The sequence below is a fragment of the Phascolarctos cinereus genome, unplaced genomic scaffold (genome assembly GCF_003287225.1).
Source record: "Phascolarctos cinereus isolate Bilbo 61053 unplaced genomic scaffold, phaCin_HiC Scaffold_726;HRSCAF=1367, whole genome shotgun sequence".
Taxonomy (NCBI): domain Eukaryota; kingdom Metazoa; phylum Chordata; class Mammalia; order Diprotodontia; family Phascolarctidae; genus Phascolarctos; species Phascolarctos cinereus.
In genome coordinates this window covers 404,365,772-404,859,123 of record NW_027556098.1, presented here as the reverse complement: position 1 = coordinate 404,859,123, position 493,352 = coordinate 404,365,772, and the positions used below count along the sequence as shown (strand labels likewise).

Below are 493,352 nucleotides of genomic sequence, written 5' to 3'. Positions count from 1 at the left end.
AAGTCCCAGCTAAAAACCCCTCCTGCAAGAAGCCTCCCTCAACATCTTTTAATTCCAGTGCCCTCCCTCTGGTCATTATTCCCTGTTCATCCCGTCTAGAGCTTGATTTTATGTATGTTTTCACATTGTCCTCCCCATTAGATTGTAAGATCCTTGAGGGCAGGGACTGCCTTTTGTCTCTTTTGTATCCCCAGCACTTAATACAGTGCTCAGCTGTATTAGTAAGCACGGTAGGTGCTTAATAAATGTTTATTGATTGCTTGAGTTAGTAGATATACTCCTAAACATTAACAGATTGGGACCATCATTGCTCAATTTATTCAATGATACCATATGGTCTGATATTTTTTATAAAGGTGAGAAAAATGAATTACCATTTTTGAAGCAAAAAATTTCTATTAAATCAATTACAACTGTCAAGCTAGTTAGACTTTCTGCTCTGTGTGTCATATTTTAAAAACAAATTAATTAAATAGAAAAAGGAACTCATTTTTGCCAGTGAAACCTAGGAGAGCTTAAAAAGAACAATCTCTTCTTCAGAATGTTTGACAGATTTTGACTTAGAAATGGCTTTATTTCTATCCAATCTTGAGATCTTTCACAGTGAAAGAATTCACTTTAATGCCAGAATCATTGTGACAGTTTAAAGAATAGTGTGTTTTTTATAGTACTGAGTAGAAGGCCTAGCATCAAATAGGGTTTTAAGGTCCCCACATCCCTGGGAGGTGGGTGCTATGATTATCCCCATTTTACAGATAAAGAAACTGGGGTGAAGTGACTTGGCCGGGGTCACATAATTAGTTAAGTGTCAGAGGCAGGATTTATAGTCAAGGTTTCCTGACTCCCAGTTTGGCCTTATATCCATGGCCCCTAGCAGCCCCTATTCTGATGCAGGTAACTCGAAAAGAATCAAAATCCCTACTGTTCATCTTTACCATATTATAATCTTTTAATCACAAAGGCAACTTAGATCTTGGGAGTTTGTATTGTGAATTTCACACAAATACACACTTTAAGGAATAAGAATAAGAGGAGAACAAGTTATGTAATTATTTTTTATGACACTTAATAGTCTTATGATCTTTTAAATCTAGGAACTGTGTTTCAAAGAAAGCTAGTTTCTCTACCCTTTGAATTTCTTTGTCTCCCTCAAATTTTAAGTTTCTGATAAATGGAGGACAACATTTTGCTATGTTTTATCTAATGTGGGCTTTTTTTATCTCATGGTATCAATCTGAGATAAGCAATTATGTTGCTTTCAAAAGCACCTATAACTTAAAATACACAAACATAATAAAATAAACTCTACATTTGGGACAAAGGGAGCAATAATTAGAAATACAGTCCATTAAGGTGAAAATAAAGCACCTAGAGATATGTAGAGTATGCTTGTAGATTTTCTTTCATAGGTATTTGACAGATTTGTGAAATGTGTATGAAATATCACATCGAAGGTTGTTGTCCTTTTTTAATTCACTGGGATGCTTGACAAAATTTAACTGTTATTAAAGTAAACAGAGGGGCAGCTAGGTGGTGCAGTGGATAGAGCACCAGCCCTGGATTCAGGAGGACCTGAGTTCAAATCCAGCCTCAGACACATAACATGTACTAGCTGTGTGACCCTGGGCAAGTCACTTAACCCCATTGCCTAGCCAAAAACAAAACAAAACAAAAAAAACACAAGAAAGGAAAAAAGTAAAGAGAGAAATAGGTAAAAGCATTTGATATAGGAAAAAAAAGAAAAGAAAAATAATCCAGACCCCATCTGAAGGTGGTTGATCAGTTTTTGTTTTTTAGGTTGGGGTTTTTTTTTTGCTTTTTTAAAAAAATCAATTTATTTATTTTTAGTTTTCAACATTCACTTCCATACGATTTTGAGTTCTAAATTTTCTCCCCCTTCCTCCCGTCCCCCCTCCCCAAGATGTTGCAATCTGATATAGGCTATACATACACATTCATAGTACAGAGTTTAAGCCCTAAAGGAAGAATGAATTAGGAATGAGTGTTAGTGTGGTACGGTAAAGTCTTAACTCTGGAATCAAACCCCTTAGCTCTGGGTTCAAAATCCGCCACTGAGGCTTAGGGCCTATGTGACCTTGGGTAAATCACCTAACCTTCCTGGACCTCAGTCTCCTCATTTGCAAAATGAATGGGCTGGACTCAAATAGACTGTGAGGTTAGCTAGGTGGTGCAGTGAATAGAGCACTACGTCTGGAGTTAGAAAGATCTGAGTTCAAATCCAGCTTCAGACACTCCTAGCTGTGAACTTTGAGCAGGCTGCTTCACCGCTATCTGCCTCAGTTTCCTCAATTGTAAAATGAGTATAATAACGGCATTTACTTTTTAGGTTGTTGTGAGAATCAAGTGAGGTAATATTTTTAACGTGTTTAGCAACTACTAGTAGGTACCTTCCTTCTAGCTCTAAATCCAGGATCACATTTCCACAGCGACTGAAGGTCTGAAAAGCACTAATCTCAGTTGAGTCTCACAACCGCCTTGGGAGGTGGGTACTTGGGACTTATTTGCCTTATTTACAGAGCAGGCAACTAAGGCACCAAAGGTGAGGTGATTTGCCCATGCTCAGTGAGGTAGTGAGTAACAGAGTTGGAACCCAGGTCCTCTAATGCCAAAGCTAGGCTTTGAAGCAGTAAGTATAGGAAGTGGGGATTTGAACTCAGGTCTTCCTGACTCCAAATCCCATTCAATTATCAGCTAGTCTGGTCGAGTCTCTACCTTCGAGGTGTTTACGCTCTCCAGGGCGATACAACAGGTATACCAAGTAAGTAAATGCAAAGTGTGCACCAAGTCCTTCAAGAGGGAGAGTTTTCTGGGGGAATTGAGAAAGTGGGCATTGATGGGAGTTAGGGACAATTGAGAGGAAGACAGGTGATGAGGGAGAGCCCCCGCCCCACAGCCATGCGGGGCAGCTGGCGCAAGGCCACGGGGATCTCCCAGCCCCTGCGGAGTCTCCACTGTGGCTGCTGAACCAGGTGGGACTGCCTGGCTGCATGGTCAGACTGCTTTGTTCCCGGAGCCCCAGGTCCTGCCACGCCCCTATGTTACCGCAGGCCCAGCCCCGGCCCCCTTACCTTGGCTATCCTGTACGGGTACACTTCCTCGGATTTCTTGTTCTGACTGAAGAGCTGCATAGAGGCGCTTTGGGATGATACGTTGATGATGGCGGCCCGGTGAATGCCCATGACGACATCTTGGTATGCGGCCTTCCTCAGTAGGGGGAGAAACGCCTTGGGGAGGTGGGAAGGAGTGAACATTCAAAACACCTGTCGTTGTTCAGTCGATTTCAGTCGTGTCCGACTCTTCTTGACCCAACTCGGGGTTTTCTTGGCAGAGACACTGGAGTGGTTTGCCATTTCTTTCTCCAGCTCATTTTACAGATGAGGAAACTGAGGCAAACAAGGCAGAGTGACTTGCCCAGGGTCACACAGCTAATAAGCACCTGAGGCCACATTTGAACTCAGGTCTTCTTGAGTGGACCTACTTCTTATTCCTCAGTTGCTATGTGCCTTTAGGCTTTCAATTTTTAAAAATGAGAAAATTGAGGCCCATAGAGTTGTATTCAACAATCTCTCAAGGTCACTTCCAGGCTCCCTTGAGCCAGCCCCTCAGAGGCAGCTCCTTCCTCTGACAGAGTCCAGGCTGATGGCCCAACTCAGGGGAAGAATATGATATACGATCACAGATTCCATTAAAAATAGTAGGGAACGTGCTTATGGCTTTTTGAGGTTTATAAAATACTTTAAAATATTACCTTACAAGGACCCTTGAAAGGAGACCCTGAGTTCAAATCCTGGCCATTTACTGCCTATATGACCTTGGGTAAGTCACTAGCCTGAGTTTCCATTTCCTCATCTACAAAATGAAGGGGCTGGGATGAGTAGTCTCTGAGTCAGGGGTTCAATCTTAACCATTTTTTGTGCCCTGGTCTCCATGGGTAGTCAGTATGGAACTCTTCTCAGAAACATGTTTTTAAGTGTGTTAAAAAAAAAACAGAGCTAGTGAAAATAAGGTTATGATTGGTTTTTCCCCATCCTAGTTCATGAACTGCCTGAAATTTGTCCATGGACCTGGAGTTAAGAACCCCTGGTCTAGGAGCTCCATGAGTTAATGATGTATTAACCCAGGGTCACACAACTAAGTGTCTGAGGCTGGATTTGAAACTTGGTCTTAGAGATCACAGGGCAGCTAGGTGGTACTGTGGGTAGAGCCCTGGGCCTGGAGTCAGGAAGACATGAGTTCAACACGTACTAGGAGTGTGAACCTGGGCAAGTCACTTAACTCTGTTCATCTCAGTTTCCTCATCTGTAAAATGAGCTGGAGAAAAAAATATTGCCAAGAAAACCCTAAATGGGGTCACAGAGAGTTGGACATGACTGAAAAATGGCTGAACAACAATTTCGAGATGATACAAATACAGATTTAGAGCTAGAAGGACCCCAAAGGTCATCGAGTCTAACTCCTCTCTCAATTTTCAGATGAGGAAACTGAGGCTTAGAGAAATTTCTTCCTAAAAAGAAACTTATTCTAAGATCTAACTTCTCAGACAACTTACTCTAAGGACTCTAAGACCAGTGGTTCTAGCTAGTATGCTGCACTGGCTAGTAAAAGATGTAGGAAGGAAGGCAATAAGCATTTATTAAGTGTCTACTGTAAGCACTTTACAAATATTATCTCATTTGACCCTGGAAGGAGGTGCTATTATTATCCCCATTTTACAATTGAGGAAACTGAGGTAGACACAGATGAAGCAACTTGCTTTCCCTCGAACACCCCCCCAGCTCAAGAAGCATTCATTGCTCCTGACTGCCTCTAAGATGTTAGAACTTCTGATCAGCATTTAAAGCCCTTCGCCATGTGGCTCTGGCCCTTTTCTAGGCTTATTGAGACTTACCCTACCCCAGGCACTCTGTGTTCCAGCCAAACTGGTCTGCTTCCTGTTCCTCCCCTACACCATTCCACTTCCCACCTCTGAGACTTTGTGTAGGCTGACGCCATGCCTACAATGCCATCCCTCCTCACCTCCGCCTCTTCCTTTGAGGTTCAGCTCAAGCACCTCCTCCTCCCCGGAAACCCCTTTGTGTATATTTTGGATATATTTATCTGTGTGACCCGTAGCCCTCCCCCACACAGAATGTAAACTCTTGGAAGGAAGGGGACCAGTTCACTTCTGCTTTTATAACCTCAGTGTGCCTGGCACATTTGCTTAACAAACACTGGCTGAATGAATGATTAAATGAAGGGACAGCCACCCAACTCTCTGGCCTGCCCTGCCCGACCCAGGGGCCTGGCCTGCCTCACCTTGCTGACCATGAGCTGGGCCACCGTGTTGGTCTCATAGAGGGCCAGCATATCCTGGGCTGTGACGCTGTCCAGGGTGGCAATCCTGTTGATGCCTGCATTGTTGATGAGGCAGTTAAGGCCCTGTTCCCCCACCAGGGCCTCCGTTTCTTGTGTGGCCTTCTTGATGCTGTTTTCACACAGGATGTCTAGGGTGGAGAGGGGAGCAGAGGAAGAAGGATGGAGGAGGGGATTCAAGGGAAGGCAGTGTTCATTGAGCAAGGGGGCTAGAGAAATCCAGGGAGTGGAGATTCAAATAGCCCAGGCAGGGGAACTGAAGCCAAGCAGTGGGCCTGGAGGAGTCCATGCTGTGGACAGCCAGGGAGCCATATGCAAGCAGCAAAGCTACAGGACAGCAGACAGGACACGTGAAGGCAGTCAGACATTATGTTGGGAGGGCCTGTGCTCCTTTATTGGAATTTTAGCCAGGGTGCCCAATCGTGGGGGACCTATTCTGTGCCCCCCATTCCCAACCCAGACACTTACCCAACTGTAGGACTCTGAGATTCTGATGCTGCTTTTTCAGATGCTGGAGTTCCTGGGGAAGGAATAAGCATTTATTAAACACCAGGATCTATGCTAAGCATTTTACAATGATTATTTCTTTTTGGCTTTGTAAAACTATCTACACACACACACACACACACACATATACACACACACATTGGGGAGGTATATACATACATACATATATATGTTGTTGAATTTTCAGTCATATCTGGCTCCTCATGACCCCATTTGGGATTTTCTTGCCAGAGATATTGGAGCAGTTTGCCATTTCCTTCTGCAGCTCATTTTACAGATGAGGAAACTGAGGCAAACAGGGTGAAATGACTTGCCCAGGGTCATACAGCTAGGAAGTGTCTGAGGCCATATCTGAACTCAGGAAGACTCTGTGTGTGTGTGTGTGTGTGTGTGTGTGTGTGTGTGTGTGTGTACACACACGCGTGCATGCGCACACTCACGCCTATCCCTTTAGTTCACAGCTGTTGCTGTCTATCTGGCAGTAGCCCACAAGTAGGTGACAGTTAAAGTCTTTTTTTTTTAAATCTCCCAGCCTTGCCTCCTGATTTATTGACCTGCAGTTAATAGAACTGAGGTGGGAGGAATTCCATACTTTTTAAGTATTCCAATTTATATTGTGTGGGTCAACCAGGTAAGATTTCTTACCCACACCACCCTCCTGGAACTCAACTCCTGACTGTCTCTGATGATCTCAAGGATAGTAAGAGTAATTTCCCTCAACTTTTTTATACTATAGGAGGCCTAGGGATGGTTAAACTGTTTAAAGGATAATTGGATTGTTGGTAGTTATCTTCCTCAGTTTTGAATCAGTGTGTGCAGAGGCATCATTCTATAGTTTGCAGGGGTTCAATCAGAGTTCGAGGGGAGGAAGGGAAAGCAAATCAGAAGCCCACGGTGTGGACATGAAATTCAACTAGAGAGTGAGGAGAAGTACCTAAAAGTGCTCTGAGAAGTAGAAGAGTTTGTAAAAGGCAACATTTGATACCCTAAAAGGTAATGGCAGGAGCCTCCTGACTTGATTTCCCCATTATGCTCTTTCTTTTCTAAACAGGGAAGATCCCCACCCATCAGAGCATAAGCCCAACTAGGAGAACCTTTGAATTATGTGGAATTCTTTTGTATGACTTTTACCTGAAATCAGACCAAGCTAGGGGAGTTTTGTCCTGTTATACCCATGATAGGTCAGTTCCCGCCTTTAAGCTCAGGCCAGATGGAACAGTTTTGATGTAGTTATGACCATGTTCCTCCTTTTCCTTTCATGTCAAATTTTTCTGACAATGGTAGAAGAACTGCAAATATTTTATAATGAATCTTACTATGAAGACCCTCTGGCATTGCAAGGCTCACTATGATGAAGGTACAGGGACAAAGGACTCTGCTACGGCATTTTTTACTCTGCTGAATTTATGGCCACTGTTTGTTTCAACCTCCTAACCTAGGCAACTAAGACAAAACAGTTCTTTAAATCTGCCATCTCCTTGCTCATAGGTTTTACAGTTGTAATTCATATATAATCATCACCATAAGTAAATTAGGAGAACAAGGAATAATTTACCTGTCAGGTCGATGGAGAAGGAAGAATTCATAACCAAACAAAGAGATTGAGAGCTTTATGTGATGTAAAATGGATAATTTGGGTTATATTAAATTTAAAAGGGTTTGCACAAACAAAACCAATACAGCCAAGATTAGAAGGAAAGCAGAAAGCTGGGAAACAATTTTTAAAGCAAGTAAAGGCCTCATTTCTTAAGTCTATAGAGCACTGAGTCAAATATATAAGAATACGAGTCATTCTCCAATTGATAAATGGTCACGTATAAGATTATGTCCTTATAGTCTCACATTCTTTCTTTCTAAATAAGCCTTCTCTCTCCCCTGTTAGGAGGATAAAATATATCCTCCAAGGGGGAAACTATAAAGATGTTAAAAAGCTCTAATTCTTAATCAAGTAGTAAATCTTACTTTGAGAAAGACAACAAGATCAGACTCTTACTTCTTGGGGGCTAGAATAGGTATGGTTGGCTTCTAAATGTTTTCCAGTGGTAAAGAATAGATTTTAAGGACTCACTATAGCTGAAACTACATTGGTAGCCTTAGAACGTCTGCTGTGTGTTAATTTAAAAAATGATAAAAGGTCAAGTAAAGATGATCATTTTAAATGATGTATTTTAAATTTTATGTTGGAGATAATAGAGAACAAGACTGAAAAAAGTAAAGCAAGGTGCCTAACCCGCTCCAGAAGGTCCATTTGCTGGGTGGCTAGGTGGCGCAGTGGATAGAGCACCAGCCCTTAAGTCGGGAGGACCTGAGTTCAAATCCAGCCTCAGACCACACACTTGACACTTATTAGCTATGTGACCCTGGGCGAGTCGCTTAATACCAATTGCCTAAAAAAAAAAGACAGAAGGTCCATTTGAATATCCACAGATGCCTATTCATACAAATGCCTAAATACCTAAGCTTTGAATATGTTTTAGTAATTGTCTATAAATTCTCAGGTTGTATTGAGACTTCCATATATATGATTTAATAGTTGTCAAAGAAACTTGTAAATTATGTTTTTCTTGTTTGAGATATCTGTCTCTCTGTCTCTGTCTCTCTCTGTCTCTGTCTCTCTCTCTCTCTCTCTCTCTCTCTCTCTCTCTCTCTCTCTCTCTCTCTCTCTCTCTCTCTCTCTCTCATAAAATCAAGAGAAAGGACTCATTTTACCAGTCAGGTCACCAATCATCCTTTCAAGGTTCTTCCTCCAACCCATAAACTACATTGTCCATATCATCTACAGGGCTTGCAAAATGTAGAAAGAAAAATTGATATGTGAATATTGAAATTCTCCAAACTTTCAGATGAGTTGCAGGTTACCTAGTATGACCTTCTTCCTATGGCCCTGATGTTTGTGGTGTTAACTCCACAAGGTTTGCACTGGCTTTTACCACATGTACTAATTACTAGAAGGCCAGCGCAGCTGGATTTTGTCAGGCCCTACTAAATGATCCTGTCTTATCACTAGCAGCAACATTACCTAGGGAGCCTCCACAAGTGGCAATGCGTAACCACTTCCCTAGAAACAAGGTAGAAAGTTCTATCTCAATGTAAGCAGGCCAAGCTGGACAATTTAGGGGCAGTGGTCTGGGACAGACCCCTTTTCATATGGAATTTCCAAGGCAAAATGCTTCCTGAAGCAGATAACTTCCTGAAGTAGACAGTTAAACCCAAGAAGGAACAAGATGCCTGTTATCTAAATAGCCATTAAGATGCATTCCTCTTTCCTTACTCACTCTTTCATTATTATTACTCTTTCATTTCTTACATTACACTTCCCTTACATACTTTTAATTGTAGAGTTATGTTTATGGTCTGTTGTTTCTTAGTGCATCCTAACCCTTTTAGAAGGTTAAGACCTTGGTACCAGATTCAAGATAAAAACTAAAAGTTTGAACCCAGGTCCTCTACGTTCTAGTTCTTTGTACTATTATTGGTAATAATGTATCATAGAAAGATGTTATTCTCAGGGGTCTGTGTCCCCACCTTTATGTGTGGACAATTTTGCTAAATAGTTACTACTATTCAAAACAGTAGCTTGAAAGAACTAAGTTCAGGAAATTATCATGATCCTCCATTCCTGCTAAGAGTTTTGTTGAAGCTCCTTTTAAAATTCCTTCTCAGTTTATCTCGGTAGGCTTGATGACTGCTATTTAGTTTTCAAGAGAATGTTCGGGATTTTGTATCACTTGTACTCCATGTATTTTTTTGTTTCATCATTTCCATTACTCTCTCTGGTCTAGGCCTCCAACTTTGCTGTGCAAACAACTGCCTTATTATATTCTAGACCCATGTATCAAGTGCCCCAGATTTGATCATACTTCCTAGGAAGTACCAAATTGGGAAATGTGGAGGAGGTGGGTAAACCCGTGTACTGTGAGTCTGGGAGAAATATCTACTCCCCAGAAAAAGAAATTATAGAGGCCAAAGAAACAGGGCTATACTATTGTGTAAATCAAGACCCTCAGGATGTTCAGAACAGGTTAAATCTACCAGATTCTATCTTGGAGGGGCCCTCATTACCTTAGAGATTTGTTGTCTGAATATTATATTCTGCTAAGACTTTTGTTTTTGTTGTTGAGCTCTGTCCAACTCTCCATGACCCCATGTAAGGTTTTCTTGGCAAAGATACCAGAGTGGTATGCCATTTCCTTCTCCAACTCATTTTACAGATGAGGAAACTGAGGCAAACAAGATTAAGTGACTTGCCCAGGGTCACATAGCTAGTAAGTGTCTGAAGCCAAATTTGCACTCAGTCTTCCTGACTCTAGGGTCCGGGCTTTATCCACTGCACCACCTAGCTGCCCCTCTGATGAGATTATTTACAGAGAAAATATCATCCCACAGGAACAAACCTGATCTTTAGCAACTCCTTAGATCCCAAGATTAATGCATTCTCCTTATTTCCATTTTGCCATGGAATGCAACCGATCGGTGTGTGCACCTACCTTCGTTTGGGGCTATTGCTATCCACATGGCAACAGTCCACCAGCTGGTGGTGATTAAGACTTTTTTTAAAAACTCTTCCAGCCTTGCCTCCTGATTTATTGACCTCCAGTCACAAGGACCAAGGTGGGAGGAATTCCCCAATACACCCCACTCCCAGGGGTCATAGTAACTTGTAGCAACATATTACAGTGGAAGGTATGAGTTTGTCCAGGTGAACCTGAGACAGTAGTTCCTGCATTTCCCAATTCCTGGCTGCCATCTCCCTCTCTGTTTCCTTTTCCAGGCACTGGTCAGCCACTATTATTGGTGTAACTTGGACAAGAGGCAAGGTCTTCCAGTTCTTGTCCCAGTCCAGTGATCTTTTCATTATATCAAACTCTTGCCCACTGCCAGGGCAAGATCTATGTTTAGATTATTGTTGGGTAAGAGACAGCATGGGGGTGGATAATGAGTAAGAGCCAAAAAACCAAAACAAACAAAACCCAGTAATAATGAACATAGCACTTTAAGGTTTGTAAAATGCTCTGTATCTATTACTTCATTTGATCTAGACAGCTCTTAGAGATAGATGATATTATTTCCACTTTATAGAAAAAGAAACTGAGACTAATTGACTTTACCAGGGTCACACAGTTAATGAAGGTTGGAAGTAGAATTTGAACCCAGGTTATCCTAACACTAAATCCAACACTCTATCCACTCAATCACCTGGCTGTTTGTTTTGTATATCTCTTTCTTCTTATTTCTTTTCCTTATTTGCCTCTTTCTTCATATATTCCCTACCTACCTCTCCCCAGTTATTTTTCCCTCATCTTCATCCCTCTGCCTTTTTCTTGCTCATTCATCTTTCCCTTTGTCTCTCCCCCTCCCAGCTCTCTGAATTAGAATACAGCCCAGGGCTCCATGAAGAATTTATGACTAAAAGAATCTTTGGATGAGGCCAGATGCTGACCCCCCCCCACTGCCTCAGGCCCCTGCTGTTCATAAATTCATAGACAAAGAGCTGGAAGGGACCCTTGAACTCATCTACTCCAATCCCCTCACTTTACTGATGAAGAAACTGAGGCAACAAAGAAGTTAAGTGACTTGTGCAAGATCATACAGGTAGTATCAGAAACAGGATTCAAACGCAGGGTGGTCTTTGTCTCCGTCTGCAGGATGAAGAGGGACACAGCAGAGCCTAAGATTCCTGGAGGGTGGGGGGTGGTAGTGGGATCAGCTCTCCTACCAACAGAGGTTCAGGGGGTTGAGTAGCCAGTCAGTGACTCAAAGATCAAAAGGGTCACTCTTAAGAAAAGTTGGCTGAAACAAGGGAAAAGGACCACCCTTCAAATCACGTCCTGGGAATTATTGCTGAGTTATTATATATTATTATATTATATTCTGAGTTTTTGCTGGCCCCTAGCAACAGTCCCATCCAGCCTCCTACTGCTAGATCCAGTATCTCATGCATTCCTCTGGAAAGTTCTCCGAGACACTAAGGATTGACCCCTGCTCTCTGAAAGAGGGCTTTAACTCTGTTATGTAAACACAGGGTACCCCCAAAGTCTGACTGTACCTTTGACCTTTTAATAGCTTTAACAATAAAGGAGCTCAAAGGCACTAAGACTTTTGGGACACCCTGGCTGCGGGCTGGGGCGGGGGGGGGGAGAGGGATGTGTGGGTACGTCTCCCCACTAAACAATTATTCATCAAATAAATTACGTCAGTTTAAAATCAAGCAAAAGAAGAAGGAAATATTGGCTGGACATGAAACTAAATGCTTCAGAAGCCATTGAGAAAGGACCCTACATAGCAGTACTGGACACCTGGAGAGACTTCTGTGCGCCTTTCCGCGTCCCCGTTGCCCCCACCAACCCCACCCACCCCAGGTGTTCAGACTCTGTTACTCTCTTCCCGGACTATAATGCCTTGAGAATTTGTAAAGACTGTCACCCCGTCTGGGTCAGTACTCTGCTGGGAGTTAGCTGTGTCTTCTGAAAAGAGCACGGGAGACAGAGCCAGAACAGTGAATGAGATTCCTGTGAGGTGGGTCAGTCATTACCATTCGCCAATACTACACACAGCCTAAGGATGGGGAAGGGGTCGGCGGGGAGTTGGGGGGGGGTTGTCAGGTTAGGAAGGGCAGTAGAGACGGGGCTGGAGGGAGGGAGACTGAGCTTTGAAAGGAGGAGAGGAAGGGTAGCTAAAACGACATCCCCCCCACCCCAATTTTATCACTTCCCTTGGTCTCTGCCCAGGCTGCCTCCCTGCCCGATGGTCCCCAACTCAGGCGCTCAAGTGCCCAGCCCATATAGCCTGCTTCCGGCTAGTTCGTTTTGTCTTTGTATGCCATGCCCAACGCCCAAAGTGCTAGGCGCTTAGGAGGCTCAGTAAAAACTGGCTGAATTGCATTGAACTGAATTCAGTTGAGAGAGCGCAGGAACTGGAAAGGACCTTTTGGAGTCATATTGTCCATACTCCAGTCTCTCATAAGCTGAATTCCAGGGCAAAGGTGGAAATTACCCCCCCAACACACACCCGGGATGGAAAGTTCCTCTCGAAGTCTGCCCTGTGTCCCTCCTGCTGTAGCTTCTCTGACTGAGGTCCCAGCGCCCAGGCGCTGTTTCTCCGCCCCCTTCAGACTGAGCCCTGACTCCAGGAAGGGACCCAGGCGTACCAGCTTCCTACCTGCGCTTGGTCCGGGTGGCGGCAGGTGGCGATGACCAGGTCCGGAGAGGGGCTCCGAGCCAGGAATCCCCGCACCAAGCCCAGGCCGATGCCGCGGTTGCAGCCGGTGACGAGAACCGCGCGGCATGTCCCAAGTGCCATGGTCCAAGCAATCCGAATATCTGAGCGCGCCAAGGTGCAAACAGGGGCTTGGAGCTGTCCGGGGCTGGAACCAGAGGGATAAAGGGGGCTAAGCCCTGCCCCAGGCTCCGCCTCTCTCCAAGCCCCTCCTCGAGCCAGAGCGCCCGACCCTCCTCCATCGCACCTACCTATACCACTACCCCAGTAAAGTCCTGGTCCCATCTTGCAAATCCCTTTCTTCTGCAAACCCTTTAGAAGATCAGTCTGGAGTCAGGAGAGTTCCACGACAAGAGAGTGGAGTCCATCACCAGACCTGGCCGTCAGGTATGGCCAAAGAGCTGCTGACTCCCAGCTGGTTGGATCTAGGGTGTCCGGGGGGAAAGAAAGGCCCAGGTAGAAAGCAGCACCAGTACTCAGGTCTCTTTCGCATACATGGCTGTAAAGCCCCAGGGGAGGACTTTCGAGAGCTAGAGAAAGAATTTCCACACAGCTCTTCATCTCCCTGCTGGGGGCTGGGGCAGGACAGAGTCTCCCCTTATGCCTGCCCATACTTCCTTCCACCTTTTCCCAGAACTCTGCAAGTTCCAACCTTTGTCTCTGCCCCACCAGGGCAAGGTGAAGTGATCTTGGCTCTGTAGCCAGTCCGGTGAGTGTCTTGGGTACCAGGAAGGGCTGAGCTGCTACAGACCTGGAGTCCTCTGGCTGAGGACACAGACTTGAGGTTCCAGAATAGGACCAGAAAAATCTAGGGTTCCCACTAGCAATGAGGGCTGCCCCTCTATTTCCACAGGGCATTTCCTCCATTTCAGGAATTTATTCCTTCCTTGCTTCTGCCTCTCAGCATCCCAAACTTCCTCCAATTACTGCCACCTTCACAGGAGATCTTCTCTGATTTCCCCAGTTGTCAGGGCTCTCTTCTGGAAATTATGTGGATATAATTTGTTTTTACTTATCTGTGCATTCCTCTCCTTCCCCACCCCTCGCCCCAGAAGGGCAGATACAATTTTATTTTTGGCTTTGTATCTCTGGCACCTAGTCCAGCGCCTGGCACGGAGTAGTTACTTAGTACATGTTTATTAAATTGATTGGGTTGAATAAAGTATGGAGGCAAGGTGTTTTTCCCCCTCCATTCAGCCTAGAGTCTCACACAAAGGCCAAATGCCTTGGAGGAGAGAAACCAGTCTAAGTGCAAATCATCAAGCCAGAAGCCTGCCAGTCCTCTAACCAGAGACCGTCCAGGAGCAGCTGAAGCCAGCAGCTTCCTTTCCTGGGGAGCAGGAAACCTAGAGTGCTCAGATGGAGACGTTCTGGTGGGATTGGAAACCTATATCGGTTTAGATTTGCAAAGCACTTTATCAATATTATCTCCTTTGATCCCCTGGAGGGTTTTACTGTTCAGCTGTTTTTCAGTTGTGTCCCACTCTTCACGACTCCTTTTGGGATTTTCTTGGCAAAGATACTGGAGTGGTTTGCCATTTCCCTCTCCAGCTTACTTTACAGATGAGGAAACTGAGGCAAAGTGACTTGCTAGTCAGTAAGTAAATCTGAGGCCAGATTTGAACTTGGGGAGATGAGTCTTCCTGACTCTAGGCCTAGCCCTATGGTGCCACCTAGCAACCGCTAGAGAGAATTAAATAAAAGAGGAATTGGGGATGATTTTGTTGTGTTGATGATCTTAAGGGAGGAAAAAAAAAGGAGAGAGGGGAAGAAAACACTAGGAAAGGAATGAGAAGAAGAGAGTGGAACTTACTATTTCTCATGATGGGGGTACATCTGAAGAAGAGTATACAAACATGGTGGAAGAGATAAGGGGAGAGGACACTACATGAAAATCACTCATATCTGAACCAGACAAAGGAGGGTTGAACACACAGACAATTTGCTGTAGGAATACATTAACAGGTAAATAGATGGAAATGAATGAATGAATGGAAAAGTATTTATTAAGCCCACCCTTAATGAAATGATGACCAGGAAGAAACACTTTAGTCCAGAAGTTTATAAGGATGGTGAATGGAGCTGTGATATAGGTGATTTAATTGTGATTCATAGTTCCAGAACTGGGGGGTGAGAGGAGGGGAGGAAGAAAGGAAGTACACACATAACATTGAAGCAGAAGTGGCCAGGATGAGGGGGCCTGTGTGTGAAATAAAGCATGGCTGGGACTATCCAAAAATAGCAAGGCAGTTGGCAAGGAGGTCACAGAAGAGGTCCCTGGAGAGTACTGGAGTGAGGGAGAAAGGATAAGGAAAGAGGCGCTTAAGGAAGGAATAATCATAAGGAAACAAATGTCAACTTCAGAGGATGGATCATAAAAGGGGAGGGAGGGTTAAAAAGGAAGAAAGAAAGTGATTGGGTCTAGACCAGAGAAAGAAAGCAGAGGGCTGTCATGGGGAAGCAGATCTATTGATATAATCACATGTTTAGAAAAAGACTTTTTGACAAAATACAATAATCATTTCTGTTAAAATAAAAAAAAGTCACAAACATTAGAGACAACTAGATGGCACAGAAGGAGCTGAGTTCAAATCTAGCCTCAGACACTTGATACTTACTAGCTTTGTGACCCTGAGCAAATCACTTAACCCCAATTGCCTTGCCCCCCTCTCAAAAAGAGACATTAAAAAGCATAGGAATAAATTAATTTTCCCTTAATATGACAAGTAGTATTTATTTCAAACCAAGAGTCTACATTACACATAATGGAAACATACTGAAAGCCTTTCCATTAAGATCAGGGGTAAAATAAGAATGTCTGTTTCCAGTACTAGATATAGCAACAAGATAAGGGGGGAAATTGATGAGATCTTGCAAAGAAAAAACAAAATTATTGCTTTTTGTAGATGACATGATTGTTTACTTAGAGAACCTGAAATAGTCAGCTATAAATTAATTGAAATAATTAATAATCCTAGCAAAATATCAGGACAAAAAATAAACCCATAAAAATCATCAACTTTTCTGTATATTACCAACAAAATCCAGCAAGAAGAAAGAGAGAAATTCCATTCATAGTATCTAAAGGATGTATATTTTTAAAATAAGTTTTTTTATTGATGTCTTTTTTTTACATCATCATAATTTTTCCCGGTGTTCTTCTCCCTCCCCAGCCCAGAGAGCCATCTCATATTAACAAATAATATTTTTAAAGACAAAATAAGAAAGAACAAAGGGAAAAAAATCAGCCTCATCAATTAATATAATGAAAAAGTCCCTAAACATATGTAATGCGCAATATTCGTGGACCTCCCACCTCTGCAAAGAGGTGGGTTGGTATCATCCTCTCCTGTTTTTTTTTTCTTGAGCCATACTTGTTCTTTATAATTTTGCAACATTCACTTTTGGTTTTCTGGTGTGCCATTCTTTCCATATACCCTGTTGTACTTGCTGTGTATATTGTTTTCTTGGCTTTGTTTACTTCAGTCTGCATCAGTTGATATAGACGTTTCCATACTTTTCTGCATTTACCACATACCTAATACAACACAGTAATATTCCATTATATTTATGTACCACAATTTGTCTAGCCATTCCCCAGTCAATGTGCATCTACTTTGTTTATGATTGTTTGCCATCACAAAAAGTGCTGCTACAAATTTTTTGGTGTATTTTTGTAACTATTATAATATAGTTTGAGAATTTTGGTGTATTTGGAAAACTACAATAAAACAGTTTGAAGTCTGGAAGTACTTTTCCCTTTCCATCTCTACTTCTTTTCATTATTGCTCTTCATATTTCCAAATGAACTTTGTTATTATTTTCTCAAAGTCTATAAAATATCCCTTTCATGATTTTATTGGTGTAGAATTATAAGTTTAAATTAACTTTAGAAATATTGCTGTTTTTCTTGTATTGACACAGCCTAGCCATGAACAATAAATGTGCCAGCTATTTAAATTTTTGTTTATTTCTTTTTTGTTTTGTTTTTGTTTTTTTTTTTTTTAGCTAAGCAATGGGGTTAAGCAACTTGCCCAGGGTCTGAGGCAGGATTTGAACTCAGGTCCTCCTGACTCCAAGGCTGGAGCTCTATCCACTGTGCCACCTAGCTGCCCCTGTTTATTTCTTTAAGGAGCACTTTGCAACTTATTCAGTACCTAATGTAAACAAGTCTTTTGTATACTTTAGTAGATTGATCTCCAGATAATTTATGCATTCCTTTATCCTTCCTTGCTTTAAGTATTAGGACTATATTTGTCTCATAAAAGGATTCTGGTAGAGTGCTTTCTTTCTCAGTTTTTGAGAAGAATTTGTATAGTATGGGTACTAATTATTCTTTAGAAGTTTGATAAAATTCACATGTGAACCCAGCAGAACCAGGAGTTTTTTTCTTTGTTAGGTCCTTTAAAGCTGTATTTCCTTTTCTGAAGTTGAGTTATTTAAGATCTTTACTTGGTCTTCTGTTAGTTTGTATTTTGTATTTTTTTTTTAAATATTCCTTTATTTCTTTTGTGTTTTTAGTTTTATTAGCATATAGCCAAACAAAATTGATTCTAATTATTATTTTTATTTCTTCTGATTTTGTTGTGATTTCATTCTGCCCATTTGTTATTTGTTGGTTTGATTTTCTGCCCTCTTCTTTTTAAGCAGATTAGCTAAATATTTATCAATTTTATTAGTCTTTTCAAAGAATCTGTTTTTAATTTTATCTATGAGGTTTTTTTTGTTTCCAGTTAATCTATTTTTCCTCTAATTTTTTATATTTTCTCTCCTGTGCTTATTTTAGGTTTATATGTTGACTGTTTTCTCCGTTTTCAAATGAATATTTAGTGCACTGATTCTTTCTTTTTCTATTTTGTCAATATATGTTTTTAGGGATATGACTTTTTCCCCTGAGCTGTATCCCAGAAATTTTTGTATGTTGTTTCATTATTATCATTTTCTTTTACATAATTATTATCTCTTTGATTTGTTCTTTGACCCACTCACTATACAGGATTTTGTTAAGTTTCTATTTGAGTCTATGTTTTTTGTGTGTGATCCCTGAACTGCTATTTTTCTTGCATTGTGGTTTGTAAAGGACATATTTACCATTTCTCCCTTTTTTACATTTGTTGCAATATCTCTGTGCCCTAATACATGGTCAATTTCTGTAAAAGTTCTATGTAACCATGAAAAATACATACATTCTTTTGTAGTTCTGTTTAGAAGATGCTATAAGTCTTTTAGCTCTAGTTTTCCCCAGCAATTTGTTCAGTTCTATATTTTCCTTTTTGTTTATCTTTCTGTTGGACTTGTCCAAGACTGAGAAAGGGACATTAAAATCTCTCATCATTATATGTTATTGTCTTTGTATTCTTGAAGCTCAGTTTATGTTTGCTTTATGAATTTGGATGCTAAGACATTTGGAGCATATAAGTGTAATTGGTTTGTTGTCTATGGTTCCTTTCAGCATAATGTAGTTTCCTTATTTATCCCTTTTTATGTTTTGAATGCTTGTTTTTTCTTTCTCTGATAACATAATTGCAACTTATGCTTTTTTGGATGCACTCAATGCATAGTAAATATTTTCCCAGCTCCTCATTTTTATTCTGCATGTATTTTTGTTTTTTAAAATGTATTTCTTGTAAACTAGAGATTGTGGGAGTTTGTTTTCTTTTCTAGTCTGTCACTTTTTCGGTTTATTGGATCATTTGATCTAGTCATATTTAAAGTTATGAGTCAGCTTTATATTTTCTTCCATTTCAACCCATCAAAAAACATTTATTAAGTGTGCCTACTGTGTGCTGGGCTCTACTTTCCACCTTCCACATGCAAGTTAATTCTGCCTTGCACTCCCAGGGTCTTAAATAGGGGATCTCCATCAGTGAATTTGCTTGGAGTAACTGACTCCCTGCCCTTCTCTCCTCAGACACCCAGATCCACAGAAGTTGCTAGGACCCTGATCTCAGACCCAAGATCTAGATTACCCAGTAGGGAGGGTAGAAGGGTTCTCCATGGGCAGAAGAAGACCAGGTCCTTATAAGCAGGTGTCCAGGGTCTCTTTTGAGAATAAGAAGAGTAGCTAAGATTAAGGAGGTACAGCCTATCCCAGACCTTTCCCCCCAAGCCAACTTCACCCAGGACCTCCTGCCTTGGGCAGCAGAGGCTGTCAGGGCTGGTTGGTTATCAACAGCAACCTCTTTGACATTTCTCTATGTACATGAGCCCCCAGTGAGGCCATTGTGAGGTCTCTCTGGGCTCCTCAGACAGCTGAAGAAGTGCAGCCCCCAGCCTCCAGCTCAGTTCCAACATAAGCATATTCTGGGAAGCGGATTTTCTGGGAGCAGGTATAGCTTTGGCTACACCTTCCACACACAAGTTAGTTCTGCCTCACACTCCCTGCATCTTAAATGGGGGATTTCCATCAGCTTTCGGCTGGGGTGGGGAGGGGATAGCATCGCATCAGGGACAAACTGAGGAAGAGCTGTAAACTTTTTAGGAATGACTCATGGCTGAAGAAAATCAGGATGCTCCATCCCTGTGGTGCAGGACATTGCAGGGAAGAGGGGAAGAGGTAATAAGAAAAGGAATCTCAGAGCTTAATGCCTGGAACATGGCAGTGGCTTAATAAATGCTTGTCAATGATTGATTGATTGATTCATGACACAGCTGTCCATGGGGAACTGTTGGATTGTAGAGTAGAGGAAGGGGCTTCTTTTCCCCAGGACCTTGAAGCTGCTGAGCTTTGCCGGTATCTCCATCAGTGCCAGGGACTGGGCTCACAGGAAGCCTCAGTGAAGTGAAGATGAAGATGATTTAAGTTCCCCTCTGACCCCAGGCCTTCCCACTCCTCCTCCCCTCGCCCCACCTCAGTCCCCAGGAGTCTATGTATGTTGGGAGAACAAGCTGTCCACACACACCTCCATCCCCATATGTACAGCTCTCATAAATACACACACACACTCACATACATACCAGCTGCTGTTCTGAGTAAGCTGCCAGTCTCGGGGGGGTTTTCCCTGGAACTGGGGCTCTGGAGAGCCTCATGTTAATGAGCTCGTAACTTCTCGGCTGAAGTAAGTCCAAAACTGAGGCCTTGTAAGTCACAGCTGGGAGTTCAGAGGAACAGAAAGAGACAGAGAACCGGTCTCTCCCTGTGTCTAAGAACATAAGATTTAGAGATGAATGGAAGGGCCCTTAGAACTCATCTTGTTCAACTGCTTTATTTTTATGGATAAAGAAACTGAGGGCTAGGAGAGGAAATGATTTGCTTGCCCAAGATCACAACAGTGGCAAATTGTAGAGATGGGATCTAAACCCAGGTCCTTTGACCACCAGTCTGGAGCTCTGTCAACATCATAGCACTGCCTTGAGTTCCCTGACCCTCGGTTGTTCTGCCTCTCCCCCCCCCTCGTCTCTCCCTGCTTTTACCTTTCTGTCTCAGCCTCTTTCTGCTTCAGTGTCTCTCAGGCTCATTCTCAGTCTCTGGCTGTTTCTCTTCATCTGCCTCTAATCTCTCTTTGTTTCTCTCAGTCTCTTGGTCCAAATGTCTCCTTCTCAGAATATGCGGACCTCCAGTCCTGCACATGTCAGGGACCCATTCTCACCATCTTCTCCTACCGGTGTCCAAAGTCTTCTTGTAAAAAGCCAACCTTCATAAAGCCAGCTGCACATATATGTCTTTGTATTTGTGCATTTGTACTCTGAATGTGAGTAGTAGAACACCTGACCTGAGATCAAAAAAGTTGTTGTTATTCAGCTATTTTTGGTTATGTGCAACTCTCCGTGGCACCATTTGGGGTTTTCTTGGCAAAGATACTGGAGTGGTTTGCCATTTCCTTTTCCAGCTCATTTTACAGATGAGGAAACTGAGGCAAAGAGGGTTAAGTGACTAGACCAGGGCCACACTGCTAGTTAGTGTCTAAGGTCCGATTTGAACTTACAAGGATGAATCTTCTTGACTTCAGGCCGGGCACACTATCCGCTGTGCCACCTAGCTGCCCTGACGTCAGAAAAGACCTGAGTTCAAATTCCACCCAACAATTAGCAACCATATATGTGATCATCCACAAGTCATTTTAGCTTTTCTGAGGCCAAGTTTCCTCACCTGTAAAATGGAGGTAATAATGCATGTAATACCCCTGCCTCCCTCCTTGTAAGGATCAAATGAGTTAACATATATAAAATTCTTTGCAAATCGTAAAAATCTATATAAATGCCAGCTACTGTTGTATTGCTGTTGTTATTGTATGGTTGTTTCATTGAATTGGATTTCAAGGCACTGGGCTTGCATGTAGGAAGATAAACAGAAAAATAGAACCTGCCTTCATGGAGTTTACATTCTATTGGAACACAAATCCCTCCAAAATATTGCTTTATAATATACTTTGTTCTGGGGCAGCTAGATGGTGCAGTGGATAACGCTCTAGCCTTGGAGTTGGGATGACCTGAGTTCAAATCCAGCTTCAGACACTTGACATTTACTACGTGACCCTTGGCAAGTCACAACCCCAACTGCCTCACCAAAAAGCAAAAAAAAAAAAAAGGCCGATAATATACATTGTTGATTCTAAGTCAGGGAAAGGACAGATACTGGCCACTGGCACATACAAATACAGAACAAATATTTCAATACCTTTGAGGTTGATCTGTTACCCCATCCTGAAAGTACATTAGCTATAGTGAAATGTACAAAGAGCCATCAGCAGATTTGATCATCTAACTCTAATTAGGAGAGTAATGTGGATTTTACAGAGTACAGACAGATACTCCTTGTTTGCTCCCAGCAGACACCATGGTGGCTCAGCCTATGGGCGCATCAGCTGGTGAACTTCCAAGTTGACTCTGTTCCTGTGCTGATCAAACACTGAAAGAACTTTGGTAAATCCTGAATAATTCTCTGGTCCTCCCCCTACTCTGTGACAACAGCAGGGAAGAGGGTACTGCATCCATTCAAATGAGAGACTGTCTTCCTTCAACCCACTACATGTCATCTTACAACTCTGAGACTTCCAGGGATGGTTTTCCATCCCAGCGTCATGGCAATTCTGCCCAGGTGGAAGCTAAAGTTTGTACTTAGACCCTTGGATACCTCTTCTGTTGTGTTTTCCTTTCCTGATCTTGGGTGAACAAGTATCTACCCCAAGATAGATGTGGCCAGGCTTGGAGGAGAGACCTTGCAAAAATCCAGGGGTGGCATTACTCCCCAGTCACCACTTGAGATTATTGATAGTCTCACAAAATAATTTTTACCAATTCCCAAATAAGTATCAGCCCAAGCTGAAATGATAAGTAGCTTGCAGAATAGATAACAGGTCCATAATACACATAGAACTAATAAAATAAGCAAAATTGCAATAAAGGGTAAACAAGGAAATCCAATAAAGTTGTAGCTTTAGGGGTATCAAGTCCTTTGGCAGTGTCCATGGTTTTCAGGAATCTGGCAAGCATCTCTTGGGCATCTCTCAAACATCTGTGCAAAGATCAGGGCAGGTTTGTGGGGACATTTCCTTGATTATCTCCAGGTTCCAGGTTACTTGTGGAGATTCTCTAGGTGATGCTTCTAAATCCTGCTGGTGATAGGACTTGGTATAATTTAGTAAAACCTGACAAATAGCCTTCCAATAATTAGTTCACGTGGTAAAAAAAACAGTTTAGACCTTATGAAGCTAGTCTTATGAACAACAGAGCTATAGGAAGAACATCAAAGTAAGGTACCTCATGCTTGCACCCCTTATAGAAATTCAGAGGTACTGGGGTATTGCAGCAACAGGATTCATTACATTAAAAAATAACAGTTTTACCTTCTGTGGTTAGAGAGATTTATTATGAAAGGAAGAAGGAGGGATGTTATAACAACATCAGGACTGTTCTTTCAGGGTCTAAGTCTAAAGACACAGAATGACTTAATTTAGGTGTGATAGGATAAAGCATCTTTTGTTCTGTTTGATTTCTGTAAGAATCAGAGTTAACTTTTTGCAACAGCCAATCATAAAGCAGAGTTCCGCATTATTCATAGGGTACCACAGCCAGGCTGAGGATTAACCAAGTAGGGAACATTCTTGTTCAAAAAGGAAAATAACACAATGCGAAAATGAATCAAGCAGCTCTTACCTATGCAAGATCATCTCCTCAACTTTCCCAGTCACAGGCATCTACCTGTAGCAGTTCTTGAATCACACTCCCTTTGAGTAGCTTGTGGCATCTACCTTGAGTGGATTACTGACTTAATGATCATTCAGACAGTTACACTTGAATTCAAAACTCAGAAAAACATCAAATTACAGTCCCAAGAGATTTTACCTCAAATAGAAAGTTTCACTAATCACAGTTTAGGGCTAGAAACAGTTGTTTTGTTTTGTTTCTTCTTTCTTGTGGTTCCTCCTATTGGTTCTAATTCTTCTTTCAACATGACTTATGTGAAAATATGTTTAATAGGAATGTAAATGTAGAGCCTATATCAGATTGCACGCCATCTTGGGGAACGAGGCAGGAAGGGAAGGGGAGAAAATTTAAAACTCAAAAGCTTATGAAAGTAAATGTTGAAAACTAAAAATAAATTAATTAAAAAATGAAAATCAGTTATTCGAAATTAAGAAAATAATCACATTCTGGAATTCCATATAGATAGTGAATATATGACAGTTCACTCAAAACCCAGAAAAACACTGGCTACTTAGTATAAGTTTCCAGACTACCAGATATCAATCTCTAAAAGCATTATATATTAATCCCTAGGGCAAAATAAATCTTTAAAAGTGGAGTCTGATGAGATTAAATTGGCTCAAGATGTAACTTCAACATATACTATTCCAGGTATAATTTCATAACTTTCATAACCACAGATTATCATATAAATTACTTCTATGCTATATACAATCTTATAAGTCCCCCTCCCCCTTTGGTAAGGAGTGTTTATAGGAAAGAGATCATTTTTTCAGTAAACCAATGCATTATTTTAGAGTTTTGCAACATTTGGCAAATTATTTCACAAAGCCAATAAGATTTTATGACCTTGGCTAAGTGGAAGGTCCCAAGGAACCTCACAAGTTTACAAGTAAGGGGATTTTAGGTCATCTTTTTTCCCCCTTTTCCCACAAAGTAAGTGATTATTATTCTTCCCTTTTAAAATATGCCTCAATTCCAGCAGAAACTAAGTATAGACCAATATCTTACATCATATATCAAGATGAAGTCAAAATGGATACACGACTTAGACATAAAGGGAAATGTCATAAGTAGATCAGAAGAACATGGAAGACTTTACTTGTCAGATTTATGGATGGGAGAAGATTTATTAATAAACGAGACATAGAGAGCATTGTGGGATATAAAATGGATCATTTTTATTGCATTAAATTAAAAAGATTTTATACAAATAAAACCAATGTAGCCAAGGAAAGCAGAAAATTGAGGAAAACATTTTATAGACAGCTTTAGAAGTTTAAAATAAAAGCTGCTTTCCCTGGTTCCTTTTGTCTTCTGCCAAACTATGGTTATATAAAAGACAATCATGAAAATCTAGTAGACCTTTTCATCAGAGTGATTAGTAAACAGCAGAAATTGGAGAAACTGGAATAGAACAATAAATACACAATACAATACACAATACACAATATTCTTTAGGAAGATAGGTAAGATTTCAACTAAACTAAAAAGAGAGAAGGCATGTGTGTTGTGGGGGCGGGGGGAGGGAAGTCCACCCTTAACAGTCTTTAGGATTGTGGTCAAGGCAGATGGTGGGGGCCAGCTTCCCCATGCATCTGTGACTCTGGGAAAATCTCCCTTGTTTGCTATTTAAAAGTTTGTGCTTGCCTCTGTTCTCTCTCTCTCTCTCTCTCTCTCTCTCTCTCTCTCTCTCTCTCTCTCTCTGTGTGTGTGTGTTTCTTCTCTCTCTCCATTTTTTTATTCCTTTAGAAGATGCCAAGACATTCTTCAATCAACTTGATAGAATTATAGGGAAGCTGAAGTATGGTAGATAAAGTCCAGACTAATAATCCTCCCTCTGGAGACATGGAATGGGGCTTTCCAGAGCTCAGACCAGGTATGCACCTATCCATATCACACATGGACCAGCAGTTTTATAATAGACAGTTCAAGAATGTGCATATATATAAAAATATATAATACACATATATGTATACATGTGCATATGTATGTATATGTACTTATATGTGTATATATGTTGGCTCTCATTATATATATAATAGATAGATTCATATATCTATCTATCCACCCATCCACTTATCTATTTATCTATCTCTGTAGCTATCTACAACACACAGTGTATGTATGTAGATTCTTATATATGTAGATTTGTATATCTATGCATCTGTCCATCCATCCGTTCATTTATCCATCTATCCATATGTCTATGTATCTATCCATCTATCCATCTGTCTATTTATATCTATCCATGTGTCTGTCTGTCTACCTGTCTATCTATCTATCTTACTGTCTATCTTGTCAGGTTCAGTTCATTTTTCTGGCTAGTTTTGCTAAACCGCATTTCCACTCCATTTCTTGCCTGTGTCCTCTCGTAGTTTTATCATAAAGAGTCCACCCAACTGAATGGAGGCCCTCCTTGGATTCTCTCTAGGGCAAAGATTTTCATTTTTATTTTTCTATCTCCAGAGCAACCCAGGGAATGGGTGTACAACGATAAAAATGAAAAATGGTCCCAGACCTCAAGAAGGTTACACTCTACCATTGAGAACATGTGTAAATATGTAGTAGGAGAAGGGGAAGAAAACATACATTCGTTGAATGGCTACTTTCTATTGGGCACTATGCTAAGTGTTCTTTAAGTAGAAAATAAGGAAAAAGAGCAAATGTAAGTAGGGGGATAAGAAAAGGTCTCCTCTAGGAGGTAGCCCCTATGCTGAGCCTTGAAGAAAGCTGAAGTTTCTAAGAGGTAAGCAGGGTATGCATTCCAGGCAAGGAGGGTGGCCTGTGCAAAGGCAGAGAGAGGTGGGAGACAAAATGCTTAGCTTGGGGAACAGCAAATAGGCCAAGATGACTAGAATTTTCAGTGTGTCAAAAAAAGATTAGTGAGCAATAATCCTAGAAAGGTGCTTTGGAGGCAGTGGGTTCCCACTTCTAAAACACTAGCTCATGAGCCCCCACTGATGCACTTGACTCTAAGAGTCATCCAAAAGATACAATCGACTCAAAGCAAAGGGTTTGTTTGTTTGTTTGTTTTTAATGGAAATAGCTTAGTAAGAACAGTAGCTATGAAACATCTCCCACAGGAAGCCATGGCTCCCTCTCCCACAAATCGATATAGCATCAGTGGGAAGAGTAGGCACAAACAGAATACATTATTAGAGAGGCACACATGTAAGGAACACATTTTTTTTAGGCAATTGGGGTTAAGTGACTTGCCCAGGGTCACACAGCTAGTGAGTGTCAAATATTTGGTCTGAGGCTGGATTTGAACTCAAGTCCTCCTGACTTCAAGGCCAGTGCTCTATCCACTGCAGCACCTAGCTGCCCCACAAGGAACACATTTGGACAAGGCAACACACACACTTTCAGCACAACAGGATCCCAATGTCTTTCTCTTCTTTTCATATCCTCCATTCACTGCCCCTGGACACGATATCTTTGCTGGACAGGTGGTTCAGCCGAGGTCCCTGGGCCTGGTGCTTACTTCAGCTCAGCTGGACGCTGGAAAAAGTTTAAGAAGCCCTGGCTTAGATTATCACATGTAGGGCCTTCCCAAAAACGGGAAGTAAAAGAGTATTCAATATACAATATATATCAGCCATGTCACAGGCAATTTATTCCTACACATAAAAGAAATGTTAAACACAAAAGACTCACAGTTCACATTAACAAAATGAATTAAAACAAGATTTAGTAACTGTTATAACTCCCTGAGAAACTGATTCTTGGGCAGCTAGGTGGCACACTGGATAGAGCACCGGCCTTGAAGTCAGGAGGACCTGAGTTCAAATTCGGCCTCAGACCAAACACTTGACACTTACTAGCTGTGTGACCCTGGGCAACTCACTTAACCCCAATTGCCTAAAAAAAAAAAACCCAAAAAAATGAAATAAAATCTCCCCTTCTACAGGAAGCCCTGTCCAACCCTCTTCATTTCAATGCTTTCCCTCTGCTAATTATTTTCTATTAATCCTGTATATAGCTTGCTTTGTACGTGTTTGTTTGCATGTTGTCTCCCCCCCAATGAATTGTAAGTTCCTTGAGAGCAAAGGTCCTTTGCCTCTTGTTGTATTCTCAGCGCTTAGCACAATATCTGACACACAGTCAGTGCTTAATAAATGCTTATCAATTGTAACTGACTTAAGAAATGGTTGGATTCTTCATGGTTCTATTCAACCTAGACTCCCAGGGACCCACACCGAGGTGACTTTAAAGATGAAGCCTGTAGAATATGCCCTGTCAGCCTGGACAGTTGAGCACCAGTGACTGTCATGTTCCAGATACTATGGAAGAGACATATAAGGAGCGAAGGGGAAGGGTGCAAGCCTTTATTAAGCACCTGCTATGTGCCAGGCATTATGCTAAGAGTTTTATAAATACAATCTTATTTGATCCTCAGAAAAACTCTGTGAGGTTATTTTCCCATTTAACAGTTGAGGAAACTAAGGATGAAAGAGATTAAGTGATTTGTCCAGGGTCACACAGCTAGTGTCTGAGGCCAGATTTGAACTTGGGTCTTCCTGACTCCGAGCCCAGCACCCTACCCACTGCACCACCTGTCAGCCTCTGAGAAGCTGAGAAAACTACATTGAAATTTCCCAAGGAAGTGGCTGACATCAACAGAGCAGTGTCTAGATCTACCATCTGTCTATGGAATGTCATCATTAATTGGAACCAATTCCATATTGTTCAAGTAAGAGGATACTACCAAGCAAAGCTGGGACCCAATACCTGCACCCTGAACTTCCTAGGCAGGCTTTGTGGATAAAGGCTCGTGGAAGAATCTAGGCAAGTGGGGACAGCGAGCATCCCAAGAGTACAGGTTCTTCAACATCAGAAGTGGATCCCAAGGGGGTTAAAGGTTGAAATGGTTCAGACGCAATTGAAAGCAACTGAACACCAACTAAAACCTTTAAGATTAAGCACTTTTCTAGGTTTTGGCAATTATTATAAAAAATTCTTCTCTGAAGGACTTAACGATGAAAAATGCTATCCATCATCAGAGAAGGAATTGATGATTCCTGAATAGATTGAAGCATACTTTTTTTACTTCATTTTTCTTAAGTTTTTTTTGAAGGGGTCTGTGTTTTTTTTCACAATACAACTAATATGGAAATATGTTTTGCATGACTACACATGTATAATCAATATTGAATTGCTTGCCTTCTGAATGAGGGGAGTGGGGAGAGAGGAAGGAAGAGAATTTGGAACTCAGAGTTTTAAAAACAAATGTTAAAAATTGTTTTTACGTGCAATTGGGGGAAAATAAAATACTAAATTTTGGGGGGGGGTTAAGTGACTTGCCCAGGGTCACACAGCTAGTAAGTGTTACGTGTCTGAACCTCGTTTGAACTCCGGTCCTCCTGAATCCAGGGCCGGTGCTCTATCCACTGCGCCACCTAGCTGCCCCTAAATTTTAAAAAAGGAAAAAATTCCTTAAGAATTATATTGCTTGTATTATAAAGCAGTATTCATCAAAACTACTTTGTACTAGTAAGAAATAGAGTGATGGATCAGTGGAATAGGTTAGGTATGCAAGACAGTAGTCAATGACTGTAGTAATCTACTACTTGATTAACCCAAAGACCCCAGCTTCTGGGATAAGGACTCACTCTTTGACAAAAACTGCTGGGAAAACTGGGAAAGAGTATGGCAGAAACTAGGCATAGACCAAAATCTTACACCATATACCAAAATAAAGTCAGAATGAGTTCACAATTTAGATATAAAGGCTGATACTATACGCAAACTGGGAGAGCAAGGAATAGTTTTACCTGTCAGATTTATGGAGAACAGAAGAATTTATGACCAAGCAAGAGATAGAGAACATTATGAGGTGCAAAATGGATAATTTTGATTACATTACACTGAAAAGATTTCACACAAACAAAGCCAATGCAACCAAGATTAGGAGGAAAGCAGAAAGCCGGGAAAGAATTTTTACAACCAGTGTCTGTGATAAAGGCTTCATCTCTAAAATATATAGAGAACTGAGTCTAATTTATAAGAATACAAGTCATTCCCCAATTGATAAATGGTCAAAGGATATAAATTAAAGTTATCTATAGTCATATGAAAAAAATGGTCCAAATCACTATTGATTAGACAAATGCAAATGAAAACAACTCTGAGGTACCACGTAACACCTATCAGATTGGTCAACATGACAAAACAGGAAAATGATAAATGTTGGGGAAGATGTGGGAAAACTGAAACACCAATGCATTCTTGGTGGAGTGAAATGATCCAACTATTTTGGAGAGCAATTTGAAACTATGCCCTATAGTTTACAGCCCTATAGGCTATAAAAATGTGCATACCCTTTGACCCAACAATAGCACTCTTAGGGCTGTATCCCAAATGTTTATAGCAGCTCTTTTTATGGTGGCAAAGAATTGGAAATTGAGGGGATGCCCATCAATTGGGGAATGGCTGAACAAGCTATGGAATATGAATGCAATGGAATACTATTATGCTATAAGAAATGATGAACAGGCTGACTTCAGAAAAACCTAGAAAGACTTGTATGGTCTGATGCTGAGTAAAGTGAGCAGAACCAGGAGAACACTGTACACAATAACAGCCACGTTGTGTGATGACTAACTTTGATAGACTTAGCTCTCCTCAGCAATGCAAGAATCTAAGACAGTTCCAAAAGACTTATGATGGACAGTGCTATTCATATCCAGAAAAAGAACTATGGAGTCTGAATGCAGGTCAAAGCATACTATTTTCTCTCCTTTTTTTCTTTCTTGTGATTTTTTCCCTTTTGTTCTGATTCCTCTTTCACAACTTGAGTAATATGGAAATATGTTTAATTGTATATGCATAACCTATATCAGATTGCTTGCCATCTTGGGGAGGGAGAAAAAAAAATTTGGAACTCAATATCTTATAAAAGTAAATATAAAGAACTATTTTACATATAATTGGAAAAAATGAAATACTATTAAGTGGGGAAAAAAGAATTGTATTGCTACATTTCATTGCTTATCTTTTCAATGAATGTAGAGGAGAGGGAGAGGGAGAGAGGGATTTGAAACTAGTTTTTTTTAAACTTATGTTAAAATTTGTTTTTATGTGTAATTGGGAAAAAAAGAAAAGAATGCTGTTGCTGTTCCTAAAGTACTGATCTCATTCATGCCTGTGTGATTGAAGGGACCCATAAACAGAATGAATGGCAAGAAATGATTGATGATAGATACACAAATACGAACAAGCTTTCATCTACCTCGATCATACATAGCTATTGCACAGTGTCTCCTTCATTAGACTGGGAGCTCCTTGAGGGCAGGCAGGGACTGTCTTTTGCCTTTCCTTGTAACTTCAGCACTTAGCACAGTACTTGTTGCCTGACAATAGACTTGGTCAGCTGCCTCCTACATGTACCAGTGCCAGCCCATGCAGACTCAAGCAAGTCCTTTATCTTGCATACAGGCACCAGCCTGAATAGAGCTCAGCAACTATCCGATCAAGAGAGTGATGGTCACTAGAAACTAGTGACATTCGCCAGCAACCACAGCAAGTGTTGTCATCTTGTATACCAGCTGGAGGTTGTGGCTTGTGAACGGGCTGTCACTGAGGACAAAGACTGGGTGTAGAGAGCCAAGTCACCAGCTTGAGATGACAACTGTCTGTGGATATATTCCTATCAGGGCAAGTAGCTGCTGCTTGTCCAGCAGAGGGAGAAGTTGTGGCCAGTGACAAATTCAGCATATACTTCCAACTATCTGGATACAGGTGCCCTATCCTGAACACCATTTAGCAACAAAGGTATGAAGATATTTTAAAAAGGAGTGAGGGAGGTGGAGCCAAGATGGTGGAGAAAAGGCATAGACTCCCCTGAGCTCTCCCCAAAACCCCTCCAAACACCTTTCAAAAATATCATAAAACAATTCCTGAAGTGAAAAGATGGGGTAATAGTTTTCCAGCCAAAGACAACTTAGAAGGTTGGCAGGAAAGGTCTGTTGCACCTGGATGAGAATAGAGCATAGTCCAGTACAGACTGTGCCAGCATAGACTGGGTCCCAGCAAACCAGGAGCAGACCTTGCGAGCCACTGAATCAGCAGCGGCTGCTTCTGGAGCTCTCAGTCCATGGATGGTAAGGGGGTCAAGCAACTGATCAGAAGGAGATCACAGGCATCTCTTTGCTAGCACTGATGTAGGACTCTGTTGCTTTGCCCATACTCAGATCTGGGTCACAGTCCTGGGTGGCAGTCCCAAAGCAAGGAGGAGCACTGGAACACCACAGCTTGCAGTCACAGTGGAGTGGAGACCCTTGTCACAGTTTCAGGGCAGAAAAGAGTGCTTGTGGTCACTCACAGACCAGAGCACAGGCCAGAAGAGTAATGAACGTACCTCTTCTTAGATCATATCCCCTTGGAAGAACTGAAAACTTATAGGTCCCTAGAAGTACCTCTGAAAACAGCATCAAAAAACCCCTGAAGCTCAGAACAGTGCACCCTCCACCCTGGAAACAGAGCCCTACTTTAGCGAAGAGGCTGGGAAAATGAGTAAACACCAGAAAAAAATCTGACTATAAAAAGATACTATGATGACAAGGAAGATCAAAGCATATACTCAGAAGGAGATAACAAAGTCAAAGCTCCTATATTCAAAGCCTCAAAGAGAAATATGAATTGCTCTCAGGCCATGGAAGAGTTCGAAAAGGATTTTGAAAAATCAATTAAGAGAGGTAGAAGAAAAATTGGAAAGAGAAATGAGAGTGATGCAAGAAAATCATGAAAAAAGAGTCAACAGCTTGGTAAAGGAGAACCAAAAAAGTACTGAAGAAAATAACACCTTAAAAAACAGAATAGGCCAAACGGTAAAACAGGTACAAAAAGCCAATGAGGAGAAGAATGCCTTGAAAAGCAGAATTGGCCAAATGGAAAAAGAGACAGAAAAATTCATGAAGAAAACTCCATAAAAATTAGAATTGAGCAAATGGAAGCTAATGACTTTATGAGAAATGTAGAAACAAGAGAATAAAACCAAAAGAATGAAAAAAATAGAAGACAATATGAAATATCTCCTTGGAAAAACAATTGACCTGGAAAATAGATCCAAGAGAGATAATTTTAAAATTATTGGACTACCACAGCAACATTGTGTGATGACCAACTTTGATAGACTTGGCTCTTCTTAGCAATACAAAGATCTAAGACAATTCCAAGACTCATGTCTTGGTAAATGCTATCCACATCCAGAGAAAAAACTATGGAGTCTGAATGTACATCAGAGCATACTATTTGCTCTTTTTTTTTCTTTCTAATGTTTTTTCCTTTTTGTTCTGATTCTTCTTTCACAACATGACTAATGAGGAAATATGTTTAATATGACTGTACATGTATAGCCTACATCAGATTTCTTGCCATCTTAGGGAGGGGAGAGGGGAAAGAGGGAAGAAGGGAGGGAAAAGGAGGGGAGGAAAAAATTTTGGAATTCAAAATCTTATTAAAAGTGAATGTTGAAAACTATTTTTACATGGAAAAAATAAAATACTATTAAGTGGGAAATAAATTTTATATATATATACATATACATGTATGTATGTATATGTGTGTGCATATATATATATGTATACACACACACACACATATATACAGGCTGTTCCTGGTCCCACAGGTGGTAGGTATTACAGGAAAATTCTTCGTGATGACTTTGGACATAAAGGTCAAGAAAGGACCTTAAAGATAGATTCTGCTGGCCCAAGATGGCTGCAAATGTCACCAGGGAGTGTGAGGTTCATGCTTTTTGAGTGAAAGGGAAAGTACTGGTGACGCATGCTGCGTATTAGACAATATAAGTATTTACAAACCTTTGGGAATTGTCTGCACTGACTTTCTAACTTTAAAATGAAACAGTAAGAAAATGACAACTGACCATTTCTCACAATACTGTTGTTCAGTTGCATCTGACTCTTCTTGACCCCATTTGGGGTTTTCTTGGTGGAGATACTGGAGAGGTTTACCACTTCCTTCTTCAATTCATTTTACAGATGAGGAAACTGAGGCACAGTGTTAAGTGACTTGCCCAAGGTCACGCGGCTGTGTGAGGCCAGATTTGAACTCAGGTCTTTATGACTCCAGGTCTCTTGCTGCATCCACTGCACCACCTAGCTGCATTTCTCACGATATGCATGGGCATATCTAACCTGGAAGAAAGCTTCCATAATTGCTAAAGTGTTGTGGGAGAAGCATTTCTTAATGCACAGGCTTCCTGCCAGGATCCATCCAGACCACAGCAGAGACTGAAAGCACGGTGTTCAAGGAGACGTCAGCTTCAGCAAGTGGCAAGAGGTCTAGCACTGCACTTACCACTCTCAAGAGGACCCACAGCCTGGCATTTCAATGCCACCCTCCTGAATACGCGAGCAACACTAAGATCAGAACCAAAATCTCAGTGGGAAAGATGGAATTCCTGGCACACACATATGAGCCCCCCAGGAATAATGCCACCCTCCCTGCTAATGTTTGGGCATGAGCCACACTTACCTATTTTTTATTTTTTTTCTTTCTTTTTTTTTTTTTTTGGTGAGGCAATCAGGGTTAAGTGACTTGCCCAGGGTCACACAGCTAGTAAGTGTCAAGTGTCTGAGGCCAGATTTGAAGTCAGATCCTCCTGACTCCAAGGCCAGACCTCTATCCACTGTGCCACACCTACCTCATGCCTTGGAGTCTCTTAGGATAGAGAGACTTCTGTTACTCCTCACCACCTCCACCAACAATAAAAGGATGGAGAGACCAGTCACTCCCCACCAAGTAGATATCTAAGTTGAAAGAGTAACTAGAAAACTCCTGCTGCCCAGCCACAACCACCATTCAAATCCCACCTCAGACACTTCCTTAGGCATGTGACCCTGGGCAAGTCACTTAACCTCTGTTTCCTCAGTTTCCTCAGCTATAAAATGGAGATCATAATAGTGCCTACCTCCCCGGGTTGTTGTGATGGTCAAATGAAACCATATCTATAAAGTGCTTAGGGCAGTGCCTGGCACATAGTAGGTGCTTAATAAATGTTTCTTGATCAGTTGATTGATTGAAGGTGAGGACGCAAGACTCTAGTTCTGATTAGCACCATGGCCAGCCTATGCCCTCAACCAGTTCAGGTATAGGAAGGAGCAGAGAGGTCAGCAGATCCTTGGCGAGCCAGCTCTGTCTGGCCAGTGCCCAGCCTAACATGGGAGAAACGATTCCCATGGCATGCCTGATGGCAATACTAATGTTTTCCCGTGTAATGAATGTGCGCCTTGCACGTGTGTGTTAAGCGCTGCACGTTTTGAGCGTGCATCTGTTAGATAGCTTTCTTGTTTGTATTTAGTTCCCTCGGGGGCTAGCGTCACCTGGTATCACAGCTACGTTAGGTTAACTTGGCAGGACTCTGTTGCTTTAGCACAAGTGCCAGGTATGCAGTGAGCACTTTATAAGTGTGTCTCGCCTTGCCTTGTGTGTGAGCTGCTGCTGCTGTTTTTCATACCTTGTTATTCTCTAAATTATTATATGGATTTACTTTCCCTGCATCCAGGTCCCGAGGCCTAAAGGGAGGAGGAGCTCCATGCAATAACCAGTATTTAGAAATTGAAGGAAGGTCACCTAGTCCAACCTGCACATTTTACAGATGAGGAAACTGAGAAACTTAGAGGGGAAATGACTTGCCCTCAGTAACGCATTCAGGATATGGACTTGGGTCTTCTGACTCCAAATCTAGAGCTACAAAAGAATGTGTAAAGGAACAGATGACCCTGCGTCAGAAGCTGGTCCTGCATCAAGGTAACTGGAGGTGCAAATGATTTCCCAGGATTCCATGGGTCACTGACATCCTGAGCTTAGGGTGGAGTGACCCTCTGGGATTTTTCACAAAGGATGTGGGGGAAAAGAAGAACAGACGATACCAAGTCACAAAATGGTCATTTTCCATTCTTGATGTGATGGAGGTGCTAGAGTTGAGCCCCTATCCCCCTTTTTACTTGTTCCACAAAGACTATGCTGTTTGGAGGCACACTGACGGCACGGTTGGCTTCAGACAGCTGCGGCCATCCTGGCAGACCGCAATAGACTGAATGGGGATTGATGAGACCCTCCCCTCTGTCATTCCCTCCTGGCCTCCCCCAAGCCCTGCAAAAAACTTTGCTCTCCTCCCTTTTAAGAGGAGGCAGAAGCATATTGTAGTGGCTGAAGTCATTTTTGATGAAATGGGCTAAGCCAGCCCTTCCTGCTTCCCAGGTCCCTGCACTTTCATCTTGCTGTTGTCTATCCATAGGAACATAAAAGAAACGAGTGCGTCAGCCTTTCTTTGAGTGTGTTGCTATCTAAGTGATAGCGAACAGATGTAGTCTGGGCAGTGGGCTTGCTTGCCTCTTTCAGGACCTGCTATAGAGGCAGCCACCATAAGGGGAAGTGGCTGAATAACCATTGCTTCTTCAGGACATTGTCGACCTGGTAGTATTTGTGACCAGCCCAGGTTGATAATTAGAGAAAATGTCGGAGCCTAGTAAGAATCAGATCTTCCCTAGTTAAGTAACAAGTATATTGATGGAGGTAGGAGTGTCCTTTTGCAGTGCCTTAATTGTGCACCCCTGGGTTCCTCATTTCACCTAGCCTGTTGTTGTTAGCAAGTCAAGAGCTGTTTCTTTCGTTTTCTTTCTTTCTTCCTTCCTTCCTTCCTTCCTTCTTTTCTTCCATCCTTCCTTCCTTCCTTCCTTCCTTCCTTCCTTCCTTTCTTTCTTTCTTTCTTCCTTCCTTCCTTTCTCTTTCTTTTTCTTCCATCCTTCCTTCCTTTCTTTTTTTCTTCCTTCCTTCCTTCCTTCTTTTCTTCCTTCCTTCCTTCCTTCTTTTCTTTCTTTCTTCCTTCCTTCCTTTCTTTCTTCCTTTCTTTCTTTCTTCCTTCTTTTCTTTCTTCTTTTCTTTCTTTCTTTCTTTCTTTCTTTCTTTCTTTCTCTTCCATCCTTCCTTCCTTCCTTCCTTTCTTTCTTTCTTTCTTTCTTTCTTTCTTCCTTCCTTCCTTCCTTCTTTTCTTCCTTCCTTCTTTCTTTCTTTCTTTCTTTCTTTCTTCCTTCCTTTCTTTCTTCCTTCTTTTCTTTCTTTCTTCCTTCCTTCCTTCCTTCCTTCCTTCCTTTCTTTCTTTCTTTCTTCCTTCCTTCCTTCTTTTCTTCCTTCCTTCCTTCTTTTCTTTCTTTCTTCCTTTCTTCCTTCCTTCCTTCCTTCCTTCCTTCCTTCCTTTCTTTCTTTCTTTCTTTCTTTCTTTCTTTCTTTCTTTCTTTCTTCCTTCCTTCCTTCTTTCCTTTCTTTCTTTCATTCTTTTTTCTTATTCAAGTCTTCTTGTACAAAAAGTGACTAACAGGCAGCTGATTTATATGATTGAACATGTAAAACTTATATTGGATTGCTCACCATCTCAGGGAGGGGAGAGGGGAGAGAGGGAGGGAGAGACAGAATTTGGAACTCAAAACTTAAAAACATGTTAAAAATTGTTCTAACGTATATGAAAAAATAAAATATTATTTAAAAACAAAAGAAGCTTCACTCTAAAAAAAAAGGTTATGAGTGATGGAAGCTAAAACCTAGGATTGAGATTGAATGAGCCTTGCTCTCATCTTCTTAAAGTAATAGGGCTTCTAATCACTTACTTTTTTTTTTGTTTTTTTTTTAGGCAATTGGAGTTAAGTGACTTGCCCAGGGTCACACGGCTAGTAAGTGTCAAATGTTTGGTCTGAGGCTGGATTTGAACTCAGGGCTTCCTGTCTCCATGGCTGGTTCTTTATCCACTGCACCACCTACTTGCCCCCTTTTCTGCCATTTAAACACAGATGGCCTTGAATGACAGTGATTGAGGTCAGATACTAGGAATGACCTCCTGTTTGACTTGTCAGGGGTATGAGACCGACTCAAGGCATCTGAAGTGAAAGAGAGAAGGGGTAGAGCTGTGATGAGTGCCTAGAAAAAACAACTACAATGACAATAATATGACCATAGCTAACATTTATCTAGTTATTCAAGGTTTTCGAAGCACTTTACATATTATCTCATTCAATCCTCACAATAACTCTGGGAGGTAGATGCTATTATTGTCCTCATTTCACAGATTGGGAAACTAAGGCAGGGCAGAAATGAAGTGACTTTCCTAGGGTCATACAGCTAGTATCTGATGCAAGATTTGAACATAAGTCTTCATGACTCCAAGTTTAATGCTCTATCTACTGTACCATGTAGACACATTTACAGAGCACTTTTCATGTTCCTCACACACACAACCCTGTCAGGAAACTGCTACTTCTGTTGCTGCTGCTGCTGCTGCTGCTACTGTGGGCAAACAGCCTGAGGGAGAAGTTTAATGACTTGGCCAGAGTCACAATGTCAAAGGTAGTATTTGAACTCATACCTCTGACCCCCAGCCCCTGTTCTCTTCCCCATACACTGCCTCTCACTATAGGCAGGGGTCTCAAGGAGAGAAGTTGGGGTCTCTGAGCCTGAGGAGTGGCTCCTCAGAAACTTCCCCCCCCATTTCTGGTTCTTTCTTCTACCATTTTCTTTGTTCTATAGCTAAGCTCTGAGAAATGGGGGGCTGGGGCCGAGGGAGGCCTGGAAAAGTTGTCCCTTTTGTGTTTGAACAAAGAAGAAAGCCCTTCTGGGCCTTCCTCCTTCCCCCCACAAGAGGAGGGCTCCGTGGAGGAGCTGGCTCAGTGCCGGACAGCCCATAAAAAAGCCTGGCCTAGGCTTCCACCAGGCCCCTATTTATGGCTTGCAGGAGGCACAGACTATTAAAACAGCCCCATTCCTGGCCCCCAAATCCTACTGTGGCTCCCTCAGCACTAGAAGCAGCTGCTACTCCCCAAAGCCCAGCTTAGCGTAGTCCCACTTAGTCAGGGGCGGGGGGGATGAGGGGGGAGGCTGTGGAATGGTAAGCCCCTGGAATCAGGAAAGGGGCTTTCTCAGAGCAACCCCAATCCAGGCCTCCCACTTCCTCAAACTTTGTAACCCTGGGCTCCAAGTCCTGGGAAGGAGATCATTCAAAGACCCTGAACATTCAGCCCCCCAGCCCCCCTCCTTTCCAGTATCTGAAGTCAACCCTTTCAGAGGCTCCCCTCAGCCCCCAAGGCCTTGGGAAACCCTCTGCAGAAGGGGCAATGTGGAGAAGCAATTCACTTCCCTTTATGCATTGGCTAAGGACAGAATTGAAAGGTGTTGGGGCCCAGATACAAGCAAGGAAGAGGAGAGGAAGAGCTCATATATCTCCTTCACTGCTGACAGACAGACACAGAGTGACAGTCCATCTGGTCCCTGGGAAAACAGTCAGTCATTCAACAAACTTTTCATAAGTACTTACTATGTGCCAGGCTAAGTACTAGGCACACAAAGAACAGGGGGGGGGAAAAATAGACCCTGCCCTCTAGGAGCACAGATTCTAATGAGGAAGACAAAATGTAAATAACTAGGTGTACACACATATATACAAGATACATGCAAAGTGGATGAAAGGGGGAGACAGACTAGAACAGCCATGGGGGGGTCAGATTCTTAGGACTCTACCCAATCAGAACTTCTAGCTTCTACATGAAGCTTCTCAGTGTCTTCATCCCTGCCTCCACCAGGGGATGCATTTGGCCCCTGACTTACCAACCCCATCCCACTCCTCATTTCTCTCCTATGCAATAGATTGAATAAGATTTAGACTCACCCACTCTGTTCTCAAGGGTCCTACTTGCTAGCTCACTAGCTCTTGTAAACAAGATGGAGAGATGCGGGCTAGATCAGCGGTCTCCAAAGTAGAGGCCAGTATAACTCCCAAGAGGCGTGTGCTAAATCAGAGGGTGAGAAGACGGGTCACATCCCACCCTCTCTGCCATAGGTCATCATGGAGCTCACCTGGCATTCTTTACAAGCCAACACTCCCTTACGCCACACTCTCCCATACTTGTGAGAGCTCCCACCTTTTCCCTTCTGAGCTCCATGTGGACATTGTTGTTGTTAAGGTGTTTTATTTTTTTTTTCTGTCCTATCCAACTCTTCATGACCCCATTTAGGGTTTTCTTGGCAAAGATCCTGGAATGCTTTGCCATTTCCTTCTCCAGCTCATTTTGCAGATGAAGAAATTGAGACAAACAAGGTTAGATGACTTGCCCACGGCCAAAAATCTAGCAAGTGTCTGAGGCCAGATTTGAACTCAAGGAAATGAGTCTTCCTGGCATCAGGCTTGGTACCTTATCCATCACACCACCTAGCTGCCCCTATTGTCTTAAAAATCACACGTTTATATATTTCTTTTTTATTCATACACCAACATACTACAATCAAATAGGAATTATGTTTTAATCTGGGTATGGCGGTGTGTTTGACACGTTTGTTGTAGAAAACAGATGGGGTTTGCTCTATTTGGCCCCAGAGAGCAGAAGCAGGAGAACTGGGAAGTTTCTAAGACGCTAATTACTGATTGACGTGGCTCGGTAGACTTCCTGTCAATGAGAGCTGTCCCAAAGTGAAATGAGCCAACTAGATACTTACTTACTCTTACTCTTACTGTTACTAGATGATTTCAAAAAGAGATGCAGTGATTGCTTGTGGGGCGTATGGAGGTGGGGATTTCTTTTGGGGCCTAGATCCTTCGGTCTCTAAAGTTCTATGATTCTTCGACTTTCAGCATGACAGTTAATGTTCATGCCTCATTCTACTACTTAATGATGAGCTCCCTGAGAGCAAGCACAGTCTAATTTTATGCCCCCAGGGTCCAGCACAAGGCCTGGTATGAAGTAATAGCAGCCAACAGTTACATAACACTCTATATGTGTTCTCATTTGAGCCTCACAATGACCCTGGGAGGTAGGTGCTGTCTTTATCCCCATTTTATAGGTGAGGAAACTGAGGCTGATCTCAAGTTTCCGACAGCTAGGAAGTGTCCAATTTGAACTCAGGTCTTCCTGATCCCAAGTGCAGCACTCTCATCCTAAGCACTTAGTGTTTATTTGTTGAATTGACTCTGGCTACTGCTTACCGCCCCTCTCCCTTTTCCCCAGCTCTTCCTGGCTGCCCGCATCACTTCTCTCTAGCCCAGGCTGACCTCCCCAGACCTGACCTCCTTGCCTGTCTGGATGTGTGTGTGTTTGGTCCACCAGCACCTTCAGGTCCCTGGCAGGCTACGGATCCTCCTCAGTGCTGGCCCACTGCAGCTCCTGACCCAGTGTGCTAAAAGAGCCTCCGTTTTCACATGCTCACCCCTCTGGCTCCACCATGATTTAAACACTGCCCCTCTCCTTCCTGATCCTCCTTCCAATCCATCCGCAAACTAAGGTAATTCACATTCCTCTAATGCCTTCAAGTTTCCAAGCATAAATATTATTAAACCCATTTTGCAGATGAGGAAACTAAAATTCAGGGAGTGAACTAATTAGCCCAGTCACATAGCTAATAAGTATCAGAGCCATGACCAGGTATGACTCATCATACCTTCTGTAAAGCCTTTATAAGAGAGGGAATGACTTCTTCCTGTTTTGAACCATGGACCTCATCATCTCCCTTTCCAGGAGTGAAGTCCAGCTCAGTTTGGGGTGATTCTGCTCTATGGACATCTCAGCCGGCCCATTTTGGGGGTGTTAAAGAACCGGTCACCTGGAGAGTGCTGTCAACCACGACTCCAGAGAAATCACTACCTGTAATAGGTCTCCCATTGAGAGCAGGAATCGACGAACTCAGAGCTTGGGTTTTCCAATATTCTTTCAACACTTGTGATCTCAAATCAGGCCTCATTCCTGCCCTGGGGATAGGAGGGTCTCTAATCCTGGGAAGTGTTCCCGCTATTAGGAAAAAGAATGGACCTGTAGCAAGGCCTGTGGGAGTGGAAGGAGGTGATGGTAATATCGGGAAGCCCACATTAATGGGTATTCTGGCCCAGGCCAAACTCAAGACAGTCTGGTGACACAGGGTTAGGGCTAATATCGAATGAGACACGTATAGAGGTGAAGCCAAGAGGGAAAAGTAGCAAGTAGCAATACAGTGAACTCTCCTCCACAAAATTCCTCCAAACTGACCCAGAAAATGCACCAAAACCAATTTTGATGGGGAAATTGAGAAAAGTCGCATTAAGATCTTTGTCCTGTCCAGGTCAGCCAGAGAGGTCTGCTGACACCAGGAATAGGGTCAGGGCAGGAGCACTCTGGTATGCAAAGCATTGCAGCATCCAGGGAAAGGTGGCCCATCAAGGCAAGAGGAGGTGCCAGACCCACACGGACACTGCAGAAAGGATAGGTGCCACCTGGCAACTTTGTCATCCAGCACCCAGTTCTAGGCCACAGATCCAGGGTTAAGACTTTTGTATGAGGATGACATTCTTGGGTAGGAAGGCCCTGGGAGCCAGGAAGTTAAGAAGCCAAGCAGCAGCAGCGGTTTGGCTCAGACCCCAAGAACAGAGTCAGTTCCAGCACCTTCCCTCCAGAAGTATAGCAGAGTCCGGCCTTAACATCAAGAACAAAATCAGGAAGTAGGCTGGAAGAACAGGCAAACAGCTATAAAACAAAGCCCCACCATATTGAACTGTTATGCTGGCAGGGGCGCTCAAGATGCAAACTGAGAAGAAGAAAATTACTCCAAAACATATACAAGCAATGCCTCAGAGAAAATCACAGCCTGGGTATAAATTCAACTAGAATTCCTCGAGGAGATGAAGCAAGATTCTAAAAATGCTTTTATAAATGAAATGAGAGCACTTGAGTAAAAACTGGATAAGAAATGGAAGAATGAATCAGAAAGGGAATTAGCAGCTTGGCAAAGGAGGTATGAAACCTTGCCCAAGCAACAAATCTCCTGAAAATTTGAATGGAACAAATAGAAGCTAATGACTCCATGAAATAGTAAGATTTTTAAAAAATCAGGGGCAGCTAGGTGGCACAGTGGATAGAGCACCAGCCCTGGAGTCAGGAGGATCTGAGTTCAAATCTGGCCTCAGACACATGACGCATACTAGCTGTGTGACCCTGGGCAAGTCATTTAACCCTGATTGCCTCACCAAATAAAAAAAGCTAATTAAAAAAAATCAAAAGACTAAAATAGAAGAAAATATAAGCTATCACAGCAAAACAACTTACCTGCAAAACAGATCAATGAGAAAAAATGTAAGAATCACTAGACTATCTAAACACCATGAAAAAAAAAGCCTACAATCATATTTCAAGAAATCTTAAAAGAAAAACTGCTCAGATCTCTCAGAACCAGATGGCAAAGTAGAAAAAGAAAGAATCCACCAGTCATCTCCTGAAAGAAACCCCAAAATGAGAAACATTGTGGTCAAAATCCAGAGCTTCCAGGTTAAAGAAAAAATACTTCAAGCTTCCAGAAAGAAACAATTCAAGTACTAATGAGCCAGTCAGGAGCACACATGATTTAGCAGCCACCCCTATAAAGGGAGCTTGGAATATGATATTCCAGAAGGCAAAAAACCCAGCAAAACTGAGTATAATACTACCGGAGGGAAAAAGATGGATTTTAATGAAATAGAGGACTTGCAAGCATTTCTGATGAAAAGAGAACTGCTTTGAAGTTAAGACACAGGAGCTAAGAGGAACATGAAAATATAAACATGAATGAACAATGACAATTGACTAAACAAAGTTAAACTGCATGCATTCTAACAAGGAAGATGATACGTGTTCCCTCTGAGCCCTATTATTTATTGGCAATATAGAGAGCATAACAGACAAAACCTGGGAATAGAAAGAGAGGGGAGGATGAGCACACTGCTGGTGGGGTGAGGGAGAGCAGGGAGAGAAGGGGGAAAGAAGGTTAGGAAAAATGATTTCACATAATTGGGGTGTGAAAATAGACATCTATACAAACAAGGAGGAAGAGAGCAGCCAATGTTGCAACCTCGCTCTCGTCTGAACTGGTTAAAGGAAAGAAGAATACACACACACAAACACAGAGCAGTGTACAGAAATACATTTCATTGAACAGACAAATAGGAGAAAAAGTGGAGAAGAGGAGAGGGAGAATTAGAGGGAGGATAGATTAAGAGAGGGATTAGTCCTAAGCAAAACAAACACTAAAGATGTACAAAAATATTTATAGTTCTTTTTGAGATGGCAAAGAATGGGAATCTGAGTAGGTGCCCATAAATTGGGGAATAGATGAATAATATTATGGTGTGTGCATGTGATAGAATACTATTGTGCTAAAAGAAATAACAAAGGAAGGGGCAGGTGGGTGGCACAGTGGCTAGAGCACTAGGCCTGGAGTCAGAAGGACCTGAGTTCAAATCTGGCCTCAGATATTTATTTACTAGCTGTGTGACCCTGGGCAAGTCACTTAACCAGATCGTCTCTTTTTTAAAAAAATGATGAAGGGGATGGTTTCTGAGAAACCTGGGAAGAATTTTATGATCTGACGTGAAGTGGAGCGAATAGAACCAAGAGAAAAATTTACATAATAACCATAATCAAATAACTTTGAAAGAATTAGAAACTGATCAGCATAATAACCAACTAGAATTCCAAAGAACTAATGATGAAACATGCTACCCTGCTCCAGACAGAAAGGCGAAGGATTTCTAAAGTAAGACAAATGTTGGGGCGGGCTCTGGACACGGCCAATGTCAAATTGTGTCTTGATTGGTTATGAGTTTTTGTAACAGGGTTTCTTTTTTTTTTTTTAGGCAGTTAGGATTAAGTGACTTGCCCAGGGTCACACAGCTAGTGTGAAGTGTTTGGTCTGAGGCCACATTTGAACTCAGGTCCTCCTGACTTCAGAGCCGGTGCTCTATCCACTGCGCCGCTTAGCTGCCCCGGATTTCTTTTTCTTTATTTCTTGGTGGGGAAAGAAGAGAGGGTGAGAAGGTGGATTTTTGCTGATTGAAAAAAAGTAATTTTTTAAAAATTCAATGAGACATTTATGGACTACTAAAGTCAATAAAACAATGTTACTGACTAAAAAGGATATAGTTCTTTTTTTAATTAATTCATTTATTTTTAGTTTTCAACAATTACTTCCATAAGTTTTTGAGTTTTAAATTTTCTCCCCCTCCTTCCCCAAGACAGCATGCAATCCGATGTAGGCTCTACATATACATTCCTATTAAACATATTTTCATATTAGTCATGTTGCAAAAAAGAATTAGAACCAATAGGAGGAATCACAAGAAAAAAGAAACAAAATGAAACAGAAGAAAAAAAAGAGCAAAGAGTATGCATTGATCTACATTCAAACTCATGGTTTTTTCTCTGGATGTGGATAGCATTTTCCGTCATGAGACTTTGGGAGATGTCTTAGATTCTTACATTGCTGAGAAAAGGACATCATTCTTAAAATTAATAAGTATTCTAACTCAGATTAAACATGACTCCTCTTGGCCTCCATATTCAGTATAAGAACCAGCCAAGTTAGGTCAAAAAGGCCTTCCTACAGAGGAATAGGAATTCCTCAAAAACCTCTAATACTAACTCTCTATTTGCTGGGACTTTTGTGCATCATGTGGTAAGGAAGCCAAGTCAATGATGATGCTGAGAACAGCCTCCCCACCCAAAGAAACCAGCCTCGCCTATATGAAACATGCTGCTCCTACCACATCGCACCCTTTAATGGGAAGGTCCCAAAAATATTTTAGGAGATCTTCTACCTCTAAATGAGCATGGAAATGTGACAGATTAAAACTGAAATACCAGGAAAACAAAGGTTCAAGCTTCTGAGCACATTGATTTATTAAGCAACGCATGCCAATCGCATAACAAATTGGAACCAGGCTTCCTCAGTTTGGCATTAAACTCTGAATACAGGGGGAGACAGATTTTTTTTTAACTGCTTATTTGTTAATCAAATAAGACCAATTCATAAAAAGAAGAGAGTTAACAGTACACAAACCAGGATACAAAATTAGGTAATCTGATTTCTAATTGGAGGAAAGATTAGGGACCTTCTAAGTCAGGAAGGGGATGAACGAATTTGGGTCAAGTTGGGAGGGGGATGCGTAGATCTCAAGACCTTTCCTTTCCAAGCATTGAGAGATGCTGATTAATTGCGTCCACCTGCATTTAGGACACAATACTTATACCATCTAGCTTCCCATGGATGATTTGCAGAAAAACAACGAGATGGAGGCTAATACATGTGGCAGCACAAGATGGAGTCAGTGCTCACAAGATAGAATCCAACTGGTTTTCTCAATTCTCACTAAACCAGAGCCATCTTGTAACTGGCCTTCATTCTATCTCAACAGAAACAATCCTAGCTAGGCAGTATTGCTCTTTTGTGTTGAAGAGCAAGATAAAGATAAGCCATGTATGCACACAACAGTACAATCGAGATTTTCAAAGGTACAATTCATACAGTAGGGGTAATGCCAGGGGAGTTCAGAGCAGGTTTCTTAATACAAAAAGAACCGTGACAACCAAGAGTGACATCAGAATACAGTAATTATATTAATTATACCTCTGCCACCATCATAAGTTGGGGTCAGCTAAGGTAATCAAGATGACATAGGCCTCTTGTATCTGAGTAGATACCAAATCTCACCTCATATCACTATCCACGGGCCACACTGGCCAGCACTTCCTGCTTCCTTTACCCCTGTTTGCTTGTATTCTATCCCAGGGTGGGGAAGCTGCAGCCTCAAGGCCACATGTGGCTTTCTAGGTCCTTGAGCGTGGCCTTTTGACTGCCTGGAAATTACTAGAAGTGGGTGCAGCACCTCCCAGCTTGCTTTTCCCTCACTTCCCTCCACCCCAGCCCAACCTTCTGTAAAGGTCTTTTCTAATACCAAATTGAGGCTGCTGGTGGGGGCCCAGAAGCACAGTGTCTTAACCAGCACTGAAATCTCATGTTCTGAATAAGTATTTACTGCAGTGAGTGCAAGCCTCTTGCCTTGAGGCTGGGCAAGAGAGTCAATTTAACTAATTCACCGATCAGAAGCAGGTTGAGAACTACATAGAAACATATAACATTGGTGTTTCAAAGATAGATGTCGTGATGGGCACAAAAAAGCATCATTCAGTGGATGGAACTGCATTGTCTTTAGTTAAGGGGATTCTACGGTGACTGTAGCATCATCTTCCCCAAGTCCAGATTAATAATGGACCCAGTCCCTAGTCTCTGCTGCCAGATATTTGGTATGGAATGGGAAATTAGTAGACTCCCTGACCTTTACAATCGTCTAGTTAGAGGGCACACAAAGTGAGAGATGAGGAGGAAAAGATTTATTGGGTTAAACAAAGAATGAGGGTTATCCTCTCGAGATGAAAGTAATGGCCATATTAGAAGAATCTACATAGAGATTCAGAATGTCATTCTGAACAGTAGTTATGGCTGAGGGAATCTGATGCTGGCCAGTTGACTGGCAGAATAATGTGACTTTTAGGTTCCAATTTCCTTTCCATTAGACCACCTCGATTCACCATTCGGCTTTGCTAATACACATAGCCTCCCGGGAACTGTTCAGGAAATTAAAGGGCTGGAGGGTTGAGCTTTGTTTGAACAGTGGACTCTACCTCCACCCACTGCAGAGCTTTCTTGGACTGCACTCAATATAACTTGCCCTAAGTCAAGACAATGCCCTCAGCTCCATTATGTCACTTGGCTTCCTGTTATAATGTTCAGAACCATTCTTGCCATTTTATTGTTTTGCCTTAGCATAATGTAAATATCTTCATATTTGGAACCAACGAGATGAGTGGTGGAGTAGATGGAGCACAGGGCCTGGAGTCAGGAAGACTCATCTTCAGGAGTTCAAATCCAGCCTCCGACACTTCCTAGCTGTGTGACCTCAGGCAAGTCACTTCACCCTGTTTACCTTAGTTTCCTCATCTGTAAAATGAGCCAGAGAAGGAAATGGCAACCCATTCCAGTATCTTTGCCAAGAAAATCCCAAATAGGGGCATGAAGTGTTGGACTGAAAAATGACTGAACAAAGATTAATATATCCCACCACCAATTAGTAGGGAATATGGAAGTAGACTTACCCTGACCTTCTGCTCCCTTTTTTAGAAGTATTAACAAAGCATTTTTAAATTCTCCTAGTTTGAAGCAGTCTTAAGAAACATCTTAATAATCTTTCTTCAACTATCAATTTCAATACAATGTCCTGAGCTTCTCCCTCCCTGTTGGCCCAGGAAGGGCTCCTCCTGGCACTAACTAGGGCAGTGATTGGACCTAGGCAAGGGGCCCCTAACTGACCTACATTGACCATATCAGGGTAGTGCTAATCAAAAGGACAAAAGTCTCTGATTGCTTTGGTTAATGCAAGCATCTTATGAGTTCACCTTTGACTAGCTGGAAAGGTGAATCCTCAGAGGGAGTGCCCAAAAGCAGGATGGAATGGTTTCAGGACAGTGATTCTCTAAGTGTGTGTGCCAAGAGTTAGGTGACTACGATTCTATCTGATGAAGCAAAATGTGAACTGAACTTTACCCTGAGCACTCTACCTATGCCTCATCTTATCCCTGAATCTGTTCTCTCATCCAGAAAGGCTGTAACTGGAATGTCAAAATGACTGGGGTCACAGAGAGATTTTCAGAGTCATGGAGTATCTCTTCCTATCCTTTGCTCTTTCTTGCTCTATCTAGAGAGAAAAATGCCTGCACTAGAATATTCTAAGGCAGGCATGGTGGCACACACCCATGATACCCGCTCCTGGAGGAGGCTGGGGCTGACACTGGTGGATCGCTTGAGTTCAGGAGTTCTGTGATGTGGTAGGCTGAGCTTTCTGAACTAAAGTCAGTAGCGGTGTAACCTGAGTTCCAAAGTATGGGATTCTCTCCTTACTGATGAAGACCAAGATCTTCCTCCCGTCTGAGGAGGCGGGGGCAGAGCTGGTGAGAGTGGCAGTGAGGACAGATCCTGTCTTTGAATCTCTTCAAGTTGTACGGTTGCTTCAGACATTTCTTGCTTCCATCCCACAAGACGGGAGATGCCAACCCCACTTTAGACTGCTGAAGGAAAAGACTAGAGGAAGAAACTGAGAGGAGCAGGCAGTCTCCAGCACGTCTCTCTCCCTACATTTCTACATTAGAGACTTTGGGGAACTTCCCCTTGGGTGAGATCTGGGACTCTCTTGGTTGAGCTGAATTCCCTCCCTCCCAATGGGAGAACTCCCTCACTCTGCATTGTTTGATATATATTATCTTATGTAGATCTATCTTCTCTGATTTCTGTTTGCCATAGAATTGGATAAATGGGCTTCTTTGTTAATTGCTATGTGGATTCATTATGGAATTGGTATTTGGTGGGAAAGGAGTCAAACCTTGGATATAAAGCCTGGGATCCTGCTTCCCCTAGTAAGAGAGAGGATTCAGAAATTAGGTTGAACCTAAAACTATATCTCCTAGACTAATAATACTTAAGGAAACAGATTTAATTCTGCCCTGGCACCCTCTCTCTCTCTGAGGAGAGCAGGGTGACCAAGCTTTTGGTCCCAATCTCCTGCGTCCCCACCTGGCAGAAAATAAAGGGTGGGGAGGGAAGAGACAAGGGATATCTATTCCCTCTCCTTTTAAATCACACGATGACACGCCCATGCCACCTAGGTGAGGGACACCCTCAAATCACCAGGGACCACCAGGCTGCATAAGAAGAGGCAAACTGACTAGGCTGGAAATGGAGTAGGTCAAAATTCCCATGCCAGTTAGCAGTAGGATCAGGCTGGTGAGTGACCACTTCACTTCCAGCCTAGGCAAGATAGGGAGACCCAGTCAGGAAAAAAAGAAAAGATTAAAATAATCTAAATTAAATTTTTTAAAGTGTTTTTGGGGGCAGGTAGATGGTGCAGTGGATAGAGCACCAGCCCTGAAGTCAGGAGGACCTGAGTTCAATTCCGGCCTCAGACACTTGAAACTTACTAGCTGTGTGACTCTGGGCAAGTCACTTAACCCTGATAGCCTCATAAAAAAAAAAAGCAAAACAAAAAACAAAATCCCACCTTCTAGACGATCCCTTTCTCAACCCATCTTAACTCTAGGATCTTGCCTCCATTGGGTATTTCCAATTTGTCCTGTATATGGCTTGTTTATACATAGCTACTTACATGCTATCTCCCCAATTAGATTGGGAGGCCCTGGAGAGCAGACACTGTCTTTTATATTTCTTTGTGCCCTCAGCGCTTAGCACTGGGCTTGGCATATAGTAAGCGTTTAATAAATATTTATTGACTGACTGACTGGCTTGTGCCCAAAGTACAGAATATAGCATTTTCTTCCACAGAGAGGGAAACTGCTCCAGCCTGCATAAGATCACTCTACTAATATCACATCATCATAAATCAATAAACTTTTATTAAGCGCCTACTATGTGCTAAGCACTGGAAATGCAAAAAGAGGCAAAAGACAGCACTTCAAACACAAGGGCTCTAAGGACAAAGCCCACCAGCTGCTCTCTCTGATACTGGAGGGCCAGCTGCTTCAGCTTCCCCAACCCTGCGGCCCCTGAAACCCCAAAGCAAAACTTTAACCGAGGGGGTCCTATTCCTCATTGACCTGGTACGGTCTTTGTTCACGGCCTGGACTAGTCACCAACTCAGTTCTTTAATAAAATAGGGACGACTTCCAGCCCATCTGCCAGGATCGCAGAATTTTAGAGTTAGCAGGGACCTTAGAAGCACAAAGACCAACCATCTCAGACTGCCAGAAGAATGTCCACTTCAACCTACCAGATGCAGCGGCCGCCATCTTCCAGTTTTGGGTTGGGGTTTTTTTGGCAACATAATTGGGGTTAAGTGACTTGCCCAGGGTCACACAGGTAGTATCAAGTGTCTAGTCTGAGACTGGATTTGAACTCGGGTCCTTCTGACACCAGGGCCCATACTCTATCCACTGCACCACCCAGCTGCCCCTAGTGACTTCCATTTTTAAGATCCCCACAAAAACGGGAATACGCTACCTCCAGAGGCACTTTTAGACAGCTCTAATTGCTTAAAAAATATTTTCCTGACATCAAGCCTAAATTCTTTCAAATACTCGAAGACAGCTATCCCTTCTCTCTTGAGCTTCCTCTTTTCCAGGCTAAACATGAGAGATAGCACAGCAGAGAGGAGAGAATGCTGAACTGGGGCCCAGGATGACCCGGGTTCAAATCCCATACTTCCTGGCTGCATGACCTTGGGCAAACCACCTACCCTCCTCTGGTCTCAGTTATGATCGCTCATAAAACAGAGATAATAATAACACCTCACAACAACCCTGGGAAGGAGGTGTTATTATTATCTCCGTTTTATGAGAGGCCATAACTGAGACCAGAGGAGGGTAGGTGGTTTGAGACAACATGTGATCCTTAAAGTGTCGTATACATACTGTTTTTACTGTTTGTGTGACCCTGGGCAAGTCACTTGACCCTGGTTGCCTCAGTTTCCTCATCTGTAAAATGAGCTGGAGAAGGAAATGGCAAACTGCTTTTGTATCTTTGCCAAAAAAAACCCAAAAAAACCCAAACAGGGTCAAGAAGAGTCCGATATGACTGAAAACACTGAACAGCATCAAAAACCAAAACGCCCTTCTGGCTCTAAGTCTGTGGCTCTGTCTTTGGCCACCCCCACCCCCGCCCCCACCCCCCCCACCCCCACCCCAGCTCCTCCAGCTGGTCCTTACGAGACATAGACTTGAGGCCCTCCCTCTGCAGACTTAGCATCATCCTTCCAAACACGCGGTGGCCAGAACCAACCTCGAGATGCGGTCTGACTGGCTATATGAGAAATTAGATCTTGGGCATTAGAGACTCAGTGGGTGCAACACACCGTAGACCTGGAGCCAAAAGAAAGCAGGAGAGGCCAGATCTAATCCCTGCGTCTGTTATATACTTTTTACAGACGAGGAAACCGAGGCTCAGAGAAGGATCAGTGACCTGCAACGTACCCATGATGCCTTGTGTTCCAATGCCAATCCTGATGCTTGGTAGTTGAAAGATGGCAGAAGAAGGGAGGGCAGCGCACTCTTTTCTCCAGACCTCAGTTTCCTCACCTGTGAAATGGGCTCAGGTAACTGTTTTGTAAACTGTAGATGACAACGTCTCACAGGGCGGGGGCCGGCCAGGTACCACCACAACTCTTTCTGAAAACAATATATTGGCAAGTCTTATTCTTCATTCTCTCCGTGACCCCATTTTGGGGGCTTCTTGGCAGAGATACCATTTCCTTCTCCAGCTCATTTTACAGATGAGGAAACTGAGGCAAGCAGGGACAAGTAGCTAGTGATTTGCCACATCCTTCTCTAGCTCATTTTACAGATAAGGAAACTGAGGCAAGCAGGGACAAGCCCAGGGTCACACAACTAGAGGCTGGATTTGAACTCAGGAAGAGGAGTCCTCCTGACTCGAGGCCCAGCGCTGTACCTACTGCATGTCCTAGCTGCCCACTGGCACATAGTAGGTGTAGACTAAATATTGTTTGGTTGATAGGAGAGCAAAGTCCTAAAAAGAGCAGCAGTGCGCAGCCCTGTCTCAATCGCTCACAGATCTCCAAGGCCCTTTCCAAAGAGGAAGGCCCATGACCCCTGTCTTGGGAACAGGGAAAATGAGGCAAGGGTAAGGACGGCAGGAAGTCTGCTTACGGCTCAGAGGCCATGCTGGGAACTAAACAAGATTCCTCCGCCCCGGGCTGAGTCTTAAGTCTTCTCCCCAGGAGTGAATACATGGGCAGCAAGCCAGCGGGTCTTCAGCCAGTGCTCCGGGGGCAGCTGCAAAAACCCCACTCCCCTGGAAACAAATGGGTAATAAAAGCCAGCCCAGCCCACCTCCGATCTGGCTGAGCCCTAATCCTCAATTACCTAGGAAGGAGCTGTTCCAGATAGCGCCTCACTAAAGAAAAACACATGCTTGTCAGGCCTGGATGGAGATTAACGCTTCACAGTTGTACCTTGGTGCATGCGAAACCAGGCCCCAGAACGAAAGAAGGAAAATTATGGGGCTGCTGAAGGCTGGGGAGACCTGCAGTATTAAAAGAAAAAAAAAAGAGGGAGAGAGACAGACAGACACACACACACACACACACACACACACACACACACACACTCCAAGCTTTATCCCTGCAAAGGAGGGAAGCATGAAGCTAATTATGAATGCCCAAGACTTTACGCTACAGCCAGCCACATGTTGGCGGAAGGAAAACCATCCCCAGCACACTCCCAGGCCAATTTTTCCCATTCTTTGTATCCCCTCCTATTATTATTATTTCCCCCATGTCCTATGGCATCAATGCCATAGAATTTAGATTTGGAAGGTCCTTGCAGACCATGAAGCCCAGCCCTGTCGTTTTGACCCGATGAGGAAGCCGAGGAGGAAAGGTGACCTGTCCAAAGTCACTCGGGAACTGGTTAGGAGACCTAGGAGTGAACCCCAGGTCTAGCCTTCTGTGGTTCACTCGCCTGCTGAGATCTCATCTCCACTCCTCGCCTCACTGGAGAGCCCAGTCACTGATTTCTCACAACAGAAGGAAACCAACAAGCAGGTCTGAGAAAATCATGAGACTAAGGTCACTTGGGGATGGACAATTGATATTTCTGCCCTCCTGACCGTCTTCTATTCCCTACATGGGGTCAATAAACTGGCTTTGACTTTGTTTTTATTTTTTAAAGCTCTGTTCTTACCTGGTCACTGAACCTAATCTGTGATTAGGGCAATCAGCTGCCCCCATAAGTCTGTAGAAATAGCCTCAATCGGGGCAGCTAGGTGGCGCAGTGGATAGAGCACCGGCCCTGGATTCAGGAGGGCCTGTGTTCAAATATGGTCTCAGACGCATAACACTTACTAGCAGTGTGACCCTGGACAAGTCACTTAACCCCATTGCCTAATCGGGGGGGAAAAAAATAAATAGCCTCAGTCCACAGGCCTTCGTTCTAGCCCAGCCAGGGCCCTTAGGACTCCAGTGGAGGATAAAGACCATTCCACTGACCCCTCCAGTGCTAGGAGAAACTAGCCTTCTAAAATCATGAGATTTTATTCATCTATAAACAGGACTTGATTTCTTTCCCCTGTGGAAACATACTAAGACCCCCTTTCTCCCTAATAAGGGAAATATTAGGGCACCTGCATAGGGATTAGACCTGCAGTTTCATTAGTATAGGGAATAAGGATTCAAGATAAGGAAACCATATCTGCCAATGCGAGACTCAGCATCTTCTATGCAACCTACAGAACTTGAACATGGCCTGGGGTGCTGGGAGGTCAATGATTTTCCAAGGCTCTTAGAGCTAGTTGGTGCTAAGAGGCTGGATTTGAAGTCACAGCGCCTCTTGAAGAAAATATTAAGAAATAATATTTTTTCAGTGTCCTTTGTCAACTGGACAGAACCAGCCTCTAACCTGTGGGTGGCCGGAGCCAAACAGGGCAGGCTACAGAGAGGACAGTCAGGAATCAAAGAGAAGTTTCATTTCAGAGAGAGAGAAGTCACTTGCAAACAAGGATACATGTGCTGGAGCCCCTGGTGGAGAGACCCCAACGCAGCGTGGGGAGATCTCAATACTCATCCCAACGGCCGCACGGTGAGCTGTATGCAGCCTTGACGATGAGAGGCAACGCCAATAATGAGACAAGTTTGATTCACAGCAGGACTCCATGACAGGAACACAGGTGCTTGTCTGAGTTTGCCCAGTGTTTGTCTGGGGAATACCTGGTGCTGGTCAAAGCAACATAGTAATTATGTGATTTTGCCAGAGGGTGAGTGCAAAGGACCGTTGTTACGTCAAGTTCAGGGCACGCACAGCCTGCTTGCTGGGCCTTAGCTCTAGAAAACAGCATCTCCTCATACTTAGACACCTTGGATAAAGGAAAATATTGACAAGTCTCATTTCAGGGTTCTTGTCTAAAGTCCTAGATCTCAAACCTTATCTGTGCTTGGAAAAAGTTCTAAGGAAACAATGCCCCAGATGGGCATTCTTTCTTCTTATCAAGCCTTAATTTATTCTTAGACTCAATCCAAGTCAGTAAACACTTTGCTAAGCAAGGGAGATGTAATTATGAGAATAGAAAGACAGTCCGTGCCCGCAAGAAGCTTATAAGGCCCAGACGTGGGCCTCTACGTGACTTCTGGACCATCTCCACCAAGACCTCTTCCAAGTCCCCTTGACGTGCCATCTTTCCTCACTAGAATATAAGCTCCTTTTCCTTTTTCCCTAATCATCTTTGGAAACAGACCAAGTAATGGTATTGCTGGGTCAAAGGGCAGTTTAATAACTCTTTGGGCATAATTCCAGATTGTTTTCCAAAATGGTTGGATCATTTTACAATTCCACAATGAATTCATGTCCCGATTTTCCCACAGCCTCTGCAACGTGTGTCACTTTCCCCTTCTGTCATCTGGTAGATGTAAAATGATAGCTCAAGGTTGTTTTAATTTGCATTTCTCTAATCTGTAATGATTTAGAGCATTTTTATATGACTATAAATTCTTTAGATTTCTTCATTGGAAAACTGCCTGTTCATATCCCTTGACCATTTATCAATTGGGGAATGACTCATATTCTTATAGATTTGGCAAAGTTCTAATTACTATTTGTGAATTTCCCTCCATCTCATTTTTACTCACTATTTTCCTTCTCAGGCTCTCTTTTTACCCTATCCCTGTTATCTCACCTTTTCCCTTTACCCTCTTATTCCCTTTTTTTACCCACCCCTCTAAAACTCCCTCCCTTTTTTTCTCCCCCCATCCTCCTAATCTTATTCTATACATCCTTTTAAAAGTCCCAAATGAGAGTAAAGTTCCAACACGACCAGCCCTCCACCCCTACCTGTTTCCTCTATATTTGTCCTTCCTTTTATGCCCCATTTTTTTAGATAATTATAGCGGCTTTGCTTGTGGTGGCCAAGAAGTTGCGGGGATGCCTATCAAAATGGGGAATAGATGGACAAGTTGTGGTATATGGTTTTGATGGGATACTACTGTGCTATAAGAAATGATGAGCTCGATGGTTTTAGAAAAACATGAAAGACTTGCACGAAATAATGAAGAGTGAAATGAGCAGAACCAAGGGAACATTGTAAACAACAACAGTAATAGTGTTTTAAGAATGACTTTGAGAGGCGCAGTAGATAGAGCACTGGCCCTGGATTCAGGAGGACCTGAGTTCAAATCTGACTTCAGACACATAACACTTACCAGCTGTGTGACCCTGGGCAAGTCACTTAACTCCATTGCCTAGCCAAAAAACAGACAAAAAAAAATCAGGAATGACTTTGAGTAAGTGATTTTTGCTATTATAAATAACCAAATTAACTATAAAGGATATATGAAGAAAGACATTATCAGCATCCAAAGAAAGAACTAATAAATAGAATTACATATAGAATAATATATATATGTTATATGTAATATACATGATAATATATAATAAATTTTATATGTAAATTTTATATATATAAACCTTATAAGGAACAGGTAGTAGTAGGGACATTTTCCTTACCTTTCTCTTTAGCATGTGCATAACAGACAAAGCCTGGGATGTATGAGTCAGAATTCAGCTATTCCCAGCCCCTTTGGGAATTCTCATGCATTGTAAATCTCTAAACAGGAACTGACATAATGTGGCACATCTGACATTTTTTGCTCGCGGCTTGTTCTGTTTGTGGACCTGTTCTGTTTAGATATAAAGGCTGGCAAGTAGACCTAAGATCATCGCGGCCGAAAAGCTGGGAAGCTGTTGCAAAACTCACTAGCGGCAGAACAGCACAGTAACTCAGGCTGGGGCTGAAGCAAGACTTCTCTTCCCAGCCCAGCATCTAACTAGTATAGATAGGATCATAGCACCATAAATTTAAAACTATGCTGGGGATAACTGAGAAAAATCAGGTAGCTCACAGAATCATATAATTGTTTAGAAGCAAATCTTTGAGATAATTGCTATACATAGTCAGTCATGCCTTCTGGTGAAGAATATAACTAGTCAGTCTTCCCTTGTGGTCAGAAGCCCAGTTTCCCGTGGGAGGGGGGGGCCATCTCCAGTCCTGATCTATATATATCTGGCCACTGAATCCAGATGGCTCCGGAGGAGAAAGTGAGGCTGGTGACTTTGCACAGCCCTGCCTCACTTAAATCCAATCCACTTGCAAGTCATGGCATCATCTTCCTAATGTCATGATCTTCTTCGAGAAGAAAGGACAAACAACCCAGATCCAGTTCCTACTCAATGAGGTCAGACTCCCCTTTACTAAAAGGAGTATCCAACCGGAAGTTTTGAGGAATAAGACCTCTTTAAAGATAGAGATACCTCTGTCCTTGAAAGCAGGACGTCAGCGTTTCTTACACATACCCACTACGGGTATGAGACTTGCAAATTCTTTGTTGTTCAGACATTTTCAGTCATGTATGACTCTGTGACCCTACTTGGGATTTTCTTGGCAAATATACAGGAGCGATTTGCCATCTCCTTGTCCAGCTCATTTTACAGATGAGAAACTGAGGCAAACAGGGTGCAGTGACTTGCCCAGGGTCACACAGCTAGTAAGGATGGATTTGACTTCAGGTCCTCCTGACTCCAGGCCCAGCACTCTATCCACTGCGTCACTTCAATGCCCCTGCAAATTCTTAGATAGATGGAATTGGCATGCTGGGAACATTTCTGCCAAACAATTTCCGGAAGGATCCTTTAATTTAAATAAAATATATCATGGGGGGGGGTGTGGAGTGGAGAGGCACAATGGATAGAATGCCAGGGCTGGAGTCAAGAAGACTCCTCTTCTTGAGTTCGAATCTGATCTCAGACACTTATTAGCTTCATGACCTTGGGCAAATCATTTGACCCTGTTTGCCTCAGTTTCCTCATCTGTAAAATGAGCTGGAGAAGGAAATGGCAAACCACTCCAAGTATCTTTGTCAAGAAAACCCCAAATGGAGTGACGAAGAGCCAGGCATGACTGAAAAACAACTGAACAACAAAAATCACATTTTAAAAAACACCATTAAATCTCACTGGTCAAAGATTAAAAAGGATTGTAAATGGGAAATCTTTTAAAATTAATAGGCAGAGCTGCCAACAGTCACCAAGTCTCAGAGGTCTTAAAGACTAATGCTAATAATTAACACGTATTATCAGGAGAAAGATGAGGGCTGAATCTATAGACTTGGGAGTCACGTAGAGAGAGCTGATGTTTTACATAAGTGCACACGTACAGTCTATATCAAATTTCTCGCCTTCTCAAGGAGAAGGGGTGGGACAGAAAGGAGAGAATTTGGAACTCAAAAATTTTTTAAAATAAATGTTAAATGGCAAGATCTCTATGAACTGATGCAAAGTGAAGTGAGAAGAACCAGATCACTGTGCACAGGAAAAGCAATGTTGTAATGACGATCAATTGTAAAAGACTTGGCTACTCTGATCAATACAAAGGACTTGTGATGAAAAATGCTACCCACCTACAGAGAGAGCACTGAGGAACTGAGTGCAAATTCAAGCATCATTTTCTCACTTTACTTTTCTTGCTTTTAAAAAGAAAGATGGCTAAAATATGGAAATGTTTTGCATAATTTCACACGTATAATTGGTATAGTTTGTCTTCTCAGTGAGTGCCAGTGCGGGTGGAAGGGAGAGAGAATCTGGAAGTAAAAACAATTTTTTTAAATGATAAAACAAATAATAAAATTTAATTACAAAAAAGTTTTAAAAATTTACATGTAACTGGGAAATATTTAATGAAATAAAGATATATTGGGAAAAAAAGATTCACGGTAAGATTAAAAACCCAAGTCCTAAAAGTAAAAATAAAAACGAGAACCTATCTAGTCTTCTTTCTTATTTTTTTTGTTTTGTTCTTTTTTAGGTAATTGGGGTTAAGTGGCTTGCCCAAGGCCACACAGTTAATAAGTGTCAAGTGTTTGGTCTGAGGCCACATCTGAACTCAGGTCCTCCTGACTTCAGGGCCGGTGCTCTATGCACTGAGCCACTTAGCTGCCCCTCTAGTCTTCTTCCTTGATTATGCCTCTTTACTTTCAACTGGCCCCTGCCAACAGGGAGCAGAAAATTTTTCTTTTGGAACTTTACAGAGCACCACACTGAACAAGGCAAATGCCTACTCCCCTTTGGTACCTCCTTGTCCATCCCCCACTGCCCCTTGAGGACCGCCACCTTCCCTCATCGAGATTTCTTATCAGGCCTTTCTCCTAGTTGTAAGTCATACTAGGGGCATAAAAATGAGCTCCCTGATAATGAATTAAAGGGAATGACCTAACGACCACGGTCCCTCTGCAGTAACTTCCAGGAGTAGCTGGGAATCAGGGGATCTTTTCAACTTGGTTAAACGATTCCACAACGCCTGTAGCCTAGGTCCTGGGCAACCTGCTTCCTGAAATTGCCAACTCGATTTTCAGCTCTGAAGAGCATTCTGCTCAAGCCGACCCCAAGCCTTGCACAGGAGTTATTCACCCATTCGCTAGGCCATACCAGAAGTTAACTGGGTGGGTGGAATATTTAGCAGCAGCCACTTTTTAATCTGAATCTACTATGTTCCCTAGCCAAGGTGCAGAAAGTTGAGGCCCAAACAAACCGAGGTGGTTGCTCTGGTCAAATTACCACACGGGCCCGGAGTGGTTTTGCAGTAACGATTTCCAGTTAGCTTAGAGCATCCTGTGCAAGGGCTGGGACTTCATTCCATCTGTTTCAGACCCTTTGGAGAAAGCAGAGGCACAGGTACACACACAGAGGCAGCGGGGACTTAGGAAAGGTGGACCGGACTCCTCTCAGCCAATCACGAATCACACCTTCCTGTATGCGTTACAGCGGGCGCCAAAGTGCGCTTTGCCCACCCAGCTGCTCATCTCTCCTGGTGCCTTTATTCCTACTGGGGCAAGACCGGAAAAGGCCAGCCTTTCAAGGGCTCTTGCTGGGACAGCCTGAGGGTTTTGCCAGTACTGAGGCAGGCCCAGGTGTTGACTGGCTCAGTCAGCAGGCCCAGGATGACATCCTGCCAGACAAAACCTGGAGCCAGCTGCTCTGCTGGTACTGCAGCCCCCGGCACCCTTCTTCCCAAGAAGAAGACGAACTGGGGCCTCTTTTCTGCCAGCTGCCGTGTGCAGATATTCTTCATGAATCTTCAAAGCCCTTGGACCCAAAGCTATAAATTCTGCGCTTGTGCCCACTTTCCTGGCTGTCCCAAATCAGTGACCCCAGGAGCTTGCATCCCCCGAATGCCTGTTACTTTAGCTGGACGAAGCTGCCCCAAAGAATCCCCCCCCTCCCGTTTTCCCAAGTACTTGTGAGCTTGCACAGCAGATAGCTGACCTTTGTCCTGGCCTGGTGGGAGCTCACGCTGAGTGAGGGCCAGCAATGCCTCTGGTGAGCGCCCCCACCCCAAACTCTTCAAATCCATTCAGAAAGCTACATCCCCCCCCTCCTTTCTGCCCCAAGTTGGCCTGCTTCCCCAGAGAAGGACACACACAGAGGAGCTAAATACAAAATCAAATACTTTAATGAAATCAGGGAGCAGGGAAAGAAACAGCTCAGATATACCACTAAAACTGATACCGCTGGCTGTGTACTCATCGTTTCTTACATCTTCTGTTTTAACAAGCAAGCAGAATGACAAACTACGAATTCTTCAAAGTTTCAAATATCCTGAGTAGAGAGGTGTGTTTTTTTTAAACCACATAAAATGCATATATATGAAACTTCTCTATTCATGAGCTGGTGTCCTGCACTCAGCATTGCACAGATAAAAATAGACTACTTTCAATACACAGATCTAAATACTTCACATTTTTAAATCAGAATTCTCTACACAAGTTTTAAGTCGACAGAATTCAAGTTCTGAATTTTCAGTATAGTAGCTTTAACTTGTATTAAACACATGTTTATTTACAATGTGGATAAAGTGTAAGGGTACCTAGTAAGGCCATATTACCATATTGTACTGTTAAACACTGCAAAATATATACACAAGTACAACCTAATATAGGCAGAAGTTCTAAAAATCACTTTTCTTGGTTTAACGTAATTGAGTTTCAGGATGGGGAAGAAAAACGACAGCTTGTAGTTAGCACCAAGCTACACCAACAGTTTAATTAAATAAACATTTGAGCTTTCTTCCAGCTCTATCCAGAAGGGCCCTTCAGAGTCGGAGTGGAACGAGGAAGAGCTCCGCTCTCCATGTCGGTAGAAGAGGCCGTGTCCGCCCATCCGTCTGTTCTAGGACTGACACTGGTTACGGGGATGGACCCAGTGCCAACTTCCAAGGACAGGCCCGGATGCCCAACCAGACAGCTGTTGGGGGAACCAAGCTGTCTACCTGATTCTACCTTCAGTCTCATTACCATGTCCATTAAATGACCATTTCCCTTTAAATTCATACTTAATAAGCTGAGGAACGAATAAAGCAGAGATGATGGTCAAGTCAGTCCAGACACCAACTTACCCAGGCTACGGGAAAGAAGGGAGCTGAGGCCCTGCCCTGTCTGCATCCAAAGGGAGAAGGAACCACACCTGCTGATGCCTGGTCCAGGCCTCATCTCCTGTGCCTGCTGTGTCCAGGGGGTTCTCGCTCATAGCGATGGCCAGTTCGCTCATAAGACCGAGAACGCTCCCGCCTCTGATCCCTGTAGTAATGACTCTTCTTCTTGTATTTCCCAGAGTTATCTGAGCGTTCCCTGGATCGGCTTCTAGAACGTGATGAGCTCCGGCTTCGAGACTTCCGGGGTTTCTGGGCTGCATACTTATAGTCCTTTGATTTTTTATAGTTCCTGATCTTGGAGCCCTTGTAAGAACCACCATGGTTGGCCTGTCTTGGGGGAGAATCACTGCGGCTCCTAGAGCGGCTCTGGGACTTTGAACCACTGGACGTCGAACAGCTTTCACTTTTTCTACAGAAAAACAGCCCCAATGAAATATTTACACCATGAAACCTACTTCCCTGAGAGACCCAAAGCTCACCCACCCTCCTGGCTCTACACTAGACGAACCACCTGACAGAAGGCCAAAGGGAGGCCGAGAAACAAGCTGCATGTACCTCCTCTTTGGAGAAGCGGATCTGGACTGTGACCGCGAGTAGCTGTGATCTCGGCTTCCGCTGCGACTCCGACTTTCTCTGCCTTTCGGCAATCTGTGAAAGGAAAGGTCTCATTAGGCAGAACTGAAGCATCAGCCACCCAAGGGGTTAAGAGAATGCCCCACCCTGGCAGAAGGCAGGCCTCACCCATTCACTGGACTGTTGGATTTGGCCCTCTTGGCGCCCTCCATTTTTCTTTTGGCGTTCTTCATTGCTTGCACAGAAAGCGGGGAAGGTTTATTCCCTTTGCTTTCTTTGGGGGATTCTAAAAAGACAAATGTAAGAAATTCCATGAAATGCCAACAATAAAGGATTCAGAGAGAACTTTAATACAAAAGCTGAAGCTCTATTACTCTCCTTTCCCTACCCACACTGAGGTAATCATCATGCTTGTGAATGGAGCTGTCCTTCCTAATGTCAAAGGAAGCAGGGAAGAGCTGAGGGGCAAACCTGGGAGGCAGAGGGCAGGAAGGGGCACTGGCATTCCAAGACACAAAACACGGCACATGGGCCTCAACAGAGAACATCACTTGGTCAACCCTGTGTCTCCACCACACGAAAGTCTCCAAAAGGTGACTCTGTGAAAAGAACTGAATGCCTCTCCTCCAGGGCCCCATCTCCCCTGGACTTGGTGACTGTCCCTCACACAGCTTTCCACAGGATTCCTGAAGCTGACATCTGACAAGGGGTTCCCTCTAGCCTCAAGGATCAAAGACAAATCTGGGGTGACGTTGAAAGCTCTGTTCATAAGCATGCTGTGATCCGCCTTTCTAGGCTGGTTACACAAGGCTGCTTTGGTACTTCTGCCACTCTCCCCCCCCCCCCACACACACAGCTGCCCTTTTCAAAATTCAGTTCAAGCCTCACATCCTACATGGAAACACTCTCCTGGGCAGGCTCACCACATGTGGATAGAATGTAAGCGCCCCGAGGGCAGGACTTGTTCATTTTTCTCTCCATAATTCTGCCTAATGCTTGGGACCTCAGAAATGCTTACTCAATTCTGGCTGATCAGTCACCCCTCTTATAATCAAAGGGCTGACTGGATAGATCACTACAATTTCAATGTACCAGGAACTTCAGAAAGATGGAAGAAGACAGTCTTCAGAAAGCAGCATCTGGCCCCAGAGGAGGCTCTAACTTTTGTGAGTCACAGCATCCTTCTCAGAATGCTTTTAGATGCATAAAATATACAGGATTACAGAAGGAAACCGAAGACACTGCCACACCACAGTTATCAGAAAACCCAAAGGAAGAAGCCTCCCTACGAGGCCACATGCCCAGCAGAACCCCACACACATACACACAAAAATCAAACCTGGCCAAAGACTCACCTATTTTAGGAACAGGAGAAAAGCCTGATGTGCTGTCTAAAACGGGAGTCCCGTCAGCAAGCAGGCCTTTAGCTTGGGCTTTTGCCTCTTCAAGAGCATGTTTTTTCTTTTCAACTTCACTTTCTAAATATGTCAGATCAACCTACAAAAATAGCAACAGACCAAATAAAGAGGCAAGAAATAAAAGTACAACGGTCAAACATAATTAAGGGGGGAAATACCAAAGCAAAAATAGTAGAAAAATAAAATCAACCTTTTTCCGAGTATAGAGCAACAAAATTTTTAAGCAGATTTCTTGGATCTCTTCCTCAGATGCCCCAAACAACAGAAACCAATGAGGACGATTAGGAAGAGGAATCTAGAAAAAGGAACAACACCATCAACATTCACATCCAGTGCCAGACATTATAAAATGAATGAAGACATCGGACGGTTGGTATTTTGTTTACAAAAACCAAGAATTACCTTAGTAAAAGTATTTTTTTCATTATTTTTAGAAATCCCATTATAAACTTAAATGCAGCCAACTGTCCACTGATCTCCAAAACTACAAGTTCAGGAAAGTCAACTAACCAAATTTTAATTCACCTATCTGAATAAAATGTCATGCAAAACAAGCTCATCTCCTGGGAACCACCACCCTTTCAACCACCCATTTCACACAAGGTAAGTCAAATACTGACCTCTAATGTCCTTGCAGCAAGATAGATGCAAGCGCAGGCAATGCTTTCTGGCTGGAACCTCACAAAGACATCTGTGCGAAGGCTATCATTCATATAGTTCCTAAAAGTCAAACACAAAAGAACTGCAACTCCCCAAGGCATTTCTGAGTATGTCTGCATTCACTATAACTCACTCCATTTCTAAGCATTCTACCTCTAAATCTGAGGGCTAGACAGTCCTGTAAATCTCAAGAGTTAATGGAGGATCATTAGAATAGCTTCTTCTGGACACAGGGAAGAAGGGGAGGGACAGTAAAAAAAAATTTTTTTTAAAAGCTGACTTTGTCAGATAATACTGTTATGAAAGAGAACCAATTTTAACTTTACTTTTTCCTGCTAAGACTACTGGCCTGCTCTCATGCAAAAGCACAACGCTTTGGAAAGACAACATCTACCATAGCGGTTAAAAGTATTCGATTAAAGGAATTTATGCTCAATCTCCGTAGTGCAGAGAAGCATGCAAACTCAAGCCAACAGCTGAGCACTGGTCCCTTCTGGAGTTCTTCTGAGTTTAGCCATCCTCTTCCCTGCAGTTCCTTTGCATCAGAAAAATGTTTGGGTTTTTTTGGTTTGTTTTTGTTTTTCAACCTGTCCATTTCCCATGACGGACTGATTCACAGCATCCGGAACAGAATCCATTCTGATGGGACAAACGCCCTTGTGCGTAATCCGGATATATGGGAACATCATGCAGAGGAAGGCTCAATACCCAAAGGGAAATCCTCTTCGCTGCTGGTTTATCAAAGAATCGTTTCCAAACTGTCCCATTTCAACAAGGAGTCTTAAAATGAACATTCACAACATCAGACAATGGCAATAAAATACTGCAAGTTTCACAGTCAGTAAGCACATTTCAAAACTATATTGCAATTTAAAAGTTATTAATCAAAATACAAAAGGTTTGTATCTAAACAGAATGTAAAATATTAATTCACTACATTTTCAACATATTCCTTCAGAGAAAGGCACTTAAAATTTAATAGGCTAAAATCAGAACTTGGGCATCTGGCTGTAGATCAAGTATGGCAAAAGATAAGGGTTGATCCTGGGAGAACAAAACTTTTTTTTTTTAAGTTATGATTGACAACTCCAAAGAGTTTTCAAAGTATAGCCACGGATTCCCCTTGTGTTCAACCAGGGGTCGTAGGCCAGACCATCATACTGTGGTCTCTATCCTATCTCTCCCTGAAGCCCAGGGCAGCATTAAGCACATACTGCCCACCCACAAGCTGCTGAGAATTACATTAAGCTGTTAAAACTGTAAATGAAGAAGGCACTCTACCTGGCTACAAAAGGTGTTGCTCTAAGCATCAATAAACAACAACAAAAAAGTCACCCTTAGACTCTGGGAAACCCCGCACTACAAGGTAACTGGACATTTGTTGGGCAGGAGGAGCTACTACTTTTTTTGGCCAGTAAACAGGTCATTTTAAACATTTTAGCCACAGTGATTTTCTTCTTTAATAAAACAGCCATCAACAATAAATGTGCCCAATTCACTTTCCTTAAAATAACAGTCCTAAAATACAGAACAATTAAGATCCTTTAAAAAGAATACTTGTACTTATTGCTGTACTTGAAATTTACAATGTTTAAGTAAGTATATCAAAGTTTAAAGGTGTGTACCTTTTACTAGACCATAGGCTTGTTGCTGAAAAAGCGCAACTAGAGAATTTTTAGCAACATATGTCTGAGCCAAGACAAACTGGACCACAGGCTACTATCAACCAATCTGTCACACTTTTGAACCCCATTCCCTCCCACCCCCTACAGTTTTGCAAAGAAAAAGCTAGCACACCTTTAACATACAGGTACAGCAGTTTTAAAGTGACAAAATTTAAGTTAAGACAGTTATAAAATCTAATAAGTACAATCATCAAAGCACAACAAAAAAATGAACAAGAAAAAAAAGTCAAAGATAACCACAAGAAGCAGTCGGCCAGTTACTATACTATCGTATATACCACCTGTCTAGAGCCAGCCTTCTCTGGAGAGCCTGCATTGGATTGACTGAAGACGGCAGCTATCCCTGCACCAAAGCGCTTGGACAGCAGAGGAGAAGTCTTAGTCACTTACCCTCAGAGGCTACCCTTTGATTAAAAGAGTACAGAAAAGAAAAGTCAAAATAGGTTCTCCATCAAACAAGTAATAGCACCAGACAGTTCAGTCAGCAGAAATATGACCCTTAATAGATTTAACTCCATGAAAAAAAAAAACACAAAAACACAAAAAACCCACACACACTAAACCGTCAAATCAAAATTTGCTTCAAGAATACACATTACTAAAATCAACGCCTGGAATTTTAGGAAATTCTTCCGTCCCTCTCCTTCCTCCCACAGGGATTTAATAAAGAAGCAGATGGAAAAGGTTTTGCAACAGATGTTAAGCTTCTACCCTAGGTCTATTTTAGTGTGTCTGACATCCCCGTACTATGTCCAGTGCTCCAAGTCAATGGGTGACAGGGGTCTCTAGCACAGGGAGGGTTACTAAGTACTTCCTTATGTACTTTGCCCAAAGGAAAGACCAGCTGAACCCTCTCACTTCAGAGGAAGGGAAAGCAATGGAGGATAGGGAGGAAACAGGGGAGGAGGATATACACTACCTTACCATTAAGACAGTGCCTGAAATTTTAAGAAGCTGATCGAAATCTACACAGCAGACTGGGGCACTTCAGACAACTGTGGAGCCCACAACCAAAGTCATGGGATAGACTACCCACTGCCCAAAGTGCCTCAAACCAACATATTTCTGCCACTGCCCTTGCTGGTCTCTTAAAACAAAAAAAATCAACTTACCATGAGGTCTGGACCAGGTGTTGATTACGCTCACATTCTAACACCTGAAGGTACATAACGATTATCTGGAAGATACGGGTCATTCAGTTATTACCAAGAATCTTTAGATCCAAGAATTCAGTTTATAGGGATAACCATGCAGCAAATGAGGTCATCATGCTAAATTTCCAAGGAGCGGCCTCATGACGGTCTATTCTGACAGGCAGACCCAACTGCTGGATGCTGAGCATTTGCTGAATGATACACATTCCCTGTTGTGCAATGCACCAGGATGCTGGAGACGGGCTATAGCTGCACCCTGCTAAACAGGCCTCAACTCCACACGAGGCAGTTCTCATCTCATCTCTGCTCTCAACTCAACTTCCACTGTGAGATTACCTTGTCCTACATATCTCGGTTGCTATTTTGCTCAGTAAAAGCCAAGAGGCAATTTTCAAAAATCTAAAACTAGCAGATCTAGGTAAAAACACCACAATTATCAACGTTAAATTTCCAATCTGAGCCATGTTTAATCACAGTCCAGTTAACAGCACAGGAAGGAAAAATGCCTCTCACTGCTGGGGATACTAGAATACTCAAGTGCATGAGCTCCTGGAATTGACATAATCAGATTTACTTCACTGTGAGAGTAAAGTGCTGGGGTTGGGGGGGGGGGGTGCAGCTAGGTGGTTCAGTGGATAGAGCACAGGCCCTGGAGTCAGGAGGACCTGAGTTCAAATCCAGCCTCAGACACTTTACACTTACTAGCTGTGTAACCCTGGGCAAGTCACAACCCCATTGCCTTGCCCCGCCCCCCCCCAAAAAACAGAAAAGAAAGAAAGAAAAGGGCTCTTGGAGCTCCGGCAATTCAAGGTGGGAGAAAGATGGAGCATTACCAAATCAGTTTTATGAAGTCAGCAGCAGTGAGAACAAATGAGGATAAACAAAAATGCTACTAAGCCCACACAAGCTAGTGTACATTTTTGCCGCAGAGCCGTCTATTCGGCAACCTTTAGAAATCCAGTAGGTTTACTATGTCATTGACAGAAACTGGACAAACAAATCAGACAGCCCCAAGTGTGTCTTCATTCACTGGTGAAGAGCGGACAAACGTGATTTTTTATTTCTTAGCTAAAATGGCAGAAACTGGGCCATGAGTGCTGATGCATGTTCAATCTAATGGGAGCACGTTTTTCAAGAATGACCTTATAAGTGAACATACCAACCTTATGAGGGTGCTTTACATGGACACAGAACCCCAACTCCTTCAAAACTCTTCTCTCAGCCTTTATAATTTGGTTCTTCAAATTAACATAATCCTGATCCAAGAGCAAAGGTACCGGTTTCCTACAATAAATTGCCCAGTCAAACGGAAAAATTAAAACCACCATTGTACATATCTATAAGAGATGGCATTATGTATGTATACTGAAAACATCGTACCTAGGATAGTGCCAGATTCAGCTCCTTTCCCCTAAGAACATGAACAACTCTTCTTCATCCCACATCTTTAACCTACTAACTGATTCTCACTGGTTTTCCTCTTCCCTGCATACACCAACAACTCAGGTTCTAATTGCAATAGTTTGGGCACCCAGGCACTGAGAAATGCTGGCTGATCTGACTTGTGCATGAGAACTTCTGAAAGGTGCAGTGAAAGGAAGACCAATAATTTTCATTCACCTAGAGATTACAAAGTACTTAGCTAAGAACATCAGACTATCTTTTCAACTAGTCAAAAGGTATAGTTCACCAAAAGCCAAAGGAGATGACAAAGGAAATGATAATCAATAGGTATAGTTGAGTTTAACAATAACAACCCACAGGAGGATCTGAGTTCAAATCCAGCCTCATGCACTTGATACTTTCTTAGCCCTGTGACCCTGGGCAAGTCACTTAATCCCAACTGCCCCCCACCCCCAACCCAGACTCACTAATTATTGCTCAGCAGAGCCAAAGTATCTTATCTGGGTTCATTCCCTGCTCTGCCACACAGGACCAGTGTGACCTTGTGAAAAAGCCCCTTAAGCTCTAGGGGCCTACATTTCCACATCAGTAAAAAAAGGCAGATTGGGACATAAGACCCCAGATGACCTCTCAAAGTCCCTATGATCCTAATTAAACTAGGGTTCTTCCGAATATACTCAAAAAACATGAACAATACTTACTTTTTCTCCCTCAAATGCCGAAGTCGATGAAACACATTAATTACGTCCCTTATCCGTCTTGGAGCTTCTTCTATTTTGGAGGCCAGATGAACACAGGCCATTGATACATGCTGAAATATAAGTATTGCAACATACTGATGTTTTGCTCAAATCTGGAACTGTGATCGCCTCCATCAGCTTAAGGAGGGCTAATGAGAGAAAATGGCAGGTAAATACAAGTACCAGAACAACCTGTACGATAAGCAGCGCTTTACAACTTACAGAGCTTATCAAACATAACGAAGCAAAAATAATCTACTGAGAATACCTTGTTTTTGTAATTAGGACAAAGAGCAAACGTGTTGTCGATTAAGCTTCATATGCTAAAATCTTATGAATTCAGCTTGAAATAGAAATGAGGAAAGGGGGAAAATTCCTACTTACCTCCATGGAATGCTTCACAAAGGATTTGGTATAAAAGAACCGCTGAAACAACACCTGCCCTGTAGCCATGGCCACCTAGAAAGGGAAAAAGAATTCAACAGTATGTTTTTAAAAGTACTGTTCAGGATTTGCCAGAATCATCTCAATCAGTAAAAAGAAAAACAAGATGGGGCAGCTAGGTGGCACAGTGGATAGAGCACTGGCCCTTAAGTCAGGAGGACCTGAGTTCAAATCTGGATTCAGACCAAACACTTGACACTTACTAGCTGTGTGACCCTGGGCAAGTCACTTAACCCCAGTTGCCAAAAAAAATACTAGACAGTGGGTATTCAAGAGGTTAAACTTAAAGCTTTTCCTGTCAGTGGTGAGTGATCCACTCATACTTCCCAAAATTAGAAAACAGCTGCCTTAAAACCAAGAAAAAAATCAGTCCATTTCAAAACATGAAGACAAAGAAACAATCCTCCTCCCCACCATGGACATACTTTTTAAAACATTAAATAAGTAGAACTGGCTGGAGCTGCCTCACATGCTTCCCATACAACAAAGCCCTATTTCCAAGGGCCTAAGAGTGACAGGCCCTGCCAATTAAACCCAGCAAATAGGGAGCAGGGGTGAGTAAGAAAAGGAGAGCAACAAGTTGGGAGGGGGGAGGTGGCAAAGGAGGAAGACACTTGAGCAATCCTCCATGAGTCCACTTGCACAATACTGGGCAGCTGAGGCTAGCTGGGGAAAACCCATTATTATTCAAGAGTACAGACTGTTTTTAGTTTTGTTTTCCTATCTCCAGAGCATCTGGCATGGCAGGCCCCATACTGCCCAGGAAGTCATCTATACAGGCCACACTGTTCTTGGAAAAGGGCCCTCCCTCTACCAATATCTCTTAGAATCTCAATCTAACCATCATAAGATGGTTTCTCTATCTGTTGTGGTTGCTTTCAAATGGAAAGATTTTCTCCAGATCTTAAAAAAATCAGCCAGCAGAATACAAGACTCTAGTCTATCACCAGGGTCTCCTAAAAAGCTATCATATTTGCATAGCCGTTACTTAAAAAGCCTTCTTTCCAGAAGAGAAACCACAGCCTGCCCACAGTCCCCTTCCCTCTGTCCATGGGGCTGGGCCACACACCCCGGTGTCCCTCCTTTCACCCAGTCCTCCCCATTTGCTTTTTGTTTTGGGTTTGGGGTTGTTGGGGTTTTTTTGAGCCCTCCTGAAAAAAACCCTCTCTTTCAACTCTTTTTTTTTTCCTTCGGGTGCGCTGTCAAGTTTCTCAGTGCCTTCATTAAGCGTTCCCCTCTTTTGTGAGGGGAGGGGAGCTGTTTCTGGCGTTCTAGGTTCAGAGCTCTGGAGCCTAAGACCATCGAGAGGAAACAAGCCCAGAAACATTAGATGACTTAAGATTAGAGGAACACAGACTTTTGGGCTGGTAGGGACTTCCAACCAAGCTTTCATTTTTACACAAAAGGAAACTGAGGCAGAGAATGTTTAAATGATACAGTATCAAAGGTATACGGAAGGGGGTCTCAAATACATCGAGTCCATTCGTCTCACACAAAAAACAATCTCAGAAAGGATTAGGCCACTTATGCCCACAGTCCGGGGCCAAATACTCATTTCGCACAGGAGGAAACTGAGGCCCCGGAGATCGGGGTCCGCTGTACGCCCCCCTCCTCCCCGCATAAAGAAGCCGCCGCCCTGCTAGGGGCTGTCGTCTGTAACGAGACCGGGGTTTTCCCGAATCAGCCCCACCACGGCGCTCTGGAGGAACGGCCACCCGCGGCCCCACGCCCGGCTTTGTCCCGGGCGGCTCCTGGAACAAAGGACCAGGCTGGGCCGCCTCTGTCCCCTCCCCCCACAGGCCTGCCGGGCTCGCGCCTGCGCACTAGCGGCCGGGCGCGGCGGCGGTTACCTCAGCCTCGCGGCCTCCCCCTCCCTTTCCTTCCCCTACGGCTCCCTCGCCCCCCCCGCCCCCGCCCCAGAGTGGCCTCCTCCCCTCCCCTCCCCCCCCCCGGGCCTGGCCGGCCGGGCCCCCTACGGACCTGCGGCAGGCGCAGCAGGATGCCGGCCGCCTGGATAAGCTCGCAACCCACAACGCGCAGGCCGGTCTCGGTGTCGGGGTCCAGGCCGCTCGACATGGAAGGCGTGAAGCGCAGCTTGTCGTCGGGCAGCAGGCAGTTCTCCAGCGTGATGAGCACGCCCGAGTACAGCCGGTCCCCGATCAGCACGCCCGGGCCCGAGCCGCCCGAGCCCGCCGACGCCGCTCCGCCGGCCCCGCCGCCCGAACCCGAGCCGGCCGCCGACGCCGCTCCGCCGGCCCCCGAACCCGCCGCGGCCGCCGCCACAGCCGGGGCTCCCGCAGCTGCCGCTGCCGCCGCCGCCATCTTGGGTCTTCTTCGTGCTTCTGGCCCCCGCCCGGCGGCGCCTCCCTGCGCCCGCCCGCCCCCGAGGACTCCATTGGCCGCCGCCGCTCGGCCTCCGCCGCCGCTGCGCGCCGCGATTGGCTGCGGCACGCGTCACTCGGACCGCTCTCTCTGACTCACGGACCGGGAATTCGGCGCGGGCGGGGGAAGAGGGGCACGTTACCCAGCGCGCATTGCGGCGCCTCCGCCTACGGCTCTCTCTCCTCCACCTCCCGTCTCCCAGAATGCCCCACGAGGGCAGCTTGTGTCTCTCAAAGCTTTAGCGCTCCATCCTCTTGCTGGACTCAGAGCTGGAGAAAGCGTCGTGCCCAAGACCTTTGTCCTCTCCCTACCTGGGATGAGATCAGAGACATGACAGGTCACACTGCCAAGAGTGCCGGATGTAGAAGGGCTGCTCTGAAACCAGCCTTGGCACCTAACGCTAGTAACTTAATCTCTGAGCCTCAATTTCTTCTTCTGCAAATTGGGCATCATAACAGCACATGCCTCAGCGGTCTTCTGAAAATCGACACACGCTTCATAATATCAACAACGATAGTATTTATAGAGCGCTTTGGCGTTTGCAAAGCACCCTAGCCAGTCTGAGCCAATAAGCACTAATTAAACACCTACCACATCCCTATTGTTGTGCTGAAGCTAGAGTACAAAGATGAAAAACAGTCCTGTCCCCCGCCCTCAGGGAGCTCACAGTCTAATGAAAGCAACTACGTACAGACAAAAACATATCCTCACAACAACTCTAGGAGGGAGGCGATATGCTTATCCCCATTTTACAGTTGAGAGCACTGAGGCAGAAAGCAGTTGAGTGAGTTGCTCAGGCTCACACAGTTAGTAGAGTGGTGAGGCAAAATTTGAACTCAGATTTTCCTGACTGCAGATCCAGGAGTGCCTGGCAACTTATTAAGCAGATGCCATGTGCCAGGCACTGAGGGCACCGCCATCCAAACTGATCGGGAGTTCTTAACCCTGAGGTCTGTGGGTTTGGTTTTGTTTTTTTTTTCCCAAACATTTTGGTGACTATTTCAATATAATTGGCTTCCATTGTAACCAATATATTTAATTTTTATTAAAAAATACGATTCTGAGAAGGGGAGATCCACAGACATCACCAAACCACCAAAAGGGTCCGCCACAAACAGAAGTTAAGAAGCCCGTGCTAGCCACGAAGCATCAGGTCTCTTCCAGCTCGACCCTTCTTCACCCAGGCTCAAAAATCCCCGGATTCGTCCTGGGCTCTGTCCTCCCTACGGCCCCACAGTAGGCCAGTCTCCTGTGGATCCCCCTCCGGGCACTGTCTCCCTGCCTCCAGTCCCTCCCATCTCCGGTGTACTCGGCTGCATTAAAGCCCAGGTCTGACCCCGTCAATCCTCTGTGCATGAAATTCCCATGAGATGACATATGTAAATATGAGCTACTGGTGTCTATGGCGTAAAATACAAGAAGGGGTAATTCCACGCACTGCCCCAAATGAAGCGGAATTGCCGGAGATGGGAAAACTCACTGCCCCAGGGGATGTGTGTAAGCGGGTGCGCTGATGTGTGCCTGCTCCCTCCGCTGTGGGAAACATTAGGAAATTAACAAGAGAAGTCCATAAGTTACTCATCATATTCCTCGTCCCACTGTTTGTTACCAATAGAAATTTTTAAGGATACAGTCTACAGTGACCAAGCTGCACTTTTGAAAGATCCATTAATGCCTTTTGTTTTTATCTCACAATCACACTGAAAGGACCTCCCTCACTTCCTCTGAATTGCGCAGTCCTCAGTAGGGAAGGGAATGAACATGCATTATTTATTTAAAAGCCAGGCACTGTGGCTTTTAAAAGAGGCGACTGACAAACGTTACATGATTTGATCCTCACAATAACCCTAGAAGGTAGGTGCTATCTATCTATCTACCTATATACACACATACATGTATATACACATATCTATTATATATATATATATATATATGTATAAAGTGATGTCCCACTTTATAGATGAGGAAACTGAGTGATTTGCCCACAGTCACACAGCTTGTTAAGTGTCCAGGGCTGGATTTGAAAACATTGAAGCAAAACACTGGGCTCTTGGTTGTGTTTATGAGATACAGAGACTTTGGGGCAAGCATCCAGTCGAAGAGAGAGGCCAAAGGAACCGAGGTCATTTCTGATGGCGGAGTCCAGAGATGGAGCAAGCTTCCGGGGGGAACATACATTACCTTAAAGATTCACCTTTACTGCTTTGCATGACTACACGTGGATAACCTGTATCGAACTGCTTGCTTTCTCAGTGAGGAGGAGGTGGGGAGGAAGGAAGGGAAAGCATTTGGAACTCAAAGTTGCTTTTACATGTAACTAGGAAAAATTTTTAAAATAAATATTTTAAAATGTAAAAAAGGGTTCACCTTTATATACACCTTTCCATTTGAGCCTCATAACCACTGGAGGCGGGGGGGGGCACTATTATTATCTCTATTTTGCAGATGGGGAAACTGAGGCTTATCAGTACATCCTAGAGACAAGTCTGGAAAGAATGTGTAGACCAGAGAAGTCTTAATTTTTCTAGAGAAACAGAAGAGGTTCGGATTCTGCATCCACACCTGTAAGAAATAATAGGTCCGGACAGATATGGGCTGACTTGGAGGGATAATGGACAGACAGAGCTAAAAGGGTCACACATGCCTTGACCACAGCTCCATCGAGGGCAACAAAGCTTCAATCACTGACAATGGAGGGTGCTGGTACTAGTCGATCATTTAGAGTGAAAGCATACATTGTTCTTCTCCTTAGACAAAGGGCAAGCCGCCAGTATGAGATCGCAGAGATGCAGGCAGACTTCTGGCCGTTTCATTGTTTGGGTGGGTTGTCCTTTTCTGGTAGGGGGTGGGGGGGGATGTCTAATGGTGAATTTCTTGTAAGACAAATTTAGTCTAAGCAAAATTTATCAATTAGAAACTTAATGGCACATGGTAAGTACTTGATAAATGCTCATTGTCTTGACTGCACACAGCAAACACTCAAGAAATACTTGCTGAATCGAATTCATGAAGCTGGGAGAGCTTTCACAGGACACTAGACTGACATCCACAGCTGGATCTCAGAGGTTATCTAAGGCTAAACCCCTCATTTTACAGATGAGGAAACTGAAACCCAGCAGTCGTGACTTTTCTGTGATCACACAGTAAGAATTGGAATCAGGATTTGAACCCAGAGTTCTGCTAGGTCCAGAGTCGATGACTCTCTAGGGAACATGATCATACATTTATAAACTCCAAATTATTTAGAATCTAAGGGGGAAATATAGTTTATCAAATACTTAAATGGTTCACGAAGGTAAGCACTCTGACGGCAGGGAGTTTTGTCTTATTTCTCGCGCTATGTGTGTACAGTGGCTGCCATGGAGTAGGCATCCGGTATGTGCTTGTTGCTGTGAACTGAATAATTGAATAATTTCATTCCTGCTAGGTGGCACAATGGATAGAGCTCTGGCTTTGGGAGTCAGGAGAACCTGGGTTCAAATCTGACCTTAGACACTTGATACTTACTAGCTATGTGAACCTGGGAAAGTCACTTAACCCCAACTGCCTCACCAAAAAGCAAAAAACTAATCATTTCATTTCTGAATTCCTTTCAGCTCTCCTTTTTTCCATGCCTGTGCTTGCCAAGTTTTGTTTTTATTTTCATATTTTAAAATATTGTCATAGGCAGGGTGCCATTCTGATTGCATGCAACCTGGATTCCTCTAAGATAGGGGGTTGGGTGGGACCTTCCCACTTTGTGGTTTTTAAGCAGCCCTAGAATGTACTGTCAGTAACAGGCCCGGTTCTTCTGGAGGCACCGCAGCCTAACCCACTTGAACTTAGCCAGGCTGATGTGGTGTGTCAGCTAAGAGACATATATGTGAAATCCATCCCTCTCAGCTTGTAGGACTCCAACCTTCCTGGTTAGGGAGGACCAGAGAGAGCTCCAGACTCCAACCCGCCCAGGCTCGAGAACCTAAGATCACAAAGATGCATGATGTCTCCTAGACCACAGCATGCTGTTCTAGGCCCCTAGATAGGGACAAAGAAATGGCACAGAAAACAACAAAAAAAAATTGTGTAAGGCGTGCTCCCACCTCAGCATTCCCTTTGCCTTGGGCTCAGACCTCTCCTGACAGTCCAGATCAAGGCCTCCCCAGAGCCCAGCTTATGGGGGCTCCTTCTATCTGACCCTGACATGCACCGAGGTCCCTTCCCAACTATGAAATTCTGTGCACAAGCTCCTTGGTGAGGAGAGATGGCACTGAATTTGGAATCAGAGGGCTGGGGTTCAAATCTCAGACACTCACCTGATGTGGGATGCTGGGCCAGTCACTTCCCGGGGGGGGGGGAGCTTGGTTTCCCCATTTGTAAAATGAGTGGATTAAACAAAAAGAGCTTGTGAGGAAGCATCTCCAGCTCCCTGCCCCCAGCACCTTAATCCCATCTACTCTCTCTCTCTATGCCTGTTTTTTCACAGGTTGTCTCCACTTTTTTTCCCCCAGGTTTTCTTTGTATCTCCAGTAGTTAGCACAATGTCTGCCTGGCTCATCTTTAGCAATTAATGAAAGCTTCTTGCCCGGCTTTTTATGCCACAGGACTATAGAAGGACTTTCAGATATCCCCCCAAGTCTAACCCCTCGTACAGATGAGGAAGCTGGGGCTCAAGAGAGGAAGTGACTGGCTCCAGGTAATATACTGACAGCAGAGCCGAGGCCTAGAAACCAGCCTTGTGACCTCCACTTTCCTAACGATGGTTTGCTGATGCCCCAAGAAAACCTTAATACCAAATAACTGGTTGGAATGCCAGAGAAATGATCCACAACGATGAGCAACTCTTTGTTATAAAAGCTTTATTTTATAATCTCTTCCAGAACACATTTGAAAGTCTGCCCTCGCTTAAAAGAAAACATGATGAATGAATCCTTTCGGGACCCCCATCCTCCCACCTGGTAAAAGCCCAGCTACCTCTCCTCTCTGTCAAGCCCCTGAAATGTGAAAAGACACAATTACGAAGGAACCTGAAAAGCTTGGAGAAGCTCTTCGATGGCTCATCTTTGTTATCAGGGTAGGTGAGAATCACCCCCAGTCCTTCCTTGGGCAAAGCGCCCGGGTGGCGGCAGCGGCGGCGGCAGCTCCATTGACTTTACTGATGACGCACCACCCGGGAAAAGATCCCCGGCGGCTCCTTCTCCTCCCCCAGAGCAGCTGCCAGGCCTTCTTCTTTCCTCCGCTTGGCCAAAGCAGCCAAAGACTTAAAAGTCTTGGGTTCATAAATAGCCAGGTCAGCAAGGACTTTCCTGTTGAGCTCCACCTGACACTGGGGAGAAAAGAAGTGACGTCACACAACGACACCACCAAAGCAGAGACTCTCCAAGCTGGATGGTGTGGAAGGCCCCGAGTGAAGGGGACACACACCGCCACCTCTTCTGGACCACTCCCACTGTGAAGATGTTTCCATACACTAAACCCAAAACGGCTCCTTGGAGCTTTTCCACCTCAGTGGAACATAGTAGGTTCTTAATGTTTATCGATTGATTGCACCTATTATTCTAGCTTCTGGGGCCAAGCAGAACGAAGCAATGTTATCCCCCTCTGATTAAGCTTCCTTTCCCTCCAGACCCAAAACGCTCCAAGTTGCTTCAAGCAATCCTCAAACCCCCACAGTCCCCGGCCTCCAGCTCCCTCACTGCAGGATCCATTCCTGTTGGTCAATGCCCTTGATGAAATCGTTAGCCTAGAAAGAGAACAACATGCCAGCAGGGCACAGGAGAACTGGCACACCTCCCTTCTCCTGTCTGAGTTGGGCCACGAGGGACACACGTAGCTGAAGGCCTCACATGCTTACACCCTTCAGTTACAGGTGACTCAGACCTGTTCAGAAAGGTCCACACAGAAGGTGAAGGAGCCTCTTTGCTGATTTCCCTCGGGAGGCTCCAGGTTTTAGTTGGAAGATTCCTCCCCTAGCCACTGCAAGGAGAGGCTGTCTTGTCCCCAGGGACTTCTCTACCAAGAAGGACAGCTGGCCTGGGAGCATCCTATCTCCTCCAGCTCCAGGCAGCGTAATAAGGATTAATTACTGCTCCCTGAAGCCCATGGAGTGCTTGAGCATTAGTATTATTACTGATAGCAGTGAGCATGTAACACACAGCTTTAAGTTCTACAGAGCACTATACATACATGACCTTGTCTGCCCCTCATAACTATCCAGGGAGTCGATACAATGGGTAGTATTAGCTTAACTTTACAGAAAAGGAAACTGAGGGGGGAGCTGGCCGGCTTGCCTGTAGGCACAGGAGCTTGGGTCTTCCTGACAGCCAGTGCAGTCCTTGAGCTGCCCTACCAGATGACCTCAATGTCCGTCGAGCACCCAGCCTGGAGGCACCTCGTGAATGCTGGGCCTTGTGTCCTATTTATGCTTCACTGCCCCTTTGGCAGCCTGATGCTCTGAACCGAACACCGAGTCCTCTCCCTGACCAGCCGACCGGCTCCCACGAGGGGACCCAGCCCCATGTGGATGGATGGGACTGACACAAGGCACCATGTGTGGGGCGGTGAAGGAGAGAGCCCAACTGAACGCGCTCTGGGAAAACAGAAACAAACACTACTCCAAGGTGGGGGACTGCAGGCCGAATTTTTACAGAGACAATGAGGCAGAGAGGGGATATGAGGTGCCCAGCACCCCAGCTGATGGGAGAAGCAGGGAACAAAACCCATGGGTGCTGAAGCCCCCAGTCTAGCAGCTGTGAGAGGGTGGCCTCAGCTTCCTGCCAAGGAAAACTGTAAAGTCTGATCTAACCCAGACCCGAGCAAGAGGTCCTTTTGGGGGAGCCTGGCTGAGCTGAACACTGACCTCATTTTTGGAAGCACAAGCCTGGGAGGGGACAACCTTAGCTCCTTCAACGTACACATCTTACTGAATTCCTCCCCCACCTCCCATTAAACCACTTCCTCCTGAAACTACCATTTTTAAAAGTCAACAAAAATGACAATCTGACCTTTCCTCTTACTACAGGACTAGGCAGGCCCCAGCCCACCACACCATGTACCATGTTTTCCATTTCTGAGATGCTCCTTTGGGGATTTTGGGGAAAGGAACAAAGGGGCAGTGAAGCATAAATGGGACACAAGGCCCAGCATTCTCTACATCCAACCTCCCACCCTCCAGCCAAACAAATTCCAACATTCAGGAACAGAAAATGGATTGCAATGGTGATATGTGAGTTGCTAAAGTAGAATTACTGTGAACTGTGAGACACCAGCAGCTCTGTATAATATGCCAGCAGGGCACAGGAGGACTGGCACACCTCCCTTCTCCTGTTTGAGCTGGGCCTCAAATGATCTTCTACCTAATCACAACAAGCACTGTAACATACCTTGATTAAATTGCTGATAAATGCCGGATACTTCAAGCCGTGTTCCTGGGAAGCAGCTGTAATTCGATTAATCCAAAGCTGAAATCAGAACATACAGAAATGAATTCATTCCAGACTGAACCAAAAAAGACGCTAACTTTGGTTCTGATCGATGGGCTGCTTTGGCACCCGTCTCCTCTTTTACCAACATCTGCCTGCATAAACACCAGGGAGATGAGGACGCCTTGCTCAGACTGACCCAGCTCCACAGGGCCACGGGCCTCAGACACAACAGGATGTGCTCATCCCCTCCGGTTCAGCTGTCCTTTCCACTGGGTTAAAATGATCTTATCTGTGCAGCTGCATCCATCTGAGCAAGTGAGGCGGGGGTGGTTTAAATGGTCTAAACTAAAACAAATGCTGTCATACCATCTCACTACAGTCACTACCAGCACTAAGAGGCTTCAGCACATCAGGGTCTAGGAATCATGAAGGCCTGAGTTCAAGTCCCACCTGGGACAGAAGAGAAATAACTGCAGGATCTCAGGGCAAGTCCCTTTACCCCTGCCCACACAACGGGGGGAGGTTCGTCACCAGGTCCAGTCCCAACAAAATGTGCAGGGAATAAAGGAGGAGGTGGGCCCATCTCCGCTCCCTCTAGATCCCCCCAGATGGACTCACCATTCTCATGTTCTTCTTCTTCAATCTCCTGGCATTGGTACACTTCACAAAGGCTCTGTTCACAGCCCTGACAGCCAATCTGTAACAGCGATTCTTCCTTCCCCGAAAGTGCTAAGTTAGAAAGAGGACATGTCGATCATGGCAGCAAAGACTGATGAGGCCCCCGTTCAAGAGGCAGCAGCCTTCACAGTTGCTGAGCAACGCCTGGAAGGGAACCCCATGGGGCTCAGAGGACCCCGCAGCCAGGCTGGGACGATGCTGCCCTCTCTGCCTATAGGCGGCTCAGGCACCGATGATGAGATCGATGATGCAACAATTGCAGAGGGGTGGAGGCGGGGGATGGGTGCACAAGCCCTGGGACTGGGAAGGTCTAGCCACATTGTTCCCACACATTTAGACTCAGTCATGAGCTTGTCCATAGCCCTCTACTGACACTGATTTAAAAGAAGTTATTATTGACACTTTTTGTTTTCACATAATAGTCATTTCTAGATATGCCCTTTCCTTTTCTCCATCCCCTGCCAGCAAACTATACCCAAACCACATCACAAATATAAACAAATCAATAAAGATGTGGGTAGTCTGACAATGGTGAGAGCATTCGGCCCTGGAAGTACCCAGCCTCTTTGTTGAGGGAGGAGGGAAGGGGGGGGAGAGAGGGAGAGAGAGAGAGAGAGAGAGAGAGAGAGAGAGAGAGAGAGAGAGAGAGAGAGAGAGAGAGAGAGAAAGAAAGGGTAGATTGTTTTCATTATCATTCTAGACCATCATCTCAGGGGGGTGGTCTTTGAAAGAGTTCAAAGGGACCCTGGAACACACCCCACCCCAAATGCCCAGTGGAGGGAGGGGCTCCTCAGCATAAGCAGAAGGATGATAAGGAGAATTATGTGGCTGAGCTGGGTGACATGGGGGAGGGAGTAGAATTACAAAGATGAAACAGGCTAGCAGGGAGAAAAGAGTCCGACTAGAGAATAAGGGAGAACCCAGCTGGGGCCGGAAGAGGGGGGCACATGACAGAGAAGGGTAGTGGTAGCAGACGAGCCAAGAGCCAAGCAGATGGTAGGGAGCTGAAGAGATTGAGGGGGAGGGAAAGACAGGCAGAGAGGACCCAGGGGGTGGGAGCAGAGGGGCGGGATCAAGGGGGGCAGAACAGGGGAGGGGGGCAAGGGAAAAGGGCCCAGAGGAGGCACTTAGGGAAGACAGAGGGGAGAAGGAATGGAATGGAAAGAGGACTGAAATAAGGTGCCAGATCTTGCCCTTTCTATCCTCTGAGCACATCTTGTCTGGGTCCCCTCCTCTCCCTTCCCTCCTCCATTCAGACCTCTTCTCATAGTCTGCTAAAGGGTTTCTCTACCTCAGTCTGTCCCCACTCCAGTCCATCCTCCTGAGAGAGTCATTTTTCTAAAGGGGCAGGACTGACGGTGTCACCCACTGTGTGAGGAGGCACGGGAGTAAGGAAGACCTGAGTTTAAACCTGTCTTTCACTTTCTAGCTGTGTGACCCCAGGCAAGTCACTTTACCTGTCTGCCTCAGTTTCTTCAACCGTAAAAATGGGGATTAAAAATCCCCAGGTTGCTATGAGGATCAGATGAGCTTGTTAGCAGAAGGCCTGATGAACAGAAGGTGCTTAATAAATGTTCACCACAGCCTTCCCGGCCCCATGGGCTCCAGGGGCTCCCTGTGTCTCCAGGATGAAACATAAAATGCTGTTTCACTTTCAAACCCTTCCCCATCCAGGCCCTTCCTGTTTCCTGTCTGGACCCCGATGATGGCTACACACTGGCCTCATCTGGGCTCACCTCTCAGATGACCCTCCACCTATTCTGTACAGATCTCGTAAGCACAGATAATAACAGAATGTAAGGGCCTCGAAGGCATCGACCAGGTTCTTCTTCCTTTTCTTTGAGCCCCCCAGAGCTTAGCCCAGCACAAGGCACAGTGGGCACTTCACAAATGCTCCTCCTTCCCCAAATCTTCACCCTGATGTTCTCCTCTCCCCCTCCCTGATTCAAGACTCATCACATTGGTTTTGTCACAGATGTCCTCCTCTGGGGGTGGGGGTTGGGGTGTAACCTTGTTTGTACTTGTATTTTGTATGCTCCTATTTATTTAGTTAGATGCTGTCCACCCCATCAGAATGGAAGCTCTAGAAGGGGGAAGGCGCTATTTATCTCTTTCTTTGTATCCTCAGGCTTCTATCGGTGCCCAAAAACGAATAATAATAGCTAACTAGGAGGGAAGGACTATTATTAGCCCCATTTTGTGCATAGGGAAACTGAGGCAAACAGGTGAAGTGACTTGCCCAGGGTCATACAGCTAGTACCCTTAGTACAGCAGTCCTTAACCTGGAGTATCTCAATTTCAAAAATTAAATATTTTATAATTGTATTTAAACAGAATTGGTTTCCTCTGTAATCCATTTTAATTTATACGTTAAAACTTTCATTATCCATCTCCATAAACTTCATCAGACTGCTGAGTTCATGACACACAAAAGGTTAAGAACCTCAAATAAATCATTAGACGCATTTGTTAAGCACCTACTATGTGCCAGGCACCCTGAGCGCTTTTTTTAAAAACAGATATTATCTCATTTAATCTTCACAACACAGCTGGGAGACAGTGCTCCTATGATCTCCATTTTACAGTTGGGGAAACTGAGGCAAACAGGGGTTGGGGGGGGTGTTTGTTTTAAAGTGATGTGCCCAGAAGCTGCTAAGCTAAGAGGGCCAAGCCTGGAGTCAGGAAGACTCATCTTCCTGATTCAAATCCGACCTCAGACACTTCCTAGCTGTATGACACTGGGCAAGGCACTTCACCCTGTTGGCCTCTGTTTCCTCATCTGTAAAATGCGCTGGAGAAGGAAATGGAAAACCACTCCGGTATCTCTGCCAACAAAACCCCAAATGGGGTCACAGGAAGACTGAGGCCACGGGGGGAGGGGTCTCAGAAGAGGAGAGGGGGGAGCCATGAAGGAGGACGAGGAGGGGGAGGGGAGGAAGCTCAGGGGCTGGGGGGGAGGAGCGGAGCCATGGAGAAGGGGCGGGGCCTGAGAGGGGGAGGAGGAGCTGGGGAGAAAGGAGGAGGGGCCTGAGGGGGAGGAGGGGCTAGGGGGAGAAAGGAGGAGGGGCCTGAGAGGGAAGAGGAGGGGCTAGGGGGGATAAAGGAGGAGGGACCTGAGGGGCGGGGGGAGGAGGGGAGAAGCCCCGGAGAGGGAGGCGGGGAAGGGGCCCCGGGGCCCGGGCGCTCACCCGGGCGTACTGCAGCAAGTCGTGGACCCGCCAGTAGCGGTCGGTGAGGCGGGCGCGCACCCTCAGCGGCGCCGTGAGCAGCACCATGGCTCCCTGGCTATTCGGGGCGGCGAGAGGCCCGGGTGGCGGAGGCCACGCAAAAGACGCCGGAAGCGGCTGCGCCTCGAACGCTTCCGGGGGCGGCTCCGCCTCCAGCCGGGTACTTCCGGGGCACGGGGCGGAGTCCGCAGCCTCGGCTCCTCCTTCCCTCCCCTCCCCCTCCGAGCTGGGGAAGGACTGACTATCAGGACGGACTGACTATCAGGAAGGCCTGAGTTCAAATGTAGCCTTCCCATGTTTCCTAGCTGTGTGACCCTGGGCAAGTCACTACCCCTCTGGCTGCCTCAGTTTCCTCATTTGCAACATAGAGATAATAATAGCCTCCCACGGTGGTTGTGAGAATCAAATGAGATGATAATTTGTCAAAGTCAGCTTTTAAGAGCTCCTGATTTAGAAGGTAGATAAGAGAACCAACCATGATAAGCAGTATTAGGTGAAAAGTCTCAGGAGGAGGAAGAACATTTGCAGGAAATGGTATCAGCTGGCTTGAACGCCATCCGGGGCCATGGAGATGGCTTTAAAGGATGAGTGGGCAGGCGAGGTGTGGGTGGGAAGGCAGCCCCAGTCTAGGCACAGTGGTGGGAGAGCTCAGGACACATACCATCCATCATTTCTGGATGCTCTTGCAAAACGTTGGCCCTTGGCAAGCACAGCTTGACTTGAATGCGTGCGTGCTTTTATCTGCACAGGGGTATTCCACACCTTAAAAGAAAGGCTTTACCATTGTGGCAGGGGAAAAAATGAGGAAATTCACCCCCACCCTCATTCTCCCCATCCCCCACCCGCAGTCTGCTCCGGATGAGCAGGTCCCTGGCATAGCCTTTCCGCCTAGGGCTTCTGCCTTTGAGAACTCAGAGATGTTAGAAAAGGGCTTCAAACAGCTGTATCCTTGCAATAGGTCACATTCCTGCAGGAAACTGCTCAATCCAGCCCGACTCTGAGCTGCACAATCTGGCAGTCGTTTCTCAGCTCAGCTCTTCCTTGACGTCTTTGTAGCGAATGACGCTATCGAACACCCCTTTCTCCTGGATACTTTCTTACTTTGACGTTTAGGATACTGTTTTCTCCTGAGGCTCCTGGGGAACAATCTGTGGGGTTGGGGGTCCTCCTTCTCCTCCTTCTCTTTTCCCTCTGTCCATGTGGGGAGTCCTACCCATACCTGTGGGTGCTCCGTCAAAAGGAATATAAATTTTGATCACTTAAACTTCACAAAATATCTTGGGGCTTGGGGCTAACATTTTTTCTTCCCTACTTATTTATTCTATCGTTGTTTATTTTGTTGGGTTTTTATTGTTGGTTTTTTTTTTTAAAAAAACTGGGACAATCAACTCTTTTGTCTCGTGTGGTTTTCCATTTTTGATTTCTTCAAATATAGCTCTGAAAAACTAGGCTTTCATAAAGCGTATTGGGATTCAAATGGAGCTACTCGACTATGCCTTTAAACCCAAATCACTCTGGCTCTCACTGATTGGCCAATAATAGGTCCCAGCCCAGGCCTAAATTGCTCATTGTTTGGGTCTTGAAGGCTCAGAGTATAAAACAGCAATTGTTTCTGCTCTGCCCAGAAACTCTCAGGGTCTTCCCCTCCCAGACTGATTCTTTCGTGAAGGCAAACAAGGCCATCTTTTGCCTCATTTCTTTCTTTTTTTTATTTTGGCTAGGCAATGGGGTTAAGTGACTTGCCCAAGGTCACACAGCTAGTAAGTGTTCCGCTTGAGGTCACATTTGAACTCAGGTCCTCCTGAATCCAGGGCCAGTGCTCTATCCACTGCCCCACCCAGCTGCCCCATTTTTTGGCTCATTTCTTACCTACCCTTTAATCACAAATGGGCATTGCCTCAGACAAACTGAGACCTGTGAGAAAGACCTTCTCCCATTGCCAGTCATCTTTGTCTTGCCACAGGATCCAGACGACCCTGGAGGAGAGAGTGAGGCTGGTGGCTCTGCACAGCCCTGCCTCCCTTAAATCCAATTCACTTGCAAGTCAAGACATCACCATCCTGATGTCATTAGTCCTCTTCAAGAATGAACAACAAATAAAACCTCTGTTACTCAATATCAATACTTCATCTCCCTAGGCCTGTTCCCTCCTCTGTAAAATTAGGAAGTAGAGCTTGGTGGCCTATGAGACCCTTGAAGTTCTGACAAGTACAATCCTGTCTTTCTGTTCTCAGTGTCCTTTCCTGGATTTTGGGTCCATCTCCTGACTCTGTGTGTGTGTGTGTGTGTGTGTGTGTGTGTGTGTGTGTGTCTATGTGTGTCCTTGTGTGTCCGTCCCAAAGTTCTGTCCTGGGGCCTCTTCTCTCCCTGTTTTCTCTCTCCTTTATTTCATTAGCACTCATGGGCTCATTTCTACCCAGAAGACTACTGATTCTGTGGGTCCTGCCTGTGAGATGTCCCATAAGCACCTCAAACTTAGTTTGTCTATAACAGAAAATATTCTTTTCTCCTTTAAACCACCTCTCTCATCTGAACATCCCTATTTAGGTCTACTTCATTCTTCCAGTTACCCTGTCTTACAACCTTGAAATCATCTTTATTTTTTTTATTAATTTATTTTTAGTTTTCAACAATCACTTCCATAAGCTTTTGAGTTTTAAATTTTTCTCCCCTTGAAATCATCTTTAATTCTTCCCTTTCACTTCCTCCATCATACATCAAATCATATCCTATCACTTGCCAAGACTCATCAATGCTGCTTTCATAACATCTCTTTCTTCCATTCCCATCTCTCCCTATTCATGCAGACGCTCCCCAAGCTCAAGTCCCAGTTGCTTCTCACCTAGACAATGGCAGTAGCTTTCTAACGGGACTGTTTGCTCTGGTCTCTTTAATTTATCAGTTACACGGCTGTCAAAATCATCTTGCTAAGGCACAAGGTTGTTGTGTAAGGAGGATCTTAGCTTTCAAGTTGGACAGACCCTTTTACCTTTGACGCTTTAAGAGACGGAGTCTGAGAGAGGCTTGTAGCAAGTAGCAAGGCTGGGATTTGAACTGGGGTCCTCAGAGTTCCAGACTCCCTTTAATGCCTCCCTGAGGCCTCTAGGATGGAATACAAGCCCTTCAGCCTGGCATTGAAAGCCCCTATCATCCTTTCCCAGACAGCCTTCAGATTATCCCCTTTAGACACTTCAGGTTCATGTCACACCCCTTTCTGTCTCTGAATCCCTTCCTTCTTAAAGGTTGGGCTCATGCATCGCTTCCCTAAACAAAGCCTTCCCTTAACCCCCTCTTAGTTGTCGAGTTACTAGAATGTACTGGGCTCTTCCATTCCAGGGACTCTTTCATTCTTTGGGTTCCACTCTTTGCCAGTGCTTGCATAAAACAGGTACTTAAGAAATGCTATTTCTTTTAATTGATTCATTGTTTTCTCCTTCTCCAAATTAACTTGCATTTGTCTTATTCATAATCTCCACTTAATACATCCTTATTGCATTAGGTTTACTTCTCAGTGTCTATGTGTTCCTCTCCCTGTCCCCCACCCCTAGTAAAATATAAGCCCTTGCAGGCAGGGATAGGGTCTTTTCAGTCTTATCTTTGGCTCCCTAGTGCCTTGTTCACAAGAGGCACTTAATATGTGCGGTTTTTTAAAGTGGATATTTACAATATTAAACATCTCTCTGTGCTGTGTACAATGTGAATGAATAAAAGAAGCATTTATTAAGTGCTTGCTATATGCCTTACTAAGTTTGCATGAGACTGTAAGCTCTTTGAGGGCAGAAACTGTGTTTTGACTCTTTTTGAATCCCCAGCCTTAGTACAGTACCTAGAACATAGTAGGTCCTTAATAAATGATGATTGGTCGATTTTTGGAGATACAAATGTTGTTTAGTCACGTCTGACTCTTCTTGACCCTGTTTGGGGTTTTCTTGGCAGAGATACTGGAGTGGTTTGCCATTTCCTTCTCCAGCTCATTTTACAGTTGAGGAAACTGAGGCAAATAAGGTAAAATGACTTGCCCAGGGCCCTATAGGAAGTCTGAGGCCAGATTTGCATTCAAAAGATGAGTCTTCCTGACTCCAGGCCCAATACTTATCATCCACTGGGATACCTAGCTGCTCCCCTGGTAACTAGTAGGTCCTTAATAAATGTTGATTGATTGATTTTTGGAGATACAAATACAAGTAATCAGGACAGTCCCTGCCCTCAAGGAACTTACATCCAAAGACAGTAGTGTTTATTTGTCTGCCATTTTCAAAGCCAGAGGTGGAAAGCAGTGTTGGGGGACAGGGGGAGGGGGAAAGGTACAACAGGGCAGCATAACTTGAGGATGGCAGAGGCGGAGCTTAGCTTAGTGGCCTTGATTGAGGTAAAACGCCTGCCCAGTAGGTACAAGAAGTGCATGTTCTTTAAGAACTGACCACTCCTTAACCACTCCCTGATTCCACCCTGAATCACCTAGTTAGCATATTTGGCACATGTTTTATTATATCTTATCCTATATAAACTTTAACTGTACCCCTCTAAGATGGAGGTTCCTTAAGAATCCTTGCCCACTGAAAAGCGTAACAATAAACTTTTTGCCAACTTGACTTAAAGAATGCTTAAGTCTGTGAATTCATTCCAGACAACCCCTTCCTATGCTTTAGTCTTTGAGGGGTCACAACTTCTCAAACCGCAACAGAAGCAGTGATTGCCCTGAAGCAGGAGGGGGCAGCTGAACCTGGCCCTGCCCTGGCTATTCCTTTCCAAGGCTGTGGAGGAAGAGACTGCAGTTTGGGGGTTTCATTTCCACTCAGAGAAAAATGGGTAAGGGGAGTCCTCCAAGGACCTGACTGCAGTGGAAATCCTAATTACGGGATCTGGAAGATAAGACAAATTAGAGTGGTCCTTTATCATACCAGGAACAGTTTGAAAAGAGCTTGTGATTTTTTTTTTTGTTTTGGTTTTTTTGTGAAGCAGCTGGGGTTAAGTGACTTGCCCAGGGTCACATAGCTAATGAGTGTTATATGTCTGAGGCTGGATTTGAACTCAGGACCTCCTGACTTAGGGCTGGAGCTCTATCCACTGTGCCACCCAGCTGCCCCAGAGCTTGTGATTTTTAACTGGTTTTCTCTAAGCCATTAAAAGCAAGTCCCTGAAATTTTAGAGAGGGAAACATTCTGAACTTTTATTCCACACAGATTAGGTGTGAATGACTAAATGGCAATTCTGAATAGAGGAGATTGTGTGAGACAGGAGGGTAGAGTAAAGAGGAAGTTGATTGGTGTGTTTGGAAGAGACATGGATGAACTTTCTGCCTTATAAACAGCTCTCCTATCTCCTGTACAATCACACTCCTTCCTGGATATCAGCCATTAAAACTGTAATTGAGATGCAATCTTTATACTCAGCTTGTCTAAAGGAATCAAAAAGATTAGCAAGGAAGAGATATAAAGGAAATTACTGATAGATGCTGTTATGGACATCTGTATGTTTGAACATGCTCCTTAAATTTACCCTTTTTAGGAAAAATATATAATTTCTAGTATCAAGGTCAGGGATAGTTCCCATTATAGAGACGGGGACCCTGAGAGGCAAATCAGAGGATCAATTAGTCAATCAAAAGGCATTTATTTATTGCACCTGCCTCCCCCCCCCCCACAGACATGTGGGGAGGGGGAAAACAGGGACAGGCGGGTGGTGCAGTGGATAGAATGCCTGTCCTGGAGTCAGGAAGACCTAAGTTCAAATCTGGCTTCAGACACTTACTAGCTGTGAGACCCTGGGCAAGTCACTTAACCCTGTTTGCCTCTGTTTCCTCACTTGTTAAATGAGCTGGAGAAGAAAACGGCAAACCGCTCCAATATCTTTGCCAAGAAAACTCCAAATAAAGTCGCAAAGAGTCAGATATAACTGAACAACATTGGAGTCGTGGCTTTGACTGGTGACCCTAGACAAGTCGCTTCACTTCTGTCTGCCTCAGTTTCCTCAACCATAAAATGGGGATAATAATGGCACCTACTTCACAGAGTTGTCAGGATCAAACTGGAGATAACACATATAAAGCATTTTACAAGCTTTGAGGAGTTCTATGAATGCCGGTCATCATCATTATTAAGGAAATCTCCTCAAAAGTTGGCAGAAGGTGAGGATTCTTATTCTTCCTCACTGTCGGAGCTGGACGGGCCATGGGGCCAAATGTCCATGAGTTTGGGTCACTGGAAAGGGTAAACATGGCAAAGGGGAAGGGCTCTGGCCTGGCTAGCTTATTGCCCAGTCCTCACCTTCGTTTGTCCCCAGGGGGTACCCAACCTTGAAAACACTCATTCCTTTGGGGTCCCAGTAATAACAGCAATAATAATAACTCATATTTTGTATATTACTGTAGGGTTTACTCCCTTCATAGTAATGCTATCAGGAAAGCAAGTGTTATTCCCATTTTACAGATGTGTACCAAGGCTTAGATGCCAACTCTATTTACTACCCATGTGATCTTGAGCAAATGACTGTACTCCTGTGGGCCTCAGTTTCCTCTTCCATAAAAGGAGACTGTTGGATCAGGTAATCAACAAGGGCCCTCCTGTATGTCCTGTGATCCCAAGGACACAAAGCTAGCTAGTAGCATAGTACCACTCAGACCACCAGTTTGGATGTCTACGTGGAAGGGCCTGAGCCCTGCCCAGCCTTGTACCTCTCCTCTTGGCCTTTCCGAAAGGAACAGAGAGTCTTGAGAGGGCTGCCTGGGGCAGCAAGGTCTTCTGCAGTCTCCAGCCACTGTGTCCGCAGGTTGGGGCTAGCCCCCCTCCTTAGTAAAAATTCTGCCATAGAGCAATGACCCTTTTCAATGGCCAAGTGCAAAGGGGTCTTGTGGAGCCAACCAGCCACATTGATCTCTGCTCCCTGGTCCAGGAGGTAGCTAGCAAACGTAGTGTCTCCTCCCAAGGCTGCATGGTGCAGGGGTGTGAGATGTAGTCCATCTCGGGCATCCACTGTGGCTCCTCTCTCCACCAGTAGCTGGGCCACAGGAAGGTGGCCAGCAGCAGCTGCCCGGTGAAGGGCAGAGCGGCCGTGTTGGTCTGGAAGGTCCCCATCAGCACCATGGTCCAAGAGCAGCTTTACCACCTGGGAACAGGAAGGAGACTGGGTGGCCTCTGTTGGAAAGCATAGAGGGGTGGGGATGGGGGTGAGGGCTCTTCTTTCTAAATGCCATTTCTGCTCATCAAATTCTATTGATACCACACAGCAGCCTCATCTTTCTCAAGAGCCTGGTCTGTGATTGACCATTATAATACCTTATCAGATCTCCCTGCTGCTTAAAACAACTCCCACAAAGATGACAGTCAAAGTGAGAACTTTGTAGAGTCCTATTCCCTCCAGGCCTGAAGCAGAAAAAGTAGGAGGCAGAAGACCAGAGTGCAAATCATGACTCACCATCGACCATCTGTGTGACCTTGGACAAGTCTCTGGGCCTCAGTCTCTAATGTGCCTGCTGGCTCTAAATCCTACATTTCTTTCCAGATTCCTCCAACCCACACAGCTCTCTCCTGCCTTTAGACACCTGATCCCAATTACTCAGCCTTTAATCACATCCTGCCTGGTATTGTCTCAGCTGTTTCACCTGATTCGCACCTTACTAGCCAAACTAGGACCTCTCCCAGGGCAGGGACTGGGTCACACAGAAGATAATAATGGGGACAGAGAGGTTAGTGGTGATGGTTTACATTCCTATAATACTTTGAGATCTACAAATTTAATTCAATTCACAAGCATGCATTAGATACCTATTCCATGTGTGGTCCTGGGCTAGATTCGAGGAAAGATGGTACAAAGACAAAAATAGTCCCTGCCCTCAAGAACCTTACATTCTACTAGGGGAAGGACTTCAGACAGCCATCCTAGAAAGTAGATTGGGCAAGCATTACCACCACCACAGGGATGAGGAAACTGACATCAGAGAAGTACTCTCCGATCTTCCCCCTGCCTTTCCAGCCTTATCTCCTATTCCTTCCTTGCACACACACACACACACACACACACACACTTTTTGTGGGCCGACTGGACTCCTGTAGTCTCCCTCCTCCATGCCTTTGTTTGTACAATTTCCTCTGTCTGGTAGGCCATCCCTTCTCCATCTCTTCACCTGACCTTTCCTGCTGAATTCCTATCTGTCCTTTAAACTTCACCTCCAGTACCTTCTTGTCCAGGAAGCCTTCCTTGATCCCTTTGTCAGTAATGATTTTCACAGGATACTTTGCTTCAAACCTTCCTATTACTCCTTATCAGTGTCTTATAATGATCTGTTTATATCTTATTTCCTCCTCTTCCCCCCACTGTGGCAGGAGATGTCAACTTTGTATTTGCTTTACTGCCTAATACAGGAAATCCTTAATTAATGTTTATTGAATGATTTACCTAAAGTCACCTTGTCAGGTCCCAGTCTTGAGGCTCTGGTCTCCTGCCTACAACATTAGTGTTCCCTTTCCATTGTGTTACATGGAGCACCCTTCCTTTCCCTCCCCACATAGGAATAACACAGGCGTAGGCACACAGAGGTGTGAAGGATAGTGAGGAGAAATAGACTCTGGTCCTTTAACCTTGGGAGGTGGGTCCCTGCTGGTGAGGAAAATATTCTGGCTAAATCTTGAGAACCTTTAAATGTTAGCATGTGAGATGGTGTTCTGGTTACAAAAGGGAATGACATCTTACATTGATTGTCCTTGGGTCTGGAAGACCCTCTGTCTTCACTTCTACTTCCTTCAAGCCTCAGCTCACATGTTCCCACCTACATGAAGCTTTCACTTGTGCTCCGAGTAGCTAGTGACTTCCTGCTCAAGATTTCCTTGTAGATACTTATGTGAGTACATATTGTCTCCCCCAGCAGAATTTAACCTCTCTGAGGGGCAGGGACCAATGCATTTTTGTCTTTGAATCTGGGAACACCTAAACCGGGTTGCCTGGTACATAGTAAGTACTTAATGACTGTTTCTTGATTCCCCCCTAGGGCAGGGCATCTAAGAGTTCAACAGAGCCCCTATCACTCCCTCCTCCACCCCCATCCTAGGGAAAGGGCAAATAGGAGAGCTCACCCAGCCCTACAAGGTCGTCTCCATTTACAGCATCAATCACCCTTGGAGAAACCTCTTAATCCTTCATTACCCCACACCCTGTTCTCACCCAGCTGGGTAAGCTTTTAGCAAATAATTAAACGGAAACATTCTCCTTCTCTGCAGTGTCCATGAACTTCAGCTATACTTTCAAGACCCCTGACATTCCTAAATCATTTCTCCTGCTCCCCTTGTCTCCACTGGCTCAGGGACCTCTCCTCACCTACTACCCACCTCATGAGCCTCTCCTTGGCATAAGATCATAGCATTCCTAGCTGGAAAGGCCTTTAGAGATGGTCTATTCCAAACCCTTCATTTCTGGGAGTGTTTAGAGGGGAAGATGATTTATCCGAAGTCACGTGGGCAGTATCAGAGCCAAGGTTCAATGCTAGGTCTTCTGACTCTTAATCCAGGGCCCTTTCCTTCTGCCCTGCCACTCAAATACCTTTCCCCAGACTGTGACTCCAGAAAGCCAGATGAGACAGAAGGGGGAAAAAGAGGATCAGCATCTCCTCTTTCCACCTCATTGCCAGATCTCCAGCAGCACCACTGCCTCCTTATTATAGGCCCAGGACTAGTTCACTACTACCATTGGCTCATGACTACATGAAAGGGCCCCAAGGGGCTCTTCTGGATGGGAGAATTGGGCCCAAGATGTCTCTTCCTTGCCCCCATCAGAGAAAAGAGCATATCAGGGGAGGCCCACCTCCTGGTCCCCCAGGTCTGAGGCAATGGTGAGGGCTGTTGCCCCCGTGCTGTCTTGAGCATTGACATCCGCTCCCTGCACCAGAAGAACTCCAGCGTCTCCTTTCTCCCAGCCCCCGCTGCCACATGCACGGGGCAGGGGCCTCCTGAACAGCTGATGTCCAGCGAGATGCCCTGACAGCTCAGAAGTTCTACCACAGGAAGCTGGTTCCCTGCAGCTGCCCAGTGCAGTGCTGTCCACCCGTGAACATCCTCACTGGCAGCGTCCAGGCCGTGCACCAGCAGCCGCTGGACCAACAGCGAGTGTCCCAGGGCAGCTGCCCAGTGCAGTGGTGTGAGGCCTTGGCGACTCCTGGCTGAAGCTAGTGCCCCTCGATGCAGAGCAGCTCAGCCACCTGGCTCTGCCCCTGCTGGGCAGCCCAGTGCAGAGGAGTGACCAGCTCCTCATCTGCTGCATCCACTGCGGCCCCGTGCTGCACCAGGAACCGGACCAGAGGATGTGGCCACTCACCACTGCATGATGGAGCAGGGTGCGGCCTGCTGGATCCCTGGAGGGAGAATTGTAACAAAGGTAGAGAACTATCCCCCAGACCCTGTGGGCCCCTCACCTAAACCTAAACCACAGGAAAGGATCTGAAGTCTCAGGCCCTGCTTCTTAACTCTTTCTCATTCATCCCTCCCCATCTTCCAGGATAAATGTGGGTGGAGGTAGTGCATCTAGGGTGTGTGGGAATCTTTGGAAATGATTTACCATCTCTGACCTCTATAGGAGCCAGCCCATTTTCCCCTAAATCTTAAGCTTATCCTCATCTGATCCCCTCCTAACCCCCAACTTCTCTTACCCTTCATTCATTCACTTTCCCTTCCTCCTTCCCTCTCTTCCTCCCTCTTTTCTTTCTTTTTGTTTCTTTCTTTCTCTTTCTTTCTTTCTTTCCTTCCTTCCTTCCTTCCTTCCTTCTTTCTTTCTTCTTCTTTCTTTCTTTCTTTCTTTCTTTCTTTCTTTCTTTCTTTCTTTCTTTCTTTCTTTCTTTCTTTCTTCCTTCCCAGTCTCAGAAACCATCTGTATCTCTTGTTGGTACAGGGCTCCCCTCTACAACAAAATATGTTTTTTTTATTTATTTGTTTGTTTATTCATTTGTTTGGTTTTTTTGGTGAGGTAGTTGGGGTTAAGTGACTTGCCCAGGGTCACACAGCTAGTAAGTGTCAAGTGTCTGGTCTGAGGCCAGATTTGAACTCAGATCCTCCTGATTCCAGGCCTGGTGCTCTATACACTGCACCATCTAGCTGCCCCTCTACAACAAAACACGTTCAGAGAACATAGGCTGATCCAATTTGGCTCAAGCACCTTGGGGAGTCATGGGAGATGGGCCTGGGGAGGGGGAATGTCTCTGAGACCCAAAGCCTAGGAAGCAACGTGCATGTCAAAGGCAGGGCCCGAGTCACAAGCCATTCCCTGGTGGACACACAGTTATATGTGTGCAGATGGGCGACCATGATGAAGGGAAAAGTGCCTTCAATCAATTTGTAATCATTTATTAAGTGCTGACTGTGTGCTGACTGCCGTGCTCAGTCCTGGGGAGACGTAGATTCTGAGATGTTTCTCATCGCTTCATGACTGCACCAGGTACACTGGATGTAGACTCCAGAGGCTGCCTGGGCACCTATGCCCAGCTCTGCCTCTTAAGACAGACTCAAAGATTGTCCACTGGGAAGTTTTGTCTGACTAATTTCTAACCTCTCTACCCCAGAGCCCTGAGGGAAGGGAGATATTTGCCCAGGGAGAACCAACTAATGTTAGCCCAAAACAGATACAATTGTTCCACGTGGACCAGAGGAAAAAAATGTGCCCCATTTGTGGGGTTATACATATAGGTATGTTTTTCATGCAGTGTGTGAACATTCATAAGGTTATGCATATAATATAGCGGGGAGGAGGTTAATAGCTCACATTTCTGGGACATCTCACATATATTATCTCACTTGATAGTAGGTGCTCAATGAAATGTTGGGTAATTGATTGGTGGCTCTTGGTAACAGCCTTGAATAGTAGCTAGGAGGGACATTAATACTGGCCAAATTTTGTAGATGAGAGAACAGAGAGGTTGGGACTTGTCCAAGGTCACAGAGCTGATAAGTGGCAAACAGGTCAGCACTTGACATCTAGTGAGATTTCCTCTGCTCCACTGGATGCCTAGATCCACTGGGTGACCCTGTGTGGGATGTGATACACCTCTGTGTGGCGTTGTGTGTTAAATGTGCATCGTGTGGACAGGTTATGCTACATACCCCTCACAGAAAGTCAAACCCAAAGGGAAGCCTGAGTGTGAGGCCTCCATGCTGGGGTGCCTGGGGTAGGGCTCTGATAGGGCTGCTCACCTCTCATTGATGCAGGCCCCCTGCCTCAGCCACTGCTTCATCAGGCCCAGCTGGCCTCTCCATATGGCCCTGATAGCTTGTCCTTGGCCCCAGCCCTTTGGGGCAGGAAGGAGGCTCAGAGACCACTCTTTCTCCTCCTCCTCCTGGGTCCTTGTGGCCCCGATCTCTAGGTCCATCCAGCGCCTGCCCAGCTCAGCCTCCAGTTCTCTCCGCTCCTAGAATGAGGACATATGACAGCTGAGGTTTTGACAAGAGGAGGGGTAGCATAAAGAATTCTACAGTCAGAGGTCACCACCTGACCCCCAAACCCACCCATCCATCAATCAAGTATTTATTAAGGGCCACTGTGTGCTGGGCACTGTGTTAGGCACTGAGGATATGGGGACAAAAAATGAAACCTCTACACTGGTGCCCCTGTCTCCAGCCAGAAACTGATCCCAACCCACTCCCAGATCAGCTCCCTGAATCCATCATAGACTGTGCCTAAACCCCAGTCCCAGCCCTAATCTTGGCTAAAGACTTGGTTTTGTCTCAACCCAACATGGAGATCTGACCCTGGTCTCACTCTGATCCCTAACCCTGACCCTAGGCTAGTCATCTCACAAATGGAACTGGATAGAGAAGAGGTCAGATGCAGTCACCCTCCCTTACCAATGGAAAGAGAATAAACACAGTTTGAGGGAATAGAAATGGAGCCCAAGGCCCACAGGGACTTAACTCTCCAGACTCGGGGAATGGGTGGGGTTCTCTCGTCCCAACACTTTCCCCACTAAAATCCCCCCACTCGGGCTGTTTGCTGTCACCCTCCAGGGCTGAAGAGAACACATCCAGGAGCTTTTCATCACTGGTTGGCTCTCCCTCTCCGTGGGCAGTCCCACGTAGTTCCGGGCCATTTAGGGAGGGTCCTTCTTCCTAGCCCCGATGTTCCTAGGCAGGGCTGAGATTCTCTGGAGGGCCGAAGGTGCCTGTGAAAAGTCAGAGGTAGGGAGCTGAGGGCCAGGGCCAGAGCAGGCTGTAGGTAATAGGAGGGAGGGGAGGAGGGCCACTTGGGGCTGTGAATCTTGCAGCCTCCCTCCCTCCCCTCACCCCACCCCACCCTAGTGCCGTGTTGTTTACCTGACAACGGGAGGGAGTCCCCCAGGGTGATCCTGACAACCACCTCTCCTGCTGGCTTGGACTAGGGTTTACCTACAGACAAGCCAGGCTCCTCCAGAAACAATTGCAGGAAGGGTGTTGGGGCAGTCACTGTGACGAGCAGGGACACGCTAGTCTAGCTTCTTATTTCCCCAGGGTGCTCACTCCTCCCCCTACTCCCCTAAGGAGGATTAGGCTTCACCCTTTGGGCCTAGCCAGCCTGGCCTGGCTTGGCCTCTTCTCCCCCTCTGCCTGAGCTTCCCAGCCCTCCAGGGGGAGGGGGAAGGGACTTTTAACTTTCAAATAGTCCTATCCCCCAGCTCGGGAGCCTCCAGACACAGGACCTAGCATCTCTCCTCTCACCCCTATCAACACCATTCTAGGCTCCCAAGAGGGCTCTGCATAATTTCCTACTGGTAGGTCATTAGTAATAACAGCAGCTCACGCAAATGACAACAAAAATCAGCTTATTTAATTTTAATGTAATTTAAATTTTATTTTTAAAAAATTATATTGATGTCTTGGTTTTTAGGTAAATAGCTGTCCTGAAGTGAGAAAGACCCGGGTTCAAGTCCCACCTGACACAAGGTAGTTATGTCAGGACAAATCACTCAACCCCTTCATGCTAGGCAGCTGTGGTCCTGGATTGCTAAAGGGAGTTTCTCAGAACAATGAATTCACCGGTCTGGTGCCTATCCTTCTATTCACCTTTTTCTATCACTTTCATTTCTGAATATATCCCTCCCTCCTCCCCCATGTAGTGAGCCCTATTTTGGAACAAAGATTTTTCAAAAGAAAGAGAATATAGCAAAAGCAGTTCAGCAAAGCTAATCAATACATCATCGTACAGCATAGGCAGTATTCCATACCCATAGTCCACCACTCCAGCAAAGAGGTAACTTTACAGTTTATAAAGCGATATCTTAGGAAAGGCAGGGCTTGTATCATCATGTCCTTTTTATTTATGGGGAAACTGAGGCTCAGACTTGCCTAGGGTTGCGCAGAGCAGGGTTTTGTACCCTAATCCCTGGTCGAGGACGCATCACTCCATAGTGTGTCCTGGTTCTGTTTCCATCTCTTTCATTAACGATGAGACCAAAGACCTGAGCTGGAAATGACCTCAGAGGTTATCTGACCCAGTGCCCTCATTTTACAGATGCAAAAACTAAGGCACCAGAGAGGATAGCTAAGTCACCCAAGGTCACACAGGGAATGAGTGATAGCCAGGATTTGAACCCACGTTCTCTGGCTTAAAAACCAGCACTATTTCTACCATACCATACTTCCTCCCACTGGTACAGCTGCACCTTCTTCTCTCTGTACATGCTCTCTTGCTAAACTCATCTGCTGCGTGGATTTGATTATTAGCTTTCTCTATTTTTTTTTCTGTTACCTATAAAATGATTTAAACATCCATTTTTTAAAAATTGAGTTCCAAATTCTCTCTCTCCCTCCCTCCCCTCCCACCTCATTGAGAAGGCATGTGCAGTCATACAAAACACCAGCTCTCTATATGCTTCCCAAGTCTATATATCCAGCCTTCATCTCTCTCCTGAGCTCCATTCACATGCCATCAATTCCCTGTTCAACGTTACCTAGATGTACTACAAGTAACTCAAACACAACCAGTGCAGAATGGAACTCATCTCCTGTGCCATTTCTCACACATACATACACACACGCCAACCTCCCTTACTTCCTCATTCTCTTGTTTCTGTCACGGGAACCATTGTCCATCCAGTCACCCAAAATCAGCACCTAGGAATCATCGTTGACTCTACACTCGGTTGTCGTCCATAGGCAATCAATCAATCACCAAGTCTACCTCCATGACATCTCTTACATCCATACCCGTCACATGACCACCACCCTACTTTGGGCCCTGGCCATTTCTCATCCGTATGATTGGTACTCCCTGCCCCGCCCCCATCTTCCTTCTCTTTAATACTTCCACACAGAAGCCAAATTGATATGCCTGAAGCAAATATCTAACCATGTCATTGCTTTCCTCAAGAAGTCTCAGTGGCCAAGTGGGGGATGGCCATAGAGGGATTGAGTACAATCCAAGGGAAATGGTCAGTGGCTTCAGCAGTGGTTGAGGATGGTCTGTGGTGAATACTATCCAGGTGTTCAGCCCATCTCTCCAGCATCTTGTAATTTTCACTGATCAACGCGGGCTCTATCAGCACTGAGTAGTAGAGGTACACCATGGGTCTTTGGCCTATAAATAGCCTTCAGGGTCTCATGCAACTTCTTTGCATCGTTCCTATCAGCATAAAACTGAATTTCATCTACCTTACTGAGCCAAGAATCCTGCATCTCTCTAAGCTTTACTGGTACTTCACTTCTGGTGGAGTTAAAGGCTGTCTTCCTAGATATGGGTGAGCTAGCCTCTATTTATTTATTTATTAGGTTTTGAATTTCCCCATCATTTTCATCAGACCAGTTTGGATGTTTACAAATGTTCTTTCCCAGATGAGTAAATGTGGTGCTGTACATAAAATCTCTGAAAGCTCCTCCCTTCTTTCCTGCTGGAATGCTGCACACGTTGGCTCAGCTTTCTCTCAAAGTTGTCCACAAACTGTTGTCCCATGGAGAATTACTCCAGGCTGTCGACAGTAAGTCCGGTAGCCATCTTGCCTTGTGGCTTCTGCTTTTGTTGAATGTGAATGTTTAGCTTGGAGCGAATAAGTCTCTGATGGGTCCAGCATGCTATAGTGTACACCTCCTTTGTCACTCTCACAGCCTGTCTGTCTCTTCTCCTTACAATGATACAGTCTATTTCATGCCAATGTTCACTCCAAGAGTACACAAAGTTTTGTTGTGTTTAGGTTGGTGATAAGAAGGTTATGGGGTTCATAAGTATTCAGTAAACATTGCTATTACATATAAAAAAAGAAGCCTCAGTGGCTCCCTAGTGCCACCAGGATTTTTATGTTTACTGACTTGTGTGTGTGTTTCTATCCATTAAAATGCAAACTTCTCGAGGTCAGGGATGATTTCATTCCCCTGCTCCCGGAACAATGCCTGGAACCTAGGTTCTTGTGTTGAACTGAATGGACTGGTTATTTCCACAGCTGGCTAGAATCCAGAACCTAAGACATGCTGGAGATCACCATCCACCAGCGGCAGCTAGGTGGCGCCACAGTGCACAGAGCACAGGGGTCTAGAGTCAGGAAGACCTGTGCTCAAACCTAGCCTCAATACACTTATTATCTGTGTGACTCTGGCCAAGTCACTTTACCTCTGTTTGCCTCGGTTTCCTCAACTGTAAATAAGAATACTAGCCCCCACCTCCCAGCGTTATTGTGAGGAACAAAATTATAAAAAGTGCTTAGCACAGTGCCCGGCACATTGGAGGCTATGTGTGTGTGTGTGTGTGTGTGTGTGTGTGTGTGTGTGTGTGTGTGTGTGTGTGTGTTTATTTCCTCCCTCTCCCCTATCTCAGGATAGGGCTGAGATGAGGTAGTATGGTGTGGTGGGAAGAGCAAGACATGGATTCTGATGACTAGAGTTTGAATTTCAGGTCTGCAATCTATTCCCTGCAGGACAAGGAGCCTCTTGATCTCCATCTCTCAGCCTCAGTACTAGAAATGAGGGGATTGTATTAGATGATTTTAAAGGTCCCAGCACTAATCCTTCTTGGTTCAACCCCTACCCTTCTGACCATCTCCTTAGCTGGTCACTCTTTTGTTCCCAAGTGTGGGCATCCCCCAATGCTTTGTCCAGGAAGCTCTTTTCTCTTATATGCTCTCTCTTGTTGACTGCATCAGCTCCCATGAGTCCAATGATCATTTCTATACAGATGATTCTCACACATATATAAAGATAGAGATACATAGATAGATAGACAGATAGACAGACAGACAGACAGATAGACAGAAATAGATAGATAGATAGACAGACAGATAGATAGATAGACAGACAGACAGACAGACAGACAGATAGATAGATAGAGCCCTAATCTCTCTCCTGAACAACCCTAGCCCCCATGGCCAATTGCTGGCTGGCTATCTCCACCTTTATGTCCTATAGACATCTCAAATAGCCCTGCAGCCTCTCCATCTGACTGGCTTGTTCTTCCCAGAACCTCCATTTGAAGGAGGAAACCCAAGCCAGCCGCATCTTCATTCCTTTCCAGGCTGCACTCCTGACTCTCATGGGCTTTCTCTTCAATACCCCCATATAGAGTACCTTCATTTCTTTCCTGCTCCTCCTTTTCCTGTTTTCTTGTAAGCTCTGTGAGGGCAGAGACCACCTTTCTTTTTGTTTGTATTTCTATTCCTAGCCCTTAACACAGTTCCTGGCACATAGTAAGAGTTTAGTAAATGCTTGTTTACTTGACTTGGCTAACAACATATTCAAAACAGAATTCATTATATGCCTCCCAGAATATATCTCTCCCCAAAACTCCTCTGTTTCTGTAAAGGACCCCATGATGCCTCCCTTCACTCAATTTTCCAATCTTGGAGTCATCTTTGACTTTTTTCTCTTCCTCAGATCCAATCAGTTGCCCAAACCAGCCAAGCCTACCTTCACAACACTTGTAATATTCGCACTCATGGCCGCTGGGCCAATTCAGGCCTTCATCACCTCTTGACTAGACAATTACAATAGCTTCCTAATTGACTTCCCTATTTCCAGTCTCTTCCCTCTTCAACCCATCCTCTACATAGCTTCCAAATTGATAGCTATAAACCCTTGATCTAATTGTATCACTGCCCTACTCAAAACACTTTAGTGGCTCCCTATCATTGCCCTTAAGATAACCACGAAATCCTCAGCTGGACATTTAAAGTCCTCTGTGACTTGGCTCTTACCTACCTTTCCAGTTTTATTTCAATATTACTCACCTTCATGCACACTCCATTCCAATCAGAGTGGCCTGTTAGCTGTCCCCTACTGCACATATCCTCTCTCTCATCTCTGGGTCTTTGCCCCCTAAATGGAATGTACTCCCTTATCTTTACTTTCTAGAATCCTTAGCTTCCTTCAAATCATAACTCAGGGGCCATCTCTGGTCAAAGGCTATTCCTGATGCCTCCTAGAAGTTGGGTAATTTGCATATGCTTTTTATTTGCTTATCTTATACATGCTGTAGCTTCCCCTCCCCTAGAATGTAAGGACCTTGAGAGCAGGGATGATTTAATTTTAATTTTTGCATCTCCAGCACCTAGAACAGATCCTGGCTCAGAAGAGGCATTTAACAAACATTTATTGAATTAAATTGAGTCTAGACCATCTCTGAAGAGAGTTTGGGGGGAGGGACTACACTGAGTGGACATATGAAAGTTTAAATCTCAGAACCCTCAGAGATTCCTCAGATCAACAAGTTTCCTTATGGGGCCAAAGTCTTAGGAAAATAGGCTCCCTTACCTGGGAAGACTTATATGAACTGATGCAAAGGGAAGTGAGCAGAACCAGGAGAACACTGTACACAGTAACAGCAACATTTTACAACGATCAGCTGTAAATGACTTAGCTATTCTCAGCAATACAATGATCTAAGGCAATTCTGATGGATGTGTAAAAAAGTGCTATTCACTCCCACCAAAAGAACTGATGGAGTTTCAGTGCAAATCAAAACACACTTTTTAAAAACTTCATTTTTCTTGTTTGTTTGTTTTTGGTCTGTGGGGTTTTTTTTTACATGACTAATATAGCTGCATATGTATTACCCATATCAAAATGCTTGCTTTCTCTGGGAGGGTTATGGAGAGGGAAGTAGTGAGCAAGAGGAGAGAAATAATTTTTTTTTTAAAGAATGTTAAAGAGGCAGCTAGGTGGCGCAGTGGATAGAGCACCGGCCCTGAAGTCAGGAGGACCTGAGTTCAAATCTAGCCTCAGACTAAACACTTGATACTTACTAGCCGTGTGACCCTGGGCAAGTCACTTAACCCCAATTGCCCTAAAAAAAATGTTTAAAAAGTGTCTTTATATGTAATTGGAAAAAACAAAATAGTAAATATTTTAAAAAATAAAATGGTTTCTCTTGTGACCTTCTGGGCAGTCCTGTCCTGCTTCTTGGAGGGAGAGAGGAGCCAAGAGGCAATGAGACCCTCAGACCCAAAGTTCAGCTTTCAGAACCTCAGAGCCAGTGTTCATGTCACTGGTCAGAGTCTCCTCCAATTAATTGAGGGCATTTCAAATTACTTGAAAGAGGAAATGGATATAAATACCACAAAAGGCCTTACCCCTGGCCTAGTCTCTCTAACCCCTGAAACAGGTCCCAAGCCAGAGGGGCCTCACCACCTACAGCTGCAGCACAACTTTGCTCAAGTAAGGTAACAGGTGTGGTTCTGTGTATATACACTAGGTGGCAATGCAGCTTTGGGGAGCAAAGAAAGCTTGGGATGAGGAACTCCTTTCAATTTATCACCTAGGATTTTTTTTTTTAAAGAAAATGTCTTATCACGCCTATTGTCTCTACCACACAGTTGTTTGGCCCTCTATAGACCAAAGTTTCCCTACTGACAATGAGAACTAATTTAGCAAAAACACAGGATTCTGTCCTAATGGTCCCCCCCCATTGAGAGAGGAGTTACATTTCGTTATCTCTCTTGTGGAATCCTCCCTGATTTTTTCATTGTTTAGAGTTTTGGTTCCTTTCAGCAATCATTTCTCTTAGAGAGAATCATCTGGTTCTACTTATTTCTCAGGGCATCACTTCATACAAGTCTTCCCAAATTTCTCTGAACTCCTAATTTGTTACTGCCCCATAAACAAGCCATTGTCTTTATACACAGCAGCTTTTTCAAACATTCTCTCAGTTGATAGAAATCCACTTTGTCACCATTTTGGAGAAAATTTGGAACCATGCCCAAAGGGCTATAAAAATGTGCATACCCTTTGACCCAGCAATGCCGCTTCTAGGTCTGTATCCCAAAGAGATCACACAGATGAGAAAAGGACCCACATGTACAAAAATAGTCATAGCAGCTCTTTTTGTGGTGGCAAAGACTTGGAAATGGAGAGGATGCCCATCAACTGGGGAATGGCTGAGCAAGTTGTGGGATATGAATGTAATGGAATACTATTGTGCTATAAGAAATGATGAGCAGGCAGATTTCAGAAAAACCTGGAAAGACTTGTATGGTCTGATGCTGAGTGAAGTGAGCAGACCCAAGAGAACATTATACACAATAACAGCCACGTTGTGCGATGACTAATACTGATAAACTTAACCCTTCCCAGCAATACAGGATCTAAGACATCTCCAGAGGCCTCGTGATGGAAAATGCTGTCCACATCCAGAGAAAGAACTATGAAAGTTGAATTGCTATTTTTTTCTCTTCTGTTGAGTTTTGTTTCCTCTTTCTGATGGTTCCTCCTATTGGTTTTAATTTTTACTTACAATACCACTAATGTGAAAATATGTTTAATAAGAATACAAATGTATAGCCTATATCAGATTGTGCGCTGTCTTGGGGAGGGTGGTGGGGAGGAAGGGGGAGAAAAATTTTCAACTCAAAAGCATATGGAAGTGATTATTGATAAATCAAAATAAATTAATAAAATTTAAAAAATTTTTAAAATTTAAAAAAAGAAATCCACTTTGTCTCAGGGTTCTCTGGTACAAGAGAGAGCTGCTGTATATGTTTTGGTTAGTGAAACCCAGCTTCTACCCAAGGGTGGAGGAGGGATGGCCAGGAGCTGTGAATGAAGGGGGACAAGGCTCCTGAATAGCAGAGAAAATGCTGAGCTCAACTTTGCATTGGGCAGGGCAAGAGCCTGCCTGAGTTGGCTCCAGAGCTTCATCAGAGAGGTAGGTGGACTCAGGACACTCCAGGGAGGAAAGAGAAAATGACTCTGGAAAAGCAGACATGCAAGGAATCCCTCCCCATGTCTCTGGACTTTCCTGAAGATCTAGAGACTGCTAGAAGGAACTGCCCTGGGTGAGAATATTCCCATCATTCTTCCTGCTTGAGTTGAGATCTCGTCTTGTTCCCAGCTGATGAGCTCAGTCATTCTTGTATATTCTTGGTATATTTTAATAATTCTAATAACTGCTCCTTCCAGTTTCTGATTGCATGAACAAATGGTTTTATTCATCATTTGCTATTTGTGGTAGTCTTTTGTGTAGCTGTTGTTTGGTGGGAAGGGGATAAGCTGGCCAGTATAAGCCAAGGGCTAGCCTCCCTCTTAGGTGTGACCAGGGATGCAGTTTTCCTTTTAACCCAGACTCATATACCCCTAGACCAGAGAGACAGCTATTTGAGATGTGACAGACGGATATAGTTTGTCCCCTGATACCCCTCTCTGAGCCTGGAGAAAAGTGCCTTCTTCAGATGGGGAGGGCTTCCCTAGGCCCTCCTCTTTTCCTCCCCCCCCACCCCTGCCCCAGCTAGCATGCTGGCAGGGTAGGCACTGTCCATTGCCCTCTTCCATTCCACAGATGTGGGCCAGAGATAGGAAGATGATACAATACACTATTTAGACTCCCCAAATAGTTCTTGCTAACTAGGTACAAAACATCATCTGATAGTGGGGGAGGGGTGTTAATGGGTTGTTAATGATAGGAATTCATATATTTACTCTTAGCAAGAGGGCTGATCTGGTCACAGGCTTATTATAGCTGGAATGGACTTCAGAGGCAACGTAGTCTGACTCATTTTACAGATAAAGGGACTGAGGCTGAGGCCATGATGATTGATCGGTAAGCCTCAAAGGCAGAGTTTGAACCAAAGGCCTCCGACCCTCGAGACAATACATTTTCCATTGTACCAGGCTGCTGCTTCTTTTCCCTCCTCCCATATCTACCACACTAATAAATCTGGGGGCGTAGAAAGCGTTATGAGGTCTGGTCTCTCTCCTCTTGACTCATCTTTTAAAGTGCCCCATTCAGCTCTACTTTTGATGTGCTGTTTCTTGACTTTATAATTTCAGGCACCTCCCCTCAAGCCCTAAGGGAGCATTTGGAGGGGACAGGGAGGAGGAGAGTCTCACCTGAACTTTGGGGTTTTGCCTAAGGCTTCCTGTCTTCCTCCTCCTTCCTCCTTGACTAGAGGAGGATCTTGTGAGCTTCAGAGGGTTCCGAGAATCTTAGGATTGAGGTTTAGAGTTGGGAGAGCTGGTTCAGGTGTGAAAGAATTTACTTAGACCTTCTCTGTGACCATTGGGAGCTTTATTAATGCAAAAACATCAAGCTAGCCCTGAAAAGAGGACTGGAAACTTAAAGAGGGACAGGGACAGTTTTATAAGGACAGGATGAGGAAGATGGTTGCTTACAAGATAGTTTTAGAAGTTTTATGGGGGCTAAAGATTACAGACAGTCAAAAAAGGATTTTATGACATAGGATGAGGGAGACGAAGGGAATTCTTTATGATTTACAGGGCATGAGGGCACAGGTTAAAAATTAAAGGATGGGGCGGGGGGGGCGCAGCTAAGTGGTGCAGTGTATAGAGCACTGGCTCTGGAGTCAGGAGGACCTGAGTTCAAATGCAGCCTTAGACATTTGACACTAGCTGTGTGACCCTGGGCAAGTCACTTAACCCCATTGCCTAGCCCCCCCCCAAAAAAATTAAAGAACAGGGGAACATAGGCTAAGAGACACAGAATCAGTTCTCTTGGTACCAGTTCAAGATAAGGGGGAAAGGACTTTAGGATGCCTTTCAAGTTACAGAATAAACGGGGGTTTCACAAAGTCCTGGAAAAACAACATTAATATTCTTTAACCCTTAGGGCAGGGCACTGTATGTCTTCAGCTTCACTCCTGATTCAAACACTAGGCAGGAGAAATCTTTTGGGGAAAAAGGGCAAAGGTCATTGTCTTCAATAGCTGCTTCCTGCTGAACAGGGGCAAAGAGTCCATTTCAAGGGCTGAGAATAGGTCAAAAAGGGGCGGTCAACAAGGGGGTGCAGAATTCGGTGCCCGCTGAGTTCAGGGTGAAGAGAGGCAAACCACTTGGGGACACCAAGAGTAGGGGTTGATATGGAAGTGGAACTTCTGCAGGTGAGAAGGCACAAAGCGAACCAGGAGGTTAAACAAGCATGAACCAAATATAAAATCGAGTAAAATGATGGAGGAACCACGACCCCCAGGAGGAGGCAGGGGGAGACATCAGGCCAGAGTGGATGTCTCTCATCCAAGAGGCTGCCTGTACAATCCTTCAAGTGCTCAGAGGGTAAATTCCATGCAGGGAATAAGGGGAGAGCTATGGGGAATAAGCTAGTATCCTAGGAATGATGGTGACACACCCAGCAATTATGTACTCTGCCACCGAGTTCCCTATTTGAATTAAGCCATTAGACTTCCAATCCTGGGGAAGGAGGCCTAATCCTAGGCACAGGGTGAGCTAGGAACAGAAGAGTTGGGTCAAGGTGGGGCCCAGAACAAAGCATAGCTAGAAAGCACACAGGCAAGTCCCCACAGGGAGGGGTTTCAATACATAGTCTTCTTCGATCACTCCTCTGGCTAGTCACACCCTGAATCTTATCCCATATCTCACATCTTGCATCCCACTTGCTCCATCTCCCTCAGTACTCCTGTCTGCCTCATCATCCACCCAAATGCTTTTGGGAGAGGGACAAAGGAGCTGTCTCTGCCTGAGTGGGGGTGGGGAGGGGAGTAAACTGAGGCTGAAGCAGCATCCAGGGGATGAGAGTGTGGAACAGGTATCCTTGTTACATGACCATCTGCAGATGAACAGCCAATAGTCAGATCCAAATCTGACGAGCAAGTTCAATAGGCAGAGCCCAGATAGAATGAGCATTAAAATGATGTCAGAAAAGAGGAAAACAAAGAAAGAAACCAAGAGCCCCATGAGGGTATTATTTGCTTTTGACATACAGGATTATCTGATCTTGCTGTTTCCTCAAAAGTTTCCACTCTGATTGCAATTCTTTTAGGAGGATCAGATGCTATTGAGGATCCAACTGTATACATGTAAATATAAGTAACAATACTTAAAATTTTTTTATTAATTTATTTTGATTTATTGACATTTACTTCCATAAGCTTTTGAGTTTTAAATTTTTCTCCCTCTCCCTCCCAACCTCCCTTCCCAAGATGGCATGCAATCTGATATAGGCTGTACATATACATTCCTATTAAACATATTTTCACATTAGTGAGGTTGCAAGTAAGAATTAGAACCAATAGGAAGAACCACCAGAAAGAGGAAACAAAAACACAACAGAAGAGAAAAAAATAGCAAACCATATGCTTCAATCTGCATTCAAACTCTGTAGTTCTTTCTTGGGATGTGGATAGCACTTTCCATCATGAGGCCTTTGATGATGTCTTAGATCCTTGCATTGCTGAGAAGAGCCAAGTCTATTAACGTTAGTCATTGTACAACATGGCTGATACTGTGTATAACATTCTCCTGGTTCTTCTCACTTCACTCAGCATCAGTTCATACAAGTCTTTCCAGGTTTTCCTGAAGTCCGCCTGCCCATCATTTCTTATAGCACAATAGTATTCCATTACATTCATATACCACAACTTGCTCAGCCATTCCCCAATGGATGGGCATCCCCTCAATTTCCAATTCTTTGCCACCACAGAAAGAGCTGCCATAAATATTTTTGTACATGTGGGTCCTTTCCACATTTGTATGATCTCTTTGGGATATAGCCCTAGAAGAGCTGTTGCTGGGTCGAAGGGTATGCACATTTTTCTAGCCCTTTGGGTTTAGAGTAACCACGCTTTTGCAGGTAGAAGCTTTCTACCCTTGAATTCAATAGTTTCATGAATGAATTTACTTATAAGAGACTGACTTTTACTCCAGTTATCATAAAAGACTTGGGAGAATATGTGATTAATTCTAAAACAGTGCATATCAATAAGTTATTTATAATAAAACATGTTTTGTACCATAGGATACACAGAATAAACAGGTATTATTTCCACAACAGCAGTAAACTTCAAATGAAGTTGACAAACTAATTAATTAATTAATGCATTAATAATTACATTAATGCAAAAATTTTCCATAAGTTACCTCCCTCTAAGAAAATTGCACTGAAATTCTTTTCCCCAAACTGAAGATGTCTCTGATTTAGTTTCAATAATTAACAGAATAACAGCTAGGTCCCTCAATGAGTTGTATCAATACCCAATTAATCTTATGTCATTTTGAAACATTTAAGGATTTTATTCCATACAGACATATATCTAGTAACATGCGGATGACTAGGCCAAATACCCATTTATTAAGTTGTTGAAGATGTAGAAAGGAATATAATCTTGGGTTGAATAGCTCAGATCTAAAAGACACACTTTAATATAGAACCTCATATATATTCTAGCCTTAGTCTTTGGGATAATAATTCAACATTGTGTTTATACCTTTGTTTCACAAACTTTTTTTCCTTTGTCTAATTATTCCCATGTCATTCAGAAAGAATGTTCTGTTCCAAGGATTTAATCTTTCATGTGGCTATGCAGGAGTACTAATTTACCCAGCAGTTTAGGATGGGGGATGACTACACATTCAGATCGAAAACAGCAAGATTTCACATACTTGCATTGTGCTCACATCTTTTACTGACCACTTGCTTTGATTACAGAAATTCGCCATAAAAAGGAAAGGCAAGGACATGATTAGATAAAACATCACAGTTTTCCAACCATATAGTAAATCAAATCAATTCCACCTCATAGCCAGCCTCAGGAGTAGTCAGGTAAGAAACATTCCTTTTATTTATTTATTTATTTGTTTATTTATTTATTTATTTTAGGCAATTGGGGTTAAATGACTTGCTCAGGGTCATATAGCTAGTAAGTGTCAAGCGTTTGGTCTGAAGCTGGATTTAAACTCAGGTACTCCTGACTTCAGGGCTGGTGCTCTATCCACTGTGCCGCCTAGCTGCCCCTGAAATAGTGGTTGGTTGGCTTGTTTTTGGCTAGGCAATGGGGTTAAGCGACTTGACCAGGGTCACGCAGCTAGTATTATGTGTCTAAGGCCGAATTTGAACTCAGGTCCTCCTGAATCCAAGGCCAGTGCTCTATCCACTGTACCACCTAGCTGCCCTGAAACATTACTTTTCAAAGGAACAAAATGGGGAAACTGAGCCAGGAGGATTCCATCTTAGGCTGAGGCTAAGACTGTCCTCTCAGTTTTTCCAGATGCAGATCTCTACCTGTGACAGTCACATTCTCTCTGAGTAGCTTATAGCGTACCTGTCAGATGGTGGATTATTGACTATTGATTATTGATGGATTTTTATGACCCATCAGACAACTCAAAACACAATTTGTTATGGTCCCATGAGCTTTTTCCTCAGATGGCAAGTTTCACTAATTAAAAATCTGCCAGGACTCACATCTCAAAAGCAAATTTGTCCACATGCAAAAGCCAATCACTACAGATCACTCTCTCCCCATGGCTGTGTGCTGGAAGATACTTCCAGGCTGTAGCTGCTGCCCTTCCTGCTCCTTCCTTTCACCAGGTAGGAGAAGGTGAATTTGCAGGTAGGGCAAGGGTGTAACTCTCTTTTCCTAATCTGATCTTGGATGAGAGGGGTTGACACAAAAACTCCAAGGCTGTTTGCAGTCCGCACTGAGATACCCTCTTGACTCAATGGAAGGGAGTGGAGGAAGGGAGTGACCAGGGTTGTAAAGAGGTGTTTCAAAATTCCTTAATGATCAATCTCAAAACTTCCAGAAACTGCTAAGAAGTTTTAGCTGTCCTAACCTTTTCACTTCTATCTCCACCCCTTAAAAACTTAGAGTGGGGGGCAGGTAGGTGCTGCCTGGAAAAAAAAAGGTAAATATATGATTTTGGGGCAGCTAGGTGGCACAGTGGATAGAGTACCAGCCCTAGATTCAGGAGGACCTGAGTTCAAATCTGGCCTCAGACACATAACACTTCTAGCTGTGTGACCCTAGGCAAGTCACTTAACCCCATTGCCTAACCGAAAAAAAAAACCCCAAAACCAACAACTTAGAGTGGGGCATTGAACCTTTCAGACCTACATTCATGAGACCACAGTCCTTTCTTATGATACCTGCAGCACAAACCATTGACTCTGTTTCTCTGAAGGTACCTAATTTAAGGCCAGTCCAAGGATACAACCTAGGGATGAAACTTGGAAAATTCACAGTAGACTTGGACATAATTGTTATCGGGATCAAATTATTGCAACAAATTAGCTTGCGAAAGGAAATTTAGTAGGCCTTCAAAAAATCACACAAAAATATTTTGTAAAACATTTCTTTGTAAAAAGTATTTCCCTTTCTTAAAAAAAACTTACAATTTATCCTGATGTTAAAATTATCTCTAAACTTTCAAGAAACGAGTTAACTGGAAACCTTAAAGATTGGAATTTATCAAAACCAAGTTGGTGTAAAATGTCTTTTAAGTATCACAAATCCTCAAAGTGCCATAAAACCAAAATTCTCAATAATCACAGATTCCTAAGTACCAAAAGGTGTTTACCTTGGAAAGTTCAGGGATTTTTTTCCCCTAAGGCAAGTACATACCCAATTAAATTAGCCTTATCACAATAACAAAGTTTACCAGGCACAAAGCTTTCCTTTTCAAGGTCTTGGAGACTGAATTTTTCCAGTTCTAACCTAGGGCAACTTTCAAGGAAGTGCCACTGAGTCCTGCTTCAAGGATCCGGTGGCCAGGAGGCCAGGGGAGAAAGGAGATCCTTCAGGCATGGGCATGAAGATAGGGATGTAGAGGGAAGTACATGGGGTGTAGAGGGAAGGGAGTACTTACAGTTTTCCCAATTCCCTATCGATGAGAGAAGTAAAAGAATTGACAGAATTGTGTGTATGTTTCTGGATAGGGAATCCATCCTCTATGCTGCAAAGGTAAGCCTGGGTCCATGGCCTCTAACCACTGGACTGAGAGCCTGAGAGTCAGGCTGAGTATGAGACAGCCTTGTAGCTATCTGACCTAATAGGACCTGAGAGGTCAGGCCTTCTTAGGTGCTTAGAGAGCCACCCCAACTTCAGGGTGAGGAAGGGATAGGGAGAGAGAGGAGGCTTACGTGCCTTCCAGTGTCAGTTGGAGAGGAGCTGTAATTCTTAATCTCTTCTTTGAGAATCATCAGATAAACCTTAAGCTTTTGAGCTCTCCATTCCCATCCTCCCGGAAATTTCGAGCTGCTTGTACTAGAAAATGAGACCTTGAAAACAGGGTACAGGGACCCCCAAAGAAAACCAGGCATGAAGGCCCACCTCCCCCCCTTTCCAACATCCCACGGGGAGGGGAAGGAACAGCACAGGGTAAACTAAGGTGCAGGGGGAAGAAGTCTGCTCATACAGAGCAAGGTGCCTTTTCTTTAAGTTCTGGAGACCAAATTTCTTACTGAGCTTTGTCTTGTTTAGAAATCCCCTTTAAAGTCATTTTTCTAGATTACATTGAGGTGAGGCTGAGTTACAATGGAACACTAGACACTTTCCTTTAAGATCTTCTTCCCTGAATTTCCCAACCTAGCAGTCTCCTAGCAGCCTCTCGATTGCCTTAGCATCCCAAGACACTTGAGAGGAAAAAAATGTAACCAACCCAGTGCAAGTATAAGTGACCTCTTATACAAGAGTTAACAGTCCAACTAACTGCCCAGAGGTCAGTGGAGCTTCAGACACTGCTGGCAGTGTCTGGACACTCCAGGGGTCTCTCATCCAGGGAGACAGTAGGAGCAGAAAAGATCTGGAGAAGAGAACAAAGAAAAGGGTGCTTACCTGTTATCGCAGTGGCTAGGAGATCAGCAGAGTCCAATTAATACTTGGACTCTCGGGTTTCAGCACCATTTTATGTTGAGGTTTAGAATTGGGAGAGCTGGTTAAGGTGTGAAAGAATTCATATAGACCTTCTCTGTAACCATTGGGAGCTTTATTGACACAAAAGCAGTGGGCTAGCCCTGGAAAGAAGACTGGAAACTTAAAGAGGAACAGGGACAGTTTTATAAGGACAGGATGAGGAAGATGGTTGCTTACAAGATAGTTTTAGAAGTTTTGTGGAGGTTAAAGATTAGAAGCAGGTCCAGAAAGGATTTTATGACATAGGATGAGGGAGATGAAGGGAATTCTTTATGGTTTACAGGGCATGAAGGCACAGGTTAAAAATTAAAGGACTGGGGAACATAAGCTAAGGGACGAAAAAGCAATTCTTTTGGTACTGGTTCAAGATAAGGGGGAAAGGACTTTAGGACACCTTTCAAGTTACAGAATAAACTGGGCTTTCACAAAGTCCTGGAAAAACAACATTAATATTCTCTTAACCCTTAGAGTACTGTGTGTCTTCTACTTCATTGGGCTTCCTATTAGCATCCCAGAAGCCTCCCCAGGACAGCTAGGACCCTGACTGGCAAACCACTCCAGTATCTTTGCCAAGAAAACCTGCTACATTTAAACTTGCTACATCTGAGACAATTTCTGAGGTGGTAACAAAGGGGCAAGTCTGAAATGACCAAAGAAGTTGCTGAGAAAACGGAAAAGTGTAAGAAACGTAATCAACTACTCTTGAATGAGAGGGCCAAACATAATGGTCATGCTGACAAACTGGCCAGATTGGAGCTGAAGTGGAAGGAGCAGGTGAAAAATCATTGAGGATGCAAAACTGCGGCTCATGGGAGTGGAGGACCAGTATAAAATTCAATTGGTGAAGAGAGAACAAGAAATAAATGATCTGCCCTTTTATTTGGAAACTCGCCAAGGAGAAGGAGGAGGAGGAGGAGGAAGAGGAGGAGCTTAAAAAGAGACTTGAAAATCAAACCAAGAGAGTCATGGAAGAGTTCCTGGCAATCCCAAGTGAGTGACACCCCAAAGAGCAAAGTGGTCCTGTGCCTTCAGTGCCAAATAGGAAACCAGTTCTGCAGTTTGGAAATCCCTCTGCAGCCCAGGACACAAGAGATGGAGCAGATGGTGCTTTTTACCCAGATGAAATCCAAAGGCCACCTGTAAAAATGTTCTTGTGGAAACTGGAAGACAGTGTAGTCTGTAGCCAGCTTGCTGGAAACTGTAGTCCACCCGCTGGTTTAGAAGACCCCGAATCTAGCAGTGATGATGATGAGAACATCCTTACTGTTCCTGAACCTGCAAGCCAGCTTTTACACGCTCATGGGATGGGCTTTTGCTTTTAGTCCAGCTCTGATGTGTCTCCTCTGTGAATTAATGTTTCCTCCCAACGAGGAGCCAAGCAAGTTTGAAGAACTCGTCTAAGGTCACCAGAAGGTGTGCCCCATATGCAATGAACAGTTCCCTCCAGAGTGTGCCCAGCAGGGGTTTGGAAGACATGTTCAGATCCATTTTGATAAGAATGTTTTAAATGTTGACTAGAATGAAATTTTTTTATGCATTGTTCCACTTTACCGTTTCAAAAAAGATAACCTCCAATAGTTAAACCATACCCAATAAAACATCTACTGCAGTTTTCTGAGTATTTATGCTATATATTACCCGTGTACAATGCAGTAGAATTAGGGTCAGGATCAATACTTGGCTTATCAGCAGATAGCAACCTAACATCTGGTACTTTCACCTGCTCTAAGAAAAGAAAGAAATTCTTTGTGTGTATGTATCTTTAGTTATTCCCCAATTGTGAACATTGTATCGATAAAGGATAGAGGGATTATTTTAATGTAACAACGGAAAAAAATATATAGTAGTAGGTAACTTAAAAGGCTGATAACAAGTTTCTGTTGAATAGGTGATTGAACATGATTAAATATTACGTAATAAAAATATTTCTGATAGCAAACTTGTGTAGTAATTCTTTGGGCAACTTTCAGGAAATGATATAATTTATCATATAAACATACAGTTTTTTAATCCTCTTTAGATATTTAGGCAGGCAGATTTCAGAAAGGTTGGGAAAGATTTACATAAACTGATGCTGAGTGAAGTGAGCAGAACCAGGAGAACACTGTGCACAGTAACAGCAACATTGTTTGATGATCAACCATAATGGACTTAGCTCTCATCAATACAATGAAATTGCTGTCCCCGTCCAGAAAAAGAACTATGAAGTCTGGATGCAGATTGAAGCATACTATTTTCACTTTTTTTCCCTTTCTTATGGTTTTCCCCTTTCATTCTGATTCTTCTTTCACAACATGATTAATGTGGAAATATGTTTAATATGATTGTACATGTATAGCCTATATCAGCTTTCATGCAGTCCTGGGGAGGGGAGAGAGGATAGAGGGGGGAAATTTTAGAAATTTCCTCAAAATCTTATAAAAATGAATGCTGAAAATTAATAATAAATAAATTTTTAAAAGTTTAGATGCATGTATGATGAGAATACATGCTTGCAACATAGCAAATACCTCTTTGTACTTGTGAAGTGTTTGCCTTAGGAATTAATCTAAGAAAGCACATTTTGCTTAATCCAGCATTTTTATGAATAAAAAATTATTTTAATTAATTTTTTTTGAAGCCAGAACCCTGTAGAGGTTAATTAATTAATAATTAATTTAATAATGGGGAGGATAGGATAGGTATAAGGGTATGTATCAATCAAGGAAGAATATGCTAGGTGGGGCAGCTAGGTGGGGCAGCAGATAGAGCTCCAGCCTTGGAGTCAGAAGGACCTGAGTTCAAATCTGATCTCAGACACTTGACACTTATTGGCTGTGTGACCCTGGACAAGTCACTCAACCCCAATTGCCTCACCAAAAAAAGCAAAAAAAAAAGAATGTGCTAGGTGGCTGAAGGAAGGAGGAGGCTTTAGCCTCCCTTGGAGAGAGAAGACTAGGAGGGTCCTGACCCACAGGAATGAGCCTGGGTTGAAGGCTGGGAGGAAAGAGCTGCCCTGAGCTGAAGAGGCATCTCTAGTGAGACTGAGGATATGGATACTGAATTTCCCAGCCCACAAATGGGTGGGTCCTGATGCCTCATGACCTCCTTATGCCTATGCCCCATTTATTTTCCAGTAACAGAAATTCCCAGAGAGACGGTTGGGCAGAGACAGAGGTCTGAGCAGGACTGGAGGGGTGCATTGCCTGGGCTGGGAAAGAAGACCTTTGGAAGGCCTAATCCCATAAGTCATTCTGGCAGATGGGCAGTTTGTGCTCTCTCTGCCCCTTTGTTGAAGTATCAAGGTCTCCGGGGCCACATCTACCCACCTTCCATCCCCCTAGAATTTACCTATTCATTCTCTCCAATGCCAATCTCAGCATTCCAAGGCTTTGGCCACTGCTCTCCCTCCCATGCCCTCCCTCTTGAACCCTCCGCACTCCATATCTAACTGTGCAACATCTTTCCCCTCCCTCCAGCACCAACCCAAGAGGCCACACACTTCACTCCGTTTCCAGGCACCACACCCCCTTCTCACCACTCAAATGCACTATTGCAATAGCCTCTTAATAGGTCTCCTTGCCTCAGTGGTCTCTCTCCTCTTTCAAATACAACTTTCATGCAGCTGCCAAAATTATTTTCCCAAGGCATAGGTCTAACTATGTTCCTTCCTTGGGAAACAAACAAACAAAAAGAAAAAGAAAAAGAAAACAAAACAAAAAACCTTTGAATGACTCCCTATTACCTCCAGATTAAAACATGGACTCTTTAGACTGGAACACACTTCCCAAGAATTCCCAAGTTCCAAGACACATGGGACTCCCTTCTCCTTCTAAGGCTTGGCGAGACGGGATCAAGAGGGTATGAAGTAGAATGAGACCACTGTAGGGGTGAAGACATATATTCCCTGCCCTCTCCATCACTGTTCATGATTGACTCATCCCCTTAATTGTGGTCTCTAGTTTCTTGAAATGGACAGCTAGGTGGCACAGTGGATAGAGCATTGGACCTGGAGTCAGGAATCTTCCTGAGTTCAAATCCAACCTCAGATACCTACTAGCAGTGTGACCCTGGGCAAGTCATTTGACCCTCTTTGCCTTAGTTTCTTCATCTGTAAAATGAGCTAGAGAAGGAAATGACAAACCACTCTAGTATCCCTGCCAAGAAAACCCCAAATGGGATCACAAAGTGTCAGATATGACAAAAAAAAATAACCACAGGGAGCCTTTAATAATTAATTCTTCCAATAAATGTTGAAAAATTACAAAAATGAAGCTTGGCCCCAAAGAAAATATAGAAGACTCCTCCTGCTTCTTTGCAGAAGTGGGAGCATTCATGGGTGTTGAACATTGTGTATGTTGTCAGATTTTTTTTCATATGTTAATGATCTCTGATGAATTTTTTTTTCTTTTTCTTTGTTCTTTGGGATGGCTCTCTGGGAGAGGGGAGGAGCATGGATAAAGGGAGAAATTTAGGCAATGTAAAAAGAACCCAATAAAAATTTATTTTTAAAAGGGTGATTTTAGGATTCTCTCTTCACTGGAAAGGCTGGTTGGTGGTACCTAGAATGGAATCGAGGGTGTTGGCCTCTTTCCAAAGGTAGGATGGTTTCCACCCTGCCCCTAGAGCTGGTCAGCAGAGGCAATGAGAGACTTGAGGCATTGGCATCTGCGGGCATGGGGTTAAAGAGGGAATTGTGGGCAGTTCGAAGGGGAGGCTGGGCTGGGGGTGGGGAAGGAAGCAGCACTGCCTTTAGAAGCATCACAATGAGCAGAGACAGCCTTCAGCTCTGAGCAGCCCCAGCTCTGCCTGCCTTAGGTGAGGGGACAAGGTCCTGGGGGCAGGGGATACTCAATGTGGAGACAACAGGGACCCCTCTGGCCTGCAGATGATTGATCCTCTTATTACTGGGCTGGAGCCTGAGCTTGGACCCCTCCAACAGCCTGGATCCAGATGGACACAGGGGTCTGGAGAGACAGCTGAGGGCTAATGGAAGGGCTGCCTTCAGGGAGAGGGCAGAAATCAAGACGCCAGAGGAGAAAAGGTTAGATTCTAGATAGCCCTTCCTCCTCAGGCTTATGGCTGGAGGTGGGGACATACCCCAAAGAGAGCTAGGGGGTCAAAGCCACAAGGGCTGAAGGGACTTTGAGACCCACCTAAATTGTCTTCCTGCCTTCTGAAGACTGTGCCAGGGCCAAGAGGATGTCTGAACCTGAGTTGGAGGCAGAAGTGGAGGATGGGGTGTCTGATACTTCACCCATGCTGCCTGGGCCCCCCTCACTCCACCTGAAAGTTCCCCATCTTCGCCCAGAGCCCCTGGGTCCTGCTGGGCGCTGCCTCTGGGCGCTGATGCTGGCCACTGCCAACCTGACCCTCCTCCTTCTCCATCTGCTGCTGCCCCTTGCTGTGTTCTCTTTGGCCCTGCTGCCATCGGCTGCTGTGGTCTACGTGGGCTTCCACTGTCACTCCAGGGTGAGCTACAGACTGGAGAAGAAGAGGGGGTGGAGGAAGCTGAGGCCAGGATGGTAGGGGAGGGGTAGATAGGCTTGAATTGGGTTCAGAGGCTGGGCCATAGGGTTGAGGGGATTTAGAAGTGCTGGGGCCCAGGGAATGAAGGAGCTGGACTCTAGGACAAAGTAGGAGAGAGAGGTCTGAGGTTTGAGGGGGAGAGGGCCCCAGAGGCAAGGGTGGCAAACAGAAGGATGAGGATACTTTGGCCCTGGGTCTCGTAGGATGGGGGTGGGTGGATCTGAAGGCCCTAGAGAACTGGGGGACAGGTGGCCAGAGATCCAAGAGCCCCCAAAGAGAGAGGGTGGCATAGTCTGGGCTGCAATCTGGTCAGGATAGCCCCAACTTTGACCAAACCCAGCCCCAGGTTCTGGGGTCTCTGGAATGAAAGGCAGGACCCTGTTACAACCGGGGCTCAGGATTTGGAAACTGCTATAGCCCCATGGGAGGCCTTACAAAAGGGGCTGCTTTTAAAAAAGCAAGGTTCGGGTAAGGACCCTATAGACTGAGGTGTCCTAGGGTAGTTTTCACCCTTGAACCCTTCCAGAAAATCTGGGCTCCAAAGAGTTAAGAGCAGGCTGAGGTTTCACGAGGACCTTTGTTTCTGTAGGGTGAGAAGACCTATTGTTTGGCACCAGTTGGGGAGGGAGAACCAGCTCTCTGCCCTCCTCTTCTCCAGAGGGTCTCCCCTCCTGGTACCAGGGGCCACCAGATGGTAGAAGGATGGGCCCTCCACAAGGGCTTTAGGGAGCCAAAGATCGTCCTAGTCAGAGCGTGTGTGTGTGTGTGTGTGTGTGTGTGTGTGTGTGTGTGTGTGTGCATGCGCGCGCAAGGGGGTGTGTGTGAGGCAAGTGTGCATGTTTTTGTTGTTCAGTTGTTTCAGTCAGATCGGACTCTGTTGGGGGAGTGAAGTGTTTGTTATCCTGAAATCACATCAATTGGCAAGTGCCAAGCACCTGCTATGTGCCAGGTACTTTGTCTTCAGGTCCTAGAGATAATAAGACAAAAAACTGAAATGGTCCCTTCCCTCTGAGAGTTTATGTTCTAGAAGGGGAAACAACCTGGCCCCCAGTCTCCCCTTATTTCCCCTTTTCCCCTTCTTCCTGGACAGCACCTTTCTCCCTCCCTCCTCCACAGACAAGCAAATGTAAAAAGCAGGCACACGATGGATATAAATATACAAGGAGAGGAGAGATAACATAATAAGAAAAATAGCTACCATTTATGTAGTGTTTACTATGTGCCAGGCGCTGTGCTAAGACAAATACTCTCTCATTTGAGCCTCGCAACAACTGTTATGATCCCTGTTTTACACATGAGGAAACTGAGGCAAACAGGTGAAGTAGCTTGCCAAGGGTCACACAGTGTCTGAGGTCACATTTGAACTCAGGTGTTCCAGAGGAGCTCTGTCCACTGTGCCACCCAGATGGGGTACCTTCTAACCCTGAAATGTTGTGATGATGGGACCTGAGTCTAGACGGGGGAGACGAGAGGTTGAAGAGGAGTGAGGGAGGAAACTGGAGAGAAGGGGAAAGCTGAGTCTGCTGAGGAGTCAGGGGATCTGGGATTGAATGGAGGTAAAGGGTGGAGAAGAGGGAGAAGGCTGAACCTTAAGAGAAAGAAGATATGGGGGAACAGTTGAAAGGGGAGGCTGAGATGAATCACGGTAGTGGGGAGGGTCTCCCCTCTCCTCTCCCCTGCTCCTGGCAGCCAGAGTAGCAAAGGCTGGGGTGGGGGGTGAATTGAACAGGAGGGGACCCTGAGATTCCGAGAGTAGACAGGGCTGGGGAACATTTCCGGGAGGGGGCACAGAGGTTCCAGGAAATCTCAGCTCAGACCGGAAAGGTCCACGAGAGAGGGGAAGGGTGCTGTGTCCTCCTACAGAGGACTGGGGTGCTGTGTATGTATCCCACTTTCCTCCCGCAGTGGAAGGAGATGCTGTGTCTGTGCTCCAATCCCCTCCCGCAGTGGAGCGGGGTGCTATGTGTGTGCCCCCTCTTTCCTTCCCTCTCCAGGTGCTGCGCTCGGACTCCCGCCCGTGCCGAGCCCTGCTGGACGACCGCAGTTCATCCGCGCTTATTGTCCTGGGCTTCCTGACGCTGCCTCCTCTGCTGGTGCTGGCCTCAGCTGCCTATGGCCGTGTCATCCGCCGCCTGTGCCCGCTGCTGCCACTGCCGCCACCGCCCTGGGCCTCAGCCTGCGCCCGGGGCTCCTCAACCAAGCCCCAGGGAAGCCGCCTAGAAACCCAAGGAAGCTGCCTGGAAACCCAGGGAGGCTGCCTGGAAACCCAGGGCAGGTGGGAGGGCGACAGCCAAGCACGAGATTGGGTGTGAGTGAGGTACTGCCCCAAGTTTCTGAACACCCTGCTCCAGGTCATCCCAGCCACACATGCACCAGTTCCCAACTATGGGATGCCAAAGCCATGTCTCATTCTCCACTCCCAGATGCTGGAGGCCCCCAGTTCCCACACCACCTCAAACCCTATGCCCTATCCTCTGGAATTCCTAGGGTCCTGCATTGCCCTGTTCAGGGGGGCCTAGAACCCCTCGTCTTTGGAAGGGATTGAATCCACAATCCAAGCCTTCCCTTCACCAGAAGAACCCAGGGTCAAACCTTCAGTCTCAACACAAATGTTCCCTGCTGAAAATCCCAGGATTTCCTGCCCTGCTTCCCAGCAAGGTGCCATGCGCTTAATAACCTGAGGAGGTCCAGTAGCCTTTCCCTTGAGGGATCTCAACTACTGATGACCTTGCCCCCATCTCCCTCATCAACTCATTCCTCAAAGATTCCCCACAACCCCAAAGTCACCTTTACTCCCTTGGGTTTCCTGGACCATCCCTGCCTGAGCAGACAGAAGACCCAAAGTTTCTCCATCCCTGCCCACTCAGTCCCAGATTCAGCCCCCTCCAGCCCAGCTGTCACATTTCCCCACCAAGTTCCAGATCTCCAGGAGCTCAGTTCAGGAGGCATGCCTAGGACATAAGGCCCATGCCACCCTGGACCTGGCTGGGAAAGGACTCCACGAAGCACCTTTGTCCCTCAGGAACCTCTTTCCTTCAGTAGCATCCTCCTCTCCCCCTTTTCTGTTGTCTTCTATAAGAGCAATAAAAGAGGCCCAACCTTGTGTGGAGCAAGGGATAGGGAGAACTGAACTCAGTTTCTGGTCCTCCCAGAGTCATTGGGGTGGGTGGGCAGGGATGGAGGGAAAGAATCAGGACCCAGGGGAGGCATCCACCCCTACCTGCCTCCAGACTCTCCACCCCATGCCACGTCCCATATTCAAACAGAGAAGGAAGGATTCAGAGGAGACTGCTGATTCCGCTTCTCCCAACCCCCAGCTCAGCTTCCAGTGCTCACTCCTTTCTCAAATAAGTTCACATTTATGCATCTTTGGGCAGTAAAATGGAAGCTTCTTGAAGGCAAAGACTGTTTGCTTCTTATCTCTGTACTCCTATCTCCTAAGGTATGATATATTTACAAACCACTTAGCACAAATAGGGGGAAGGGAGAAAGGGAAATAGCATTTATGGAATGCCTACTAGGTACCATGTACTATGGGGTGTATAGGTATTCCAGGAGGACTAGCACCTCTCTTGTGAGGGCTACTGAGCCCTTTTCAGGGCTGCTCATCCACCCTTGGCATCCACACGATTCACCCAACTCTTACCTGTGGTTCCAAGAAGCTGTAGAATGTGCAATGGCCACACCCTGATAAACTGTCTTGGCAGACAGGCTAAACCAGGTTGAGGGTAACAGATGGATCACAGAGCCATCATCAAGTTAAGGGGATGTCTACCCCAAGTATGTGAAGACTTTCTCTGTCAGAATGGGTGGATGAGGACATTTTTTTCCAATGGCCATGAAGGCAGCTGAGCAAGCGCTGTGGAGTTCCGAGCTTAGACCTTAGTCAGACATCAAAGACACCAAGGTCACCCACTGCGTCCCTGGCTATTACCAGTCATCTTGACATTTGTCCTGCCACAGGACTTCAATGACTGTGGAAGAGAGAGTGAGGCTGATGACCTCATGTAACTCTGCCTCACTTCAATCCAATTCACCCATGAGTCAAGACCATTCCGTGATGTCGTTGTCCTCTTTGAAAATGAAAGACAAACAGCAGCTATGTGCCAGGTGCTGTGCTAAGTGGTTTGTGGGTATTACAGATATATGATTAAATTCTCACAATAACCTTATGAGGCAGATGATGTTATTATGCCCATTTTACAGTTGAGGAAATTGAGGCCAATAATGGTTAAAGTGACTTCCCTTGCACTTATTCAATGCTTGTTAGGTTCAGATCATCAGCTGATTACTGCCTATGTGACTTTGGGAAAGCCCTTTAATCTCTCTGGGCTTCAGGTTTGTCATCAGTAAAAAGGGAAGGGAGTGGACTACAGGATCTCCATGGTTCCTTCCTGGTACTGATCAAGGACCCTGTGAATTCAAGGGACTTTCAAAGCAGTTGGCCAAACACTTCAGAGGCTCTTGGAACAGGAAGGGGCCTCAGAAACCACCTAGGTAAACCAGGACCTAACCAAGATCTCCTTTACACCCTCCCCTGACAACTGGCCAGGATTTCATTTGTATAGGGAACTCCCAGTAAGAACACTCCCTCCAGCAATGCACTGGCACTGTAGGGTGGTGGAAAGAGGAGACCTCAGTTGGAGTCAGGAAGACCCAGGTTCAAATCTCATTTCAGCCGGGTGACACTCTGGGCTTCAGTTTCTTCAACTACAAAATGAGGGGGATGGACTCAATGACCTCTAAGGCTCCTTCCAGCTCTCAACCTGTGATCCTGTAAGATGCGGCAAATCACTCAGGCCATATACATCCAAGTCAGCACTTAAACCTGTCTTTCTGGCTTCCTGACCAATTCTCCATCCACTACGCCACACTCCCTCTCATCTAAGAACACAAAAAGGAATAATGGCAGAGTTCTGCCTTTAAGGTGGGGGGGGTAGAAAAGGAGAGGAGGAGAGGAGAGGACAGGCATTTATTAAGCACTGACTGAGAGCCAAGTGCTTTTTAAAAATTTCATTTGATCCTCACAACAGCCCTGGGAACTATAATCCTCATTTTCCACTTGAGAAAACAGAGGCAGACAGAAATTAAGTGACTTGCTCAAGGTCACAGAGTTAGTGAGTGTCTGAAGCCGCAATTGAATTCAGGTCTTCCTGACTGCAATCCCAACATTCTATCCACTGTGTCCCCTAGCTGCCTCATGATCTTCTAGGGGAGATACACCATCTACACCAAAAAAATTACTGAATGACAAAGAAAGAAAAATAGGACAAGCAGAAAATCCCTAGGAAACATTGGAGGAGGGAGAGATTACTCTAACTGCTCCCCCCCCCCATTAACCATAGGAATTCAGGGGATTCCTGGAAAGTGAAGGCTCAGAGGGGGGGAGATTTCTTCTGGAAGGCAGACTACTGCAATGAAAAGTGTGCTGAAAGTGGAGTCTGAGCAGCTGAGTTCCAAGCCCAACTCTGCCAATACCTGGGTGACCTTAGCTGGGGGAACCTCAGTTTCCTCATCTGTAAAATGAGGGGATTAGAATGCATGCTCTCTAAAGTCCCTTCTCACTTTAATAAAAACACCTAACATTTACCTAGCATTTACTATGTGCCAGTGATTTACAGACATTATCTCATTTGAACCTTACCACAGTCCTGGCAGGTAGATGCTTTAGAACCAGGGTCAGACAGAGATAGGAAGGGTGACCCTGTTCCAGGCATTGGGAAAGTGTGAGAGTAAAGGCAGGAGAATGGGAACTCTGAGCTATCCAGCTATGTGGACAATGCAGAAGAATAGCGGGAGATAAGGAAGATCACTGAGACAATCGTGGTGCCAGATCTTGGGGAAACCTTGAATGTCAGAGGCAGTTTTCACGGAATGCCACTGAAAGTTTTTGGCTTAAGGGAGATTACACTGGCCTCTTGACTATTCCTAGAAAAGACACTCCATCTCTTGGCTCTGGACATTTTCACTGGCTGTCTCCCATGCTTGGGATGCTTTCTCTCCTCATCTCCTCCTCCCGGCTTCCATGGTTTCCTTGAAGTCCCGACTAAAATCTCACCTTCCATACATACCACTGCCTCCCCTCTGTTGATTATTTCCTAGTTAGCCTCTATATGTCTCATTTGTACTTAATTGTTTGCATGTTATCTTCCCCATCAAACAGTGAACTCCTTCAGGGCAGGAATTGTCTTTTGCCTTTCCTTGTATCCCTACTGCTTTGCAGAGTGCCCGGCATATAGTCAGGGCTTCATAAATGCTGGTTTGCTGACCAGCTGTAGTGGAGGCTGGAAGCAGAGAAAGCAGAGATGAGGCTATTGGAACAATTCAGGTGGGAGGTGATGAAAGCCTGCTCTAGAATGGTAGCCATCTATGGAGAGAGCTTGTGGAGGTTGGGATAACAGGCCTTGGGTATTAATTAATAAGATTAGTGGGGGGGGGTCAGAGGGTCAGAGGGCGGAGAGAAGAATCCAGATGATGCCAAGCTTACGCAAGCCTGGGGATGGTGGGGCCACCAAGGTTGAGGAGTCTCTGGGAAGATAACTCACCCTCAAGAAGCTGCTGAGTCTTAATCCCTAGTTTTCAGGAATTATGCTGGCTGGCCAAGGCTGAGGGAGGGGATAAAATAGGATAAGCAAGGGAATAAAGTTGATTCCAACCTCCAAAGAAGACCAGGTCTTAAAACCCAGGCTGACCAGGAGATGGCGCCTGAGGCTGTGAAGCCTGCCTTCTGCTGGGCTCTCCTTTTTTTTTTTCTTTTTTCTTTTTTTTAGGCAATTGGAGTTAAGAGACTTGCCCAGGGTCACACAGCTAGTAAGTGCCAAGTGTTTGGTCTGAGGCCGGATTTGAACTCAGGTCCTCCTGACCTCAGGGCCGGTGCTCTATCCACTGTACCACCTAGCTGCCCCTGGGCTCTCCTTAAGAGGGGTCATCTGAGCCTACCTAGGATTCATAGGATGACTCAGAACCCATTTAGTCCAACAGCCTTATTTTACAGATGGGGAAACTGAGGACCAGGGATGTTAAGTGATTTGTCTAAGATCATACAGGTAGTGGGTAGCAGAGTCAGAATTTAAACCCAGGTCCTTGGCTCTAATCCCAATGCTCTTTCCAGGGCTGAGGGGATTTCCAATTCTTCTGTTACAGGCACGAGGATGGACCCCAGGAAGCCAGATTCCTTTGACTTTGAAGGTCTGGCATGAAGATGTATGCAATGATTGAACATGTGTAACCTATATCAAATTGCCTACTATCTGGAGGGGAGGGTTAAAGAGGGAGAGAGAAAATTTGGAACACAAAAAAATTTTTAAATGAATGTTAAAAAAAATCTTTACATGTAACAGGAAAAAAACAAAATGTTTAGAATAGAAAAAAAGATGTATGCAAAATGACATATAAATTAGCTGATGTGGTTCTATGCTGGGGAGAGAGTGAATGGTGAAAACTCAGGCATCATGAGGGGGGCTGTTTGGAGTCAAAACGGCCTCCCCATGAGCCCCCTGCCCTGCCTCCCTTCAGCTGCTCTCCTGGCCCACAGACAGGCTGTTTCTGATCCCCGTCCTGTTGCTCAGCATAGACCCAGGTGAGCACGGCAGCCAGCCGAGCCCTCCCGGCTCTCACTCTGTCTCTGACCACTCTCTTTCCTTCTTTCTCCCCTGACCACCACCTGACCCCCTCAATCGGCACCTGATTTCTCCCTGTTTCTGCTCTGTCTCTGCTCTTCTCTCATGTCTCCATCTCTCCTACCCTTTTCTTTCCCCTATTTCTGCCTTAATGTCTCTGCCTCATTTCTGCCCTTTCTTCTGTTCACCTCTTCCCTGACGACCTTTTCTGCCTCATCTGTACCATATCCAGGCTTAGTGTGGTGCCTGGTTCATAATAGGCACTTAATAAATGTTGATTGATTGATTGATGTCTCTCTCCTATCTTCCTCATCTCTGCCTTGTCTCCCCCTTATATCCCTTCTCACTTTATCTTTTCTCCCTACCCCAATCTCTGTCTCTAGGCAGGAAGAGGAAGGGGGAAATGGGACAAATAATAATAATACTAACAACAACTAGCATTTATACAGTGCTTTTTTCTTTTTCTTTTTCTTTCTTTCTTTTTTTTTTTTTGGATGAGCAATCCAGGTTAAGTGACTTGTCCAGGGTCACATGGCTAGTAAGTGTCTGGGGGCAGATTTGAATTTAGAACTTCCTGTCTCCAAGTCTAGTGCTTGCTGGCCTGTGGGAATCAAAATCTCATTTATTATAGCCGAAAAGGACCTTGGAAACCATCTCGACCCTTCTCATTTTACACATGAAGAAACGAAGTCTGGGGAAAGGAAAGAGTCCTGCTCCAGGTCACAAAGAAATAAAGTCAAAGAGGGGAGAAGCTGGGCCTCAGTATAGGGCCCTTTCCACTGAGCCACACTGCCTCATGAATATTTCCAACCTTGGTTTCCCAGGCTTGCCCTCCCTTTGATTCTGCTCAGCAGATGGGGCAGCCCTCAAGCCCTCGATGACTCCATGGAAAGGCCAAGGAGGAAAACCCTGGGGACCAGTGAAGCCTTTGGCTCTGGCCTGGCTTGAGCTGGCCTCCAGCTCAGCAAAACAACAGCTGGGGCCAGAGGGTGGAGGAGGGACCAAGGGATTAGCAGAGTCCAGCTTCCTTGGCCCTGGCAGAGGCCGGGCTCCCCTTCACATCTCCCCTCCCCACTTTATTCCAAAATCAGAACGAAGAGAAATTGGACGTCTGGGGGCCTGATGGAATCCGCACTTGACTTCAGCCCACAGCAGTGGCTTTGTCAGCTGCAGCACTGGTCGTGGGAAGCAAGAGTGGGGCGGATGGGGGCTGGAGGGGAGCCATAGCTGAGGGGGAGCCCAGAGGCGGTCAGGACCACTTTCTAAAGGGATTTCCCAGGGCTGAGGGGGCAGCTCAGCCTCCTCACCAGCTACCGTTTCCCTAATGTCTTGCTGGCCTCCTAGTATTTTAGGGCCTCCTACAAACCAGCCATCAGTAAATCCTAGGGTAAGGAAGAATGCCTCCCCCCCCCACCCCCAGGACCATCAGAGAAGCCTGAATCAAAAAGGGGCAGAGAATTGTAGGAGGCAGGGGCAAGGGAGTCAATGAGACCAGAAGCTGGGAGAAGAGAGCAAAGTTCAGAGGTGCAAAGACAGGGGAGCAGAAAGAGGAGTAGGAGGTAAGGAAGGGATGGTCTGGGGCTCTGGCTCCACTGTCAAAGGAATCAGGGAGTCAGGGAGTCAGGGAGGAGGAATCAGGCAGGCTGGAACAAGAGCTTGAGGGAGGAGGGAGGCCAGACAGAAGGAGGCTGGAGGAAGGAGGGAGCAGAAGGGAGAGGACAGAGTGTCCTTGGGACAGGAAGAGAGCCTGCTGAGGGGACAGAAGGAGGGCAGAGGAGGAGGGCGCACAGCTGACCAAGCACAAAGAGGGCTGGAAAGGAGGAAAGGTAGAGGGGATCCGGCGGGGCAAGGGGACAGGAAACCTCAGGCTCCTTTCCAGCAGTCCCTCTTAGCGCTCCCCTGAGTCTAGCACATAAGAAGGGTTCACTCCCTCCTGCTGTTCTCACAGGCAGGGTCCTCAGATGAGAATCACACCTCGGTGAGTCTGGGGCTCCTGCCCTCCATCAGCCTTCTCTCCTTGCTCTAAGAGCCCCCATTTCTCTTAGGATACAGGGAGAGGTGGGTGGCCTCTTCTCCTCTCCCTTGGAGATCCCAGCCAAAGAGCTGGAATGTGCTTAATGGGTTTAATTGGCTGGCATCTGTTGCCCTCTGAGCTGTGCATGTGAGGAAGGGGTGTCTGGACTTGCGGCTGAGGCAGGATGAGGGTTGCCCAAGGTATTTGCCCCACCCAAGTGGGGGAAGTGAAAATAGGAAAAGACAGTAGGGTGGGGAAGGTGATAGGTATTTCTGGGTCCCAGACAGTATTGGATTCCCAATTGTCCCTACACTCATTACCTCCTGTGATGTAGGTGTATATTTACATATACACACATATGTGTATTTTATATATACACAATACATGCATATATACACCTGTGTATTTTGTGTGTTCCTCAACTTATATCTCCCTTCCTAATCTACCACCCCCACCAAGAAGGTCTCATGGTAAACATGGTCTTCACTTCACAGATAGGGAAATAGAGGTCCCTATAGGACATATCCATGAGGATTAGGCCTTAAGAGTGGGGAATATTCCTCAGCAGTGCTGGGGGAACCTGAAGAGAAGAGAGAGTGGAGTGGGGGTGCTAATGCCAAGAGCTGGGAGTGCATTGGGGGGAATGGGAAAGAGAGGGGAAGGAGGGAATTTAAAGGTAAGACAGAAATAGTAGAACTCTCCATCCCCAGTTTTCCCAAGTGGAGCTGGGGGGGGGGTCCAAGACATCTCCAAAGGCCCAGAAATCTCACTGTAATTTCAGGGGGCAGCAGTCCCCCTGCAGCATACCTTTCCTGAAGGGAGCTGGCTGGGAAACAGAAATCCATCCTGGCCCCCTCCACCTGTCCACCTCTCACCTCCCCAGCCCACATCCTGTCTAGAGAGGGCCATGTTGCAGTGACTGGGAGCTCACCTCCTCTTTCCTGGAGGAGCCCTTCTGAAGGGGAAAGAGGACAAGAGCTGCTGGGTCAGAGCTTGGGTCACTCATCACAGAAGGGAGCACATGGGTCTCTATGTATTTGGGCTGATGTACATGCGTTCCCATTCCCTGGGGCTCTCAGTGAAAGGAACCAGAATCACAAGACATCTGAGTTGGAAGGGATTTCAGAGACAGTCAAATCCAAGAATTACTTGTATGACTTTCCAGACAAATAGTCACCTGGCTTCCATTTCCTCCAATGACAAGTAATTCACTACCTTGGAGGCATTCAATTCTAGATAACTCCTCATAGGAGATAAATAAATAGGTAGGTAGATGGATGGATGGATAGATAGATAGATAGATAGATAGATAGATAGATAGATAGATAGATAGATAGATAGATAGATAGGGTGGATAAAGAGATACATAGATAGATATGTAGATAGATGGATGGATAGATAGATAGATAGATAGATAGATAGATAGATAGATAGATAGATAGATAGACAGACAATAGACAAATAGATTTTCCTTATGTGAAGCATCATTCTACTCATCGACTTCCACCAGTGGTGGAATGGCAAATATTTAACAACTGGCTCTTTGAAGACAAGTACTTTAATCTTTAACTTTTAACTTTAATTAACATTTTCTCCATCACTTTCTTAAGTCTTGACAGTCAACAAAATAACAAATCGAGCTCTGATTTTCAAGGTATAACTTTTCACACTGAAAATTTAACAATCAGATCTCAATAGCGGGCTCCAGCACACCCTGGTTTTCTACCTACTAGCTCCTAGTTTTGCCCTCTGGGGCCTAGCAAAATACATCTGATCTCTCCTTTATAGAAAAGTGGCCTGGACTCCTAGCCCTTGGCCCTGGGATTTGGCTAGCTGACAGCCCAGCATCTCTTTTACATAAATAGGACTGGGGAAGGGGAAGAAAGGAGTAGTATACAATTGGGACCTGACACTAAGATCTAAAAAAAAAGATCTGGAGATCTGAGAGGATTGCAAGTGGAATGGGAGTCCATAGTATGATAAAGCAACCAAAAGTTGATGAGACCTTAGGCTGTGTTAAGAAAATCCAAGGCTAGGGAGGTGAAAGTCCTCCCATCTTCCATCCTTGTCCCATCAAGTCTGCATTCACTTCTGGGAAGCACATTTTAGGAAGTACGTTGATAAGCTGGAGAGGAGCCAACAAAGGGTGACCAGAATGTTGAAGGTATTCAAGATAGCGCCAAGCATAGTAAGAATCGTGAGCCTGGGAAGGCTTATATGAACTGATGCAGAGTGAAGTGAGCAAAACCAGAACAACCTCTACAGTGACAACATGGTAAAAGAACACAACTTTGAAAGACTTAAGAACTCTGATCGATGCAAAGACCATGATTCCAAGGACCCAGGACCCACCTCCCGACAGAGAGGTGAAGGGCTGAAGAACACACACATTTGGAGTATGGACAACGAAGAAATTTTGTTTTGCTTGACCTTGACACTTGCTACAAGGCTTTTCTTTCTTTTTCTATTTAAGGGAGATAGTATGAAACACTTTTATTTAATGTGTACAATAGAAGGGATGGTGAGCTAAGTGATGCAATGCTGGGCCTGGAGTCAGCATGAGTCTTCCTGAGTTCAAATCTGGCCTCAGACACTTCCTAGCTGTGTGACCCTGAGCAAGTCACTTCACCCGGTTTGCCTCAGTTTCCTCATCTGCCAAATGAGCTAGAGAAGGAAATGGCAAACTGCTCCAGCATCTTTGCCAAGAAAACTCCAAATGGGGTCACAAAGAGTCAGACACGACTGAAAGGACTGAGCAACAAGAAAAATCGAAGGATTCACAGACTAGCAGGTCAGTTTTAAAAGTGGCTTGTTGAATTCATTAGGTGCTTCAAAGAAAAGCCAGCTAGATGTAATGAGGACCTAGACAATTGAATGAATGACCTTCCTTCCTGCTCTAAGATGTAAATATCCATTCTATTTAGTGTTAAGTTCAGAATTTAAAAATAAAATTCTAAAAAAACTTATTCTCAGTAAAGTTTTACGTTCAGAAGATAAGCTAGATGGCTTTGAAATTAACATGTTGAAATTATATGTGTATGTGTATACCTTGAAGGAAGCAACTCACATGTATTACACGTAGACATACATATGTTTATGATGAGCTTCACATAACAGAATTTAACATTCTATGCCCAATTCCCTCTATTTTTCTATGTACATGAAAATGCTGATATTTGATGAGGTTTGTCAAGTACAGAAGAAGAAATAAATAAACTGGCCTGTTTGCTCTCCCCTGTATTTGACAATCTATTTCCAAGCAGCTTCCATGCCCATGTACATATAGTTGATCCCTTGTTCCTTGGAATGCACAGCTAACTTCCTCCGAGACCCATCCTGGGTCTCCCTAATCTCTCCTCCCCTACCCCCACACCAAGTTGTTAGTGCTATCCCCTTCTTGAAATTACTTCATATATGCATGTATAAACACATTTATGCACATGTTGTAAAGAAGCCCTTGCTTTATTTTGGAATCTATAGCACTAGCACAGTGCCTGGCTCATAGTAGGCTATATAGAGATATATATTGCAAAATTATATTATATTATTGTATGTAATTGGATTGAATAAACGTATGTGAGGTTTGATGGGAAAAGACAGCCCCCTTGCCATCTCAGGTCTCAGTGGGGCAGGGGGGTGAGGGCTCCCCTTGGACTTGCCTTGAAGAGGGTTTTCCATCACTAGGGGCCTTGGGCAAGTTCCTTTCCCTCTCTGTGCCTCAGTTTCCCCTTCTCTTAGATGAAGGGCTTGGACTCAGTAATCTCTCAGACCCCCTCCAGCTCCAGATCCTTTGACCCAAAAGGAAGATGGCGCCAAGTCTGGGAGCCTCCAAAGGATAAAAGTAGAAATCCTTAGCCTGGCATTTCAGGCTTCCCACCACCAGGCTCCTTCCACTTCAGCTTCCAGCCAGTGATTCCCTTTTATGTTCTGTCCATTCCAATGGTTTCAGCCTGGCTGATCCCTGCTGACTGGCTCCTGTACCTTTGTTGTTGTTCAGTCATTTTTCAGTTGTTGCCCAGTGCTTCATGAACCCATTTAGGGTTTTCTTGGCAAAGATCCTAGAGTGGTTTGCCATTTTCTTCTCCAGCTCGTTTAACAGATGGGGAAACTGAGGCAAACCAGATTAAGTGACTAGCCCAGGGTCACACAGCTAGTAAATGTCTGAGGCCAGATTTGAACTCAGGAAGACAAGTCTTCCTGACCCCAGGCCTGACACTCTATCCGCTGTGCAACCCAGCTGTCTAGTAGCTTTAGCCTCAACCAAACTTATAGAACTCAGCCCTGAGAGATCTGGCACTACCTCACCCCTTTCCAGATTGTCCAAACAGAAATGACCGGGCTTCCAGCTCAGCATTCAGGCTGCAAAAGTGAGGGGGTAAAGCTGAGCTATCTCCTTTCCGGGACACCCACTCCCCTCCTCAGTTTCAGGCCCTGGGAAGGAATTCTTCTCCAAGCTGGCACCCTGCCCCACTCCCCCCCCCCTCCACAGACAAGTTTATTCTTTCTCACACTCCTTGTGCCAGAACTAGAGGGTCTCCAGCTGTAAAATTACTTGGGGGTATCTAGCCTCTTGCCCTTCTAGACATTCAACTAATCGGCCCTGTCCTCTCCCTGGATGCCCAGGTCCAGAGACGTCATTAGGACCCTGCTCTGAGACCCAAGTCTGGACTACCTCGTGTGGAACGTGGATGATTCCCAGGGTTTGGGCACAGAAGAACCAGATCCCCAGAATCAGCTGTCCAGGGTCTCTTGTGGGCCCCGAGGAAGCAGCTAAGATCAGTGAAATTTAGCCCATCCCTGACTTTCCTCACTCAGGATCTGTCTTGATCCTTCCTGTCCTGGGAAGAGGGGTGGAGTGGGCAGGGAAGGATACCAATATGTCCAGTAAACTCTCTGGCATTCCCTGGCTACATGGGCCCCCGTGGGCCTTCCGGAGGGTCTTTATGAGATCTCACAGGTTTCTCAGAGAACCAGAGAAGCCCCAGCCCCCACCCCCGCCCCCAGCCCCCAGCTGAGGTCTCACATAAACATATTCTGGGAAGTCGTTTTCCTGCGGGCAGCTGCAGCTTTTGGCTACAGCGTTGTGTATGCGCGTAGGGGGTGAAGGCTGACATCATAGTAGGGATGGACGGGACAAACTGCAAGCTCATCAGGACATGGGTGGAGAAGCTTGGGAAGCCCTGTTTACTGTCACCTTTCCACCTGCTCCTCAGGGAAGTCCCAGGACAGAGGCCAGAGCTCAAGTCCCCGTGCCTTTGGCTGCCTTCACCAAGTAGGGGACTATAGAACAGCTTCTCCCTTCACCCCACCAACCCTCTGAGCCTCAAGGGTCAGCCTGGCCTGCCCCTTCCCTCTTTGCCAGGAAAGGTTCATTTGCATGTCATTTGAATATATTTGCATAGCCTTGAGTTCTTATTTCTTATAGTTGTGTGATCCCTGGCATAATCACATAACCTCTCTGTGCCCCCACTAAAAGAAGGCACCCCAATTCTCTAAGACTAGAAGTTGCAGAGCAGGTACTGACCTACATTGGTAAAGGGAGTTTCTTCAGTACCCCAGTTCCCCACTCAGATGAAATCAGTGTTCAGTAGATTGTCCTCCCCGCAAATACTTAATGTTGAATTCCCTAAGCATGGCAGAGAGCACTAGTCCTAGTCAGAGCAGCTGGCAGCCAACTCCTGTTTGTCAGCTTGCTACTGTGTAATCTTCATGAGCCTCAGTTTCCTCATCTTTAAATGAGGAGGTTGGGCTACAGTGCCTCTGGGGTCCCTCCCAGCTCTAGCTGCCCCTCGCTCTCTCCCACCCCCCAAAGTGGCCTCTCCCTAGAATCCAACCTGGCAAAACCCAGCAATGGAGAGGCATGGGGAGGGGGGCACTTACCCTCAGTGCCCAGAGCCCAGCCTTCTGACAGGTACTGGCTCCTCCCACCCCCTCCCCTTCTCCCAACCCCACCAGCTCCAGGAATGTGGTTGGGGCACAGGGGGATGTCAGACTACAGCTGGGCCCCCGGGAAGGGGAGCAGGAGGGGGGAGAGGGGAGGAGATGGGCAGGGCAGAACAGGGAGGAAGGATGACTTCAAGGCTGGGTTATGGCTACCCGAGGCTCCCTGTGGGACCGACTGTGGAGAGCGGGGGCTGAGGCTTCTCCTCTGGCAGACTTCGGGTGTTTACATCTCCCTGCTCCTTAGGGCTCTCCCTCCCTTCCCAGGGAAGGCCATTAATCCTGGGTGCTGAGAACTGCCTTTATCTTCACCACTCCCAGGACTGGAAGCCCCCTGACTCTCCTGGAAGGGCCCTCGGGCAGAAAGGAGATGAGTTCATATGAAGGTGGTAATGGCTTTGTGCCAAACCCTGGCCATCTGGCAGAGAACTCCAGAGCTCTCTGGGAGATTCAGGCCAAGTGCCCCAAGTCTCTCCCTCTCCCTCTCTCTGTCTCTCACTCCCTCTCTTTCCCCCTCCCCCTTTCTCTCTCCGTATCTCCCTCTCTTTTTTCTCTTTCTCCCTTTCTCTTCTCCTCCCCCTCTCTGTTCCTTTTCTGTCTTTCCCTTCTCCCTCTCTCTTCCTTCTCACTCCTCTCTCTTTCCTTCTTTCTCTCCCCATACTTCCCTCTCTCTTTCTTTCTCTCTCTCTCTCTCCCCACCCCCCTTTTTCCTCCTTCCCTCTCTTTCTCTGTCTCTCTCCCCAAGCCTTTCAACCTATTTTAACATAGGGAAACTGAAGATCTTTCCACAGTGGAGCATCAGGGCCCCAGTCCAGACCAGCAGGAGAGCAGCCATGGTGGTTTAATCTCAGGTGCACTTTTCTGCCTTTGAGTCTTCACTGTCCTGAGTCATGCCAGGCCTCTTGTTGATTTCCCAGAAGTCACGCATGTTCTACGTTTTCCCTTGGCACACTCTGGCTCCTTGGGGGATGCCGACAGGTCAGCTGGAGGGGGAGGAGAAAGGTCAGGGCTCAAGCTGAGTCCAGACCCTCCCAGCCAGGGCCTGCACCAGGGTTTAAATGGGCAGGAAGGTGGCCAGCTGCCCTTTGCCTGGCCCTGAAGTCAGACCTTGGCAACCCTCACTGCCCTTCCCCTGGCCCAGTGGAAGCTGACTTCAGAAGAGAGGACGGTGCAGCTAGGGCCTACCAGCACCTCCCAAAGCCTCCACCTTCCCACCTGGTAATTAGGATGGAGGCCCAAGATAGGGGGAGGAGGCCCAGGCCTTTTTACTCAGAACTCAAGATTTAGTGAATTTAGGATGAGAGTCCCTGGGTTCAAATCTCAGATATGCCTTCACTCCTTGTTTGGTCTCACTTTCCTGTAACTTGGTTTCCTTCAAATGAGGCTTGGTGTAGGGACAAGCTTTTTAACATTTAAAGCTTCCCCGAAGTTCAGTGGGCTGCCTGCTGGTGGGCTCCTGATCATCGAAGGTCTTCAAGCAGAGCTGGAGGACCACTTGTTGATACGATAGAGTGGGGCTTTCTCTTGTGAATGGCTTGGACCAAAGAGCCACTGTGGTCCCTGCCAGCTCTCATGTCCTGGGATTCTCTGGTTGGGAGAGGGCTGGTAATCAAGGCGGGGTTGGAGAGGGAGAGCTGAAGCCAGGTCAGAGGCCAGAGGCCAGAGAAGCTGCCCTTTTCCCTCTGCTCAAGCATGACACCAGGAGCTGGGAACAAAAGTCTCTTTTTCCTGCAAAACTGGGTGGGATTTGTCCCACTGGGAGCTGACGATGCTGGTGATGGAATGACAGCTATTCCGGCTCATTGCCCCTGCGCCCCCGCACCCAGTGTCCATCCAGGGGACCAAGAAGGCGTGAGGGCAGCTGGAGATGTGGACACATGGGGATCCCCATGAGTCAGGTAACCCAAAGGTCTGTCTGGGCCCTAAGGGTCAGACTGGCTGAAGATGGGCAACAGGATAGAGGAGAAAATAAAGTCAGGTTAGGAAGAATCATGGTACTGTGAAAAGGATACTGGAGTGAAAAGCAGAGAGTCTTGGGGAGAATCCTATCTCTGCCACTTTCTACTTGTGTGACCTTGGAAAAGTCTTTGGACTTTGAGATTCATTTTCTTTTTCTGTAAAAAGAGGGGGTTGAACCTAAGATATTATGAGGGGCAGTGTGAGCCCTGGCCAGATCTTGAAGAGCAGGTGAGAAGGTATCACTTGGGCTCTGGGCTGTGTCAGGGGTTGAGCAATGACATGCAGGGTAAAAATTTAAAGGGCTCTGGGAGATTTTTAGTTAGGAAACCTGGGAGACTGTGACCCTACTCGCACTTCAAGGAAGTGGATGAGCTTGGGAGAAAACAGGCCAGAGAGAGACAGTAAAACTAAGACAAGGCAGATTACTCAGCTCCGGAATCTTGGTAAGGGACAGAGAATGTCTAGATTGGGGAGGATGACCTGTGATGGTCCAGGGGAAAGATCTTTGGCTCTGAATTCAGGGGATCTGGTTCAAATCTTGCCTCTGATAATTACTTGCTTTGTGACCTTGACCAGGTCATGTCACCTCTCTGTGCCTCAGTTTACCCATCTATAAAATGAAGGGGTTGAACCGGGTCATCTTTAAAGTCCCTTCCATATCTATGTCTATGATCTTATGACTTTGGGCAAGTCACTTAACATCGTTGGTCCTCAGTTTCTGACTTTTCAGGTCCGTGAGCCATCGGTTCATGATTCTATCACCTTAACGGCAGGAACTAAGGGCCCAGAGGTTGAAAGAATCAGGTGAATTCCAGGACAGTAGTATCCCCCTAAAGTGGAAGAGCCATGAGATCTAGACAGGAAAGAGCCAGACGTCTTAGGGGACCTTGCAGGTTAAAGGGGAAGACCTGAGGCAGAATGAGGAAATAGCGAGACCAGATACCCAGGGTCCCCATGAGTTTGTCCTAGAAGAGGGTTGTCAGATAGGCCTAGCCAGCTGAGATGAGGGTCCAGTGTCCAAGCCTTGGGACCTCATCTCCAAGCTGCCTGGGTCCCTTTCCACTACTAACGGTCAATCTACACACAGGGAGCACACATCTAGAGCTTGGAAGAGACATCAAAGAGAAGGGGAAGGAGCCAAAGTGAACAAATCAGAGCAGCTCCCACCCCCATACACACAAATACTCCAGGGTGACCCCAGACTGAGTCACTGCAGTTAAGCGCAGAACTAAACCCACGAAAGGGCTCAGGCATGTGGTGGTGAATCATGCCGCCTGCCAGGACCCCATGGACTGGAGGGAGGGTCTCTTCTGTCAGCTCCCTGGTGGGGAGAGGGCACAGAAGACACCTCTGCCAGTGCCTTTCCCTCTGTCACATCACCTTTGCATGTCTCTCCTACGTGAGACTTTACTTAACCAAGTAAAGAGGTTCCCAGTTTGAGCTAGGTGGGTTTAGGAATTGGACTTGGACTTAGGAAGACCTGAGATCAAATCCTGTTTCAGACATATGCTAGCTGTGTGATCTTGGGAAGGTCACTCCACCTCTGTTTCCTTATCTGTAAAATGGGGGTAATTATAGCACTAGTCTCACAGAGTAGTTTTGAGGCTCAAAGGAGAAAATACATGGATGGTGCATTGCAATCCTAAAAGCACCATCAAAAATTCCGGCTTTTATTATTCTAATATGTAAGGATTCTCTGGCTCTAGGGACTAAGTGCTTAGCCCTCATCTTGACCCTTTCCCAGGCCCCTGGCTAGCTCTCCTATTGAATTTTCCCAGCTTCATTTTATTCAACCAAGATCTATTAATTCCGTACGGAGAGCAAGGCACAGGTTTAAGTAATGAGGAAGGGGCTTCTTCTAGAGGTGAAGTCTGACTTCTTCCCCATCCCTACTTCTATTGAGGGCACCACCATCTTTCTAGTCAATCAGGTTTACAACCTTGAAGTTGCTACTGTCTCCACATTTACTTCTTCCCCCTATATCTATTCCGATTTGGGGGGTGGGGTGAGGTGGAGAGAGAGCAGTCCTGGAGGGACAATATGCTCTACTTCAGCACAATAGCTTTATAGTTTGGATAGGAATGTTGACTGGGGGTGGAAGGGAGCATGCCTAGATAGTAATGGTTCATCTGAAAAAGATCTGGGGGTTTCAGTGGACCACAAGATCACTATAAATAAGTAAATGTGAAAATAATATGTTGTCTCCCTCCTCAATCAATTTGATCTTTTTAAAAATTAATTTATTTTGATTTATCAACAATCACTTCCATATGCTTTTGAGTTTAAAATTTTTCTCCCCCTTCCTCCCCACCACCCTCCCCAAGATGGTGCACAATCTGATATAGGCTATACATATACATTCCTATCAATCAATTTGATCTTAAGCTGAATTAAAACACACACACACACACACACACACAGAGTGTCTAGGACTACAGAGGGATTCATCCAACTTTGCTTTATCCTGATCAGACCATGTTTGTGTTCAGTTCTGGGTACCACATTTTTTAAAAAGACATTGATTAGCTGGAGAGCATCCAGGGGAGGGTAAACTGGAGGCTGAAAGGTCTTGAAATCATGTCACATGAGGATTAGTTGAAAGAATTAGAGATATTTAGCCTAGGGAAAAAAATGTCCTAAGATTTTGTTGTTCAGTCCTTTCAGTTGTGTCTAAATCTTTGTGACCCCATTTGGGATTTTCTTGGCAAAGATACTGGAGTGATTTGCCATTTCCTTCCCCACCTCATCTTACAGATGAGGAAACTGAAGACAATAGGGTTAAGTGACGTGTCCAGGGTCACATAGCTAGTAAGAATGAGGCCAGATCTGAACTCAGAAAAAGGAGTCATCCTGACTCAAGTCCAGCGCCCTATGCACTATGGCACCACCTAGCTGCCTCATCTTAAGAGTTATAACTGTCTGGAAGGGGAACGGGCTGCTTCAGGTGGTCTTCAAGTAAGAGCTGGGTGACCACTCATGTGGGTATTTTTTTCAACTATGGGTTATAGAAATGTTGTAGGGAGGAATTCCTGGTTAGAATAATCAATCATCAATTGACAAAATGTGTATTAAGTGCCTGCTATGTGCTATGTGCTGCATTAAGGATATAAAAATAAATATGAAAGTGCCTGCCCTCAAGCAGCCTACATTCTATAATGCACGCGTGTATGGGTATATAGGACAGCTAGGTGGTGCAATGGATAGAGCCATGGGTCTGAAGTCAGGAAGACCAAGTTCAAATCCAGCCTCAGACACTTACAAGCTGTGTGACCCCGGGCAAATCACTTAACCTTGTTTGCCTCAGTTTCCTCATCTGTAAAAGGAGCTGGAGAAGGAAATAGCAAATCGCCCCAGTATCTCTGCCAAGAAAATCCCAAATGGAGTCATGGAAAGTCAGACATGACTGAAAGGACTGAACAACAGGAAAAATGAGTATATCCAGCGCCTGTATGAAGTTACAAGGTGGTTTGGTATTGGGGAAAGTTGGGGGATCGGGAAAGGTTTCATGTAGAAGGTAGTACTTAGATGGAATTTTGGAGGAAACCAGGAAATTCACCCTCTCCTCCTTGATATGTTCTCCTCTCTCCCTACCTCTCCACCCACTCCTCTGTCTCTGCTGGATCCTCATACAGGTCATGCATCCTCTGACCATAGCTGTCCCTCAGCGCTCTGTCCTCAGCCATCTTCTCTTCTCTTCTCTTCTCTTCTCTTCTCTTCTCTTCTCTTCTCTTCTCTTCTCTTCTCTTCTCTTCTCTTCTCTTCTCTTCTCTTCTCTTCTCTTCTCTTCTCTTCCCTTCCCTTCTCTTCCCTTCTCTTCTCTTCTCTCTTCTCCTCCTCACTCTTCTTCTTCTTCTTCTCTCTCTCTCCCCCTCCTCCCCTCCTCTCTCTTCTCCTGTCTTCTCTTGCCTTCTTTTCTCTATTCTCCTTCTATACTACTTCATTTGGTGATATCATCAGCCCCTATAGATTTAATTACCATCTCTTAGCTGACAATTCCTAAATCTACCCCAATCTCTCTGCTGACCTTTAATCTCACATCTTCAACTGCCTTTCAGACATCTCAAACTGAATGTTCCGTGGACATCTGAAACTCAACATGTCCAAAACCAAACTCATTATCTTTCTCCCTAAACTCCCTTATTACTGTAGAGGGGGCCACTATCCTCCCAGTAACCCAGGCTCACCACCCAGGATTCACCCTGGACTCCTCGCTGTCTCCCATCTCCCACACCCAAGGCTGTTGATTTCACCTTTGTAACATTTCCCAGATATGCCCCCTTCTCTCCTCTGACACTGCCTCCACCACCCCTTCTGCTCTTTATCGTCTCATGCCTGGATTATTTCCAATAGCTGCTAGTGGGTCTGCCTGTCTCAAGTCTCTGCCCCTTAATCCACACTCCATTCGGGACCATGAAAACCACAGGTCTGACCCATGGTCCTCCCCTACTCAATAAATTCCAGTGGCTCCCTATTGCCTCCAGGATCGAATAAAAGTCTGTCTGGCATTCAAAGCCCTTCATAACCCAGCCCCTCCTACTTTTCCAGCCTTATTCCACCTTATTATTCTACACAAACTCTTCACTCCAGTGACACTGGCTTCCTTGCTATTTCACAGATGAGACACTCTATCTCTCCTCCAGCTCTTGGCTCCGGGCATTTTCTCTGGCTGTCCCCCATGCCTGGAAGGCTCTTCCTCAACTCCACCCACTGACTTCCCTGGCAGCTTCCTTTAAATCCCAACCAAAATTCTATTTTTTACTGGAAGCCTTCCCCAAACCCTCTTCATTCTACTGCCTTCCCTCTGTTAATTATTTCCTAGTTATCCTTCATAGAGCTTGCCTTGTATATATTTGTTTTCATGTTGTCTCCCTTATTAAATTGTAAGCTCCTTGAGGGCAAGATTTGCCTTTTGCCTCTTTTTGTATCCCCAGTGTCTGGCATATAGTAGACACTTAATAAGTGTTTATTGATTGATTGAGGTGGTAAGAGATGGAGGTAAGGAGGGAATATATACGGAGGTAGGAGGTAGAGTGTCACATACAAGGAAGCACAAGGCCGGTTTGGTTGAATCGTAGTGAATAAATGGGAATAATAAGAAATAAGGCTGGAAAGGGAGGTAGGGACCATGGTATTAAAAGCTAACATGGGAGTGAGAGGTGCTAGGCACCCAAAGGATTGTGGTCTGAATGGCCTCTGAGGCCCCTCCCAAATCTGAAATCCTGTGACCGTTCCCCAACTGCTGATCTGGGACAACAGGGGCTTGGGGTGGGTGTGGGGGGGATTTGAGGACAAGGAGACAAGGGAGTCGCTGTGACACTGAAGGACGTGGGGAGGGACACCCATCAGAGAGGACATTGTAGACAGCGAAGGTCCCCTCGGGCCAGTGCTGCACACACAAGCCCCCTACTTTGCCCTCACCACCACATATGCCCCTAAGGGGAGCATCTCTGCTGAATGAGTGTATTTGAGAAAGATCGTAGCTGACTGTTCACTGTCCTTGGGTACAGGATAATATCCGAGACTACAAATTACAAAGCTGGTTACATACATTTTTCTTGTCCAGTCCTCCCAACAGCCCCAGGGGAGGCAGGAAAAGCATTCTTTATAGAGGGTGACTCAGAGAAGGAAAAGGACTTCCTGGAGATTGCACAGCAAGACAATGGCAGAACCTGAACTGAAACCCAGGGCACTTGCTGCTCAGTAAGCGTGTAAAATTATTCTGAAGTTAGAAAAACCATAATAATAGTTTGGGAAGGTTTTTTTTTTTTGTGTCCAGACATATTATTTCATTGGAAGTATAGGAGAACTTCCAGTGTGGAAATTCTCTCCACTAATGCAGATCAGCCACTCATTAGTTACTTAGAGACTTGGCCAGAGTCACAAAGCCAGGATGTATCAAAGGCAGGATTTGAACCTGGGACTTCCTAACTACTAGGCTAGTACTCTATCCACTAGGCAAGGCTTCCTGGGGGGGGTAATTATTATTTTGGAATAATGCCAAGTGAGGGGGATTAGGCCAAGTGATCTAAAAGGCCCCTTTCATCATTAAGGTTCCATGATTTTCTCTTCTTTTTATTTAGAGACAATTGGGGTCAAATGACTTGCCCAGGATCACACAGCTAGTGTCTGAGGCTAGATTTGAACTCGGGTTTTCCTGACTCCAGGGCCAGTGGTCTATCCACTGTACCACTTATCTGCCCCTTTTCTCTTTTTTTTAAACTGTTCAAATCCTGTTTTTACAATAAGCTTTCCATTGTAACCAGAAAGATTTTAAAATTCTATCCAACAAAAATCAGCCAAGTCTGGCGGTACAGAGTATCTGAAACACTTTAGTAAAACTGCACTAAACCTTTTGGGATGCCCCATATACACAATGTTCCATACCCAAGGTTCCCCACTTAGAGGCAGCTAGTACAGTGGATTAGAGCCCCGGGACTGGAGTCAGAAAGACTGGAGTCAGAAAAACTGGAGTTCAAAGCCAACCTCAGACCTTACTGGCTGTGTGACCCTGGGTAAGTCATTTAATTTCCATCTGCCTCAGTTTCCTCAATTGTGAAATGGAAATAATAACAGTACCTACCTCACGTTGGTTGTTGTGAAGAGTAAATGAGAAAATATTTGTAAGATGCTTAGGCCAGTGCCTGGCACGTGGTGTCCAGTCATTTCAGTTGTGTATGACTTTTTATGATCCCATGTGGGATTTCCTTGGTAAAAATACTGGAGTGGTTTGTCCATTTCCTTCTCCAGCTCGTTTTACAAATGAAGAAACTGAGGCAAATGGAGTAAAGTGACTTGTCCAGGGTCACACAGCTAGTACATGCCTGAGGTCAGATTTGAACTCAGGAAGATGAGTCTTCCTGACTCCAGGCCCAGCACTCTATCCACTGTGCCCCAACCAGGCACTCAGGAGGTGCTTAATAGATGCTTATTTCTTCTTTTCCCTCACTCCCACTTTTAGGAAGAAGGGAAGGAGGTGCCTTTTCTCCTCTGTTGCTTGAGGCCTAATTTTATTATTATAATTACCCAATGTTTCCTGATTCTCTTTTAGAGTTTTGCAGACCTTTAGAGCTGGAAAGGCCCTTAAGGATTATCTAGTTCACTTCCTTTATTTTACATATAAGGAAGCCGAGGTGCAGGGAGGGAAGAGAGGAGGCCTCTTCACTCTGAGCCGGGTCCTTGCTTCTCTGGGGGATGGTGTGCCTTGAGCCCTCTCTGGCCTCATCTCTGCTTCTCAGATGCCTGCCTGCCTTCCTTCCAGGCTTCCATGCCACCTCTTACAGGATGCCTTTCCTGATTTCCCCAGTCCTTAATACTCTCTCTGTGCCTCTCTCTCTCTCTCCTCATATGATCATTTCAATACTTATTGTTGTTTGTCCTTCATTCTTGAAGAGGACCATGACATCATGCAGGTGATGCCATGACATGCAAGTGGATTGGATTGAAGTGAGGGAGGGCTGTGTGAGGTCACCAGCCTCACTTTGTCCTCCAGAGCCATCTGGCTCCAGTGGCCAGATACACATAGGGACGATTGGAGATGGCCCCCTCAATACTCACCTATTTACATGGTCTATGCCCCCCAGTGGAATGCAAGCTATCTTTGCATCCTGAAGTGTGGCTCTGTCCTTGGCACATAGCACTTGCTCAGTGAATGTTTGGTGAATTGGCAGAATGGATGGGGAGAACAGAAGGGCTTCCTTCCCACCTCCAAATATGGATCAAACTAAGGAAAGGGTAGGGAAGCCACCGGGACATTTGGAAAAAGAGAACTCAGGTCCAGGAGAACCCTATTTTTGGATGGCATGTTTGCTGTGTGCCCAGTGCTGCAGGCAGGGTATAGTGGTAGGCACTCAGTGGGGATACAAAGTCTAAGATACCACCAAGGCATGACGCAAGGGTAGCTTAGCCAGGTCCCAGACAGAGAAGAGGGAGAGATGGGCATCTGTGGGGATGCCTCCCCTCTCAGGGCATCAGAGAGCAGCCAGCTCTAGGGACTGGGTCCTTCTGTCTCAGCCCTAAGAACTTCTCCCCTTCCTGGCCTGCTCACCCCAAAGCTTGGGATGGTGGGATGGTAATGAAGGGGAGTGTCTCCTCAGAGGAGACTTAGTCACTGAAACCAGCTCATTTTTTCCATGAAGGGACGGAAACAGCTTGTCAGAGCTGAGGTGTGAGTGTAACTACGTGGGCCAGACTGAGTGAGGGCCTGGTAAAGGAGGGTGGGGCTGGGTAGGAGCCCCAAAGTTGGGAGAGGGAGCCTGAACTAGGCCATGACCTGGCAAGGACGAGGATGGGGTGAGAGGTGGGGAAAGGGAGCCACAGGTATGGGCCAGAGAGATGCCAAAGGGCAGGTGAAAATGGGGAAGCCCTTGGAACTGGGGGGACCTTATGCCCTGGGGATGGAGGAAAGGCCTCAGAGCACCTGGGACTGGGATGGGGATCAGGCCTGGGAATGGCTGACAGGCGACCCCCACCCAAGGAAGAGAAATCCTTAGAACTGGGAGTGGCCTCAGACCAGCTAGTCCAAACTTCTTTTACAGATGAGGAAATTCTGAGATGGAAAATGGATTTGCCTAACATCACAAGGCTAGGTAAATGGCCCCATCAGGCAGAGAATGTGTCTCCAGCACTTGCTAAAGGTTTTTGATTTTTAAAAGAATGTAAGCCCCCCGGGGCAGCTAGGTGGTGCAGTGGATATAGCACCAGCCCTGGATTCAGGAGGACCTGAGTTCAAATCTGACCTCAGACACACAATAACACTTACTAGCTGTGTGACCCTGGGCAAGTCACTTAAGCCCATTGCCTAACCCTCCCCTCCCAAAAAAAGATGTAAGCTCCCTGAGGGCAGAGGTTATTTGTCTTTCTATCCCCAGAGGCAAACTCAAGGACTGGCACATTTAATAAAATGTTTGTTGGCTGCTTGGCTCTGAAGAAGAAATAGGAGACCTCCCCTTCTCCCTGGGGCCAAGCTGAGCTTCACAGAATCTCCAAACCTCACAGACCTGCAACAAAGGCTCTCAGAGGCCATCAAGTCCAGCTTACACTTGACCAGGAATTCCCTTACAATAGCCCCAACAAGTCTTCACCCAGCCTTTCATTAACAGACTACGTGGGAACTCACCATCTCCCAAGACAGTTCAATCCTACCTTTGAGCAGCTCTAAATATTGAGCACTTTTCCCTAACATCCAGCCTAAATTTGCTACTGCTGTATATAAATCACATATTTAGAGCCAGAAGGGACCCTTGAGTCAACTAGTTCAACCCATATATTTTACAAATTGGGAAACTGAGGCAAAAGATGGAAAAATGGCTTATCCATGGTAGTAAGTAGCAGAACTAGGAAGATTCTGCCAAATTCTTCTACCTGGCAGACAGCCCTTCAAATACTTGAACCTGGCTGTCATGTTTCCAATAGACATTTTTTCTCCAGGGGAACTTCCCTAGTTCCTTCAACTGATCCAAACATGGTATGATCTGGAGGTTTCTCATCTTAGTCCCCCTCCTCTGGATGCTTGTCAGCTCACCCTTGGAAGCCAGGAGAGTTTGGGAGTTTAGGGGTTCTTGGGGAGTGGGCAGATACACAGCCCCTCCCACCCCCTGAGGGGTGAGGCCCACGTGCCTAGTCTGTCCTGCCCAGTAGGTTTCTGGAACCCCCTTCCCAATTCTTGCCTAACTTCGGTGGTCTCAGACTGACAAGTCAGATTTTGGGAGCTGAGAAAAGTCGGGCTTGAGGGGGCCAGCAAAGTGTCTAGGGGAAGTCCTTGCCCCTAATTCATTTTAAGCCAGCTTCTGGTGTCTCTTCCCAACTTGACCCTAGGCATGGCCCCCATCCCCCCGCCCCCAGCCCTGCCCTTGCCATCCTTCTCCTGAGTAGTTGAGCTAAGAAAAGAGGGAGAGTCGAGAGGCAGGTTTTATTGGGGTCTTTATTGCTGCTAAAGAGGCAGCCCCTGGCCATGACCTTGGTCCTGGCTCCGACCCCCGGCCCCCCCCCCCCGCTCCTTCCCCTCCACTTGGGATGGATGTGGCACAGACAGGAAGCACCTGGGGGAGGCAGGGAGGAGGGGGAGGGGGGCAGGTGGTGGGGGGAAACCAAGCTCCTTAGCGGTGCAGCCCAGCCAAAGCCCCCTGGGAACATGGGAGCCGCCAGGATTCCCGGCACGGAGTCCCGCCAGTTCCTGGCTTTGGCTGCTCTGGCCGACGTTCTTGGGCTCCCTAGTGGGAGATTTCCCTTTTTAGGCAAAGTCAGACTCTCTCTTCCCTCCCCCATCCCCATCCGCTCTCACCTGCCAGGAAGAGAAGGAAGGAAAAGCCCTAGAGCAGCGTCCCCACCCCACCCCCAACCCCCAGCCCCAACCCCGAACTATCTTCCCAGGCTTCCCCGAACGCCTCCCTCCCTGCATTGTCCTACTGTACGTCCTCCCTTGGGAAGTGGGGGAGGGCGGATCCAGGCTTCTGCCTGCCTCGTCCTAGGTCTCTTGTGGGGACAGGATTGCAGAAGTCGAGACTTAGCGGACCTCCATCCCCATCTCTACCTCTCACCTTCCCTGCTCCCAGGCAATCAGTTAATCAATCAATCCTAGGATCGTAGATTTCAAGCTGGAAGGCCTCGGGGGCCACGGAGTGCATCTCCCTTCTCCCCCCATTTTAAAGATGAGGAAACTGAGACCGAGTGGTAAAAATAATTTGCTCATGGTCACAAAGGGTGTATGTGACAAAAGCCGGATGTAAACGCAGGTCCTCTGACTTCAAAGCCAGTGAATGGTCTTTTCCAGGTGCCACAATGTCGCTAAAGCACTAAGTGTCTGTTAAGAGTTTGACACTGATGTGCACTGGAAATACAAAAAAAAGGAAAAAGTCCCTGGCCTCGGGGAGTTTATTTCCGTTATGGGAAGCACACTGAAGGAGATAGAAAATACAGTAAATTCAAAGTACTAGAGGTGGGGGGAGGGCACTAGAGGTTGGGGGAATCAGGAAAGGCCTGGCCTGAGTGGCAGTGCTTGAGCTCAGCTCTGAAGGAAATCCTAAGGGAGTCTAAGAAGGATGCTAAGGGGCATCAGTGAGGCGGGAGGGCATTCCAGGCAGGGGCCCCAGCCTGGACAAAGGCACAGAGTCAGGCCTGGAATGCCAAGTGTGAGGAAGAGCAGAGACCATTTTGGCTAGGTTCTCCAGTTTGTGAAAGAGAGCAATATGTGACAAGCTTGGAAAGATTGGTGAAGCCAGAATGTGAAGGGCTTTATATGCAAAAAGAAGAGTTTGATTTTAGAGTCTGGAAACTTCACGAGTAGGGGTCTCTCATTCTTTCCATTTCTTGACATTTGTGGGTGTCTCTGAGTGTGTCTCCAGTGACTCCACACCTCCACCTCCAGCTGCTTTGGTCTTCTGATTTCTTTTAGAACATTTTCCTTGGTCTTGTTTTCAGACAGGATCAATGACCTCCAAGTGTTTTATACGAGTTCTAGAGTCTTTCATGATTTTTTTCTCTAGAATGTCATTATCACAGTACAAATTGTTCTAGTTCTGCTCATTTCCCTCCACACCAGCTCACAGAGGTGCTCCCATTCCTCTGAAAGTGTTCATTTTGTCATTTCTTATGGAACAATAATATTCCATCATATTCACATCACCCCAGATCTGTCAAGTCACTCCCCAATAGGACAACCCCTTCATTTCCAGTTTGGGACAACCACAAAAAAAAAAAGCTGCTATAAATATTTTTGTACATATAGATTCCTTTCCTCTTTCTTTGATTTCTTTGATGTCCAGCCTCCTAATGGGATATTGGGTTCAAAGGGTATGAACAGTTTGTTAACTTCCTGGGCATGGTTCCAAGCTTCTTTCCAGAATGACTGGGCCGATTCACAGCTCCATCGACAGCATCCATCTACCTGTTGCCCCACAGCCCCGCCATCATCTGTCATTTTCCTCTCTTGTGACCTTTGCCAAACTGGAGGATGTGAGATGGACCTCAGTTACTTTAATTTGCATTTCTCTAATTATTTATGATTCAGAGCACTTTTCATGTGATCTTTGATAACTTGAATTTCTTCCTTTGAAAACTTTTTGTTCATTTCCTTTCACCATATATCTCTTGGGGAAATGACTCAGTCTCATTTTGTATTAGGTCTTTCTGTATCTTGAATGTGAAACCTTTATCCAAGAAATTTGCTGCAAAAATTTTTCACATTTACCTGTTTGCCTTCTAATTTTAACTGCATTAAATTTGTTTGTGCAAAATTTTTTAAGTTTTGTACGGTCAAAATTGTCCATTCTATTCTATGTTATTCCTTGCTTAGTCATGAACTCTCCCATCTCCATGGATCTGAAAGTTAAGTTGTGTCTTGCCTCCTCTGATTTGTTTATGATTTGACTTTATATCTAGGTCATATATCTATCCATTTGGGGCTTTTCTTGGTGTATAATATGACATTTTGGTCTAGAAAATTTATTTAAAACATATGTACACATGCACATATGTATATAGATATACATACATACACACAAAATAAATACTAGTTAAATTTTTTTGAGGGGGGCACTAGCACTGGAAAGAAGGGAAGGTCTCAGAGAACTGACCAGTAGACAGGATTGTACTAAAAGTCATTCAGGCTTGGTAGCATTGCCCAGAACTTATACTCTGCTAGTATAGCTTTCAATCAATCAACCAACATTTATTAAGCATGTGCCAGGCCTTAATGGCTGAGGATACAAAATAAAAGGTAAACCCTGTCCCCCACACCTAGAAAAAACCCCAAATATGCTGCCCCCCTTCACAAAGCTGCTGCTGGAAGACAGGCTGAAAAGAGATACTGGAAGCAACACAGGGTAGCAACCTGGCAAGCAGGTTGGACTGGAGGTAGGGAGATCTGGGTTAGAATCCTGCCTGGTGGACAACCACTTCCTGTATCTGAGCCTCAGCTTCCTCACCTGTAAAATGGGGTTAATAATACTTACAACTGCCCACCTCGAAGGGCTATAATGCCATAGAAATGGAAATTATTATAGAACTGAACCATTAGAACAATGCATCTCCCACCCTTCTTTACAGAGGTGGGGAACTATGGGCTTGGAACACAGTCCCATGTTGACGTGTTGGCTAGTGTTGAACTTTTTTCCCCCCTCTTTTTTTTCTTTTTAAGTTGTTACGAGGGATGACTCTCTGGGTGGTGGAGAGAGAAGGGATATATTGGGAAATGAAGGTGATGTTAAAAAAAAAAAAGTAAAAAAAATTAAAAGATGAAATGAACTATTTCCAGCCCTGGGAGCAGAGTAAGGGAGCCCCCAACTACAGACTCTGGCGCTGCTCCAACTTCTCCAGGGACCTTTGCCCCTTTGCCTGGTAAGGGCTCCCAGACATGGAGAATTCCCCCAGGGATCAGTCTTTCCAGTCGGGGGCCCTGCCCTTCCCAGCCCTCCTCTTCTCTCTCGGGAATCTCCAGCTCTGAATCCCTGGAGCGGAGGGTCAGAGGGAAGCGTCCCTAGGGCCCGGAGGGAGGGATGGAGGGATGGATGGATGGATGGATGGATGGATGATGGATGGATGGATGGATGGATGGGACGTCTGCCATGGAAGGACCCCTCACTCTCCAGACCGCTGCAGGGCAGGAGCAGGAGCCCAGGAGAGAACGCGCAGTGTCCGGGCCCAGGATTTTAGCAGCCCCGGGGAGGAGAGGAGCACGTGGTCCGGTGACCCGAGCCTGCAGCCAGCCCTTTCCAGGGTATTTTCCTCTCCGAGCTCCTGTTTTTGGCTGGCCCAAAGCCTCTCAGAGCCAAAGGGGGCCCGTGGGGAAAGGGCGGGATCCACGAGGAGGTCCCTTAGGCGGGGGAGGGGGCTGTGCCTCCCAAACCGCACCCACACCTCGGAGAGAGGTGATGTGCACGCTTGGCTCAGTGTATCCGGTGGACATGTCAGTGTCTGTGAGTCTGTCGGTCGGGCTCTTGGGCAGGGGAAGCACAGCTGGGCGGGGCCGGGCGGGCCAGGAGAGGGAGGGAGGAGGGGCGGGTCGTGAGCCTTGTCTCCTAAAGTAGCTGCTGCCCCGCCCCCTTCCCCCTCCACCTCCCACCGCCACCTCCAAGCTGGGAGACTGGGCCAAGGAGGCGAGGAGGCGGCGGGAGTGGGGCGAGGAGAGGAGCAAGTTGAGGAGGAGGAGGGGGAAGAGGATCAGGGACTCGGGCTGCCCAGGACCCAGTCCCGGCAGCAGCTGCAGCAGCGCCAGCGCGTGGAGGGCAGGGCAAGGGCTGGGGGGCCCTGCTATGCGCAGCTCCCGCCCCTCTGGTCCCCGGCTCAAGTCTCGAGCCCGCGGAGATTCGGGGTAGAGACCTCAGGCGGCGGTGGCCGCTATGATTGTCTGGGCGGCCCTGGGCCTCCTCTGCCTGCGGCTGGCTTTGGGACAGAGCATACCTGAGCCAGGTGAGTATGTGCGCCTGGGACTGGGGTGGTGGAGTGGGGTGGGGGCAGCCTGATGGAATAGGCTTGGGGTGTGGACCATTCCGAGTGAGGGCAGATGGGGGGTGTGGACGGGGCGCGGGAAAGCCCCTTCTCCTGCGCCTCCTTCCTCAGTCTCCTTACTAAAGCGGGGTTACTTTCTGCCCCCCCAGACTGTATCTGTTGGGCTGTGGGCACATTGGGTATCGCTGGGATATCAACCGGGAGTCAATTCACCTGGGTCTCCCTGGCCTCCGTCACCAGAATGGCCTCTCTCAGACTTGGGATTGGACGGTTAGACACTCTCCCCCATCCCGAGAGAGGTTTCCAGATGTAATGTTCCTTCATTCCAGGCCAGCTGTGGGCTCTACTTTCCTTCCAGGTCCTCTCCCCCTGCTGCCTTCGGGCTCAGGAAGGGACAATCACGGGAAATCATAAACCAATAGGGGTTCCACAGCCTAGCTCTGGGTCATCCATCCTCTGACCCGAACAGAGGGTGTCCTGTCATCTCTCCCAGAGAAACCTCCTGGCTTTCTCCCTCTCCCTTTAGTCTTGGAAACTCCCTCCGGTGCTCTTATCCCTCCCTTCCTGACCTGTCTCGGCTCTAACTTTGTCAATTTGTGTCTCATCTTCTGGCAATGACTCTCTAAGTCTCTGTTTCTCTGTTTCTTTTTCTCTCTCCGGAGCTCTCTATTTCACTGTCTGGTTTTTCACAATCTGGTACTGAGAGGCCCTCAGGGCAGAGAAAGGAGCCTGGGAGGGGCTGTGGAGAAGGCTGTTTGGAGGGTCCCCTCCCACACCCTGAGCCACCTGCACCCCTGGGCCCAGGGCCCAGCGCCCAGGCGGATAGCAAGAATGCATGTGTGTCTATGCTAGACTTGTGGTCCTGGAGGGGGAGCTGGGGGCACTGGTAAGGGGGAACAGGCTAGGGGACTTAGAAGAGAACTCTTCAGCCTTGTTGTGCCCATTTGTGGAATGGGCACACATCTAGTAGCAGGGTCTGCTTGAAGGATCCTGGATGTGTAGACAACGGATTTAGAGCTGGAAAGGACCTTCTGGGCCATGTGATACAATCCTGCCATTCATTTTACAGTTGGGGAAACTGAGGCCCAGAGAGATATGATTTGCTCAAAGGTCATTCAGGTAGCAAGTAGCAGAGACAGGATCTGAACTCAGGTCCTCCTATTCCAGTTTGACTGCTGTGTCTGCCTACATTGTCTCTGCCAGGCTGCCTGTGATTGCAGAGAGTTTTCCGTATTTTTTGTAGTTTAGTCATTTCTGCCATGTCTAACTCTTTGGGACTTTCTTGGCCAAGGTCCTGGAGTTGTTTACCATTTCTTTCTTCAGCTGAGGAAACTGAGGCAAACAGGGCCAAGTGACTTGTCCAGAGTCACACAGCTAGTGAATGTCTGAGGCAGGGTTTGAACTTAAGTCTTCCTGACTCCAGGCCTGGTGTTCTATCCACTTCCCCACCTAGCTGCCCCATCTCCCCGTTTAGCAGTGGGAGTCTGAAGCCCAGTGAGGAACAGATGTCAGGCTGAGATCCCAAAGCCTGAATTAAAATCCAGGTATCCTGAATTTCAGCCCTCTGAAATGTTCATTTGGAGGGAAACAAACCCAGTTTTGGGGAGTCGCTGACATCAAAGAACAGGATAACATGGTGTTCCAGAATTTGCCAATAATATCTCTTCTCAGAGTTTGGGGTCCCTCCCCCATTTCTCATCCCATTACCACTGTAATAGGAGCTAGGAGGTTCCAGGAGACCATATGTGAAGGTTCTCTGAGCCCAGCTGGGCCTTCTGTCCATGAGAGTGAGCCCTTAGATATTAGGCCTTTTGGGCTGGTCCTTCAAAGCTTCCCCCACCCTCATTTTGCGTGGCTGTCTTGAGTCAAGCTGATTCTCTGTGATCGGGCCTGTGGGGAGTTCTCTTCTTGCTGGTGCCTGCCTGGCATTCGAAGCTCAGCCTTGGCTAGAGCTTTAGGAGAAAGAGTGATTGTCCTCTGGGCTCTGAGAGCCGGCACTTACTTCAATGCAGCTTTTCTTAGGGGAAAGAAAAGGATTGGAGAGGGGGATGCCCCACCAGAGAGGTGAAAGGCTGACCCTCTCCTGCCCAAGCCCTAGCTGAGGGCCCCTTTAGAAATCACAGCCTTCTCTGGCCACGGGCTGCACAATGAGGAAGTGGAGCAGAGTGCTGAGGAGGTGGCTAGGGTCTTCTTTGAAGTCCTTCCAAGTCCCCATTGCCTTGAAGAAGGAAGGTCTGGGGCCAGTGAGGCAAAGCAGAGGAAGGGGCTATTCAGACTCCCCCCAAATTTGTGCTATGTAGAGCTGGCTGAGCCCAGACCGAGGGTCCTGTGGGGGCTCAGGGTCCCTGACTGTCCTCAGGAAGAACCCCAGTGTGGCGGCCCATCTGAGCTGGGAAGGGCTTCAGAGACCAGCAAGGCACAGTCCCTGGCTTTGAAGAAGAGATGAACCCTTCAAGCAGGTTCAAGATGAACCTTTCTGTTGCTAAGGCTAGGGCAGCTTCCAGCATGGGTCAACCCACAGATTTCTTATAATCATAAATATGACAACAGAATGCAGTTACCAAGGGACACCAGTGCCCTGTAGCCCTCAAAAGATCTCAGCAGACTGTCACCTGGGAGGGCTCCACCTTCCCCTTCCTCCACCTCCTCTATCTTACCATTTCCTCTTCAGCTTCTTTCTCTCCCCCCCCGTTCTCTCTCTCTCATCCCCTCTCACTCCTTTTTTCTTTTCTCCCACACCCCTCTTTTTCTTTCTCCTCTCCCATTTCCTTTCTCAACTGCTCCCTCTCTTCCTTCATTCCTCCGTCACATTTCCTCTTTCTCCCAATTCCTTCTCTCCCCCCACTCCCTCCTCTTCCTCCTCTTTTCCATTCCCTCCTTCTCTCCCCTTTCCCTCTCCTATTCCTTCTGTCTTCCTCTTCTTCCTCTTCTTCCTCTCTTCCACACTTCCCCTTTGTCTCTCCCTCTTTTCCTCTCCTTTCTGCTTTCTCTCTCTTCCCTCCCCCTTTCTCTCTTCTTCTGGTCTCTTCCCCCCTCCCCTCCCTCCCTTCCTCTCCTCCTCTCTCTTTCTCTCCCTCCCTCTCTTTTCCCCTCTTCTCTCCTTCCCTTCCTCTCCTCTCTCTCTCTCCTCTCTTTCCCCCTCTCTATTTCCTCCCTCTCTCTCTCTTTCCCTCTCTACTCCCTTCCTTTCCTCTCTCCCTCTTTCCCTCTCTCTCCTGACTTCTTCCCTCCCTCTCTCTTTCCCTCTTCCCTCCTTCCCTCTCTCTCCTCTCTCTTCCCCTCTCTCTTTCTCTCCCTCCTCCTCTCTCTGACTCCCCTCTAACCCCATTTCACAAGGTTGTTGTAAGAATCGAATAAAATAAAGCTTTGCAAACGTTAAGATGCTGTATACATGCTGGCCATGAGTATGACTGTTGCTTTTCCGTTGCTGACCCCGTCTCTGCCCCCCTTTTTCTGCCAGACCCTGCCACACACACCCCGGCTGCCAAGGGTGACCTCCTCTTCTTGTTGGACAGCTCAGCCAGCGTCTCCTACTACGAATTCTCTCGGGTGAAGGAGTTTGTGGGGCAGCTGGTCCAGCCGCTGCCCTTGGGCCCAGGGGCCGTGCAGACCAGCATGGTGCACGTGGGCAGTAAACCCAGAGTCGAGTTCCCCTTTGACCAACACCGCTCGGGGGCTGCTGCCCAGGAGGCCATCCGGGCAGCCAAGCAGTTGATGGGGGATACCAACACTGGGCTGGCCCTGGACCTGGCCAAGGAGCAGCTGTTTACCACCAAGGCCGGTGCCCGGCCTGGCGTGCGCAAGGTGCTGGTGTGGGTGACCGATGGCGGCTCGAGCGATGATGCCCAGGGCCCCATGCAGGCGCTCAAGGACCTGGGGGTGACCATCTTCATCATCAGCACTGGCCGCGGCAACTTCCTGGACCTCTCTGCGGCTGCCTCCCAGCCCCCCGAGAAGCACTTGCGCTTCGTGGACGTGGATGACTTGCGAATTGTCGTCCCTGAGCTGCGGGGCTCCATCCTAGGTAGGCAGAAAGCGTGAGGGGCTGAGGGTAAACGTCAGGCAGAACTTCCTGAAGGGGCTGGGGAAACATCCTTGCTTGATTCATACAAACAACGGCTTTCTTATTTTTTTAAATTTTATTTCTATTTATTTTGAGGCAAACAGGGTTAAATGACTTGCCCAGGGTCACACAGCTAGGAAGTGTCTGAGGCTGGATTGGAACCCAGGTCCTTCCCATGCTCTATCTACTGTACCACCTAGCTACCCTGCCTTCTATTTTATTTTATTTTATTTCAGGCAATTGGGGTTAAGTGACTTGCCCAGGGTCACAGAGCTAGTAAGTGTCAAGTGTTTGGTCTGAGGCCAGATTTGAACTCAGGTCCTCCTGACTTCAGGGCCAGTGCTCTATCCACTGCACCACCTAGCTGCCCCTCCACCTACTATTTTCAAGGTGCTAGAGCTAGAAAGACAAAAATGAACAATTCCTGCCCTCATGAAGCTTAGTTTCTGCTGGGGACACAGTGGGATACAATAAGTATATAGATGACTAAATAAATACAAGGTAATTTGAGATCAATTACAGGATTACAGATTGAGAACTTTAGAAGTTTTTTGGGTCAATTCCTTCATTTTACAGATGAGGAAACTGAGGCCCAGGGAGTCCAAAGAAATACTGTTCGTTGGACTCTCAATTCAGCACTCTTCCCAGCGGGGTGGGGAATCAACAGACTTTGAGTAAATGGTGCCAAGTAAAATGCAGATTAAGGGGGGCAGCTGGTGGTGCAGTGGATAGAGCACCCACCGGTCCTGGAGTCAGGAGGACCTGAGTTCGAATCCGGCCTCAGACTAGACAACTTGACACTAGCTGTGTGACCCTGGACAAGTCACTTAACCCCAATTGCCTAAAACAACAAACCAAAAAAATGTAGATTAAGGGAGGATGAAATTCTAAGAAGCAGAGATGAGGAAGAGAGTGAATTCCAGGCCTAGGGAATAGCCGGGCAAAGGTGTGGAGGTTGGAGGCCAGTTCAGCTGGAATGTTGTGTGCATGTAAAGGAGTGGTGTGGAATAAGTCTTCAAAGGCAGGCTGGACTCAGACAGTGGGGGATATTGAACTCCCCTTTGCAGTGTATCCTGGAGGTTTTGGAGCAGGGGAATGTTATGATTGCTGGGCTTTCTGATGGTTACTTTGGCAGATGTGCGGAGGAAGGATTGGAGAGGTGAGAGAGGGTCACCCATTAGGAAGCCACTACCACGCTGCCCTCCCATGCCTCACTGTGGGGCCAAGGGGGGCCTCTGATGCTGAGGAGGCGCCAAGCATACGCCCCAGGTGATGGTGCACGTGGTGATCCTGGCATGCTTGAAGCCTCTCTCTCCTTCATCCCTCGTAGCAAATTGTTTCTTCCTCCCTATTCTCTTCTCCCCTTGTCCCCACCCCAACGCTATCATTACCGTTGTCCACCTTTTACCTGGTCATCTCTCTGCCTCAAGCTTCTGCCTTTTCCTCCTAGCCACCAAAGTGTCATTCTGAAATCTCAGGCTTAATCATGTCCCTCCCCAGCTCAATAAACTGCCATGGCTCCTTATTTCCTCTAGGACCAAGTAACAAATTTCTCTCTTTGGCATTCATTACCTGGCCCCAATCTACCTTTCCAGCCTTACTGTACATTAACGCCCTTCATATATTCTACTATCCAACCGAACTGAGCTTGGTGTTTCTCCCAAAATGACATGCCATCTGTCATCTCCCATCTCCACGCCTCTGTCCAGGCTGTTCCTCGTGCCTGGCATGCACTCACTCCTTACTTCTGCATCTTAGAATCCTTGATTTCCTTCAAAGCTTAGCTCATGCATCCTTTCTCCTTCATGAGACCTTTCCTGATCCCACCCAACCGGCAGTGCCCCTTCCTCTATCACCTTGTATTGATTTTGTATCTACTAACCTGTGTGACTGTAATTGCTCCCTGATGGAATGCAAGCCTTTTGAGGGCAGGGACTGTTTTTGGTTTTGCTTTTGTATCTCTGGTGTCCCGTAGAGTGCCTGGAGGGTCATAGGCACTCATAATAAATGCCAAGTGGCTTATTAGCAGGTTGGTCACTGATTGACAAATCTGGGGATCATAGCAACTCTAGAAGCCCTTTTGGCTACTGGCCTGGGGTGGGTCCTCTGTCATCTAGATTGGCAAAGGGAGTGCCCCTTTAAATTTAAAAAAAAATTTTTTTTAGGCAATTGGGGTTAAGTGACTTGTCCAGGGTCACACAGCCAGTAAGTGAGCGTGCCCCAAATGATGAAATCACAAGCCTTTGAAGTATGTGTTGAGCACTGTGTTAGGGTGTGTGTGCATGTGCATGTGTGAGTGTGGGTGTATATAGGGGTGTGCGTGCATGTGTGTACGCATGTGTGCGTGCGCGTGCATGTGTGTGGGAGACAGGTTATATTTTTGCAGGAGAACAGGACATTTAGATCAGATTATGGTCCCTCCTCTCACAGTTAGGGCTGAGTCCATGTGCTGGGCTCACAGTCACAGAGAGGCTCAAGAGATGAGCAAAGACAACAGTAGCAGATGTGACTTTCATGATTAGCACTTTAGACAGAGCACTGAATGAGGCACCCTTAGAAGAAGGTTGCTGCTGACAGGAGATCAAGGAGGGCTTCCTGGGGGAGGTACACTTCAAAATGGGCTTTAGAGGAAGGGTAAGAATCCAGCAGGGGAACAGGGAGAGGGAGGGCATTCCAAGCTCAGGGACCAGAGTGTGCAGACACAGCTTTGGAAGAACACAGCACACATCTGGGGGTGGGAGAAGGCAGCTAAGCCAGCCGGGCTGAGGCATGCAGGGTGTGAAGGCAGTGATGTGACATAACACCAGCAAGGGGGAGACCCCTTAGGGAGGGTCTCCAGGAGTTGGAATTTTACTGAGCAGGCGAGAGGGAGCCATTGAAGTTTGTGGAGCTCAGGAGGAATATGACCAGATATACCCTCAAAGGGAGATTTTCAAGAATAGTGATTCTTTTTGACGATCTGAAAGCACTTTACATAGGTTATTCCATCTGAGAATAAGGGTTCTGTCAGAGGGAGAGGGCTTAGAGCTGGGAGGGACCACAGAAGTCATTAAGTCATAGGATTCAGTCCTAAGTTCTTCATCATTCTGGAGATGAAAGGGCCCTCAGCACTCGTCGACTTCAGCCTCCTCATTTGACAGATGAGCAAACAGACCGAATGCTAGACTCTTCTGGACATGGGGGGAGGGAGAGGGAGAAGGGAGACATGTCAGACCCACTTTGGGGAGCTTAGTTTCATTGGAGTCACAAGACTGGCTTATGATTCATCTCTGAGCTCAGAGGAGAGAAACGTGGGCAGGGGTAGGCAGGGCAGCTTTCGTGGCGGAGGTGGCCAACATTGAATTGGACCTTGAAGGGATCAGGAGAGAAGGGAGGTGAAGATCCAGGTCCAGCAAGGGCCACAGGCAGGGGTGGTCTGGCTGAAATTGACTTTTTGCAGTAGGGGCTCTGGGTAAGGTAGGAAGGTAGAATAGGCATTGGGACCGCATGGGAGGGCCTTGAATGCCAGCTGGAGGACCTTGGGTTTTATTATGTAGGCAGTGGGGAGCTATGGAAAGTTTAGGGGCAGGGGATTGCCCTGCTCTGAGTCTTTGGAGAGGAGGAAGATTATTCTTGTGAGGTGGTTTGGAGGAGTGGTTAGGGCTGATGCAATAGCTCAGGAGGGAGGTGATGAGGGGAAGCCTTAGGGAGCTGGCGTCTGCATCTTCCTCTCCCCCTGCCCCCCCACCCCGAGGGAGAGGCTGGGGATGGGGAGAGGAGCTGCCCAGCAGGTGGGCTGGGGCCCTGGCATTCCTCGAGCCAGCGGCATCTGGCCCAACCCCAGCCCAGTCCAGCTGTGGCTGCAGGAACATGCCAGAAACCAGAGGATTCTTGTGTCCCCTCTCTGGGTTAATCATTGGCCTCCAAGCGGTGGGGAAAGGAGGTGGGTCACGTGCTGGAGACTGGAGAGGCCAGAGAAGGCTGCTCCTTAAGAATCCATCCCAGGGAGGATCCGAAGGCTGCAGGGCCGGAAGAAACGGGGTGGCAGGGCTGAGGACGAGGGTTCCTTCTGCTGGTTCAGGAAGTGGTGGTCAAAGCCTCTGTCTGCAGGGTGGTGGGGCCTTGGAGTGGGGGGGTGCTGTGGCATGGGCTCCATCTGACCCATTCAATACCGCTCCCCTCAACTGTTGCATCAGTTTTAACTGGTCCTTCAAGCTGTCCTATAAGACTCATTTTCTTAATGTACCAAACAGCCCTCTGCCCCCAGATCCTCCATAGCTCCCCACTGCCCACATGGTAAAACCCAAGGCCCTCCACCTGGCATCTGGCCAGGGCTGAGGGAGCTGGGAACCTGAGTCTCTCATTCCCTAGGCTAGGAAAAAGGAATATGTCCCAACTCCAGGCTACCAAGACCTGCCTGGATGTTCTGCCCATCCTCAGGGAGAGAACCCAAGGGCCCCAGCCTGAGATTCTTGGGGCCCAGCCAGACCAATCATAGAACTGTTGCCAGGCTGGAGCTGGGGTGAGTCATAGGTCTAGTCTAGCTCAGCTCACTGGGGAGGCATCATGGCATGGTGCAAAGAGCACAGGCTCCGAAGTCACAGGACCAGGGTTCAAGTCCCATCTCTGACGCTTACTACCCTTGTGACCTTGGGCCTGGCAGTGAAGCTCTTAGGGGTCAGTTTCCTCACCTGCAAAATGGAGGGGTTGAACCCAGCTCCACGTTTGGAGCGTAAGGTGGGAGCTGGCTATGGCAGCATCCTTATCATGATCTCCATTGTACAAGTGGAGAAATAGCCCTCAGGAAGAGGAGAATTTGGCTCCAGAGTCATAGGTACTCGGACCCCAGGGCAGGGGCCTTACCAGGAAGCGGGATCTCTAAGCCCCTATTGAGGGAACTAGACAGAGGAAAGGGAGGGAAGGGTAAGATAAAGCTGCCTCAGCAAAAGCTCATGGGTTTTGTAAATGCTATTAATTCTTTCTGTAGCTGCTGGTGTAAATCTGAACAAGCCAAATCCAACTGTTGGCCCTCCCCGCCAGGCTCATTAAGGCATAGGAGATGGAAAGGATGAAGTCTTTAGTCACTGAGTCACTTATGGGGGCGAGGAGGGGAAGAGAGAAGAATCTGGCGGCTAGAGCAGAGGAAATGAGGGGGTTTAGGGAGTAGGAGGGTGTAGGGAGAAGGGAGTGGCCAGAGTCAGACAAAGAAACCTGGCCCATCTGGGAGGGCTTCTTGGAGGCAATGTTTCCTGACCCTCCATATCCCTCTTCTCTCTCTCTTTCTCTGTCCCCTCTTGCTATGGCCAGAGGCAATGCGGCCCGAGGAGCTTCACGCCACCGAGGTCACATCCCATAGCTTCCGCCTGACATGGCCGCCCCTGCTGTCCGGTGACTCAGGCTACTACCTGTTGGAGGTGGCGCCCAGTGCTGACCCTGGCACCAAGCAGAGCCGTCACTTGCTTGGGAATGAGACCAGCTGGTTCTGGGATGGCCTGGAACCCAGTACCACGTACAAGGTGGTCTTAGTGCCTGAGTCCAACCTGCAGTACCTGGCCCCACAGACTACCCAAGTCACCACTCTGGAAGGTGAGAATCCCTGGGGATAATGAAGGGAGGAAGAAGAAGAAGAGCTGGGGGTCATAGAAGTGGATGTCCCATGTCCCAGAGGATGTAGGAAGGAGGAAGGGTCTGGTAAGGCAGAGAGAATACCCCTACCCAAAGAAGAACAGAGAGAGGGGGAGTGTGGAGACCCCCAGAATTAGGGGTCAAGAAAAGGAATTCTTCCCTCCAATAGAATGAAGGGAGGGCTGGAAGGGAATCCCAGGTTTGCAGGGGAGGGTCTGAGGCTTCAGGCTTCCCCACATACACATACCTTTTGTGCCCCACAGAAGAGGTCGGCCCAGCCCGGATCCTCATCTCCCACTCAAAGCCTCACAGCTTTCACGTGAGCTGGGCCCCGACACCCGTGGGCGTGCTCCGGTATGAGGTCCTGTATGGACCCCTGCCTAGGGGTGAGGCCCAGCTCCTCGAGGTGCCAGCCACTGAGAACAGTACCACGCTGGACAATCTGTCTCCCAACACCACCTACCTGGTCACCGTGGCTGCCATCTATCAGTCTGGCCAAGAGAAAGCCTTGTCGGCGAAGGCTTGTACGCAAGAAGGTGAGGAGGGACTAGCAGAGGATGGGTTAGGGGGCATCCTCCCAGAAGACCCAGATGGACAAGTGTCCAGGGGCTGGGAGCAGACCCACAAGGCAGGACCATCCCCAGATGGCCCTAGCGGGGAGGAGCTCAGCTTGATTCCACAAACAGCTATTCAGTGCCTCCTTAAGGTAACAATGGAGAAAAGTCTGGAGAAAAGGTGGGAAGGCCTAGGTTCAAATCCTGCCCCTGTCCCATCCTGGCTGTGTGAGGTTAGCTACTCACTTGACCTCTCAGGGACCCCATTCTCTAAGACTCAGCAGGAATTCCTCACCGGTTCCAACAGGGATGAAATCACAAGTCTGGGTTAAAAAAAAACAAACCCAAGGAGAAGCAATAGCTATTCTTCTATGCCAGAGACAGCATGGAATAGTAGAGAGAACGGGTCAGGGGGTGGGAGACATGAGCCTAAGTCCTGACTGACACTCAGAAGCATAGCTCATAAAATGTCAGGGAGAGGACACTGAGGCTCCGATGGCAGTGACTTGTTCAGGTCATAAAACTCGTGGTGGTGGTGGTGGTGGTGGTAGAGTTGGGCTTTGAATCCATCTTTGGAGAGGGGCAGCATAGTATTGTGGGTGGGACACCAGACAACCTGGGTTCAAATTCAAACTCAGACACTAGGTACATAATGCCAGGCATGTCACTTAACCTCTCTGGGCCTCAGTTTCCCCATCTGCAAAATGGGAAAAGGCAAGGCAGCAAGCATTTACTAAGGGCATACTCTGTGTCGAATGCAGAGGATACAGATATATGCAAAAAGAGAGAGTGCCTGTCCTCTAGAAGCTTACATTCTAATGGAGGGGCGACAAAAACATGAAAAAGAGCAGAAATATGAGGGGTGGGGGAAGGGACAGCCCGAGGCTGAGAGCAGCATAGAGGCCAGGCTAGAGCTAGCTGGCCTGGCAGGGGCTTCTCCCTGGAATGGAAGCCCAGGGCGGAATTCACCAGTGGAGCAGGGGCTGGAGGAGTGGAGGGATGTTCCAGCATGAGAAGGCAGCTGGGGTGAAGTCTAGAGAGCCAGAAGGGGAGTTTTTATTATTTTATTAACTAATTTTTATTAATTGTTATTTTGTGTATAATTATATTTCTATATGATAGTATATAACAATATTTATATAACATAATATATAGCTATAATTTTATAATTGTACATAATTGCACTTATTTATAATACTTTTATTATGAACTGTTGCTATGAGCAGGCATATATTCCTGCACAGGATAGGAGGAGAAGCTATGCAGGCTTAACGCCCCTCCCCCCAACTCTGACAGTCAAAGAAAATTCATCAATTCCGTGAGCCGAGAGGGGAAATTCTTAGAATATTAAGATTCTGTGACACGAGGCCAGCCCCTCTTAAAAAAGAGATCATATATTAAATTGCCGCCATCTTGTTTCACCAACCCATAGTCTGGGAAACTTCCAGGCGGGCAGGGAATGTGCTCAGGATGATTCCCCTGGGAAACATTCCTTGTTTCTGATATCCCTCTCTAGCCCTTGGCTTTAGGAGGTGATGAAGGTCTTCCTTTGGTTCTCCCTTCCTGCTTCCCTTTCCTCAAATTTCCTTGGTAGAAAGTCCTAATCTCAGGGCTCCTCCTACCCCTGCTCCCTATCCCCATTCACCTTCTCCCACTGATCTTAGCCCAAGTGTGACTGTGTGTCATTAATGTGATCCAGTCTGAGAGTTGGGTGAGAGATGTTAGAAAGAATTGTATCAGGAGGTAGTGAGCTCCCTGTCCCTAGAGGTATTTGAGTAGAACTTGTAGATGTAGAGTGGATTCCCTATATTGATAAGGGTTGGGTTTGATGCCCTCTTAGGTGCCTTCTGGCTCAAGGAGTCTGCGTGTCTTAGGAAGTTGGGGGTGATTGTTGGGGGTAGGAAGGGGATCTTTTGGGGCTATGTTTCAGCCCATCTTCTCCAAGCTTTGTCCTTCCAATGCAGTATTTTATACATAATGAGTGCTTGATGAAGATATGTCATCACCCAGTGGGTCAGAGGTGGAGTCAGGAAGAGCTTCCTTCAAGCCTGCCTCAGACACTTCATAGATATAGGACTCTGGGCCAGTCATAATCTCAGTGTGCCTCATTTTTCTGATGTTTAAAATGAAGAGGTCAGAAGTTGTGGCCTCTAAAGTCTCTCTTGCATTTATGGGACACCCCTTGGTGTCCCTGACCCTTCTATGCTAGGCTCTCCATCCCTTAGGACCCTGCTGACCTCAGCCCCCTCTCTGCCCTGAGGCCAGTGGCCTCCAAGATTGGGCGCCTCTACTTCCAGAGCCTGGGCCCTAGCACTGTGAAGGCCTCATGGGACTCAGCAGAGGGAGATGTCCAGGGCTACCAGGTACGGTGCCGGCGGCAGGTGGGGCCCCCGTCCCTTCTCAGCGTCTCACCGCAGACCCACAGTGTCATCCTCACGGGCCTGGCTGCTGGCACCACCAACCGTGTGTGTGTGACGCCCATCTACCAGAGCCACGCGGGGCCTCAGCACTGCCAAGCTGTCCACATGCACCCTGGTAAGTGCTGGAGACGACAGCAGCAGATAGCCCAAGCCTGAGTTTGGAATTGGGACCCCATAGATAGTCAGAGGAGAGGGAATAAGCGGGTCCCTGAGGGCTGGAGAAGTCGGGGAGTATAGGCTTTGTGGAGAAGGTATGGCCTTGTAGGATGGCCGAGGTTTTGGCATGTGGAAAGCAGAAGAGACAATGGGACGGAGTATGCCCTGTGGAGGGTCCAGAGAGAGGCCTGGCCAAAGCAGAGATAACCGGGGCCTTGACTCTGCAGCAGGGCCTGTGGGTAGGTAGGAGAGCTTCTAGTCTATGGACCAAGATGGCCCCTTTCTACTGGCTGAGGGACTTCTTATATTTGAAATATAGCAAATGGAACTTTTTGAAAATGGATTTGGGACAGTATTTCCTGCCTTTCTTTCCAGTCACGCCGGCTCCTGAGTATCGACCCACTTAGCCATGCCGCAACATGCTCTTAATCCCAAATAATGGAGGAGAGCTGAGCCTTTCCATCAGAAACAGACCAGAGGGGAAAGCACTGGGCCGAAGAGATTGGGGAGCAAAGACGGAATCTCTGTGGCTAGTTGGCTTTCCCGTCAGTCCTTTCTCATCCCTTGCAGGGTTCCTATATCCAGCGGGTCAGCAGTCAGCTTGGGTGGTCCTCAAGGACTTGGGTCCAAAGCCTGACACGCTGATGGCTCAGCCATGGGCCACAGACTCACTCTCTTCTCTCTTGTACTAACACATATGTTGTCGATGACCTGCCCAAAGTGAAGAGTTGAGGAAATGGGAAGGTATTGGCCTGAGACCTTGTCTCTATTTTCCTAGGCCTGATTTCCCTAGAATACGAGGGGATGGAGATTGTGACCCAGATCTTGGTTGGGGACGCTGAGCAGGGCTGGCCATGGTTATAGAATGTAGGCAGATAAGGGATACTGGGATGACCCCTGCCCTCTCAAATTTGCCCCCCCTCCTAATCCTAAAGGTTTTTCCACAACATGAGATTTCCCCCCAGTTAGGATTCCATCTATTCCTCCTCTTGCCATGAGGCAGAGCCTTTCCTTAAGTGCAGATTTCCTCCCCATCTCCAACAAGGAGGTCACTAACACCCAAGGGTGCAAGAATTGCATCAGATCTTTCTCCAAGGTGAAGAGCATTGGAGGAGAGGGCACCAGGAGGGGTCTATGGTTAAAAAAAACCAAAACACAATCTTCCCTGGGTTGCTGTGGCCAGGCAGCTGGTCCTTAGGGTGACGAAGACAGATTCTGTCAGTGGGTCTGTTCTTGACCTGAGCTCCATGTCAGAGCCCCAGGTCACCTCTGTGCCAAACAAGAAGGAGAAATTTTGTGTAACTCAGCCAATGTTAAGTATCTATCATGTGCCTGACACTGGGGGTACGAAACAAAAAGTGAATGAGTCCCTTCCCTCAAGGAGCTTCCATTCTACTAGTCATTGGAAGGGTCTACTAGAGGAGTGAAAATCAAAATAATCGGAAACCACTTTGCTCAAGGGCCCCAGGGTGGGGACAGTGGGAGATGGCTGTATTTCCAGTGTTTTGCCCTGCCCCTCCCTACAAGGGGTTCTGGTTTCTCTTACACTCTGCTAACCTTTTCTAGTATTAGTTCCTCTTTGCGGTTCAGGGGGGTGGCCCTGGGGTACTTCTAACTCCCAAGCTCATGCTAAGTAGGGCTCCAAAGGGAGATCCCTGTGTTCAGATCCTGGTCAGTGGATGTCACGTTCACCTGCTGATTTTCACACAGGCTATCCTGAACTAACTAAATGCTTTGGTTTTTCCCCTTGTTTCCCCACTAATGTAACAGACTTTAAAATGACAATAAATTAAGCCTACACAGAGTGGTTTTCTTCTCTTAAATGTTTCTCCTTTGGTACAAAGTCACAGATGGGTGATGTCATTTAAAAAACAAAACAACAGATCTGTTTGCTGGAGCAGCCCCATTTCCAGGCCTGATGTGTCTGTGGTGATGGGGTAGAGAGGGGGCCCTTTGACCCCAGTTTTATCAAGAGAAGTTAGCATGGTGTGCTAGAAAGACAAACTGTCCAAATCTTGGCTCCACTACTTACTGCTCTCTATGTAATCCCAGACAGGTCAGTTCCTCTTTTTGAGGCTGCTTCCTCATCTGAAAAATGTCCCTGCGAGTTCTCAATGCAAAATTCTTCCCTCCTCTGTTCATTTTCATGAAACTGGCCAAACCCTATTCACCATTTATTAAAGATGGCTTTGTGCCACACACTGCTGGGTGCTCCACAGAAGGTCAGAGCTTGGAAGGAGCCTCTGAGTCCACCCCAAAATCCCCTGAACACCATCCCCAGCGAGTGGTCCACCAGGCTCTGCTTGATGACCTGGAGGGAGGGGCAATCTTGCTCTCCTGTCTACCTCTAAAAGCAAACACTAAGCCCACATCTGCCTTTCCGTCACTTCTGCCCTGGGCTCCTAGATCTATTATACTCAGGGACTGAGCAGAGCTAGGATCATCTCTCTTCATTCAAATGGCCTTCCTTTGGACCCTCAAAGGTCAGATAAGACAGCCCTGGGGTAGGGGGAGGACCACTGGCCTTGGAGTCCCACAGAAGACCTGAGTTCTGGGGCAGCTAGGTAGTGCAGTGGATAGAGCACTGGCCCTGGATTCAGGAGCACCTGAGTTCAAATCCGGCCTCAAACACATAACACTTACTAGCTGTGTGACCCTGGGCAAGTCATTTAACCCCACTGCCTAACCAAAAAAAAAAAGAAGAAGAAGAAGAAGACCTGAGTTCTGATACTTCCTAACCCCGGTGATCTTGGCTTAATATCAGAGCTTGTTTCCTTCTCAAGAAAATGGGAATGTCTTCTGTTTCTTTGTATCCCCAGCACTTAACATAGTGCTTGGAACATAGTAGGCATTTAATGTGTGTTGACTTGGAAAAAAAAAAGCTGACCTCAGAGGGTGGTTGTGAAGCAAGAGATTTGTAAAGTTTAATGCATATTATAGATGGGAAAGTTGCCTAATGGTTAGAGTTCTGAACTTTTGAGTTGGGCAGATCTGGGTTCAAATCTTGCCTCGGGACACTTATTAATCACTTAATCTCTTTCAGTCCCAGTTTCCTCATCTCTAACGTGATGGCATTGGAAGTCCCCTCCATTTCCAGATCTTAGAATCTATGAATTATAAGCCATGATTCCAGCACTCATGGAGCTCACAGTTACATCATCTAACAAGTGAATGAAAAGCATTTCTTAAGCGTCTACTACATGCCAAGTGCTAGGATGCAAATACAAAAAGAGAGACAGTCCCTGCCCTCAAAGAGCTTGCATTCTGGGTTCACTACACATATAGGGGAGGGTTGGGGGCTGGGGAGTTATCGCCTGGGATGACCCAAAGATGAGTAGGACCAGAGGGAGGGATGGCTTTGCCCTTTCCAGAGGCAATGGTTGTGTTATTTAACAGCCTGACCCTGGTGGGGGCTGATGAAAAAATTACTTTCATATGCATGGGGCAAGCCCTCCTGCTCAGTTTACCTAGGAGTATCTTAATTAAAAGCATATTTTTAGAAAGCAGTTTTGCCCATGACCTCATAGCTAGCACAAATGTTTGTGCCAACAGCAGCATTGCCAATGGGCAACTTGTCCAGTCTTCCCTAGTGGGCTCCATTGCCAGGAAGCCCATTCCTTCCAGGGCAGCCCCAAACCCCTTTGGCCCGCTCTCCTGGGCATCAAGATTTTCCTTACTTGCAACTTTAAATCTGATTCTCTCCCCATATTCACCTGGCCCTCACATGTGCCACTGTCCTGGGAAGGAGTGTGTCAAGTCCTTTAGGGTCACCACTCATCATTCCTGTAACCTAGCTGGTCGTCCCTCCCCTGTGAGTGTGGCCTCTCCCTTTTTAGAATGGAAGCTCTTAAAAAAAAATAAAAATAAAAAATAAAAAATAAAAAGAATGGAAGCTCTTTAAAGGGCAGATGCTATCTTTGTCTTTTTGTATTTGTATCCCAGCATTTGGCACAGTGCCTGACATGTTGTTTGTTTATTAATCGCTTTTTCATCCACCCATCCATTCATCCATCTATTCTTTGCTCCTCATTTTGCTTCCAGGATCAAGGAAAACAAGACATGATATCAAGTCACAACCCTTCAAACCTCTGACGATAGCTTTCATGTCATCACTCTCTACTTCCAACCATTCATCCTTTAGCTTGATCTTAATTCATCTTCCCAGTCCTAATTCCTGGTTTATATAGCTTTGAGGTATACGAAAAAAGAAAAAAAGCAGTTGCGAAAGGAAGGTAAATAGCCACCTGACCCATTGTAGGAACCGTGGAGGTTGTATTCACAGGCCACTGTACTGAAACAAGGCTTAAATCAATTCCACAAACATTTATTTAGGGTTTTTTGTGTGAAAGGCTCCATGAGGAATAAATATGGTGTTCCTGAGCAGGCTGGCTATTCACAAGGCAGAAGGTGTAAATCGTGTCTCCTGCCAGCTTTCCTGCCCACATAATGAAGGGTGCTGAGCATTCACAATGAAAATGGGAAGACTAGAGGAAACTGCTTTGCAAAAATCTCAAGCACGAGTGAGCAGCGGCAACCGTGATGACAACTCACACAGAAGGAACATCTGCAGGGTTTGCTGAGTAGCCTGAAAGGGGAGCTGGGCCCCACCAAGGGAGCCCCGCCTGGCCCAGAGAGAGGCGAAGCAGAGCTGCCCAGATCCAGCTTCCACCTCTTTGATAAACCGCCCCTGGCACAGAAAGCGTAAACCCAGTGTGGAATCAGCAGGGTGCGGCCTTCTGCAGAACCTTCCAGGGTCAGGGGTCAGCGAACCAGGAGGGGGCCTTTAAGATGAGGCCAGCCCACCGGTCACACGGGACCCAGAGCACCTCCAACCACCTCCCACACAGTGAGCCTCTCTGGACTGGGCTCCTCATCCAGAAAGCAGGAGGGATGAGCTGGAGGGCTGACATTTGTATGGCGCTTTGAGGTGTGCAAAGGGCTTTCGAGCCATTATTGCATTTTATATAGAACCTCATTTGATCATTGGGATCCTTTCTAGCATAAAATCTATGGTTCTGTGAGCCACCTATCATCTGAGGACAGTCTGAGGGCAGCCTAGGTGGCCATAGAAGAGATGTAAATATCTATATACGGCTGTGAATGTGTATTCGTACACACATGTATATATACACATATGTGCACATATACATATGTGTGTACATGTGTGTGGCTGTTGGTTAGTAATTTTTTAGTCATGTCAAAATCTTAGTGACCCTATCTGAGGTTTTCTTGGCAAAGATACTGGGGTGGTTTGCCATTTCCTTCTTCAGATCATTTTACTGATGAGGAAACTGAGGCAAACAGGGTGCAGTGACTTGCCCAGGGTCACACAGCTAGTAAATGTCTGAAGCTGGATTTGAACTCAGAAGGAGTAATCTGACTCCAGGCCTGGAGCTCTATTCATTGTGCCACCTAGCCATGTGTACCCAAACACATACACATGCATACATATTATTTGTAACATATATATATTTGGTTGTATTATAGATATATAATGTAATGGGTGTGCTGCTAGCTGATTGTTTAGATTTTCAGTGTGACCATCTGACCTCTGGCAAACACTCCAAATCAAGGCTTTTTTGTTTTCAGCATTTAACGTAAGACAGTGTTGGAGAAAATGTTAGTGGTACAAATTACACTTCTCTGATCCCAGTGGCTTAAGTACCTGATTGATGGTGGCATATACGGGGTCCTGGCATGCAGTTCTAGCCCCTGTACATATACTGTGCCCAAAGACACGGGGGAACAGCCAAGTGTTGTATATGTGCATGAATGCACCTGTGCGTGTGTGTCTATATGTCATTAGACCATAAGCTCCTTGAAAGCAGGGGCTGGCTTCTGCCTCTTTTTGTACCCCAGTGCTTAGCACAGTGCCTAGCAGGTGCTTACTAAGTGTTTATTGACTGATTGTATAGTGAGCGTGTATAAAAACCTTGGGGTTTTCCTGTTGCCGGTTGGCCCCAAGCTATGTCTCCACCTCTGTGTGTGTGGTGTGTGTGTGTGTGTGTCTCTCTCTCTCTCTCTCTCTCTCTCCATCCTCCTCCCCCTCCCCCTCTCCCTCTCTCTCTCTCCCTTCTCTCTCCCAGTCAGCGCAGAAATCATCACTTAGGGACAATCACAACCCAGAGGCGGCTGTTTTCCCCCCAATATGATTTTCACCCAAGTGTCTTTGGGCCCAGCAGGTATGTAGACTGTGACTTAAAGCCACTGGGTTCAGTAGATGAAAGCCCTTTGCAAACCAGACTGAAAACTTTCCTCTGCAAAGCCGCCAGCATCAAGCAGGGTGCTGGGCCAGAGACTGGGGCTGCAGCGCCACCTGCTGGCCACAGAGCACCTCTGACTCATTTCCCACCCGACCTGCCCCCTCTACGGGTTCTGGTCCATTTGTTCCTGGTGCAGAACACTATCATTCAGGGGGAAAGCTGGTCCCGTGGCATTGCCCACCCCCTTTGGGGATGCTGTGTCCTGAGTTGCCAGGCAATGATCACATGAACGCTCCTCGATAAGAAAACAATGGGTATATTTTCTGATGTCTAATCAAAGACAGGAACACTTGTTGGGATTCTGTTCGTCAGTCCCAACATGATTGTCCCCGCTGTAACCTATAAATAACCCCAACCTTGCCCCAAATGCCTAGCTTTTGACCCAGCCAAACATGTAAGTAACAAACATAATTCAAGCGTCTAAATGTTAGGGGGAAAATCACACGACAGCGGCAGTCTGTCTGCTTCTGACGCCTCCCTTGGACAGCTGATCAGACACGGCACACACTTTTGTAAACCCCAAAGCACCAGCAAGTGCCCGGTCCATTCAAACACTATTAATCAGAACTTTTTATTTAATCACGTTTGTAATGTGGCCAACACCAACACCAGCAGCTCCTGTCCCATGCTTTGCAGGTTAGCGCCCTTCCTCCCCTTCCAGGCTTGTTAAATATTAACTCATTCTTCCAAGCCTAATTCCATAGCTACTTTGTCCAGAGAGACTTCTCTGATCCCTAGCCCGCACCTCCACCAAGCCCTGGCTGGCAGCAGCCTTCCTCTGGACTCTCTGGGGTACTCAGCTCATACTACTGTATATTCTGGTGCTCTCTGTTTATCTTATCCCCTTGAAGAGGCTGTGAGCTCCCCGAATGTCATGTCAATGACAGAGCCCCACTTGTTATTTGTTTTACCAAACTGAATGAGAACAAGGGTTGTCCTAGCTACACTTTGTATCTCACTTAGCAATTAGTGACGGTAGGTATTTAACAAGTGCACTTTGAGCCAGTGAATGAATGCACAAACATCTCTCCAACAGAAGCCAGCCCTTCTCTGCTGGGTTTTAGCAGTGGGGATGAGAGAGAGAAGCCCATGGCTCCTTTCGGCTTCAAGTTTCTCTGTTCCAAGATGAGACCTTCCAGTCTTTGTCCAGTCAGTGAGCACAGCTGACCCTTCCTCCCTCTCTCGAAGGAGGTTCCTTTGGGGTTTGGGGTCTCCATTCTGGGAGACAGTGGCCTCCTGGCTCTCCATTCCACAAGGCCAGAGAACCCTGGAGAATTTGAAGGCTTCAGCCTATAGCTTCATTAGCCTTCCGACGCCATTACTGATCATCCTGCTGGGTTAAAAAGGAATCCAGGTGGGCAGGCAGGGAGCGCTTATCGAACTCCTTGGCCTCAGAAGCCAGTTCCTGTCTGTAGTCACAAAGCAGCGGTGACTTGTGGCTATTCCTCAGCCTCTCGTTATGTTTGTGGGCCTCATAATGGAACTGGGAGCTTTTCATCTCATACCTGAAAATCAGAAACAGCTGTACTGGCCCACAGAGCCGTGACAGAGCACAGGTAGCCAGACTCTGAGTGGGGGACCCCCCGAGCTGTCAGGGATGAGGTGCTGGGAGCAGAAGTGCAGCCAGAGTGAGGAGCACGCCATCCACGGCCTACCTGTTCATCCCGCATTAGACAGTCTTTTAAAGCCGCATACTGTAAGGGGGGCACAGGGGACAGGGAGGAATTGCCTCGTTCTATAAACAGTTGTCTAGCTCTATAAACTCCCTGTTTTATTTGATCTGAGTGGCTCCTTAGCACAATGAGTTTGCACAGCCTCCCAGAATTTGCTGTGTGGCATTATTACTTTTGTCCTTTTAATTCTCATTCCTGAGCACGTGGGCCTAATGAGAAGATGACGACAGCTACTTGGAATGTGCCCCTCCTCCTTTGCCGAGGGGCCCAGAGCTGAGAGCCCACAGCATTTGTCTCTGGAGCTCAGCGAAGGGGGAGGGCACAAGATCTGCTGAAATAATGAGGGCTAGGGTGTTAGTTTATTAAATTTGATCTCTGCCCCAGACCATCTTGCATCTGGAAGCGGGACTGCAGACATCTTCCAGACACTCTGAGCCCTTGGAAGGAAAGTATTCACTCAAGGTATTAGGGTGGGATTATATGTTCCCATGTCGTCATAGGGCAGCCAGCAGGCTGGGCACTCCCCTGGGTTTCTAATGGCATGTGAAGTCAGGAGTGTGACCAGCCATGTGTGCGGTCGACCGCAACAGGGGCCAACATGGTGCTGATATTTTATGTGGGGCTTCCTCCTTTGGGGAATGAATGGTTTCTGTAGAAACAGAGTAACAAACACTGTCAAAATTCTTCTAGAACAAACACCCTAGTGTCTGACTTGGGGCTGCAGGGCAGCTGGGAAACAAAATAGAACAGAATGCATCTGAAATAACAACCTACTTGGAATATGGACAGCATTTCTCCCCAGGAGCAGAATGCCTCAGCTCAGTCAAACTTTGAGCCTCATTTGTAGTTCACAGCTCCCTAGTGCAGCTGTCCCTCCATTTTTTATGGGCTATGTAACTTTTTTCCAAGCAGAGACTATGTCTTTTGGCACTTGGCACTCTGCCTCTTAGACAGGGTTGCCTAGTAGCATCCCGTTACTGGGCATAAAGGAAGAAACTCGAAGGTGAGGCCAGGTAGAGCCCAATTCACAGATCGAAGGCTTGGAGGTTGAAAGACCTCTCTAGTGGCCTGCAAACGGGAGATGGGGATGGAGAAGTGGGCAGCAGAGGAAGATCAGAGCCCATCTCTCAAGCTGCAGAGAACAGGTAGCCAAGCACGCCTGTGGACCAGTCCAAAACAGGTGCCCTTCTGGGGAGGGGAATGGGAAATGGAACTAGCTGGTATATCAAGAAATCTCAGGACTGAACTTCCTCTAGAACAAGGCTGACAGCAGGGGTAGGAGGGGGGCACGGCACCGTTGCCATGAGCCGCCATCTTCCTTCTGGCCTTACATTGGCATGAATCCTAGGCAGGCCAAGGAGCCATCAAGGCTCCTCATGCTTGAGCAGAGGCAGAAAACTGGTCACCAGTATCTCTTGCATGGGCTGGGAGTCTTCATATTGATGAAAAGATCTTTAAAAAGTATTTTTTGCCATTTAGAGAATTTGACTTGGTCACCCCTCAGGGCACTGGATGCTGCTGGTGGGGGTCGTCCCTGGTGTGGCCAGCCCAGAGACAGCCTCCCTGAGCTCTCTCAGGCTGGCTCACAGACAGCAGGCCCACAGCCTGGAAGAACCTGCTGGAGCTTAAGGTCTCCTGACAGAGCCTGTGAAGACTCCCAGTTCCCTCCATACCACGATAAGGCTTAAGAAGAGAGCTTCAGCAGGGCTCCTTTGCTCCTCCACGAAAATTAAGACGCAACCTGCTAATTACCCTGGGTGCTTTAAAAATGTGGGTGAAAAATGATCCTCAATAAAGGCCCTTTTTCGATTCTACAAGGAGCAGGAAGAGGTCCAACAGAATCCCACAGGAAAGAAGAGTCATGGAGCTACAACATGAGCCACCTCCCAGAGCATCCTGGGGGATACAGGAATGGCCCGGGTGGTACCAGAGGGGCGTGGCCTCATGGGAGGCAGGAGCGTCCCTTGCTTTCCAGGGCACCGCTGACCATGACAGCGGGCCCCAAAGGAGGGGTAGCACCTACCACTTGAATTTGGGGCCTCGGGTCCGTTCCAGTTCTTGCTGCCTCGTCAGCTCCAACACCCACTCTTCCTCTGCCCGAAGGCACTGCAAACGGAGTCGCCTCAAGGCTTTCTGAATGGGGGCCGTGGTCCCCAGGGACTGATGTACATGCCCTTCTTTGAGGGTCTGGAAGAACCTGAAATGAACAGACTTGGGGTTCTAAGCTGTCATGGTACCCTGTTTCTGGTTCTGGACCCCCATAGCCACTCCCCAAGTTTCCCTTGCCCCATCTGACTTTATTAGCCAAGGAATCACTTGCCAAACAATGGGTGTGCTAGTGACTGGCCTTAGGCATGGGTGCCTACCTGAACTGTATCACCCTGTGGCATCTGGGCTGCAGTAGGTGCCTAATAAATAGTTGCTGAATTATTGAAATGAGCATTTTAAATCTTGGGTTTTGTTTTTCCAAAGAAAGATTATCCTTTTTTTTTTTAAACACCAGCCATTTCTCACAAACACCCAAACAACCACAAACCTATGTTTTACATGACTACACATGTATAACCTATGTCAAATTGCTTGTTGTCTCAGGGAGACTCAAAATTTGGAACTCAAAATTTTTTTTAAAAAAAGCACGTCAAAAATTGGTTTTACGTGTAATTGGAAAAAATAAAATATTATTCAAACAACCACAAGCCGCTTTCCCTCATACAAAGTACATTCCTCAAACAAGAATTTACGGATTGTTGACACAGCTACTAACTCGGAGGTAATGGTCTCATCCAGGGCGGCTGGAAGGGGCTCATCACTGAAGGGTCCCAGGGAAGCAGCTCCAGGCCCTGTTTCTTTGAAAGCCACAACTGGCCAATGGAACAGACCCGCTTAAAGATGGAAACCAGGTTTTGGGGCAAAGAAGAGATACCTTCATTTCAGATTTTTAAAAATACCCCCCATTCCCCCACAAAGTGGCATCTTGCCGAGCAAAAACTTGGTGAAAGTCTGCCCTGAGAATAATGCTTTCTCTGAAAGATGTGGATACAACCCCTTGCTAAGTTTGAAGTCAGCTCTACATTTATGGGACAAATCGCACCAATGTGACAGGAAGGGCTGGGGAGTGTGGGGGGGGAGTATCTAGGAGCCAGAATACAGGACCTGGTAACCGGGGCTGGGGCTGGAATCCTGCCTCAGATTCTAACTGTATGACCCTGGGCAAGTCACTTCCTCAGAGCCTTAGTTTTCTCAGTTTACAGATAGGAATACAGCATTTACCTCCCAGGATAGCTATATGTCTCCAGATACTACCTACGAAGGGGGGTCTGCAATGTGAAAAGGGGGTAGCTGTATTCTGATTGTTACCTTTCGTTCATCTCCTGAGCCAGGGGAGAGGAGATTCCAGGCACAGGAAGGCAGTAAGGGCTCCACGAGTGGTCCAGGACTTCTTCCTCCCTGTTTTTGGGGGGCATGCAGGCCCGGGGGGCAGCCCAGGGACCAGTTTGAAATTGAGATGATCTGCTGAGAGCCGATTTCTTTCTGCTTCCCCCGGGCCGGATGAGCTGAGGTGGGGGCTGTGCACAAGCATTGGCTCTGGCTGAGGTGGGTCTCCAGATGGGCCTGGGGGACTGGGAGTGAGACCGGACCCATCGTGTCCTTTTGGAAGCCGGGGAGAAAGAATGGGATCGGGTGAGAGAACGAGACCTGCCTCTGGGTTTTCTGGGAGAGCCGCCTCTCCTCTGGGGAGAGCAGGACCTCACTGGGATCTTAGGAGGCAACAGAGACTTCACACCAATTACATGAGGTGCCCCTAGTTTAGGGGGGAAGGACTGTGCTGGGGACCCATCCATCACCAAGGCCACAGAGGGCAGACAGCTACTGCTGGACACCTCACTTCCCAGAAGCCTGCTCTGGAGTTGCCTGGAGCTTGGGACCTCACTGGAAGGCCTAAAGTCCTAAGGTGTGAGCCTTTTCCCAATGGTCTGGCCAAGCGCAGGGGACTCAGAAACTGTCCCAAGTCCATAGGTGCCCTCTGCCCCTCAGGAGATGGGGTACATCGATCTTCAGACCACTGAGATTGAGCAGGACTACAGAGGCCCATGGCATCCAAACCAGAGACATCTTCAGTGTCAGAGTCAAGACTCAAGCTGGGGGCCAAGCGTGGGCGCACTTGGACTTTCAGCTTTCTGTAAACTTTCCTCCAGGTCGTCAATGGTGGGACTGTCCTTCTGAGAAGACAAACTAGCTGCACAATTGGAGGGGAAAGACACGATATAAGATCTTCTAAGTCACAGGATTCCATGTCATTCAGTTACTTGTGACAGGATGCTGCATCATCCCAAGCTCGATCCCAGGTTTTCCTAGTCACTGTGACTGGCCCAATAGAGGAGAGAACTGCTAGGGCACTTTCCAAGTGGAGCTATGTGGACACCTCAGAATGGCTCTAAGGCCTGAAGACACAAACAGGACTTCAGGCCCCACTTAAGGAACTCGGTCAAGTGCATTCATGTCACATTAGACAGGAAAAATGGTGGGACTTTACTGTGTGTCAGAGGGCAGCCTGGGCAGGCTTAGCTCTGGTTTTGGTTATGATTCTTTGAGAGCAAAAGCCTCAATACCTTATTCTGTAATAAGCAAAGCATGATGATACAAAACGAAGCTGCATTAAAGGAAATGATCATTTAAAAAATTTAACCAAGTTATTTTATGCTTTAAATGGGGGGGCGCTGAGGGTATGTCTATTAAATAGTAGACTGACTTGGTTCCATGCCCCTCAGAACTTGGGGAAGTTCATATATATTCATATTTGGAGCTCCCACCCTAGGGCCCAGCTCTATTTTGTGGTGACCAAGTGAGTGCAAGCCATCCCACTTGGCCCTTTATAACTACTGCCTGAGCCCAGACACCTGGCAGCCAGCCCAGGCCCCACAGCCTTGGACACAGCAGTCAAACCAACAGAACCCTTCCTTCTGGAATGGGCACTGCTCTCCAGCCCCTTGCCCTGCCCTGAGGATCACCTCAGAGGCCCCTGCTCTGCCCCTGCACTCCTCCTCCCCCTCAGGTGCTAGCTCTCTCTCCCTCTCCCTCCATCTCTTTCTTCTCCCTCTCTCTCTCTCCTCCTCCCTCTCTTCTCTCTTTTTTCCCTTTCTCTCTCTCCCTCCCCCTCTTTGCTTTTTCCTTCCTCTTTCTCTTCCCCTTCCTCTCCTTCCTCCTCTTTCTATCCCTCCCTTTCTCCCTTTCTCTCCCTTTTTTCCTTCTCCCTCCATTTTTGCTCTCTCTCCCTCTCTTTTCTCTCTTCCTTTCCCTCTCTTTCCCCCTCTTTCTCCCCTTCTCTCTCTCTCTTCTCTCTCTCTCTCTCTCTCTCTCTCTCTCTCTCTCTCTCTCTCCCTCCCCCCCTCCTTCTTTAGATTTTTCATTTTACCTTTTTCAGGACCTCTTCTTTGCACTTGCTTCACCCTCTCTAGCATTATCATTATTTGTCTTTGCCCTCCCCCGATTAGATTGTAGGCTCCCGACAGCAGAACCTATGCTCCTGACATTGCCCCTGTAATAGCATATGGTGGGCATGCCCTTCACAAACATTCCATTTTAGGGATAAGGGTCTGGCTCCTTCCGTGTGCCCTGATGATGCCTGGGCTCACTCGTCCTTACCCATTTCTTCCTCTTGAGTCCATGAAGGGTTTTCCAGGTTGCCCAGAGGTGCTTGGTTCTTGGCTAATTCATGAGAGTTATGATGTTGGCCAAGGGCAGTTTTCTGGGTATTACTGAGAAATTCATTTCGTTTCTCTCTTCATAAAAACAATACATACAGAAGTAATTATCTTAGGAGGTTAAGCATTTCCTCCATTTTGTTCCTTCTCTTGGTGTTCCTCTTATGCTCGGGCCCAATCACCCCCAATCGAATTTCTGTTCTGTGCTAATTCAGTGGAGAACATTCTAGTTGTCTGCGAGGATGATCAAGAAGAGGCAGTAGATTAACTAAGAAAGGTCTACTGGGGCCTAATTAGGGCAATGGGGATAGCCTCGCTGGTAGCCACTGGGGAAATCCTCAGTTCTATAAGCCCCTGGAGTTCTTTGCTTCCAGGCCTGTTCCCATTCCTCTTCTTTTGGTTCACCTGCTTCTCCTACAGCTCCCTCCAGAGAGGAAACATTCTTACAAGGTACCCCAAGGGTTCTGGGTGGCACAGCAGATAGAGCGCGAGGCCGGGAGTCAGGAAGACTCATCTTCCTAAGTTCAAATCTGGCCTCAGACACTTACTAGCTGTTTGACCTGGGCAAGTCACTTCATACTGTTTGCCTCAGTTTCCTCATCTAGAAAATGAGCTGGAGAAGGAAATGATAAACCACTCCAGTATCTTTGCCAAAAAAACCCAAATGGAGTCACGGAGAGTCAGACACAACTGAAAAACGACTGAAACAGTTCTTGGGAACTTTAGCTGGCCTCTTCCAGCAGATTCTTATATTGGTATACACAGTCTCCCTCTCAACAGACTTTTCTCATCCTCTGGAGTCAAGGCAAAAACACAGGTAAGTGATGACACTGTGGTTTCATTGGCATCTTAAAGGAGAGTCTAAGCTCTTTGCGTGTCCCCAAGAACCTTCCTTCCTTGCAAAGGAAGGTTGTCCTGGCAGTTTTCTCAAGGAATGATGGGAAATACCATTTCTGGAGTCAATGTATAGTTCTTTCTCTCAGACCAAAAAAATCCTCTCACACCAGACCCATAACCCCAATGCACCCCCACTCTTTCAGCTATAGGAAACAGGATGATTCTGAGGGGAAACTTACAAAAAGTAGGGAATAAAATCATTTTTGTTTATTTGTTTGGGGGCCGAAGGAAAGGGTAAGAAAATCTGCCTAAGGTCCTGGAACATTTTACTTGTCAGCGTGTGCTTGGGAGTTGGAGGGACACTGCTCTGAGCCACATACCCCACCTACAGCTAGGGTTAGGATTTGCCCTCAGGAACATCATAGCTGACTCTCACACTTCCCCACAATAGCTGTTCCAAAAGGCTCCTTGTTTGTTTGGGGTTTTTTAGGCAATCGGGTTAAGTGACTTGCCCAGGGTCACACAGCCAGTAAGTGTTCGAGGCCAGATCTGAATTCATGAAGATGAGTCTTCCTGACTCCAGGCCAGCCACTCTGCACCATGGCGCCCCCTAGCAACCCCTAAATATTCATTTAGTCACACAGCCTGTTTGACTGAGCTGATAAAGGGCTGTCTTAAGAATCTGGAAGTCTTGGGTTCAAGCTCTGACTGCCACATTCTAGCTGTGGGACTGTGCATGTTTCATAACCTTGCAGTGCCCCCAGGTAGCTACAAGAATCTAAGTGGTGGGACAGGTCCAAATCTACATCGGTAGAGAGAGTTGGCTTATTGTGAGTTCTCAATCCTCCCCAAATCATAGGTCTAGTCCAATGTGTCTTAGGCAGTAAGGATATGCGCCCCCAAATGAAACAATCCCTGTCTCAGGGAATTTGCATTCTATCAGGAAGAGACAACATGGATACACAGAAGTAGATAAAAGAAAACCAAGGTAATTTTCAAGTGGAGATTCTACTTGGGGGGGGTGGGATGGGAAGAGTGGTCCAAGAAAGCCCTCAGGAAGGAGACAGCATTTGAGTTTCATTTTGGAGGAGACAAGGGATTCTATGAGGCGGCTATGTGGAGGAAGACTCCCAGGTCTACCTATCAAGCCCTCCTTACTCTCCTGAACTCCAGTCCCCCATCAACAACTGCCTGAGTGGACATCTCCATCTGGATGTCCCATCGACATTTCAAATTTGACCCATTCAAAATGGGTCTTCCCTTTGAGTTCTTTCAAACTTCTTGGCGTCATTCTCAATTCATCCTTTCCTTTTCCTCACCTTCCCCTTCCCCCTCAACCAGGGTCCAATCATTTGCCAAAAATCATATCAATTCCACTTCCACAATACATATGGTATCCCTCCCCTTCTCTCTACTCACCCAGTCCCAACCTCAATCAGGTTTGAATCACCTTTTACTTGGATCATTCCAATCCAAAGATCCAATAAACATTCATTGTAAGTGCCTCCTAACTGTACTCCTGTCTAGCAGTCTTTCCCTTTTCCAACCTATCCTGTCTGTACACAATTGACCAAAAAAAATCTTCCTAAAGCAAAAGTCTGCCCACATTACTTCCCTTACTCAAGAATTTTTCGTGATTCCCCCTTGTTTTTAGGATAGAAGAGAAACTCCCCAGTTTGATATTTAAAGTCTCTCAAATGTACCTTCAGCCTACTTTTCCAGACATCGTACATTACTCAACTTCATTTACCATAGATTCCCGACAAACTGCTCTCTTTGCAATTGGCATTCCATCTCCCACCTACATACCTTTGTAGAAGCTTGTCTCTACGCTTAGTATGCTCTCCCCTCTCCCCTCCTTCTCTTAGAATCCCTGGCTTCTTTCCAGGCTAAGTGAATTCACCTCCTCAGCCTTTAAGCGTTCCTCCAGAATCTGGAGATGTTAGCAGTGCCTCCCTCTTCCCTGCTGAAATTGCTTGGTATATATTTTAGATTTGTAAACCTTTCTTGTAGATACATAGTTACTTATATGTATCTCCTCATTTGAGTGAAGCCAGGGCAATTTTTTGCCTTTCTTTGTATCCTCAGCACTTATGGCTCACAGTAGGCACTAAACACTTGTTTAATTGTACCCTCCCCAGTAGAATATAAGCCCCTTGGCGGCAGGGAGTATTTCAGTTTTGTCTTTGCACCACTTGAAACTAGCACAGCCGCTGCACTTAACAAATGCTTGTTGAATGAATGAATGTACGAATGAATGCAGGCTCAGCTCTGGGTCCACCTCTTACAGGAAGCCTTCCCTGGTCGCCTCCGTTGCTAGTGCTTCAGACCCTGATTCTCTGGGTGACTTTGAGTTCCCTGGTTCCACTCCCTGGACCTCAGTTTCCCCTTCAGTGCAATGAGAAAAGTGGGGTGCATGGGGCTCAGTGATCTCTAAGTACTCTCCCAGCTCGGGCGGTCTCCGGTTCCTCTTGCCGCTCGCACTCACCGGAGCGGGGCCCGGTGCCCGCGCAGCACGAAGCTCAAGGGCTCCCGGGGAACCTGCTTCTTCGCAGCCTCCATGGCCTGAACACTGCCCGGCGTCCCCTAGCAACGGCGCACCGCGCTCCTTTGTTAGGCGGAAGTGATGACACGGGCACGCGTCCCCTTTCCGGCCGTCACGCCCTTGCGCGTTCCCTCTCGGCCTCCGTTGCCGGCGACCCCGACGACCCCGCTCGGCCCCTCCCCCACCACCTTTCCCCTGGAGTCGCCGGCAGCCAATGAGCTGCTGTAAGCCCGAGCCTCGCTTGCCGGCGACGGAGGTGGAGCTGTACGCGAGGGAGGAGTCATGCGCTCCGCAGCCAATCCAAAGGCGGAACGTCCCTGAACGTGAGGTTCGGGGCACGCGCTCTCCTAAAGTCCGCCCCCCGAGGGGGCGTGGCCCTTTTCCTGCGCTTGCTCCCTGGGCGCCGCGTGACGGCTCGCTCCGCGTGTGGAGGCTTCTCATCTCGGCGGGCTCTCGTGGGGGACTCGGGGGGCGCCCGGCCATGTCGTGGCTCTTTGGTGTCAACAGGGTCCCAAGGGCGAGAGCCCGGGGCCCGCGCTGCCCCTGCCGCCCGCGGTAGGAGGGGACGGCAGCGGGGATCGGACGGGAGGCGGCGGGGACCGACCCACGCCCAAGGACAAATGGAGCAATTTCGACCCCACGGGCCTGGAGCGCGCGGCCAAGGCGGCTCGCGAGCTCGAGCACTCGCGTGAGTGGGTCAGCCTGGGGTCGCTTCTCCCATTTCCGGCCTCGCGGTCCTGGAAGCGCGAGCCTGTCCCCCTTCCCCTTGTCGTGCTTCTTGGGGAAACTGAGGCTGGGAGCACGGCTGGGGCCTTCCCCCGTCTGAGTCCTCACCCTGAGTGGAACTAGAAGCCTGACCTGTCTCCACCGGGGGGGGGCCCCTGCCACGCCACCACGTGGGGCCAGGGGGACTTTGAGGGCGTTCTAATGGGAGCGAATAGAAAGCTGTGGATCTGAGGCTGGAGGCGGGCGCTAGGGCCAGTCCAGCGCTGCCCTTTGACCCCACCTCCGTGACCTTGGACCCCTGCCTCAGGTGCCTCATTTCTGCCATGGTCCCTGAGATCGATGGGCAGTGCCTGAAGGTGGAAGGTGGGATGGAGAGGAGGGGATGCCCACTTGAAGCCAACTCCCAGGACACAATAGGGTTAAATTTCCCTCAGTAAGCCTCCATTGAGCGCCTTCTGTGTGCAAAGCACTGTGCTAAGCTGTTGGGGATACAAAGAAAGGCCAAAAAAGCATGCCTCCTGAGTTCAGAGGGCTTACAACTGCGAAAGACTATGTACAAAAAAGCCCTGGTCAGGATAAATTGGAGGTAATCCGTAATGGAAAGACACTAGAGTTGTGGTGTTTTGGGAAAGGCTTCCTGTAGAAGGCGGGACTTGGTTTGGGTCTTGAAGGAAGCCAGGAGGGAGAGAGTCCCAGGTATGGGGGACAGCCAGAGAAAATGCCCAGTTGGGATGAGGTGTTTTGTGTGAGAAGCAACAAGGAGATCGGTGTCACTGGACCACAAAATACATGGTAGAGAAAGGGGATTGTGTAAGGCATGAGGAGAGGTGGGAAGGGGTTTAAATGCCAAACAGGATGTTATGATCGATCCAGAGGCGGTAGGAAGCCCCAGGAGTTGGTTGAATGGGGGAGGAGGGTTGGGGGTGGAGATATGATCAGACCTGAGTATTTGGGAGGTCAGTTTCACAGCTGAGTGGAGGATGGACTGGAGTGGGAAGAGACAGACTCAAGGCAGGCAGACCCTCAGCAGCTATTGCAGTAGTTCAGGAGCAAGGTGATGAGGGCCTGTGCCAGGGTGGGAGCAGTGTCAGAGGAGAGAAGGGGGCTGTATTATGAAGGGAGAATCGACAGGACTGGGCAATAGGTTGGATATGGACGGAAGGGGATGAGCGTAAAGTCAAGGTTGACATCTAGGTTTTGAGAATAGGTGACTGGAAAGATGCTTGTGCTCTTGACAGTAATAGGAGAATTAGGATGAGGGCAGGGGCTTGGGAGGAAATAGCGAGTTCAGTTATGGAAATGTTTAGGAAGTCTGCAGGACATCTGTTTAGAGCTGGCCTACGAACAGTTGAAGGTGTGGGACTAGAAGTCAGGGCCGGACAGATGGATCATCTGCACATAAGGGAAAATGAATCCATAGGAGCTGATGAGATTAAGCAAAATGGTACTGACTAGACTGTTCTTCAGGCCTCAGTTTATACATGTTGCCAGTTTGCCTGCTGATATGGAGAAAGGAGGGAGGCAGGCAAAAAGAGGGCCATGGGGGCCTCATCAGAACTGAGAGGAAGAACAGGGGAAGGAGAGATAGACATATGGGGGCTGGACACGGACACAGACAGCAGAGGATGGACAACAGATGTACGGTGCCTAAGGGCTGACAAGTTGGCATTGAACGAGTGGTCAGAACAGGGCTAAAGTCTCCTCTTTACACCTGAGGCTTCAAGCCAAGCCCCCAATCCATTGGTGGTGGTGGTCTCTATGCATGTCCATGCTTCTGCTTTTACTTGGAGGGTGGTTTGGTTTTTAGGTTTTCCTGAAGGGGTAGTGGGATGCTGCAGAGTGCAGAGCCTAGGGGCGGGAGCAGAGAGAGTGCAAAGTACTACTATACAGTAAAGTTAACATTGGTATTTTTTTGGAATGCAGATTTCTTTCAGAATTCTTTACATAAAGGCAAATTTGCATGATGCAAGAACTGTCTGTATAGAGGGAGAAGAGAAGAGGATGTTGGGCGGTGTTGGAGGATCCCCACTGTGGATATCTAGCATTTCTTCTCGCTAGGGATTCGAAAGGAAGGCAGTGGACTAGATGGTCTTTAAGGATGCGTATGCCATTAACCTAACCAGCGAGCATTTTTAATAATCTGCTCTGCTCTAGGATCTTGTTGAACCTAAGTTCTGGAGGTCTTTGGAAAGAACGGTCACTGGACAGGATTGGTGGAGGAAGGCCACTTGTTGGAGGTGGAGTCTATCTCCACCTACCTTTACTAAGCAGAACTGCAGAATAACATTAAAGCAGGAAGGAACCTTGCCCCCTCATTTTACATTTGGGAAAACTGTGTTCAAGGTCATACAGTTACTGTCAGAGCCAGGACTGAAAACCAGGTCTTCTGGCTCTTCCCCACTACATTATATTTCTCTCCGAACTCTCACCCCCCTGGCCTTGGTGATGAAAGTGAAATATTTTAATAATGACTCAAGCAGAAGAATAGCTGTTTCGGCTATAGGTTGTCAGTATGAGTCAGTACGATTTCCTAAGTTACTTTCTTCACCTAGTGATCCAGGTAATCCTGGGAATAGGGTGTCTTGGCAACAGAATAATTTGTTACTTATGATGTCTCTGTAATTGTCTATGTATGTGTGCGTTCCATTACGATAGGGCCCTGGTCTTTTCTTCTTTACAGTAGCCAGTGTGGGGCCTTATACTCAATAAACACTTAGGTGGTTGATGTTAAGCTCACTAGTTATCTCGTCTCACCAGTCCATGCCATGGAATTCCCATCAGCCAAATTCATTTCCACTCCATGAGCAACCTAGACTGTGGGACAAGTAAGGTGGTGATGTCATGGAGTCACTGACCTCTCTGCTGCCGTCTCTTTCACTGGTTCTTCTTCCCAACCCATGAAGTGTATGTGTTCGGTAGTGTTCTCTCCTCTCCCCTCTTCTCTGTTGCTTTTATTCCTTGTAGACTATGTCATGGTGGCAATTCTTTTTGTATATGAGTTGGACTGGAGGGCCCCTTCAGAGGTCCCTTCCAGCTTTCAGATTCTGTGACTATTTGGTGACTTTATCCATTCCCTCTCTTCTTCATCTGTCGCTTTTGTGAAGATGACTCTTCAGTCTCATATGTCTGTAGTCTTGCTCTTAACCTCTGTCTGCCTGTTTCCTCAGCTGTAAAACGGGAATCATTCTAGCACCTGCCTCACCAGGCTGTTGTGAGGAACAACTGAGCTATTATCTGTACAGCGCTTACACTTACTATGTGCCTGGCACGTAGTGGAAGCTTAGTAAGTACTTATTCCCTTCTTCGTGTCTCTCCCAAATTCTATAGTATTTCCAACTACCTGCTGGATGTCTTCGCCAGTAGGATCACAGTGTCACACATTTGGGTCTGGGAAGGGATCTTAAAGGTCACTTGGTCTTACCTTTCATTTTACAAATGAGGGAACTGAGGCACAGGGGCCTATGACCTTGGCCAAGGACAGACACAATAAATAGTGTTGGGATTTGAACCATCCTCTTAGATTCTACTGTTCTTTATCCTGCTGGTGCCGTCCTCACCATCACCTCCAGTTCATCTGACTATAAATTCACCATCTGCCCCATTTTCTCGTGGCCTCTCTCTCTGATAATGCTGCCACCATCATTCTTTCAAGAGATTTCTTTTTTTTTCCCAGCCAAAGACAAGGTTTATTAGAACATCAGGCAGACTCTTAAGGAGTCTGAATGTTAGTGAGCTATTGGCGAGATCGTAAGAATCTGAGCAGTGGCTAGATTTTAAGCACCTTAATGGAGACAAGATGGACCTTATATACAGAAAGACTGAGGGAGGGATCTAGGAGTGGCCAAGTAGTTTGGGGTGACTGGAGGAGGGGTCTAAGGAGGATCTGGATGGGAGTGGCCAGTAAGCTGCAGTGAACAGAACTGGGACCTGGACTGTGGGGCCTAGGGAGAATGGAGCCTAGCTAGGATGAAGGGTGGGAAATGGCCAGGGGCCACAGGAAGGTAGATTGGGTGTAGCCCCAGTGAAAGGCCAGTTGATGGGATTATGGCCTCAGGCAAACACCAGAGATTTGGCCCTGTGGGAAAGTCCTGGATTTTTCCTTTCTGGGGTCTAGATCCCATCTTCATCATTCCCCCCTCAAGCAAATGGGACCCAAATTCTTTTGGGGTATTCAGGCATTTTTGTCTCCTCTTCCCCTGGGTGTTGATTCTCCTCCCTCTGCCCAGCTCATTCCCTCGCTGTGGCTTGCCTTCTGAGAGGTCTCCCTGCACTCTTTGCTGTTTGTTCTACATTCCACTGCCAGGATCAGTCTCACTGATTGGTTAGGTTCTCAGTCACCAGGCATTGATTAAGCACTTACTGTATGCTGGGGCTACAAAGACAAAAAGGTGAAAGCATCCCGCCTCTCAAGGAGTTTTCTATGGGAGAGACTGGGGGGGGGTGTTACTTAAAGGGAGAGCACGGGCGGCTGCAGGGGGGGTTAGGTTATGTTACTTTCTCAGAAATTTTCCTTTGTCCCCCCCTCTGATCTCAGCTGACATTCAAGGCCCTTCACTGTGTAGCCAGCTTTGCTTCCACAGCCCTCCTGTGACTTCCTGAAGCCAGGAGCCACAAGCTTAGAGAGCTGAACCTGTGGGGAGCATATTGACTTAGGAAACCATCCATTAACATCATGTCTGTTACAGTATGTTTTTATGAATATTGTCTAACGTTTCCCAGTACAGCCCTCAGCTGGAGCTAAACCAGGTCTTACCCTTTTTCCTTTCTCACCCTGCCCTTTGGCTCCGGTCATCCCTTTAACTTAATTCACCACATTGATCCCATCGTTCAAGACCCAGTGCACAGGATGCTTCCCTCTGTCTATTTTTCTCTTGTCATTTGTCATATTTGATGGGGATAGAATTCACATGATATTGCACTGTCCTTATGTGAAGAATCTATGTGAAGAAGACTGTTGGGCAGCTAGGTGGCTCGGTGGATAGAGCTCTGGTCCTGGAGTCAGGAAGACTAATCTTCCTAACTTCAAATACAGCCTTCAATACTTACTGCGTGACCCTGGGCAAGTCATTTCCCTGTTGGCCTCAGTTCCTCATCTGTAAAATGATCGGGAGAAGGAGATGGCAAACCACTCCAGTATCTTTGCCAAGAAAACCCCCAGTGGGGTCACGGAGAGTGAAACACGACTGAACTAGCAACATTGACCATTGATTTTTTTCCCCAAGGTTGGCCCTGTTTCTTTGCAGCATTCCCCCAGATCTCCCTGGGACTCTAGGAGTCAGCTGTCAGGCCAGGGATCGGTGGTCATATGGAGTGTGTGACCCTGTACTAACCAGCTGAGCCGGCCGTGCCTAGCTGGTTTTCCCACCAGGTCGAGCTACATTCTGTCCCTCTTTCATACACCTCCTCCCACTTTTTTCTTCTAGACTCTGAGTTTTATTCTTTGGCTCTGGTTAGTTTTCATTAGACTTGAGCAGATAGGGACTCCGCTGTCAAGGGCAGTGTCATCTAATCTCTTCAATGATTTGTGCTTTGGAGAAAGTTTTATTCTTCTACAGTCCTGTGGAGGCCAGCCTGCTTTCCTGGGTCAGCCGAGATGGCTGTGAAGCATCGTCTGGGACGATGACTGGACCTCCCATCTGTGACTGATGTCCATTCATGTGTGAGGCGTTCCTCGGAGAAGGCTCGCTTTACTTGGCAAGGCCCATCTCTGCAGCCTTTCTACCTCTAGCGTCGGGGACTCCCTGGAGCAGGCTCCGTTGTCCCAGGCAGCCTCGGCTCCGGCTCCCTCTCTTGCTGGGGCATGTTTCCATCCAGAGTGGTGTTTCTAGGGGTTTGTTGTGAGATACTATTTGTAAAGCATTTGGGAAACTTCAAAGTCGTATGTAAATGGCAGTTACTGTTATGCTGAAGCTCTTTTCTGCAGCCACTTGTTGTGAGATCTCTTTTCATTTGGCGACTGGTTGACCAGAATTTCTGATGAAATAATCCTGCCTCATTTAGGGGATAAGAACTCAGTCTTGAGAATTCTTAGCTTGGTGTCTTATTTTAGTTTTTAATCCACTGAAGAAAACTCTGCTTGATTCTCCTTGGGTCCCTGAGGGCAGACCTGTTTTTTGGTGTTGTGTCCCCAGCCCCTGGGCCAGGGCCCAGTGCATTATTCTGCAGCTCAGCCAAACTACAGGCCCCCTCCAGCCTTTACGTTGGCCATCTCCAGTGCCTTCATTAACTCCTTCTCCTGCAAGTGTCTTGTAGCCTTCAGGACTCAGCTCGAGCTTACCTCCTACCTCTATACGAAGCCGTTCCTGAGCACCCCAGCTGCTTCTGCCCTCTCTTCCAAAACTGCCTGGAATGTCTTTTGTTTTCAGTGTGTAAATTCACATTATAATGCCAGCTCCCTCAAGGCCATTCCGTTTTTGTCTTGGTGTCCCCAGTGACTGTCACATAGTAGGTGCTCAGTAAATACTTATTGATTGGTTATTAGACATTTTTTATGTGGTTAGACATTATAAACTTAGAATCTAAGTGCTAGATCCTTATATTCCTGAAGGGAACCACAGTTCAGTGGGCATTTATTTACTGCTTACATGTTCTGGTAGATATAAAATGAGTTCACACAGGAATTGCCTGTTCCTCTGGGGAGAATACTTGGATGGAGGTGGGAGTTGAGCTAGACCTTGGAAGTTAAATAAGATGAGGAGGGCAGAAAGAAGGACCAAGGATTGACTGTAGGAGGAAGAAACAGTATGAGGCAAAGGTCTGGAGAGAGATGGGGCATACGTATGTGTAGAGGGGAAGGGTTGGCTAGTGCTGAGAAGATAGCAGAGCCCCTTGGGAGAGAATCACGTCAGCGGTAGGGCCTGCCAGACAAGGAGGCACAAGGGGGACTCTTACAGTGGTCTGGGATTCTTCAGTGACACAAATTCTCTTTAAGCATTGCTCTCCATTGCCCTGTAGGCCACGCCAAGGAAGCACTCAGTCTCGCACAGATGCAGGAACAGACTTTGCAGCTGGAGCAGCAGTCGAAGGTTAAAGTAAGTTGTCTGACTTCTTGTTGGACGTCTCGTCAGACGTCCTGATTCCCAAGTTTACTGTTGCATGTTAGCCCATGGTTAAAGGAGAAAAGAAAAAGAAAGTTTAAATGGACTGCAGATTTTGGAGTCTTGCCGTTTCCTTGACTTGACCTGCTATATAAAGGGCTTGGCCAGGTGTAGATACACACAGTAATGAGGCTAAGGCTCTGTGTCCAAGGCCAGACAGCCCCCAGCCCAGTACAGCCTCCGATGTTCAGCTGACAATACTCAGTTCCCCAAACAGTATAGCAGCTCTCCAAAACAAGAGCTCAAGGACCCAGAAATACTGGCGTCCTTTTTTGTAGTGTGTTTCAGGGCTTCTAGCAATATCTGTTTTTCCTCCTGTGTCTTTTTATGTCTGTCTTTAATGGGTTGTGTGTGTCTGCATCTGGACATCGGTAGGCTTACTCAAGAGCAGCAGAATGCTCTCTTGGACCTGTCCATTCACTCAGGTCCTCAGGGCTCTTTTTGGGCATTGGTGGCTGTGCCAGCAGGAGCTGGACCCAAAGGGATGGCTCGTGGAGAATACTCAGGGCTTGGTTTTCCTGAAGCACTGGCTATAGACGTGTCCACTTCCTGACTGTGCTATCCGTCTTCTCAAAGGAGTACGAAGCTGCTGTGGAGCAGCTGAAGAACGAGCAGATTCGGGTACAGGCGGAGGAGAGAAGGAAGACGCTAAATGAAGAAACGAGGCAGCATCAGGCAGTAAGGAGCCTTGGGTGCTGGCAGAGGAAGCGGATGGGTGTGAAGGCTCTTAAAAAGAGAATGCTCATTGCAGGTCTCTACACCTAAAACTTGGGTGGTTTCATGATTATCTTGAAATATGGGAGGTTTGACTGATTTGCATTAAGGATCAGCGTCCCTGGTATTTCTGGAGGGCTCCACTTCCATAATCAAAAATGCTGAACTTGCTTTACCAGAGCACAAGCTCCTCTGTTATTCTGTCTCCCTGTGGGACTCACCCATCCTGACCTCATCGGCCCCTTCCATCCCTCTGACCCTCCTAGACACTCCTCCCTGTCCTAACTAGATTCCTTCCTTTCCCAAACCCCACCATAGAGTTGTCCAGCTCAGTTTCAAATTCCATGCCTGACATGCCATCTTGGCACCATCTACCTCTTCCTCCTCCTCCTTCTTCACAAATGGAACCAGAAAAAACACACCACAGCCTCTGCTGGGCCCTCTACGGGTGCCGGTCTCTAAGCTCTGCTGTGTCTGTCATGCAGCAGCGGTGATAGCAACTCTGTCCCCCTCCCACGGTGGCTGTTTCTTCAGGACTCCCACAGTGCCTTTCCCCACACTCTTCATGGAGCTCTTGGCCTTACCCTTTACTGAGAACACTGTCGTTCAGCTGACACTCTATCTCCTCCCCTTTTGCCAAGTCCCTTATCCCCTCCTTCTGCTTCAGTCTGATGAAGAGGTGGCCTTCCTCCTACCAGAGCCCGGCCCCTTCACATGCCCTTGGTCCCTTCCTCTGATCATCTCTACCAGGCTAACCCCCAGCCCTCCCCATCCTTGAAAGCTCTTGGATGTCTTCCTTTTTACAGCCAGTCTCCTTAAAGAAAAGCTGTCTGTGCTCCCTGCCTCAGCTTCCTTTCGTCTCTTCTGTCCTTTGTAGTTTGGCTTCCCACCTTGTCCCTCAGCAGACTGCTCTTTTCAGAATTACCAAATATTTCTTGTTTGTTTTTGACCTGGGGTTATGATTTCATTGGTTAAGGATTTAAGGCTACTTCCTCACCACTGTAGATGAGGGCTGGGAGATGAAGGGAATGGGGGAGGGGGCTGAGAGCTAGAGGGACTTGGCTGGAGGTCTTCCCATAACCACTGCACAGTACTGCTTCCTCCCGTCGAGGACTTTGCTGCCAAAGCTGATGATATTTTCCCGGTGCCCCTTCTTGACTTCTCGCTGTGTCTGACCCTGGTGATTGTTTTCCTCCTGTTTGTCTCTTGGGTCCCTTCATCAGTGCCTGTGGTGTAGTGATCCAGTACAGATAATTGCCTAGCACTGTCTTTCTCTTGTTCCATTTCCTGGATGTCAGCAGATGGGAAGGGCTCAAGCAGTCAGTGCTGTGTCCCTTTGTGGTCTCCCTGCCTCCGATCTCTCCCCAGATCCCAGGTCTGACCACATCACTGGCCCTGCTCCAGCTCCATCTCTAGGACACGAGATAAACCCCTTTCTTTGGCCTTTCCAGCCATTGCTCATTACTGCTTCTGCTGTCCATTCAGATTGGCCCAGCCTTTCCTCGCCAGGGTGACCTGTCTCCTATCTCCCGGTCTTTCTTTGCACAGACTCCCCCAGGCCAGGAATGCCAGTGATCCCCTTTCCTACAGAGTCACTGAGACCTTTCTGATTGCTCCAGCCTGTAGCATTCTGTCTCCCCCCCCCCCAATCCCTAAACCCATTGCATTTGCTTTGTGTATTCTTTATGTATACTTTCCCTGTGATAGGATGTAAGCTCCTTGAGGCTTGGAAGATTTCTTTTTTGTCTTTGTACCTCCAGTGCTGGTGTGCCTGTCATATAGTAGGTATTTAATATATGCTTATTGATTGATGGAATTGTAGCTCTTCTGTGAATTTCCTTTTAATTTATTATTTAAATCAGTGTGTCCAGGTACCTGTGCTTTCATTTTGTGGTTTTGGGAATTCCTTCTCCGGAGCTAGATCCCAGCTCATTTATACTTTACATCTTTGAGCTTTACCCCCGTGCTGACCTCAGAGGTGGGGGCTTGCCCATTGTTACAGTGTATTACTTATAGAAGTAACACTAACAGTGGTTGTACAGCTGCAGAAATATTCTCCATAAGAGCTCTGGGCCCCGTGATGACACTTGTGATCAGCGTGGGGCCGTGCCCTGAGGCCTCCAGTCCTCAGCTCGGGCCCTCGCTCTGATCTCCTGCGCTTCTTTTTACAGAGAGCTCAGTATCAGGACAAGTTGGCTCGGCAGCGCTACGATGACCAGCTCCGCCAGCAGGTGAGCAGCATCAGAGAGGCGAAGCGGCCTCAGCCGCCCGCCCCGCCGGCCGTCCGGCTCCAGCACTGAGGAGGCATCCGTTGTTTCTTCTGAACCTCAGAGCGGAGAATCAGCGGTTTTTGTTGTTGTTGGATTGAGTTTGTCTTTTGAATGTTTTAGTTTTTATGGACATTTTCTCCATAGTGTCCAGTGTGTCCCTCCCCTTCCCTTCCCCAAGAGCTATCCCATATGACAGGTAGCATTTTTTAAGACGCAAACCCCCCCAGCACAACTGATACATGAAAACGTCCAAAGACACGTGCCTTGTAGAGCTCCTGTGCACCTCCCGCCTCCACGGAGGAGGGCAGGCGGGGGTGTCTTCTCATGGGACAAGTGAGCCCTGCTTGATCCTGACGATTTTGTTGACTTTGCTTTTGGCTTTGTAGCGCGTCGTCGTCCTGTCCGTAGACAGCGTTGTAGTCACTGTGTGTGCTGTCTTCTTGGCTCTGCTCTCTTCACTCTGCATCGGTTCATAGACCCTTCCGCGTTGCCCTGTACTCATCACAGGGCACGTTAGTATTCTCTTACATTCAGATACGACCGTTTATTCAGCCATTCCCCAGTTGATGGGCACCTACTTCTTTTCCACTTCTTAGCTATCACAAAAGTACTGCTCTGAATATTTTGGAGTACGTGGAGATGAGAGTCAGGAACTTGGCTGATGGTATCTGTTAGGAGCCTGAGGAGTGCTTTGAATAGTCCTGTGCTCCTGGTCCCCTCCTGCTGCCTAGAATTTGTTCAGTGTGAGGCTGAGTTGGCGTCCAGATTCTCTGCCTCGGACCAGCTGTTTGCGTCATCTCTGGCCCTGGAGGCCTCAGAAATTCAGGGCTGTCAGAATCAGTTGTTTGCCTGTCAGTGTTTGACGCTGGCTTTCAAAACTGACTGTGAGCTGGGTTCAGGATTCGTTGGGGGGAGATGATAGTTTAGCCTGGGTCTGAATAGGATAGAAGAAACGGCTGACCACCAAAGAAAGAGTTAGACATGTTTAGTTAGTAGCAGTGTTCCAGTTCTGCTGCAGAGTAGCTGGGCTTTGACCAGCGGGAGTGCACCCTTGCTCCCTGACTGTGTGCCCTGCTCTCCATCTGACTCTGGATGAGCCTGGGCCGTAGTGGGAGGGGGGGGACGGATGGACGACTGGGGCATCCTGCCATCCTGGGCCATTACAAGAAAGTTCAAGTGGAAGAGAAGGCGCCCTTTTGAAGGTGAGGGGCCTGAGCCCTCATCTCTTGGATATCATGATCTTACCTCCTTCTTTGGCTTTTCTAATTCTGCTGGTGACCTTTGAAAATTTATCTTTTCTTGTGCATCGTTCTTCAGTTTTAATTTTAGGGAGAACAATTCAAGAAGTTGAGTGTTTAGGAAAGTAGCATCAGTTCTGAAATCAGCCCGTTTGGGAAAAAGGCCTTCCCAAGCGTGTGTTCATGTTTGTGAACTTCACTGTGAGCTGGTATTCCGTTCCAGACTCACTGATTCTGCCACAGGGCATGGGGGAGGGAGGCTTGGGGGCCACCAAAGGAAGGCATGAGGCCATGCTCCTGGTGATTCTTAGTACAGTACCGCCTTCCCAACAGCACTTGCCAAGTGGGGAACGGCCAGGGATGCTGCTTCTCAGCACCAGAGTGAATGCTCTGTTACTGAAGTAGATCTGGTGTGTGAATCCCTGCTCGTGGGTTTCCCATGGCTTGCTAAATGCAGATGGAAGGCCGCTCTGAGCCAGCTGGCCCTTGGCAGTGTAACCAGAGAAGGTGTTTGACCTTAGGATGGACTTGCTTTCCTGGAAAGCAGAAAAGCCCCTGGGCGTTACAAGTGGGAGCTTCTTTCTGCAGCGGCTTCTGAGCTGCCACACCAGCCACACAAGGGGTGAGGCTAGCATCCCCCACCCTGCTGCCAGAGCATCTGAGGCACAGGCCTGGCTGGCTTTCATTTGATTTTTCACCTCCTCCCTGATGAGGAGTTAAAATCCATGTGGTCAGTGGTCTGTGACCAGAGACCCCCTAACAGCAGCCCACTGACCATGGGCCCCTCTCCACAGAATGGTCACTTTAAAAACTTCACCTTCCTTGTGTGTGTTTTCCCTCCAGCAACTTCTCAATGAAGAAAACTTGAGGAAGCAGGAGGAGTCCGTGCAGAAGCAGGAGGCAATCAGGAGAGGTAAGGCCTGCCTTGGGTCAGAGGTGGCCAAGGGGCACCGGGCAGAAGTTGGGCGCACACAAGCCTGGGGACCCGAGTGTGGCACAGTGGGGAGCCTTTGAAGAGGGCCTGGATTCCCAGGAAAGAGGAGCGGGTTTGGATCAAAATGAAAAGGGTGGGTTGGTTTGGCTCAGCTCTGCTAATTTATGTGTTACAAGGGAGGACTTACCAGATGGGGGACTCAGTGGGGGCTGATCGAGATGCAAAGGAGCGTCGAGAAAACGCTTTAAAGATGCACCCCGGAAAACCCCAAAGTTCAAGGCGGGGGGAGCAGCAGTTTTGTTACTTCTGTGGTGATCGATTCAGTGGCTGCTTTTTAAACATGATCCTCTCAAGGAGTTCATGATTACATAGGGCTTATGTTCCTTGTATAGTGAAGTGTTCATGCAGGTTCAATTTCATGATTAAACAGACATTGTAAAAATAACGGAAGTGAAGCCACTTGAAAATATCCCCCTGATCCAGCTGAAGTGGGGGAATCGCAGAGATGTTCTAGGCCTGAGGTGCAAGCCCAGGAGATACAGTACAGCTCCTCCCATTGCCTGGGCTGGCAGCCCAGGTTCAGGGGTGGCCTTGCCACTGAGGAGCCGGAAGCCCTTGAAAGTCAGTTTGCCTCTCTCCGCTTCCCTTTCCTCTCCTGTGAAGTGGAAGAGTTGTTCTAGCCGATCTCCAGGGTTCCTTCCAGCTCTGCATCTGGGATCCTGTCTCAGCCCTAGAAGGCAGACCCGGCCCCTCCTGCAAAGGCTGCCTGGGTGGCAGGGCTTGAGAGAGCCTGCCGCTTTTTGGCTTCTCTTTCTTCCTGTTGCTTTGATGGCCTATCACAGTAGTTCTGGGCGGTCGTGTTTGCACTTTGTATTATAATAGACGGCATCATCGAGGGTCCTGGAAAAGTAAGAGATAGTGCTGTGGTTTTCTCGTCTCACCGTCGTTGGTGTGCTCTCGGTCAGTGGCCATCTACTTTGCTTATAATTTTGTGCCGCCATGAATCTTTGTACACGTAGGGGACCCTTCTTTCTGTCGTTGAGTTTTTTGGGTAGGTTTCTTATCTCCAGACCAGGGTCAGAAGGTGTGGAGGCTGGGGGCCTGCACAACGGCTGACCCAATGTGGGGCTTCCCCAACAGCACGTTGGCCTGTTTGTTACCTCCCAGCCACTCCCAGGCTGGCTGTTGCCATCTCTGGTCAGCTTTGCCAATGTGTTGGCTGGGAGGTGAGACCTCAGAGTTCTGCTCACCTGCATTTCTCTTGGCTCCACCCCCCGTCTGCATTTCTCCTCTTGGTGATTCGGAACTTTTTTCTTTGGTGGTTGATTCTTTGACCACTTTTGGAGAATGACTTTGTTTTATACTGAGGGGTCCTGAAAATCTTAATGTAGTTTTAAACTTAATTTTAAAAGTATATATGCTACAAACTTGCAAAAAAACATCATTTGAAAGTTTGATTAAGTGTCTGTTATCCTCAGTACAATAATTAGTATTTTAGTTTTGAGAACTTTTACTACTGCATTTTAATTTTAACAAGACAGGGCACCTTGTCAATCCTGTATTGTGAGTGCGACAATTTCTCAGACAGGTGGATCAGTAGAGAAGGTTGTCTGGTGTGGTCCCCTCAGGCCCTTGATCTCTCTTCATTAGACCTGTTCTTGTGGAGTCCCATCAGAACTGTCACTTGTACATCGAAACTTTATTCTCCTTACAGTCTTAAGGCTGGCATGGCAAACAGCTCTTTCAACAACTTTGAGAAGCAAGCAAGGAAAGTTTTCACAAAGTCTGAAAATCAACTGGAGTTATCATATATACCATGAGATGGTAGTTATGTTGAATTTTAATAAGGAACATTAATATTTTTAAAATTTTAGTTACATTTGTAATGTCCCTTTTTGTAAGTTTACAACATGTATACTGTAGAAGTTATGAAAGAGTCCAACTACACTAAGATTTTTGGGACACTCCTTATTTCCCTGTATATGGTGTGTGCGTGTGTATCTTAAATAACTGATTTTTAGGAGCAACGTGATACATTCTGTCCTCCCCCCCCCACACACACACAGAGTTTACAGCTTTATTATCTTTTCTATCTGCATTGATTTTGATGGTATGAAAACTTATATTTTAATTGAATTTTTCTTTTTCTTCCATTTTTATGATTACCTCCATCTCCTTTGATTAAAAATCCCACCCTCAACTACAGATCTGAAAGGGACTTATTTCTGTTTTCCTTTAATTTGAATTTTTAACCCCAATACCATTCTCAACTCTGTTCGTGACAGAAGTATAAATCTGGGAGGAAATGTCACTTGTTCTGCCTTTTTTTTTCCCCCACTCAAAAGCCACTGTGGAACGGGAAATGGAGCTGCGGCATAAAAATGAGATGCTGCGGATAGAAGCGGAGGCCCGTGCTCGAGCCAGAGCGGAAAGAGAGAACGCAGACATCATCAGGGAGCAGATTCGCTTAAAAGCCGCTGAGCACCGCCAGACCATTCTGGAATCCCTCAAGTACGTGTGAAACGGTGATGGGCCCACAGTGCCCCGCACCACGCTCCCATGGGGGCCGCCCTCAGGAGGAGGGAGGGCCTGTCTGTCCCGGGACAAAGGCAGAGAAACCGGGCTTTATTTTAAGATGCTTAAATTCGCTCCTCTTCCCAAAAGTAAATTCCCTTGGGAAATTAGTGTGCCATTTGTGACTTTGCATTACTGTTTGTTTTTAGTTCTGTGGCCATTTAGTTGTTTGTTTGCAGTTTTCGGGTGCTGGTTGTGGTAGGCTCTTCACCTAGGTGTGGTAATAATAGCTCGTAGTCTTTCGCCTTGCCTTGAGAATCTGTGGATTCCTTGGTAGTTCCTTTGACTGACAGGATGGTCCTTGAGGATTGGGAAGAATCTCACAAGCACTTCAAGCTTTGCTCATCCTCTTGACCCCTTTTCCTCCAGACACACTCTCCATACACCTGTTTTCCTTCTGGTCATGTTACTGCTTTTCCCCTCCACAGGACAGCTGGTACTCTGTTTGGTGAAGGATTTCGGGCCTTTGTAACAGACTGGGACAAAGTTACAGCTACGGTAAACATCCATACTAAGTATTCCCCATGGAAATTCTAGGTGAATTGTGTTATGCAGAGCTTCTGGCCCTGGAGAGGCTGAAGTCAGTTGCTGTGACATCCTGCATTTCTGATTCCCTCCTGGGCCAAGCTGAGGCACAGCCTTGGTTTCCTTTGTCATTCTCCAGACAGGCTATGAGGGGATGAAAGAACAGCAGGGACGTAGCCCTCCCATCTTGTCCTGGAGGCACTCCTAGCCAGTTTAAAGTTAGCTTTTCCAGGGCAGTTATAAATAATCACACATTATTAAGGCCAAGCATTTTTGGCCTACGTGATTTTTTGCGTGAGACATGTGGCTTTCGGGACAATATGCCCGTTTCTTGAGAGCGGTTGCTAGATCTTGATTTTCTTTATTAGAAACTTCCAAACTCCTTGGAAAGTGTAATTCCCCTAACACCTTAACTATCTGAATGTCACTTATCCAACAGTCTCTGTACAGAACTCAGCTAAAAACTTGAGAATAGCAGAAAAAGATTAGAGTCAGAATCCAAACGAGCTTTCACACAAGTCTTCCCTTCAGACATGAGTCTGAAAGAGCCTCTATCCTCTTGTTTTAAGTCAGTGTGGACGGATGCAACGCTCCCGGTCCTCAGCCTAGCATAACTCGGAGGAGCGAGATGTGGGGGAGATGACATTGTTCAGGATAAGCCAGAGGGTGGCAGGGAGTAATGACTGGCATCGGAAGACAAACCTCAGAAAACTGAAAAGGCAGCAGCAGAAAGGCCTTGGAGAGCGGGGAGGGGTGCTTAGTGGGGGAGCCAGGAGCGTGAGCCCTGAGGGCGCTGCTCTGTGATTGGCCGTGGGGTGATAGGATGGTAGAGCTGGGGCCTTCTTCTGGGTGAGGAAACAGGCCTAGGGAGGGGGCTGGCGGCCGGGATGACATCAGGCCTCAGGCAGAGGCCGGGCCACGTTCTGAGAAAGCAGTGTTTGTGTGACCCAGGTTTTAAACGTAGGGGGGTCTGTGAGGGCGATGGGGGGTACACGAGATGCTGCTGTGCTCGTTTGCATTGCTCCCAAGTCTCTTCCCTGGCTGTTGCCCAGTTTTGCTGGTTGTGCAGATCAGAGAATCTTTGGTCTTTCCAAGCTTAGGGAAGTAGCATATGCTGTGAGTCTTAACTAAAGAGACTTGCAAAGAGTAGTTCGTGATTGATTTTTCTTTTCTTTTTTAAAGTAAAAACGCCTCATGTCTCAGTCACAACTTCCCCTGCAGAGCCCAAAAAGCCAGCGCTGTGACTGCCCCTGACAAGGGATGCCGTGACATGTGTGCGCCTCTCTCTGCTGAGAGATACGTAGTTTATCTCACCGATAAACTGATTTCTGGTTTTCAGTTAGTACTTTCATGGGCTTGCTTTCGCTGGCTGAGTGTCTGTGTTTGGTAGTAGATAGGGCCAGTGCCAAAAATCTGGATTTGGCCTCAACTACCCTAAATTGATAGGTCTAAGAAATACATATAAATTAGCTAGTGTGCTAAGAGATGAACAAGACCAATAATTACTAACCTGTAGAACTACTTCCCATCTCTTTAAAATCTTTGAGAATAATTTACCCATGAATCCAGCGCATATTTTTTGAAGATATAAGTTAGGAAAGTAATACCATGTAACAGATTACACCTTTACGGTCACAGAATTCTTAAAATGTGCAGAGAATAAAAGATCCCACCGTGATCATTGATAGAAAAGCATTTGTTTCCTCATTAAAGATGCAGCTATGCACTTATTGAAGTCATAAGAGATTTATTAAAAGACAAAATGAGAGAGCACTGCTAAACCCTTCATTAGCATCAAGTAGGGAATGAAATAGGGAGGCGGGGGTGTTCGCCTGTATCACGTAGGAGTCCAAATGGAGACAGATCCATCATCAATCATAAGAACTCCGCCTTCTCTCAGGATGCCTTTTGTGCAGAAATGGACAGTTGAATGCCCAGCCAACAGAGCAGTCCACCAATAACCGTGGCTTGCACAGATGTTGAGAGAGAGACAGTGCGCTAGAACGAGAGTGAAGGGAAGAGAGAGGAACCTTGGCAGCCCTCCACCTTGCTTTTCACAACCCCAAGCTGCTCCTGAAACAAAAGGTGCATCTTTTAAACACCCATGTTCTTTGGTGGTCCTTCATGGCCCAGTTGTAAAATGTCATCTCTCTGAAGAGATTGGGGGTCACCCAGGGGCCAGTGGAGAGAGAGATAGAGGATGTACGTCAATAGCATCCCATTACCTAAGACAAATTAACTTATAAAAAGTGGCGTAGAAGATACTGCCAAAGAGACTTTAGCCAGGAAAGGGGGGCAAGGATAATAATAGGATAATAACTGCACCAGATAATCAGGAGAGGGGAAGAACAGGCCGAGCTTCCGGCCACGGTTTAAGGGAAGAGGTGGACAAGAGGGATGCTGGCCAGTCAGGCGTGAATGGAAGGGGCCTGCACCCACCCGTCATTGGAGAGATCGCAGGCCCTCCCAGAGGCCAGGCCAGTGGGGCCCCAACTCCCGCAGGCTGGGCTCAGCTCCAGAACCTGGAGGATGAGGCCAGGGTGGGCTGCCATCTTTTTTCTAAAGACCAGTGAGGATAAAGTCAGGTCAGTTCATTACCTAAAGGGTAGTTAAGGAAGGATGAATATTTTCAGTCACAGCAGTGCCTGGGGAGTCGTGATTCGCAGTCCATTGACGCAATCACAAGCCCTTGAAAGACCACCCTGTCTCACAGAGGATCCCATAGAGCTCAGGCCAATGCCTCCTGCTCCTTTCAGCAGGACAGCATTCTGATCATGGAACCTCAAAGGCCGGCGAATCTCCTCTCCTCTGTCCCCTACTACAAGGAGTCATTGAGCTTCTGCTCCAAGACCTGTGTTGAGGGGGAGCGGCCTGCCCGCCGAGGCAGCCATGTCAGCGTTTGGCCAGCGTTGGTCTTTACATTTTTGCTGTCATCGAGGCCAGACCTCCCTCTCAGCCTGCTGCTCCCAGGCTGACCTTCTAGAGGCCAGCCAGAATAAAGACTTGGGCCCTCTGGAGAGGCCTATGTGTAACCCTTCCCAGAGCATATTTTTGTTTGTTTGAAATACAATTTTTTTTGACTTTTTTTTTTAATTTTTAGGCAGTTGGGGTTAACTGACTTTCCCAGGGTCACACAACTAGTAAGTGTCAAGTGTTTGGTCTGAGACCAGATTTGAACTAATGTCCTCCTAACTTCAGGGCCGGTGCTCTATCCACTGTACCACCTAGCTGCCCCATCAGAGCATATTTTTGAATGGATAAAATACACAGGATTTCAGTGAGGCAGTAGAGGAAGTTGAGAACTCAGAGTGTGAAAGCTCGGGCCAGGCTCTGCTGCTTGGGAGCTGAGTGGCTGGCTGGCCCCAGGCAGCTTCTGCTTAGCTGTGGGCCCTTCCTTCTGTCCTTGCCAGCGTGAAGGTCATTCTCCTTACACACAACAGGGAAGCAGAAATCAGAGTTGAGTGTTGCTCCCATCATCTCCCCTACGTTCCTTCCCCTCCCCCGAGCCTGCCCTGGCCCCTTGTGGTGCCCATGGCATTGCTGCCCGGCTCAGCCTTTCCCCCGAGTTTGTTTTCAGTTGCACGCCCTCACTTCCCTCATTGCCATGAGTGTGTATCTGCATCAGTCTCTCTAGACAGGTCTCCCTTTTCTTCTTTAATAGAATGTTTCTGTTTTCAGCCTCAGAATTTTCATCCTTTAGAACAGGAATTCTTAACCTAGAGTCCATGAACTTGTTTTAATATTCTGGTACCCTCGATTATCTAATGTAATAAAATTTTTCTTTGTAGTCCTATTTATTTTATGCATTTAAAAACATGATGCTGAGAAGGGGTTCATAGGCTTCTCCAGAATATCCAGCAGTTCCAGGACACAAAAAAGGATTAAGATGTCCTGCTTTGGGACTTTGCATCCCTCCTGGCCAAAAGCACACGTCAGACTGTGCTCAGCTTGACTCTTTATCGCAGATTCTAAGATCTGAGGATTATAGATTTAAATCTAGAGAGAGACCTCAGAAGTCATCAGTTCTACCCCTTCCTTTTTATAGGGAAGTAGACTGAATCCCCAAGAGGTAAAGTGATTTATCTGAGGTCATCTGTCTTGTACGTGGTAGAGCCAGGATTCCAGCTTGGGCACCTTGCTTGCAGACTCCCTTCCCTTTTCCTTCTCTTGCTGGCATCTGCTAGCCTTCTCCCATTGCCTTCTCTGTGGTTCCCATGAGGGCTGTTTCAGCAGGCACTTCATGTTTTTTGTTTTTATTTAATATTTTATTTTTTCCCCAATTACATGTGAAAACAATTTTTGTTTTTTGTGTTTGTTTTTTTAGGCAGTTGGGGTTAAGTGACTTGCCCAGGGTCACATAACGAGTAAGTGTCAAGTGTTTGGTCAGAGGCCGGATTTGTACTCAGGTCCTCCTGACTTCAGGGCTGGTGCTCTATCCACTGCGCCACCTAGCTGCCCCCTAAAAACAATTGTTAACATTCATTTAAAAACATTTTTGAGTTCCGAATTCTCTCCTTCCCTCCTCCTTCCTTCTCCCCTCATTGAGAAGGCAGGCCATTTGGTAGAGGTAATACATGTGCAGTCAGGCCAGCGTATTTCTACATTAGTCATGTTATGGGAGAAAAAAAGACAAAAAGACAAAAAAAGAAGGAAAGGAAAAATATGCTTTGATCTGCATTCAGACTCGTTTTCTGGATTTGGCCAGGATTTTTCAGGAGTCCTTCAGAATTGTCTCGGATCACTGTATTGCTGAGAATAGCTCAGCCATTCGCAGTTGATCATTGTAACAATGTTGCTGTTACTGTATGCAGTGTTCTCCTGATTCTGCTCATTTCATTTAGCATCAGTTCATCTAAGTCTTTCCAGGTTTTTCTGAGAACATCTTGCTCATCATTTCTTTTTTCTTTTTTGGTTAGGCAGTGGGGGTAAGTGACTTGCCCAGGGTCACACGGCTAGTAGGTGTTATGTGTCTGCGGCCAGATTTGAACTCAGGTCCTCCTGATTCCAGGACCAGTGCTCTACCCACTGCTCCACCTTTTGTGTTTTTATTTATTTAGCATAAAGACCAAGTTGTGGTGTTGCTAGGTCAAAGGATGCGCACAGGTTTATAGCCATTCGAGCATAGTCCCAACAGTTGAGTCAGCATACGACTTCGGCACTGTCCCAGTTTTCCCGCATCCCCGCCAACATTTATCATTTTCCTTTTTGTGTCATATCAGCCGATCTGAGAGATTGCGATGCAAGCTCAGAGTTGAGTTCATCGGCATTTCTCAGCAGGCAACTCTCTTAGCTCTCAGTCAGAATTGGTTCCAGAATGGCAGCTCCCTTGTCTCTCAGCTCACCATTCAGGGCCTGATTTTTTTATCGTCCTGAGCCTGCCATCCTCTTCCTGGTTTCTGAAGGAAGGCTGTCTCTTACTGGGTAGGCAGAGATAGAAAACCATGCCCACAAACAGTCATCAGTGCTTCACTGAATAAGGGTTTTTTTAATCTTGTAAACACTCTTTCCTATTAGTATAAGGCAAGTCAATAAGCATTTATTAAGTACTCGCTATGCACCCAGGCAGCTAGGTGGTGTAGTGGATACAGCACTGTCCCTAGAGTTCAAATCTGGCCTCAGGTATTACTAGCCGTGTGACCCTGGGCAAGCCATTGAGCCTTGTTTGCCTCAGTTTTCTTATCTGTAAAATGAGCTGGAGAAGGAAATGGCAAACTACTCTGTATCTCTAGCATCTCAGCCAAGAAAACCTCAAATGGGGCCATGAAGAGTCAGGTGCGACCGAAAAGACTGAAGAACGGCAAATCTGCCCAGGCGCCATCCAGTCTGCTGGATTATAGTATACAGTCTGGATGGTCTGGATTCGCCAGGGACTGAATAGTCCAGGTAAATAGTAATTCGAGGGGCAGCTAGGTGGTGCAGTGGACAGAGCACCGGCCCTGGAGTCAGGAGGACCCGAGTTCAAATTCGGCCTCAGACCAAACACTTGACACTCACTAGCTGTGTGACTCTGGGCAAGTCACTTAACCCCAATTGCCTAAATAAATAAACAAACAAACAAACTTAAATAAATAAATAAATATTAATTGAACAAGCATTTTAAAGTATCTGTCAAATTCGGGGCTTTGTGCTAAACATGGGGGATAATTGAGAGACAAACTAACAAATGCCTGCCCTCAGAGACCTTCCACTCTACTGGAGAGACACACATGTAGCAAAGGCCTAAGAAGAACAGGAACGTCATCATCAGATGCTTTGAGAAAACCTCGGTAAACTGAGCGCTCTGTCTGCTCTTCCTCCCTCCTCTCCCTCCCCTCCCTCCCTCTCTCTCTCTCTCTCTCCTCTCCTTCCCTCTCTCTCCCTCCCTCTCTCTCTCTCTCCCCTCTCTCTCCTCTCTCTCTCTCTCTCTTCTCTCCTTCTCTCTTCTCTCTCCCTCTCCCCTCTCTCTCCCTCTCTCTCCCTTCCTCTCCCTCCCTCTCTCTCCCTCCCTCCCTCTCCCTCCCTCTCTCTCTCCCCCCTCTCTCTCTCTCTCTCTCTGTCTCTCCCCTCTCTCTCTCTCTCTCTCTCTGTCTCTCCCCCTCTTCCCTTCCCCCCCCCTCTCTGGCCTGCATGTACACCTCCCAACCCAGTCTGTTAACCCTGTCAGAAGCAGATGAAATTAACGCGGCACTCCCTGATTTTTAATGGTGCCACGTGGAGTCTTGGTGCTCAGTTCCCTTTTCTGAACGTTAGTTAATTAATCTCTTTCACGATGTTCAGAACTCCGCTAGGGTTCCAAGCCAGGGGCCCTGATCTTTGGTTAACAGGCTCTTTTGGAAAGTTGGGATCTTTGCCGATGCCAGCATTAGCTTTTCACCCCCAGCCTCTCAGAGGTCAGAGGCCGTCCAGCCAGGCTGTGTTACAAGGAGGCCTCGTGGTTTGGGTGGCTCGGTGTTCTCTTATCTTGGGAATCAGTTGCCTCTTAGTCCTTTAGATCATTCTGTCTGATGGAGAAAACACAAGCGGAATGAGACTTAAGCAGCTTCTATGTGTTCTCAAACATTTTTTAAGCGCCTGGTGTATGCCAGGCGCCGTGCCAGGCTTGTCTCTCTCCCAGGAAGCAGTGTTCCTGCTCTCCCTTCCTTGGTCTTTTCTCTCCTACGTTTTAATCCTGAGTCTTCCCAAGGATGCACTGTTCTCCTAGTGTGGCACTGAGGCACGTGCTCTTCTTTCTGACCTGTTGTCCTGTCACCTGTTCAGCCAAGTTCTGGAAAGGTCTTTTAAAAACCTGCTTTGGTACGCTTTGTGGGTGTTGCTCTCTTTCGATAATTGCCCTTTTTCTGTCCTCATGGGAAGTATTTCTTTTAGTCTTAAGGGATTCAAACCCAGGTCTTCCAAGATAGCCAGCTCTGTCCACTGCCCTGCGACACCTGTCCTGGATTGGCTTCCCCAGGTTTGCTGCTGTCCTTCCTTGGAGCCCTCTGAAATCTCCTAACAGCTGGGGTGCCCGCCAGGCAGTGCCTGCCTCTCCTCCGTCGCAGGGTTGCAGTCCTTTCCACCTCAGCTGCCATTCTTCCACGGTGGTGGCGTCAGGCCCAGAGAAGGACTTCTCCTAGCCAGTCTTTTGGCCTTTCAAAGGATGATGCTTCTCTTAAAGCGGGTTAAAGGAAAGGTGAGGGAAGAAGCATTTGCTAAGTACCCACTCTGTGCCAGGCCTTCGTGCTGAGGCCTTTACAATTATCATCTCGTTTGAATCTTACAACAGCTCTGGGAGGTAGGTGCTATTATTAGCTCCGTTTTACAGATGAGGAAACTGAGGCAGACAGGTCAAATGACATGTCCAGCTAGTGAGTAGCTGAGGCAGAATTTGAACTCAAGTCTTCTCAGCTCCAGGCCCAGCTCTCTATATTGTGCCACCTCCCTGTTAAGAAGGCTTCTCTGCCTTCTGCATTCTCAGTGGCTATCCAGATAATTGAAGGCCACCTATTCCAGGCCTGGGATTTTTTCCCCCTCTTCTCCATCCACATCATCCATACAGCACGAGGACAGCATTCCTTCTGTTCGTTGATCTTCACTCAGATGATGTCCTGTGCTTCCCCATCTCGGGATCCAGGGTCTTGTCGTGATCACAGCTTCCTATCCGCACCTGCTGCCTGTCCCCTGCCATGCACACTCTGCCACCCTCTCATTTTACCTGTCCTTTTGGTTTAAGATCAGATCAGATCCTTCCCAAGCCCTCGTCTTGTCACAGGTGTCTCATCACGCTGTTTCAGCTCCAGATCTCTGGGTGATCTGCTTGTTACCCATACTTTGCACATTTGTGTGCATGGGGAGAACATGGATTTTGTGACTGGCTCCCTTCTTGGGTTTCTCTGTGAGCTTCTGGATAGCTCATCCTCATGCCATGTAGCGCCTCTCCATGGAGCATAGCTCAGTAGCCGTTTTCTCCCTCACTCTTTTAACTTCATTTGTCTTAGATTGGCAGAACTCTCAGTTGATACATTCTTGCCGGGTGGATTCCTACATTATTAGGCATATACCATCTCTACACAGGAGCCTGTCATTTCTGTGTCTTAAGCTGGGCCCCACAGATGACATTCCATTTTTAGATACTACCTTCTTGGCCAGCTGTCAGTGATGCTCATCTTCTGAATTCCTCGGCCTTAGTGGGAGCAGGGGTGAGAACATAGCTGCGCCTCTCGGGTCTTCAGCTTCTGACTCTTCAGATTTAGCTTTAGCAGGGCTTTCTCTGTTCCTCCGTGCACAACTGATCACCAGGTTCCCAAAGATAGCGTGACTGCCCATCCTGACGCACCTTGGGAGCCTGGATGCAGGTTCTGTGGAAGCCCCAGCTGTTGCCAGTGTCCTGGAGCAGAGTTCCTCCTCTCCTCCTTCCTGGATCTCATATCACACACACCTGAGGATCTGCCCCACTGGCCATTACCTGGAAGCCAAAAAGCTGCTGCCCTCCTTGGGAGAGAGCTTCAAGCTTGTTTCTTACACAGCGCATTCATTTGTCCTTTTTCTGCTCTATAACTTCCCAGCCTAGGTCAGGTGTCCCTCTCCTTTTTTCCTTCCTTTTTGTTTGTTTGTTTTTTCTAGGCAGTGGGGTTAAGTGACTTGCGCAGGGTCACACAGCTAGTGTCAGATGTCTGAGGCTGGATTTGAACTCGGGTACTCCTGACTCCAGGGCCAGCGCTTTATCCACTGCACCGCCTAGCTGTCCCAAGATACTGTTTGTTTTGTTTGGTGAGGTAATTCAGGTTAAGTGACTTGCCCAGGGTCACACAGCTAGTAAATGTCAAGTGTGTAGTCTAAGACCGGCTTTGAACTCAGGTCCTCCTGACTCCAGGGCCATCACTCTATCCACTGAGCCACCTAGCTGCCCCCATTTTCTCTTGATATTCACTTTGAAACCCTTGAAGTGTGATGTTGTGGTCAGAGACCTGGATTCAAGTGCTGCCTCAGACATTTAAATCTGTGGCCCTGGGCAAGTCACAGCCTCCCCCTAGTTCAGCTTCCTCGTCTGTGAAGTTCAGAAGGGGATAAACACCAAGCTGCCAGGGCTGTGGCAAGGATCAGATGGGACACAGACCTGTAGGTGCTGTGGCAATGTTAGCCATTCCATTTCTGTTTGAAGGAGTCTTTGTCCCTCAGTGCCGGGAAAGCATAAGGGTGGCTGTGCCTGGAGGCCTTTGAGGCCGTCCTCTGGGAGGCAGATCCGCCTGTGCTTTGTGTACAGACTTGTCAGTGTTCTTCTTGCCGAAGGACTGGGCTGTGGCAGACACCATGTGTGGGCGATGTTAGCTCCAGACTTGCCTCTCGTCTCTTTAGCATTTCATTTACACCTGAGTCCCTGGAGAGCCCCTCCTGCTGCCCCCATTTTCCATTCCCTCCTGTTTTTCATCTGTTACCCATCTGTATTTCCATTTTGTTTTACATACCTCTCTTACCAACTGCTTTTCTTGTTAAATACTTCTTCTTGATCCTTTTTTTCTTAGAATAAGCCCTTGACTTTCTCCCCAGATTCAGTCCATGGTGCTTTCATGATTCCAGAGTCCTGGAGATCATGTTCACAATACGTCCTTGCCATCTTCCCCTCCTGCAGCCTCCTTTTGGCACTTAGCAGCAAAACTTTGTTTTTTTAAAAGGAAAGTTGAAAATTATTTTCTAAAATATAAAATTTGGGGAAGAGTAAAACCCAGGGGACAGGCTTTGTTCCTAGTGAAGAAATTGGTGGTAGTATAGATTCTGTTTGTTTGTTTGTTTCTGAATAATTAAATTTTTAATAAATAATCAGTAAAGGAAATAAGAGAGCTCAGCTGCAAATCATCGTGCTTCCTGTCACTTTCCTTCTGTCAGCTTTAGATGAGACTGCGGTAGTACAGTTTTAAGGTCATAGATTTACACATTCAAAATGTTGGAAGAAATTGTGGAACAAGCTTTGTCTCCTGGATGGCTATTTATGTAGTGTTGATGAGTTGTTCTGAGTGGTAAGCCTGTGCTTTAAAAATACAGATGAACTCGTGGTGAGGCAGTGTGATCCGGTGCTCTGGCCCTGGGTTCCAGTGCGGGCTCTGATGCCTGCTGTTCCTCAGTTTACTCATCTGTAAAAGGTGGGCGGTTGTGCTAGCTGGCTTCTCAAGCTCCCTTCCATTGTAGAGCTACAATCCAGTGAGCGGGGATCGTTCCCGTTACTTGGCGTGCACTCTTCCCCGTAGGATTCTTTCATGTGACATATGTTCACTCCCAGGAACACCTTCATTGCAGAAAGTGACATACACTTGTATTGGGGCTTTACCCTTCACCCTGTCTGCATCTGTCTCCCTTTCAATCCAGCAAGCCTTTCTTAAATGCCAGCCGTGTGCCAGGCATCATGCTGAAACAAAAGGAGAGAGGCCTGGCCTGCGTGTCAGGGCTTACTGTAGAGAGGCTGTGCTCCGTGGTGGTCTCTGCCTTCCTCTTTGTATAGACTTGGCACTGCCTGAGGCAGTCCTGTTATTGACTCACACTCAGGGCAGGCATCAGAGTTCCTGCAGAGAGATTCCCAGAGGGGCCACAAGAAAGCAGGAGAGACCCTCCCCCCAAAATAGTAAAGGACACATGGATGTGAGTCTCCTCATAGAAACCTAGCTTTGGAATTAAAAGCGCTCATTGGACCCCACCCGGAGCTGGTCATTAGGCTTAGAATATCTCCAGCCCAGTCCTTCTGACGTCCTTCCTGACTTTACACTTGGCTCAAATTTTACCCTGTCCTCTGAATGCCTCATTACCCAGGCTGAACTTATGCAGTGTTGGTATTGTTCTGCATTTCACATATTGCAGATTTGGTTTGGCTCATCCCAGGGGAAGAAGCTTGTGGGGCCTCTGCTGACGGTGACAGTGTGGAGTGAGGCAGGCAGTACCTAGAAGGGCTTGATGAGTGTTTTGGAAGGCTGATTATCCCCCTTTCTCTCTCTCTCTCTCTCTCTCTCTCTCTCTCTCTCTCTCTCTCTCTCTCTCTCTCTCTCTCTGTCTCTCCTCTCTCTCTCTCTCCCTCTCTCTTTCTCTCTCTCTTTCTCTCTCTCTCACACACACACACACACACAGCCCTTGTAAATAGATGTCATAGTATAAAGCTACTGGGTTAATCCAGAAAAGAACCAAATGATGTTTGTAGTGATCTCTGGCTCTCATTAGCTCAGTTATCCCTGTTTGACAAGGGGATATACACGTGATGGAAGGTTATGGTTAATCTTGTCATTTCACTCAGCAGGTGAGTCCCGGGAGGGAAAGCTCCACGGTGACTTGTGGATCTATGATACAACTGATGCAGGTCACAGCCTGTCCGTGCCTGCCCATCCTGCCCATCCCTTGTCCACGCCCACCCACAAAGTGACAGCACAGAGCACGGCATCAGCGCAGTCTGCTGGGGGCCTGTGTGACGGGGATTCTAGAGGAGCCTGCGGGCAATCCATTGGTTAGCCCATGCTCTCACCACTTGACTAGCCCATCTCCTTGAGGAAATAATTTAGTGCTTCCTCATTCGGTGTAGCAGCCTGCTCACCCTCCGTCATGTGCCTCTCCGTTGACCTCTGAATGGCGTTCCGTTTTCACTCTTCTGAGACTGTAGCGTTACATAGCGCACAGCCATACAGTGACGCCGGTCAGCAAGCATCAGTTACATTCAGACTGTGCGAGGCGCCGAGCATGCAGAGACAGAAATGAAGCCATTCCTGCCCTCAAGAAGCTAATACTCTATGGGGGTTAGAATGTGTACTTGAGTTCTGTGAGATCAGAAGTAAGACAGATGTGGGGTCTGGCTCGGAAAGGCTTCACGTAGAAGATGAGTCATCCGAGCAGTCTGGAAGGGGACCCCGGGAGGCGAAATGCGAGGCCCAGGGTGAGCAGTGAGGAATACCTGGGCTGTAGTGCGTGAGAAGGGCGGCGATGGCCAATTAGACTGAAAGGCAGGTTGAGGCAAGGTCCCGTGGGCTTTCACTGGAGCTTAGAGTGATAGAGAACCACTGGAGTTTATTGAGTAGGGGAACAGCATCACATCTGCCCTTTTGGAATATAGTAGGAGGATTTTGGTATTGAGAAGAAAGGCTTTTGTTCCAGGAAGGGTTTGGGGTTATTCTTAGAACACTGCAGTTCCCTTCCGGCTCGGACTCCCCGTAGCGTTTAGTTCAGAATCAACTCGTCCATTTGCAGCGTCGGTTCCACTTGGGGAACAGATCTGGCTCGAGGTGCATTCTTGAGCCCCTGGACTTTTCCTGTGGGTGGTTATGGCTCACGAGTAGTCATGACAGAACATCTGGAGGACCGTGGGGCCTCAGCGTGGATCTGCGGTGAAATTCTAGAAATCCTCCATCTCCCTGTCTGAGTGTGATCAGAGTCATTGAACAAGGTTATCTCCATTAGAGCTTTCAAAGAAATTTGCATAATTTTGATTTACGAACGGGCCAAACCTCATCAGAGAGGCACCTTTATGGTGGCATCTTGCTTTACCAAGATGTTTTTTTAATAGTCACTGAGCCCAGTGGGATCTTTGGGTCCTTTGTGCCATGGTAAAGGTATGGCGTTCTGTGGCCTGTCCCCTTGGAATAACCTCCCTGTTACCTGCTGTGCCCTTCACTGAAGATGCCCTCAGGGCCTAGGCCAAGGATCTTCATGGATGGGAAAGCAGCGCTCCCGAAGGCCCCCTCAGTTGCTTTTTTCTTTTTTTCCTTACCCCTCTTTCAGCTTCGTTGTGAATTGGTGTGGTTTTCTTGTTGGCCTCTTTGTGCAGTTTTGTCCTGAGTGCGGCCACGGCGAGCTGGCCAGACGCCCGTAGAATGCTTCTCGTGGCCTTTGGCCCGCGCTTTCTTCCACGTCGCTGCAGCTTCCTCCCGTCTCGTGGTTTGATTTATGACAAAAACGTGATTGATGCTGAGCTGCCCCATCCCCTCACTTCCGTGTCCATTTGTCGGTCACGTGTTCAGGAATACTGATAACTAAGTTGCAGTTCAAGTGTAGCTAGAGTAAAAGCTGATTCTCGGCACCGCCACCCCCTTCCACGCGCTCCTGCCACATCATGCAGAAGCAGAAAAGGCCCAAGGGCCCGTGGATAGTTTTACTGGAATGTGACTTGCTGTGCCCACGTGAGCCTCCTTGTTCTTTGTGGAGGAAAGCCAGCTCAGCCTGTGGCCAGGCCCATCCTCAGCGGCCCCCGGCAGCTCTCTGAAGCAGGGCGTATTAGCTTTCTTTGTGTCATGGGCCCCCTTGTCAGTCGAGGCCCCTGGACTTCCATCAGAATCATACTTTTAATTCATTGAAGGGAAGGCCGAGCTTCAGTCGGACGTTAGTAGAACAGAATAGCTTAAAAGCAGCGCTTTGAGGTTTGCCAAGCGCTCTACAGATATTACCTCATTTGATCCTTAGCGGGAGGTGCTGTTATTCCCATTTTATAGATGATGAAACTGAGGCAGACAGCGTTAAAGTCACTTGCCCAGGGCCACGCAGCTAATATGTTTCTGAGGCTACATTTGAATTCAGGTCTTTCTAACTCAAAGTCTGGCCTCTACTGCCTGTACTATGCAATTAGCGAAAATTAAAATGGCTTTTTTTTCCCCATGCAAGATCCCAGAGCCTGCCCTGCAGATGAATTGCTGATTGAGGGATGGAAGGGTAACCAGAGCTCCCCTGCGCGGGAGGAGTCAGTGGGCCAGACCAAAGAAGCTCTCCTGAAATAAGAAAATCTCCATTGGCCAAAGCCAAGTTTTCTCCCATATTTGTTCGTTTGCATCTTTTGGGGTTACTGTGAAAGTCACTTTTGTTGGATGCTCGGCATCTCATCTGGGCCCAGCAGGGAAAGGACAAGATTGCTGTAGCAGGGGCTTCTGGAAGTTCAGAGAAAACTGAGGGGGGAGATCACAGTGGGCTGGCCCCAGGCTTACACCCCACAGTGGCCTTGCTTTTCGGAGTGACTCTCCCTCCTGATGCCACGACCACACGTGAGGTCTGCGGATCTCAGCGGCTCACAACAGCAGGAGCTTGAGAGCTTGGTGGGCTCGCTGACCTGTGGCGTTTGCGTTTCGTCTCGAGATTTGAGCCTTTGGTTATGTCTAAGGCCACAAACCTTTCTCAGCGCAAGTGAAAGAATTTCACAGACTAGGAAGGGCAGCCTTCTATTCCTTGCGCCAAGTCTTGTGATGAAATCAAAAGCTCCTGGGACAAGTGGAGGCAGTTAGTGCTAGAGGCCCAGAGAGTCTGGAATGGTGTGGACACAGCTTTTGCGAAACCCCGCTACAGAAGGTAATTACTTCAACCAATGCACAAGGACTCTGAAGCCTCTAATTAGGTGGCTTGGGAAGTTTCTGAGTGGTCAGTGTCCACCTGGAAACAAATTCCCTTGCCGCTTTGTTTCAGCAATAGTCCTGTGGTCAGCTTTGAGCTTCAGAAGGGAAGCCCAGGCTTGCTGGGCAGAGCTGCTGAAGGCGACAGAGAAGTCCACAGGCTCTCAGGGCCCCTGCTGGGCTGAGTATTAACGCCCCCTGAGACGACTACCACCCATTGTGAAATTCTTGTCTGAATCTTGTTCAGAAAATGAGGCTGCCACGGCAGCCTCTTTCCTCCTCTGAGATCACGGCCGACTACTTCACAATGCATGGGCTTTGATGGGGAGGGCTCCAGGGTGAGAGAACTTCCACCCGCAGGCCCTGTCCTTGGGGGTTCGTAGCATTTGCGCAGTAGCAGAACAGAAATTCTAATTGTGCCCTTGTACATGTGCAGCCTTGTTCTTATGTCACGCGCATCACACAATAAAACAAGATTTGTGCAGATTCTGCAGTTACAGTTGAAAGGGACCTCTTAAGCCAGAGCCCCTGGCAGAGTCCCTTCTGCAGCAGCCTGGGGAGTGGTTAGCCAACTTCTGCCCTAAGAGCTAATGCCTTCCAAAGAACCCTGTGCGTTTTTAGGTCACTCATATGGAGGCCTCAAGCCTCAGCCCGTGTCAGTGGCCCTGGCTTTGCCCTCTGAGGACGAGCAGAGTAAGACTCATCCCTCTTCCACTTGTATTTCAGTAAAAGATTGTCATGATATATACTGGGTCAAGGCTGGGACCATTAAGAGTGATTGTATACCAGATTCACCTGGTGACAGGCCCTAGGTGGTCAGGGCTGTGGTCCAGCGCGTGGTGGGCTGATGAGCAAGGTCTGAGCCCAGGTTGCTGAGCGCCTGTGACTGGCCAGGACATTGACAAGTAGAACAGTGATTTGGAAAGTTCAGCTGTGCTTTCCACTGCTTATGAAATGTTTAATTTGCTCATGATAAATTCTTGTGCCACATGGCTACTGTGTTTTTAAGTTACCAAGGCTTGCAGGCCCTCTGGTGGAGAACCTGCAAAGGTGTCCAGGCTGCTGAACAATCTGGGAACTTTGCTCTAACCACTCTTTCTTCCTTTTTTTTTTTAAATTTTTTTTTACCAATTACATGGAAAATTTTTTTTAACATTCCTTTTTTTTGAAATTTTAGTTCCAAATTCTCTCCCTCTTTCCCTCCCCTCCCCTCTCATTGAGAAGGCAGGCAATTTGTTATAGGTTGTACGTGTGCGGTCATGCAAAGCATATTCTCTACCCATAAATCCTAATGGAGTGACTCCTGAAGGTGGAGGGGGCCCCTCTGCTGCCTTCCAGTTTGAATGTGTTGTGGTGAGATTGAAATGATGAGCTCTCGGTGATGGTGATGGTGCTGCACAGGGTCTTCCTGCCAGGCCCCCTCGTTGGTGGCGGGGGGGGCATTTTTTTGTTCACAGTAACTTAGAGACCTACCTGTACATGGCGATATTCAGGAAGGCCAGCGGCAACAGGAAAGAGTTAGCGTTTCACCTAAGCCTTTCTTGGAAAGGGGTCATCTTTTGATCTCGAGAGCTCAGCCCTTTATGCCGTCCTTCCTGTGCTAGCCTGAGAGCTCCATAGTTAGTAGGGTTGAGGGCAGAGTTCCTTGTTTTTTTTTTTTTTCTGGGATCCTCATTCCATCCGTCAGGCAGGCAGCAAGCATGTGTTGTCTTCTGAGATGCAAAGAAAGGAAAGAAATAGTCCTCACTTCCAAGGAACCCACATTCTGATGGGGAGATTGCATGCAGGCAGCTGGGTGCAGGGAGCTCATCCTCGGCAGGGGGGGGGGGGGGGTTGGGGAACAACCTCCCCCGGGGCAAACTGACCAGCGGAGGCTCACGCAGAAAGGGAGATTGTAGCTGAGTCTGGCAGGAAGCTGGTTGGTGGAGAGCAGAAGGGGGACCATTCCAGACCTGGGGGAGAGCCAGGGACATACCCAGCCCCCCCCCCAGCTGGGAGACGGGAGTGGGGCACTGGAAGGGCATAAAGCATTGGAAGCCTGGCGAGGTGGCAGGGGCCCCAGGCTGGTGCATGGTCTTTCTGAGGCCTCCTGCTGACTTGGCCTGTAAGACCCCAGAGTGACCCCACAACATGACCACGTATCCTTTCAGGCTTAGATAATGTGTAAATAGGACCTCTGCTTAGTGACTTGCTGTTAATACGTTTTCTACGTATACCCAAGAGGAGGGCCGCTGCATTAACTGAGTGGCATCCTGTTTATGACGCTGAGAACCAATGTTAGGGACTTAGGCTGGCAGTTGGGGATGCTTACCCTGCGGGTGAGTCATTTTTTTCCTCCAGTCAGGGGTAAAACGCACATTTCCCCTAAAGAGTATTTCAGGGATGTGGAGCCGGTTGTTAAATGTTGTGTGTGAGCATTTACACATCAGAAATTGCTCAGCGTCACAGATCAGAGCTTGATTTGTTGTTTTATTGCTTGTCTAGACTTTAGAAAGTGATGGAGAAAATGTTTATAACTAAGATTAAACTTCAGAGTGGAAGCGCGCTTGTGAAACATTTACTGGCACGCAGCTTGGAATATTTTACTTTTCCTTGGATTTTATTGCAGGAATGTGGGGTTGGTCACACTCTGATGTGCTGCTACCTGTGATGAATGCATAAGGTCTTATTAGCAAGTGACTTTTTCTTTCGCCATAAAAACAGAACACTGTTCTATGAATGTCTGTTTTTCTCCCCTGCTGCTAGTAAAGGCCTGAGATGAGTTGATTGTCATTAATTATACCCTTCTGACTGAGTGTGAATTATCTTAATTTTATTGGCATCTAAAGAGTTTCCCTGTCTTGTCTGGCTTGTACTTGTATCCTTCAGGAATGACTGTGGCTTCTGGGCCTCGTAAAGATGATCACACTCATTCTGATGCTGCTTTTATGTGTGCAGAGGGGACTCTGTAACTGAGGTGCTGCCTTTTCATCCTTTTAGCTTATCACGTTGACGTTTTGAGGAGTTAAAATATTTTCTGGTTACTAAGCTAGTGAGAAAACTCATGAGTCAGCAGCCCATCACAGCAGAAAGGGAAAAGGTATCTGGGGAAAGACAAGTGACAGAGATGTCAGGCTCCTTTAAAGAAAGAGAGCTTGGTTCCCACATCTACACCCTCCTCTTCAGACTCCCACTCCTCCCTTTGTAAAGAACTAGCTGAATCTCTCTCCCCCTTCTTCCTCCCTTCCACTTTTTACAGGTCTAGTGGCTTAGACACTCCTAACAAATGGTTCATTTATGATCACCCAAAGCCACAATTGGACCTGAGCCTTGGTGTTTCTTTTGAGTGTCCTCTGCGGTCTGGTTCAGTTTTTAGCTCAGTTTTAGCTAAGATGTCATACTCAACCCACTCACACTTATGTGCCTTGTAGAAACAGCAAAGGGCTCTCAGGGAGAGACTGAACTTTGAGATACCTGGCGATTTTTCTTCTCCCTCTTTCTGCTTTTCATTCACAGTACTCTCTTTGGTGAGATACTTGCTATTGTCAGATGAAAAATTCCAAAGCTGCCGGCCCTGGGAGGTTTAACTTGAAGTGTTTCCTTGGGTCTCTGCCCAAATAGATGTTTTCTGGGGCAGGGGGAAGGTGATACTGTGACTGATTGTGTGTGCGTGGGTTTTAGGGTCCTGCACTGTCCTCTGTTCATGGTTGGGTCTGAACCGTAGGTTTGGCCACCTCCTAAAAGGCTTTGTGCCCCTCCATCTGAGTGGCTGTGACTGCCTGAGCACCTCTTTCGCCAGGTTCAGAGAGCATGGGCAATTAGAACACACACTCCGGGTGGCAGGCAGGCCCCAAAAGGATCTTGGCGGCTAAATCTGGTGGCAGGCTGAGGTGAGGTTCAGTACAGAGAATGGCCTGGACAAGAAGAAGCTGGGGGGAGGGCAAGGAGAGGGATCAGTTCTTTAAAAGGCTCAGGGGGTTCGTTCAGTACACCTTGAGCTCAGTGTGAATTGGCGGTGGGACATGGCAGCCAGAACATGAAGGTGACCTTGGGCCAGGCTTCCTCAAAACTCAGGTGGGGGATCGGGAAGCACAGGTGAAGAGCAGCATTGACAAGCTGGAGCATGGCCAGAGGAGAGCTGTCCAGGGTATTGTGGGGCCTTGACTTCCTTTTAGTAAATGTTTGCTAACTGCACTGTGCTGAGTGCAGGGGATAAGAAGGATATGTAGAAAGACAGTCCCTCCCCTTCCAGGTGTGAACAATCAAATGGGGAAGGACTATGCCAAAAGGAGGCTGGAAAGAGGGAAGGGGACTGCTGGGGGCTCCCTGGCTAGGGTCACAATGTTCTGGGGGCATGGCACCAAGCAGAGGCACAGACAGAACATGGAGATGAGAATCGGCTGAAGAAACTGAGCACATTTAGCCTGCTGAGAAGACTCAGGAGGACATGAGAAGAGTCTTCAGGTTGTAGGAGAAGGATTAGAATTGTCCCATGTGCCCTCGGAGAGCAGAACCGGGAGCCATGGGTGGGAGCCTCCAGGGGGCCAATGTAGGCTTCCTAAGAAGGAAGGTTCCAGAGCATAGGGGATGGGTTCTCTATCCTTGGAGGTCTTCAGGCAGAGACTGGACAGCCACTTATGTGGAATGTGATAGTGGGAAAGGGCCCTGTTCTATGCTGGCCACAGGGTGCTGGATTTCTGGCCTCCTCAGCCATCACAGACCATCTCCTGACTTGTAAAGGGCCATGCTGCAGCAGGGACGGGAGGAACCTCCGTGGATAAAGGCACAAAATCTTGAAGTTTTGAGATAAATGCCTCAGTGGCTCATAGAGCCACAGTAAGAGCATCCCAAGCCTAGAATGGGTTCACAGCCTCTGGCTTCCTGCCCTCTCCACTGAGCAGACTGAGTGGGAAACATGGGAGGTGGGAGAGCTATCAAATTTGGGGTAGCAGGATGGAATGAGCTCATCATTTGTTGGAGAAATGAGGTTCTGTCCACATTCCTTTGGCTTTTTAAATAAACAGTTACAGAAAACATTAGAAGTGATGTTTTGAGAAATGTTGCTATTATGTATTCAGTTTGGGTTGGGTTTTTTTTGGGGGGGGTGGAATGGTGTTACTGAGGTAGTTGGCCAGGCTTTAGGCCTAGTAATGAAGGGAATGAGGAAGCCAGGTGGCTCAATGGTTAGAGCACTGAGCTTAGAGTCAGGTAGACCTAAGTTTACATCTGGCCTCAGACACTTACCAGCTGTGTGACCCTGGGCAAGTCACTTCACCCTGTTTGCCTCAGTTTCCTCATCTGTAAAATGAGCTGGAGAAGGAAATGGCAAACTGCTCCAGTATCTTTGCCAAGAAAACCCCAAGGACAGCATTGGCATGGTATGGCTCATGGGGTCACAGAGTCGGATACAGCTGAACGGCTGCACCACAACAGCGATGGGGAGTACTGTAATAGTGCCGTCCTCAGGTGAAGTGATAGATGTTCAGAAGCTGCCCGTTGCTTCCTTGCTTCTGACTTGCAGCATGAGTTCTTGTGTGCTAGGCAGGAGGGTTTGCTGCTGCTGCCTGAACCAGTTGTGACTGGTCGGGTCTCTGAGGTTTTGTGATGGTGCGTTCTTCTGGGAAGGTAGTCACCTCTGGTTTAGTGCGTTTGTCGGGTGTTGATGGGGGGAAATTGGGTTTCTTCCACATCTTTCTTTTTGGTGCCTGCAGAAAACGTGGCCAGACAGGATTGGAAGGGGAAAGCCTTTACCTGCTCTTTGCAGGCCATTTCAGAGTGAGCTAATAGCTCCTCCTAACCTAGAAATAAATTCCTCGTTTCTCCCATTTCACTTCTTTCTGCCTTGTCCCCTGCTTTGAGGAACTTGGCTGTAGCAATCATGGAGTAGTCTGGGATTCTTCTGCCTGTGCCGTGTGCAGGCCTGAAATTGAGGAGATCCTGACGTGGGCGTCTGCCGGACGCTCTTTCCCAGCCAGTGCTGGTGCTTCCCTGTGTGGCCACATGCCTTGTGACACAGGCTCAGGGGGTCAGAAGGGCTGCCACTTAGGACTGAAGGTCTCCATCAGGCCTGGGTTAAATGATAGCTAGTCCACATGCCTTCCTGGCCTGGCTTGTCTTCTGGCCTAGAGCTGCCGTGCAGGCCGGCCTGCATGGCTTTGTGCTGGGTGCTGGATCTGCCTCTGTAAACCTCATGCACTCAGCAGCCGTAGGTCTGAGGGGGCCTCAGAGGTCCTGACAGAGAGGGGTTCACAACACGCTGGTCAAAGAAGCCAGTTGGTGTGTGGAGGGCCTGAGGGTGGTTCATTTTATTGAGTTCAGTCTTGTGACTGACAGCGTTATAAATAGGCAAGGTTCAAGCCAAGTTTATTAAAAGCAAATAGAATTAGAGTTGAATAATAGGTAGAGTCGGAGATGCCTTCCCCCTTCCTTCATCCTTTTGGTTTTTGTTCTGCCCAAACCAGGCCTGCTAGGCTAAAAGAACAGGTAAGATTCTGTCTTGAAGAGAAATTTTTGCCATATTTTCCTACTCCTGTCACATAAAAATGCCTGAAGGGCCAAAAAGTGATCTTAGGTTTTCCTGAATTTGGCATTACCGAGGCTACCACAGGTACTGCAGGGGGGAGGTGTTGGCACAGTGTGGTAACCGCGTCTTCTCCCGTTATTTTCACAGGTGGCTGGATTGACGCTGCTAGCCGTTGGTGTTTACACGGCTAAAAACGCCACAGCAGTTGCTGGCCGCTATATTGAAGCCCGCCTAGGGAAGCCCTCCTTGGTAAGAGAAACCTCACGAATTACAGTGTTGGAGGCGCTGAAGCATCCGATCAAGGTGAGCCCTTCCCGGTCCTTCCTGCCTGCCACCAACCTCCCTTCCCCTCGCCCCACGACATTCCCTTCATGTTCAGCATGTGATTCTGTCCGTTCTAAACTATGGCTGCTTCACCGGCGCAGCTGGACTCTAGCACAGTTCATGTTGCTGCTGTGTGGATCGGTTCTTCCCAAAGCCCCGCACAGAGTTCTCCATCACATGCTTCTTTGTCACTGACTCCAGCTTTCCAAGTAGAATCAGAACGGTTTCATAGCTTTGGGAGAGGCAAAGGCAATGTTGAGGCCCTGCCCATGTCCGGTTCTCTGATGGACTGCCTTCCACACATGCACGTAGTCTGGGTCTCCAATCGTGCTGCTCTCTCTGCAGGTTGGCAAGCGTCTGGCGAGTAAGCCTCAGGATGCTCTGGAAGGAGTTGTTCTCAGTGTAAGTAACAACCTGGACCGTGCACTGTTTTCCTTGCTACTTGAAGCTCTGAGCAGGCCTTTTCTTCTACTTTATAAATATTCCAAGTCTTCTCATTCTAATGATTCCAGACTTCACTATGTTTGAATTATTTTCTCCTCTACTCCCAAAGACGGAGTGAAAAATACAGTAACTGTGCTTCTTTGAGATTTAACCACCCTTCTCTGCTGATATATTTATTTAGCTATGACCTTTAATGTTCATAATCTGTTAAATATTAGCTTTCTGGCCATAGTTTAGTGAGCCTCCCAACAGTTAAAACTGGTATTTCTGGAACTTCCAAGACAGAAAGGAAACCCTTCTGACAGGGGTCCCTGATTACTGTCTGCCCAAACGTCAGTGTTCTGTCCCTTTTCTTGTTTTTCAGGCCCATAGCTTATTAATGTGCTTAAATGTAGTTTATTTTGTGAGTCACAAAACCAGAATTGATCGCTGAACTTCAGACAGGAAGGATGATCTATAAACTAAAAGAACGGGACATTCCCGCCTTCCCGTGAGGCAAAAGGAGATTCAGGGGGCTTCAGTTCCAGGCTGACATCTCGGCCTCAGCCAGCTCACTAGTCTGGGGTTCAAGCCGAACTGGCTCCCTCCCTACCTCAGCTGCCTTGTAAAGCGAGAGGGTGTGACTTGTCCCCAAATGGTTTCTTTTTCATCCTTCTGCAGCCGAAACTGGAGGAACGGGTCAGGGACATCGCCATAGCAACAAGGAACACCAGAAAGAACAAAAGCTTGTACAGGAATATCCTCATGTATGGACCCCCCGGGACGGGGAAAACACTTTTTGCCAAGGTAAAGGCACAGAGCTGTCAAGATCCTGGCACGCCCCACAGTGCGGGACACGTGCCATGTCGGCGTTGGAGACCAGAGCCTCTGACCCAGCCCAGTTCAGCTCAGCCCTTGTCCCAGGGGAAGGGGAGGAGAGAGGACAGATCCCTGGGCATTGTGGGAGGGCCTTGAGCTAGGCCCTCCCTTCAGACCAGATGGCGTTTCCTGTAGACGCTGTCTTCTGCCCTGTGATTGACTGACTCTGAAATGCCAAGCTGCCAGTTATTCTAAAGAGGCCCTTAGTCTTCCTGACCAGTCTTTAGTAACTGGAAATATGCAGGGGATGTCCTCAAGGCTGCTGCTCTGTGCTAGGTGGGATGGTGGCCTCTGAGGTCAGAGGTGTCATGGTGGGTTTTCTCTAGTTCCCTACCTCAGCCCTTACGTCATCCACTGAGCATATGGAAGGGAAATAATCCTTCCAATTGGATGGCACTCTACCATCTGTCAGGACCTGCCTTCAGGGTCTGGAAGAGGAGTCTCACTTCCAGCCTCGTTTGTCCATTTGACTCATGGTCAAAGATCTCTTTTCTCTCTACTTTAGACATCCAATGTTTATCTGAATCCACCTTATCCCTTAGGTAGAAGTGACTTAAGTTGGTCCTCACGTTAAAAAACTCCTGACAATCTTAGAATGATAGAGGAAGACTGAATCCATGAGTAATCAATTGTTTGTTCTTTTGCAATGCTTTTCTTACCTTATTTCCTTGGAAACGGTGACTAAAACTGGTGTTTAGATATATACACCTATTTTAACAAAGGCAGTCTGAGAAGCTTGCCAGAAGCTTACATTTAGACTTTGTGAATTAAAACCCTCATTTTATAGGGACACAACCTCAAAACTAATGTTTCAGAAAATAAAAGAAGTTCAGAGAATTTTTCCTCGGGGAAGTGAGGAGAGTGCCTTTGTCAGAAAAGCTGCCACGGCTCAGAATGCTCACAAGGGCTTCATTCTAGTAACCGTCTTGGCCACCTCATAAAGACTGTGAGTGAGAGAGTTTAAATGCTATGAGCAAAGCAGAATGAAAATGTTTGTATGTGTTTTGTTTTTAAATAACTTCCAATAAGAGGTGATGCCTGAGTTCCTAGAGGGGAATCAGCGGTATAAATGAGTCAGTTTTAAGAATGTATGTTTTCTTTTGAAGGATGGTCATGTATCTTTTATTACAAAGTGAAGGAATGGTTGTTAGTCATTTCAAAATTCCAAGGCCTCCCTCTATCTATATGATAGATTAGAAAAGTCTTTACTGATTGTTTCACCTGTTCAATCAGCACCTGTATGTATTTTGAAGGGGGCATCTTCGTGGCCTCTCCTGCCTAACACTCCCTCTCTCTCTGTTCTTGCCTGTAGAAGTTAGCCATGCATTCGGGTATGGACTATGCCATCATGACTGGTGGTGATGTCGCCCCCATGGGGCGAGAAGGAGTGACTGCCATGCACAAGGTCTTTGACTGGGCCAACACCAGCCGCAGAGGGTGAGTGGATGCGCCCTTGTGGGCACTCGCCCCTCAGCTGTTACTTTGACAGATGAGCTACATCGTCCTGTTGTTTCTAAACACAGGTGGCGTTGGAGTGTCAGATACTCACCACATCCTCTTTGGAACCAGGCTCGTACCTGGATTTCCGGGGGGTGGGGGGAGGGGGACCTCCAGCTGGCGCTCTGGGCCTGCCTACTGCCAGAAAGGGGAAGCTCACAGCCATTTGGTTGGGGGAGATGTTTGTGGCAGGTGGCCATCACCCTACCCACACCGTGCATAAAGAAACTTCAGAGCAGCCTGACTCTGCTCATTCTGTATTTACAGTTTCTAGACACTATGCCCAGAAAGAGCATTTCATTGGTGATTTATGTGGGTTCTGATTGGTTCTGACACACTCCTTTCTGATGTCCTTATCAGTACTTTATTTGCATTTGTCATGAGAGCTTTTCAGAAGATGTGACTCAAGAATATTAAAAACCGAGGCAGCTAGGTGGCTCAGTGGAGAGAGCACCAGCCCTGGAGTCCCGAGGACCCGAGTTCAAACCCAGCCTCAGACACTTGATGCTTGCTAGCTGTGTCGCCCTGGGCAAATCACTTAACCCCAATTGCCTCGCCAAGGGGGAAAAAAAGAATATTGAAAACTTAGAGAGTAAGTCTCCTACTCTCTCTGCTCTCTTGTCCCAGGCAAGGAGGCCTAGGAAGTGAGGGTAGGTGCAGTTTTTAGGTGTGTAGACCTTTAGAGAAGTAAGTCCTGTTGTGTTTAGTAACTCACGGCTCCTGGTCTCAGGGCTTCAGTGGGTTCATGGTTTCCCAGCTGTGGCAGAGATCACAGGCCCTTTGTGTCTTACCAGAGAGCCTTCCTGAGTTGCTGTGGTAGCTAGAAAATGAACAATTTTAGGGCCAGCTTTTGCAGGGCTGGTCCTCTGGCGATGGATGTACAGTCTGGACCCAGGCCCTCCCACACTTGAAGCCTTGAATGAACGGCCTAGCTGAGACCCTGCCACCTCATACTTTGCTGGTCTGGCCTTTGAGGCTCAGTTTCCTCTGCACCAAGATGAGGCGTTGGGGTGCAAAGGGCACGAGCGCTCCAACCCGCAGGCTGCACTGCTGTATCGTCAGTCTCCGGGAACTCAGCATCTTCCTTTGTTACTAAGCTACTGCATTGTTCAGGGTCTGATTCTCACATCGTTAGACAGGAATACTTTGCCAGAAAGCATAAGATCAGTTTTACATAAATTATCGATAGGCTTTCTGTTCGACATCTCTTTTTCATATTAGAATTTCCTTGTAGACTTTGACTTGAGTTCTTTCTAATTTGGTTCAAGTCACTCTGACCTCTTCATCTCATACAGTAAAAACTGTTGACCATGAAGGACTCCCCATTGCTCTTTGTTAGCTTCTTAAAATGATGTGATTAGAGATGAGTGTCAAGTACTGGTCGGTGTCAAACTCCTTGAATGCTAGCAGTGAAATAAATGCTAAAAGCGTGTGCCCGGTCTCAGAGATGTGTTTCCTTCTTGTCTAATAAAGGCGCGTAAAGGACCTGGTGTGCCCGTTGAGTGGCTGGTGGGGGAGGAGAATCACATTCCACACGTGTTTAAAGTGCTCCTGTCTTCTCGCAGGAAAAACTTTCTGGCTCCTAGCAGTCATGTCCTCTTGTCCTGTCCATCGACTCCCTAGGAAATACCATGCTAAGACCCTGCGCCCAACACGTCCAGGCTTTTGCCCAGAGCCCCGAAGCTGCGTGGCCCCCCCAGGTTCCTTCATCTCTGTTCTCTTCTCGTTTGTAGCCTCTTGCTGTTTGTTGATGAAGCCGATGCCTTCCTGAGAAAGCGAGCCACAGTGAGTTTGGTTGGGTTTGGTTTGGTTTTTTCATTCAATTTTTAAAAAATTTTCAGTTCCAAATTCTCTTCCTTCCTTCCCTTGCCCGCTCACTGAGAACGAAAGAAACACCAAGCCCATCACAAATACGTATAGTCAGGCAAAACAGATTTCCACATTAGCCATGTTCGGGGAGCAGGGGGAGGGCGGGGGACAAGAAAAAGAAGGAGGGAGTAAGAATAAAGCTGTGCTTCAGTCTGCACGCTTGAGCCGTCAGCTCTGCACGTGGAGGTGGAGCGCGTTGTATCCCGAGGCCATGGACTTGTGTTTGTTGGCATGTCAGTCAGAGGTCCTGAGTCTGTCACAGCTGGCACGGTGGCTGCATAGAATGTGCTCCTGGTCCTGATCCCATCACTCTGCATCAGTTCATACAGGACTTCCCGGGGTTTCTCTGAAACCATCCCCTGCATCACTTCTCACAGCACAGTCACACACCTGTCTGGCTGTGCCCTCAGTTTGCCACCACAGAAGAGCTGCTCTAGATAGTTTCGAACATAGAGGTCCTTTTCCTTTGACCTCTTTGGGGTACAGAGGTGGTAGTGGCATCACGGGGTCCCTGGGCGTTCGGCTGCTCAGTCTGTTTTTACAATGCCCATCGGCGCATGTCGCACAGTTCATCACTCAGCCACTCCCTTTTTTATTTACCTTGATTAGGGCGCCTTAGCAAGTTAACAGACAGATGAACTCAGGTAGTAGAATTCAAGGAAAGAGAAATTCACTTTGGGCATTTGATTGGGTTGATCTCTGTTGTAACTTGGGGATTCTTTTCCATCTCTGACAAGTCCCTTTTGACTTTTTTATGGCTCAGGAAGAGATTTTACCATGCACAACTTGTACTAGGCCGAGGCAATAAATTTTATTTTCAACCTTCCTAAGCTATGTGTACTATCTATCACAAAATTTATGTTTTGGGGGGAAAAACCCTGCCAAAGGTAGCTGTCAAAAGATGTTTTTTTATTATATTAGACATATCTATAATAAAGCTATAAAATTATATGTAGCTTTCCCATTAAATATGAGTAAAACAAAAATAGCCCCTTTGCCCATTGTTTGACCCAGTTCAAGAAAAGCTAACAACGGCAATAATGCAAAAAAGAAAGAGAAAGGAAAGGTCTAAACATGGACACAGAAGAGACAAAACCACCAGTACCTGCTGATGACTGATGGCGTGATGGTTTTCTTAGAAAACCCTATAGAATCAATAAACTGATTGAGAGCATTAATAACTCAATAAAATAGCAGGATGGAAAATCAGCTTTTAAAGAGTGGTGCTTCTATATGGCGCTATCAACCAAGGAGGAAATAATAGAAAAAGAAATCTCACTCGAAACAACTCAACATGCATAGAACATCTAGGGGCCAGCCTGCCAAGGCCCACAAGACTCGGAGAGATACAGACTATCAGATACTCCTGGAAGGAATAAAGAATAACTCCGATAACTGGGAGGATGTTCAGTGTTCATGTCTAATCTGTGCCAAAATGATGCCAAGTTAATTTATGGATTTGAGCACCATGCTTTTTATACAAAGGGATACCGTTGAGCAAGACAGAATAATAGAATTTATTTGAAAGAACCAAAGGCCCAGAATCTCGAGGGGAAAATGAAAAGTAGGAATAAAAGGGGGCTAGCAGTTACAGATGTCAAGTTTTATTAGAAAGCAGCAAGTGTCAAGATTGTTTGGTACTGGTCAAAAAATAGAACAGAAGGAAGAAGCAGAAACAGCTGACCCCAGTAACCTCAGTGTTCAGGGAATGTGAGGAACAGAAAGATTTATGAAGCCTGGGGAGCAGTTTGGCAGAAGCCTCCCCCTCGCCCTGCTGGTCCTGCCCCCTGGGGCCCAGCAGACCCATTGAGGCCCTCTCCTCCCCCGGGATGGCCCTTCCAGTATGGGGGTCGCCATCCCCCATGCCGTTTGGTCATTCTTGTCCCGGGGGGGGGGGCCTGTCTTGGAAGCACCAGCTACACCTGCTGTAAGCTCTCAGCGCAGCGTGCTTAAGGCCTGTTTCTGATCAGTGAGCACCTTCTTCCTTTTCCTCACTGGCCTTCGAGGGACAGGCTTGCAGCGACTGCCACCAGTGCTTTGGTTGCTTAGTTCAAGTATAAAGTCATCTGTAGTGTCGTTTTTAAAATCTGTCGCCTTGCCCACATCCTGTGTGGCTGACAGCTGTCCCTGATGCCTCTTTGCAGGAGAAGATAAGTGAAGACCTGCGGGCAACGCTGAATGCATTCCTGCATCGGACGGGCCAGCACAGTAACAAGTAAGGATGCGCGACGGGGCGGATGCACATTCAGCGTGCCGTGAGGTCGTCCAGAGACAGTCTCTCACGTCCTGCTGTGAGATTGGGGGCTGAGAAGGTGCTGGCCTGACAAGTGTGTGTGCGCCCTCACTGACACGTACTCATACACACTTATTCACACACACGTCCATTCACTCACACGCTTACACCTCCACTTTGTTCACCTCTTCCAGGGCCATGATGTTTTATGTTCAGGTTGATGGTGCTCCCAGTTGACATAACAAGTGAAGCCCCCCCATTTTCCCTTAATCTCACAGGCTTTTAGCACCAAAGGTGAACAGTCCATGGGAAGAGACACAATGTAATTTCGTGGGAGTCGCTTAGTGTGCCAGCTGTCCTAACGGGGGCAGGATGTGGTTTGCTGTTGCTTCTTCCCTCTCCGGCCTGTGGTGTCTCTCCCTCGGCATTTGCGTATTTGACCCCACTCTGTCATGGCTCTGGCTGTGTGATCCGTCCAAAAAGCGGGTAGTCTGTGGGCAGTCGTGAAATTCAGAGAGAGCTGGAGAGACGTCTCAGAGTTCACTGGTAGCAACCTGGCCTCCAGGAGGGCCTGGGGCAGTTGGGTTCAAGTGCTTGCCTGCCTGGGAGCTAATGCTCACTCCCTTAGGAAGACTAGTACAGAGCTGCCCCATTTGGTGCTTCCCAGAAAATACAAGGACAGCTTGTTAAAAGTCACTTTGGCTTCGCCGGCACTGCTTCAAGACAGTATTCGTTCACTCTCAGAACATCCTAGCCACATCAGATGAAAACAGGAATCGTGTCCTTGGGGCTGGAAAAACAGTCATTTTAAACATTAATCCTAATGATAAAGGGCTGATTCCAAGACAGCTGAAGTGACTGTAATGGAAGGCCGGTGAGGTGGTCTCTTCTGCCCTGGAGGCACAATAGGGACTCTTCTTAGAGCTAATGAGTTGTAAGAAGGCATAGCCAGGAAGAAGGAGTAACGCATTCTGTTTTTATAAAAGTGAGTGTCTCTCATTCTTGGGAATGAAGCGACATTTGAAGTTTCTCACTGAGCTCTGGAAAAATAAATCCCTGCTTCCTGTGTCCTGGATATCATGGTCCCTGTCTGGCAGAGTGGCGCCCAGTAACAGACTGGCCAGGACTCCAGGGTATGAGAAATCTCCTTGGCTTCATGGTCCAGTTTCTCATGACTTGGAGAGGCTCAGTGAGGCTCCGCCAAGTAGACCAGCAAGGCAGAACTAAGAATCTCTGAAAAGAACTCCTGGGTCAGATGCATAGGGAGTCACCAAAGTAATTCAGGGAGACTGGCCCACAGCCCTGTGTGGAGGTCGCCACCTGCCCGTGGCCACTCGTCCCCAAGGGTGCTCTGCTTGTCCTTCCTCCTTAGAAGTCTTTCCTGGGAATCCTGCAACACAGCCTTTCAAGAGAAACCTGTGGAGGTAGGGGTTCTGAAGCCTGAGGCCCTTTGAAGTTCAGTGCTTCCAGGGCCTGGGATTTCATCAGGGTGGGCCAGGTCCTCTGCAGTGATGAAATGAAATGTTCTTTTCTGCTGAAGAAATTGGCCTTGGTGGGCCTGGATGTTGGGCTTGTGGGTCTGGGGGAAGCTAAGTGGCTGTGGGATTCTTCAAGCAGAGAACATGACCCCAGGAGAGGCTGCAAGGATTCCATCTTCCTCCTCCTTGAGCCTTAGCTTAAACAGATGGTGAAAGAGCTCTAGTGTATCGCAATAGCTGCTGTGAAAAGACTAATCCAAAGGGAAAGGCTTCATTTAATTGGCAACATCAGATCATGTGGAAGAGAGAATTAGGAGGGAGCAGAGCTTAGGCCACTTTCCAGATGCAAGCAGAAAGAGCCTCTGCTGGGAGGGGCAAGTGGTGGGGAGAGATTCTCTGCTTGAGCTGGTGCGAGAGACAGCATGTTGGCCTCATCCCCCCTTTGGGGTCTCTGCAGAATAATCTGCACTCAGCTTTTTTCCTCTTAAACTGCAGTATGTAATGAGCCCAAAAGACTTGGGAGGAAGTGGGAATTTCTGCTCGGATGGAACACTCAGCAGAAAGACAAGTTACGGTGCTTTTGAGTTTGTGGCTGACGACACGCACATGACAGCTGTCCCCTTTGGCCTGTCCCCACAGGTTTATGCTGGTCTTGGCGAGTAACCAACCGGAGCAGTTTGACTGGGCCATCAATGACCGCATAGATGAAATGGTCAACTTTGACCTGCCTCAGCTCCAAGAACGGGAGCGCCTGGTGAGGATGTACTTTGACAAGTATGTTCTGAAGCCAGCCACGGAAGGGAAGCAGTAAGTGTGCGGGGCCGTGGCGGCCGGGGGGGGCGGGGCAGAGCTGGTGCGGGTCTCCCTCCCTCTCAGGCCCCACATGGAAGCCTCCCAGCCAGCTCCCAGCCGCCACTGCCCCAGTGCTCCCGGGTGCTTAGGCAGAAGCGGAAAGCCAGTTTGAGAAGGCCTTCAGAGTAAAGGGTGTTGCATGGGGGGTTCTGCTTCACAATCCCACTGCTGCATTTCTTTCCCGCACCAGTGTTGTGCTGGGGACATTTGGCACAATACATCCGTGATGCCCGTAAACACTGTTGGGTGAACTAGTGATCCCAAAGTGTCCCTCCCTTCGTGGGCTCAACTCTGGGAAGGAGCTGGGATTTGGGTCTCATTGGCTCTTGGGCGCTGTGTCAGCAGAGAAGGGTGGGAGTGCAGGGCGCCTTGACATCTGAGGAGCAGCAGTGCCTTCCTGAAGAAGCTGCTCTTCCTGGGCCCTGGGCCCTGGCCTGCAGGGAGAAGCATCTGTGGGAAGGCCTGGGGCCTTCCTGCTCCACGCTTTTCTTGTTCCACACTTTTTTGTGTCCTGGTTTTCAGGAATGTTTGTTTCCAACCGTAGGAAAGCAGCAGAGATTTCAAGTTCCCATTTTTTTCCCTTGACCTGAATTGGAATTTGCCTGTCATGCTTATTTTCTTTCACAGTTGCTGCTGTCCTGCCCAGGGGGGCTCAGGCACAGCTGGTCCGTTACATAGGGAGTCCCCTGGGGTCATGGACCGGGTTTTTGCTTTTCTTTGGCCCTGCAATGCCTGGCACATAGTAGGCACTTAACCAATGCTTGTTGACCAACTGACTGACTGTCTACTGTAGCATTGGGACCATCAGTGCACGTCCAACCTCCCAGCGATAGAAAGTGCCCTGCAGCCGGTACAGTGATGAGGACACTGGTGCTGGTGTCCAAGGGCTTGGGTTCGGGTTCTGCCACCGATACATATGTGCCTCAGTCTCCTCGTCTGTAAGCCCCAAAGAGGTTGTGGTAGATGGCCTCTGAGGTCTCTTCCCACCCTAGCTCTGGGCCATGAGTGGCAGTTGCTGCTGCCCCGGGGCCCCCACACTGACTCCTCCCTTCTTCTCAGGCGCCTGAAGCTGGCCCAGTTTGACTATGGGAAAAAATGCTCCGAGATCGCCAGGCTGACCGAAGGCATGTCTGGGCGGGAGATCTCGCAGCTCGCCATTGCCTGGCAGGTGAGTGAGTAAGACACTGCTGACTCAGAGCAGGGCCTGACCGTTGTCCTCCAGAGCCACATCTCCTTCTGGTCGTGGAACCACTGACCATTGCTCCGTGCAGCGGCGACATCAGCTCAGCCAATGTGTATTCACAGCTCTCACGGCAGCAGCGTCAGAAAGCGAAAATGGGCCTCTTGTGCTGAACCCAAGAAGCTTCCAGCTTCTCTGCAGTGCAGGTGACGGGGTGAATGGGCAGCGAGGCTTTTCAGGTGCTTCTGAGGAAGCTGGGGGAGGGAGATCTGGAGTAAATGTGGCCTCTCAGTATCTGTGCCCAGGAGAAATAAGGAGGTTTTGAGAAGGTAGTCCATCTAATTATCCTGGCTGAATTCTGTACAAAGTCTCCCATGTCCTGGGTCAGGCAGGGTGCCTACAGGCCTACTGTGAGTGACCAGGAGCTTTGAGCAGGAAGAGGAGGTCTCCCTGAGAGGGCCCCAACAGATGGAAGAAAAGGGGCAGATCACCCCCTGCCCCCACCCCAGAATGGCTCTGTTTTCAATCCAGCCCTGATGGAGCTTTGTGTGTGTAAGAGAATAGCCCCTGCTTCCATGGCCAGACACGCTTGCCTCCGCCTTCCGGTGACCGAGGAAGCCTTTTGCGTGGCTTGGGGAAGAGGTGGTTTGGTTCTGGGGTCTTTGTTCCAATCTGGGTTCCAGTCCTGTGCACTCTTTCCCAAGCCCATAGCAGAAGGACCCCTGAACATGGGACGTTCAGGCCTAGGGAGCAGAGCAGGAAAGTGTCACCTGGCTTGGCCCGCAGGAGCACTCCAGCTTCAGGGCTGGCTCTCCACCGGCAGGTGCCAGGGAGACCTGTTCTTGGGGGGAGCTGCAGCTATTTGGTGTGTCATTGGAATGTCCTGTCCCAAGGCTGGGCCTGGGGCTCGCTGATGGAGCAGCTTTCTGGGTTTTTTGAGGTGTATCAGCTTTGTAAGTGACATCCTGCCAGTTAGCCAACTTAACCTAGGGGTCCTTCATGGGGGAGGGTTGGGGCTGACGTTGCACGGACCCTCCCCAGAGGAGAAGCTTTCTGCCGCTGGTGTCCTCTGTTCTCCAGCCGCCAAGGTCAGGGCCTCCAGGCCCCAATGCCTGTGCTCTCTGTGCGCCTCTCTTCTCTCTGCTTTACTGGCCAGATGCTGTCAAACTGTAATTTTCCTGCCTGTGAGTTGAGTTTTATTGATGCACATTTGCAGCTAGCTAGGGCTGTACGAATAATGAGGCAAATGTCTAAAATGACAGCCACAGAAACAGCAGCCTTTCCAGCCTGATGGCGCTGTTCACATCGGGGTAAATGGAACCATTTTCAGCCTTTCTGGAAGTCGTGAGAGAGGTCCTAGTCTGTTCCCAGTAGCTGCACTGCCTGGGAATTACTGAGTTTGCTCTGAAGCTGGGCTCTGATCCTGCCAGTGACATGCCTCTGCCTCATTTTCTCACCTGTCACCCTTCTAAGGTCCCTTCCAGCTCTGGCTCTGGGTCCTGAGTTCACAGGTCCCACCCCTGCCTCGAGTTTGTTATGGGGATGGGGGGGATTCGTTCACTTCCTCGCCATGGCCTTAAAGCACGCTCAAGTGACTTCATAATCAGAATTTCCTCAGACCTGTCAGGCCACCATCTTTGTCAAGAGGAACCTCAGAGGTGAGAGCGTGAGTGAGGAGAGGTGCCTGTCAGAGGAGTCTTGAGGTCAGGGACCTTCAGTGTCAGAGGCTTAGACACATTTGGCCTGTTTTGTGGTTGTGTGGCCACGTGCAGCTCCTGGGAGTGTCTCCACAGGGCTATGGCTTTGCCTGGCTCTCGGGTGCTTGTTTCTGTGACTGAGTGATTTACCCATGTAGTGCCCGGGCCCTGCCATTGAGAAAGGCCCAAGTGTCTGTGATGTAGAGCTGGACTACCTTGCCCCAGCCCAGGGCTCCCCCACTTCTCCATCTTCAGGCCTTCTGTGAGCTGGCATTCTGGGTGACGTGGTGTCTGCTTCCCTTCCTAGCCACATCTCACCACAGCTAGGTGTGCAGATGAGGCTGTTCCTGCTCTGAGTGACTAAGTCTGGGTGGCTTCTTCATTCCAGCCTCAGAGGGGCTCAGTTCATTAAACGTGATCTGGCAGCAGCTCCAGTGTGTGTGCCCTCATGCCTGTGTGTTGGGGGTTTGCCCTGCCTGCTAGCCTGGCATTTCTGCAGGTCTCATTAGGGAACAGTGGCCTGTGGTTTGATGGGGTGCTGCAGTATCAGGCCTTTATCTGTTTGTCCTCTTGTTAGGGTCCAGACTGAGCCCTGGTTGCCTGGTGGCAGGATCTGTTTTGGTAAATGCCTTTTCCAAGAATTGATTCAAAACTACCCTGAATAAGCTCACGTGGAGCCTTCCCTGGCCCAGCTGCAGCGGTTCATGCAGCATCTGTATGTGAAAGGACAGTGTCCAAGCCAGGCCTCCAGACGTGAGTGCTGACGAGCGCACTGCTACGTCCGCTGGGTGATTCATCTCCTCCTGAGACGGCGTGGATACTTGCGTGCTGGCCCAGAAAGCTGAGCTAAGAATCAGAATCAAAGCTGAGAGGGCCCCGAAAGGTCTCCAGACCCTTCGTTTTACAGATTGTCAGGATGAGGTAACAAAGACATTTTCCAAACACTGTAGGCCTGAGTCGGGGGAGGCTTTAATGGGAAGGTGGTGTTTGAGTTAGTGTTAAAGAATGTGTGCAAATTCTGCAGACGGGGGGCGGGGTGGGGGGAAGTCTGCAGGCCTAGAGCTAATAATGTAAGCAAAAGGGGCTGGGATGGGGGGCACACAGGAAAAGCCCTGGGGGAAGGGCCACAGAGAGCTAAGTCACAAGGTAAGGTGAGGCATGTCCATCTTGTAGGGCCTAGAATCCCAGGCCGGGAGATGAGTGTGAACTTGAACTGTAAGGTAGAGCAAGTGTTGTGGCAGAACTTGTCCACTGGCTGATTCCACAGTGATCTCTGCCATAAACAGCCGGGGCTGGGGAGGGGGACATGGGCTGTGCCTCTGGGCAGGCTCCTGCTCAGTCCCACCTGGGCACGCTTTTCTTGTGCCAAATATTGGAGAGCAGTTAGGTGCTGTAGGGCAGGGGTAGGGAACACATGGCCCTCTAGGTCCTCAAGTGCAGCCCTTTGACTGAATCCAGACTTCACAGAACAAATCCTCTTGATACAAAGATTTGTTCTGTAAACTTAGACTCCGTCCAAAGGCCGTACCCAAGGCCCTAGAAAGGCAAAAGGGATTTGTTCTGTGTGGCCTCGAGGCGTCAGGTTCCCCACCCCTGCAATAGGAGGCTCAGAAAAGGGGATATTTTCAAGCTTTCTCTTTCTAAGTGGGTACGAGTCAAGAAAGCCCACTGCTGGGCCCACTCTGTGAGGTCCCCAGCCCCCTGTTCCAGGCAGGTGTCCCTGTGGCCTGGGTCATCTGCAAGATTGCTGCGCTGGGTGCCAGCGCATTTATTGCTTGCAGTAGAAGAAGCCTGTGGTACATCCAATTAACGTTTTCTATTTTGGTAACTGTCTTTTCAGATGTGCCCGGTTTGCTCTTGAGCAGACTGCCATTCTTGGGTGTCTGCACATCGCTCTAATGGTGGGTGTGCATTCTGAATTGCTTTCTGGATCCTAGATTCCTACCTTCAGCGGAAGGGAGAGCCCCAAAGGGCATGGCCGTCACCTGGGCCGGCAGCCTTGTCTGCTGCCCCTGCGGGGAGGCCCCTCCCTCTGCAGTCTTCCTTTGGAGAAGCACAGGGCCTGCTGCTCTGGCCAAGGAGGCCAGTCTCTGAGGTGGAGAGTGGCCTGGGAGGGGAGCCCCTGGGGACAAAGAGACCCTCCCCCGCTCCTGTCACACCGTGGGCGTGATCTCCGGCAGTGGTAGCGTGGCCGGCTGGTGTCAGGCGGCTCTCATGTGTCCTTCTGGGGCTTCTGTGGTGCCTGAGGGAGCCTGAGGAGAGAAACTGGCTTCTTGGCACGGGCCGTGCCCTGCCGTGTAAGGGTCTCTGGCCACTGCCAGAGAGGAGGCCGTAGATCTCTGGGGCATCTGAGTTGGGTGCTGCCCTGTAGTAGCAGCAACAGTAGTAACAGCATTGATGTCGTGCTTGAAGTTTTATATACATTACCTCATTTGGTCTTCCCAGTAGCCCTCTGAGGTAGGTGCTGGTGTTAGTTTCATTTTACCGAGAAGGAAACAGGTCAAGTGACTTGTCCAAGATCACACAGCTAATACTGTCTCAGGCAGGATTTGAACTCAGGGTTTCTGAGTCCAAGTCCAGCCCACTGTCCACAGTGCTACCTAGCTGCCTGTATGGGCCAGGGCTGACAGAACCAGGGGAACAATGCTGCCTTCAGTCACTATAAGCCCAAACTAGGCTGAGGGGCTTTTTTACAGAGATAGAGTCTCATGGAGTCAGCTGATTATCATGCGCCCATGGTCCCTTTTCTGACCAAAGTAGTGAAATGTCCACCCTCAAACAACAGGGATGATGAGGCTGCAGGGCAGAGGCTGGACCCTTGGCTCTACCACTCCCGGTGATCTTTGGGACTTTGGCCAGCCCCTTCCTGCTTCCGAGCCACAAGGTGTTGGATTAAATGGCCCTCTGCCACCCCTCGTTCTGAACCAGAGAGACCAGGGATGGCAGGCTGCCCACCACGTGCCCTGTCCTCTACAAGATTGCTCCTTAGCTAATCACAAGAGAGAGAAAGAGGTAGAGTGAGTGCAGTTTTAAGGAAAACACCAGCAGGTGTGAGTTTCAGGTGTCTTTCCTAGCATCCAGCTTGGTCTGGGTACTGCTGTGTTGGACCTAAGACCAGATTGAGAATAACCCAGAGCAGGAGAAGATGGAGAGATGTGGGTTCTCCGGGCCTCCTTCCTTCCTTCCCGTCCCATTGTCCTGCAGCCATATCTGAAGCTACCTTCTCAGCTTCCAGGAGGGCTGGGGCAGGGCCCAGCAAACCCCTGAAGACATGGATGGTGAAGGCGGAGGCCAGAAGGTCTGTTCTCCCTCTGAGCTCTGCCCGCCTCCATCCTGCCTTTGTGAGCCTGAGAAGGAAGATGCTGCAGGCAGCAGGGTTTGAAGGGTTTTCTCTTGCTTTCCACTTAAGCTTGTTAAAACAGTAGTGAAATGATGGGAAGAGAGAGGTCCTTTTCTTTTGCAAATTGTAGAAAATTGCTTTGTGGAGCAGTAGGGCCAGGATTGTTTCTCCTGAGTAAAGACCATTGTGAGAAGATGGTAATTTCCTTTAACCAGGTCAGCCAGGCCCCGTTTCTGTGCCCTCGCTCCCTCCTCCAGGCCCATGCAAGGTAGGCCCTGCTGTCACTGTCCGTGCCTGCTTGTCTGGGTGCTAGGGGTCCTGAGCCCACTGGGCTTCTTGGGGGCAGAGCAGTGGTTATAACTGCGTCTCCCTGGTTTCCCACAGTTGGTGCTGTGAAAGGTAGCTCCCAGCCGATGTCAGAAAGGACAGGTTCTTCTCATCCTTCCTGCCTTCCTTACCTGGCCCCCCTTCTGCCTCTGCAGCTTCAGGCTCCATCCTCTCACTGAGCCTCCTTGTGTGTCCCTGAAGGGCTTTGGGTGGGAAGGGAGAGGAGTGGAGATCTGGTTGCTAGGTGACGGGTTCTATCTAGTTCTGCATCTGGGGGAGCTGTTTGAGGTGAACAGAGTGGAAATGCAGGCCTGATAGAAGGCGCTTAGGACTGCCGGGTCGGGGGTTGTGCTGGCCTCCCATGGCCGTGGGCAGGTGTCCGATCAGCACCGCCTCTCTGCCCCTTTGCCAGAAGGCATCCTCAGCTTCCTGCTGGGGTTTTCTTGCCATTCTCTGGGGGCTCGTTGCCAGCCAGGTGATTCAGCCTTACCCACAGAAGCCTGGCATGGTTTCCGTCTGCCTAGTGCCCATTGTGTGCATAGCCGTGATGCAGTCAGTTGAGTTCAGTCTTTCACAGGTTCATGCCCTGGCCTTGACCACAGCTGCCTGAAGCCATTTCAGGTTTGTTCTCGCTTTCCATCCGCGCTCTCCCTGGCCGCTTCTCCAGGCGGGCAGGCCCTCCTTACCTTGTTTCCAGGCATTAGGAGGGGGACCAGCCTCTGGATTCAGCCTTGGCGTTTGGTCGGGTGGGACGTGCCTGCTCTGGGGGGCGGGGTCTCAGCGATTTCTTCTGTGTTTCTGTGTGTGAGAGAGCGAACCGCGGGCCCCTTTGCTGGCTTTGTTGTTGGCAGCGCAGGACCCTGTGAAACAGCTTCAATCGGAGCCGCCTTCTCGGGGACACTTCACACTTCTAAGTTGTAAAATGCAGACTGGGCTTTACCTTGGTCCAGACTTTCCGTCATAGACTTAGTAAATTGGCCATGGCAGTTGGGCCTTCCGGACTGACAGGCCTGTTCACATGTGGACCCGCATGTAACTTGAAATAGGGTGGACAGTAACCCCAAGTCGCAAACTAGGTGCCGTAGAAAAGCAAACATTTTGAAATTCATCCATTAGCAAATAGTCACTGACACACTTTTTATCACTCAGTGAACATTTATCAAGCACCTGCTTCATGTCAAATGTGCACAGGGCCCTACGTCATCATCATTTGAGCCTCACGACGTCTGAACTAGATCTTGCAGCTTTAGAGAGATGAGAGGGTGTGTTTGTAGTTGTCACTATTAAAAAGGAAGCGGCATTTGGGCAGGCTTCTTGTGCAGATGGGTTGGCTCATCTGAAGACTGATGGATGGGCCCCAAGGAAAGTCTTATTGAAGGCTAAAAAATGAGGATTTCAGGGCAGCACGGGGAAATGATAGAGATGGGAGGCTTGGCTAGTGTGAAGGCTGACTTTTAGAAGTATTTTTGAGTTCAGAAAACAAGCTAAAAATTTCTTTTTTACCGACTCAAGCAGGTTTGGGTCTTTTTTGAATGAACTTTTCAGGTTTGGTCTGCCAGTTCTACACATGGTGCCTAACCTACAAAGACACGTTCCATAATCTTTTCCTTTTGGTTCTTAGAACTATTTCTTAGTCTTTATTAGACCAGGCTTAAGATTTGAGTGTTGTTACTTTGGGAACTCCTCTCCAGCCTTCTCTGGTGCTCAGCTTCTTCATAAGAGGGGCTGGGCTGAGTGATTGGCTGGGTTCCTCTCTCCGTTGGGCATTCTGTGACTGATTCTCTGGCAGCCACTTACACTTGAACCCTCCTTGCTCTAGCTAGCTGGAATTCCATTGTCTGGAATCCATCTCAAAGGAGAGAATGTGGATTGCTTATTCTAGTGCTAGCTTCTGTATCAGCACCTCACACAGCGTATGTCCTTTGGGCAGTAGCTGGGCGAGAGGGGTTAGCAGCATCTTTGTGTATGAAGGAGGGGACGTCTGCGTGGTCTCTTCCTGAATAGTCACACTGCAGCTACGGCTCTCTCTCCATCTAGACCCAGGGGCACGGCGCTGTGATGGCCATGGAAGGGGGTTTGCCCAATGTTATGGGTCTCCCATTAGCATGAACTGATTCTGGGAGGTGCCAGTTCGTGGGGTACCTCCCTGAGAGGACAGGTGTGCTAGTCTTCTAAAGGGGCTGTATTTACATCCAAAGCCAGGCCTGGAACTTCTGGAACCAACTCATTACATATGTCTCTGCTTCCCAAAAAAGCAGGGCCCGGCTGTGGGTACAGCAGGAATAGCAGAGAAGGTGGGAGTGGAGAGAATTATTTATGTGCTGGCAGATATATTTAGAATAATGTTCTGCTGTCTCCATCGAAGACATAGCTTAGTGTGTTCCCACGGAGAGAGAAGTGGTACGTCCAGCACAGACCCCAAATGATGCCCCTGACAAACTCAGGCATAATGTAAAACGTGGCCAGCTGCTCACCTTCTTCTGGCTAAAGTCCTCTAGAACAAGATTTGCTTTCTGGGTCTGAGGTCTTCCTTTTCCACTAAGATGTTACCATCCTCAGTTTTGTGGCTTCCATCCTAATTTGTATGTAAACTACAGACTCATGCATCCTCAGGCAGGGGCAAGGCTCTTTTTACTGCAGACAACACCTGTGACCTCTTGTGCCCCTCAGGCCAACCCTGTGCTTTCCACACCATGGGAGGCTTCTCATCATTTGTGGGCAGACCTGAGTACAGGTGCCTCCCCCAAACACATGGCTTTCACTTGGAAAGTGTTTGCTCCCAGTGCATGAACCCTCCAAGACGAAAAGGGTCTAAGTGTGATGGAAAATAAACCAGAAACCTTCCTACAGTAACAGTTCTCTCCTAGTGATCATGTACTGCCAGAGGGAATCTAAAAAATATTGCTAAAGATGGTGAAGTCTTGGGCAAGCAACTGAAGACCTTCAGGGCACAAAGAGTGTTTCTGTCACGTTTGCTAATCAAAGGCAAGAGCTTCAGGAGAGATGAGCAGATTGGCAAAGCAGCCAACTAGTGAAGGAGATGGTGTCTAGAATAGGGTTTGGATTTCTAGACCAAGGCTTCAAATGTAGGAATGACACACTCTCCTGGCCAGAGATGGAGTGTACCTAACAATACCTGCTATGGAGATAGTTGCCTGGAGTCTTGTGAATCAAATCCAAGTGTTGGCTTGCTTTTTTTTTTTTGTCAAATATTTTATTTTTTCCAATTACATGTAAAAAAATTTTTTAGCACTTTTTTAAATTTTGAATTCCAACTTCTCTTTCTCCCTCCCCTCCACCCCCTGTCATTGAGAAGGCAGGCAGTTTGATAAAGATTATACATGTGCAGTCATGCAAAATGTATTTCCATATTAGTTATGTTGTGAAAGAAAATACAGACAAAAAACAGTAACAAAGTAAAAAAAAAGCGTGCTTTGATCTGCATTCAGATTCCATCAGTTCTTTCTCTGAAGGTGGATAGCATTTTTCATCATGGGTCCTTCAGAATTGATCGTCGTACAGTATTGCTATTACTGTATACAATGTTCTCCTGATTCTGCATCAGTTCATGTAAGTCTTTCCAGGTTTTTCTGAAAGCGTCCTTCATTTCTTATAGCACAGTAGTATTCCATCACCATTGTATACCACAGCTTGTTCAGCCATTCCCCAGTTAATGGGCATCCCCACATTCTCTAGTTGTTTGCCACTACAAAAAGACCTACTACATATTTGCACATATAGGTCCTTTTCCTTTCTTTAATCTTTTTGGATACAGACCTAGAAGTGCTATTGCTGGCTCAAAGTATACACAGTTTTATAGCCTTTTATAATAGTTCCACATTGCTCTCCAGAATGATTGGATCAGGTCACAATTCCGTCAACAGTGCATTAGTGTCCCCTCCAACCTTTGTCATTTTCCTTTTCTGTCATGTTAGCCAATCTGACAGGTGTGAGGTGGCACCTCAGAGTTGTTTTAATTTGCAGTGGTGATTTAAACATTTTTTCATATGTGCACCTGCCTGTTCACATCCTTTAACCATTTATCAATTGGAGAATGATTTCTATCCCTGTAAATTTGACTCAGGTCTCTAGATATTTGAGAAACGAGGCCTTTATCAGAGAACCTTGCTGTAAAATTTTTCCCCCTGTTTTCTGTTTTCTTTCTAACCTTGGTTTTGTTTGTTGTGCAAAACCTTTTAATTTAATGTAACCAGAATTATCCATTTTATATCCTGTAATGCTCCCTGTTTCTTGTTTAGTCATAAATTCTTCCCTTATCCATAGATCTGACAGGTAAACTATTTCGTGCTCCCCTAATTTGCATATGGTATCATCCTTTATGTCCAAATCATGTACCCATTTTGACCTAATCAGTTTAGGTAGAATTGTCATTTTTATTATATTGGCCCAGCCTACCTATGAGCAATTAATATTTTTTCAATTATTTAGATCTTACTTTGTGTGAAAAGAATTTTTTAATTATGCTCATATGGTTTCTGGGTTTGTCTTGGCAGGTAGATTCTCAAGTATTTTATATTGTCTACAGTTATTTTAAATGGGATTTCTCTTTCTATCTCTTGCTGCTGGGCTTTGTTGGTAATATGTAGAAATGCTGATGATTTATATGGGGTTTTTTTATACCCTGCAACTTTGCCAAAGTTGCTAATTATTTCAACTAGTTTTTTAGCTGATTCTCTAGAAATCCAAGGAGTTTTAAGCTGAAAAAAGAAGAGGTGGGTTTTGTTGTGTATTTTTGAGGGGGAGAGCAGACAGGAAGACAAAGAGCAGTAGAGAAAAAGGGAAGTTCACGGGAGAACAAAAAACCTGAAGAAAGAGGCCAAGAAGAAAACCCACGGCCTCAGATGTCTGCACCAGTGGTGTCAGGCTCAAATGGAGCGCACCCCTGTGGGCCACTTACTGACTTGAAATGCCACATGTCGTTAAACATTTCCCAATGCTATTTTCATTTGGCTTGCTGCCCTCTGGAGTCTTGCCCATTGGCCTCCATTTGACCCCTCTGGTATGGTTTAAAAAACAAGGTGAATCAGAGTGCTTAATTCAGGGAGATAAATGTAACCTTATATGTGTCACTAAGGACTGTGATTACCAAGGAAAAGAGTTCTAGAGGGCACTGAGAAGAAATCTCAGGGAAGCATGTTAGGAAACATTTATGTGAAGACCGGGGGCGTCAGGTATGGGCCTATGTGGTCAGGGTACGCTACAGACCGTCTAGATGGAAAGAAGACAGCGATGACTTCAGGCGCGTGATGGGGGAGCGACAGGAACATCATTCATCTCTCTGCTGAAACTCTCCCCCAAAAGCCAAGCGGCTGATAATGGCTTGACTTGCTGTGGTGATAAATTCCATCCTTCAGTCAGCACAGGGAACTACTTTTCTTAATCTAATTTTGACCCATGCTGGAGGAAGGAGAATGATGAGAAGCTTGGAAGGAAGTGATCACTTTGTCTTTAGGGTTTGTGGAAGGCGAGGGTAGAGTGTGATGCACAGCTAGGATGTGGGGAGAGCAGATTTCCAAAGATTCTCAGTCAGCTGAAAAGCAGAAAAGGGCTCTGTGGCTCTTTTTGGGTAAAGGGACTCATCCAGGGACTGGAACCCTGCGTGAGGTGAATGGGGTGGTAGCAGTTACCAGAGAGAAGGAGTAGCCCTTCAAATCTCTATTATTCTGCTTCCTTTCACTTGGAAAGGACAAATACTGAATGGCTAGTGTGGAATAGCTACCCAAGAGAAGGAGGGAGATAGTAAGAGAGTGGCCACTGGTGCCCAGATGGGCTGCACTCCGTGGTTCCAAGAGACCTGGCGGACGGGGCGCTAAGGCATTGTCACAGCTCTCTGACCAGCGGCAGCCGTGCAGGAGGTCACACGTGATTGGAGAAGGGTAAACGTGCCGAGTTTCAAAAAAGGAGGACAGGTAGATTTGAGGGTTTGACTTCATTTCCTGGCCAAAGTTTGCAAACATCTGGAAAACGGAGCCATGATTGCAGAGAGCCAGCATGGGTGGCATAATCAAAAGCACAACATCTGAGCCTGACCTGGTTCCTCAGGCTGATAGACCAGTGACAGGCTGTGGGCATCATTTACCCAGAGTTGAGTGAAGCATTCGGAGCTCTCGTGCTGTTCTTATGGCAGATATGGAGAGATGTGGGCTAGATGGTGGTGCCAGTCAGTTCAGTAAATGTCAAGTACCTGCACTGTGCCGAGCTGCGGTTAGTGCTGGGGATATAAATAAGAAAAAGAGAGACCGTCCCTGTCCTCAAGAAGCTTACAATCTAATAGGGAAAGGAAACACGTTAAGGGGGAGGGGGGTGGCTGGACCCGGGAGTACAGAGCACAGGGGCGTGATGTCCTTTGGAGTCAAAGCCAAGCAGAATCGCTGATGAAAATGGAGAGTGTTGGGTGTGCTCAGAACTGGTTGAATGTGCTGACTCAGCGAGTAGTCACCGTGGAAGAAAATGTGGTGGGGTGCACTCTGTAGCTTAGAAAAGGCGTAGGGGGGCGGTTATCAGACCTGCAGATTACACGGAATTAACCCCGTGGGTGATGGGGCCCAGAAAACTCCACACAGGCTAGAACGTAAAAAATGCAATCCCAGTGAGATGAAGTTTAGTAAGGATACACACAATAGCTTACATTTATTCAAAACAAGCTACTTCCCAAGCTCAAGGTGAGGGGAGAATGGCCAACTGGCATCCATCTGAAAAGATTCTGGGGGCTTTAGTGGACTGCAAACTCCAGATGCGTCTACCTAGTGATTTGACCACCTAGAAAGCCAAGGCTGCTGTAAGCCTTTTAAGTGGCCCAGGCCTGGGGCAGCGGCAGTTTATTCTGCTGCGTCGTCAGGCCACAGCTAGAGACCTTTGCTCTGTTTGGGGCACTGTCATTTTAGAAGGGCCTGGAGAACACCTAGAGGAGGACGGCAGGGTCGGGGATAGGCCTTGAATTCAGGCTGTCTGAGAGCTTTTCCCCAGAAAAGACTTGGGGAAGGGTGGACAGGAACAGGAGGCCTTCCTCAAAGGGTGCAGAAGCAGGGATCAGTTGGTCCTTCCTGGCTTCCAAGGGCAGAACTGAGGAAGAGGCAGCAGATGATGTAGAGATGCAAATTTGGGTGTGGTGAGAACAAAACCTTCCTAACTGTTGAAGCTGTCCGGACAGAAGTGGGATGGAGTGCTTCCGAGGATGGTTGGGGGGCGGTGTCAGAATTAGGCCCCTTCCCTCTCTGGGCTTGTAGTGAAGACAGCCCCAAAGAGGTGCCTGGGGCAGGGCGTGAGGGAAGGGGTTGCCCACATCCCAAGTTGGGTTTTTGCCTTTAGAAGCCTTTGTGGGGTCGAGATTTTCTGTTGTTCCCTGGGGTGCAGGGGAGGAGGGCTGTGCGCGGCTCTCTGGCCTTCTCATTTCCACAAGCTGCTCCCATCTTTGAGGATTTCATTTTTTTTCTCCATGTAAATTGCGTCAGGTTGCTGTTAGACTTTGCTTTTCACCTTGCCCTCTCTTGGGAGCAGCAACATGTATCCCTAGTAAACAGGGACCTCGAAGGAAGACGGTGCAGGGGAGCAGAGGGCGCCTCTTTCCCCGTCCTGCTGCCTGCCTGAGCTGGAGAGCACCCCCAGGGCTGCGCCCGTTGACTGCACGGGACAGAGCCTCATCAAGGCTTCCGCAGCCCCTGGAGCTCCTGGCCACCGCCCAAGGCCAGCACCAGCCTGTGGGAAGACATACCCCCGGCGCTGCACTGCACGGGACAGAGCCTCATCAAGGCTTCCGCAGCCCCTGGAGCTCCTGGCCACCGCCCAAGGCCAGCACCAGCCTGTGGGAAGACATACCCCCGGCGCTGCACGGCCAGGCTGAGCCTTTTGGGGTGTCGGTGTGTGAGAGCTCTGCGGGGCCGAAGCCAAACCTTGGTCTCCCTGCTGCGAACCCTGTGACCTTGGGCAAGTCATTTCCTCACCTGTGAATTGAGGATGGGACTTCCTGCTTCCCAGGGTGGCTCTGCCATACCAATAACTCCTAATAACAACAATAACAGCCAACATTTAGACCGCCTTGAGGTTTTGCTAAGCGCATTATATATGTCATTTGTTGGACCTCCATAATAACCCTGTGAAATAAGCATTATTATTACCTCCATTTTACCAGTGAAGAAACAGCTAAGAGGGCAAACGATTTATCCACAGTTGTTCACCCATTAAGTATGTGGGGCAGGATTTAAACTCAGATCCTTTGGATGCCAAATCCAGCCCACGTTGATTGTTATTCTGCATCCTAGAAAAGGCCTAAACGGTAGCGCCTTCTGTGCTGGTGCCCCCCATCCCCCCTGAGCCAGTTGTCAGCTGCAGGGCTCAAATATGGGGCCTTAGGCCTTCTGCCAACCAGAAAAAATATGTTAATGGTGGTTAATTTTAATTGACAAACCACAAAAGGCTTTTCCTGTGACCGGCATGAGAAGCCTTGAGTGTTTGGAGCTTTCACGTTTTATTTTTTATTTATTCCTCCTTGGCTTCATTGTGGTATAGAAGTGACAGTGTGTTCTTTGAACCTGTGCTCGTGGGCTCCCTGGCCAGGTTGGTCACAGCAGTGACCTCACTGCAGGCGGGGGTAGGGGACACTCCCCTTTATTTCCGTCTCATCCCCACCTCCCAGCCTGGAGGCTTTGATGGAACCTCAGAGATCACCCAGTCCAAGACTTTCTGCTTTTTCATATGAGGAAACTGAGGCCAGAAAAGAGGGAGGGACTCACCCTGGGTCACACAAGAAAGTGAGCAGTTAAAGAGCCAGAATTGGAACCGCAGTCAGAATCCAGGCCATGTTGAGGATTCTCACTTTCCATTTGCCTCCTGACACCTAGGACAAAGTTAGGGTCACAAAATTGGTTTTCTTAAACTAATTTTAAAAGAAAAGACTCCTTATTTAGAAAGTGATGTGGATGGGAATGGAGGGGCCAGCTCTATAAGAGCCCTGTGGTCGGTCATTCCTTGGAGGCCGCTTCCTCCAGCCCTCTCACTGCTTGTGTGTCTCTGCCATTTGGGCCCAGCCAGCCCCTCTTTTCACAGTTGGGGAGTATCTGGGAGGATTCTTTGGAGGGATGGGTTCCTTCTACCTCTTCCCTCCCTCCACCCCACCCCCACTAGCTGCTGGCCTGCCCTCCTGGAAGTAAAAAAATTAATTTGCTTCAGAATTGCCCGAAGGCCAATTGTGAATTCCTATGTTTGACAGTGCCTTCCGTTACAAGGCAGGTGAGAGAGACTGGTTAGAAATACCTGCATGGAAGGACAGAATTTCTGCCTCCCGAATGGCGCGAGCTGCTCCCAGCGGAGCCCGGGCGCGTTCCCCATTTGCTTTCTTGACAGCTCAGGCCCTGAGCTTTCTATTTTTAGAAGGTCATTGAGAAAATCGGCAGCGCATGAACTGCACAGAATTGCTGGGACTTCCACAATTGAATTTATGGACATTGCGGGCCCAGGCAGGAGACAAGCCTGGCTGTCTCTCTGAATCTACACGTGTACTTAAGGCAGGTGGGGCCAAGCCCTAGGGAAGCTGCTTGCCTAGCCTACCTTTGGAAGGAGGCTGCCCGCTGGCCCCAAGGGGAGACCACCTGCTTTGAACTTCATTGGCTGGTGGAATTGGAGCCCAGATAGGGAGCCTCTTCCCTGCCAGCTGAGGGGTCTGGGGCATATTCATGAGATGGGCCTGATAGAGGCATTAGCCAGCACAGGCTCAAGGATGCCAGTGTGCAGGGCCCCTCCTCATTCCTCTGCATGTAGAGGACAAGCTGGGTGTCAATTGAGAGAGCAGATGTTCACCCCAGTGTGCGGCTGGGATGTCCGCTTGGCATCTGGGCCAGCCTTGGGTCCAGTAAAGCACTGGTCAGTGCTGGAGGTCAGTGCACACCCAGGCCCTAAGAGCTGCCAGCTGCTGTCACCCCAGATCACCTCCCCTCACTCACCCAAAAGGAACCAAAAGTCCTCTTGTTTCCCGAAGCTCAACAGGCGCCTTCATGTCCAAGTAGGCTCTGACTCCTCTCTGCCTGCCTGGGGGACCCTCCGTAGGTCCCGTGAAAGCCCAGAGCCTGGTGGGCCACCTCCAGGTTCTGACCTGCTCACTCAGTGTATGCTTTGTGCAGAGTCTCCACAGATATGTTGCTCTACTCTTGGCGGGTTCTGAAACCACTGCTAGTGATCAGGTTCTCTGTCTTCCTCGTGCAGAAACGCACTTCAGATTTTCATGAGCATAAAGACATTGGGGAGAGCAGAAGCTTTGAATAATGGAACGCCTCTTCAGGTGAACCAGAGAAGCTGGAGTCTAGCCGTGGCCAGCCCACCTTCCTCCTAGTTAGGGCATAGGGCAGCTGCCCGATCTCCAGTGGACACCCAACCCCTGCCAGGGCCTTTACAATGTCATGGAGGGTCTCACTTCCCAGCTCCAGCCTGAGCAAGCAGGGGCTTTGGGCTGGGGGCCCCTTGTGGTCTGTGAAAGCCTGAAGGGGTTTGAGTGGGTGGGTGGGGTGGCCCCAGAGCGAGACCTGCTCGGGCCTCTGCACCGTCTGGTGACGGCCAGGAGCGCGGCAGAGATGGTGGCCTGGCCACTTCTCATCCCCTGTCCCTCGTCCCCTCTCTCCTCCAGGCCTTAGCCTACGCCTCAGAAGATGGCGTCCTCACGGAGGCGATGATCGATGCCCGCGTAAAAGATGCCATCCAGCAGCACCAGCAGAAGATGGAGTGGCTGAAAACGGAGGGCATGGAGGGCAGCAAGAGCCAGTCTCTCCCTGTCTTCAAGGAGAGCCCGGTGTAAGGGCGGGAGCCCCCCCCCCCAGGACATGGGGAAGAGTGAATCATGTCAGAGTCGGAGCCCGGGCCAGGGCCTGCGGTCATCGTCCTCCCTTCCCTTCGAGGCTTTTTTAAAATATTCTCAGAGAACCCGTCAAGGCGTGTGATGGCAGGAGCCACATTAAAGGATCTACCACGTACTGACCTGTGCTCCTTTGTGTGCTGGGGTCTTTCTGTCAAGTGCCAAAGCTGCATCTTACCAGCCCAAAAGCCCTGTGCTGGAGCTGGCACCATGTGCCAGCCGTGCCCACCGGCCTCCAGCAAGTGCCAAGGAAAAGACCTCGATTCTGAGACCCTCTACTCGGGCTGTTTCCTTCACCAGATCTCACGGTCATGTTGTCCTCAGTGGTCCAGGCTGCCCCTCTGACTCAGGGCAGGCTGGAGCCCCGGTCACAGATGTGCCCAGCTGGGGAGGAAGGAAGGACCGGACTGTGCAGATGGCTCAGCCCCCTCTCCTTTGGTGGGGGAGTCACTAGCCCAGCAAATAGAGCCCAGCTCTCCTCCCTCCCAGTCTGGTTCTCTTTCCATTATCCTAAACTGTTGAAGTGACCTGAGGTGCCCAGGGGAATCCTGGTCCCATAAATGCCCCTTTGGGCCTTCAGGATTGCTTCAGAGAGAGGAGGCCCTTCTAGCGGAACCAGTCACTCCAGGGGGTGGGGGGGACCAGAAATGCCCCCCACAGTCCCTTAGGCTGCTTCCTTCCCTTCCTGCTCTGTTACTCCAGAGCTCTTATCTCCTCAGAAAGGTAGAAACCTGGGGTCCCTGACTGGAACTGAGAGTCTGGCACCCCCATGGCCTGGCTCCCTTTCCACGCCCACTGCCCTCACCTCTTGGGCCACCTCTCTAGCCCTGGATCTTCTGTGGGTTCCTTCTTCACTGGGGCTGACAGCTCATTTCCCCTTAATATGGACAGGCCTGACTTAAGGCTAAATACCCCTCCCCTCCCAGCTAGATGTGCCAGATGTGTCCAAAGTGGTTCTCAAAGAACTCGAGACAGTGACCCCAAGGCTTGAAGATGGAAGGACTCCTGATTGTAATCCCTCTGTCCTTCCTACCCAGTCAAGGAGCTGAGCTGAACCCTGCCTGTTCTGTCCGGGGTGGCGGGGGAGGCCTTCTGAGCGTGGTCTTATCTTGAGAAGGAAATGAGCAGAAGGTAAATGTGTGACCTCACAATCCCTGTGGGCCTGGGCTGAAGAGCTGGACTAGATAAATGACCTTCACGGTGCTTTCATGATTGCCGTGATCTTCATTTTGTAAGTTCTGAGTGTGTGTGATCAAGCACACGTGGGCCCCGGGTTGATGTCTGGGTCTCTGAAAAGCTCGGAGTCGGAGGGGGAGCTTGAGCTGGGGGCGGGACAACATGCCGCTAGAGCAGCAGCCCATCAGAGGGCAGAGCAGGAGGGACCAAGGCTATGGGTGTGAAGTGAGCCTGACCCTTATACCTAGAAATGTACCTTGTGTCCCGGTGTGCTTAATAGACCAAGTCAAGTAGCTGGGAAAAGATAGCAGTGCCCACCCGTCAGCCACCTACTGCTGGGCCCAAACTGAACAAAGACCAGAGGACCCCTTGTTTTGCCGGGGGAGCAAGAGGCCGCAGAGCTGCCCCATCCCCTTGGGCCTCCTGGCCCAGTGCATTGGACTAGAAGGGGTTGAAGGCCAGCGATGACAGTGAGCTCAGGTCTTGTGTCCTTTCCCCCCATATCATAAGGCTGCCACAGGGGAACTTTTTAGGGACAACGTTGAGTTAGCCCAACCTTCCTCCGTGGAGGAAGGAAGCATCACAAACAGGGCTTGGTCATCCAGAAGTCTAACATGGCTAACCTGAGAAGCATTCCTCTGGGAGGACTCCAGGCGTTCACGTGGGGACTTTGCTTTGTTCTCTGGGTGTGTCAAAAAGCAGGATCCCAGGGCCCAAAGGGGCTTCCAAGTGAGGCCCCCAGCTTGTCCAGCCTGTACTTCAGAAGGAGCCTACCAGCATTCTCACACGGGCATGCAGCCTTGTGGGGGGCTCACTACCTCCCAAGGCAATCCACTGCACTCTGGGCCAGCTGTCCCTGGTACCCTTCCACTCGAGCTGCCTCTGCAAATTCCCAACCATTCTCCTAGCTCTGCACCCTGGGGCCAAGCAAAACAGGTCTAATTCACTTCCTCTGAGTCTTCTCCAAGTGAAATAAACACCCCCAATTCTTCTATGTGGTGTTCGCGTTTACCTGACATCAAGGTCCTTCCCTAGCCAGGCAACCTTTGCCTGGATACCCTCTAGTTTACCAAGTCTTGCCTAAAATGTGGTGCATCCAGAACCTAAACACAAACTATTCTAGATGGGACCTGACCAGGACAGAATGCAGGTTCTGCACTATCGCCTTCAGCTGAGCAGTACAGGCCTTGGAGTCAAGAAGACCTGAATTCAAATCCCGCCTTGGACATTTGCTAACTGGGTGACCCTGGTCAAGTCACTTAGCTTCTGTCTGCCTTGGTTTCCCCATCTGTAATGTAGGGATAATAGCACCTACTTCCGAGAGTTGATCTTATGAAGCACTTCGCAAACCTAGCGGTTAGTGCTGGAGACTGCCTCCGTCACTGCTGCTTGTTAGCATTGTTTGGGGAGCTGTCACATTGTCCTGTGGACACACTGAGTTCACGGTCCAGTGAACCCATCCCCCCGCCCCACCCCCAGTTGCTTTCGGTCAAACTGCTGCCTAGCCCAGTCTCCTCCTCCACATCCTACCTGTCTTGTCCTTGGGAAGTGATTTTTTGAACCCAAGGATGACTTTACATTTATCCCTATTTGATTTCATCATCTTCTCAGATCTGCCCCAGTGGTCTGTCTGGACAAGACCTTTTCCAACATGCCAGGCCAACACCACAACACTAAAATCACTGAATCCTGCCAGATAAGAGCGAGCCAACCAGAGCAGAGATGGTTCCCTCGACCCCAGTCCTGGGTCTACAGGAAGCAAAAGAAGAAGCAGACTCAGGACGTGCCTCAAACATTTTTTACTGACTGAGGCGACCAGGCCCAGGGAGAGGGAGGGATGAAGTCATGGTGGGCAGGCTGGTGGAGGTGATCACAGTGAAAGGCCACGGGGGCCTGAGGCAGCTCTGGTCTGGGCCTACACTAAAAAGCCTGGAGATGAGGGGATTGTCTGCGAGTAGACAGGGACTCTCCCCGCTCCGTGGGCCCAGGGTCAAGCTGTCCAGGCGCCCAGAAGAACCCTATCTTGTTGATGACAAAGGGGAGAAGGCCAGGCCTCCAGCCTCTCCCTTGCCTGTGCATACTCCATGCAGACCCCATGAAGTCATGGGCACGTGCTTCATGCATGTGATCACACGTGTTCACACATGCACAGATTGGCAACAGGCATTCACCCCACCCTCTCTGGTTTCCTCCCAGAATGGTCCCTGGGAGCCCTGCTCTCCCTGCCCCCGTCACTATCTCCTTTGCCTCAGGACTATGACCCTTGCACCTGCCCTTGGTATTGTACTGACTGACTCTCTTGTCCAAGCATGACCCCTGGAGTTTGCAGGACAGGGAAATGGAGCTGCCACCTTGGCACCACCTCCCACACCTCTGTCTCCTTTGAGTCCATTGCCACCCTCCTCCTGCCTGACTTCCTACAGACCAGGGTCCTCTTCCTCTCTGAGGCCCCTGACACCTTCCCCGGGAGTCAGCTCCCCAGACAGCCTGACAAACGAACACAAATGTGGACAGGAAACACGCAGACACCAGCCATTTAAAAAAAATAATAATAACAGATGTGATCCCACACAGAGGAGCTAATCAGAAACAGAATTAAACCAGGGGATGGAATGGGCCAGGGGCTGGCCCCACTTAGTGGGCAACCCTCAGGGCCCCAAGGGGCTAAGAAGTGCTGGACAGAGCCCAGAGTCAGGACGTAGGGTCGGGATGAGGATGGGGGTGGACCAGAAACGAACAAGCAGGTACTCACTCCTAAAACCACAGCTGGGACTGAGCTGTCTCAGCCCCTCTTCCCTCCCCTCTCCACCTACCCAGCACCCTAGAGTCAATTTTTTAAAACCTAAACACCATGGATCACCCCCACTCATTCTAGACACACACACACACACACACACACACACACACACACACACACACCCCTCCCCTGCCAGGGATCTGAAGTCACCCAACTGTCACCCCACCCTGTCTGGCTGTAGCACCTTCCTGCCAAGAGCTCTAAGCACTTAAAAGGGGGGTCACCCTGCTTGATGTTGTAATTTTGTCACCCCTCCCCTCTCCATCCTTCTAGCGTTTCTTCAGGGATTTTCAAGTGTGGCACTCCTGTCCTACTTATAGCTTGGGAAACTGAGGCACAACATAGCAAAACAGCCTGGGAGTCCCAGATACAAGGGAGGGACCCCCCCACACCCTATGTCCTACCCTATCTCTCAGATGAGCCATACCCCCTCCCAAATTTTCTTCCCTGGCCTTTCCTTGACCTACAGTCAGATGACCCAGCTCAAGACAGGCCCTAGGGGGACTCCATCCCATCCCCTCCCACCCCAAACCCTATGCCCCTAAAAAAAAAAGACACAGCACCTTCTTCTGGGAGCCCCACCCAAGTGCAGGATGACCACCCAGGCTGCCCAGGCAGCAGACACCATGGGCCCAGGGGCCAGCAGAGGGCTGGGGCCCTAGAGAGGCGCTGTCCAGGGTCTGAGGGGTTGGGCTGTATAGGCCCCTGGGGGTGGGGGAAGGGTTTATAAGTAAAGATCCTTCTTACATATGTACAGAGGTCCAGTGCTAGGGCCCAAGCAGGCCAGGGCCAGGCTGGCTCCTGGTCCACATAGAGTGAGCCCTTCCAGCTGTAGGTCCATAGGGCTTGGCCCCAGGCCCCCAGGGAATATAGCCATAGACACTGGGCAGTGTCCACCCTGTGGTCCAATGGTTTGTCCATGTGTCCCAAGTCCCTCCATGGGCTTAGCCAAGCCAAGGCAGGGGCTCAGAGGTGCCGGGGGCTAGGGTGGCCATTGTGGTAAAGCTTCTGCTTGATGTGCACCATGTTTCCTGTGGGCTCCTCATATGGCCGGTGGGGTCGTTTCCGGAAGTCCTTCAGACTGCAGAATTTGGGGAGCCAGGACCATGAGTTGTCTGCAGGAGGGCAAGGAGAGGGAGGGAGAAAGGGAAGAAGAGAGTCAAAAGAATGTAACAATCCACAGAATGCAAAGTAACAAGCCATAGAATGCAATGTAACAAGCCATAGACTGTAATGTAACAATCCATAGAATGCAATGTAACAAGCCATAGAATGTAATGTAATTATGAATAGAACCTAAGCTCCTTGAGGGGAGGGAGGGGTAGTTTCATGTTTGTTTTTGTATGGCTTAGTAAGTACTTAGTGAACAGATTGACAACAGATTGGATTCAGAACTAGCAGTTCCAACGAAATAAGATGGCCCCTTTCGCCTCAGGCCCTGGGGCCAAGGTCCAGATTCTACCATGTGTGTGCCACTCTGTCCATATTTCTAGTGAAGAATCCACCAGGTAGTTGACCAGGCCACAGGATACACCACTAGACAATGAGCTTTTTGAGAGCAGGGACGGGTGTTATGGATCCCCTCCCCCCACCTCTTCATATCCCCAGCACTTAGCACAATGCCTAGCACATAGTAGGTGTTTCACAAATGCTAGTTGACTGACTATCCAATCCCCCTGGGAGTGCTATTGGATGCAAATGGCTAGGTCACATGCTGAAGTCAATCCTGGGAATAGTCTCTCCCACTGAAGGTTAAAAAGGAGACTGAGGGCACGTGGGAGGAGCAACCATCTTAGAGCCAGAGACAGCTCTGGGAATCCTTGGATTCCTTGAATCCAAGATGAAGGGCATCTCTGTCCACACAAATGCCTGAGCCTCCTTGTCTGCTATATCTCAGCTCTTCAATCCTCAAGTCTCCTGAGTCTGCCACCTCGTATTTCTAGCCCTTCAGTCTCTGTCTCCTGGGATGGTTGAAACCTAACTTTCCAAACATTTCATATTGATCCCTGTTAAGTTTTCTATTCTAGCCAGACTGGCCTGCTGGCCATTTCCTACCTCCACATCATTGCACCGGCTGTGCCCACCCACTCTCACCCCTATCCAATACCTGGAATGCATTCCCTCCCTCACCTCCACCTCTTACAATCTTTCATTTCCTTCGAGCTTCAGTTCAAGCCACCTCCTCCTCCTGGCAGTCTTTTTTTATTCACCCACCCACCCACCCAGGTGTAAATGGTCTCTCCCTCCTCAGATTATCTTGTACTTCTCTTTCTGAATTCTGTGTCCTCCAGCAGAAGCTAAGTTTCTTGAGTATAACAGATCTAAGGCTGGGCATCTGGCCCAGCCTCCTCGTTTTGCAGATAAATAAACTGGGGCCGAGGGTGGTCAAACAGGTAGCAAATGACAGGGCTGAGATTTGAATCCAGGTCCTTCTCTGGGTTCTAACATCCTTCTTTCTGTGCCAGGTTGCTTCTATTCTGTATTTTATTTTCATTGCCTCCCCAGTGCCTAGCACAGTGCCTCAAACACAGGAGCTGTTTAAATAAGGGCTAGTTGCATTGACCCAAATAAGTCCCTCGAGGCCCTGGCCCCCGGTCCCTTCCACCTGCCTTGGCAGCTCCTCCCCAGAGAGCTCCTGCCCCCCAGTCCAGTCCAGTGCTCACCGAAGCGGCGACTGGCCCTCCAGGCCCGCACAGCGCAGTGCAGGACCCCATCCATCCACACCAGGAACCAGCTGATACAGAAGCCCAGCAGCAGCCCCAGCATCAGGTCAATCTCCTGCTTGGTCACGTTGTCTGTCACAAAGTAGTTCTCTGAGGAGTCAACCACAGACTGGTCCCCGTCGTAGGGGATCACGTAGTGAATGTGGTGCCTGAGGACGGTGGTGGAGACAAGAGCCACAATGAGGAACAGTGGTACCTAATATAGGGCCTGGTGACAAAGACCACAGTAAGGGATGCTGGAAAGGGAGGGGCTCCCCACAATCCAGTATGGGGCCTGGTGACAAAGGGATAGTGGGAAGACAGGGGTGGCCCACCCCCAAAGATGGCCTGGAAGGGGCTCCCCACAATCCAATATGGGGTCTGGGAACAAGGGTCTCATCAGGGAAGAGGCTGCGTCACTCCAGAACTCCTCAGCTCCCTTCTCCCCTGACACAGCAGCACAGAAGGCAGGACAGTCTTTCAGACACCAGGAATCCCTTCTTGTCTCCCCAAACAACTGAGACCCTACCCCTCAGTACAGAGGTACCCCTGCCCAGGCAGACACCTTCCCCAGCACAGAGACTTCCATAGTGAACAGACACTCCTTTCACTACAAAGACCCCTAAACACAGAGACCTCCCACGGGAGACCTCCTCGAGACCTCCTCACACCAGAGACTCCTCATCACAGAGACCCTCTAGACCAGAGCTGAGGAGGCCCCATTTCTAGTAACCCTAGTGCCTTGACCCTTCAGATGACCTTCTATCCACTTGATAGATCTATGTGCAGTCTTCCCCCTTTAGACAGGTACCTTCTAGGAAGCAAGTACCCTGTTTTTGCCTTTCTTTGTATCCTCACCACTTAGCATGGTGCCTGACACAAAGTAAGCGATCAGTAAATACTCGTTGACTTACTATCCAACAGAAAAGTCCTCTTCAAACATAGCTTGCTTCCAACAGAGACATTCCCAGCAGAGACACCACTCAGCCCTAAGACCCCCTTAGCCCTTCTTGGTACAAAGTCCTTAGCAAGACTCCTCCCATCATCTTGGAAAACTTGCTAGCTGTGTGACCCTGGGCAAGTCACAACCCCAACTGCCTAAAAAAACAAACCAACCAACCAACCTCCTTGCTGCCTTGCTGTTGCAAGAGCACCCCACTGTTCCCCACAAGAGGAACCCTTAGGGCTGCCACTGGGACTTCACCGCCACTGTCTTCAGAGACAAGGACTGCATTGGGAGGCAGGGAGGAAACAGCCTCCACCACCATTGTCCTCATTCACACCCCAGTCCCTCTCCTCTTGAGCCCATCATTGAGTACTCAGGATTCTCAGGCCTTTGAATAATCAAGCCCAAGAAATGTCCAAATATTGATACCAACAAATGATGCTGAAGGAAGGAATGGGGAAACAGATGCCATGGGAGGGGAAAGAGAGAAGCTGGGCCTGTGGTGCAGACACACATGTACACACCCACAGTTACACAGACCCACACAGAGATATACACAATTACACAATACACAGACACACAGACATATGTGGTTCCAAATGCAAAATTGCCCCAGAGCACAGAAAGACAATAGATACACCCAGATATAGCTAGCACAGTCATGTGTGGCCCTGCAGGGAGGCTCTGGAGGGTAGGTTGAGCCACAGAGTAACACATACACACATACCATTACAGCACACATAGGCCAAGTCACCCAGGCTCCAGGCCCAGCCCCATGGAGTTACTGCAGGCTTTGGGAGGGGGCTGGGGAGCCAGAAAGGAGCCATCAGGCTTTGGGGGAATTCTCAGAGCCGCACGCCAGCTCTGAGTCATCTCCCAGCTGAGCCTTTGCTCTGCAGCCACTAAGGAGTGGAGTCAGAAGAGACAAGACCTATGACGGCGACACAGAGGGCCAATGAGACAGAAGAGCAAAGAAAGGCACCAGGCCAGAAACCCAAAGGTAGCTCTCCAAGTGAGCCACCCAGACACTCTTGGAAGCCATGGTCCCTCCCCACTCCCCCAGTACCAGGGACAGCCACATCCTTAGCTCTTCCCAAGCCACGGCTTCCAGGCAGACATCAATGCCAAGCTCCCTGGGCCTGTGGGCATCTGTCCTGTCGTCTCCTCTCCTGCAGCCCCCAGTCCAAGTCAGCCCTTCCTCCGTCATCTCTGACCTCTAGCCTCTGATCTGGTCTCTGGGCCTGCAGGCTCTCTCCTCTATGATCCAGCCTTCCCACAGTCCTCAGGCCCAGGGAGGGTCATGGAGGCCTTTGCAAAAGGACCTCAACCAGCTCCCCCTTACCCCTGCCATAAAATGAAAAGGTCCTTAGCCTGGCACTGAGCCCTCCAAAGTCTGGGTCCACCCACTGACCACCCCATACCAGCTTTCTATCCTGGCCAGACCAGGATAGATGTTCCCCAGACACGGGGAATTCCATTGCCTTCTTTGCACTGGCACTTCCCCATGCCTGGAATCAATGCCTTCTTCACCACTGATGGAGGGACTTACTATACTCCTTCATGGAGCAGAGAAAAGAGCTCTGACTTTGACCAGTCAAAAGACCCGGGTTCAAATCCTATCTCCGATGCTTACTGCCTGTGTGACCTCAGGTCCTCACTCGACCTCTCCGGGCCTCAGTTTCCTCATGTGTACAATGAGAGAGATGGCCTCTGAGGTCCCTTTTTTTGGGGGGGTTAGGCAGTAGGGTTAAGTGACTTGCCCAGGGTCACACAGCTAGTGTCAAGTGTTTGGTCTGAGGCTGGATTTGAACTCAGGTCCTCCTGACTTCAGGGCCGGGGCTCTATCCACTGCACCACCTAGCTGCCCCCTCTGAAGTCCCTTTCTAAAGCCTACCTTATCTGTCCTTCTTCACGCAAGACCTTTCCTGATCCTGCCAAATATGTGTAGTGATTTCTTGAACTTTCCTTAGACTGTAATTCTCTCTCCCCCCTCTCCATATTTCCATAACTACCAGAGGCAGCTTGTGGGGCAGTGGACAGAGTGCTGGGCCTGGAGTCAGGAAGACCTGAATTCAAATCCAGTCTCAGATACTTCCTAGCTGTGTGACCCTGGGCAAGTCACTTAACCGTGTTTGCCTCAATTTCCTCATCAGTAAAATAAGGAGGATAATAGTGTCTAGACAGCACAAGGATCAAATGAGATAATATTTCTAAAGCACCTGGCACATGTTTCCACACTTCCTGCCCTCTAAGGTCCAGCCTTCTCTACAAAGCCCTGATGACTCCAGTAAGAACTGACCCTTCTACAGCCCTCAGGGGAAGGCCCACACAGTCAAGACCTTAATTATTTTTTAAATCATCAGAATCTCGGGGACAGGAGAGACCTTAGAGGTTTCCAGTCTAACCTCTAGCCCTATCCAGGAATCTCATCTCAAGTATGGTGGGGGGAGGGGATCTTCCAAGCCTCTTCCTGAATACTCCCAGTGAGGAATAATGCAGTCCACCCTGAGGCAGCCCCTTCCACTTGTGTCTCAACAACTTTCACCTATTGCTGGGGTAGCTAGGTGGCACAGTGGATGGAGCATGAAGTGCTCCTGGAGTCAGGAGGACCTGAGTTCAAATCCAGCCTTAGACACTTCCTAGCTGTGTGACCCTGGGCAAGTCACTTAACCTCATTGCCTTAAAAAAAAAACTTTCACCCATTGCGGCCTGTCCTGTAGGCCAAGCAGAATGAAGCTAACCCTTCCTCCATGAGATAGCCTTGCAAATTCTTGAGAACATTCATCATATGGCCCCTCCCTCCAAGTCTGACCATCCCCAATGCCTTCCACATATCCACATGTGTCATGATCCCAGCTTCTCACCAGCCTTTCTCCCGTGTGGCCCCAGAGCGCTAGATGAGCTCTGACCCAGGCTGAGGCTAACAGCGCCACGGCCTCCTCATTCCTGTGGCTCATGCTTTTCTTACTAGCCATCTTGTCAACTGTTGATTCCTAATGACTCATCAGGCACTGACGGTATGGGGGAGTCAATGCAGATTGAGATCAACTCAGCGTGTGTGTGGGGGGGGGGGTGTTTGCCTGCTTTGGGATACTCAGCTTGGTTTGCAGTCAACTAAAAACCCCCCAAATCTTTCTCCTCTACATGGACTATTGCTGGACTCCACCTTCCCTCAGCTTATACATGTGAAGTTGATTTTTTTAATCCTGAGTGTATGACTTCACATTTATCCCTAGGGAATTTTATCTTCTTAGAATCCAACCCTTTCTCCATCTCAACCTGTCGAGAATTTTTGGACTCAGCACCTGAGATCTCAAGATGGAAGAAATCACCTTAGAGGTGATCTAGTCCAAAATGTGCTCATTTCACAGATGAAGAAACTGAGTCTCCTTTTGAGGTCATATGACTTGTTCAAAGTTGCTGAATGGGGATCAGTTGATACAGCTGAATCTCCAATGGATGTGAATTAACTTTTGTCCAATGAGTAAGAAAATGAGAGGAACTTTTGATGAAACCTAACAGAAAATACCAATGTGCCACCTAGGCATGACTATGAGAGGGAGAAAGTGAAGAATTGGGTCTTACTAGGAAATATAAAGGTGGGTTGTTTTTTGTTTTTGTTTTTGTTTTTCATACCAAAAAGGAAAAAGGAAGGATAGGGTTGGGGCTGAGCCAGGAGAGATGAGAGTGGAGAAGCAGATGGCTCATACCCTCTACCCTGGAGGTCATTCCTAGCACCCAGCCCAGCCCTTCCCCCATTCCATACAGGGAGGCCTGACGTTGCCTGTCTGCCTCTGGGGAGGTAAGCGGCATATCCCGTTGTTTTCTGCCACAGGAGCTCATAACAATTGCCTATCAGGCCAGGGGCCGAAGTTACAGATGCCGGAGGCTAGGATGCATCCAATGCATAGGGATGCACAAGTTTGTTTGATCAAGCCCACACAGCATGCTTAGTCTGATCCCCACTGAAAGAAAGCAGACAACCAAATGGAAGAAGGGAGGGTGGGCTATCCTCCCACGAACGTCGATTCTGCCTTTTGCTCCAGAGCACGAAAAACACATGTGCTCAGGAGGGAGTTTGCCACAGGGCCTTTCGCCCAAGGGAGTGAGGAGCCCCGCCTGGACCGCTGTCTCCCACCGACACATCTGAGTCGAGATGAAGTGGCAAGAGGCCCTCAACTCTCCTGGTGCTTCAGGCTTGAAATCTATAGGCCATGACAGACTTGGCACTTGTAGCAAACCGAGCCATAATTCCTAGCCATCTTTCTTTGCCTCCCTCCCAAAAGTCCCCACCTTGGACCAGGCCCTCAGCACCTCTAGTCCAGCCTGTTAATTAGACTCCCTCCTTCTAGTGCTCTCTTCTCTACTCCATCCTTAACGAGCCATCAGTTGGCTTCTTAATATCCAGTTCTCTTAATATCCAGGTCACTGATCAAAAAATAGGAGAGATGACAAACCTCGCAAGCTGCCATTCAAGGAAGACCTTCCAAAATCTAGTACCACCTGGCACACCCCTTCCAGCCTCATCTCCCCTGGCTGCCAGCCATCTAGTGGACTAAGATCCCTAAGGGCCCTCAAAACATCCTCCACCCTCACTCAACCCATTGCCCATGGAATGGCCAATCTTGTGCCTCCTTCAAAGGCCAATCAAAGTTCTCCCTCTTCCATGAAGCTCCCCTGATGTCTCAGGAACAAGTGGAAGTGGTAAGGGCACAAATCACCTTTTTGTGTCCAAATCCAGATTGTAAGCTCCCTGAGGGCAGGAGCTGAATCACTAGCCTCTCTGTCTCCCCATAAGGCACTGACATAATCATCACTTGGTGACCATAGCATCATAGGATCACCAGTGTACAGCTGGGGCCTCAGTAGTCATTCAGGCCCAAGAGGCCCAAAAAGGGCACGGTGCTTAAGGGTCTGAGCACCATCAGTACCTTGCTAGCCTGTCCACCTGTTCACCCCTAACCCAACCTTCCAAGACCAGCAGACCTAAGTTGGTGCTGCCAGGGGCACAGGGCAGAGTCGTTTTCCAGTGACTCAGTAACCCCATGAGAACACTGATTACCAGGTCAATAACAATGAATAACTGTCAACCAAAGTAAATTGTAACTGATCAGTGACTCCATGAAACATAATTCATAGCTAATAAGCAAGAAGCGATTTATTGTGACTATTTGTCAAGAACCAATATTAATAACCATCAATAACTAACACCTAATAGCCTTGTCTGTGTCCTGGATCCTTCTGCCCTGGCATTTGAAGCCTCTCTGCCCCAGGGGTCCTCTATGCCAGTCCGGCCTGGCCCTTGCTTCAGCCCAAGGGTCTCCAAGGTGCTCCTTGAATACACATCAGAGCAAGTGCTCTGGCCACCCAGGGCAACCCTCAGGCAAACTTCAAAAGAAGGTACTGAGTCTTAATAGCCCAATGAAAGCCAGGAAACAGCTTTCCTGCCTTGGGTAGAACGATCCTCTGATACAGCGGTGGGCAGTAAGGGACCAGGAACAAAAGGGTTACTTCCTAACTCTTTATAGGGCCAACTATATTTTAGTTTTAAAGAACTGTTGGGGGGAGTGTATACCCTCTTCCAACTAGGTAAATTCTCTGGGGATTCTCCCAGGGTCCTGGTTACATTTCCTCCTACAGGCTCATCTTCCTCCCCCTTCCCCTTAAGTACTCAGGCCATACTCTTCAACCCTGGACAAGCAGTTTTGCCCCTAGTTTCTTACCCCACCTTGACCCCGAAAAGTGATATAGACCGAAGGAAGCCTCCTTCCTTTGTCGGCTCTCACACTCACCCACAGAACCAGTCTCAGCCTGCCTGCCGACACCAGAAGCTGGGGAGCCCAGATCACCTGGCCCTGGCATCTCTGCCCACCAGTGCTTTGCTTAAGGGTCTGTACCACTGTGTGTTTCTGATAACAGGTCTTTTGGTGAGGTGTGTTTCTGGGCGTGTAGTGTGTCAGTGACTGTCAGTGTATGTCTGTATGCTTGTGCCTGTCCATGTGTCTGTGTATTGTGCATGTGATGGAGTGTTCATGTGTCTGGGTGGCCCTGGGGCCCTGCGTGTGTTGTGTGTCTGGACTGCCCCGAAGCCCTTGCCTGGGTCCGAGACTTGGACCTTTAATTCTTCTCTCCTGTCGGGGCAGAGAGCAGGAGGCTAGCTGTCAGGGACAGGGGGCAGAAGGCAGGGAGGGACGCCCGAGCAGCCTTCGCGGGGACTTACCTCCCACAGTTGCAATGACAGACGCGGTCCTCGCCCCGCAGGTGCGGGAGGATGTAATTGTGGAATCTGTCCAGCAGCGCGTTCATGTCCATCAAGCAGGCGATGGCCTGAAAGAGCCCCGAGCCCCCCGCCCCCCGCCGGCCCGGCCCGTCAGCGCCCCCGGCGCCCTCGGCCTCAGCCTCCCGGCCTCTCTCCCTCTCTCCCTTCCTCCCGGGGACGAGGGACCGCGGTTCCCAGAGCCGGGTGCCAGGCCCGGCCCCCAGACCCGCCAAGGGGCGGCCACGGCCACGGGCACTGCGCAGAGCCGGAGGCACTCAGAGACACAGGAAGAGAGAGAGAGAGAGAGAGAGAGAGAGAGAGAGAGAGAGAGAGAGAGAGAGAGAGAGAGAGAGAGAGAGAGAGACACCTGGAGAGACAGCCAGGGCCAGGGCCCGGCGCGCGCGCACACACGGCACAGGGCACACACACACACAAGCACAGGCACACACACGGGCATACACACACAAGCACACGCGCGCGCGCGCACACACACACACACACACACACACACACACACACACACACACTCACACCCCGAGGCAGGCAGGCAGGCAGGCAGGCAGGCAGGAAGGCAGAGAAGAGACACGCAGGGAGAGCGGGGAGCGCGCCAGGCACGGCGGGCCGGCCACAGGGCCCGGGCGCTCGCAGGCGCAGAGACAGGCAGCCAGGCAGCCAGCAGGGGACACGCAGGGACAGAGGACAGGGGCTCCCGGCCGCCTGCGGGGGCAGCCATTCCCGGGCCCCCCACCCACCTCCTCCCCGCGCCCCGCACCACCCACGCCCCCCCCCCGCCTTGCGCGCTCACCATCACTACCGACGCCCCCAGAATCATGAAGATCATCGTGTTTGCGCTCATGGGCAGCCCGCAGGGCCGGCCCGGGCCGGAGCCCCCGCGCCCACCCCCTCCCCCGCCCCCACGCCGCGGCGGGGGGAGCCCCGCAGAGGTCAGAGTCGCAGCCGCCGCCGCGGACGCCCTCGCGGTGCCTCTGCGTCTCCGCGGCCGTGGCGCCGGCAATGTGAGTGAGTGTGACAGGGTGAGCGTGTGCCTCTGTGTGTGTGCGCTTCTGTGTGTGTGCGCGCGCGAGTGTGTGTGTGTGTGTGTGTGTCTGTGTGTGTGTATATGTGTGCCCGTGTGCGTGTGTGTGTCTCCCTCTCCAGCCCGGCCCGCGCCGCAATCCCGCCGCCCGGGGGCGAGGGGGGAGCCGGGGGGAGGGGGGGCCGGGCTGCGGGGAGGGGGCGCCCGCCTGCCGGCCCGCGAGCTGTTCGGGGCCTCTCCCCCCAGCCCGGGCCCCGGCCCGCAGCCCCGCTGCGCCCCGCCCCCTCCCTCCTATCTGTTCCCTCTCCCCCAAATCCCGACTCTGGCCGGTCAAGGGAGCACAGTGCGCCAAGTGAGGCGTCCGCGCCCGCGCCCGCGCAACGTCCCCGGGGACCTGGGGAGGGCCGGGAGCGGGGGAGGAGGACTAAAGTCCCGGAGCAGCCTGGGGTTGGGCTCTCGGCCCCAGCGGGAAGCTATTGAAGAGTAGGGGGGAATCCCCTGGAGCCCTACTACGAGTCAGCCCAGAGAGGAGAGGAGACACGCGAAGGGAAGCCAGAGGTGAGGCGTCGGGCCGGCAGGCCGCAGGACCCCCTCTCTGCTCCCGCACCTCCCGGGACGGCCCCGGTGCGGCGAGCTCACAGTCCCCGCTACCATTTCTCTGGTCCGACACTTCCCACTGCTACCCGGCTCCCCCCTCCCAGGTTTGGTTGCTGCCGCAGGAATGTGGGAGGTGGGAGGTGGGGTGAAGCTGAGTCCTGCAGTCCGACCCTTGGTGTTCCCTCCTGCCCGGCGATGACGCCTCGGTAGATCAGAAGCTAACCGCCCATCGAGAGGGTCACAGCACTGAACCAGGTTAACTTCCAGCCCCTGGAGAAAGGGCAGGTTTCTTAGGGAGCAGGAGGGGAACACCTGCTGTCTGTCTTTTGCCAAGGAGGGGCACAGTGACCTGGTTTCTCGATCCCAAGTAGCATCTCGGGACAGAAGGGCGGTGTTACGCCCCCAGCACCTTGCCTGGGCTATGACCTTCCCTATACCTACAGGCCCCTGCCCCACAATCCAGATAATTTAACTGGGCCATCCAGGACTTTGAAAACGCTCATAAAGGGACCCGGCAAACCCCTCCCTGCTGCGCACCCCCACCCCCCACCCCGCCATATGGCTGGAGCTCTGAAAAGTAGTCGTCGTAAGACTTGGTGCTGGTGGGAAGGGAGCTCTTTTCAAGGGGCAGGAGGGGAAAGGATGTTATTTCCAACAGGAATCGATCACTTCCCCCTCTCCTTCCAGATCCAGGGTTCACCAGCGTTGTTCTTTGGTGTTACTGCTCTCGGGGAATAGCAAGATTCTGGGTTAGAAGGGAGCTCAACTGTCACCAGGACCTCATTTTACAGATGTCCCAATACAGTGACAGAGCCTCCAATTGTAAATCTGACTCCAAGTCCAACCTGCCTTCTACTTTGGAACGTCTCAGAACTTCAAACCTCGGGGGCCCACCAAAGCCATTATTTCTTCCCACCTTCAGTCGGGGCCAACAGCAATGGGGCTGAGAGACCACCACTTTCTCATCTGATGCATCCCAAACATACCCCAGCCTTTCCTAGTTTTGACAGCAAGAGATTCCAGTCTTCAGAGGTGCTAGGTGAAGAGCTGGACTGTGTTCAAAACAATGAGGTAAAAAAAATGCTTGGGGGTGAAGAGGAATCCCTGGAAAGGTGATGGAAGAAATGAGCAGCCAAGCTGTAAGGCAGGGAACCAATTAAGGGTGTATATATATACCATATTGACATGCTGCATTAGGGTTTACAAAGCACTCTTCCCCCTACCAGCCTGGCAAGCTAAGTGCTGCAAGTAGGATTCACCCCATTTTATAGACGAGGAAACTCACAATCAGTAAGAAAGGAACGGATCACAGTGGTGGTATTCAAACTGAAGCCAGCAGGTAGAGAGGGTGCAGGGGCAGTAAATGGTAATGCCACCAACTGGTAGAAGAGCTTAGAAATGCTGGACAGGCAGAGGGAAGGAAAGGGAAATGCCATCAGAATGTTTTGTGGAGCCCACCCGCCCTGTCCTTCCAGGGCCGATCCTGGAGCTGGGACAAAGGCATTTTGGGGACCTGGGTTGTGTGTTGCAGCCAAGGCTGAGGTCTGGTTGTGAAGACCACCTTCCAGGGGAATAACCAGGGCAGCAGACTAGAGAAGCCACCCCCAGCAGGCAAGGTTAGCATCAGCTGCCCACCATCAAAGGGGTCTGCACTGGCATCTCACTTTGGACGCCAACCAAGAATGAAAATTCTCTTCTTATCCCAAATCCTAATGCTAGAAATGCAAGACAAGGTAAAAGTACTCCCTCTGGCTGGAGAGCACTTAAATAAAGGAGTGACATGCTTATTCTTTATTTAATTTATTAAGTCAGGAATTTATTACCTCAACAGGTAAACAAGCTGACACTAGAGACAGGAAAAGAGGCAAACTTGTGTTGGACAGATCCAGCAAGGGTTATTAAGGAAGACAAGGCTTTCTGAGGCGGCAGCCTCAGCCTCTGGGAGGGGGAGGCCAAAGACATGACCGCCATCCATCCACTTCCTTACAGGGCTCTTCAGCAAACTGATTCTCACATTCTCTTCTGCAGGCTTCGGAAAAATTAGGGAGGCAGACCCGACTGGGTACAGCACCAGGGCTTTTGAATCGAGGCCATCTTCCTGACCTGTGTGGTTTCAGTAAGTTATCCTACTCCGTCACCCAGCATGAGGGGAGCTTCTTTGTCGCTTCGAGCAGCAAATAGGTTATCTACAAAAAAGGTGAAGAGACCTGCAGCCAGAATGAAGTGAACAGAGCCGCCTATCTGTGCCCCTCCAACCAGCCGGCGACTGGAGCTCTCCAAGGTGCTGAGGCAGCTTTTGCGGAATAGGCCCCCCCTGAATCTAAGGTGGCTCCTCCTGCTGGGAAGGTTCTCTTAGAGTCAGAAAACAAGGAACCCTTCTGGGAACTTGTTACTTTTTTTTTTAAACCTAACAACAAAACCAAACCAACCACAATGTTTGCTCGGAGTCTGTGCTGAACTTCTAGTGAACCAAGACCAGATTTGTCCAACAGCAACATTTCTGAGCGAAGAGGCAGGCATCCTGAGGAGGGCCGGTGTCCCCGGGGACGTCTGTGGGCCCAGGGCCAGTCAGCGTGGTGGTTCTGCTGCTGTGCCCCTACTCACTGTCAAGTTTCCATTTTCAGAACTGCTCCTGAATCCCGGCTTTCCATCAACAACCTCCCTTTAGTGCAATGTGACTGGATCCAGGTTCAGAAAAAGGGAGCAACTAACCCTTCCATTCTGAAGGCAGAGGACAGCGCCAAGTTCATACCTAGCAATATATACTCCATTGTTTCATTCAGGTCTTTGTATACTTCAGCCAATTACGGTAACGAAAAATGTACAACTAAAGAAATGAATAAGCTAGGGGGGGAAATATAACATAAACCTTTTTTTTCCATTCAAAGAAAAATATCCTCATTATAATTAATATCCCACTTATAATAAGGAAAAGTGGGATAGAAAAAAAAACTTGATTTTTTTTACTATGGCCTTTATGTGTCTCTCTCTTCTCATGTTATATGTACAATGTATTTGGGTAATACTGCCTCCTTCTGGCAGAATACCTGAAAGTAAAAACAAACACCGTGAAGAAAAAAAGTATTAACAAAGGAAGATTCGAAGGTGGTCTTCAGGGAGAGTAGGGAACAGTCAGAAAACTTGACCCCCATGCTTCGTTCAGCTCCGAGGCCTGCAAAGCCAAGGCGGGTGTCAGTAAAAGCAAACCGTGTGGAGGAAAGTCCTGCTGCTTTTCTCCTCAAATTCCTGTAATAGCTCGTCGATCTCATTCTCCATGTCTTCTGTGTGTTGTATCTAAAGGAAAGAAAGAAAGAAAGGCACACACGCCATCTTTAGAGAGAAGCTGGCGACAGGGGGCAGGCAGACAGCCTTGAAGCAAGAGGTGGAGATGTGGGGGCTGGGAGCGGAGTCTGGTCGTCCTCCCCTGGGCCCTGGGCCGGCCTGGACTACCTAACATAGTCTCATGTCAAACACCACCCCAGGCCGCCCCGCTGGAGGCAGGCAAGTTTTCTGTGACACACCTGGATCCCGCTTCTCCCAAATGCCTAGGGGGAAGGTCCCAGGCACTCCAACAGTGCAGGGAGCTAGCTCCTCAGGATTCCCCTTCTGCTGGGGAAGGAGACAGGTGTGAAACAGACCACAGACCCTGCAGTGCTGGTGCAGAGCTCCTCTCGGAGCTGGGAAAGCCCTCGAAAGCTACACTTCTATCTGACAGGAATCAACAAAATCCTCCATCAGAAGCAAAACCAACCAGCTTAATGGTGTGATCTACTGTCTCCAAGTATTAAATGGATGTCATCTCCTGACCCAAGTCAGCAGGGCAGCAGCCTCAGGACCCTCCACACATGGAGAGGATGAGGGCTTTGCCATCTCTAGCACTAAGGGCCATGCAGAGAGGTCCAAGCTGGAGGCCACGAGAAGCAACTAGGTCCAGAAAGACACTAAGCCAACTCCTCCACCAATCTATCAAAAACTGATGATGCAATATTTCCTGCAAAGCATCAACCTGACAGGGCTTAATACATATGCAGAAGACCAAGGAAATGACTATCTCCTTCCTCATCCTGTCCCCTTTCAAGGCTTTCAATACTCCAGCTTTGCTTTCTAGGATCTTCTGTACAACAAACAGAATCCAACTGGAGGTTTTAAGTCTTTGGAACAAAGTACCGTATTTAGTGTGAAGATGAACACCTGCCATGACCCAAATTGGCTCATGGCACTCTAGAAAAATGGACAATTCTGTGATAACCTCTCAAGACAAATGTATGAACCCTATCAGAAACCTCCAATGTCCCTTGAAGAATGTGGTTCCATGGAGATGACCAGCAGTAGGGAGGCCCACACTGCTTTAACATTCAACCCAAGTGTGTGGGAGAGAAATACCTGACCTAGAAACACAGCAGAAAAGAAAAAAGAAGTGCCCTTTTAAAACAGCAGCATCTTCAACTATTCAGGGGAAAAAACATAGCTACAAGAGGCAGAAAACATCATTTCTACTGCTTCACAATCCCAAAGACTTTACAGAACTGAAGATAAATGTGGCAAAAAGAGACAAAGCTTCCATGCATTGACAGGGAAGCTGCTTTAGTTCAGGTAAACCCTTGTGGAGAGACAAGTGCCTTCTGAGACCCGGTTTCTTAAACAAAGTCAGAAACGGAAAGAGGTTCTCTGGAAGGGTGACAGCATGACATAATAGCTGGCCTTGGATGTAGAAATGAGCCGCTCTCCAGTCCTGCCCCTAACACTTCAGACAGCTCTGTGACCCTGGGCAAATCACTTAACCCCAAGTGGCCCCAAAGCAACTCCTCCAGACTATAACAAACAAGTCGTCCATCTGAATTAGTGAAGGAATTTTCCATCCTAGGAGTTCCCTATGCCAGTGAAATCACAGGTGTGGACAAAAATGAAAAGTAAAAACACATGAATTGTATTGGCTCATTATTAAAGCTCAACCACAAAAAGCAAATTCTTAAATCTGAGCACTACATGATGTAATGATTTATGTACATCGTACACTGATCTAGTCTCTTCACCTTCTTGGGCAAACATTTGTACAGGGAGGCGCATTTCCTGGTTTTCTAGAAAAAAAACACGAAGACCTACTAATGACTGAACAACTCTCTCACCTCTACTCCAGGTATGATCCCGGAGACTACATGTGTGAAGCATTCATGTGCAGGTGTGGATTTTATTTCTAATACTCTTATGGTTTGTTCATTACAAGAACTGGGCACTGTACCGATGAGCCTCTAAAATAAATATGGACATGAAACTGTTTTATTAAAAAGTATAAAATGTCCTCTAATCTGTCAGGCGACAAGCATTTGCCACGTGTGTCTTGTCCTGCTTGAGGTCACATGCTAAAGCCATTCTGCACCCAGTGGGGTCCTCAATACAGGCCCGCCCAAGATGAACCAACCACCTGGAAAATGGGTATGGGAAGAGGACTTTGGGAAATGCAGGTCCCAGAAATCAAGGCTCCAAGGACACTTACACACTGACAGAGCTCACAAATGAGAAAGGCTCCTAGGGTGGCTTCTTCGTGGTTGTCCTGAATGTCCACATTAATCACATGCACTGGCTGGCAGGTCTCTTGCTCTCTGGAATTTAAGTCTAATTGGGAACACAATGACACACAAGTATTAGAACACTCAAGACATCCAAGAAAACAGGAAAGGCTGGAGCAGTGCAGATTCCCCAAGGACAAAGGAGATCAGCTTCCTACTGGCATCAAGCCAGCAGGCAGGCTCTTGTCCTCAGTGGCCTGCTCTCTGCATCAGGTCCTTGTGCCCTACGGGGGAGTCCTACTAAACCCAAGCCAACTTTCACAGGGAACCCTTCTCTCTTAGCAGACAAACTCTGCTTCCTGAGTCCTCATGTTCATGGCTCAGGCCATGCCCAAGAATCACCTTTCCCTAAAAGGGGATCCTGCAATTAGACATGGCCTCCAGAGTTCAGGACATACCAAGGAGGGGGAGAACTCAGGAAACTCCACGTGCTTCCTCAAAAATCATAAGCACAAGCCTCTGTCAGATTCCGTGCTTTACCTATGCAGCTGAGATGCCACGGTACAGCATGGATGAGCTCTCAAATACCAAATTTCACCGTTCACTTGCTAAGTTTCTAAAGATGATTCAACTCTCACACGATCCATCCATACCACACAGGACCTATCCCCTTAAAAACTGCAACCAGAATGTTTTTTTGTTTTTTTTTAAATAACATAAAGAACACGCCTGATGGGTCAAGACTGTGCTCAGCCCCAATCTAGACATAGCCATTTCTGTATTCTCTGGGAGGAAGTGAGCTCACATGAAACAGGGTTGTTAAATCCCCAAACAATTCATCTGGGTTTAATGAGAAGTGGGCCAAATAAATACAGTCTCATGGTATCAAAGAAAATAGATTAAATTTCTATACCTATAAAATGGGCTGGTTGGTCTAGGTAATCCCCAAGGTCCTTTCCTCCCAGCTTCAACAGTCAATGAGTCTCTGACACTCAGTTATTCAGGCCCCTGGCTCCCTGCCGCCCCCCCTCCCCCAACTCCACACTTCTTCATTTCAGTTTTTGGCTAACTTCTATCTGGTAATGAGGGTACAAAGGCTTCAGCTGGTAAGAGGAAGAAAGGATTATATATGGATTTCATTTGGCCAATGAACCAAGGACTGGAGCTCTGTTATGGATGAGCCGGCCCCCCTTCATCATTCTTTCTCTTCCTGTAGCACAACCACCCATGGGCCCACAGCATTTAGCATCAGGAATGGTGAAATCTCATCATTAGAACTTAGGATGGATCTCAAAGCTGCCTCTCTGGAACCAAGAGGATCTTTCCTTGCTTTAACTGGTAGCTAGCTTGTAGCAACACAGAAAATGCAGCAAACTGACTCTAAATGGGAAAGCAGAGCAGAGAATAAATAAAACACATTGGTCTTAAAGTCTTTCAAATAGTCAAAGGAACCAATGAGGTCACTGTCTTTTATTTTTTTCCCTTTTGCTGGAATTGTTGAATATTCTTTTTCCTTGGGCTCCACTGAGGAACTGACTTTGCTTCTAACCAAGAACATATGTCAAATAAATGATCTGTGAAGCATATGTTAATTAATATTCTTACCTTCTACCACCTGGTCATAGACTCTCTCTTCACAGGTAAGGATGAGATCAAACAAATCTTTACAGTTCTGGAATCTTTCTGGCCGGGGTTTGATTCTCTTATTTCTGTCCAACATGTGCAAAATACCATTCTGTGTATAGCTAAGTGACTAGAGTTAAGGAACTCAGAATGAACACCTTCACCTCCTCCCCACTTTGCCCTTTATTTTCATTTTAGTGTTAAGTTTGGCACAATGAACATTTTGGTAAATTACTCCTGCAGAGCAGATAATTTTAAGTGCGTATGTGAAATATATTTAAAAAGGAGAAGTCAATAACAATCTCTCCACCCATGAGCTCCAAGTCACACTTCATTACAAACTCTTCAGTGCTTTTCCTTTCAAGGGAAGCAAAGCCTTCCCAGGTATTAACCCTGGCAGTGTCTGAGGTGGCTGCCAGGGAAACAAATGATTTGAAAGCCCGCTTCCTGATGTGGGCACACCTGAGACGGCGGGTCACCACAGAATGACCAAGGGGTTTGAAAACTGATCCTGGCACTTATTTTCTATGTGACAATGAAGGGTCTTCCTTAGGGCCTCAATTTCTTCACATGTAAAATAAGGGAACTGGACTCGATGGGCTCAGAGCTCCCTTCCAGGTAGGATCTTATGGCAGCAATGTCACCTCACTGCATCATTCTTTCCTAATTAAAACTCTCCCATACCTCTGCCTGATCATTAATGGAAAAAGTAAAAAACGGAGGCATCCAGAACCCTGGGTTTACATCCTGCTTTCAGACACCTGACTAGCTGTGTGACCACAGGTAAGTAAATAGCCTAACATTTCAGAGACTCAAATGGGGGCAATGATATCTATGTATCTAAAAGGTTGTTATGAATAAAGCATTCTGAAAACCAAGCATGAGACACTGGTGAATCATTATGAGTATGAAGAATTCCTTGGCTCAGACAGGAAACATTCCTCAGAATGCAGAGGTGGTTCTCTGCCTCACTGCCTTGCTCTTTCCCCTTCTGGACTAGAAGATACCCATCCATTCTCCCATGGGAGGAAAGTCAAGTAAACCAGTACTGGTTTGAAGGAAATCACCTCTGAATGACTATTACATGACATTCTAAGAGGAAGGTCCAAACAAGCTTTGTCATGAGAGAGAAACTATAAACTTCTCTAATCAACCAACCTTGACATTTCACATCAGGCTTTCTGAAAAACTATTCCTATTTGACTTCACAGAGATGGTACTACCTTCAGAGTGTGCTGCGTGGACAACTGAAGGGACTTCGGGTAAGTCCCCTGGCACACAACCTAGATCCCACAACCTCTTTTCCAGAAAGCACACAGACCTAGTTTCTCTAACCCACAGCAGGAAGGCAAAACAGTTTGTCTTGGCTAAATTCTTTTTCTTCTTCCACTGACACTTAAGGAGCCAATGCATAGTACTAGGGCATGGGTAATGGATGCTTCTGGCAGTAGTATGAAACCTCTGAACTTTTTTTTCCAGAAAACTTGTTTTTAGGGGCAGCTAGGTGGCGCAGATGATAGAGCACCAGCCCTGAAGTCAGGAGCACCTGAGTTGAAATCCAGCCTCAGACCAAACACTTGACATGTACTAGCTGTGTGACCTTGGGCAAGTCACTTAACCCCGATTGCCTCACTAAAAAATAAATGAATGAATAAAACCTTTTTAAACACATAAAATACATAAGGGGAAACTGAATATATAGTTAGAAAACATCTGTTTTTAAAAACATGCTCACAGCCTACGGTTAAGAACCCCTGTACTAGAGAGACTAAGGAGAGCTCTGAAGATGCTGTTCAGGCTAGGTTTAACTGGATTCTCCTGGTCAGGAGAAAGGTGATCCAATTCGTAGTGTAGGCATTTCATATTTGCTGAATGAATTCCTAAAAACTAGATTCTAAATATGGCTGTCCCATCAGTAAATTAAAAACATCAATGAATGTTTAAGGAACTATTTCATTTGTAGTGAAGGTTTAAACGGTAAAATGTTAATGTTACCCAGAGAGGAGAAGTAGTGGAGACAAGGTACAGTGAAGAGCTAGATTTAGTTAAGAGCAAACAGAACATGAAAATCCCTAGAGCTCTTGAAACATAAAAGCTTAAAATACAGGGCAATTTTTAATCAAGGGTAAACTGTTTTCCTGAAGTCTCTCATGAAGACTATGTAAACAAGAGCTCTTATTCTTTACTTATGAAGAGTATGAAAGTTATAAGGAACTTAGCAATGCCTGGCAGCGGGGGTCCAAGGCAAGAGAAGTAATTTCATTAAGCACCTGCCTTTAAGCAAGACCACTACTTAAGCCATTTATAACAGACATTCTTTACAAATATGAATTACCGGGATGATGAGAAGGGAGCACCTCCAGGATTGAAGAAGCTAATTTACTTTTCACCTCTTCTTCCATTTTCCTGACCAATGAATACAGCTTCTGGAAAATGGGGAATTGGTGGGAATTTAATATCCTATATTTAAGTCACTTAGAAACTTACAAACTCATCATCAATTCTGCTATAAAGAAAGAGTATATTTGTTTAGGAAGAGTCACATAGTTCCTTCCCCCTGAATCTTTGGTGTCATTACAAGTTATACTAGTTTGTTAAAATTAACTCACAGTGACATTGAATCATATTTCCATATTCTAGGATAGTGGATAAACTAGCTTTTGAAATAAACTTATTTTTTACAGCTCAGCTAGGATCTAATCTTTGGTCCATTTCAGTCATTAGCCCTAGATGCAGAAATTTCACTGTTTTATCAGAACAGCATCAGTCTCAAAAATAATACTCTACAGCACAATATATGTGGGGAAGGTGGGAATTTGTTTTTGTTGGTTAGGAGGGAAGGGGGTCAGTTAGTGTAGAGAAGATGTGGAGTTTCTGTGTCAGCCATCTCCGACCCTCAGCTGTCTCTGAATAGCCTCCTGGGCCAGTTCCCCGAACCCAAGAGACTCAGATCGTTCTGCTGAAGCAAATTCTTTAGTCCTCAGGCATTTGGCTGGAAAGTAGCTCAGTTCATATTCTCACCAAGGCCCTGGTTGTACAAGGAGAAGCCATTCAAATAGAGTAGGTTCTGGAAAGTGTGGTTCTGACAAGATACCAGCTTAGCAGAATCAATTTGATTTGGGTCCCAAAGCTATACCAGAAGATCCCCTCCTGGTGCCTTCATCAACCCCCCCCCCTCGCCCAAAAACACCTTTAACAGCAGTAATACCAAATTATTTCTTGGTTTCAGTTTTGTAAGCTTTCTCACTCCACCCCTATTGTCAGAGACAATATAGTATCTATAATAAATTATTTCTTCGATATGTTTTGGATTTCTTGACACCTTTTTAGAAAGAGACAGTCTGGAACATTACAGAACCAGGGGTAGAGATGACCAATTTCAATCAGATTGGTGTAGGCTCATGACCTTGCTTTTCCCATTATAAATTTTAAAAAGTTTTTAAAGTTCCTACATACGGTAGAAACTGCACATTCAGGCAAGCTGCACACCCAAACCCATGCCAGGTAAATATATACTATTCTAAGATAACAAGCTTCCTTTCTGGTGTACTTTCAGAAAGGTAAAAATATTTCCTAGCATTGATTCTCCCAAGGGAAGATAAAGTTACTGAGAAAAAGAGGAAAAAATATCAGCCTTCACATGCAAAAATCAAACTAATTAATGTCCTGTCACCAGGATGGCACACTTTGAGGTTTTCCTAGTGGGGATGGAGCTAGTTGGGACATTTTGGTCCTATCTGAGGCTCTAAAACTGAATAAACTCATCAGTTAAAAAGGAATCAATCTCAAAACACAGATCTCAGCAACACTTCGCCCAACTGAAACAGGCATCTTTTAAGACATAACTGACTTTTACTCACTCATGTTTACACTGCCACTAACCAAAGCATATAATTACCTAAAAGGAGGCCACCAGGAAATGATAACACTATTGTCAAAGAGACCTAGAATAAAGTTCTATTAAAGTCCTGTATATAGCCTCTTCCAGTATTATTTCTCTCCCATTAGATTCCCATAGCTTGGTAAGGACTCGCAGTGATAGGCATTTTTAAGTTTCATGAAAAGTCAATTTAAAAAAAATCTGTGAAATCATGTAATTAATGAAGAAAATTTCAGGTTTTATGATTCAAAGAAGCCCAGTTAGTTTAATATGTACACAAAGATAATGGCTTCTTGAGACTATCTTCTGAGCAAACGCTAAAGGCTGTGACACTTTTATAAATAGGGTAGGAGCACCAAAAAGCCCCACAAGAGTTACGATCCTAATGGCCATCAAGAATATGCTCTTCTAATCCCCCCACCACACACATACACACACACACACACACACACACACACATTCTCTCTCTCTTTCTCTGTAAAATACACACACACTTTAAAACTCTTCAGTCTGATTTCTAGGGACGTAGAAAAGTAACATTTAAGTCTGTCTCTCTCCCATTTCAAACCACAAGGGGACCCAATAAAAATATAGGATGTGAAGGAAGACAAGGGATATTAGGATAATTTAGCAATGTAAGAACAGGGTAACATTTTTATTAAGACAGGCGTATATCTTAATTTGAAATGGAACTTCTGCTTTTGTGCTAAGGTACATAAACGGATGGTACAGAAAAACAAGTTAGGTACAGGGCAGAAAACCATTTCAATTCAGAGCTCACATTTTAGCTAGCCTGAAATAAATCTAGCCTGAATAACAGGATTCAAACAATCTCTTAGCTTAAGGGCGGCTTCAAAGAAAGGACTAAGGTAGGGGTGGTTAGTTCCATTAACATGGATATAGTTTTGTATAGCAGTGTGACAAAAAATTTCAATGAAGACTTCCAAGGAAAGGAAAGGAGGGGGAAGCCCTCCCATCCCTCCCTTTATCCTACATAGGACAGGTTACAGGACTTCAGAGACCAGCCTACCAAAGTTCTAATAAATCTTGACTCCAGCATTTGCCAGGAGTACAACTAGAGAGAAGTCACTAAATTTTCCTCAACCCTAGCTTCCTTATCAGTAAAACAGGAATAACAACTTGGAACCTCAACATGGTTGCTAAGCTGTAGAGAGACAATGATTTTTTTTTTAAAGGCAAAGTAATGGAAGAATACTCAAGTGTCTTATGGTTTTAAAAATTTGAAATCAGAGGAGACAGACACCTCTATGTACCTTTCTTTTTGTAAGTTTGATAGCAAAATAAGTGAATTTTATAGCCCTAAAAGGTTTGGGCATGTCACAAAGAGCCAAATTAAAATTCAAGTACAGTTTTCAGTTATTTAAAAACATTTTATTCAATGGTACCAAGAATAACAGAGAAGCATGCAACAAAAGGACCCCTGGGGCCCAAGGCACTGCTGGATAGACCAAGGTTAAAAAAAAAAGTGAAGCCTCCAGGGCAAACCGTCTAGTGCCAGCATCTGGGAAGGGTTCTGAAGGCCTAAATCTTAGTAAGTACCCTGGAGGACCTTCACAGCACCCCGGGGGGTCTGAGAACCCTCATACTAGCATCAACATAAACCTACTTGGGGTAGGCCTCAGCGTTAAAGGCCCAGAAAAAAAGGAGCAAAAATTGGAAAACATTTTAAGCCCACGAAACCCAAGCTGGACTCATGCTGACTTCAGAATAAAGCAGGAACCTCTTCAAGGATCAATATTCAATGGAATGGAAGAATCCCATGGCATCACATCATGCCACGAATCTTTAGTCACTTTATAAAAACAAAATTTTTGTAGCCATTTACATAAAGAAAAGTGGCCTTGATAGAAGTGTTACTGAATTCACTTTTGTACCAAAAGGGAGTTACTTTATTGTGCTAAGAGGAAAACAAACAGGCTGTCACGTTGTACAGCTCCTAAGCTCCACAGGAGAAAAATATTCTGTGGACATGAAACGTGGGCATAACAAAACACAAGGGAGAAGGAGCACAAACCCATCGGAAGGGATGCATCCTGGCCAGGCAAGGTGTCTAGCACTTGATAGAACAACTGAGTTTCACCTAATTAAGGGAGGACAGAAAGGGAGAAGCATTTGCTGCTCCAGCTGATATTTCTTTTTATTTTGGCACTCAATGTGCACCTATTCCTCTATCCCTGTACTTGCCTGCTGCGAGATTTACTGATGAACTCCAAGCACCTTGTGTGGGATGCCACTCAAATCAAAAATAAAACAAAACACAGAGGTGTCCAAGGAGAAACAGAAAGTTAATTTATTATAGCTATAATTATTATTCAAATCTCAAGATTTGGGTGTCCTTGCACCAATGGCTCTGATGAGAGGAGACTACCCAGAGGTAGAAGTTAGTTTATATAACCCTGAAGGTTCAATTCCCCCTCCCTCACAGCTAAAAATGTGCAGTTAGGAAGATAATTTACAATTGTTTTGGAAGGTCTCAGGGATTGAGCAGATAATGCTGGGAACAGAAAGACATCTGAATAAGACCCTGTCAAAGGGAGATAAGGGGTCTTGAACATTTAAGGGTTTTCCGGGGCTTGGGACAAAATGCGCATCTGGATAAGATCAGAAGGCAGGCCAGGGCTTAACAACTAGACAAATTTTAACTGCTAATATTTGGCACTAAAAAGAGAAGATCTTACAGTAATCTATTCTTAACCCTATCCTAACTTCTGAACTCACTACCTTAATTACACTGAGAAGTCTTCACTGGGACATCCCATTCAACCTCAACCATGTGGTATTCAGACTGGACAGGACATGGCTGGACCAGAAACCTGTCTCCAATTTGGACTGGTGTAACCTAGGGCTGGACAGCTCATAGACAAGGTCTGCCGATGTACAATCCTCAAAATGAAACATGCAGATTCTCACACAGGGGTTAAAGAAACTAGATTATCTGAGAAATTAACACCAGAGTTTATGAGGTAGAGTAAAAGAAAGTTAAAGTCAAACAAATTGAATCTGTTTAGTAGTAAAGAAGGAAATAAGAGGCAGAAAGGGAAAAAAAAGGGAAACAGCAGGGGAAGGTCAGCTCTCCAGGGAGGATAGAATGTGGAAAGACATTTGAAAACCACCCAGCAGGATCATTTATGCAAAGGAAAATCAGCCTTTTCCCAAGTTCAATTATTTTTTCTATTGTTCAGTGTCCTTCTCTCACTGCCTTCCAAATAACCTATTAATTTTTCATGGAGATTTTAGCAGCAGGCCAGCCACCAGGCTCCAATTAATTAGCAAGAGAACAAACTTAACCCCTATGCAAGAAGAGACCTTGTTATCCTTGGCTGGCTATGAGAAGAAAAGAATGTCCCCAACGAAAGCCTCTGGCCTTCCCAGCAAATCACGTGCTGTATTTTTTTTTTTAAATCAAACAGCCCAGCCACAAAACAGATGATGCAACTATAGGTCACTTGTATTTATCCTGGTTAGCTCCATTCCAAACCCCTGGGATGAGACTTCAGTCCTAAAACAGAAAGACAGTCTAATACTTGAAACACCTGACCACATCATGTTTTTGCAATTCTGAATCCAAAGCAAGTGGCTAAGTCATTGAAATGGAACACAGCTGACTTTCCCTTCCCCTCCCCCCAAACCTGGCCCTAGAAATTCAAAGGGTTTTATTTCCTTCCCTGATTACATTTTAATGGGATAAGCCTGCTCCATTTCCATGGTGATTACGCACAAGAAGTATGACAAAATTTCAAGATGGTCTCAACCTGGGAAGAATGGTAAATTGAGGCTACCTCTCACCTCAGGGTTCAGACCCCCAAAAGAACATCAACGAATACTAGTTGGGTACTGCATTCCAAGGCAGAATAACAGCCTCATACCACCTATTTTGAGGCTTTCAACCTTATAATAATGAGGTGGGTCTGCCAGCATAGAGCATTAAGCTATAGTTCTCTCTTTAAAACAAAACAAAACAAAACAAAAACGGGATCACTACAGTTTAAGGTACAAGTTGCATAAATATCACAAAAATGGCTACTGAAAAAATAATTACAAAAACAATTACCAGCCAATAATTATTTTTAAAGAGGAATAGTCACAGACTACCTATGTCAATAAAGGAACTGAAATCTGACCTGTAAGAGAGGAGGAGTTCTCATGGAGGATGATAAACAGAGAAACACTCTACTGTGTGTGTGTGGGGGGGGGCAGCTACAAAGGTCACTGCAAACAAAAACATTTTTTTTTGCTAGTAAGGTATCTGTCATCTCCTTTAGGTACCCCCAGCTTTTATGTCTCAAGGGCTTTACCACAGTAAGCACCTTATGCTCTTAGCAAATGTAGTTTAGTCACAAGAGATGGTGCCCATTATAAACACTGATCTTCTTTTCCTCTAGTCATGGCCCCTCTCCTACAGTCTAAAAACCACTCCTTTTTAGTGTGTGCTCTGATTCTTGATCTGTGCAGCTGTAGCAAAAAAGGAGTTTTTTCTTCAATTGTTTGCAATAATTTTAACTCAACCATTAAAAAACAAAGATTTGCTATACATGGATTTGATCATCATTCCTCTGCTTAAAATTCTTCAGTGGCTTTCTGTTGCCAAGCAAAATCCCAACTGCTCTGCTTGGCACTCAAAGCCTTGTGACGTATTACAGACCTTTGGAGTCTTCTCTGCCCCAATCCCCCAAGCCCATCCCGTCCCATCCCAAAGTGAAGTGTCAGCCCCCTGCCAGCTTTGCTGAGGAATGCTTTTCTTCTACCCCCTTTGCCAGAATCCCTAAGCAGCCTTGGAAGCCCAGTCCAAAGACTGCTAGCTCCATCTTTCATATACCTCGGCTCTCCCCAACCTAATCCCTCCAGCTAACTTTCATCTGCTACTTCATCAAGCCCTTTTTTTTGGGTGACTCTTTAATGCACTTACACATGACCTCATAATACAGCATTACTCTTATCCCCCTAACTGGGCTCTAAGCTCTATAAGACTATGGGCTGTGAACTAACTAAACATGGTCTGACCCTAAGAACAAGGCTTGGCATATAATGATTTCTACCGTGTATGATGTTTAATGTTTGCTGAATGTATCTGTATATAAGAAGGGACCCCTAAGAGTGGCCCAATCTGCTCATTTCCCTTATGAAGAAACTGAGGCTAAAGAAATTTAAGTGACTTGAAGTCATTCAGGTGCCAAGTAATGGAACAAAGATTTTAACACGACTTCTACCCCAAAATGCATGCTGTAATCTTCCCCCTATACCACAGCTTTCCTATGTTGGCCCTAGGGGGTGCCCACAAAAAGCGTAGTTGTCGGGGCCTGCAGGGTAATTTTAAAAATCGTTCTAAAAGCCGTTGGTGTGACCTTCCCCAAATGGAAAGCTAAGTACAACTCTTAAGCAATAACTACTTTAAGGGGCACTTTCTGGGGAGAAAGAAAACTAAAGAACTGATCATTTGTGGCAAACACCCTCCACAAAAATCACAGCCCCAAAGCGGTTGTGGTGGTGGTGGGTGTGCTTTTGATTAGCCTATCCTGCTTTGATTTTCAAGTTTCGGTTGGATACAAAACACATTTTCCATGCCAAAAACAGGTACCTCAAACTCATCTTCAGAGACTGTCCCTTGAGTTAACTGAGGACAGTCCATGAAGACAGGGATGAAAACAGCCAAATGGTTGATTCACTCCCACCCCCACAAAAGAAAAAAAGTCTTGCAGGTAGCAGCCACTCATCTTGGTTCCTTAAAGACTGGTCAGTGATAAGAGAATTTTCAAAAAAATCAAAGGGGTTTGGGGAACATAGCAGAGACCAGTTAAGACACTGTGAAGAAACAAGGCCCACGGGTTGAGGATCTTTGTGCTGGCATAATAACGGCTGTCCTTATGGAAGAGATAAAGTCATAGAGTAATTGTGCAAACCAAGGACAATGCATCTAAGGAATCCATGTTAAGGAAGGTGTGGAAAGGGTAAGGCACAGAAATGTGCCAAAGGTCTTAAAAGACCATGTACAAAAATACCTACCGATCCTATCAATGTTGTGATTCTATTTTATGCATGAAATAAAGCTGAAAATAAAATGAAATTCTACTGCAGAGTAAAACAGGGCTATCAGTGAAAAAGCCTGCCCTGAACAAGGATTTTATAGCTACGTGAAAATGTTTGGGTCCAGAGGAGAGAGAAAAAGGATGAAGTGCTCAGGGTTGGAAGACCACCCAGAGTAAGCCAGGTAGACCAGAAAGGAAAACTCCACGGTGCTTTGTGGCCTATGGACCCCTTCCACCTGGCAAGTCAAGTCATCCCCACACTTCCAAGTTACAATAGATACAACCTAGTGCAGTGAAACATTACCCACCACCCAAAGGAACTATACTTATGTGGACTCATCACTTAGTGGTGACTCTTGAATACAAAAAGAAAAATACTGCCTACCTCTAGCAATAAGATACTTGCAAAGGCCCACCCCTCCCTTTCTCCATCCCCACCTAGGATCAGGCAGAAAGAAACTCACAAAGCCTCAGGCTATCCCACACAGCTCCTGCCTGTCCCAGGGCTGCCTCACTGACATGTTGGACTGTCCATGACGCTCCTAAGCTGGGACCATCTCTCTTGCTTCCTCATGCTTCCTCCCAGAACAGCAGCAAAGCAGCCATAAGCTCCGACTGATCCTATCTCAACTGAAGGCAGCCAACGTATTTCCTGTGCACTTGGGGTTACAGAACAATTGTTAGAGGGAAAAAAAGTAATAAAAAGCTCACGCTCCCTAATAATGCAGAAAACATCAGTTGAAATTAGGCAAAAGCAAAGACAACTGGAGAAATAATAATGAAGAGTGGAACCTAGAATGTCAAATAGTCTTGAGGTAAAAGTAAGCAGAATTTGTGTCAGGTAAATAAGACAGGTCCCAAGTGGTAAAGAGCTTCCAGAGGTGGGGAAAATAGATTAACTCACACAGAGTTACCAGTGGTCTTCTTTATTTGTTAAGTCTTTTATAAGAGGAATATTTCCCAGCTGATGCACGTGTACAAAAGCCCTGTGATACTGGGAAAACGCAAGTGTTTGCCCAAACTGCCAAGAAGTGAAATCACTCAACCCTGCTAGGAAAACAGGTCTATTCACAGACCTAGCTCTAATGCTGCACACCCTGCTGCTCAGCCAAGACTACCCAAACCAGGAGTTACCCATGCTGTCCAGTCTAAGCTATAGGAAACTTTTCTCCATTTGACATCTAAGATAGAAACACATGAAGCCTCTGAGAGTGTGGTGAGAGGGTTAAATTGGCTGAATACCACTTTCAGTTCACCTTAAACTTGGCATAGCCTGCCTAGGCCCTTCCCCAACACATTCCTCCAATGTGTTTCCTTATTGTGCATTCTCAAGTTTTAAAAAAAAACTGTAATTTCTAATTCTTCCATAGGGAGTAATGTAATTTCCATTGATATAGTGATTATCAATAAAGGGCAATACTGATGGTTAAGCCAGTCTAAAACTGTAAGAGATGGCCACTAACTAGCTACTGCAGCATAGGCTCGAAAGATGCCTCATGCTTCCAGAAAAGTCCTGGTCTCTTAAGTCCTCCCCTTCTTTCTCGGTATAGGGAACAGACTACATTGAGTTTATTTCATATGGAATTTGATAATTTTGTTTCCTTCCAGCAGCCTACCTATAGTTATAGTTGTACCCAGCCATCAGCTAAGTACTATTAATAATGTTTAACAGAAACATAAAATGTCACAAACTAATAAGAACTCATTTCAGAAGTGTCTCTAAATGATAACATTTTATTTCTTCAAAGAAGTAAATTGTTGTATGCCCTGATGGTGCCCTGGGTTTAACCAGAATATTTCCACTGTCCTTTAAAATGAGACAGTCATAGTGCTTCAATAGTAAGGTGCCCTTGTGTCCCTGATGGGCACCTGATCTAAAGTAGTCTGAAATAGGCACTATCACACGAAGGGCAGATCCCTCTTAAACACTGCTCCAGGAGAGCTCAATGAAATAAAGACTCAAGACACCTCTGGGGATCTGGAACCCAGGGGTTAACCTATCTTCATTTGAAAATTTGTTACAAAACAATTTTAATAGCTTAAAAATCAGTATTTCCTGAGTGTTTCACAGTCTTACTAAATAAGAAAAGGGGGGGGCCCAGCTACGTGGCACTGTGGAGTCAGGAGGACCCGAGTTAAAATACGGCTTCAGACACATAGTAGTTCCTAGCTAAGTGACTCTGGGCAAGTCACTTAACCTCAATTGCCTCACTATAAACCCCCCCCCCCAAAACCTGGGAGATTCAAACCACCTAGAGAGAAGATAAGAAGTGAAGTATCAATGGTTTGGTAGGAGTGAAAATGCCCACCTGATGATTCACAAACACAACCCTTCCCCTTTCTTTTGTGAGGACTCTCAGCTTCAGATGGCCAAGGACTGGAATTCTATTCACTTACAGGGATTCTTTAAGAGAACTCTATGAACTAAACTGCCCTATGCCATAAAATGACTGGGTATTTTAACAAAATAAACACAAAATATCACATATATTCAGTTTAGACCTTTCAAACTTCCTGGGGGCTTAAGGTATGAAGATAATACAGGCCAATATCAAGATTTACTTTCCTTCCATAAGATTAATCTGATCAGCGATTATGTGTCTAGGCTACCAAATTATGGATTGTTATAAGATCATCCTCACACATTATAGCTGCTCAGCAGTATATGGCATTGGCTACAGGGAAAATGAGAGAATGTAGTAAAACAGTGAAAGAAAATTCACTGAAGAGGTGACAGGAGATATCCCCCCCAAAAGGTCAGCTGTTTATACTACTGCCTAATGCAAAAAATCATGAGAAGTGGGAAATAATTTGTAAACAGCAAGTTCTAGCTAATGTTTTTTTTTAAATTGCCTGGGCTTCCAAAAATGTAATTCCTGAGAATTCTGTAAGACATCAAATAATGGCATAAGACTAGGCTATCTTATGCATGTCAATTAATTCATTCAACATTAGAGCAGCACAGAGAGATTGCTCTAATATAACTGCCAGTGACCCTATGTTGACTTAAGAAATCAACGATCATATCTAAATGCCCTCAGTAAACTTGGTGCTTGTGACTTGAAAAGAACAGAGCTGAATCTTGCAGCTCCACCACGACTCCAACTCATATTTACTTTGAAACATGCTCCCGATCTTTCAGGTTGCTCAGACTGCTTATCTTGAAACACCAGGCCAAACCTTAGAAACAGTTGATTGCTAATGCCCATGGAAGCCTCAGGTGCTAACTACTTGGCACCACTAGCTAAAGTGGAAGCTGAAGGAAAGAATGTAGGGGAGTAGAGCAGGAAAAAATCCCTCTAGAGCCAGAGGATTCAGGTTCAAATCTTGGTTACAACAGTTACCACTGGTCTGACCTTGCCCAAGTCACTCGACCTCTGTTGGCTTGGGTTTTATCATCTGGAAAGTGAGTGGGCAGTATAAATCACTCTCTATTCGAGATCTGAACATAAGAAAGGAAATGTACTATTACCACATGTTCAGTGGCTGTTCTGAAGTACAAATCAACCATGAAAAGAGTGCAAACACAATCCCCAAAGTATTTCCAGCAAAGGACAGCTAAATAGTTTTAAATCAAGAAGCAACTAATAGAACCCAAACCTGACAAAAAAAAAAAAAGGCAGCCCAGTGGAAGACATTGTGACCCTGTGTGAGTCATTTAACTTGGATTTATTCCAAATGGGCACAAGGCTACCTACCTCCCAGGCTTGCTGTGTGGCCCAAATGAAGTATTCCTAAGGATGTTGCAAGCCTTAAGGCATTATATAAATTCAAAGCCATAAAAGCATCTTGTAAACCTCAAAGCGCTATATTTTCATTTTGCAGGTTAATAATAAGGCATAGTAGAGATCATCATGCCAGGGGAGTCTGCTTAGTGGCAGAAGGCCACCTTCCTACACTATGGTACTGATATATCCAAGATACTTCACACCAGAAGCAGCAGGGCTTATGGCTCCTATTTTCCTAAGAGTTGACCTGCACTCATGTTAATCATTCATGTCCTCACCTAGTCATCCTTGTGACACATTTGGAGCCTACTGGTTAGGGCTAAACATACAACCTGTGATCAGGGAACAAAGCCAACCCGATAGCTTTAGAAACTAAGGAAATGGCTTTTGACATCCAGTTTTGATATCATTCACTACACTGAAGCTAGAACTGTGGCCCATTATGCTCTAGTGAAGTATGTTATTACAGAGTGAGTTCAAAACACTTTAGGTTCATAATACGTAATGATTTGTGAGCCACAACACCTAAGGACCAAGTTAGATGTAGTACTAGGGCTGTACTGAAATACATATGCATATACAGGCATAGTACTGAAGATCCCCATACCAAAAGTTCAATTCTTATAGAGGAACTTTATTTTTCCCAAATACCTTTTAAGTTTCCATGCAAAGACAGAGGCAGTTATGAATTTTATAGGAAAAAGTCTCCCCTAAATAGTCTCTAGTGTGAAATGGAGAGATGTAATAACCTTTTGTCTGACACAAGGATTCAGCACAATTGCTTCTTCAGCTCACTGGGGGGGAGGGGGGCGCGCCCTGAAATCTCTACATAACTCACCAACATACAAATTAAAGTACTGCCAAGTGTACTGCCTATAACCTACCTACAACAGGATCATAAGATTTAGAACTAGAAAGAAGCTCCCTTAAACAGAGTATCTATCTACTTCAGCCCTTACTATCTCAACACGCAACCTGAAGGCTAGAGACAGTTAGTTAGTTACCCATGGGCACAGAAGTCAATGAAGCCTGTATTTGAATTCAGGTTCTCTGATAAGAAATTCAGGGTTCCTTCCACCAAGTCACGCAGCAACTACACACACACACAAACTTTCTCTCAAATTATTCGTGCTTTAAATAAATTTAAGTATAGAGAGAGACTGCAAATTATTGAAGACAATCTGTCAGACTAATGAAATTGCTTTACCCTACTCAAAGCCTCCTCACAGATTTTTAAAAAGCTAAAGCATGAATTTTCCAAGACTAGCCATTACAATATAAATGAGGCTTGACTCTAGATGTTTTGAATAGAAACCACTTTTTAACAGCTTTAACAGGTTAACAAACGATATTCAATTATCTATACAAGGAGGAAAATAAACTGGTTGGTTTTTGAGTAAGAATCTGCCATCTTTTGAGTAGCTCCTATATCTAAAGGAGTTGAATTTAATTTATTCTGGGTTCTCCTCTCAGTAGCTAGACTTGTGTTTCAATTCACAATCCATTTCTCTTATTCCCTGCAATACATTTTTCACATCTCCACCTAGAAAACCTGTTGCGTCATCATTCTGTTATGAAATTAAGTGAAGGATGATTGTAAACTTTCCTAGGCAGTCAGTTTACTCTGTGTAAGTTCTGTGTAGTTCTCAAACAGATCAGCTATCGCACTAGAAAAGAACCAGCTGTTTCTTTATTTGCTCTGACTCATGTCTAGTCTGTGTGGGCATGGAACTGAGCTTTTGGAAGCTGGATAACCCTGTTAAGTTCAAAACTTTGGATGCTGAAATTCTTTTTTTTTTTTTAGGCAATTGGGAATAAGTGACTTGCCCAGGGTCACACAGCTGGTGTGTGTCAAGTGTTTGGTATGAGGTCATATTTGAACTCAGGTCCTCCTGACTTCAGGGCTAGCACTCTATCCACTGCACCACCTAGCTGCCCCTGAAATTCTTTAAAAAAGCATATCATTTCAATTTCCCAACCTAACCTGATTTCGAATTAACAATTAAGCACTTAGTATGTCAGGTGTTATCTGGAAAAACATGCTGCTGGCTTGGGCATTTGCTCTTTAACAATATAGGGGTCACTTCTTTTTAAAAAAGCATGTTCACCCAAGAAAAACAAAATAACCCAATGAACTGGGAACTGTCATTTTCTTTCCAAAAAAAAAAACCCTACTACATGATTATTCCAAGGGATGAAGAGGATAGATAGTAAGAGCAAGAGACTGTCCTTTTCCCTCCCCCAAAACAGGCAAGCATTTGGTACTCAATATTGCCTGAAATAAACTGTCAGCTGGGGTGGAGGTTGTATAGACATACATATTTAGTACTCTACACATACACAATCCATTTTTACTGCAATGTCATTTGTTGCAAATGGGCTTGATCTGCACTGCATAAAGCAAGATACAAGAGTTCAGTAGAAGCCTGTGAATACTGTTGTAGGAGTCTCAGAATAGAACAACCAACAGGCTTTCCTTGTCTCAGCCAAGATGCAGTATGTAATGTGTGAAAAAAGGCATATTGGGCATATAAAATGCTGACAGTGTAAATCAAAGCCTTATAGTACCTTGTACTGGCTTTACTATTATGGCTGAAACAAGAAAAGATGGTTTTACTCTTACCACTCATTTCTATTACTGTCAATATAGCTTAATGATGGCAAAAATGGATGGTCAGGTGACACGTCACTTGGGAGAAAAAAAATAAAAAACTGTAATAAGATTAAGCTTCTTGCAATAGATAACTTTAATACTTATTAAATGCAACTCTTATGGGAGGAAAGGACTCCACTGGCAGTGTTGAAAATAGACACAATGAAGGAAAGAATCACAAAGTAGAAAGAAATCTTAGCTCTCCCAAATGCAACGTAGCTTAAGAAGTGAGAATCTAGAGACAGTTATCCCACCTGGCCAAGCAATATTTTGTCACAGAAAGGTCTAGGTGCAGAACCAGCCAAGGGAGGAATCCCAATGTTCTTCTCCATACCAGAAGAGAAGGCAAGCAACATGACCCTTCACTTCTCAGGGTCTACTGCTTACTAACCATAAAACTCTGTCATTAGGGGCAGCTAGGTGGCGCAGTGGATAGAGCTCCAGCCTTGGAGTCTGGAGGAACTGAGTTCAAATCTGGCCTCAGACACATAACACTTACTAGCTGTGTGACCCTGGGCAAGTCACTTAACCCCATTGCCTAACCAAAAAACCAAAACAAAACAAAACTGTCATGAACTGAAATGAGAGCACCCCTTCCCCCCAAGGGAGTGGACAACCAAAAGGTACAGTGGAGCTTTTAGCTGGCTATAACACATCACAAGAAAACAAGTACATGGAAAAGAGATAAAAAGTGTCATTAACAAAACGCATGACTGAAAAAAAGATGGGTTGGTCCCATGGTTAAGAGAGAAAAATCAACACATAGCAACCATGGTCCTCTGGTTATCCAAAACATCTCAAGACAACTCAAAGGAAGAAAGGTGCTCTGCCCACTGCGGGAATGCAAGAACACCTACATTAATGAGGTCACAGATATACCGGGGCATTATTATGACTGGGGTGCATTACAAACACTGAGCTGTAGCAAATAGGCTGCAAACATCATAAACACTGCTGCAACAGCTTTCTGAGACATAGAGGTCACTGAAATCCTTTGTTCAGGCCATGATGACCAAGGAATCACATACTAGCTCATTGGCACACTTATCTAAGTAGCTGCATGCGTAGATTTCCAAGAAGTGACTGAAGGTATTGGCCCATCGAGTTGATATGTGGGGCACCTTGCAAAAATTAAAAAAAAAAAGCGGCTATGAAAGTTTACACTCATCACTTACTTACTGCATGACAAGTATTATAGAAAGAGATGTGAAAGACAATGTATTGACATGGAACCAAAAAAGCACGGTTTCTTTCATGTCTTCAAGTTGTAATGCAAATATCTAGGGGGTTTCATGGCTGAGTTCTATCTATTCTTTTCCTAGCTATTATACAGGACTACCAAGGCAGGGTTGCCTTGGGCCCAATGGTGCTAAAATGACAAGAGGTCCTCCCAAAATGTTTTTTGGGCAAATTTATTATGACTGTCAAAATGGACTGGCCACTTTTCTAATCATGGTAATTAGAGGCACTGATCTAGGAAAGGATATAACAACTTGATAAAAGTGGCTCTGAGTTACCAAAATGATGAAATGGGCAAAAAACAGCCCAAAATAGTGTGCTTCAGTGCTTGTCCCTGAGAAGGACTGGACACCAGCATCTTTGAATTTTCTGCTCATTCATCACTCAAAGTGTGATGCTGGATGTTCTAGTTTAAAAAAAAAAAAGCTAAAGCCTGAGTCAGTTCCAGTACCAACCTATCAGTGTCCTAGGAATGCAACCCGCCTTCATACCTGACAGGACCATTAATAGCCTTACTGTACCTGATGTTTTTCAGAGAAGACATCAAAGGGAGCTGCAAGAGGAATTTGCAATTTGGCAAAATAACAGAACTGTCAATTTACTAACTTGTATGAATTTTCACAAGCCCCTTTATCATCTGTAATTAGGACTAGTCTCTGTTTCAAGGTATTAGTAATGTGCCCCAAAGCACCAGGATGGGTCTATGTAAATTAGCTAACACTACTCCCTACAGTCAACTAGTCTAAGTCCCAACCAATCATCGCATATGACAGAAATCTGCAGATCTGCTAAGCCAAGTAATTTGGACTCATCTTTGGCAAATTAAAGCCAGAATTATACTTTCTAAATACTAAAAACAAAAACCCTAACACTTGAGAGTACAGTACAAAAAAAGGATCTATTATACATTTACTATTTAGTCTAATTTTAAAACACGTTCATTTGTAAAGCTGATTAATTCCCTTCTCAAAATAGAAGATAACCAAATGATGGATAGGGAAAGACTAGCTGGTTCAAGATATAGCAAAAAAGACCAGGGAATAGATGAGGCTGAAATATGATGTGATCAAAGGATTACAACAGAACTTGGCAACAGGAGAATACCATTCATGGTTTTAAAATACCAGGAAAATTGTAGAGTATGATTAAAAGGATGGAAGACAGAAGCTCTAAGGAAATGTTGAGTTAGTGGAGTGTGGTATGGATATGAGGTAGGGTTACGCTGCGATTCAGGAGGCTTGAGTCATTTCAAGCATCATGATAAACAATGAGAATTACAGGATGATCACTAAACACCTCTATAGAACAGGAAATGGGCTCCAATTGCTGAAGTTTGACCGAATTGAAGAGAAAGCCTAAATTAGTCAACAAGTTACTAACCAGGGTTGTAGAATGTGTCACTAGTGTTCTTAAAAGTTTACACCTGAGCATTGTGGTATGTATTCAGCTCGGAACTTGGGATCTAAACCTTAAGATGCCTTCCCCCTCCTATCATTGAAGAACATACTTTCTCATCTTGTCCTTTTCTTCCTCCACTCCAGACTAAGGTGTGTCTGCTGAGGTAGTGAGCAGAAATAAGCCCGACAACCCATCTCCACGTGCCCTTAAATAGTGAAATCAGAAGATGAACAGTCTTGGTGTCAGACAAGGGATAATGAAGTGCCTCCCTCCTATCAAGGTGCATCACTCTGGAGTTAGAAGGAAATAGATATTATCAGATAATGTGTATCATCCTTAAGGTTGTTACATGAAAGAGTTCGATAGTGGGAGCAGAATCAAGGGAAAATGACAGTATTGTTAAAAAAGAAAAAAGGCAACAAAAAGTAAATTCAAAGGACTAACACCTCCCCTATCCAGAGAGAAGAAACTCTGTACAGTGGGTCAACTGAAAATTTGCATGCTTTGCCTCTCCCAAGTGAATGTGGGTTTATGACAAATTACATTTCTGCAGTTTCTAATAGTTTGGTCACTTTCAATTTCTAATGAATTAGGCTTCTCAAATCCTAAGTTCATTAGAAATCATATTATCTATGAACTTAGGGACAATTTTTCTTTAAAACAAAATTTGTATTTTCTATTTCAAAATGCTATACACATTTTGTGGTAACTACTCATTACTTGAAATGAAGTCTAATAAGCTGTTTCCATGTTTTAAATGGCTAATGAAATGCTACTTTTTATTTTTAAAAGGACATAGGGGAGAGACTTCAAAAAAAATCTATTTGAACAGAATGTGTATTCTAGAACAGAGGTGTCCAACCAGCAGCCCCTTGGTTCAGTGCCTCGTTCCTATTTGAAACTGAGGCCACTGGTCTAGAAGCCCAGGTACTGCCTCAGCACCTAACCTAACAGAGGAAACTGTCTTCATTTGCAATAATCCCACACTGGCTAGTGTATCCTAATGATAACTTCTCCCCCCAACTTCACCAATGAGATGGCCAAGTCTTACCAGTTCTGTTCACTATAATCATTCTGCTTACTATAACAAAGGAAAAAAGAGCACTGGACTAGGATTCCTAGTCCCTGCTCTGACACTTACTCACCATCCGACCCTAGGAATGCCCTTTAATCCTTCATATTTTTTCTTCATCCGTAAATAGGAATAATTCCTGCCCACCTCAGAGCTGAGGCTCAAATGAGATGTGAGATTAAGTTGAAAATGTTACAAGTGCTATGCAAATGTTTCTCCAAGTTCATATTTGCTAGAAGCAGGCAGAATAGTGGGATAAAGAGCTGGCCTCCAGGCCAGAGATGATCTGGGTTTCACACCTGAATCTGACCCAAACGGGCTGTGTGACCTTGCTGTGTGACCTTGCGCAAGTCACTTAACATCTCAGTGCTCTAGGCAACTCTCAAAGGCTTTAAGTTTGCAGACATGATCTGGACCAGCAATGGGAGTATGGGGAACTCATGCCCGCAGGAGTTCCACATACCAGGGAAATCACAGGTCCAGGTCTCATCCTTAGCAAATGACAGCATTATTTTTTATTAGTAATTCATTGTTAAGACTTTATGGCTTACAAAGCATTTTCTATCCAGGAACCCTGTGAGGCAGGTAATATGAGGATTATCATTATTACCTGCATTTTAGAGAAGCTGATCCAGAGGCTGAAAGGAAATGGCTTGTCTTTGGCCACTCAGACAATTTAAACAGATGGCATGCAAACTCCTATCTCTGGATTTCCAGGGCACAGTAGAATCACCCATCTACTTAATCCCAACTGTCTCTAGTCAATCCCTTTAAGAAGGGCGGTTACACGGCTTCTGGCTCAGAGAAAACCCATAACCTCTTACCATCAGCTCAGCTTTAAAGGTGTTGGCTCAAAAATGCTTCCCTCACTGTCCCCTGGATGACCAGCTGCTGCTGGACTTGGCAGTTCTCCCGTGGTTAATCCGCACCTCTCCCTCCCCTTGTACAGATGAGTGCTGTCACCCTTTCCCCCTAAGCTCCCTGAAATAAATTCACCAAGCTTCAGCCAAAGGCTTAATGAAGAGTCAATTAGGCTATAGCTTTAAATTATTCTTCCTCCCACTTATTTGAAATTGGCTCTTAATCGATAGTGTTCCAAGTATCCAAGGTTGCTCTTTATGTATTTGGATGGTGAAAATAGTATTATGGAACCACCTGAAGCAGCAAATTTTAACTCTAAAGCCTATAAAAATTAATAAAATTTCTCTTAAGAACATTGCCAAAATGTGAAAAGGGAATTTTTATTGTTCTTGTAGATATCTAGAAAAGAACCTCATCTCCACAAGCTATGAATATAGCTAAGGTGAGACAACATGAGAAAAAAAGAAAATTCAAGAATTTAAACATTTACACTTCTTAATGCAATTAAGAAGAAACTGTCTTTAGGGGAGCCATCTCTCACCTCTGGACAAGCACTCAGCTGATCTTAAATTTGTGACAATTGAGGGTCAACACTTTCAGTTCTTAAGAGCCAATTTGAAATGTTTCCACAGTAGGGAAAAATAATTTTAAATTATAACCCAATGGCTCATTTCAGTGACAAGTTAATGTGGTATACCATCAGTACCACAGAGGACACCTGGTATTAAGTGTGGTGCATTTTGGACCTAGGCTCCAACTGCAGACACTAGCTATGTGTTCCTGGGAAAGTCATTTAACCTCTGTGACTCAGTTTCTTCACCTGGAAAATGAAACAGGTAGCACTCTTTTCAAGCTCTAAACCTAAAATCCCAAGATCTATGTGGGGATAGCGCACTGAGCCTCTCTAAACCTATTTTCTCATTTGTAAAATGAAGATGGCATTTACTTGTTAGTGATTCAAATTACTGTAAAGTATAATGCAAAGCACTGCATAAATATCAACTTACTTCTTCAACAATGAAGGTTTTTAATCTAAAAAACTCATCTTCTGCATAAAGCACCCTATCTTGCCCCACCCCCCATCCTAAAATGTGACTTAAAGATGAAGGGATATATTTTAGAATGAAGGTGATATAAATGCTTAAGTTATTGTTTAATATAGTTAGAAAATGCTAACGCTTAAGGGAAATGGATATTATTTGGAAATGACTGATATAAAAACTAAAGGTATCACTTTAAAATGAGGGGGAAAAAACCTGTTAATCTTGGAGCTATTAGACCTCAATTCTGTAAATTTAAATTATCCCTATAAAGACAAAGCCAGAGTGTTTTAGTAGAATCGCAAATAAGTTAAAATTACAGCATGAGCAACGGAAGAGATGTTTCTTTTGTTAAATCTGGAAGGGTAACTAAGGAGTTCTTTTCAGTAGTCCCAGGTTATTATTTTATACACACTGTACTGTCTTTGTTTATGGATGTTCTATGTCAGCTTCCTCTGAGGAAGGTAACTGGCCACCTGCTGCTTCATTCAGGGGAATGTTAGGTTGTATCTTTTTTCCCACTAATCTTGTTTTAAACATTCTGGTTAAAAAAAAAAACCCACCACCTTCAAATCCCTTATCTTATTTGACCCATTTAATTTTCCTTCCCCTTTAAAACTTAAAAACGGGGGAGGGTGGGGAGAGGTTGTAGCTGTGTCCCAACGCAGTGAATCACATGTTCAGTGAGTCTGTTAGGACCACACCTGGGAAGGCTCTTTGGCCTGGAGTCCTGTCTTAGTGACTGACAGGAGACGGGAGTTGTTAACACACCTCACCATTCCTAATCCGACATAACGTGTCTGGTCTTGGGTTTTTGCTTTGGTTTACCTCGGCTGCTTCCCCCATGCCACCTCAGACTGATGTCCACCTCTGCAGCATCTCACCAAGGGCTGGAATGAATTCTTTTTGTAGAGATGTCACTCGCTTGACTAGGTCAAAGGATGTACTTGAGAGCGGTTTAGTCAAAAACCTCTCACCAAATACCAAAAATAACGTATCTGTCAAGCCCAGTCTTGCTCTTTTCCTCCTACCCTCCCCACCCACCTAAAAGAACAGAAACCCCACTTCCGAAGAAAAGTGAATCAGTAGACATGTTCCCAAGCACAAGGAAGATCCAGACAGTGATAGCAGCACCCCCAGGACATAAGGAAGCCATTGTGAACTATCTCTTCACTTCCTGTGGGAGAGCAGGCTCCCACAAAGGCCAATGTTGTGACAATGCTCCAGTCCTTTGAGCCTTAACCATCCCCATTATCCTACAACTCACAGAAGCATAGACCATCAGAGCTGGAAGGGACCTTAGAAGAAAGTAAATCCAAACTCCCTCCCTCTGTTTAGACAGGTGAGGAAACTGAGGCCCAGAGAGGGAGAAAGGACTTACCAGTGGTCACACAGCTAATCCAACTCCCTCTCCCTGTTTATGGATGAGGAAACTGAGCCCCAGAGAAAGGACTTGCCAGTGGTCACATGGCTACTCAGTGCCAGCCCTTCAATGCTCTCCGCTTACTCTACCTCCACTTCCTGCTTTGCGTGAGTGGTCCTACTCTGGGTCCTTTGGGACCCTTTGTTTCTCAACTCTTCATTCACAGGGAGCCCCGACCTGTAAGGAGCTCACTTTCCAGCAGGATCCCCAAATATGAAAAGCCCTATGCTCTTTTCTTCCTGGTCACCAAGCACTTCCCCCTTGGGACAGCCTCAGAGGGTACCTTGGAACTGGAGAACTCTCCATTCGGTCATCATAAAGCAGCAGATAGCCACCTCCACTCTTCCTCCCACCCAAATGTGACTATTAAAAGGCTACGTTTTGGCCTTTAAAAAAACTATATTGATTCAAATATAAATCAAGGTATTTTTATTTGATAAGGAATAGCAATTTTTTTTCTTCAAAAATTAAGTGTAAAAACTAGAAGATAGGATTCAATTTATGATACTTGGAAAAATACAGTGATTTATAATGAAGAAACACTAGTAATGTGAAACATTGTTGTGATTGTTGCCCATTTCTAACAATGATAGGAGGCATCAAGTTTAAAAATTTGGCATCCATTTCACAAAAAGGTGGAATAATGAAATGGGCTTATTGCCACAGAATGTAAGCTACTGACACCTGCAGCTGAGGCCAGAGCTCAGAGTTCATGAAGTTCTAAAATACAGTTTTATAGTTAATGCCATCTATCACGCTAAAGGGACATAGCAAGAACAGAATGGGCAAATGTATTATTTACAACTAATTTGCCAACTATATTTAAGTTACTAAGATGAAGAAATATGGCCAATAAAGAATGCTGCTTCTCAGTTACAGGGGAAATGATGACTTGAAGATACGCCTCTCTTGCCCCAAGGATGTTGGGTAGTGCAGTGTGTGCATTCAATGATGACCATGCTCAGGATGCCAAGTTTCAAAAAGGAGTTACCACCACATGGCTATACAGCCCCATGTCAAAGATTATTTTCCTCTTGCCACGGCATAATGAGAACACCAGGTTATGCAGGGTAACCCATGTGGATGTTTTCAACATAAACATCATATCTATTTACGTTGCACTGGTGAATGAACTAGCTGTGTAACTTAAAAAAAAATAAAGCAAACAAACAACAACAAAAAAAAAACCAAGCAAAATTAAATAAAGGGAAGGGAAGGCAGGTAGAAGAGAGGAGAGGACATGATGCAACAAACCCCAGGATCTTGCGGTGCTCCAATCTAACACTTTAGCTAGAACGACCTTCAGGTACATACTCTCAGCCACCTAAGTAACCTACATACAAGTAGAAAACATTTTTAATTCATCCAAAGACTGCAACACCTCTGGTGTCAAAAGAATTTTTGGATTTGCATATTTGTATTCAAATTTGGGCCCCATCTCTTAAATATGGCTCATAAAATCAAGAAAGTGAGGTAAAAGTCAAGGATGGGACATGGATGACTTTATAATGAGCCAAAATGTGTGAAAACTGGAGGTCAAATATCTCTTAAGACAATTAAGTCTTAATGCTATGATCATAAAATCTTTTTAAAACCTACTCTTTGACTGGATCTTTGGCTAGATCTAGTTAAATCCAGTTTTCCTATTCACAGAAAGTTTCCAACGAAAGGATTTCTACCAATATTGTTTGCTTCTAACATGCCAAATTTGGCCCTATATTGAGCCCTCTCCCTCTGGTCCTCCCTCAGTGTACTATATATATATGGCTCTGCAAAAACACTATCTATGGGGTTAGGGAGTAAGGTAGGATGGACCTGTGATTTCATCACTGTGGCCAACTCCCAGCATGGAAACCTCTCCCACCAAAGCAGATCTATAACTTAGCTGGAGAGACTCGACAGGGGCAATGAAAGGTTAAGTGACTTGCCCATGGTCACAAAGCCAGGATGTGTTAGAGGCAGGATTTGAACCAAGGTCTTCCTGACTTGAAGGTTCACCCTCATCCATTACATCCTGCTGCCTCTCAGCAACATATCAGCCAATGATATAGACAGAGTAATGTGAAAAGCACTTCTAGGTAGTCTACTCTGCTTAATGTATGCCTAAACTTTAGGCTCTACTAAAATAATCATGATTTAAATTTTTTTCGTGTCAGCATTCCTCAATCCTTCCATTTCCAGGACTGGATTCTACATTCAGAAAATCCAGCGAAGTACCAAGAGATGATTAAGCTATGACTTGGAGTTTTAAAAATTAAATCTATTACTCTGCTTAAAAAAAAGGCGGGAGGGTTTGTTTGGACTGCATGCACTATTTAACCTTAGCAAGGTATAAAACGAGTAGTAAGTCCTCCTCCCTTTTCATGTAGAATACCTCCCTACAAACTTAAGGCCAAGCTAAGGCATATTCCATATGCTAAATAATGAATTACACCTTCCAAAGATGACCATATTGGGTTTTTTAAAAGGGCATTCCACTGGGATACAGTTCTTTGTCTTTCCTAAGAAGATCATTGTACATCTGATCATATGTTGTTTTGAAATCATAAACATTCGGCTTGTCTGGTGCTGGTCCTGGAAGCTTCACATGAGTTCCTGTTCCAAAGGATCTGACACTGAATCCTCGTTTGCTGAAAGACACAAGAAGAAAAAGTTTCAATTAGATCAACTGACTCAAAATTCCATTAGTTTGGATGGGGCCAGTGATGTTGAGGGAGGAAAATGTTAGCGTATACTTGCCTAAAGAAAGTTTTTGTCCCAGTTCTTAATACCTTCTATTTTAATAATAATGTTCAATGTTATTAATTATGAAATGTCATAGATGTCAAAATATCAGGGTGAAAAGATTCAGAAAGACAAAGGAGTCTTTATTCTACCACCATGAGGTCATTTCCTTTATGAAAAATCTAAACAATACCCTCAAAGTTTGACATCCTACTCCCTAAAAAGACTTACTTTATTTCACAACCTGTCTTTCCACACTCTAAATGACTTCTGAAAAGCTAAGGCTTTGTTTAAAACTGCTAGCTACGCTAAAAGTCTTATAGTCAGTTGACAACTTTTTTTTTACACATAAGCACAATTAAAGAAATGTTCTAGAACCACCAAATGTAAATAATGAGACCCTGGGAGAACATCTAGACACTGCCCCCTACTCTGCCTTCATATTAAGACCAATACTTTACCATTGCAGACATTCTGAAATTTTAAAAACTTCTTGAAGCTTTACAACCTTTCACATCATAATCCATTCTAAGGCTTACTATCACCACCAGGAAAATCACATCTGTGTCTATGAGAGTGTGAGTGTGTGTGTGCAAGAGAGAGAGGCTGAATTTTAAATCGTTTCTTTTACTGTTGCCTTTAGCTGACCATCCTTTGTCAGAGCCCTTCATATACTGTGGGGTCATTCTTTTATTACAACCTCGTCTCTCAGCTTCCTTTCCAGTTTAATAGTAACTATCATAGAACTGTAAGATGGTAGCAAAGCCAATGACTACTACTTACTCTTTCACAACCAATGATTTAAAGACTAACACTGATAACAAAACAAGCTCTGACTCAGGAAAAATTGTGCTTAGCTTAAAGATTTGAGCAGCAGTGAAATGCTGCTTCAGAAGCTGATTAATCTTTTGAAAAGTTATCTCACTTTCCCACTTCATTAAGGTTTCTAAAATTTTATTTTGGTTAATTATGCAATTTGATCTTGGAGTCCACATAAGCATATTTAACAATTTTATGCTACTTTTCATAGGAATTTCAGATTTGCCACCTGACTCTGGAACACTTGTTCAGATTACTACTAAATTTAAATTACTAGAAATTTTAATGCCAAAAATTTTAGCTTTGTTACAACTCAGAAATTATATATCATATCAGCAAAATCGAAGCTCCAAACGGTTTTAGATGCTAGTCAAAAAGCACACCAGCAATGTACTGGTTCCCAGTCTTGCCTCATTTTACAGAGGAGCAAAGCTAGGTAGGAGGAGGTAAAAAGTACTTGCCTATTCTCTGAATAAACAGCTTAAGATTAACATCAAGGCTCTTATTAAGGTTCTGAAAATCTTTCTAATACTAGCCAAGAACCTTTGATAAGCCAACAACAACACTCAAGTACCTATTTTGGATAAAGAAACTGTTTACTCAGAACTCACAATTCTTATTCCCTTTTCCCCTGTTTTGACTATTTCTTCCTCCCTTGAAATGGACTTCTTACCATAAATAGTTCTCATCTGCTATGAACCACCTGCTTTTTTTGGTTAAGGATTCAAACGAATGATTAAAATTTCAGCCTCTAAGGTTAGAAAAAGTAGTACTTTCCAGATAGAAGGAAAGCCACATATTCAGTTTCCCCCCATGCTAAATAATGCAACACTGTCCAAGAGTCTACACTGGGGAACAATGCCAAATCTGATGATGAGCATTTCAGCTCTGAGGACTACCAAAACAAAACAAAACAAAAAAAGCCTAAAAGGCAATTTTTTCTATGTTGAGTCATAAATATAAGTCCAACTTTAAAATGGGACTGGAATTATGAACACAAGCTTCACGTCAACATGCAAAACAGTGCAAAGTCTGAGCACATACTGCCTTGGCCCACTAACGTGGCAGCCAACCTGCAGCCCAAAGAGAGTACTTTAAGCAACAAGTGTTTCTGGAGAGTTGCCTGAAAAGTTTTTTTTTTCTCTTTCTTTATAGGTTGTGAGAGGAAATGTAAATAAAATTCCATCCTCCCAACCAGCTCGACACTTCAGAGACCAGTGATTTTCAAAAAACATTAATGCCCTCATCTATTACACGTCATCATCAATATGAGAACAGCTGGACTGCTGCATTCTGCTTTGTTAGTTTCTGATCTACTCTGCTTCCATCCATCCATCGACAATTCGAGCCCACAGCACTTCCCAGAAAATATTTGTTTCATGTTAAATTCAGTCACTTCTCTTCCAAGACTCACATCTACAAGGCTGCACTCCAAGTTGTCAGGCAAGGACATCTTCAACTAATTTCTAGCAACTCTCAGCCCCTTCTCACTGACTTTACAACCCCCAAAGTACTGCTGCTTAACAATCAACACTGCCCTTAATTCGTAGGAACTGCTGGGAAATGGTGGTGACTTGGAGAAGTGAGAAATCCTCCAACTCGAAGTTCCACACTAACCTGTCTTTAAAGACTCCATTCTGCACAGAACAGCAAATCAATCAATCAATCAATCATGCCCCTAACCAAAGCAATGATACAATATGCTCCTAGAAAATCTCCTGGCATTTTACATATCCCCAACCAGGACAATCCTGTTTGATGTCTGGGGAAAACATTCGTCATTTTGAAGCACTGCCACACTACCGAAGGACTAGGCCAGGGCTTCTTAAAACTTTCAACACTCTTGTGACCCCTTTTGGCATTTCCTCATGGAGTGACCCAAGGGCACGAATTGGCAGTGCAAAGTACACACGCTTTGAGTTCAGAACCAAGGCTGCAGTGAAGTTGCAGGATGCGACAGGGATCCATCACACCTTCGATTTAATTAATTTTTGGTCTCTGTGTGTTCAGAAACCTTTTGCTGTTGCCAATTTTTTTGCACAGCTTTTCATCATTAAAACAAAAGCACTGAGAGAAGTGACAATAACATCTTAAATGAGCAAGAGTTCTTATTTTAAGGTTTGGTTCAAGTGCCACATCATAAGACACTCATCTACCAAAACTAATAATGCAGAGGTTGACTCTTCCTCTTAACTATTAACAAGAAACCTTCTACATTCCCATTCTTTCTCCACCTAACACACCCAAACCCCCATAGGAAATGGTCCTTTTGCCCCAGAACTTAACTGCCCTTCTTTTACATATCTGTCACATTTCATTTCCTTATTATAGCTCATCTGTCAGTGTTTCACCTGCTCTTGAGGAGTGTTAACTTGAGTTCAGGGAGTATGCCTTTAACTTTTAAGACTACTCTGCTAACTTGCTGCTATGTAGAAGGTAATTTAATATAGATTTGTCAAACAGAATATTATGTTTTTCCAGAATCTTTTTTCAGCAACAGATACAAAAAAAAAATCCCATCAACAAATGCCTGATAAAAGTGGTGATTTGGTTCAAGACTTAAGCTCCTATGAGTTGTGGTCGGTGCCAGGAACCCAAAAACAAAATTCTTAGTCCTTGCTCTCAAGTCAGCATAGAATGCAGTACATTCCAGGCCTGGGCAACAACAGCTTGTGCTAAGGCAGGGAAAAGGGAGGTGCCAGGTCAAGCACAGGAAGCAGTAAGGCCACCTTTGGCTGGGACACAGCGTGGAGAATAACTGCAATAAGGCTGGACTGAGGGGACGGTCCAAGACAGTGATAGGGCTTTATGAGCATTGTGTTGTGATTTTTTTTTTGGGGGGGGGTTAGGCAATTGGGGTTAAGTGACTTGCCCAGGGTCACACAGCTAGTAAGTGTCAAGTGTTTGGTCTGAGGCCGGATTTGAACTCAGGTCCTCCTGACTTCAGGGCCAGTGCTTTATCCACTGCGCCACCTAGCTGCCCCGTGTTATGATTTTAGAGGCAAGAAGGAACAAATGGAATCTGTGCTTTGGGGCCTATTAATCTGACAGCTAGGTAGAGGATGGTTTAGGGTGGACGGAAGGCAGGAACACCAATGAGAAGGCTAGTCTGGAGAAGAGTATTGATAATATCGATGTGAATTATGTGAGTGGGGACAGAGGAAAGCTATACATTGTCATATTTATAGCCAAAGATGAAGCCAGTCAATCCTTGAAATTTATTCAAAATGCAACATAATTCATTCCATTGACTATTGCTATATATTCCTATAAGGGAAACTGCAAAGAAATCATTGTCTGGAGGGCAGTGACCAGTAAGTGGCTTCAGTGGTCCACATCACTGAAGCAGAGGGCCAGTCCAAATGATTACATCCCAAGAAAGAACTGCATTTGTTACTATTCAATGACATTTCATACAATAACATAGGCTATATTGTGAAAGCACCAACTAGAGAAACCATTTAAAGGACAATAATGTGTTTGACATGTAAATATCAATCTTTAACCTCAGAAGCTTCCAATTCAAATGGAAATTTTAACTTTTTAATCTAAGGCAAAATACTCCAGAGAACTAAATCAAAATTTAAAAAAATTAAATCAATTTTAAACTATCCAGTACCAATGTCCCTAATCCTTTTCTTATATTACACTGTCTAGATGATGATAGAATGGGACAGAATTCACTTCTAGGGAGAACTAGGATGAAACTGAGGAGAAAAGGGGGAAATAATGCAGAAAATCATAGGGGTTGCTTCAGAAACTTGCCCTGCCTATGCTACTTACCTCCCAGTAGGAACTACAAGGCCTTGTAGAAAGCAGACCAAAGCTTTTTTTTTTTGAATGAATATATAACAGCTGAGTGAACATTAAATTCTCCTTATCTGGAAGGGGGAAGAACAAGGCAAGGGAAGGACATGAGAAGCAGCTGAGTTTAATATCTGATTACATAGCACAAATATGTGAAAGAAAAAGGAAATGATAGGCTAATTAGGGAAGGGTGCTGACAAAAGGAATAAGTCCCACAGAAAGCTACATTTTGTACTGTGAGAACAGAGGATGTTATCTGGTTTGAATGAAGGTTTTGTAATCAAACCCTGAAGCCAGTGAAGAGGTTAACACATCCCTGTCAACATTTTACTTTAGGATAAACTATGACCTTACAAACCATCTATCTCACTACTTATCTCCTATGTTCTATCTGAATAATACGGAAACTAACCATACTCTAGGGACACCCTAGAGTATGGTTAGTTTCTGTATTATTATACTCCTTCCATACACACACAGAAAGAAAGAGAAAGAGAATATGTGTATGTGTATATATGTGTGTGGGTGTGTGTGAGTTCTTGGGGTGGGAGGGTGGGGTGTTTGGACAAGAGCAATGGTGGCTGGGTTGGTAGCTAGAACAGATTTTAGTGAAAAGAACTTCTCTCCTACCTGGTTTCTTTAGCTTCAAACTAAACACGATTCTGTTTCTGGAATCACTTAGGGGTGGTCATCAGAGTATACAGAAGGTGTTAAAAAAGGTGTTATTTGTATGAAATGTGCCATTACAGCTCTAATAAAAGACCCATTTACAAGATGCACAATGACCACAAACTGGCAATGCCCTTTGCTTCACTGTAATATTCAATTTTTAAGGATCCCACAAGTCAGCCCAAAGCAATTTAAAATTCAAACAATGCAAGGCAACAGTCGTCTATTAAGTGCCAATGTCACAGCCTAGCACTGTGTTAGGCACAGGTACTGCAAATATGAATGGAAGAGGAGCTAAAATTGGTCCATTAACTATTAGAACATGCTACATACATTGGAAATGAGTTATGAAGAATTAAAGGGCTGAAGGATTTTTTAGCTGAGAGGATGAGGAAAAGTTTCCGTGGGGAAATTGCATCTATTTGACTTTCTAATAGAAGGATTGCAACAATACTTAGGATGGGCGGGGAACTACTAAAGAGAGAAGAGGAAAGAGAGAGTTGAGTGTGAAGAACAATGAGTATAATAGGAAATGATCCCATAGTGACAATTTATGTTGTCACCAACAGCTCTATTTATAACTTGAGCAGTCATCATGATAGAAGTTTGGTTTTTATTGTCATCATGACAGAAGTTTGGTTATTGAGAAAGTGGATTGGCAGGGGAAATGTTACTTAGAGTGTGTCTTTAGCTGTCTGCCTGGAACATGGGGTGCAAGAAGAACAACAGTGTGAGATGAAGATGATAAATTGGGCTGTAGCCAGATTCCAAGACTGTTTAATGCCAGGCTCAGGAGTCTGCACTGTATTGGGTATGCAACTGGAAGCTACTGAAAGTTTTTCTTTATAAGAGAAAGGACTTCATGACAACAGGATATCAGATAGAATACCTTGGAACACTGTGCAGGATGGAGAGGAGGACAACTGGACACAAACATGAAACTACAAAGGACCTTTAAAATCTAGCCCAATACTCTCAATTTGTAGATGAAAACTAGAAAGACCAAGGGACATATTTAAATGTCTAGTTAGGAAAGGACCATCAAAATTTGGAATTAGGTCTTCTGAGTCCAGTCATCTATGTTCCACACACCCCACTTCTTAGTATACGTTACATGTGGAACGAGTTTTTCCAAAAGTTCAGACTGACTTCATTTTATACAGAAAATGCAAGAGGTATAAATCATTTTTCTCCCCAATCTGATAGATTTAAAATGTACCAAAGGTTTTGTAAAGATATCATGCTAGTCTTTTAGAATCCCTATGGGAAAAAACGGAACAGAATCCCCCAGGGTAAGAAACAAGGTTAGGTCCTAATCCGTACAAACAGAAGGAATCTTCACACAGATATCCAGGCTTGCTAGTCCTACACACGGAAGGGAGGGGTACTACTAAAGGAATTTTGTACAGTTAAGGTTGTCAAGACAAACACCCCCTCCCCCCCTCAGTGTACCTGAACCAGATTAAAATGTCACTGAAAATATTTGTCAAATTAAATAAAAATATGATGCAGCACGAGAGAATGTTAATACGGGCTTTTCCAGATCAATATGCAGCCACAGGGATCCTTACACACTAGCTTCTATTTGAGTTTGTACAACCCTGACATACAGTATCCTAAGGATAATTATAATTTCTGAAAACAAAAAAAAACAAAACCCAAAAACCTTAGAGGCTGCATTTTCACAAATGAAGTTTGCTTAAAGCTAAGTAGTACATGTTAAGTAATATGCAAGATCCAGGTAGAAATTTGTCAGTCTGCCAGCAGAAGTAAACCAACAAATCACGAAAAATGCTGTACCCCCCCAATTCAAAACCAATAGTTTTTCCTCTAGAGCTATGCATATTTAGAAAACCACAAATTACCATCATCCAGGTTTCATTCTATTTTTATTTTATTTCCCAATTCCACAGTAATATGGAATTAAGTTTACTAAAAACATTTGCATTTTTAAAAATTCACTTACTGAAATGTTAAGAACGTATAAATTAAAAAGAACAACATAATTCTTATCTCATAAAACCCTGTAAAGAAAAATGTGGGACAATAAAATTTATGCCATTAAGAATCCTCCCATTTTGTGTGTTAAGTGTATATATGTATTTATGACTCCATCCAACAATTAGAAAACCAATTCTACTGATAACAGACAGTTCTACAGGTTCTCAATACTGGATATTCTGAAAAGATTAAGTCATGATATGCTTTAAGAGTTTGTTAATTTTAAAAAACCTCACGAATAAACCACTGAGGGTATCCTGTATCTTATGCTCAGAGTTGAGAAATGCTGCTTAGAAACTTTGCCTCTTTAACCCAAGGAATTTTCCAGTGATAAAAAAGCTAACCAGCATTTGTTGGAGGATGAGCCTCGAATCTCACACAATGATGCAAATTATGTGACAGCACGTGTTATTTGGGTAGAATGTCATTTACAAAGAACAATCAAACACTATGACATTCCTGATGGCTGGAGAAATAGTAAAAGGGCAGAGATTTCATGTCAAACCATTTCCTCTAGCTAAATACTAATTTCAATTACTGAATACTTTGAAGAGTCAACTGACATAATCACATTTAAGATGGCTAGAATATTCATCCTGGGAAATATAACTGCTTTTATTTCAAAAATTAGAAGTCAAATGGTTGAAGCCCTAGACTCTGCCTTCTTGCTCCCCTCCCACACCCACCTCTTTGCAGAGGTGAGGTAAACTTTGGATGGCATCATCTAAAATCAGACTTTTTCCATGTGTTGTTTGGCTAAATTAATGTATTCTCTTTTTCTGTTTTAAGGAATGGCTCTCTGGGAGGGAAAGGTTATATATTGGGAAATGTAGGTGACACAAAAATATTCATAAAAGTTAAACTTTAAAATTCATTCAAGGGGCAGCTAGGTGGTGCAGTGGCCCTGGAGTCAGGAGGACCTGAGTTCAAAGCCGGCCTCAGACACATAACACTTACTAGCTGTGTGACCCTGGGCAAGTCACTTAACCCCAATGCCTAGCCAAAACAAAACAAAATTCATTCAATAAAGTTCATTTTAAAATTGTCCTATATTTATGTTAAGATCAAAAATGTTAACTATGTTAATCTTCATGGAGATTTTAACCAGGTGATTTCACAATCTCAGAGCACCAAAGTTTAAATCTTTTGGAAATATCTATGAACAAGAATCTTAATACTATGGTTGCTATTTAACATAAGCATAATTTGAAAAAGGTACAGAAGTAAAACTTGGCCCTTCCAAAACACCTGACATTATCACCCACCAACTATTATAAGCACCTAAGAAAACCAATTTAGAAAGAGCTTTCACATCCAGCTCCTATTTTGCCAAGTTTTAGTAAGACTAAAGGGGACAGATCAGTGGACAAATCTGTACCAACCTATGGGGGGGGTGCGGAAAGTGGCATAGGGACGGACCCTCTTTCTCTGATAATGTTTTCATGGCACAGCAGAACTGAGGCACTTAATCTAGTCAGGGACCTGGACTGGAATCTGGCCTTTGTCATTTGCCACCTTCAGACAGTGACACTTTGAGCAAGTCTCTTAACTTTGGTCCTTTTCTCCAGAACATGAGGGGGCTGACCCAGATTACCTTGAAATCTATGACCCTTTGAATCCACTATAACCCAAATAAAATGTATATTGTCTAATTTACAGATTAATCTCACCTTCCCAGAGAAGTTAGGTTTTTGGTCCGAAACCAGACTTACTCATCTGCTGTTACGCTACATACAGTTCATCTTTCTCCTCAAAATGTTGTATAAAGTTACTAATAAAAGACTAATATTCTCAATTCCTCAAACTAAGACAGATCATATATTGAAGACAATGTCCTGGGCCACTACAAATGCAAAAATATCTACATTTTCATTCTTCTGAAAAATAACATTACTTAAAAATTAAGAATTAACTAATAATCCCTGTAGAAAGGGGTTCTTCAGCACTGAAATAAAAGTCAAATTAATTGGCTTCAAAGGGAGGGTATATACCATCCACCAAGGACAACAGAAAATGAGTTTCCAAGGAAACAGGTCATATCCAATAAATTCGTACAAGAACTTCAGCTACACCTGGACTTGGTCTCTGAATCAATTTAACCTCCAAATGCAAATACTCAACAAAGAATACCTTCTATGTGCAAATGGCAGTGGTAGGCACTGGGTTACAAAGATTAAAATATAGTCCCTGCCCTTAAGGAGCTTAAAATGTACCAGGGGAAGGAGGGAGGGAAGCTAGAGGAAATGGAACAAAATCTATAATATAATTCAAGGTAGAAAAACCCAAGTGCACAAATGAGAGCCATCAAGTATGAGACTGGGTAAGGAAGGCTCTCTTTAGCTTGGAAGTCAATCACAAGGTGGCACCCCAGCTAGGACCCAAAGGATTTCAACTAGTTCCAGAATTCAGAGACCTTCCAGACATGGGGGAGGAAAATCCAATAAACAGTTGAGGTGGGAGAAGGCAGGTGTGGAAAGAATAGTGTGAAAAGGTAGGCCAAAGGAAGAAGAGGCCACAACTAGGAGCCCTTTTTGAATCAACACATATGTCACTGGTGATATTCAAGGCCAAATGAATTTGCTGATGTGTAAAGGGCGGTAATCTCTGTTCAGACTCCTATTTTTTTTTTCTTGGGTGAGGCAATTGGGGTTAAGTGATTTGCCCAGGGTCACACAGCTAGTAAGTGTCAAGTGTCTTGGTCTGAGGCCGGATTTGAACTTAGGTCCTCCTGACTTCAGGGCCAGTGCTCTATCCACTTCACCACCTAGCTGCCCCTTCCTCTCTAATTTTTAATAGAATAGAACCCAAGATTATATTCCAGAAGAGATATGATGTATGCATAGTAATTACATTCCAACTGCTACTTGCTTGGTAAGACTACAATCTCTTAAATCCACAAACTCAGCACTTCTCCTGTGTATTGGGTGCCAGGGATACAGAGATCAAGACAAAAACAACAGCCTCTGAGCTTAAGGGTATTTCTAATCCACTGGGGGAAAGCAGACCATCCAGGTAAGAAAAAACACAAAAGAGATAAAAAGTAATTTCATCCTGGAGTAAAAAAGGCCTGGGCAAAGACCCAGAGGCAGGAAATGGGATGTTTTGTCCAGGGAAACAGGAAGAAGCCTAGTCAGCAGGACACAGGCTCCGTGGGGGATTGGCCTGAAGTCAATAGCATAGAAAGAGGGTGGGCCAGACATCCAAGGGCTGTAAATGCCAGTGCCAGGGGACCCAAAGTTCTGACTTTGTCCTCTAAAGGACACAATTGACAATTTGCAATACGCCCTGTACATACCATTCTTAATTACTACTCTAAAATATTTAAAGCACTCTCCAAATATAGGACTCAAACATTTAAGTAATTACATTCTTGTGTCTAAAATTACACCAACTAAGCTAGATAAAATCAACTTCAAATTTATGGACATGATATTGGCTACCAGTCTGAATTTTTATTTTAAGCATTTTCCTCCTAAATTTTTGGGAGGATAAAGTGAAGTTACCTTCTAAATTCCTTTTAACAGTTTTTACCTGTTAAAAGGAATACATGTCTCTCTCCCCAGAAATGACCGATGTAAAAACAAAAGGCATCAAATTATACTCATTTTAAATATTATAATGTAGGCCCAAAGGAAAGTCTAATTATACAAAATATTACCATGCATTACACAACTCCACTTTGTTATAGAGTAGCACTCTATAAAATCCCTAAAGAACACACGGGGCTACTTTAAAAAAGAAACTAAAAAAATAAATAAATAAAAGATGGGATCTAAAAAGCTCTAGATATATACATACATAAAAATGTGCACACACACTCACCCACCATATACATACATACGAACTCCATGCTGCTCCCACGAATCCTTACCCAACTGGGAGAGCAAATCCCTTTGAATGAGAGGTTAAAGTTATTAGTAATTAGTAAATATGAAATATTTGGTAATTTTGTCTTCTGTATTACAAGGTCTATTTTAGACTGCCTTTAACTTGAAAATGTTGTTTAAAATTGTATCATGTATTGTGAAAAATGAAGTGCAAACCACTTCAAAATAAGTTCTTCCAAACATACAGGTAGCTATGTAGACATGATCTAGTCCAGAGATGCAGCCTTTTGACTGAGTCCAAGTTTTACAAAACAAATCGTTTTATTAAGGGGTTAAAAAAGCACTGCACTTGAGGACCTACAGGGGCACATGTGGCCAGAGGTTCCTCACCTCTGATCTAGTCAAAGAAATTATATTTGATCTTGTGATCACTTGTGATAATCATTAATAGGATTAAATCTCATTGTCTTAAACCCAAACATATATGTCTTCCCCTAAATGAAGCTTATAATAAGCTGTGACTGATATTTAAATGTAGTAACTATACAAACTGGGATCACCGCTAAGTGTGACAACTCTTGTGATTTTTTTACATCCACTCGTTAATTTCAAAATATCCTGCTGAAATCTCCCCCCCAAAAAATTAAAAATATATTTTATGCAGTGTGGATGAGATACTTCAATCTCTTTGTAAAATTCCTTCTCTGGAAACTATAAAAATGATTATTTTGGAAATTACAACATACTCATGGGTGCAATAATTTTGGAAATTCCCAATAAGACAGCACATAGAAAGCACCTGATGCTCAGTTTATTACAAGAATAAAAGAAAGGTATTTCCCCCCTATATAGAACCTATACTTCACACAAATGGGCCAAAAATCTGTAGATTACTTCCATCAATGTTGACTGCAACCACCCAAGAACTAATGAAGTCCTAGCAAACTGCCTAAGGACCACACAGATTTGCTTAGGGACACAACTAGAAACTGTCTAATAGGAAGACTCATACCCAGCTTCTCAACATTCCCAAGCCCAGCATCTATTCCCTAATGTCTCTTTTTAGGTAAACAAAAAGTATGTTCTCAATCCTATGTTGCTTCAACTTGGAGATCCCTCGGGTTTGTTCCAGATCTAATACTGTGTGGAAAACTATGATCAATGCCAAAATCTTATCAGCAATGAAGAGAGTATCCAATCTATTTTGTAAACAGGTCTTGAAGCAGTAAGATTTTTTTTTAAACGGTAGAGTAAGATATAGTGGACAAACTACAGAAAAGGGCCTTGGTGATAGTTCCTGATAGGAAGACCTGGACTCAGAACCTGCCTCAGAAGTAGCTGGAAGAATGGGCAAATTAAGTCATTTAATCTCCAGTACCCCAAGCAAATGTTAGCAACAAGTCACTAGAAGCCCACCTGGACAGCAACATAAGGGAGGGACTTTCCTTTCCCAAACTCATGAAACCACAGGTCCAGACACTGCTTAAAGAAATTTGCAAAAAGAAACTGTACCAAACCTGTATTCAACTTTTATTAAACATGCAACACCTGGGTCATGAGATAGACTGAAACTGGAATGTTAATTAGTAACCCATGTATGAACACAAACATTTCTTCCATAATTACTTGATAAATATGCACAACAGCTGGAAAAGAATGAAATCACAAAAGTTTACTTTGAATACAGGACCTGAAAATGTGAAAATGTTGCACATAAAATTTAACAAAAGAACATTTAAAGAAAGCTATTTAAATCCAGATTCTTGTTACTGTGGGCCTTTGTTTTTATATGTACACCATCTGGCCCCTGCCTGCCTTTTCCCAAGCTTTTTTCACATGACTCCCCTTCCTTTACTAGACTCCAGCCAAAATGACTCACTAGCTCTTCTAAATTGGCATTCAACTTTCCACCTGCATGTCTTCCCTACTCTCCCAAGACTGAACAATCGGATTCCCTTCTCATCTCCAGCCCTCAGAACCCCCAGTTTCTGCCAAGGATTCTTTGTGTGCAGCCTTTTCTGACCCATCTCCTTAGCAGTCAGCACTCTTTAGCTCTCATAGGTTTACATAAGTGTACCCTCCCAACCACAGGATCCAAGCACCTTTATTAAAGCCAGGACTCTTTCTAGTTCTCTTTACATCCTCAGCTCAATAATTTGAGCGCTGGATATGCCCTACATAGAAATTGCCCCCATGCAGATGGTACCCACCCCTTCTCTACAATAAACCTTATAGATTGGTCAATGGCACTGTTGAGGTAAGTCTAGTCACAGTGAATGTCAGAGACAAGTCTTGAACCCAGGACTTACAAACTCCCAAAGCCAGCTGTGAATCCACCATGCTCCCTTTTTATGTTGATTTGTTTTGGGTTGGTTGTTAGGGTTTTGTCTTGTTTTGGTTGTGGTTTGTTCTAGTAAAGACCCAGATTCCACCTGTACAGTAAGTGAGCTGCCAATAAGAAACCTGGTCTTTACTACTGCAGATATGAAACTTTTCTTCGTGCAACTGCTAATCTTAGAAAGCTGTCTTCCTAACTGACCTCTAATCGACCTTTCCAGCATTCTTACTTCACTTCCCCCTTCCTTCCCCACCTCCCCTCAACTTGCATCCAATGATGCCAGTCCTCCTGAGTTTCCCAAGCTTTGAATTCTCTCCTTCATCGCCACTGCCAGCTAAAATTCCACCTTCTATGAGGAGTCTTTCCCAGTCTCCCTTATTTATTGCCTGCTGCCTGCCCAAAGATAAAATGATTTGACCAGGGCTTGCTAGTCAGTCAACAAGCATTTATTTATTAAGCTAGGGTTTTTTTTTTTAACTTCAGGCTCATTTAAAAAAAAAATATTGTGATAGATCAACACAATTTTTGGGGGGGTAATCCTATGACTTTTTAAATCCTATGCATTTAAAAACATCAATCTAAGAAGGGCCCCCCCCAAAAAAGGTAAGCACTTACAGTGTGAGGGACACAGTGTGCAAATCCAAAGAGGCTGCACTGGGGATACAAATACCAGCAGAACGACACTCCTTGCCCTCACGGAGCCTACATTCTAACGAACCGAGATCCTCAGCCTCCAAGTAACCGAAATTTTCAGACTTCCTAACAAGAAATCTGGCCATCTCCCATCTCTAAAACAAAACAAAAACCCCAAAACCAACCCTCCTTCTAGTCCCAGCTTTTTAAAACTTCACCTTCTGAATTCCCTTTACTTCTAATGTTTTCTTTCTGTTAATTATCTCCACTTTATTTTGCCTTTAGCTTGTTTGCGGATTATTGTTCACCTGGGATTTTCTCCCCTTCAGTCAGCAAGCGCCATGAGGGCTGGGACCGACCGGCTTTCCTTCTTTATTTTGTGTTTTTTCGGGGGAGGGCTTGCACTTTTTCGTGCTCCAGTGCTTTGGTGCAGTACACTAAACTAATGCTTTGTTGACTGACTGGAAGGTTGTGTGTGTTCCTCCCGACAGCGTGAGCTCAACCCCACCTTCTCCACAAAGACTTTCCCCTCCATTTCCCATTTCTCCCGTCTAATCTCGCTGGTACGCAGCAGTAGTGGGCTGGCAGTGAGCCCCGGGCCCCCCGGGGCGCTGTTGCCGCCTTTCTCGGCATCCCCAGGGCTGGCCCCGGCGCCGGGCACACACTGAGCGCTTTATCAAGGTTGGTCAGCAGACTGACGCACAGGCAGAAAATGGGAGGTACGGCCTCGCCGGTCCAGGCCAGCCAGAACCCGATCTCCCACCCACCCGTCTACACCCCGGTCTGGGGGGGCGGGGAGAGTCTCCGGGGGCTAAAGGCGGCCCACGACGACCCACCCTCGGCCGTCCACTGCCGAAGGAAGCAGGTCTAGGGGTTTCAAAAACAAGTGGAGTACTCGGGGTCTAGGGGCCCCGTCACCTATGCTTCGACTCTGAGCGCGCCCCCGGGGCCGCGAGGCTACAGGAAGGGCCAACAGCCGGAGCGCCCTCCGCTGCCCCCCCCCGCCCCGCCCGGACCCCCCTCCCCCCGCGCTTGCTAGGGCTGAGGGGAAGGAGCCGTTTTCGGCGGCCGGAGCGGGAGCCCGGGGACCCCGAAGCCTGTTTACGGGGGGGCCGGGGGGGCGGGGAGCGGAGGCGGCGGGTTCCGGGGACGGGCCGGGGCGGAGGCCCTGAAGGGCTACCTGAGGATGTTGTGCGCTTCCATGCTCCGGTTCTGGTTACTCGAGCACACCACGGCCACTCGCAGCGGCGACGACGGCATGATGGCGGCGACAAGGGGATGCCGCCTGGGGCGAGGGCCTCGCGCGTCTCTCCCGTTCGGGGCACCGGCGGACGTCGCGACAACAGCCACCTCGCCTCAGCGCGAGCAAAATGGCGGCAGCGCCTGCGGCCAGCCCGACCCAAGCGACGCGGCGACGTAGGGGACGTCGGGGGAGGGACGGCGACGGCGATGACGTCACGCGCCGAGGCGTGACGTTGCCCGCGTGGCTCAACCCTGAAAGCGAGGGGTTGGAGGGAGCCGGGGCCCTGCGCAAGCGCAACAGAGGCTAAGAGCAAGCTCCGCCCTCCGCCGCCCCCTCTCTCCCTGACGAGAAGGGCGCCGCTCCTCAGCGCCTCTGCCCACAGCCCAACCCCCTCCGCCTCGCCCCGAGACTTCGCCTCCGGCTTCCGGGGGGCCCCTCCTCCTTCCTCCGGCCCCTCCTCCTCTTCCACCACGTCTTTTTCCTCTTCTTCCGGCCCCACCTCCCCCGCCTTCGGCGGCTGTCTGGTCGGGAGTTCGGAACCGCCTCGGAGCGGTCCGACCTTTTGGGAAAGGTTTAGGCCTAAGGTCCGGCCGCGGCGCCCGGATCCGCTTGGGATTCCGGGGGGACTGGGACGCTTCGGCCAGGCGCGCGCGTCTCGTCCTGCGTGAAGGTGACATCATAACGGCCCGCGGGTGGGCGGTGGAGAAGGACTGTGAGGCAGTGGGAGGAGGGGCGCGGGGTTGGGCTCCCCACTCCCGCCCCTAGACTGGCAACCCCTCCGGGGCGCAGACAGCATTTTTGCCCTTCTCTGCATCCCCAGAGCAACCAGCACACAGTAGGCGCTTAATAAGTGTGCCTTTTGTCGGGCACGCAGTGGATAGAGCTCCGGCCTTGGAGTCAGGAGGACCTGAGTTAAAATGTGGTCTCGGACACTTGACACTCACTAGCTCTGTGACCCTGGGCAAGTCACTTAACCCCAATTGCCTCCCAATAATGAAAAAGAGAAAACAAATAAATGCCTCTTGACTGGACACAGCCAGGTGGGGCGGGGGTGCAAGTCCCAACCCTCAGTGACCTGACATGGTACATTTCTTAGCGTGTCCCCCTGCTCATTCGGAGGGGGGGAGGTCCAGGCATTTGGCTTGGGTCTGTTTGGGAAGATCAGTTTGGGGGGAGGACCTAGGCCCAGCCTTCTGGGGAACCCTGGGCTGAGGACAGGGGTGGGGGCTGGAGGCTGGTTTCCAGTCCTCAGAAACTCCAGTCTAATCCCGCAGTACTAATTCCTGCCCTCAGGGACCCTGGAAGTGAGACTGTAAGCCCCCATAATGCATTCAGTCAATAATCATCCATTAAAGATCTCTAGTGGTTTATGGGTACGGTCCACAAGCCCTGGCTCTGAGTAGGGAGATCTGTTCCCAGGCCTCAGGGAACTGTATCAGCTGGCAGGGATCCCCCCTGTCTGAAGATAAAACATAACCCTAAAATGAAAAGGCCTCTGATCTGTCCTAGCCAAGAAAAGCCTGAGCAAATAAGCCAGGTGTGAGAAACCATCAAGGGCTTCTGAGTCAACCCTTGGGAGGCTTCTGGGTTGGTAATGATTATTATGTCATCCCTCTATCCGTTTTACCTCGGGGCTCTCCTACCTCTGGCCCAGGCCTTGAAAACCTCTTTTGTCTGGATCAAGATAAACCCAACCCAGCCCAGCCCAATGCTGCCAGAAAATATTCCAGGTTGGGTCCTCAGAAAAGCATAGTGGGGCTGACTGTGCTAGGTTTATCCAGTAAAGGAGCTTTTGTGCCTCAGCCAATCAGTATCTATGCCCTGAAGAATAAGTACTATGGTAGGTCCTGTTTTACAAATGTTTTGTCATTTGATTCTCGCTACAACCCTGGAAGGTATATTATAGTTGGGGAAACTGGGCTAGACAGGTTAAAATGACTTGCCTCAGTATCAGAGGCTGGATTTGAACTTGGGTCTTCCTGACTTCCAAGACTCCAAGTATCAGTTGCTAGATAGATTATGGCTGCTTTTGTAGGTATGAAGGGGAACATAAAGAAGTGTCTGCCTCTGGGCCTAATCCACTTAGGAGATAAGGCAGACACAGTCCCAGGTCCCCTATGATCAAGGCCTAAAGAATCTTGGAGACAGGAGGTTGCAGAAAGGTGGATTGGAGTGGGTATTGAATTGGGCCAATAGAGATGCACATGGTAGGTAGTTGGCCCCTACTCAACCTTCTAGTTTGGGTTTGGAAGAGCTGAAGAGATACTTTTCTGGTAGTGTCACCAAAGTTGAAGAGATGCTGTGGCTGCTTATCTGGCATTTGGCCTCTATCATTTATCTGGATCCAGAAAGCCTATGCCCCGTGCCACCCAGCTACCTTACTAATGAACAAATCTGATCCATTTTGGAACATCTTTCATTTTAAAAATTCAATGTCACAGTACTTAAAGAGGTAGAGCTAATAGTGGTCCTGGAGGACCACAAAATCCTTCCTGTGGCACATTCTAGCCATGTGACCCCTCCTAAGCAAGTCACACCCTCTCAGTATTCTAGGTAACTGTAGGAGGATGAGTGAAATTCTGTTTAAGGTAGAGAAGGTTGTTATTTTTGAGTCGTTTCAGATGTGTCTGACTCTTCGTGACCCCATTTGAAGTTTTCTTGGCAAATATACTGGAGTGGTTTGCCATTTCCTTCTCCAGCTCATTTTATAGATATGGAAATAAGCAAATAGAGTTAAGTAACTTGCCCAGGGTCACATAGCTAGGAAGTATCTGAGGCCAGATTTGAATTCAGGTCTTCCAACTCCTAGGCTGGTGCTTGATGCACTTTGCTACCCAGCTGCCCTAGAGAAGATTGCACACTGGGAGTTCTCCACACTGATAAAATTAGAGGACTGAATCAACTTTTTACAAATTAAACATAGAAGCCAGTGCTATTGTGAGGGTGGGGTTAAAACCACCCATTTGGTTCTGGTGCCTCAACTAGGGACAACCTTTTTTTTTTTCTTAATTGAATCAATCAAAACAAGGTACTGAACAGGACCTGTACACCTCCATGACTCAATCAAAGCCATTGGGCAAGAGAATAGACACTTTGTATAAAAGAGAGAAGCTATCTGGGAAGTCAGTCAATAAACTTTTATTTTTGTTGTTTAGTCATTTCAATCATGAAACTGAGACAAACAGTAGTAAGTGACTTGGCTTGCCCAGGGTCCCATAGCTAGTAGGTAGTCTGAGGCCAAATTTGAACTCAGAAGATAAGTCTTCCTGACTCCAGGCCCTGGGGCTCTATGTGCTATGGTGCCACCTAGCTGCCCCAAACATTTATTAAGGGCTACTGTATACCATGTACTATCTTAACTAATAAAAATACAAAGAAAGGTAAAAGAGATACAAAGAAAAGTAGAAGACATCCCCTGCTCTCTGTTTTGAGAAATTTCAGGATCCTTATGAGTTATTGCCAATAAAAAAGCCAGCGCAGAATACATACAGACAGGTAAACAGCAGCTTACTCATTTAAGAATGTGACACTATCAGTGGGTGACAGACGTGCATGCCCCATTGCTTCACAGAAGGCATCTATCCTGTGTTTCTAAGTATATAAGTATAATTGGCTCTTTTCCCATCTTCCCCTTCTGGTGCCCGCCTTTCTACTATATACTTTCCCCTATACGATCATTATTCATTGATAGGTACTACTGGCAATCAAAGCTAGCAACACAAAGAAATTTAGAAGGCGAAACCCAGGTATGTTATATGTGCTTCTGCATAGGCCCAAGTAACTGTGGGCCATGAACAGATTTCTTAAAGCTTATATAATCTCCAATTACATCAGAAAAAGAAAGGAAAAACACGTAATTCTAGATTATAGCCAATAACACTGCCATAACTCTGATGTAGGCCCTCCTCACCTCATAGCTGGGCTATTGCAGTAACTGCTGTTGGTTCTGCCTGCCTCAAGTCTCTTCCCGCTCCAATCCATCCTCCCTTCAGCCCTTCAGCCACTAAAGTGTTCTAAAGTGCAGGTCCAATCATGTCACACACACTTGTTTCTTCTTTGCGTTTCACACTTTTTTAAAAAAGATTCATTATTTTATTTTAGCTTTCAACATTCACATCAACAAGATTTTGAGTTCCAAATTTTCTCCCCATGGTCCCCCCCAACCCCAAGACTGAATACCCTTTCCCCTAATCTGCCCTCCTATCTCCTTCCCCTTATCCCCCTCCTTTTCTATTTTCCTGTAGGGCAGGATAGATTTCTATACCCCATTGCCTGTATATCTTATTTCCCAGTTGCATGTGAAAACAATTTTTTAACATTTGTTTTTAAAACTTTGGGTTCCAGATTTTCTCCTTTCCTCCCTCCCCACCCTCCCTCATTGAGAAGGCAAGCAACTTGATATAGGTTATACTTGTGTAGTCATGCAAAACACTTCCATAGTAGTCATACTGTGGAAAACTAACTATATTTCCCTTCATCTTATCCCGCCTCCCCCCTCATTTATTCTATTCTCTCTTTTGACCCTGTCCCTCCTCAGAAGTGTTTGCTTCTGATTACCCCCTCCCCCAATCTTCCCTCCCCTCTTTCACCCCCCCCTTATCTCCTTCCCTCCTGTTTTTCTGTAGGGTAAGATAGCTCTCAATACCCAATGGAGTGTGTATGTTATTCCCTCAAAGCCAAATCCTATGAGAATAAGATTTCACTCATTCACCCTCACCTTCCCCCACTTCCCTCCACTGTAAAAGCCTTTTCTTGTCTGTTTTATGAGATAATTTACCCCCATTCTACCTCTCCCTCTCTCTTCCCAATATAATCCTCTCTCACCCCTTAATTTTATTCTCCAAATATCACCCATTCATCTTCAACTCACCCGGTGCCCTCTATCTATCAGTCTATCTGTACATATAATTTTTTTCCCCTCTACCTACCTTAATACTGACAAAGGTCTCATGAGTTACAAATATCATCTTTCCATGTAAGAATGTGAACAGTTCAACCTTAATAAGCCCCTTATGATCTCTCTTTCCTGTTTACCTCTTCATGCTGCTCTTGAGTCTTGTATTTGAAAGTCAGATTTTCTATTCAGCTCTGGTCTTTTCATCAAGAATGCTTGAAAGTCCTCTATTTCACTGAATATCCACTTTTTCCCTTACTCAGTTTTGCTGGGTAGGTGATTCTTGGTTGTAATCCTATCTCCTTTGCCTTCTGGAATATCATATTCCAACCCTGTGGTCCCTTAATGTAGAAGATGCTAAATCTTGTGTTATCCTGATTGTGTTTCCACAATACTTGAATTGTTTCTTTCTGGCTGTTTGCAATATTTTTTCCTTGACCTGGGAACTCTGGAATTTGGCTACAATATTCCTAGGAGTTTTTCTTTGGGGACCTTTTTCAGGAGGTGATCGGTGGATTATTTGAATTTGTATTTTATCCTCTGGTTCTAGAATCTCAGGGCAGTTTTCCTTGATAATTTCTTGAAAGATGATGTCAAGGCTCTTTTTTTGATCATGGCTTTCATATAGTCCAATAATTTTTAAATTATCTCTCCTGTATCTATTTTCCAGGTCAGTGGTTTTTCCAGTGAGATATTTCACATTGTTTTCGAATTTTTCATTCTTTTGGATTTGTTTTACAATGTCTTGATTTCTCATAGTCACTAGCTTCCAATTGCTCCATTCTGATTTTTAAGGAAGTATTTTCTTCAGTGAGCTTTTGGACTTCCTTTTCCATTTGGCCAATTCTGCTTTTGGAGGCATTCTTCTCCTCATTGGCTTTTTGGACCTCTCTTGCTATTTGGGTTAGGCTATTTTTTTAAGGTGTTATTTTTTTGAGTATTTTTTTGGGTCTCCTTTAGCAAGCTGTTGACTAGTTTTTCATGATTTTCTTGCATCATTTTCATTTCTCTTCCCAGTTTTTCCTCTACTTCTCTTACTTGCTTCTCAGAAACCTTTTTGAGCTCTTCCATGGCCTGGGACTGATTCATATTTTTCTTGGAGGCTTTGGATGTAGGAGCTTTGACTTTGTTGTCTTCTTCTGGTTGTATGTTTTGATCTTCTTTGTCACCAAAGAAAGATTCTGTGGTCCAACTTTTTTTGTGCAGTTTGTTCATGATGCCAGCCAATTACTTGAGTTTTAAACTCTTTGTTAAGGTAGGGATCTGCTTCCAGTGTGGAGAGTGTACTGTCCCAAGCTTCAGGGTTTTGTGCAGCTATTTTCAAAGATACTTCTAGGGACCTGTAAGTTTTCAGTTCTTCCAGGGTGGTATGATCAAGGGAGAGGTGTTTACTCCTTTCCTGGCCTGTGCTCTGGTCTGTGAGTGACCACAAGCACTCTTTTTTGCCTTGGGACTGTGAGGAGGATTCTCTCTATACCACCACTTACAAGCTCCACCACTCCAGCGCTCTCCTTGCCCCAGAACTGCAACCCAGATCCAAGTATAGGCAGAGCAAGAGAATCCTGCCTCAGCACTAACAAGGAGATCCCTGCAATCTCGCTCTCATCAGCCACTGGATTCCTCCTCAGTCTGTGGGCTAGAAGCTCAGTAAGCAGCCATCACCCTGGGCTGCACAGGGCCTGGGGCTGGGACCAAGCTTCTCTCTCATCTTCATCATAGACTTTTCCTACTGACCTTCTAAGTTGTCTTTAATGTTTGTGGGTTGACAAGTCTGGAAACCGGCACAGCTGCCCGTGATTCAGTCCTCTGAAGCCTGCTCTAGGTTCACTGAGGCCTGTTTTGCCTGCGTGCCCGCACCGAACTGCATTTCTCTCTCAGCCTGGCATGATAGACCTTTCTAATCAACCATCCAGGTTGTCTTGGGCTGGAAATTTGTTTCACTCTGTCTTTTGGTGGGTTCTGCTGCTCTAGAATTTGTTTAGAGCCATTTTTTACAGGTATTTGGAGGGGTTTGGGGAGAACTCAAGCAAGTCACTGCTTTTACTCTGCCATCTTGGCTCCACCCCCACACACACACTTAAACTCTAGTGGCTCTATTGCTTCCAGAAGCAAAAATAAAATGCTCTGTTTAAGATGCTATAGCTAACAAGTAGCAGAGTGGGATTCAAATTCATCTCTTCTGCCTTCCAATTCCATGCTCTGGAGCTTTAAGAGTCAGAATTAGTAAATGCCAATAGATATTAAAAGTAGAAGCATCTATATCTGTAGCAGATACATTGCAAATTTACTGTTATGAAATCGTAGCAGTTGATCACGAAATCGTAACGTCTTTTCAGTATAAAAAATAAGAAAAAGTTAAATCAGATCATGTTTCTGAGCGCTCTGAATATTAACGCATCCCATACGGAAGGCCCGAAAGATAGACAGCGATATAGTCTGAGTTATCATTCCAACAGGTCATCTCAACAAGCACGCATTGAACACCTGTTATGTGCAGGATATATAGATAGGTTCCCTGCATTCAAAGAGTATACAATCTTCTGGGAATAGGAAGAAAACAAATACAAATGATGTAATATGACATTGAAAATAGTAGAAAAGAAAAAATACTATTTGACTAACTTTTGTAAATATAGGCAAAGTTGTAGCTTAGGCCTTGTCCTTTTTTTCCCTAGCCAATATAGAAAGTATATCATAATGTAGCTGAGGATAAAATTACTTTATTGTTATTCCTAGATGGATCCTGTAGTTGAAGAATATTGGCCTTGGATGTTGTTTACATCCTTATTAAAGATGTAAAAGAAAAACAATAGGGGCAGCTAGGTGGCACAGTGGATAGACCACCGGCCCTGGAGGAAGGAGGACCTGAGTTCAAATCCAGCCTTAGACACCTGGTATTCACTAGCTGTGTGACCCTGGGCAAGTCTCTTAACCCTGATTGCCTGAAAAAGAAAAAAAATAAAGAAAATATTTATGGGGAGAAACATCTCTTAAAATGCTAAATCAATTATTTTAAACTACACTGGAAACTGAGATAAGGAGAATAAATTACCTCTAGTACCATAAATTCACATTAAAATGTACTTAGATTCTCTATTTAGGATTCCTTATATAGCTTTTTATGTTAGTTTTCGCATAGCTTCTAGTAAATGTTATCACTATGTCTATAGAAAAGCATAAGCAGGTAGCTCAGTGATATTTTGCCATTGTGAGTAACTTGTGATTTTGGAGGCATATATGGAATATGTTAATATTTAGAAGTTTTCATCCTATAATCTGACCTTATGTTCTGGGTTTTTATCTTGAGAAGATTCAACAGAGATTTTATGTTATGTTTATAATGATTCCTTAATCACAGACTTCTAAGCAGTTAGCAGTAGTTAACAAATCAGTGAAATTCATCCTTTGCCTGCAGCATTTGTACTTAACATCCTGCTATTTACTATTTCTGATCTTTTCTACATTTGGACAATCTCATCCATTCAACAAGTTTTTTACTAAGTATTTGCAATGTGAAAGGCATTCTTTCAGGTTCTAAAGTTAAAAGGAAAAAAAAGCAATTCCTATCCTTAAAGAGTTTTCATTCCACAGGGATCATATAAAATGTAACTTGATAAATTCAAAATAATATTCAGATTTATAGAAAGTAATTTCAAGTGGGAAAAAATGCTACCAACTTGGAGGAGGGGTGGATTTGGGATCAGGAAAGATTTTGTGGAAAGAAATGCTTGGGCTGCACTTTGAAAGGATTTAGTAATTCCAAATGGCTAGCATAAGTGGAAAACGCATTCACAAATTAAAATATTAATAAAATGAAACTATATACATAAAATAAAGCATACATATAATTTACCCATAATCAAATGGGTTAAAAAAAAGTGCTCTGTTTGGCATTTGTTACCTGGTCCCCCTCCTAAATTTCCAGTCTTTTTATACCTGACTCCCCAACACATAATCTTCCACCGAGTGCCACTGATCTCCTGGCTGTTCTACAAACAAGTCCCTCCATCTCAGCTCTGGGCATTTTCTCTGGTTATGTCCCTTGTCTGGAACACTTTCCCTCCTCTGCTCAGCATCCTGACCTTCCTGACTTCCTTTAAGTTCCAATTAAAATCTCATCTTCTACCAGAAGCCTTCCCTAACCCCTCTGAATCCCTGTGCCTTCCCTCTGTTATTTCCTGTTTATTCTGTATGTAGCTTGCTTTGTATGTATTTGGATGTTGTCTCCCATTAGATTGTTAGTTCCTTGTGGACTATCTTTTGCCTCTTTTTGTGTTCCCAGTTCCTAGCACACTGCCTGCCTACCACATAGTAAATGTCTCTTGATTAGCAAATGTTTATTGACTAATTGCTTATCAATTACCAGGAGGAGAAAGGAATTTACAGTTGAGACAGGTGAAAGTAAAGATTAACATTACAAATTATGCTTACAAGATTTCTATTTCAAAGATAACCGAAGAAGGAATGTAACAACAGACCTGGTTTAACAAAAATTCCAACAAGAGAAAAGTCTGTGATTTACTACCACTAAGTGGCTTCCATAAATTCTTTTTACACTCACGCCTCCCCAGGTTTCTTATTCCCATGGAAATAATTGAAAGCCTTAGGAAAAGCTCAGCTGGTTATGGGACTTTCCTCATAATTAAAGTAGCCGTGCTGGACCCAAAATAATAATGGAGAAAACAAATCAAAAACTCCCACGACACTATTATAGATACATAAATATATGATTGGTGATTGTCCTTCTTTCTCGAAGAGGACCAAAATGACATCACCATGTTGGAGTCAAGGTACAGTCTGTCCAACTGTGGCCAATCAGACCAGTATGAGCTTAGAAGGCTCTACCACAGGTCAGGCATAAATAGTCCACAAGAATATTTGGAGTAGAGATATCTCTAAATTTGAACATCTCACATTTCAAGCTACTGCAATTCTGCTTTACTCATAGAGCATAGCACCTTCTATGATGCAGGCTCGCCATGCTGGGCTGTCCTATGCCAGCATCTCCCATGTCATGTAATCTATTCCAAAGTTCTATAGAGAGACCTTGAAAGTGTCCTTGTATTGCTTTTTCTAACCTCCATGTGAGCTCTTGCCTTGTGTCAGTTCTCTGTAAAATAGTCTTTTAGGCAAATACACGTTTGGCATTTGAACATCTTGGCCAGCCCATTGGAGATTTGCTCTCTGTAGGTGAGTTTGAATGCTTGGCAGTTTAGCTCATAAAAGGACTTCAATGTCTGGTACCTTATCTTGCCAGGTGATCTTCAGCATCTTCCTAAGACAATTCAAATTGATACTGTCCAGGTTTCACAGCATACAACAGTGAGGTCAGCACAATGGCTCTGTAGACCTTCACTTTGATAGTCAATCTAATACCTGTTCTCTCCCACACTTTTCCTTCAGAGCCTCCCAAACACTGACCTAGCTTTGGCAATCTGTGCATCAACCTTATCATCCGTGTGTACGTCCCTGGAAAGTATACTGCCAAGGTAAGTGAATTTATCTACCGTATTCAAAATTTTTCCATTTGCTGTAATTGATGGTTCCACATATGGATGGTGCCTTGCTGGCCACTGAAGAACCTCTGTTTTCTTGGTGTTAATTATTAGGCCAAAATTAGCAGAAGAGACAGAGAACCAGTCCATACTTTGTAGCACCTCAGCCTCAGAGGTTGCCTTGAAACTACAATATAATCTGCCGTCTCATCATTCATATGTTTTCAGTGAACTGAATTTTGCCTCATGAATTAGCTGTGATATGACCAAGAGTTAGCTAGAGACAGATACAAATGTAAGGTTAGACAGAGAACCCTACCTCTGCTTGGATAGTTCCAGTTTTTCCTAACTGGAAGCACAGAGCAATTGTGACTAAACTCAGAACTTTTTTTTTTACTGCAGATATATAATATTTTGTTTTTTCCCCAATTATATGTTAAAACAATTTTTAAATATGTGTTTCTCTTTTTAAAGTTTTGAGTTCCAAATTCTATCCCTACCTCCTCTCCCCCTTCCCTGAAAGGGTAAACAATAAGATATAGCTTATACATATATTACATGTGCAGTCATGTAAAACATTTCCATATTAGTCATTTTATATAAGAATGAAAGAAAGTGAAAATAGCACACTTCAGTCTGTATTCAAACAATATCAGTTCTTCCTCTGGAGATGGATAGCATGCTTCATCATTAGTCCTTTGGGATTGTCTTGGATCATTGTATTACTGAGAAGAGCTAAGTCATTCACAGTTCTTTTTTTTTTGGTTAGGTAATGGGATTAAGTGACTTGCCCAGGGTCACACAGCTAGTAGATGTTATGTGTCTGAGGCTGGATTTGAACTCAGGTCCTCCTGAATCCAGGGCTGGTGCTCTATCCACCACAGTTCTTTGGACAGTATTGCTGTGCTGTGTGCAATGTTCTGGTTCTGTTCACTATGCATCAGTTCATGTAAGTCTTTCCAGGTTTTTCTGAAATCACCCTGCTTGTCATTTCTTACAGCACAATAATATTCCATCACAATCATAGCCATTCCCCAATTGATGGACATCCCTTTGATTTCTAATTCTTAGCCACCACAAAAAGAGGTGCCATAAATATTTTTGTACAAATATGGTCCTTTTCCTTTTTTTTTTTTTGGATCTCTTGGGGATACAGACCTAGTAGTGGTATTGCTGGATCAGAGGGCATGCATGGTTTTTCAGCCCTTTAGGCATATGAACTTGAAACTTCTCAACTAAAATAAACATCCTAAATTGAAGAGAAGGAAATCTAGGGGACTTTAAGGGCCATTAAAATGAAGTAACTATTGTAACAGGGTGTCCATTACGCTGTGATAGATAGATAACCAGCCTTTGGGTCAAGAAGACCTGGTTTAAAACCCTGCCTCTGATACTAGCTATGTGTCCTTGGGTGAGTCATTTAACATTAAATGTGACGCCATAAAACTAAGGAACAGTTAATCAGCAAACCTATTATTACTATGTGTTAGGCACTGTGCCAGGAACTAGGGTTACAAAGACAAAAAATGAAACAATCCCCGTTCTCAAGGAGTTTACTTTATAACTGAGGAGACAAGATGTCAATGTGCAATACACACACACACACACACACACATACACACGTACATATAAAGTGTATGCATTGTGATAAGAGAATTTCTGGCTCAGGTTTGTTACTGCCATTTACTTAAGATGAGCAGGTCACGTTAACTAGATAGAATCTGCAAAATCAAGCTGAAACATCAATTCTAGCCCCTGGGCGAGCTGGTTAGCTGTTTTGTTCAGTCTCCCTGCAGATTTACGGCTTGAGATATCATCTATAGGGGAGTGTTTCCTGGCTAGTTTCTTATTTTACTTGAGATAGATCTCCCCATTCTGCTACCTGTTCTTTGGTTGGTGAATCATCACCTTCCCTTATTGAAATTTAATTGTACCATCTTGCTACCATAACCATAACCTATATAAGATCGCTGAAATTGTTGCTCAGGAGTCACTGATTTTTGTACATAGTGAGTCTATGCTCTGAGCATGATAACGTGGTTTTTAATCATATCTCTGTGTCATTGATTATATAACTGGCAGCAATACCTATTAGCGAATCCTTGGACATTTTTTGTCACAACATAATAAAATAAAATAAATTCAAGCTAGAAAAGGGGAGGGGAGGGCAACTAGATGGTGCAGTAGATAGAGCTCTGGCCTTGGAGTTAGGAAGACCTGAGTTCAAATCCGGCCTCAGACACTTGACACTTAACTAGCTGTGTGACCCTGGGCAAGTCACTTAATCCCCATTGCCTCACCAAAAAAAAAAAGAAGGAAAAAAAAGGGATAGTACTTGCAATTGGGGAGATCAGGAAAGGCCTCCTGTAGAAGATGATGCTACACTTGTGTCTCACAGAAAGTGAAGGATTCTGTGAGGCATTCATAAGGAAGGAGTGTATAGCAGGTATGGGGTACCTCTGGGCAGACATGGAAATGGGAGATTGAGCATGTTTGTAAAGGAGACAGTTTGGCTAGTATGGTGGAGGTGGATGGATCTTTGTGATGTGAGTTTGGGGAAAGCATGTCTTCCTCAGAAAAAGTAACCTCTGAGAAGGAGGAAACTGACTTCCAGGGTTATGTAAATAGAGACCCTCAGGAGGAGTCGAACCATTCTGTCTTGTAGGAAGGCTCCACTATTTTGGAGATCTGTTGGAACAAACCTGACCTTAAGGTACTTCCCTGACCCCAGGGCTTACACATTTCTGCTATATTACATTCTATAACAGAATGCTGCAGATTGGCTGTATGTTGATTGATTGATTGATGTTCTTAGCTAACCTCAAAAACGATAAAAACCCAATCTGTACTCTAAAAAGCTGAAGCATTAGCCCAAGTGGTCTTCCTGGGTGCCTTAATACACTGCTTTCTGTCTGGCTACTCACTTCTTGACACCCAAATGTCAAGTGCAGTCCTCAAAGTGGGTGAGATTCTCCTTGGACTCTCACGCCCCGGCTGGAAAACTCCCACAACACTAGACTGAAGAGTATAGGAAAGCGAGGAAGGTACAATAAGTCTAGAAAGATCGATTGGGCTCTCAAACCAAACAGAGATTTTATTTTACACTAGAGGCAATAGGGACTCACTGGAATTTATTGAGAAAGGGACATGGTCAGATCTGCCCTTAAGAAACGTTGCTTGGATTAAATTGGGGAGAGACCTGAGGCAGAACATTTAGAGGGGGCCATTGCAGGTAACAAGTGTTGAGTCATTCGATTCCAGTGGTGACCACGCCAGTAGAAAGATGAGTTGGATAGGAGAGAAATGTTGTGGAGATACAAATGACAAGATTTGGTGATTGATTGGATATGAGGGATGAGAGAGTGTGAGGGTTTGACTAAATCATAAATCCTTCCTGTGTCTTTACACACGTAATACTCCACATGATGCCCCTGGAGAAGGTTCCTTGGCCCTGTGGGGAATAGGAAAGGGGTTTCAACTCCTTGGACATGGGCAGCCCTGTGTGCCTCCTCCTGAAGATAGGGGGCTGTATTCAAGCAGATTGGCCAGTGGGCCAGGAAGACTATCCTACTTAATAGAAAACTATCCTGCTTAAACAAGTGATTCCACTTTCTAGCCCTAGCCCTTCTTCCTTCTCTAGAGTGTGTGGCTTGGAATTTTCTCTGGGGCTTCTCCTCCTACCCAAGCAGCAGCAATGGCATTGAACATCCCATGCTGGCCTGAAGCTGGATCTCAAAGTCCCACCTGTCTCTTTTTCTGAGCATGGATCTAGGCCATCTCCAGTCGTCCTGATCCGTATCTGACCACTGGACCCAGATGACTCCGGAGGAGAAAGTGAGGCTGGTGACTTTGCACAGCCCTCCCTCACTTAAATATAATTCACTCGCAAGTCATGGCATCGTCTTCCTGATGTCATGGTCCAAACCATACAACATGGGTTCAGAAATGGATTGTTCCTGCCTGGGAAGCAACCTTGTAAGTTTGAGAGGTCAGGAAGTCCTGAGGAATTTTTTGCAACTCTGTCCTTCTTGGAGAGGATGATTGACCTTGATTATGAGGATTTTTGGTTTTCCTTTTACTGTTGGGACTCAGAGCCATTCCTCCTGTAATACTAATGGCACCTGACCAAAACTTGTCCCATGGGATGTAAGAATTTACTTAGAGCCTTGAACACTGCTTGGATAAGAAGCCAGAAGAACCTCAGCTGTCCCTGGCTCCTGGCTCTGTTATTGTTGTTGTTCAGTTGTGTCTGATTCTCTCTGACCCCATTTGGGGTTTTCTTGGCAGAGACACCAGAGTGGTTTGTCATTTCCTTGCCCAGCTCATTTTACAGTTGAGGAAACTGAGGCAAACAGGATTAAGTGACTTGCTTAGGGTTACACAGCCAGTAAATGTCTGAGGCCAGATTTGAACTCAGGCCTTCTTGACTCCAGGACCAGCACTCTGTCCTCCCCCAACTGACCTAGTTTACCTGTGGAGTTTATTTGATGGAGTTTTTTTCTTTTTTCCTTAGGGGATGTATAAGACTATTACTCTGTTCAACTAAGGGTATTCAACTTTTAAGACACCAATCTATGGATCTATTTTCTCTTTAACTTTTATGCCCTTAAGAGGAATGTACAAGATTGCAATATGTAAATGAATGACTTCTTTGTCATTCTGCCTTAATTTTGCCTATGAGAAACCTTGTTGTTGTTCTAGAAGAGGACCAAAAATACCTGATAGAATCCTAAAGATGATTCCAGTTTTCTCTGAGGCCTGAACCTGTCTTGGAGCATAATAATAAAACCTAACTTTTTAACTTCTATGATTTCGCACTGTGGTAAATCTATATTTGGCAGCGACTAGCCCCTGCGTGAACTCAGAAGTGATGGGAAGCAACCATGGTCAAGATGAAATGAATGTTCAGCAGTCATGTAAAATGTGCCATATTTTTCTATTGTACATAAGAGCTTCTTGGGAAAGCACTTTGGGAGTTATGGGTTATTGTTTTAAGTCTTTGTCAGTGAGTATTTATAAGTTCTTTGTGTTTTAACCATTTCTTTTGTGTGGAGGAAATAGCTAGCTGTCTAGGCATGATCTACTTAAATACCTTTCTACTCACTTTTGGGGAGCCCCTAGACCTGAGCCAAGGCTAAGTGGACTCTGGGGTGAAAAGAGCCAGAGACCTCAAGAAAAATGACTTGATTCCTGTCTTTAGAGGCCAGCATCCCTCAGGTCTGAACCAGATCCAGAGCTGATTCCAGAGGGAATTCTCTATATCCCCCCTAGGCCAACCCAGGTCTACGGTTACACTATTAAGACCAAGCAGAGAATTCTTATTTTAACACAGCTGATGAATTTAAGCAAATGTTGAAATCATCTTGTATATGCTTCTTAATGTGAGGGTGGTCTCCCCAAGTGTCTTTAGCTCAAGTTCCCACTGTGGAGAGACTAAAAGATAAAGATATTGAAATATGCAAATGTGAAGTAGATATATCCTCTATCTATCCATCTATACGTATGTATGTATTTATATGTGTGTGTGTGTGTGTGTGTGTGTGTGTGTGTGTGAGAGAGAGAGAGAGAGATAGTCAGACCTGCTCTTTAAGAAGATCGTGATTACAAAGGAAAATCAAAGGTTAGTGGAAAGAAAGATTTAATGGGTTTTTTCCCTTTTTAAGTTCAAGGGCCCCCTGAAATCTATCCTTAGATGCATTGCTACATCAAATTGTTAATGCCAAAGGTAATATTCACTGCCACCATCTCTTAATCATCCCAGTAATATGATTGCATGCCCACCCTTAAGATAGTGTAGATTAGGTTGAGCTGAGCCGCATCTTAAGTCCCCATTCTAGAATCTTTCCTTGGAAACAAAGGCATCTTGAACCAAACAGCAGCCCCTGATGTCCTTACTCCTTCTGTTGGGATGTGTGGTGTGAAGGGCCAAACAGCTAGAATTAAGCAGTTTTCCTTGCTCAGATTGCCAAGGGTGGCTGGCATCTCATGACCAGGCCTTACAGTCTCATACTACCTCTCCCCCCTCTCCTCTTAAAAGTACAAAAACCTTTTTCATGGGTTTCTGGGTGGGGAAAATCTATTGTACTCTGCAATCATGGGACATCCCCCAGGGTGGCACGTTTACTACTTTATTGAATTAAAGATGCTTTATTCCTCCACTTATGACTTTGATTTTGTCGAAATATTTTGGAGATACCCTGTCTCCTAGAGCTAAGGCTCAGCAAGAAAGCTGTGCACTGAGCTTAGCATAATAACAATCCTTTGAACTTTGGAATGACCTCACCCTCTAGCAAACTGTATTGCTTCAACCAGCACCAGGTTTACTGAGGGATTTAGCTCTCCCTATTTCTCATGGCCACCCGTCACATGTTAACAATCCCTGTTCCTTGTAACTGCCAGGTACAGTACTCCTATTCCTGTGACAGAACTCTGGTTCTGTACCCTGAAGAGTAATCATGACCCCCAAGACATGAGAAATGACTATTCCTCTGGGACCCAAGGACATCTGTATTGTCCCAAGAAATGCCAACCATAAGAATAACTCAAGACCTAAAAATGATTATGTCATGGTCCAGCCCACTTGTGGTTTTTGTGTATATAAGACTTGCTTTTGGTCCTTCTTCTGTCTGTGTCCTGACACACCTGTCTCTAGCCTGCTCTGTTTCGGCCCTGGCCATCCACAGGTTAGAGGCTGGTTCCAGTCCAGTTGACATTAGCTGGTGTCAGAAGTGGAACAAATGGACTTTCTGGTACCAGTGGGAGTGGACTAAGCTCACTGGAGATTTATTTCTCTGGAGTCTGACTCCCCTTATCTGGTGAGTCCTCTGTCCTTTGTTCCTGCTCCAATTCTAGCTCAGCCTTTGATTGAGCTTGCCTTTCTTTGTGAACAACACTCCAGAACCCCTCTTTCTGGACCTGGTTCATCATGGATCACTCTGGTAAGGCCCATTTTTTTGCACATTGGTTAATTGGCTTAATTGAGTGCCTTTGGGCTTTGTAATCACTTATGCCTCTGGTTTGTGTGCCTCTGGAACTGTTTGAAATTGTTGTTTTAATTGCACACTTTGTTGTTTGTTTTTGTCTGTATCTGTGTCTTTGTAAGATGCAGAATATCTGTCATGTTTGTGCTATGAGCTGGATTCTCTTACCTTGAAAGATTTAAGATGGAGCCAGCCACAAAAACTTCTAAGGCTTGTAGCTAGAGAGAATACTGAGAAGATTTCATAGATGAAGCAGTTGCCCCAGAAAGCAGGACTAACTCCCACCTTAGACTTTCCGAGGGAGATTAGATTATAAGAAAAGAGGAAAAGCCTGTAAGACAACTTTTTTTTTCTGTTATTACGATACTGGCCATATTGGAATTACAGAAATACAGTTAGATAATTAAAGTTGTAGAACCACTAAAAACATCTTAACGGATTCTGGAGGTTTTGAGATTAATCATTAAGGAGCTTGACAATTAGTCATTTTAAGACTGTAGAAGAGAACTCCTCAGACTTTGGAGTACTTACAGGAACTCACTCTCTTCTGAAACATCTTAGTAAGCTTTTAGGTACTACTCTGTAGAATTTGTTTTAAGGAAAAAATAAGGATTAAATCTTATAAAAGTTTTAAAAAGCAATTGGCAAGATTAATGGCTTTATTGCTCTAGGGCATTGAAGGAAAGGTAGTTGGCAGAAATCCAGCAATGAAGAAAGTAGGGAAGAGACACCTGCAGGCAGAAGCACCCCCTCCCAAGAAGGAGGACTTAACATGCTGGACCAAAGACAAGTCTTATATACATAAAAACCATAAGTGGGCTGGACCATGACATAATCATTTTTAGGTCTTGAGTTACTGTTCTCATGGTTGGCATTTCCTTGGGACAATACAGGAGTCCTTGGGTCCCAGGGGAATAGTCATTGTCTCAAGTCTTGGGGGTCATGATTACTCTTCAGGGTACAGAACCAGAGTTCTGTCACAGGAATAGGAGTACTGTACCTGGTAGTTACAAGGAACAGGGATTGTTAACATGTGATGGGTGGCCATGAGAAATAGGGAGAGCTAAATCCCTCAGTGAACACCTGGTGCTGGTTGAAGCAATACACTTTGCCAGAGAGTGAGGTCATTCCAGAGTTCAAAGGAATATTGTTATGCCAAGCTCAGGGCACAGCTTTCCTGGGCCTTAGCTCTGGAGAACAGGGTATCTCCAAAATGTGTTGGCAGTTTATTTCAGGACTTGACATTAAATACTGGCAGTAGTGGGATTCATCAAAGATTACATCTTACATGGTCCCCAGGAGTGAGCTTTTGGTACTAACATGGGCTCCTTGTGCCCAGTCCCCAACTGACCTCTCCATTCGACCAGTAAGGACCTAATCATGCTTGAATATGGACTCCCATCTTTAATTGAAAATTGGTAAAAAGACCCATGGGAAATCAATTTGGGGTTTACTTTACCTGGCTTCCCGAAAGGGCCTGCACTCAGTTTGGTTTAGATATTTGCAAGTTTTTGGAACATTGACAATCATTTTGAAAATTTGATCCCTGAAATTGCTGGCCCCAATAGAGTTCATTCTCATAGAGATAAAATTAGCTACTTCAAAATGTCCCTTGATGAGGCAGAGTCAAAAATCAAATACCCTGAATAGGATTCACTTTAACCAATGACTGTTAGAAGCCAGTAAGAGGGAAGCAAAATCTAGGCTTTCATCCCTCCAAGAAAATATTTTAAAATTTTCAAAATTGAAAAAAAGGCTGAATCTAAAATATTTCTCCTCCAGGAAGGATTAGGTCAGTTGGAATCTCAAAAGAAAGAAAATGAAAACCAAAATAAAATCTCTCAGGCACTGTGATGGACCTAAGGGAGAGTCAAGAACTTCTGTGTTAGCCATCTATATAGATATAGATATAGATATAGATATAGATATAGATATAGATATAGATAGATAGTCATTTAAGATCAGTTGAGCCCCAATAAAGGCCAAAAACCTGAATTAATCTTTTCTCTCTGAGTGAACTAAGAATGCTTCTTTCTGTGTCAACAGCTGAAGCTAACCAAGAGCATTCTTCTATTTATGACCACCAAGGTGCCTTCAACCCAGACACTAGCTTGAATAATGGGACTTTTCTTATCTTGGTATTTTATGTACACATGCTATGTTGTGTCACGTTAATGGAAAAGGAAATGGCCACTCTCATCCAGATCCTCCTTAGACCCCTCCTCCAGTCACCCCAAACTGCTTGGCCACTCCTGGATCCCTTCCACAGTCTTTCTGTGTATAAGGTCCATCTTGTCTCTATTAAGGGTACTCAGATTCTTATATTCTAGCCACTGATCATATTTTTACAACCTAGCCAATAGCTCACAGTTGCTCAGATTCCTTAAGAGTCTGGCTAATATGACTGATCTTTAATAAACCTTGTCTTTGGCTGAAAGAAGACTTAGGTCAAATTCTTTAGGGCAGGACCCGCATGTCATGATCTTGGGATCCCAGCACCCCTAAATCTCTAGACCACATCATAGGGATTTTCAAAATTGTCCAATCTTCGAGAGAAACCACTGAGGCAGAGCTCTTAGCCAATGACACTCTATTAAAGGGTCTGTGGCCCCCTCTAATGAAGTGGACTTTAGATCTTCCTCACGATCTGAGATGCCCACTTCCTCCAGAGCCTTAGTAGCTGCTCCACTGGGGACCCAACTGGCCAGTTCCAGTTGGGTAATTTTTATCCTTCCTTCCTTCTTCTCCCTCTGTCCACATGGGGAATCATACACTTACATGTGGGTGCTCTACCCAAAGGAATATAAATTTTAATTACTTAAACCTTGTAAGCTATCTTGAGGTTTGGGGGCTAGATTTTTTCCCCGTCTTCCTCTTTATTTATTCTATCATTTTTTCCCCTGAAAAACTGGGGTAATTAACTCTTCTGTCCCATGTAGTTTCATTTATTATTTCTAGAAATAGAGCCCTGGAAAACCAGGCTTTGATAAAGCTCATTGGTATTCAAATGGAGCTATTTGACTATACCTTTCACTGATTGGCCTATAAATAGGTCCCAGCCCAAGCATCCCTTGATCATTGTTTGGGTTTTGACGGCTTTTGATGAGTGTAAATAGTAACTGTTTCTGCTTTGGCCACAAACCCTGAGGGTCTTCCCCTTTCAAGATAGATTTTTTTGAACAGGCAAACTAAACCCATCTTTTGCCTCATTTCTTGCCTAGCTTTAAATTACTGAATCACTGAATGGGTGTTGCCTCAGAAAAATAGACCTGGAAAAGACCAGGTCTAAAAGACTTAAAAAGGCCAAAGTCTCCCACATCTTCAGCCATCTCCAGTCGTCCTTGATGAGGTGTAGAGGTTAGGGGTGCTGGAGCCCCAAGATCACGACACATGGGTCCTGTGTGAAATAATTCAACCCAAGACTTCTTTCAGCCAAAGACAAGGAGGTTTATTAAAGATCCGCCATATTGGCCAGACTCTTAAGGAATCTGAGCACCTGTGAGCTAGTGGCCAGATTGTAAGAAATCTCAGCAGTGGCTAGATTATAAGAATTCCAGCATCTTAATGGAGACAAGATGGACTTTATATACAGAAAGACTATGGGAGGGATCTAGGAGTGGCCAAGTAGTCTGAGGTAATAGAACTTCAGGGGTGGCCAAGGGAGAATGGAGCCTAGATAGGATTAAGGGTGGGAAATGGCTGGGGCCACAGGGAGGTTAAACAATGGAGGGCCAGGCTAGGTTAAGGGTAACAGAGATTGGGCAAAGCCACAGTGAAAGCCACTTGATGGGTTTATAGCCTCAGGTGAATGCCAGAGATTTGTCCATGTGGGAAAGTCCAGGATTTTTCCTTTTTGGGATCCAGATCCTATTCTCATCAGTCCTGACATATGTCTTGCCACTGGACTCAGATGACTGTGGAGGAGAAGGTGAGGCTGGATGACTTTGCAGTCCTGCCTCACTTAAATCCATTTCACTTGCAAGTCAAGACATCACCTTCCTGATGTCTTTGATTCTCTTCAAGAACTAAGGATGAACAACAATTTATATACCCAGATAATACAGTTAGAGCAGGCCAAAAATAGAATCTGATTGGTGGGTAGACCACACAAAATACAGAATCCCATTGGTTGACAGATGGGCTAGTGAGCAGATCTTAACAGTCCTATCTTGACTTTCCAGGAGTTCTACCAAAGTCAATAAACAGGCTCGTAGGTTTGGGCTGATGGGTGGATGTCAAAACATCAACATGGGCCAACGGGCGAGTAGAAGGGCAGGCCTGCAGTCTGGCAACCATGGTCACTCATTGACCAAATGCTCAGTCATCTCCCCATATTGAGCAATAAAGGGATGACAAGGGAGAGAGAGGCCACAAAATAGCTGGGGCGGGGGGACTTTCCATGTAATTGAGTCACCTCTGCCAAACTGGGCTAGGTCACCATAACAAGGAACAAGGGTAGAGGTTCTCTGGTTTACAGGGTTTCTTAAACTGTGGGTCACGACCCCACATGGGGTCAAGTAACTGAATGTAGTGGTCCTGAAAAATTTGGCAACAGTAAAAGGTTTCCAAATGTGCAACGACCAAAAATTAATTCAAAATCAAATGTTTAATGAGTCTGAGGTGCTTCTGGCAGCACCTGCCCATGTTGCATCTCGAGACTTCACTGCAGCCTTGATTCTGAACACCCAACATGCTTACTTTGCACCTCACATGCTGTCATGCTATACAAGACCGATGGATGCTGCCAGAAACACCTTGGCTCAGATTTGAGACTGTTGTATGTCATAAATTGCAGTGTTTTTACTGTACATACACTTTTCTGCTCTTACAGAAACACAATAGTTTAATTACAGAAAATAAAGGCTTTTAATATTTTCCTGCCATCATTCCTCAGCATGTGTCAGATTAGTATATCTTTGGATTGTATTGTGTTAGGCTCTTTGATTTTTAAAATTGCTGCTTTCTCCTTGTTTTACAGAAACATAAGTGTTTAATTGTAGCAAGTAAAGACAAAAGCCCTTTAATAACATTTCTCTACCATCCCCACTGTATGGGCATGTAAGTGTGAATATCAAATTTTAAAATTAAGCACAAACAAATGTAATTTCATAAACTAAAGCTAGCATTTACTTGAGAAATTATTAGCAATATTTATATTTTAGGACAAAAATAATTTGCAGTTATGGATAAGTGGCTAAATTTAGAGAGAAGAGGTAAAAATACAATGTTGCAGAGTCTTTGCTACCAGGTTGTAGTACACCTAAATTGACAAGAAAAAGAAAATATGTTGAATCAGTTTTGTAATATGGACTTACTTCTGATAATAATGATGGTGTGGAAAAACCTCTTTGCTTAATTAGTAATGAAGTTTTGGCTGGAGAGAGCATGAAACCAGCCAAACTAAAATGATATCTTAATACCAAGCAGGCAGTATACTGCAATAAACCAAAGAAGTATTTTGAACAATTTTAAAATCTTCAAATAAAGAAAAACAATGTTTTGACAAATTTTTTGCTGTCACTGAAAAGTATTAACTTACATGTTATAAAACTTCTTATTTAATTGCAAAAACTAAAAAGCCCGACATGATAGGAGATCTTGTGTTACCTACTGCTATTAAAATGTCAGAAATAGTTCATGGGAAAAAGTATGGGGATGAAATTCGTAAAATTCCTTTATCAATTGATACCATTTGCAAAAGAATTTCCGAAATTAGTAATGACCAATTTCAGTAGCTTGTTACCAAGGTTAAGGGCAGCTCAAAGTTTGCAATTCAGTTAGATGAAACAACTGATATTTCTGACATGGCATGCTTGTCACTTTATGTAAGATATGTTTATGAAGGAAGCATATAGGAGTAATTATGGTTTTGTTACCCTTAGGAAGGGCACACGAGAGGGGAAGATATATAGCTTAAAGTTGATGAATTTTTCACAAATGAAGGTTTACAGTGGAAAAATTGTGTTGGAGTCTGTACAGATGGTGCTGGCACAATGATGGGTGAAAATGTTGTATTTGTAGCAAAAATTAAAGCTGGTGCCAATGGATATATCACTTTTATTCACTGCATGATCCATCAGGAGACACTTGTAGCCAAAAAAAAATCACCAAAGTTAGATGTTGTGCTTCCAGATATGATCAAAATCATTACCTTTCATTAAAAGCCGTGCCCTTACACTTTCCACACAAATAAAGTCAGATCTAAATGATTGGAAAAACATCAGTTGCTCATGGGTAGGCTGAGCTAATATAATAAAAATGACAATTCTACCTGAGCTAATTTGCTTATTCAGTGCCATACCAATCAAACTACCAAAAATTATTTTATAGAGGTAGAAAAAATAATAACAAAATTCATTTGGAGTAATGGAAGTTCCAGAATATCAAGGGAACTAATGAAAGGAAATGCAGGGGAAGGTGGCCTAGCTGATCCAGATCTTTAATTATATAATAAGGCAGCATTCATCAAAACTACTTGGTACTGGCTAAGAAATAGAGTGGTGGACCAGTGGAATAGGTTAGGTATGCAAGACAACAGTAGTCAGTGACTATAGTAATCTACTATTTGATAAACCCAGAGACCCCAGCTTCTGGGATAAGAACTGACTATTTTGGGGCAGCTAGGTGGCACAGTGGATAGAGCTCTGGCCTTGGAGTCAGGAGAACCTGAGTTCAAATCTGACCTCAGACACTTGACACTTACTAGCTATGTGATCTTGGACAAGTCACTTAACTCCAGTTGCCAAAACAAAACAGAAAAGAGCTCACTATTTGACAAAAACTGCTGGGAAAACTGGAAAAGAGTATGGCAGAAATTAGGCATAGACCAAAATCTCACACCATGTACCAAAATTAAGTCAAAATGGGTTTATGATTTAGATATAAAGACTGACACTATAACCATACTGGGAGAGCAAGGAATAGTTTACCTATCACATTTATGGAGAACAAAGGAATTCATGACCAAGCAGGAGATAGAGAACATTATGAAATGCAAAATGGATAATTTCGATTATATTAAATTGAGAGATTTTGCACAAACAAAGCCAATGCAACCAAGATTAGAAGGAAAGTAGAAAATTGGGAAAGAATTTTTATAATCAGGGTCTCTGATAAGGGTCTCATTTCTTTTTTTTTTTAATTTTTAAAATTTTTTAATTTTTTGCTAGGCAATGAGGTATGGGTCTCATTTCTAAAATATATAAAGAATTAAGTCAAATTTATAAGAATACAAGTTATTCTCCAATTGATAAATGGTCAAAGGATATGAACAGGCATTTCTCAGATGAAGAAATTAAAGCCATCTACAGTCATATGAAAAAATGCTCTAAATCACTATCGATTAGAGAAATGCAAATCAAAACAACTCTGAGGTACCACATCACACCTATCAGATTGGCCAACATGACAAAACAGGAAAATGAAAAATGTTGGAGAAGATGTGGGAAAATTGGAACACTTATACATTGTTGATGGAGTTGTGAAATGATCCAGCCATTTTGGAGAGCAATTTGGAACGATGCCCAAAAGGCTATAAAAATGTGCATACCCTTTGACCCAGCAATAGCACTTCTAGGGCTATATCCCAAAGAGATCATACAAATGGGGAAGGGACCCACATGTACAAAAATATTTATAGCAGCTCTTTTTGTGGTGGCAAAGAATTGGAAATTGAGGGGTGCCTATCAATTGGGGAATGGCTGAGCAAGTTGTGGTATATGAATGTAATGGAATACTAATTGTGCTATAAGAAATGATGAGCAGGTAGACTTCAGGAAAACCTGGAAAGACTTGTATGGACTGATGCTGAGTGAAGTGAGCAGAACCAGGAGAGAGTTTCACACAGTAACAGTCATATCGTGTGATGACTGACGTTAATAGACTTAGCTCTTCTCAGCAGTGCAAGGATCTGAGATGTCTCCAAAAGTTTCATGATGGAAAATGCTCTCCACATCCAGAGAAAGAACTATGGAGTCTGAATGTAGATCAAAGCAGACTAATTGCTCTTTTTTTTTTCTTCTGTTTTGTTTTGTTTCCTCTTCCTGGCGGTTCCTCCTATTGGTTCTAATTCTTCCTTACAACATCACTAATGTGAAAATATGTTTAATAGGAATGTGTGTGTATAGCCTGTATTGGATTGGGCACCATCTTGGGGAGGGAGGGGAGAAGGGAGGGGGAGAAAAATTTAAAACTCAAAAGCTTATGGAAGTGACTGTTGATAAATCAAAATAAATTAATAAAAATATGTTTAAGAAAACTTTTTAGAACTATAGAAGATACGTGGTTTTCTCTTTTGTTCTGATTTTTCTTTCACAACATCACTAATGTGGAAATATGTGTAAATAATTGTACATGTATAACCTATATCAGATTGCAGGCCACCTTGAGGAGGGGAAAGGGGAGGGAGGGAGAAAATTTAGTACTCAAAGTCTTATAAAAATGAGTGTTGAAAACTAAAAATCAATCAATTAATTAATTAATTAAAGGAAATATAGAAGATAGTAACAATGGTTTTCTGTGAAGCTGGCATAACAAGGACCCCTAAGGAAGTCTGGTGGCTTGACCAGTCTAGCAGAGAAATGATTCCTGTGGGTGGAGGCATCATCTTCTTAGATTTACACTTATTAGTACTAGCACTCTAACTATTAATCAAATACATGTGAACGTTACTTTATATTGTCTATTAGACATTGCAAACATTAACCCCAGTAGGAACAAATCACCACCCTGAACTCTTAGGGCTTCCCAGTAAGCATATCTCCTACCATATTTCTTGTTGTTCCATTGTGTCCATTTGGGTTTTTCTTGGCAAAGATACTTCAGTGGTTTGTCATTTCTTTCTCCAGCTCATTTTACAGATGAGGAAACTGAGACTAACAGGGTTAAGTGACTTGCCCAGGGTCACATGGCTGATAAGTGTCTGAGGTCAGATTTGAACTCAGGTCTTCCTGATTTCAGGCCTGGTGCTGTCTCCATCGTGCCATGTAGCTACCCCACTACACCACCACCACCATACTTTGTGGTCTGGAGGACCTGTGTGTCTCTCTCTCTAAGGTGATTGCCTAACAAGTTGGCATTTCAGTGCTCCCCTCAAGAGAACATAGCAATGCTTGAGTCTCAACCAGGGGTAGGGCTCAGAAGCCAGCCTCATTGGAGACCCAAGATCAGGCTAAAGATTAAGGATCTCCAATGGATTTCTTATAGTTCTAGTTATAGGCCTTAGATGATCACAACCGAGTTCTGATTGGGATCGATTACCTAAGTTTGTAGTAAAAGAATCAGCCAAAGCTAACATAATTAGCGAGTGTCTGTCAGTTGTTTACCCAGTTTGGGGTACTCATTACCCCAAGAAAGCAGCAATAGGACCAGCCTTAATCCTCTCTCTAGAAGGGAATTTGGGGGACATATATCATTAACTGTTGTTTTCTAAATCTGGGGAACATGTCATTCATAGTTGTTTCCCAAATCTGGGGGACATCCACACATCATTAGCAATTGCTTACTAAATTTGGGAGACATATGCCATTAGTAGTTGCTGACCAAATCCTTTGCCTTCTGGAATACTGCATTTCAATTTCCCTGCTCCTTTACAGTGGTGGCTGCTAAACTGTGTGTGATCCTAAATGTGGCTCCTTGGTAGGTGAATTCTTTCTTTCTGGCTGCTTGCAGTATTTTTCCTTTGACCTGGAAGCTCTGGGTTTGGGCTGTGATCTTTCTGGGAGTTTTCCTTTTGAGCTTTCTTTCCGGAGGTGGCCAGCGGATTCTTTTTATTTCTGCTTTGCCCCTCTGATTCTCAGAGATCTGGGCAGTTTTCTTTCAAGATTTCTTGAAATAGGATGTCTAAGATCTTTTTAGTTCATGGCTTTCAGATGTGTGATGATTCTTTAATTGTTTCTCCTAAATCTCTTTTCCAGGTCAGTTGTTTTTGCTATAGGATAGCTTACATTTTCTTCTATATTTTCAGTCTCTTGACTTCCTTTTTGTAAATAAATTTTTGTTGATTTTTCTGTTTCTTGCATCACTGTAGTTAGCCCAAGTTTACCTCCCTCTCCTCCTCCTAGAGAAACATTCTGTATTACAAATAGTATTTTTTTTAGGGAAAAAAAATCAACGCCACTGGTCCTTACATTAAAAAACTCCAAAATGTGCAATTGATGACACCTGTGGACCTCCTGCCAGCACAAAAGGATAGGTTAGGGGTGTCTTGACTTTTTTTTAAATTTTATTAATTTATTTTGATTTGTCAACAATCACTTCCATATGCTTTTGAGTTGAAAATTTTTCTCCCCCTTCCTCCCCCCCACCCTCCCCAAGACGGCGCACAATCTGATACAGGCTTTACATTTACATACCCATTAAACATATTTTCACATTAGTGAAGTTGTAAGTAAAAATTAAAACCAATAGGAGGAACCATCAGAAAGAGGAAACAAAACTCAACAGAAGGTAAAAATAAGTGATAGTGATTCGACTTCCATAGTTCTTTCTTTGGATGTGAGCAGCATTTTCCATCCTGAGGCCTCTGGAGATGTCTTAGATCCTCGTAATGCTGAGAAGGATTCAGTTTAACAATCTTAGTCATTGCATAACGTGGCTGTTATTGTGTACAAAGTCCTCTTGGTTCTGCTCACTTCACTCAGCATCAGTCCATACAAGTCTTTCCAGGTTTTTCTGAAGTCTGCCTGCTCATCATTTCTTATAGCACAGCAGTATTCCATTATATTCACATACCACAACTTGCTCAGCCATTCCCCAGTTGATGGGCATCCTCTCAATTTCCAATTCTTGGCCACCACAAAAAGAGCTGCTATGACTATTTTTGTACTTGTGGGTCCTTTTCCCATTTGTTTGATCTCTTTGGGATATAGCCCTAGAAGTGCTATTGCTGGATCAAAGGGTATGCACATTTTTGTAGCCCTTTGGGCGTAGTTCCAAATTGTTCTCCAAAATGGTTGGATCATTTCACAACTCCACCAACAATGTATTAGTTTGACTTTGTTTTAATATTCTTTTTGTTCCATTCTGATTTTCAAGGCGTTTGTTATCTAGACAGGTCTGTTACCTATTGTACCAAATGGTTAATTCCCTTTCCAATTTTTTCTTCTACAGCTCTCATTTCTTTTTCAAAATTTTTTAAGTGTTCTTATTCCTTTTATTAAAAACATTTTTTAATACTCTATTGTGTCATCTCTTCTAGGCATTCTCACTGGGTTTATGCCAAAGCTGTGTTTTTCTCTGAGGCATTGCTTGCCATTTGTGTCTTAAGTTTCCGGACACCATAATAGCTCATTATGGTGAGACATATATATACATACATACACATATACACACACATATATGATGTATTTGTACATATATATGTATACACATACATATATACAAAGCTGCCAGGTGCAGAACACCTGTTCCTGAACCCTACACATAGTGCCCCTGGACAGGTCTAGGACCTCTCTTGCCTTGGTGTGTAGCCTTTCTGTGGGCACCGGAGTGCTCTTTGTGGAATGCTTCTGCCTCCGAACCTATCCTCATATCCCCAGACATCTTATTCTGTATCCTTATGTTGTGCTGGGCTGGACAAATGACTGTCTGTGGTATTTTCCTGGATTTCCACATGAAGATTGCCTTGTGTTTTCTAAATTTGTTTGGAGGAGTTTTGTAGAGGAGAGTTCAACTGTACTGCTTCCTCAAGGCACATCTTTCAACATCAATATTATTCTTCCAGAGTCAAATGGTAGCTGTGAGTCCTGAAGTCCTACAATTCCTAGAGAATTGAAATGAATATTTACCCAAAGGGTATTGGCTAGTTTCATAGTGGTTGGGAACAGACTGCAAGACATTACAAACAAGGACTTATCATGAAGGGAAAGGAGGGTAAGGATGTCATCAAAGAAATGTACCATGAAAAGAATGGTCTGCTCACATGGCTGAGAGTGAGGGATAATTGATACTCTCTTTCCATTTCACAGATAAGGAAACTGAAGCCCTGAGAAGGGAAGAGACATTTCCAAGGTCCTAGGATCATAGACATAGAACCAGAAGGGACCTCAGAGGCCATCTAGCCCACCCCCCTCATTTGATAGAAGAGGAAACTGAGACTCAGAGAGGGGAAGTAATGTGCTGCACAGGTAAATAAATGGTTAATCCAGGATTCAGACCCACTTCCTCTGACTCCAGATCCAGCCCTCTTTCCACTGCACTACCTTGTACTTGAAGGATTATTTTCTCATCATGAATGACAACGTTGATCAGAAGGAGAGGACTCCTTTGGTGTGACCTCCTCCCGTCGCTGCTTCTTGCTCTGAGGCAGCCACTCCTCTAGTACTAAAATTGCCACTTACAGCTCTGCTCAGTACACGTGATCACCTTTCTGGACCCTAGACTTTTATTCTTACAGCTCAAGATTATGTTCACATTTCTTTGTAAGCAGCCTTGTCACACGTCACGCTCCTGACTCATATTTCATTTGAGGTCAAGAGAGCCCCTAAGTCTTTTCCAGCTAAATGCTGGTCCGGTTGGGTCTTCCCCATCTGGCAGCTGGGTAAACTATTTTTTGTCCCCAAACAGGGACTTCATATTTATCCCAAGGGAGTTTTATCTCCTCTAATTTCTACACATCGTTTCAGCCTGTTGAAAACTTTTCACATGTTAATTCTGCCATACAATGGTATACGCAGTGGTGGTTCCCCAAGAAGCCCCTGAGATTCACTCAGCATGTTCAAAGCCTGTTTTTCCACCCCTCAGTGTTTGTCGACTTTTCCCTGAGAGGGGGCCTGCTGGGACCCACATTCCCCACTAGAGGGCAGCAGTGTCCTTCTAACAATCCAACCGGCCAGTGGCTGTTCCTGAAAATGACTCCAGTGGCTTCCTGGCTTCCTCACCTGCCAGTTGTCAACAGCTGGGCAAATTCAGCCTGACACCATTTTACAGCCGTTTCTATAGAGCATCTCTAAGGGGTGAAATAGGGCAATTCTAGAAGCCCATAGGGTTCCCTCAGCGTCAATGAAACGGGGCAGTCCTGTGGATCTGCACCTGGAGAACCAAGATTCAGATTCTACCTCTGACCCTTAGGACCTGCGTGACCGTGACCATGATCAGACATTTACCTTCCCTGGATGTCCGTTTCCTACAGTTCTGAATCTATGATCCTATGATTCCTCCAGGCTCTGGTTCTCTCTCGCGCGCGCTCTCTCTCTCTCTCTCTCTCTCTCTCTCTCTCTCTCTCTCTCTCTCTCTCTCTCTCCCCCCCTCCCTCTCCCTCTCTCTCCCTCTCTCCCTCCCCCCTCCCCTTTCTCTTTCTCTTTTCTTTTTCTGTCTCCTTTCTCTCTCCTCTCTCTGTCTCCTCTCTGTCCTTCTGTCTGTTTCTCTCTGTCCTTCCTTCTGTCTGTCTGTCTCTTCTCTGTCTGTCTCTCTCTCTCATACACACACACACACACACACACACACACACACACACACACACAAAGTCAAAGGACTTTATCCCTTCTCTGTTCCCAGGGTTCCTTGATTTCAAAGACAGTCATTACAATGACAAATTCCTTGTGTCTGTAACTCCCTAAAGTCATCATTCAGGGCCTTTCCTTCTTTCCTCAGAAATATTCTCCCCACCCCTTGGTCCTGTTTGCAAATAGTCAGGTCAGGGAAGAATGCCTGTACACTGGGCCCTGGCTTCAGCTCTCCAGGTGGCCAGGGTTAAAAATGGGTTTTGTCACTGTCACTGAAAATGTCCATGCTCAGCTTTAGCTATTCCAAGTGGTGCGTCTGGAAGCTGTGCTGGTCCTTTCATCTTTGTTTCCGGTGGCTGGGCCAGGGAAGGGCAGGGTGGCAGACACAGGCCTTCGGAGAGGGCACAGAACAGTTCTACCATCATCCAAAGCACTCAGGTTTTCCCGAAGAGAACTGATGTTCTCTCTCCAACAAAGCTACCCCTGACCCAGCCAACTCAAGCACTCAGCCTTGGAATTATCTGTCTTGTTTGTACTGTCTGGTCTCCTCCACTAGTCTGGGAGCTCCTTTGTGGTAGGGACTGTCTTTTGTCTTTCTTTGTATGCCCAGTGGAGATAGGGGGAGTGCCCTGGGAGGGGGCAGGAGGTACCTGTCTGGGCCTGGGAAGAAGCACCCTCCACGAGGGGGCAATACAGATTGTTCTTTCACCCTGGAGCTGGAAGGAGAGTGCAGATTTCAGAAAGAACACAGGCGGCAAGTCCACAGAACCAGTGTCACCTGGGCAGGTCGAAATTACCTGCTATTTACCTTGTATTTTTTTATTCCCTTATATATGCGTATGTACTTTAATCCCGGGAGAAGGCAGGCTTCTGGAGAGCAGGAACTATTTGGTCTCTTGATACCTGCAGCTCCTGGCATGGGGCCGGGCAAACACAAAGTTCCTAATAAGTGTTTGTGGACTGAGTCTCTTGGCCTCAGTTTCTCTAGTTGTAAAGGGAGGAGGTTGTTTAAATCCATTTGTTCATTTTCATATAACTCGTACAGCGTTTCCCAAGAGGAGCTTGGGACCGTTTTGGCTTTGACATTTCTATGTCCTGGTTTAGCACGATTTCTAGAATTTAAAAAAAAAAATTTTACCTGTGGTTTCATCCCAGAGAGGTGCATCTCAAACTCGGCGCGTCCAAAGTAAAACTCACCCCACCTCAGTCTTTCCCTTATCACTTCTCCCTAATTCTGTTGAGAGCATCCCCATCCAGAGGTAGACCGGTAAATTTTAACAGCCAGCTTAGTGGGGCTGGGGTGGGGGAGTAAGTGTATGCAGGACTCACTTTTAAGCTTAATAAGCATTACTAACACTCATCACTTTCCTAAGTCTAGAAATCAACATTACAATCAACCAAGTCCTGATTTGTAGCATATCCTGATTTCCAAGATGAAAATGCTTACATTAGAAATTTAACAATCAGCTCTGGCAAGCTGGTAAGAGCTGGCTCCAGCACATCTTTCTAGTAACCCAGGCTTCTAGCCTCAGAGCATCCAAATTTGCTCTTCCCTCTCTCTCAGCTCCCTCATTCAACCAGGAACTTTTAATCCTGATTGTAATAACTTCCTAATTCATTGATCTCCTTGCTTCTACTCTCTCTCCTCTCCAGCCTGATCTATACAACAGTACTATTTGTGTGTGCGTGCATACATGTGTACATACTATACGTGTGTGTGTATTCCAAAAACACAGATCAGATCACATCATGACCTCACTGAAAAATTTCAGTGGCTCCCTCTTGCCTCTGGGATAAAATGTCAATTCCCCCACTTGGTGTTTAAAGGTCTACCTAAGTTGGCTACTCTTTCACTTTAATATTTAAGACAATTGCTTCAGCACAATGAGAGGCTATGACTTGCACGTGGTAACACATCTCTTATTGTGTCAAGGGCAGGACTTGAACCCAAAAGACCCTAAGCCTAACGAAGAGCCCATCATACATTTTTTTTAAAACCTAGCATTTCATAAATCTCAAGATAGCTGGGTGGTGTAATGGATGGAGTACTGAACTTGAAGTTAGAAAGACCTGAATGCAAATCTTGCCTCAGACACTTACCAGCTGTGGGACCCTGGTCAAGTCATTTAACTTCTCCGAGCCTCACTTTCCTCATCTGTGCAACGGGGATGATAACTGCCTCTGCCTCATAGGGCTGTTGTGAGGAGCAAATGAGACAGCATATGTAAAGCTCTTTGCAAACCTCCAAGTGCTGTATAAGTGTTAGGTATTATATTTGTTGAATCCAATTGGACTTTGGAGCTGAAACACCACAGATCTCCTCTAAACTCTTTACAGATGAGGAGACTGAGGCCCAGAATGCGAACATGACTTGCCCAAAGTCACCCAGGCAGTAAGGAGCAGCAAGGTGGTACAGGGATGGAGCACTGGACCTGGAATTAAGAAGACCTGAGTTCAAATCCTACCTCAGACATGTACCAGCTGTGTGTCCCTGGGCAAGTCACTTAACCTCTACCTGCCTGAGGTTCCTTGTGTGTAAAACGAGGATAATAAGAGCACCTACCTCCTAGGGTTATTGTGAAGATAAGATGGGAGTATTATGTAAATGCTAGAAAAGAAGTATCAGGGCTGGGACTTGAAATGTGAACATCTTTGTTTTAGAGGCAGTGTGGGATAGGAGATGCTGAGTCAGCCTTGAGGCCCAGAGGAACAGGGTTCAGGTTTTTCTTTGAACATAAATTGTGCGACTCTGAGCAAGTCTGGGAACTCCCAGTGCTCTGGGCAGCTTCCTAAGCCTGGAAGTTCCAGAGAAGAGGCCGGTTTGCCCTGGAAGAGAGCTGTTCTTCATGGAGGGGTTCCCCAGACCAAGGAAATCGCCAGTCTCCTTCCACGGTAGCTGGCTGAGCTTAATCGTGAAGAACTAGTAACTGGTTCTGTTAGTTAGAATGTTACGCTTGCCCTCAGCCAACTTTTAGTCTAATAGGGGAGGTGGAGTGGGGATCAGGAGGGGAGCACACAGTGACATTTACCATTGAGACAACTAACTAGAAGACAGGGTTCTTCCACACAAGAGGAGGGACCCAGAAGATGGTCTCCACGGGCTCTGGCAGCTCTAATGCTTCCCCGGCAGCGCTTGTTTGAGGTCTAGATCCTGACATTCAGAAGGAGACTGAAGACATTTCTGTCATGACGGGGCTCTCTGCCAGTGCCTCCCCTCCTCCCCCGCTAGGACCATAAGGACAAAAGCAGCCAGTCACTCCTGGCACGCATACAGCCCTGGCAGGGGCCTCGTGAAAACAACAAAGGTGAAAGCAGCTGCCACGGACCTGGGGTCCGACAGCTCCAGGAAAGCCAGGTGCTCAGTGAAGGGGTGGAGGCTTTGTGAGGGCTGGGGCTCAGTGAGAGGAGGGGGACTCAGGGACATCAGTGGGAGTTCTGCGGCTAGCTGTTCTATGAGGGGGATGGAGGCTCAGGGAATGGGATAGTGTGCTGATTGAGGAGACCAGGAGAATCCAACGGATGGTACATTGATGAGAAAGATGGGAGTACAAAGAGGAAATGGGGGTTCAGTGAAGGGAATGGGCCTTCAGTGAGGGCAAGAGCAGTTTGAAGGGGGAGAAGCGAGGCTCAGTGAGGGGGGATAAAGGTTTAACGAAGGAGACGGTGAGCTGAGCAAGCAAGGAAGGTTCATGGAGTGGGACAGGATGTTCAGTGAAGGGGATAGGGGGATAGGTGTTCAATACGGGCCAGAAGGGTTCAGTGAGGAGGAGGGAGCTTCAATGCCTTCAATGTTCTGAGTAAGGTAGGGATAAAGGCCCAGTGAATAGGATGGCATGCTGAGAGGACGAGAGAGAAAGACTCAATGAACGAGAGAGGGCTGAGGGTCCAGTGACTGGGACACTGCTAAGTGAGTGGAGAATGAGTGCTAAATGCAGTTTGGCACAGGGTGCTTAGGGAAGGAGCTGGGAGCTCAAGGAGAGGATGAGGGGAGGGGCTCTTGTGGCGAGGAAAGAAGAAAAGGAAGCTCCCAGAAGGCCGTGGGAGCTACTTTATAAAGACAGGAACCAAAGTTGCTCAGGGATCCCTTCCAGAGGGAGATGACCTCTTGACAGCTAACGCTAAACTTCTTCTGGGTGTGAATAGTCTTGGAGGAGCCTTGTCATGGTGGGGCAAAGCCAGCTCCACCACCTTTACTCTAGGACTGTCTTTAACTCCCTATATCTGCATGGGGCATTGTGAGGGCGGGGGGGGGGGACAGTTCCTCAAGTCCCAGAGAGGGAGATCAGGGCCAGAGCCTCATATATACTAGATTCTTCTGAAGGACTTTTGACCAGCTTGAGAGATGCGGTCTGGTATGGAGGCATATGGAATAGCACAACAGAGTGTAAACGGCCCTCAATTTGGTAGTACAAGAGAGCTGGGCTTGAATCTTGCCGTGAATTTTGCGTGACCCAGGGCAAGTCACTTGTTTTCTCTCTGTCTCAATTTCCTCATCTCTAAAATAAGGATAATACTTGTAGCACTCCCTCGTAAGGCTATCGGGATCAAATGAGACAGCACATGTAAACATCGTGTAAACTGTCAAACTTAAGGCGCTGTCAGTCATTGTACCAGGCAGCATTATGTAGTGCAGTAGCTCCCATTGGGGCCACCATGATGGTGCACACTAAAAATTCTTTAAAGGGGCCTTAAGCAGCAGATAATCACCCGATTATGTTACAAATATATTTTTCCTCTGTGAAAACAAGCATGTGCATGTTTGAAGCATCTTAAGTTTTCTCCTACAGAAATCATGTGCACAGTGATTTTGGTGTTCTTGTAGAGATTACATCAAATTCTGGCCCTTTTATAACTATGTGAAATATGTCTTTGCAGTTTTTCAACCAGTCATCAAATTGTTTCCAAATCTCCACAAGGGATCAACATTCGAGCACAAACTGGTTCCCAACAGATGGTCAGCCTCAGTCAGGCACATCTCTTCATTTATAGTCTGTGCACTATACCAGAGTCCTCCTCGTTCTTCTTTGTCACCCTCTGATCATACCTTATCAGCTATGTAACCATTAGATTGACGCGTTAGAACATTTGAATTCTTTCACCTCAAATGTCATGTTTGCTGGCTACGCACATTACAAGCCATCTTAAAACCATCATGGACCATCACACGCATGTTGCTGAAACAAACCTTATTTGCCCCTCGTTGCAGTATTGATGCTGTTTTCCTATTTAACCTTAGCCTCTGCTGATGTTATTATTCTTCTACCTGGTGCATTTTCAAATGTAATGGTTGGCAACCCTGGTAATCATCCAGCAGAGTTTCTGTGAAAATGTAGCTGGTGTCCCGATGGTAGAAAAGAAGAAAGTCACTTGTGAAGAGACTTTTCTTACAGGGGTTAGTTTATATATAAACATTGTTTTAAAATGAAGCAATCTATGAAGCTGAACTGAGGCACATTTATAATTTAACAAGGTGCTTATCAGTCAGTAGAAAAGTACGTGTTTTATGTTCATTTTCATTGATTGGTTAGGTAGCTAAAAAGAAAAAAATTAATTTCCATCCCTCATCATGAGGACTTATAAAATTCTCCTGCCACTTCCTACAACATAGTCATGTGAAGAAGTATTTTTACTTTATTCTTATGTTAAATCAAAATAGAGAAATAAACTCAAAGCAGAACCAGATTTAAGATCTGTGTTCGTTGGTGCTGAGCCAAATATTGCAAACCTTTGTTCACATAAAAAAGTCCAACGTGGAAATTTAGTTCATATATGATTATTATATTATGTTGAACATCTTCCAAGTTGTAGCTCATTTCATTAAAAATGTCATATATATTCAACAAAAATTTTAAAATAAGGAAACTTAATAGGAAGTCTTACAAATAATAGTGAGCATATAAGGTCTTACTAGATTACTTTTAGTCCTTACAGAATGTGCCACATAAAATATTGATAATTATTTTATGACTAGAGTTTTATAGTTTCTTATTTAGAATTTTCATAATTAGAGGTAGAATAAAATTTTATATGTTGTAATTCTAATTATATAATGTACATTTGAATTTGGAGCTTTTGTGGGCAAAAGTAATGGAAAATTATGAAGTTATGGAAAGCACTTAATTAATAAACCTAAAAAAACCACTATGGATAGTATACTACATTACCCTGGCAGTTCACAACACATTTTTTTTTGTTGCAAGGGACTTGTAGAACAAAAAACATATGGAACCACTGATATAAGGGAAAGAGCCTGAGTTTTGGGGTCAGAGGGCCTGGGTTTGAATCTTGCCTCTGATTCCTCCCACCTGTGAGTCACTAGGCAAGTCACTTAACATCTCTAGGCCTCAGTTTCCTCATCTGCAAAATGAGGGAAGTGGATTAGATGATTTATAAATAACCATTAGATGGTCCCTTTTAGCTCTAAATTGTTGGTGATCGTGGGGACATTGGGAACTGGTGCTGCCTGGTCCTTTCAGAGATCCAAGAGCCCCCCTCCCACCTTGACCTGTCCCCCTTTCTCCTCTCTGTGTCTCTGTCTCTCTGTGTATCTCTGTCTGTCTCTCCTTTCCGCCTGTCTGTCTGTTTCTCTCTCTCTCTCTCTCTTATCTTAGAAGACACTAGCATCAGGACAGAATATCCATGCCTGTCTTTCATTTCAGTTTCCCCACCTGAAATTGCTGGACAATTCAGTAGGCGCCCCATCGCTGTCCCAGCTGAGTCCCCAGGAGGGATTCAGAGACACAGATGTCCCAAGGACAGCCACCTTCACCCCACCTTTTACTGGTACAGTGGGTGATCACAGCCAAAACTTCCGAAATTCACACACACACACACACATACACACACACCACAGGGGCCACAATAGGGCAGTATATTGGGCAAATAAGCTAAACAGGTTTGCTGTATTCAAGGGCTTACCTCACATCTTATGCTGCTGTTATGCTTGTGATTTTATTCAGTTCAAGTTGTCCAATGGCTAATAACAACCAGGCATTCTTTGACTATCTGATTGCCTGTCCAGGGCCCATCACCAGGAACTATCAGATTAGCTCTATACATGCATGGGAATTTCACAAACATGGCAGTGGACTGTGTCAACAGAGGAGCATTTAAAAGGGCCAATCAGGGCCTCTGGGAAGACTGTAGGAGCTTATGGCTGCTGACTCCAGGCCCAGTGCTCTAACCAGTGGGCAACCTAGCTGCCTCCTATAGAAATACTGGCCATCATTATTTATACAAAGTATCCCAAAAGTCTTTTTTTTAAAAAATCATTTATTTATTTATTTTGTTTTCAACATTCACTTCCATAAGATTTTGAATTCCAAATTCTTTTCTCCCTCCCTCCCCTCCCCTATCCGTCTCCAAGATGGCAAGCACTTTGATATATGCTATACATGTACAATCATATTAAATATATTTCCACATTGGTCATGTTGTGAAAGAAGAATCAGAACAAAAGGGAAAAACCACGAGAGAAAAAAAGAGCAAATAGTCTGCTTCAATCTGCATTCAGACTCCATAGTTCTTTCTCTGTATGTGGACAGCATTTTCCATCATGAGTCTTTTGGGATTGTCTTAGATCCTTGCTTTGCTGAGAAGGGATAGGTCTATCAAGGTCAGTCATCTCACAACGTGGCTGTTACTATGTACAACTTTCTCCTGGTTCTGCTCACTTCACTCAGCATCAGTCCATACAAGTCTTTCCAGGTTTTTCTGAGGTCTGTCTGCTCATCATTTCTTATGGAACAATAGTATTCCATTACATTCATATACCACAACTTGTCCAGCCATTTCCCAATTGATGGATATCCCCTCAATTTCCAATTCTTTGCCACCACAAAAAGAGCTGCTATAAATATTTTTGTGCATGTGGGTCCCTTCCCCATTTGTATGATCTCCGTGACAAAGAGCCCTGGCAGTGGTATTGGCCTCAAAATTCTTGGTGCAACTTTAAGCTTTAATAGCTTAAATAGCATTATTTAGGTTAATAAACTTTAATGGCTCCAAATTGCACTAAGACTTTTGGGACATGATCGATCACACTTTATAGTGTACGTTATCTAATTTGATCTTCACAACAACCTTATCAGGAAGGTGCTATTATTATTGCCATATTACAGATGAGGAAACTGAGGCTCAGAGAATCTATCTTAGTGCGATGTGGAGCCATTAAAGCTTATTAATCTAAATAATACTGTTTAAGCTATTAAAGCTTAAAGTTGCACCAAGACCTTTGGCAAACTTTGTATAAATAATAGTAATAATAATCAATATTTCTACAGGAGGCAGCTAGGTGATGCTGTAGTGCATAGAGCACGGGGTCTCAAGTCAGGAAGACCTGAGTTCAAATCTAACCTCAGACACTTACTAGCTGTGTGACCCGGGCAAGTCACTTAACCCTATTTGCCTTAATCCACCAGAGAAGGAAATGGCAAACCACTGCAGTATCTTTACCAAGAAGACCCTGTGAACAGTAGCGGTGTGCTGTGGTCCATGGGGTCGTGAAGAGCTGGTTACAACTGAACAACTCAGCACCACTACCACCACCAACGTTTATGTAGCACTTACTGTGTGCCAGGCGCTGTGCTAAGTGATGTACAATGAGCATCTCATTCGAATCTCACAGCAGTAAATGCTGAAGTTACATAGACACACATGTGTGTACACACGTTATATGTGTATATAAATTTCTATATGATTGTATAGATATAAATTTGTGTACATATGCATCTCTTTAAGTCCCTAAAAAAAAAAGCTCTGAGGATTCAAAGGCAAGCCTGCTCATTACTTTTAATCAGAAACTAAGTAAAAGTAATGACCTGAGACAGAGTAAAAAGTACCTTAGCTTCTGTGTTCAATATTCACCAGCTGGCAATCTGGAATACTCTGTGCATGTGTCTCTCCTTTTTCTGTCTCTCTCTGTGTCATTCCCCCCCCCCCATATCCAAACTCTTACACATACACACCACTTAGGAGTAGAACACAAATCTGAAAAAAGAAATAGACAATCTCTCTGTCTCTCTCCCCCTTCTGTCTTATTCTCCCATTCTTTCTCTGTTATTTTTCTCCTTCTCTCTTTTCTTCTCTCTCTCTCTCTCTCTCTTCCCCTTCCCCCATCCACCTTCCATCTTTTGGAATCCCCAGCCCCCTTCAAGGTTCAGCTTAAGTGCCGCATCCCCTCCCTCAAAAGCCTTCTCTCAATTCCTCAGACTCTCTCCTGAGGTCCAATTCTACGTTAGTGGATGTCCCATGAACATCTCAAACTCAACATGTTTAACATAGAACTCATTGTCTTTTTCCCCTGCAACTTTCCCCTCTTTTGCATTTCCCTATTTTGGTTGAAGGCACTACATTCCTTTTGGTCTCCTGGGTTTGCAACCACAGTTGCAAAGTTGACTTATCACCTTAACTTGTATTCATTCAGCTGCCAAATCTTGCCATTTCTACCTTCACAACATTTCTTATATCTAATTACTTTCACCATTCACACAGCCACCACCTAGTTTGGGCCCTCATCACCAATAGCCTTTTTAAAATTTTTTGATATTTTAAATAAATATTTATTTTTTAAAAATAAATTTTATTGATATCTTTTGTTTTTATATCACCTAAATTACATCCTTCTTCTCCCCCTTCCAGAGGCATCTGTTATAACAAAGTATTTTTAGGACAAAGAGGAAGAAGAAGAGAAAACAAATTAGTAACACTAATCAATACCTTGAAAAACCTGATCATCTCTTACAATTGCCTTCTAAGTGGTCTCCCTGCTTTGTCTCTGTTATCCTCAGAGTTGCCAAAGTGATTTTCTCTAAGGTCTGCCTATCAATCATTTTCCTGTTCAGTACATTCCAGTGGCCCCCTATTGCCCCCAGCAGAAAACATAAAATGTCTTTGTTTGACTTTACAAGTCCTTCCCAACCTGGTCCCAGCCTACCTTTCCAGCCTCATTAGAAATATATACTCTTTTTCCTATACTCTGTGGTCCAGCCAAACAGGGCTTCTTGCTGTTCCTCCAACATGACTCTCCATTGATGTCTGTGCCTTTGCACACAATCTGTTCTGCCTGGGAGGCTCCCCCTCCTCACTTCCTCCTTTACTTCCTTCAGCGCTTGTCCCAAGTGCCAACTTTGACATGAAGCCTCTCCTGGTCTCCTCAGGTACTAGTGCCCGCCTTTGAAACTATCTTGTATTTATTCTGTGTATATCTTAATGACAGATTTTACTCAGTATATGCCTTGAGAGGGGACAACATTAACTTTTTGTCTTTTTCCCCTTAACACTTAGCACAGTGTAGTACTCAGGACCTAAATAAATGCTTCTCAATTGGGGTTTTGATTTCCCCAGGTGGTAGTTTGCATATTGACCTGATCCTGAAAATACTTCATATTTACTTATCTCTGTGCTCCTCTCCCCAATGAAATGTAAGCTTCTTGAAGGCAGGAAATGTTTCAACTTTATCTTTGTCTCCAAAGTTCCAGGCAAGGAATCTTGTTCAACATTCAAGAAATCGTTGTTGAATTGAAATGAACCTTATTAATGGGGTGCAGTACAAATGATCTCTTCCATTTTACTTGTGGACCTAGTGGATAAACTGTGGTCAGAAGAGGAGGACAGAGGCTCCTCTGGGGCTAAGAATTGGAAATCAAGGGGATGCCCATCAATTGGGGAATGGCCAACAAATCTGTGGTATATGATTGTGCTGTAAGAAATGACAAGCAGGATGATTTCAGAAAAACCTGGGAAGACTTACGTGAACTGATGCATAGTGAAGTGAGCAGAATCAGGAGAATGTTGTACACAGTGACAGTAATACTGTTCGATGAAGAACTGTGAATGACTTATCTATTCTCAGATGTACAGTGATCCAAGACAATGCCAAAGGACTAATGATGAAACATACACTCTGCCTCCAGAAAAAGAACTGATAGTATTTGAATACAGACTGAAGCATGCTGTTTTTCACTTCCTTCCTTTCTTCCTTCCTTTCTTTTTCTTTTGAGTCTTCTTGTACAGAATCACTAATATGAAAATGTTTTACATGATTGAACATGTAAAGCCTATATCTGATTGCTTACCATCTCAGGGAGGAGGACATAGAATTTGGAACCCAAAACTTAAAAAACAAATGTTAAAAATTGCTTCAACATGTAATTAGGGAAAAATAAAATATGTTAAGAAAAAAAGAGGAGCAGTAGCCCATTTCATAATAATAGATAGCATTTTTATAGTATATATATGTATATATATATATATATATATATATATATATATATATATATACACACAAAGTATGTGTGTGTGTGTATTTTATATATATATACTTGTAAGTCAGTGGGAGGAGAACCCACGTGCCCTTCACCTCTAGCAATTGCTTCAGATTCAGTCCAGGGTAAATATGCTCAAGGGAAATGGAGTTTATGGGGAATGGTTGGAGAATCCCTAGGTTTCTTCCAAGTGCCACTTCCTGAATGAAGGCTTTCCTGCCATGTATCTATCCTATATCCAGGGCTATGCTGGAGCCTCTTCATATGCATTTTGAGAGCTGATTATTAAATTTTCAGTGCCTCAGAAATCAACAGACACTACAAATCAGGCCTTGATTTATTGTTTTATTGTAGCCTTAAGAAAGTGATGGAAAAAATGTTTTTTAAAAAAGGCAGATTAAACTTACAAGTGTGTCCTGCATACATCCTACCTACACACACACACACACACACACACACACACACACACACACACACACACACACACACACACCCCTTTTATCAGCACACCACTGTGATATACCTGGAACAGCTAGGTGGTGCCATAGTGCATAGAGCAGTGAGCCTGGAGTCAGGAAGACCCCAGTTCAAATCCAACCTGACACTTACTAGCTATAAGTCACTTAGTCCCATTTGCCTCAGTTTCCTCACCTGTAAAGTGTGCTGGAGAAGGAAACGGCAAACCACTCTAGTATCTTTGCCAAGAAAACCAGATGAGACTGAAAAAAAAAAGTAATATGCCTGTATGTGTACGTATATATCGAAGCAATGTGGTGTATTGGAAAGAATTTCTAGGCTTGGAGTCAGGGATATGTGAGTTCAAATCCTGCCTCAGACACTTCCTAGCTTTCTGATCATGGCCAAGTCACAATCACGCTCAGCCTCAGTTTCCTCACCTGTAAAGTGGGGACAATAATAACACCTACCCCACAGGGATATTTTGAAGATAAAATGAGAGTATACCTACAGTGTCTTGCGAAGCTTAAAGCACTGTGCAAATATTAGCTGTTATTCTGATGTATGTGTCGCCCCTGATAGGATGTAAATTTCTTGAGGACAGAAGCTGACTGTCACGGTGCCTTCCTGCAGGACAGAGTCTGGTTTTGCTCTTCTTTGTACCTCCAGCGCTTGGTGCATCGTAGGCACTTAATGAATATTCACTGACTGATTAGTCGGTGCAGCACAGACCAGTCTGGTGCTCAGTTCATTTGAACATTTATTAAGTGCTTGCTGGCTACAGGGCCCTGTGCTTCCCTACTCTCTCTCCCTTGTTTCTTTACCCTAGGACTAGGTGATAGTGAAGCCAAGCCAGGCCCACCTCAGCCCATCCCCCACCCCCAGCCCCTGCCACATCTGCTGATTTTGGACCATTCCCTAATTATCTGGGCAGAAAGCCAGACTGCCCTGAAAATGTCAGTTTCTCTTCTGCTCCCCTCCCTCCCTCCAACCCTTATAATTTATGTGCCACTTGCCAGGGATGAGTAATTCCCCTGCCTGGCTGGGCCCTTCAGCTGAAGGATAGAGAGGAGAAGGAGAAGAGAGACCCTATAAAGTAGCTAGGGGTAGATACCAGCTTCACCCCAATATGCCACCCATGCTTGTGTGCTAGGATGGACTTCCCCTCGACCAGGTCTTGGTGGCTGCCACTGATTCTCTCAAATGTGGGGGGTTGGATTCAGTGACTTCTCAGATCCCTTCTAGGTCTAAAGCTATGATCCTCTGAGCTTTTTGAACAAAGAAACTGTTCATTTCCCTGCCTCAAAGCAACTTGTCCATTCCTTTCTTATTCCTGAATTTTGGTTTGTTAAAACTCTGTCCCTCTTATTCATATTTACAGCATTCTTATATCTCTGCTCTCTTATCAGAGGACTGTAGGGCGAAAAATGACATTTAGGGCTGGAAGAGACCTTTATAGTTCATTTAGTCCAACCTATATTTAGTACAGTTAACTGCTTATCCACGGTCACACGGCTAGTAAATACAGGAACCCAGACCATAGGTGATTAAAATTCTTGCATTCTCCTGTCTGCACCATGCTTTTTTTCTTCTGCAGGGCTGTCCTAATTAAAGGTGAGAGGCAGTCTGCCAGAGCAGGAGAAGACCTGGAAGAGGTAAACATTTTAGAGGTGGAAAGGGCAATGGAGATCACCCTCATTTTAGGAGAGAAGAAACTGAGGTTCAAAAGAGGTTATGACACCCTACTCCAGAGGTGGCCTCGAGGCCACACGTGGCCCTCTAGGTCCTCAAGTGCAGTCCTTGACTGAACCCAAACTTCACAGAAGATTTGTTCTGTGAAGTCTGGCTTCAGCCAAAGGGCTGCACTTGAGGCCACGTGTGGCCTCCAGGCTGAAGGTTCCCTACCTCTGTACCTAGGTCATACTGTCAATGAGCAGTAAATGGTAGAGGAGATTTGAACCCCAGGTCCTTATGACCAATGACACATTCATTAGTCAAGAAATTCATGTGGTAAAAAAAAGAAAGAAAGAAAGAAATTCATGTGGTTAATCCTAACCAGCGTTGATTATATTCCCTTCCCAATTTCCCTATTCTGTTGGGGGACAAATTCCAGCTCCTGAGGCCAACCCGTCTTCTCTGGGGGCTTGGACTAGTGACAAAAGAAAGGTAGAATGATTGGAGCTTGGAGCCAGGCACTAATAGCAATAGCACCTGTGTATTCTTTCTATAGTACTTTAGCTCATTGATAATAAAATGGTTAAAAAGTGAAGCTACCAGATGTTGGACTCCTTCCCCACTACAGTAGCAGCCCACCCTGGGTGAGTACCACATCCAATCCAGCCCTGATAATCATTCCTCAAGGTATCCCATGTTCCTCCAAGGGACGGGGTCCCAGGTTCTCCCTGGTCCCTTCAGCTGAATTTAAATTAAAAGTTAATTTGAGATCATGTTTGATGCTGTTTGCCCTGAGTGCCAGAACTGCTATTATGGTTCTGGCCTGGACCCCACCTGTTTCCATTTGCTATAATGAGAAGAAAAGGGACTGGGCCAGCCTTCTCAAGGGCTATGGTTGGCCAGGACAGAGCATGGCTGAAGGCCCTGTGACACTCTGAGTGGGTTTTTTTCCAAGTCATCAGTACCAAGGACAGGGCTCAAGCCTGACTGACACATTTCTGGGCTGTCTCTGACCTGCCCTAGGCTTCAGTCTGCAGCTTGTGGGAAGGCCAGGTGGGGTGCTGGGGACCCACCTCCCCCTTCCATTCTGGGAGCCTTTAATTGCTGCCTTCCCTTCTCCAGCACGCTCATATGGGTCATTAGAGAGATGTTTGGTTTATTTCTAGCTGCAGTGGGAGCTGAGCTCTCTGTCCTCCCCCAGCCCCCCTCAGTGCCACTAAGCTGAACTGCCTGGCCCTGCACCCAGCCCAGCTTTCAGCCAGGATCCCCCCAGGGCCTTGCTTCGCTCCCTGAATGGGTCTATTGGGTTGGCAGGTAGGACGGGGAGGCAGAAGAGCATATATACACCTGGAACCAACACTCAGAGCTGAGAACACGAGTTTATTTGCAGGCTGGCTCAATGTAGACAGGAGCAGTGGACCTCTAACCTCCCCACCCCCTCCCAGAAAACCTGGAGAGGCCCCACTGTCCACAGGGAAGGGAGACCACACCCAGGAAATCACATTTTCCTCCCTCCCCCACTCCCCTACCAGAGGGCTGCAGTTACACACGGACAGTAGACAGGCTGGACACATGGACATAGTGCAAAGCAGGAGTGGGGGTAAACCCCAATACCAAGGTTACTGATGGGCAGGCATTGCCCCTTGGGGAAGCAAGGGTGGGGAGGAAAGGAGCTGTCCTTGTTCACACTCCCCATTAACAACAGCCCTGGAGGATAGGCAGTCTCATTTCACAGATGGGGAAGCTGAGGCACAGAACATCTAAGAAAGAGTTAGGGAGAAAGGGGAATCCTCTCTTGGGCTGAATTGTCCTCCCAAACTAACCCAAATATACCATCCCCTAATAAATAAATACCCCACCCCAATATTTACACAGCAATATTTCCTTCAATCTTTCCAGACAAGAAAACAAAGGTAATTTCCAATAACAAACATTACACAAGTATATGATGTAACCACTTCTGTAGTGGCAGAGCGGTCAGCAAGGAAGAGGTAGGGAGTGAATCTCTAGTTAAGGAGGAGGCTGAAATCTTCTGCCTTCCTCCCCTCTCCCTCAATGGAGGAAAGAGAGAGTGGGGCTAGACCAGTCGACCAACAATGACCTGGTGACCAATCCCTCTTATGTCTAAGTGTCATACGACACTTAGACCAAGCAGTCGTATGGGGCACTTGGCAGCAGATGGTAGGCCAAAAGCTTCCCCCCCACTCACCAGGGTTGGGTCCAGGGACAACGTTTGTCTAAGATGCTGAGGGACTTCGGGGAAGCAGCCAGAATCTTCATGGCTCCCTGCCTCCCCAAAGAGAAGAGAATTACTTTCTCATGTTTTCCTTCCACTCCTCTACAGCCTACAGCCTCCTGAGTCCCTCTTTGGCCTAGAAGCAACTGTTGGGAAAGTGGACAGCCCTGGCTAACCCATGTTCCTGGCACTTAAGGGTCCAGGTGACTTCTTGGACAATTCCCATACCCCAGTGGTCCAGGTCCTACTGAATCACAGACAGATGTTTTGAGCCTGCTAGCTGAGCCTCAGGATGGCGCCCTTAAGACCAGCCGGTGGTAGCATTGGCCACAGCTGTGGAGTTATTTAAAGCTACTCCTAACCAGTAGGGGTGTGGGAATTGGCTCTTCCTCTGAATCCACAGACTGAGCTTTTTCTTCTGTCTGTTCTCTGGATCTCAAGTCACCCCTGTACTGTCCAGATGATCAGCTGGCCTTGCCCCAGGAGAGCTGCGGGCTCCTTTCCTAGCAACCAGCCCCAATCCCTAGCTGGGAAATACCAGTAACAAGATACTCACAGCAAGGGAAAAACACAAAGCTACAGTAGTAGCCATCTGCCTCTTCAACAGGCCCTCAAACCTCTGGGGAAAATTTATCCAGAAGCAACTTTAGTCCAGAAAGCAGTCGATCATCACACTTCCTAGTGGTGGGGGAAGGGAAAAGCAGGAACAGGGATGGAAGGTAGATGAGCACAGTGTAGTTAGTGCCTGTTTGGGGAAACAGGACAACAAAGGAGTGCTAACAACCCTATCAGACCAGATCTGATTGGGGGAAAGGGAGGAGGTGAGGAAGGAGGGACATGCAGCAACCAGACTCCCCCCACACACACCCCTACAGAGCATAACCTGCCAGCCCCAGGAAGCTGAAGCCAAAGATCTGTAGACTCAGAGATGGAAGAGACTTTGTAGGTCAGCTACCCTAATTCTTGTCAGTGTATAGATAAGGAATGGAATCCCCAAGATATGAAGTGACTTTCCCCAAAGTCACATGGCAAGTGGCAGGCCAGGGATTTGAACCCAGATTCTACAGCTCCACATCCACTGTTCTTTACACTAGTCTAGACAAAAGCAAAGGCCATCAGGGTTAACTGGCTCCCAAGACAAGTGAACACAGCTCCTAGCATGGATGGACACAGCTCCTAACATGGACAAATGGGCGGGTCTCCACGGGGTAAACTTTCCACCCTAAGGCACGAGATAGTAGGTATTGGAGTGATGCAGCTAAGAACCCAAGCTTGCTACAGGCTGGGTGTGGATGAGGGAGGTTAGGGCAAAGGCTGGGCTGGGCTGAATCACCTCCTATAGCGCCCCCTAGGACAAGGCTGGTGTTACCTAGATAGGTCACTAGACTCATCCCAGAGGCTGCAATGGGGCTTGTGGTTCAGATGAGGAAGTAGAAAAAAGCCACCTCTTCCCTTCCCACATCCTTGGCATGGAAGTCCTTCAGTCCACCTCCCACTGGTCAGGCCTGCTTTCCCTCCAGCAAACAAGAAGTGGGTCCACACAGGCACTTGGTGGGAGCCCTTCCTTCCTGCACTGCGGTTCTTGGGGCTCAATCTTTTATAATGGGCACAGGCAATAACCAGCTGGGTGGGTTGTGAGGCAACTTTCTGCTCAAAACCCTTCTCCCCAAGGTCCACCAGAGGGGAGGAAGCATCTGCCCTTCTCACTCCTGGAACACCCATAAACCAACCTCTCAGCTGCTCTCTATTATCCCTGGGAAGCAATTTGAGGTGCAGGGAGCCAGTCCTGGCCCAAGGATGGTGAACTTCGGGGAGTCTCCCAACAAGCCTTCAGACCTCTAGGGAAAATTGACTCAGACGCAGACTTAGCACAGGAGGCAGGAGGGGAAGCCTTTCTTTATAAAAAGCACTCTGGCTACCTGACCCCACCGTCTAGGCAATGGTTTGTTGTTGTTTTTCTCTCCCCTACAGATGGCACAGCTTTAATTTTTAAAATTCAAACGAATTTGGGTTTGTGATCCTCAAAAGCTAACTGACAGATGCCTCCTGCGGCACTGCCCAGCCAGATGTGTGGGAGACTGTGGATTAGGTGATGCAAAGAGCTTCAGAGAAGTGACCATTTGAGAAGTGAAAAGTGGGAGTGGGCAGGGATTTGAAGCAGCCCAGAAGATTTAATGTGTTGGTGAGGAGACAGGGAGATGGCCTCAGAGGGAATAAACTTGTCTCTAGAGCTGAATCTGGAAGGCTGTGTGCTGGTGCTGACTAGCCTAAGACCCCGGGGCCCCTGCTCACACATTTGAGGGTAAACTTCTTATTTGGCTTCTAACTTTGCAAAATACCAGAGAGGCACAGTGGGTCCTCCTCCTCCTTCCCTCCGTGGGACAGGTTCCTCTCGAGCCCAAATACTGCCCTGGAAGCTGCAGTCCAGGCTTGAAATGTAGTCAAAATCACTGAACGTTGATGGGAAAGGAAGGGCCAGTGGGGAAAGGATTGGTGTTTTCAAAGTTCCCTGAACCCCAGCTCAGATGGTCCTGTGCGCTGGTCCGATCACCCGGTGTCACCTGGGGATAGGGGGAAAGGGGCGACTCTTGACTCTTCAGACATCCCATCTAGCCCTTCCAGGTCCCAGGGCAGTCTGCACCCCACCTTCCAATGTACTGGCCCCAGTTCTGGGGACTGAGTGGAGGGAGCTGGGTCAGAGACCTGAGGCAGGGTAAGGGGGGGGAGTGTGACTAGAGAGATTTGGGGGAGGGGAGAGGGGCTTGATTTGGGTTCAAACAAATGCATACCCCCTCCCAGCAACCAGAATGCTTTCTGGACCTTAGGCTTTCCCTGCCCAGATCTTCCCACATCACCCAATCCAGTCCAGTCCAGTCCCGTGGGAGGGGGGCTAAGTCCGAGGAAGAGCAGAAGGATGAGTCCCCCGTTGCCCCCCCACTTCAGGGACCAAGGACAATCCCAGTGTCCGCCCACCTGCCCGGCAGGCTGTTCGGGCCTGGGCTCGCCGACCCCAGAGCAGCAGCCGCCCGACCCCTCGGCCGGGCCTTCAGGGCTGTCTGCGGCCCCTGGGGCGCCCGAAGGCAGGGTGCATGAGGTTCTCCGTGATGTAGGCCACCAGCAGGCAGATGATTACGAGCATGACGCAGATGGAGCCCCCGACGGCCGTCATGGCAATGACGATATCCCTCATGCCAGCCGGCTCGGCCGCGAACTCCACGCATTCGGCGGGCGGCGGCGGCGGAGGCGGCGGCGTCGGGGACGGCGGGGCGCCCGGAAGGGAGGGCTCCCGACGAGGCCGGCGCAGCAGTGGCTGCAGGCACAGGCGGTAGCGCACGCTGTCGTGCACGTCGGGGACCAGGTAGTCGCGACAGGAGGCGCCGAGCTGCACGCGGTCGCACTGGAAGCGGGTGTAGCTGCCGTCCCAGGAGCAGTTGAGCGCGAAGCCGCGCAACTCGCGGGCCGGCGCGGCGGGCGGCGGGCGCCACTGCAGCAGGACGCTGCTGTTGCGGAGCACGTTGGCAACCAGCGTGCGCCCCGCCGAGCGGTACGCCTTGCACAGGCGCTGCTGGCAACGGAAATCGGGCTCCGGGTTGCGGAAGCACAGGCGGCCGGTGCCGGCCTCCTGGCCTTCGCTCAGCACCTTGTAGGGACACCACGGGGGGTCTGGGCCGGGCTCCGCCTCGGGCTCCGGGCTGGGCTGCAGTGGCACCGGTGGCACGGGGTCGCCGCGGACGCGGGGGCGCGGGGCCAAGAACAGCAGCAGCAGCAGTGGCGGCAGCAGCCGCCGCCGCAGCCAGGGCCAAGGCACCGGCTGGCGGGACGCGCTCATCGCGGCTGGGGGCTCAGCGAGAGGCTGGGGACCCCCGGTGCGGCGGTGCCTCGCGCCCTGGGCCAAGGTCACGAGGGTGGGGGGAGCGCTGGCAGTGACAGCGACGGCCGGCGCTGGGGCGGCCGCCGCAGCGCCAGTCTTCGGGCCCGGGTCCGCGGCAGCAGCTTCCGCGCCCCCGGGGCATCTCCCAGGCGGGAGGATGGGGGGCTCCGCTCAGTCAGTGCCTAGGCTCCCACGGTCCTTGCATCCGCAGCGGAGTGGTCCTCTTGCTGTCCCCGCGCTCCGCTCGGCTCGCTGCGGCTGCGGCGGCCAGCCGGCTCCCTCCTCCCCGCGTCTCCGCCCCCCCGTCGCCGCCGCTAGAGCCTGAGAGGCAAGCGCGTTGGCGAGGCGGGCAGGCAGACCGCTGAGCCCGTCCTGCGCCCCCTCCCCTCTCCTCTCCTCCCTTCCTCTCTCCTCCCTTCCCCTTCCCTCCTTTCTCCTCCCCTCCTTTCCCTTCCGCTAGTCTCTTTTCCCTTCCCTTAGTCTTCCCTTTTCTTTTCTCCTCTACCCTTGCCGGCCTTCCCCGCCAGCGCCCAGTGCGGGATCCCGAGCCGCGCCGCCGCGGTGGAGGTGGAGCCTACATTAACCCTCGCCTCGACGTAGCCCTGCTCCTTGGGGAGAGGGACAAGGGAAAGAGACCTGGAACGGGACACCTCTGGAGGGCGCCACAGGTCTCCTCCCCTGCCCACGACAGCTCGCTCTCGCTCGCTCTCTCTCTCTCTCTCTCTCTCTCTCTCTCTCTCTCTCTCTCTCTCGGTGGAGAGTAACTGACCACATCAATCTACAAATATTTATTAAAGGCCTACTACGTGCTGAGTACTGCGGCTAGGCATAGGAACTGGACTTGGGATTTTTTTGGTATAAAGGGTAAAGAAACTCCCTCTCCCTTCCCCCATCCTCCTTAATGCTAGTGATTCCCCCCTGAGATTATCTCCAATTTATCCTGTCTCTAGTTTATCTGGCCATAATTATGTGCATGTCCCTCCTCAATTAACCTCTTAACTCCTTGAGAGCAAAGACTGAGTTTTCTGTTTTGGGTCTGTTTTTTCTCCTTCCTTTTCTGTGTATCCTGCTGTGCTTAGCACAGTGCCTGACACATAGCAGATGCTTAATGAATATTTGTTGAGGAAGGTCAGCAACTTACAGAGGACTGACCTGAAATAGTCTTACATGTACGGGAAGAAATAACATGTACACACATAAATAGATACAGAACAAAAAAGAGGTAAGAGGAAGAGGGGAAGACTAGCTGCGATTAGGGGAGGGGAGGAAGAGGCCTCTTGTCAAGGGCAATCTATGTTTAAGTGAAACTTGAAGGAAAATGGGCCTTCTAAGAGTTGGAGATAGGAAGGAGTGATTCTCAGGCGGAGGACCACCTGGGCAACAGCAGAGGTGGAGTTGGAAAGTGAGCCCGCCACAGTGGGATACTACACAGCTTTAGGCACACTTTCATCTGGGCTCACTTTTTTTTTTTAACTCACTTTTGGGAATTAGAGATGACAAGTTGTCTTATCCCCATTTGACAGATGAGGAAACTGAGGCCCAGAGAGGTGAACTGACTTGCCCAAGGTCACACCGCTAGGAAGTAGCAGAATTTGAACCCAGATCTTCCTGACCCCAAGTTCAACAGCACAGATATTGCCTAAGGAATACTAGCTGTGTGATCCTGGGCATGACCCTTACCTTTTCAGAACCTCATCTGTAAAATGAGGGGTTCCTGGGGGATAGATCAAGTTCCCAAGATCTCTCCCAGTTCCAACCTTTTATGACTAATACTAAGATTTTATGGCTGAATTATTATCCCCCAGAGAGGCAGGAGTAGAGTAACCTGACAAGAAAGCTGGCCTGCAGCAGTCCTCAGGCTAAGTGACATGAGTGACACTGATGCATACTGGTTGTGTGATCCCAGGCTAGTCACAATCTTCTTGAACTAGAGGCTGGCTTTCTAGCCACTGTACCACACTGCCTCTCACATGATTCTCCTCCAAAAATGACATTTTGGCTCAATTGGACAACCCAGCCTGTCCTGTCCTCTCAAAACCCCAGGCATTCTCACTGGCTGTTTCTAACACCCAGCATGTGCCCCCCTCCTCCCCATTGCTTGGAGCCCCAGGCCAGGTGCCACTTCCTCCATGAAGACTCTCCCAATCCTCTCACTTGTCAGTTTTCTCTCCCTCTGATTCTTTTGCGTTTTCTTAGACATGTATGGAAGGCTGTACATCTTCTCCTGAAGAATGGAAGCCCTTTGAGGGCAGAGATTGTCTTGTTATCTTTGTGTGGTCAGTGCCTGGACATGTTGGTTGAGTTGAATTTCAATTACGCTGCATTTTCTTCATCAAGAGAAACTTCCCAAAGGTTGGCGATAAAAGGCGGTGGGTGGTGGGGGTGAGGGGTGGAGGAATGGGGGTGGTGAATGAGCCAGTGGCTAACTATCCCCAAGAGCAGGAGTTAAACCAGTCTGTGCTGGGAAGGAACCAGCCAGCCAGGAGGGGGCAAATGGGTTCTTTCAGGTCCTGCCTCCTCCAAGGAGTCTTCCCTGACTGCTCTATTCCACTGTGATCTTCTTCATCCCCTATGAATTCATAATCATGAGATCCCAGGACATCAGAACTAGAGACAGTACAATTCAACTCATTTTACAGATAGGCAAAACTGAGGGACCACTCGAAGTAACCTGTCCAGGGTCACATAGTGAATAATGAACAGAGCTGGATCCAGAATTCAGGCCTTCCAAACTACCCCTTATAACTAGCTCATTCACCATGCCCAGCCTTGTGACTGGCATCTCAGGTACTGTTAGCTCTGGAGTGTAATCCCAGTCTCCCCTCCCCAACCCCCCTACTAAATTGTAATTGTCCTTCAAGGTTCCTATCACCCTCTCCCTCAAGCCTTTAAAAATGCCCTCAGTTCTGGGGGCAGCGAGGTGACGCAGTGGATAGAGCACTGGCCCTGAAGTCAGGAGCACCTGAGTTCAAATCTGGCCTCAGACTAAACACTTGACACTTACTAGCTGTGTGACCCTGGGCAAGTCACTTAACCCCAATTGACTTAAAAAAGAAAAAAAAATGCCCTCAATTCTTAGATCTCTTTTCTCCCTCAAATTGTCCCAGAGCATTTTGATCTGTCTCTTATCTGGATACATGTTTGATCTCTCCAGTAGAATGTAAGCTCTCTGATGGCAGGGATGTTTTTTCTTTGGGTCCCCAGCCCATAGCATACTTTCTGGCACTCAGCAGGCACTTAATGAATGTTTACTGGCTACAATTTGTTGGACTGAACTTTACCACAAGTGTTTTATTGGTGTCCTTCGTAGGACCTGGAGTAAGGATTGGGTCTAAAGTTTATACTCAGAAAATACTAAATGAATGAATGAGTGAATGAACCAGCCAGCCAGTGCTGAGAAGCATCTGAAAAGTCCTTTAAGCTCTCCAGAGAGCTCTATTGTTTGCATCCCCTCAGCCTTGGTTCCCATCCGAGATGGTTGAGCCCACTCTGCTGCACTGCCCCAAGTGGATTCTGCAGAGCTCTGGGGTGGGGCTTTAAAGTCCCTGAGAAGGAAGCTGCCCTCTCCCTCAGCTGCCAATGTACTTCTTAGTTCCCCGAAGCAGAGGCTTGCAGGGTGGAGGTGGAATATGAGCTCCCACATTCCCTCCATCTCCCCTAGTGCCCGTGGAATCTCTGGGGAGCCTTGACAGTAAGAGCCCGTTGGCTTATACAACTTGGAGGAGAGGACCTTAGCAGAAAAATGTGGCCAAAATAGAGTTCTATTCCAAGAGGCTAGATGTCTTAGTTTTAGAGCCCTGTAGCTTTCTCTTCCTGTAAAAGGCCCAGAGGGGAAAATTACCTCAGTCTACCTTGGGGAGTATGGAACAGGACACAGGACTTTCCCTATATAAATGTTGTTGGTATTATTACTGGGGGCACATAGGGAAATGAATCCACCTTTTTGTTCCACAAAAATCCTAGGATTAGTCACTTCCACACTGCCTCAGAGAAGGACTTTGGGGATGATCACTGGATCAGGGATCTTGAGCTGAAAGGGCCCACCTAATCTAGTCCACCCTCTCATGTTACAGATGAGGAAACTGAGGCTCAGGAAATTTATGTAATTTGCCCAAGGTCACACACATGAGCACTGCAGATGGAATCTGAGACAAGGTCCCCTGTACCACAATGGCTCATGGGTCCCACTACACTTTGCTGCTCTGGATGAGCTCTGGGGAGGGGGAGGGGTCACTGCAGCTAAGCAGGCTGGGCACACCATCCCTCCAACTCAACAGCTGACTTCAAACTTTTGTCCCTTTCTCTCTGGGAGAAATGAAAAAGCAGAAACAGTTCTATTATATGGAAATCCCCCGGGGCAGCTAGGTGGTGCAGTGAATGGAGTACCGGCCTTGGAGTCAGGAGGACCTGAGTTCAAATGCGGCCTCAGACACATAACACTTACTAGCTGTGTGATCTGGGCAAGTCACTTAAAAATCTCCCCCCCCACACACATACTATGGGTAACAGAGAAGGAATAATTCCCATCTTTTTCGCAAGGAAAAACTCTGAACCTCTTTGTGATGGTAGAGACATTTGTGTCTACGTCACAGGGCACATGTCTCCTTCTCCCAGGTCATTATCACCTAAAGACAGTGAATTTAACTCAAAATTTTATTTTCTGAGTGTACAAAATGGATATTAAGGCCTGACTATACATTATATACAGAGAAAACTCTGAGCCACCTAGCCTCAGAATGTCCCAAGTCAGGTCTGAGACTCCATTCAAGGCCAGACCCTCTACCCTACTGGGCCTTGTCCACAGAGAATCTAACTAAGGGTCTGACACCCCCACCCAAACTCTGACTCTCTCTATCCCGCTGGGTCCCTGGCAGTGGGGTAGAATGACAGTCCCACCCCCTAGACTCTAATCCCCAGAAAGTGACTGGAGGGGAGAGATGTCAAGGAAGGGAAATGGGGAAACATTCAGGAGCCACCTTGGTCTTCCCCCTTAGCCCTGAGGACTGAACCAGGTCCTGGTTCCCAGGCTCTCACCTCCAGCGCCCATTAGAGTTCTGGATTTGTCTCAGTCACAGAACTCAGACTTGGCCCTGTAGGGCTCTGTCCATCCCAGCTGGGGCTTCAATAAGCTTGGTTGGCAGAGGAAAGAAGCCCCTTTCTCCATGTTTCATGCGTGTGGGGGGGGCAGGGGGGCGCAGTCTCTCTCTGTCTCTCACCTGGTCTGAAGACAAGGCTGACCAGCTAGAACTTAAAATCATCACCCTCCCTTCAACAGCTCCTGGGTTTCAGTCCATCCTCATCTCCAAAGGAGGCCCAAGTCATGGCATCACTGCCCTGTTTTATTCTGAAAGAAGCCTTTAACTTTGAGGCCCTGAGCAGTCCAAATCCCAACATTAAGGACTTGTAGGATATGGGTGGGTAGTGGGTCAGAGATAGGTGATATCTAAGGGTTGGAGAGCAACGGGTAATGCCCAGGACCACAATGATCTCTTTCCTAGCTCAGCTGCTCTATCTAAAGGCTGTATGGCCCACACAGCCTCAGATTGTCCTGGAGAAATAAGTAAGGAATGTAGAATAATCCCCAGAGTGTGTGCTGGGGCAGGAAGTGGGGTACCCAACAGTGTGTGCTGGGGCAGGAGGGCTGGGAAAGGAGTACCCCAGACTATGTGCTGGCATAGGAGGGTGGGAAGGAGGGGGTGCCCAGAATGTGTGCTGGGGCAGGAAGTGAGGTATCCCAGAGTGTGTGCTGGGGCAGGAGGGCAGGGGGAAGGTGGAGCAGACTCCACTCTCCTCACATAGAAGCCTAGGCTCTGACCCTTCTATGCTCTTTCTAATCTCTGGTGGTCCCTTCAGGAGGACGGGAAGCATAGGGATTCAGGAGAAGAGGGAGGGTCGGGTCAGTAGTAACTGTCTTTCTGGCCAGGGGCCTCTGTGTGACTCTTGGTCTCAGGTACCAGCTCCAGGTCAGGGTTCTCATCCTAGGGGAGAGGAGGGATACACAGACATCAGACATCAGTGGGGATGGTGGAAGTAGCAAAGAATTTAGTTAGAGGACCCGCATTCAAATCCTGCCTCTGCCACTTAGAATTACAGACTTCAAGATCCCAGGCTGGCAGGGCGCTCAGAGGCCCTCTCGTCCAGCCTCCTCTCTTCACAGATGAGGCGAGCTCATGTGATTTGCCAAAGGTCACAGGAAATGTCAGAGGCAAAATCCGAACCCAAGCCCTCCGACTCCAAAGCCAGTGTGCTCCCTACTAGTGGAGGGAGCCTGGGTAGGTCACTGGACCTCTTGGGCCTCAGTTTCCTTCTCTGTAAAAGGGTCAGACTAAATGAACCTTAAGGACCCTTTCAGCTCTAGAATTATGATCTTATGCTTCTATTTGGGCCCTAACACAGCACGGGGCCTAGCACATTGTAAGGGCTAACAAATCCTGGGAGAAAGTCCTTTCTCCTAGGTACTGGTCATGACTTCCAGGGCTCTGGCTCCAGAACAAGACTGGGGCGGGGGGCGTCTCATAGCCCACCATCATCCCGACCACTGACCTATGTGGAAGCCCCCAGACCAACACCGAAGCGGCCCAAGGCCCTCAGTGCCCTCACTACTTCAGGCCTGACCAGTTCCTGGTCATCGTGGTGGTCACTCAGTAGCTCTGTGCCAGTCCTGGGGTCCTGAACCAAGGGACAAAGGTCACTAGGCTGGGCCTCTGAGAACATCAACATCCGAATCAGAGTAGCCGGTGTCCACCCCCCTGCCCTGGGCTCTGCCTCATTCATCACCTGGCCCTGCTTCCCTGGCCCTTGTTCCTGGGGCTCCTGAGCTTGCTGGGGTCTCGGGGCCCCCTCTTCCAACTGTGGTCGCTCTGCCTCTGCCTCTTCAAATTCATCCTCACCCTGGTTGTTGGGATCGCGGGCAGGGTCTGCGAGGGCATCAGGCCCCTGCAGAGAGAAGCAAGAGCGGGCAGAGCCCTCCAGATCCCTTCCCCCAGGCACTCAGGCCCCTGGGGTCTGTACTCACCACTGGGCCCTGGGCCTCTGGCTCCTTCCTGGGCCGAACGTTTTCCTCCCGCTCAATCATGCCAGCATCTGGGGGTGGGGGAGGGCAGAGGGATCAGCCCCACTACCTTAACTGGGGGGTTATGCCATCTAGCTGAAGGCCCCAGTCTGCCCCATTCCATGCCCAGAAAGGGAGTCAGAGAATAGGAGAGAACGATGCCACCTCCCCCTAGTCACCCATTATGCTGGGGGCCCAGCCAGGAGAATTCAGTTCAGGGCTCCAAGCCTTTAACAAATGTGGCTGACTTTTCAATGGGCCTTGGATGAAGTCATGGGGTGGGGTGGGGGGCTCAGGAAAAATCTCTGACCCAGAGTGCCTGGCAAGCCAGCTTCTCCAGCTCTTATCTTTCCAATCCATTTTTCCACACAGCAGATTTGTTTTCCTAGTTCATGGGACTAACTCTGCCACCTTCCTGCTCAGGAAGCATCAGTGACTCCCTAGTGCATCTAGGATAATATACAACTCCTTAGCCTGGCATTTAATGCCCTTCACAATCTGGATGTCTGTGCCTGGATCATCTGCATTTATTTTGTACGTGTGTTTTCTCCTTGGAGAGAATGTAAGCTCCTTGAGGGCAGGAACTCTTTATCTTTGCAAGGCTAGTGCCCAGCAAAGTGCTTGATACAGTTAGCTAGCATGTATACAGCACTGTATGCAAAGAACTTTACATAAGTTAATTCATTTGATTCTCACAATCCTATGAGGTAAGGGCTATTATCCCCATTTTCAAGTGAGTAAACTGAGGCAGAGAATAGCTAAGTGACTTGCCCAGGGTCACACAGCTAATAAGTATCTGAGGTAGGATTTGAATTCGGGTCTTCCTGACTCCAAGCCCTATTCTGTGTCCACTGCAACATCTAGCTGCCTGGTGCACAGCTGCTATAATAAATACCTGGCGATAGATCGGAAGACCTTTCTAGACTGAAAGCCACAATGGCCTACTTGGTGTTCCTTGTACATGAATTTCAATTTCCCACCTATGTGCCTTTGAACTCAGGTTGTTGCCCATACCTGGAATGCCCTCCCTCCTCACCTCTGCCTTGTGGAATCCCTCACTTCTTTCAGAGCCCAGGCCCAGTGTCGCCTCTTATCCAGGGCCTACGCTCCCCAGTTAGTGGTGATCTCTATTCCCCCCCAAGTTACTTTGTATCCTTCTATTTTTATATCTCCTTATCCAGATACCTGTTCTTCCCTCCAGTAGAATGGAGGGTAGGAGCTATTTCACATTTGTCTTCGTATCACTAGTGCCCAGCACATACTAGGTGCTTAATAAATGCTTGATGACTTGAAGTGAAAGATAGCCTCATCAGGGCAATCCAATAAAAGTAACCTCAGTGCTGGTTCCTATGATTCCCTTTGCCTGCTTCGAGAAGAGGATGGAGGTAGCACTTCTAGGGCTGTATCCCAAAGAGATCATACAAATGGGAAAAGGACCTACGTGTACAAAAATATTCATAGCAGCTCTTTTCGTGGGGGCAAGGAACTGGAAATTGAGAGGATGCCCATCAACTGGGGAATGGCTGAGCAAGTTGTGGTATATGGATGTAATAGAATACTATTGTGCTAGAAGAAATGATGAGCAGGCAGACTTCAGAAAAACCTGGAAAGACTTGTATGGACTGGTGCTGAGTGAAGTGTGCAGAACCAGGAGAACGTTGTACACAGTAACAGCCACGTTGTATGATGACTAACTTTGATAGGTTAGCTGTTCTCAGCAATGTAAGGATCAAAGACATCTCCAAAGGTCTGATGATGGAAAATGCTATTCACATCCAGAGAAAGCATTATGGAGTTTGAATGCAGATCAAAGTATGCTATTAGCTTTTTTTCCTTCTGTTTTGTTTTGTTTCCTCTTTCTTGTGGTTCTTTTTATTGGTTCTAATTCTTACTTATAACATCACTAATGTGAAAATATGTTTAATAGGAATGTATATGTATAACCTATATCAGATTGTGAGCCATATTGGGGAAGGAGGTATGGAGGGAGGGGAGAAAAATTTTAAACTCAAAAGCTTATAGAAGTGATTGTTGATAAATCAAAATAAATTAATAATAAAAAAAAGAAATAGATTCCCTAATAAAGAAGTAAAAAGCAAATAGTTCATCTTAAAAAGAAGAAGAAGAGGATAGAGGGAATTGTGGGAAAGACAAGGGCTTGAGCCCAAAGAGCCTTCTCTTCAGGAAAGGCTGGTAACAACATAGCCCCTGGCATGCTGCAGTATGTCCCAACTTATAACAATATCTCCTGAACACTGCACACAGTAACAGCAACATTGTGCAACGATCAACTATATGATTGACTTAGCTCTTCTTAGCACTGCAATGATCCAAGACAATTCCAAAAGATGAATGATGGAAAATGCTGTCCACATCCAGAGAGAGAACTACGGAATCAGAATGCAGATCAAAGCACACTATTCTCACTTTCTTTGTTTTTTTTTCTGTTGTTTTTCGCTTTTGTTCTGATTCTTCTTTCACAATATGACTAATGTAGAAATATGTTTAACACAAGTGCACATGTATAACCTATATCAGACTGTCTTGGGGAGGGGGGGAGAAAGAAAAATTTGGAACTCAAAATCTTATAAACAATGAATGTTAAAAACTGTCTTTACATGTAATGTCGGAAAAATAAAATATTATTTACATTAAAAAAAAAATCTCCTGACATGTAACTATGTGTCTCCTGACTTGCAATAATGTATCCCAACACCCACCAACATGTCTAACAATGTGTAGCAATGTATCCCAATATGTACCAATGTGTATCCCCTGCCTGGGGACAACGTTTCCCCTTCAGCAAAGGGCTCAGAACAGAACCACCAGGGCATTCATTCCATTTCACCAAGGGGAGGAAACAAGGCCATCTGGCCCCAAAGAACCGGAGCACCAGAGGTCATTAATTCACAGAACAGAGCTGCAAGGGACCTTGCAGATCCATCTGGTCTAATCGTCTCATTTTGCAGATTAGGAAATCAAAGGCCACTGGGGTTTGGGGAGGGGCAGAGAAGGAGGCCAACTCACCCAAAGTCTCACAGACAGTAAGAGCCAGGGCTGGGGTTAGAATCCAAGGCCCCAGGATCCCAGGTTCACGGACCTTTCTGTACCCTACAGCCAGAATGGTCTGGGTCCGGGTCTGGCACACTCACCCATCTCTAGCTCCTCCTCATCAGTTGCTGCTCTTCTGCGGTCTTCTTTGTCAGGTGCTGGGCGCTCTACCCCTTCTCCTGGGTTGGCAGGCAGAAGAGGCTGGTCCTGCCTCTGGGGCTGGCTGCTCGGGGGATACTGTTGGCTCTTCTGTTGGGCATTCACTTTGTTGACGATATCTTGCCAGCTGGGGTATGGAAAAGGGGGATAGGGCTAGGTCTCAGGGAAGGTCCAACAGTTAGAGACCTGCTAATAACACCTATTCTAGCATTGTAAAGTTTGCAAAGCACTCTATTTGCATGATCTCATTTGCTCCCTCTAGAAATCCTGTGAGGCAGGAACTAGTTTGTCATTCCCTATCTTACTGAGACTCAAAGAGAATGAGTGATTTACCATGATCACGGAGTTCCTAAATGGCACCTTACCTCAGGTTTCTCTGACCTCCTCTCCATCCATCACTACCTCTACTATGCCGGAGGCTCAAAGGCAGCATTTCCCTAGCACTTTTTGGGTGTGTGATACCCTTGGTATATATTGACTAAAACTACAAATATTGATCCAAGAGCCTTGAAATGTAGCCCAGATGGGGGATGGGGAAAAGCCTTAGGGGCTTAGAGCTGGTGGGGACCTTTGAGGTCCTCTAGTCCCATTCCCTCATTTTCCAGATGAGGAAACTGAGGCCTCCCCAGGATTCAACTCTAGGTTCTTTGGTTCCAAATCTAGTCCTTGGAATTGGGAAGAAAACAAGAACAAATTTAAGCCAACATATATTCCAAAATTGCCATGTGTAATAAACATTTCGGACATTAAGTATATTTAATATAAGAGGAGAAAATAAGTCTCAACATTTTTCCGTGGAAAGAGCCCCCAGCTCTGCCTTACGTGGATCTTTTGAAAAGCACTCGGACACTGAAGGTCCAGGCTGTTCAGACACTAGAGCTAGCACCCAACTCTTCTGTGAAGAGTTCTGGCAGAGATCCTGTTGCTTGGCACCAGAAAGGAGTTCTCAACTGCTGGGGGTCAGGACTACCAAAGGTAGCTTGGGGAGGGGGGGATGCTCGTCCCTTCGACCCCATTTCCCTTTCTCCCCCCACCTCTGGCCCCAGCCCAGACACCCACCTCTGCATCTGTACCTGTGGGCTACCAGGGGCTGGGAGGGCCCGAGGCTCTCTGTCCAGCCCCGTGGGAGGCTGCTGCTGAGGGGGCCACCCTGTGGGCTGGGTCTCTCAGGGGAGGTAGAAACAGGGGCTGCCACCACCACTACTTGCTGAACCTGTGGGCAGGGGAAGGCAGCTTAGTACCCCTGGCCAAAGATTCTCCCCCTCCCTCTTTCCCCAAAGTCTCTTCTTCATTCACTCAGAAGCTTTCATTCTGGTCTCCAAGGCACAGTCAATGTTATCAGCTGGTGAGGGAGGGACAGAGCAGACCTTGGGATAAGGAGTTAAGGCTGAAGTGGGAGGGGTAGTGGATTCTCTGGTTAGCTGGTTCCTGGGGCTTAGGAGTCACAGGGACAAGGCGGGGCAGATTTAGGGCCGGAGGAGACACTACCCATTTCAAGGTGACCCCGAGCTCCAAAAAAGCAGGGGTCACTCTATAGAGTTCTAGCTCCTATGACTCCACCCCTAGCTCATCCCTTCCCTCCATGGTACAAAACACCTCCAGCCTTGAGGAGGAAGGGGAGGAAACAGCTGGTGAGCTGTGATTGTCTAAATGACTTCCTCCCCTGGTAGCCACGGCCACAAGTGGGGGGAAGCACCCAGAGCATGCAGGGGGTGGGGAAAGACATACCGGGGGCCTGACTGGAAGGCTGTTAACAGTTCTGGGGAATCGGAGAACATGGCCTTCGATGGGTTTCTGGGGCCAGGCAGGGGGCCCAGAAGAAGGCAACTTCAGGTCTGGGAAAGGTGGCCCAGCTGGGGGCAAGGCCCGCGTCCCTGGGGGCTGGGCAGCCTGAGGGTTCCGGCGGGGGACCAAGTCTGGCTCCTGGGGGTTTAGGGCCACTCTGGGGCCTGTGGCAAGAAACACCTGCAGGAGAAAGGTAGGGGAGAAGGCTGGGGCCTAGCTGAGATACCCTGCACAAGCTCTGAGGACCCAGGACCACGAGGTCAGGTCCAGTTTCTCTACTCTCTTCCCCAGAGCAGCCGAACATCACAGGAAGAAGTTAAAAAATCACACTGATTTTACCCACTACAAAATCCTGTTATGTAACCTCAGCCAGACCTTCCCTGCTAAGAGATACTTTGTTCTACTCTGATAGGCTCCTTATCACTTTCCCCAAAGTAACTGCTGCAAACCTTCTCTTCTTCCTGTCAACATCTCCCAAATACGTATGACCTAGCCTTTTACTCCATTCATTCATTCATTCATTCAGTCAGTCAGTCAGTCAGTCAATGCCTGTAATGTGCCAGAAACTAGCTGCTAGCCACTGGGCCAGGTAACACAAGGCCCAAACCCAAAAGAGTCCCTGCCCTCAGGGTGTTCACATCCCCCCAAGGGAGAACCACATGAACCCACAGCAGATGATACCAAATCTACACATGCAAATAATCTTCCGGGGTTAGAGGACAGGGAGGACCATCAGGGTCTGAGAGCAGGGTTTGGAATTTCTTTGTATCCCCAGTGAAGAGGAGGGAAGGGAAAAGGATGGGAAGAAGCATTTATTAAGTGCCAGCCACGTGCCAGGCACTGTGTTAACCACTTAACAAATATCTTGTTCTGTCTCTTTGGCACAGTGCCTGGCACCTAGTAAGCATTCAATATTTATTCCTTTCCCTTCCCTCCTTCCCTCTATGTGTTTCTCTGGGTATCTGTCTCTGTCTCTCCCTTGCTCTTTCTCTGTCTCTCTCCCTTCTCCACTCTACCCCTTACACCTTCAATCTCTCCCTTTCCCTCCTCCCCAATCCAAAGAATCCCTTCTGTTGACCTTGCTCACTCACTTAGCTACCAACTCATTTCTCTCCCTGCTTTCACTGACCTCCTCACTCCATGTACCCCTATTGCCTCTGTTGTCTCCTCAACCCTTTGCAATCAGTCTTCCCTCCCTTCCCCTGCCCCATACTCCTCTCTAGCCAGTGGATTCTTTTCAGTTCTCATCCTTCATGAATTCTGTGTAGTTGACACTATTAACCACCCTCTCCCTACTGGAAACCCTCTCCTTCAATATCACTCCAACAAGCTACTTCTCCAGTACCTGCTATGTGCCAGGCACTGCCTTAGAGGCTGCAGATAAAAAAAAAAGGGTGCCAGCCCTTGCCCTTAGGGAGTTTGCAGTCAAATGAGGCATATTTGAAATGTCAGAGTTCTTTCTCTCTCCCCTTTGGAAGATCCTGGACCTTTTCAGGACCCCTTAATGTGGCTATTCAATACAGGTCTCCTTTGGGCTCTCTCTTCTTGCTACAGTCCCATAGCTTCAACTACCACTTCTAGGCAGAGGGCTCCCAAAAAGGAATAATGGGCAATATTCCTGATGTCTATAGTTTGGGTCCAAACACATTTGGACTATTGCATTTAGTTTGGGGTTCCATATTTAAAAAAGGGCATTGACAGCTGGAGAGTGAGTGTGCCAGGATGGATACAGAACCATACATCTAGAGCTGGAAGAAACCTTATTAAGTCCCCAAATCCAACCAATCCCCTCATTTTACAAATAAGAAAACTGAGGTCCATTGAGGGTAACATATTCATAAGGTCTAATGTCACACAGGGTGCCTTGAGTCCTTGCCTTGTGAGGGTCTACAAAACAAACTGGTTGATAACATGCAGGAATGCTGATGATTTATACAGATTTTATGTGCTGCAACTTGCAGAATGTATTGTTTCATTAATTTTTTAGTTGATTCTTTAAGATTTTCTGACTAAATCACTGTATCACATGCAAAAAAATGATCATTTTACTTTTTCTTTGCATAAGCTTATTCCCTTGATTTCTCTTTCTTTTCTTATTGCTATCAATAGTTTATAGATATCTATAACTTATTACAATAGACAGTAATATGTTAAACAGTAGTGGTGATAATGGACATCTTGCTTTATGCCTGATATTATTGGAAAGACTTCTAACTTTTCTCCATTACATATAATGGATGTTCTTGGTTTTAGACAGATAACATTTATTATATTAAGACTAAATCCAAAATACTATTAAGTTGGAAAAAAAAGAATATGTTCACTTATTCCTAAAGTTTCTAGTGTTTTTAACAAGCAAGTGTTGGATTTTGTCCAAAAGCCTTCTGGCAGAAGGAATTGGGTTAGTTTCTAGTGGAAAAGAGAAGTCAGAGTGTGATAGATGTCTGGTCATACTTGAAAAGCTGTCATGCGGAAGAAGAAGTGTCCATTTTCTGCTTGGCCTTGGAGGACAGAACCACAACCAATAGGTGGGAGTTACAAAAGGGTAAATTTCAACTTCATGTCTGGAAAAATTTCCTAATAATTTGAGCTGTCCCAAAGCAGGATGGGCTGCCTTGGATGGTACTGGACTCAGGGTTAGGATCCCAGTAAACCAACAAAATGTTATGGTCCCTGGGGGTCCCAGAGAGGATCCCTTTTACTGTTGAACACACAGGCACAAGGAGTTTTTAGTACTGGAGTTCTCAATTCTAGATGGTGCTTTTTCCCAGTGGGAGACACTCACATCACGCCACCCCCACCCTCAGAAGTTCAGAGAAGCCCTGGCCTTTCTCTACCTGAGGCTTCCTGAGCTGAGCCTGCTGCCTAGGGGTCTGGGGGAGCTGCTGCTGCTGCTGCTGCTGCTGTTGCTGCTGGCGGCTGGCCCCGTGCTCCTGGAAGCTGGGCATCTTCTGCAAGGCTTCCTTGAGCTGGCGGAATTCTTCCATCTGGGACTAGAATAGGGGACAGAGTGGGGCCAATAGGGTTGACCTGCCCATGTCCCCACCACTCAAATAACCAGACCTCTCCCCTCATTGGAGGGTCAAAAGGTCAGAGATTTAGAGGAGAAGGGGGAGGGGGAAGAATGGAACAGGCATTTATTAAGCACTTACTATGTGCTAAGCATTGTGCTAGCACTTTACAAATATTATCTCATTTGAGCCTCACAATAACCCTGGGAGGGAGGGGCTATCATGATCTTTTTTTTTTTGCATACCAATCTTTATTTTATTTTTTTAATTTTATTAATTTATTTTGATTTATCCACAATCACTTCCATATACTTTCGAGTTTAAAATTTTTCTCCCCCTTCCTCCCCCCACCCTCCCCAAGACGGCGCACAATCTGATATAGGCTTTACATTTACATACCCATTAAACATATTTTCACATTAGTGAAGTTGTAAGTAAAAATTAAAACCAATAGGAGGAACCATCAGAAAGAGGAAACAAAACTCAACAGAAGAGAAAAAAAATGACAGCGATTCAACTTCCATAGTTCTTTCTTTGGATGTAGACAGCATTTTCCATCCCGAGGCCTCTGGAGATGTCTTGGATCCTTGTAATGCTGAGAAGGGTTAAGTTTATCAATATTAGTCATCGCATAATGTGGCTGTTATTGTGTACAACGTTCTCTTGGTTCTGCTCACTTCACTCAGCATCAGACCATGCAAGTCTTTCTGGGTTTTTCTGAAGTCTTCCTGTTCATCATTTCTTATAGCACAATAGTATTCCACTACATTCATGTACCACAACTTGCTCAGCCATTCCCCAATTGATGGGCATCCTCTCAATTTCCAATTCTTTGCCACCACAAAAAGAGCTGCTATGAATATTTTTGTACACGTGGGTCCTTTTCCCATTTGTTGATCTCTTTGGGATATAGCCCTAGAAGTGCTATTGCTGGTCAAAGGGTATGCACATTTTTGTAGCCCTTTGGGTATAGTTCCAAACTGTTCTCCAAAATGGTTGGATCATTTCACAACTCCACCAACAATGTATTAGTGTTCCAATTTTCCCACATCTTCTCCAACATTTATCATTTTCTTGTTTTGTCATGTTGGCCAATCTGATAGGTGTGATGTGGTACCTCAGAGTTGTTTTGATTTGCATTTCTCTAATCGATATTGATTTAGAGCATTTTTTCATATGACTATAGATGGCTTTAATTTCTTCATCTGAGAAATGCCTGTTCATGTCCTTTGACCATTTATCAATTGGGGAATGACTTGTATTCTTATAAATTTGACTTAATTCTTTATATATTTTAGAAATGAGGCCCTTATCAGAGACACTGATTGTAAAAATTCTTTCCCAATTTTCTACTTTCCTTCTAATCTTGGTTGCATTGGCTTTGTTTGTGCAAAAACTTTTCAATTTAATGTAATCAAAGTTACCCATTTTGCTTTTCATAATGTTCTCTATCTCCTCTTTGGTCATGAATTCTTCTCTTCTCCCTAGATCTGATAAGTAAACTATTCCTTTCTCTCCCAGTTTACTTATGGTATCAGCCTTTATATCTAAGTCCTGAACCATTTTGATTTTATTTTCGTATATGGTGTGAGGTTTGGGTCTATGCCTAGTTGCTGCCATACTCTTTTGCAGTTTTCCCAGCAGCTTTTTTTTCAAAGAGTGGGTTCTGATCCCAGACGCTGGGGTCTTTGGGTTTATCCTATTATGATCTTTGTTTCATAGCTGAGGAAACTGAGGCATGTAGAAATTAATGGACTTACCTAGGATCACACAGCTAGGAAGTGCCTGAAGGCCAAATTTAAAGTCAGGTCTTCCTGACTGCAGACCCAGGGCTTTTGTGTCTCCGAGCTGCCTTAGAGACTAGTGAATCTACCTCCCTCATTTTATAATTTCAGAAACTGAGGCAACAGAGGTTAAGTGACTTGCCCAGAGATCACACAGGTAACAGAAAGAGGCAGAACCTTAATCCAGGTGTTTGGACTTCTTCCCCACTGGGCCATGTTGCCATCTCTGGCAGCCGGGATGGTGGACACCCCCCTGGCCTGTCTCTTACCTGGGCATTTCGAAGCTGAATGTGAATATCCTGGTGAGCCTTCCTCAGGAGCTTGCTTTCCTCTCGAAGTTTATTCACTGTGTCTGTGAGGTAGGAGAGTCAAAAGCTGAGTAGGCCAGGGAAGGGAGCCTGCCCCCTGCATCCCTCTGCTGACTCCTAAGAACCTGTCAGGCCCAAAGGAGATTAATCATGGGCTCAGGGCTCTCCAGAGGCTATGGCTTCAGGCTGGCTCACTGGACGCTCTGGAGCCACCTAGTAAAAGACAAAGGTCTGCTTCCTGGGTGTATGTATCCTGTGCCCCTGCCTTAACCCTCCCCTGTGGCTAGGACAAGACTGTTAGATTAGGGGTCCCCTGGAAACAGGGCAATCTCTGCCCTCCAAGCAGCAGCAACTCCCCCATGGAAGAGACTGAGTCTTCTCTGCAGACCAAGTGCTCTATGCAAGCTGGGTATTGTAACCTCCCCCCTCACACTGGGGCTCCCCAGGCCAGGGTTACCCCTCCCCCTCACACTGGGGCTCCCCAGGCCAGGGCCCCTGCCTCCCCCTCACACTGGGGCTCCCCAAGGCCAGGGTCCCCACCTCCCCCTTACACTGGGGCTCCCTGAGGCCAGGGTCCCTGCCTCCCCCTCACACTGGGGCTCCCCGAGGCCAGGTGCCCCACCTCCCCCTCACACTGGGGCTCCCCAGGCCAGGGTCCCTGCCTCCCCCTCACACTGGGGCTCCCCAGGCCAGGGTCCCCACCTCCCCCTCACACTGGGGCTCCCCAGGCCAGGGTCCCTGCCTCCCCCTCACACTGGGGCTCCCCAGGCCAGGGTCCCTGCCTCCCCCTCTCACTGGGGCTCCCCAGGCCAGGGTCCCCCTCACACTGGGGCTCCCCAAGGCCAGGGTCCCCACCTCCCCCTTACACTGGGGCTCCCCGAGGCCAGGGTCCCTGCCTCCCCCTCACACTGGGGCTCCCTGAGGCCAGGTGCCCCACCTCCCCCTTACATTGGGGCTCCCCAGGCCAGGGTCCCACCTCCCCCTCACACTGGGGCTCCCCAGGCCAGGGTCCCCCTCACACTAGGGCTCCCCGAGGCCAGGGTCCCTGCCTCCTTCTCACACTGGGGCTCCCCTCGGGTCCCCGCCTCCCCCTCACACTGGGGCTCCCCAAGGCCAGGTGCCCCACCTCCCCCTTACACTGGGGCTCCCCGAGGCCAGGTGCCCTACCTCCCCCTTACACTGGGGCTCCCCAAGACCAGGGACCCTGTCTTTCCAAAGCTCAGCTGCAGCTCCCTGGGCCTCACCCTGCAGACTGGCCACCTCACTGTCCTTCTCCCGCTGCAGCTGGGCATAGCGCTGCCCGTGGCTCTCCAGGGCCTTCCGGTGCTCCAGCCTCAGTCCGCTGTGCTGCAGCTGCAGGTCCAGCAGCTGCTTCTTCACATCCTCATGTTGATTCTGGGAAGTGAAGGGGGGGCCCCCAACATTAGGCTCAGCACCAGCTCCTCTCACCCCATCCCAGGCTTTTCTTCTCCCCCAGAGCCAATTCCTTCAGGGTCCTCAAACACCAGAGAAATTCAGAGAGAAGACAGAGCACAGCAGCCTCCCTCCAACCATGAACCTACTCCTTCCCCTGGGCTTGGGCCAAGCCCCCACCTCCACCCCACCTCCTCAGCTCTGCCATCCTGATGGGGAAAGCCACTGACCCAGACAGGTACCACCTGTGCTGTCACAACAAGGGCCCTCCCTGAGTGCAGCCCTGCTGACCAGGATGAGGGGCATCCCAAAGCAGGCATCCAAGCTCCCCAGCCAATACCCATCCCAAGCCCTGGGCCTAGCTTAGAACACTGGAGAGGGGACAAGGCCAGGGTCCCAGAGAGCAGCAGGGAAAAAGGTGATCCTGAGACCATGCCAGCTCCCTCCCTCCCCCAACCCCCCACCCCGGGCTCCTTGCCTTGAGGATCCTGTGCTGGGAGCTTAGGGCCCCATAGCGGTTCATCGAATCTTGCTGTAACCCAGGCCCCAGGTCCATGAAGAGAGAACAGACATTTCATTACACACAGTGCTAAGTAGGTGGGAACACCTCTCTCTACACCAGAGGCTTTTAATCTGGGGGTCCATGGACACCCAAGGGGTCTGTGGGCAGATTTCAGAGGGTCTGTGAATTTGGATTGGAAAAAAATACATCTTCATTCCCAATATAATTTGTTTTCTTTGTAATTCTATATATTTTAGAATTTAAAAACATGATTCTGAGAAGGGGCCCACATACTTCACTAGACTGCCCGAGGGGCCCAGGATACACCAAAATGGTCCAGAGTGGCCATAGAGTCTACACCATGGACTCAGGTGTCTGGATGGAGCATTGACTCACTTACTAAAGGTCCACAGGCAGCTGACCAGTCACAGGAACTCCCAGCATGCCTGCTTGTCACAGTGAAGGAGCCAGCCCCTGTCCAAGTCTGATGGTCATTAGGACCTTGCTTAAACAGAGGTCATCCACCATCTTTCTGTGTCTTCTCCAGAATCGTGGAAGCCACCATTCACATATAAACCCTGCTCATGCTAATTATGAAACATTCTTATCTGTTCATTAAGCCAGGTCTTCTAAGGCCCACAAATTGGCTGTGTCTGGTTTTAAGTGTCTTAAAGATCATTGAGTCCAAACCCTAATTCTGTGGAAGAGGTCCCCCCTAAGGACTAGGGAGTAGAAGTGATTTATCCAAGGTCACACAGCAAGTTAGTGGCAAAATCAGGACTAGAATCCAGGGATCCTGATTCCCAGGCCAGGGCACCACCCATCATTACAGTGAAAGCAATGGAACTAGGTTAATTGTCAAATACGGTAATTCACTAATTCCTCCTCTCTGAGCCGGTCAATCCCACATTGTGAAGCCATCAGACACACTTCATATCCCCAGAAGAGGCCAAAACACACATCCTTTGCTGTGCTCTGATAGCAGGCACTCCCCATTATCCTGACCACAGAGATTCCCCACTCCCCAGCTATAGCTCAGCAGTGGTAGGAGCTCTCCTGTTCTTAGAGTACAGAATGCCTCCCCAACTCAGCCCCACTCAGCCCCACTGACCTTTTCCTTGTTGAGGGCTTCCTGCGCCTCCAGTTTGTACACTAGGAAATCTGGAGAGGAGAGGGCCTTGGCATGCACCCCATCCCACTGCCAAGACAGTCTCTTCCCACCCTAGCCCACGCTGGAGTTTCAGGAATCACCCTGGACAGAGTTACCATAATCCCTCCCTACAGGGAGGTTTAGATTCACAGCTTCCAGCCTGGGAGTGGTCAGGAGCCCAGAAGGCATCCATGGAGGACACGGACAACAGCTCCATCCCATCCCATCCCATCCCATCCCATTCAATGGTCACACTGGTCAGGGACCCAAGGAGACTGCAGGCAAGGCCAGGCTTGGCTCCTCACAGAATGGAGGCCATCTCTCCCTAGTCTGAACGTTCAGAGTCCCTGGGGTGGGGGAGTTCCAGAGCACCTTACCTTCCTTGGTCTTCTTGTGTTCCCCCCGTTCCTTCTGCAGGGACCGCTCCAGGCGGGACCGATGCTCATATACCACTGTGGGGAAGAGGCCAGAAGGTTGGGGGGAGGATCTACTCCAACTCCCAGGGAAGTGTTATGGTCCAGGGACCAGGTGAAGAGGAGTGAATGAAAAGAGAGAAATGTGTCCATCTTTCAGATGGATAAACTGAGGGCTTGCTCTGGCTTCTTGATACCCATCAGATCCCACTGCTATACACGTTTTCCTAGTTCACAATTTTCCAGGGGGAGTTAAGGGTATTGAGGGGGTGTGGAATGGGCTAAGCATTCTGGGGGAGGGAATACACACACATACCAGAGACCTACAGGCCTCTTCTTCCTCCTCTTCACTCCTTCCCACTCACTCCACCCCCCCTTGGTTTCCCTCACCAGGCCAAGTCACAGACCACAAACGCACTCTGAAAACAGACACTGCCAACTCCTGACAAGCTTCTGTTCTTGCTTGGAAACCTCTGAATCTGGAAAGTTACAGGGCCCCCCCCCACACCCGGCACTGCCTCCTAGGCCCATTGGCCAGCTTCCCCCTCCTCTCTCCAGACCCTGGCTCCTAGCAGAGACAGAATACAGCTTGTTTCTCCCCATGGCTGGCCCTCTAGCTCCCCAGTCCCCAGCCAAGGGACTCCCTAGGGCCCCTGACAGGAGGCAGAAACAGAATACTCCCCAAACTCCCACTGAAAAAACCCAGGCCCCGCCCCACCCCACCCCCACCTCACCGAGTAGGCCCCAGGCCAAAGTTTCTTGGCCTTCAACTGAAGGAGGAAAAGACTTGGTGTAGGATAGCCACAGCCCTTGCCCTCTGCTCTGATGCTTCTGCCTGCCTTCCAAGGACAGAATCCAGTCCTGGACCCCAGATGGGGAGACCCCAAGTCTTGACTTTGAGCTTTTGAGGGGCAGGACACAGAAGCAGACAATTCTAAGAAGGCCACTGAGGCAGCCCTAGGGAGCCGGAAGAAAGAGTCCTGTTTTCAGAGGCAGAGGACTCTCTCAGTTTGAATCCCTTACTGCTCGGGTAGCATTGGCCAAATCATTCAAGCCCTCTGGGCCTCAGTTTCCTCATTTGGAAAATGAGGGGCCTGGATTAGATGAACCTCAGAGATTCCTTCCAGCTCTCAGTTCTGGCTGGAACTCTGGCCACAGGCTCCCTCCCTTCTCAGTAGGCCCCATGAGTAAGGGATGAAGAGAGATTTCATCCCTAACCGGAGACAAAGGGAAGGTCAATAGAGAAGGCTTCCCAAGAGATAATTAAGCCCTCTTCTTTGAGGGAAGTCCCCACAGCTGGTGCTGGGGAAAAGTGGATACAGGGCTAGGGCCCTCCAGGACTGACAGACAGGGCAGCTGGCCTCCCAAACAGCCTTCTTTTCAGAAGGAGGACACAGAGGCCGTCATGAGTAAGTGGCTTCAAAGAATCTAGGACAAGAAGGAGGATGTGCCCCCTCACACAGCGCTGTCTGTCTCCCCACAAGGACCATGGGTCCCAGCCAAGAACCCCAGATGGCTTCGTCAGCATGCTCAGGTCAATCTCGATCTTTATATCCAACAAAGGGCAGAAAGGGGCTGGTGGTAGTAGGAGGCCAAAGATGAGAGAGAGAGAGAGAAAGAGAGGGAGGGGGGAGGGAGAGGGAGGGAGAGAGAGCAGGTCACCTGCTCTTTCCCAGACTCCCAGAAAAACATTCTCATTTGCAAGGCCTGGGGAAGAGGAAGGAACATGGGCTTTGGAGTCATGGAGGCAATCTGGGTCCAAATCCCAACTGTGTGACTGACTGCCATGGGGACCTTGGGGGGAATTCCTGACCTCAGATCCCTGCTCTCTAAAACAAGGCTGTTGGACTCTACAGTCCCCAAAGTGCCTTCCAGCTCAAACTCCTATAAGTGTGCCCCACCCCATACGTACACACAAAGGTTGTGCCGAGGTTCCTGTCCCAGCCTCCAACTTCTCTGCTGATCTATGCTCAGAGCCCCAGAAACAAGGGGCAACTCTTATCAGGCAACCAGTGCCTTTCTCTCCCCCCCCATCCTCATCCTGTGTTCTGCTATTATACGCATATATACATGTATCTTATATATGCCAAAACACGTGCTCATACAAAGCACACACATGATATTGCATAGATACAGGGCTGGATTTGGGGAATGAGGAATAATGATAATAATAATAATAAAAACATAACTTGTATTTCTAGCTTCCTTAAGTTTTGCAAAACATTTCACAAATATTATTTCACTTGATCCACACATCTAAACTACAAGCTAAAGTGCTATGATTGTTCCCATTTTGCACAGGAAGAAACTAAGGTCCAGAGTAATTTGCCAAGGATCACACAGCTAGTGAGTTTCTGAGGTAACTCAGTTCTTCAGTCCTTCCCAATTCAGCTCTGTTCACTATAGGAATCTTGCCTCTCTAGCCATATGAACCTGGACAAGTCCCTTTCCCTTGAAACCCCAATTTCCCCATCTGTAAAATGGGGATAATATCATACCTTCAATTTACTCCCAGGCTTGTTGTAAGGATCAAATGTGATAACGTCTTTAAAGCACTTTGTAAACCTTATGCATCATGGAAATGTCAGATATTTTCATGCTCATAAATGAACACAAGCACCTCTTTCTTTCTCAGACAACCTGGGGGCAGCACACCTCACCCCTCGCCTCCTCCCAGATCACTAACCTTGCCAAGGAAAGAGGCAGGAGAACCAGATGGAGAACAGGGACAGAAGCAGTCAAAGATGGGATTTGGCTGGGACTCCGTGACCCCAAAAAACTCTTCTGGAAGTCCTGACAAGCCGGGTCTGGCCACAAGGGCCAGCTGAATGGGGCTGGGGAGGGGGATGGGATTCAGTCTGTACTAACTCAGGAGGACAGACTTTTACCTTCCTCTCTGGCACCTAGGATGAGAGAGAGATAGAGGGAGAGAGAAGAAAAGAGAAAATGAGAAAAATAATAGAGACAGAAAGAATGAGAGAGAATAAGACATAGAAGAGGGAGAGAAAGAAAGAGAAAAAGAAAAAGAGAGAGAGAGAGAAAGAGAGAGAGAGAGAGAAAGAGAGAGAGAGAGAGAGAGAGAGAGAGAGAGAGAGAGAGAGAGAGAGAGAGAGAGAGAGAGAGAGAGAGAGAGATCTGGGGCTTGGGCTGATTTTAGAGATAGAGCAGAATTAGGAGTGAATGGGACTTGGCTTCCCTACAGGGGACAACAGGACTGAGAAAATAACCTAGACCAAATCCCTCATTGACAGCTGAAGGGTCTGAGGCTCAGAGGGTCCAGGTCAAAGGTTACCCAACTGAGGAAGAGGCAGAGCCAGGGGTCCATCCAAACCAGATGCTCTGATTCCTAATCTAAGTCTCTTCATTTTGACATGCTGTCTCCAACCTTTCTGACAGGTAAGGATATTGAGGCCCAGAGGAAGAGAAAGGACTTGCCCAAGGTCTTCATATCTCAAGTGCCTATTATAGTGACGGGTGCCTGTAGCACTCAGGACCCATCTGCAGGTCTAGCTTCCTCAGGGGTGGGGGTGGGATGACCTTACCTGCCTCCACTCGTCCACCTCCAGACTACCAGGATGCGATCCCCTGTCCAATATCATTGCCACGTGATAGAGATCAATTGCTTACTAAATAAAGCACATTTCAGATGAGTACCACCCTTCACAGTAGTCCCCAGGGCAGGGGTGCACTTATTCCAACAAGGTTGCTATGGCTGAAAACATTCCAGTTCACCTTGTTTTGAATTGTGCTCTATGCCAGCTGCTATTCCAAGGCTGGCTGTTCACAAAGGAAGCTCGAGCTAGGGCAGCCTGGAGGGAATAACAGCACGGATATCAAGGTACTATCTGAAGGACAACACTCATTTCAACACCTGAGTCTTGCCTGCTTGTCACACAGCCAGCCTTGTGGCCCCTCTCTTCTCACTGCATGAGCAGCACTGTAGACAGCGAGACAAGAAGCCCCACCAAGTGGAAGCTCTCTGAGGGCAGGGAATGTCTTTTCTTTTTTAAATTTTTGAAAATTTTTAAAAATTTATTTATTTTTAGTTTTCAATATGTACTTCCACAAGATTTTGAGTTCCAAATTTTCACCCCATCTCACCCTTCCCCCCTATCCCAAGATGGCATGCATTCTGAATATCCCTTCCCCTAGTCTGCCCTCCTTTCTTTCTCTCCCCCCCTTCTCTTATCCCCTTACCCTTCTGCTTTCCTGTAGGGGCAGGATAGATTTTTGTACCCCATTTCCTGTATTTCTTATTTCCCACTTGCATGTGAAAACATTTTTTTTAAATAAGTGTTTTTAAAACTTTGGGTTCCAAATTTTCTCCCTCCCTCCCCACCTACACTCATTGAAAAGGCAAGCAACTCAATACAGGTTATACATGTGCAGTTTTGTAAAACATTTCCATAACAGTCATGTTGTGAAAACCTAACTCCCCCCCCATTTCTTCTATTCTCTCTTTTGACCCTGTCTCTCCTCAGGAGTGTTTGCTTCCGATTACCCCCTTTTCCAATCTGCCCTCCTGTCTATCACCCCCCTGTTCTCTTGTCCCCTTCTCCCCTTATTTTCCTGTAGGGTAAGACAGCTTTCCATATCCAATTGAGTGTGTATGTTATTCCCTCCTTAAGCCAAATCCTATGAGAATAAGATTCACTAGGGAATATCTTTTCATTCAGTGCCTGGCACAGACCTGGGCACACAGGAGGAGCAGGGTTCGCTGGGGGTCAGAGATCCCAGAGCACTACCTCTCCAGAAAGAGCAGCAGGTTGAACAGACTCCGAAGTTGGGTGCCCTTGGGGATCTTCTCTATTCAGCGGTCTCAGTTTGGGATCGGAAGAGGCAGAGCCCTGACCAGCTAACACAGCTTGGGGGGATAGGCCCAGTAAGGAGGCTCTTTCAGATGAGTCTCTCTAGAATAAAGCTAATGACCTGGTCCAGGAAGAATAGGGGCTGGGGTTCGGGGAGGGCAGGAAAGCTGTGGGGCTTTCCCTGGGTCTCTAGGGCCTGGCTCACTCTGCAATCTCCTTCAAACAACTGGGCCACTTCCAATCTCAGTTTCCCCACCTTTGAAGGATTCAGATCTTTTCTTGGGCAAATTCCTCATGGCTCTCCACCCAGAAGTCCTCCATGAGATGAGTCGTTCAAGGTGAAAATGAGTGGGAGGGTGTTTACAAATCCCAACAGGCCCAGGGTGAAGAGCAGCACCACTAGTGCAGTTGGCACGGAGCCCCTCACATGGCCCTTCTCCCTCCTCACCCCTTCCTGGTTCTCTCTGTCCCCAGGGATGACAGGATCTCCCTGGGCCCAAGCACAGAGACACCAATGGGCTTGGCAAGGATCCCAGATATTAGGGCCCTACCTCCCAATGGTCCTCTGGTCTAAACTCTCCCAAATAGGCTCTGTGTTTCTGCGTCCATAGAATCAGCCACACAACTCAAGGGCCAAAGGAGGGAAGAGAGCAACGGGGATGCTAACAACCACTGGCTCCTCCCTCCATTCTCCCCCCCCCCCACTAACTCTTAGACAGGCCTATTCGGGGCCCAAGAGGAGACAGGAAGAAGGGCCATGGGGGGGGGCAGTCGGGAACGGGGTTGGCACAGCTGAGTCAGAGATTAGCAAATCCCTCCCACAGCCCATTGAGCCAGGCAGGAAAAGTTCCTTGGGACAAGCATTCTCTGTTTTGTCCTTCCCCTCCAAATTCAGCCATGGGATCTGAGGCAAGACCTCTCTCTAACTCCTTCCTGACAAAACGCTGAGGGTTCCAGATCCCACTCAGAAGACATGGCTGGCGCAGGGGACACTGGTAGGCAGACTGCTCCCCTCCCATTCACCAAACAAACGCATTCTTGGTCTCCCCCTCACACACAGCTGTAATCTCGAAGTCCCTGGTCCCCTATTTGTCCCCACTCATCTGCTTCCTTGCAGCACCTGAGGCCCCAGACTCCTGCCTGGCTCCCTGCAGCCTGCAGCCTCCTGGTGGCCTCCCCTTGCGTCGGTTCTTTAGCTGCCCTCAGCATCCCAGGGGCTTGACCTGTTTGTAGCCCCTTCCCCATGAGTACCTTGCTTCCTCACTCTCCTGCTCAGTCTCCTAGCTGCTTCTGTCTGTAATCCCCAGGTTTCTGGCCAGCCCAGATCTCCCTAGTCATCCTAACCCTAATTTCATCCCCCCAGTCCCCGGACCCCCTAGCAACCCTCTTCCCAGTCCCCAATATCCCTCAGCAGCTCTGGCTGCACCCCAGTGCCTCCCTAGGCTACGGGAGACCCCAGCCTCCTCCCTGTCTGGCCCAGATCTCCATATAACCCTAATCCTAGTCCTAATTCCATCTCCTAATCCCCAGGCCCCACACAGCCTTCGTTCGGTCCCAGTCCCCAGCCCCCTACCCCCAGCAGCCTCCAGCCCCCTCCCAGTTTCCAGGTACCCCCTAGCCTCCTCCTAGTCCTTAGGTACCTGGCAGCCTCCAGCTCCTTCACAGTTTCCAGGCACCACTGCAGCCCCCAGCACCCTCCCAGTCCCCAGGTACCCCTAGCCTCCTCCCAGTCCTTAGGTACCGCGGCAGCCTCCAGCACCCTCCAGTCCCCAGGTACCCCCTAGCCTCCTCCTAGTCCTTAGGTACCTGGCAGCCTCCAGCTCCTTCACAGTTTCCAGGCACCACTGCAGCCCCCAGCACCCTCCCAGTCCCCAGGTACCCCCTAGCCTCCTCCCAGTCCTTAAGTACCCCAGCAGCCCCCAGCCCCGTCCCAGTCCCCAGGTCCCCCAGCCCCCCCAGCCCCATCCAGTTGCCCCCACCCCCGCCCCCAGCTCACCCTGCAGCTGCGCCGACAGTGCCTCCTGCTGGCCGCGGTAGGTGGCGGCCAGCGCCTGGGCGGCCCGCGCCTTCTGCTCCAGGTGGCCGTAGAGCAGCAGCCCGCCGAGCAGGCCGAGCGCCGCGGTCAGCAGGAAGCCCGTCTGCACCAGCCCCTTGTGGCGCCGCGAGCAGCCGCCCGAGCCCATGGCCCCCGGGCGCCCGCCCCGCCGGTCTGGCTCTCAGTGCCCCCCGCGCGGCATGCCCGCGCTGTCCCGGCTGTGGCGGCCGCCCTGAGGGATGGGAAGCACGCTGCCCCCGCTCCAGCCAAACTTTGGCCGCCGCCGCAGCTCCTCGTACTCCCGGCCTGGCCTCGCCCTGCCGGACTCCGGGGTCCTGTCCCTCGGGGGGTCCCGCCCCCTCCCGGCCGGCAGGGCCGCCCCCCTAGGAAACTGACACGGCAGTGGACCAATGCACCGGGGACCGGCCCCGCCCTGGGCCGGGCGGGAGGGACCGACGGGGCGGAGTTAGCGGAGGGTCCTAGGAGGCGCCTGGGAGAAGCTGCGCCCCGAGGGGCCTGGCCACCTGATGGTGCCACGGCCCCTCTCCCACCCCTCTTCACGGGCACCCTTGAGGTGGCACACTCGGGTGCCCACCTTCCACTCCTTGAGAGAATGTGTAGGGGGCGGGGCGGGGCGGGGCGTCTTCTGAGGTCAGGTTCCGGGGTCGGCTGGCCTCCGGGCGTTCACCAAGCACCCTCTCCCGGGATCCCAGGGATTTCCGATGTGGGCACGCGAGTACCCTGCAGGTTCCCCGTCTGGCTATGCCGCTGTGCTCGCCCAGGGCTATGGCTGGATTCTCTGCCCCCTCGAAATCTGCCGCCCCTGCATCTCCCGGGTCCTTAAACTGCAACAAGCAAATCTACTGGTTCATGGTTTTCATTCCTGAAGAGGGAGGCAGGCCGGGGGTGGTTCTTTCCATTTGGTCAGAAAACAAGAAACAGGCCCTAGGAAGGCTACGGAAAGAGCCTTGACTTGGGTCGGCCAGCCACACTGGGGCAAGTCCCTTACACTCTGTGATCCTGGGCTTCTTTCTTCACTGTAAAATGAGAGGGTTGCCTGGATGATTTCTGGGGTCCTGTCTCGTTCTATGATCCCATGAAAATGACTTACAATCATTGACTCTGGAGCTGGGAGGGACCTGAAGGATCATGGCATGATGTCAAGAGATCGTGAAAGATCATGATCAAGGGAGAAAAGGGGGAGTTATCTCAGAGTCTCGTCTGAGATGCTATCCTCTCATTCCCCACCTGCTACACTGAGGCCTTTCCTAATACCCCTGCATTTTTAGGGCTCTCTGATGATGATGAAGAAGAAGAAAATAATCGCTAGCATTTATGTAACATTTTAAGGTTTATCTCATTTAATCCTCACAACCACCCTGGGAAGTAGATGCTTTTATAGCCATTTTACAGATGAGGAAACTGAGGTAGACAGAGGTGAAGTGACTTGCCCAGGATCACATAGCTACCAAGTGTCTGAAGCTGGATTTGAACTCAGGTTTGTGCTTTATCTTCTCCCATACTGAGTTCCTTAGGCTCAATGATTCCAAGCCGGAAGGACATCCCGTCCCTTCATTTGCAGTTGTTCAGACAACCTTTAGATTTGATACATCAGAATTACACACACGAGCACACACACACACTCTATATCTATATCTGTATATATCTATATCCATATCTATATCCATATCTATCTATCTATCTATCTATCTATCTATCTATCTATCTATCTATCCATCTTATACAGATACTGCTGATGGACTTCTGGCTTCTTCTTGAAACAAAAATCCCATTTTGGGTTGGTTGGTTTGTTTTCACACCAATATTTATCTGTCCAAATGTTGTCTCCTCTCCAAAGACAGGGACCGTTGTCCCTTTTGTCTCCCCAGTGCCTGGCCCAATGCCTTGACCATAGCTTAATGAATGCTTGCTTAATTGCCCAGAGGGATCAAACTGAAGCCTAGCAAAGGAAAGGTAACCTCTCCAAGGTCAAACAACAAGCTGGTGGCTGAATCCAAGACTCCATCCAAACCGAAGTCTCTTCTTGCCTCCTCTTCATACGACCTCAGATTTAGAAGAGGAAGGGGCCTTTGAGGCTGTTCAGTCTAACCCTCTGATTTTACATATGTGGAAACTGAGGCCTAAAGAGATTAAGGACTTGCCCAAGGTCACCCAGGTATTCCCACAGGGGTGGGGTTTGAACCCAGATCCCCTAAATCCAAATCCAGTGCTCTTTCCACTAAATCTCCAGCCAGTTCAAAGCTTCCCTCCTGGAAGGCAGCTGCCCTGGATTCAGATTCCCCTTCCCTCTCTGAATCAATTGTTAAATAAGCAGCTGGGGGGGGAGGGGCAGACTCCTGCATCCTTTGGTCAGAAAGGTCTCTGTCTCTCCATCCTTCCACTCCAGAAGGAAGGAAGCTGCTGCTCCCCACCCCACCCCCACCCCCCCGCCGCCCCGATCTCTTCAGGGTCCTCAGAAGGGAGAGATCTTGTTTATCCTTTCCAGAGGTCAGCCAGATTATGAATGATTTAGGTCTCTGCCCAGGGGAAGACAGATGTGTCCACTCCAGAGCTCTGGAGAAAACTCAAAACTTAAGCCCAGCTTGGTTTTGTCAAAGGGAAGGGGAGGGAAAATAACAGTAACACCACCCCCCTGCAGCCCCTCCTGCAGCCACTCTGACCAGTCAGACTCCCTGCCCCCGCCTCCACCCCTCAGCCCTCACAGAGCTCTGCTCTAATTCCCCAGAGCCACAGTTAGTCTGTTTCCTTTTTCACCAGGCAGAGGACATCCGGTTCCCAGACCTGCTCCTGCCAACCGAGGAGCCGCAGGCCCTCCTGCCTCCTGTCCGCTTGTCTAGGCAGGAGGGAGGATGGCCAGAGAGTGCCCCCTTCTAAGGCTGCTTCTCCTCCCCCTCCCCCTGTTCACCTTCAGCCCGAGGCAGTCTATTTCCAAGTGACCCCCCCCCTTTCCCTGGCCTGGGAACAGGAGCAACCCCATCTTCTGGGGTTTTTCTTTCCTGCCATGGATCGGTGCCAGGGACACAGCCTAGGAAGGATAAAGCAGCAGTGGTTGCAGGGGTGGAAAAGGCCCAAAGAACCTCTGTATCCCCAGACTTATGCTTGTTTCTCCCCCTCAGAAGCACTGTCTGGGCCTCCAGGCTCTCGACTGGACTGGGAGCCAGGAATCCTGGCTCAGAACTGAACACAGTATGTGATCCCAGACAAGCCATCCACCAGCATGCATGAATGAAGGGTCTACTATGCGCTGCTGGCACCTCTGCATAACCACAAAGTAGGCATACACCTTGCTGGAAGCTGCACTTTTCCAGGGCACTCTGCTAGACCCTTGGAGACAGACAAGTCACAGACATCAGGGCTCCTTTGGTGTTTAAGCAGAACACTCTTCCAGAGAATGTAGTGGGAGTTCAGGCTTCAAATAGATCCTGCTCTAAATGACCAAGAGGGTCCCTCCCAGACACTCTATGACTTCAATTCAACAAACATTTATCAGGTGCCAAGCACTATTCTCTCCACTGGGGGAGCTAGTGTATCATGCAGGCCAACAGCATTTATTAAGCACCTACTGAATGCAAGGCTCTGTGCTAGTACCGGGGATATGAAGACAAAAGAAAAAAGCAACCTCAATTTTGGTAAGAGATCCAAAACACATAAAGGGCTAAGGGTATGTGCACGTGTATATGATGATGGGAGGGGGCAGGGTGTAGAAGAGAGAATACTAATAACTGGGGGGAAATCAGGAAAAGCTTCCTGTAGAAGGTGGCACATGAGCTGAGCTTTGAAGGAAGGATGCTGAGAGGCAGAGGAGAGGAAGGAAAGCCTTCTAGGCAGGAGGTAACAGCCTTGGAAAAGCTCAGAAGGGGAGGGCCAGCTTTGGGGAGCACCACACGGGTTAGGGCACATCACTGAGACAAAGAGTGCTGCCAAAGAAGTCTATAAAGACTATAAAGGGCAGCCAGACTGAGGAGTCTGCATTTGAGCCCAAAGGCAATAGGGAGCCACAGCCACCTAAGGGTCCTAAAGTTAAATGAACTGGCCCGAGCTGTGCTTAAAGAAGCTCTTTATGGTAGCTGTGTCCAGGGTTGGATAGAGGGAGGGGAAGGACTGACCCAATGCATATGGAAATTAAAATGAAATTAAACTCAACTAACTTTTATTAAATGAGTGTTACGTGCTAAGCACTTAGGGTTACAAAGACAAACAAGGAAAAAAGTCCCTGACCTCACAAAGGACACAGATCCTAAGATCACAGTTAAAGAGCTCGAAGGACCTTTCAGATAAGGAAACTGAGGTCCAGATAAATTAAGTGCCAGGAACCACACTCAATCAACAAGAATTTATTAAGCAGTAACTATATGCCAGGAAAAAGAAAACGAATCCCAGCTTTGGAGAGCTTCCATTCGAACTAGGGAGACAACCTGGATGTCAATGGCCACACACAAGAGACAGACTCTCAAGTGGAAAGAGAGACCCAGGGGCAGGTGCTGGAGGGACGAGCAAAGTGCTCCTGCAAAAGGTGCGGTTTGAGCTGAGCCGTCAAGGAAGTCAAGGAAGCCAGGAGACACGGATGAGGAGGGAGAGTGTTCCAGACAGTTAGGGCCATCAGTGCAAAGGCATGGAGACAGTACAGGAACAGAAAGCAGGCCAGTGTGGGTGGACCAGAGAGGATGGTAATGTGTAGGTAGGACAAGTAAGGAAGTGGCATTCAGGATTGGAACCCAGGTCTGCAGACTCTAAATCTAGCGCTCTCTCCACTACAAGAAACTGAAATTCCTACAGGGTTGAAATGTCCTGAATAACTGGAGGGGGTGAGAGGATGGAGGAGAGAGAATAAGGCTGTCTATGGGGATCTGGGTGTCATCTGCACCAAGAAGATAACCAAGCCCATGGAGACCCTATGAGAAAGATCATCAGGAGAGGGAGTGAGAGTCCAGGACAGACAGCTCTTGCTGGGGGTGGGGGTGGGGGGGTAGGAAGGAGGAGGAAACCCACAATTTGAGTGTGGGGGATGGATGATGATTCAACCAAGGAGACTAAGGAGAGGTCAGCCAGGTAGGAGAAGAAGGAGACTAAAGGGTCACAAAAGCCCGAGAAGGAATGCAAATCACATAAATCACATTCCCAGGTTCCTGGGCCCGGAACACCTAGGATGCTCTGGTGCCTCCCTCCTCCCAGCCCCTGCAGTTTAGATCAGCCTGCTGCCTTCTCCTCTTATCCTTGCTCTATCTCCTTTCATTCTTCTCCTGCACCCAAATCCCCACCGTAAGCATCTTCTCTCACCTTTGGGCTCTTTCCCCAGCCCCTCCTCTTTTCCTTTCTGACTTATTTTCGTGGCTGTGTCCAAAGCTTTTTATCTACTGTGTAGCATCCTCCTGGAAGGCATCCACTACATAAAGTGTATTTGCTGAGCAGCATCTCCATTGCCAGGGCCATCATCTCCCTGTGAGGCTCTATTCTATCGTAGAGGAGACACCAGCAGAAATGGGCAGGGAGGCGTGTTATGCATCACAAACTACAGGAGAAGCATCGAGGAAAGCTGCTGCCTCTTCCTCTCCTTCTTCCTGACGTCCTCTCCCCTGCCCTCTTCTCTCCTCCTCTGGAAGGGCAGATCCTCTTTTCTTTGCTTCCTGCCCCCCTTCCCTGAGCCTGAGAGAAACCCCAGCTGTGGCCTGGAGATGAAAGGAAGGTGCTGGCAGAAACAGGGTCTGCCTGCTCAAGCCAGCCCTAAACTCCTAGCTGGGGTGGGGTGGGGGTGGGCGGGGAAAGAAAGGAAAATTTGGCCTTGATGAGTGAATGAAAAAGGTATTTATTAAGTGAAGCTCCCATTCTAACTGGGAGAAACAATAAATATAAGAGGATTCGGCAGCAGGGTGGATGGTCATGCCCAGGGCATGGAGGGCAGGGCATATGGTGAGGTCCACTCGTCCTCCATCTTACTGGAAGGACCATAGTTTGTGACTCTCTGCTCATCTAAGTAGTGAGTGGCCTTCCTGACCCAAAGGGGAGGCTGCAAGGACCTGGCCCACAAACTGTTGTCAGGGGGTAGTAGGACTGCAGGTTGTAGTGGGGTAGGGGCTTTGGGTTATCTCCTCTGAGAATGGGGATGGGTAGGGTCAGCAACCAGCTGGAGAGGGGTAAGGGACACTGGTAGTGAGATTGTAGGAGAGGACTCCCCACAATGCCTCTTCCCTGAGGGTTTCCAGCGTCCAGTCAGGATTTAAAGAAAACGGTCCTCACAATCAGAGCTACTGGTAATTGGGGTGGGCCACTAAAAAGGAGGCAGCAAATTCCTCCTCACTGGAGGTCTCTAGCTAAGAGACAAAGGACAGCTAGGTGGCGCCATAGTGCACTGAGTACAGGCCTATAGTCAGGAAGACCTGAGTTCAAATGTGACCTCAGACACTTACTAGCTATGTGACCCTGGACAAGTCACTTAACTCTGCCTCAGTTTCCTCACCTGTAAAATGAGCTGGAGAGGGAAATGGCATCCCACTCTATTAACTTTGCCCACACACGTGCCCATACAGGGTCATCAAAAGTTGGAAATGTCTGAACAAACAAGCAAAGATCAGGTGACCACTTCTTGGGAATTCTGAAGTGGGGATTCTTTGTCAGGTATGAGTCGGACCAGATCCCGCTGAGGTCTCTTCCAGCTCCAACATTCTATGATTAAGGTGGAGGTAAGAACTGACTCCCTTGGAGGGGAGTCTGGAAGGGTGGAGAAGAGATGAATCCCGGAGAAGAACTTGCCCTGTGCTTCACTCCAGTAGGGAATGGGAAGCTAGCTAAGTCCACAGATACTTGGCCCGCCTGGAGTCTAGCCAGGTCCTACTGTCTCAGGACTGAAATCTACCTGAGCATCAAGCAGTGGAAAAGGACAGCGGTTGGCCATACCAGTGTTAGAGAGAGCACTAAATCTGGAGGAAGAGTTTCAATTCTGGCTCAAGGTTTAAGCCCTGCTCCCATTTCTGCGACTTTCACCAAATCACTTAATCTGGGCCTCAGTCTCCTCACCTTTAAAAAGCAGGGGTCAGGCTAGATGTTGTCTAAGAAAGGTCCTTTGTAACCCTAGGTCTATCACCCTATGAAGCAAAGTCGGAAATACTGTTTGGATTCCGGATGAGGATGAGGATTCACCTCAATGACCCCAGCATACCACTGACCCTGGGCTTGACTAACAGGCAAGCCAGGGCCTGGACAGCTGCCCTGCCCTGCCTCATCTTCCACACAGGCCACCAGCCCGGGAGAAAAGACCCATGTAAGTACCTTCCCCTACCTCAAGTAGCTGGGGGGGGGGGGAGATAATCTACTGCCCTTCAGAAGAGGGGCCCTGGCTGAAGGAGAGCACTTCCAACATGCCTCACTGCTCTCTAACTGGCCTGGTCCTGGGACCCCACTGACGCCTGCCTTTACCTCTAGGAAGGCCCAGGGGCTGGACACCTGCCCTGACCCTTCCTTCTCTCCCACTTTCCACTTCTTCCTCAGGGACTGATCATCAAATCAACATTATTTTTGCTACTGTCAAGTTTGTGACGATCTGCTGGCCTGTGACTTCTCTCCAAATCCCTGTGACTCTGGGTCAAAGGCTACCTTCTCTGGCCTCCATTTCCTGTCCACCATCAGCCCCAAGCCTCCCTTGTCCCTATCCCCCCCCCCCGCCCTTCATGTTTGACCTGTGTCCCTCCATTTCTTTGAGTTTCCTTATGTGTGTACACATTGTTCTTCCTCTCCCCCCCCCATAAAATGTAATTTCGTCACTGTATCTCCAGCAAAGTGCCTGGCACACAGCAGGTACTTAATGATTACATTAAGCACCTACTATATGCCAGGCATTTTGCTTTGTTGAACAGATTCATTTAATCATCAAATATTTATTAAGCCCCTACTACATATCATCCATAGTTGATGACAGTCCATTAGATTGGAAGCTCCCTGAGGCCAGGGACTGTCTTTTGCCTCTTTGTATCCCCAGAACACAGTATCCCTGGCACATAGTAGGTACTTAATAAATGTTTATTGATGGATTGATTTATATTTGATATTATGCTAGGCAGTAGAGATAAAAAGGGAAAGGAAGCACAGATCCTGGGGACAGAGCTAACAAGAGGGTCAGCTGTCTGAGCCTGTGGCTAAAAGGAACCTTGGGGACACAGCAGGCACTGACGGGGACAGAGGAGCCCATATAAGACAGGAGGGTCCAGCCTCTGCCTCGGGCCCCAAAGAGCAGTAATATCAGGTAGCACTTGCAGTTCCCTGACCATCACCCACCACTTCGAATATTTACTTTTTCATTCATTCATTCATTCATTCATTCATTCATTCATTCATTCATTCATTCATTCTGAAACAACACAAGTTCCATGCATTGGGTATGGGTGGGAGTCAAGGGATTTGGAAGAGAAGGGGGCCCTGTGACCAGTGCCACTGTGGGCAATGTGGCTTTCCCTCAAGGGCAGTGGGGCATGTGCCAGGCTTGCTGCCTGGCACAGAAGCCATGATACCCTCCTGCTTCTACACTCTGTCTCCCAATTCCTTGCCTCCTTAAAAGCTCAGCTCAAGGGCCCTCTCCCTCCATGAGGCCCTCCCTGATCTCTGCAGCTGCTAGGCCCTCCTGCCTCCAAATCATCTTGTGTATCTACTCAGTTGTTTGCTCCCATGTTGGAATGTCAATTCCTTGAGAACGAGGTCCATTACATTCTTGTCTCTATCTCTGCACCACCTAACCCAGCGCCTGGCACACAGGAGGGGCTTAATAAATGTTTATTCATTGACTGATTGGTCCTTCCCATCAATTAGTATTATCTCAGTCCCTGCTAAGGGGTACAATGGAGCCAGGCCAAACTGGGCAGATTGTTAAATTTTCACTGTGGGTATTTACACCTCAGAAATCACAAATGCTAAGAATCAGGGCTTGATTTATTAATTGTCTAGACCTAAGGCAGTGATGGAGAAAATGTTAATAATTCAGGTTAGCCTTAAAAGTATGCCCTCCCTACCAGCTGTTAAACATTTATCAGCACCTCTCTGCCCCCACCCCTAAAGCTATACTACATACCACATCTCTGAATGCTTTAAGACAAACTGGTAGGAGGTATATCCCAGAACCTTCTCACTCACACACACACACACACACACACACACACACACTCTTCCCATGGCACTTAATCCATATCTGTTGGGCTGCTTGGAGAAGCACATAGAGAGGGCCCCAACTTTCCAGCAGGGGGCGCACTCCAAAGAGAAGGAAAGAACCATTCAAGAGGAACCTGGAAGTTGAAACATTGTGTCCATGCCCTGTCCTGTTTGCATCACAAGGGGTCTTCCAGTTTACCTCTCTGAGGTAACAGTTATGCCATACCCAGTAACACTGTAGACAGTTAGCCAGCAATAACCTCCTGGATTAATCTCAGGAATGCAATGAGTTGGAAGATGTCTGCCACTCCGCAGCCTCAGACTACGGTGTTGGACAGGTTGGTGCACTGGGCAGTCCCTGCTCGGGGGCAGGCTGAGATGGGAAAGAGATCACCTGCACTTGGGGGTTCTGAACTACAGGAGAGCTAAAGCTTATTGGGTGTGGGCATGGGGGGGGCACATCAGGCTGCCTAAGGGGTGAGGGGAGAGCACACCAAAGCTCCTGGGCTGGTCAGAATTAAACTGGCTGAAGCATCTCCAGCCTGTGCAATAGGGAGGGAGCAAGGGGGAAAGGAGAGAAGGAGGGAGGGGGGAAGGAGGGGGAAAAGGAAAGAGGAAGGAAAGAGGGAAATAGAGGAGGGAAGGAGGGAGGGAGGGCAGGAAAAAGGAAGGAGCGAAGGAGGAAAATAGAGGAGGGAAGAAGGTGGGTCAAGAAGGAAAAAAGGAGGAAGGGAGGAAAGAAAGAAGGAGGGAGGAGAGAGAAAGAAAGGAAAGAAAGAAGACATGGTGTCACTATGATGGTCTGAAAAACTCTCCTTAAAGCTTCATAAAATAATAAAATATGTAACCTGAGTCCCCAAAGTCCATTGGTGTGGGAGTTTCTCCTAATTGGTGGAGATGAATGCCCTGCCCTGTCCAGACTGAGAGCCCTTCAGTTCTGTCGAGGCTTCCAGACTTCGTCAAATGCCTTCCAGCGGCAGAGTCTATGCAGACTTTGGGTGCTTCTGGACAGAAGATGGAAGACGCCAACCTCACCTGAGGTTGCTAAAGGAAGACTCTGGGAAGACGCCCACATGAGAGGGGCGAGTAGGCTCCACCACGTCTCTATCCCCTGCCTGCAACACTAAGAGGTTCCGGGACTTCCATGAGGCTGAGCTCTGGGACTCCATCTCTTGCCTGAGCTGAGTAACCTTACTCCCAAAGGGAGAGCTCCTTCTCTATATATTGTCTGGCCCATATCCTCATATGTACACTTTCTCTGACTTCTATTTTGCTACTGATTTGGATAAATGGGTTTCTCGGACAAGTGCTATATACATTCATTATAGAACTGGGATTTGGTGGGAAAGGGGTCAAGCCTTGGGGACAAAGCTTGGGGTCCTACTTCCTCCCAATAATGAACAGTGCCCACAAAGCCGGAACCTGGACAAACAATATTTAAGGGAGTAGACAGATGTAATTCGAGTACTCCTCTATCCAAGGAGAGCAGAGTGGCCCATCTTCTGACCCCAATCCTTTGTTCACTCTCCTGGCAGGAACTGAAGTCTCCCTTGGAGAAGAGGCTGAAGATGGCTATTCTGCCTCCCTGTGAGCCGCACAGACACATCCACGCTACGTGCAGGGGACAACCCTCAAAACATACGGGCCTTGACACAAATGTTAATAACCGATCTGAGTCACTGCCTCATTTCAGGCCTAAGTTACCTCATCTGTAAAATGAAGAGGGCCAGATTCCATGACCAGGTCAGATCTATGATCCTATACTTCTCCGCCCAATGCTTCCTCACCAGGATGTAACTGGGGGGTCTCACTGACACCTCTTGACACTGTAGTTCTCAGGGTGGGCCCTGGCTCCTGAAGCTACTGCTCTGCCCTTAGCCCATGAAATATTGGAGCCAAACGTGACTGAGGAGCAGCTCCCAAAGATTCAAGTCTTGCTCTCTGTGAGCCTCTAAAATGGCAGAGACAACAGGAAGGCAATGTGTTTCCTATCCTGGTGACTGGGAAAGGTGCCAGTGCTTCTGGCTCTGGCCCTGGGCTTTTTCTGCGGACAGCAGGGAAGCCACCAGTTTCTCCTAACCTGTTCTCCCCCTCCCCCACCACACCCCCGTTCCCCTCTTGAGACTCTCCCTGCGTGATCCCTCTCTGGGAAAGAGCCGATGGGCAGGCTGGGGGTTGTTGTTCTGGTCTGCAGTTCCTCCACTGACCACCAGGGAGGCAGGGCCTGGTCTCTGACTACAACGGATACGTCCTGGTGACCAGTTTGATTCAATTTGGCAAACTTCTATCAAACACCCATCATGTGTTAGGAACCAAAAATGAAGCTGTCTCTGCCTTCAGGGAGCTTATGTTTTACGAGCAAGATACAATATGGGCACAAAAAAGTAAATACAAGGTCTTCCTTTAGAGAAGGAAAGCCCTTCAAGTGGAGGGATTTGGGTAGGCTGTTAGCAAAAGTCTCTTTTTAAAAAATAAATGTTAATATCTTTTGTTTTTGCATTGACTAAATCTCTCCTCCTTCCCCATCTCAGTCCTCTCTCAGAGAGCGAAACCACGTAACAAAGACTTTTTTCCCCAACGTCCCTTAAAGAAAGTCCACGGATTGCCCAGATGGACTAGATAAAGTCTTAGACAGATTTGGTAAAAAACAAACAAACAAATAAATGAACAAGTCAATAAATAAACAAAATATACTGCTAAAAACCTTGTTTTTTAAAAAAAACACCCAAACCCAAACAACCTAGTCCTTTCAGGGTCACAAAACTGTGAGCACCTTGACAGCACAGGCTGTTTTGGCCTTTCTTTGGATGGTATGAGCCGTCAAATTCTTTTTTTTTTTTTAGGCAATTGGGGTTAAGTGACTTGCCCAGGGTCACATAGCTAGTAAGTGTCAAGTATTTGGTCTGAGGCCAGATTTTAACTCAGGTCCTCCTGACTTCAGGGCCAGTGCTCTATCCACTGCGCCGCCTAGCTGCCGCATGAGCTGTCAAATTCTTGAAGGGAAACAGAGGTCCATGTAACCAACAGGCTGGGCCGGAGCCAGCAGGATAGAGTGAGGTCATTCCTTTCTGGGAAATTGGCTCAAAGGGCCGAAGCCCATAACACCCGGGGCATCTTTTTGGGACCTCGGAGTAAAGAGCTGACATTTCTCTCGCGTTTTCCTTTTGACATGTGAGATTTTATCTGAGCCTCATCCAAACCCTGTGAAGGAGGGTACTGCTGCCAGCCAGGGATGGTCTCCAGACTGTCAAAGGTGGGATGGAAATCCAGATCTTCACCAGCACTCTCTCTACTGTGCCACCCAACTGACTTACTGTGGTAAAGCCCCTGGACTCCTTCTCAAAATGATGTTTTTAAATGTATAAAATAAAATACACAGTATTACAAAGTAAACCAATTATATTAAAATACAGTCATTAAAATATTTTTTAAAAAAATTCATGGGCTCCAGGTCAAGAACTCCTACCTTGGAGGTTATCCAGTTCAATTTTCTCATTTTGCAGATAAGGAATCTGAGGCCCAGGGAGGTCATGTGACCTGCCCAAAGTTATACAGGCAGTAAACAGCAGAGGCAGACTTCAAACTCTGGCCTTATGACTCCCCATCTAGCCCTCTTTCTACTGCCCCACAATCCCTTCTGTAGCCTGAATAAATAATTTCTCTGGAATACTACACTATTATAATTTTTCAAATACATGGGGTCCCAGTTTTGATGAGTAAAACACCGATTCATTTCCAAACCTCCTGGAATCCATGGTTACTTTTTGTCATCCCATATTTCATTTCTGCATCAGCGTGAGTTTAGAGAATCATGGGAAGCCTTCTATGAACTGATACACAGTGAAGGCAGCAGAACCAGGAAAGCAATGAACACGATCGGAACAACAATGTTAAGTGGAAAGAAAAACCACAAAATAATTGGGACTGGGCTCTGTCAAAAGATAATGACCCAGCTTGGTCCCAACAATGGGATACAAGAAGGCACCTCTCTCGGCTTCTTTGTGGGGGAGGCGGAGACTACGAGTGTGGAGCACTACATGTAATGTCAGACTTCTTGGATGTATTCATTAGGCACTGAACTTTTTTCCTCCTTTATATAAAGAATAATACTTTGAAAATCTAATTGACATAATTATAAAAGATAGCTATGCAAATGATCAAAAAACTCAAAAATTTATTTTAAAAATCCATCCTTCATCAATAGGGCCACATCTGGAGGACAGAGGAACATAAAGGTCCTTTTCTTGGGATAGGTGCGCCAATAAGTGATGGCAAAGAGAAGACAGGGCTGCTCAGTTCTTACTTGTTTCTGTGAAGGAGAATGACCTTTACCTTGGAATGGAAGGGACAAAAGTGGCTAACAGCGAATTGATGTCCAAGATCAGTAAGGAGATACTCACGAAGCACCAGCTGCCCCTGGTGAGTTCCAGTTCCCTGCCCCCCAGTGAACTACATTCTTGGACCCTGAAAGTCCTGGCAGCTGTGAGGGCTGAACCAACGTCAGTAATCTCCAAAAGATCATGAAAAATGGGAGAGGCACCACAAGACTGGAGGAGGGAAAATGTGCCCTGCTTTTCAAAGAAGGAAAGTGAGCTCAACTTCGACGCTGGGCAAACCCCAGACCGGGTCATCAAAGGGAGGTGTGGAGAACACCTGGAAAGAGGAGCAGTAGTGAGCAAGAGGCAGCAGGACCTCCCCCTGAATAGGTCACACCAACATGGATCCATGTAAAATTGGAAAGGTTTTGCCCAAACAAATCTCGAGCAGCTTCAGAGGAAGCTGAGGAGACATCTAAGAATGGATTCCAACTAAAGGGAGGAGCAGAACTGTGAAGACAACTTGGAACTCTGATTAATGAAATCATAAACCACCAATCCAGAGGCCTGGAGAAGAACCACGCCCCCTTCTGGCCACAAGGTGAGCGGTGAGCGGCTTGAACTCCAGAATGAGACAAACATTTTTGGACTTGACCAATGAGAGAATTGGCTCTATTAGACTATGTGAGTTTGAGAAATATAGGAGATGGGGTATAGAAGTCTATCTTGCCCTACAGGAAAATAGAAGGGGAAGGGGATAAGAAAAGAGGGGAGAGATAGAAGAGAGGACAGACTAGGGGAAGGGATATTCAGAATGCATGCCATCTTGGGGTGGGGGGGAGGGGTGAGATGGGGCAAAAATGTGGAACTCAAAAACTTGTGGAAGTGAATGTTGAAAACTAAAAATAAATAAATTTATATTAGACTATGTCAGTTTGGCTTTACTGGTCATTTGGGTAGGTGGGAGGAACAATAGAAGACAGAGAGATAACTGCCTGTAAACAAACAAATAAATTTAAGAAAAAAAGTCATCCCCGACTAACTCTCTTCTTTTCAGACAAGTCTACTAAACTAGTAGATGAGCTGTGGGTATAATTTGCCTAGATTTTACCAAAGCTTCTGATAAAGTATCTCATATTATTCTTATGGAGAAGACGGAGTGCAGTGGATAGAGCACTGGCCCCACATTCAGGAGGACCTGAGTTCAAATCTGGCCTCAGACACATAACACTTACTAGCTGTGTGACCCTGGGCAAGTCACTTAACCCCATTGTCTAGCCAAAAAAAAAAAAGAAAAAGAAAGAGAAAGAGAAGATGGGGGGAAATGGAGTAGCTAATGAGACAATCAGATGGATTCAGGAGGGCCTGAATGACTGGCTTTGAAGAGTAAATGTTAAGAGCTCAACGTCCATGTTGCCAGAGGTCTCTAGTAGAGAGCTGCAGGGCTCTGTGCTTTATGTTTTGGTTAATGACTTGGATAAAGACAAAGATGGTGCACTGACCCAACGTGCAGAGGACCCCAAGCTGGAAGAGGTGAGTGACCCACTGGGTCAAGAGCAAGGATCCTAGAGGATCGAACAAGATAGAATTCGGTCGGGATACATGCCGAGTCCTACGTGTGGGCCCAAACACTCAGCTTCACAAGCACAGAACTAGGGAAGGATGGCTAGTCAGCAGCTGTACTGAAAGGTCTGGGGGTTTCAGGGGGCTGGAAGCTTGTCAGGAGTCAGCAGCCAAAGGAGCGAATGAGCTTCGGGCTGCATTAGGAGGGGCAGAGGTTCTAGGAGGAGGGAAATGACAGCCTTGCATCTGCTTTGCCCTCTCAGACCTGCTCTCCAGTGCTGTGTTCTGTTCTGGGCACCAGAGCTGAAGAGGGAAATCGATGAGCTGGAGAATGGTCAGAGGACAGCAGGCAGGCTGATGGAGGGCCTGGAGTTCCCATCGGATGAGGAGCAGCTGCAGAAAATGGAGATGTCTCCCCTGCTGATGAAAGGCCTCCAGAGACACAGAGATGTCTCTAAGTCTCTGGAGGGCTGTCACGTGGAGGAAAAGACTGGATGCTCAATCCATTTGGCCTCAAAGGGCCAAAGAACCAGCAGCAGTGGTGGAAAGTTACCAAGAAGCAAATTTAGGCTCAGTGTTAGGAAAAGCCTGCTAACAATGAGAGCTGCTCCAAAGTGGAATGGGCTATCTGTCTCAAAAGTGGCTGTTGGGTAAGCAAAAGTAGGGATTCCTTTCATGTGTGGATTACACTGGACCAGACTAGACTAAATTCTCCAACTCTGTGGTATTAAGAGAACCAGACAAGTGGTTTCTTTTTTAATATCACACCTTATAAATATCATTTGTGCTGATTTCATATGGCCTCGGATTTTTGTCTATCACCCACTGTTTTCCTAGGAATCATACTTTTAATCTTTTTTAACTAAACAAAATTGTGCTCATGTAACTTACCTAAAATGTACCAACTTAAGATTTCCTTTTGTGTTTTGCCCATAGAACATCCATCCTCTGCATGGAAAAGTCATCAGCTGAAGACCTGGATTCCACTGCCTTGGCACTGCTTTTTCGTTGTGGATATATCTTGATGGAAGTGCTCCTCATTCTCAGAACTGATATTATCTTGGATTTCTGGGGGAAAAGGTTCATGTGTGAATCTGAGAATTGAATATTGAGTCAGATCTCATACCTTTACAACACTGGCTTATTGATAAACATTTAACAAGTGGCTCTCCAGGAAGTTAGGGGGAATGTGCACAGGACACACCTTGAAGTTGAATCTGTATTATTCACATTTTCTCGGTTACTTTTTAAAGTGTAGACAATCAACAAAATAATAAATCAAGCCCTGATCTGTAGGGTTTGTGGACTTCCAAAGTATTAATGTTCACACTAAAAATTTAACAACCGGCTCTCTGGGAGCTGGCTCCAGTACATCCCTTCTTTGTTGGTTTTGAAAAAATCACCAACAATTTCTTGATAATTTTCTGCCTGGTAGAAAGTTGATTTGTATATTGCACAAGACTTGGGTTAATCCTTGATATATTTGTGAAACAAAAATAGCAATCTGTTGAATGGCCTATTCTTTTCCCTCCAAATCCTGTGAACCACAATTGCCATGGGACCATACATCCAGCTAGTTACTGGCCTAATACAAATCAGTGAGAGGTCCAAGCCTTACTCTGAGCACCTATTATATGATCAAACTAGAATTCATAGGCTTGCCTCACCATGGCAGTAGTGTTTCATCTCTGAGACTTAAAAGTGAGCTCACCAAATACCTAGTGAAAACCACTCCGATGACTGGCACACTTAGGAGGCATACTGAGACTTGAGGTAAGGATGAGCAGCATCTACAAAGTACCAAATACTTAACTAAACAATCACTAACCATGGTGATGTTTGCCTGATGACATCCAGCACACAACAGATTAGAAGGCAGGCTCGAAGGTGAGAGTTTGGCCATGTGACTGAACATATGTGAATATGCAGTGTGGCCTGTGTGACCTCAGGCTTTCACCAAAGTTTGATGGGCCTCATCTCCCTCATCTATAAAAAGGGCTGTGTTGGGGCAGCTAGGTGGCACAGTGGATAGAGCACGAGCCCTGGAGTCAGGAGGACCTGAGTTCAAATCCAGACTCAGAAACGTGACACTCCCTAGCTGTGTGACTCTGGGCAAATCACTTAACCCCAATTCCCTAACAGAAATAAATAAATTAAATTAAATTAAATTAAAAGGCTGTGGACAAGATGGCCCCTAAGGTCCCTAATTCGTAATTGAGGATACTTTCTCCCAGCCTACCCTCCCACACAGTATATAAGCTGAGGCTTCACCTAGCACACAAGAATAAGCCAATCAGAAACTTCTCACATCTATGCCTTTTTGCTCCCCACCAACTAAAGCAAACTTTATTCATAATGCATAATTCATATAAAAATAACATGTTACTCAGTAGCAGTAGATGATACAGAAATTGTTTGTATTTTTAAATTTAGCATCAATATTGCATTCAAAACACTAAGAATCTCTGAAAGATAACATGTGTTGAAGAATATAACGAGACCATTAGAGGTGTGAGGTGAGCATTCTCCAAAAAATTTTGAGGTTATAAAGAGGTCTGTTCTCACATGATAGAGCAACTGTCTTTGGGTTTCAGAGAGAGAACAGGATAGAAGGAGAAGGACTGAACCCCAGCCACAAGGATCTCACTTGGCGAAGCAGCTAGCCCTCCTGGGAGGAAGCTGAAAGCACGACCTGGGGGGGCTTGGCCCATATGCCAGAAAAGGGCGGTTCTTGTGGCTTCCTTGCCATGGCTTTGCCACTACTCTCTGCCAGTTCCTTGGGGCTCCCAGGCCTAAGCAGGGGAGAGGGGGAAGGAACAGTTTGGTAAAGGCCATGGCTGGAGGCCTGGGGAGACAGTCACATTAAACGGTCAGAGTAAGAGATGTCTGAGCTTCCCTACCAGGCTCAGCCAGAGGCAGTTCACACTGAGCTCATGTTTGATATCAGTGATCTTGCTTTGGTTTTGAAAAGAGCATTTTCACATTCTCTTAGCACTGCAAGCCTTCTGGGGGATTGGCCAGGCTAGGGATCTTCAGCCTAGCATCTGTGGGGAGGCAGGGCCTAACCAGGATTGTACTATGCAGTGGGCATAGAACGAACGAGCAGGAAAGCAACCTACTTTCAGGGCCCTCAGGTACTCTTCAGTAAAAGCACAGCTGTCTTCTCAGAGGAACAGTGGCCTTCCTTCTGGATGTCTAAGTTTTACAGATGCTGAGGTTCCAGATATGTGAGGAGGCTAACAAAGACAGCACATGTGGACCATTCTGTACTGGAAAAAGCTGACCTGACTTCTGCAGCATGAAGCCTGGAACAAGGCAAGATGGAAGCAGAGCATGTCCACCCCCATGGTCTTCCCACACTGGGAGCACCATTCCAGAGGGCAGCCCCTTCATCCAGCAGCCCTCACTGCCCAAACGAGATCATTTTGGACCAAAGTGGAAACTGCAATCTCTCTGATGCTGTGAGGGAGATGACCAGTAACCAGGGGAAGGGACCAGGGAGAGACGAAGAGACTTACGGCTGGAAAGCCAAGGCAGATCCCAAAGGGACTTGTGGTAAAGTGAGACACTGGCCCAAGGCAGCACTGCTGAAACAGACGCTGGCATGATGAGAGACACAAAAAACCACAGATATATAATTATGTTTTCATGTTACTTTAATTGAATTGGCCAAGATCAAGCATTGGGGACCTCTCCAGGCCTCAATTTCTTCCTTTGTAAAATAATCGGGTTGGACTAGAGGATCTCTACAGATCCTTCCAATTCTAAATCCACTCAAATGGAGGCTTAACAATGAAATTCAGGGGCTAGGTGGCACAGTGAAAGAGCTCTGGCCTTGGAGTCAGGAGGACCTGAGTTCAAATCCAGCCTCAGACACTTAACACTTACTAGCTGTGTGACATTGGGCAAGTCACTTAACCCCGATCACATCACCAAAAAAAAAACCCAATGAAATTCAAAGCAGCGAGTGGGTTAAAGAACAAATCATAGAAACAATAATTATGTGAAAGAAAATTATAATGATGAAACAACATATCTAAATTCCTGAGATGCAGCTACAGCAACACAGGGGGGAGAATCATATCTAATAACATACAATACCCACCCCAACCCAGATCACTGCCTTATATTGGTGGAGGGGCTTGTGTGGCTCAATGAAACTCTGAGCTATACTGTACAGGGTTACCCAAGATGGAGAGGTCATCATCAAGAGTTCTGACAAAAGGTGATTCACTGGAGAAGGAAATGGTAAATCACTCCAGGATCTTTGCCAAGAAAACCCTATGGGCAGTAAAAAATGATAAAAACAGATGACATTGGAAGATGAGCCGCTCGGGTTGGAAGATATACAACATGTTGCTGGGGAAGAGCCGAGGGCAACTACAAGGAGCTCCAGGAAGAACGAAGCAGCTGGGCCAAAAGGAAGCTCAGCTATGGACACATCTGGTGACAAAAGGAAAGTCTGATGCTGTAAAGATTAATATTGCATAGGAACCTGGAACATAAGACCTTGAACCAAGGCAGGCTGGATGTAGTCAAACAGGAGATGGAAAGTAAACATCAACATCTTGGGTGTCAGTGAATTTAAATAGATGGGAACAGGTGAATTTAATTCAGGCGATCACTACATAGGCTACTGTGGGCAAGAATCCTGTACAAGAAATGGGGTAGCCCTCATGGCCAATAAAAGAGTGGGAAAAACAGTACTGGGGGTATAATCTCAAAAATGAAGGAGGGCAGAGACCACTAGAGTTCTGTCAAGATAACTCACTGGTCATAACAAACGCTCTTTCAACAACTCAAAAGGTGATTTTATACATGGACGTTGCCAGAGGGTCAATATAGAAATCAGATTAATTTTATATTTTGCAGCCAACAGTGGAGTTATAGTCAGTTAAAACAAGACTTGGAGCTGATGGGCTCAGATCATGAACTTCTTACTGCAAAATTCAGACTTAAATTGAAGAAAGGAGGGAAAATCATTGGACCATATAGATATGACCTAACTAACATCCCTTATGAATATGAAATGGAAGTGAGAGATAGACTTATGGGATTAGTTCTTGTAGCTAGAGTGCCTGAAGAACTATGGACAGAGGTTTGCAATACTGTACAGAAGCCAGCAACAAAAAATATTCCAAAGACAAAGAAGATCAAGAAAGTAAAATGGCTGTCTGATGAGGCTTTACAAATAGCTGAGGAAAGGAGAAAAGAGAAAGGGAAAGATAGACCCAACTCACTGAAGAATTCCAGAGAGTAGCAAGGAGAGATAAGAAAGTTTTATTAAATGAGTAATGCAAAGAGATACAAGAAGACAATAGAATGGAAAAGACAAGAGATCTCTTCAAGAAAATTGAGAAATCAAAGGAATGTTTCATGCAAAAATGGGCATGATAAAAAACAAGAAGCAGAAGAGATTAAGAAGAGGTGGCAAGAATACACAAAAGAACTATATAAGAAAGATGTTAACATTCCTAGTAACCATGAAGGTGAGAGTCAGACACCCAGAAAAATGAAGTCAAGTGGGCCTTAGGAAGTATTGCTAACAATAAGGCCAGTAGAGGTGACAGAACTCCAGCTGAGCTATTTAAAACCCTGAAAGATGATGTTGGTAAAGTGCTGCACTCAATGTGCCAGCAAATCTGGAAAAGTCAGCAGCAGCCACTGGATTGGACGAGATCACTGTACATACCAGTCCTAAAGAAGGACAATGCCAAGGAATGTTCAAATTCCCAAACAATTGCATTCATTTCACACACCAGCAAGGTTATGTTTAAGATTCTGAAATCTAGCCTGCAGCAACATGTGAACTGAGAATTACCAGAAGAGCAGGCTGTTTTTTTCAAAGAGGCAGAGAAACTAGAGACCAAATTGCCAACATTCACTGGACTGTGGAGAAAGCAGGGGAGCTCCAGAAAAACCTCTGCTTCTGCTTCATTGACCACACTAAAGCCTTTGACTGTGTGGATCGCAACAAAATGTAGCGAGGCCTCAAAGAGCTGGGAGGACCAGGCCATCTTACTTGTCTCCTGAGGAAACTGCACGTGGGCCAAAAAAGCAATAGTTAGAACCAGACATGGAACAACTGATTGGTTTAAGATTGGAAAAGGAGTATTCAGCACTATACCAATCAAACTACCAAAATATTATTTTATAGAGCTAGAAAAAATAATAACAAGATTCGTTTGGAATAACAAAAGGTCCAGAATATTAAAGGAGCTAATGAAAAGAAATGCAGGTGACAGTGGCCTAGCCATTCAGATCTTAAATTGTATTATAAAGCATCAATCATCAAGACTACGTGATACTGGCTAAGAAATAGAGTGGTGGATCAGTGGAATAGGTTAAGTATGCAAGACACAGTAGTCAATGACTCTAGTAATCTATTATTTGATAAACCCAAAGACTCCAGCTTCTGGGATAAGAACCCACTCTTTGAAAAAAAACTGCTGGGAAAACTAGAAAAGAGTATGGCAGAAACTTGGCATAGAGCAAAATCTCACACCATATACCAAAATAAAGTCAAAATGAGTTCATGATTTAGATATAAAGGCTGATACTATAAGCAAACTGGGGAGAGCAAGGAATAGTTTACCTATCAGATTTATGGAGAATGGAAGAATTTATGGCCAAACACGAGATAGAGAACATTATGAAATGCTAAATGGATAATTTTGATTACATTAAATTGAAAAAGTTTTTGCACAAACAAAGCCAATGCAACCAAAATTAGGAGGGAAGTAGAAAACTGGGAAAGAATTTTTACAACCAGTGCCTCTGATAAGGGCCTCATTTCTAAAATATATAGTGAATTAAGTCAAATTTATAAGAATACAAATCATTCCCCAATTGACAAATGGTCAAAGGATATGAACAGGCAGTTCTCAGAGGAAGAAATTAAAGCCATCTATAGTCATATGAAAAAATTCTCTAAATCACTACTGATTAAAGAAATGCAAATCAAAACAACTCTGAGGTACCACATCACACCTATGAGATTGGCCAACATGACAAAACAGGAAAATGATAAATGTTGGAGAAGTGGGAATATTGGAACACTAATGCATTGTTGGTGGAATTGTAAACTGATCCAGCCATTCTGGAGAGCAATTTGGAACTATGCCCAAAGGGCTATGAGAATGTGCATACCCTTTGACCCAGCAATAGCACTTCTAGGGCTGTATCCCAAAGAGATCATACAAATGGGAAAAGGACCCACATGTACAAAAATATTCATAGCAGCTCTTTTTGTGGTGGCAAAGAATGGAAAATGAGGGGATGCCCATCAACTGGGGAATAGCTGAACAAGTTGTGGTATATAATGTAATGGAATACTATTGTTCTATAAGAAATAATGAGCAGGTGGACCTCAGAAAAATCTAGAAAGACTTGTATGGACTGATGCTGAGTGAAGCGAGCAGAACCAGGAGAACGTTATACATAGTAACAACTACACTGTGTGATGACCAACTTTGATAGACTTAGCCCTTCTCAGCAATGCAAGGTTCTAAGACATCTCCAAAAGTCTCATTGATGGGGTGCTTGGGTGCTTGTGTTTGGGTGCTTGTGCTTGGACCCCAATTTCTCCCTAGCCTCAGAAACACTATCCCTGACAACTTCTCCCCAGCCCAAGGACACTGTGCCTAGTAATTACTCATGAGTGGGTCCTGGCAAGACCCTTATCTTTTTCCCTGGTGCAGTTACAAACAGCACCTGAAGGATTTATTAGTTTGAACTGCCTTTGCACTGGGTCATAAAGACATTCTTACCCACTGGACTATCTATACTACCACCCTACCTAATTATCTACATCCTGGACTCCTCATTATCTGTATTCTAGACTTAAGACATACGTATACTCCCTACATCTATCTTGCCGAACAAGACATTGACTGATGGCAGACTGGACAACTCTCAGTTACCCCTGAACTCTAGTTAACTTAGTGATGTAGCAAGCCTAAAACCATACTTCCATGTGGCCCTCCCTTGTGGGCTTTTTCTAGTGAACTCTGGGTAAAACGCCTGCACAGTAGGTACAAGAAGTGAATGTTCTTTTAAGAACTGACTGCTCCTTAACCACTCCCTGATTCCACCCTGAATCACCTAGTTAGCATATTTGGCACATGTTTTATTGTATTTTATCCTATATAAACTTTAACTGTACCCCTCTAAGGTTGCAGGTTCCTTAAGAATCCTTGCCCACTGAAAACATAACAATAAACTTTGCCGCCTTGACTTAAAGGATGCTTGAGTCTGTGAATTCATTCCAGACGACCCCTTCCTATATTTCAGTCTTTGAAGGGTCACAACCTCTTAGACCACAACAAGAAGACAGGACTCACTGGAAAAGACCCTGATGTTGGGAAAGATTGAAGGCAAAAGGAAAAGGGGATGAGATGGATCACTAGCATCACAGGAGCAATGAACACAAGCTTGGACAGACTTTGAGAGATCACAGAGGGCAGAAGGGCCTGGCATGCCAGAGGTCACCATGGGGTCACCATGGGGTCACCAAGAGTCAGACATGATTCAACAATAACAATCACAAAAGAGGAGATGCTAAAAATTAGAAAAGAAAAAAACCAGAACACCCCCAAAAAACCTATAGAAATTATAAATAAAATTAGAAGCTTTTTCCTTGAAGAGACTGATAAAATGGACAAGCCTTGTGCCAGTGTGATTACAAAGAGGACAGAAAATCAAATTAACAAACAAAACAGCACATCTCAAGTGACATCATAACAAAAGCAGAAGAAATAAAAAGAACTGTCAGAACCAACTACGCATAGTTACCTGGCAATAAAATCAAGAACACACAAGAAATAGAACTTTGAACCTCTGGTCTTGGCGGGCAGGGACCATTTCATTTTTCTTGTTGTATTCCAGTGTCAAGGTTGCAAACTTGTGAGCTTTGAAAAGCTAGAGGAGATACCAGAAGTCCAAGAGCAGAGAGCCCTGAGGTGCCACCTGCTTGACCCAGCCCAGCAGTGGACTGACTGGGTCCTACAAGCAAAGAGCAATTCATCAAATCCATCCATCAGGGAGCAGATTTGGTGAAAATGTTTTCCAGTCTCCTCTTTGAGTGTGAGTCTACCCTCCCCAAGGATGAGAGAGGAGGAGAGAAGGGGTCCTCAGTTTCAGGGGTGTTAGACTTTAGTTCTTGCTATATCTTTGCAGTAAATATCCCTCTCTAAAAGCTAATTGATGTTAACAAGCTATCAATATGAAGAAGATATCAATGGGTTAAATTATATTGGGGCACTAATCAATCACAATGATAGTAAGAGGATACCCAAGAATGCGGACTTGAGCCAAGAGCATTAGAAGAAATATCCGAACCCCTGAAGGGTACTCCTAGAACCCTGAGGGGGGGAAATGTAGGCAAGCTCTGGGGACTCAATTTGCCAGTGGACAGAGAACTGGGATAAGAAATCCCAGAGACTAAAAAGTGTTACAAATAGAAGAGAGAGGAAGGGAAAAAGCATATGTTAGGCACCTACTATGTGCCAGGCATTATACTAAGCACTTTATAAATATTATCTAATTTCATCCTTAAAACAACCCGGGGGGGATGCTACTCTCATTTGCATTTTAGTTGGAGAAACTGAGGAACACAGAGGTTAAATGACTTGCCCAGGGTCACAGAGATAGTAAGTGTCTGAGGGTGGATTTGAACTCAAGTCTTCCTGACTCCAGGACTAGCACTCTATCCACTGTGCCTCCTAGCTGTCAGTAGAACATAAGCTTCTTCAAGACAGGGGCTGTTTCCATTATTATTATTATTACTATTATCATTATTTTTGCCTTCATATCCTTAGAGCCTAGCACACAGACTGGTGCATTTATTATCACCATTACTAGCATTTATATGGTGTTTGAAAACTTGCAAAGGGTTTTCCATGCTACTTCATTTGATCCCTACAACCCTGGGAATGAGGTGCTATCATTACCCCTGTTATATAGGTGAGCAGAGGTGAAGTGTCTTGCCGGGTTCACACAGCTTATGTGACGCACAGTATGATTAGGATAAATAAATGCTGGTTGGATGGGAACACTGGAGGCAGAACACAGCATCTATGACCTTTTATTTTTCTCTTGGAAATGAACACGCATTTCCAGGTTGGATCCAGTGTGTTTCCTGCTAACTCAACCATAGAAAATATCCTTCTGTGCTATGTAGACAGAGCCCTGGAAAACAAGTCTGATCCTCCTGGCAGAGCAGCCTGTCTGCTCAAAAAGGGCGGCCCACAGATAGTCTAATTCTTTCTCTCGCAGGAACAATCAACAGAGCCCAGCTGCAAGCATCTGTATGCTGTCTGTGGCTTCTCTGTTCAGCAGCCCCTGCTCTCAGGCATAATTGAAAGGCTTTGCTTCTCCAACACTGCAAACGCAGACTGCTGAGGGGACCCATTTGGAACATTCCCTCCCCAGCTTTGTGTGCTGCTGCCGTGGCCCAATCCCCCCCAATCCCCCCAACTCCCACCTCGCCCCACCTCTTAACAATTCCCAGGAAGCACAGCGGGAGACTATTGGCAAGATGGTCAATCTATGATCTCATAGCTGCCAGAGATGCAGAAATGGATAAAGACAGTTTGCCCTGGGCACGATCAGTGACAGGGAAAGAGGAGGTTCTGTGAGAGAATGACAATGAGGAGTTAGGAAGTCTATCCCAGTTCCAGCTTGCCTGTCTATTCTCCAGGCTAGAAGACGGCCAGTAAAATGATGAATGACCCTGTCCAAACATGCAAGGAAGCATTTGCCCAGGATTAGAATACAAATACCTCTTGGGCTTCTTAGGGAAAATTTCAATAAGGGGAAGAGAAGGGGTGGGTCAACCTCCCCCAGCCTTCCAGACAGGCTTCCTGGTGACAGGATAGAGAGCTGAACTGTAAAAATTATGACAGATCACAGGAACACAGGAACAGATATGTAAGAGCTGGGAGGGGCAGCAGAGTCTGTCGAGTCTACCCCCCACCTCCATTTCACAAATTAGGAAGCTGAGACCCAGAGAAGTCACAAGTGATTTACCCAAGGTCACACAGTTAACAGATGGAAAAAGGAGAATTCTAATCCAGCACCCTTTCTACCACACTGCCTCAACATATACATTAATTTCTTTTCTTTTTTTAAAATTAATTAGTTTATTTTTAGTTTTCAATAATCACTTCCATAAGCTTTTAAGTTTTAAATTTTCTCCCCCTCCCTCCTCACCTCCCTCCCCAAGACCACAGGCGATCTGACATAGGCTCTACGCATACATCCCTATTAAACATATTTTCACATTAGTCATGTTGTAAAGAAGAATTAGAACGAATAGGAGAAACCACAAGAAAGAAACAAAAGAAAACAAGAAAAAAAAGAGCAAGTAGTCTGCTTCAATCTGCATTCAGGCTCCCCAGTTCTTTCTCTGGATGTGGATAGCATTTTCCATCGTGAGACTTTTGGAGATGTCTTAGATCCTTGCATTGCTGAGAAGGGCTAAGTCTATCAAAGTTAGTCATCGCGCAACGTGGCTGTTACTGTGTACAATGTTCTCCTGATTCTGCTCACTTCCCTCAGCATCAGTTCACACAGTTTTTCTGAATTCCGCTTCCTCATCATTTCCTTTAGCACAATAGTGTTCCGTATATACATTCATTTCATGTCAGTTATCTCATTTCATCCTTGCAAAATTCCCGTGGAGTGGGTACTATGGACATTATTAGCCTAATCGTACAAATGTGGCTTAGGGAAATGAAAGGGTTTATGCAAATACAGAAAGTGGCAGAGCCTGGATTGAAACCCAGGATCTCTGACCCCAAACTGGGTCCTTTGCTGAAAGAAAGGAACCAGAGTGCATAAAACCCGAACAGTGAAACCTAGACAAGAGTCTCGGCAGGAGGGGCTCAGAGACACATGCAGGTACACTCCTGGACCCAGGGTGTCTGGGACACTCACCCTCTCCCTCTCTACTAGAGGAAGTTCTTAGCTCGGGCCACACATGCACAGACCAGGTTCCGGGGGGGACATGGCGCCCAAAAAGAGGGATCAAGGCCCTCTTCTTTCATTTACACCTATACCCCATAGCCATAGGGGAAGAAATAAAATCACTTAAGATCAAATTTGTTTCATGTTAAGGGTCTCCCCGAAAAGGGGAATTTGGAAAGGTATTCAATGACAGTTTTATAGGAGAAAAAAACTATGAAGGACGTATGAAGAAAGACGCTAACTACATCCAGAGAAAGAACTGATAAATAGAAGTTATGCATAGAATAATTTTACATATATAGACCTATTTGTGTCTAATGGTAGCCGTCTAGGAGGAGAGGAAAAAAAAATTTACATGATAATTTTGTTATATATTTTAATGGAATAGTAAATTGTGCATAGTGGATTTGCAGTTTCATGTACAATCATCTTTTTATTGTACTATGTTATGGAAATGCTTGTTTTATTCCATAAATTAAAAATAAAATTAAAAAAAGGTACTCAATGTCCAGTGTACATCAGGTATAAGACTGTTATTTATTTCCTCCACACAAAAGAAACGCTAAAGAGCACAAAAAGGTCACAAGCCTGCATTGACCAAAACCTTAAACAAGAATCAGGAACTTATAACCAGGTATATTCTCCTAGGAGATTGTTACTCAGAACATCAAAACATGAAGCATTTATAGGATGAGTGGGATGACTCCACATTTCACTGCCAAAACCAACCCTTGGGGCACTGTCTTTTGACAGGTCAGGTCAGGGAATGGGCTCAACCCCCCTCTGGTGGTCATCTCCAGGAATGGCTGAGCAGACAGATGCTAGAAGCTCTTTCCAAAGGCAACCAGCACCCGCAGAGAACCTGGAGGATCCCATACTTTAGAACCCACAAAGCAACCTTCAGCACTGAAAACATCCGGCTGAGTATCACACATTCTGGCACAGATACTCAGGAAAGAAACAAAAGAGGAGAGGCACCCCAATCCTAGGTACACCTGGGCTAGAAGTGAGTCTGCTGCCCCACCCCCGGGGAAGTGATTAGAGACCAAACATTGAGCAAGAGGGAAAAGAACACAGTGGGAGACCGTACGGGGCCTCCTTTCTGCAGTATCTCCTTTTTACCAGATTTAGTGCCCACCCAATGTCTGCTCTGGTGGGCAGCAGCAGGACCAAGGGACCACCCAAGGTTCATTGCATTCCCTCAAAGCGCCAATCCTTTCAGGGTGGAGCTGTGCATGTCCCCAAAGTTTGCCAGGAGAGCTCTGCGCACATTCCATAGGACAGATCATGTGGGTCATCCCCATGTATACTCCATAGGATGCAAGCCAACGCAGCTCCTGCCATAGAAGCAAGAGCTGACTGAGCACCAACGCTCAGCACTGTACAACTATGCAAAACCTTGTTCTGGGTCCTTTGGGGCATCCAGGGCTCCTGTCCTCCAAGGGCTTAAAACTGATATGGCAAGATAAGAAGCAAGCAAAGTAACAAGAAACTCAGTGGAAAGAGTGACGGGTTTGGATCCAGGGAACCTGGGTTGGAATCCTGGCTCCGTCACTTACTACCCTCCTCCTAACACTGGGGAGTGACAGCAACTCCCTGGACCTCAGTGGCCTCACCTGGTCTGAATCTATATTCCCATCATCCTGTGATGTGAGATTGCTCCCTCCCTTCAGCCTTGTGATTAGAAAGCCAACATGCACAGATTGAGCCAACAGCCCATTCATATTCTCGGATCTCAACTGGACCCTCACTGCAGCAAGGTGAGCATTCCGTGCCTCCCTAATCAGTTTGCTATCCCACTCCCCACAATGACTGCTCCACACCTTCTCATCTTTCCTCAAGTTTCCCACAGCACCCCCTCCCCAGACCCTTTCAGCCAAGAACCTTGCCTCAAATTTCACTGAAAAAAAATGGAAATATTTCTCCAAGAGCTCCCTTCCTCCTCATCTCACATCACTCAGGCACCATTCCCCACCATCTCCAGCACTCTAGGCTCAGATGAAATCACGGCCCTGCCCTTTGCCAAAGCCAAGCACCTATCCTGGAACCTTCAGGACCTTAACATCTTAACACATGCATAGGCACCTTCCAGCTGGAGGTGAGCCCTCAAATGTGCAGCTGCGCTACAATACAAATGCTTCTTTGTTATCAACAGTCAGTCTCTTAATCATCAAGCATTATTAAATGCCTACTACATGCCGAGCACTATGCTTGGTGATGCAAAGATAAAACATCCTCTCCCCTCAAGAAACTCACATTCTAATAGGAGGAACAATGCAGGACACACACAAGATGAACACAAAGTGGTTTGGGGAAGAAGGATACCAGCAGCTGTAAGAGGGGCCCAGGAAAGCCTGCAGTTGGAGGTGTCTTGTCTCTATACCACAGTCCACTGTACCACTGTGGAGGCATGACCTGCCATGGAGAAGCATCTGCGAAAACCTCACTTCCCCTCTCTCTCATTTGCAACAAGGATATTCTTTTTTTTTTCTTGCTTTTTTTGTTTTTGTTTTAGGCAATTAGGGTGAAGTGACTTGCCCAGGGTCACACATCTAGTAAGTGTCAAGTATTTGGTCTGAGGACAAATTTGAACTCAGGTCCTCCTGATTTCAGGGCTGGTGCTCTATCCCCTGCGCCACCTAGCTGCCCCCAACAACAAGGATATTCTAAGTACATGGAAGGTCCATTTCCAGAAAGGTTTTAAAGAGATGGTGAACTTGGCATATTGGGTGGGTAGTTACTGATGTTTTCTCAGTCACATTTGTTTTGTTAGAACACTGTGATCTCTCCTTGCTCTTTTGGGACATGTTGAAACTTGAGGTCGGGGCGCCTTTCACACCGTAGTGCTTCTAGTACAGGTGCCTTTCTATCTTTGGTCAGATCCAGCTGCTCTTCCTGACATCATCTTCTCAAATGTGGTTTCTATTTCCTCAGGATGAAGCAGAGAAGAGCACTTGAGGCAGATGGAGCCAGCAGGATGCAGGATGTGAGACAGGAGATAAGATGCAGGGTGTGACCAGCCAGAACAGTGATCTAAGAAGAGTGCGCTGAAGCCCCCACCACGGACTTACCTGGGTGCTTTCACAAAGCACCCCAATTCCTGAACACCTCTTCCCCTTCCCTTCTCCTGTTCTCTTTGCTTATCACCTCTGGACTACCTGATATCCCAGGCATTGGGGAGCCATGTTTGCTCCTCCCATTCTCTTGTCCCCTTTCCCCCTATTCTATAAAATTGTATTTAAACCAGGCACCTAAGGCCAATGACAGCCTTTGCCTCCTATGGGAAGCAGGGGCCACTCTTCTCCCATAGGGGAACAGGGCCTGAGGCCTACTGCTCTGCCTCCCACATGAAGTAGAGGCCACTGGGGCTCTGCCTCACAGGGAGCAGGCCTGCTGGGGTGCATCACCCCAATAAATGCCTTTAACTTAGAGACTGTCCGAGTGAATTCTTTTAGGACAATAGGACCCACACGTCTATTCCTCATCATTTCAGGGGGTACCCCAAAGTTCTTGAAGTGTACCCTGAACTGATCACTCACATCATCTACCAAGGTGGGATGTCCCCCAAGTTTCTATCCTGGGCCTTCTTCACTTTTCTCTCTACACTCTCTTGGTGAGCTCATTAGCTCCCATGGATTCAATTATCATCTCTCTAGAGATGACGCCAAGATCTCTATGCAGGCACAGGGTCTCTCTTGAGATTCTCTTTTTTTTTTTTTTGCTTTTTGATGAGGCAATCGGGGTTAAGTGACTTGCCCAGGGCCACACAGCTAGTAAGTGTTATGTATCTGAGGCCGTATTTGAATTAAGGTCCTCCTGAATCCAGAGCCGGTGCTCTATTCACCATGCCACCTAGCTGCCCCTTGAGATCTCTTTTAACAGCAGCTATTCCACACTCGGGATTGGGAAATAGGAGTCTTGGAGCCTGGGCTGGTTCAAATGTAGTCTGTCCAAAGTAAATCTTATTATCTTTTTCTCTCAAACCTTCCCTCCCCCCAACTTCTCAATCTTGTCAAGCACACTCCCATTTTCTCAGTCACTCCCATTCTCCTTGTTGGATTCCTCCCTCACTCTCCTTCACCCCATGCATCAGGCTCTTACCTTCTCTCCTATGGATTACTGCGATAACTTCTTAATCAGCCTCCACACTTCAAATCACTCCCTCCAATCCGTTATGCACACAACAGCCACAGTGATATTTGTAAAGCACAGATCTGACCACCTCATTTCTCTCCTCAATAAATTATAGGAGCTCCCTATTCAAGAGCAGCTAGGTGGTGCAGTCGATAGAGCACAGGGCCTGGAGTCAACAAGATCTGAGTTCAAATCCAGCCTCATACACTTACTAGCTGTGTGTCCCTAAGCAAGTCACTTAACAGTTTACCTCAGCTTTCTCATCTGTAAAGTAGGCTGAAGGAAATGACAAACCGCTCCACTATCTTTACCAAGAAAACCCCAAAAGGGGTCACAAAGAGTATGAACAACAAATTATTACCTCTAGGATTACCATACTACCTCTCGGATCAAATACAGACTCCTTTGTTTGGCCTTTAAAGCTCTTTACAACCTGGCTCCAATTTTCCTTTCCAGGCTTATTATATACATTATTCCCTTTAAAACCAGGTTATTACACATATTCTATCTCAGGTCTTCGTGCTTTTGCGTTGGCTTTCCCCCACGCCTGGAAAGTCTTTCCTTCTCGTTCCCACCTCTTAGAACCTCTAGTTTGCGCCAAAGCTCAGCCCAAGTAAGTTTCTAACCAAAGTCTTTTATGATACCCCCAGTGGGCAATAAGTCTCCTCCCCAAACTGCATTGCATTATGCACAATCCCTTTCACTTTTTTCTTTGTGCGCCAGGTGCCTAGCACAGTGCAAAGCACACAGGAAGTGCTTAATTAATGCCTGATGATTAAGTAGCTACTGTGTGCAGACCCAAAGGGCAGTCTGGCTCAATGTCAGTCCCATGAGTTGGCTGCCTCAACAGCCCCCGCACGCAGCATCCTGGGAATACTTCCAACGCTATGTAAATGGTATGCAAGTAAGCCAGGGGCTTTATGCAGATAATCGGAGCCAAGTCGCAGCAGGTGGGAAGGAATTAGTTTTTCCTTGCTCCGTTTATTTGTCTTACCTTTTCCCATCCCTCCCTGAATGTCGAGCCCACGCGCTGCATCAGGGACCAGCACGAGGAACCCCAAGGAATTTAGAGTGCATCCGTCACCATAGCAACGTCCCCGCCCCCTCCCGGAGTTGAACCTTAGAAAGCAGTAAGTACGCACGCGCCATATCAAAACAGAGTCTGCCCAAAATGACCAGCCGGTCGTAAACCGCCTCTTGGCCCCACCCTTCAATCAGGCGGTACTCCCACTTCCGGGGCGTTCTCCTGCGCCACCTTCCCTGCCCCTTGCACCCGCAGTCCTTCGCATCGGGCGCCGCGTCCCCTGCTGGAGCTGCGGAGGCTGCGTGCACAGCAACTCATGTATAAAGAACGTCACAGGCCTCAAATACCGTCCGCCAGGAATAAAGATGGTCGCCGCGGAGTAGACTGATGACGTCACCGGATCGTGCTCGGCTCCTGGGGAATGATTGGTCAAAGACCCAAGGGGGCGGGGCTTAGCGAGAAAGGCGGTCCTGCTGCAGCCCACGGGGAATTGTTTTAGACTCCGCCCACGGGGCGGGGCGCGGGGAGTAGGGGTAGCCACCGCCCTGCCTCAGTTTCCCCAGTTCCTCCCCACCCACACGTACCCCTCAGTCTTGAGAGGCAGCTTGGACCTAGGTTCAAATTTTCCTTCAAACACTGTGTGACCCTGAGCAACTCACTTAATCTCTCCGTGCCTCAGTTTCCTCCCATGTAAAATAAGGGGCTTGAGCTCCATAATCTCGAAGGATTTCTTCCAGCTCTGAATCCATGACGTAGAGATGTGTAACAATCCAATTCCGGTTGGTCTTCCCTCTTCCAAAGAGCTGGTGGGCAGATAAAATGCCCAAAGGTCCCCAACAGCCATCCACCGTCCAAGTAGATAACATAGCGGAGTGCTTTGTAAACCTCAAAGTTCTGGGTAAACATCGGCCGTTTGTGGCTGGCATCTGCCTGATTGCATCGATGTTTAAGAGCCTTCTAAATGAGATCCGACTTGCTCCTGAAACCTTCCATATGTGCTGCCTTCCCCGTTAGAATGTAAGCTCTTACGTCTCTGTCTCTGTCTCTGTCTCTGTCTCTCTCTCTCTGTCTCTGTCTCTCTCTCTGTCTCTGTCTCTCTGTCTCTGTCTCTCTCTCTCTCTCTCTCTCTCTCTCTCTCTCTCTCTCTCTCTCTCTCTCTCTCTCTCTTTTGGTGAGGCAATTGGGGTTAAGTGACTTGCCCAGAGTCGCACAGCTAGGCCATATTTGAACTCAGGTCCTCCTGATTCCAGGGCCGGTGCTCTGTGCCACCTAGCTGCCTCAACTCATACCTTTCTAATAGTATCCCCAGAGCTTAGCACAGGGCTTTGTGTATAATAAACACTTCAAAAATGTTTTCTTTGTTCTTTCACTGTATGTGGGAGATCTGGGTTCCTTGATGACCTTTCTTACCTAGAAGCCTGGTAAGCATGATTTCAAGAAGGTGGCTCTGGAGATTCTGCCCCAGGCCCTCTTCTCTCCTCTGGTTACACTCTTTCTCTTGGTGATTTCGACCTTCTCTAGGTAATTACCATTTTTATGTAGATAACTGCTAAATCTCCATCTCCTCACCTCATCTCACTCCTGAATGCCAGTTCTGCATTGCCAGTGGTCTATTTCACATTCCCACCAGGGTATCTCACAAACAGATGGTGATTTAGAGCAGGGCTTCCCTTTTTTAAACTTGCCTCTCCTCCCGATTTCCAGATTTCTTTTGATGACATCATCAGTCATCCAGGATCCTACCTTAGCATCGGTTTCATCTCTTCTCCTCTGATCCCTGTCATCCAATCAATTGCCAGGTCCTGCCTAAAACAGCTCACATTTCCATCATGGTTTAAGCAAAACCCATTGCCCACAGCTCTGTGAGGTACCAAGTAAAAAAGTTTATCTTTTTCTCATTTGGGTAGATGAGAAAACTGAGGCACAGAGAGTTTCAGTGACTTGCTCAAAGTCGCACTTCTAATAAAGAAAAGGAAAAGTTCAACCTTGAGTCTCCTGAGTCTAATGTTCTCTCTCACCACACATTCCATTAGAAATTTACTACCAGAGCTCATGTCCTCATTGCCTCTCAGCTGGGCCATTGTCACTGCCCTCTAATTAGTCTCCCAGCTTTCCACACACACCCCAATCCATGTGCAGGGAGGCTCTTTTCTCCAGTTGGCCAAAAAATATTATCAAAGTGATAAAGCTTTATTAAGGACAGATATGCCCAATAGAGATAAGAATACAGGTTAGATAGCTGATCAATGAGTTCTTTTTTTGTCATGACTCCAATTAATTTGCAGCTAAGCCTGAGGGAGTCTTGGGGGTAGCTAAGAGTCTCTAACCCTAAGTTAGTACATTATAATACAAGACATTGGTTTCCACCCAGATATAGGGGTCAAAAAGGAAAGACCTGATTTTACCCAGTGAGTTCTCTGTTATTTGGTTATGGGGCTATGACTAAAGATTTGTCCAATTGCCCATATGAGGGAGAGATTAGGGCTGTTGCCCACACTTCAAACTCAGCATGTTGTAATGCTGAACTCATCATCTTCCGCGTTTAAACCTGCTTTTAAACCTTTCCTATATACCCAAGCAGACTGAAGCTGGGGTGGCTTGCCTGGCTCTGAAGAGATGAGATCAGAAGATTATAGCATGGAGTAATGACTTGCAAATGGCCAGAGCATACAAGCAAGAACTGTTGTGGACCCTTCAACTATACCTGATCCCTCTGCATGGTCACTTTCTCCACTGGTGGGGCATATATTTGTGGGAAAGACTGACCTGGAGAACGGCTGTTGTATTTCAAATCTTCTTAGTATCATTTGTGACCCTCTTATTTTCTCACAGACAGATGTTGCTGGCTCTGCTTCTCTCTGCCTCCTTCTAGGATTCAATGCAAATAAACTTAATAAGCCTTTATCAAGCACTTACTGTATGCAAGGCTCTGTGCTTGGAGCTGGGAATAAAAAAAAATGTGGGGGCAGCTAGGTGGTGCAGTGGATAGAGCACCGGCTCTGAAGTCAGAAGGAACTGAGTTCAAATCCAGCCTCAGACCAATCACTTGACACTTACTAGCTGTGTGACCCTGGGCAAGTCACTTAACCCCAATTGCCTGAAAAAAAAATGTGATACAGGTCAGCCCTGCTCTCAAATGCAAAGGGGAGGTTCAGGCAAGGTGTTATGAAAATTAATGAGAACTGATCGTTTTCACCTGTGGGGAGGATTTACGGAAAGCTTCATGGAGGAGGAAGTACCAGAGTTGGGACTTCAACAGTCAGAATTCGCCAGATGTGTGGAGTCTATTCTAGGTGTGAAGGATGATGTGCACAGAGGAAGCTGGGAAAGGGCAGGACCAGAATGGGGAAAGAAGAGTGGACCAGACTCTTTGGAATTCAGTACAACTGAAAGGATGCTATTACCTAAGGCTGGAAAGGTGTATTATAGAGGGTCTCAAGTACCAGGATCAGAAACTTAGAATTTGTTCAATAACCATAGGGAGTCACAGCAGGTTTCTGAGCAAAAGAATAACTTGACCAGAGCATGGTGTGATAACAACAATTTGAATGATTTGGTAGCGAGGGAAAGACTGGAAGGAGGGAGACCAGTTAACAGGGCATTGGTTTAGCGTCAACTAGAGAGGTTACAGTGAAAGGAGAGGGGAGGACAGGGTTGAGTGCAAGAGATGTTGCAGAGATAGAAATGCCAAGTCTCACCACCCCTTTTGATATGGGTGGTACTGTGCAAATAGCAACGGATTTGAGGTCAAAGGATCCAGACTCGAATCCTCGTTCTGTGTGTTCTTGGGCAAATGATGGAACCTCTCTAGACTTTTTATGTAAAATGAGAGTTGGCCTTAATGAGCTCTAAAGATCCTTCCAGCTCTCTGTCTATGATCCTATAATGATCCCAGCACTTAGGTGCCTGACACAGAATAGGTGCCTCATTAATGCTAGTTGATTGATGAATCAGAGATAATTCCAAGCTTGAGTGCTTGGGGTCATGGTGATGCCTTTGAGGGAAATTAGGGTAAGGGGCAGCTTTTGTGAAAGGAGTTCAGTTTTGGAAATGCCAAGTGCTTTGGATGGTGGTGGGATTGTCCTGTGTCCCTCCTAAGTCTCTGGGTCTGCTACCATGGGGAGTAAAGCTGCAGTGAGTTAATAAGAATTTATGAAGTGCTACTATATGCCAGGCACCAGGCTAAGCACTTATTACACACAAAAGACAAAATCATTGTTCCTGCCCTTAAGGAGTACTCTAATGGCATAAATAACAAAGTACAGACAAATAATAAGGGAAATGACAAGGGAAATAACTAGGTAAATTCAAGATATACATAAAATAGATGGAAGGTAATCTCAAAGGGGAAGGCACTAACAGCTGAGGTTCTAAGGAAGGCTTCTTGCAGAAGGTAGGGGAGAGGCAGCAGAGCTGTCTTGAAGGAAGCCATGGACCAGGACAGCTTCCAGACGAGTACAAAGAGTGACAGCCGAGCATGGACTTTCTCGGTGACAGCCATGAGATCCATTAGAGGGCTAAGGAAAAAGACAGTTTGGGATGTGGACTATTTGTGCCTGACCTATGGTAGAATATTCTGAGCTCCTATTGGTCTGATCAGCCCCAATCAGACATACTGTACCTTGACCCCAACATAGTGGTGTCATTTTGGTCTTCTTCAAGAACCGAGGACAAGAAACAACCAGCCAACCAAGGAAGAAGATGCCTATCAGCTATGGATAGGAGATGACTTATTGCCCAAGGAAGGAACAGAAAGAATCACAGGAGGTAAAAACAGACAGTGTTGTTTACATAAAATCGGAAAGCTTTTCCCACAAATAAAATCAATTTAGTTAGAATTAGAAGGGAAATAGTCACATTTTTTGCAGTAAATTAATTTGATAAAAGTCTGATATCTAAGCTGTGTAAACATATAAGATAAGAACTATTTCCTAATAGATAGTCAAGGCAGTTCTCAAAAGAAGAAAAGGAAGGTATTAACAACCATATGAAAAATCCTACCAAGCATAGAAATTCAAATTCAAATATCTTTGAGGTTTGACTTGTAAGATTGGCAAAGATGACAAAAACTGAAAATGGCAATTGTTGTAGGGGCTGTAGAGGGCCACCGCTGGTGGAAATGCAAGCTGATTTAACCATGCTGCAAAGCAACTGTATCCAAATCATTACAAAACTGTGCACATGCTTTGACCTTGCAATACCACTACGAGGCTTACGTCCCAGGTACATCAAAGAAAGAATATTTACAATAGTATGTTCTGTTGTAGCAAAGAACTGAAAACAAAATGAGCGTCCATCAGTTGGGGAGTGGCTGAACAAAATTTGGTATATGAATGTGATAGAATATCATTATGCCATGAGAAATTATGAAATAGACAGATTTAGGGAAACCTAGAAAGAATTGTATGAACGGATGCAGAGTAAAGTGAGAAGAGAACAATTTATTTAGTGACTACAACATTATAAAGGAAAACAACTCTGAAAGACATGAGAACTATTATTGATTCAACAACATGACTTCAAAGGACTGATGATAAGTAAATCATACTTCCCAACTCTTGATGGAAAGGTGGTGGCCCATAGGTGTAGAATGAGACATATATTTCCAGATATAGCCTATGTGTGGATCTGTTTTGTTTTAGCATATTCTAGAAGAGGCTTTCGGTTTGCAATGAATGGTGGGGGGCGGGGGTTAGTAATAGTGAGACAAGTATTGTCTCTTTGATCCTCATGACAACCCTGGAAGGCGGGTGCTATTATTATCCCTATTTTGCAGATTAGAAACTGAGGCAAACAGAGGTTACATGAGTTGCCCAAGGTCACACAATGAGGCCAGATTTGAACTCAGGTCTTACTGACTCCAGGCCCAATACTCTTTCTACTATACCACCTAACTTCCTTAAAGTTACCCAATGAAAGGACCCTAAGGGTAGAGGTAGTCAGCTACCTTTTGGGGATGCAACTCACTAGTGCCAGCATGAATTGAAGAAGTAACCCTATATGTGAAAAAGAATCACAGAAGAGTTTTCACCCACCTAAAGGTGAGAGGCTGACTTTCACTCTACCCTAAGTCCCTACACTCTGGGTAGACAGACTCATGTGCTCTAAGAGTCTCTGCAGATAGAAACTCAGCTTTCCTTCTGTGAAGGGAACCTTGATTTTCTTTTCTTTCTTTTTTTTATAATTGCTTTTGGGTTGGAGAGGGCCTTTTGTAAGCACTAAGACAGGCAGTAACCCATGAGAATTTTGTAAAATTACATCTGTTCACAAAATTGTATCAAGACTCATCTTTGTGAGTTCAAATCTGGCCTCAGATACTAGCTGTGTGTCCCTGAGCAAGTCACTTCACCCTGTTTGCCTTAGTTTCCTCATCTGTAAAATGAGCTGGAGAAGGAAATGGCTAACCCCTCAGTATCTCTGCCAAACGGGGTCACAGAGAGTCAGACATGACTGAAAAACAACTTAACAAATATCATCATGTGTTTGGAAGTATGGAAACATGCTTAAAGCCAACGTTTATAGAGCACCTTAAAGTTTGCAAATATACTTTACATGTATTATCTTGAGCCTCACGTGAATCCTGTGAGGTAGGTATTATTATTATTAAGGCCATTTACAGATGAGGAAACTGAAGTGAAGAGGTTAAGTGTCTTAACCAGGCTCGCACACCTAGTTAGAGTCTCTGAGGGAGAATTTTAATTCAAGTCTTCCAGACTCCAAGGTCAGCACTTCACCCAAGATACCACCTTTGTAAACTAGGCCCCATAGGCTATACTGAAGCTTTGTAGGACAAGTCACCGGGAGAGGCTCTGGAAATGGACAGTCTATTGAACCTCTCCAAGTCACTAGAGATCTATCCAGGATTTGGGTTTATGGATTTTGCCAAAAGCGCTCCATCTATTTTACCAGAGATTGCGCAGGTTTAACTGGGGAGAGAGTGGGAGTTTACATCCCCACCCCAATTCATATAAACACAGAAGGCTCATACTTCTCACTGATGTTTAATGATAGTGCCTTCCTTCTCTTGGTGATCTCCAGTTTATTCTCCATATATCTTGTTTGCATATAATGGTTTTCATATTGTCTCCCCATTAGACTATGAACTCTTTGAGAACAATGATTATATTTTTGCCTTTCTTGTATCTTAGGACTTATCACAGTGTGTGGCACATAGTAGGAACTTAATAGAGTGGAGTTCTTGGGTTATGGGATGAAAACAGATGACACCACACAGCAAATAATTTGTGATTGGTTAAAAGAATCAGATACACCTCTGGGTCAATGTGTAATTCAGAAAGCCAGTTTGGAAGTATGCAATTCAGTAGCAAAGCAGATGAGTTTTTGGAGCTTCCAGGCTCAGAAGGACCTTGAGGAGGCATCAAGATGAGAGAGAGTCATAGGGGGAGGGAAGGGAGTGAGCCTGAATCATCAGGAAGACTAGACCATGAGGAGATGACAATACATCTAACCTGGAGCTGAGAGGTAACCGAAGACAAATTAGATACACCAAGGACAAGCAGCTTCAGGAATCTACAACAGAAAAAAAGTCCAAAAGAGAACCATACCTAAGGGGAACTTTGTGAGGAGAAGACTCTAGGAAAGGAGAAAGGCATTTCCAGTAACTAGAATCTATGAGTTATCCTCTTTGGCAAACATGAATTCTGCATGTGTGGCTCACTACTGCTATACTCCCAGTTTAAACTCACTTTTCTCATGGACCTGTGTGGGAAATTATGCCCCAGACAACTTAGGGGATGTTTCTGTGCCAACTGTTCTGTCTATATCATCTCCGTAAAATACTTTTTATTTTTCCCTAAAAGCTAATTGAGGTTACTAGCTAACAATTATTAGAGAGCACATGGGGGCTTATGCAAAACAGTGCTAAGAAAACTTCCAGTGGCTACTCAGAGTTATCCATGGATATAACTGTTGTTGGGAGAGGATGAATTAGTAGGCTGCCCTCTGGGGACCTGACCCACCAGTGCTAGCAAAAAAATGAGGAAGTAGTCCAGAGAGGGTACTATATAACAACAACAGCAAAATTTAATAATTTTTTTTCAAAAAGAGACACAACTCAGAATCACTGCTCATCTATGTTTCAGGGAATTTGAGACATAGTTTTAGAATTGTCTAGTTAAGCTTAAGTCTTTAACAGGTCTCAGTTTGACTGAGGTAACACCCATTCAGGAGGTGTATAGAAGAGAGACATCTCCTACCCCAACACGAGTGTGAGGGAAAGTTTCAAGGGTCATGTCATACTCAACATGCAGGAAAAGAAAAAGAGAGAAAGAGTATAGATAACCTTTCATGCTTACTGGCCAGTTCTATTGCACAATTTTCCATTTCCACTCCCATCTTCATCACAGGAACCAATAAGGGATTGTTGCTATGTAATCCCAAAGCACACACCCAGAGTATGCGTCTCTCCAGAAGGGATCCAGAGTGTAATAAGTTAACTCCTCTGATTTACTCCTATCATATTATTATTACTGCTCTTCAAAGACTTTTCACTGCAGCCAAATTAGATCATCAAACTGCTTTTAGTACTCCACCTTCCCTTCTCCTATTTCCAGACCTTAATCTAATCCATGCCCCATGGTGGAATGTCTTCCTCCACTTTGTATCTCAGGAAGCTTCTTTTCCTCCAAGGCTTATCTCAGGTATTTCCCAAATCCTCCCAGTTGTTGGTCACAGAATCACAGAATTTTTAGAGTTGGAAGGCACGTCAACAGCTCAGTACAAGCTTCAAAAGGAAGCTTCATTACAGTATGCCTGAAAAATGGCCATCCAGTCTTTACCTGGAGACCTCCACTCAGACAGAACATGTTACCGTCCAGTTTGCTGTTAGCAGAATTGTTTTCCCCATCCTCACTCTAAACCTTGCTCCAGATTCTGCACTCTGAGGCCAAGCAGAAGACAGCTATCATGGGCCCCCAAGACCTCACCTCTAGGCTAACCATCCCAAGGTCCCTCAAGTGATCCACATATGAAATAAGTGTAGCCTGGGGTTCTCTGGGCATGCTTTGGGACACAGGCGGTTGTGGTGTTTGTTGTTGTTTTTCCTTCTTTCTCAAAGAGGATCAAGATGTCAGGGAGGTAATGCCAGGACCTGCAAGTGAATTGGATTTAAGTGAGGGAGGGCAAAGTCACCCACTCCACTTTCAGTTCAGAGTGAATGCCAGAAACCCTGAGGGTCTTCCCCTCCCAGGTTAATTTTTTTTTTTGGACTAGATAAAATAGGTCATTCTTTGCCTCATCTTTTACCTAGCCTTAATCACCAAATGGGACTTGGATTACAGAATAAAGGAAAGAAACATTTATTGTGTGCCAAGTACTGTGCTAAGCTCTTGACAAACATGATCTTATTTCATCCTCAAGACAACCCTAGGAAATAGGTGTTGTTATTATCTCAATTTTACATTTGAGGAAACTGAAGCAGACAGGTTAAGTGACTTGCCCAGGGTCACACAGCTAGGAAGTGTCTGAGGCTAGATTTGAACTCAGGTCTTCCTGAGTCCAGGCCCAGGGCTCTATCCACTGCATCACCAGATGCCAATGCTCAACACCCTCTTTATGCTGATAAAATGCCATCACCTTCCTCATATCACCTTGAATGTGTTTTCTTGCACCTGGTATATATCCTGTCTGTAGAATATAAACTCCTGGAGGACAGACATTGTGTCATTTTTGTGTCTGTAGAGGACCTGAGTTAAAATCCAGTCCCAGATGCTTAGTAGCTGTGTGACCCTGGGCATGTCACTTCACCCTGTTTAGCTCAGTTTCCTCATCTGTAAAATGAGCTAGAGAAGGAAATAGCAAACCACGCCAGTATCCCTGCCAAGAAAATCCCACATGGGGTCATAGAGAATCAGACACGAATCAAACAATAATAACAAAGTCTCCAGCCACTACCAGCAAAGCACACGAGTATGATGGGGCCTTACCAAGCATTCACTGAGGTTACTTTCACATGAATCGAGCTGAATGGATATTGTTTGTATTCTCCCCCTTCATAAGATCAGAGACAGAGATTTAGAAGGGACTCCCAGGCTCCTTAGTCAAAGTCCCTCATTTCACACGTGAGGAAACTGAGTCCCAGAGATGTCAAGTGACTTGCCCAGATCCAGTCTCAGACGTTAATTTTGTGACCCTGAGTAAGTCATTCAACCTCTTTCTGCTTCAGTTTCCTCCACTGTAAAATGGAATAATAACATAATAACATGTACTTCTGATGGGGAGGGCCCTGGTGTTGAAGATCAAATGAGATGAGATAATACCTGTAAAGTGCTTAGCCCAGTGTCTGGCATACATTAGGTGCTTAATGAATTCTCATTCCCTTCCTTTCTTCAAAGGTGACATGGGTAATAATTGGCAGAGTCAGGATCCAAGCACAGGATAGGAAGACTTGGAGTTAGTCAGTTTTATTTGTTGTTTTCACACCCATCAATTCCATCAACTATTTTCAGCCCTTGAGTTTACTATGCCTTGAAAAAACAAAAAATAAAAACATTTTCATTTGTCAACTTCCCTGGGCAAACCGTTCTGTTTGAAGATGTAAACTTCCCTTTCTGAGGTGCCAAGCCCAAGAAGACTTTAGTTGTGGTAAGATTTAACTTAATAGCTGTGTGACCCTGAGTAAGTCACTTAACCTCTGTTTGCCTCAGTTTTCTCATCTGTAAAACGGGGATCATAACAGCCCCTACCTCTCAGGGTTGCCATGAGAATCGAATAATTGTAAAGTGCTTAGCCCAGTGCCTGGCACATTGTAAGTACTATATAAATATTAGTTGTTATTGTCTTTAGAGCTTTATAAGCTTTTATTGAGCTTAATTTCACTTGAATTGAAGTGAACAGTCTATCTGTAGGTCTATGAGATTAGTCTATGTGTTTCTCCTTTCCACAGAATCATAGATACAGAGTTGGCAGAGACTGTAGAATTCTACTCATGTATTTAGCAGAACATAAGCTCCTTGAGAACCGGGACTGTTTCGTTTTTATCTGCATACTCCTAGAGTCTTGCAGGGTACCTTGAACACGGTCTATACTTAATGAATGTTTGTTGTTATTTGTCCTTCATTCTCAAAGAGGCCTGTGACAACAGGGAGGTGAGGCCATGACACTCGAGTGAATTGGATGTAAGTGAGGGAGGGCTATGCAAAGTCACCAGCCTCACTTTCTCCTCCAGAACCATCGGGGTTCAGTGGCAAGGTATAGATGAGGACGACTAGAGATGGCCTGGGATGCAGTGGGAGTCCTTGGCTTTTTCCGCTAAGGTCTTCAACATGTCTCAGTTTGACTGAGACAATGCCTATTCAGTGATTAAGGCTAGGTAAGAAATGAGGCAAAGAATGGCCTCTTTTACTTAGTTTAAAAGAAATCAGTCTAGGAGGGGAAGACCCTCAGGATTTCTGGCCAAAACAGAAATATCTGCTACTTACATTCACTCTGAGCCAATCAGGGCCTAAACAATGTTGGGGCTTGGCCTGGGACCTATTGTTGGCCAAACAATGAGAGCCAGAGTGATTTGGGTTTAAGGCATTGTCCTTAAGAAAGAAATCCAGCCCATAAACCCTAAGATATCTTACAAGATTTCAGTGATCAAAATTTACATTCCTTTGAGCAGAACACCCAGCAGGTAAGGGAATGATGAAATGTTTACAGTTGAATTGAATGTATTTTTGGGTAATAAGGGTCATCCCATGCAGCACCATTCCTGGTTATGATCTACCACACGGAGTTTGGGTCTTGTTTCTGGCCATATGTGACTCTGGGCTAAAGAATTTACCCTTGAAGAAGAGGGAATCCCTATATTGGCTGAGGAATTGGAAGAGCTCATGACTCAGTAGCTGTTTAAAGGGTGTGACCTCACGCTCAAAGCTCTTGTCATTTTTTTAAGAGAAATAATTTCTCTGAATTATGTCAGGACCAATGAACTGTTTTCTGAAGGGAGTTTGGGAGAAAGGGTGACTTGGCCTGTCCCCTACCCTGGTATCTATATGGCTATGAGTATATGGCATCTAAAACACATGTCCTACCTAGGGGAATCAGGGTCTGTGTTTGGGCAGTCTCTTTTGCATTTGTCTTTATAAATCTTAGGCGAATAGGTACTGTAAACCAGCTTGGGCTCCCCAAACCAGCTTGAACCCTCATCACCTGAAAAAGTCCCAAATCTGGACTAACCAATCAGAAAAGGCACCCTGGCTGGCATAACAGACATGCCTTGCATGCTCTCTGAGTGAACCCAAGCTCTCCTTCTGGATCTTGCTGACTGGGAACATTCTTTGGACAAAGACCAGGCCCATTGGACACTTCCCTTATCTGATTGTTTTGTCTCTCCCTTGTTTAGCCACTATCTTGAGTAATGGCACCCCTCTTTCCTGTTGAGTATTGCTATGTTATGTTATGTTTATAACAGAAAAAAATCCCTGACATCCTGGCATCCTCCTGGAACTATCATTTCAATTGACACTATGGCACCTCTCTTATCTTATTGCTTTATGAACTCTATCCTATTAAGAAATTCCTTTCCTGTGTTATGATTGACACATGTGGAGACTATAATTTTGGCTGATACCAAGAATCTTGAGTCGGGGGTGAGGGGCTGCTCTAAAAATATAAAGTCCCTAGGGGCAGCTAGGTGGTGCAGTAGATAGATACAGTACTAGCCCTGAAGTCAGGAGGACCCGAGTTCAAATCTGGCCTCAGACCAAACACTTGACACTTACTAGCTGTGTGACCCTGGGCAAGTCACTTAACCCCAATTGCCTAACCAAAAAAAAAAGATATAAAGTCCCTTTCAACTATCCTTTCTTTGAGCTCATTTCTAATGAACTCCCATGTATGGACTCATACATGTTGCTACTTTGAGAGAAATGAACATGCACATGCAGCCTAATTTTGTGCATCTTTCTTAGAATGAACTCTGTAAGGCTGACAGTACCTATCCAGAAAGGGGGACTGCTGAGGAGAGGGCAGCCACCAACAAACAGGTTGCCCGAAGCCTGGACATTTTACCAACAGACATCTACTGGGAATTGTTTGCACAGTACAGAGCCAAGGTGAAATGTAAAATGCAAAATTAGCAGTTCTGTAAACTGCTTTGTGTTCTGATAAGGTTTAAAGTATCAGCCTTCTGGATTATAACAGGAGCCATAAGTTTGAGCTTTGCACTTGTTTTGGTCAAATGTGCACCTCTGTGCGTTTCATGTTTAGTGTTCCTTTCGTCTCTAGGAAATAAGCACCTCGTTCATACTGTATAATGAATATTTTTCTACCCCCCTCCTTTAGGGATCCCGAAGCTATAAATAATTCCCTCCTTCCCTAGTGCTGGGAGCCAGGGGTTTGATGAGTCAAAGAATATGAGAAAAGGGAGCCCAACTTTCTCATTAGAGGTCTTGGAGAACTTTGAAGACTGGGGTCAAAAACCCTGCCTCTGACACATACTAGCTGTGTCACCTTGGGCAAATCTTTTTAACTTCTCCGTGTCCCAGAAAACTCTTCTGTACATTCCAGAAGAGTTGATGAAGTGCATTTGGCCTGTTGTTGGCTCTGAAACAAGAAGCTCCCCGTAACAATGAACTCACATATCAATACAACAGTCAAACATCTATTAAGCACCTGCTATGTGCTGGATACAAATACAAAAGTGAAATGGCTCCAGCTCTCCAGGGATGAGAAGGAGACAAAAAGCACCCATCTACGTACGTACAACTGAAACACAAGGTCAATGGGTGGCCACTGGCAGAGGACCAGAAAAAACCTCACAAGCTTTTGAGCTGACCTTTAAGTAAATTAGATCTAGAGAGAGGGAAAATAAAATCCAGACCCTAAATTGTTCATGTCTTTGACTCAGTCATTCCGTTACTAGGATTATATTCCAAGCAGGTTCAAGTCAACAAAAGACCCTTCTATGTTCAGAACAAAACTATTTTATGACCATCCAAAAGCCTAGAAAGGAAAAGTTAATGTGTGCCCAACAACGGGGGAAGGAAGGGCTGAACAAATCATGAACAAAACAAAGAGATGAGCGTAACAGAACATGACTGCATTCTAAGGAATGACAACAAATGAGGATTCCTAGAGAAACATGGGAAGACCAGTAGGAAAAGATGTCGAGTGAGGAAAGCAGATCCAGAGAGCAACAATGGAAACTGGGAAAATAACAAAATCAGTTGCAATAATGAAATCAGTTACAACAGTTGATCCTCATACCATAGTGATAAGTTAAAAGGATACATTTCTTTTTTCCATTGACAATAGCTAATCAAACTACCTTGTATCAGCATTTCTTAGGAACTATCTTATTATGTCAAAACCAAACTGTAGCAATACGTTTACACTTTAAAAAGAAGGGGAGGGAGAGGAAAAGCTTGCTAAAAATGAGCCTTATACACAAATGCTGGAATTAATTCAGATGAATGGCTTGGAATCAATGTGCCCATCTGGGCCACAATTTCCTCATCTGTAAGATGAAGGATTTGGACTGGAAGACCCCCTCAAGATCCCTTTCAGCTGTAAATCTATGAGCCTCTGCTATCTAAGGTCCCTTTCAGCTCCAGATTGAATGAAGCTGTGATCTTAGGCAGCCTGGAGCATGCTTGAGTTCTGACAGTCCTTTTTACGCCGTCCCAAGTGGGAAATGATTGTGCAGAGAAGAAAATGCCCACTGGGTTTTCAAACCGGGATTTTTTCTTCTCTCTCTCTCTCTCTCTCTCTCTCTCTCTCTCTCTCTCTCTCTCTCTCTCTCTTCTCTCTCTCTCTCTCTGTCTCTCTGTCTCTCTCTCTGTCTCTCTCTCTCTCTCTGTCTCTGTCTCTCTCTCTGTCTCTCTCTCTCTCTCTGTCTCTGTCTCTCTCTCTCTTCTCTGTCTCTCTTCTTCTCTCTTCTCTCTCTCTCTCTGTCTCTCTCTCTCTCTCTCTGTCTCTCTCTCTCTTCTCTCTCTCTCTCTCTCTCTCTCTCTCTCTGTCTCTCTCGGCAACTGGGGCTAAGTGACTTGCTCAGGGTCACACAGTTAGTAAGTATCTGAGGTCAGATTTGAACTCAGGTCCCCCAGGCCTGGTGCTGCATCCCCTGCACCACCTAGCAGCCCTGGATTATTTTCTTATAGCTGGAGATTCTCTAAATCAAAGGGAGGGGCTGAAGAGCACAATACTCCCAGAGATCAGGAAAGGAGGGTAACTCTGAAAGAGGGAAGGTTGGCTTCAAAAACTAAGATTAAATGCAAATTCCTTATTCCTGCATAATCTAGCTCCAACTGATCTAAATTATCCCCAAATAAATAAGGGATAATAGGAGAGTATCTATCTACTCTTGTTAACTTTCAAATGAGAACTGACAGATATGATTGTTGAGACAACAGTGAGGATTGAGGCTGGAGTCAGGAAGACCCGAATTCAAATCTCACCTCAGATACTTAACTGTGTGATCCTAAGCAAGTCAACCTCTGCCTGTCTCAGTCCCTTAATTATAAAATAGAGATGATAATAGCCTCCCCTAGGTTGTTGGGAGGGTAAAATTAGATAAATGGAAGGCAGTTAGCACAGGGCCTGGTACACTGTAGGTGCTTATCTGGTTAATAAGATTTACATTCATCCCAGGCAAAATTCAAGAAGTTATCAAAGGGTGGCCCTGGGAACACTTAGAAAAGGGATCAGTGATTCCAAAGAACAAAGAAGGAGAGTTGCAGCATTTCCTCCTTTTGTTGACAGGGTTTTTACTAGACAGATAAGGTAGTAGTAGTTTTATCTGGTTTCAGCAAAGAGCTTGACAGAGTTAAGCAGGCTATTCCTAATAACAATTGCTAACATTTATATAGCATTTTAAGGTTTGCAAAGTGCTTTATAAGTATCTCATTTTATCCTCAAAACAATCCTGGAAGATAGGTACCATTATTGTCTCCCTTTGGGTGGTTGGCAAAACTGAGGCAGAAAGCTGTTAAGTGAGAGTCACACAACTAGGCGGCACAATGGATAAAGTGCTAGGCCTGGAGTCAGGAAGACCTGAGTTCAAATCCATCCACAGATACATACTAGCTGTATGACCCCGGGCAAGTCACTTACCCTTCCTTCAGTTTCCTCATTTGTAAAATGAGAATGATAATAGCCTACCTTCCAGGGTTGTTGTGAGGACCAAATAAGACAATAATCATAAAGTGTTTACCACCTAGCAGGCAACATACAAATATTAGCTAGTAATAAGTAGCACTAGCAGCAGCAGTAGCAGCAGCAGTAGTAGTAGCAGGAGAAGCAGCAGCAGCTAGGTGGTGCCACAGAGCACAGAGCTCTGGGCCTGGAGTCGGGAAAACTATCTTCCTGAGTTCAAATCTGGCCTCAGACACTTCCTAGCAAGTCATTTAGCACTGTCTGCCTCAGTTTCCTCATCTGTAAAATGAACTGGAGAAAGAAATGGCAAACCACTCCAATGGGGTCACAGAGAGTCAGAAATGACTGAAAAATGACTGAACAGCAGCATTAAGGATTTCAGACCAGGTATGAACTCAGGAATGGTTAGGGATTTGCAAATGGTTGAGTTTGCACCTAAAGACCTAAAGAGTACTCATTAATGGAACTAAGTTGGAGGAAGGTTTCTAGTGGAGTGCCCCAGAGATCTACGCTTCGGCTTGGCCCTGTGCTGTTTAATGCTTTAGTCAATGATAGGAACGAGTACAGATAGAACGGTTGTGAAATCTGTAGATAACATAAAGAGGGTATAAAAGACAAAGTCAGTATCTAAAAGGATCCTAGCAAGCTAGACCACTGGACCAAATTACAGAAAATTAAATTTAGAATCCACAGGATCGCAGGCTTGCTATGCCCAGTCTCCCAATTCTGTTCTGTTACCTCCAGAATGCCCCTGGCCACTTCCTACCCTTAATCCTATCTAGACTCCATTCTCCCTTGGCCAGGGGGTCTAGGTCCCTGGCCTTCTGTTCACCCCCTTTACTGGCCACTCCCATCCAGATTCTCCTTAGACCCCTCCTCCAGTCACCCCAAGCTACTTGGCCACTCCTAGATCCCTCCCAGTCTTTCTGTATATAAGGTCCCACTTGTCTCCATGAAAGTGCTCAGATTCTTATAATCTAGCCAAGGGCTCAGATTCTTAAGATCTGGCCTGCTTCCATTAGCAATACAAATGCTTAGATTCCTTAAGAGTGTGGCCAATATGGAGGATGTTCTAATAAACCTTGTCTTTGGCTGAAAGAAGGCTTGGGTCAAATTCATTCGTGCAGGACCTGTGTGTTGTAACTTTGGGGTCCTAGTACCCTGAAACCTCTAAACCTCAACAGGACCCAAATGTCTATTCCTCATTTCAGGTAGCACCCCAATATTTCTGGGGTCCTGAACTAATCACCAATGGCTACAGAGAAGGTCTAAGTGAATTCTTTCATACCTGAACCACTCTCCCAACTCTGACCTCAACATGTAGCACTGTGGGAGACTGTGACTTTAGAATCCAAGGCATTAATGGAGAAAGTAACTAGTTACAGAAATGTTAACAGATCTCTTCCTTTTTTCCTGTTTGTTCTTCCAGTCAGCTAGGAACCCACACAGCTAAGTTTAGAGAGGCTCAGTACTACACTGGTCACAGGGTGATTAATTCTTCTGGCCACAACAACAGAAAGGCTCACATTTATATATAACGTTTTAAGTTTTGCAGTAGGGTTTACGTATATTCATCCTCACAATGACCTACTGAAGAAGGTCCTACATAGGATTACCATTTTACTGAGGAGGAAGTGACTTGCCCAAGGTCATACAGCTAGGATTACATATTTAGAGCTAGAGCTCATGAGTCCAACCCCTTTATCTTACAGATGAGGAAATTGAGGTGCAGAGAAGTTAGATGATGACTTGCCCAGGGTCACACAACTAGTGTAAGGGGGTTAGGTTCGATTTTAGAGTCACTTGACTCCAGGTGCCTCACCTTACTCACTGGGACTCTCTCTGAACCAGTGACATGGGCCTCCTTGCTGTTCTTCACAGAACAAAAAACAACCTCATCTCCCCAGTCTGTGCGTTCTCACCGACTCTCCCTCATGCTTGAAATTCTCTCCTCCACTGACTTAGTCAAAGTCTCACCTCCTACAGGAAGATTTTCTTTCCCATCCCCCTTAAGGCCAGTCAGTGCCTTCCCTCAGAGAGTATCTCTGCTTTATCCTGTCTACATCATGTTTGCACACTTGGCTGGATCATGAACTCCTTGAGATCAGGGACTGTTTGTTCGTGGCACACAGTAGGTGCTTGCTTGTTGATATGACTTATGAAGGCTCTCTACCAAGACACAGAAGGGCACAAGTCCTCACACTTACGAAATTACAGCTCCTTGAAGCATCACCTACTCGTAATTATTATTTAGTTCTAGTCCCAACCTTGTGAACACTCCTCAGGGCCTCAGATGCCTCCTCCATCTGTAAAATGGCCACTGCAAGCTCCTAGCTAGTAGCCAGTGTTTCATTCTTTGCATTTGCGTCCCCAGGGGCTAGCTCAGCTCTCAGCACCAGGCAGAAAGAAGCGTAAGGAATGCTTGTAGATTGATGGAAGGACCTTTATCATCCCCTGGGGCTCAGGCGCTGCGGCCTTCCTCCATGTGCCGCCAGGGGGCTCCATGGTGTTGGACTCTGAGCCCCGCCCCCGCCCCCGGCCCCGCCTCCGCGGCCGCCGCCGCTGCCCAGCCTCTAGCCTAGCAGGCAGCAGCGCCCGAGGGGTCCTGGCTCCCGGCTCCCGCGGGGCCTCCTGGGAGTTGTGGTCCGGCTCCCGTCCCCCGGGGTTGCGCGCTACGCTAGCGCGCACTACGACTCCCGGCAGTCCCCGCGGCGGCCCCTGAAAACTGAAGCCGCCCGTCGGGGCGGCGCTGGCAGGCGGCTGCGGGCGGGCAGCGACCCCCGCTGGTCCTGACCTACAGACGCACGGACGGAGGCACGGACCGGCAGAGCTGCTCTGCGACGGATCCTCGGAGCGAGCCCGGCGGGCGGGCCAACCGCCGAGCCGAGCCCGACTCCGGGAAGGACCCCCGCCCCGGACAGAGCACAGGTCAGAGCCGCTTCTCCGGCCTGTAGGGCGGGCGGGGCGGCCGCGACCCGAAACTTTGGGGCGAGGGGCGGGGCCACCGAGGGGCGGGGCCACCGTGGGGGGAAGGGAACCGCTGAGGAGGGGGAGGCTGGAGAGGGCTGGGCTGGGGTGGGGGCGAGGGAGGGCCCGAGGGGTGAGGGGGGAACCTCCAAGGGAGGGGGAGAAGGGGGAACGGTCGAGGGCGGGGGGAGAAGATGACTACAGTGATGAGGGGGAGAAGAGGGTGTCCCTAAGAGGTGAGGGGATGGGGGAGAGATAAGGAGAATACGGAGTGATGTGGGGAGGGGACCAGAGAGATGGGGGAGGGGAAAGGGGGAACCACGGCAGGGAGGGGGAGATGACATGACTACAGAGATAAGGGGGAGGGGTCAGAGAAATGGGGGAGGGAGAGAAAAGGGTATCACTAAGGGATGTGGGGAAGGCACCAGAAGAGGACTGGGGAGGGGGAGAAGGACCATCATTGAGGGATGAGGGGAAGGGAGAGAGATAAGGGGAGTACAGAGTGATATGGGGAGGGGATCAAAGGAGGATTGGGGAGGGGGAGAAGAGGGGAACCACAAGTCTGAGGGAGGGGAAGAAGGGGGATACCACTGAAGAAAGGGGGAGGAGAAGGAGGACCACAGAGGGATGAGGAAGAAGAGAAGGGAGACCATGGAAGGATGGGGAAGGGGAAGAAGGGGGGGATCACAGAGATGGACTAGAGTAAAAGGGGGGACCACTGAGGGTTGGGTCTGAAGTGGAAGAAAAGAGAATCCCTGGGGGGGAAGGATGAGAGAAGAGTGGGGATGACAGTGATAGAGGGAGGGGACCACTGAGGGATGGGGCTGGGGAGAAAGGAGAGGAGGCCTACAATGGAGCTGAAATGGACCAGCCTCCTCCTCCTGGGTGATCTTGCTTTGCTTCTTCCAGCAACAGCAGGATGACCCGACATTTGGGGTGTTTTAGAAGAGGTTTTTGTTCAGGTTTGGCTTGTACCAGATGGCCTCCGAGGTCCCTTCCAAACCCGGTTCTGCGATGAGGAGGAGGAGGAAGAGGAGCCAGAAAGGGATGGGGGAATAATAGTTCACATTTGCATTGTGCTTTAAGGTTTACAAAGTGTTTGCCTCATGGGCACTGTGAGGTAGGTCGCAAAGCATTGTTTCCCTACTTTACCAATGAGGAAGTGAGGCACAGAAATTAGTGACTTGCCTAGGGTCACACAGTAAGTGTCAGAGATGGGAATTGGGTCAGGGCACTTGACTTCAGTGCTGTCTCAGGGGTCACAGAGGGTAGGAGGGGAGGGAAGAGGAGGAGCCCATGGAGGGATTTGGGCAAAGGAAAATGGGGATGGGCCCTGGATGGGAGGGGGAGACAAAAAGGGGCCATTTGGAACAGAGGGATACTGAGAAGAGACAGCAGGGAGCAGCCTGGGCCAGCGGCCTTTTCTCTGTCCTCATTCTTTTTAATCTCCAGTGATTCTCTTAATCTTCTTTATCTCTTAATCAGTTCGTGCTATTGATCATTTCCTCCTTCATACAGGATAGTCAGTCTCCTGTCTAGGTTTTTGTGACACTGAGCTGAGTGTGGGTGGGTGGGGGTGTGTGTGTGTCTCTCTTTCTCTCTGTCTGTCTCTCCCTCTCCATCTCTCTCTGTCTCTCTCTTTGTCTCTCTCGGTCTCTCTCTCTCTCTGTTTCTCACAGTCTCTGACTGTCTCTCTCTGTTTCTCTCTCTGTCTCTCTCAGTCTCTCAGTCTCTCTGTCTTGGGTCTTTCTCTCTGTCTCCCTCTATCTCTATCTCTCTTGGTCTCTCTGTCTCAGTCTCTGCTCTCTCTGTCTCTCCCTCTGTGTCTTGTCTCTCTCTGTCTCAGTCTCTCTCTCTGTCTCTGTTTCTCTCAGTTTCTCTCTATGTCCCTGTCTCTCTGTCACTTTCAATCTCTCTCAGTCTCTCTGTCTTTCTCAGTCTCGGTCTCTTTCTCTGTCTCTCTAGATCTCTGTCTGTCTCTCAGTCTCTCTGTCTTGGTCTCTTCTCTCTCTGTCTCTCTCGGTCTCTTTCTCTGTCTTTCAGTCTCTCTCTGTCTCTCTCTCTCTGTGTCTCTGTCTCTCTGTTTCTCTCTTTGTGTCTCTCTCCGTCTCTCTCTGTCTCAGTCTCTCTGTCTCTGTTTCTCTTGGTCTCTTTCTCTGACTCAGTCTCTCTCTCTCTGTCCCTGTCTCTCTCTCTCTCTCTCTGTCACTCTCAATCTCTCTCAGTCTCTTTCTCTGTCTCTTGGTGTCTCTCTCACTCTGTCTCACTGTTTTTCTCTTGGTCTCTCTCTGTATCTCTGTCTCTGTCTCTGCTCTCTCTGTCTCTCTGTCATTCTCAGTCTCGGTCTCTTTCTCTGTCTCTCTCTAGATCTCTCTCTGTCTCTCAGTCTCTGTCTCTCTGTCTCAGTCTCTCTTTGTCTCTCGGTCTCTTTCTCTGTCTCTGTCTTTCGGTCTCTGTCTCTCTGTCTCTCTCTGTCTCATGTCTCTCAGTGTGTCTCGTGTCTCTCTCTCTCTGTGTCTCTGTTCTCTCCTCTCTCCTGGCCTCTCTCCCCCCTCCCTTCTTACCTGTCTGACTGTGAGTTCTCAGTTTTTTCTAATTGATCATGGTGTGGGGCATGCCCGCTGTCTCAGGGCGTCCCCTCCGCTATATTCTGGGTCATCTTCTCTTCTCCCTCTATCCCGTTTCACCCCCGGTCTCGGTCACCGTCTCTGCACATGGTTCCCCATCTTCGTAGCCGGCCCTGGTCTCTCTTCTGAGCTCTGGCCCCTCGTCACCAGCTGCCTTTTGGACATCCTGAACTGAAGGGCTCATTTGTTGTTGAGTCATTTTCAATCATGTCTGACTCTTCATGACCCTGTTTGGGGTTTTCTTGGCAAAGACACTGGAGTAGTTTGCTATTTCTTTCTCCAGCATATTTTACAGGTGAGGAAACTGAGGCACACAGTGCTAAGTGACTTGCCCAGGGTCACACCGCTGGGAAGTGTCTGGTGAGGCCAGATATGAACCTGGCAATCAGTCTTCCTGCCTCCAGGCCTGGCACTTTCTGCACTGTGGTGCCCCCTAGCCGCCCACACAGATGTTCTCTAAGCATCTCAAGCTCAACTTTGCCGACACAGAACTCGTTGCTTGTCTTCCGAAGCCTTTCTGTCTTCCTAACTCTCGTTGCTGTTGAGGGCGTTGCCACTTTCCTGGTAGCCCAGGCTTCCAGCCTCGATGCCATCCTTAGCGTCTCGCCCTCTCTCACCTCCCATGGCCAGTCATTGCCAAGCCCTGTAGTCTCACCTTCACGCTATCTCCCATAAGCCCCTTCTGCCTTGTGACATTGGGGCCAGCCTGGTTTTGGGCCCGCCTGCCTCGCGACTCTCCCATGCCAGCCTGGCCACTGCTCTGCTAGCAAAGGGAGCTTCCTGAAGGGCAGGTCTGACCACATCACACCCCTCCTCTGTCAACTCCAGTGACCCCACTACATCCCCTCCTCTTCCCCTGCTCTGTGAGTGTCACTGGCTCCCTGTTACCTCCAGGTATGCAAATAAATTCCTATTTGGCTTTATAAGCCCCTCATGACCTGGCCTCTTCTCACACCTTCCTTCCCTCCAGATCCTCTGGGATCTAGTGACCCATCCCCTAGGTGTCTTACCTCCAGGCATTTGCCCTGGCTGTGCCCTGTGCTTGGAACTCTCTCCCTCCTGCCTTCGCTGGCTTCCTTCAAGGCTCAGCTGCCCAACATTTCCTGATCCTCCTTTATCTCAATGTCTCTGAGACTGTCTCCCACTTATCTCAACTTAGCTTTTGTTATGTGGAGTTGTTGGCTTGTCTTCTCCTCCACCGCACTGTGAGCTCCTTGAAGGCCAGGACTGGCTTTTGCCCTTCTTGGCATCCCCGGTGCCTAGCCCGTGGCATACAGTATGGTGGCTTCATTTCTCCAGTCTGACCTCTGCTCAGCTATCAAAGAGGCTTTTTTCAGTTATAGCTCTGTGTCTTCCCCCTGCCCTCCTTAATGAACTTCAGTGGCTCTTTATCACCTCTGGGATCAAAGGGAAAAATAAACAAACCAACCATAAACTCTTCTGTTTTGGCTTTCAGGCCCTCCCCAACCGTGTCATTGTGCCTGCATTCTCTGATCCGGCCACATTGGGTGTTCCTCTTACACCCCACTTCATCTCCCCTTTCCGTGGCTTTGCCCTGCCCAGTTGCCATGCCTGGAATGCCCTCCTTTCCCGCCTCGGCCTCATAGAATGCCTGCCTCCCTCCACTACTCAGCCCAACCCCCACCTTCTGCAGGAGGCCTTTTCAGCACCCCCCCACTCCCCCAGCCACCAGTGCTGCCTTCCCTCCCTTCCCCTACTCTGTGTTTTGTATGGACCCATCATTAGAAAGGGAGCTCCTTAGCACAGTGCCTGGCACATAGTAGGGGCTAGTTGCCTGACTAGGGGAGCAGTATCTGTCCCCTTTGCCTCTTGCCCTGCTCCTATCTGGGTTTGGGTTGAGTAAAGCCCAGTTCCTAGGGAGTTGCCCCTTCTCAGATGGCCTGTGGGTGCCCAGTTCTCAGGGTCTGCTTTTGTCTTGATGGGCCATGATTGCTTTGTTTGGGAATGTTCTACCCAGGAATGCCATGCCCCGGGGCAGAAGGGGTAGGACCCATGGGGGCATCTGAAGCACCCTGAGAGCTAAGACGGAATAGGGCTTCACAGAGTTGCCCCCCCCTCCCCCGGTAAAAGGCAGGAGCTGAGCCAGAACTCTTGGGGGCCACAGCTGTTTGGCAGGTGGGGAAACTACTCTGCTTATCAACATACACACCTGGAACCTTTCCCTTAGAATCCTGTTCCCAGCCACATGTGGGACGGGCTGGCTGAGGCCAGGGGCTGGCTAAGGGAGTGGTGGCGGAGATTCCAGCCACAGACTCCATGCGATGCCCCCTGGGCCAGCCACAGAACCCAGCAGTCTTAGGTTCCAGGCAGTTCAGCCCTAACTGGGGAATCCAAACACAAGAGAAGCAACTCTCCCCTCAAGAAACTTATGCGCGCCCCCCCCCATTTCAGATGCGTTAGTGACGTTTTGGTTCTTACATTGAAGTCATTTCTGGAAATACCTTCCTTTTTGTAACAGTTAAACAGAAACTCAGTAAAAATGAGCACACCTGAGTCAGTTGGCCAGCCAAAAAGCATTAAGCACCTACTAAGTGCAGGCCTCTGAGCTAAGCACTGAGGATGCAAAGAAAGGCAGAAGATAGTCCCTGCCCTCTAGGAGTTCACAGTCTAATGGGGGAAGAGAATGCAAGGAAAGAAGCAGGGGGAGGAGCATGATGAAATCCAAAGGAGCCTAGGGAAAGGATGAGCTGACTGCCCTGGCCGGCCTCCTTCTGTGGAGGCTCTGGGAGGAGCTGTCTGCTGCCTGCCTTCCGCCCCCTCCATTCTCAGGGAAAGAGGGATTGGCTTAGGAGTGTGTGTGTGTGTGTGGGGGGCACCATGTAGGCTTCTGCACCCCCCTCCCCCCCATCTAGTAGCCTCTGTTCTAGGCAGGACAACACAAGTAGGTATATACTGCCGAGAGAGGACTGGGCCTGATCTGTAATTTCACTGGAACAGGGAAGTTCCTGGTGAGGAAGCTCCCTCTCTTCCATGCAGCTGGCACTGTGTGTGCATCTTTTGTGCTCACAGTGCTTGCCCAGGGTCTCACAGCCAGTATGGGTCAGGGGCAGGCATCCTCTATCCAGCTGCTGCTCCTTACAGATAAGGCAATAGAAGATCATTGGAGGAGCGAGAACCTGGGAGAATTGGGGAAAAATTTGGTGGAGGCAGAGGAGAAAGCCCCTGCACTGAGCTTTGAAGGACCCAAGGCAGGAGGAAGCGTGTTCCCCTCTTTCCTGATCTCCCTGCTGTGACAGAACACCCCGTGATCCTCGTGAGAGCTCGTCTTCTCGGCCAGAATCGGTGCCTGGAGCCTCGGTGTTCCTTCTTGACGTCCCAGCTCATGCTGATAGGGGTTCATGAGAACGGTTCTTGCCCTCTGCATCGGGAGGGCGAGGCTTCCTGTAGCATGACTTTGTCTCAGAAAACCTTCTACAGGAAGGTAGTCATTGTAAATAGGCCATTACATCATCGGGCCTTTCCTTCCAGGCCGAAGTAGACAGCTTCTCCTACTATATGTTTGCTGCTTTGGGGAGGCCACTTTCTGGGTGTCCGGTGCTCCCTTGTCCGTGTCCAGAATTTTGGCCCCTGGTGACTCTTTTAGCGTGGAGTGGGGACATTTTCTTGATTTCATTTGCTTTAAATTTTTGTGTTATTGTTCAGTTGTATCCAACTCTTCATGACCCCATTTGGGGTTTTCTTGGCAGAGATACTGAAGTGGTTTGTCATTTTCTTCTCCAGCTCATTTTACAGATGAGGAAACTGAGGCCAACAGGGTTAAATGACTTGTCCAGGGTTACGCAGCTGTTAAGTATCTGAGGTCAGATTTGAACTCGGGAAGATGAGTCTTCCAGACTCCAGGCCTGGCAAACTGTACACTATAGCGCCACCTAGTGGCTCTTGCACATGTACACATACACATGGTCGACTCTAGAATTGTTTATTGTAAACATCTGTGTCCCTTGGGGGTGGAGGGGTGGAGGGGTGGAGGGGACCTTGCCTCCCAGGAATTCCTAATGGAGTTAGAGTGGCCAGTGTCAAATGCTTAGACCTGAGAACAGTCAGAAAGAGGGAGGGAGGGCAGGTGATGCGTTGCTGTTGGCCTCTGAGCGTTGGGCGAGTGCCTCCGTTGAACTGATCTGCTGTCTCTGTCTGCATTGGCAGCCGATGCCCAGAGGAAGGCCTCTTTGTGGGCCTGCCTGGTGACCCGGCAAGCACAAGGAAGCTCTGGGGGCAGAATCCCGAGGAGAATCTGCGGGGAGGTTAAGGTAAGTCCTGCTGCCCTGCGTGCCCGAGTCCAAGCTACTCTTCCTCTTATCCCCATCCCCTCCACACCAGAAGTCTTGACTTTGAAACCAGAATGGCCACGAGTGGAGCGTTCCAGATGACTGTTTCTGTGAGCCATTAGCTGCTGGGCATGATGATAACTTGAAGCATCTGCAGTGATTAAAAAAAAAAAAGCTCAGTGATTTATTTGTGACTTGGTGATCGTAATAGTGACATGCGTGTGGAAACAATCCGTATTGCACAATTTGAAGACCCAGCTCTCTATTTACAGGAAAGATAATTAGGAAGTGCTGTGTTGGCAGTTAGTTTCCTTTGTGGCTTTGAAAATGGGGTTTTAAATGGACGGCCGTAATTACTTGCTTATTTACATCTGCCAAGTGATTCTGAAACTGCTTTGGCAGAGAAAGAGGGTGTTCGGAGAAGTGGACAGAGCCCTGGACTTAGAGTCCCTACACCTGGCTTGGAATCCCATTTCAGACACTAGCTGTGTAACCCAGTCACTTAAATTCCCCAGGCTCCAGTTTCGTCCTTGTTAAAATAGGAATTCTAATACTTAAATCCACTCCCTCAGGATTATTGTGAAGAAGCTGTTTTGCAGGCCATAAAATGCTACATCAGTCAGTAATCAAGAATTTATTAGCGTCTACTGTTCTAGGAGCTAGGTTAGGCACTGGGGCTGTATCAGGCCTCTGCCCTTGAGGTGCTTCTGTTCTGCTGGGGGAGGGGAGTGGATGCGGTAGGGAACAGTACCCAGTCCAGTCCAAGTAAATGGTACTTTCTTGTGGGGTACTACTAGTAGCTGGGGTGGGGGAGGTGGAATCAGGAAGGCCTGGATGTGGCCCTTGAGCTCAGCTTTGAAGGGAGCCAGGGATTCTAAGAGGCCATGAAGTTCAGGCACGGGAGAAGACAGCTGGGCAAAAAAAAAAAAAGTAGCAAGTCAGCCAATTTGATTGGAAGGTAGAGCGTGTGAAGTGGAAGTGTGTGCACTAAGCCTGGGAAGGTAACCCAGAGCCAGCCTGGGTTTGAAATGCCAGACTGAGGATTTGTGTTTAATTTAAGAATTACTAGAGCTTTTTGGGTAGGAGAGGGTTGTATTCACATCTGTGCTCTTTGCAGTTCGTTGTATGTAGAGAATGGATTGGCAAGGGGAAAGACTTGAGGTGGGGAGGCCAGTTAAGGGCTCTGCGTTGATCCAGGTGAGAAGGGGTGAAGGCCTCAATCCATGCTTGCTGTGTGAGTGGACAGAAGGGGACCAGACAGAGGCTGTGGAGTAAATGAGAATTTGGCCTGAGTGTGGGAGGTGGGGGAGGGAAGGGTGAGGACCCAAGGTTTCACATATGGGTGACAGGAAGGATGGGGGAGGTGCCCTGAACAAAGAGAGGGAAATTGGGAAGAGGAATAGGATTTGGGGGCGGGAGAGATAAGGAGTTCTTTTTGGACATAAGTATAATTTGAGGTGCCCACAGGCCATTCAATGAGTGGATATGAGAGAGAGTGAGAGTAGGTCTGCATCTGTACATGTGGGCAGAGGAGATCATCTGCAGAGAGATGGGACCTGAGGAGATCATTGAGAAAGGGCCCCTAGAGAGAAGAGGGCACAGGACAGAATTTTGGGGTGCACCCACACAGAGAGGATCTAGGGCATGATTCAAGAAAACCCAGAGAAGAGAAGTGGGAGTGTGCAGGAGGTCGTCAGCAGTGTTATGTGCTACAGAGAGGTCAGGGAGGATTTGGACTGGCAAAAGACCACTGCATTTGCCAGTTTATAGATTGTCGGAACTTAGAAAAGTTATAGTTGAGTGGCTGGGTGGGAAGCCAGATTGCAAGAAGTTGAGGAATGAGTGAAGGGGGCCATGAGTGTAGATGGCTTGCTCTAGGAGTTTGACTAGAAAAGGAGGAAAAGACTTAGGATGATATCCTGAGGGAATGGTAGTTCAGAGGGGTTTATTTGGGTCTTCTTTTTTTAAGGCTGGAGAGAATCTGGATCCTGGGAAAGAAGCAAAGATAGGGAGAGACTGAAGATTAGAGAAAAGGATGGTAGTGGAGGCAATCTGCTGAAGGAGGTGGAAAGGGATGAGATCAAGGGGTTGGCCTTGGCGAGTGCATCCATGCGCCATCCTGGCATTGGAGAGCCCTGCTGTGCCACACAGCTGGGCACTGAATTAGGTAACATCGGTGTTGTCGGTTGTTCATTATGTTTCATGTGTAATAGCCTTAGTCTCCCAACAGGACTTTCAAGCCCTTGACCCATCTCCTACTTTTCTGTATCCTCTATAGGGATCTTTGCAGAGCTGAGGACACAGCAGGTATTCATCAGGAGACTTGCCTTAGGACCCTAGCCTCCCCATTGCCCTCCCTGTTTGTTTTTCTGGAACTATGACTCCACGTAGGGAGCTCTGAGAGGGCCCTCCCTGCAGCTTCTGGTCATAGACAGTGGCTTGGGGCACTGAGAGGTGAAGGGGCTTGCCAAGGCCACACAGCCAGTTTGTGTCATTGACTCTGGGTCTTCCAGATATGGAGGCCGGCTTTCTGTTCATTCCATCACTCTGCTTCTCCTCTTTCCTCTTCTCTGTGGCTTGAGGTGATCCTCCTCCCTAAGCTGGGGAAGAAGAGGAGGTCCCTGGCCTCGTGGCTCACCCACTCTGGGCTTCCATGCTGGGCTCTAGGCTGGGCCCTGGGGAGCCACAGATGAAAAACAACATGGCCCCTGTCCTCGAGCAGCCTGGAATTTGACAGCAAGGATAGAGGAGACCTGCAGGGTGAATGGGATTAAGGCAAGGGAGAGGCTTAGGTACCAAAGCTGAGGCTGTCTCCGTGGTGGTTTCCTAGATGGATTGGAGCCAAAACCAAGCCAGAGAGTGAGCAGAGGGTTCTTGAGGGAGACAGACATTGTCTTGGGTTTCCTTGCAAGGATCTTCATTTATGAGGCTTTCCCAGGGGAATAGTGGTGACTCCTCAGCTGGGCCCTGCTTGGACTGCAGCAAAGCTATAGGAGACAGGCCTTCCTAGGGTCTCGGCACCTGGGTAGGAGAAGCACATTGAACCAGTAAATGATGAGTTCCAAAATGTTAAAAGTTGCCCGGTAGAAATGCCAGCCATTGAGGAAAAAGTGGGCAGTCGACTCTCTCCTTCCCCAGAGATGCTGGGATCTGCCCTGGATCAGCCACCCCTTTGCCTTCTGCTGTGCATGAAAATTGGCCCCATCTCCAAGAGGGAAATATGTAAGCAGATGCTGGGTGGGCTTCACGGACCCCTTGGTTATTATTAATTTTTTTGGAGGCAGTCTTGGTGAAGTGACTTGCTCAAGGTCACACAGCTGATACTTCCCTGAGGTACAGTCCTGAGGATGGATTTGAACTCGGGTCCCCCTGCCTTCAAGACTGGGGCTGTATCCACTGCGCCACCTAGCTGCCCCTTGTCCTCTCGGTTATTGCTCCTCCATTTTCTTGCCTCACCTGCTCTATTCTTTCAGTCCCCATGGAACTCCTCCTGGCTCCTGATGGCCTGTCAGTTAGTCAGAGAGCATTTATTAAGCACCTGCCATGTGCCTGGCCCTGGCCTGTCCGCTTTGCCCTTCAGTGCCTGCCCTCACCTCTGGCTGGCTGGGCTGACTTCCTCTCACCTGTCCTGGTTCTCCCTGACCTTTTAGATTCCTGCCCTGAGGCCTGGCTCCTGACCCACTGACTCACCTGCCCAGCCCATTCTGTGCTGAGGAACAGGCCCAGGAGGGGAGGGGAGAAGGGCTCTGACTTCATCTGCCTGCCGCCATGGAGAGCTGGGCATCTCCTTTGCTTTGGCTCTTCTTTGCAGCTTGAACTCTCTCCTCTCTAAAGGTGGCTTCTGATTCTAACAGCAGCTGGTACTTCCCTCCCCACCTCTCCTGTCCACAGATTCAGCCTGTCTGTGTCACCTGGATCCTATCGGTGACCAGATTCTGCCCAGCCTTCCTTCCTGATGTCTTAGATCTGTCTCTGCATCCCCACAGCCACTGCCCAGACCCTGGGCCTGTGTTACCAGGGGCAGCCACTTATCTGCTCTCATTGCCTCCTGTCTCATCCTTTCTGGTTCTTTTTGCCCAAGCTTCCAGATCCATCCCCCTTAATGGAAGTCTCAGATCGGATCACTTTCTTATTAAAGGATTTATGGATTCAGGTTGCTTCTTAGATCAGATCCAGATTTGTCAGCCTGACATTCAGGGCTGTCCCCAGCTTGGCTCTCCAGCCTTATCTCCTTATCTCTGGCCTCTGGGCTCAATCAGGCCTTCCCTTTGCCCTGCCCCACCCACCCCCTCTTGGGTTTCTCCTTCTCTGTGTTTGCTTATGTTATCTTTTGTGCCTGGAATGCCCTCCCTCCCTCCTCTTTGCTTATCTCCTTCTTACTCCTGCAGAACTGGGCTTGAGCCTTTTTTTTTTAAGGCAATTGGGGTTAAGTGACTTGCCCAGGGTCACACAGCTAGTAGGTGCCAAGTGTTTGGTCTGAGGCCGGATTTGAACTCAGGTCCTCCTGACTTCAGGGCTGGTGCTCTATTCACCGCGCCACCTAGCTGCCCTGCTTGAGCCTCTTTTCCACGAGGCTTCTGGCCTTTGGACTGGGCTTGTGGGTATCACGTCCTGCTCTTCCAGATTGGCTTATAATTTGGATTAGTCATGGATGTGCCCTTCTTTCCTGTTAGACTATCTGCTCTGCCTCCCCTCCCCAGGGGCACTTAGGGGGCCCTCTCCCCTGATCCTCTGACAGTGTGGTAGAAGGGAAGGGGGTACTAAGATAGAAGATCTGGGGTCTGGTACCAGCACACACCTCAAGCAAGCGATTTTCTCTCTCTTGGCCTCAATTTCCTCATCATAAAATGGGGAAATCAAATGACTGGGTGAGCTGTGAGGTCCCTTCAAGCTCTGAGAGTCTGGCGTGCCTTTGCTAGAATGTCCCTGGCTGCTGTGTCTGGGGCCTGCCCAGTCCAGGGGCCATAAATAGGTCAAAGGGAGTATGTGAGGTGCAGAAAGGCTTGTATTTTGAGCCACGGCCAATGTCTGGGTCTACTTTGTTTACCTACAAACTTTTTCCTTTCTTTTTTTTTTTTTTGGCTAGGCAGCAGGGTTAAGTGACTTGCCCAGGGTCACACAGCTAGTAAGTGTTATGTATCTGAGATTGCCTAGACACTTTTGCCAAAAGAGGGTTTTTGTCTGAGAGAGGTGGGGTGAGCAGCTAGTAATGGGGAACCCTGCCCCTCCCACACACGGAAGAGAGCTTAAGATAATTTAGGAGGTGATCCAGATGCCAAACATGTAGAACTACTGTGATAACGTTCATATGGTCTTTAAAGAGAGAAGCTACACACGATGGAGGGTCCTAGTGTGATAGATGGTGTTTTTCTTTCTCTTTGGAAGACATGTGCCTATGTGATGTGTCCTCGCAAAAAAGCGGCCCCCTCCCATGAGGCTGCGCTCATGCGTGTGGCTGAGCAGGACCCCTCGGGATGGGGTCCGACACTTTTGTGTGGCCAGGGCTTCCTTCCGAGATGCCTTAAGATGTCCCTTAGAAAGCTAGCTGGCCGTGGGCCACCTCCTCCAGTGGTGGCAGCAGTCAGGGCCACTGAGCTTTGTGTGAGGTGTGGGCGAGGGGAAGCTGTGTGAGTGCTTGATGCCCAAAGACCTCGAGGGATCACGGCCTGCTAGGCCTGGCCCTAATTGGTGCTTCTATGATTCCGTAAACCCACATCGTGACCTAGTGTTTGCACTGGGGTGGCACAGTGGAGAGAGATCTAGGACTGGAGTCTGGAAGACCTGAGTTCAAAGCCAGCCGCAGACACTTCCTAGCTGAGGGACCCTGGGCAAGTCACTTCACCCTGTTTGCTGCCGTTTCCTCATCTGTAAAGTGGGGTTAATGATGGCCCTTACCTGCCAGGGTTGTTGTGCGGATCAAGTGACATAGCGTTTTTAAACTGCTTTACAAAACTTAAAGGTAGAGAAGCGTCAGGTGTGATTCTTTAGCTAGGATCCGTAGCCTTGCGAATGGCTGCTTGTCCAGAGCCACAGAGTGTGAGTGAGAATGCGTGATTGGGGGGGGGGCAGCTGGCCCTGCAACCCCTTCAGAGCTCTGTCCTGGGAAACTCTCCACTCAGTCAACCAGCATACAGTCATTATGTACCTACTGTACTTCCAGGCACTGGGACTCCCAAAGCAAAAGGGAATGGGCCCTGCCCTCAGGGAGCTTAAACACTCTTTCCACCTCAGACCTGAGAATGGCAGGGCACTGTATCTTCCTTGGGGTCTGGGGGGTGGGGCTGAAGATCCTCCAGCCCCTCAAGCCCTGCCCTTGCCCACCTCCTGAGTCTGAGCCCTCCTGGCCACCCTCGACTCCCAGCCCCTTCTAGATCCCCCTGAGCTTGGCAGCAGGGCCCCTTTATGCCTGCTGGGTCAGGCCCCCCCCCCCCCCCCAGGCCCAGGGCCTATTTCCAGCTGTTGTTGAGGATGAATGGTCTGCCCTGCCACACCCTTTCTGTCTGAGCCTGGCCACTGCTCTGCCCCTGCCTGCCACATATTTATTCCTCTGCCTTCCTTCTCAGAACCTTAACCTCCTGCCCTGACCCTTGCTTACCCGAGCAGTCCCCTGCCTACAATACCAGCTGCCTTTGTCCTGTGGCCAACCCTGCCCGCCCACCTGCCGGCCTCCCACGAACTTCCCACCTCATTATCTTGGCTTGTTCCGGGCAGATAGGATGGCATAGGGGCTCCCTTTCTCCCAAGTGGGCTGGCATCTGAGCGGTGCTTGGTTTTTTCTTTTTGGCAGGGAGTAAGGTAGGGGAGAAGGGGAACAATTTATTTTCAGGCATGAAACTGAAGCCATCTTGATGTGTGTAAGCAGGGAAACCAGGGCACAACACAGAAAGGCCAGCCTGTGGCACCAGCCACAAGGCCTGCAGGCTCAGGGCTGTGGCTTCAGGATCAGGGCTCTCTTTCTGGCCTGCCTGGCTAAACCCTTTTTTCAGGCCTGGGCTGTGACTCGGCCACCATCTGGTGCTAGGAGAACAACTGAGCGGTCCCAGTGGGCTGGGACGGAGCCCAGCAGCCTGGTTGTAATTGAAGCGTCATTATCTACGTCTAAGATGAAGACAGCCTTGGTTCCCAGCTGGGTTGAAATCTGCAGGTGCCTGATCCCCACTAAAGGCTGGAGCCCGGGCAGTATTGGCCCTACCCTTCGCATGTGGGGAAGACTAGCAAGCCTGACCGAGGGAGCCGTTGGCCCAGAAGCCCTTATTTCACCAGCCTTAACTGGGACTGGATTTGGGAGTGACTGGGGGAAGGCATCTGTTAACAGAAACCAGAGCTTTTATTTTGGCTGGGGGGGGGGGCGGCATTCCTTGAAGGTTGTGATTGCCTCCCATGTGAGACATCAGGATGGGGGATGGGACCATAGGCAAGGTTTCCTTGGATTAGCTAGCTATCAGTGTCATCTTCTTGTCTGGTTTTATTTAAAAGGCTGGCTGGCTCAAAATACTTGGTATTTGGCCACAAGCAGGTACCCTGGTACAGCAGGCAGGCCCAAGTTACCGAGGCTGTGGAAGGCCTTGAGTGACGAGGGTCCCTGGCTAGGTCTGCTTGTCTTAGCTCTGGATCTCTGCCTGCGGGGGCCTGAGCCAGAAATCTTGGGTTCTCTACTCGTGGTGACCCTGCTGTCCAGAGGGAACCCTTTCCCTTCTCCGTCAGTGTTTCATCTCTCCCCCTAAAGTTCCGCTTCTAATCCTTGGCCCCTCTGTGCTTCCCCAGATGCACAAATGTCCTGGGTCTGGTCTTTGGGATCTTTGTAGCTTGTAGGAGCTCCGGCTCCTTTCAGCACAAGGGAGAAGGCTTCCATGTCTCCCAGCCTGCCCTTAAAGGCTAGACTCTGTCCTTTCAGGCCCCAGGAGATGACAGGGCAAAGGTCACGCATGATCAGGCACAGTCGTCTGCCTGGCAGAGCCGCTCAGCACTGCTGCAGACGGATGGGAATCGATGACGTGCCATTTGTCAGGATGGCGCAGGGCGAGTGGAGGCGCTGTGCGGATGGACGCACAGCTGTGGGTCTGCAGTGATTAGCCTGCTCAGCCCCCTAGGGATGGGAGGCAGGAAAGGAGGGGAGCCAGAGATAGAGGTGACGGGGTGGTTCCTCTCAATCCTGGAAAGGCTGTATAGCGCCCCAGTGGGATTGGCTCCTAGGCCACTCGGGGTTCTGTAGCAGAGGGGCTGAGCCCCAGACTCTCTTAACCCTGGCTGGTTCCCAGATGTCAGGGGGAGAGCTCAGGGCAGCAGCAAGCCCAGGGGCTTAGTCAAGTGCCCCACAGCACGTTGCCAGAGATTGGCTCCTGGGTAGACACAGTAAGGGAAGAGAATGTTTGCCCGGTCGATTGCCTGTGATACTGAGTTCTCTGGAACATCTCCTGTTCCCATAAGCGAATGGCTCTGTAGCTTTCAGGAGAAGCAGCTGGGGAAGATGGGCAGAGCCTTGGCCTGGGAGCAGGGGGAAGCCTACACTGGAATCTCTCCTCAGATGCTCACTGGTTTTGGCCCCATGACCTTACCACTTCATCTCTGAACTTCAGCGTTCCCATCTGAAAACTGAGGATGGTAATGCCTCGAGTCCTCTCCTCCCTGAAGGCTTGCAGCAGATGCATGGGTGGGAAGCATTAGCAGAGGCCTCAGGTGCCCTCTAGATGCTAGTGCCCAGCCCCCAGTGCCCACCACCCACCAGGAGAGATTGGAGGCAGTGAGGAGGGCAGCATGTAAAGTCAGCCCCACCCTACTGCCCCAGGACTCCTCAGGTAGAAACGGTGTTTCTGGTCTGTGTCTGCCAGAGTCTCCCACGGGCGAGGTGTTTCTCAGCCACTTCTTGTGGGCCCAGCCCTGTGCCAAGGTATGATGGGGGAGATACTCATGGGAGAAGACACGGCCCTGCGTTCAAAGACTTTACAGTCTAGCTGTGTCTAAGGAGGGAACGCCTACGGGAAAACAAATTGCCAAACCATTTGATGCAATAGACACTCAAAGGAGAGGTTGAGTGGGCAGCAGAGAATTCTGGGTGAGGTCGAATAACCCTGAGCCAGCTTGCGGAGGGTGAGGAAGATCTGGCGAGGTCCAGGGAAGAGGGCCTGGCAGGGAGGGGGAACGGCATAAGCAAAGGACCAGAGGGCGGAAAGAGCCTGGTACGGAGAAGAGAGTGGACAGCCTCTGCTGGAGCAGGGAGCAGTGCGGTGGCGTCCCCTTCAGTGCCAGGCAGGAGGAGGAGGCTGAGTTTCACGCCACAGGCAGCAGGCCACTTTTTGAGTAGAGGAGTGGTGTGATGAGAGCTTTGTAGGAGGCTCTGATCACATCTGGCTGCAGGAGAGGCTAGAGGAGGGAGATTGTCCCTTGGGACAGCAGCTCGGAGGCATTTGCCAGCCGTCCAAGTGTGGGGGAGTTAGGACCCAGCCCCTGGAGTGGGCAGAGCATGGGGTCTGGAGGGCCAGTCTGGAGCCCCAGCTCAGATCCTGCTTCTGGTGCTTACTGGCTGTGGGACCTTGGATCAGTTTCTCTTGGGTTTCAGACATCATCCACCCTCAGCATGTACGATCTGAATGCCCTTGGGGAAAATCGCTTCACTTTCCCAAACCTCAGTTTCCCCTTTTAGAAAAGGAGGTTGGACCACTCCAGAGGACTGACATTGAAGCCAACACCTGACAGAGGTGGGGGGCTGAAAGGTGCAGAAGGAAACATACATTTTTGGACATGGCCAATGTGTGGCATCATTTTGTTTGACTAAGCTTGTCACAAAGGTTTTGTTTTTCTTTTTTCTTTTTTTTATATTCAAAATAAGGGTGAGAAAGAGGGGACTAGCTATAGTATTAGGGGCGGGGAAGGAAAGAGGGTCATTGAAGCATTTAAAAGAAAATGCACATAATACAGTATGACCAGGTAGGATTTCTACCAGGAGTGCAGGGCTGGTTCAATATTAGGAAAACTATCAGCATAATTGATCATATCAACACCAAAACCAACAGAAACCACATGATCATCTCAATAGATGCAGAAAAGGCTTTTAACAAAATACAACACCCATTCCTATTAAAAACATTAGAGAGCATAGGAATAAATGGAGTCTTCCTTAAAATAATAAATAGCATCTACCTAAAACCTTCAGCAAGCATCATATGGAATGGGGACAAGCTAGAAGCATTTCCAGTAAGATTGGGAGTAAAACAAGGATGTTCCATTATCACCACTGTTGTTCAATATTGTACTGGAAACGTTAGCTTTAGCAATAAGAGAAGAAAAAGAAATTGAAGGTATTAGAATAGGCAAAGAAGAAACAAAGCTATCACTCTTTGCAGATGATACGATGATATACTTAGAGAATCAAGTGAAAAACTACTTGAAATAAAAGAAAATGCTCAGAAAAGAACAGAGGGGAGTTCAGAAGGAAACACAGATGAGCAGGACGGCTTTGAAAGTGATGTGTTGAATTTATTCTGTACTTTTTTTTTAAAGCAAGCTGGAAATAATTAAGATATGTGATTTCTTATGCAGTCCCCTTTTTCCTACTTTGTATATGAAATGTGCATTTAAGTGCAAAATTTAAAAAAAATTTTTAAATTTAAAAATTAATTTAAAAATTAAAAACACCCGAAGGTATTGGGTTGGATGGCCCCCAGCGTTCCTGCCCAGCTGTAGATCTATAATTCTGTGATCTTTGGGCCTCATTTTTCCCCTTTGTAAAATTAGACATTATAAAATTGGAAATTAAAATTTTTCAAATTAAAAAATTAAAATTTCAAATTAGGAAAATGACTAAGACCTGAATCTAGAACCAGACACTGTGCTAACCGTGTTCTAGTACAGCTGGGCTGATGTCCAAGGTCATGCAGACGGCCACAGCACCAAGATTTGAGCTTCGATGCTGGCACTCCAGGTCTTATACTCTGCCCTGCCACACAGACCCACAGGCTCATTGTAGGCTGCTGGTAGAAGCCTGGCATCACTTGCACAGTATTAACTCTTGTATCCCCGCATCTGTGGATGACTTACAGAAGCTTCCAGAGCTGGTCCCATCAGCCTGATCCAGTCCATCGGGCCCACAGATGGTATTGGGGAGCTCACCACTGCTTGTTTTCTCTGCTGGCTGCTCTACATGCCCTTATCCTGGCACTTTCTTCCGTCTCTTGTGCCCTCGCCTTTAGAGGGAAAAGCCGGTTCCAAAGGGTTTGATCCCAGGGATTAAAATTCTGCAGAAGAATTATTGGGAGATGCGCAAGAATGGCATTCTGAAGACGAAGAGAAGATACAAATAGGGGAATGGTGGGCTTGCTTTGAATGGGAGAGAAGAGGAGAAGAAGGGAAGTAGAGTTGAGGTGGCAGCTGCCATGTGCCAGGCATGTGCTGAGAGCTTTACAAACATTGGCTCAGTTGATCAGACTGGTGTGGGTGCAGATTTTTTTTAAAAAGCCCAGAAGCTGGAACCAAGGCCAGGTAACAAGAGGGCACATCTAAGCACGGCCTGGCCCTCTAAAAAGAGCCTCTCAAAGGAAGATGGGTGAGCCGAAGACAAGCAAGGGGCATTTGGTCCTCTGGGGAGGAAAAAGGGTCGGAGAAGGGCTGGGACCTTCCCTTGGGGGGACAGGACGCCCAAGAGAAGACAATGGCTCTGTTCCTGATGTGTGCCCTTTTCCTCTATGAAGGAGAATGACTTTTCCACTGAAGGGGCCAGCACCCGATGGTTCAAGGTGAATATGTAGGAAGTCTCCAGGGAAGGGCCGTGGGGATCTGTACTTCAGTGACCATACAAATATTCTCAAATATTACAGAATAAAATTATTACAAATATTACAAAAGAGGGCATGCTCCTCAGATCTGCAGATGACGCAGAGCTCAGAGGGCTGGTTACAGATCCTTGGCTACAGCATTGGGCTGAATCTATGAAGAATTCACTAGGGAGAAATGTAGTCTTATAGTTCGATACAAAAATCAGCTTCACAAGTACAGGATGGGGCAGGCCTAATTAGCAATTTGTCTGAAGAAGATCTGGGGGTCTTAGCAGACACAAATTCAGTGAGCCAGCAGTGTGATGGGCCACCAGGAAAAGCTAACGTAAGAAAGGCAGAGATTCCAAGAATAAGGATGTTGACGAGCTGCGGGGTAACCAGGGTGATGAAGGACCTTGAATTCATGATAAATACAGATCAACTGAAGAAACGGAAGATGTCTAGTCTGGAACAGAGAAGACTTGGGGGATGTGATATAATTGTTTTCTTGGCGTGTTCAAGGGGCTGTGCGTGAGCCACGGTCTGCTTGGCTCTGGAGGACAGAACCGGCCACAGAGAGCTGTCCTGACGTGGAAGGGGCTGCCCTGCCTGATTACTTGGGCTCTGTCACTATGCAGACCCTGCTGGTGTGTGGGTTGAATTAAATAGCCACTGAGGCCCCTTCTAGCTCTCTTAATTCTCCGACAAAGCCTCAACTCCCATGTTGGCCTTAAAGAGAAAGAGCTTTGTGGGTGCTGAGGAGGGGGCCCTTGGCGAGGCCTTGGGAGGTCGCTGTTGGGTATTTATACCCTATTTGCAGAGGTGCTCAGTCCACAGCAGGCATGATGGGATACCTGTCTCAGTCGCGTTGGGCGTGGAAGCTCAGCACGGGTGTCCCAGGCCATGTCTGCCCCCGGTTCAGTCCGCCCTCTCTTTGTGGACTCCACCCTCCTGACTCAGCCACGTTCCTCACCTTCCTTTTTTTCCCCGTGAGCTCACGTGCCATAATCTTTTCTGCCACTGTCTACATCATGTCATGTGTGTGCTAGGCATGCTGTGGAAAAGCTCTGTGGTTGGTGTTAGCTTTGGGCCTCTTCCTTCCCTGGGCTCTGAGTTCAAGTTGTGACATTTGACCAGTAGTCTTCCCTGAGGAGGGACCAAGGAAATGCACCTGTCTTTCCTGGGTGGCCAGCCTTTGTGGCCTGGGCAAGGACGGGGAACAGGCCAGTTCAGGATCATAGAACATCGGGGCTACAGGAGGCTGGGAGAGGAAGCGGGGAGCCCAGCATCCCACCACCGCTCAGTGGCTGACCTGAGACTAGAGAGCCCCCAGGTCCTGAAAAAAATCTGGGGGTGCCGGTGGCCTGCGAGCTCAATCCACGTTAGCAGTGTGACATGACGACCCAAACAGCTGATGGCTTCCTGGACTACATTTAGAGGCAAAGCTTCCAGGAGGAAGGAAGAGATCATTCTTTTTTCTTTTTTTATGGTTTGTTTTTTTTTAATTTTTTTGCTAGGCAGTGGTTAAGTGACTTGCCCAGGGTCACACAGCTAGTAAGTGTCAGGTGTCTGGTCTGAGACTGGATTCGCACTCAGGTCCTCCTGACTCCAAGGCCGAGCTCTTATCCGCTGCGCCACCTAGCGGCCCCCAGGAGGAGATAATTCTGAAGACCACCAAAGAGGGCCGCCAGGATGATGGGGGAACAGATGGACAAAAAGTACTTGAGCTTCTGTTGTGCCCAGCACCGTGCTTACTGCTGGGGCTACCGATATAAAGACAGTGGCCAATCTCTGGGTGCTTGCATTGTAATGGGGAGACAGCCCTGGGGGTGATCTGGGAAGCTCCAGGGGTGGCTGCTGGGGCCACAGGGCCCTCAGTTGAGCCGTCACAGTGGTAGTGCCGACCAGAGGGCAGGGTTACACACTCCATAAGCTTATCAGGAAAATCAAACCACCGTGGCCGGGAGACAGGGCAGGAGACTCCACATCACTGGAAGAGCAGAAGGGGTGGGGCTTGTTTAGGCTGAAGAGGGCGCTGAGGGCCTAGCCTTGTCCAGCTGCTGCCCCAGGGCAGCCCCAGGAACAGAGTGAGGACGATGGCTAGGTGTGGGCTGGCTGTGAGGAGAGATTTGGGCTGCCTTGGCAGGTACTGTCATGGCTTTCCTCGCTGGCACAGAGGCTGGCTGTCCGCTCGTCCAGTGAGTTGGGATGGACATTCTCTTTCATGTGGGAGCTGGGCTGGGTGGCTCCTGCCTGAGGTCCTGGCCCAGGCCGGGGTGCCCGGGGGCGTGGAGGTGGCTGGGTCACTGAGACCCATCGTCCTGGCTCAGCTCGAGGCCCTCTTGCCTTTTCTCACTGGGGGGTATGCACTGGCGTTCTGGTGCGGGAAAGGCCTGCTCAGGGACTGCGGTTCCCGTCTGGGGTGTAGGGCGAGGCTGAGGCCCCAGGCCTGGCAAGGAAGGCAGTGCCGGCAAGTGGCAGGCCATGGGGCTGGAGGTATCAGGCACTGAGTTTTTTCTAGGTTGACCTTTTGCAGTAATAAATAACAGCGAATGTTTGTAGGCTAGAGGCAGCTAGGTAGAACAGTGGATAGAGTGATGGGCTGGGAGTCTGAGAGACCTGAATTCAAATCCAGCCTCAGATACTTATTAACAAGTCACTTAACCTCTGACTCAGTTTCCCCAACTATAAAATGGAGATAAATAATGGGGATTTAGCACCTACCTCCCGGGATTATCGTGAGCATCAAATAAGATCACAGGCCAAGCTGCACCCCTGTCCCCAGGCCCAGCTCCAGGCTTGTCTGGCCAGAGGCAGCACTAGCAGAGGAGATGGGAAGGAAGCTGGGCTTCCCAGGGTTGGTTGCTTTCATCAGCCGAGTTACCTCTGAGAGCTTATTTAGGCCCAAGAAATGCTGGAGATGCTGAGAGAGATTATGTGATAATTACCAGCCACATCGGGCTTTTTTTTTTTTTTTGCCACCTAGGCAAAAAATCCAGCCAGTTTGGAGAGTCTCCTAATTAGGGAGCAGGTCAGGAGCGCTCTTCATTCTAAGTATTTCATGACTCTCTTCACTGAAGCCAGGCTCCAAGGGTATTGAAAGGGGCAGCTCCACCCAGACAGAGCCATTGAGGCCTGTGTAATGAGAGGTGCCCTCAGCTTTGTGTAGTTTCTGTGGGTTTCTCAGCTGTAAAGAGAGAAGACAGAACGTCTCTCCCCTCCCAGCTGGAGGAAAAGCAAGCAGGGCCCCAGCTGATTCTGGCTGCCACTTGGGGGAAGGCCCACTCCATGGGGAGACTGATCCAGAGGTCAGGCTAGTAAGGAAACAACTCTTTCTCTTGTAGGTCGAGTGTTTGGGGTCGGTGGGCTCATGGTTCTTGGGGCCAGCCTGAGGCCTTGGCTTGGTAGACACTGAGGATGGCTATTGGCCCAGGCCCTGACTTTGGAGGGGCCAGCCATCAATCCCCTCATCTACCCTGGCTCCATTTCTGCAGGGACACTTGGGGAGACGCCCCTCAGGGGAATCGGATTGCTGCAAGAGCTCAACTGACCTCTCTTCCCTCTCAGGTAGCCAGGTTCCATTAAGGCAAGTGTCAGCCTCACCCCTGCCTCCAAGCCAGGCTGCTTACAAAGTGCCAAGCCACCCACTGAAGGTGGTCCCTCACTGGGGGAATCCCTGCCAGCAGAAGTGCCAGGCCTGGGAGACCTTCCAGATGTTCTTCTCCAGCTCAGCCTAGCCCTTATCTCCCCACCCCCGCCACTTCCTAAATTCTGGCCTTGTGTCCGTGCCCTCGGCCTCTCTTCCTCTCCCCCTCTTCCCTTTTTTGGAATTCCGGGCATTGTTACCAGCCCCCTTAGCCACGGGTCTGTCTCCTTGTACTTTGCAGGCCCCAGGCCCTTCCATTTGGGTCAGACCACCTCTCTTCATTGACCACAACCTGCTAGCCTGACCTTATGGGGCCCTGCCTTGGAGGCCAATCCCAGGGTTCACCCCATGAATCCTGGACAGAAGGAGAACAAGTCTGAGCTGAGGGTCAGAATGGTTCCCTGAGGATGGAAGGGAGCGGGTAGGGACAGACGAGAGCACCATTTGGGCCCCCTGACTTCAGGTCCTTGGGGAGGTGACTGTCACCATACAAGTGGGGAAGCGTTTTGTTATCAGTAGAATTAAGGACCAGATGAGTCTGGGCTGCCAGGTTTGGGCCGCGCTAGCAGGTGGCCAGAAGGCTGAGTTTGAACCTCCCTCCATAAGACTCTTCTTAATAGAGATTCAGATGGAGGCCTGGGCAGGCAGGAGTCTTGTAATGCCCAGGAGTTCTCCCGAAGGGCATCATGTGGGCATCTTCGCTGTCAGGCGGACTCTTGTATCCTGGGTGCCCGGGTTTCCTGTGCCACCTCTTGCCTGGCCCTTGGATATCTCTCCCCCAGGTACTTCACGTCAATCATGCCAGGTCCCAGTGCCTCTGGGGAGAACCTGTTGGGGTGACTGTCACTTTAAATACCAGTGCCTGTTTTCTCTGGCTGTGCTAAGTGACAGCTGGGGAGGGTGGGGAGAGAGAAAGGGGAGGCATGAGCAGGACTGGATGTGTGCCTGCCTGTGGGCACAGTTCAGCTCCGTTCTTGGCCCTGTGTGGGCCAGCCAGCACTGCCAGCGCCTCATCTAGGGGGCAAGGCTGCAGATGGGAATTGGTCTGGGCACTGATGGACGTTGGAAGGGGAGCTGGCTGCCCTGCTCTCCCTTGTCTAGGTAGAGTGTGGGGGCGAGGGGCCGGCCCCTTTCCTCAGATCGCTTTCCTGCCAGGGAGGAGGGCACGCCTCCCAGTAGCCTAGATTGGCCTGGGGGGCACCCACCTGCTTCCCTTGTCCTGTGCACTAGGTTAGGTGGGCTTTGGAGCCAGAGCCCCGGAGCTGAACCCCTCCCCTGCCCTCAGCTTCCCATCCTCCAGCGGCTGCCCAGACGTGGGTAGTGGTAGTAGCCCCTGGGGGGTTCTGGCCGCCCCAGGGGACTGAATCTTGACCCCTCCCAGCTTTGTTGTGTCTCCTTCCCTGGAAAGACCCGAGATGTGGGATGCTCGATTGCTGTCTGGGCACATTTTGCTGTGGCAGTTCCTCAGGGAGAAGCTAATGGCTGCCTTGGTCCTCTGGCCGGTCTTCTGAAGGAGTGGGAGCAAGTGTTTGCTGGAGAAGGAGGTGTTTGCCGCCTGAGGTCCTGAGGCTGGGGCTTTGCTTGGGTAGTCCCCCGCTGACTACTGCCTGCCCAGGGCCACTCGGCTTTGACAGGTAAGGGAGCTGTGCAGGCCGAGCTTTCTGGGATGCAGACTGCTACGTGCAACCGCCCCGGCTCCTGGCTGAGCAGCGTGACCCTTTCTCTTGTCCTCCTGACCTTAAGGCTGAGGGAGGGATGAATGACGCCTAATTAGTGTTGGGGGCCTGGGACCCAGGGCCAAGGGTGGGCCCCTGGGCCGGGCTGTCTGGGTTCCAGTGACTTCATTCCCTTGGAGGTGCCTTGTACCTAGGTCGTACTTAATTATCATTTATTGAATTGTTGGATTTGCCCTGTCCTCGGGAAGGTAGCCTTGTAGGGTCCAGACTGGACACTTTGGCTGTGGCCCCAAGTGGGAGAAGCTGTGAGTCAGGGCTCAGTGAGGCCTGGCCTTGGCTGCCTCTGGGGGATTTCTGTGTGTTGCAGTGTCCTGAGCCAGACAGCAGGCCGATGTGAGGGGGCCGCCACCACTCGGGCAGGCCAGGATGCAACGCCCCTGAAAGTAACAGGCTTCTTTCTCCCTGGGGAAGGAGAAGGAGATGCAAGGTCACCTGCTGATACAGAGAACATCCAGCCAGCAGCCCGGCAATTGGCTGCAGGGATGAGAGGAAGAGACTGTGCGTCTCCATGGAGACAGAGCTTGCAGGTAGCTATTGGCCAGGTGGATCCCGTTCAGTTTACTTCAGCAGACCCTCATTGGATAGATGAAGCTGTTGTAGGCAGGAGGAGCAGGTCCCAGGTGCTAGTTCAGAGCTACGCTCATTCTCATGCAGAGTAGCATGCTGGGAATGTGGGCTGGTGAGGCCTCTTTCTAGAAAAGCAGACCCCCTTAAAACTGGCCACACAAGGGGCCGGTCACCGTGTCTGCAGCCTCAGATGGCCTTGGTGTGGAGAAGATGCCCACTTTTCCTTCTGGGGAGGGGCGTTCAAGAGCTTAGTGCCCAGAACAGTCGGCCTTAAGAAGTTGAACCTGGACTGTCCCCAGGGCAGGGATGGAGACTGGTGGGAGAGGGTGGGGGCGAAGGACGACAATCCTTCTTCTGCCTAAACCAGGCTTGTGGCATTAGATGGGCGACAGAGGAGCCTTTCAGGACCTGCTGCGATGTCAGCCCTGTGGTTTGCTGACTGATGCTGCCTTAGGGCCCTGGTGACCTGTGACCTCTGGAGGCGCTGTCACTCTGGCCACGCCGCTTTCCAGAGGCAGACCTTGAGCTGATGGTGCCCTACCCACCCCGGGCCCCATTGGCCTTGGTGTGAGCTAACCTGAGGCCTTTCCACAGAAGCCCAGGAGCTTCATAGAGGTTTAAAGACAGTGGCCCAAGGAAGAATTTGGTGACTTGGACCTTCCTGTACTGGGTGAGCGTGTGTCAGAGAAGAGTCATGATCTTCTAGGGCTGCTGTGTCTTCCCTCTCGCCACTGAGGTTTTCATTACAGAAGGCTTGATGAAGTATGTCACTCGTGGGGTCATCAGCCTTGGCCATGGGACTTCCATTGTCCTCTGCCTGCCTGCTCTGCATCTAGATAGATCTGATGACTGTACCTCAGGGCCAAAGCAGGTGGGGAGGGTTGCTGTTTCCTGGGCTGACCTGGAGAAAGCATGTGTCAGTGGGATGAGCTAATCCCATGGAATTTTGTCATGATCCTGTTGTGGGGGTAGGAGGGGGTGGGTAGAGGGTAGGGGCCCACTTTGTTCTCCTGTAGGAGGACTGGGTATGCTGCATTTTCTCATGGGCTCATTGTCAGCTGGAAAGGAGCAGTGCTGTGGACCAGCCTGTCCTATGCAGGCAGGAGAATCAGGGGCCTGTCAGGGACTGCAGAGAAGTCACTCCAGACCCCTTGCTCAGGGAAGCCAGGGTCAGACCGAGTATCCACCTAGAAGCCTTCTGGGAAGAATGCCATGGGGGACAAGAAGTGTGACTCAAAGAGAACCTCTGGCCTTGCTTCCTTCTGGTGGCCTGACTTCCGGCTGGTTCTCGCTCTTATCTTTGACAGGTCCTGGTGCTGGAGGGTAAAGGGCAGAGTCCAGGGCTCTCTGGGACTGGGGACAGCCAGCAGCTCACTTGGCAGCCTGGTTCTCGGTGAGATCCCAGGTGCCAAGTTTTAAATCCAACTTTAAGCTGAAAGCTAGACATGGGAGGGAGACAACGGGACCCGTTCCCCAAGCCCATTTCTTGAAAATGCCATTTTGTATGTGTGTGTGTGTGTGTGTGTGTGTGTGTGTGTGTGTGTGTGTGTGTGTGTGTATGTGTGTGTGAGAATTGGGGTTAAGTGACTTGCCCAGAGTCACACAGCTAGTGTTATGTGTCTGAGGCCTGATTTGAACTCAGGTCCTTCTGACTCCAGGGCCGGTGCTCTATCTGCTGCACCACCTAGCTGCCCTGAAAAATGCCATCTTGTCTAAATGGAGGCATCAAAGGGCCCGCTGGGGCTGAGGATTCATGGAATCAGCCCCTCGTAGCCACTGAGGAGGGTTTTGGAGAAAGGCTGGGTGTATGAAAACGGGTGGATGTGTAAGAGGCCACCCTTACAGGCAAAATAGGCCTCTGTAAGTCACAGAGGCGATATTACATGTGAAACACTTTCCTGCCCCTGAAACGCCGTGCCGGTGCTGGCTGTCATCATGTTCTTATCGTAAGGTGCTTCCTCTTGGCGCCCTGGTGACCCTGTACAAGGCCTGGTACTTTGAAAAGAGAGCTGCACTTGGAGATGGAGGGCCTGGGGGCAACATTGGGCCTATCGCCTTTGGGGGTTTGGACCTCAATTTCTTTATCTGTAAAACAAGAGGGTTGTTCTAGAGGGCCTTGAAGGCCCCTTCCAGCTTGGCATTGATGATCCTGGCAGCTAGGAAGGCTTTGGGCCTGACCACATTGCCGGAGGCCAATGGCCAGCTTGGCCCCGAGCCACAGCTGGGCTGTGTGGACAGCTGCCATGTGGTACTGCATCCATGGAGGGAGTCCCCACATGATGAGCCTCTCGGCTGATTGGAGTATGCAAATGTAGCAGCTGTCTGCACTGCTGGTCTGGTCCAGAAGTGATGGCGGCCTGACCCAGGGCAGTGGGCAGTGGGTGTGCAGACCGAGGGGACCATCAAAGAGCATCGTAGAGGGGTGACTGGTGTGGCCTGGTCTGCATGGAGGGGAGAGAAGTCAGAAACAGAAGACCAAACTTGGGGCAGATCTCTGGAGGTGTCACCCTGGGCAAGGGTGGGGATCCAAATGACTTTTCTCTGAGTGGTCACCGGTGACCTGGGCACGTGGGCTCCCTTCAGGCAGATTCCTCACACGGAGGCTAGGCCTTGCTTGATATTTTCTTATCCGCTGGAGGCCTGGCTCTTTGAGCCATCTTGAGCTGGCAGTGCTGAGAACTGCTTAGTCCCATATATGGGGGGCCCCAGAGGCCTGTGAGGTCACTATCCCTGAAATGGTCAGGACAGGCCAGGAGCTCTTTGCCCAGCCGCCCCCGTGCCCAACCAGACCGGGCTTGTCTGACGGCCTCCCCTCATACAGAGGCTTGGGAAAACTTCCCCTTCAGCCGAGGCACCAGAAAAATAGTCTGAGGACCCGTAACTTGGTGCCAGTGGTCACAGGGCCTTTGGGCTTGACTCTTAAATTTCTGGGTGTCTGGTCTGTCATCTGAACGCTGCCCCCTCCTCTGCCTGCCACGACATTGTAAACCAGCCCTTGTGCTGAGAGCCTAAAGCCGAAACATCCAATTCAGAATTGGAACATCCGTCTGTGTATGCGACATTCTGTCCTGGTAGTCCACCACCTCTCTGCTCTGAGGCGTGAGCTGTGCTCCGTTATCCTTCCTCCTTCGTTGTCTCTTCCTCTAAGAGTTCTACAGACTATTCCTGTTTTTTGTAGTCTCTCTCAGTTATCACTGTGGGGGATGAGAGACCTCAGTTGTCTCTTCCTGATAGGGATTTGTAGCATATTGGTGTGTGGCCATTTAGAGTTTACTGTTGGGATTTAAAAAACCATTCGTATACTTAAGCTATTCCACTGATCCACCACTCTATTTCTTAGCCAGTACCAAGCAGTTTGATGATTGCTGCTTTATAATACAATTTAAGATCTGGAATTGCTCGGCCACCTTCCCCTGCATTTCTTTTCATTAGTTCCCTTGATATTCTGGACCTTTTGTTCTTCCACATGAATCTTGTTATTATTTTTTCTACCTCTATAAAATAGTTTTTTGGTAGTTTGATTGGTATGGCACTGAATAAGTAAATTAGCTTAGGTAGAATTGTCATTTTTATTATATTAGCTCGGCCTACCCACGAGCAACTGATGTTTTTCCATTAGTTTAGATCTGACTTTATTTGTGTGAAAAGTGTTTTGTAATTGTGTTCATAGAGTTCCTGGGTTTGTTTCAGGAGGTAGACTCCTAAATATTTTATAATGTCTACAGTAACTTTAAATGGGATTTCTCTTTCTATCTCTTGCTGTTGGGCCTTGTTGGTAATATAGAGAAATGCCTGCGATTTATGTGGGTTTATTTTATAGCCTTCAACTTTGCTGAAGTTGTTTATTATTTCAAGTAGTTTTTCACTTGATTCTCTAGGGTTCTCTAAGTATATCATCATGTCATCTGCAAAGAGTGATAGCTTTGTTTCTTTTTCTCCTATTCTAATACCTTCAGTTTCTTTTTCTTATTGCTAAAGCTAACATTTCCAGTACAGTATTGAATAACAGTGGTGATAATAGACATCCTTGTTTCACCTCTGATCTTACTGGAAATGCTTCTAGCCTGTCCCCATTACATATAATGCTTGCTAAAGGTTTTAGATATATGCTGTTTATTATTTTAAAGAAGACTCCATTTATTACTATGCTCTCTAATGTTTTTAGTAGGAATGGGTGTTATATTTTTTCAGAAGCTTTTTCTGCATCTGTTGAGATGATCATGTGGTTTCTGTTTGTGTTTTGTTTCCTCTTTCTGGTGGTTCCTCCTATCGATTCTAATTCTTACTTACAACATCACTAATGTAAAAATATGTTAAAATATGTTTAATAAGAATGTATATGTATAGCCCATATCAGACTGTGCGCTGTCTTGAGGAGGGTGGTAGGGAGAAAGCCAGAGAAAAATTTAAAACTCAAAAGCTTATGGAAGTGATAGTTGATAATTCAAAATAAATTAATTAAAAATTTGAAAAAAAAAACAGGTTCACATCTTGTGACGCCTTATCTGATAAGGAATGCCCACGGTGCCAGACTTGGGTCAGTCCCCTCCAGGGGTGGGAAGTCAGACCTTCCCTGTGGTACTAGATGCCAGGGTCTCTCACTTGGCAATTTCTCTTCCAATTCTATTTCACATGATGTTCATGTAGGAAGAATGGGCTCTCTTAGCTTTTTACGGCTGCTGAGCATTTAGGTTCCCTTCAGACGAGCGTTGGGGGTTTGGACTGGTTACTTTTATTTGGTGGGGGAGAGGGGTTCAGAGCACCTTGTCATCAGGATGTTTGAGCAAAAGGAGGGCATGGGAAGTCAGAGCTGCCTGAGGGTTGGTCTCTGTGCTCTTGCCGGGGACCGATCCTGGCAGGTTGGCATGGCCTGAGCAGGGCAGGGGGTCGGGTGCAGGCTGGCCACTAAGCTGGGACCCGGAACTGGCTTGGAGTTGAGCCACTGGCCAGTCCATTGTGCTGACTTGGCCTAGCTTCAGTGGTGCCTTCTCCATGAAGACTTCACTAACAGGCTGAGCTCTCTTTTTGCACTGGCACATTGCTCTGTCTGGCTCCGTGTCTTCTTCCCTCTCCTGGACAATGTTCCTTTGTCTTTGTCCTGTCCCTCTCCCCCGAGAGAGGCAGTGTGTCACAGTGGATAGAGCACTAGCCTTGGAGTCAGGATTATCTGGGTTCAAATCCAGCATCTGACATTAGCTCTGTGACCCTGGGCAAGTCACCCAGAATGTCTATTTCTTCATCTGTAAAATGCCTCCGAGGAAGTTTGAGAGAAAAAGAATGCATTCCAAGTATCTGAGGTCTTTTGTAACAGTGGGCTGAAAATAGAAAGGGGGAAATTCCTATGGCATCGTTATCCCCTTTTGGAGCGGGCCAGCTGTTAGCGGTATGCATACGTGCCTGAGTGCGTGCAGGCCCAGTCATGCCTGGTTAAGTCAGATGGGCTGCTGCCACACTCCTGGTGTAGGGCGCCAGGAGGCCCTGTCCTTTTCCCATCCCTCATGTGAAGACGCCTCTAGCTCCAAATGCATGTGGCCCTAAGAGGGGGCGGAAAGTGCAGGATCACTGTGGAACAGCTGCCTGTGTTGGGGGCGGGATCTGTGGCCTGGACAATTCTTTTACTGTCTAGAGCTTGGGAGGAAGCCAGGGCAAGAAGAAAGCAGGGATGAGAGGGTCTGCAGGATCCCCCTCCCTCCACACACTCAGGCTGAGGCCCCTTCCCCTTTAATTCCAAGAGCTGCCAGGAAGCACCCTTGGGTTGGAGTCTATCACCTTCTCTCCTCCCCTCCCCCCAATGCCACATCTGCCTGGCACATTAGAATGTCAGGCCACTGTTAGCCCCAGTGCCACAGCATTCCTGCTCGGGCCTCTTGCCAGGGGGTCCTGCTCCTGGGGGAGCCCGTGCCCAATAGCCCCCTTTCCTCACAGTCAGAGGGGAGCGTGCAGGAGCCTCCTGACTCCGTATGCATACTAGCTGTGTGGGAAGGGTCAGCGGCCGCCGATCGGCACCTTGCATGGCCAGAACCCACAAGTGAAGAAGCAAAGGGAGCCCAGGCTCTGTGTTCAAGCATCGCCGTGCCCCAACATAGCAACAGGGGCAGGCCGGATCCATATAGAGCTAGTCACCAGGAGCAGCTGCTTGGACTGATTTATCTGTTCTTTTTGTGAAGATTGAATGTGGCCCTTGGAGAGGGAGAAGCCTGCCTACAAGAGAGCCTGGGCCTAGGAAAGATGGGTCTGCTCTGTCTAGGACTTCCCAAGGCCCCAGGTGCCCAGACAAACCCACCCATTCCTTCTTTCCTCCCCTCCCCCCAAGGAATTTATGTATTTATTTTCTTTAAAATATATTTTGTATTTTATTTCATTAAATGTTTCCCAATTACATGTAAAAATTTTGTAACAATCCTTTTTTTAAATTTTGAATGTTAAATTCCTCACTCTTGCCCCTTCCTTGAGAAGGCAAGCAATTGAATATCGATTCTATACATGTACAGTCATGCAGAACGGATTTCTGCATTAGCCATATTGCAAAGGAAAACACAGTAAAAAAAAGTTAAAGAAATACAGTTTAAAAACTGTTTCAGTTTGCATTCAGACTCCATCAGTTCTTTCTTTGGGGCAGATAGAAATTTTCATCATGAGTCCTTTGAATTGTCTTAGATCATTGTATTGCTGAGAAGAGCTACTCCTTCCTAGCTGATCTTGATACAATGTTTCTGTTGTTATGTACAATGTTCTCCTGATTCTACTTACTTCACTTTACATCAGTTCATAGAAATCTTCCCAGGTTTTTCAGAAGCCATCCCCCTCAGCATTTCTTTTTTATTTTATTTATTTTTTGGGGGGTGAGGCAGTTGGGATTAAGTGCCTTGCCCCAGGGTCACCCACCTAGTGTCAAGTGTCTAAGGCCAGATTTGAACTTGGGTTCTCCTGACTCTAGGACTAGTGCTGTATCCGCTGCGCCACCTAGCTGCCTCTTCCCCTCAGCATTTCTTATAGCACGATAGTATTCCATCCCAATCTCCTACCACAGCTTGTTCAGCTATTCCCCAGTTGAAGAGCATCCCCTCAATTTCTGATTCTTGGCCACCCCAAACCAGCCCTCCTTTCTTAAGGGCTGTCCTCCCCGCCTTGATAGGAGGATGTTTCTCTGCATGGACATGTGTGTGTTCGTGTGTGCACACGTGCTCAGGGGCACACCAGCTGATGACGGTTGGCTTTCTCCCTGGGATCATAGAAGAGAAGAACCTGGTTGGCAGTGTCTTCTGTTGGCAGCTTCTAGGCCGGGAAAAGGGGCAGAGGGTATCTTGGGGAGCGGAAGAAGGGTAAAAGCTGAATTTATAGCAGGGATTCTTAAGCTGAGGTCCACAAACCCGGTTTTTTGAAAGTGCTTGGATAATTGTGTTTTTCATTATAATTGGCTTCAGGATAATAGTTCGATATAATTGGAGGCGACCGAGGGTGCCACAGTGCATACAAGTCTGGGCGTGGAGTTGGGAAGACCTGAGTTTGAATTTGGCCTCAGATGCATAGTAGCAGTGTGACCCTGGGCAAGTCACTTTACCGCTGCCTGCCTCAGTTTCTTCAACTGTAAAATGAGGATTCAAAACAGCATCTGCTTGCCAGAGTTGCAGGGAGGATCCGATGGGGTGATATTTGCCTAGCACGTAACAGGCTTGTTCCCTTTCCTTCCTCCTTCTGTAATCCTATGGATTTTATATTACACATTTAAAAACCCAGTTCTGAGAAGAGGTTCCTCAACTTTCCCAGACTGTCGCAAGGCCCAGGACCAGAAGAGTTTTGGGACCGCTGCTCTGTAGTCTTAGCCCTGACCACCTGGGTGCTTCAGAAGGTGCCACAGGCTGGTCTCAACTGAGTGCCTGCCACTAGATGTAAATAGAAAGGAACCTGAACTCTGGGGAACCGGGATTTGGTTTGGGAATGTTTAGCATTCCTTCCCCTTCTTTCATTCCACAAATAGGTCCAGAGCGAGCATGAGTTCCAGGCAGGGCCTTGGGTTAAGCACAGAGTCAGAGAGACGACTGGGAGAGGAGAGCCAGGACAGCCCAGGTTCTGACCCCCAGGCCCTGTGGCACTGGGACCGTCCTGGTAAATGAAGGCTGTGGGCAGTGGGCACTGTAGGAATCAGGAGGAAGGGGGAAAATACACTAAGCTTGGTGAACAGTCAGGGAAGGCTTCTGAGAGGAGGTGGCAGACAGGTGGAGAGGAGGGCCTTTCAGATAAAGGAAGTGGTGCGAGCAGAGATGTGCAGGTGGCATATTAAAGGGCCTGCCCCCCAGCAAAGGGGATGTGTGGCAGTGGTAGATAAGGGTGGTGTAGGTAGCTGGTGCTAGATAATGGAAGACCTTGAACAATTCTTGGAGTTTGAGATGGAAACGTTCCACATCCCAGCACCAAGGTGGTGAGTTCTGGTCTGCCCTGCGTGCTGGGAGGGGAAAGAGGGGCTTCCTATGACAAAGCTGCCATTTCCTGGCGTGGGCCCCCCACCCTCAGCCATCCTGCTGCTGGCGGGGCTACCGGGGCCCGAGCCTGCGGGCTCCCCTTCATCCTTGGAGTTGAGAAGCCAGTGCGCAGCCCGCTTCGGGACAGATCTTCCTTGGAGCTATCAGTCCCCCAGCCCTGTCTGTCTGATGAAGAGGGAAAACGGTCTGCCGACCAAGCTGCTCTTGCCTTCCGTAATCCGAGCTGAGAGGCTTCGGTAGTGGTTTCTCCTCCTCTCGTCACTTCCAGGTCCCTCACACAGACAGCCAGAATTTCTTTCCCCTGGACCATCCCCAGGGATTCTTGGCTTTGGGAGGAGATTGGAGCCCAGCACATTGCTGCCCAAAGGTTGTTCCTAGTGAAGCAGAAAGGGGTACTGCTGCTCGGGACAGGAGGCCTGCACAGTCGCAGTCTTGTGGACAGGGTGGGGGTGTCTGGAAAGATCAGAAGCCTCTCAGAGTCCAGAGAGACCTGGCGCTGAGCCCAAGCGCCTCCACCACCACTTTTATCTAGGGGTGATCTTGGCTTCTCAGAAACGGTGATTTCCTTCTTTTTAGGTTTAAAATGTTTTATTGCCGTCTTTTGTTTTTATCACAACGACCCTTTCCTATTATGTCCCCTATTCCCCCCCCCCCCAATAAACACCCTTCCTGGTAAAACGAGAAATTGTTCAAGAGAACCAGTGGACACCAGAGCCACATTTGACGGCGTATACAACACTGGACATCTGTAGGCCCCCATTTCTCATCACGTCTTCGTGTCTTTTCGGGTTTATCTGAGTGTGGCTGCCATTCACTGTCACAGTCCTTGGGGCCATCTTTCTCCTAGTTATGAATTCCACTCACCTTTACTTCATATGTCTCCCTGTGCTGCTCAGAATTCCTCGTGTTTGTCTTTTTTTTTTTTAAGAAACTGAACCTACAGCTTGATCAGTAGAGGAAATTTTCCTCTACTAACACAGGTCAGCATCCCCTCTGCAGCCAGCCCCCCAAGCCAGAGGGAGGACTGGAACCCCATTCTGTGGGCGCTCCTGGGCTGCTTCTTACTTACCCCATTCACACAGCACAGTTTTTCAGCCATTCCCTAATCAATGGATGGGCACCAGCTTGGTTTCGATTTCTTTGCTACCACAAAAAGCACTTCTGGGAATATTTTGGTATGTGGAACCTTTCTTTCCATCTTTGGCCTCCTAAGGACATTCAGTGATGTGACCTCTGGGTTAAAGGGTATAAACAGTTGAGTGCAGGGGTCTTTGCACTACTGCCCACCCCACCCCATCCCCACTGCTTGTTTTAGTGCTGCTGGCCAGCAAAGAATGATTTTCACATTTTTAAGGAAAATAAAATTTTCCTTAAACACAGAAGACCCATTCTTAGCCACATGGTGATAGAAAGCTCTGAGCCATCGGCTGCATTTCGGTTTTTTTCTGAGCAAGAAGCCATTCCCCAGGGTTTTCCAGAATGTTTGGATCAGTTCAGGCATTAGCCAACTGCATGGAAGCTTAGCTGTCTCTTCATAGGCCCTCTGATATTGAATGGATGAAAGAAAAAACCTTGATTAAGCACTTAGTAAGCCCCAGGCCCTGTGCTGAGCTCTGGGGATGTGCATGCCAAAGGGAGCGGCTCTGCTCTCTATACTGCACCAGCTCATTGGGGGAAGTACATAAAGGGGAACTGTGGCCTGGGAGGGTATTTTGATTTGTGGCAGCAGTGTGGCGGCCGTGGGCTTTGTTCTCCGGCCCCCACCACTCGGAACGTCTTTGGGTTGGTGAGTGGCACTGGGGGTGGAGTGACAGTGGTTTCCCCTATCTATGGTAGGTGTGTGGTGGCAGGGCAGACTGGCTGCACTGAACTGGTTCTGTTTGTAATACTCTTTGGCAGTTTGCGGAGTGTGAGGTAAAGGCTCAGAGTTGTTTTTAAAAGTCATATTTCTTTTTATTGGTGATTTGGAGAATTTCTTTGTTATGGTTGTTGAGCATTTGTAAATCTTTCAAAAACCATTTGGAACTTTAGTGTGTTCATCTGTAAAATGGGTATAATCTTTATACAATACCTCACGGGATTGTGGTGCAGAATGTGCTTTCCTTATCCAAAAACCCTCTGTGAATGGCACCTGTTAGGTCCTGTGGTCTGAGGCGCAGAAGTGACATCAGAGAGCTAGTGGTATTTTTTTTGTCCTGATAAGTTTAAAAACAATTTTTAAAAATTTAAAAACAATTATGAACTTAACAAATACATTTCCTTATACAAAAAAAAAAGAACAGCAAAAGGAATTGTATACAAAACCGCAAACTTCTCTGAGATACTTTTTTGTATTGCTTGAATTACCCTACCCCAGCAGAAGTCTGACCTGGATTCAGTCTGGGTGGTGGGGCAGGGGGTTTGCCTGCTGGTTATTTCTCCGCTCTTTCCCCACCGCAACCCACTTGTCTTCCCATTTCAGAGGGCAACCTTGCTGGTTTTCACTTCTGCTATTTCTTCAATTCGGGGGACTGGTTTTCCTGGGCCCTCCACCCATGTTTTCCTGTCCCTGGGAGGCAGGTGCCCTCCTAACTGGGCTGGAAGGGGCCTTCCTTCCTCTTTGCTTTTCATAAGGCTATAGATTTGGGTTCAGATCCTATCTGTTTTGAATAATTTTGTATTATTTTTCAGATGAAAGTACCCAGGGGCCCTCTTACAAATGGACACCTCTCCCCAAAGCTACCTTAATTTTTTTTTTTAGGCAATTAGGGTTAAGTGACTTGCCCAGGGTCACACAGCTAGTAAGTGTTTAACTGTTTGGTCTGAGGTCGGATTTGAATTCAGGTCTTCCTGACTTCAGGGCCAGTGCTCTATCCACTGCGCCACCCAGCTGCCCTGCTACCTTAAATTATAAATAATCTGTGGGTCAGCTTCCATTCGAAACCATAGCTCACAAGCCCAAACTCCCATGCCCACTTTCATTCTTTTACTAGTTCAAAGCAAAGACATGTGATCAAACCATAGAGCAGAAAGGGGACCAAGATCCCTTTATAAATGGGGGTGCTAGGGGATACCCCACATGGCCAGGGAATGAATGGACACGCATAGGCAGTGCCCAGCTGGGAAATGCACGTGAGTAACAGACACCCATGGGCAGGGCAGCTCCCAGCTGGGATGGTGCAGTCCCCTGGAGGCTTCCCCCGCCTGGCCATCTCCCCTGGGCTGCTGCTCTCTGCTGCCACCTGCTGGTCTTGATTTGCAGTGCCGTTCCCCTGCTGCTGCAGCTCCTAGGAAGATCTTCCCTCTGGGAAGCGCATGGCCTCAAGCTGTGTTAGAGATCCTTAGAGGTCTAGACCCCAGCCTACTTCACTCAGCCAGCTGGGTGGGAAAGCCCTTAGGTATTTAGATCTGTCTCTTGACCAGTCTAAAATTGTATTTGACTTTTCACTCTCAAGACACTAGTTATGGTTTAAGTGGAAAAGGAAGGAGACAAATAAGCATTTATATAGCACCTACTGTGTGCCAGAAACTGTGCCAAGTGCTTTACCAATACCTTGTTTGAGCCTAACAACAGTCACCCAGGGAGGTAAATGCTGCTATTATCCCCATTTTATAGTTGAAGAAACTGAGGCAGACAGGTTAAGTGACTTACCTAGTCACACAGCTAGGAAGTAGCAGGGACTGGATTTGAATTCAGATCTTCCTGTTTCCAGGGCTAGCACGCTAGCCATTAGCTGGGTGAAGCTAGAGGACTGGTGATGACTGCTCCTCACTGTCACTGCCAGAAATCAATCTGCTGTGCTGCGTGCAGAGCAAAAGCTGAGCTGGTGGGCAGCTGTGTGTCTGACTTAGGTGGTGTTCCTGCCAAGCTCTGTCCCTCTGGCGTCCTCCAGGCAGCAACAACAGATATTTGGACAGGATTCCCAAGTGTGTGTGCGCTCATGTATGCCTGTGTGCACATGTGCATGTGTGTACATGTGTATGCAGGTCTGTGTGCACTCATGTGTGCATGCATGTGTATGTATGTAGGAGAGAGAGGAATTGAGGGGAGCAGGAGGTAACAGACAGAATTGGGGGGAGGAGAGCAGTTGACCAGAAATGTTGATGACACAATCCTAGATGGTCAGAGCTGACAGGGGCCTCGTGAGGTTGGACCCCTTCATTTTCTAGATGAGGAAGCCAAGCCCAGAGAAGGTGGTGAGCTGCTCTGGGTCACACAGCGATGGAGGGACTTCCCAGGGATCAGAACCCAGGCTCTGACTTTCCCCCCCAGAAGCTCCCCAGAGGTCAGTGCCGGCCACGACAGCAGCAGGCAGTCTCCACTGCAGCAGGTTTCCAGCAGAGCCCTGGCAGTGAGCATGTTGGCCTCTCTGCCCTCAGGGAAGCTTTGCTCATGAGCTTCCTCCTTGGGGGGCGTTTGTACCTGGCCTAGGCCTCCATGTAACTCCTTCCTCTTGTGTTCTTTGTCCTCAGGAACGTGGGTGAGCAGCTGTGCTGACCGCCATGGACCCAGACTGCTATGCCAGCATGCAGGTGGGCATGCGTGTGGTGCGAGGAGTAGACTGGAAATGGGGCAACCAGGACAACGGCGAAGGGAACGTCGGCACCGTGGTGGAGGTCGGCCGGCAGGGCAGCCCCACGACGCCTGACCGAACGGTGGTGGTCCAGTGGGATCAGGGTATCAGGACCAATTACCGGACTGGCTTCCAGGGCGCCTATGACCTCCTGCTCTATGACAATGCCCAGATAGGTAAAGTGAGGCCCGGTGGGGGGAGGCAGAGAGAAGGGAAATGGTGATAGTAGTAGCTAATGTTTGTGAAGCACGTTGAGGTTTGCAAAGCCACAACCCTGGGAGGGAGGTGCTATTCTTATCCTCACTTTACAGATGAGGAAACTGAGGCAGAGATTAAATGACTTGCCCAGGGTCGCACAGCAAATCAGTATCAGACGCTGCATTTGAACAAGGTCTTCCTGGCTCTGGGTCCAGGGCTCTGTCGACTCAAAGACATTGAGGTTGGGAATTAGGGCCAATGGTCTCTTGCACCCCTGGAGTCGGGCGTGGCTGGGTTCAGGAATCAGTGGGGGCAGCGGCCAGGCCAAGGGTCTCCTTGCCGCTTGGACTCGGCGGCCCCCTCTTTACAAGCCGTGGAGGGAGGGGGCCGTCTCTGTCCGCCTTCACGGCTCACAGAGCGTTCTCGTGCCCCAGGGTGGGTGGGGGGAGCGGCGGGTGAGCAGGCGCTGCCCCCGCAGGCGTCCGCCATCCCAACATCATCTGCGACTGCTGTAAGAAGCACGGGCTGAGGGGCATGCGCTGGAAATGCAAGATCTGCTTCGACTACGACCTCTGCACCCAGTGCTACATGAACAACAAGCATGATCTGTTGCACGCCTTCGAACGCTACGAGACCGCACACTCGCGCCCGTGAGTTACACGTGCCCCCCTCCCGCCCCTCCACCCGCCGCCTCCTGTTTTCATGAGGGACGCAGGCAGGGGCTGAGCACTGAGCGCCGCGTGCCGGGCCAGCCTTTGGGATGCACGCCTGGCTCAGGGACACCCTGGGAAAGTCTGCTTGGCACTGCAGATGTGCTCTTCCCTGGGAGCACCTGGGGACTAGTCACCAAAGAGGAAATACGAATAATAATGACTGACATTTATAAAGTACCTACTGTGTGCCAGGCACCATGCCAAGTGCTTTACAAACGTTGTTCGTTTGCTCCTCACCACAGCCCTGAGAGATAGATGCTACTATGATCCCCATTTGACAGATGAGGAGACTGAGGCAGACTAAGGTGAAGGGACTCCCGTCCAGGGTCACACAGGGTCTCCCTGGTTCCAGGCCTGGCGCTCTGTGCAGTGCGGTGCTCCCTGGACACCCCAGCAAGGAACATGAGCTAGATAAAGTTAGCACACACAAGGCGCTCTGGGAGAAAGGGCACAGGCAGTCGGGGGGGACTCAGAATACCTGCAGAGGCTCCATGCAGAAGGTGGTGTTTGGGCTGCAGGGACTTTGTAACATGGAGGTGAGGTGGGAGGGCATCCCAGGCATGGAGCATGGCTGTTGCAAAGGCCTGGTGATGGGAAATGAGTGGTCTGTGTGAGGAAGAGAAAGGCCAGTTCGGTTGCGTTGCAGTAAGTGGAAGGGTGGGGGGGCCGGGCAGGGTGGGGCAGGCAGAGAATGCCTAGTCAGGGCCAAGTGGGCTGGGGCTTCAAGGGCGAAGCTGAGAGGCTCCTGCTTTGTGGGAGAGGCAGGAGGAAGAACTAGCTTGGGTTGAGTATGGGGAGTCCCATGGTCAAATCTTGGCTTAAGGAAAGTGATTTGGGAGCAGTGTGTGAGATGGCCCGGGAGGAGGTGAGTTAAGAGGTGATGAGGGCCGCGTGAGCAGAGGTGTCGGCAAGCGAGGGAGAGCGAGGAGGCCGGCGCGGGGCTGAGCTGGGGAGCGGGGGACACCGAGGGACGGCGGAACCTCCAGTGGCGGGTGCCACAAGCTCTCTTCGGCCCAAGAGAGTTTGGGGGAAAAGGCCTCCCTTGCTCTGGAGGCCTGGGCTACCTCTCTGCCACCCCAGCCCTTTAGCTTTGCTCTGAGTGCGAGGGTGCCCTTCTCCCTAGGTCGGGACCGTGAGAGTAGGAGCCGGGGCATTCTCCCAGGGTGCGTGAATCCATTCAGGCCCTCCTCTGCTTCCTGAGGATGCCTTCAGGGATGGAGCTGCCTTGTGACTGAGGGGTGGCTGGAGGACACTGCTGGGCTGGCCTGCCTACAGTAGGAAATGCCCAGGCTAGACCCTCCCAGCCCCTAGCGTGGCTGGGCCATCCCAGGAGAGTGGCAGCCCATGGCCCCCCCCTGTGCCGAGGGCTGCTCAGGCCTCCTGCTTCCTGTTTCCTGAGGCTCAGAGCCAGGCTCGTTCAGGGGCAGGAGGAGTGGGATTGGCCAGGACCTGGAGGAGATACACAGGTTTTGTGTCTTGGGTTGTTGGCCTGGACGCTCTGGGCGCCTGAACGGAACTATAATAAATCACCCCGTCGAGATTAACCCAGTCCAGCCCCGTGACAGCTGAATCCTTAGGAAATGGAATCGGGAAGGGGAAGGCCCTACCACACACACCTTAGACTAACCAGAGGCTGGGAAATGGGGCCAGCCTGGGAAGCCAGAACCTGGGAGCTGAAGGTGCCAGGCCTCCCCCCCCCCCGCCCCCGTAAGGCTTCAGTGTTTACAGGGCTTTTGCACAAGTTACTGCTTTTGAGCCTTACTGGTGAGATAGGTGCCATAGGGATCATCCCCATTTTACAGATGAGAAAACTGAGGCCCCCAGAGGTTCAGTGACTTGTCTGTGGTCCCACAGCTCTAAGTGTTGGGCAGGAGAATTTGAACCCAGGTCTGGATAGCTCCATATAAATGTTGCCTCTCCTCCTCAGCCCTTGAGGAGCAGCAAGGGAAGTGCTCCTAAGCCTCGCCATCCTAGCACTGAATGTGGGGTGAAGTCCCAGCTCTGCCCCTCATATTGGTGTGACTTGGAGTAAGACATTTGCTATCTCTCGGGCCTCAGTTTCCCCCCTCTAAAATCAGGGCGTTGGACCAGAGGACTCCCAAGTCTCCTCTTTCACCTTTAAGTCTATATGTAGAGCCCCAAGACAGGAAGCCCCCCCCCGGGGGGTTCCTGCAGCTTCCTTCCCAGCTGTGTGCCCCCAGCTCCCTCGGGGCACTGCTGCCCTTGGGTCTGGGCACCAAGTTTGCCCAGACCCTCCTGGCTTCTTGCTTCCAGGTTGCTCTGTGGTCATAGCTGGGGAGCTGAAAAGGACACAGTGTGTGGAGTGAGGCCTGGACGTGGCCCTGATGTGATTGCTAGTGGGGGGTCCCTGCTTTCCATGTAGCCCCACTGGTAGATTCCAGAAGGAGCCCATTGCCCTAGGCCTAGGGGCTGCCATCCCAGGCCTCTTCCCTGTGGTGGCTGCTGAGGGCCAGGGGAAGGCTCCACCTGGGTGGCGGGGAGCCCTCAGAGCCTCGGCCTCCTGATGAGGGAGCAGCGAGGGCCCACTGACATCGGGGTAGGGGCAGGCCTCACCAACCCAGTGACTCCACCAGTCCGGTTTCGTAGAGCCAGAGTGCACAAGTTAGAAGGAAACTCCCCCCCATGGGGCACACGTAGCAATAGAAGCCAAGCAGGCTGGGGAGTGCCCAGAGGTAAGCGAGAGCCTGTGTCTGTAGACTCCCGGGCCTGGGCTCTCTAGAGCAAGCTGAAGGTGACGGGATCATTGATGTGGGGCCGAAAGGGCCTTGGAGTCCAGCGAGCCCAACCTCCTCCTTTTACGGACGAGGAAACTAAGGCAAACGGGTTAAGAAACTTGCCTAGGGTCACACAGCCAGTAAGTGTCCAGGGCAGGATTTGAACTCAGGTCTTCAAGTCCACTGGGTCAGACCCTGTCTTGTTCAGACTGGGGCCATCTCCCCTCCTTCCATGCTCCACCTCTGGGAACTGTTGGGAAGGTCAGGAATTTGGACACTTGCTTTCTCCACAGGCAGGGAGACTGGATGACCCCTAGGAGCCACCCCTGGTCCGTTGGCCTGTGCCTGAAGGGTCTTCCAGCCCCTCATGAGCAATTATCAGCTGTCCGCCTTGTGCCCGGGGTTGGGCTCTCTCCATGCCCGCTGTGCCCCACAGGCCGTGAGGGGCTGGCTAACATCCTCCCTCATTTAGAGGCCACAGGTCTTCCCGCGTGCTCCTGGACACTCCCTGAATGTGGTAGCGGCAGTTGGCTTGCTGCTTTGGCCCTTAGCCCAGTCTCTTCAGTTTCCAGCCCCAGCAAGGGTGTGACTCATCCAAGGTGCTGTCACTAGTCAGGATGGAGCCCTTCTTAGAGGCAGAATGACAGGCAGCGCCAGGCCCAGAGCTGGGGGTAGGGTGGTAGGTGGGAGGGTGCGTCAGCCAGTGGACCCCAGCAGAGCCAGGGCTGCAGCCGCAGGGGAACCCCACAGGGGTGGACCCAGGGCCAGACGGGCAAGTCCAGGAAAAGTGTCCACAGGCTGTAGAAAGTGCCCAGCTAGCCACCCCCCCAGCCCATACTCTCTCATTCATGTTTTGGGGACCAGTCTGAACAGGAAAGAGAACCTGGCCTTGGCTGTGCTGCTCAGGGCAGTGTAGAGCAAGGCAGCGAGGCTGGCCCTCTCCGGGCAGACTGAGCACAGCCACGCCGGCAGACTTCCTGTTCCTAGCACATGGCACACCATCATCTGCAGCCCCTGTGCCCTTGCCAGGGCTGCGGAAAACAATCCCCCTTTTCATCATCCCTGAGGTTGGGCCCAGGAGCTTCGCCCTCTCCCATGCAGGCCTGTGCCTCCTCTGTCTGAGCTGCCCAGAGCGCTAGGAGGTTAAGGGATTTGCCTAGAGTAGCGCGGCCATGAGGATGGCTGTCTGTCCACCAGGCCTGCTGCCTCTCTAGCTCCCTTAAAGGCTCCCTCCCTACCCCAGCCAAAGTGCAGTCTGGTCCCCATGCCCCATCTCGTGTGTTCGTTGGATATTAACTTAGCTGAGTCCTTGCTGTCTCCTCCCCTGTTTGGTATATAGTAGGTGCTTAATAAAAGCTCATTGGAATGGTTGCAGTGCAGAGCAGGCAGGGGGAGGGGAGTGCAGCTCTAAGTAGAGCACGTGATGTGCAGGGCAGGCCTCATGTGCGGGACAGGCAGTAGGGGTCAGGTTAGCACAGTCCCTGGCTGGAAGCTGGGTTTGGTTTTTTAACCATGTGACTGCCTGAGCTGTCCAAAGGATCTTGAGGAAAAACCAGTGGTTGAAGCCCGCATCAGGCTGTGGTTTGCTGGGGCCTGGCTGGCCTGGCAGCTGGCTCTCTGGCCTCTGCGTCTCTGAGAAGGGGATGGAGCTGCGGACCAAGCCAGGCGAGCGCTCGTGGTCAGACAAGGGGGCCCGGTTTGAGCAGATCTGTAGCTCTGGACAGAATCAAGGAATAGGGGACCTTGGGACCATGGGACCTCAGGACAAGTCACATAACTCCCCGGCCAAGGGCTTCTTCTGCCGCCACCTTCCTTTTGGAGTGCCTGGGACTGAGCGGAAGGACCTTGGCCTATGTAGGACGTCGGATTGTCACAGTTGTGGTAGACAGCTTCAGAGCCAAGATGAGCCCCACAGGTCCCTGTTTAAGCCCTGACCCAAGCTCCGGGGAGCCTCTCTTTGCAGACCTGCCCCCTTCTCCCTTCTGTCCCCCCTGGCTTCAGGTAACCTGAAGCATTTCCTCGAATTGAGCTGGTCACTCACTCCTGGACCTGCTCCAGCTTACCCAGGTTGCAGTTTTTAAGCCCCTCCTCATCCCAGGGAGGTGTTCTAGTGCTAGGGCTGCAAAGTCCTTGTCCTCAGGGAACTTACAGGTGTCCAGTTCTGGATACGGTGTTCTAGATGTGATGCGACCAGCCCCTGACAGTCTTCTCTGTCCCTTTGGCTTCTGTAGATGGGTGATGCCAAGGTCACATCTGCCTCCTGGGCTGCCTTGTTCATGTTGAACACGCACTTATCCCAACCCTGGCCTCTGCGGGCATAGATGACTCTTGGAACTGCCAAGAGAACTTTACATTTATCCTGGTTAAATCTCATTCATTTGGGTCCCCAGTGCCAGCTCAGCATCTTTGTGGAATGCGATCAGTTGTCTTGCTTCCCAGCTGGGTGCCATCCATTTGCTATCTTTGCTTTCATAGGTGTTATTGATCAAAATGGAAACACAGACCAGAATAAAAGGACTGAGCCCTGTGGCACTAACCTAGAGCCAGTCCTTTGGGCTGATCATGATCCATTGATCCATGACCTTTGGGAATGGCAGAGCAGCAGCTCCTGGTCTGCATGGTGGACTTTATGTTTTTTAATAGTGTTTTGTTTTTCATTTATAGCAGCTCTTTCTGTGGTGGCCAAGAATTGGAAATTGAGAGGATGCCCATCAGTTGGGAAATGGCTGAGCAAGTTGTGGTATATGAATGTAATGGAATACTATTGTTCCATAAGAAATGATGAGCAGGCAGACTTCCGAAAAACTTGGTGAGACTTGTATGAATGAAGTGAGCAGAACCAGGAGAACATTGTACACCGTAACAGCCACACTGTGCGATAGCTGACTACATAGACTTGGCTCTTCTTGGCAGTGCGAGGATCTAAGACAGCTCCAAGAGACTCGTGATGGAAAATGCTGTCCACATCCAGAGAAAGAACTATGGAGTCTGAAGGCAAATTCAAGGACATTATTTGCTCTTTTTTTTTTTTGGTTTTTCTTTCTTGTGGTTTTTCCTTTTTGTTCTGATTCTTCTTCTTTCGCAACATGGCTGATGTGGAATTATGTTTAATATGATCGTACATGTATAGCCTATATCAGATTGCATGCCATCTTGGAGAGGGAAGAGAGGAGGAAGGGGGGCAGAATTTAGAGCTCAAAATTTTATAAAAGTGAATGCTAAAAACTAAAAATAAGTTAATTAATTTTTTAAAATAGTGTTTTATTTCCCCCAGTTATTTGTAAAGACAATTTTTAGCATTCCTTTTTACAAAATTTTGAGTTCCAAATGTTTCTCCCTTCCTCCCTTCCCCCTTCCTAAAATGGTAAGCAGTTTGATATAGGTTATATATGTGCAGTCATGGAAAGCATATTTCCATATTAGTCATGTTGTGAAATAAGAAAGACCCAAAAGGAAACGCACGCGTGCACACACACACACACGCGCACGCACACACACACAGAGTGAAAATAGTGTGCTTCGATCTGCATTCAGACTCCGTAGTTCTCTCTCTGGATGTGGATAGCATTTTCCATTGTGAGTCTTTTGGAATTGTCGTGGATCATTGCATTGCTGAGAAGAGCTGAGTCATTCATAATTGATCGTCGCCCAGTGTGGCTGTTACTGTGTACAATGTTCTCCTGCCTCTGCTTTGCAGCAGCTCACACGAGTCTTTTCGGATTTTTCTGAAATCTGCCTGCTCATCATTTCTTCTTGCACAATAGTATCCGTTACGTGAGGGGCGTTAGTGAGGGACTCTGACGGATGCCTTGCCGGAGTCCTTGCCGTTCCCTCTTAAAAAGAAGAAATTAGATCATCCCATGTGACTTTTTAATGACCCCGTGCCAGCTCAGGGCCACCCCTGCTTCGCTTTCACAGAGCTGCCTTTTAACACGGTTTGGAATATTCTCCAGGAGCTGGCATCGGGTGCCCTTGTGCTGTCGATCTCAGAGTCCAGATGTTTTTGCCCCTTTCTGCCCCATGGCCCCTTTTCATCGGGCTTGCCTCTCTTCTCCATTTCCTCTCAAGACCCGAGCTCCCAGGGCTGCCTCAGTGGTCTCTCACAGGATTTTGGAACTAGAGCTGGGAGGGCCCCCAGCTTGGGTGGGGGTATCCAGCCCAACTCCCCCATTTTACAGATGAAGAAACCGAGGTGCAGGGGAGTTAACTTTGCTCAAGGTCACGTGGACCGTGAGCGTCAGAGGTGGGCTTTGAATCCAGGCTCCGGCCGCCACTTCCCACCCCGTGAGATGGACTGTCCCAGAGTCATGGCACGTGTCCACTTATGGCCAGCCTTCTCTCCCCTTCATCTGTTACAGTCTCTAAAATGGCACACTCCCTTCTTCTCAAGTTGCAGTCCATCAGTAAGCATTTATTAAATGCCTACTGTGTGCCAGCTGAAGGCCTTTCTGTAGCCAGGAGTGGCGTGAGGCTAGATTCTTGGTTGGGTCTGCGGGAGGGGGGAGGTTCCCCTGCGTCTACGCCGAGGTCACGGCTTCTCCTCCCCCCCCCGCCGGGGCTGCCCTTTGCTTTGCCTGGGAGTGAGCAGTACTTGTTCATCAGTGTTAGAGAGCATAACGATGACAATGGTGGGGGTGGGGGGGAGGAAGGGAAGAAGTGTTACGTGCCAAGCATTCTACAAGTAGTATCTCCTTTGATCCTCACAACAACCCTGGGGGTAGGTACTATTATTATCCCCATTTTACAGTTGAGGAAACAGGCAGACCAAGCAGGGTCACCCAGCTAGTTGGAGTCTGAGGCCAGATTTGAGCTCAGGTCTTCCCGACTCCGGGCGGGGTGTTCTGTCTCCTGCACCCCTTGGTTGCCAGGGGAGGAAGATGCCTAAGAAGAAAGCTGTCCCTGACCTGGGGGCCTCCCCTCACTCTGGGGGAGGGAGGTGTGGGGCCAGCCCAGGGTTCAGCACCACGCTCTCTTGCAGAGTCCCTGTGAGTGCCCGCCACAACCTGCCACGAATCACCCTGCGGGGCATCTTCCAAGGTGCCAAAGTCCTCCGGGGCCCAGACTGGGAATGGGGCAATCAGGATGGTGAGTGGAAAGAGGGAGTATGGGGCGGGCCTAGAACCCTGCTTTCCCACCTGCAGCGATAGTCCCTGTGCCTACAGGTAGCCTGGCACCAGGGAAGCTTGCAATCTGTTCCTGCCAAGGCGGGAAGAGCAGGCCCCCGGGGGCAGAATTGGGCCCTGGGGACCTGAGAGGGAGGCAGCCTTGGGGAGGCAGCTTGCCCTGGGAGGAGGAACACCTGGCATTGTCTTCCCAGGGGGCGAGGGGAAGCTGGGTCGCGTGATCGACATCCGCGGATGGGACGTGGAGACGGGCCGCAGCGTGGCCAGCGTGAGCTGGGCCGACGGCACCACCAACGTCTATCGCGTGGGTCACAAGGGCAAGGTGGACCTCAAGTGTGTGGTGGAGGCGCCAGGAGGCTACTATTACAAAGAACACCTCCCGAGGCTAGGTATGGGCAGGTGATGCCCAAGGACCCGTGGCCCTCCCACGTCACAGGGGTTAGAGGCACAGTGCCAGCGATGGAGAAAGTCACATAAAGTTTTGGGCCTTCCCTTCATACCACAGAAGTCTGAACTTTTTTCTTTTTCTCTTCTGGGTTATTTACAGTACCTCATTGTAAAATCTGAGTTAAGTATTCTCTTTTTGGTTATTGGCTGGCCTTAGCGTGTCACATGTGTCATCCACAAAACTCCCAAAATTCCCATTTAATTTCTTATGCCGACCCATGCTATATGGAAGCTGTGATGGGGAAGGGATCCCTTAGGGCCCAAGGGCTCTAAGGTGGGTTTCCTTCCAGAGTCGAACGCCACCTTCTCCTCAGTTTGGGATGATGTGGGTCCTGGGCGTCTGAATAGGTAGAGAGAGGCCTGTGAAAATTTCCTAAGCCAGTCTTAAACAGTGGTTTGCCCAGTAACCCAGGGGGCTGACCCCTGCCTCCCCCCCCACATATACTCACATGGGGTGCTGTCCACCCCAACTCCAGGCAAGCCTGCTGAGCTGCAGCGAAAGGTGAGCGCCGAGAGCCCGCCCTTCCAGCACGGAGACAAGGTCAAGTGTCTGCTGGGCATGGACATCCTCCGGGAGATGCAGGAGGGCCATGGAGGCTGGAACCCCAAGATGGCCGAGGTGAGGCCTGCCCACCCGTACCCCCTGAGGCCAGGGCCCCATCCACTCTCCGAGGGAGCAGGGTGCTCATGGGTGGCCTGGGGTGGGGAGGGGCCTCAGGGAGAGCAAGCCCAGTTGGATCGATCTTCAGCAAGGTGGTTCTTGGTGCCCAGCTTGGCTCTGATCTCTAATACCAGGAGCTGCCCGCCCACCCAGCCTCTAGGGGGTGGGGAGATAGGGCTGCTCCTCACCAATACCCCTGTGCCTGGGGGAGCCACTGAAAAAGTTGTTTCTCTGCCTCTGTTTCCCTTTCTCTGCCCTCCTGCCCTTTCAATTCCCACGGGTTCAGTTCATTGGTCAGACTGGGACGGTCCACCGCATCACTGACCGTGGCGATGTACGGGTCCAATTCAGTAGCGATGCCCGCTGGACCTTTCATCCGGGTGCCCTGACCAAGGTGAGTGCTGGAGAGGCAGGCACCCAGAGCTCTGGATTAGGAAGCATTCTCTTGTTTGACAGATGAGGAAACTGAGGGCCGGGGAGGGGAGGGACGTGGCCAAGGTGACTCAGAAGGACCCCCCCAGAGCTACGGCTGAGAGCCCCTCTGTCCCTCAGGGCTGACTCACTTCCTCCTCACCCCTTGCCCTTGCTGACTGAACCCTTCTCCAGCCACTGGCATTTAGGGTTAGGGCCTAGGTCCTCTCCCACCTCCTGGCCTGCCTCTGGCGCTAGCTCAGCCCCAGATTTTCTCCCGTAGCACAACACATTTTGGGTTGGTGATATGGTCCGGGTCATTGAAGATCTGGAAGCGGTGAAGCAACTGCAGGCTGGACATGGGGAGTGGACAGATGACATGGCCCTGGTGAGCGTCCCCTGCCACATCACAGATTTGATGCTGTCACAGTCTTCATCCCAGCCAGAAGGGGCAGAATACTGGACAGTGCAGGCCTCCCCCCGGGAGCCTTCCCCAAGCCTGCTGTCCAGCCCTCCTGCTGGGCCTCCCCCGGGAGCCTTGTCTGGCCCTCTGTGTAGGCTTTCCCCAGGCCCATTGTCCAGCCCTCCTGCTGGGCCTCCCCTGGGAGCCTTGTCTGGCCTATCGTCTGGCCCTCTGTGTAGGCTTTCCCCAGGCTGTTGTCCGGCCCTCCTGCTGGGCCTCCCCTGGGAGCCTTGTCTGGACCATTGTCTGGCCCTCTGTGTAGGCTTTCCCCAGGCTGTTGTCCAGCCCTCCTGCTGGGCCTCCCCTGGGAGCCTTGTCTGGCCCATTGTCTGGCCTTTTGTGAAGGCTTTTCCTGGGCCGTTGTCCGGCCCTTCTTCTGGGCCTTCCCTAGGGCCCATTGTCTGGCCCTCCTGCCAGGCTTCCCTGGGAGTCTTCCCCTCCTGTGCCTGTCTGAGCCTCCTCTGCTCCCTCAGTCAGAATCCCAGAGAACTGCTGCTGTCCTGAAGCACCCCCCCCCTTCCCTTTCACAGGCCCTGGGGCACATTGGGAAAGTGATGAAGGTTTTTGGGGACGGAGACTTGAGGGTGTCTGTCGGCGGTCAGTCCTGGACTTTCAACCCCGCCTGCCTGACGGCATACCACCTGGAGGCGGACGCCAACATGAATGCGGCAGAGAGCACCAAGGAGCCGAAGAGTAAGGGAGCAGTGGGCGCCTGCAGGCAAGGCCCTCCCTCCATGGCCCACGGCATGGGGGCTGAGGCCAGCGGCATCCCAGGCTGGGGGCGGGCAGAGGGTCAGCCGGGGCTCCCCTGGACTCACCGAGGCTCTGGGCTCCCCCAGGCTCCCTGGGCTCTGTACTGGAGAAGCTGCTTACCCAGAAGAGTGACCCTGAGCAGCCGGGGCGGCTGGTGACTGAGGTGGCTCACGGCAACGTCGCCAGGGTGCTGGAGCTGCTGAAGAGGCATCCAGACAAGGTGGGAGCCCGCCCAGAGGGTGCAGGGCTTGGCAGGGGAATGTCCCTTCCAGAAATGGCTCTGAGGATACCACGCGTGTACAGACCCTCCCCCCCCACCTGCCTCCACCCATTCTCTGTTTCCAGGCGCCTCAGGACCCCCCCTTCGCTGGGGGCTGTCTTCCCTCTTTTCTATTATCTGTTAAAAGAGATGGTCATGTGAGAACCAGAGAGAGCCTTGAAGTTAGCCTAGCTCAGCCCTGCTGGGGGAGTGGACCAGCAAGGCTCCAGTAGCCATGGCCTGATCCCACCCCCGCCCTGCAGGTGGATGTCAGAAACCAAGGCCGCACGGCCCTCCAGGTGGCTGCCCACATGGGCCAGGTGGAGCTGGTGCGGCTACTGCTCCAGGCCCATGCGGGCGTAGATGTGCGGGACGATGAGGGGGACACTGCGCTGCACAACGCGGCCTTTGGGTAAGGTGCCCAGGAGGGTGGCGGGTCTGTGGGCAGGCCTGCCCAGGTGGCCGTGGCCCCTCAGGGCCACCCTCTCCCCCCATTTAGCAATGCTGCCGACGTCTCTTCTCGTCCAGGAACCAGGCTGAGGTGGCCCAGATGCTGCTGAGCCGGGGAGCGAGCGCCAACCTGATCAATAATGCCAAGTGCACTCCCCTGCATGTGGCTGTCCACATGGGCTTCCAGGAGGTGGCGCGTGTCCTGTGTGAGCAAGGCTGTGATGTCAATGTTCCTGTACGTTGTGGTCCGACCCCACCCTGCTTCCCCTGCTCTCTTCTGGCCCATCCACCCCTTCTTGGCCATGCGTGGTGACCCTGCTCTGACAGCCCACTGAATTCACTCGCATGGATGTAGTATTTATGGGTTGGCAAATGGGTTCATACACATGATTTCACCAGATCCTCCCAGCAAACCTGGCCCCCATGGGCTTGGCCTGGAGCATATTCCCCCCTATAAACCCTCAGGGGGCCAGGCCTCAGGAAGGGGCTGCCCTGGGGGCGCAGATGGCCCCCTCTGGCTTGCAGGGGCCAGTGTTTGGTTCTACCTTGCCCTGCACCCAGTGGGCATCAAATCCACGGACATAGGGCCTGAGCTGAGTCCTTGGCATTCCTGCAGGACATGTGTGGAGACACCCCCTTGCACCGTGCCATCTCAGCAGATGCCAAGGGTATCATTGAGATCCTCACTGAGGTGCCCACCATTGACTTCACTGCCTCTAATTGCCACGGCTTCAACCTTCTCCACTATGCGGCGCTCAAAGGCAATGTGCTGTGAGTGGGGCCGGGAAGGGGCCCGGAGCGGGCGATGCGGAGGGCAGGCTGGGGCAGGAAGGGGACGGCTGGCCTGGGATCTCATCTCCCCAAGGCATGAGTGAGTGAATGGATGAAGAGCTGTGATGCCCTGAGTGTGCCCTGAGCCCTCCCACTCACAGGCTCCTGCCCCTACAGCCTCAGGCCAGATGCCAGCTTTTTGGTGTGGCCTCAGGGTGGGCTCTGACAAGGAGAGTTTTGGAGGGTCCCTGCCAATCAGGAGCAGCAGAACAGGAGATTTCCCCTTAGCCCTAGTTCAGGGAGCCCTCTGCCCTGCTGCATGCAGCCCTGGCCCTGGGTTCAGATGCTGTCTCTGGTTCCGTCTGCCCTGGGCCTCTGGGCGGGTGGCAGAGCCTGAAGTCTCTGCCCGTGCCAGGATCCTGCGCTCAGGGCCCGCATGAGCTGCTTTCCTCTTAGCAGAGCCATCAGGAGAATCCTGGCCCGGGCCCGGCAGCTCGTAGATACCAAAAAGGATGACGGCTTCACGGCCCTCCACCTCGCGGCCCTCAATAACCACCTGGAGGTGGCAGAGGTCCTCATCAAAGAGGTGGGAGCCGGCGGGGGGGACAGGGCGGGAAGCACCAGAACTGAGTCCCAGCTGAGGGTCCCGAGCCAGGCACCATCCCTGGGGGAGCCGCGTTAGCATGGGCGCTAGAGGCAGCCCCCAGGACTGGTCGGAGGAGCAGAGGCCTGCGGGTGGGCAGTGACGGGTGGGATGCGTGGCCTCTGGGGGGGGGCCGGGTGAGGCGAGGCGGGGCCCTGACGCTCTGGGCCGTCTCTGCCCGTAGGGCCGCGGCGACGTGAACGTCCGGAACAACAGGCACCAGCGGCCGCTGCACCTGGCGGCGAGCCAGGCCCACGTGGCGCTGCTGCTGCTGCTGGTGAGCGCCGGCAGCGACGTCAATGCCGAGGACGAGGCTGGGGACACCGCCATGCACGTTGCCCTGGAGAAGCACCAGCTGCTGGCACCCCCGGCCGAGGCCGCCGCCGCTGCCGAAGCAGCCTCGCTCTTCTCCAGGGTAGGATACGGGGCAGCGGGACCGAGAGCCCTGGACGTGGCTGCCCCTCTCTGCCCTCGGTCTCCCCTCTGTAAAAGGGGCCTGCGCCCGTCAGTCGATCGTCACCAGGCCTCCCCGCCTTTAGCTGCCGTCCTCCTCACCCCATGCAGCTCACGGCCCTGGGCTACGCAAAGAGCCTTTTTCCTCCTGCCAGCTGTTTTTCCTTTTTTTCCCCCACATAAAATTCCTGGCTTAGGAAAAGGCCCTGTATTCGAAGCTCAGGAAGGAGGCCTCCAGACGGGTGCCAGTCCCACTCTGTGCTCCCCTGCTCTGGCCCTCGTTGCCAGCTCAGCAGGCAGACCTTGGGCAGGGGCGCTGCCAGGGGCTGTAGTGAAGCTGGCTCTGGGGGCGAGCCCAGAGTTGGGGCCCGTCCCCCCCCCGGGGCTCTGGAGCTGGTTCTCCTGGCCTTCTGCACCGCTGTCCCCGGGATGCCCATGGGGGAGCCACTTCCCATCGGGGCTCCGGGCCTGTTTTCTAACTGCCCGGTAGGCAGGCAGGGCCAAGGTGGACACCGGCAGGAGGCCACACTCACCTCCACCTTGTGCCTGGGAGCGTGACTTTGTCCAAGCTGTGGGAAGTGGGGGGTGGTGAGGCTGCCGCAGGCCCCAGTACCAGGCCCCACAAGGGCTCTCTGCTACCCAGCCCATCCTCTCCCAGATCCAGGCCTCCAGCTTCCTGGGCAGCACAGAGCTGACCATGGGCATCGCCATCGCCTGCTTCCTGGCGCAAGAGGGTGCGGACGTGAACTATGCTAACCACCGGGGCAAGTGCCCCTTGGATGTGGTCACGGACGGACGGGGAGCCCAGACCATTCGCAGCTTTGCCCCAGAAGTTCAGGTGGGACTGGGGCTGGAGGGGTGGGGGGGTCCTGTTTGGAGAGGGGCTGGGCCCAAGCCCTCACTGCCCACCAGGCCGGTGAGCCTTCTCTCCTCCCCTCCCCTCCCACCCATGACAGGGAGCAGCAGGGCTCTCTGGGCATCGCAGGGAGGAGCTGTGGGCTTCGGAGGATGCACAGCACACCCAACACCTTGACCAACCTGAGCGTGGGCGGGCCAGGGGCCGGTGGGCCAGGGGCCGGGCCTTCCGAGTGCCTCGTCTGCTCCGACCTGGCCCTGCTGGTGCTCTTCCTGCCTTGCCAGCACAGTATCGTGTGCGAAGGTGAGGGGGCTTCGGGGAGGGAATGGGGGGGGCTGGGGGGTGGGGTCTGCCCTGGGCTCGAAGCCCAGCTGGCCTCTCTGCTCTGCCCGCAGAGTGTTCCCGCAGGATGAAGAAATGCATCCGCTGCCAAGTGACAATCAGCAAGAAGCTTAGACAAGGTGGGGAGGGGGAGGCTCCCCTGGGGTTGGGGGGAGGTAGGTTCCCCTAGGTTAGGGGGAGGGGGAGGCTCCCTTGGGGTTGAGGGCCAAGGGTGCTCAGGGCCAGGCTGGAGAAGCCCCTCTGACCTCCTCCTTCCCCCTCCCGGCCCCTGCGTTCGGCCCCCCAGACAGCACGGAGGTGGAGGGCAGCCTGTCGGGGCCAGAGTGTGCGGGCCAGCGGCAGCTGATGGAGGAGCTGCAGAGCCGCTATCGGCAGATGGAGGAGCGCATCACCTGCCCCATCTGCATCGACAGCCACATCCGCCTGGTGTTCCAGTGCGGCCACGGCTCCTGCCTCGAGTGCAGCTCAGCTCTCCGTGTCTGCCCCATCTGCCGCCAGGCCATCCGCGACCGCATCCAGATCTTTGTCTGAGCGCTGCGTGAGGACCCGGGCGGAGGCTGCCCCGTCCCTGGGCCTCTGCGGCCTCAGACTGCCACCGCTGGGCCCCTCTCCCGCTGCCCAGGGCGGCCCAGGGTGTGGGCAGGAAGGGGCCGCGGGGTGGCATCCAGGGATTTTGCACTTTACGTGGAGGGGCACAGCACGGTGGACAGGCTGAAGAGGGCGCTCGGCTCGCGTGGGAACTTCAGCAAGTTGGACACTGGCTGCCCGCCTGCAGCCCCTCCGGGCTCTTAGTGCCACGCCGTGCTGAGGGACACTCCTGTCCCTGCTTATTGGTTTACACAGGCTAGGAACTGACCTGGGGGACAGGCCTTGGGCCTGTGGGAGTGGGGGAGGGGTCCCCTTCCCCCTCGGCCTCTCCCTGGCCCCGTGTGGCCCGCAGGGCTGCAAGGACGTAGACCGGCCGCCGTGTGTGCCCCAGGGACACCGCGCTTCCCGTCCTCTGCCCCGTGAGCTCTCGGTGTGTGGTGTGCGTGTCGTGATCCCCGCATCCCCGTGTTGGCTGTCTGATCTCCCCCAGCCCAGGTACCAGCTGTGTCCTGTTACATAAGAGCCATTTTTCCAGTATCTGCCTTTGCAAAAACTTCCCTAAACACACACACACACACACACACACACACACACACACACACTCTCTCTCTCTCACACACACACATACACACACACGCGCGCGTGCATTTTATAAAAGGAAAAATGAATTTTGTCCTTCCTGGTGTCTGCCTCTTCTTGGCAGGGGGGAGGGGGGGCGCGACGCTCTGTTTGGAGGGATCTTGGTGGGCCCAGGTGAAGAGCTTTGGGTCCCTCCATGTGGGGTAGGCCTGCTTGTGGACTGCCCTCCCCCAGCGATCCCTCCTTTCCCTGGCGTTCTGCCCTGACCAGCCTAGCCCCGTGGGCCTCGGCTTCCCCAGGGGCCGTGTTTGGTGTGGCCGCTGACCTCGCTGGAGTGGCCAGCCCCCAGGCCCTGGCTCACTCGGCGGCGGCATCGTTCAGGGCCTGGGCCTCTGCGGAGCCTGCTCCTGTGGGAGAGCTCTTCTTAGGCCATAGTGGGCGTGGCTTCCCTGCCCCCGGCCCTGTCTTTCATCTTCTTTCACTGACCGCTGGTTTAGTTCTCCTTTTGTCCTGCATTGGTCATCCCTCCTAGAGCAATTGGTCTGACCCCTTCTCCTGGGTATTTGGGGCCCTCGGGCTCTGTGCCCAGCCTCGCTCCCCCAGCCGTCCCCTGCCCATCCTAGTCTCCTGAATCTGGCCCCTCGAGGAAGCTCACACAGGCTTTTGGAGCTGGAAGGGCCCCTGGTTCTGCAGCGGCTGACTGCGCCCGAGGCCCAGAGCAGGGAAGTGGGGCCTTCAGATTCCAGGCCCGACTCCAAGGCCATTTCCACCCGACCACTGAAAGCATGTCTCCCTGATCATCCCCGCCATATGCACACACATACGTGTATACATGTATGCAGATGATCTTAAGGACCTTTCGTCTCCTGGCTTGGATTTTGTGGGTGTTTATCTCCTTCCTGTAAGATAATTTACGGGGAAACAGCCGGACTTAAGCAGAGGACCTGGATTTGAAACTGGCCCTTGGTGCTCCTGCCACAGAGAAGGGGGTGGCTGTGTGGGCAGCCGTCTCCCTTGGTGGAGCTGGGGGGCGCTTTGGAGACCTGCCCTTCAGCAAATCCTCTGTCCCCGTCCCCTGAGTCCCATTCCACCCCACACAAACCCCTCCAAAATCTGGCCCTCGTGCCACCCTGGAGAGCTGGGCCGGTGAACGTAGATGAAACATCTGCTGGTGGCGCCCTGCCTTCAAAGAGCTTCCATTCTATCGGGAGATGGGGAGGATGGTGCCTGGTGAGAGGTGAACCCAGAGGCAGGTTCTGGGGTTCTGAGTTCTAGGCTCGTATCTGGTCAAGGCTGACCTGTCCTGATTGTGACCAAGCTAGGATCAGGCTCGGGCCCGCAGTGGGCGTTTCCTGCATCAATGGACTGAGGGGTTCTAAATGCACAAAAAATTCACATAATTTGAAGGAGAGAACATTAGCAATTTGGTGGGGAGAGAGGTGGAATCAGGGAAGACTTCCTGTAGGAGGCCCCAGAGCTAAGTTGATGGAAGCCTACAATTGTAGGAGGTGGAGACAGAGAGGGAAGCTATTCCAGGCTGGGTTATCCTGAAGGGAAACGGGAGATGAGTAAAATGGCCCCCCGCCCAACAGGGAGAGAAGATCATCACTTCCCTGCTCATTTTTGGTGTCCAGTCCAGCCTCAGACACTCACTGTGTGACCCTGGGCAAGTCACTTGACCCTGTTTGCCTCAGTTTCCTCATCTGTAAAATGAGGAGGAAATGGCAAACTACTCTGGTATCTCTACCAAGAAAACCCCAAATGGGGTCACGCAGAGTCGATCAGAAGACAGCAAGAAAGGGTAAGGGAATGATCATTTATATAGTACCTACTATTTACCAGGCTTGTACTAAACAGCTTATCCTTACAACAGTCCTGACAGGTGTTATTATACCTATTTTGCCCATGAGGAAACTGTGGCAGACAGCCATTAAGTTACTTGCACACGGTCCCATAGCTAGTAAGCATCTCGGTCAGATTTGAACTCAGGTCTTTCTGACTCCAGGCCCAACAGTCTGTATCGCTTGTGCTTCCTAGCTAGGCGTTGGCGGCCCTCCCCAAACTGTTTCTGAACAGCATTACCCCAGATCTGGGGCAGTCAACTTTGCTTCAGGGCCCTCCCCCAGCTGCCATGGATGGACCTTCACCACTAGAGGTAAGGGTCCAGAGGGGAGCACTGGGGAAGGATGAGGAGGGAAATGCAGCAGATCTGGGAGAGAGGGAGGGAGAGGTGCCCCCGCCCCTGCAGTGACAAGGGCAGAAGATGGGAAAGGGACGAGAGGGAGATCCTGAAAACTCAGGGTGCCTGGAGGAGAGAGCCCAAGCTAGGATGTGCTGGACATGCAGATGATCTGTTCTCCTGGGGCCTCCGAAATCTCAGGCAGAGACGGGAAGGAGAAGAGCGTGTCTAGAACCGTTCCCTGGCTGGACCCCCATCCCCACCCTCCGTGGGGTTGGGCTTTCCTTGACTGCCCTAGAGAGGCAGGAGGGCAGGTATCACCTGGGGTTTGTCTGAGAGGATGGGAGGCCTGAGTTGCCACATTGCTGTAGAAAGTGCTGGCACATTTGGCAAAATTTTCAGGCCAAGCCCCGCTTGGTCGTTGTTTGGGCCCGATTGGCTCAGGGTGAATGTAAATAGTGGTTGTTTCTGAGGGTCTTCCCCTCCCAGATCGATTTTTTTAAAAAATTATTTTATTTTTAATTTTTGACTAGGTAAAGAGGCCATTCTTTGCCTCATTTCTTACCTAGTTTTAGTCATTGAATGGGTGTTGCCTCAGTCAAACTGAGACCTGTTAAAGACCTTAGCTTGAAAAGGCCAAGGTCTCCCGCCGCATCCTGCTCCACCTCCAGTCGTCCTGATCTGTGTCTGGCCACTGGACCCAGCTGGCTCTGGAGGAGAAAGTGAGGCTGGTACTTTGCACAGCCCGCCCTCACTGTAATCCAATTCACTTGCATGTTATGGCATCACCTCCCTGAATGTCATGGTCCTCTTTGAGAACGAAGGACAGACAATGCCCATTTCACGGATGAGGACAGAAGCGGCTTGCCCAGGGTCACCCAGCTAATAAAGGTCCTTTGTCCTAACTCAGAGTCCAGAGCTCTATACCCCAGGCCAGGCTTGGATCATGACCCATTCTCCCCTTTCCCTCTTTTTCTCCACGTTCACACATCCTTTTTTCCTTGACCCTGGAAAAATCGAGCAAAGGAAAGAGAATGAAAGGCCAAGGTTTTCCGCTCTCCTC

The 493,352-nt window shown here is 47.2% G+C and overlaps 13 protein-coding genes and 3 long non-coding RNA genes across 24 annotated transcripts in view; 6 read left to right on the top strand and 10 right to left on the bottom strand.

Moving 5' to 3' along the window:
* LOC110198111 (C-signal-like) overlaps positions 1-13,244 on the bottom strand; it is a 19,829-nt gene extending 6,585 nt beyond the window's left edge. The window contains exons 1-4 of the mRNA XM_020972282.1: positions 13,039-13,244; positions 5,842-5,893; positions 5,317-5,504; positions 3,090-3,245 (exon numbers count right to left, since the gene is read on the bottom strand). Coding sequence (XP_020827941.1) covers positions 3,090-3,245; positions 5,317-5,504; positions 5,842-5,893; positions 13,039-13,179 — 537 coding nt within the window. The 5' untranslated portion in view covers positions 13,180-13,244. The remainder of the gene's footprint in view (positions 1-3,089; positions 3,246-5,316; positions 5,505-5,841; positions 5,894-13,038) is intronic.
* A 37,551-nt stretch (positions 13,245-50,795) lies between these two features.
* Positions 50,796-53,937, bottom strand: LOC110200905 (uncharacterized). Its single transcript, XR_002322334.2, has 3 exons — positions 51,963-53,937; positions 51,054-51,248; positions 50,796-50,942 (listed from the first exon to the last, which is right to left on the bottom strand). It is a non-coding gene; the product is annotated as an uncharacterized LOC110200905 (long non-coding RNA).
* A 5,630-nt stretch (positions 53,938-59,567) lies between these two features.
* Positions 59,568-70,982, bottom strand: CCNL2 (cyclin L2). Of its 5 annotated transcripts, XR_013482571.1 has the most exons (12): positions 70,626-70,982; positions 68,586-68,660; positions 68,163-68,272; positions 67,221-67,341; positions 66,016-66,080; positions 63,179-63,278; positions 62,749-62,853; positions 62,496-62,637; positions 61,309-61,426; positions 61,123-61,215; positions 60,347-60,976; positions 59,568-60,311 (listed from the first exon to the last, which is right to left on the bottom strand). XR_013482571.1 is itself a non-coding variant. In XM_020976298.2 (11 exons), exons 1-11 carry the CDS (start codon positions 70,965-70,967, stop codon positions 60,622-60,624), a joined length of 1,626 nt encoding a protein of 541 aa, XP_020831957.1. In that variant the 5' UTR covers positions 70,968-70,982; the 3' UTR covers positions 59,568-60,621. The 5 variants fall into 5 exon arrangements, 4 of the variants coding, with proteins under 4 accessions (XP_020831957.1, XP_020831967.1, XP_020831962.1 ...); XM_020976298.2 differs by having other exon boundaries at positions 59,568-60,976; XM_020976308.2 differs by lacking the exons at positions 66,016-66,080; positions 67,221-67,341; positions 68,163-68,272; positions 68,586-68,660; positions 70,626-70,982 and adding an exon at positions 63,806-65,279 and having other exon boundaries at positions 59,568-60,976.
* A 4,863-nt stretch (positions 70,983-75,845) lies between these two features.
* Positions 75,846-82,460, bottom strand: MRPL20 (mitochondrial ribosomal protein L20). The gene is made up of 4 exons (XM_020976285.2): positions 82,294-82,460; positions 79,046-79,156; positions 78,386-78,463; positions 75,846-76,329 (listed from the first exon to the last, which is right to left on the bottom strand). The coding sequence occupies exons 1-4, from the start codon at positions 82,378-82,380 to the stop codon at positions 76,156-76,158; spliced, it is 450 nt and encodes a 149-aa protein (XP_020831944.1). The 5' UTR covers positions 82,381-82,460; the 3' UTR covers positions 75,846-76,155.
* Positions 82,461-87,996: 5,536 nt separating this feature from the next.
* Positions 87,997-95,703, bottom strand: ANKRD65 (ankyrin repeat domain 65). Its single transcript, XM_020976270.2, is given in 8 exon segments — positions 87,997-89,436; positions 92,125-92,210; positions 92,213-92,506; positions 92,509-92,622; positions 92,625-92,671; positions 94,500-94,714; positions 95,303-95,464; positions 95,616-95,703. Coding segments are annotated over 7 exon segments (1,314 nt in total). The 5' UTR covers positions 95,393-95,464; positions 95,616-95,703; the 3' UTR covers positions 87,997-88,968.
* Positions 95,704-116,080: 20,377 nt separating this feature from the next.
* On the top strand, positions 116,081-119,995 carry TMEM278 (transmembrane protein 278). Its single transcript, XM_020972270.2, has 2 exons — positions 116,081-116,803; positions 118,855-119,995. Exons 1-2 carry the CDS (start codon positions 116,534-116,536, stop codon positions 119,170-119,172), a joined length of 588 nt encoding a protein of 195 aa, XP_020827929.1. The 5' UTR covers positions 116,081-116,533; the 3' UTR covers positions 119,173-119,995.
* Positions 119,996-148,428: 28,433 nt separating this feature from the next.
* VWA1 (von Willebrand factor A domain containing 1) lies at positions 148,429-163,435 on the top strand. The gene is made up of 6 exons (XM_020976259.2): positions 148,429-148,795; positions 152,295-152,858; positions 158,184-158,462; positions 158,765-159,037; positions 161,321-161,590; positions 162,007-163,435. Exons 1-6 carry the CDS (start codon positions 148,726-148,728, stop codon positions 162,036-162,038), a joined length of 1,488 nt encoding a protein of 495 aa, XP_020831918.1. The 5' UTR covers positions 148,429-148,725; the 3' UTR covers positions 162,039-163,435.
* Positions 163,436-168,130: 4,695 nt separating this feature from the next.
* LOC110200816 (uncharacterized) lies at positions 168,131-178,739 on the bottom strand. The gene is given in 8 exon segments (XM_020976214.2): positions 168,131-169,311; positions 169,314-169,399; positions 171,591-171,764; positions 172,925-173,462; positions 173,465-173,744; positions 173,746-173,804; positions 175,211-175,347; positions 178,595-178,739. Coding segments are annotated over 8 exon segments (1,374 nt in total). The 5' UTR covers positions 178,669-178,739; the 3' UTR covers positions 168,131-169,285.
* A 285-nt stretch (positions 178,740-179,024) lies between these two features.
* On the top strand, positions 179,025-243,108 carry LOC110200806 (ATPase family AAA domain-containing protein 3-like). The gene is given in 17 exon segments (XM_020976197.2): positions 179,025-179,154; positions 179,157-179,339; positions 186,332-186,408; positions 187,051-187,152; positions 189,360-189,419; positions 191,540-191,609; positions 193,976-194,141; positions 194,633-194,702; positions 216,171-216,326; positions 216,693-216,749; positions 217,452-217,577; positions 218,962-219,086; positions 220,880-220,931; positions 223,160-223,230; positions 225,366-225,533; positions 226,638-226,746; positions 242,756-243,108. Coding segments are annotated over 17 exon segments (1,782 nt in total). The 5' UTR covers positions 179,025-179,132; the 3' UTR covers positions 242,924-243,108.
* A 4,366-nt stretch (positions 243,109-247,474) lies between these two features.
* On the bottom strand, positions 247,475-258,037 carry TMEM240 (transmembrane protein 240). Its single transcript, XM_020971854.2, has 4 exons — positions 257,666-258,037; positions 256,822-256,928; positions 249,617-249,825; positions 247,475-248,068 (listed from the first exon to the last, which is right to left on the bottom strand). The coding sequence occupies exons 1-4, from the start codon at positions 257,714-257,716 to the stop codon at positions 247,920-247,922; spliced, it is 516 nt and encodes a 171-aa protein (XP_020827513.2). The 5' UTR covers positions 257,717-258,037; the 3' UTR covers positions 247,475-247,919.
* Positions 258,038-260,277: 2,240 nt separating this feature from the next.
* SSU72 (SSU72 homolog, RNA polymerase II CTD phosphatase) lies at positions 260,278-307,157 on the bottom strand. Its single transcript, XM_020976196.2, has 5 exons — positions 306,960-307,157; positions 291,448-291,591; positions 265,606-265,745; positions 263,988-264,106; positions 260,278-261,787 (listed from the first exon to the last, which is right to left on the bottom strand). Exons 1-5 carry the CDS (start codon positions 307,037-307,039, stop codon positions 261,686-261,688), a joined length of 585 nt encoding a protein of 194 aa, XP_020831855.1. The 5' UTR covers positions 307,040-307,157; the 3' UTR covers positions 260,278-261,685.
* Positions 307,158-307,307: 150 nt separating this feature from the next.
* Positions 307,308-354,172, top strand: LOC144454243 (uncharacterized). 3 transcript variants are annotated; one of them, XR_013482570.1, is made up of 4 exons: positions 307,308-307,692; positions 317,320-317,405; positions 336,358-336,516; positions 351,151-354,172. It is a non-coding gene; the product is annotated as an uncharacterized LOC144454243 (long non-coding RNA). The 3 variants fall into 3 exon arrangements; XR_013482569.1 differs by lacking the exon at positions 351,151-354,172 and adding an exon at positions 348,306-349,050; XR_013482568.1 differs by lacking the exon at positions 351,151-354,172 and having other exon boundaries at positions 336,358-336,803.
* A 2,248-nt stretch (positions 354,173-356,420) lies between these two features.
* On the bottom strand, positions 356,421-357,720 carry FNDC10 (fibronectin type III domain containing 10). Its single transcript, XM_020976186.2, has one exon. It carries the CDS (start codon positions 357,290-357,292, stop codon positions 356,510-356,512), a length of 783 nt encoding a protein of 260 aa, XP_020831845.1. The 5' UTR covers positions 357,293-357,720; the 3' UTR covers positions 356,421-356,509.
* Positions 357,721-361,969: 4,249 nt separating this feature from the next.
* Positions 361,970-385,249, bottom strand: LOC110200721 (uncharacterized). Of its 3 annotated transcripts, XM_020976139.2 has the most exons (13): positions 384,766-385,249; positions 377,926-378,000; positions 377,510-377,559; positions 376,375-376,428; positions 375,728-375,878; positions 374,445-374,527; positions 372,218-372,373; positions 369,324-369,560; positions 368,669-368,808; positions 367,538-367,722; positions 364,350-364,417; positions 364,112-364,270; positions 361,970-363,312 (listed from the first exon to the last, which is right to left on the bottom strand). In XM_020976139.2, exons 1-13 carry the CDS (start codon positions 384,950-384,952, stop codon positions 363,232-363,234), a joined length of 1,626 nt encoding a protein of 541 aa, XP_020831798.1. In that variant the 5' UTR covers positions 384,953-385,249; the 3' UTR covers positions 361,970-363,231. The 3 variants fall into 3 exon arrangements, with proteins under 3 accessions (XP_020831798.1, XP_020831811.1, XP_020831816.1); XM_020976152.2 differs by lacking the exon at positions 364,112-364,270; XM_020976157.2 differs by lacking the exons at positions 377,510-377,559; positions 384,766-385,249 and adding an exon at positions 380,648-382,058.
* Positions 383,546-393,597, top strand: LOC110200768 (uncharacterized). The gene is made up of 3 exons (XR_002322307.2): positions 383,546-383,764; positions 391,895-392,080; positions 392,308-393,597. It is a non-coding gene; the product is annotated as an uncharacterized LOC110200768 (long non-coding RNA).
* A 49,053-nt stretch (positions 393,598-442,650) lies between these two features.
* MIB2 (MIB E3 ubiquitin protein ligase 2) lies at positions 442,651-490,206 on the top strand. The gene is given in 20 exon segments (XM_020976128.2): positions 442,651-442,918; positions 473,565-473,841; positions 474,342-474,513; positions 482,290-482,396; positions 482,629-482,823; positions 483,358-483,500; positions 483,829-483,936; positions 484,237-484,341; positions 484,947-485,109; positions 485,256-485,389; positions 485,692-485,840; positions 485,957-486,113; positions 486,495-486,649; positions 487,109-487,235; positions 487,477-487,707; positions 488,404-488,571; positions 488,573-488,583; positions 488,702-488,904; positions 488,997-489,062; positions 489,230-490,206. Coding segments are annotated over 19 exon segments (2,886 nt in total). The 5' UTR covers positions 442,651-442,918; positions 473,565-473,594; the 3' UTR covers positions 489,475-490,206.
* Positions 490,207-493,352: the final 3,146 nt, after the last annotated feature.

What these genes read in the sequence shown, in the direction of transcription:
- VWA1 (XM_020976259.2), top strand. Translation starts at nt 148,726, where the DNA reads ATGATTGTCTGGGCGGCCCTGGGCCTCCTCTGCCTGCGGCTGGCTTTG. An exon ending in ACAGAGCATACCTGAGCCAG is followed by an intron (nt 148,796 to 152,294) that starts GTGAGTATGTGC and finishes TTTTTCTGCCAG; the next exon opens with ACCCTGCCACACACACCCCG. An exon ending in GAAGGCTTGTACGCAAGAAG is followed by an intron (nt 159,038 to 161,320) that starts GTGAGGAGGGAC and finishes CCCTGAGGCCAG; the next exon opens with TGGCCTCCAAGATTGGGCGC.
- CCNL2 (XM_020976298.2), bottom strand. Translation starts at nt 70,967, where the DNA reads ATGGCGGCGGCGGCAGCGGCAGCTGCGGGAGCCCCGGCTGTGGCGGCG. An exon ending in TCCTGCTGCGCCTGCCGCAG is followed by an intron (nt 68,661 to 70,625) that starts GTCCGTAGGGGG and finishes TTCCCTTTCTAG; the next exon opens with GTGGCCATGGCTACAGGGCA. An exon ending in TCCGCTTCTCCAAAGAGGAG is followed by an intron (nt 60,977 to 61,122) that starts GTACATGCAGCT and finishes GTTTTTCTGTAG; the next exon opens with AAAAAGTGAAAGCTGTTCGA.
- FNDC10 (XM_020976186.2), bottom strand. Translation starts at nt 357,292, where the DNA reads ATGAGCGCGTCCCGCCAGCCGGTGCCTTGGCCCTGGCTGCGGCGGCGG.
- TMEM278 (XM_020972270.2), top strand. Translation starts at nt 116,534, where the DNA reads ATGTCTGAACCTGAGTTGGAGGCAGAAGTGGAGGATGGGGTGTCTGAT. An exon ending in GCTTCCACTGTCACTCCAGG is followed by an intron (nt 116,804 to 118,854) that starts GTGAGCTACAGA and finishes TTCCCTCTCCAG; the next exon opens with GTGCTGCGCTCGGACTCCCG.
- TMEM240 (XM_020971854.2), bottom strand. Translation starts at nt 257,716, where the DNA reads ATGAGCGCAAACACGATGATCTTCATGATTCTGGGGGCGTCGGTAGTG. An exon ending in TGTCATTGCAACTGTGGGAG is followed by an intron (nt 249,826 to 256,821) that starts GTAAGTCCCCGC and finishes CACCGTCCTCAG; the next exon opens with GCACCACATTCACTACGTGA. An exon ending in GAGGGCCAGTCGCCGCTTCG is followed by an intron (nt 248,069 to 249,616) that starts GTGAGCACTGGA and finishes GCCCTCCTGCAG; the next exon opens with ACAACTCATGGTCCTGGCTC.
- LOC110200721 (XM_020976139.2), bottom strand. Translation starts at nt 384,952, where the DNA reads ATGGGCTCGGGCGGCTGCTCGCGGCGCCACAAGGGGCTGGTGCAGACG. An exon ending in ACTGTCGGCGCAGCTGCAGG is followed by an intron (nt 378,001 to 384,765) that starts GTGAGCTGGGGG and finishes TCTTCCCCACAG; the next exon opens with TGGTATATGAGCATCGGTCC. An exon ending in CCCAGCACAGGATCCTCAAG is followed by an intron (nt 375,879 to 376,374) that starts GCAAGGAGCCCG and finishes TTCACTTCCCAG; the next exon opens with AATCAACATGAGGATGTGAA.
- SSU72 (XM_020976196.2), bottom strand. Translation starts at nt 307,039, where the DNA reads ATGCCGTCGTCGCCGCTGCGAGTGGCCGTGGTGTGCTCGAGTAACCAG. An exon ending in GAAGCGCACAACATCCTCAG is followed by an intron (nt 291,592 to 306,959) that starts GTAGCCCTTCAG and finishes TGTGTCTTTCAG; the next exon opens with CAAACGAGGATTCAGTGTCA. An exon ending in CTATGACCAGGTGGTAGAAG is followed by an intron (nt 264,107 to 265,605) that starts GTAAGAATATTA and finishes GTTCCCAATTAG; the next exon opens with ACTTAAATTCCAGAGAGCAA.
- MRPL20 (XM_020976285.2), bottom strand. Translation starts at nt 82,380, where the DNA reads ATGGTGCTGCTCACGGCGCCGCTGAGGGTGCGCGCCCGCCTCACCGAC. An exon ending in ACTTGCTGCAGTACGCCCGG is followed by an intron (nt 79,157 to 82,293) that starts GTGAGCGCCCGG and finishes TTTCTAACTTAG; the next exon opens with CACTTTCGGGGAAGGAAGAA. An exon ending in TTATCAGCAATTTAATCAAG is followed by an intron (nt 76,330 to 78,385) that starts GTATGTTACAGT and finishes TTTTCTCCCCAG; the next exon opens with TGTCAGGTGGAGCTCAACAG.